Here is a 504,582-nt window from a genome sequence, read left to right on the forward strand (position 1 = left end):
ACCCACAGGGCTGTACCCAGGCCCTTTGGGGCACCAAAAATCCAGAGGCTGAGAGATTTGCCCTTGGCCATAGGTGCAGGTGACTCCGTCAGTCACGTCTTAGGGTATGTTCATTCAGACTGTGAACAATTTATTTTAAAGCACTGAGCAAGCCCAGTGTACTGACACTGGCAAATGAAGTCCACCCAAAATGGTAGGGGCTTCCCAGCAGAAAATTTATCTGGCCTTTGGTGTATATTTTTTCCATGAAGATGAGGCAGGCAGCAGGACAGCAGGCAGGCTGTTTACAGTTCAAAAATAAGAGATGTCTTTTTAAAAGTGTTTTTAAAATAAAAAACAGAAGATTCATCATTTCTTTGGTTTAACTTCCTCCACAGTTAGTCAGAAATCATCAGGAAATGGCACCGAAGGAAATCCGTCCTGTTCTGCCTGGTCAGCACAAGGAATGTGCTCACGCAGACGACAGTGGGAGGGGGGGGCTCTGTCTCTTCCCAGGCAGAGCTGAGCAATGCACCAGAGACAGCTCAAAAGTGAACTTCCATGACATGTTAAGACAAAATGACAGGGAGACAAAATAAAGATGGATTTCCACAATCAGCACACCCAGAATCTGATTTTTGCACTAAATGAAAATTTGGAATGATTCCAGAAATGTCAGAAATTCATTTTGCCATGTCTATATATAGCAAAAAAAAAAAAAAAAAAAAAAACAAAAAAACCCCCAGAAGCACACTTTACCATCCATACACCACTTCAGACTTTTTTCTAAACAGCTCTGAATCTTAAATGATACCCAAGGCTCAATGAATAGATTCATTTTTACTGCAGACCTGCCCATCTCTCTGTGCTCTTCTCACAGTGACCACACCATTACTCCTTCCAAAACCCACAGCTGGACTGGACTGGCTCAAAAAGTGCATGAATGTAGTTGTTTACCTTCAGCCTCTGTGGATCAAGTTGGGAGGAAAGGGTGTTTATTAAGAAATGCCCTAGGGTATATCACATCACCGTGTCCTGCAGCCGTAGGGAGGAGGAGAGAAGATCCAGCAGGCAGGAATTGTGCAGCAAGATTGATTTATTTAATTATTTTACAAACTCTTTTATAGACTTTTTTCTTCATAGTCTAATTGGACAAAGGACCAGCCATCACCTTGGGGGTGATTGGCTAAAATCCTAAAACATCCATTGTCAAAATATTTTTCTACTGTACCATAAACAAGACTTTTCAAGGTTGCAGGTGGTTGGTTGTTTACAGAACTCTGCTACCTCTTCTGTGAGAGAGAAAAGTCTCTCACGGACTTAGAAAATAGCAAGAAAATCCTCGCTAGCAGCATTTTTGTATCCACAGGTGTTTTAGTGTTATTCCACCAGGTATGGTTACCTGTACATTCGTGGCTGCAAAACCAGAGATGTGTAAGTGAAAGCCCCATCCTTTTCCATTGGCAACATAACGTTAATCCTCCTAAGGAGCTCTTGCTAAATCTGCTGACCACAGTTCACTGGAAAAAACAGAGGGAAGAGCACATGGAGTGGCTGGTGTCTACTGGGAGGAGGTGAGAAACAGCTATGCAGGAGCTGGGGGCGAAGAGAGGAGCAGCTGTATCCATGAGGATTATTTCAATCCTGCAGATGAGACACTGCGCAGAAAAGGTTGAGTTGGTGAAAAACCCCAAACCTCACTTATACAGGATAGTACAAACCTGTATCTTTTCTAGAAAGAGATCACAGAATCACAGAATAAGCTGAGTTGGAAGGCACCCACAAGGATCATTGAGTCCTGCACAGGACCATCCCCAAGAGTCACACCATGTGTCTGAGAGTATTGTCCCTGTTACTGTTCAGAACTGTACCTGCACTACATTGTTCTACACCAGTGAGTAACCTGTGCCAGGTAAGGCAGCAAAGCATCGTGCATTAGCTCTTCCACCACTCTTTAGCTCTCTCACTTGTGCTTTCCCTGAGGAGACAAGCACTGCCAGGCTGACCCTCATGGCCTCTTTGGTGTCACAGAGAGCACAGCCCCACACATGCTGGCAGGTCCTCAGGCTGCTCCAAGACAGATATGGAAAATACCCTCTACAGACAGAGAATCAGGTGTGTCCCAGACTGTATACAAAGCCTACACTCAGAAAGGGAAAACGGTTCTGAATTGCATCTTGTGTTTATCAGGATTATTTTTGCTATGGCTGCCTTTGATCTGCTTCCTGGGGAAGCGGCAGGTTCAAGGAGCTCTGTGGCATAAGGAAACCCCTGAGCTCCTTCTGCCAGGGAAAGGCTCAGCATGGAGCCCATGCCTGGCTGTGGGAACGGCTCTGTGTGCCCACCAGCTCCAGCATGGGGAATTGGCTTTGCCTGACATATCCATAAGCTGCTGCTTTTGTGTAGAAGCCCTGTGCAAGCTCCTTTTGCTCTGTGGATCCAGAGGAAAACACACCCCGCTGCTTGCACCCTGGGGAAAAGTCTCAGTCTTGTACCTGGGTAAGGGAAAGCTGCAGCCTCAGGAGGAGGCAGAAAAAATCATATTCCACCAGAAGCCTTGCCAACAAGTACTATATCTTAGCAGATGGTGGGATGTACTTTCTCAATAACCTTTTAACTCTGAATGGTCAAAAAATACTTAAAAATCAGATTTCTATGATAACTCTGACACTCGTACTGCAGCCAAGCAGAGTCCTCTGCTTGGAAAATGTTGACACAAAGGCTTCCTGGTGCTGCAGAGCAGCAGTCCGTGGAAGATGGGATCAGTAACTCCAACCCAGGGTTGAGCAACCTGTTTGTAAAATTGTGATCTGGCCACTTCCCCGGGGAGCTGCTCGCTTCCCCTCCCCATCAACCCTCCCAGTGCAAAGGGCCAAGGGCAGGGCAGGCGGGGGAAACCCAGCAAGGAAAGCTGCAAGGCACAGGGTGAGACAGCGCTGAGCAAAAGGCAAACCCTACCCTGCTGTGCCCAATGCCTACCTGCTGCTTCCATGGGGAAATTACAGCCCAGGAGCCTCCAGTGCATCCAATCCCACTTTGGTGGGAGGTTGGCAGCAGCTTTAGGGTGGGCACAAGGTGTCCAAAGATGTCTGTGGTTGAGTGTGTAGGAGCTCAGGGGAATACAACTTCCACATCCCAAAACATTACCTTTTATTTTGGCTTGGAAAGCATGCAAACAGCTGTCCTTTAAAAGGTCTAGAGATAATCCTTATCTGCTGTTCACATCATGTATGCCCTGGCGGCCGTCACCCCAAACAGCAGAGGGGAGAAAAAGAGGAAACTACTTTGGTGAAAGAGAGCGCTTGGTGCTGGCAAAGGCTTTCCATAGTGGTGGGATCTACTTTGTGCTGTGATTGCTTTTTTTTAATAACCAGCCATGGTGATGAGCTCCCCTGCTTTCTGCTTAAGCAATAGCCACCAGTGGTGGTTGTGATGGTTTTGGACTCTGGGAAGACAGATAACGTCAGTAGCTAAGGGCCATCAGTCTTGCTCAACAGCTGAGGGCTGCTTGAGCATGTGCCAACCAAAATATGGCTGCTATGTAAATATGACCATAAGTCAGTCATCTTGCTCCATAAATAGTAGGCAGCCCAGGGCTTGTTGAGCTCTCCTGCATCACAGCAGGCTGCAGGACAAGAGCTGCCCTTGAGTAGGGACACCTACTCCTCGAGGCTGAGAGAATCCTTGTCACATCAGATGAAGTGAATTGGGAATAAGTGTGCTGAAACTTTGAAATCTTAGCTAAGTGATACAAAGAATTGGCTGGGCATATATAGTCCTTCAGACATAAACCATTGACCAAGTCTGTGTCTATGTCTGGATAAAGCTGCACACAGACTTCCCTGAGAAAGGAGTTTAGAATGCAAGGGGGTCCTTCTTGAGCCTTGTGTCTCAACAGGAAGCTCTCCCTGACGCTTCTGGCTGACCTGTCCTCTCTGCAGTAAATAATCAAGCATACCTTGCCATATTGCTACTTCTCTCCTACAGGTGAAGTGTGTCACTCCATCCACAACACAAATCTCAGGAAGCATCACAAGGCAAAGGCAGAGGGGAGAGAGAGCCAGTGGATCTCTTTTGGCCAGTATCTCCCTCTTGTCCTTGCAGCCAAGACCTGGGGGTGCAGGTAAACCCAAACCCAACCTCTGCTGCTATCAAGGCAGAGAAGAGGAACAGCTTCCACTGCCACCTTAAATGCCGATCTTCCATCTTGTGAAACCTTTCAGGGGGGAAGTGGTCGATCTCGAGCTGTTATTCGGAGTCATTTTCATGGAAGTCTCCAAATAAATGTTATGCCTCAGTGCTAAAGATGGCATTTCTTAGGAAAATAAACAAAATGCTGTTGCCACAGACCACATTTTGTTGATGACAGTACTGAAGAGAATGAAGTTCAGCTGTATTCCTCTTGCTCCCTGCACACCCACATGTGCCCACAGTAGAGGGAAAAAAGTCCAGCAATAACTTGTGGAGCCTTGGGCAAAGCTGAGGGGAAATCCAGGACTCAAGCCCTCAAGTTAAAGCAATTCACCTGGATTTCTTCTCATAAAAGGGCATTTTTCATCAACTGCTTGGTAATGAAATAAGTTGATGTGCTATTTTGGCTGATGCTAAATTGACTGTAGAATCATTGCTGCAGTTGCCCATTCCCAGCCCTGCAGTGTCCACTGCCAAGGTCCATGATGTCCAGTCTGCTTCTACCAAGGCTGAGCAACCCAACTCTTGGATTTATTGAAGCCAGAATTTCTGGTATGGGTTGTTGTTTGTGACACCAAGTTAGACACACAGGGCAGAGCCCAAGGACAGCCATCAGGCAGGGCTTACCTCCTCCTTCCCATGTCTCCTGCTGTCAGACACCTTCCTCACATGCTTGTTCTTCACTTCACAACCCATCTGAAAGACTCCCAGCCCTGAGGGGCTGCCAGTGAAATAGTACATACTGGAACTGAAAAACAAACAGACCTCTATCTGTAGAAAAGATTTTTATCTCTATAATATGTGTGTATATATATATGTATATATATATAGCTTGAGGATACATATATCTATATATTCTCAAGAAGCAGAAGACATCTGTCTCTCACACTGGGACACAGAGGCATGTGGGGGCCAGCCTGGAGCTGCACCGTTCCTGTGGGAAGACCAGAGTTTCCATTTCTGTGGCTGCCTGGCTGTCCAGTGCCTGCTCTGCTGGGCCTGTGCACACCAAAACCTTGGAGCCTGTGCCCACCCCCGCAGCTCCCTGTGCTGACTGGGAAAGGGACAGGAAAATCCCTGTCACCTTCTCCTGTGCAGAGCTGCCCCAGGGGCAGTGTGACCACCACCAGCAGCTTGTGCTGGGACAGGGATGATGCAGAACACCAGCCATGCTGACTTCAATTTTCAGCTGTGTTTGTTGCTATTGGAAATGTGCTCTCTCATGCTCTCAGTATCTTGCAGTCTGAGCCCATGGTGTGGCTGCTGGTGTCAGGGTTTTAAGGGTCGGTTAAGATAAATAAGGTGCAGCCACCCGTAACAATTTTGCTCCTGTTCCCTGATCAGGTCAGTGATGGATGGCTACAGCCAGGTTGACTCATACCTGCTCACATGTTGCCTGTGGGATTCATTGCAATATTGGTCATCAGCTTTGGTTTGCCAGAAGTGGCCACTGCTGCTGCTTTGGGGTGGGATTGGTGACACCAACTCTGCAGCTCCTCATCACCAGCAGTGTCAGTGCTGCTGTCACAGCATTCTGGCACACAGCAAGACAGAGGTGTGAGCACTGCATGAGCTGGAAATGTGTTGGTACAAATATCTCCCCTCCAGTGTCTTGGGCTCCTTGTCCCAGGGAGATAACCAGCAGTATCTGGCTGTGCCCAGGCACAGGGCTGCTCTGAGCGTGGGTGTGCCAGTCACAGGGTGGGAACCTGCCAACACCCAGAGGCTTTAAGGTGGAAGGGGCCTGAGCTGCACCACGGCAGTCCACTCCATGACAGTTTTGCATGCAAGAAGCTTTGCAGTCCCTGTTTTTGTTATTTTTGCCATGTTTTACCTTCTGGAGCAGGCAGACAACTGTCCATGTCAATGCAGATGTTTTTACCCTGTGGCACAGGCACTTCTGCGGTTGTTGGACGGTTCCCCAGACACCCCACGGAGGGTGGTGTTCCTGGGCCCAGACATGGAGATATCCATCACCCCAGGAGCACAGCGCCCCTCACAGCTAATCCTGGTCTGAAATTGGCCCATTGCTCCCCACTCCAAACCCACAATCTCCAGGGGTGGGTGGCACTCCGGTGAAGGAAGGCCCAACTGATGGTGTCTGCAATAAACACCCTCTCTGGCTGCCTGGCAGCCTCTGCAGCCCTCACAGCCCTACGCCCCGGAGAAGAAAGTGATGCCATTTCCTTCATGAGCTCAATTCACAGGTAGCCCTGCTGTGGCCATGCTGGCACTATCAGTTCTCGAGTGCGGTTTTGCGGCTCCCCCCATGCAGGGACACTGTGTCTTTCCTGGGGATGAAAGAGGGGACACAGGAACCACAGGAATCACCTTCTCTGGTGCAACTTCTGCTGGGTGTAGGGACACCTGCAGAAAAAGACTCTCTTTTCACGACACTGCAGAGCCCAGTGCCTGTGACTGAGTTGCCCTGTAACACCAACCCCACCACTGTGTGAGGAATGGAAGGCTCATCCATCACTAAGGTGGTGTGTGTACTTGCATACTAAACCCCACACTTGCATTCATCAGAGAAAAAAGCTGTCAGAAGTGGGGATTCATTAAGGGTTGCCAGGACTCCCTTTCCATTTTTGCTGATTAATTTTATACACAGAAGGGGAACTCTTCCAAAAACAGGACTGCAGTTGTGCTGTGATGTTTAAGGGCATAGGGATGGTGAGACCCATGGGAAGAAGGGATAATTCTGAATAGGCATGATGGTGTAGTTGGAGAACACAGTAAATGGCTTTTCAGCACACAAATGTCTCTGTCACTGCCTGCACACTGTTTCAGCTGGCACAACCTTAACACTTCAAAATACAATAGCTGCCAAAGCAACTTATGGTAATGCAAAGGCCAATCTATAGCTGGGAAAGTAATAACAGAAGGCAGCTAATAAACACTTTAATTTCAGCTGATCACAACGAAAGGTGAAATAAACCCATGCTTGCTGAGAGCAAAGCGTGTGCACAGGCTTGAGCTGTTAACATGTCTGTGTTCCACACTTTGGAAATGTGCATGAAATTTGGCCACAGGGCTTTCAGCAGGAGCCAGAGCCTCCTTGTTCCAGCTGCCTATGGAGTACAGGGTGCTGTCCTGTGCTCAGCATTCCTGTGCCTGAAACGTGTCCAGCCCCTGACATTTTTTTCCTTCCCAGGCAATGGGGTGGATAACAAAACATCACCTCCCTAGCCATGCTACCTAGTGAAACCAGTTATTTTACAGCTGATACTTGGCACACCCATTCTCACCTCTGGGATGATGATGGCTTGTGTAAAAAGAAGGGAAGAGCACAGAAAGGAAAGTGGCACTGTCTGCTTGTCTGACTTCCTAAAAATACCACGCTCAGCTCTCTCATCTGCACAGTCAGCACAGCAGATTCTCCAGACCCTGGCAGGCTGATGGGATCTGATTTTCAACATGTTTTCCTGTAAGATCACACTCCATCTGTCCCCTCTGCAGTAATTCTTGAGCCCACTGCCCACCTTATTCTCAAAGTGAATGTCTTGAAAATATTAAGGTCTTGCAAATTTTGTGAGAGCAGGTAATCAGGCTGAGAAAAAAAGAGGCAAGAGAATGAATTAAACCCTGGGAAAAAAAACTTGAATGGGAGTCAGTGGCTATTAGACACAAAAAAAATCCACCCTTCGCTTAAGATTTCTCTCTCATGTGGATTCACTGGTGTTTAATAAAGCGTGAACTTCCATTTGAGTTTTTCCTGTGGTTAGAACATTCGCAATGTGTGGCTTCTCTGATGTCTTTTAAGCAATAGAGTTGTGCTGCAGCCTTGGAGAACTCAGTCTGCCAGTCCTTAGGCAAAAACCCATAGAAAATTATCTATTAGTTTATTTATTGGTTCTGTGGCACATGGGGCTGCTTGTTAGATGCAGCATTTCCCACAGAAACAGGCAAAAGGACAAGCAGCAAAGGCAGGTTGTGTACGATGGGAGCCACCCCATCCGACAGTACCTGCTGCAACACCAGCTCAGGCTCCTTCCTCCACTGTGACCAGCCCTCATCTGTCTCTAGAGGTTCTCAGCGACATCTGTGAACACCCCAGTTCTGGTTCAATTCTTAGTGCTTGTACTAAATGCTAAATTCAAGTATCTTTATTCAGTTTATTTTAGTTTGTATAAAAAAAATTAATCCTGCATTTAAAAAAAATCCATCTCTTGGACAATTTTGAAACCACTGTGTTTCAATGGCATTGACTTGGTGCTCATTCCAGCAGCAAGGTATTGCAAACAAGCATTTCAGTTTCAAAACACTTGTGACTCTATTGTTTGCATCTAATTCTGTTTTTCTCTTTCAGGATCAGTTTTTCAGAGGCCTGTGAGCCCTTAGTAACACAGTGAGACGCCTTGATGGCATCTCACAAGTGCCTAAGCTCATCTGTCCAAGCCTTCTTCTGGTTTGTTTGGGGTTTTTTCGCAAGTCTAGATAAAAAGTATGTGCTGGCTTTCCTTTATCTTCCATTTCACTGACACACTCAAGGAACTGAAATGGAAGCTTTTCTTTTATAAGCATCTGCAGCTTTGTCCCTGTTTATTCCTGCTTAGCCAAATGTCTCATTTTTATTGTTATTTCTTGTTCCTATTTATTTATTTGGTATGAAACTAATGCCCGATGGGTTGTAATTTCCAGGAGTGCTTTAAACTGATTTTAATACAAGATTGGTTTCCATTGGCAGTGTTATATTTTTTTGGAGGCTGTGCTGCTAGCTCCTTCCTCTGTTGCCATGGCACAGCCCTATCAGCCCCCCCCACTCTCCCCAGATCCTTTTTCCCCAAGCCAGGTATGCTCCTTTTCCTTGGCAGGGACGGAAACATTGCAAATATGCTTTGGTCCACAATTTGTATAATTTTATTACGCCGATGATTTCAGCTTTCTTGCTTCTCCAGGTTTTATTGCGTCCATGGTTAAAATGATGAGTGTTAGAGCAGGGAATGGCTCTCCTGGTCCTAACCAAGGGTCCTCCAAGCCGCAATCTCTGATGTTTCCAAAACAGCTCCAGCACCTGCATCACACCTTGTCTTATCATCCTGAGTTGCTTCTCACAGAGAGGCCCCTGTAATGAATGCCAAGGTGATGGAAACAATGGATGAATACACTGGTCATTTGTCAACCCAGACCCTCTGGAATGTCTGGAGCAGGGCTAGCCATGCCATTTCCTCAGGTGGCATTTACCCTTCCTTAGGTGTCTGCTAATGCCAGCAGTGACTGTCTGTATCAGAACTGCTCAGTGTACACACACACACACACACACACAGACACACAGGGTTCTGGAAAATAAACCAGGTTTGTCCTGGGACAGCCCCTAAATCAAAACTGAGCCCTCCCTCCTTAAACCAAGACTAATCTTCCAAGCCTAAACCTTGATCCTGAATTTGTATGAGATACCCCACTCAGCTCCTGCTTTTTAAAACCCTTCTCATAAACCTACTCAGGAAGCAACAGACCAAACCAGGACAGGCTGGAGTAATTATATTATACCAATTGCATCATATTGGAGTATTTATTTTGCTTTCCCTTTTAAAAAACTACTGAATTGTAATGTTAAACAGAGAAGTCAGGCAAAGGGGACTTCCACGAACCTTGGTCAATTGCTCAGTAGAAGGAACCAGAACAGTTTCTTCACCAAATAGAAACTCTTTCACAGGGAAGTACTTCAGAAATAAATGAGAAATCTTATCAAATATGTTGTTATTGACAGCCATACACCTGCAAGGAACATGAGGAGCCTAAGGGCAGGAAGAGCAGCCAGCTGCCGCAATGGGAGCCACGGGAGTTCTGCCTTTCTGCCTCCCAGCACTTTTTGCAACTGTGGCATAGCTCCAGATTAGTTTTTCCTTCCCCTTCTTTCTTTTCCTCTTTCTTTTCTCTCTTCTCTAAACAAAGTCAGCAATTTAAACGTTCAAACTTTACCAGCAGTCAAGTTTGAGAGGCAGAAGTTGGAGATGGCTAAGAAGAGGAGGGACAGGTCCCAGGGCCAAGTCCTGCCCCAGATCACTGCTCCTTGGATGGGAGGGACAGAGGAAACGTGACCTTCCCTCATATGACAGGAGAGGGGAAAACCAGCGTGTGGCTTTTAGCACTCCTACACTGTTGAGCACAAATTTCATGTCTGCAGGGTGCTCAGAAAAGGGGCCTAAAGGCCCAGGGATTGTGTGCAATTTTTGCATCCTGTAGGCTCCAAAAACAGCCCTGAGGCAAACCTAGTCACAGCCCAGGGTCTCTTGAGGTGAGGTCCTGGGGGAAGGGGCTCATGATCTGATCTTCTCATATTTTGCTCTGATTGAATGAATCCAGCTATAAAGAGTCCCAGTTCTGGAGCTCAATTTCTTATCAACATTTTACAACTCAGAGAGAGGGAAACAAAGATCTTTAAAAGAGACTGGCAGAATATAGCACCCATAAATCCAAGCTGGAGAACAGTGCATGGAGTTTTTTCCTGTCATGTCTGTTCAGGTAAGAACTTCTCAACTAACATTGAAACTCCTTCTGGTATTAGGCTTTTTAGATGACACTGATGCCTTGTTTCTCTCCCAGAAACCTTCTCACCCAATTTCAACCACACCTGACAGCAGTAAGGATTCCCAAGGCACTCTGCTTTGGCCAAACCCATAGAAAACTGGGAGCTAAGAAGAAAGAACTCTCGGTGCCCCTGCATGGAGAAAGGCTGGGGCAAGGGTTTGCTCATTGTTGGTGACTGGAGTGCTGGATCAGGAAATCAGCCTCAAGCCCCCATCTCAGCCCCCAGGAATCCCATGTCTGCTGCTGCCCTGGTTTGTTTCCTTCCCTTGCAAGCAGCGTGGAACTGAGGTGTTTCTCAGACACTTCAGTGGCCTGGACTGTGAGAGAAGCAGCCTTGTTTACAGCTCACTCTTCCATGCAGATGTCTTACTGGCCAGGAAAAATGCTAATGACAACAGTTTAACTCTCCTGGGTTTAAACTGGGATTGAACAAGCCTGAATAAATTTAGTTTTATAATTTTAGATCACAATCACAGTATTAAAAAAAATAATTCAGTAGTGATTTTTATCTCAACTCTATCAGCAAAACAACAGCCTCCACTAAGGTAGGTTCTGCTCTATTTTGGATTCAGTGCTACTGAGCAGATGGTATTTATTGACAAACCTGCTGCTAAACTGTTTGCATTCCCGGGGCTGTAGGTATAGTCAGCCTGCAGCACATTCACTACTCATTACTAAAATACTCATTTCCCTGGAAAACCATCTGTGTCATTCAGTCATGGCAGAAGCCCAGAAACATCCGTTCCCTCCACAGGCACTATCCCCCAGCACTATTTATATGCATCCAAGCCTGGACCACGTTTCCTGTCTGAAGCCTTCATTACCTGCCCCACAGTAAAATGAAGGGCAGAAAAATGAGTGAGAGGTAAATTGTACATATAATTTCCACTTTTCACCTTTACAAGAATGAACTAAAGCATAGATGCAGGAGAGTGGCCAAGAGCAAGGCTTTTTGCATTAGCCTGGGCAGACACCAGGGCCTGAAGGGCAGTTTCTTCCCCCAGGTAACAAGGGACAGGACAAGAGGAAATAGCCTCAAGTTGTGCCAGGGGAGGTTTAGATTTGATAGTAGGAAAAATTTCTTCACCAAAAGGGTTGTCAAGCACTGGAACAGGTTGCCCAGGGCAGTGGTAGAGGCACCATTCCTGGAGATATTTTTAAAGCTGTGTAGATGTAGCATTTGGTGACATGGTTTGGTGGTGGATTTGTCAATGCTAGGTTAATGGCTGGACTTAATGATCTTAAAGATCTTTTCCAACCTAAATGATTCTGTGATTCTACCTGCAGCCATCCACGGGGTACACAGGATGTCCTGAACCCAGAGCAAGTCAATGCACTGACTGAAGACAAACATTTGAACTCAGATTTGGGCCTGACCAGCACACTGAGTAAAGACAGAGCCATGGCAATGGGAAACACTCAACTCAGGCACTTTTATGTGGAATTTAGGCTTTCTGAAACAGAACAAAATAAGTGAGTCCCTGCTGGGGGAGGAGGTAGTACAGAATAGCTGCTGTGCTTCAGCTCACGCCCTCCTTTATTGCAAAAGAGCTCCCCTGTTTAGACAGGCCCTGAGAGATGTACACATTTTTAATGTGTATTTAATCTTTACATCTTTTCTTGCTGTTTTGATGTTCCCTCAGGCTTTGAAGATTCAAGATCATTTTTTCCCCAGAAACTACAACTCTTAAAACAAAAATCAGGCAGTTGGAAATTGCCTGCTGCCAGTCAGACTAAAGCGGTTGTAACTTTTTCCAGCAAAGGAAATGTTCAATAACAGTGACCATGTATTAATGCATTTATGCCCTTAGGTCTATAGAAATCCTTCATTCACAACATTACACACCCCAGTTCATAGGACCACTAATATTTGTTCAGTGTTATTGTGCTTTTCAATGGTATCAAAAGAGACATCTCTGCTGCTGACCCTGCTTGCCTTTGTTGTTCTCTTTACACTTTATCGGGTCAGGCTGGAATGGAGTTAATCTTCCCCACAGCAGCCCTTATAGGGCTGTGCTGTATACTAGTATTCCATTTTAATTTTTTCCCCATCCCTCCAGCTAAGGAGGGGGAGTGATACAGCAGCTTGGTGGGCATCTGGTGTCCAGCCAATGTAACACACCACAGCCCTTTTTGGTGCCCAACATGGGCCCAAGACACGGGCAGCTTTGTGTGATGCATGCTGCAGTTACAGCAGTTAATAAATTACAAGCTTCTGTGTGGGTCACGGAGTCTGTTGGCTGCTTCCTTATTTTGCTAAGCTTAGGAACGAGCTCTACCCAACCGCACAGGCATCCTGAAACAGATCATGGAGCCAGAAGGCAGAGAATTCGAAGCATTGCCTGAGGAGGCAGCTTGTGCCCAACAGGCACCACCATGTAATGAGTTATCAGAAGATGGAAGATGTTATGCTTTGTTTACTGATGGAACCTGTCATGTTGTAGCAAACCTTTGGAAGTGGAAAGCTGCTGTGTGGAGTCCCACATGATAATTCATTGAAGCCACTGAAGGAGGAGGTAAGTTAAGTCAATTTGCAGAATTGAAAGCCACCCAATTAGCCCTAGAGACTGCTGAATGAGGAAAGTGGCCATACCCTGTCTCTACACTGACTCTTGGATGGTGGCTAATGCCCTATGGGGGTGGCTACAGCAGTGGAAGAGGACAGGGTTAAACCCATCTGAGCTGCTGCACTGTGGCAGGACATGGCTGCACTGCCAGAAAACATCACTCTGGAGGTACATCATGTGCATGATCACATGCCCAAATGCCACATCATCGACAAACATGGAAACTATGAACTGGTAGACAAAACTGTCAAAATTGAAGTAGGTCAGGTGGACCTGGACTAGGAGCATAAGCATGAGCTATTTGTAGCTCAATGGGCCCATGAAACATTTAGGGAGAGACAGAAAATACAGATGGGCTCATAAGCGAGGGGGGGACCTGACCATGGCGGCCATCACACAGGTCACATGTGTGAAACGTGGATGTGAAATATGCTGCAATCAAGTGAGTCAAATCTCCCTGGAAGAGAGGATGCAAATCCTGGCAATGGACTACTCTGGACACAGCCACAAAGATGCCAAGGCGAGCGCTACATATTCACCACGGTGGGAGCAACCACCAGGAATGAACTGGGCTGAAAAAGAGTGAGTTTCACAAGGAATTGAGTGACTGCAATGATGACACAAACCCAGCTGGTGTTGGTGCCCGAGAATTGAACGTGCTGCTTCTCCTGAGCACCCATCTTGAAAGATGGGCTCAAACTACAGCCCGTTCTTATGAACATTTGGAGGAGCAGAGGAAAGCCACAGAATGGGAGAGTGTCTATTAAAGGACAGGAGATAGTTAATGAGAATGTATAAACCCATGTGCTGGGTATAAAGATGGTTTAAGTATGCAGTATAAGTTGGTAAGAAGACATTTCAGTAGTCCTTGTTCCCTGTGGTCATCTCACAGTCAAGAAGGAATATGCTGAAGCAGTTAAGAAACACCCTTTATATCATACGAATATTATGAAAAGACAAAATTTTTATGTATAGTGAAATGTGCAGTACAGTGAATGCAAGTGTTTCCTGCTTTATTGCTTTTATATGTGTACTGCAATAGCAGACGGTTGGCGTGTGGCAGTCTACCCACATATTTATGGAGTATTTCATTTTAGGGATAATGTAAGCAATAGAGCTTTAATCGGCACCCTAAAATATGAGTTGGCTGTCAGAAGCTGCTTGATTTTTGTTTATAACACTCGTATTCAACTGCCTCCTTTTTACTCTCCTTACTTTTTGTATTTTTACTTCAAAGTAAAAATAACTATTGCTGTGTTCTATTTGTATGAGTGTTCACACTTATATTAGTGTACTATAAATGCAGAAGTTAAAAAAATACTCCTCCATGGAATGGCCTGGGAAGAGTGTTTGTTCTGACTGAGTAGTAGTGATGCTGCATTTTTTTGTCACAGTACTGGGTTTTGCTGGGATGGAGTTAATTTCCCTCATGGCAGCCCTCACAGGGTTGTGCTGGGTATCAGTAGCTGCAAAGGTGTTGAGAACCCACCAGTGGTTTGGCTACAGATGAGCAGGGCTCCACGACATCCAGGCTGCGGCTCAGTCTCATCTCCCAAGCAACAAGTGGTACGACAAGAGGAATTAGCCCTCAGTTGTGCCAGGGGAGGTTCAGATTGGATATTATTCACCAAAAGGGTTGTCAAGCTTGGGAACAGGCTCCATAGGGCAGTGGTGGAGTCACCAACCCTGCAGGGATTTAAAAGACGATAGATGTGGCACCACTTGGGGACAGGGTTTAGTGGTGTGCTTGGCAGTGCCGGGTAAACGGTTGGATCGATGAGCTCCGAGGTCTTTTCCAACCTAAATGATTCTACAGCCCCTTGAAACAGGCTCAGCATGGGAGGTTGGGTTCTTTTTTTTTTCTTTTTTTTTTTTTTTAAGACGTTCCTTCTGAAAGTAAAGTCCGCAAGAGAAAAGAAAAGTCATCACCACAAAAACTAGTGTAACCGGGTCTAGCAGGTGTCCCTGCCCACGGCAGGTAGGTGGAACTAGACTATCCTTAAGGTCCCTTCCAACCCAAACCGTTGAGATCTGTGATGAAAATCTCATCTCAATCGTTCCCCTCGTCCACCCCTCGGCAGCACGGCCCCCGCTCCTCCGCCGGTGCTTCTCCCACCGCAAACTCGCCGTGACGACTCGTCAGATTTTTAATTCATACCCACCCACGAAACAAAGAGCCGGCGGGCAATTCCCTGAAAGGAGGCTGTAGCCAGGTGGGGAGTGGCCTCTTCTCCCAGGCAGATAGCGACAGAACGAGAGATCATAGTCTCGAGCTGCACCAGGGGAGGTTTTGGTTGGACATTAGGAGGAATTTCTTCACAGAAAGGGTGATTAGACATTGGAATGGGCTGCCCAGAGAGGCGGTGGAGTCACCGACCCTGGAGGTGTTTAAGAAAAGACTCAGTGCCGTGGTGTGGTTGACATGGTGGTGTCCCGTCACAGGTCGGGATCAATGATCGCAGAGGTCTTTTCCATCCGAGTTGATTCTATGATTTTGTGGTGCTGGGGGCGGCGAGTCACGGAGCGCCTCGGCGCTGCGGGGGGTGGGTCCCCACCGCCCGCGGACACCTGAGGCCCGGCGGGCGGGGCGGCCTTGGCTCCTACCCCGCTCCTGCTCCCGGCCCCGTTCCGATCCCGCTCCCGGCCCCGCTCCACTCGGGCCCCGGCCCCGCTCGGCAGCGGCGGGGCGGGCGCGGGGCGGGCGCGCGGTCACCTGACGCCGCGGCCGCCGCCATTTTGTCTGTGAGCGTAAATGTGAAAGGGAAAGCCGGGGCGCACCCGCGGGCGGAGGCGGTAGCGCCGAGTGGCGCCGGGAGCCGAGCGATCGCCGCTCCGAGGAGCAGCGGGAAGAGCCCCGCGGCGGCGGCCGAGAGGAGCTGCTGAGGCGGAGCCCGGCGAGCGCTCCCGCCGGAGGGAGCCGCCGGCGCCCTTCCCTCGGGAGGCTGCGCTCGCCCCCGGCCGCGGGGGAGCCGCCGCCCCGGCCTTGCGTGGGGACCGCGGCGGAGCCGCCGCCAGGGCCGCGGCGATGATGTCGGGGCAGTCGATCACCGACCGCATCACGGCGGCGCAGCACAGTGTGACCGGCTCGGCCGTCGCCAAGGCTGTGTGCAAGGCGACGACCCACGAGGTGATGGGCCCCAAGAAGAAGCACCTGGACTGTGAGTAGGACCCGGCGGCGGGGCCGGGTGGGCCCGGGGTTGGAGCTCCGAGCAGCCGGGCAGCGGGCCCTCCGGCCGCGGGCGGGGGACAGGGGAGAGCCGGCCGCTTGCACCTGGAGCGGGGGGTCCTGTAAATCTGGGTGGACTTGACTGGCGTGATCTCCAGAACTTATTTTCCACGTGGAGGGAGTGAGGTTTGTAACACCCTGTCGCGCCCGGGGAGCAAAAATATTCCAGCCTCATGAGCTGTTGCCGGTGAGAGCTGCTTAGCTCTTGTGCTCTGGATACAGTGGTGCTTTTTAATCCGGCACCTGGGGAAAAGGTGTGTTTGCTGTTGCAAGCCAGAATTTAATTTTTTAAGCGCTGTTTCGTCCTTGTGTGCATCCTGTGGATTACAGCCGTTTAAATATTCCGAACATTTCCTGAAATATCATAGTTTTCTGTCTTACGGCTCGCGAGACTAGGTAAAAGATTAGAAGCGAGGTAAAGGGAAGGGGATAGGTTGACCAGTGCATCTCTTCTGGATGAGAGAATGTTGCCGATAATACATTTAAACTTAATATCTTACAACCCCTTTCTCTATACCAAAAGATGCAGAGAGTTACCCCTGAAATCTACAGAAATACCGGTGGTGTTGCTTGCCTACAGGCTTTAGTAATAGGGTAGCAGTTGGAGTTCCTGTCTGACTGCTCGTAAGTGCACAAACCTTGTACGTTCTGTAGCACACCCGCTCCCCAGCGCGTAAAAGCGAGATTAAGTGTGTGTGTGTGTTTCCATTAAGGAGAGGAAAAAAGGCGTGAAGCCTTTTGCTGGTTTCTTCTAAGACAGGCTGGTAGTTTTGCACGATTCGTACAAGTTGATGGTACTAAAGGAGCTGCTGTTCAGACTCTCAGCAGAAGCGTTCTGGGTTATATTGTTTGAGGATAGTTGGGATGTGTGACCCTGTGACACTGGTCTGCTCATACTGGCCTGTGTGAGAGCTTTCAGTGTGGATCAAACAGTTAAAACCAGCCAAATATGTATTTCACTTGTTACTGATCTGAATGGTTGGGATCCAGCTACAGTAGCAAATATTGCAGCTATTGTGTTGAAATTAAAAGCCTTAAAACTGGGTAACTGACAATTTCTTTTTTAAAGATACCTTTCTAAAGTTACCTTATTTCTACTGGTCTTGTGTTCTGCCAGTGGTACAAGTTAATGAGGTAACTCCTGAGTCCAGAAAAGGCAACATAACAGGAAGCCAGAAAGTGGTTACAGTTTGCTCAATAGTTTGAAAGCTGCTGAATCCTAAAAGAGGTAGTGTGTTATTTGAAGATATTATTGAAATAATGTCATCTACTATAAGTCACCCTTAGAAAAGAAGAAAATGGAAACATGGAACAATTCTTGAGAATCTCATAAACTGAGATTGCCTTTTGACTAACAAGTTTCTTTTGATCCCAGTCTGTTTAGAGCTGTCAGTCAGTCTCCTGAAGGTCCCTTTCTGTGCCAGATAAGTTCTGTTTTCTGGTGTGATTCATTTGCTCAGACTTTGACCTAAGACAGACAAAAATCTTGTTGTTGTGACTTGGTATCTGAGGAATGATTTGGTGGGGTAGGGAAAAAAAGATGTGAAATACGGTACCTTAAATATGACGGTAAGGGGTTAAAAAAATCCCAATGAACATGCTGGTGTCTTCATCAAGCATACCTAGACACTGCTTTTCAAAGATCTGCAGCCCTTTGAGTGGCACTTCTTATTTTGTCACTTGTACACAAGACTTACTTGTATTAAATGCGAGCAGGTAGACATGAAATACTGTAATCTCTGGGGAAAAAAATCACAGAGTATGTTCTTCCAAGATACAGTGCAAGTAGTTCCCAATTTAAGTACATTATGAAGGAAAACATAGCTTGGATTTAATGTAAAACTCTGGTAGTTGTACTCTGGTCACTACGTGTGTGTGTCATTCAAAATGCTACACCATCTGGTATTATTTGTAATTGCTGCTCAGGAAAAAGCTTTACCAGGAACATTTTTTTGAGAGTTGCTGTAGTTGTATCAGAGATTGTGGAGGAGTATCAATTTGTGCTCTCTGTTCAGATTAATTCTTAAAATCCCCTTACTGCCAAGTTTCCTCAGTAAGAAAAACTGGGGTATTACAATATAGGTTTTTATAGAAATATGTTACATATGCAGTGTCTGGACTCGTATTTAAGAGTCTTGGGGTTTGTCTGACTACTAATTGCTGAGTAGTATAGTCATATTTTACTTTAAGAGTGAAAAAACACCCACAAAGAAACAACCCCAAAAATCTAAGCAATGTCAGTGGGAATACTTGGGGATTTACCTTTCAAAGTAGGTCACAGTGTCCTAAATAAGTCAGCAGATCTATTTCTGTAGTATTTTGTAATATTTTTGGATAATATAATAAGCTATATAGAGGCTGATCATTCCTCTTAGTGGAGCACCTGAACGTCTTGTCTCTTCTTTCCTAGTGTGGGTCCGCTCACTTCCCTCAGCCTTCCGAGTGTGGTTTGCAGCAGAGTGGGGCTGTTACGCTTTTGGAGGCAAACCTGCTCTTGTCTAATACTGAAGAGTCACAAGAAAAAAGAATAAGTTAAAGCTGTAGCCAAGCTGGTAACTGGAAGAGTAGACTTGTGTGTAGACCAAAACTTGGAAAAAACAAACCCCTAAATTAATTGCAGCTTAAACTTTTAAATTAACACAGTAATGAAAAAACAGCTCCTGTTTAACTTGTATACAGCCCACTTAAGAAATGCAGGGGAGGGGAAGGTAGTTAATGTTGCTAATCAAGACTTAGAACTCCCATATGTATACAAGCTTTGGAAACCTTCTAAGTAGTGGTAATTCTGGCACTGTAATTCTGGTACTGCCCATTCTTTCTTTTGGCAGCCAGAGCTTTTTGACTGTCAAGTGAGTGGTGATGAAGTGTGATTCTTGCAGAGATGTGTAAGTTGTGATACAGGACAAAGGCAGTTTCTTGAACTCTTTACACAGACTAGTGGCTGTCATTAACTTGAAGTTCTTTAGCAATTTGTGAAGTTTTTCAGTACAAAAATTGAGGAAATTTAACTTGAACAAAAAAAATAGGTAATATTGTTGGAATCTATATATGGGGGTTGTATATAGCTTTTAAAAAAAAACATTATGGGCTGTCTGTCCTGTATCCTTGTTTAGTGGGGGAGTGGAGCAGAATAGCTGAATTGCTTTGCTTCTGGTAAAGTAACTCAAAATTCAGATTTAGCTGTTATTATTTAACTGAAGCTTAAAGATTGCTCTCAAATGTGCACTACAAGAGCACATTGGCATAGCAATGTTTGTAACAGTTGAGTGCTATCTTTTAAGTCTTCCAGCAAAACTGGTTGCATTCCTTGGCTAACATTTAGAAAATTGGCTGAAGTGGCTCTGATGTTCTACATTTTTGTAATGTGCCATTTATGATGCAACTTTCTAGAAGAAAATGTATTTTTTTTTTTAAGATTGCTGGGGCTGAGGACAATCGTCTTAATTCTTACATCTGTCTTAGAGCAGCTTCAGTCCTTCAGTTCAGCTTCCAAAATGGAAGAAATACATTCATATTAAACCTCTATGGTTGCCTTTAACTTACGTATGTACAGCTCTCTGGAGAGAGATTCCTGACTCAAGGAAATTATTATTTTTCCTGTTACTTAAAAGTTGAAAAGTATGTCAGTTTTTGTTGGTGCCTGGCTGAGAATTTTCCAAAAACCTGATATATGTATATTTTATTTTGTTTTTAATATCTGGATTTATGCATGCTGTTCTCTGAAGAGCTATATAGCTTCATAGATGATGTGCCAGTATTTCAGATGAGTTGTGGAAAAGAAATACTCAGTACTCTTCTAGGCAGTAAGATTTCCACAGCTCTTCCAGGCTGCTTGGAAGCCCCTATGGTACTCTTCTGGTTTAAAGCTGTTCAATTTTTTTCAATTTTTTTTTTCTTTTCTTTTTCCTTTTTTTTTTCCTGTGTGATGTTAACATGTTTCTAAATTCCATTCTAGAAATAGCACCACAGTTTCACTTGCAGTTGAAATGATTCCTCTGGGTAATTGGCAAAATGCTTTGAGTGGTGAAGTGTTTATGTAAGTACTGCGATAAGAAAATGAGCATCACTCACCCTATGCATTTCATTCCAATTTTTGCTGCCAACATCCATGTTACTGTTGCCCAGCTGTCAGTCTCTCAGGTGCATGTGTTCCTTTTTACTTCCAGATGTATGGGGATAATAGCCTTTTCCTTCTGTGCTACCAGCTGTAATAGATCCCTACAGTTGTCTCTATATAGATACTCCTGTTGCAGGCTTAGAAGAATCATATTAGAGAAGGGGCACTTTTCTTTTTATGTGTCTCAATTGCAGAATTAAAATGTAATGCCAGCTTTATTTTTATTACTAGTTGTAAAACAGTAATTTAAAAAAATACCCCAAGTAGCCTTATTGAAGGCTTGAAGTAGCCTTATTTTTAAACTTGTGCTTTTGCAACACACTCTTAAGAAAGTCTAGTTTTGTCTTAAAAAATGCACTGAGATTTTTTGCTTTGTTTAGTATTTTAGAGACGTTTTGTTTGTCTAAGCATGTGTTCTTCAGTATTGGTAACTGTGGCTTATTTGTTAGGGTGTTGAAGGAGATTTTGGAATGAAAGACCATGCTGTTCTGACTACCCCCTGTAAAAATTGTCTTCAGGGCAGCCTGTGGGTGTTGTCTTCAGCGCGTGTCTCGAGTGCATGGGACTGGCAGCTCACTCAGGCCCTCGAACCTCAGTCACAGCTTGAATTAGACTCCCAGTGGCCCTGCCTATGTGAAGTATTTCATTTTGGTTGCCTTTTGAAATGGACAGACATGTATCTTACAGAAGCCAGTAGCACTTGCTAAAAACTTACTAGCACTTCCACAGAAGTGCCCACACTTGAGAATCAAACAATAACGAGAGCTTCTCAAATACAGCAGAGCTCTGTCAGCTCCACTCTGTTACTGTCACTTGACAGAAGACATCTGTATGGCTTCTTGTGGAAGTAAACCTTTTTCCTGGCATAAGCCAAAAAAATGTTTTGTCTGTTTTATGAATGTGGGGCTTAAGGAGGGTTCACGAGTTAGAGCATTGGATGCAGGTGCTCACAGTAGGATTCCTGTCACATTGTGCCCGAGCAGCACTGTAAGAACACTCAATAGCAGTCGCAGACATTAGAACGTGCAAAGGATCTCCCAGTGTTAGCATCATCTTGGCGTCTGCTGGAACATCTGCTGGGAGACCTTAGCTTGAGGGAAGGTGACAGGACTGAAATCTCTCTGGAGAGCACTGGCAAAATATGAATGAAAATAGCTTGGCTAGCTTGACTGGAGAGCAGCAAGATTTTAGGTTTTAGCCTGGATCTTCCTTCCTTTCATCCGTTATTTAATAAGCACGTTTAATATTGAAAAATCTTCAGTGAAAAATTTGACTTGCTTACTGCTTATGTGAAGGAAAAGGATTTTGTGCTGAATTAATATTTTTGACAGGCTGTGTAGTCATTGACCTCAGCAGATCAATGGAATTTCTTTAACTGTTACCTAGTGTTATAGGTATCACATTTTATAGAGTTTGTGGGATTTTTGTTGGTTGGGGTTTTTTTGTTGCTTGGTTGGTTTTTATAAACTAAGAGTAGGACTTGTAATAGTCCTGTAACATTTCTGTGCTGGGTACAGACACATCAGCTGCTGCTCTTAGACGCTGCTCAGTATTTTCCATGTATCTCTATAATACTTGATTATAAACTGATTGGATTTAGGAAGACTTAGTTGCCTTAGTGTATTTTGAGAGAACGACTTAGAAATGTCGTAACAAAATCCTCATTCAGTTGATGAGGCTGTTGAATTACAATTTAGTATTTTTTCTATGTATAAATTCTGGGATTGGGACTTGCTTCATTATATGGGGCAATAATTGCCTGTGAACTGTTTGGACTTCTAGGTTAAAGTACTTCTTAATTTGACAGAACATATGATGATATAGCCATGAGTAGGGAGAAGTAGCTAAAAAATTACATGGGTTTTGAGAAACTTCACATTTGTAAGTATTGAACTATTTGAATACTACTCAGCAATAACGTTTTGATGTACAGCTTGCTTAAAGCTTCTTTCCAGTGCTCTTCTTTTTGTGCAGTTATTTCAGCATTTTTGTGTGTTGATAATGAGCGAAAGTTTTCATCCCAGCTTCCACATTTTGTACATACTTGGAAACTTCTGACACCTGAATGAAATTAGTAACTTACTACAACTTGCATTTTATAGCTTTTTGCCTTGATGAGATACTGTCTAAAATTCTTTACTCTGTTAAAATTACTCTGGTTATTAAACTATTTTAAACAGTGATCCTTAATCAAAGGATTTTGTTCTTAATAAACTGATCTTTAATTAAGGTACATCTGTAATATACGCTGTGCACTAGAAAGATAAAAATCCTAAATGCAGTATTTCTGTGAAATACTTTGTCCTAAACTATTGATGTGTGAGTTCTAAGTTCACATTTAAATTGCTTACGATGACACGGTCTGTCCTCTCCGTGCTGCTTCCAAGGCAGAGGAGTTGGCTGTTTCAGTGGTGCCAACACCTTGGAATTCAGTTGCTGCCTGGCTTCCCAGGCACCTGCCCTTCTTCGGGTCCTTACCAGACAAGTCCCACAAACAGCAATGGGCTCTGCTGCCAACGGGCTGCTCACAAGCTCAGCTTAAATGAGAGGTCACAAAGGAAGCTTTTCAAACCAGATGTTTGTTTTACTGGCTTTGCCCAGTCCTTAGAGTGTACTTTGATCACACCTGAGCCAAATTTAGCACAGAGAGAGAAATAAACGTCTGATGTGCATGTCTTGAGGGGTTTAGAGTAGTCCTGGATTCAGTTCTCTGCTCTTTTCTCAGCCAGTACCTTCTTTAGCCTTCTCAGGCAAGTGCTCTTCCCATGTGTCTGCTGGAGCCTGTTCTGGTTTTGTACCAAATTTCAGGCAGAGTCTTGAACCTCTCTGTCTCTGACCTCCCAAGTTAATGTTCTACTGTTGAGTTTATTGTCAGTCTAGGACACAAAGGGCTTTTTTATATGAAAGCCTGAGACCCACCATGATCCACCGCAAACTATTCAGTAGGCTTGTGACCAGGCGTTTTTTAAGCTAAGTGGAAGGGTGGATAGATGCAAATTCTTGCTGTTAATTCTTACAGAAAAGAGGCTTATTTTACAGATTTGTAGCATCTCATTTGCCATCATGTGTAAGTACTCAGGCGTAGGTCAGAGTGGCAGGCTTGTGCTGCCTGTTGATCTCACGAGGTTGGGATGTCTCAGGTCTTCCTTGCTTCTCAGATTTTCACTCTTTTTGCTAGATTGAGTGGCCTCAGGCATTGAGCATCCAGAAGGTTGCTTACATTGGCTTTCAGAGACTAATTTGGGCTCCCTTGTGTATCTAATGGAACAGGTTATTTATTGATAATATAAGAGATATTGGGACTTGGTAAAATTATTGAAATATCTTTGAAGTTCATACATGGAGTCTTTCAGTAAAATGCAGTGAATCTGAGTGAGGAGGGTAAAGGAGCTCAATTATTTCTTAAACTAGGAACTGAAGTTAATGCTTCCAGTAAGAATTCTCAGTGTAAAAAACACAAAATAACATGTTGATCTTCTGAGCATGTAACTCATTGTAATGCTTTAATTCTTTTCCCCTTTAATTTAGATCTAATACAGTGCACAAATGAAATGAATGTGAATATTCCACAGTTGGCAGATACACTCTTTGAGAGAACTGCAAACAGTAGCTGGGTTGTAGTGTTCAAAGCTCTAATTACAACACACCACCTCATGATGTATGGAAATGAGGTAAGACATGATTCGTTCTTTTAAAGTCTCCTTGACAGCTTTTAAAAAATTGTGTCAGTCTGTAAAGCATTAGATATGTACTTCAGTTTTTCAAAGATTTTGTTTTTCCTCTGCTGATGGCTCTAAAGTATTTGTCCAGAGGGGGAAAAAAAAATATTTCTTCATGATTTCAATACCAAAATATATCAGTGTTTCCAATTTACCTGCAGCTATCTTGGTTGGTCTGTGAGGGAATGAGTGACCTTTCTAGAATAAAGACTTGAAAAACTTCTGATGAGCTTTACTTCATTAGGGTAGCGCTTATCAGTAAGAGCACAGCAGAAGTCTTGTTAGCACTCCATAAATGTGCAGCCAACCTAATAACAGATAAGAAAGAATACTTGCTAAAGGGGAGAGGAATATGGTGACTAGAATATTTGATCTTGCAAGACATCATCTAATGGGTTGAGTCTTCATATGTTGTTGCTGTTAACATTCCTCTGAAACATCTTTCTACTGCATTTAATTCACTTAATTTTTTTCATCACAATTTTTTAAAAGCTTCCTAGTCAATAATGTGGTGTTAGAAATGTAGCCTCTCTTGCACAAGCCTTTTCTTAAAAGCTAAACTTTGGTCAGGTGGCAGTCCTGAACCTGTGTGTGGTCACTGACCTAAGAAATGATTGTTGACTACTGGTAATATTGGAGTGATGATTCTTAAAAGTGCCTTCCAGCCATTAAACTGCTGGGAAAGCTTGGTGATCCTCCTCTCTGCAAAGCTCTATGAACTTGTTTGAAATGACCTGTAAAACATAGTGTGCTCTTCACACTACAGCACTTAGAGCTGTGTCAAACTTCAGGAGCTTGGATAATGCAAGTAGTATTTTTGTTTTGTGTTTTCTAGCTTGTCTGTTTTAAAGTACAAAGTTAACTAAGCAGCTTCCTCTAGGATTATTTGTATTTTATTCATGGGCAGTGATGTCTCTTTGTTTAGTTTAAATTTATATTTTTGCCAAATGGAGTTTTGGGCTTAAGAGGCTTTGCTAATAAGTATTTTCAGGTTTTCCTCCAAATATTTCCCTTTTAACTAATTTTTATTGTTGATAGAGATTACTAGAAACAGTTACAAGGTAAATGTAGTTTGCTTGTAATATGCTTCTATATTTTGACTCCCACAACAATTAAATCATCAACTTTTTCTTCACCAACAGCGCTTTATCCAGTATCTTGCATCCCGGAACACTTTGTTCAACTTAAATAACTACCTGGACAAAAGTGCCATGCAGGGTAAGGATCTTTCACTGAAGGAAATAACTACTCCTTTTTTCTCTGTGACGGTACATGTATTGATGCACACTAGGAGCCAAATGACATTTAAATGGAAGGCTATTTTGAGTTTTATTGCATGAGACACCAAAGAATGTCCAGAGAAGAATATAGACACAGGGAAAGTGAGATTCTGAGTTACCTAGGTGAGTGCTAGAAATCTGTTTGTAATGTATGTAGCATTGCTCACACAGCTGTAAATTTTGCTAAGTGAACTCTTGATGCTCATTAGAGTAAACCTGATGAATTGTCAGCACAATAATAACTTTTGTTGTTGCATTTTAAAGCCTCAGGAGTAAATATTTACTGTTAAGGTGCATGGAATGGTAACTAGGTTGTGCTTATAATTAGGGAGAGCTTCTTCAAATCTCTGATAAGTCCTTTAATTACTTCCTAATGGTAGAAAACATTTTTAGGTCTTTATGTGGGTTTTGAGGGATGGCAGATAAGTTACCAAACTCTTCAGCATTTTACTAGGAATATATTTTTGTTCTAATTTCAAGAACATCTTAACAAGAACTGCTTGATGCTTGCCTAATCTTTTATGCTTGGTTCTTGTCTAATATTTTAATGTGTTCAGGTGTTTATTCTCATAATTGCAACAATTGCTTTCCTAATCTTAGCAACTTGGGAAGAAACTAACATCGCATCTCAAAACTCTGGAAAGTGCCTAGGAAGTACTTTTAATGTAAAATAGGCTAGTAGGAGAACAGTTCTTGAAAAGAACTGAAAAACAGTACCCCTTCAAAATGTCTAACTTACAAATGCTTAACTTTTAGGCTATGATATGTCTACCTTCATTAGGCGATACAGCAGATACTTGAATGAAAAAGCACTTTCATATAGACTTGTAGCAGTTGACTTCACCAAAATGAAAAGAGGGTAAGGCTACTGCTGCTGCTTCTGTTTGATCTTTTTCCTATTGCAGGGGGCGGGAGAAGGGGGAACACAGTTGTTCTTGAGCTTGTCATAGAATGCTGTTCTTTTGGCACTTTGAAGCAATATTGTACTGTTGCAACAACACAATGTGTGCTGAGGTCTCTGTATCTTGTAAATGTGTGTCTTTTACTCTGTAGGATAGATGGAGTGATGAGAACTATGAATCCTGAAAAGCTTCTGAAAACCCTTCCAATCATACAGAACCAGCTTGATGCACTCCTTGATTTTGATGTAAGTACTTTAAGCTCAATGTTAAGTAACACTCTCTCATTTTGAAGTGAGAGTTTTATTATTTTGTTAAATACTAATTTACTTTCTCATTGCTTTCTACACAGGCAAATCCAAATGAACTAACAAATGGTGTTATAAATGCTGCCTTTATGCTCCTCTTTAAAGATTCCATTAGACTTTTTGCAGCATACAATGAGGGGATTATTAATCTTTTAGGTATGTGAGAATTTTTCTAGCTTTTGAATTTTTGTGAAAGATACTGAGAAAACTAAACAACATAGGCAATTTCTGACTGCAGTTTCCTAATAAATTGTCTCTGCTCTATTGCTGTTAAATGAAGCCTGTCTTAGTTTTAGTGACCAGGAGCATAGGCTTACACATCCACTTCTACCTGGAAGAATACATGTTGAAACAGAAAGTGAAATGAGAGGATGACTGGTGAGACTGGAACAAAGATACCATAAAAGTGCAATGGATAACCTTTGCAACTGGACTGTAAAGGTTTAGTGAGATACATGGTGTTTTGAGTATTTAATTTACTCACAGTATAGCTGAATTCTGTTTTCCTGTACTTTCTTTAAAGCTTGACTTGTCACCTTTGACTGGTACCTGAATCTGCCTGAGCTGATTAGATGAAATGTAGGAGTTTTTGTAGAAGGGTGATAAGCTCTTAACAAAGCTTTTTCATTCCTATTTAAGCAAATCTATGAATGAAATGATCAGTTTGTTCTGTTCATCCATTAGTTTTTACTCAGTTACGTATTTGTAAGTATATAGGGCAAAACCATAAGAAGTGATGGATGTGGTTGATGCTCCTTTTGGTAGGTCAGTTCAGTATATGTAGCCACTTCGGTATCAAAATATATTGATACAAGGTCTAAAAAGGTAAATAAATACCAGGAATATTTTCAAATGATAAGATCATTTGTCTCATTGCCAGCTAATGAGCTGACTTTCTGAAAATATTCACCATAATACCTAATTTAACAATTTGCACTGATTCACATCCATGTTTAATAAATTTTTGCATTATCATGTAATACACTGAAACAGAAAAATCTGTGGTTTTGTATTGACTGACTTACTACAAAAGGTTTCAGGTATTCATGTAAGCTTGAAAATCTGAATAGCTTTGAGTTACTCCTGTCTGTTCTCTTACTGTAGCTTGTCTCAAATTAACTTCTATAATACAGTGTCAGCTTTTTGCTGGGGAGGGTATTATCTTACAAGAGTTCTATTTGCATCCTCAGAAAGATATTTTGATATGAAGAAGAACCAGTGCAAAGAAGGCTTGGATATTTACAAAAAATTTCTAGCCAGAATGACCAATTTGTCAGAGTTCCTCAAAGTAGCAGAGGTAAATAAATCTACATGTATGGAAAGGATATAATTTAGCTGTCTGTATTGGTACAGTATCAATATTCATAAAAACACCTTTAAACAGATTGTTTGTTTAACTTCACTATAAAAGGAAGTATTCTAGAGATTAGGTATTTTAAAGATTGTATATGCTTATTAACATGGGGTGGGATTCTGGGGTATCCTTTTTATTAGCCAGACCACAGAAAGCTTTCTGAAGTATTATTATAAATGTTATGGATGCTCCAGAATGTATAAACTGTATGTTACAGGCTATTTAAAGATATTTATAGGGCTCTCCTGTACTGTAAGTGCTAAAAAATGAAGTAGTTTCAGTAAGCGGTGTAGCTGTTTCTAATGCTTTTAGTAGGCTTTTCTGCATGGAAATTAGGCTAGATGAAAAGCTGAGTTTGCCTTGAGATGCATTTTAATGTCTTTGTGACTTCTAAGGTGTGTTCCGAGTGAAACTTGTACCAGTTCAAAAAATTATGAATATCCCTTTTTAATATGCTAGCTTCTATGTCACATTCGGACACTGCTGGGTTTTAGTTCCATTGCCACTGCATGTAGTGACGTACTTTTTTTTTCTTCTTTTTTTGTAAACCCAGCAAGTTGGAATTGATCAGGGTGACATTCCAGATCTTACTCAGGTCAGTGTGCATTGCTTATTGATTAACCCAATTACGTTGTTCTTTGTAGTTTTTAAAGGTTGGTGTGTACCATAGTAATCATTCTTCTCAAGACTGTATTCTCTTCTATGTATTTATAGATGGGAAATAAGTGAAGTAGCTTCTCACATGCATTACATGTAATCAATCCTTATGCTTTGCAGCTCTTAATGAGATGTTTTGATTTTTAAAGCAATAAAATTCACAGAAAAGAATACTTTTCAAGAACTTCTGGTTTTTATCACAGGGGATTCCATGGCAGGTAAGCCAGAAGTATCTTGCCATACCTAGAGGAAAACCTATTTCACTGTAACTTAATGACAGTGAGCTGGTTCAGTTGAAATTTTTTTCTGTCCCTTAAAGTCTGAAGAATAAATTTGATGTTTCTATATCATGCTGGCTTTGATATTACTCAGTAGTATGAGGGTCATGCACAATGCAGGTTGTGTGCTGGAAAACTCAGTCTGAAAGGTGGAATGCAGGGAAACACCTTCCAATGAGGATAAACTGAGGGGCAGAAGGGAGGTGAGAAAATGGTTTGACCTGGTGAACAGGAAACACTGATAGTCCACGGAGGTCAGCAAGGTTATTCTTTGTGAGTCCCTTCAGTTTATAGGGATGTTTCATTTCTCACCTAGGGCCAACCCAACAGAGCAGAGTGTTTGGCTTTTTTCTTTAGCATGGAGTAACCTGCTGAGTGGAATAAACAGCCCCAGGAGACTCGGGCATAAACTGCAGTGCCTTAGAGCTCAATTACTGGAGCTGTTGAAGTGCAGCCAGTGAGAAACTAAAAATTTCATGGGTTAATCATGAAAAATATATCTAGTGGGAAGATTTGTGTAAACTTAATCAGTGTCTTTTTAATATGGAAATCAAACCTAAGTCACAAACTTCCATTGTTGGTGGTGTTCATTACTGACTCCAGTATGATTTCCATCTGAAGCCATGCATGCTTCAAAGTATAAATCTAATGCTTGCTCCTAGCATTTAATATTAATCACTTTAAGAACTTGCCTATGTGGTAGGAAAGATACGTGACTGAAACCATCAGGGTAAGAGCAGGTAATGGTTGAACACAGTAGTTTGATGTTTTCTGTTGGTGTTTGATCTTAGTGTCATACTTTGTCTTTTGATTAGTACTGCGGGCTGTATTATGCTAATCACATTATACTCAAGTCTGAAGTTATTTATACCTCCTGAGTTAGTGTGCACTTGTCCACTTAATTTGGTCATTATAAGGCTTTTGAAAGCAGGTGAGGGTTTTTTATTTACTGAGAATAGGGGTATTTAACTTCATTTTGCTGTGGTTTTTACCTGAAACTTTCAGTGACAAAATCCTTAATATCTACTGTGCCCACAACATTTTATTTCTAATATCTCAGTTGTTTTGTTGTAAGTGCACTTATATTAGAAAAGCAATTCTGAACTGGTGGTAGACCTCAGCATCCTGTGCATTTTGGCAATTTCAGTGCTGCTGTTAAACATTCCACTTAGACAGAAAATTTCATGGCATTTAATGCGAGTTGAATAATTGTACATCCATTTTGTGCCACTTCAAAAGGATTTGCTAGGATTTCTTAATACTGCCACTTTTGCCTGTTTCTATGAAGAAAGTATTTTCCTTTGTAGGTGCCCTGTTCACAGGGATGTTGCTTTCTGTTTATAGCTGTTCCTGTATTTCATGAATGTAACTGGGTCGTTTCCCTCTGTATGGATGTTACTCTGTCATGTGTTTTGGGGGTGAGGAATGGAGGTGAATCATGAAATACAGCCTTTCTCAAGTCAGTGGCTGGATTAGCCCAGGTATATTTCCTGACATAAAACTACCCTGTTCACTCAAAGTCTGACATTTTGTTGGATGTCTGCAGTAGTGAGAAAGTTCACAGGAGGTTACTGGATTGTTGGGTTTAGTTCTTGTCGTTGAGGGGGTTGTTCAGAGGGTTTTAGAAAAAGTAATTACAGAATATGCATTTCCATACAAATAAGTTTGAGTGGCTTTGGGAGAAAAAAAAGACAAGGAAAAGCTTTCTGGAATTACGGCAGGGTCTCCTGTTACTAAGATTATCTGAGTAGCTGTGCCATGCAATGCCTTTTGCAAGCTATTGTGCCTCCTGGAAGACAAAAGTATGGGGAAGTTTGGTTGGTTGGGTTTGTTTTGGTTTTTTGGTTGTTGTTTTTTTGTTGATTTGTTGGTTTTTGGGATTTTTTGTCCCTGATACCTTTCCAAAAGGATATTTCTAAATGTCCCCCTTCTGGTTTAGCTGTCTGGGTCAAACACTGAATTTATTCATGACCTGTTGTTGAGGGAACTACGCTGTCTTAGCTTACCTTGCTCTGCTTAAGAAATACAAGGTTACAAGGTCAGGTCTTCATTTTAAGACAAGCAGTTTTATAGGATTATTCTAATTGCCTTTTTTTTTTTTTTTTTTTTTTTTTTTTTTTTTTTTAAATCTCTTGACTCATCTAGCTTGAATTGGGAAGCTAGAATTGCGCTCAGTATTTCAAAGGGGAGCCTGCCAAAGCATTGTGTAAATAATATTTTTCCTCTTTCCAGGAAATGTCTTGTTCTAGCTTTTGGTACAGAAGGGCTAGCAAGGGCAAGTTTGTTTTTCCTCCAAACAATGCCTGTCATATCTGTTCTACCTGCTGAAAGTTGGCAAGTGGTAAGAGAGGCTTAATGTCTCTGAAACCCTGCCAGGTGAGGAGGACTGAGCTGGCAAATAGATTTAAATTTTAGAAATACATTCCCTTAATCTAAATCAGCAGTAGAATTTATTTCACTAGAGTAATAGAGTTGGTTTATCATACAGTTACATGTTGAATAGCTACTCAGTCTGCAGTAGTGTCCTTGGGAGCAGATTAAATTTGATTCCCTGTTTTATCAAACCTAACATCCTGCTGTTGTCAGGCATTTCCACTGCAAGCCTTTGACTGTAAATATTTGAATGGAGAGTGATTGGGTTTTTGTTGTTACGTAGGAAAGTAGATCAAAAATGCCAGGTCTTTGCTTTGGGACTTCTGTGAGTTTAAAGGAGTAGTGCTTAATCATTTCTGGTTACTCAGTTAATTCTAACGTAGCAAATGCTGTTGCCAAAACCAAGAATCTAACTTGCATGCACAGAAGCAGAGCCACTCTGGGGGAATCCTTCCTTTGTGCCTCTGTGTTCCCACTCTTTTTAAAGAACCATCACTGAGTAGATAGAATTTGGGTGTGTAGGATGGTAGCAAAACCCAAAGGCACAATTACTGATGTGTGAGGTTGTTTGTTTTTAGTTGGTGAGAAAACTAATCTGTGTACTAAACAGTGATGTGTTGATAGAAGCAGTGTTTTATAAATACTTCCAATTTTAGGCACCCAGCAGCTTGCTTGAGGCACTGGAACAGCATTTGGCTTCTGTGGAGGGAAAGAAAACAAAGGAAGTCTCTGCTGCCAGCAGGTGAGCACCCAGTGAATTACAGCAATGCTCGTAGTTAAGATTTGTCATTGTCATTCTAACAATTTTCAGAATTCAGTCATGTGGTGTTCTTGATTTTTATTCACTTCTGAATGTATCTTCCTAGAAATATAAGTGAAATATCTAGTGGGTAATAGTCTGATAGCTTAGCCACATTTGAAATGTAGGTATGTCTGCCTGTGTCTCAGACAGACTTCTGATTATGCTGTAATAAACAACTGAGCTGAGACCTTGTATATTATTCTTGTCAGCTTTTACCTGTTTAAAGTCCTTTGACTTGTAAGATTGATAAGGTGTTTCGATTTTGATACTCTTCTTACCCAAGATAGGATGGTATTTATCTAAACTGTTATTATTTATCTTTATATATTTATGGTCTACCTCTCAGACCATGAACTTATCTTGAACTTCTCATAAAAGTTCTTCAGTCCCTCCTCAGAACAGCCAAATTAGCTTAGATATGTTGTGCTAAAAGAAATTGTGTTATTCTTTCTGTCAAATACGGTATTGGGATGTATGAAAATACTTCTGACTGAATAATGAGAGTCTCTTTTGGCATAGACATTCTCCCACAGCAACTTGGTAAATATTGATAAATGTACCAGGCTGAGCTACTTTCCCAGTTTGCTGTCTTTCTCCTCAGATTTTTTTTAAAGAATATAAGGGTTCACTGCCACAGTATTCTGTTCATATATATAATAAATAGGCAATAACTGCTGTGGTTTCTTTGCTGTTACATAGTGTACAAACAACCTTCTGTGCCTCAGCCATTTGAATAACATTCCAGTCTAGTCTAGATAACTTTAAAGAGAAAAGACAACTGCTGTGTTCTGCATTTTCCAGTTCCTACCTGCTGAAACTCGAGGGAGTGACTCTGTACTCATGCCTCTTTGTCACCAAACTGTTTTTGGGATGTCTGCTCTTATGTACCAGACAGTAAGGGAAGATGTGACTGGGAATGAGGATAACACATGACTAGATAAGGCACTTGATGATTAAGCTGTAAATTATGTATACCTGACCGTGGGTTTTTTAATAACATTTTTTAAAATTATTGCTGTTTTTAGAGCCAGTGCCCTATCCAGTGCTGTTTCCACACTTGCCAATACAGGAATGTCATTCAGCCGGATGGATGAGAAAGAAAAGCAGCAGGCACTGGAGGAGGAACAAGTTAGACTGCAGGCACTGAAGGTACAAAGTTTTTAACAAGTTTTGTATTCCAAGATTTTTATAACGAGATAAAATAGTGAGGAAGCTTGCAAGGTCACTTAGTGCTCTATGTGAGGAATGTGAGCTGTGTGAAACATACACCCATGCTTTGACCAGTGCTGTAAAAATGCAGTGGGTGTATCTAGAAGTGTGGGGGATGTAAACCTGAAATGAATGAAAACAAGGTTATGATGTTGCTGCCTTATTATTGGGATGCACATTGGCACAGTGGTTTCTGAACATCTCAATTGAACCATGATGAGACTCATAAAGTAGAGAGATGAGTCTTCCTGTGCAAAGGTCCATTGAGCTGTTTCTCTGAGTGACTATGGAGGGAGCCTGGAATGTGTAGCTTGACTAGAAGTAATTTACATCTAGGCAGTTATGGATTAAAAAATAATTATTTAAAACATCAAATCTCACCTTGATTTTTACATGCTTTGTTAAAACAAATACTCTTATTTCTCATTTCAACTATTTCTCTGGTTTTAGGACTTTACAGAAGAATAACTGTTTTACTTATTAAGACCATAATTAAAAGTTTCTTCTTGGAAAAGGTCTCCAGGACTCAAATGTTAATAAACAAGTAAGCTAAAATGCCAACTGTCTCTCCCATCTTTCAGGAGCAGCGATTAAGAGAGATCTCTGTAGTGTCAAATTCCACTTCCACATCAGCATCCCCAAGCACTTTGTCAGGAAAAAGTGTGAATACCACTGTCGCTGTTGACCTCTTTGCTACACCAGCACCCACAACAAATAGGTGAGAGATACTTTGCTTTCTGAAAGAAGCAGAAATTACTGCACCGGCCTGTAGCTGCACAATTAACTTCAAAACTGTGATCCTAGTTACCTCTCAGGTACCTTTTGCTGATGCTTTCTTGGTGTACCCACAGGAATTTTGTCAGTAAGTGCTTAACGACCAGTTTGTTGTACCAATATTGTTGATGGGCTGCTAGTGAATAAGAGAAAATGAGATTGGTGTGAGTGTTCATAAAAGCAAGAATACAATGCCTGTTACATATCTTCATATTTCTCTCTCTCTCATTTCTTATTCAGCATGCCCAACCTTTCTAGTGATCTTTTTGATCTTCAGCCTGCCTTTGTTCCAACTGTGCAAAGTACTCCAGCTATATCAACATCAGCAAGCAGTGCTTGGGGAGGTGAGCTCATACCTTGATTTGACTGTCTAAATGATGAGGGAATTCTTAGAATACAAGGTTCATACTTAATTGAATCTGCATCTTAAACCTTAACTATTTTTGCATCCAAACATTCATAAAAAAATATGAAGGAAATAATCTGAAAACTGACAAACTTTCATGAGCACAGCATTAATGTTGATGGAACAAAAGAGTGGAACTGTTCAGTAAAGGGGACAGGGAGAAGAAATGTAACTAAAGATCAAAGTTGAAAAATACTGGGAAATAAAACCATAAAATAAGCAGGTGTAACTGAAAAGATCCTGGACTAGTATTTCCATTTAATTAAGCAATATTTAATATACTTCTCATTTAAAAGGTGTTGGTAACTTCAGAGTTCTTGTAAAAAAGCTGTGGATTCCAGTTTCTTCACCCATCCTTCCAAAGAACGGTCAGGTTAGATGTAAAGAAATGGCTTAAATGCCAAAAGAAGGCAATGTTAACACCATGGTAAATGTTAGTGTTTTAATAGGTGGAATTGCTACTCTTACATGCTATTTAAAAGGTAGATTATTGAAGCCAAAAATGTAGTGTCTGACTTCTTTGATATATGATCTGTCGTTCTCCCCCTCCCACCCAATGTCAATACTAGAAATATTTTCCCTAATAGAGAGCTGTTAGGATTTTTCTCTGAAACTAAAAATGTATATCTAAAAGGGCTGACCATTAGGTGGAGTATTTACAATTTGACTTTGTCTAGAGATTCTCATAGTCAATCATTTCAGTCTGTTTTTCTTTTCCATTATTTGTACTCTGTATTCTTTCCTTCACTTCTGCGTCCGAAAGGTCCTTTCTCGTCTTCAAATGGTTGTGTTGGTTCTCCACCTCATCTGGACATCTTTGACATGAAGCCAGTTGAAGAAGCTGTAAAATCTGCCACCCCTTTCATCAATTCTTCTTTTTCCTCCAAACAAACAGTGGAACTGTTTAGTGGTAAAAAAAACAAACCCCATGTAATTTATTTGCAACTGGAGATAATAATGCTAATAAAGTGGGCCATGGAATCTTCTTGTGGTTTGGGCCAACCTTCACTTTTTATTAACAAGTGAAAGTAGTGCATTAATTCCAGGTGTAGTAAATTATATGCTTCCTTAAACGTTTATTTCTATAGTCAAAATAAATTATTATTTTGTTCTGCTTGCCCAGTCTAGACATCCTAAGACTTGCAGTGTTGCTGAAATCTGCTGATTTCTTTCAAACTGCAACCTTTCTATTTTGTAATGGGGAATGCAGGAGTTACTTGACTTTTCAAATCTGTAAAATAAAAAAAACCTTTTTATAATAGTAAAAATTCTTAACTGCAGACTTAATTGTTGGGCTCCCTCTTCCTTTTTCTCTTTAAAACTGATCTTTTCTTCTCTCTTTTTGCAAAGATGACTTTAGTGGTCATAAACCAACATATGCTTCTGTGTACCATCCTGTGACTGTTGATGGTAATTTGATTTTTTTGGTTTTTTAAAACTTTCTGGTTTCACTGGAATGAATGATATTACTTCATGGGTGTATTTCATTATTCAAATTTTTTTTTCAGGTTTTCCTCTTCATTCAGCTCCTCCGAGTACCACCTCTTCAACAATTAATGTGGACTTCGATGCTGTTTTTGGAGGAAAATCTACAGCACCAGAGTACAGGACTGCAAGTGGTAAAAGCTGCCTTATGACTAATTTATACCCTACAGGCAACAGTTGCTTAACAATTTAGCATAATGGCTATTGCAGTTGAAAATTTAATAACTTAATATATTTGCAAGGTGATTATGGGCTGATAAGAGGCAATCAGTTCAGTTCTAGTTATTTACTTTAAAATTAGCTTTGACTGATTTAATTCTCTGTGTAATAATTGTTTCCTCTCTCTCTGGGGGAACAAACTTTGAACGTGGCCCATTGGATGTCTCCTAATGGGTAAGCTCGTGTTCATTTGTCTTCTGTGCTTTCTCTTGATGCATGATGATGACTTCCCTCTGACTCCATTGAGAGGCAGAGCACTTGCAGAAGTGCAGAACTAGTTGTGTGTGTTGCTTGAAGAATACCTGAGTTAGTCTTTCTCTTCTGTAAAGTATTGTTGAAGTACAATTAAAGATTCTTTTAGATTAGTAGGTACAATATAGTATTACATGAAAAATAAGTTAAACTATGCTTCTATCAAAGTCTTAAATACTTTCATTATGTTGAACCTTCACATATAAATGCTCAAATTAGTGTTCTATAAAGAAAATACCTCCCTGGCCTATGGATGTAGTTTATTAAATGCAGTGTAACCATTCTGTTAACAGTTGCTTTTATTTTCTTTGTTTAGGTTTTAACTTTCTAGATGATGTGTTGCAACCCACAGTACCACCACAAAGTCAAAGAGCCACTGTAGCCAGCCAGCAAAGTGGAAAAATTTTGGCAAATGACCTTGATTCTTCACTTGCTAATCTAGTAGGAAGTAAGTGTGAAACTTTTAAAATTAGCTTTCCCATTTGTTACTGAAAGTAAAACAAGCTTTTTTTCCCTCCCAAATTAAAACACTTAAGGATTTGTCTGTTTCTTTTCCCCCACAGATCTTGGCTTTGGAGGAACTCCATCCAAAAAGTAAGTGCATATATGTACTTAGAATATTCTCACATGACTATTTGATAGTCTCTGGCACTAACATGGCAAGAATCTCAACTCTTGAAATAATCTGAAATAATTGAGAAGTGCATTGGAACATAGTGTTTGTGGTCAGCCACTGTAACACAGTGAAGTAGCTCACTTTAGTTAGTTTTGCAATTCCTGTATTTTTATTGAAGTGTTTTTATGAAACACTCTTAAGAGTTACATCAGACTCCAGTTATTATATTGTACAGTGCAGTACTGATAGTTCACTTTTAACATAAACAGTACCCCCAGATTTCACACTTACTGGAGAACAGATACATAAGTAATTACTGAAAATCCTGAGTGTTTCTTCAGATTTCATCTGTGTGCATGCATTAAGGCATGTTTTGGTTTCCTGTTATGTTGTCTTACTCTAGCTGTTGCCCCTCCATGAAAACTAACACCGTGGTTTCATTTTAGATCAGATATGCAGTGGTCTCAGCCTACAGAGAAAAAACTTACTGGTGGAACAAACTGGCAAGCAAAAACAAGCACATCAACCACATGGAACCCGACTCCCTTACCCACTATTCCACACATGGTAATTTCTGTACTATGCAATCACACTTCATTCTAGCAAATTCTGCTTCTCTGCTTGAGTTAATTTATAAAGGACAAAAAGGCATTTGATACAAGACTGGGGGTAGCAGGGAATGCTCATAGGGTCACACTGAATGAGGTAGAGATTTTAGCATGCATTACTTCCCCTCACTGTAAACCTTGTCCATTAAGGACAAGTGAAAGTCTGATTACCTGTCTCAGTTCATAAATTCTTTTTGGATTGAAATAAATGATCCCAGTCCAGAAAATTCCTGATGTGCATGTTTGAAATACTCCCATTCCCCCTCCCACGCACATGTGCACACAAATATCCACCTTTAAGAATCCTGAGAATGCGTTTTAAGGGCAAAACTGCTGTTCCTTCCAGTCTTTGTTCCTTTTTCAGTTTTATCATTAAAAACTGCTGCAACCCCTGCAAGGCACCTTAATAATGAGGTCAAGCAGCACTCTGGACTTTTGATAATGCTCAACAGCAACTTCGTATTTTTAACACAGTACGAAATGTTAAGTGTATCTTTTATAGTTACTTAAATGAAGAATTTTCATTTCTAGGGGGGATATTTGTAGGCAACTGACTTTTCAATGCTTTTAAAAGAGATTTTTCAAGTGTGTTGTATTTATAATATATTCATATAAATATGAATCACTTCTAAAATATAGCTGTCTTAGAGGGAAGTAGAATGTTCATCTCAGTTATGCATACAACTAGGATAATTACCACATTTGCTGTGAATTTTGGACTGCTGTCTGACTTAATTTTGCAATAAGAACAGTTCTGCTCTAATGCTTGTTTTCCTTGTCTTACATGACTATGCTCATTCAGAATTAGAAAAGTTGAATACAGTATTAAATCCAGTATTGGATTCAAAAATGAGACTTAAAAATTTTGATGAGAGGGCACAGTTTTATTGCACTTCATGTAAGATTTTTTTGAGACCATATGATCTCTTTATCCTGTCTAGGTGCTCTAGAATGTGTTGTTAGAGTGCCGATGCATTTTTAGTTCTGGAACATAGGGGGGTACCTTACTACCTGTTGATCACTGTGGATTTAAAGTTATGTTTTTATATCATGTGTTCATCAGGTCTAAGCATTTGAGTGTTTTATGCCAGGTGTCTGCTCACGCATTTGCCTGGAACTCCCAACAATTAATGATGTGAAGATCTAGCTCAGCTACGAGCCTCATTAAAATCTGTGCCCCAGAACTGCAAATGTCTCAGTGTCCTGGCTGGGCCTCTGGCACTCAGAACTGACCCTCCAGTTCATGTACCACTGCATCCTATCCCATTGCCAAGTCTTTCATCCAGCACTTGGGTTTCAGTATAATTAGCACTGCTTAACAAAGCATGGCCTTAAGAAGCACATGCATTGCTGTGCTTGTGAACATACCCTGATATAAGGTATTTCTGGCTTAAAATGCTCTTCATTTTTCTTTTTTCATATTGTGATATGTTGCTGACATCAGTTGTTAGTATGTGGGCAACACTGACCTGACTGAACATCTGTTGCTATTCACTTCTTAAGCTGAATGGTCACTGGCTTTCTTGGTTTTTTTTTTATGTCCTTCTCACATAATGGGAGGAAGAAGGAGCATTGCATGCCATGCCCTCTAAAAGCTTCTCACACACGTGCTTGTGCAAGCAATATGCTCACATGTGGCTAGGTGTAGTAAAATTTCTCATTTTGCTGTAAGTTGTACTAGTGGTAGCTTTCTAAGCATAATTGCTGATGCTCCTGTCCTTGCACTTTTTTTCCTCACGCTTTAATTGTTTTAATAAATGAGTTGAGTGTAGTTACAGACTATTACAGTACTGGACTTGAATCCATCCCTGAGTTAGAATTTCCAGCATAAATACCTATTAAATAATTTTCTGTCTTATCCTTTTGCTATGCCAGAATGGAATACACTATCCTGGATATGTAAGTCAGTTTCTTGTAAATACATTGGTTAATTTAAGTACTGAAAAATGTGTTTTTCAAAGTTTTATATATATTACCAAGTATGCATGAGTTTCTCTAAAATATATTAAAATTTTCTTGATTAAAGGTACCTGCTCCTATCACATACCCATTGACCACACCTCAAGTGCCTGTATATGGAATGGTAAGTAACGTGCTTTGTTTTGCATTCCTGAACACTTTGTTGTCTCTGCCAGTAGGTTTCATGTCACGGATTGTGATGTTCAAACCACCCTTCAAATTAAATGTATTGGCAATAGTGTGTGAAATCTGGTATGTTTCTCATACTGCATTGAAAGAGATCACTCTGAGGTTTATATAGCAGGGGTTTTTAAAAAACTTTGACTTTATTGTGTGTGTGTGTGTGTATCTATATGTTTATTTTCTACTATACCTAAAATGCAAAAACATGTATTTTCTGGAAGTAGTTTTAATTTTATATATTTGTTTTGTGGGTTTTTGTTCTTTTTACAGGTACCTCCTCAGGTTGGAGCTGCTCCTTTGATGGCACCCCAGTCAATGATGTATACACAGCCTGGTCTAAGGCCAACAAATCCTTTTGCACCTGTTTCTGAAACTCAGGTGAATGGTGCTCTTTTATCTTGTGATGACATTGAAACTTCAGCTTTGGTAAACACAACCAAATGCTTCATAAAGGGCTGCTGGTGTATTTCTCCACATGAAAGTGAGGGGTTCCTCAGTCAAGGGCAGGAGCTTTTGCTGGTGAGGAGGCAAATTCAGATGATGAAATTGCAGGAAGCAAGGAAGAAAGTAAAAAGCAGATTTTTGCCCCTCACTGTTTCAGTATTAAGCAAACAGGGGTGGTGAAGGTATGTAGGTTTTAGTCTCCCTATGACATTAGCTGGGTACTTGGTTTAGTCATACTGACCAGACCAGTGTTGGAAGCTTCCTGAAGGATCAGGTGATGGGGGATTGAAAAAGACATGGACAAGAGATCATTCACACTGGAGAAACTGTATTCCCATCATCCAAATACCTTGGTCGTAATATTCTTTGGGTTTTTTTTAAAGTGCCAAAGCCAATAGACTTAACTTATAAGTAACAAGGCGGTCAAATAGATTCATTATTCTAAAACACTGGGAAACTATTTGTTATGTAAGTGGCATTAATATGTAATCTTTGTTTCACAGATACAGTTTATGTAGAGCCACCAAAGCAACAAGATGTGAGAACAACCAAATACTGGTAAAAAAAGAAAAGACTGAATTTCAATCTTTCCATGATGTATTCCTGAACAGGGCAACTGTTTATTCCCTGTATAATACAATATTATTTTGACCTGCAATGCTTTAGAGATTCTTGTTTATAACAGTCACTGCAGTGTGAAGTCATGGTTGTTCCCTGATTTTTTTTTTTTTTTTTTTTTTTTTTTTTAAACTGCTCAGCAGAAAACGTATTTTTATTGAGGTTGACTCAGAAGGTGCAAGCTGGATTATCATCTTCAAAATTGAGGAGAAGGTCACATGATTGCTCTACAACCTTAATCATCAGTGGATTACTTTAGGAATTGACTGAGGATGTCAAAACTATTTATTTTATCCATCAATTCTGTGGCTGTTGTAACCAAGACACAACATAAATCAAGTTGAGCAATAAAATTTTTATGTGCTCTAATAAATACTCTGGTAGAGCAATGCTTGCATTATCATAAAGCCAATATTGTGTGAAATCAGACAGCTTTTTCACATTAGAATAGCTTATAGTAATTTGCAAACTTTATAATGTGAGTTTGAAATGCTGTGAATCAACAAGAGACATATTACATAGATAGATAGCTATAGTAAAAATAATAAATTGCTCCGTTGGTATGTCAGTATTACAGGGCTAAGTAAAAAGAGCCAGCAGCTGCAAGGCTGCAAGTCTGTGGTGGAGCAGGGGAAACGAGAGTGGCACAGAACAGCTCACACAGCCTCCAGCAGGTGCCAGCAGCTGCCCTTCCATGGGTGCCTTCCCTGAGGTGGCATCTCCCACCACGGGCTCTGGGAAGAGCAGCCTTGGGAGCCAGTAGCTGTCGCTGCCCCAGCCACAGCACACAGGAGCAGTTTGAGAGTCTTGTTGATAACTGTAGTAGAGGCAAGAGAGCCAATTCTTCTTTCTAAAGTCCATTAGGTCAAAAGAATCAAACCTTGCAATCATGCTGACACTTGTGAACTGCCAACTATTTTGAAATTATCCAGCTGTAGAGAATAGCTTGTGTTTCTTTTTTGAAATAAGAACCTAGTTATAAATCATATAAAAATAATTATTTTTAAATGTGTAAATATGTGTAAACTTTTAGATAATTGTTTCTTTGATGCTGCAGAAATCTTTTTCTTCTGTAGTAATTTCAATGTAAAAATGCTACGTTAAGAAATCCAGACTCTTTTTGAGAGGAAAATCTTTAAAATCAACTAATTTATGAAGAATGCTGTTCACAATGGGTCAGATGTGTGCAGACTTCTGGCACATATTTTGTATTTAAGAATCTTCCTCCAGAACTGAAATTGGCTATGAAAATGCCTTATCTTGTATTTTTCACTGTCTGATAAAAAGTGGTAGCATTAAAAAACCCCAAGTTATAATTAAGTAGATAGAAGTGGGAGCAACCTTTCCTCCGGAAGTTTTGTGGCAAAATGCAATGAAAAGCTCTCCTGTAAAATTACTTCTAATAATGATTAATATTACAGCTGAGTTTTCTATTGCTACAATAAATAGACCTCCAGAGCAGTATGTCTTTTATCCTTTGGGGTGTCTGTAATTGCAGAAATACCTGACTCTCACCATAAATGCAGATAGGCCTGAGAATCTTGTCAAACTCCCCTGTAGATTCCTCACAGTGAGACAACCCTTCTCTTTTTCCAAATACTTCATTCTGTCCAAAGAGTGCAAAAGTAGTATTTCTTAACCCTATGGTAAATATTTTGCCAAATGAATCAATACAAAAGAAGCAAAATAAAACTCCACTCCTCAACCCTTGGAATCTGTAACTGCTAATTTCCTGGAAAATGAAACCTTGCAGAAATTTAAAACTTGGTGTTCCTTGATGTGTATTGATTTTGAAAGAATTTGGACCAGTATATGGCAGTTTAATGTTCAAGTTTGAATTACTAAGGGCTTCAAGCTTTAATCCACCTTTATTGGGTTGAACAATTGTACAATTTTAAGCCAATGAGTTCTTCAGTGCCTATAGTTGCCCTCCACATGATGAGGGAATAGATGTCCTTTAGAATGGGTCATTGTGTTGAGGGGACTGTTCATTTAAGAAATAGTGAATTCCATAGATTTATTCAGCAATCAAAAGTCTTGTGTTCAAATAGACCAGTCCATGTAATTATAAATGTCTGGGCATTAATGGCGGAGGTGAGAGTGCTACAAGCAGGCAGTTCTTGTAAGCTGTTAGGTTTTTTCTTATACCGAGTTGTATAAGTAATAATTTGTTATTTTAATAAAATGTGCAAATAAATGCCTGGCAAGCAGTATATATTGTTACAACTTTATTGCAGAGCATTCTGAATATCTGGAAGATACTTGGCTCAGAAATGGATTTAGTACTGGATAATAGTTTGCACTACTTCTGATTTGCTCTGGATCTTTTAATGGTTCTTCTGGTCTGCTTTCTTGTAGCAAAGCTGTCTGATACCAACTTAATTAGTATTAAAAAAGGAGAAACAGCCACAAAGTATGTTTTAAAAACTTAATAACCTACCTTCTTTTGATGCTTTGAAACACAGCTTTCAGCTTGATCCTTGTGAAGCAGAGATCACTTTGCACCTTCTCTCTGCACATGAGTGCACAGGACTGGGTTTTGCCTACCTCTTCCTTGTGCATATATTGGAACACATAAAATCGCAGAGTATGTGCTTAAATCATATACATGAGAAGTGAAAACCAAGGACTTAGGATGCTGTCAAGGCTTGTTATGGCTCAGAACTTATTCTCCACAAAAAGCCCCACTTTGTTGTTCTTGAGGGTGACTGTATCCAGCCCACAGGAGCTGCGAATAGCAGTTGGGATGAGTGAAGAGAGATGTATATAAATGTGACTTTCCTTCCAACTCGTTGGATCAGAATCATGTTCTGAATACTTCAGGAAGCTGGTAACTAAGGTGTCTTTCCATGTTTGTCTGAACAAGGAAGGAAGACTTTGACGTGTGCTGTACGCTTTGCATTATTGTGCTTTAGTGGGTCGCTTGAGCCTCACTGTTGGGACTTGATGCTGCACAGGCAGGCTCTCTGTCATGGAATAGGATAATTTCTGAGGGACTTTGGAAAGGTGGACTGTGTGAGGCCTCTTGGACTTGGGTGTGTACCTCTCTAAATAACTGGGGTTTTCTAATGTTCTCTAGATATAGTTTGACTTTGCCTCCAAGAAGTTATGGATTTTTTTAAAATAAATTTTGGACATGTGTACTGGAAAATCTCAGTTCTGTGCACATAGTGGTGGAATATTTATAGGTAAAAATTACAAATGGACTTCTGTTTAAGGAAAAAAAACCAAAACCAACAGCAAAAACCACACACACAAAAGTAACAACAACAGAACTTCTGACTACAAGATTGAATACAGGGTGTATCTATTCCCAGCTGGATTTTTTGATGTGTGGCAGGGAGGGGGGGTTACAAGTAGAATAGTATGCACTGTGGATCAGTGCTTAATTTGTACATAAAAAGGAAAACTTTGTTTGGGGTAGTTTGTATTGTAAGGATAACATCTAAAGGCACTGTATCAGTCATTTATTTCCATTTAAAGATTATATTTTTGAGCAATGGAAACTGTACATGTTATCATTTATACATTACTGATAGCTAGGAATATAGAAAACCTGTTGCTATGACTCTGAGGATGTATCTGACTTGTCATTGATCTGTACATGGCAGCATCACTGTTTTATGCAGACTTTCATGATCATTTATTTAAAGAGATTGTAGTAACTGGTACAGTTACAACAGGAATTGTAACGTCAAATCTTTCAGTATATCTCAGATGTGTATCCTTGTGATTAAGCTTAATCCTTTACCAAATGTTTGGCTGGAATTTCATCTTGGAGCAATGACAAAATAGGTGCTGGAACAGATTTCCCTCACCCCAACCCACACTTTATTTATTTAATAGGTCTTGTTTTGTACGTTTTGTTTTCCCCCATGACAGGTTTGTGCCTTTTACTGGATATTTATTTAAAAGGAGCTATGATAATTTAGGTTGCTTTTTTTCAGATGTATTCTTGTACAGCTGTTCCTTTATGTGAGTTCCTTCATTTTATAAGAATACAGAATGTGTGAAAAATACACTAGCCACAAACCGGAAAAAAAATCCAAGGGTTTATGTTCTATGAATAATTTTTTTAAAAAGAAGCCTAAGCACAAGACTGGCTGTGTTGATATTTTAATTGTGGAACTTCACAGTTTGTTAATACGCAAATTGTTCATTTTTTTAAAAATTGCTCATATCCAATTATTTGATGAAACAAGTTTTGGAAAAAAATAAACTTTGGCATATGCAAGGTGTGTGTATGTGATCATTTTTTGTGTTCTCAATTTCTATAGGGCTGATAGCTATGGCTGAATTAGGGTGCTTGATTAGCTTGTTACTCCTTTGTGTTCACATTGGCCAAGAGACGGCTCCGAGACTGAGTTCTGGTTGAGTTTGCCTAGAGCTGGATTCATTCCCAACCATCATCAGTCCAGCAGTGTGCAGGGCCTGGAATGGCCAGGCTAAGGACGTGTGGCTGCTGCAGGTGCTCCTTGTTCCTAAATTCGAAAATGCTATCTTTAATAGTTGTATTTTTGTTTCTTTAGGTTGCAGAGACCTGTTTTCAGTTCTGAGCTTGGACTACTTAATAGTTGGTTCGTGTTGTGCCACACTTCCGTCTCAGTGCAGAAGCACGGGGCAGCAGCAATGAGCTGTGGGGCCCAGGGCCCGGCCTGGCGCTGGCACAGCGGCTCGCTGTCCCTCCCAGGAGCGGCAGGAATTCACTGAACGCACGAGCAAGGGGAAATCTATGCGCGTAAACACAGGGCAAGCAGTATTGGTGATCCTTTAGAAATGTTTATTGTAAATTGTTAGAGGCATTGCTCCTGTTTGTTGTATCTGGCTTGTTCGACAACGTCTGCGCTCAGGGAAAGGCTGCAGCTGCGTTTAGAAACAACGGCGCTTCCTCCATAGGCAGAAGCAGAGGCTGGGATAAGGGACACCCCGTTCCCGTCTTTCCTGCCCACCGGTCTATTGGCACGGGACCCCCTCCCCGGGACGGGGCAAGCAGGGCACTCGTAGTTCCCGCCGCCCCAGGCGGCCCTGCTGCCGGCCCCGCTGCCGGCCCCTTCCCCTTCCTGCCGGAGCTTTCCCCTTCCCGCCCCGCCTTCCTCGCCCTCAGCGGCCCTGCCCCGCCCCGGCCCCGTCCCGCCACCCATGGGCGGTGCCCTGGGGCTGCCCCCGCCTCGCGGCCGCTCGGCGCCCACGTGATGACGAAGGGCCCCGGCGTCCTGGCGCACGCCGCGCACGCCTCTTCCGTTTCCAACATGGCGACTGCCGAGGGCAGCGAGGCGGCGGCGGCGGCGGGCGGGAGGCGTGGCCCTCTCGGCATCCCGGAGGCGGCGTTTGTGGTGAGCGGGGCCGGCGAGCGGGGCTGGGCAGCCCCGAGGCGGCGTTCCTGGGGAACGGGGCCGAGGAGTGGGGGCTGTGCTCCGCCAGCCGGGCCCGGCCCCCGTCAGGCGGCACCTCGGCGGAGTCACGGGCGGGCGGGCGGTGCCCGAGGGGCGCGGATGGCGGAGGCCTTTCGCAGCCTCAGTCCTGGGCCTTTTCGCGGGCCAGTTGCCCTGTTTTGATCCCAGCCTGGCGTTACTGAGCATTATGCACCTTACAAGAAGCTCAGCTCCCCACGTGTAGCAGTATCGCGTTGTTGCACTGCCGGACGCAGGGCAGTGAGCAGCGTGTTGTGAGAGCCCTCCTGGCACTCGCTGTGCGGGGCACGCCTTGCCGCTCCTGTTCCACGGATCACCTGCCGTGCTCCAGGCACCTTTCCATACATCTTCCTCTCTTAAAAAAAAGTTTTAGACTGCGGACAAGATTCACTTTTCAGAAGCACCCATGTGTTCTTGAAAACCAACAAATGTGTCCTCTGGAAAGCAGGCAGAACTTGTTTATCCAACTTTAAAAACTGATATACCAAGCATTTGATGATTCTGTTGAGTGGTTGAAAAGGAGTCAGTGGCTTATGCAGTGACATAATCTCACAATCATCTTTTGTTCACTTTCAGCTCTGAGCTTACTCTTGGTACACTATCTTGATTGCTGTTTTATTTCCATTGATCAATAACTATTGATCAGAGTGGCTGAACCTGCCTGCCTTGGTGGTCTCAGGAAGTGCTGGATGTCTGCCCCATCTGATACAACTGCTTTTATAGAAATAAATTGGTTTGATTTGCATTTTGGTAGTGCTTGTACCGCTGATGTGTCTTGTCTGGGCATAGGGCCTGACCAGGCAAGTATGGTGCGTTTGCTTTCAGTGGTCTAGTTCCTCCTTTTCCTTTAAGGTTTTTTTAAAAATAACTGGGATCTGGCAAATCCTAACTGGGCTGGAAAACCATTGCTGCTTCCAGTTGACTTCCTTCCATGCCTTGTGGGAGACCATCATAGATGAAAGTGAAAGGGAATGGCCGTGTCTTTAGCTGTCCTGTGAGATCTCACTGATCCTGACAGAGGAGAACTTGTGGTCTGGCTGACTGCAGTGCAGGTGGCCACCCTGCAGGAAACAGGTGATTAGCCTCAGCAAACACTTAAAGGCATCTGTCACATCCCTCATTCCATGCTGGGGGCTGCCTTTGTAGCTGTTGTGTTTAGTTCCATGTTTTTTCCTTTCAATACCCATGTCTGAAGTATCATGTGTGCTGTACCACGCGGCTGTGAGAGTTCTGGGGCTGTGCCTTAGTCCTGTGCTTCTCTTCAGTTCTTCATAACCTTATGTCTGGATCTAAATGTCTTGGAAGTTTCCTAATTCTCAGTTTTGAGAGGTGCTCTGATCAAATACAGGTGTGTCTGCAGAAGAGCTCCTCGATGATGATCGTAGAGTACTTGGATGCAGATGTTAAGATCGACCTTCTTTTATTCAAAATAAGCCTACACTAGGAAGTTGTAATGGTATTCTGCTCTGCAGAGTGAAAACACTTCTGTCTTGAGGGTAGGTTTTACGAGAGCTTTTTTCCTTCAGAAAGTAGGTTTCTATTTCAAAAACATTTAAAGACCTGCTGATCACTTGCTTGACATTTCCCCCCTCCCCCTCACATGCTGCATGGGCAGCCTTACTGTGAATCTTGTCTTCAGAGATGTTTTCTCTAAGTGTCTTGGTTCAGTAGAGGCTCTTCACACAATTTATGGCTGATGTCTTATCTGAGGCAATTGATCTGTGAATTCTTGTCCCTCTCCAGGTTTCAAATGATGTTAAGCACTCAGATTAAGTAATGTTAAGACACGAGGTTTTACTGGATAACATACTCTCCAAACAGAACTTTCGGCTCTAGTGGTTTTGAGCTGTTGCCCAGACATTTCCAAATAAAATGCCTTCTTTGTTCTGCCTTCTTCAGCAGGTGTGAGGATGCAGATCTGCAAACGCGTGTCTCTTGTCATGTTCTCTGCACATGCCCCCAGGTGATGAAGCTCTCTGCAGAGTGAGTGCCTGCAGCTCTTATTTGGGTCATCTCTCAGAACTGTAGGGACACATGGGAATGCGCTATCCTGCTGCATTTCAGGGGTTCTACAGAACATTCCTGTGGCTAGGCTTGAAGTTTGCAAAATGGTGTTTTGCCAGTGAATTTTCTTCCTAAAAAGATAGAGGTGAGTTTTGGCAGGTCCTTGCAGAATCTGTAAGGTGATTCTGCAGTAGAGGTGCTGTGGAATGCACCACAAGGTGGGGATCCTAATGGCTTTGACAGCCAGCTGTGCCTCAAAGCTGTTCTGGTCAAGCTTAAGGAAGCAACTGTGCCTCAGCCTTGCAGATGTGGAGGTGGGACAAGAGCCTGACCAGCAGGCTTGGAAGCTGGAAAACCTTGGGAGTAAATCTGAGCCCACCTTGAAGTGGGGCATTATGTAGTGGAAGGAGATCACCAGTATATAGGGGGCCTGGACTTGCTTCTGGATTCACTTCTGGGCATCTGTGTTTCAGGAGGATGAGGACTGTGTCCCGTCCCTGTGCACAGACAGACGGGAGCTGAGGCAGAGCTGGGTGCCGGGCAGGCTGTGGGGGGAGCTGCTGCCCACCCGCTTTTGCTATCTGCCCTGGATGATTTCAACGAGCAGAGCTGCTTCCACAAGAGGGAGTTTCATTTCACAGTGTCCTCAGGCCTCACTTCTACAACATTTTCCCAAACCTAATCCTTGTTTTCTTTGTTGAAAGCTTCTCTGTGAGCTTTATCCAGAGGCAGAAATGCTTCCTGGACTGTGAGGTAGCTCGAGGCATTCCTCAGGCAGTCTGAGGCGTGGTCTCTTGAGTTTGGATCTACCACCTGGACAGTGCTGTCTGCTGCAGGGTGTGGAGTTTGTGTTCTGCTACAGATTTCCTTAATGATAAAGAAGGCAGGGACTTCTTACCAGATTCAGTCATTTCATAGTAAGTTTCTTCAGCCAAGAGAGTTACGGTGTCATAATGAGGGGGAGCAGCTCCATGTCCGATATCACTTCAGTGACATATTGCAGTCTTTTTCTGGTGTGAAACTTCTGGAATGGAGACACCAAGTTCAAAAGGAGGAGCTGACGAGGCCTGTGGTAGGGCTTCTATCAGGTTTTACTGAGCTGTGTAGACAAGTAAGGGCAGAATTACCTCAGTGGGAGAGTGGGGTCATCTATAATTATGTGTGTAAATGGTGGCAAGGCCAGAAACGTGTGGTTGGTCCCTGGACTGATGTAACTTTCAGAGGCTGGGAACATTGTCCCCAGGCAGGTGAACTGCTTCCTAGGATTCTGAAGGAGGCACATGTTGAGGTTGACATCCTTGCTGGCTTGGGTCTGTCTTTGGCAGCATTTCCAGCTGATGGTAGGACTGGCTGGAGTTGTTCTCTAGAGGTTTCTGTGGCTTCCTGCTCACTGCAGAAGGAGCTTTTGAAAGCCAGCTGTTCAATTCCGTAGTGCCTGTCTGAGCAGATACCTGAGCTTTGCCCCCTTTGCATCTTTCTCTGTTACAACATGCTTGATCAGGCAGTGACTCTTTTCCTTCATCAGTTTTATCCTAAATAGTTCATAATCTGGTTAGCCATGGACAAGCATTATCCCTGCTTTACAGGTAGGTTTAGCCATGCTCTGTGGATACCCACCCCTGTAAGGTGTCACTTGACCTCAGGCAGGACTGAAAGCACCACTAGCCATGTACCCACAAATATGGTTATGAAATAATCCTTGCACCTATCTCTTGGTTCCCTACCAAAAAAAAAGTAGGGGGAAATAAAGAGGTGACTAAAAAAAGAAACAAAATGCTTTTGTACTCCAGAAAACGTTTGTTTGCATTTCAAACTCCCCCTGGATGTAGCTGCAGTAAGTTGATAGCATGTCTGTGTCTAGGATTTCCATAAAACTCTTCTAACACTGAGGGTTTCTTTCTCCCCTTAAAGGAAGATGTAGATTCCTTTATGAAGCAGCCTGGAAATGAGACAGCAGATGTAGTTCTTAAGAAGTTGGATGAGCAGTATCAGAAGTACAAATTTTTGGAACTTAATCTTGCTCAAAAGAAAAGGAGGTAAGTCATAATTTTTGCAGAACTGGGAAATGTTTAGCACAGTTCTATTTTTTTTTAAATAATAAGTCTAGTGGCCAGGAAGGCCATGGGGATGCCAGTGCCTCTGCCAGGGCTGTCGGGGAGAGCGATGCCTTCAGCTCTAGAGAGCTTTTGCTGCAGAGTCCTGTGGCTCTCACTGTCTGTCGGAATAGTCCATGAACCTCAGAAGGAACACTCTTGTTTTGTTTTACCTGAAGTGGTTTCTACCTATATTTCTGCTGAGGTTTCCCTCTCCTCTGGGAGGTGACAAATACGCAAAATGTACCATTTCAGTAAAAAGGGTCTGTTACTGTTCCTGTTCCTGTGTGTTGTGAAATCTGAATGGATTGCTGTGCTTCCAAAGCCAGCGAGCCTCGGTGTTGTGAGGGGCAGGTGAAGCTGGAGCTGAGCTGCCTTTACATGCCGTGTCTTCCTGTATTACACCTGCATTTGTAAGCCTGGAAAAAGCTGTTAACAAGTTTTTAAATGGAGGGTGGACTGTATAATAAAACTGATCACTTGTTTAGGAAACTTTGTGTCTCTGTAAAATAATAAATTATGACTGTTGTTAATTCACAGGCTAAAAAGTCAGATTCCTGAAATTAAACAGACATTAGAAATTTTAAAACACATGCAGAAGAAAAAGGTAAACTATTTTGAATATCTAATGAGTATGAGAAAAGCTAACTACCTTTCCACCCTAACAGAACACATTGCAAGAAATGTTTTGGAGAGCACACTTAATATGCCTTTATAAATAACAGAATTGTTTTTAAAGGTATGTAGTACTTTTTGAAAGCTAGTTCAAAAAAAGTTTAATGTTTGTAATGCAAAATTGACTTTTAATAGTGTATAGATTGCAGCTAAGCTTTGACTTCATCTCCATTCTTTATAGGGATTTCTGTATTGTTTTTAAATATATCTTTTAAAAATGCATTATTTTGGGAGCTCTAGCTTTAATGTTGAAGTAAAGTTACATAGAATTCCACCCAAGTTAATACTGTATCAATGGCAAAAAGAAGAAAAGTGTGCTCTTTATTCTAAGTTTTTTGTCTTTGACGTAAGTTTCCAGTGGAAATAGCATTTGTAAGTTTTATCATTTGTCTTAAGGATTCCACACATCCAATGGAAACCAGATTTTTATTGGCAGATAATCTCTACTGCAAAGCTTCAGTTCCTCCTACAGATAAAGTTTGTTTGTGGTTGGGGGTAAGTAAAATGGAACTTTTTCTGAAACTGTTTCAGTAACTTACAAAAGGCTTGTTAAAGAGAGTTTTGGTTGCTGTCTCCCCTGGTGGTAGTGGGCATGATTCTATTGATGGGTGGATGGTGGAGCTGCACCCTGGCAGCAGAGCACTTCTAACCAGGCAACTTCAGTGTGTTAGTGAAGATTTCTTGTTCTATTTTATTTGGTTCCTGAACAGTAAGACTTCAGAGAATTGTCTTTTTGCTGGATTGTTCTTTCCAAAAAGCTTGTTTGTATTCCCCTTACCCTTTCTGTCACTTTTTGGTTCAAATTACCATCCAGCATTGCCTGGCATGGGAATGTGCTCAGCAAAATAACTTAGTTTGGCAAGTAGCTTCCCATTGTCTCTATGTTATTTGTATTCAGCATCTTGCTTTCCCTTTTCATGCACCTTTTTTGGGAAAGATGGGATTTCTGTTACTCATAGGTATCTGTCAGCATTTATAATGGACTTTGCACTAAAGCCTGGTGGGATCAGGATTCACACCCCAGATTCCCAAGTACTTAAGCAATGTCACGTTGGGGTGTTTTGAATGTAGAGGCTTCATTATAAGTGGAGATTAACCTGCTGATGCTTCTTTTGAGACTTTTAAATCATGGATGTTCCTAAATCCCAGTGTTGGCTGCCAAACAAAACCTCTTGGTTAGGACAGAAACACTGTTGACACATGAAGCATCCAGACTAATTGGGCAGTTGCTCCCAACCTCTCCCATTTCTATCATAAAAAGAAAAAAAAAATCTGATACCTGTTGCTCTCAGGAGACCGTCTTCAGAATTCATAACACTGACTTTAATGGAGCATCCCAGGTTTATTTTCTAACAGAACATCAAAGAAAGTTCATGCTATTGACAGTTCGTACTGAAAAGCTGTAATGAAATACCACACACAAACAGTTCATTTTATTTAGGTGTTCTTGGCCTTCTGCCTTTCTCCTCCTTGTTGCTTACAGTCTGTGTTGGGCTGTACATGTCACTATTACTGGGTATCTCTGCCCTCCACTTGCTTTAAAGAACAGTTTATCCAGCTCTGGCAGCTCAGTGTAGCCTTCCCTGGGGTCCTGTCAGTCACAGAATGTGCCTCTGCTCAGGGCACACTTCTGAATGGGACAAAGCTTCACTGGTGCATTTTTACCTAATACTGCTCTGTTCTCTCGTCCTGTGGTAGCTTCTTACTGAAACAACCATGTGTGGATTAAAGACCACCACCACAGCACCAGAGAGGACTTATATCTGGTGTATCTTTAAACACGTGTAGTAGCTCTTGTTACTGACACTGCCACCTGTTTGTCAGCATTCCACACAGCCTGAGGTTTTTCTTGAATCCATCAAAAACTCTTTCTAGACTTGTGTGGCACCTGAAAGATGCTGCTAAGAAATGTAAGGTCTCTCACTTTTCAAATACAGTGAGGATGAGATGCTGATGCCTGAAAGGCTGAATGTGATCCACAGGGGAAGAAATCCCTCCTTGCTTAGCTATAGGAAGAGAACTTTAAGTCAGTAGGGAGATCTGTTTCTCAGTTACTGAAGGGGTGGAGGCCTCAAGTGGATTCTGACATTGCCTGTCCTACATCTTGTTGTCTGGCAGGACAGTCTGCTGCTAACATGATTAGTTATGAACAATAGCCTAAAATAAGCTCAGCATGGCTTAGTCCTTACAATGCAAGAGTAAGAGCTTTTATCAATCTTTCTTTTTTAGGCCAATGTGATGCTTGAATATGATATTGATGAAGCTCAGGCTCTGTTAGAGAAGAATTTGTCAACAGCTACAAAAAACCTCGATCTTCTAGAGGAAGACCTGGATTTTCTCAGAGATCAGTTCACCACTACAGAAGTCAGTATCCTTTTTGTTCATGGGGGAGGAGATGTATGTGAAAGCCAACATCCAGGTGATGACCAACTTTGTGATGTGTTTTTATCTTAGACTGGCTGCCCTCAAAACTCTGTAGCACCTGTGAACTTTAACTGTCCTAGCAATGAAATGGAATATTGTGTTTACAGGGCTGAGTTGGAGGTTGGTGTGTGAGATGTAGTAAAGCTTGTATTTGTGTCATCATGAAACCTACTGCAGTGGTTGCAACTCAGACTGACTCCAGAGAGAGTTGGAAGTGTGGATTGATGCCCAGGTGACCACTTCAAAGCACAGTGAGCCTTCCTCTAGAGCATATGAATATTGTTCTTCGGACTGTCGCCCATCACACCCTTTGCAGCTGCCTCCAAGCAGCACAAGCCTTACTGCAGCAAGCCTGTGACTGGCTTAGGCTGTGCTCAGTGGTTTTTTAATTTCTTCATACTGTCATGAAACACCTCCTAGGTGTGTGGGGTTGTTTTTTATACTTAAAAACTGTTTTAATGAGTGTGGCCATTAACTGAAGCATTAGATTTAGTTTAATGAAGGCACAACTGCTTGTTCTTTCAAGTTGACCCTTGAGCTGTCTTAGTGTTGCAGGAGTTTGGGATGCCTGAAAGAGGCAAATACAGCTGATATGGGCAGCTTGACTGAAATCAGCAAGAATTGGGCAAAACTAAAAGTGTGTTTCTCTGCAATATCTTTATGGATGTTTTTTAAGTAATGATATAAATACTGCAATTACCAACAGTTACTAGTATTCTTGAGTGTTGAAGCTTTGCACCAAGTCAGCCCTTTCATGAAATGGTTTCTATACTGACTGTTACAACTAAGTGGCCAACTCTGTAACCTGCTTTTACTCCTTTTTTAAAATTTTTTTTTTTTCCTCTTTTCTGATAGCATGAGCTGTTTCCTTAATTCCACGCCCTCAGATATGGCTAGAGTTTATAATTGGGATGTAAAGAGAAGAAACAAGCAAGACCCTTCCAAAAACAAAGCATAATTTTGCCAATTTTAAATGTGGTTTCAATTTCCAAGTATTTTTTATTTAAACACCCCCAAATTTCATTCAGGACTGAGTTACTTTCAGCATTTCAGTAAATGGTAAAATATATAAAGATTAATGGTGAGCACCATTTTATTTATTTGTAAACTCAAAATTTGGTTTCATGCATGCTTCATGAAATGAATTATTTGAAAAGGCACCACACAGTCCAGCAAAGGACGTAGTATTTTGATCGGACCAGTCTGTCATAAATAAATTCCTACCTGAAAGCCTGTCTGAAAAGCTGAGGGGCATGTATGAAATGGAGCCTTACATGTTTGCAGGCTAAGGCAATGCAGGGGTTTTCTTTTTCATCTCTGTACAGCTGATGAAGTTAACTTTGACTTGGGCTGGGAAGATGTGCAGCTGTAATGTTCTAGGAAACAACAAAACTAGAGTGGAATCATGGGGTTTGTTTCAGTCAGTTAATGGCAGCACCAGTCTGTAAGCATTCCTGGATATCCACTTTGGATAAACTTGTAGTAGTAACTGTGGGTTAGCCAACTGTTACTGAGCTCTCAGCACTTCACATGCAGCAGTTTGTGCTTTGTCCTCAGAGGGCAGTGGGAAAGGAGTGAGCAGCACAGGGGATGTCAAGTCTGCAGGTCTCACCCCTTCTATTTCATACATGTGCACACGTTGGTTGTTTCGGCAAATGCATTGAACAAGGACACCCAAGAGCCCACAGCTTATGAGAGCCCACAGCTTATGAGAGCCCCCCTTGGCCCAGATGTCCTGTTCAAATGTCTGAACGCAGCCTCCCAGGTGGTGAAACCTGTGTTACATCAGGATGGTTGACTGGAACATGGCCTCTGGTGGTACAGCTGGAGTATTTTTTTGGTCCTTACAAAGCCTTGCGAGATTGTTGCCTTTTGCCTTAGCAGTTTCTTTCTAAAATGAAATGCTCAGTGGTGATGTCAGTGGCTAATAATCACATTCTGTGACTGAGAGTACAGGTTTCACTGCAAAATAAATGCAAATGTTAACTGTTCAATCTTCATGTAAGAAACAATATACCTGTAAATTTTTTGTACTTTTATTTCATGATATTAAAATAGTAAAACTAAACAGTTGTGGCAACCAGCTGTTTTTGTGCATCTTTCTTTGCGTGAAAGTCATGAATGTGATGTGAGAGCTTTTATGTTTCCCTCCCTTAACTGGGCGTGGGGGGTGAAAAATTCCACTGAAGCAGCAGACGTGAAAAGTGTGGCTGCTGGATCCTGAATGAAAGGGGGAGTGTGAGTCAGCACATCTGAATTAGTGACTGAAAGCAAGTGTTTTACCAGCACTGTGTCTGCCAAAGAGTGAGCTGCAGGGAAGGGCAGAGAGAAGGTAAACCCTCAGCACTGGTCACCAAAAAGAGCCTGGCCTCATCCCTTCCTTCCCCAGGGCAATGCTGTTCATTTCAGTGGCTGTGGCTGCGGCAGAGCAATGTGGAGCTCTAATGTATTCTCCAGCAGGTTTCTGCTACAGCAGTGGGACTTGTGGCTGGTCAGGCTGCAGGCTGCTGCTTTCCATTTTCTTTTCCTAGCATCAGCAGTGATGGAAAGGCAGCTGCAAACACATCCTGATTTCTCTTACAGTTTTCAGTTTGGATTAATGAGATCCCAACAGGCTCTGCTCCCTCCCGCCGCCACCCCCAGCTGGTCCTAAGGCAGCAATTGCCTGCCTTTGTTGTGCACAACGAAACGACCAGTTAAGCATTTTTGCACAGCAAAAGCAGAACCGAGCAAAATCAGCGCCGTGTGCCACTGCCAGGAACCTGCTGCTGTGTGTCAGGGGGGACAGGGTGACAGCCTTGGAGCTGAAATGGCTCCTGTGTTCAAAGGTGTTTGGCTCCTGGGGGATGGGAGATGGCTGTGGCCATCACAACTCAGGGTGTGGTATTAGTGTGTTTGATCTAAGTAAAAAACCCCAAAACTCACAGATGAGCTCAATGACTAATCCTTGCCTAGGTCTGCTCTGCCCTTTGCTGTTGCAGCTGCCATGCCACCAGCCCTGCAGAGGCCTCCTGGAGGGGCCAAGGCTGCGGTGGCTGCAGCTGCTGGGAGCAGGGGGTGGTTCTGTCTCAGAGTAGTTGGTCTGGTTTTTCTCAGAAAGGCAGAGGGCAGGTTCTGCAGAGTGAGGCAGACTCTGCAGGGAAGGGTGTCCAGTGGTTGTGAGGCAGTGTCTGGGAATGGTGGATCCAGCCCTGGCCAGGAGTACAGAGCGGGGACAGGGAGCAGGGAACACGCTCAGAGAGAATGGGCAGGGGGAAAGGAAAAAAAAAAGCCACCAAAGTTTCTTTACAAGTTTTGAATTTCACATTATCACGTAGTAACCATTTTGCTAAATACAAGCATATTTTCAGTCACATACAGACAGCTAAATACAGCGTTATTTTCACATTTCGTTACAGTGCATAACAAAGCGAGGACAGTGTATAGTACGCTTTTATTCTGGAGGTTCTGAGCAAGTTCAGTCTAACATGCAGATTGTTTTTAACATGTGGTAAAGACCACAGAAAGTTAGCTTTTGCTTTTTTTTTTCTCTTTTTGTCCTAGAGTATAAGAGCTCCTGACCTTTAGCCTGTGAGAGGTATCACCTTCTGGTTTCTCAAAGTCCCTCTAAGTCAAAGCATTAAAACCAGTTGTTAGAAAAGAATTCTTAGCATATCCTATAAGTTCATCTTAGAAAAAACATTCCAAATTTTGTACAGGTGAATCTACATTTCCTATATTTTAATAAGCTGTCTAGAAAATGCAAGGAATTAGAAAAAGATGTAGATAATGATTGCTCTATCATTTAATATAACAATTTATTAACTCTAAGTAGTTAAGACTGTGTACATTTTCTTCTGTACTGTTCCTCTTTAGAATTACAACACTTCTGTATTTAAATTGAAGATTTACTCTGAAGGCCTGAATGCACTTACTGGCTTAGGCTTTCTGGAATTTCTCCTTGGGAGCAGTAAAGGGGAATGTCCAAAACCCATTAAATAAAATATTGTCTGTCTCATGAAAAGTGATCTTCCCCCTCTGGCCAGGTTCTCACACAGGGAATTAGAGTATTTGACTATTGCTAAAATGTTTGATCCAGCTCCTGATCCGACTCCTCACTGTCCCTCATGTCACACTGGCTCTGCCCTTGGGGCTGCTGCTATCCTCAGCCAGACACCCCAAGACACACCTTGTGTCCAGCTGGCCTCTGAAAAGCTGAAGCAGCTGCTTGGTGGACTTTCCATCCAGGGAACAAAGAAACTGACCCTTTGGTACTGTCTGTTGGGCCTTTGTGAAACGCAACTGACTGAGCTGCTCTGAGCAAACCCCGTGCTCTGCCCTGGCAGCTCCTGGGGTGCTCCCTGCACCCACCTGCACTCACCAGAAACAGATTTTGTAAAGGGGATACTTTTTTTTTTTTTTGATCTTTAGGGCACTCAACTCAACCACCGGCCTGTAGCAGGAGGTGTTGGATACATTCACGGCCTATTCAAGCAGAGAGAAGCGCAGTGAGGAGCGCCAGGCCGCTGCCACTGCCCTTCCTGGCGTTTGCTCCCTTTGCCCTCCCAGCAGGTGCAGTGCTGCTGCTCCCCTGCAGACCCCAGGAACTGGAATTGTTCCTAGAACACTGAAAACAAGTGTTCAGGGTTTGGGTTGTTCAGTTGGGTTTGCTGTGGGTTTGAGCTTTTTTTACAGCTTCAATATGGAAAATATGGAAATATGGAAATATGGAAACATGGAAACCACAGGTTTTCTTCTTAATACAGACCTGCCCATGTACTGCTGCAAACTGTGAGAAGTTTCCAGAAGGAGAAACAGTCTGAACTCAACAGCAATCAAGACCCGTATTTCTGTAGACAGGGCAGATTAAAAAGCTGAAACAAATATTTTCTTTTTCTATACTCAGAGGCCTAAAATAAACACTAGATGCTTCCTGTGGCTTTTACCTAATCCCCTCCTCCTGCCCATTGCAGTTTGGTGTATAAAGCTTTCAAACACAAGTAAAAAAAGTCACTATAGTTTTGTTTGTTTGCTTTTAATAGTCTGAACTTCCCTAATTGGCTACAGGAGCGCAGTCACCCCATTGCACTTCAAAAGCTTGGGTTAAAACTTGGCAGAAGCAAAGCTTCTAAGTGGTGAATGGCATTCCCAAAAACATCCACCTACATACAGCTTTTGTGACACGGCTGCCATCCCATGACGGCCAACCTGAGATGGATCCTCTTTTGTCAAACTAAAACACGGAGGAAAACAAATTTTACCCTTGAGTGTGTCTTGAGGCTTTCCTTTCCACCTGCTCAGACACTCCTGCTGTGTGTCCCACCTTCCCAGGGCCAGTTCTCTGCCACAGAGGCCAAGACAGAAATGACACTTTAACAGCAGAAAGTACCAATGGACACTGTTGCTTCCAATGCTATTTAACTTCTTTAAGAGCAAATCTCACCTTTTAGGATGTCTGATGCACCTGAGTTAAGCTTTTCAAGTTTTTTATTTTGTCGGGTTTCTTTTTTTCCTCCCTCCTTTCCATTCCTCCTTGTGACCTGGCTGGTAAGGTCAGCACAGCTCTGTTACTGAGACAGAAATGCTGGTGTGTCCCACCTGGCTGCAACACCCCAGCCTTAAGACATAACACCTGAGGACATGGTTCTCTCTTTATGATCTTGATCACTTAATTCTACTGGAAAGCCCTGAACTTTGGGTACTTTCAAGGTACTCACCCAGGCAGTAAATGAGTAAAAATTGCATTGAATAATCCCTACTGCAGCAAGAGTTGCCACTTAGAGTCCTGGTTCAGCACAGCAAGAGAAGCACTGTTAAGGGAGGGATAATTTAATCTTTAATTACCAATCAAATAACTACTGTTTTCCTCTTTAAATCGCACAAAATATTCTTTGCTATCAAACTAGGTTCAAGAACATAAGAAAGAAAACTCAGAAGTGTGCATACCATGTCAGTAAACTTCTCCTGTGGAACTGACCTTAGGAGGAAATGGTACCTGTGCTGCCTTTAGACCTTCCTGGAAAGAAATGGCTGACACAAACCAAGATGTCCTCCTGCCTTCTTTTTGTCTGCCCATTTGTCATACAACTGAGTGTCCATCCTGTGGCTCCAAAAGCCTGCAGGGAGCTATGGATTTACTTAAAAGAGGACATGTACAGTAGCCTGGCATGTACCAGCCCATTCAGCTCTGTATACTCTCTCCTGTGTTGTGCAGCCCCTCATTTCTGCTTCCTGTCTCCTTACAACATCCACATGCACCCTCACTCACTCTCCTTCAGGTTTGTAGCCCCCAGTTCTGAAAGGTTATTTGGAACAGAACATTTCTTTCCAGGGTCTGTTCTGGTGTCCAAAACAATGTGGGAGGCTGTTCACAACGGGAGTGTTGCTCTCCCTTCTGTCACACTGAGTTCACTTAGTAAAGTACATTTGGTTAGTAGAGTTCATCACCACTCGCCTCACTAGAGGAGCTCAGCACAAGCACCGCCTATCTGATTTCACCACTTCTTCTGAGGAGTGCACTACATTTGGGACAAACCCACTCTTTACCCCTTCCCATCCCTCCTGGATGGAAATGTCCCCCCTTTTCACCAGCTCGTATATATCACGAGTCAGATCAGTGAAGGCCTTCTCCACGTTAATGGCATCTCGAGCTGAGGTCTCAATGTACTTCATACCATAGGCAGCAGCCAGTTTCTCCGCCTCGTGCCTGGTCACTTGCCGCTGTGTGTCAAGGTCACACTTGTGACCTACCAGAACAAAGACGATCTGGTACGGCTGGACATGCACCTTGGTCTCCTCCAGCCACTCGTGGACGTTCTGGAAAGACCTGCGGTTTGTAATGTCAAAGAGGAGGAGTCCTCCAACCGAGTTCCTGTAGTAGGCTCTGGTGATGGACCTGCAAGCCAAGGAGCCACAACAGGGTTAAGTTACAGCTGTCTGAACATATGACCTTTAAGAAAGCAGCATTACCACCACCCTGTCTACCCTGCAGAACATAAGGCAAGAGAAGGCCATTCAGGCAATGTCTTAGGGCTTTTAGCTTGTGCTCTGTAGAGCTTTTCATTCAAAAGGAAAACTTACCTTGGCTTAACGATTTCATGCTTGGGTAACTGCCCCACTGATTCATTCTGGCTCTGTTCAAAATCCCCCCCCACCACTTTTTTCTCTCATGGATTTCTGTATGCCCCTGGCTGTTGAATCCCACCCCCCATCATGTCAGTTCTGTGGACACTTCATCTAACCCACTGGTTTAGAAGCACTGTGACAAATCAAAGGATTCAATTGAAACCAAACACCCGCTCTCTGACAGACACACAAAAGCAGGAGGTCAGAGATTTGGAAGGTTGACCATGGGGTTGTAGCTCCACTCTATATACCCAGGGCCTTGGCATAGGGACATCCACCCTACACCTACACCTTCTCCCACTACGCCACTGGATTAAAGTCACATTGCAGTGACAGGACACTGTTACTGTTAGTGGCACTGACAGGAGCAGCCCATCTGACCTCCTGAGAAACAGCAAAATGATACAAGAGCTTCCAAGGACAATCTGCAGTAGCACTGGTCGCATTCCTGCCAAATACTGACAACATTAAACAGTCACCAAAAAGACCCCAGAACTGCAGGCTGGGAAACAGAGCACATCTCCCACAGCTCGTCTGAGCCAGGCCAGCCCAAGGCAGCCAGAAGCAGCACAGGAAATCAGCAAATGAGGTGATGGAGCAAAGCTGAGGCCATGAGGCTGAGGAGAGCTACAGTTCAGTGACTACTACATAAGGGAAAACCAAGAAGCTGATTAACAGTGGTGTTTCTGCAAGTCACGGATTCGCTCTAAATCCAGAAGCAATGATCGATTTCAGTCCCTGGAGGAATTCACACTCAAGCCTGAACTTTTCTTGCTGGAGTAATATAAGCACTGCTGCATTTTTACCTTAGGACAAGTCTTTTTTTGGCAATGCAAGACTGTTGTTAGGTGCTGTTTGGTCCTGTAGTGTGTGTATCTGTCAAAATTGCCCCAAGAAAGGAGGAACCAGAGTTTTCAATAATTGTTTTACCAACAGACACACAGTGATGGGTGAAAATTCACAGACGAAACTGAAGAAAGCCAGAAGCAGGGAAAAAAACATAGTTGGCTGTGTTTGGATCATTTCTCCTCTCCAATTGTTTGGCGAAGGGACAATAGTCACTCTGGACATTTGGCACTGAAGGAATTAGATCTGCCTTTTGCCATCTGGCCAGCTGCAAACAGATATTGGCACTTTGAATTCACCCCCACACTGTCACAGATATTTCTGCTTCTCCCTTGTGTTCCATGCCATCAGCCCTGGCTCCTCCTGCCAGCAACAACAATGCCTCAGGTACTTCTGAAAGACATGAGGGGATCTAAGCTGAACGCTGCTTCAAGGTAAAACTAGGTGAAGGTCTCAGTGCCTTTTCTTAAAGCCTTTTCCACAACTATTTTCCTCACTGATCTGCAGGAAGCAAAGTATATTGCCTTCATGCTTCACATCCCTCTCCAATTCCCTTCTGAGATTTTTACCTTCCCTCCTCCTGCCATGCTCACACACTGATGCAGAGCAGTACAGGGACTTGAACCTATTTTGGCCAAGTTTTAACACAAAGGCAACGTCTCTGTCTGGGAACTGTCCCCTGCTCTGTACCCACGGTGGGGACTCCTGCACCCAGGCTCTGTGCCTGTTTGTTTGAGTATTTCCCTCTCAGCCAAGGGAGAGCTGCTGGCTGGAAGGAAACAGCTCTTCTGTAGGTGGTGGGACACAGTTCCAGGGAGCGAGGGCTGCACAGGCTTTTGCTTTTGCTAGCATTACACAACATCACGTTTCAGACAAGGAAATAGCAGTATCTGAGCAACCAGGGATGGGCAAAACCTGCTGGATCTGGGAAGAATTGGACCATACTCTTCTACAGCTCCAAAGCAGCCTCAACACTGCCCCAGGCAGCGTGTTTTGGAGCCTGGTCTGGCAAAATAGAGTGGCACATGCTTAATGGTAATTTAAGCCTTGACTGCACAGAAATTGCTACTAATTTACGGAGAGTGAAAGAGCTCACAACAGGGGGTGAGGAAGAGCAAAAATGTAACACAGCTGCTGCTCAGAGAATGCCAAGGTGTTTTCAAAATAACTACAGCGGTTTTGTCCTCGTGGGGCAGCTGTTAAACTACGCAAAGCAGATCAGAAATGCTCAAATCAGAGAATTCTGAAAAAGGGAAGCTCATTTTTATGGCTTTCCCTCTTAAGAAATTCCCTGTGCTTGACAAATTACAAAGCTTAAGGTTTCTGGAGGGCACCTACTCAATTGTGCTTCTTGCCTATGACAAGTACAAGGGGCTTTGGCTTATTCCAGTAACAGCTAATTCTTGTCTCTGGTCAAGAAACATACCTTGTAGGAGGAGCCCAAGAGTTGTCTTCATGGGGCACAATTCACCACAGGGCTAAGAGTGATTCGAAAGGGATAAACACAAACCAGACATTTTACCTTTTTTTTTCACATTTCAGAGTGCACCATAAAGGCCCCTGAGTCTGTTCATTTCCCTCTACCTTTTCACATTTGGAATTCAAGTCTGCACTTTGGCAAGGGCATTTCAAAGTTGCACAATGGGTTTTTTGTAATGTCACTGACCATTCCTGCCCCTTGCACTCTTCATGCCTTTGCAGGCTGCTGCCCACCGCAGCAGTGCAGCTGCCCTTGTGCTGAAGGTCGCCTGCTCATCATGCTGACAACCCGAGTGCCGGGCTAGGTCAGCCCTCAGCACCGAGGGCAAGCAGCCTCCAGGGCCCCGAACTTCCTAACGTGTAAAAGAAAGGAAACTGAATCCGTCCTACAGCTCTTGCTCTTCACAGCAAAGGCAAGAACAGAGAACAGCACTCAGGTGTGTTTTCTACAGACCTCAGTCAGAGAGCCAAAGCTGGAAGCTGATGCAACTGCAAGCTAAAGCACCTCCTCTCTCAGCAGAATAAAGCGCCAGCTCCTCGCCTGCAAGGCTTCAAGGTAGCAGAGGAAAAACCTGTCAGCGGATAAGGACCAACTACTGCACATCCTGGGCCAGATGCCAGTGCCACAGATGTGAGGGAAGGTGGTGAGAGGGGTGGGGGTAGGGGAGTTTTAATCTACTGAATGAAACCAAAACATTCCTCAGGTGACTCATTACAACACAGAAGTAGAAGCTCTGTGATGCTGCACACAGATGTGGAACACAGGAAGTGATCCCAGAGGGAGCAGGATGGAAGAGTGGATTGAGGGTTAAAGACATATGAAAAATACAAGCAAACAGGAGGCCAGGAGCTGCGGGTACACTCACCCCCCTTCTAAATGAGCATTGTCTGAGCAGCAGGTCTGAGCCCCTCTTTCACTGGGGCAGAGCCTGCTCTAACCAGGGCTGCTGTTTTCCCCATACAGTCCTGTGGGAAACTTGGCACGGTCCCACATGCTGCCTTTATTTTCCTTCATCGAGACTTGGTTACTGTTGCTTAAGGTCCCAAATTGTCTGTGCCCATGCAGCGCTCGGCGTGGCACTCTCCAGAAAGCACCTGTCATCCCTGCACAGCCACAGCCAAGGGTTTGTCCCGACCTTTCTCTGTCCTACGGAGAGCTGGGCTCTGCTGTCGCAGCAGAGCACCAAAACACATATTCCACTGCATTTCGCGAGCCTCAGCGTAAGTGTTCGGTTGTGAAACATCCTGGTCACTGCCTCCGCACCGGGGGGAGCAGGCTTTCCCTGCCAGCTGCATCCGCCGATGCACGGACACCTCCTGGCTGGTAAAACGCGGACCCAGCGCTGCCTCGGGCCTCGTCTCCCGCCCCAGCGGCAGCGGGGCCGCTCCTCGACACCCACACCTGCACATCCCGCACACCTGCACGCCGCCGTTTGGGGTGGACACGGATCCCAGGGACACACGAAACGGGGGGGGGGGGACCACAACAGGTTCCAATTTGACTCTTCTTTGTCTCATTTCCACACGCCTCACCCGGCCGCGCGCCCCCCGCCCAAGCTGGGGCCCGGCCCGCAGCCCCCGGCCCCGCGCCGCGGGTCTCACCGGAACCGCTCCTGCCCGGCCGTGTCCCAGATCTGCAGCTTGATCCTCTTGCCAGGCTCGATCTCCACCAGCCTGGAGAAGAAATCCACGCCCACGGTGGGGTCGGAGATCTGGGCGAAGCGACCCTCGGTGAAGCGGCGGATGAGGCAGGACTTGCCCACGGTGGAGTCGCCGATGACGATCAGGCGGAACTGGTACAGCCAGATCGCCTCCATCCTGCTGCCGCCGGCCCCTCAGCGCCCGCCCGCCGCCGCGCCGCCCATGCCCGGCCCGCGGGCCCGGGGGCGGCCGCGGCCGCGCCGCTCAGGCGGGGCCCATGGCGGGCGGCGCTGGCCCTGCGCGGCTGCCGCTGCCCCGTCACCACCGGCGCATCCCGCCGGGCCCCCGCCGCCTCAGCACTGCGTCGAACGCGGGGCCGGGCGGGCGGGCGACGCTGCCGGCGCGGCCCCGGAGCCGCCGAACCGGCGCTGGGGCCCGGCCGCGAGTCGCTCCCCCGCTGCCGCGGAGCCCGCGCTCGCCCCACCGCTCCCCGCCGGAGCCGGTGCCGGGATGCGGGATACGGGATGCGGGGTGCGGGATACGGGATGCGAGGTGCGGGATGCGGGGTGCGGGGTGCAGGCGCGGCCGGCGCGGTGCCGGTGATGCAATGGCGGCCGCGCGGTACCGCACTGCCGGGAGGAGCCGCCAGCCCCGGAACGCGGCGGTGCGGGAGCCGGGCGGGGCGGGGCGGGGCGGGACCGTGCGGGGCGGCGGGGGCAGCCGGGGAGCCCGGGCCGAGCGGACTGGGGGCTGGAGGGATCCCTGGGACTGAAGGGATCCCCAGCGGCCGAGGGGAGCCCCGGGGCCGGAGGGAGCTGTGCTGAGCCTGTGTTTCGCCAAGGTAAAGGGGGGTCGAGCAGGGTGCGCAACACCTTTCTGTGTTTTAAACCCGAGTCGCATTTCGGGAGAGATTCAGGCTCCTCACTACTGCGTCGGGGGCTTCGTTCCCATTGAAATCTACCGGAGCAGGCAAGCGCTCCTGACACTTCTGGAGAGGCTCCGCACCGCCCCAGGGTCACCTGCACCGCACCAGCCTGTCTGGAAAGAGACAATGGTAACAGGAAGGTGTCTTACTCACGGAACCCACCAAATACACACGCTCACACATACCTATGTGTGTATATATATATATATATACACACACATATATATGTATATACATATATATATGTGGTGTGTGTGTATATATGATGTGTGTACAGTCTCAAAAATTAATAATTACAGACATTCAATACCCAGCAACTTAAATACCACAAGTCTTAAATCCACTTTGCTCGAGTGGGTTCCAGGCTCCGCAGGGTGAAGTGCCATGTTCAGGGGTTCGAGTGGCCGTGAACATCCAGCAGTGCTAGTACAGACACCTCGGACTGTCAGTCCCAGTTCTGCCCAGCCTGTCCCAAACAGGGACTGTCACTGCCACGGCAGCACACAGCCACTCTCCCCTGGCTCCGTGCGATATGGCAAAGTTTGAGTACCTACTTTTAAAACTCTTGCCAGAGTAGACTTTTAATCTCTGGAAGGGAAAATTGACATGTATATTATTAAAAACAGTGAGTAAAATGTCTGTATTCAGTCAGACATAAAAAAAAAAGGAGGAATATTGACACTTTTAAAAAATGTATGAATGTGTTGGTGGGTTTTTTTAAAATAAAGATGGTTTCATTAAACGCTCTTCCCGCATGACCACTATTGAAATAAATGCATTGACAGTGGCTGTTACATTCATTAGGTCCTCAGAAAAAGGACATTTATATAGGCATGAGACAGTTAGCCACCTTGTAAATTGGACTAGGACATTAGAGGGACCATTTCCAGTCTTGAGGAATAAATGGCAAGGAACTTTTTCAATATTCTTTGAAATATAATCTATTTATTAAAAAATAACGACCCCAAAAGATCCTATTTTAACGTACCTCAGGACAGGAAAGAAAATGGATGAAGCAATCTACACAGCAACAGCAACAGAGCAACAGAAAAATATTAAACCTATAAATCCAAGTTAGTGGTACATTAACCAGTGACTCATTGCCAGTGAGGCTTTGTGAGGATCTGGTGCACTTTACTGAATGATTTCTGAGTACTCGATGCCCATTAGTTGAAGCCCACAACCAATTGTGGTTTCTCTTCACTGTTTTTCTCTCCTCCCCATGCACTCACACACATTCCCTGTCTTCCACAGGTGTGACTGTGCCCAAGCAGGCACAGGGCACTCAGTAACACCCTGCAAGTCACCCACCAGCAGCATCTCCAGGAGCAGCTCAAGGCAGTGACGGTGGACATTTCCTGCCATCAGAGTGAGCTTTGACAGGGAGCAGCCAGAGCACCTTGACTTGCAGGGCTGTGCAGAGCTGAGGAGACCACCAAGGTGCCCAGCAGATCCTGTCATAGCTAGAGGAATTCCTGGAGCATCAGGGACCTGTCTTCCCCAGCAAATCAACCTGCAGGACCCCGTGATGCAGATACTATGTTCATCCTCTCTGAGCACATGCATAAAGATGAACACTGGCTGCGTGACTAGGAAGCCACGGTATTAATTAGCAGCAAGTGAGAAAGTAGGAGCAAATGAGATCCTGGGAGAGCCTTTGTTCTGGTACCGTTTTAGAAAATGGAAAATCTGGTGTCTGAGAGATAGTAACCCAGATTCGATGCAAAAGGAGGTTTGTTGGCTGAGGACAGGATGGCAGGTGCTGGTGAGACACTGTGGGAGTGTGTGCACTGATGGCAGCACTGGGAGCAGCCCCTGTGGGCTGATGGTAGCCCCGGACTGGGGACAACCCTTCAGCACTCCTTCCCATGGGCCTGGGGATGATTCCAGAGAAGCTCCTTTCCCCTCAGAGCTGGTAGTGCTGGGGAGCTGCCTGAGAGCCACCTGAGCACAGGTGAGGGCATGGCTGGTCCCAGAGGTCTCCCACCTGCTGGCAGCACCTGTGGGACTCCATAAACAGGGTCCAATCCAGCAGCCAGCACTGTGTTGGGAAGCCAAGGAGAGCTCCTCTGTTGGCAGCACTGCCTTACACCCTGTGTAGGGTGACACATGGGTGACACATGGGTGACAGCCCTACCCAAGGGCTTTGTGCACACCTTGCACTAGGTGACAAACATCCACACATCAGCCACTGGAGCAAGTGTTTCTTATTTAGTAAATTTATTTTAAGGCATAAAAGCTGAGACAAAATGAGGCAAAGGCTGGAGAACGACTCCCATGCTTCCCTGTGCTCCCTGTAGTCTCTATCCCAGAGGGATTATATTCATTCCCTTTTAGTGTTAGAGGATGAAGCCCTTAGCAGATACTTGAGCTTTTTGCAAGCCCTGTTCCTCAGGCTGGTGGGTGGTGATTGCTATGCATGCTCCAAGTGGCAGGAGCTCCTCGTTGGGGCCTGGCCCCAGCCTCAACAGTCCCTATGGCTGGGGTGGAATGGTCTCAAGGCAGGCAACTCCTCTTGGGCAGGAGCTCTGCTGTGAGAAACAAAACAGAGAAGGTACTGAGCCATGGTCAGGGATGTCTCAGAGCCAGATACCCTCCTAGACCTCAGCACTGCAATTCACAGAGGTACTTCACAGAGTCATAGAATGGTTTGGGTTGGAAGGGACATTAAAGTTCATCCAGTTCCAAACCCCTGCCATGTGCAGGGCCACCTTCCACTAAACCAACTTGCTCAAAGGCCTATCCAACCTGGCCTTGGTTGGATTCCCTCTAAATAGTTTGGTGGTCAGTAGTAGCTTAACTTTTCTCCTGTACCAGTGCCCTTTACAGCCCTCGGCTGGAGGCTGAAGCCATCTCCAAGCCCAAAGCTGCACTACAAGGAGCAGAATGCATCAGCACTGCACACACCATGCAATTTTAATGCCCTTTCAGTTTCCAAGGATACAAAAAACAATCAATCAGCCACAATCCCTCGCTGCGGGTCTGGCTGCATGGGAGCTCTGTGAGGCAGCCCATGTCTGTGCCCCAGCCTGGGACGTGCAGTGATCACAACACTCTGTGAACTGGAGCACCCACATCCACATGCTGTCATCCCTGGCCCTTGCAGGTATTATATCCCAGCCACACTCACAGTGGAGCTGCTGGTTGTTGCAGAGATAAACTGCACCCAAGCAGAGCCCTGAGTCCCTCCATGACCAAACAGGCCAGAGACCAGTCACTGAAAACAGTCATGGGCCACACACCAGGGTGATGGGAGGGCTGGGTAACCACATGGAGCACTCAATTTATTAGCTAGTTCTAAAAAACATCCCTGTTAAATTAGGCCTGTCCAGATGTGACATGGAGACAGATTACACTGTTGACAGGGATGTGATTGCACCCATGACCTATGCCTGACTGTGTTGCTGTAAAACCCAGCACCGAGGGAAGGTATTAAGGCGAATTAGTGTTTATTATTTATACGATGCCCACAGTTAGTCAGGGTGGTGCAGACAAGCGTAAAGTCAAGGGCACCACACAGTGCTCTGGAACTGACAGCCCAGCTGACAGCAGGCACTGGGAGCATAATTTAGGGCTTTGTGACGAGGTGACAGCCTTAGAGCCTCCAGGAGCAGTAGCAAGAGGGGAGAGCAGACGGCTGAATGCCAGGAGGCACACGGTGTAGCTTCTGTTCCACCTTGGCTTTTGGCTGGGCTAAATTGCCTTTTGTAGAGGTGGAGTTCTCTGGCAGACTGGCAGCCCCTGTCCCCAGGAAACTTGTCTGTTCTCCCTCCCCAAACACGCCCCTGTCGGCAAAATGCTTCTAGTGCATAAGGGAGTGAGCCCTGCCCACCAAGGCAGCTCCAGGCATGCTGGCTGGGGCTCCAGGGGTGGCATCCTGCAGAGCTGCCACTGGTTCCCCACTGTCACCCTGGAATCAAAACAAAAAGAGTAAAGCAGACACGGGCTTGATAAAGAGAGTCCTGGCTGAGTGATGCTGGCTGTCCCATTAATGGACCCCCATCAATATAGGAACCCATTACCTAAATGGCTCTCTCACACTAGGTGCCCAGGATCCATCTGTACGCAGCTGAGAGAGGCAGGAACATCTTGAGAGCTATTTATCCCACTCAGCTTGATGGGAGGAACCGTCCTCCACCACCACTTGTCTCTCCCTTGGCCGCAGAGGAACAAAGGGCCCAGCACAGAGTAGCTGCCCGACTTCAGACAGCTTCAGTTGCCCCATCTCCTGAGCAGGAGGCTCTGCCTCCTCACAAGGAGCTTAACAACGGCACAGAGACAGGGCTGCAAAGCCAGCCAGGATCCATGACAATGGGAGAATGTGAGAGAGACACAAATGCAGAGAAACTTCAGAAATAACCAGAGAACCCTCTTGAATCAGTATCAGTGCTCCAGAGCAGCGTTAGCATTTGCTCTGCAGCCGGAACGACCAGGGAAAATGAAACTCTCATCCAGTGTGACCCACATGGGTAGATGTGTACAGAGGATGAGGTTGTCCCTGCATCCCTGCAAGTGGCAGAGCCACCCTCTGGTGCCACTTAGCACCCATGACACAGCCTCCAGCCCTAAAAGCAGGCATATACAAGCAAGTCAGCTGGGCATTTTGAAGAGACATAAAACATTTTCAAGACGTTTCCCTGTGACAATAAATTAAACATCAGCTCATTACCACGGGAGGGCTCACTCCAGATGCAGCTCCTGGTGTCTTATTTCAGATTACGATCACATTAAAATGGTCTTGGGCTGGCTGATTGAAAAGGGGGCCTCCCATCTAGAGATCATTGTATCTGGCCGACTCTGCCTGAATCCTAGCACAGATCCTCCACTGGGAATATTATGTCCTTGTAGCTGTTCTTCCCAGGAAGGGAACGGGATCTGCTTAGAGCAAATAGAAGCCATTACGATCAGGATAAATTAGTAATGGTGAGTGGGAGAGAGAGAGGAGGGAAGGGAAAGAGGTTATTGTGATTTTTCTTGCTATAAAGTGGGTGTCTGAGCTACTTACACTGCCAGAAAACAGCTCCCTGGCTTCCCCTCTGAGTCCAAAGCTCAGACTGCTTGCTTACAGCTCAAGAGCTACTTTGGATTTTTAACAACTACTATAATGGTATTATGGGTTGTTAGATACATGAAATCTGATTTCTGTTCCTGCTGGTAGCATCTCCAGTTTAGCAGCAGCACAGGCTGGTCTGTAGAGAAAAGGCCAAACACTGCAGTCGCTCTGCCAGCACTGCTGAACACGTGCCTTTTCATCAGAAACTGCCAGGCCTGTTGAGGATTAGTTGTGGGGTCTTTAAGGTGCTGCAGGGGGTAGGACTTGTGGCTCTGTGGTGTTGTATAGTTTCCATTTTTAATATACAGGATGCCAAGTAATTCACTAAACCCTGATGGCAGTCCTGGAAAAAAGGGAAAACTAATCCAGAGAAATGCCTTCATGCACAGGATTCCTTCCTTTCCTCCTACAGGAACCTAAAGCAGGGCTGGTTTAGCTAGTTTGGGTCCACAACAGAGGCTGAATTGCCACAGCCCAGAGACAAGTTCAACCATAATATGATTTTACAACATTTTAAAAAGCAAGTATCTGCCTGCTTAAGCGAGCACATATTTCAGGTCACTTGCAGGGCAAGTAACATCAGCCCCTTTCCAGCAGGAATATTTACTGGAGCTCTTGAGCATGAACCTGGTGAGACCAGCAAACCTAGCAAGCTCAGCTCCTGCTCCTGTTTGTGTTTTTCCACTCCTTCTAGGATGCTGCTGCCTGCTGACAGCTTCACCCTTCATTCAGACTTTACTATCTGAGATGAGGTATTTAAGCTGAGTGAATGGGAAATTAATGCAAAATGAAAAGGAGGTTGGTTTGGGGCTGCCAGTCTCCTGTAGGGCTCCTGAAGGAGATATATCCAGCTCGCCATCATTCCCATCCCTCTCTCAGAAGAAAATCTCATATAAACCATTTATAGTAATTTCTCCATGGGCCTTCTGGAGACTGATGCTCAATTTTTGCACCTTCCAACCAGCCAACATGTTCAGAAGCGTGGGTGAAGGTGGCAAACACCCCAAAAGTGGGAATGGCCACTCTGGAGTTGCCCACTGTTGCTCAAACCTCATTGCTCCAAATCAGCCATCTCCTGCTCCGGACAGGCCAGGAGCTGGTCCTGCTGTCCCTAAACACCTGAGCCCTCCTGCAGCCCCACAAACTTCCCCCTGGCAGAGCTGTTCCTTGTGGCAGAGCCACCACTACCAGGAACCTCCCAAAAAATGCAGCCCCCTGGGAAGCAGTGGCTGCTCCTGGCTGACCCCATGGGAGGGATTTCTGTTTCAAGGGCTCTCTAGTGGTCAGTGGATCTCGTGCAGCAGCAATGTTGCTGGGAGCTCCAGGAACACGTCCCATGCACATCTGTGCAAGCACTGATCTTGCATGGGGCTTCACAGTGAGCTTCCCAGTTTCTGCTGGCAACCTCTGTGACAGTGCTCAGTGACATCTGCTCCCAGGCATCCCCTCTAACACCTGAGGGGTACAAAGTAAGGAGGCAGAAAAGAAAAAGGATTGAGCCATGAAAAATCTTTAAGTACAAACCAGACAACTAAAACAAATAATCAAACCAGGTGCTGAATATGCTCATGCTTAGTTATCAGGCCCAGAAATGTATTTATTCAGTTTTTGAAGCACCAGCCTATTTGATACATTTTTCAACTTAACAAGCCTGCAAAAATACAGCATTTTAAAATTTCAACAGATCACATTATTACAAGGGTTTATTTAGCCAGCGTTTTTTTTAATCTCCAAATCTCTACAGTACTTCAATTTTTTTCCCCATCTTGATGAAGGATAAAGCTAGGCAAATACTTAGTAATGGATAATTAATTCAGCCACTTCTTTCCATCTCCACTGAGGCACTCATTCAAGGTTCAACAATTCTTTCTTTCTCTTCTTTAGTTAGCTTCTAAACTATTTTCATTAGCTTCTGATACCTGATACGAATACTTTCTGACATGAATAATTTTGATGGCCACACATTATATTTGCCTGAGGAGGCAGAAATACTTTCTAGAATTTTGCTTTTTCTCCTTTTTTTTTTTTTTAATCCTGGAAGAGTTCCAATAAAAAGTTTTATAAATCAGACAGTTACAACCCCACTCTTGTTGCCATCAGCACACACCTACAGGCCAGAGTCTCAGTTAGGTTCAGCTGACAACAAATGTCAGCATCATAAACCACATGCAAACAGGCCACTAACCTTATACCCACAAGATCCTCTGCTCCTCCACAGGACACTGGCAATAAATGTGCCTTAAATCATTTTATGATAAAGTGCTTTCTGTGCAGTAAGTGAAACACAGAGAGAATAGCAAATTTTACTGCCTCAGAATCAGCTGTGGGACACAAGTGTGTGTGGTTTGGCAGTGTAATCTTTTACTTTGATAAACTATTAAATGCCAAAGAAAGCTTCTTAAGTTAATCAGGGCTTAATTTAAACAAACAAGCCAGCAAAAGATTAACAAAAAATCCTCAGTGGAATCTGAATACAAGAATAGTCTCACAAAGTCCCGTGCCACGTTCATAAAAGTAACTCTGCTGGGATGAACTGGCCCACTGACCCCCTTTTTCTCCCCTTACTGGCACCACAAATGAAAAAGATGTTAATTTTCTGAACCACCAACAGAACCATTTCCAGCTCCATTGATGCAAACAGCACTTTTGGCAACATTGCCATGTACTAATGCTGCATGAGGAGGAGGAGGTGGGTTAACTCCACTTTCATGACGGAGAGGAATCAGCTGAACCCACCGGGAAGAGACCTGGACCTGTCTGAGGCAGAGCCCCTGGTGTTACCAACCACTTTCCCAGCCACAGCAGAAATTCTGCCCCCAGGAATATCCCAATCCCTGCGGACAGGGAAGCACCCAGGAAGAAAGAAGCACTCCCATGGGCAACTTCACTGCCACAAGCCACCACCCACCACCCTATGACCAGGGCTCCTCACCCAGTAGGAGGAGGAGTAGGTAAGTTATACAAATGTATAAATACTCACATGTTCAGCACCTAAGCTAAAGATAATATTTTTAATACTCTCAACTTAGGCCCAGTATTGTTATTTTATCCCACAAAGGTAATAAATGACCAAATCTTGGTGAACAAAACATGTCAGGCTGGAGCGCATTCAAAGTATTTTTGGGCTGACATGTTACAGATGTATCAGCTCCTTCATTAGACAGTCACTGCTTAAATCTGTTGCTCTATGGACTCTCTCTTAGTGCTTTTATTACCATGTCTGGTACATTTCCAAGCATTGTCTTTTTCCAACTGCAGAACCACTTTAATTCTTTATTTTTTCCCATGAAAGCTGCTGATTATCTCCCAAATGTTTCCATTTAAAGAAAAAGTCTTGTTACTCCAAGTGTACATTTTCCCATTAATTTATTTACAACCATCTTTGCTAAGCTGAAAATTCACTAGGCTTGAGTTAAATAAAATCAATTCATTAAAGAAGAATATCAGAATAATCAGAGAGCCAAAATCTAAATTGGGATAGTTATAAAAAATATTTCTTCATGACATTTCACTTGCCCTTTGGCAAAACCACTTCATTATGACACAACAAAATTTAACACCTCTTTTGCTTGCTTTTTTGTTATTTAGAGCATGATAAAAATAGGTACAAGAAGACAAATTGATGACTAAAGAAAAACATTCTATTTAATCACAATATGTACATCCAAAATAGAAATTACAAAGCTGCAATTCAAAATGTATTCACCACTCCACCACAGTCAATGTGCCAGATGCAAAGGTTTTTTGCAAGCTACTGGCAAAAGGGAAATTCCAGGCACAGACAACTCACTAACAGGCATCAGGTGAAAGGGACACTAGAGGGGCAGCAGGGGAGGCAGAGGTAGGAGGCCCCCAGGAAACTGCAGCTCTGCACTCCCTTCACATTCACTCACTCCCTACTCACCTCTCCCAGCAGCTCCCAGTATCTTCTGTGTTCCAGCGTGGTTTTCACCTTTCATCCCTGACCCATGGTGCCAGGCTAACGTGTGAACGTCCCCTACCTCATTAGTTCATACTGAAATGTGTTGCACACAAGGCATTGCAGAGGTGTGATTAGGCACATTAGCAATGTAACCATATTTCACATTTGGGCAAACACTTTAGTTTATATTGCACTCAAACTCTCACAAAGAAACTTGCCTGAGGTCACTGAGGAAGCCTGCGGGAAAGCCAGGAAAACAGCCCCTGCTTGCAAAATCCCACTAGCTGTAAGACCATCCTTGCACTCTTTCAGATTAAAGCAGAAAGAAATTAATATACTGAATTCCTCATTGCCATCCTCCTCAGGTTGCTTCATTTTGTGCTGCAAATAGTCCTCTCTTTCTTTATATGCACCTTGGAACTCAGTTTTCCTCATGTTAAAGAGGTGTTATCACCAGTGACAAATGCAAAGCTCCCGTTCTCAAACTGTGCTGGTGACTTGGAGCAATTGTACATCAAGTACAAAGTGTACCCCTTGCAGGGAGTATGAATAATACCACGCTGCTGCTTCAGTACAACTGCATCTCTGCGAGGAAAAAAATGGCACAAGAAACAGTAAAAAAATAAAAGTATCCGTATCTCCTTTTCCTTCTGCTAATGCTCCCAGAGCTTAATGGAATTCAAATATACTGAATACATAAATGATTAAACAAAAAGGCAAATTAAGTTTCTTCTTGGTCAGAATCACGTATAGCATCAGTTTGGCATCTTCCATGTCCTCCGTCAGTGGATTAGTATTTAACATGAACACCTCCAAGGTGATGCCCATTAATTGCCTTATCACCCTGACACTTGCAGCCCTGTGGATGGTCTCTTTCTCCCTGGTGCAGGAAGTTTCCCAATTCTAATGAACACTGGGCATTTCTATGGCACCAACGATGGGTTATTTCAGTTTTTTCCTCCCTGCCAGTGAGCGCAGTGGTAGCAATCCCTCGATCCATTCATTGGCAGCCAGCATCATCTCCTGCCAAAAGGCCACCTCCTCCTGTGTGGAATCCATCCAGTCCACAGAGATGCCATAGCTCAAACCTGAAAAGAATGAGAAAACTTGGAGAGCTACACAAAGAGTTCCCACCCTGTGCAAAAATACTCAATTGGATGTAACTGCTGCAGGCAGTGTCTTAACATAAAAGCTGCTGACTCCCCCTCAGCAAGTTGCACCCTGAGCACCTCCTGTTCTTCTGCCAATGCCCATTCAACACCAGAGTTCAGAATGAAGTCAATGCAAAAGCCATAAAATGCAAGAACCCTAAACACAACCTGCCAAGGAAAGCAATATTGGGCTCAAGCCCTTTCTGCATCATTTTGAATGGTAAAGAAGGTCTTAAAGGTTTGGTTTTCCCCTTAAAAGATTTTCTTGTGGACAAGGTAGAGTAAATTCTCTTGTTCTCAAAATTCTCGTTTCATTTCTATAGGAATCAAACATACCATAGCAGAAAAGTGTGTACATCAATTTCAATTCAACCAAATTTTCAGGTGCCAATCACTTGTCAATGAGATTAAAAAAGTCTAAATTTAGATCACAGCTAATCTTGGGTTTGGTATTTTTATATCTTATAGTTCTTGCCCCTTCCCTCTGGAGAGCTCCCAACCCTCCTGGTGACGTTAGGGGTTGAAAACAGAGAATGCACAGGCAAATCCAATAGCCACAGGTGCACCTGCAAGCTACCATGAGCCTTGTCCCCCAAAGAACACTTATCCTTGACTGCAACACTGAGATCTCTCAGAGAGCACTTCAAGGCTGGACAGTCACCAGGTGGTGCTGTCCCGTGTGACATTCCAGTCCATCCCTGAGCACTCTTCCCTGGGAGGAGCACCAACCTAAGGTTGGTTTGTCATGCAGCCTGTTTTCCTGTAACAGCAGGAAAACTCTCTGAGGGACCCAAGGAGATTCTTGAGTTTTGCCAGACCTCAGATGTGATGTTGGCAGAAAATGTGGGAACAGAGGGTTGTTAACATGGTACCAGGGCCATCCCTCCAGGACATAGTGCAGGTACCAGTTACTGAGAAACCCCATTCCTGCTATCTCCCCAACAGGAAAATACTCTGTAACTTCCCACTTTACCTTGTGGCTCAGCACCATGGTAACAGTATTGAGTTAATATAAAGGAAAATACTCACCCGTCCCAAGGCCCAGCCTGATTCCTCCAAGGAAATGGTTGGTAAGCTTTTCATGATCCCACACAGTGAGTTCAACACATGCATCCTTCAGATCCTCAGTATGAAAGCCATCATACACAATGGTGTGATTGAAAACAGGGTTTGTGTCTCTCTTTATGACTCGGGTCTTTTGGTAGCTCTTCTTACTGGTGTCTGGCAGCACATAGCTTTGAGAGGAGAAAAAACACAGTATGAAGCATTGAACATTGACCAAGAGCTTTATCACAGCAAGGATTTTCCTAGTTTGGCCACAGGTGAATAACAAGGGCAATTCTCCCCTACAGTTCTCCCAGTGCAACACAAAGGCTTTCCAGTATGGAGGCACAGCTTGGTGAGCCTGAGAACAGGGAAGGAAACACAGCCCTTTGTGTGGGCACAGAGCAGGAGCAGCACTGTGCTCATGCACTCACCACTTCACAAAGGAGTCAACTCCAGATGGACGCAACTGCAGCAGGTCCTTGACATCTTTGACCCAAATGTGAACTTCGCCAGAGGGAGGATTCTTGGGCCCTGCCATTTAGGAGATGAGAAAAGCTGTCGTGCCACTCAGAGCCATAGCTCCCAAAATGACAGGCCTGCTCTGCAGGGACCTGTGGGACCCTCATGGCTCCTCTGTGCTCACTGCCCCTCCCTGCAGGTCTCAGCACTGCAGCCAGCCCTGTCACTCCTGCAGCTGCAGAGGCTCCTGACACAACCTGCCAGTGCTGCATCAGACAGGAAAAGAGAAGGAACTGCTGAGCCAACCCAACCTCGTGTCTGCCCCACAGTAACATGGGTTCTGTGCTGCTCCTACCACATCACAGCACCCTACAGTGCCCACATGCTCATAATAGCTGATGAGTTGGAAGTTGTTGAGCCCCTCCTCTCTCCCCAACACTTTCCCAGTAAACCCAGATGTGAAAAACAGATGTAGGCTGCAAACAGTGCTGTCAAACACTGCTGGTTGTGCCTTTGTGCTGATGCCTAAGATCTTGCTCTAATGAGATTGCTCTTCAAGCAGCCCCTAAGCAGATGAGGCATTGCAAGGTGTGTGTTTGCACATGGGCAGTAGTCCTTAATGCATAAACCACATTTACCTAGGCTTCCAGGGGGCACATACTTAATGGACAAACTCATCACTCCTCGATGATCCACACCATTAACAGCAGAAAGGCTCTGAAACAGAAAGAGTTATGACTGACTAAACGAAGGATTGTGAAACACAGCAAGGCAAACAGCTTTTCACTTCCGTGGAGGAGCACAAATGGACAAACTCTGATTTTCCATGGCTGGAGCAGCCCGTTCTTAGGGCAGCTCCTTTCTCTGTGGGTTTGTTCTCAAACTCAGTCTCTCAGAACCAAAAGCCTGAGGATCCAGAGTATAAGGCTGCCCTTCCAGACATGTCCAGCTGGATATAATTAAGCATCTTGGTTCTGAAAGATTAATGTCCTCTATTGGTTCTGAAAGATTAATGTCCTCTATTTGCTTAAAAGAGATCTCAAATCAGACCTGTGAATCCAGAAGCATGCAGGAAGCTGTACAGACTTTACAAACAGTGGCACCTGGGTATTTACCTCTCAAGGCATGTCAGCTGCTTCACCTAGTACTCTGCTGTCTGTTTTTGACGGATGGTCCTCATGTGAGTGGAGAGAATGGCAAAGTCATGTCAGAGTTGCTGTGATTAGTGTCAGGTTGCATTTATGAAAGTGTCCCTACAGATCAGTCACCAAAACAGACCCGAGAAGGCCATTGTTCCAAGCACTAAACTGCACTAAGGTTCCAGGGGTTGCTCCCTAGTACAGTTCAGGTTGTTCTGCTCCACCACACTCAAAGACCTTAAAGGAGTCAGGAAGGACTTTTGCCACCCTCAAGGCTTCAGGGCTGGGCTAGAAAGCAGGACTGCAGCTGAGACACACTTACCCGGGGCTTCAGTGGGTACCAGTTGAGTTTCCTGTTGCTCCAGTCCCAGCTGGCCAAGTCAATTTCAATCTCTCCCAAAAAACTGTTACGTCCCAATGGATCATTGTGCCAAACAGAGAGATTTAATTTTTGGATCAGCAATACCATTTTCTCTATTTTATACTAGAGGAAGAAAGAGAAGTCAGGTTGTTCAAATTTTTCTTCTGTTTCTTTCACAAACAGAAATAAACTACTCAAAAGCTTGAATAAGCTCTGAGACACTCAAACTCACCCCACACATGCACTACCAATGGACTGGCTTCAGTCTGAACACCTCTTTTTTTGTCCTGTAGCAATGCTACTACCCTGACAAAGCTTTTCTGCTGAGCACAGGGAAACCTGGCATTCCATTCATCACAGGGCAAAACCAATATTCTTTTAAGAATTATTAACACAGGCCTGGGCATTGTTAAATAATCCTCTATGCTTTGATGAGTATGATCACATAATGCAGACCCTTCTTACTAGTCCTATGCCTTGTGACTGCATGCCAGGGAAGGGAAGGACAAACAGCCCTTGCTCTGGCTGCAGGTCCCTATTGCATCCAAAGATCTGTGTAGTTTTGCAGGGAAATCACGAATCTCGGGTGCCACACAGATGGGTGCAGAGGAACGTTAACATCCCAGGCCTCTCAAACCCCAGGGAAGAGCAGTGCAGTGTTGGCAGGAGCCAGGCAAAAAATCTGGGCAAGAAGGCGGGATCTGATAGAGGTGCCTACTACAACAGAGGTTTTTAGAGCGTGGTTTGTTCTTACCCGTAACACCTCATTGTAAATGGGATTCACTGTCCTCTTCTTCACTGATGTTTTCCTCTTACCCATCCTAGCTTTGTCTGGGAGCAGGTAAGTTTTAACATACCTAGAAAAGGAAACAAACTCCAGTTGGATATTGCCCCACATCGCCAAGCTCTCTAATTAGCAGGCACACAGGAAGGAAGGAAGAAACCATGACATTTAAAGAAAATAAAAATTCTCCAGAACACACAATGCAGCAATGGAGAAGTCACAAGGCACCAGAACATCACTCACGGGTCAGATCTGCCTTTCTTCTCATCCACTACAGCCAAGTCCTTGCACTGGGACACGTGGACCTGGAACTCCCGGTTCTTCTCGTCATAGTCTAGAGCAAATTCCACGGTTCCTTGGGCATCCACACTCCCAAAATCGCCGCTGTAGACACTGAGCACACTGCCACTCACCTGCCGGGGGAAGAGCAAGGTCAGTGCCACTGAAACAGGCACAGTCTGACTCGGTTCTGGACAAAGACAATAGTCTGAGAAACGCATTCCCAGAGAAAAAATCTGGCATTCCCATCTTTGTGCAGTGTGATGTTGACACAGAGATGGTTCACAGCTGTGGCTGCTCTCACACAAGCCAGGGCTGGGGAACCCAAATAAGGGTCTCACAAGGATGTGCTATCCTAGACCAGGACTTAGAAGCACTGAATGCTCAAGAAATTCAGAAGTTTTTTCACTCCTAAATCCCAAAACTTTGGGAAATGGACTTAAATATTACTGGGGGGACAACACAAGTCTCTTCTGTATGCTTACAGTACAAAAACTGATATCCTCACCCAATCTTATCACTAAGAAAGAAAGATATTGAGAGAACTTGAACTATCTTATATGAACTTGTTATTTCAGGTAGATACAGTCACACAATTGTCAATCCATTTAAAAACAGGCTAATAAGAACCCTATCAGACTAGAAATGTAGGAAGAACTATTCCTTTCTTGTTGCTTACTCACAATGTGCATGGAGCAGTACCAAACAGATACAACCCTGTCCTGAAGAGCCACTGCTCCACCAGAGACAGCCCATGCTTGCCCCAAAGGCACAGGAACATGAGGTTTCTCCAGATACAAATCTGGAGCTAGGCACCCAGAGTCACTTGCTCTCCCAGAACAAACTGCATTTTGCCCAGACAACTTTGGCTTCTTTTTTCAAGTCTTTGTCTTTCACTGGTGGAAAGTAATGAAGCACAAGCAAAGCTCAGCTACAGAAAGATGAGGTAATTTTCTATTGCACTCATGACTCCTGACGGGATATCATAAAAGCCAATGCTGTTTACAAAGCAAATCATTAACCCTCGTGGCACTTTTCTGTGGTACAGTCATGAACATTTATCAAAAAACTTTCCTAGTAATTAACCCAATTCTTCTCTGTCTTTCCCTACTTACTTTGGTTCTGAATTTTATTATAACCTCCAAAAACCTGCTAAACATCTCCTGTCAGACCTTGGAGCTGCATTTACCATCCCATCAGGATACTCACTCCAGCAGAGAATCTTGAACGAGATTTTCAAGAACACCTGCATGACCTGGACTCATTTTCAGCTCCCAGATGCTCCAAATTAGGAGAAGAACTCATATGCCCCAAAGTTTTTAACATATTTATCTACATTCATGACCTTTCCCTACCAGCTTTGCTTCACATATATTCTTTAAATCTCAAATATACTCCTTGGAGAAACCCATAACAGTAACACAGCAAATACAAGCATTTTTAAGTAGCTCCCTCCCCAAATACTGTCTCTAAGGAATCTTTTAAAAATGTTCAACTAAACACATTTGGCTTTTTTCAGTTTTCCTCAGAAGCTGAAGCTCCAAAACATGCCTTTGCTGTCCAGCTCTGAGTTCCCTCTTATCTGCTGATAAAGGATGAGCTTGCAGAGGGCACCCATCTGCAGTTCTGAACCACAAACATGTCCTTTAATAGCTGTGTGCCTCATTTTCCCACCTAGAAACCCCCTCCCCCACCTCCTGCACCGCCAGGATTCAGAGCATCCACACCTGGCAGAGGGGACTGTCGCTTACGGGGAGTTTGACCAGCGACGACTCGATGGGTCTCTATTTTGAGATGGTACCTGGATTCACTCCATTAGCCCGAGTGAGTAATTAACCACCCCTGTTCTGTTAGTAATGTACCCTGCAGAAAGCAGCAGGATACCCTGGAGGCCACACCATCAGCATCAGCTGAAATGCAGCGTCACTGCATCCAACGCAGGAGCCCTGTCCGGGAGCCGCTGGCGCTTGGTACCTACCGAGGAGACAGAAGCCATGTCAGACGAGTGGCTGCCAATGCTGGGTGTCTTCTTGTGCCTGTTAAACTGGAAGCTGATTTCTGAAGCTGTGTCTGATTCAGTCTGCTCAGAAAATAAGAAGCATCTTTAAGCTCTGCCGAATGAGCACTTTGCAACACTAGAGAGAAAAACCAATTGCTCAGCAGAGTCCCATTAAGCAGAGATCAGGTTAGGAGAGTGGAGGAGAGTGCAGAGAGCCTCCCCAGGGCATCCCCTCCAAGCAGCACTGAACGTCATCATTAACTGCTTCCAAACAGAGCTGCATGCCCCGCCTGGGCTCTGGGAAAGGGCACAGAACAGCATTGTTTGAGACACAGCAAAACACTTAAACTCCTCCAGGATGGAACAGCTGCTCTGGGTTACTGGGGGCTTTTCTCTTAAGGCTTTTCTCATTTATTCATGACAAAATGAGCTTTTCTCATTTATTCATGTTCTAAAGCAAGTACTGCTGGTGTCCAGGAGAGACATTCTCATGAAACCAACTGCCATTCAGGGGATGCTGTGAATACTATTTCAGCCACTTCTGGCATCAACCCACCTCAGACAACAGGACAGGAGAGGATCTGCTCAGCTCTTTGACTCTTTCAGGTTCAAGAAATTGATGTGGTATCAAATGAGGTTTATTGTATGCTGCAGGTACAAAAAAAAGGCATCAAGATAGCTTGTCAGAATCAAGCAATTATAAATCACACTTTAGTTTAAGGGCACAAGGAAGGATGAAAAGCTTGTGGGAGGCACTGGGGTACTACCTACTTGCCCTGTCTGTGTCACCTGTCATTGAAGCTGATCCTTCCCAAGACAAAAACTGCTAATTAACATCCTAGAGCTATTTTCGGTGTGTTTTAATTCACTGTGTGGGAGTGTGGAACTCCCTCTAGTGGCTCATCTAATGCCCTTATCAGCACAAGGACGTCGATGTTGCCTGCTTTATGTAGACTAACTTACACTAAAACCACGCAAATCTACCTCCTTGTCAAAGAAACCAATCATGTCCACATTTTTATCTCACAGCACACTGCCCTGTAAAAAACAGCACTAAAAATATTTAGCCCCACAATTTCACCATTGCATACACTTCTTAAATACTCTGATAGACACAGAGGTGTACAATAACCACACTATCTAAAAGAAGGTCAGAAACCTTCCTATCAATAGAAAGATGGTTACCAGACTGCTTAAATGTTTAACTAAAACCTATTTTTTGTATATTTACCTTCTCCCACTAACTCTCTTGAAGATTACTTTCTCCATCCCAGAAGAATTTGTTTTGAAAAGATCTATGTATATGAACATGCATGTTCATATACACACTTGTTTAGCATGTTAGGCATGATGGCACATTCTTTGGTGCTCAAAATGCCCAAGAGCTTCTTGATTTACCACTCATTTGATATTTACTATTCTGTGTCCAAGCTTGAATAAATAAGTGTAGCCAGCCCGCTCCACAGACTATTTGCTATATTTGCAAACAAGGAACTGTAACTCTGTAGAGGAGGGTTTCCAAGGATGGAGTTTGGGGCCCTAGATTAAGGGAAGCTGAAATCTTGGTTGTCTGTGTGGAGACCATGTCCTTGAACAGCAATGTGGGGCCTGGAGCCTCGAGCCACCGAGCCCTGTGACATGTTGGGCACCACAGGATGGGGCAGAGCTCGGCACGAGGTGCCAGCCAGGGTGGGCACAGCCACAGGGCTGTGCAGTGTGACCTGCCTGCAAGCTGCCCCTGACAGAGCCCCAAAGGGGACTGTCCTCCCTCCCATAACCAGGGGTTGGACTTCAATTATCTCAATCAAAGCCTCCAAGTGGCTTTACCTTTCCTTGGGGCATTGCCTTCCCATGCTTCTCATTTCAGTCCTGGCAGCCTTGGCCTCAACACTTTCTTTTTAAGCAAGCTCTTAGCTGTCTTTTTGGGCTTGCCAGCTTTCACCCTCTGGGGATTGTCGTTGGCTTTCTTGGGCACAGAGGTTGCTGCTGCCTTCCCTCAGGTGCTTTCCATGGCTGCAGCTTTCTTGGGCTTCTTCAGGTAGGCTGGTGCTTCCTTGGTTGCCTTCTCTTTATCTTCTCTAGGTTTCTCAGGGAGAGACTGTCACCATAAAACATGTCCCAGCTGGCAGCTGGGGACATCAGTCCAGCCACGGGCTCTGCTCTGGGTGAGGGGACAGGCCCCATGAGCAGGAGTCTGTGGCACAACTTGTACCAGGTCTGGCACCTTAGATCAATCCACAGGCTGCCAACACATCCCACAGCCCTCGTGCAGGAACAGGAAAGACGAGCACAAGCTTCTTGCCAACCCTTTGAAGCCCTTGTGTTTTTGCTGAAGTAACAAACCATCAATCTAGCTGCAATTTCCTGGCTCTGAATTCAATTTTAGGCACTATAAACTTTCTAATTTGATGATGAAACAATATGTCATTTTCCTAGCCTGGTACACACACACAAGCATGGTGATGAAAAACTGGCATAATATATTACCTTCAGCAAATGTAAACCAAAAAGAAGAAAGAAAGACGTTACTCACTCTCTGTGGTTGTGTAAATGTTCACCATGCTCTTTGCAAGATTAATGCTATTTGCTCGGGCCAGTGCCTGAGCAGCAGGAGAATGATCCCCATCTTCCTCTGGAATACACGAAAAGCCAAGTCAACATGGTAAATAAATAAACACGAATGGGCAGTGTGTCAACAAGCCCATGTGGGTGTGGGCCTCCCTTGGTCACTCTGCTAGAGCACACTGCAGTTACACTGCACAGGGCTGCTTTCCAACCATCCGGGTGTCTGATGTCTCCCCTGAGAAAAACTCTTCACACTGTGTCAGGAAATGTAAATACTGGATTAACCCAGTCCCCAAGACAGATCAGCTCTTGTGAAGAGCTTCCAGTGAAACACAGCCATCTGCTAATATCATCCTGAAAGGAATGAATTAATAAAGGAAAAAGCCCTGAGAAATATTAGAATGATCTGGTGTATAAATGGTTGCACTTAATGATCTTAGATGTCTTTCACAACCCAAAATATACCATAAAGAAAATATTTGCATTGACCTGAAGTGCAACTCAGGATTTTCATAGGAATGTTATCTGAGCTAGGAAATAAGCCAAGAAATTACATAATTAAAAAATAAAAACCAGATGAGTCTGTGGAAAATCCTCTCAAACAGGTCTTACCCAGGTACAAGAGAGCAGAAAATTTGGAAAAAGGAGGTAAGATGCTCTCTCTTTGTAGGTCTTTGCTTGGAAGAGAGCAGAGCTGTGGGTAATCAGAGCCCAAATGTAAAGTGAGTTGCAAACAACATTTTCTCATAGTAATAGTCACTACAAGAGCCCATCAAACCTGGAGCAAGAGGCTGCTGAAATGGTGATACTATTGACACCACCATGGTTGAGAACATGGTATCAGGCCCCAGGAAGATCAGACTCCTTTTTCAGTCCGCTTTGCTTAAAGTTTAATATCGAAGTTCACTTGTGCATTCCAAAAAGACTCAAAATGTCCTTAAGGCACTGACAGCCAGTGGCAGTATCAAGGTTCTCTAAGAGCCAGCGTATTTATTAAACACTTTACCTCACATTTTATTTCTTCTATTTGTGTTAGACTTATCTCTATTACCACAAAGAATTCCTCCAGTCCCACATTTGAAGAAATTCAATCTTGCCAGTGAGTGAAATAAAGTGAGTTCCTGTGATGTGTTGTAGGTAGTGCAGGGCTGTCTCAAGGTGAGGTGCTTGAAAGTAAGGCACAGGGGCTGGGAGTGGGGAAGAAAGCAAGAGAGCATGGCAGTGTCCCCTTCTGCACTCACACTAGGCTACGCTAGATTTGTTTGCAGAGCTCTTTGCAAAATACATTCCACACAAGCTAACTCTGCACAAATTGCAATATAGGATAAAGGGACAGATGAAGAAAATGTGCAAAATGCAGAAGGGTTAGGGAAGAAAATAAGCTTAGGGATGGCTCTCTGTTTGGATTTCACAGGGTGAGGTCACAGCCCTCAGTACCTGAGTAAACAGCTGAGTCTGTTCCCTGAACAGCCTCTCTCTCTCCAGATGGTTCACCGGCTGCCAGCTGGTCTGAAGACTCGCACATTTTTTCCTCAGGTAGCTCTCCATTTATTTCCATGTTGTCAAGAGTGCCCAAATCAGATCTTTCCTCTTTTGCATCATCGCCTTCATCATCTGTGAGCACAGGCTCGATCAGTATCTGCACCCTGCTCGCCTGGGACCTCGCAGTGGGCTTGTGCTCTTCTGCCATGACCAGCTCCTCCACAGGCGTCCCTGGCTCCAACGTGTTGCCAGAAACATCCTTGGTAGGTGACTCGAGTTTGATGGAAGGCGCCCGCACAGGCAATCTGGATTTCTTGGAGCAGTGCTGCCCCACCTTCTCTTCCTCTGGCATCAGCAGCTTCCCATTGCTTTCACTCAGTGAGTCATTTCTTGTAACCAGGCCGCCTTTGCTCTTGGCATACGTGGATCTGGGAGTGAGGGAAACCGAGCCCTTCCTTGCAGGGGTGGCACAGCTTGGCTCTTCCTCGCTAGAAGACAACGTTACTGTCCTTTTGTAGGGACTCTTTGTTTTGGTGAAGGTGCCAGGTTTTTCCACAGCGTCCTGGCCTTGCCCAGACTGCACGGAGAGCGAGCGGCACAGCTTGAACTGCCGACCGTCTGCCTCCGCCCTGCCCAGCTCCGCCACCGAGCTCCCCACTGCCACCGAGTCTGCTCCCTTCTCCCAGAAGTTCTTCAAGTTCCTGAAGTGCTCACGGTCAAGGCCGATACCCTCCTCTTTGCTGCTCATCGATGAGATCGTGTAGTTCACGCCCTGCTTCCCAGCCTGGCTGCTTTCCCCCTCTGTGGGCAGTGGTCTGGGGCTTGCCAGCGGCTCTTTCTTTGTAAGGCTGTTCTCTGCTGGCCCCACAAGATTCACAAACTGCTCGGATCTGGGGAAGGTTCTGCTTGGTTTCTTCTTAACTGGTATCTTGCTGGGAGCGTAAGTTTCTTCGGGTGGAATTTTTGGCCGCTCTGTAGCGCCGGTGGCCCCATCAAGAGCTTCTTCTCCAGCTGCAGTGCTGGGCTGAGGCACAGCATCCTCTGAAAGCTTGGTGGGCAATGGAGATACTCCATGACCTACAACAACAACAAATGCTCAGAGCCTGTCCCACTGCATCACATCCAATCTCCCCAGAAGGTCTGGGCTGCAATTTCTCAATGAGAAGCCAGGGGAATTTTCAGAAACCAACAATATATTCCTAATTCTTTTCCATATTCAGACTCTAGAAATCCCTTCCATCTGAGAAAGCCATGAAAATCCCAGTTCTTCTCCCTGCAACAGGGCACAGAAAAAATCCACTGAGCTGTAAACTGTTGCTGCAAGTTGTGGATTTGTTTGCAGGTTCCCTTTCAATTTGACAGCTTCCCTACTGGCTATTTGCTATGTTCCAAAACTACACTATACATTCAGTGCTGGAAAGAGAGGGCAAGTTCTCTTCTGGATTAAAGAGTTGAGAGTCAAGCATTCAGTTTAAAATGTACTGAGAGCCCAGAGAAGTTTCAGTCATCAGACTGCTTTTTGCCTTGTTCCCTGCTGCCCTGGCTGTAATTCATACAAATGTTGGCAGCCCATTGTTACATGCCAAGGTACTCCTTGTTATTTATTTGTACAGACACTGAAAAGCATCTTGTCTCTTGGTGTTTGATGTTGAATAACAAAAACACCAATAGCTCACTGAACAAAAAACTTACCTTTCTTAGACAAATGAAAGCTGTTTGTTGCAGTCACAAATGGACTTACTCCAGTGTCACTCTCTGAGGAAGAGACATCATGTATGCTGGATCCCTGAACAGAAAACAAATCTTATCAGTGTATATATACTGGCAAGACTTGAAAAAATGTATTTTATTTGAGCAGACACACCAGGGCAGGCAGCCTGTGCAGCCCCTGTCAGTAGGTATAGACTGTGTGAAGCTCCAAGAAATAACAAAACAAAGTGCAGAGGCTGTGCCTGTACTACCTTGTATGATGCAGACAACTGGACAGGAAGTCTTGGCTTTGGTTTTGGCAAAATTTTCTTTTCTGTGGTTTCAAGAGTAGGTCTACTGGATCTGTGAGAGAGGAGAAATGCCTGAACAAGGAGGTCTGTGGCAATGATGTGCCTATTTGGGTGCTCAGGCAGTCTTCAACATGACCTCGGTTCTGCTCAGACACAGAACTTGCTCAATAAAAACAATGTGTGTCAACTACTAGATATTTTCAGGTTTTCCCCTTCTGGGAAGTGCCAGAAGAGCCCAAGGGCCATGCAGAAGGGAGAGGCATTTCTATGCTAGGGCCCAGGAAGGAACAGGCCACACCTGGCTTTAGACTGAATGAGAAAAACAAAGCAAGCTTTTCAGGATTTAACCAACACCCTCCCCGCCCCCCCCCCCCCCCCCCCCAAAAAAAAAAAAAAACTCCTGAATGTTGTGCCAGCAAAGCAGGAGCACCTTAGGCTTGTTGCCTCTGGATCCTTCATTAAACAACACCCACTAATCAGCTGCAAGAGGTTTCCCAGTGTTGTCAAGGCCCATATTTAATATTTAACTGGAGCAACTGCCACCTGTGAGAATGATTCCTCATTCTACTGACAAAAAAGGCAAATGAGATGGGAACAATACATGAATATGTGAATTTTAATTGCTTCTCCATAGCCCACGGATATTGAGCGAGATCACTGACTTGCTCATTGGAGTGCTTTTAGTAGATGTTTCTGCTCAGTCAGCACAATGTGAAATCCTACCAAGCCTTGATGGAGAGTGCTGAGGACCGGACACAGAGGTTGGCACCAGCAGGAAATGAGCAGTTTCCTCAAACAGTTCATTTTGTTAGTGTTGCTCCATAGCAAAAATTAAACAAATAAAACCATAATTACTTCGAAAAACTAACCAGCATATCCTGACATTAGAGACAACTTCCATTTCACTGATCCCTTATCAAATCATGCAGGAAAAGACCTTTGTGGGATAAGCACATTAGCACTTGATTATTAGGGGTGGATTGATATTCTGACAATTCCTGGAAGAAGGACTTAAAAAATATCCTATAGAACTTATTACTTATACAGTCTTGGAAACTCAGTTAAAGAGCAGAGTTTAACGGGTTGCATTCAATCTTCATTAGAAATGAAGCAGGAGCCAGAGCACTGCACACGCAGCAGTGTTACCTTCCCTCTCCTGTATCAGCAACATCCTCAGGAAAGGCAGGACTCGGGACAGCTTTGCTTTCCAGACCCATCTGGATGTGCTTGTTGGCCTCATCTGTAATGCAACAGACAACTGAGAAATGACATTTCATTAAACTTGTAATGCTTGGTGTGTTTTGTTTGGGGAAAGAAGAAGTTTTGCCCAGTGAAAATGAGTGGCACAATCCCTGGGGGTTTAAGAGGAGAGGGCTGTCAGGGGTTCTGCCTGCTCTCCCCAAGGATGGGGAGGCCCCAAGGCACTTCCACACCCCACAGGTCCAAGAGGTCAAAGCTGCCCAACGCCCAACTCATGCCAGGAGCTGTCACATCACTGGAAACCTCCACAGGATGCTGCCACAACTGTCAATAAAGTTAATCCGTTCCAGGATTTAAATTTAGCCATTTCCTGTTTTGACTCAAGTCATCCGATCTTGGCAAACAAAGGAGGAGGCCAATACAATTAATGAGGAGATCCCTGTTATTTTTACTGGCACAAGGCTCAGCTATATCTTCTAAGCTCCCAAAGACCCCAAAGGAAAAACAATAGAGGACGGTACCCTTTACAGCAGACTGCCAGGGTACAAAATTGCATTAGATATTTTGTTAGCAAATGGGTTTTCTTGCTACAGCAAAACCAAAAAGATTAAACTCTCAAGCAGTGAATAAAAACTAAGCCTAGTCTGGTCAAAAAGATCTGCATGTATTTATTCACATGTAGCTAGGTCTATTTTAAAGAGAAAATCTACCTGTTACAAGAACTGTCACACCATTGTAGGATATATTTCATTAAACACTACAATAGAAAAAGTAGTTCAGAGGATTCAGAAGTAATATTAAATAGCATAGCCTCTCTTGTTATCTGGCTGGAAAACCACATGAGGCCCAAGAGCAGGCCAGTCCTATGGTCAGACAAGACTCCACACAGGCAGTGTGGTGCCATCCAGCACCAGCACAGTCAGCCTGCAAGTCACAGGAGTATCCAAAGGTTCATTCCCCCTTGCCTGTGCATTCCTATGGAGAAAAATGCTGCATTCCCAATCTTCCTGTCTGCCCAGCGCCTGGCCCTGAGGTGCAGGGACACAACAGCAGCTGCTGCTCAGAGCTGTCTGCATTAGGACTGCATGTCTGGCACACACAGGAGGTGGCAGCCGGGTGGCCCCGTGGTTTCCACAGCAGCAGGAAGTCAGGGAGCCGCTCCTGCTGAAAAACAAGAGTCTGGTTGTGTAGGAACGAGCCAGTTTTATTTAGAGAGCTTGTTTCTGAGAGAGGGACTGTTCTGCCCATGCGAACGCTGATGCACACAAAGCATCACTGAACGCTGTTTTAGGAGAGCGAAGCCGAGGCATGGTTGGTGGCACGTGCAGGCCATGGCACGTGCGGGCACAGGAAGGCACACTGAGGAGATTTATTGACACAGTGAGCCACATCCTGCTCTTCTGTCTCACACCTGGGGGAGGGAGGTGCCAGCAGGTAGCTGTGCTGGAAGTAAAGGAACCAAACACAGAGCTCCCACACTTTCCCTTTGCCTGTCATGGTTGAAAAGACCTTGACAACCAAAGACTGCATTCATTTCTCACCCCACTTGCAAAGGCACTGTGTCATACTTGCTCTTCACTGACACTTCCCCCTCAGACAGAGCTCTTCCCTCCTGGCTGGCAGAGGCAGCAGGAAGCCTTCCACCCATCCAAATCCCTGCCCTGCAAAATGGCTCAGCCACTGACACAGCTTCACCTGGCTCCTAACACCACAAACAAATAAGCTATGTTAGTACGTTATAATCCATCAAAACAAGCAATATGCCTTTGCTAACTTTAGGATGAGACAACATAAGAAGCAAATTCCAACAGAAATTAGGAGTGGCCTGACCAGTTTAACTTGTTCATACATATATTTTTATATGTGTGTACAAAACTGACAGGCACTCCTGCTTAACACTTTTACTCGTTTCCTACCACTCTAAAATAAAGGTTCTCCATGTCTGGGGAAAGCACAACTAACTGTGCATCAGGGCTCACTTGCCACAGCAGGTGGATAAAATGGTCTCTCTCACAGGTGGTTTTTATCCCTCAAGTTATTGCACATAAGCACAAGGAGAAGTTACCATCAAATTCATCCATCTGTGCTGCTCTGCAGGCTGTAGTTTAAACATAGGGTATCTATCTGTTTTATAGATTAGAATTACTGCCCATGACTAGTGTTTTCTACTATAATCAATACCAACTGTGAAAACCCTTAGGGATCCCCACCACCCTCCCTTCTGAAGGCTAAAACCCTCCTCCAGAAAAGATCACTGGGAATTTTCCTTTGCAAGCACAAATTTTCACCCCTCCTCAGCCTGCTCACCTTGCAAAGGGAATGCCAGCAATTATCTCTGTGGGGCTTTTCCATGCAGGAATTTTCTCATTTAACTCCCTAACACAGACTCAAGTCTATAAAGACTTAAATCAGGAGTTATGAACACAGATTTGACTAAATGAACTTTCATCACATTGAAAGCCAACAGAGGTGAGTGACTGATCTTTCCAGGGGAAGGAAGAAAGGTGTCAATATGGCAAGCAAAGGCCCTTATCTCATCTAAGGTGAATATATTAGCTGCAGAATCTTGATGCACAGTGATGTAAAATGGCAGAAAGAGGAAGGAACAAAGTCACATGTTATACCTGTGCTTTATCAAAGTAAGTCTGAGAATAGAAATAGAGGGGAAAAGGGAAGAAAAAAAGTTGGAAAAGGAAGAAAGGCTAAATCTAAACATAACTATTACAGTAATACAATAACATTTGCTCCTTCCTTCTTAAAACAGCATTAGTCAAGTAAGGCACATGCAAAGACTATCTTGCATAATGCTGCTAAGGAGATTATTTTATGTGATGACCTGAGACTTCATCTCATATGTGCACATTAGCCCAAAAAGTTAAATCTAAAACCAACAGTACTTCAAATTCTGCTTTCCTGAAGTGGGCAGAGAGCTAAGGGTGCAAGGCAAAGGGCAGACAATTCTATTCACTGCAGGCTGGTAGCTGGGTTGCAGGTGACAGAGTATTTGCCTGACCTGGGCCCTGGCAGAGAAGCTGCTGAAGCTCTGCCCCTTCATACCAAGAGGGTGCAAGCACAAATGCACATTCTCAAAAAGAAGAACACGCTCTGCAGAAAAGCCAGGCACCTCTGCCAAGATGGAAAAGGTTTTATATGTTTTAGCATTCTGGAGGTATGATAAAATAGTAAATTTAATGACATCATGAATTCATAATACCAAGGATAAAAGCAACTTCATATGAAATATGATGGGCCAGTTCTGCATGAGAGGCTCCAATGAATCTATGCTAAGTTATGAGAGCTGCCAGGGGTAGGTAAAGAGCAAAAAGAAAATGAGGCTCTCAGTGAAGTCTCTAGTCAGCATTTAGCTTTCAGAATGTATCTAAGTAACATGGAGCAAGGAGGGCTACCCTAAACCCAGGCAATTCCTGCTACAGACATCCGGGCCAAGGAGGCCCACCAAACAAAGGAGTGATCTGTACTGCTGCTCCCCCCCAGCAGGAATGGGAAACTGGGCCCAGGAAAGATGGCTGAACTGAACTGCTGGAGATGACATCTGAGTGCTGGACAGATGCCCCTTTGTCAGGGGCAGTAGCCTTCACTGCAGAAGAGCAGAGCCCGGGTATGGGGCCCTTGTGTTACAGACAGCAGCAGACTTTGCTCAGAGCTGCCTGGCAGGGCCAAGGCTTCCTAAGGGCAGCAGCAGCCAGCAGCTCCCCAGCCATGGCTGAGGGTCTGTGACTGCCCACCCTGACAAATCAGGAGGTTGTGTGACACTGAGTTGTGGGGGTGGCTGGCCTGTCCTCATGGTGAGGACTGGATGTGAATCATCCCCAGTTCTGCTTTGCACAGATGTTCAGCACAAAGTTCCAGCTCCAGGCTGGTTACATTTTGACTCTCAGCACAGTCCTGCTTGTTTCACACAGGGCTGATCTCTTGCCCTGAGCTGACAAATCTGCTTTGATCTGTTTTACACAGCACCATGACAGTTTATCTGCACGTCAAACAACATGCAACACATCTGCTTCTAATTAGCACGTGGTCCCAGATACAGCCTGGCTGTGGCACACAGCCTGGGTACCATTCAGTCTTGCCCACAAAGCCCTTTTTACTTTGAAAACCACATTTTGCCTTGGAATTATTTCCATGTAAAAAGCTAGGCATGGACCCTCTCAAGTGGGCAAATACTTGCCAGGAGGAGAGAGGCACCATCTCCCTTTGCAGAGATGTGACTGACCCCACCACCCCAGAGACCTGTGAGAGCAGCTCTTGTCAGACCACTTCAGGAATTGGGGCAGGGGGATGTGTTTAACCCACACATGTCAGTTTGATGCCAGAAACTGTCCTACATCATCCCCTTCTCCTTTTATTTCTGTGGTAAGAAATGATACCAGTGACCTCTAGCAAACAGAAATTTTGGGAAAAAGAAGCTGAAGTGGGGAAAAGGCATTGGCCGCAGATGGCTTTTGCTTTGGTCCTCTGCCACAGTGTAATTTTTTCTTTGTGCCCTGATTTTGATAACAAGGGCTGTTTTTCTAGTACTGAAAACATAGCTGAGAATCCCCTTATTACAACACAGGGACTGCTTCTCAACAGACTCCCAGTACAAGGAGGCTCCCATCCTGGACCAATTTTTTGTGGTCACTCAATTTGTTTTCTTAAGATGCACGCTAACATACTTACTTTCTAGTTTGCCCTTTTTCCTTCTAATTGATGCCCGAAGTAGATCCGGCCCCTCCAAGTCTTGCTGAAACCGTTTTGCCTTCACTTCCGAAAACCATTCACCTGTCACAAACTTCTTCTTCTTTTCATCCTTGATGGAGCCTTGTATCCTCCTGAAAGTCAGTAAGAGCATTACACACCAAAAAGATCTCCAAACTTTTGACTTCCCCTGAGCTACCTTTGCAACATGTCCATGGGTTCACCTCTCTGACTACGAAGGATCCAGAGATTACTCTCTGCAATCACAAGAGCCAAACCAGCATTAAAACAGCAGCTGATTTATTCTTTATCTGAAATGGCAACAGCACCTTGTAAACACAAGCTTTCACCTCTTCCAAATTTCACAAATCCAAATCAGTCACCTGGCAAGGAGATGTGTCCACTTGCTTGGCTGCCCTGAGGATTAAGGAAGGGGTGGGGCTGTCTTGCACTTCTCCATTTTATTTGTCTATTAATCTCTTTATGAGCAGCAAAACCTTTTGAATCAAATTTGCTGCAAACTACAGAAATAAATAATGATATTTAGAGAAGCAACCTGTCCCTGCAGCAATCTCCTTGGACACTGCTCCTCTCCCTGCTCCTCCTGCCATGCCCATTTTGGCACTCATGGTTAGCTCTCCTTCCTGAGCATGGCTTCTCCCACTGTAACTCACTCAGGCACACCCCGGGCTGGTTTTAGGCATCTAAGCCTGTCAGTGCTCTGTTTGCCAGCCCATACTCTAACCCTCCTCACCATGGCTTGCTGAATTAGCTGCCTTTCAGCTGGCACTGCCTCCCACAGCTCACCACAGTTCAGGATCCCTGTGGAACCTGGGAGGCCAGAGGAAGCTCCCACCTCAGCCCGGTTCTCAGCAGGAAGAGGGGGCAAACCCCCAGATGACCCTGGAGCCTTGAGGGGTCACACATGGCTGCCTAAAGGCCAGGAGGGAGCAGGTATGGGATAACTGGGCTCAAGCCTCTGCAGGCTGTGCTGGGGGCTCAACAGGAGCTCCCATCTAGGCCAGGGCTGCTCCTGCCTCCATGAGGGTCTCAAGGAGCTGGGCCAGAGGAAATAGATATTTTAATCTTGTTGACACCAGATCAAAGAAATGCCATTGACTTCATTTTTCCCAGCAGACAGGTTGTGTTGGAACCAAACATGTCTTACTGCAGGTAGCCAAACTGACAACAAGGGGCTCTGGGCAGGACCTAATTCACTCCCAAATCAAAGCCTCCTGTGCAACAGCTTCCAAAGAGAAGTGAAACAAAACCAAAATAATCCAAACACTCTTTTTACCAAACCTCCACTTCAGAGGAAAAATTTATTCCATTTCAGAAACAAACAAACAAAGCCCAAAATAATTAAAAAACAAACCTTTTTGAAATTGTTTCAATTCAGAGGAGAGGTGAGAGCATGCAGACACATACACCCCAAGTCCAAGCTTCTGGCTTCCAGTTGTTTCCCCAGCTCTCACCTCCAAGCAGAGGCCAGGACACACAGGTTCCCAGGAACCTGCAGCAAAGCTTCCTGCTCCCCTTTCAAGCTTTGAGCATCCTTCCTATACAGGGCTTACTCTTTTTTTGGCTCAACAGCAAGTCGAAGACTCACATCCTTAGTTGGGGTAAACTGGCACACTGCCACCCACACTCACTGAGCTACTAATTTCTTGCTGTAGAGAATTCGTTGCCAGATCCCTGAGCCTGGTGCATACTGTCAGCCCAGATGGTCTAATGGCTGGCATTTAAAAAGTGACAGCAGCAACAAGCAATCCTGATCAACCAGACCTGAGCTCCAGGATGGCCACTGGCAAAGGAGCTGAACTGAGCAAGAATCCCTGGCTCTGGAATGGCTCCCTGCAAACCTCTGGCAGATCATGGAGCCTCTAATCACCCCTCTCTGCATGATAGATGGTGCACACACATCCACCTCAAAGAGCAATGGGGGGACATAAAGCAGAGAAGGGGATGTAAAACCTCATTTTAAAACACACTGTGGCCTTTCTGTGCTACCAAGTGAGTAAAACAAGATAGCGGCTACTCCCCTGCTCAGACCTCTGCCACCAAGAAATCAGCATTTTCCTCCCCAGAACAGGAAAGGGGAGATTGCCCTTGGCATCTCTGAGGGCTGATGATTAACTCAAAAGGAGAGTCCACTCCTGCAAAGAGGGAACAACAGCAGCGACAGAAGGATGGCTGAGAAAGCAGTGGTACAATGAAAAGATCTATCGGGATCTGAGCAAAAGGGACAGCACTGCTGCAACCTGCACCTCTCCTTGTTCACGCACACACAGACACACACGTGCTCCACTCTCAGAGAAGTGAAAAAGTCTCCCCAAGGGAGGCTCACATCCTGCTGCTATCGCACGCTCTCTCACCTGATGCGATCCCCATCCTTCTTCTTCAGCTCTGCATCTCTCTGCAGAACCTTCATCAGCTTTATATACTCCTCTTCAGTCAGGAAGCTCAAGTCCAACATCTTCCCTACAATCTTCTTCAGTTCTTCGGATGGCTGGAGCAAAGACAGAGCAGGCACTAATCCAGCCCAGGCTGCCGCAGTGCCATGGGCAGCCCCTCGCAGCTGCCCTGGTGCTGAGCAGGATGTGGCTGAGGAGAAAGGATTCACCACAGCATGGCTTGGGTGGAACTCGCCTTAGCACCTGCACTTGCGCTTCCAGGCTCTTGGCTGGCACGTCTCTCTGCACTGCATGCCTCGCCCTGCCAGGAAAATTCTCTCAGCAAAATTAGGCTCCTTTGCTTTGCTTTTCTTCAGGCACAGTTGCAGCGATCTGGATGCCAACGTCAATCACCGAGGGAAGCACGGCAAGGAGCGAGCTCCCGCCGCCCGCCGGAGCTGCCTCAAGAGGCACGAAAGCTCATCTCACCACCGGCACCCGCAGCACCTCTGGCATGCGCTCTCCTCAACAGGGAGTTCTGCTCTGTGGAGTTCAAGCATCCCTGCAAAGAAATAGCACCGAGATGCCTTTTATGATACGTGTGACATATGGTAACCGAGTGTGTACACTGGGGGTTTTTATTTGTTCTCCAGCACAAGTTCCAAAACAAGCTGCCCTACTTTCCTCCCTGTCCTAGAGCTCCTCACATGGTATTAACCTAACCAAGACAATGTTTTATTTTAGCCCTTTCCTACTAACAGGTAAACAGTTGACTCAGCATGCTACAAGCAAAATATGCATATAAATTACCAAATTGCTTACTTGCTTTTTACCTCCATTCTTATCCTCACTTCTTTCTGCCCTAAATGAGACCAAGGATAGCCAGCCAACCTTTGTAAAGCAATCAGAAAATGACAGAACAGCAACCTGCAAGCATTTCTGCTGCATGTCATGCTATGAAATACCAGGGGCTGCTCATCTTCTAATATGTGTGCCCTTTGCTTTATGCTGCACTGGTATTTGCTATTCAAACACTACTGGTGCAGATCACTTTGTGTCTCAAAAGACTGCGAAAATGGCCAGAGGCTGCAGGGCGTGGAGGAAAGGTAAATCAAGCGTTGCCTTGCCACTTTATTCCTTTTCCTCTCTCCTGGCCAACTTGAGGGCAGTAAGGCACACCTTCAAGGGAGCAAAAGTTCTGCTCCTGCCCATGTAGGCGGTTTCTAGCTCACTCAATTTTTCCAGTGTTTCCAAACCTTTCAAGTGATTGTGGTTTTCATGACACTTTGCTATTTCTTCCAAAGCCACAGCCTTAGGAGTCAGATCATTACCATTTTCATGGCAGACATGATCTGAAGGTCATCAGGCCCATTCCCTAACCCCAAAGCCTGTATCACCCTTACTCTCTAATCTGCCCCTTTGAGGATACCAACCTCAGCCCTTTCAGGCCATCTATTTCAGTGCTTTGCTGTCAGCAAGAAACCTCTTCCTATTGCCTACCCCAGACCTCCCTGATAGGTGTCAGCCCGTCCTAGCTAGCACAGGAATGATCCCTTTGCAGCCATCCTCACTGGGCTTGACACCTCAGCCTCCATGTTAGCCAACCACAGCTCCTTCAGATTCCGCAAAGCTGGTATTTTCATCATTTTTGTCACTTCTTTGCCTCTACATGGTGCATCTCTTCCATCAACTGACCCATGCAAAGCTGAGAACGAGAGCTTCAGGTGAAGTTTGCTCATCTGACATAATTTCACAGATTTACCTTATTTTATGGATGATACGTATTCACAAATGTTTGCCTTTTTTGTAAGGGTGTAACAACACATTAAAAGAAAGAACAGGCATTTGGCTGTAATATTTACAAAGAAATACCACAGAACATTGCATGAAAAAGCTCATAAAAGGAATGGCATTATCATAAAAGCTCTTATTTTTTTGTAAAAAATTGTTGGAGGAAAGGAAACAACATTTCCTATTTCTTTTAGGCAAGAAGGGCTGTGCTTGTCACACTACAATTATAGCCTTTATCATCTGAGAAACTATCAATATCATTCTAAATAGTTTAAACAAAAACAATAATAAAAAGTCCTAGTGAATCTCTACTGTTTAAAACTACATTTCATCCAGCTTGGCGTGGCTCTTCCATGCTTAGTTTCCATCTATTCTCTCTGGTTCTCAGGCCAATCCTACTTCTACAAAGACATTCACAGAATTTTCTGGGACAGATTCTATTTTTGAAAAGGCATCTAGGGACATATCACAGTATTTGCTTCTCAAGAACTTTTATTTATTTTTAACAAACCCCATGACATGTGGGCTGAAACTACTTCAGAAAATATTTTCAGTGAAGACTCATATTTATTCATCAGTATGGCAGTCAATTCAAAATAAAGGCTACTTCTTGGGAAAAAGGCTACTTGTAAAGAGACTTTTTTTTTTCTTTCACATGAAAATGTTTTATCTTACTGGAATAGCCACATTAGAAGGAAAAGGTTAACAGAAACCAAGCAGCCAAGTCCTTATTTTGTTTTATATAGTTAAAAATCAAACCACTTGATGCACCTGCTGTGGGAAAGTGAGCTGGTCCAGAAGACCGCTCCACCGGAGGTGGAGGTTTTGCTGGAAGTGTCAGGTGCTGCAAAGCTGTTGACCCAGACCTGCAGGAATAAACAAGGCTGGGAAATGATCTCCATCTGCATCTCTATGGCCATGGGGCTGTCCCTGCTGCAGCTGAGCCTGGGCAGCCTCTGATGGGCACCCCATGTGTGTCTTGGGCAGTGCAGAGGCTCGAAAGGAGAACCCTACCATGAACCACTCAGGTGCAGAGCATTAAGGGAGAGTGCTAATCGTTTACATGGGTCTGCAAGCACAAGAGATTAAGGATAAGAATGACCTGACAGGTACAGAATGTTATGAGGCAGGGACAGTGCTCTGTGCCGAGCCATCACCCATTCCCCTGATTGCTTAATCCACACTCCTGCAGCAGTACCACACAGCTTGGATTTGCTCTGTTAGATTACACATAATCCTCTCCCCTCTCAAAGCTTTGCTAATGGACAGTTTGGACACCACAGGGGTGATGTGGTACAAACACCTAAATCAGCAGATCCATAGGAAAGCCAGGGCCCCATGGGTCTTACACAGATATGAAGTGCCCAGCCCTGGCCTTGCCACCTCTGCAAACAGCTGGGAAGGGAAACACAAAAGCCATGCAGCTTTGTAGGGCAATGGTGGGAGTCATTGCACAGTGCTGGGGCAGATTTTATCCCAGACTGGGACCTCTTCAGGCATGCACTTTATTTAGCTTACTGGTGTTGTAAACTGGTTTTGGACAAACTGTGACAAGCACAAAGAAAGTTGCACTCTCCTTCCCTCCGACCAGTGGGAGACCCCTCCTAGCTCAGGACTGCTCTCTGGTGACAGGAGCAAAATGGAGAGTCATAAAAAAGTGAATTGTGTCTGCAGAGTCAGCTTCTGCCCAAGGCATGTCCCACCATGCAGAACAAACCTGGGCTGCCCTCAGATTCTGCACCACCACAACACCCCAAAGCAGGGGGAGCCCTGCTGGGTCCTGCCACTGTCACAACACAGCAGATGGGTAAAATGGATTATCATGCCTACAGGAAAGACCATAAATCTGAACAGAGGAGTATGCTGGATGTCCAAAGGACCTTCTCTCCTCTAACTGCTCTCTGGGGAAGAGAACATCACAAAGATCAACTCACATGCCCAGCCACGTTGACAAAAGCTGGGTGTGGAACGGGTGTGGAGACTATCAGCAGCAGAACCCATCATGTGGCAAAACTGGCTGCATCTCCTGCTGTGATAGCTTTTGATTTCTTGTGGCCACCTCCCCAAGAAGAAGCCAATGCTTCAGTCTCCAGAAAAGATCTGTGATGGTGTATTACACTGCTGTGCAGCTTGTCAAACACAGAGCCCCGGCATGTGTGCATCTCATCCCCCAACAGACTGTCAGTGTCCAATGTAAAAATACAGGGAAGGCCATACACAGCTGGACTGAAGGTCCCTGTAAGGCACCGGTTTATTTTCAACAAGGGCTAACAGGACATGGCCAGAGCTGTCCTGCGCCCTGGCTTCCTGCAAGGTACCAGGCAGGGATGCCCTGAAAACAGGGGCACTGTCCCTGCATTTCAGCTTTTCCAATTACCTTCTGAACTCACATTAATTTTAAGCATTTGCAATATCCTCAAAAGCCTCACAGTCCCACAGCTTCACTACACTTTAAACACAAGAGTACCTGCCCTTGATCTGTTTTCACCTGCCACTTGCTTGTTTCATTTGATATCCTCAAGTATTTTATTAGAAAACCCAGTAAGGATCACTCTGCACTCACCTGCTCCATATTGTGCATTTTGCAGACCTGTGTCACAGCCATGGCTTCTCTTTCCAGACAAAGGGAGTTTGTTGTTTGCTCATTCCAGGTGTTACTCAGGGAGCTTTGCTCATTCCTCACACCCTTCTCAGCCCTGGATCTAGATTACTACAGAACTGCTTAGCAGTGTTCAGGTGCAAAAAGGCTCTTCCCAACAGCTGCAGCCTTCAGAATATTCACCTGGGGGACTGGTTTTGCAGTGCCAGGAGAGCTGGTGTAAGCTGTGCCCAGCTGCAGCTCTGCAGCCAGGAGGGAGACAGGCAATGCCAGCCTTCACACAGGGCACAGCAAATGACTCTGCCAAGCCCCCAGAGAGTGGAGAGCTCTGATCACCTGCAGAAAAGCCAAGAAGGTTACTAATAAAAGTAGTGGAGAAGGCTGTTGTTCCGGAAGCTGTTTGGGTTTTTTGAAGTAACTCTCTTTCAAATAGTTTCACCAGGTGAAAATTAAAAGCTTGCTTGGCCTAGCAGGTGTGAAACATCCCCTTTTGGAAAGGCAGATGCTGAAGGGGCTGACACCTTCTTTGTGCTGCATTTTAATTTTATTTCTGGGAGGTTTAACTGAGCTCCAGCTCAAAACAGAACTATGTTAATGCTCTGCATAACTAATTCAAGCACACACTGCTCAGATGCCCAGCACCAGCTTAGTGCTCTTGCTGACATCTGCCTACAGACACAAATTATCTGTAGGCCATCTGCAGGGCACTCCAGTCTTGGTTCTGATCTCTCAGCATGCACCTTTCCTTCAAAATGCTGCACATCTTCCTCAGCACTGGGATGTGCACAGATTAACAATATACACCATGGGCCAAGCAGATTTCATTGACTAGACACCGAGTGGCATGTAAAGAGGGAGGAGGAATTTAGGAACTGTAACCTGACAAACTGGTAGTCAGGACCCCATTCCATCACCTAGGTAAGCATAGGACCATCTAGACCCACCTCACCCTTTAGATCTGGAGCTGCACGTAGGTCCATGTAATAAAGATATGAAAACCTCCTAACACAAAATATAACAAAACCTGGAACAGATAATACTGATCTCACAAGACTATTCATAGCCCGATGAAAATAGCAGCTAGCTGAAAAGGCTGCTGTCCTTACCTCTTTGTCCACATCATGTCACAATGTAAGGAAATAACCTCCTTTTGCTTTACAATGTATGGACACTTCCCAGTACCCTCATTAGTCAAGACAGCCCTTGTAGGGCAGGTCAAAACCAAGAGTAGCATTGTATTAAGAATGATGGATGTGGTCCTGGCACCCACAGTCATACTGCAGTTCCCAGGATCTGCTGTAGTTAACAGCACCAGAAAGGTGTAGAGTCCATGATCAGCCCTGTGCCCCTCTCTGTCTCACGCTGGAAAGTCCAGCCCCATTCTTCCTCCCATCTGATCTCTTCTGCAGTCAGTGAAATATGCAGAGGCATTGCCATCATTACTTTACAGGCAAACCACTGACAGGCATTATAATGCTCATTGTCATAATACTATGATGTTTAATGGATGCCCTCTGCCAGGAGAGTAAAAATAAAAAGCGAACTGTAGGATGGTCTTTCTCTTTGGGAGGAATGGGCTGAAAACCAGCATAAACCCTCTTGTCCATGGGGCTGGGCTGTGTTTCCCTGCCTGGAGTCCGGTGCTGCAGCTGCAGAGGGAGCGGTGTGGTCCCAGTTTGTGCCCAGTGTTTGTGCCCAGTGTTGGCTGCAGCCGGCGCTGGCCACGGTCACCACGGTCACTGGGCGGCTGTGAGCGATGGGGCAGCTGCAGCAGGAGGGGGCCAGATGTGAGTCCCACTTAGACCTGTGGCAGCTCAGCTGATCCAAATGCACCCTTTTACACACAGACAAGCCCTCAAGGTGCAAAAATACAGATGGGAACACTACTGCACAAGCTTACAAACACTGCTCTTAAAGAATGAAATCGCTGGCAAGTAGAACAGTGCTCCTAAGGCAGCCAAGGGCTGTCCCACTGGGAAGGCACATGGCTGAACAGCAGACACCCCTACCCAGGTCTATTCTGCCTGTGGCCACACTCACACCACCAACCCTCTTTCCCCCTCTCTGTGCTCACATCTCTCCTCTCACTGGAATGAAATAAATATATAAAATACCTGCCTTTTGTTTAGTTGTTGAAGCTCCACAGCATCACGTGAGCTCTTCCAAGGTGCATTATTTTCTCATAATTTGCAATAAACACTTGCAGCTCTGAACTGTCTACTCCTCTGCTGACTAAGAACAGCTGTGAACTACAAGAGCAGAGAATATATTTAATTGCTTTCTGAAAAGCTATTCCACTAAAAATGCTGCCACTGCACTGACTGCAATGATATTTTGTCTGATGTGTCACAGAGAAATGAGAGAAGGAAGCCTACTGTTCCTACCTAAAAACCTCCTAAGCAGCTAAGTCACAGAAATGGCCTTCAGATGAGAGACAGCTGATAAGATAAAGAATAACTGCAAACAAAGTAGGTAATTGTGGTCTCCCAGAGCAGTCCACATCTAAACACATCTGTTACCATCACACAGGAAATGTCAAGGCCGAATTCTGGTGATGCCAGGCATAAATGCCAGAATTACTCAAACTCAACTGCTCACAGACTTTATACATATTTTTCTCTATTCAGTGAGGGCCATACATGACACAGTGTGCCATTCCCACCTCAGACAGAACGATGAACAGCTCGTGTTGCTGATAACCCCCACTGAAGGCAGCTTTGGCAGGCCCCGAGGGGCAGCTAGAAGAGAGCAGCTCTGACCTAGAGATGGCTCTCCACTCCAGTGTGCATCCCAGAACAAAAAACTACTGCTCAGTTCATTCTGAGCACAGCCCTGGGTGGTTTCTCTCAGATCAAGGCATTGTTTCACATCACACTTTCCAATAATGTCCAGCATGATGGAAAATCTCTGCTGTTTTATTAAAATCTCTTCCCTCCCCCTCCCCTTGGGCAGCTTTAGTGAAGGATGTCCATTGATCAAGAATGGCTCTGAGATGGCACAGAGGAATTGCAGGAATTTATCAGAGCAAGCAGGTCTCTAGCCCAGCCTCTTGGGAACAGCCAGGAAAAGGTATTTGAGAACAAAAATACAACACAAAGCCAAAAAAATGAGCAAACTCCCCTATTCAGTGCACGTGGGGAATGCAAAACTGAGGAAATGCTCCACTGACCACATCAGAAGTGGGTGAATTCTGCTTATTTGCACTCAGCCTCAGAAATACCTTGGCTTCCAAAGAACAGACCCAGGACATTACAAAAGGTTCAGTTAAGGATGCATAAGGATTTTTCCTCCCCTGTACATTTCCACCCAACGCAATGTAACCACCACATGAATAATTACCTCCACTGAACTCTACTCATCTCCTTCTAACAAGGAACTGCATGGGTGGAATTTGCATTACACACAATTTACTTCCTTTTAACCATTTTTAATTAAATGAACCATCCTACGGTTACCACCTAGGGTAAACAAAAGACTGAGCTTCTCAATCTTAATCATTATTTCCTAGAGCCAACATTGCCAAAATAAAAACATCCATCAGAGGAGAAGTGTGACTCAGACTCCTTAAGGTCAACAAGTTCTTTTAGTGGTAATAAACTGATAATCCAATGCTATAGTCTAAATATTTGAGAGTTTTGTTTATTTCATAGGTGGGAACTATTTGCAGAGTTTGCAGGATGTAGTTCATTGTAATTCTGTAGATTGCCAGAACACAAATAAACAAGCACAGCCACCTGGGACACCAAGAAATCCCCTAATATCCCAGCGAAGAGCGATGGCTGCATCTCCAGAGAGGATGCCAGTATTTCAGGGGCTTTGCTCTGCCATCCTGGCGGACCTGCTCTGCCTCCATTCATTCCCAGCACAGGCATTCCACTCCCAAGAGCTTTGGTGGAGGCAAGAGGGAAGAGCTCCCACACCTCCACTAAATGCACTTGGCTTTGGGGTAGGGGCTGGAGCTTGTGCTGAGGTTTGCTCTAAATTTGCACTTATGTCCTCAAAAGAATTAGTTCTAAAAGAATTTGCATTCCCTATGTATTAGTTTGGAACAAGCCTTCACCCCCACAGCGTAGCTGTGAGCCAGTTTAGGGCTTCTCATGGACATCGTGCTGCGCTTCTGCTGCACCGACATTTCCATCAGAGAAACATCCTGGTGTCCAGGCTTCCCTCTCAGCCAAGGGAGAACAGACACGTTATATCAGCTTTAAAGAACCCAGCTGTCCTGCTAGCAGGGTTTCTAGATGCCACATGGTATGATGGGTACTCTTAAAAGCATCTTCTCAGCTGTTATACTTGAAAAGGCAACAATAAATAAATATATGGTATCTAAAACTGAGCAATTAACAGCTTAAAGCTAGAACACTGCAAGTATTTAGATTAATTACACCCCTGCCCCCCTTTGTCACTCACTCATCCTCAGAACCCAGATATTTTCAATATGAAAAATGGGAGGTAGAAGATAAGTTTTGGCTGAGTTCAAACAAAGAAACTGCAGAAATGGAAGATGAAGAAAAAAGCAACCACCCATGAGAACTTCTGGCTTTTATTTTTGACCCAGAAAAATATTTGCTGACCTCAGCTGTGTTTCCTTCCAAACATAATTTCTCCATGTTTGCCTGCAGTGGTGACATGTCTTAAATTGCTTTCCTGACCCTGCTTGCTATGCCCCAATAATTGTGAGCTTGCAACACCTATCCTGGTCAGGAGCCCTCCGGATCAGAAGCCATTTTATTTAAAAAAACACAATGCTAAAACCACCTCGTTTTGTAACATGGTGGAGAAGTTAAAAATATGCGGAGCCCAACTCCTTTGTACTCCTTGCCTGCTGAGCTCAATGGCATGAGGCACAGCATGGTGATAAATCCCAAGGGAAAACAGTGCTGTTTGTTTAGGAAACTTTGCATACTGAGGGATCCTTCCTTCTGGTCACTGATTATTTTTAAGCCTCGGCCACGCCTGGATGATTCTGAAATACCTTCATTCTAGTTCGGAGTTAACTGTAAAACAGCAGAGTGCATCTCATCATTCTTTGAGATATCTGGAAGGTATAATTCCCTCCAACATCTGGGAACAGGGGTTGTGGAAACACTCTAAGAAGTAATCTCCTGGTCTGTAGTTTCTAGTTATTGATGCCAAAACAAAAAGGGGCTACATCCAGAGGCTGGGGTTAGCCCCCACATTATGGAAGGGCAGAAAAATGATGCTCAAGTCCATGTCTGATCTGGGATCCACACCTTTTTCTCTTCTAATTCCCAAGCACGTGCTGAGGCCTGGACTGGTCTGTGCTGGGCCTGGTTCTAGTACAGAAATGCACTACACTAAAATTTTAACTAAAGCTGTTTTACTTTGTCACCCTGACATACAGTGAAAGGAAGTTCCAGGGGGAATAAGCCCATTGCTGAAGCTGCCACATCCCCTGCTTTCCATCACTTGTTTTCCATGAGAAAACAAATTCATACATGGCAATATTTTTTTAAAAACTGGCCACTTTCCTTCCAGAAACAATGCAGTTTCCAATACAAACACAGACTCAGTCATTAATTCACCTACTGCAGCCATGTATATGCTCTAGGAGCTGGATGACCCAAATGGGACAGGAGGTCCTGGCAGCACTTGCTACTCACAAGAAGGAAAAAGGCACCTGCTTCCACTGTCTGTCCCCTGCAGTGCTCTGAGTAGGTGAAAGATTTCAGTCTGTCCAGTGAAGGATGACATCCAACACCTACAGCCGTGAGGAGGCTAATACTACCAGAGATGGATAGTCTCAATTCACAAGGAAATTAATAATTAAGTAAATCAGATGCTACAGTAATTTCAACACAAAGCCACAGTTCTCATACTATGCTCTCTCTGCTGGAGAAAGTTGCAGTAGATTAATTAGCTACAGGCACAGCTATAAACAGCTGTGCTTAAACTAGCACAAATCTGCATGTGGACATGGCCTGTCATTTAGTTTAGTTTAGCATAAAAGTTCAAGCAAACTCAAATGAGAAACCCACACACAGATTACACTGATTTAATTAAATAACTAAAAATAAAATCAGTATCAGATGATCATCTGGTACCACTTCCTTGCACAGACAAGGTGTTTCTTCCATCTGTGCAGCTACATGAACACTTAGCAAATCTTGAATGAAGGTAGGGAAAACAGACTTTTTGGATAAAAATAACAAGGTCACCTGAACTGTTGAGCATTGTAGTTTTACTTCCAGGTACTTAAGCTGAATAAGATTGGGAGCTTTTATATGAGCAGTGACAACTCTCATTCTGCCCAGACATAACTGCATGATGATGCTGTTGTGTAAAATGCACGTTATGCTGCAGAGGGTAGGATGCCTGCCCAGGGACACTCCACACTGGTGACTCTGCTCTGCGGTGTCAGCCCTGTGAGCTGCACATCTGCAAGAAGGCAACAGCTTGGGCTGAACCTCCTGAAGTGTGATGGAGGCTCAGCCAAGCAGCCACCCAGAGCAGTTCCCAGCATAATCCTCCCTGGGTGAATTTCTAATCCCATCTGGTTTGGCCCTCCAAGACCAACTGCACCATTAGGTTTAACTTGCAAAAAAAGTAACTCTGTTTTGAATCAAGTGTCACTAACAAACCCTTATTTTTCTCAGGCTCTGATGCCTGCTGACACCCAAGGACAGCCTTGTACTCCTTCCAACTTTGTTGCAAACATTGATTATTGCTCTGTTTTTCTCCCCCCACACACTCCCCTGCTACATCTCTGAATGCAGATAACAATATTGATTTAAATGGAATCAAAGTGAGCCTGATGTACAATGAACACTTTGTCCATGTTGTGCCATACTGTGGCAAGGGCTGCCCCTTTCCCAGGGACGGAGGCCCATTAAAGGGACATGATTTATGAGTTCAGGAGGAAAAAAACAAGTTTGCGCTTCAATTACAGAATTGTGCAGGAGAGCAGAAACTTGGGTCACCACGTGGAGTTTCTCAGATGTTCTGCCAAAGGTGGAACGGGAAGGGAGGTAAAGGAGATGGGTTCAGCCCTCAGAACCAACTAGCCCCTGCCTGCTGACACCCTCACAGAGGTTTCACAGGGGCAGGCCAGTAGATTTCCACCGTCTGGACCATGCCCTGTGCTATGCCCCAGGGGCAGAGATGCAGAGGTCCAGAATGGTCTATAGCATCACTGGAGAGAATAAGCTCCACTGCAAACTATTTTATGTGAAAATGACTCACTGCCAAAGCAATCCAAGAAAGGCAGAAGAACCAAATAGGTCATAGGCCATAGGTTACCATGGCTTATACAACAGCACTGATCACACTGGAGAGATGGCTGCAAAGGGAGCAGAAATTAATAAATGCTGGTTTTATCGCCATGCCAAGCATTTACAACAATGAAGCATGAACAAGGAAGTAAATAAAACCAGGATGGAGAGGGGAGACTAGGAAAATACAGACAAAACAGCAGAAGTCACAGGAAAATGACACATGTTCAAGGTTTTTTACAAATAATTTAGAATACAAAGTGGGGAAGCAATAACAAAAAGTACATTATAAATCATCAAAAGTACCCCTTATTTTCTAGGACTTTCCTTTTCTCAAAAGTTTTTTATGTCAGATTTTTGCTACAGAGAAAGTTGTGGATGCCCCATCCCTGGAAGTGTTCAAGGCCAGATTGGACGGGGCTTTGAGCAACCTGGTCTAGTGTAAGGTGTCCCTTCCCATAGCAGGGGGGCTGGAATTAGATGATCTTTAGGGTCCCTTCCAACCCAAATTATTCTGATTCTATGATCTCTCTCCTCTGAAAACTGGCAGCTGCCTCACAAACTTAATTTTAATAGATGGGACAAAAACACTCTGCCACTCTGCAAGAGGATTTAATAACGCAATTCATCAACGCAAGATAAGATACACTTTTATTTAAACAGCCCAAAGTCCCGGCCAGACCCACGGGAGTGATGCCCCATGTCAAAGCAGGGCCCCGCCAGCCCGGTCTGCCCCGAGCCGTCACCTGCAGAGCTGCGAAAGGCACGGCCACCTCTGTGCCCTCGGCCCCGCCGGACGGCACTGTGGCTGTGCCAGGCGCTGTCCCGACCCCGAGCGCTGCCGCCGAGCACACGGGCACCTACAGCCCGCGTCCCCACCGGCACTGCCGCCCCCGCCACGGGCGCCGAGGCTGCCCCCGTGTCCTGCCCGCTGTCCTGCCCGGCAGCTGCTCCGTGCACCTTTCCGACCCCACGCTCCGTGCCCAGCGCACGGAGCCCTCGCGGGCAGACCCTGCCCGGACAGGAGGTCCCGGACCCCTCCGGGGACCCGCGGGCGCGGCCCAGGGGCGGGGGGCAGGGGGGAGCGCTACCTCCGCCCGGCTGGCGAGCGAGGTCCGGCAGGCACCGGTGTGTCCGCTCCGGCGGCTGAACCCGGCACTCGGAATGGACACGGAGCGCTCGTACCGAGCCCGGCCCGGGGCTGCGCTCCCGCCCCCCCCCCGCTTACCGGGGCTGTGCCCGGCACGGCGGAACCCCACAGCCCTTACCTGCCCTCGGCGGCGCGGGGCGGGAGCGGGGCTATCCCGGGGCGGGGCGGGGCCATCCCGGGGCGGGGCCATCCCGGGGCGGGGCTATCCCGGGGCGGGGCTATCCCGGGGCGGGGCTATCCCGGGTGGGGCCATCCCGGGGCGAGGTCAGCCCTGGTGGGGCCGTGCCCACCCCGCGCGGCAGGCACGCGCAAAACCCGGGCCGGAGCAGGGGCGGGGGTCAGGCCGGTAGCAGGGACAGGGTGGGGTTGGAGGCGGCTTGGGCTGGGGATCCTTTCAGTCTTTCCGAATACTGTTAGTGTATATTAACACAAAGTAATCAGTGTCATGCTTGTCTCAGGCAGGGCAGGACCCGCCTTGGAAAGGCAAGGTGTTAGGAGAAGTGTAGGGTGTTAGAAGCGCAGATGTAAGTTACCAGGAGAGGTGTTCGGTGTTCGGAGAGGAGGTGTCGGCAGGAAGGCCACCTTAGCCCCAGCGCGCTGTGTGAGGCAGCCGCCGGGCTCGGAGAAGGCAGAGCAGCCGCCCCATTTCCTCTCAGCATGGCAAAGTTGTCTCCTTTTGAAACAAAAGCTGTCCTCCCCTCGGTGTCCCCGGGGACAGGAGGGAGTGGAGAGGGATGCTGGGGACCGAGCGTTATTCCAGCCTTTAACTCGGGCAGGTAACAAAGAGTGAACCCGCCCAGCCCCTGTTCTAACCCAAACCAGCAAAAATTAAGCTCCACGTTGGGATTTGAAGGTACAGTTCCAGCAATTCCAGTTTGTTGGGATTTCTACTCCCTGCTGTTTACCTCGGTAACTCAATCTAGACCTGTGACGCTGCCCTCTTCAGTGCCCCGCCGGTCTGCGTCCTCTCGCACCAGGGCACTGCTCCCAAGACGCAGTAATGCATACATGAGACAAATCCTAGGTGGGAAGGAAAAATCAGGAGGCTCCAGGAGACCTAGGGAACGTGCCTGCCTCACTAATTCCCCGGGGATCGTTTACAGTGCGCCAGTGCCACGTTAGGAAAAAAGCAGTGCATCCCTGAAAGGATGCAGCGCCCAGGCACGGAGAGCAACACGCAGCTGCTGGCTGTCCCTGCTGTCCCCACCCGCCGCAGACACGGCAGCTCCCCCTGTTTTCATCTTCTACAACAGAGAAGGCTGAAGCAAAGCCAATCACACTTTGACATCACTAAGAGTTTGAATTTCTGGGTGCTGGACAGTCAATGCTTCTGCATAAAGTGGAGGCAGGAACAAGAGCTTAGTGTAGGGTTTATTTCTGGCCACTCCTGTTCAATGCTAGAGAAAAGTGTGACTTGGGAGTGAGTAAATACAGTCACATGGGGACAACTTTACAGCAGCCTGTAAAATCAGTGAAGAAATATGTTTTATTACCACAGCCTGTGCCTCCAATGCTTTTCTCACGTTTCAGTCTTTTAATATCTTTGGGGAAACAACTGGCAGAAATCACATAAAACACTAAAATAGTAGGCAGAGGTGGGAAAAAAATTGGATTTACTTGCTACTTTCTCTGTAGGTTTTCATGGTCCATATCCTAAAATGAACTGCTGATTCAAGTCTAAGCTTTGGGCTATTAAGCTTAAAGCATCAGGAGGTGTTCTGAGTCTGAGAGATGCTGATTGCTGCCTGCCCCTATGTCATTCATTATTATGACTTCTGTCTTCCAGAACAACTGCTCTGTGTACTGAAGCCCTGCTTCCTGGAAAGTGGCTGGACATTGCCTGCTGATGGGAAGTAGAGAATAAATCTTTTGTTCTCTTTCACTGCCATATGCATCCTTTGCTTTTGCTTTATTAAACTGTCTTTATCTTGACCCGTGGGTTTTTCCCATCTTACTTCTCTCCACCCCATCCTGTCCTGCTGAGGAAGGCAGTGATAGAGCAGATTGGTGAGCACCTAGCATCCAGCCGACATCAACCCACCACAAAAAGGTTTGTTCATTCATATTCCCATCACAAAGAAAAGTCCCTCAAAACCGTCATGACTTTTCAGAGTACATTGTAGGACTCCCCTTTAGATGAGGTGCACCTCTAGTTCAGGTGAATGGTCCTCTTGTTATCTTGCCCATGTTGGGACCTTTGCAAGTACAGCCATAGCACAACCCGTTGTTCTAAGGATTTTCTTTCTGTGCTATCCTTTTTCTTAACTCAAATCCCATTAAGCCTAGATTGTTTTCAGTATTTTTAGCTGTGACATTCAAAAGGCTGCCAAAAGATAGCTGAAAAGTGTATACCAGTGTGATTAATGCTCTCGGTGTTTCTTCATGATTCAGCTCTCTTAGAGGAACTAAATGTGGAAGCGTGACAAAATCACCAACAACTGTTTCACTGGGGGTTTTCGTTCAAATTTTTGCAACCCCAAAATTTCCTCCCCAGCTACATGACTGCAGTTCTAAAATTACTGAAAGCACCAAGGGAAGAACACAGTGCTTTGGAGATGCCATTTACTTCCCACTGTCTTATCACAAAAATATTTTACTGAGAACAAACTGCTTCTCAGTTTTGTTTACTGAGTATTAGAATTTTGGTTTACAGCTTGCCAGAATAAAGAAACAGATAAAATCCTCACTCCACTAGGACAAATGCTCCACCAGCAAACCATAAACATAAATGCAGACTCCAAAGGAGAAAAAAAACCCTGAGAAATGTGTATATGAGCAGGATCCTACTTCTATCTGCAGGAACTGGACAGGAGCAGAGTAACAACATGTCTCTTTAGACACATCCTTTGCAATCCTGCTGCATGTCTTACTTGGTAAGAGAAGGTAAGTCATGTAACAGCCAAAATTCAGCAAGTAAAATTCAGTGCAGGTCAAGTGACACTACATGGAGCTCATCCAGTTTAAACCAGCTAAGAACCTGGCCTTATTTTATTTGGCACTGTGGACTTCAGCTTTTACTGACGAAAAGCTGAGCTGTTTTAATCAAAAACTGAGGCTCTGTGTCCTTTCTGCTGTAAGGTATAAATCTGTATTGGTTGGCAGCAAGAACCATGAAATATTTTTGATACCATCTTGCTCAGCAGTGCAAGATGATTCTTTCTTTTAATGTAATAAGAGTTTTAAAAGACAAGTTGGCTCATGTTTCAGGGAACTTTCTGAGAGACTTACAAATCATGTGGCCCAAGTCATGGGAAAGATGTTACTAATTGCTTACAGCAAAGCCAACAGTTTTTGTAGGGCCACATTCATCCTGGCTACCAGTGACGGATTGGGATGGCAAACTGCATACAGCCACCCATGGCTCAAGCAACACAAGGGGCTTGAGTCTGCACCAGGTACAGGGCAAGGTCCAGGCTCCTCTCTGGAGTGAGAAGAGATGGTTACTAGAGGTGAGGTTTCCCTGTAGAAAAGGAGAAACCCAGGCACCTGTAGAAAAGCAATATCCTTCTGGAAAACAGACCTACAAGCCTGAGACCTCCAGCCATATCTCAAGACTGGTATTGATCAGTGTTCATAAAGGAAACGGGAGAGTTTCCACATGCATGAGATAAACCAGCATGGGTTGGTTTTGTACTGCTCTGTTGCAATACATTTATTTCTGGCCAGAGTGAAACCAGCACAGAAAAGGAAACACCATGCAGCTCTTACCACCATTGTCACTCCAGGTTTGCTGTGCTGAACTGAGAATTTAGGTTAGATACATAGCAAAAAGCATCCTGAGAAATCTGTTCTCTGGCTCCCAATAAGCGCAGTGACCCAGCTTACAGCAGAAGACAACACGGAGCAGAAAGTGACTTCTCGAAGAGGGACGATTAGGAAAGCTTTACCATTTGCAGACACAAATGTGCTGTTCATGGTTAAGTGATACTGCCTGGTGTCCCTTCTGCACACTGTTCCATCCCTGCCCTCTGGATGCCCTGCACACTCCCTTCTTGTCAGCAGGAAGCCCTGAGAGATGTATGTTTGCTCTTAACTGGCTTTAAAATTGCAGTGTGTTGTAAGAGGAAATAATACGTTCTCTTCTGTTGGGAAGACATCCAGGCATTCCTTTAAAACAAGCAAACAATAAATCTTCTCTCATATAGAGGTTTCTTTGAAATATTAGTGAGTTTGCTGCGCCTCTTGCAGTCCAAATCACATTTAAGAAATGGGTTTCTCTTTGGTTCTGAGAGGATGTCCTAAGTAGTGGCTACACTGCTGCACAATACCCCACAAGGAAAGGTAACACAGAGGCAAATCTGTTTTCAAGATATAAAAACAGGAGTAGGTTTTTCTCTGCTTAATGAGGACATCTGCAGTTAAATTACTGAGCAAACTCCAGTGAATAAAAGTGAAGGATAAAATTACCTACAGTGGCACAATGTTCCCCACAGCTGCTGTTTCACCACCAGCACTGCTCAGCACTGTTGCATTTCATTATGAGAAACCTTTTACCAGCAGGGTACCAGCATGCTGAAGAGCCAGGCCTTCCAGCCCACCCTCCAACCTCCGGGGTCGGCAGAGGCTGGATTCATTCATGGATCTGTCAAGTCAAATAAGAAATCTAAGCAGAAATGTTGTTTAGCAGTACGAAACCATGCTCTGCTCCAACACAAGAGTCAGCACACAAACATTTCAGGTCCATAAGACTACTTGTTACAATCAGTACTGCACATTATCAACTCTGGGATTTCTTTTTTGAACTAAAAGTCCACATTTTCCCACTAATTCTTCAAGTGCTGTAAGTAAACACCTGTCTTGAGAGAAGTCCCACTGAACTGCCAGACATCAGTGTACAAACTCTACTCAAATGGGTTTTAAAACTGCTTATAGGCATAATTTTGAAGGACGAAATGCATTTGGTATCTTGTGCCTTAATAAGCAGTCAAAGCAGAGAGAATTCTTAAGAATAATTATTTTAAAAGGAGAAAGGAACCTTAGTTTGAAGATGATTTCTCATTATGAAATATCAGAATGTTTTTCCCTGACCCCTTACAACAGAACACATATGCCTTCCTTTCCCCCTGGTTCCATCAATCCACGCAAGGCTGAAGCACTCACCTGAGCACATTCCCATCTCAAAAGGGAGGTTTTATCCAGTAATGTACACAAAGATTTTGTATTGTAAAAAAGGCTATCAAAATAGGCTGTTTACTTAACATGCATGGAATAAACCAGGACTCTGCCAGACTTTTATATTATTAAAACATGAAAAAAGATGCCTAACTGCATTATGCTGATATTTGCTTAGAGGAAGTATTGCTTTTGCTGTATTTGACCTGAGGGACTACTGAAGAAAACGAGTTTGGCTTACAGGAATAAGATCACAAAAATAGCATTTTCTAAGGAAACAGGAAAGATTTGCTGATGTTCTTTGGAAGTGCAAATTAAGCTGCAACATGAGGGATAACACATAAAAGGTATTTAAAAACTGTCACATGGATTTGTGCTCAATCACAACTAAAATAGTCCTTTTTAATTGTCAAGAGCCAGCCCTTGTATTGAACTCCCACACCATTTGATGATCTCTTTGTTCAGTTCATGACCTAAAAAAGGAAACATTTGCAAAAAATGCAAGCACCCTATGAATGGCATTTGAACTGCAAGAGAGATTATATTATTCAAATAAACTTATTTCTAGAACTTAGCAACTAATTGTCAACAATATTATTATTATTATTATTATTGTTATTATTAATACAATGTTGAAGTATCAGGAAGAGGCATTGCCCTGGTTGGCTTAAAAGTCCAAACTGCAAGAAGCTGCTCATAGTTTTTAGTCCTTTCTGAACATGATGACATATTCAAGATCACTGTGTGCTTCTGTAGGGCCGTACTTTTTAAAAAATAAAAATTATGTAAGTCATTGATTTGCTTTCTGGTTTTTGCTCTTTTAGGGTATACTTGGAACTATTTTAAGATTTATTTCCATGCAATCCACAGGATGGAAGCAACCTTTCCTTAATGAAAGAGCAAGTGAAACTGACCTTTCGTGTCATTGTTCACCACCACTGTGCCCAGAGGTAGAAATTTAGGGGAAACCATTAATTATTGCATGGGTCATGATAACTTTGACAATCCTGGTGCACCTTAGGTCAGTGTCTCCCATCTATAACATATTCTAATGATGAAACATAGAGGCTAAACAGCAACTTTCTACACGCATATGCTCAGTGATGCAATTCTCGTTGCCTGCCCTCAGCCCTGCTCCCACAGCTGCCTGCACATGGATGGCTCCCGTGCTGCAGGAATCTCACCGACACCACGGGACTCAAATCAAGGCTGCAAATGATCGTTTGTAAGGTCAGGGGCTTCCTGTCCCAGGAAGACACACTAATTACATGTAATTACTGCTAGCAAGGTACAACCACTCTAATCTATCTGCTACAGGTCATTTGTCAGCTGGGGTGTGACTTGCCTCCCAAAATCACAGTGAACCAAAACCAGCTTTTTCCAGATATGCACAGTGACCGTGACGGATGCCAAACAGAGCAGTCCCAGCTGGATACATGATGTTAACCTGCAGAATGAAAAGGAGCAGAATGAAAAGCTGATGCTAATTAAGTACCAGTCACATCAGTGGGGCTGATAGATAAGTCCTTGAACTGGGTTTTAAGCCATTATTTCTTTCTGGGGGTTGTCTGCTTATAGAATTGGAAGCTTTTCAGCATTTCATACAGGCTCCAAGAATATATCACTTATTGAACATTATAGAAAAGGCCACCCGGTAGGAGTTTTACATCATCTCTGGCACAGAATCAGTACTCAGCGCTTGGGAAGAAAAGGAGAAAAAAAGAGCCCAACTGCACTTCTGATAATTTTACAAAGCCATTTCATTCTTTGAGAACGCCTGTACAAGCCTGTGGCTTTTCGCTTTTCCCTTGCGAGAGTGGGAATTACAGGGTAGTTTATAAACCAAGGCTGGTGCAGCAGGTGGAGTGTTGTGCAGGTGCAGAGGCAGGAGGAGCCCGGGAGCAGCACGGGGGGTTCCCCTGGCGCCCGGGGCTCTGCGGCACCTCCTGCCTGGCACGGGCACATCCAGCCCTGGCACGGGAGCAAGGACACGGCCCCAGGCGGCAGCCGTGCGGGACACAGAGCTGCACGGAGCGGGACTGCGGGCCACGGCTGTGTGCAGTGTGCCACCGCCACCGGCCGCGCTCCGGGCATCATCACCGGCACAGGGTTGCACGGCTGCCAGCCCCTGGTGCCGGGGGGAAGGCGCGACAGGGGTGTAACTGTGCCAGGCTGGGCTGCCCCACGGCTTTTATTAGCTCGTTTGAATCAAATTGCCGTGTACAACTGGATTAGACAGTTGTTCTTCAAAGGTTACACCCTACACACTATTAAGATTCATATGTTTTTCAGATGAAGTCATCTGAGCTATTGCTTTCCCAGCTGCTCCCACGATGTACAGGCTGCTGACAGGTCCATTTTTCCATTACTTCTCTCCACTTTGCAAACTCAGTGCCCACTTGATCACCGAAGGATAACAAATGCTTCCAAAGAATTTGAACAGTGGTGTGTAACAAAGCACACGGGGTACAGGATCTGAGTCCCAATCAGTTGACGAAAAACTTTGGTTGCCTGCCACAAGCAAGTCAGAGGCAGGACAAAACGAGTGCTTAGGTTTATCTCAGCTGGTCTCCTACACTGTTTTTTATTCAGGATTGCTGATCCTCTGCTCCACAACTTCATCATGTCATTGTGCTGCCATACTCAGTGTAATGAAAATAATTGAGTCTAATGAGATTATTAACGAAGCAGGAAAGGAAGCATCTTATCATTCTTCCTGAGAATTAAAACCAAGCAAACAAGTAACCTTCTCCTGGGAAGCTCCTGGGAATCAAAAGGAAAAGTGTCGTGAAGCCAGGCAAGCAGCTGCTCTTGGTTCTCATCACATTAGCTCGTTCACCTTAACATACTGCAGCATTTCCAAAGCATTGCCCAGCTTCCGGGAACCTGGAGTTTCCCAAGGAAAATGCCCCATCATATCCCACCTCAAGGAGCCAGTGCCAGAGCAGTCTGGGAAGCTGGCTGCCAGCAGGCAGAGCCAGGCTCCAGCTGCCACCAGGGATCCCGTGGCACGCCTGCTGGGAGAAGGGCAGCTGGGGCAAATCTGGCCATACAACCATTCATTAATAATTAATGGCATATGCAAATATTATTCTGCCTCCCCAAGGAAAAGGCCACACAGTCCCACCAAACTCAGGCTCCTTCAGAGGGCAGCTGAGTTGCAGAGCCTGGATGCAGAAACAGCTTCTCAGTTCCCTCCAGGGGCCAGTGACATGAATTAAAATGAAAGGGATTTACAGCCAGGTCAAACTCAGGCAGGCAAAGCAATGTTCAGACAGAGGCTGCTTTAGTCTCCTTAACTGGAGCATGCCAAAAGCAAAGAGATTTGTAGCAGTACATGGAGTAGGGAGCAGCTGAGGTCAGCACTGAGTCCAAAAATTTCCTTGGAACAGTGAGAATTAAAAAACTGGCTATTTTTTAAAATAAAAAATGAGATCACCTTGTAATCATTTGACAGCATGAACTAGTGTGTTTGAAAGCACAAAACACTTCCTTTTAACATCAATGCACCTGAACTCTCCACTTCAGAGACAGCAGGAGCAGGTGGAAAGCCTAGAGTTCAGCCCAATTGCATTAATTTTATGCCAGGTTTTAATATGGCAGAGTAATCCTAAAATTACATTATCATACCTGTTAAGGCAAGCAGCCACCATATAAATTATGCAGTTCCATGCACTCTTAAGCTGAAAGCATTTTTCATTTTAGACAAGGACAACAAATGCTGCCAAAATGAAAGAACAATAACACTTGATAGTTTTGAAAATTGTTAATCTACAAAAATGCAAACGATGACTGAAAAAAGACCTTTCCCTTGGATAAGGTTGATAGACAGCTTAATCCACAGATAGTGTGAATTTTCCTTTTCTTTTCCTTTTTTTTTTTTTTTTTGTTTGATTAGCTTCAATTCTGAAACTACATGAAAAAGAGAAAGGTCAAAAGAAAAAAGACATAAGGAGAGTTAATCATATGCAGGGAAAAGGTTATGCAGCCAATGCAAACCCAAGGGCACAGCAATGGTACAAAGGCAGGACCATTTCACTGTGATTTACCACGCAGGGGAGAGCCTGCTTTGGCTTTGACACTCGAGCCACAGAGCAGGAGTGGATTCTCTGATGGTGGCACTTTATGCTAGAAAGTCATTCTTTATCCTGCATCCATCAGGGCACTTGTGGTGCTCAGCTCTCCTGCACACAACGTGTTTAAATTTACCATGTATAGTAACACCACAGCTGCTGCAGAACCATCCCCTGCTTCTGCAACAAAGCTCCTTCCATCACTTCCATCATCCTGGTCCAGCACAGTCCAAGGCAGCCTAATCCCAGGCTATGTGGATGCTACACCAGCATCCCCAGGAGGTCTGGGGCAGCATCACAGGGAGCTGTTTCTCCTTTTTTCCCTCAGGTCAGAAGGCAGGGGAGACCAGAGGAGTGTTACTGTCAACCCAAAAGGCCTGAGCCAGATCCATAAATTTGTCCAGGTGCTTATATTCACATCAATTTCACATGGAACTTGGTGACTAAACACACACTGCTGTGGGTCCAGGTGTCACAGTTCTATTGCAAGGTGTTGCACACAAACAAATCCCTTTGACTGCAGCAGGCATCAGCGTCCTAAAACAATACAAGAAAACTTCCTACATCATCTGTGTCTGTCAAACAGGCTGGATCTCCTCCCTACCCTGTCCAGCTCTGTGGAGGCCAGTGCAGTGCACAGGCAGGCAGCTGCACCCTGGAAGAGTCCTCCATGGCAGAGCAAGAGCAGTGAGTGGGTGCTCCATCTCCTTTCAGTGCTTGCTTTTCTTTTTTTTCCCCCCAGAAAGAGGAAAGCTTGTTGGACAGGGATTTTTCTCTAGGAAACTCTGGCTTTTGAATGGCTAAAAGGAAAATAGACCTTCTTTCTGGAGTAAGAAAAGGGACAATATTAAAAAAAAAAAGACTATTCCAGACCCTTTACAAGGAAATGGAATTGTGCTTTTTGATAATAAGCTGTGCTCATTCTGGCAATTGAATACAGAGGATTAGGTGTATTTCTGACCAAGTTACTTTGAGGTGACAAGCTATGGTGCTCTCCTCAGAAGAGTTTATGTTATTGGTACCTTACAGACATTCACTCTCTGCAAGCTTAAAAATAACAGTGAGTTTGTGAATTAACTTTAAGACTGCAAACACTACGCAAAAACTTATAAATATTTTTTTAAACCACAAACAAGGCTGTGCAATAAGCAAGCAAACTGTACTGTGCATTTGAAAATCAACCTAATGATGGATTTAGAGGCTTAAAACAACTCTTTCACTGCACCTGTTGGAATCTTTAATTACACACTTCTCTTCATCCCTAGCCATCAGCTGTGATACTGAACTAGAGAGCTTCACAAATCACTGGGTTAGACTGGGTTTAGTGTCCTCACACAATTACAGATTTAGCTTATTTCAGGAAGACAGAGCAGTTGGAACGCTGCTGAGCTTTATCAAGTGAAATGTGGAATTGTCCAGGAAGATTTTAAATTAGGTTTCAGGCCAACAGAAGCAACTCCTAAATATCCTGGCAGTGCTTTGTCTGGATGATGCTGCCTTGCTTGGGGTTTGCCTCTGGGCTTCATTTTTTGATGACTGACACTTCTGTTTAGAGAGTGAATACATGGGAGCTGCTTGAAAGGGAACATTTCTGAATACATTTCAGTGTACACAGATTTGAGTCACGAAGTCTGTTAACACACAGTTCCTGGTACTGGCCCCTTCTATTTTATCTCAAGATAGGAGTCTTTGCTCCACCCCTAGCAAAGTGACTGCTATGCTGCTGCACTCTGAGCTGTTCTCTCCTCTTAGCTGAGCAGTGTAAGCAAGAGCTTCTTTGTTATCCCACTGTAACTTAAAACATCAAACCAAAGCAGATTTTGCTTTCTGTGTTCAGTTCTCCTGAACAGGCAGTGCTGCTCTCCAGGAGCAATGAGTCAGAAGCAAAGTCAGCAGCTGACAGGTGACATCGATTACCTTCACAGGAGAGTAACCCTGGAGGGCCTGGAAGTTTAATGCTAGGGAACCTCTGCTTTGAGTGAAATGAGCCCCAGGTGGTTTATAGTGAAACATAAACACTCCTGGTGTTCAGAATCCTCTGTAAAACAGGGTGATGGTTGTAATCTTTTGCTATGAGCTGTACCCATTCTGTAACTGGTAATCTCAGCCCTTCATCCCAAGCTTTAAGGGGCACATGTTGATACAGAATTTGTGTTCTTGGCTCCTGTTCTATGGTCAAACTGAGCATTTCACCCTCCAGGAATGTAGTTCTGTCATTTTTCAAAGGCTTAATTGGCAAAAAGTGAATGTAACGAGCAAAAATACGTATTAGCTGAGGGGGTTTTAAATGCCAGAGAAAGGACTTTGGGGTTGATAGATGAGAGGGAATTAGAGGATACACTGATGTCGTGGTAAAGATACAGGATTGTGCACGTGCCAGTTTACTCAGCAGGGTAGCAGTGGTTTTATGCATCTTCTTGAAAATTGCTGGTTTTGCAAAGGATCGGGGCTCTGTGAGCTACTTGTCAGACTCCTGGGTATTATGGAGCTGCCACAGGCAATCACTGAAATGTATCTGTAGGTTGTCTCATGTTCAGATCGTTTGCACTTATCCACAGCTAAATGGTTGGAAATCAGCAGCAGCTCCCATTTTAGGCTTTGGGAACAGCCAGTGAGAACTTCTCATGTGTGCTTGTGATCCCTCCATGCTTCCTCAATGAAGGTGAATCTAAGTGCTTTTCAACTTCTGGAAGAAATCTGAATTTGAATTTCAGTCTTTCAATGTACATATTCCTTTTTGGACTCTCCTGTGATTCTTGGACAAGACATTTAACAGTTCCAAGACTTGCCCTTCCCATCGTTTAAAGACAGGCACTGCCCACTTTGTGGGAATGCTGTGTGAAGTGCTGACAGTCAGAACTAAGGAGACATCTCCAAAACTGTTGGAGACGGCTCATATAAAAATATCATCAAACTCTGCCATCTGCCCAGAGATTATTCAGGCATCTGCCATGCGCAGAAATATGTGGCAGAATAAAATAGTCCATAAACCTGATCCCAATAGTAACAAATGCAACCAGTAACTTGACTTCTTTGCTGAAGAATCTACCACCACATCACATGAGAGATGAGGGAGAGCCTGGTCATACCTTTCCCCTCCAACCACACATGGCCAGATGCTGAACCCCACCTTCCAAAAGGGCTTCCCATGCTGCAGCATGACTCCTGCCACAGAGGAAATGGCTGCCCTTCCTGCCACTATAAAGATGGGATCATCAGGCATGAACTAGTCCCATGTTTTCAACAAGCATAGAAAAAAGTCCCTGGCCATGTTACTTGCCTTGGTCCCAGGTGCAGGCACACATGTACAAGGCAATGCTGCCCTCTGCTATGTGAGGCACTCACGCCCCGTGGCTGTGCCAGAGCCAGCTACTCCCATCACAGCTCAGGGCTCTGAATCAGCCTCAGCCAAATGACACAGCACAAAAAGCAAATCTGGCTCCTGCAGGAAGCTGAACACCCTCAGTTCCTAATGAGCTTCAGAGAGTGTGTTCTGAAACCAGTAAGGACAGAGAAATTTAAGTTATCCTAATTAGTTCTTCAAGTTCTAACCTTCATCCACTGCTTTTTCACTTTAAAAATCTAGTATTAACATTTAAATAAAAATCAACATATTCACCTTGTCCCTTTTTTGATTAGTAGCATCCAGCTTCGTGGATTAAAACTAGATGAAACAGATTTCATTAACAGTTCAGAAGATAACTTTTATTTGATCTTCATTTTGGTATGTTATCTTATTGATGAGTGCAGTATGGAAATTCCAAGGCAATCATGTGTCCAATGTAACCATTCTGTATAAAGCTGTATAAGATACATGTTTTGAATTGAAAATGTACTACAATGTATTATCTACATATGCCCATTTTTAAAAGGAAATTACAGAATTAATGGGAAATAAAGATTATTCATATTAGGCCTGACTCCAACTAGTAATCAGATTGGCTGTTAAATAGCCCCACAAACACTTTTCTTGTACTCAGTGGAAGTACTTAGGTAGGCAAATACTGCAGGGCCCTGGCAAAAGTGGGAGAATCTGGGCTCCTCTGATTCAAAGGTTTATTATTAACAAAACCCTCAGTTGCTCAAACCCCACAAAATGGTTTCAAGTGAACAGTCACACCACTAGTCAGAGAAAGGCAGGCGTGATAAAGGAGAATGAAACAGCTCACTGACGTGTTGAAACGCAGCTGATAAGGAAAACAAAAAACCTACCTCAAAAAATAAAACAGTTGAGTTTCAGCAGAAGCCAGAAACAGCACCTGATCTCTTTTCTCTCCCAGCATCGAGGAGGTGTGTGTGACAATGCTGAAGATATTTCCAATTCTAGCTGTCCTTGCAGGTAAGAATAACAAACTGATTGAAATAGCACTGGGACAAAGGAACTTGAAGTAAGAGAGCAGGTGAACCTGACTGGCAAACTAGGAGAACATTCGAGATTAATTATTTCAGGATGGAATGAAAATCGTGGCTATACTGCCAGACCATTTTATGGAAATCCACAAACTGACCCCTGCCTGGTAAGAGGTTTTTGCTCAAGAACAGAATTTTGGCTTTGGCAGATTAATGCTTTGCTCTGATGTCAAGAAGAGGCAAAGAGCTCTCGTATGGAGAATTCAGGTCTTTCAAGTGTTTCAAGGTCAGGTTTTTCCATATTTGGCTTTTTTCTCCCCTTGATAATAGGACTGGAAAATGATGCATCAGTCCCTCAACCACCAAAAAATTTGGGGGGGATTCTTAGCTTTAAGCATGCAAATAATCTTTAGATTTCCCTGAAATTAAACGAGGACATAATACTTTGTGGAATCTAGGGATTTCATGGTATAGTAAAAACTATATATTATTCATGTTTCGAGGGCATTTCATTGTGCTGAGCTTTATTTCTAATACACACAGAAGCAGTCACTTTAAGTCTAATGCTCCATGGAGATGAACAGCCCCTGTATCCACTACAGAAAATGAAAGCATCTCCTTTTCCAGATGGAATTATCTGGTTTGGGTGCCACAGAAATATTTTAAGTAGTTGCTCCTGGAGTTTCAGTGTTCTAACTCTCACACACATATACACCCAACAGATTCTTCCTTAGATATGAAAAGTAATTCAGGGTAGGTACCAATAATTTTCAAAGCAATGTCCTCTAATTTGAAAATTCTGGATTTAAGACTAGCAATGTGTTCATATTGATGGGCACCACTGACTGTGGGTTTCTGTCATGGCTCAGAAAAGATCAGCAAACTTGGATTAATTTAATGAATGCTGAAAACTGCAAAGGACTTCAGTGGAAGTGGGAGATTGCTAATTAACTGCAATGACTTTCTCTGTGGGAAGGAAACAGTCTCACTATAATATTGATGAGTAAAGACATGGATCAACCATTTTTAACAAGTTATGGTCCTGTTCACACTAGCTGTTTTCACTGAGTTATTTCTTATTTGTGCACTTTTTAAAAATTAAACCAAAAGGCCTGTATGTATGAATCTTGCAATTTTTATTGGCTTTAAACAGCCTCACTGGACAATGTCAGTTTGATAGGTTTTGACAGTATCTTTTTACTTGAGTGAAGATCTTTTCAATTAAATGTTTTTCTTCAAAATACAGTTTTATGGAACCTAGAATGCTTTGTGGAGTCGTTTCTGCTAAAATCAATTTCTTCGGGAAAAGCTTGTAACAGTCAGACTCTGTGGCACTCCTGACTCCAAAACCAGAGAATGATAAAGTAAATATGTGGAGCAGATGACTGGAAAATTGATGTTTTCAGTAGAATAACATTGTGTTGAAAGACGGTACTTTAACCCTGCAAAGAGCAGAAAATAAATACATGTAAACTGTGACAAGAAACTGTCATCCTCTGGCCAACACTAATTCTTAAAGCTGAGAACAGTGAACTGAGACACCTAAAGTAATACAGCACAGCATTCATATTAGATCTCAGTAAGGATTAAGCTGCTGTGAACTCACAAGACAAGTAGGACTCACAGCCAGCCTGGGATGCCCTCTTTCCCCAAGGCAGGTTTGACACATTTAGGTCGGTCTCCAGCCATTCCTGTGACACTGTCTTCACATACAATATAAATCTTGTTGTAGTTTAAACCCATTAATTTCCATCCTAGCCACCACCAATACAGAAAGTATATTATTCCTTTCTTCCTTGCAGTAAGCTTTTACTATTGAAGCCATCAAACACAGAAAACAGTACGCAAAGAGTTCAGATAGGTTTGCATACTGTACTAACTTATGAATTTGCAATATTTACATTAAAAAAAAGACAAAATAGATTGTTTCTTTTCATAAACAATGTTTTCTCACATAGGGCTGTTAATTTCAGCAAAATACTCTTTGGTATTGCTGCAGGTTCTGCTTAAACTCTCAAAAGCAGTACCCAAACATAAGATGCACAGATCCTGCATTGGGAAATATATTTCACATCTTTTGTCTCTATCATTAATATATGCAATAAACCCACATGAAAATTATTGTAACATGAAATTCTCACCTTGTCTCTTTTGCACTGAAAGCTCCAAAAGACTTATGTTTTCCATGCCATTCAAAAGAAATACATTCTCCATCTGAATCTTTAGACCTTGGCTTTGAAGCTGGACTCAGTGACCTACCAAAACCCTGAAATTCAGACTTATTTTTCTGACAGCTCTAGCTTTGCTGTCATGTGCCATCATGGCTAGCAATTTACACAGAGGATAGAAACAGATAAATACTGTAAGGTGGTGCTTGATTCCTTTAATTACTATGATCGTGTAGTCAAGTGTGACCAGAAGGCTACGGGAAGGGCTCACAAGTTGTGTTTGCTCCCTTTCTGCTTTGAGCACAACACAAAGGGTTGATTGAGTTATCAAAGAACTCTGTACAACCCACATAGTAAAAGCAGCTGCAAAAAGTTTAGTTTTATTTTTCCAATGTAATAGTGTTAGAAAAAAAACCCAGCTTCTGGAGGTAAGCCCTTAGAAACCGAAACAAAAGCAAAGTAATTCACAAAAGAAAAGCAGAGAAAAGCTGCTGGGCTCCAGCCTGAGGTGAAGGTGTATGTAAAGGAGATCAGACATCTAAAGAAATAACTGCAAAAAGGCCAAAAAGGGCAAGAAAGGTGTAAGAGATGGGTAGACACAGCTGTGAATGAGAGTGCAAGCACAGGAAAACACTGTGAGTGCAGAAGAAAGGTTCCGTTTAACCACTGACTCTTAGTGAGAATATGAGTATCAGCAAACAAGAACAAGTATGGGTTTAGGAACTCTGCTTTTTAAGAACATTTTTTGTTGTAAGGGCAGAGGTGTTCTGGGGGATTTATTTGCTTGCTAGCTTTTACCCAGCCACAGCTTGTTATCACTGAAATTTCCACACAAAGCCTGAGGGAAACTGTGCTGAAAAGGAGAACGGCCGGATATATCCTACAGCTTTCTTCAGTCACACAGCGAGTAAGGCACTCCTGCAGGGCTCCCAGGGCGAGCCCCAGCTGATCTCTCCTCACCACACTTACTGCCCACAGGCCACGCCAGCGGGGTTGTGGTGACCGTCCCTGAGAAGACAGTGAATGTCACGACAGGTGGAAACGCAACCCTCCTCTGCACATACACCAGTCCTGGACCGCTGGGAAATTTCTTTATTCAGTGGAGTTTTTACAGTGCCAAAGAGAGCCAGCTGCACACCGTAAGATATTTATTTCTTATTACTATGAAATTGTATTTAAGATATCCCTAAGTCCTCAAAGAGTCTTGTTACCTTTGAGAGGGTTATCCTTACTACAGACCAGGTAATGTTGGGGTTCCTACCCTAGATACTAAGGACTGGGGTGCAGCAAAATTTAGGGGCAGATGAACAAATTATCTAGGCTCCTGGTTCCCACTGACATGCCTGAACGCCGTCACAAACTGATGAGAAAGTACAAAAGTGATTCAGATGCTCAAACCACTTGCTCCAAGTCACACAGGAAGCGTGAAGCAAAGACCAGGTGTCCAAAAACCACACAAGCGCTGCAGCCCCTGGACCAGCTCCCTTTTCTCTTGTCTGGCAGATATTTCCTGCCATTGTGAAAGCTGCTTTCCTGGTGAGACGCCCTTGCCTATGACAATGTGTTGTTCCCCATTTAAGGGTCAAATGAGAACTCTTGACTCAGGCACTGCAGTTGCCTTTTGGCAGATCAGTAAGAGGTGCTGTGCATGACAGTGGACTGTGGGCACAAAATGAGCAGCAGGAGTGTTGGCAGCATTCTGCAGAAAGTCATCACAGCAGGAAATCTGCCACAGCAAACTTGCATTGGTATTTCACAGCATCCCATGGCTGTCACTGTGGAAACAGAACAATTACAGGTCAAGGGCAAATGGTCCCTGCCCTTCCTGAGACCCCAAGAGGCTGCAGAGCCAAACAATATCTTACTCTGGGGGTATAATGAGACGGTGTTGTAGGCTGGAGTGTCAGCACAGATGGGATTGGGAAGGACATCAATAGCAGGCAGTGACTTGCTCTAACCACTGCCTGAGCCTCTCACGTGGCTGTAAAGACCTTGCAGAGCAGCCTGGTCTGCCTGGAAGGAGTCAGGGATGGGATCTGTAACTGCCTATATGTACTCACACTACTGCCCAAACTTCAAGAGCTACCCATTAATCTGATGTTTTGGTGGGAAAATGAACCCATGAATTTCATTCCCAGCATAACACACAAGGTATGAGTTCCCATCAGCTCAGTCCTGACCCTGAGCAGTCAGCAACTCCTTCCTTTGTAAGAAGAAATCCTGATTACAAGTGTTGCTGAATCCTTGAAGACAACTGGGATTCCTTTTCCATGCCCTGGTGTCAGGCTTGTGCTTGTGGGACGATCATTTCCCATTGTTTTTATCCTGTTGCCAGCATTTTTCTTCTGAAAGTTCAATCCTCCTGCCTGGTGTGACAGCTGAGAGTTGATGTAAAGAGATTTGACTTAGAGGAGTGTCACAGTCCACACTCAGGATATTTTTGTCATGTTCACAAGTTTCCTAATATTACAGTAGGAGGTTTGCCATTGCTGATAGAGTTGTACCCTCTATCTGGTTTATCAATTACACAGAATTAGCTGTAATTTGCAGAATGTGCAGGTTGTAACGTATTTGGCATTGAACAGCAATAGCCAGTATGTAAGAAATTACAATTTAACCTAAGACAGAAGTGCTCACTCTCCTGCAGTATATCACAGCCACAGATTATGCCTGTATCAGTGCTAAGTACAAACTCTGGGCCCATCCCAAATTCTAACTCTAGCTGAATGCCAGACTGATGTATGCACACCTTGCCTGATTAATTGTGTGAGTAGTTGTTACTCATTGTTTGCTTTCCTCAAGTTATAACTATTTTATTAAATTAAGAACTATTCCTGAAAGGGTGGTAGCTGCAGGTTTCCTAAATTGCATTTTGTACAATATATTATTATTTTGATCCAGTATGTTACATCTTAAATTTTAATTGCTCATTCAGGTGGGAAGTACAGTACTGACATAAGATCAAGCTTGTCTTCTCCAGGTTTGGTTAGAGTCTTTCTGTTCTATTTGCATCCAATTTCCCATATTGCAACACCCTAAATGCCATACATTTTTCTGGTCACAATCAAGAGAAATAAGCAGATTGCAGCTATAAGTAGTTTAGAGGGAGAATCACACAGTTTCAAGAGATCCAGGAGGGGAAAACCATTTGTAAACTGTGAGTAATGATGAGAAAAATACCCCCTGAGAATTATAATCATAAAATTCTGTGGGTGGTTCAGAATACGCTCAACAAGAACTAACTGATGCAAGACTACCAAATGTCAGGGAAACCTTATGGATCAATCCCTCCAGTGCTCCCTCCCGGCTTCTGCAGCTCTCACTGCAGGCAATGGGAAAGCTGTGCCTAAAAGGTCTGTAAGAAACACTGCTGGGGAAAACTGCAGCTGGATTTCCCCATCTGAAACTAATTTCATGGCAAATTCACTTTCACACCGCAGCACATTTGTAATGGCTGCATTTGTGATGGATGATTTGCCTTCTCTTGACATAAAGTCAGTTCGATCTGGAAAGGCCATGGTTTAGTGCCAATCCTGTTCTCCCTGAGCACCAAGGCACCATCTCCTCTCACTGCAGCTCCAGTTATCGTGGGCTGGCACGCTCAGTGAGGCTCAGAGGGTTCCCTTTGCTCCCTGCAGTCTGCTGGTGCCCCTGGAGGGTGCAGGACTGGGGCACTGCTCTTTTTGAAATGCTTTCAGCAACTCATTCATTCTTATATTACTTAACCCTATATCCTTTTACCACCACCTGGCCATTCCTTATCATTTTGAACCTATTCACAATAAAATTAATGCTGTTAATGTGAACACTGGGAAGAAAGGACTGTGATTACTTGTGGAAAATATGGTTTAAGAAATCACACAACACAGCTGAATATAAAGTTGGATTTTCACCCTCCCTCTGAATGAGGTTGGTATTTCTATTTCAGGCTGGTGACTCTTCTGAGTTTTCAGAAAGGACTGGCAGCCTGAAAGCCCACATGTTTCTCTTCTACAAGTTTAAACAAAAATATAATCTCTCTATAAACCTGGCTTTGCCCTGGTGGCTTGGCACATAGCTGAATTAAGTTTCATATTTTGTTCCAAGTAGGAAACATATGCATGGCAATGGAGGAGGTTGCCAGCTTTGGCTTTCAATGTTCAGGTAAAACAATACTAATGTGCAATTCAAAAATATATTTAATATGCTGGTAAGATGACAAACCCAACCATATTGGAAAGACTGGCACCGTATCTTACCGAGCACCAGAACAATAGCTTGCATTTTAAGTGGAATGGAATTATTTAATTTTATGAGACATTTAGATTCTTCTAACAGATCTGTAAAAAACCAAACACTTCCTTAGAAATAACATATTTTTGTCCTGAAAAATTTGTTGAAAATTCTGGCTCTATTCAAAATTTGCCAATTTTTTCAGCAACTAATTGGATAACATTTTCAAATTCCATTCTTGAAAATTGGAAAGTTCTGCCAAGTATTTTGAAGACAGGAGACTTACAACTTTTGTGAAAAATTACAGAAAATACATCTTCTCCCACCTACTACATTTTAAAATATTCCTGACATCTTACTAAATGTTAGCTGTCTTGATTACCACATTATTCACATGGGCAGTACACTCAAAATAAAAAGATTAAGCAGAGGAGATATTCTCTATAACAAATACGTGGGGAAAAAATTATTGATTTTAATAAATACTGTTTATTTAAACAATTGAGAACATGGCCCTTTCTCTCTACAGTGGCAACAAATAAAAGAGCAAGCTGTGAATATTATATACATTTATGAATGTTACATGTAATTAAGGCAAATCTATACCATTAAGAAGTTTTGGCTTTTATTACTAGATTTTAGGACATAACATACAATAAGCAGAGGCCATGGGTACCCCTTTATTTTACACTGCCACTTACGTACAGATTTTGCAGTGTTTTGAGATCCATAAGCTCAGGTACAGTCCTGGCTGGAGTGGAATCAGTAAGGCCAGGATCAGGACCAGTGCCAGTGTTAATTTAATGTCCCTAAGCATTCAGCAACAGGTTTTACCTTGCCTCAAGGGGAGGCTGTGCTTTTCATTACTTTGCAGACCTGCTACTGATGCAGATCTGCCTCCCAGCACAGCCTCTGTGAGGTTGGTTTTGTCTTTTACTGCTTGTTCTGGTGTTTTCATGCCCTGTTCTGCCTTGCCCGCCCTCCCCAGTGCTGCCACAGGTGCTTGCCAGCTCTGACCACGGCAGTTACACCACAGCCAGGCTGCTCACAGGCAGCACGATGAAAAGGGAGGCAGCAAACAGAGCCAGGTGTTCACAGCACTGTTTTGAAGACAGCACAACTTTACAAGATGTGTGAATATAGACCTTTTTTACTAGTTGAGCCTAACTCTGCTCTTTTCCTGAGAAGTTTCTCTAGTAGAAGTAATTTCCCTCACTTGAACTTAATGATGCAAGTATAAAATCATGGAAAATAGGATGCCATGCATATTTTTAACTTTTTCTTCTTGCCATTTAGCCCTTAGCAGCATGTCCTTTAATATTAAATTTAAGTTTTAAATAATGACTCCCAGCCAAAGATCTTGAGAACTTTCCAATACTGAGCGATCTCTATTTTACATCTAGACAAACTGAGGCTAATACTATTCTGCTTACCCAGGGTACATCACAGCCTGGCCTGGTTCATAAGGTAAAGCCTCAGCTCCTGCTAAGACCTACATCTCTGCTTCATTTCATGCTCTGAGTCACTTGGCTGGCCCCAGTGTAAGGCACCTAAGTAAATGTTTGAAAGCTGAAGCCTCTGTTGACTCTTCACAGGCGCGGCTGCAGCCTTGCAAAGCTAAATACAACTCCTGAACCTAACCAGGGCCACATCTTGAGCCTCCAGCCCAGGCCACCCACAGCTAAAGTCAGTGAAATGATCAGGGACAAGACCTGGCTAACCAAGATCGAAATTTTAAATTCACTATGAGAGTAAAGATCATGGATGCCTGTTACTTATAGGCAAAACAGAATTATTGACAGACTTCTTATGAAAACGTTCTCTAAAAAAAAGCGAGCTTGTGGCACATTGGTCAGCAACAGGGGACAGGGAGAGAAAGCCCAAAGGAGGAAAGCGGCAAGAAGAGTGACCTGAGCACAGATGTGCTGGCTGCTTCCACCCTGACACCCCAAATTCAGATTATCAGTAGTCCCAATGCCAGCACAACTCTGCTGCCCAGCACAAAGCAAGGCACAGCTGTGGGCACTGGGCTACCACGCGGGAGAGCCAGAGGCCAGCCAGCCCTGTATGTGTGGGGTTTCCATAAAAGCATTTGAATGAACAAATTCCCCTCCATGTAGTCTGAGCAGTTCGGGGGACACCTTCACACACTTTCAGCCACAAGAAACCTGAGATCCTGTGTTGCAGAGGCTGTCAGTGCTGCAGGGGACACCAGCTTGGGAGCAGAGCAGTCCATTCCAGCCCATGAGAAAGATGAGCCTGTGTGAAGCACCTCTTGAGGCAGTACAGGAAAACTTCCTGGAAAGGGCCTCTCTCATACATAAGCATTTCTTTTTGCCTAGAGGTGATTTTTTAAAACTGAGTTTTATCTAGCACTTAGATGACTGAGCAGGCACTGTAAGGAACAGCTTCATGGAAAGCAGAGGCAACACCTCCAATGCAGAGGAATGGAGATGCTGTTGTCATGTCAGTGCAGTTGGAGTGACTCTGGATGTCAGTGGGACTATGGTGGCCTGCCTGTGGTTATCACAAAGGGAAGTACAGCCAAGCAGAAAATAGTCAGATTGTAACTGGGGTGCTTGGAGCAAACATTAGACTTCAATCTTAGTTTGCCTAATTTTAAGTAAATCTTAGGAATAAGCTCCTATTGCATCTTGCAGTTGACAAGGCCTGAGATACTTTCTGCACAATACACCGAGCATGAGGCACCCTGCCCTTGTGATCAGCACGGATGGTAGGTGGGGAGCTGTGTGGAGGAGTGGCTCTTTGATTTTGGGGGAACATTTAAAGTCTCATTTAACTCTCAGATCAGCACATTTTTACTCAAATACAGCATTCCCCGTGTCATGGTATTCTGAGTATGGATGAAAAGTCAGTCAGTCTTTGTCAAAAGACGGTGTATGTGACAGATGCACGGGGAAGATGTAGCTGGAGATACAAGGTAAGAAAACAATCCCCATAATATTAAGGGGGAAAAAAGAGCTAAATAGCTTCTACTAGATTTGTGCTACTCTGAAACCTGTGTTCATATTCTGTGTTGAAATCTCAAAACCAGCACATGACTGAAATAAGTTGAATCAGATGTATCATTCAGAATTTTTAACTCACCCTATTTTTTATTTCATTTTTCTCTGTCAAAATTATTTTGGAAGTAGCTGTTGTGTTGGGGTTTTTTCCCCACACCTATTCTAGGTGGCTGAACCGGCACCTTCAGGAATATTCTACCCAAAGGGTATCTGAAGGGTGTGTGCACCCACCAGGAGCCTCTGGGCTGAATGTGAGCAAGACTGGATAGCCCAATCTTGGGGCTACATATTTACATAGGAAAAAATAATCATGCTGAATCTCCTTTCTAGAATATAAAAACATTTTGAGATGTGATGGATCTTGACACTGAGCTGAACCAGCTCCCTCTCAGCTGTCAGCTCAGCGTTCCAGCTGTAATCCATTCCAAACTCACTTTGGCTGCAGCAGGATTCCTGTCTCACCATGAAGTACAGGGTACAGCCCAATGTAAACTGAGGTCTAATAATAACTGCTGAAGAGCAGTCACACCAAATGCACTAAGAAAACATGTTTGTGCTTGATGCACTGTAGGAATTATTCACTGATAGTTCAGCCACAAGAATGATACTGTGAGAACATGAAAGCTGCTCCTCCAATGTATTTGCATCAGTTAAAGCTGCTGAATGATTAATCCTCTAAAGGCTTCTGACTCCCTCCCTTTCTTCTTCTATCAATGCGCTATTGTGACAAGACGCTTCTAGTCATTGCTAATATCCTTAATTCTCATGCAAAAATCCCAGCAAGGCAGGACATAATATCCCTACTACCTTCTGGCAGATCAAAGTTTTGACAAAAATGTGTGAAAAGAAGCTGTGGATGAAATAAGGGATTTGGGCCCAGACCCAGGCATGTGACACATGCTGAAGAAACCAACACATGCGTGAGCATTTGCTTTCTTAGCTAGCTGAGTTCAGAATCTGAGCTTTGGGCCTTCGTTAACGCTCTGAGTATGCAGCATTTGTTCTCTAATTAGATGGTAAGATGCTTAAGGGAGTGATGAATATTTTTTTCCCTTGTTGTTATTTTATAAATTCTGTCTGTCCTCAGAATTCAAAAAGAGATCATGATCTCAAACCAGGAAAGTCATTAATATCCTCCATTTTCTAGTAGCTTGGGAAAATTTCAAACAGAAAATGACAAACCAACCCGATGACAGGGCCCTCTGGACACTGGAGCTTTCCATCTCTCCAGGAAAATACTGTGAGTCACACGCCGAATCCATCAGAAAAACATCATCCAACAGGATGCTAGAGCTTTACATGTGCTGGTGGGGGAAAGGGAGAAGAGGCAGGGGGAAGAAAGACAGGTACTGGAGAGGAGGTCATGTCCTGAAACTGCCCCCAGTCAGGGAGTCAGGATTCTGTGCAGATTAAGCAGGACACTTTGTAATGAACCTTCAAGTAACCTCATAACTTTGATATCCATAAGTACTAGGCATATACAGCACTGTGATTCAGTGACTCTGACTCTGGGAGATGGGGATGGAAGAGTATTGACCTAGAACTTATGAACGAGTCCATCCGAAGCCATCTGAAAGACACATATTTACGCAAATTCTGATATATATTTGTCCAGTCCTAAGAAGAAAAAGAACAGCAGAGGGAGACATGTTTCTTCCAGTTTCCTGCCAGCTTCTTCACACACCCCCTTCACACCCTAAGGAAGATCTTTCTATAGAAGTTGTACAAAGAAAACCTGTGGGTGGGTTCCTCACACTCTGCCAAACATCTGGCAGCCTTTGGAAGTCCTCAGCTCAGCATCAGCTCTGCTGCCTGCTTCCTCTGCAGGCAAATACTTTCCACACCATCACTCTAGAAGAAACTGCCTGTGGACATGAAGAGTAACCACAGCACTGCCTCAGAAAGCCTGGAAGGATGGCTGGCTGGAGGCAGCAGGGCACTGCCCGGCCCACAGGTTGAGGAACCAACTGAGCTGCGACCCTTTCTAAGGTCAGGGAGATGTCTTCTGGGCAGCTTTGCTGTTTAGCAGAAACAGGTGTCTCAGATTAGGAAGTTATGAGGGACAACAGATTTAGGAGAGATAATCTCTGCTCCTCTTTCTGTCAGTTGTTTCCTTAGTCACCCAGGCAGCTGCTTCCATGAAATGTGAAAAGGCACCATTATATAATAACTTGCCTGAACAAACTAGCTGGTAAGAAGGAGCAACAAGCATTAATGCACCCTCAGTATTGTTTCTACCCTGGTAAATCATCAACTTCATTAGAGCTGCCCATGATTCGCTTGAGGACATAAAAAGCTTTTTTTTTTTTTTTTTTTTGAAGGGAAGCGCAGCAGATTTCTTTTGGTTTGGGTTTTTGTCGGGTTTTTTGCATTCGAGATGGTGCACTTAAGATATCTTTATCACACCAGATTAAAAAGGTTTCCAGAAAAAGTCTACCATTGACTAAATATACAGTTTTCCCTTACACACGTTTTAGGTAAAATGGAAAGAAATGTCAAGGAGATGTGTGTCTGTAGGAGGAAACATTAGCTGTCAGTTGCCCAAAACCAGAAAGTTTTCCATATCTTAAACAGAAAACAAGTTTTTTACTTATGAATTGGAACAGAAACACTTTTGCAAAAATTTTCATTTCAGTTTTCTGAAAGCCACAAACCACCTTTTCAAGGACAGCATAAAACCACTTTGAACTAGGGTTTAAAATACTCATTTTGAGTGTATTGTTTAAAATGGACTATGAATTCACAGCCAATTAACTGAAACATATTCCTCTTAAATGAAATTTCCTGTGTACACAATCCAATCATACCTCTGGGACAAGATATACACTCAGTAATTAATCAGAACGTTATTCAGCCTTTTTGGTGATTACCACCTTCCTTCAGGCAATGAACTCCAGAGCCAGTGAGATAAGCATCAAACAGGAGAGAACAGAGAACAGGCAGGAGCCTGCAGAGGAACTGAATGCATTGCCTGAGAATGTTTCACTGCCTTTATGTTCATGGTTGAAAAAAAAATAACCCAGAAATACTCTGTTTGAATCCATGAAGAGAAGAAATAGTCTCTGATGTGTTGACACCTGCCTCAGATTTAACAGTGTACACAAAATATTTTCTCTGCATTCATTGAATCAGAAAGAGAGAACACAGGGGGTTAATTTTTCAGTGCACTGTATGAGGACTTAAGCACATAATTCACCTCACTCCAGGTCAAATATAAGGAGGTGCACTTGCTCCTCTACAGTGTTTACTGACATGCCCTGACTGCATTTAAGACTTGCAGTGCCAGTCTTATTCCAGGAAGATATGCTGTGGCTAAATAAGCATTCAGTGGACCCCTTCTTCTACTCTTTACTCTGACAAAAAATCCCAGATCACTCTGAGGTAGGTACATTGAGTAGAAATTAGCCCCTTTTTCCAGCAATCAAGCTTTTAATAGGGTGTGATGGGCCTACCACTCCTCTCATGCTGCAGCAAGACACACATTACTTCATTTAATTCACTGTAGAGCTTAATTTCACATCAGTGTAAAGAGCTGATGGAACCCCTTTCACTGCCCTACTCCAACAGGTGCAGTTGATGGAGAGGAGATGGAAATCCAGCCCACCACTGCGGAGAGCTATCCAGGGACATCAGCCAGAAGAGTGTGAAGTCAGAAGTCACAGTTCTTGTAACTTCAGACTTTTGAAAGAAACAGTGATAAATAATACTCTGCTATTGCTCAGATAAATGTAGACCGAGACTAATGTGCCCAATGTGGTTTTGTAATTCCAGGCAGACAACGTTTTTGATGAGCGATTTGTTTAAACCAAACTCCCTATTTTGAACACTCTCCTTCTGCAGGGAATACAGTGTCTCCATCCAGACTCCGGTTTTGTAAGAGAGTTCCATCTCTAGACATTTGCAAAGCATAAAATCAGGTTTAAAACTGGTGGTATTGCATGCACACAATGGAAACTGGGAGGAGTATCCAGCTTCAGCAGACTTTCTAACCAAGTCTGACACTAAGCTAACCCTGGACCTTCTTATGCTTCCCCACTGCAGTACCAAGGTTCCACACCTTGGGAATGCTTTGGTGTTCAGAGCCCTGCATCAATTGTACCTGGTGTTTGTAAACCTGGGGCAGGGAAAGATAAAGTCTGGCTGAGGAGTATGCAAAATTGCACTTGAGATGAGGCCAAGCTGCAGTCCTGGAGCTGCTGGTGTTGTGCAACCTGGGTTCTGACCTTCATTTCAAAGCCATATCTTTGCATAAACCAGTCCTGCTCTGACAGTTTTGGGGCGTACCTTGCCTTAAGCTAATAAAGGCTTTTAGATAACATTTCTTAAAGACTTCAGTCAACACCATATCAGGGAGGATAAATAGAATTAAGAATAAATATTCTTAGTTCAAAATGCAATCAGTTGATCTGCAAAGTAAAGCAAATTATACTTCTCTACTGGGGATCTGCAGTATCCCTAAAAGGCAGAGAACTTTTACCAAAAGGAAATTTTTATACTAGTCAAGTAAGAATGGCCTGTGAAGAGGAGTCTGTGAAGCTTTTTCCTACAAGCATTTTCCTACTGTTTCCATTAAAAAGCATACTGTTAGTTCAACTTCAGTAAATACATTTACACTGATGATTCTGGAATACTGCCTGTAAGAACAATGTTAGATCAATATGGGTCACAACCTGTAATTCTATATGGTCACCTCTCACCAGTTTAAACAAATGACTGAGTGTGCTGAACTGTTCACTTTGCCTAGTTTGTGCATGTAGACCGTGGGAGAACATATTGCCCATCCCAAATACTGTCACTTTTATACAACAATACCATTAACACCTCAGAAAAACAATTAATGAATCATAGTTTTCCACTTCTTTGTTCTTTGAGGTCTTGGTTTCAGAGCAGTTAGATTGGACAGAGGGCAGGTACTCCTTGAGAACAATTATATTTACCCCAGAGCATATGAGATACTGCAGTTTCTGAACAGACTCAGGGCCCAAGGCTTGGACTACCATCCAGGCTCCACAATTCTACCTCTCCTTTCCATCAGCAGACAAAAAGTTCGGGCTTATGAGGCCACTTCTACTCCACAGTGCTGCTAAGAGCAGTCGATGCTACTGAAATCAGTGAAATCAGTCAATGTTAAATCAGCAATTTTTACTCGGAAGGAAATGTTACATTCCTTAGAAACATTTATCCTTGCTATGTCTATCATTTGGCAAAACATTTTTTTATTACTTAGTAAAAGGGGAACTTCTTGATCCCAAATAGGAACCCCTCCAAACACTGAGGCCAACAGGTATTCTTTACTTCCTCCCTGGTATAAATTCAAAAAACCAAGACAGTCCATGACACAGCCTCCAACACTGATGACACAAATAAGAACAGCATGGCTGCTCTAATTGCATGTGTGATGACTCTGCTCTGTTCTTGTACTGCATCCTTATGGCTTTCAAATTTACTGCCAACAGATCAGGTGCCTTGTTTGCTTAGACCTTTGGCTTGTGAATTCATTTCAGTTCTCTGTTTGCCAGATTCTGTATTTGGAAAGCTCTGCAACCACCCACTTTTACCAATGACAGGTCCATCCTTGTCATAATCTTCTACTGAGCCGCTTATTAATGATACCACAAATTACCAATGCTTCACTTAATACCATTACTCACTGTGCATGACAGCATTTTTTCATAGAATTGTCATATGATGGTCAATGGTCTCACCTTTGTTTTCACAAATGCATCAGTCTGTGCTTGGAGTATCCACAAAGCTTTAGCTACTGTCAATTACACAGCAAAAAATGCCAGTTCAGAAAAGCTTGTCTTTTAAGAACCTTTAGAAATATGTATTCAAATGTACCATGTTTTCATTTCTGCTTTCTTGGGGGAGGAGGCAAGAAAGGGGGTGACATTGCTTGGCTTTAATTGGAAATCAAATATATTCTGAGTATGGAACAAAGCAGCAAGAAGATCTTTTGTTATTAAACTAACAATTGTTTCTTTATCGCAGATCTATTATTATTCGGGAGGCCAGTCTTACTCCTATGGAGCATTTAAGAACAGGATAACAGCTTCAACAAGTCCAGGGAATGCATCAATAACAATCTCCAACATGCAGCCCTCAGACACTGGTTCCTACACCTGTGAAGTTTTCAGCCCTCAGGGTGATGCTGGACAGAGTCAAAAATCTGTGATTGTCAGTGTGCTGGGTAAGCGCCTTCCCTCTCTATTGCTGTATTGTTGTTCCCTTCCCGTGTTATGAAACACTGAATTCACAGCTCAAAATACATAGGGCCAGAGGGAATGACAGGCTGTGGTAAACAAGGCCCGTGATGCAGGGAGAAGCTCCCTGAGTCACTGCTGCAGAGTGTTTCCAAGGGCTTCGGAGGCAGGCAGAGCCTGGGTGCCCTCTAGCTTCCAGCTACAGCTGACCTGGTTCCACTCCACAGCTGCCTTTGCCTGAACTGCAGCCAAATCTCCTTCTCCCACCACTGGCCTTCAGAGTCACTCTGTGTTCTCAAAAAGTTACCTTATGTAAGCAGGTAAGAGGGTGGCTGGAATTACCCAACTTCACTCTATTTTTCATACTGGAAAACAAAGTGATAATAGTTTTGATTAAAATAAAACACCCTTTTAGCTGGGAGTGACAACTTCTCACTGAAACCAATACATGCAGCCCCAGCACAGTCCAAAACTTCGCTAATTTTACCTCATGTTGATCATGGTGACTTGTGTAAATCTAGGGAGAGGCAGCAGCACAACCCAAGCGTTCTGGCTCACATCAGCTCCCAAAAGCTCTAGAAACTTAGTACGTGTTGGCTGAAAGTAGTACAAAGTCTGTTTTGCATGGAAGAAAGCAATAGTTCAACCATGAACTGGCAGAACAGAAAGGATGAAAAGCAGTGGAATGAGATGTTTTATTTCCTAGTAAGAGTACTAGACATTGTACTAACAATGTCTAATAATTCCTTTTATCTTGAGAATTCATACCTGGTCAGAGTGACAAATCACAAACATATGGGAACATGATTACAGCCTCACTTGCCTACTTCTCAGGGATAAGAAAAAGATACATGTAAACTCATTCCCTGAAAAATCAAAGTACCACTGATAATTCTCATCTAAAATTTCCAAAATACATAGTAAATCTTGGAGCAGTTGAGTAAAAGACTGCACTTTTCACATGAAAACCAAGAGAAGTTGTTGGTTGGGCTGTGTTCATTGCTGGTAGTTTCCCTGACAGTGCTCTAAAGAACCACAAAAGCATATCTGTAGGCAGGAAACGAAAACCAATGGGTGTGAGTAAAGACAGAATCTTCCCTTTTGTGCAAAGTGAGGACATTATATAAAAACAGATTTATTTTTTACCAAAACTATAGCTGATTAATTTCCTTCACAACTGTAATAACTGAAAGAATTGGGCCTTGATCCTTTCCTTCTCTGTGGAAAAGCTCCTGCCATGTCTCTAAAGAAAATGATTCTGGTCTGTGGCAGAATGGTGTGTGGTGAATAGTGAGTGGCCCATCATAATGAAAATAATTGATAGTCTTTGTTTCAACGCCCCCCTAATAACAGTTAGTATGCAAATGGAAGATAATAAAACTGTATCCTAGGCCATGTACATATATTTAATATTACTCAATTTTTTTATGGAAGAGGCTTTGGTCAGTTCCATAAGCAAGACTCTGCTCTTGGATGGAAATCTGTAGATGGGGTTCAATTCTTTGCTCAGAGCAACACGGTACCAGAACTTGAGGCGAATGTTTGCAGCCCCGGGTACCCACATACGATGTGTCTGTTCTTATTTTACAGTCAAACCATCAAAACCTTTCTGCAAAGTAGAAGGAACACCTGAAAAAGGCCATCTAATCCACCTCCTATGCAACTGCGAAGAGGGGTTGCCTCGCCCCACCTACCGCTGGTACAAAGTCGATGAGAACACCCTCAAGCCTGTGACAGAACAATTCAGTATGTAACTACAGGACTACCGTACCATGTTCAAGATCCAAAATTCCAGCATTTCAAATGCTGTGTATCACATAGGCTAATTAAAATTTTTCCTCCTCTTCTAATGGTCAATGTCACAGAATCATATTTTTACTTACTCAAATCAACTGACAGCTGTCAAAAGCACAGGACGCTTTTTCTATTTAATAAAAAAAAGTTGAAGTCCTGTCTATGCCTTTAAATTGTTAAAATAGGAGAAATATTTATGCCTTTGCATCTCTCTTCCCTTGAAATTTTGAATGAATTTAAGTTGAATCAATTTGTCATTCAAGTACTAGCACATCCTTCCCTCCCAAAAATTTTCTGTACCTGTTGCATGTTCATTTGTGGAGTTACACAGACAACCACAGTATCACGGTGGGTAAAACATCAGCCAGAATGATTGGCAGAGTAGGGGCTTCTAATACCCCCCCACAGAATCCACTGGAGCAATTTTAGAGGAAGGTAAATGTTTTATATTTAAAGAATATAAAAACCCACACAAATCCATAATTGGTGAACCCTTTGTCTAATATCTGAATAGCTCTGTGTTACCCACTACAGAGAACTGTTTGCCTCTACAGAATACAAACAGTAATGTGTACCTGCTCCCTGCTTGTCACAGATCCAAACTCTGGCATCCTTTACATTGGCAACCTCACCACCTTTGAAACTGGCTACTATCAGTGCGTAGCCAGCAACCTCCTGGGGAACAGCACCTGTGAGCTTGACCTAACAGCAAAACGTAAGTGGAATGCATCAAAGTAATCACATCTTTGATGGAGGATATCCACAGCTTGCAAGAAAATTCTCTAACAACTTTGAAGCTTAGATTTTTTTTTTTTTTCCAAGTAAGAATAGAACAGGATTTGGAGAGCTCCAGAGTTTTCATCCAGGCATGCCCAGAATTTACACTGACCTAGAAAACTGATTTAACATCCCCACCTTAATTTGCTGCAAGGAGCAGGAGCTGGACCTGGTTTTGACTGCAGAGCCTTTACTGACAACAGATAGACATGGAGTTTTGAGCAATTTCTTCCAGCCAACAGTCCCACTGAGGTCTCACCACCCCAGAAATTACAACCATCACTGAAATGTGGTAGTACAAGGACTGGGGCACTGTAGATGTGACCACTAGCTGAAAGACAGAAATAAAGGCAACCTGGATTTCAGTACATGTTTGCAGTGACTGAAAAGCAAAGTCACTGTTGTTTTACCTGTTGTCCGTGTTACAGCTCGATGTTTCCCTTAGCCAGGCATGAACAGAGAGTTTGTTGGGATAGGGAGCTACCCAATGAGAAAGGAGGCAGCAAAGACCACACAAGGACAGAGCTCTCACTTTCCTAGAGAATCTTTGGCCATCGTCCTGGAAAGAGTTCTTTGAATCCAATCCTTTCTTTCTGCTAAAGGCTCGTGCACGAAATTTCTATGGGATTTTGCTACTACTACTGTTAAAAAAGTCAAGTAATCTTTTTTTTTCTTTCCAGATTCAGATGGTGGTATTGTTGCTGGAGCATTGATTGGAGCAATTCTGGCAGCTGCTATAATTTGCATTATTGTCTGGGTCTTGACCAAGAAGGCAAAAAATAGGAAGTCACCAAATAATGCGATGCAGTAAGAATTTCTGTTTGCTTCATTTTAAGACAATTATTTCTGTAAAGCACTGCTGATAATCCAGAACTAAAGTAAAATGCGTAATACAAGTTTTGAGAAAACTTTCAGAGTGAACATCTGCTTTTGGGGGACTTTTTACCTGTTGCTCTTGTAACAGAAGTTGCCATTGCCCTCTTCCCTGTTTTAACGCTTAGCAGTATCTAAAACAGTGAAACAAATATTTTTGAACAACACAAGCTAAAGTGTCAAGTTCTAAAATCAGCTCTTTATATTTAAAGTTAATGGGGTCTGTTAAAAGCAGGTGGAGGAAGTAAAAAAAGAAACAGCAGCTAAGGGTCACCTCAGCAAATTTACTGGGATGTAAACACAGAGGGCTCAGTTCAGTGGTACCTGAAATTACAGGACACACACTTGGGATACTCAAGGAATCTCAAACTGCAGGAAACTGCAGGCTTTAGACAACAGAATGGAGCCCAGAATGACCATTTTGATCCTGCCCTGGAGATGTTTTTTTCTCTGTGATTTGGTTGCTCATTTTTCCCTTAAACTGCCAAATCTTCAGAATAGGGATAATCTCATGCACTATATAGACTGTATTTAGCCCCTTGATGTTAAATGCTAAATAACTACATGCAGTTGAGGCCAGAAAAAGATGTGACTTCCCTGTAGCACAGGTCTAAGGCTTCCTAACATGGAATTCTGCTAACCCAGACCAGTGATCAGTCATGCATGCATGATCTCTGCTTTCAATTGATGTAGCATTAACATCTAGTTTTGTACTTGGATCCTAATAAATCTTACTACATTGAACTAATCCACTAGCATCTGATATTTTTTACCATGTGAAAGTGCTTCAATACTGGGAGTTGGTTTGCTATGGTTTTGATAAGAAAAATGGAATTAATACCTGTTACTAAAAATATTTTTCTAGATTTCTGTCTTTTCTAAAAGACTAAATATATTTTATAATACTTTTCTAGATTTCAGTCTTTTCATAATTCTTTTCTGACTGAACTCTATTTTTTATGCACTTCAATGGGACACCAGATCTGCATGGAATTTCCCAGAAAGCTCACACCAAGCAGTGAGTTTTGCTATCTCTCCTCAGACACTGTTTGCCAGTGCTCAGTTTCCCATTCCACTTCCCTGGCAAAGCATTTAAACATACTAAAATCCATTTTATTCTAATGGGATCACTTAAACCAGCGATGCAGATGTCTTACTAGCTAATATGCTGTCACTCTTTCTGTCTCAGCACCAGTGGTGCTGTAACCTTTTCACACAATCTTGGAACAGTTGTAATAACAGGGGGGTTACTGTTCAGATAGCAAATACAAAGATTCATTCTTTTGAAAGACTCTAGTGTACATGGGATTTCAACATGCGAGATCACAATCCTAATCCTGTCTTCCTGCAGAGAAATGGTTCAGAAACAATCCAATGCAGACTATGCTCAGGTACCCAACGAAGAAAACATTCCTGCAACCACAGTTCCATCAAGCAATGCAACAAATGAATATCCAAGTGTTGATGAAACAGCAGCTCCTGCAACACCTGAAAACGATGAGAAGCAAGAAGCAGAAAAAGAAGAAATAGCCTAGAGTTTATTTAATGGAGTTTTCTTCGTCACCTTTGGACCCCTTTATACAAAAATTGTTGTCATTGAATTAACATAGAAGCATGACTAAAACTTAAACAGGCATTTGTATTGTGAGCCACTGGGGTGGATTGAAAAAGGTCTATTACACAGGCACTCTGTGAATAGCAGAAGATTTGGCCTTTAAAGTTAACCAAATTTCTTTTATTATCTAGTTATACTGTACAAAAATTTAAGTATAAAAAGAATATCATCTAGATTTATCCAACACATTTTGCAAAACTAATTAGGAAATGGGCTAAAGCATTTGTCAAAGTAAGAGCTTTCCAGTCAACCACCAGTAATGCTATGTGTCCACACAGTTCAGAACCATAGCAGCCTTCTCCAGAAATAGTGATGGCCAGCCTGCTTCCTGAGCACCAAGAACAATAATCATGGCCAGTACATTGCAGTGTTTAAAGGAACTGATTTTGCACATCAGAAGTAAAAAGAAGTTACATTAATGTCATCAGAATGCTGAAACAGATGTTAAGACCTGAGCCAGTGAAATCTTGGGTGTCTGAATTCCACTTAAGCTAAAAAAAAAAAAAATCCCAGAAACTTACCCTGTTGCTGCCTGACATGGAATACATTGTGTTAACAGTGAGCTTCTTGGCTCAAAGTTCCCAAGGGCATCAGCATTCCAGAGTTGTGTGTTTCAGCAGCTCTGGTTTTCAGTTTAATGGAACTGGCATTTGGGTGCCCAGTTCAGATACAAATGACTGTTCCACACAACAGGAGCTGGAGATATAAATCCTTTGCAAGGCTTGTTCCAATAGGCTCACACAGCATCACATTCCTCATGACACACAGATACAGCTGCTTTCAAAACTTAGGAGTAATAGTGCCTTCTATACAGTTCGGATTGCTTCCTCTGCCTGAGATGATTTAAATCTATTTCCAGGCTAGTCCTACCCACTGACCAACAAACTCATGCTACTTTTCTTCTGGTCTCTCATCCCAGTGTAACAATCTATCTTCTATAGGCGAAAGCATCAAGAGGGACGGTAAGTGGTGCAAAGCACACTGACAGCCAGCAATCAAGTGATGAGCACCCTCTTGGAAGGAGAAAGGGAATTGAACCGCACACACACACCTGGGTCACTAGACACCCCTTCTCTCTGGGCCTCATTTCTAAAGTTACACAAACTCAGTTTTTCAAAAAGGCAAAGATACTACATTCAGAAGAGCTCAAGGACCACAGGGCTCAGGCAAGTACAGACCCACAGGCTCTGCAGCTCCACGCTGAACTGCCTGAGGCAGGTCCTCGCTGACACAGGCAGACACTGCTTTCAGTCTCATGCACTGCAGGAAAACATATCTGGCTCAGGGATCTGGAGGTTTTTGGCACTTCAGTCTTTCACAGGATCTAATATTCATAAATCCTTTGGTGACTGCTCCTAGACTATAAACATTAGTTATATGCAACATTTAAGATTTCTGGGCTAAAATTTTCAGGTTCAGTTCCTACAGCTGTAAGTATGTTTACCAAGATAGTGAGCTCAAAAGAAAAGAAAAAAAAAAAGATAAAAGGAAAAAGAAAAAAAGAAAAATATATGGCAACATTTAAGGATGCAAGGCATGAGATCCTAGTTAAGATTTATTTTGGATCTTCAAGAATAACTGTATTAATTGCCCTTTCCTGGCAGTTTTCTGGCTTCCAAATATTTTTCTTTGATAGGTGTGTCCTAGTGTTTAGCTTCATTCCAGAGTAACAGAGCATTTATAGTGTTCTTCTAACACTATTTTAGCTAAAAACTATTTGTGCCAGACTGTGAGGGTAAAACCCTTGCTAATACCAACACTGCCATGTTGCACCAGTGGATCCCCAGACTCCTCTCTCCCCAAAATATCCAGGGTAAATCTCAAATCAGGATCTACACAGAAGTCTCCTTGATCAGGCAGCTCTTATTAACTCTTGTGGCAATTATGCCAGGCCAAATTCTTAAGTCACATCCTTCAATCCAGGTTGAGCAACTTACTGAAAATGTCTTATATTGACAGCCAAGCTGTGTAAACCTGCAGGATGATGACATTAAACACACTCAGAAACAGCAAGGGAACAGTCAGTACTACCTGCTGCTCTTTGGGTGCTATTTCTTACTGAAGGTGTTTCCTGATGATAAAATTCAAATCAATTACTGGTCCAAAGGAGCCCCCGGCTTGGCTGACAGCAGCAATAATTTAAAATAATTTATCTGACATTCCTAAGCATTCTTCTACTCTTGCCCTTCATGGGAAAACATAGATGTCTTCATGTCACTGCTATAGCTGTATTAGTTCTTCTAAAGCCATCTCCTGCATGTACATGTTCTGGTCACATTTTTCTTATTGCTATACCTTTCCACATCTCTGCAACAGCACTATCGTGATTGAAGAGGGGACTCTATTACATGGTCATATTTCTTTTAATCTTTCCTTCATCTCACCTCCACACATTTTTCTGCTGGCATTTCCTTACATAACTTGCTACAGCAAGATAGGAACAAGTTCTGGGGAAGTTGTCAGTATCTTCTATTAGATTGTAGGGTCTTCCTAGAACACCACAGGTTTTATATTTGTTCAAAAAGTAGAAATTGCTCGTTACGTTAATGTTTTTATATAGAGAAAGGAACAACTGACCATGTTCTTGACTAATGATTCCTCTCATACTTCTAACCACCAGTGAGTAATAGATGCTAGTAAAAAGGCAAAATTAGAAGCAAAACAGGCTGCTGGGAGTGAGGAGGTAAGGCAAATAACATGTATTTGGGGTTTCTTACCATAGTGAGGTGTTTTCTGTAAGCCTTCTGGCAGATGTTTGTTCTCATTACAGAGTCTCTAAAGTTTATTAAAAATTATGGGGCACCATTCCTAGCTTCCCACTGATACTCTTGGCAAAGCACAAGTCAAATTAAGTATTGATCCACAGTGTGTAGCTCTAAAACCCTGCAGAGTTATGCAGGATTCAGAAACATTTTTCAGAATTTGCTTTAGATGTTCCAACAGTCTTTGCTGCATGGCCAATTTATCTTCCCCTAAGAAGCAGGGATCATTAATACAGACACCCGTTACTAAGCCAACATTCAAGCCACCATCTCCTAAGGAAGCAGATGTACAAAGCTACAGAGCTGTGGCAGGGTTTTTTTGCTACACAAAGATCAAGAATGAACACAGAACTCAGCTTCAGCTGCTTTCAAATCAAACTTTTAGCAGTGCCTGTGCAATATATAAGAAACATTTACTCAATCAGGTTCCTCCTTCAATCAAGGTCTGCATGGCCGGAGTTTACTGTACAGGCAAGTTATCCCTTCTGCTCTTAATGAGTCCCCTCAGTGAAATTTAACCTGCATTTTGTGATTTAAGATGCATTTAAAGTCCTGGGTGAAGGTATTTGGTTGTAAGTTTCTGTCTTGCTTATCAAAATTAATTGCATTACCTTAATCCCAGCAAGTCAAACTGTGGAAACTGCCAGCTTGCATTTCACCCTTTCCTGGAGGCTGAAGATCAAACATGTTGCATTTCCATACTGTGTAACAGATGGCAGGTTTTCATCTCGCTTGCTGTTCACACCCCAAACATACAAGCTATTTAGAAAATACTGGTTTTCTTACATGTAAGTTTAATAAAGTTTTATAATACCAAAGACTGTTGTTTAGGAAAGTTCTTTATTTCACAGAATTCCATCCTTTGTTCAAGGGGAAATCTACCCACTGGTGTCAAAAATTATCCTACCAACATCAGGACAGGAGGTCACTTTTCAGACTCTGCCTCGTTAGCTCTGCCTTATAATAACTTAATATCAGGATTTGCTCCGAGTAAATAAAGATTAAACCAGGCTTCTGTTATAAAATGAGATGGTAAACTGCAAGTGTCAGTGATGCTTATGGGAGTCTAAGAGAGCAAAAAAGGAACCTACAAAAGGAGTCAAAGAGAGCAAAAAAAGGAGCCTACAAAAGGAGCAAGAGGAAAAAATATTAAAGTGGAAGTACATCCCAGAGGAGTATCCAGAGCCATCCATTATAAAACAGTGTATTTGCAGAGGTAACCCTGAAACTGTGCCTGCATTCTGCAAGCAGTCCAGTGCACTTGATCAAATACATGTATTAAAAGACTCAGAGAAAAACAGGATAACAATCAGTAACAACAGAAAAGCTTTAAACACTCAGATCTCACTTAATACACCAAGAATAGCAGAAATGGATACAATTATCTAAGTCACTGAGCAAACTGCATTCTACAAAGAGAAATACAGTGTAGTTTAGAATCACCTGAAGAAAGGCAATCAGTACCCACAAAACACAAACAAAACCCCACACACAAATCACAAAGGCTATGGGAAAAAACAAAGACTCTAGAAGAAAATAAAAACTGTCTTTAAATGGTTAAAACATTTTTGGTCCTGTTTCTTGAAAGAAATAATTCTAAACTGGGAACTGATATAGAAGGAATATCACATTATACACATCACACTGTAAACTGAAAGAAAACTGCAAGATATTGAAAAATACTTTAAAATCAGTGAACTATTTAATTAACAGGAAGTACAAAGAGTTGTTTTGGCACTGCACTTAAAGAACAGCTTCAATAAAAACATTTCATTACCATGCTGATACCATACATGACATCCTAGTTGAGCTACCAAAATACGAAGTTTTCAGTCTTAAATAGAAGTGCAACAGGAGAGAGGCTCAAGTGGGAAGCCCCCTCTAGCCTTCCACCATTCTTTTAAGGATGGCTCCCAGGCCACCCTTGGCCACTTTCAGTGGGGTCAGCTCTTCTTTATTCTCAATGTGAATACTTGCACCGTGAGACACCAGCAGCTTTGCCTCCTCCACTCTCTCTTCGTCGCAGGCTAAATGACTGCAGTGAGAACAAGAAACCCAGAGCCACTGTTAAACTGCCCAAGCTTATAAAGAGCAATAATTATGCCATGTCAAAATGACAGCGTGAATGTTGGGGGGAGATACATCTGAGAACAACAAATCCACAAGCAGCCAACTACCTAGACAGATTCCAAAGCTTGCTGTCCAGTCCCTCTGCTGTCATTAAGCAACTCAAGAACATTCCTCCTGCTGCTCTCCTTGCAATGTTAAGACAGTTCTTTGGGTTAGCATTTGGCTCTGCAGTCAGCAAAGCTAAAGAGAACAATAATCCATGGTGAGAATGGAAAATGGCAATCTCTATTAAATTGAAAGTGATAAATAAATTGTCTGATGCTAAAAAATAATCTGAAGTAATGTGTTACTGCAAATGCAGCAAATGCTTGTTTCCATTTGGCACTGTGTCCTAGGAAAAACTGTGCATTCCAGGGCCACACTGGGGTTTATGCACAGCTAAAACATACTGCTTGATCTTATTCACAGCAAAATCTGGATTCCACTGTGGTTTTGCCACCAAGTTCAAAGCAGCTGTAACCCTTACAGATTCATATTGATCTCTAAGGTAACAACAAACACTGGGCTGCAACTTCTTTTCCTTAGAGAGGTGAAGAAAAGCTTCTAAAATGAGTTCTTGCTTGGCAGGACAGAGTAGACCAGCCTGCAAGACCAGTTTCCTCTGACTCTGATGTCATGTGCTCACTTTCTACCTTCTAGCAGCAATCAATGTATTCCAGATTATTACAAAAGGTGTTCTACACTCTTTTAAGTAGATGCAGTAACACAAATTAAAGTATGCATGTACAGACACACTGAGGCAAAATTCTAAGTGTGACTTTCTGAAATACTTTTTAATTGCACAGGGATGCGAATTAAGAAAGTATTTTGAGGCAATGAAAAATTAAAAAAAAAAAGACATTGAAGTAATGGGAGTTTCATTTCACAGAGATTATGGTATATTGAGCAAAATAAAAAATTACTTACAGAGGAGTATTCCCTTCAGAGTCCCGTATATCCACAGTTGCATTGTGCTGCACAAGGATCTGTACCATTTTTAGGTTTCCTTTGGCTGCTGCTCTGTGTAACGGGGTGGATTCAAAATGATCTGTTGCATCTGGATCTGCTCCGTTCTCCAAAAGCATGATTGCAATCTGAGTACGTAGAAAGAGAAAGGAGCAGGGGAGGAAGATGTGGAGTTAATATATCTAAATCCTTCTTCCAAGAGCACCACCAGCTCCTGTAGCTTAGGTAAACATACCTCCTGCTTATTTTTGGAGGCTGCATAATGCAGAGGTGTGCAGCCATTCTGATTGACAGCATTTACATGAGCACCCTTAGCAATGAGGGCTTTCACAATTTCATCACGGCCTGCTGAAGCAGCAATGTGCAAGGGAGTCCAACCAGCCTACAGAGGTAAGAAGAAATCCACATTATTCAAGCCATGAGTTTCAGGGAGAAAAACATGACAATGCATAACCCAGACAGACTTGACTACTCACACTGCATATATTCTTACCAGTGTAAAGCTAAACATTATGGATTTTCACTAGAGACAAGGCTCATGTCTTCTTACACGCCAGCATTCAGTACCTGACAAAAGCTGACAGTTAAATGACAGAAATCACTTCTGCTATGCAGTTATGCATGGTATCTTTGCAGAACACTTTGTCCCTGCAGAATTTACACTAGGGCCTTTTTAAGAACAAACAGGAGTAGTAGAAAGAGGTATTAAAAAGTTTCTGCAACCTTTTCTATATCCTACTCTCTAAACCAATGAGACATTTCCTTCTTTATGGATGACATTTAGGATGCTTTGTAATCGACACAAATATTTCAACTCTTCTTCTAGAGCAGGAGCAGGCCATCTCCTTTCCAACTGTGAATTCACTCAACCTGCCCCTCCTTTATTAATGCCTTTCCCAATACGAGGAATCTTCAGGGTGCCTCATGATTCGGCACAACATATTTGAGAGATCACACCGAGATAAAGGCAATATGAAAACCCCAACAACCACTGAAACACCCCTGGTTTTGCAACTTCCTTCATAAGAACAGTTATCCTAAAATTCCTGGATAATAAGCAGGAATCAAGTCTCCTCCTCACGCCTATTTCCACACGAACTGTGAAATACTTCACCCAGCCTTCCCAGCGCACATAGAGCAGCCTGGGCTTCTCCAAGTGTCAGATACCGCGCCGGGCGCACCAGCCGCCGGGAGGAGGGGGAAGAGCACGGAAGGGAGGAAGGGAGGAAGGGAGGAAGGGAGGAAGGGAGGAAGGGAGGAAGGGAGGAAGGGAGGAAGGGAGGAAGGGAGGCGGCTCCGGGAGCTGCCCCCGGCCGCTGTCAGGGCCCCTCTGCAGCTGCAGCCATGACAGCAAGGGGCCGCAGCACCGTCTGCGCAGCCGGACCGCCCCGCACAGCGGCCCGCGGCTCCCTCAGCCGCACCCTACGGCCGCGGCACTCACATCGTCCTTATCGTTCACGGGCACGCCGAGCCCGAGCAGGAGGTCTGCGACGTCCGTGTGTCCCGCCGAGCAGGCCCAGTGCAGCGCGGTGCGGTGATCCTGCGGGAAGGAAGCGGTGAGCGGGGCGAGGACGGGGAGCGGCTGGCTCCCGCGGGGAGCCGCCCCCAGGCCGCCCGGGGCCGCAGCCGGCTGACCTGGTCGGCCCGCGTCGCCTGGGCCCTGTCGCGGAGCAGCAGCGCCCGCAGCTCCTCGAGGCGCCCCGCGAACGCCAGGTTACACACGGCCACGTCCGACACCGAGCCCTCCATGCTGCCCCCGCGCACCCCCGCCCGCGGGACGGCCAAGCCCGCGCCGCGCCAATCAGGAGGGCGCCGGGACCCAGTCCAACCAATCGCGCCTGCCCGCCTGCTCCCTTCGCCTCTCGGGCCGCGGGGGCTGCTGGGGCTTGTAGTCCCGCAGCCGAACGGGCGGCGCGCTGCCGGCGGGCGGCGGGACTGCAGCTCCCAGGGCGCCCCGCGGCGCGGCCGTGTTGTGCCTCCGTGTCGGGGCGAAGAGGAGGAGGAGGATGGTGACAGCGGGAGGATGGAGGCCGGTGAGGGGCGCGGGGCGCGGGCACGGCCGGCGGGGCGGCGCTGAGGGGCCAGGCTGGTGCTCCGGGGCTCCAGCCGAGCCGCCGGCGGCGGGAGGCGCCCGCGGGCTGAGGGGAGGCGGGTCGGCGCGGTGCGATCCGCCCTGAGGGGTCGCCCGGCGCGGGGGGTCCCGCGGCCTCTCCTGGGGCCGGGGCTGGGGGCTCGGGCGGGGGCCCGGGCGCGGGGAGGCTCGGGCGGGGCGCGGCCTGAGCCGGGGGCCGGAGCCGGGTCTGCCAGCCCGGCCCCGGGAGGCGCCGCAGCTCGGGGGGGAGCGCTCTGCAGGAGCGCCGGGAAGGGGAAGGAGACCCCGGGAAGGGAAAAGAGACCCTGGCGGTGCCTCCTCGGGTGGTCCCAGGTGGCGTACAGCAGCGGGGGCGAGAGAGGCGGCCGCGAAGGAGGCGCAGGTGTCTCCGGCTGATTTCGGGGGTCGCGAGTGTCTTAAGTCTTTGGACCCAAAAATAGGTAATTTGCCTTCCAAGTGCAGTAAGTGACGGCTTTTCTGATGGAGAAGGCAGAGCACAGTGCGAGAAGCTGTTTTGCCGAGCTGCCAGCCCTAGAGCAGTCTGTCGTGGTGTTTAACCACTGCCTGCGGGGAAGGTGAATGTCGGGGCTCGGCACTGCCGGCCCCGGTGCTCCAGGAGGGTGGTGTAGCTTCCTTTTGATTGCTGGAATGTATATATTTTTAAAATGGAATTTTTAAAATATATATGTTTACCTGCTGATTATTCACTCTTTGTACTGGATATATGTGCACTCACTTGAAAAGTAGGATAAATTGTTTGCTTTCACTTTTAACTTCTGATTTCATAGCATATAGTCCTTAAGATTGTTGTCTAAAATTATTTTACATTAATTTTTACACTTGAAGGGTTGTTTCACTCTTCCAAAAAGCACCATTTTAATGATCTGGAAAATGGTTGGACTGTCTTCTTTTAGTAGTATTATCTTTTGTTATTTTTCACTAAATAGATGTGGTATTGAATAATAACATTAATCTATTTAACACATCTATTTTTTTTGCTGAAGTGTTTCAAATCTCCAGTTGGGAAAGTAAAGCCAAGCCTTGCTAACACTTTTCACATGCTTCCCATTAAGCACGAGGCTGTAATCACTCTGATTTGTAGTTTTTGTACATTTCAGAACAAGCCGTGGTGCCTAAATTTTTTTTTCCTTTCCTCATTATCTTGAATCAAATCTCATCCTTGCTGCAGTCATCCTGAACTTCTGTCACTGGCTTCAGTGAGACTGCTTATAATCAAGGTGTTATTCCTGGTGTTCTCTCAACACTCACTGAGGATCTAAATAAAAACCAAGGCATTGGATATTTCAGTGTCAGAACAGCTTTTAAGGGAGAAAATTAAAAGCAGCTGGCAGCACTCCTTAGAAGCCCCAAAGGCTGCAAAGACTTGCTACAACTAGTTCAGTCTGAGAGCTCCAAGTTGTACATAAAAGAACAAGGGGATAAAATGGAGTTTGAATTTTGTGTATTCCTGTTCAGTTTTATCTAGGTATGAAAACCAGATCACTATTTTGTCAGACTACTTAGAAGAATTTCCAGAAACTGATGAGCCAGTGTGGATTTTAGGAAGGCAACACCACCTGAACACAGGTATCTTTAGAATTAAATTATCTGTAATATCTGTAGAATATTCATAGATTCACATCAGCTGCCTCAGAAATAAATAAATAACTTCTGGGAAATGTTCAGCATTACTAATGTCATTTTTCAAATAACAATAATAAGTTAGTCTATGGCACATACTGTGTTTTGGTGAAAATAAATACATGACCTAAAAGCTAGAGCAGAGCAATGTGTTTATATAAAAATAAGATTTCAGAAATGAGTTTTTCTCCCTGGGGAGAAGACAGGGGCATCCTCCTGTGTTACATGTCAAAGGCAGTGGCCACCAATGCAGGCACGGTGTTCAGGACAGCCGAGGGTGCTGCATGCAGCCTTGATCAGCTGGAGAATCCTTTGGAAAAGCCAGCCAGTCTGAGCCACAGCTAAGGGAAAATGCAGCAAATAGGATTCTTAACCATTCTTCAGAGCCTTTGGAGAATTCTTTAAGTGCATGTGTTTAAACAAACAAAAAAAAACCCAGAGAGATTTAATTAAATTTAACCTTATTATTAACCTTTTCCTAAAATTACTTTCTGTTGGGTTTGGAGGTAATGTATAATTCCATGTTGGTTTGCACGTAGAAATTCTTAACCTGCTTTACCAGTTCTTTCCTTAGGATATAGTTCTCCAGAGTTGTTTCATTCAGGCTGGACATAGTCATTCCAAACACCTTGTAAAACTTCACTGGCTAATAATTATTTTATCCTTAATAAGTTAACTTTAATTAGCAGACTGCAAAAGCTCTCTGTGTTTCAACTGCTAAAAATGTTTTAAATTTTAAGGGTCTTGTATGTAAAAGCTAACAGGAGCCTTCCATGCACTATATATTCACTATACAGGGATAATTTGAATTTTTCAGTTTTAAAAGTCTGTTTTAATAATTTCTTTCCTCTTAAAATTATTCCAGACAAATCTAAGTTATTGTTGGATATAAGTGCTCGTCTCTGGTTTACATATAGAAGAAAGTTTTCACCTATTGGTGAGTATGCAGCATTCCAGCTGCCTGGTTATGAATTAGCAGGATTAGTGATGGTGTTGGGGACTAAAAAGTTACTTTTACAGTATTAGAACATTTTGAGCATAATTTTAACTGTTTATGCAAACAAAAGATTAAAGCTGTTAAAATCAGTGCTTGCTGGTACCTGTATATAATCAGGTCCTCATGTTTGTGGGGCAAGCAGTGAAGTGACACCAGCGCTGTGGAGAGGAAGGAGCTTGCTCAGTGCCTTTGATCAGTAACAGTTGTTCGAGGTGTAACTGAGGCTCTCCCGAGGGCTGGGCTCTGTGTAGAGCCCGTGCTGACTGTGGGCAACTCTGTTCCCAGGAGGCACCGGCCCCTCGTCTGACGCAGGCTGGGGATGCATGCTGAGATGTGGGCAGATGATGCTGGCCCAGGCACTGATCTGCAGACATTTAGGAAGAGGTGAGTACTGTTGCTGAGGCAACTTTTGTGTTATTTGGAGACTGTTTATTTAGCTCCATAAAAGCATAAAACCTGAAGTTATTAATGAAACTTTCTGTGATGCCCTGATAAAGTTACTAGTGAACTGTTCTTGTCTGATGGGGTAAAATCATGTCAGCCTTTAAGCAGAGAAACAAAAACAGAGGAAGGACAAACAGGGAATCCCACTGTTGTTATTTTATAAATCTTTTTGAGGAATACCCAAGTTGAAGCCAAGGGAAAACTTGCCACCATGGGTCTGACTTCTTCCCCTCTTCTCATTCCATAGCCACCAAAATGCTGGCTCAAGGTGATGGTGCAAGTAGTGACAGCGTGATATTCACCACACAAAAGTACTTCACAAACCACTCACCCATCATCAGCCTGAGTCCAAACCCTGCAGCAGACCCCACTAGTGCCTGCTCTTAATCCTATACTAACACCCCATATCCCAGGGTCAGGGGTGAGTGTCATAGGTCTGCTCTGTGTGTCACTCTTCTGTCAGTTATCTTACTGTGGTTGGGTCTGTGATCCTTATGCTCTTTTGTCATGGTTTCTATGGCAGCATGATTTGTGGATTTACCACTTTAATAACAGAATCCACAGAAGGATTTATCCATTTGAATAACTGAATCTGCAGAACAGTAGTGCAAAGATTTAACTGAAAGAGTAGGCAAACAAACATATTACCTGAGAAAAACTACAACTTGAACTTGCAGTATGGGTCTGAATAGCATCAGCCCTGTGTATGTGCTTCTCTGTTAGTAAATGTGAGGTAACTACCTCATGTTAGAAGCAGGAACTCACATGGAAAAGCCATGGTTTGGATTTTTCTGTGGGAGAGGGCCAGCATTGTGTTTGGACTTTGCTTTATGAATCTTATTGTCCTACAAATGCTTGCAAATCTAACAAAGTCTAAACAGAACAGATAGTTTTAACCAGTCTTAGAAGCTCACATAGAGCAATAGCTACCAATTGTCAGCAGTGATCACTCAGGATATATTTGCAGTTGGCATTGTTATTTTAGTTTCCCAGTTTTCACAAGATAGCATGTGATGATAAAGGACAGCTTGATAATAAATGACAAGGTGTGACTTCTAGGATCTCTAAATAAAATGTAAATATTAGAGATGGATTGCCTCTTAACATCTCATTGATGGCTTCTGCATTCTAGAAATTTGATCAGTGTGATGAAAACATTATTTTTTAATCTGTATAATTTTTTTTCCTGGAAGATTGGCAATGGGAAAAACACAAAAAACAACCAGAAGAATATCATAGAATCTTACGGTGCTTTCTAGATAGAAAAGACTGCTGTTATTCTATCCACCAAATGGGTAAGAACACACAACTTCTTTTTGTCCACTGAAATTCCAATGGTGTTGCAACTTTCTCATTTGAAATAAGTTAATTAAAAATTTTGAAAAGGTGATTATGAAGACAATGTATACATTTATATATAAATTAAAATGCATGCAGATGGGTACAAAGTATAATAATTCAGAAATGTTATTCACTAAGACCAAAATAAATCTGTATGCTAGAATCTAGCTCTTGATAAAGTGTGCAAGTTTTGGGTAGCAGAGTTGATAGTATTAAAATAGACAGTCATAAAGCTTACTGCTGTAATTTGTAAGTAAGGACATATTTGTAATTCTCATTACAGTTTAGGAACTTTTTGTAAGGGAACTAGCAGTCAGTAAGTTTTGAAAAGAGCATAGATTGAAAACATAATTGTTGTTAAATACAGCTTGCACTTGCTCTAGAATGTTTGTCAAAATATTCGTGGGCCATGCTATTTGACATAGACTGTGACCAGCCTCTCTGTGATCTTTTCCTGTGTGTGTTTTCCCTTACAAAAACAGCGCAGATGGGTGTTGGAGAGGGGAAATCCATTGGAGAATGGTTTGGACCAAATACAGTTGCTCAAGTACTGAAGTAAGTCGTGGCAGTGGCTCCCTCAGAACGTGCTCCCGGGGCCGCTGAGCTCGGAGACCGCACAGCACTGCCCGAGGGTGCTGGAGAAAACATGGAAGCTCCTCCTAGTCTGGAAGCCACACTAGAGATGACTTTGCTGAGGGAGGTGCCAGATGTCAGGAGGCCGGACTGCAGGTCCTGGGCGCCATTTGCTGCAGCCCTGGGACAGACACATTCTGGAGTGGGAAAGGAGCTAAAGGATGTCCTGGCCTCCAGCTCCTTTCCCTTATGAATTCTTAATGGCTCACATACCAGTTTTTTGGGCTTATTTTAGACAACCAACAGCACCTGCGCAGCCTAAGAGCTCCCTTCCCCAGAGTTTTGGATCTCACACAAGTGGACAGAAACCTGTGTGCTATAATGCCCCCCTCCTAACTTCTGGGTGCCAAAATCTTGAGCTGCTCTGGCTTTTAACAACCTGAAATAGTTTCACTGAGTTTAGTGGAACTTCTTGAGCACAAAGTAATGTGAAAAACTGGCTTAGGAATTTTTTCCTTCTCTACATGATGTCAGGCACCATGGGCAGAATCCCACAGCAGAGGTTGTTAATTGTAATAAAAAGTAATAAACATAATTATGTGGTTGAGCTGTTACTATCCCTGCATTTGGCAAAAGGACAAGACAGTTTTCACATATTATAGTGTGTGTGTTTTTCCTGGAACCACTCATTATTATTTTTTTCTAAATACTTTAAATACTAAAAGTTATCTTTTTATTACACGGAGACTTAAAAAAAGCCCAGCAAATTTTTTTCCAAATAAATGATTCTTTTTACTCAAGAACCATTTAACTGTCATGTGTTAAAAACTACCCTTGTGGTCCTAATAAGCTTTTATTAATTATTGCCTTGATGTTTTCCAGGAAGCTTGCTTTATTTGATGAATGGAATTCATTAGCAGTTTATGTATCTATGGACAATACAGTGGTCATCGAAGACATCAGTAAGTGAAACAGGAGTTTTTGCAGGACTGCTTTAGTGTCTCAGCAGATATTAAAGAGTAGCTCAAGCTCGTAGCAAATTTGTTTGGAGAAACTACTTCTGGGAGCATTAGGGTAGTGGTTGGATTTGATGACCTTAAAGGTCTTTTCCAGCCTAAATGATTTGATGGTTCTGTGATTATTTCTTTGGTGACAGTTTTTGATTTGACTCCACTCTCCTGAATATAGCTAAATATAAGCAAAATCTTGGGACCGTCCACAGTTGTTCCCAGGGTAAGAAAAGGAATAAAGGAAATGGATACTCAGGTTTGGGGTTCCCAAAACTAAAGTTAGCACAGAACAGTGAGGCATTTTTGGTGACCAACTTACATACCATGTGGATGAGAAGGTGGAGTTTGGTCTGTGCTACCTTAACTCCCACTTCAGCAATGGAATGAAGTTGCAGTATGTAAAAATACAGAGAATTGCTTGTAATACAGAGTTTGCCAGAGATTTGTTTTTGTCAGGCAAAAAGGAAACGAGGGTCAAATCCTTCAGAAATACGTAGCCCATTTTTAGTTGTAAGGGTGGGTTTACAAGTGGTATTTAGCCACAGCCTGGTTCTACTTTAGTCCCTACTTCTGCTTATTTTGTGTCTACATCACTGGAAGTGAAGAGTTCCCTGAAGAATTTCTAACGCTTCATCTCTGCTGTATTATCTCCCAGGGAAAGCTTGACAGCATTAATACTGCAAAACAGTAAATACAACTTCAGTCTTAAACATGCATACCCTCATTTTTTTCATGTCTCACTAATATGCCAGCACGTACTCTGACTGCCAGAATTACTTCTACTAAATAGTCAGTATTTCCAAGCCCTGCTCCTTTTATCTTAAAACTGGAGCTCTGTAAAACTGTCTGGAAAAGTAATTTAATTCATGATTGAGAGGAAGATCTGCTCTGTATTCCTCTGTGCATTCACTGATGTCTGTTTTCGTTCCCCTAGAGAAGATGTGCTGGTCCCCTGCCCAGAGCAGCGGCGTTGCCCACAGCAGTGCACATTTGCACAGAAGTGCTCTTGGCCAAAACAAGAACACAGCAGGATTGTGCCCAGGCTGGAAGCCCCTCTTGCTCATTATCCCTCTCCGGCTAGGGATTAATCACATCAATCCAGTGTATATTGATGCGTTTAAAGTAAGGGATTCTTCAGTGACTTGTTTATGTATGTGAAATAAGTTCAGGTATCTGTTATATCAATAAACAAATCAATTTAATTTTTCTCTCTTTGGACTCCTAGGAATGCTTTAAGATGCCACAGTCTTTGGGAGCATTAGGAGGGAAACCCAATAATGCCTATTATTTTATAGGATTTTTAGGTAAGGAAGAAAGAAACTTACTCCAAATATTCATATGACTGAAAGAGGAAGGATTTTCTTTGGGAAGGGGAAATAGTAAGCATTTCAAGCATGAGAATGGAGAAGAAGAAACATACCTCAGACACTTCAGAACAGTATGAGACCATCCTTACTGGAACAGAAAAGCAGCAGCAAAGCTTGACGTAAAAATATGGAATGATAGAAGCAAGAACAAGACACTAAGAAAAGTTGATAGCATTCAACAAGTGTCAGATGTCACTGCTGCTTAAATAATGAATTTTTTCTCATCATTAACACTTTCTAGTGAAGAGTGTCTTGTTTTATTCTTCTGCTTCCTCGCTGTCTTAAATTATTGTCTCATATTTTTCAATTTCTTATCAAAGCTTCTATGTCTTCCTTTATTAATTAATGGAATAGTTGATCCTAGATTCAGACTTTCATATTTCACCCGGGTTTGATCTGTAACTTCTTAGATATTTTGTTCTTTCTTCTGTAAAACTTGAGCCGTTTTAGTCAGACTTGTTCCAATTTCTGGGTGAATGCCTAATGGGATTACAGATTGCGTTTGTGGTCATCCTGTATCTTTCATCTGAGGAATGTTAGGGATTACAACAGCTGAGATTTTTCAAAAATGTACTGGACTTCACATAGATGAAGAAGAGTATGTGACAAAGGTAAAACAAACCATCCAAAAAACCCACTCTAAAAGGTAACAGTGGAAAATTATACTAAATGCTGTGTGGGATACTGTTGTGCCTGGAACTGGAACTGCTTTCCCGTTCTCTTAAAGACTCCCTAGCTAGAGAGTTGAGATATGGACTGTGCTAATAATCCAATTTGTGTTATACAAGTCTGGATGGAGTAAGTTTATTAATGCCTCTTGCTTATTACCACCATATGGATTTTACCCCTCCAGGCAATGAGCTGATCTACTTGGACCCTCACACCACTCAGAGTTTTGTAGATTCAGAAGAAAACGGCACAGTCGATGATGAGAGCTTCCACTGCCAGCAAGCCCCACACAGAATGAAGATCATGAATTTGGACCCTTCAGTAGCTTTAGTAGGTTTTAGACAGTAACAAATGCGTGTACTTTATTCAAAGCAATACCTCTGTGTATTGTTAAGGGCAGCAACATGTTTTCTTGATCACAGTCAAGATCACAGGGCACTCTTCTGCAATCTAAAATTCAACACATAGTAGCTTATCTATTAACTGCACAGGATACATGAATTTTAGCTCAAGCAGGGAACCAGCCGCTTGTATCCTGGGGAGCCAATTAAGTTTCTTTCCTGGGCAACATGGACCGTTTCCAAGAAGTAGTTTGAAAGTTGAAGCAAGGATCTGCGTCAGGTTTCCTTATTTTATTCCATCACTATCACCTATGCATGGTTGGTCTGGAGAAGATACCTGAGCTTGTTTTATTTAATTTACAAATCTTCAAGTGGAATTACTTGTAGAAGTCATCCAGTATAGGTCACAAGTATACTGTGGTAGTTGAAGGAATTCAATCGGATCTCATGCCAGTGTCCTTTGGTTGGGTTATGGGTGATTGTCACTTGGGATATAACTCATACATACATAGCACAGCAACCTTTGCTCACTGACATATTGTATTTAGTTATTACTATGTGTGTTCTTTCCTTAGGGCTTCTTTTGCAAAGAAGAATGTGATTTTGATAACTGGTGTAGTCTTGTACAAAAGGTAATACTACTGTCTTTTTTTGCTCTGTATGAAATGATGGCTACTGTTCTTTGTTAATGGAAATTCCCAGCCTGCAAATCAAATGATCCCCAGTGAAGGTGGCACTAATGATCAGGGAGAGCTGACACTGCTGATGGAGCTTGTTCAGCATTTTGCAGCCCTGAGCCCTGGAGAACAAGTACATAACACCTGCTTCCTGAGTTTGTCTTTTTTTAGCAGTACTGCGGTAGTGGCTCATACCTAAGTCATTTACTGAGAAACACAGCAAGCAGTTGGAATATTAAGCAACAGGAATGCGAATATGAAATACCACTAACTAAAAGGCATTTATTTTTAAAAACGGCTACAGAAAGCAGTCCGTAAATAACCGAAGTAGAAGATACGATGTTGCTCACCTGACAGGAGTGAAATTTGGCTTCAATAATAACTTGTTTCTCCTGAGCAAAACCTGTCTTCAAAAATCTGTTGGATTTCTTTGAGTAGATAAGTCTGTCTTTTATTTCCATTGAACACAGAGAGGTCCATGTAAGTAATTTACTTTTAAAAGGCAGAAATATGTTCTTGGTATCTTTTTGCTCCATGTAAACAAAATTATAGATGTATGGCTATCAAAGCTCATTATAATCCACTGATAACTTGTAGGAGAGTTTAAGAGATCCATCTTCCAGGTGTGTTTTCAAGTAGGAAAATACTAGAGATGTGTGAAGCAGTGATTCATGGTGGCAGGTACCTGAAATAACAGGAACTTACAGCCTTTGATAGATATACAGTATTAGAAATGTTTTTAATTAAGCAGGCAGTTTTTTGTTTTGTATTCTGTCCTCAGGAGATTCTAAAGCAACAGAGCCTGCGGATGTTTGAGCTGGTCCAGAAGCACCCACCACACTGGCCTCCTTTCATACCTCCGACCAAGCCAGAAGTGACAACCACAGGAGCAGGTGTGGTACCACTGACAGCGCTGCTGGGCAGCAGCGTGGGGCTCCTCAGCCAGCAGGAGCACCACCACAGCTGGAATAACTAGGCTTTCCTGAGGATCAAGCGATCACTGCCTGATTAAGTGCCGTATTCCTATGGAATGTCAGTTATCCAAACATTCTTAAATCTTAGAAAATATTTCAAAGGCAGCATTTCCGAAGAGGTTGAGAGTTTTTTTTAGTAAAGAAAATCAGGTATGTCTTTACATTCTAAATTATTTATTTTTCAGAACTCATTGAATCTACTGACAAGCTATTTGAATTGGAAGAAGAATTTGAAATCTTGAGTGTATGAAGGAAACTGTGGTGACCCTTCTGAGTATTGAACATATTGCTAATACTATTGCATTGACTTAAATTACACAGCCATGTTAGCCCCGAAGTGCCTGAAATCATGGATAACAGAGCACAAACACCTGGTAGCATCCAAAACTCCAACGGGGACAGTTCCTTCTGTCAAAGAGCTTCCCCAGAGGGAAAGGCGGTGAAAGATTTTATTATGAGACCCTGAAAAAGAACCTCTTTTTAATGTATGTCTTTCTTGAAGACAAATGGACCTCTGAGGCAAAAGCAAGTCTGTCACTGGGCTGTATGTTTGGAGAAAGGGATAACACAAAATGGGTATTTCTTGCTCTCATATAATGCAATAGTTTAGTTCTTAAAACAAAACAGTCTTCAGTTAAGGAGGATGTTTACTTCTGTTCCCTCCCATGGGCTGCATCATAGAAAAAATGCATTGTCTTGTTTAAAAGATCGACTGGATCAGGAGAAAATTGTTTCCTTGTTAAATATTTTAACATGTATTGGAGCAACCACACTTTATTACAAAAATGTTTCTGTGAAAGGAACTATGTCTAACGTATACGTTTTGCAATAGCCTTCCTGTTTCTGGGAGACCTCAAGAGGAACAGGAGCCTCAAATAGTTGATATAGATCACAACCACTGTTACATATTTCACCTTGACCTTAAAGTTCAATCATTAAAACTTAGGCTGACTTTTCTTTTGGAGCTAAAGTGAGTCAAAGGTGATTTAACTGTACCTTATTTATTTTAAAAAAGATTTACACAAGTATCTCTGTTACTGCACTTTATCCGTGCATCTAATAAATTTCTTAAGCTTTTCATAGGTTGTATGCTGCTATATTTTGTTAATTTGTGTGAACTAAATATAAGCCAGGTTATCTTAAAACTTAATATATAGGGATATGCAAATTACTTAATTGTTGGGTTTTGACTTGTTGCCTTTTGAAATCTGTTTTGGTAAAAGTGCCTTAATTCTCCAGGTTTATCAGAAGAGCCAGTGCAGTTTTGTTTCTTAGACAGAGTATCTCTCTAGCAGCTATAAGAAAACCAGCTCAGAATAAAGGAAAAGATCTTTTACTTCATTCTGCAGTTCCTTTTTACTATCAGACAGTCCCCATTCTGATCATTTTGTCACGATAGTGTAATGGACGTGAATCGCACACTTTCATCTTCAGCAATAAATGACAACATCGAGAAATCCTGAATGCTGTCTGCTCTCACTTGCACTTCTTGATCAGGGCCAGCATGATTTCCAAGAAAATAGTCATGACCTGGTCACAGTTCATCTTGTTTGCCTTCAGTGTTTATTAGCCATGGTTTGGAAACTCTACATGTAGGAAAAATACAATTTTCTTCCCCCTCCATGGATTAGCTGCACAGATTTAGGGTTTTTTAAACAAAGCATTTCTTCTTCATTAATATGCAGAGTTTCTGTTCTTGTGACATCAGCTGCTGCCCTCTCCTCCCCACAGACAAAAATTAAAATGAGCCCTTGCTCTGAAAGCTCAGTCTTGAGCCATGCCTGCTAAAAAAAATAATTAAAAGACCCCTAGTGGTGTACCACGTGCTTATTCCCCACGCCACCCTTAGCCATGAGAAACACTCTTCAGAGAGGAGCCTGAGCCTTGCAGAGCTCTTGAAGGATTCGAGGTGGGGGGTAAAGAGATGGAAATGGGGCTGATAGGAGAACAGCTGGTGACTGGAATTCCCACTCTGTGCACCTGACAGAGAGGGGCTGGTGGAACTGGATGGAAGCTTGGACAGGGACAGCAGTGGAACTGGGTACTGCAATAGAAGCAGCTCTCTAAAGACAGTGGTGCTTAAAATGCATAGCTCTGATCCTGGGGAGTAAGTTGTGTTTGCATGTGGCATGTTCAAAAATAAAGCCAAGTCCCTGCAGATACAAGCCCTGACCAACACCTCTATTTGTACCACCCCAGGAGCCCAGTGGCTGAAATTTTCATTGTACTTTGCCAGTTATCTGCATGATTTTTCAAAAGTCATGAGCTTTGCTCTGTGCACTTAAGTGTTTTAAAGTTGCACGTGCATAACCCAGGATGTAAATCCAACATGGTCTGCCTGTGCCAGGACAGCTGGGAAGGAGACTGGATATCCTACAGGAAAGGACTGCTGCTCAGGAGTGTTAAAATGCCTTAAAAATACTTGCAAAATACCTCCAAAGCAGTTGCTGATCTTTCACAATTGGGAATAAGTGACTACATTGTCCCTCACAACTTGCCTGCTCATCTCCAGAGTGGTTCAACTCCAGAACTTGCAGAGCTCTGACCTCCATCTACGAAGATAATAATGTGTTATGCAAGTAATACTTTCATCTTTACTGATTATTATCTGCTTAAAATAATGTCTCAGTCATGCATTAATAATAATTTTCTGAATAAACTTGACAGTGTATTTGCAAGGCACTGCTTTGAAATGTCCTGGAATGCCAACAGAAAAGGATTTGATACACTTCACTCCAGAGAGGTTAATGGTAATAACATTAGTCCTAATGAATGAATTCATTATAGGTATAAGCATACCTTTGTCATGGGTTTCCCTTAAAATATACAAGGAAAATCCAGTTAGTGGCACTTCTCTTTAATTACGCCCTGAAGGAAAGTTAACAGTGCATACAGCAGAGATACAATTTTTTAAACTAACAGCAATAAAGCCCAGAGGAAGCAGTATACAACACATGGTGACTGCAGGAGTAAAAAATGTACATCCCGTAACTTCTTACTCCTGTGTCTGCATAAGCTCGTGTGCCATCTAGTAAAGCCTCTACTTTTCAAACACACACAGCTTGAATGATTACAAAATAAGTGTGCCAAAGCTGCCTCAGGAAATTTATGTTCATAGTAATAAAATGTTGGCTAATAAAGTATGGCTGCGTATCATTGACTGCAGGGAGATAAGCACAGACCTTGAAGCCAACAGACCTGGAATATATTTCAATAGAAAGCAATGAAAAATGGTGGAGGTATTTTGGATTCATCTTTACATCAAAAATTGCATTTTTCATTGGTGTAGTTCTTTAAGGTCAACTGTGGATGTCAGTCTGAATTAGAACTGGTTACCTGTTATTGGAGGAAAGAACGTTCCATCTGTGTAATAAGCAAAGCAAAACATTCATTTTTCCATTTTTCTAAGAAAATCCATTAGCAGCCATTAGTGCATAGTGTTTCCAAGTCACCATATACTGATACATTTTAGCTAGTTCTGTGTTTCACAGGAGAATGAGTCTTCACTCCCTTACACTGGAGCAAAGACACTAATTAAGCATAGCTTTGGAAAAGTCTCTCTGGGTGATGACTGGATGTGCCTCAGACAGAGGAGCTGCCCTTCAGTCTGAGTAAGGAACTCACTGAGACTTTCTGAGGTAGCCATAAAGGAGGGGAAAAAACACTGAAGTAAAAACATAGCACCATGTTTCATTAAAAAACTGGCTTCAGAACACTGGTCTTTCCCTCCTCTGTGCACAGTCAAACTCCTGGACTTGAAACTTGATACTTGATTTTTGTAGAGTTCTGGCTGTCTTGATTCACCCATCAAACGCACACAAAACAGGTTTGTGAATTTACCCTTCTCCAGTCAGTGATGTCTAATCTGGGGTAACAAAGACTGTTCCTGTACCTGCATTTCTGTTACTACAAGTTCTTCATGCACACCTGGCAGCGGCTGACCCGTGTCCGAAGCTGTCCCGCTTTCAGAGTCTCTGAGGGAGGAGCACTGACAAACTGCTGCTCCTGCTCCACCGTGGTCAGCCAGAAGCTGTACTTGTTGGCAAAGTAATGGCACGTGCCCCGAGCACCGTTGCACTCGATGAACGGAGTAGCTCGGAAATCCTCCAGGCAGGAACCGGGTGAGACAAGGGACTGGCCTCCACCTTCTGCCCCTGCTGCAGTGTGCTGAAATAAAGACGGCACGTTGAGTGAGCTCAAAGGAAGAGATGGAGGCAAACGGGAGTCTCCTGGTTCCATTGCTAAAAGGAGTGAAACAGGCAACCAGAACTATACAGCTGGCTGTGTGTATCTGTCTCTTGAGTCATGGCTCGAAGGGAAAAAGCAAAGGAACATGCTTAGGCTGAATATATAGGCCGGGAATAATGGAAAACCAGCTTTTCACTTGAAAGTTGGGAAAATTTCAAAACAATAATGCTGCCATCATGTTTTTCTAACAATCTTACAGCTTCTAGAAGAGTGCAATAGAAAACTTTTTCCACTGAGAAAGAGGATTAAGTCAATAGTGTAGCTTAATTACTGTTCCCACATTTAAGGGTTTGAAGAACAAACATCTGTGGCAATCCAGAACTAAGGCCACAGTGTTACCACCAAAACTGATCAGGACAGGTGCTAAACAGAGCAAACTCAGAGCTACAGCAACTCAGCTGATGAAGAAGTGCACTGGGGCAAGGAGAGACAGGGCTCCAGGCTCCTGTAAGTAACCCACAGAACACAGTCTCAGTGACCTCATCAGAGAGGAGAGATCAAAATGTTTAAAGCTGCCTTTGCTCTAGCAGTAGAGTCCTTACCATAAGGAAGGAGTATCCTATCCACAGGCTGCGCCAGCCCAGGGGACACTGTGGGATGGTGATGTCCTGGCTGTGCACAGCCACAGCCTGGGAAGGTGCTTCACACACAGAGCACCGGCTGATGTACTGTGGGATCTGGACGCTGTCCACGGGCATCATGGGGATGGGAGCAGTGGTGGACAGCCAGTAGGACTTGTCGTTTCGGCTGGCGTAGTAGCACACTTCATTGATGTTGCAGTAAATAAAGGGCATGGTGCTGAAGCGAGGCAAACATGAGCCAGCAAAACCTGGAAAAATTGGAGCAGTGGTCATCCCAAGCATCTGCCAAACACTCCCAAGTCACACACACCAACGTTAGGGATGAGGATGGTATGAGTGACACTGCTCCCAGTGCAGATTTGGCCAAGCCAGCTGCCACCACCTCCACCACAACCCTCTGCACTATCAGGGAGGATGGCTTCTTTGAAATGTAATTTTGGCCTGTGTTGTTCATTCCTGAGAGAATTGCGTCAACTCACCGAGATCCTGGTTGTGTGACTTCTCCTGCCCCTCCACGTACAGCAAGCTGTAGCCGTCCCAGAGCTTGTTCATCCCTATGGGGCACGGGGGGATCTGATCTGACTGACTGTGCTTCACCAGAGTGTATCCAACGCCCACGCTCCGACCAGGCATTCCCGGCAAACCAAGGGAACCCGGCTTCCCAGCAGCACCTGGGAGACAGAAGGAGAACTGCTATTTCTAGTGCACAGTGTGGACATCAGCTGGTTCTACACTCCATATGGCATTGCTTATGGCAGCCTTGCACAACGAGGAGCCCAAGCTGTATGAATTACTAGACTTAACAGCTCCAAAAGCAGTCATTTCACAGCACCACCCACCCATTCCCTTCCTCTTTTAGTTTTCTTTCTTTGCCCAACAACTCTGGTGCCAGTGTGTTAGGTGTCTCACAGTGCAGTAATTCTGAGGATTTCAAAGCACCAACCAAAACCTAATTCATTCATTTTTGCTATAGTACTCTTCTTGATGATATTCCTCTTCTTTCTCACTGTGCCCTTCCTCACTGTCCAAGCCTCACAGGCAGGGTTACTGTGAATACTATGTCACTCCTTTAGATCTTCAAGATGATTCCCACATACACAAAACATTAAAACTAAAAGGTGTTGAGAATTGCACCTACAGAAACACCAGCAGTGACATCAACAAGGACATGTGACAGAACTTTCCTCAGTGAAGATAAAATTTCCTTCATTGCAGATACAAAACACAAGACCACAGTCATCCCCTGGTCTTCCTAAGGGATTTGTGTGTTGGGGAGGGTCTCTGCAGAAACTGTAAGCAAACACAATTCTACTGTTTGCCTCTTTTTGATCTGTGCTCCCCAAATCATAAAATTACCTTCAAATCCCTGTGGTCCTGGGGCACCTGGAAGTCCTGGTTCCCCAACTATGCCAGGTGTTCCAGGTAAGCCATCACGTCCTTTTAAACCCAATCTTCCTGGCAAACCTTTTGGGCCTGAAATAAAATACAATTATTAGTATCATCATTTCCTCATAGTATTGCCCTCACTCCTGCAATCATATTCCAGAAGGAAAATAGGATGTCAGCAGCCATGCCAAGAGCTCACTCTTCACCAGCTGTGGTTATAAACAGCCACCTCCAAAAGAGACTCCACCTGATCTGGTTGTCTGTAGAAGGATTGCAAGGTACAGCTGAGTATGGTTACACATGGTTAAAAATGAAGCATTATATTTGTATATATTATATTTGTATGCATTTTGATGGAATTCTTTCCTAAATTAAAAATCCATGTAAACATTCCTAATGCATTTCATAAAGTAGTGTTTTTCTTCCAGAAGAATGGCATTGTGGTGATCTGAGTGTACTTTTTACCTGGTTTTCCAGCTGGGCCATGGAATCCAGGATCTCCATCAAAGCCAGGGACACCATCAATTCCTGGCAGACCAGGTAATCCTGCAGGGGCTGTGACTTCTTCTGGCTGTGGGGTTATTCCTGGAGCCCCTGGTCTGCCAGGGAGACCTACACGTGGGGCAAAGGATGTGTAAGTACCCCACAAAAACCACACAGATTTCATGCTAATCCTGACACAAAGGAGAAGAATGTGAAATTAAGACCACCATTGCACATCAGCACTGGGTATCTTGAAAAAAGTATGTCAAGCTCTTTCTAACTTATTTCAGTCTCTAAGAGATCAAGAGTCTCCCAAATAAGCCCATTAAAGGAGCTCTGAAGTAATCCCCAGCCCAAACCAGGTGCAATAAATGACAGCTTTTTAAATCCTCCAGCACTCACCTCGACGGCCCATTTCACCTTTCAGCCCAGCATAACCAGGATCCCCTGGAGGCCCATCTTTACCTGGCATCCCCATTAGGCCAGGCTCGCCTCTTGCCCCTGCAAAGACACACAGCCAAAACTGGGCCTAAGCACAGGCTCCTGATTCTGACCCGCAGCTGGAGCTCTCACGACAGCAACAGCATTTGGGCTCCAAGATGGAGGGGACCTCAAGGAAGTCTGTGCCTAATTTCACATCCACAATGGCTGTAGAGCCTCAAGACAAGAATTTCCACTGCTACCTAATTGTACTTTATTGAAAGTACTCTTCCCCTTCCTTGGGTAACCCAGGGACAGGGTTGGGGACTACACATCTTTACTATTTGGAATCCATCTCAATGCACAGCACAGGGGGATGGGATCTGCCAGCCCACAAAGACAGCAGACAGTTACTCATCTGGCAGTGGCTGTCCATCCTGCCCTGGCTTTTGAGCTGTGTGGTGTCTCTCAAACCTTGCTCCTGGAGTCCCTGTGTGCAGCTGCCCTTTGGCCTTCTTTGGTACAGACCAAAGAGAGAGCAACATGCTCCCTGCCTTTGCCCAGAACAACATCTCTGAACTCCTACAATCCTCTTAGCTTCCTGTGGAGACCTAAATCCACCACGCTAAAGCCTCTGAGCATACAGGACAGGTGGGATGAAGCAGCAACTCCAGTCCTTGCCTAGAGTGCACAAGTGGGTAGCTGTGGTCAACAAGCACAGCAACATTGCAGGTGGACACCATCTACTCAGAAAAAAAAAAACCAACAAAGATAAGAGATAAAAAATCATTAGGGACACACTGACAAACACCTGGAGCTGGCCCCACCTGGAAGCTTTTGGAGTCAGTAGGTAAAATCTGCAGGAGCCAAAAAGAAAGACGGAGACATCAAATTCAGCTGTTACACCTGAATGAGGGAGGCCACACTAACCACCCAACAGCCATTCCTACTGTCCAGATAACAAGTGCCAAACCACTCCCAGATCCTTTCAAGGCAAGATTACCTTTGAATCCAGATGCTCCAGGGAGTCCAACTGGACCAGTGGGTCCCACGTCACCCTTAATGCCTCGCAAGCCAAGAACACCGGGGAAACCGGGAGTGCCTGTGTCACCTTGGTCAGAAGCTGGGCCAGGGGGTCCTCGTGGTCCTGGAGGACCTGGAAAACCTAGAGACAACAGAGTTAATTGGCAGAATCTGTTCCTGGGGCAAAGTAAATGCTGGGTCTATCCCCAGCATTTCTTTCTGGCTGGAGAATAGACTGGAGTAGCAGCCTCTCCGACAAGGCTGTGAGGTACCAGATGGGTACCGGTGCCATCATGACAAAGCTTCCAAACTGCACTCACCTGAACTCCCATCGGTGCCTGGAACGCCAGCATCTCCAGGTCTCCCACGTATGTCGGATGGAAGAGAAACTCCAGGTGTTCCTGGCAAGCCAGGCAGTCCCATAGGACCAGGGGGACCTAGAATAATAAACACAAAGTGAAGGAGGATTGGGGAGCATTTATATTGAGGAGAACAAAGAGACATCTCACTACAGGAGGGGAAACAATACATACTGTGCTGCTCAGGAGAGATATAGATAGTTACTTTCAGAACTGTGTAACCAACCGTTTCTTAAAATACAGAGCAACATCACAGCTTTCACATTTACCTGTCAAACTTCTAACTACCTTTGAGGCTTCAGGAAATTGTCTTTGGTAGTTCTGCTGACCATGCAACCCATTAACCTCAGCAGCAATACATCCCAGAACATCAATATTTACCCATGTCTCCTGATGAGCCTTTTGGTCCAGGGAATCCTGCAGCTCCTCTTCCGAAGCCTGGAGAGCCTTCTTCACCCTTTGGACCTGGGAGACCTGCAGGTCCTTTCAGTCCAGCTTCACTCAGACCTAATTAAACATGGTTAACAAAGATAAGAGAGCCTATTCAAATTGCCTAATAGCAGTCAAATTATTACACAAAATGAGTGGTGATTAAAAAACTACCCATTTACTACTGTCTCTGCTGTTTTCAGTAGAGCAGCTGGAATTGGTGATTTGGTGCCTCACATGCTACTCTGGTTGTGCAGAGTGAATTTAAACAATCTGCGAGATGCTGAGAGAAAAGCATATGACTGTTGTGGTTTCCCCACAAGCTCTTGCACAAGAATGGGAACATAGCAGTCCTGCGACAGATCTGCTGCCAGCCTGTATGCTGTGTCTCTCACGAGGACACACCAGACTCAAGCTTCTCGTCTTTAAATAACCTTGTGGGCTTCATGCTGCAACACAGGGATTCAGTTTGCACAGACTGCTGCAGAATGCACACAGGCACAAGTGGTGCAGGGCAGAGGCTCCCAGGAAAAGCTGCAGGGAGATGTTCAGCATGTCACTCTGGGAAAAGTATACATTAAGAGCAGCTCTCTCAGGAAAATTGTGGAGGATCTATATGCTGTAAATCATTACCTTCTGATAGACAAAGTTTTAAACAAAGAAAACACAGGTATTGTTTGAGTTGTACACAGGATGTCTGTCCATTTTCATGCATAAAACAGCTGCCACAAATTTTAGGTGCTACTTTACAAAATGACTGTAACTAAACAAGTCTTTTTGGTAAGCTCTTTCTTCACTTCTTTACTTTAGTAAAACACTGTTTGCAACACAGAACTACATTCTATTTCATATGATTGAAAATATGAAAAAATCCAGCAAAATCTTCCTAAAAGCAGAATCTGGAAACAAATCAAAGAAATCTGTTCCTTAAGTTCCATATAATGGAGGGCTCTAAAAAGTAGTACAGAAACATTTCTTTGCTAAGTCCAATTCAAAGCAAGCATTTGGTGCTGTCCTGCTCAAATCAAACATCCATTAGAAAGAGTTTTATGATTTCATTTCATTAGTTTTCCAGAAGTGACATGGTCCTTCAGGAATTCAAGGAGAACCATCACCAGAAAAGCCTCTTCAACTCTACAGGCTGCATCCTGTTCTTACTGGCATTGAAGAAGAATTTGTTCATGCACATTCAATATCCTGAGGTTTTTCTTCAGGTCATAATTAAAGCCAGAACTGGGTGAAATAAGGGAATTTTGTGGGAAACAGTGCTCTCAATGGAGCAGTGTATGCATTTCCCCAGCTATGACATTTCTACTACACATTTCCTTTACCTGGTGTTCCAGGAGACCCTTTTGTGCCTGGCAAGCCATTCAGACCATTTAAACCTGGAAATCCATGAAAGCCTGAGGAGACATTGGGAACACATAAGTGAGCAAATAGGCAAACAATCCAGTTAGGTGGAAATGCGTAAGATGCTTCAGGGACCATACAGCACATAAGAGAAACCTGACACAGGGGAACACAGCACATAAAGGTGTAAAGCCTCCCTTCACACAAGTGCCCTCCACGGAAACTCTTCCCACTGCTCTCTCCAGCTTTACCCTCCTCGAACACCCATTAGTGACTCAAACCAAATGAGAGCCCCTCCCTTTCCAATCACTCCTCTGCTCATTTCCAGCAGCTGGTGCCTGCACGTTGCCAAGAGGGAGCTCTTTCCCGCGCACAGCTGGCCCGTCCCACGCTGCCTGCCAGAGACACTTGGCCGAAACACTGCTTTTCTGACCCAACTTCTCTCTCCATGTGCAGGCTGCACATATACCTTTAGGTCCCACTGTTCCACGAGCTCCAGGGAATCCAACAGATCCTGGCTGTCCTGGCGGTCCTGGTGGGCCAGGGGATCCTCTCAGCCCAGCATTTCCAGGAATTCCTAAAAGCAAGCGGAAAAATATTCCTGTACCACACATCACATCCAGGCTGAAACAGCTCACAGCTCCATTTTACAGCTTCTGTTCCTGCACTTAACTCATAAGATGGGGGAATAAACTATTTAAATAAAGCAAAATCAGATCCAAATCTCTCCTCATGCCACCACTAGCATCACATTTATCAAACTATTTATTTGATAGGGTTTTTTTAAATCATAGCTGTGACATTCTTCATCATTCACTAAGTAACACATGGCCAAATAACTAATTAAATTGTTTTCCAAATAAAAGATTTCAATAACAGCTTCCACTGTTCTCCAACCTTTAATCTTGATAACTATTTGGGAATCTACCTGCCAATTACCCCACAACCCAAAGACACTTATAGCCATTCTTCTGGGTAGGTTTGGCTCTAGAGAGAGAACAGACAAAAATATTGCTATGCAAGAGCTGTGAAGAAGTTGCTATTGCTTGTATCTGAGATCTTCCCTATTTGTTAATGGGATTCCTTTAGGTTTCAATATTGCAGGATTCACCATATTTGACCAGCAGGACAAGGTGACACCTTACACTACTGTCAAAGAAAATTATCATTTTCTTGCCAAACTTCTTGTTTAAGCCTCAGCTGAGGCAAGCCAAACAGGGCTAAGGAAGCATCAAGGTGCAGCTGTCACAGTCACGACATGAGCTGCAGAATATCGGTGCTCAATCCAGTACCTGCTGGTCCTTCTTGGCCAAGATCTCCTGGGCTGCCTTTGGGTCCATTCACCCCTGTGTTTCCTGGATAGCCTGGTTCACCCTTGAGACCTTCTCTACCTCTCTCTCCTGAAAGGATACAAACATACAAGTCAAGCTGGAGGAAGGCATGAAGAGGGTGAGAAACATGGTATGCTGAGGTTGCAGCACTTTGCTCAGCCATTGCCTGGGCCCTGGGCTGGAGTTCCAGGGTGCCAAATGCCAGTGCAAGTTCACAGGTGCCTCCTCAAGAAGTGAAGTGAACCCAGCATTAGAACTGGGCTGGTCTCAGATGTGTTCATTATCATCCAGATTTCTGCCCCACCTGGATTGCAGGCTCCTCAAATCTCACTTCCAGGATAACAGAAATACCCAAATTTGGCAAAGCCAACCTGTTTAGTCTCTAGAATTTTGTATTCTTGAAGTGAGAAACCAAGGGCTACTTTTACCTGGAAACCCTGGGTCTCCTCTCTCTCCTTTTGGTCCAGCAATGCCAGGAACACCAATAGACTCTCCCTGGTCACCTGAAAAAGAAAGGCAAGGCCATTCTGTGGACATCAGTTTCCAGTGCTTGTCTGAGAAAATAAACCTTGCTATATCTCAAATTTGTGGAGCAAAGACAATAGCAAGTGATGCACCTGAGTCTGAAAATGCTTATAACCATCAATGGATGCAACCACTCATACAAATGCACAAGACATTTACAGGTACTTCCACAACATCCCTGCACTTTTGACACAAGGACATGAGAGAAAAGGGTGCTTCCTGCACTGCCCAACAGGATTCACACAGTGCTGTGGCCAAACTTTCAGAGGACCATAAAGTATTTAGGCTTGGGACGGGTCTTGTCTGAATGAAGCCTCTTACAAAGGGATATGACTTGGAGCCAGTCACTGGAGAGCAATGGACACTTCCAGATCACTACTTATTCCTTTGTCTCATTAATATTAGGACTGTGTACAATGAAAGACCACGTACACTGTGAAAGATTTCTTACCCTTCGGACCAGGAAGGCCAATAGGTCCTGGGAATCCAAGTATTCCTATGGTGCCATCTGAACCCTGAAAAAAACCAACCCAAGCAAAATTAGTCTTTGCTTTTTATTCTTGCTGTTCCAGGCTTGGGTCATGGGGGATAACAGAACACAAAGGTGTAGGAAGAAATACTATATAAAATGGCATTTAATGGTATGAGCCAAACAAAACCAATCTGGAAGTTTTGTAAGGAAAACTCCTGCCAGCTTCTGTTGCTGTGTGATGGAAGTACCAATTAGAACACAGGATTTTCCTAAGAGCACTCAGAGAAGAAGAAGATACTTAAGAAGGTATTTTACCCTCTCTCCTGGCATTCCTGGAAATCCCATGATACCATGTGCACCCTTCTGTCCTGGCAGCCCAGGTTGTCCAGGTGGACCAGGGAAGCCTGGGTCACCATGAAGACCTCTCTCTTTGCTTGCTGACCCAACTGGACCAGGGAGACCAGGCTGCCCACGGCTTCCTGGGATTCCTTTATCGCCTGGGTAATATACAAGAGTGGAATTTCATTTAATAATATAGACATCCAGCTCATCTGGGTCAGTTAACCTGTTACCCTAAGCTCCCCTTAAAGAGGAAGAAGAGATGGCATTAGGTCTGCAGAACAGAACTTCAAAGGAAAACTGTTTTCTCAAAATTCAGAACTGCCATATACAAGTCTTGCTAGAATGGGAATGGCAGAGCAGATAACAGTAACACTGCAGGCACTGCCAAAAGGACAGACCATGCTCCACTGACAACAAGCCCAGATACTGAACAACTGATACTGGCAGCTAACTGCAATGTTGTGAAATACCTCTAGGTCCAGGGAATCCTGCAAGTCCAGCTAATCCAGGATCTCCTTTGTCTCCTTTGATTTGCAGTGCCTGTTCTGAAGTCCCAAGAACAGGAGGACCTGGGGGACCTATATCACCTCTGTCACCTGAAGAAATAAAAAGTCAGGAAATATTCTTGCAAAATAATCTAGCAGAGAAAAACAGAACTTCCATGTCTCCTGATGTGAATTCATTAGTGATCTTTGGTAAACAGGCCAAAGTATTGAAAAATAGAAGATTGCACTATTTAGAAGAAAGATAGCAGACACAGACATTTTAGAACTGCCTCCTAAGTCCCTCTGCAGCACAGCCAGCAAAAGCCATTCAGCTGTTTCTCACCTTTTTGACCTTGAAGTCCCACAACTCCTGGACTTCCTTTTCCTCCAGCTGTGCCAGGAGCTCCTTTAAACCCATTCACTCCAGGGACACCAGGCAGTCCTGGCATGCCAGGGAAACCAAGCAGGCCAGAAGAGCCTTTCTCGCCTGCATGGAAATGTTGAGAAATAAAAAGGGAATATTAGTGTCTCCTGGTACACTGCACGCCCACCCTGGGGCAGGTAAAGGCTGCCTGGGTCTGGCCAATCACCCAAATCTGGGTAGTTAAACAAGCACATGGCACAGGCACAGAACTGTCACTTCTGTCACAGGTCTCCACTCACGATACTTCCAACCAGCACTTCTCAGTTCACCTTTAAGAACCTAATCCTGCTTCCAGTGGATATCAAACCCAATCAGTTTCCAAGAGAACAACATGTAGTTCCACAGCTCTATTGCTTTGTGTTATTCTTCAGGTATACTGTAGTGGTGCCTAAAGACCACACAGTTTGTAAATTTTTACTTCCCATTTGATTTGTGGTTGATTCTCTTCCTCCTTTCTATAAATTTCATTCACTGTTCATTTCTTCAATTTTCTTGTCTTTCTATTTTGATTTACACAACCCTTTGTCCACAAGGGCCTAAGACCTTTAAGACAGATTTCCTTATGAACATTATTTGATAATTAAATCCATAATTTGTAACTCAGCAGCAAAACAAAGGCATCCCAACACTAGTTGGGGATTCATTCTCTTCCAGCAACTTGAGCCTAAAATCAGCATCAGCAAGGTTATTTTTTTTGTGGGCACAGCAATCTCAAGACTGAAACTCCTACCTTTTGGCCCAGAGAAACCTGGATGTCCGTCTTGACCATAAGGCCCAGGTGGCCCTAAGAATCCTCTTTCCCCAGGAGATCCTGGAGCACCATCAAGACCTGGGAAGCCTTTCATACCAGCAGGGCCTTGTGGTCCTACATCCCCAGCCACACCTTTGACTCCAGGAAGTCCTGAATCAATACAAGAAAGAACTCAACAGAGGGTATTGCACAAAACTAGGACAATTTGTGGCAGCTTCCTAAGCTCTTTACACACAGCGCTGTTTTTAATGACAAATGGACCTTATGGCACATGCAGCCTACTAGAAGGCATAAAGCTTAGAACTGCAAAAGCATTAGTCATCTAATAATAAAATACCTACAAGGAGGGTTACTGCCTACATCACTACACAACCGGCAAGAGTGAAACCCCTTAAGATGTATCCATTTTTGACCACCAGACACTGACCTATAATGCACAGCCTTACCTTTTGTCATCAAGGCAGCCAAGACAGAATGGGGAGCATCATTAATGCCAGCTTCTGCTCCCTACCCCATCCTCTGGGTGAACCAGAGATCAATCAGCTGGACAGGCTTGTTTTCACAAGTTCCTTATTTCACCTCGGTAGTTGAACTGTACTCCTCAAGTGCCAATCGCTCACTACAGGAACAAGCTGATTGTGCCGTCCCAAAACCAATACCATATGCACCATTTTGCCTCTAAATGTTTCTAGCTGAAGCTTTGTAATGGTTTACAATTTTAAACAAAGGCTCAAACCATTGAAAACAGAATGCTCAGATCCAAAGGAATGAAGAGAAGGAAAAATCAGGTGGCTTCTGAAAAATTACATTTGCAGCAGTAGCAGTCAATATTTGAGCTCTGTTATACTCAGGGCTTTATGCTACAACCCAGTATTCTTTTAAGCAGCTGAAAGAGCTGCCTTATTTAAGAAGACAAAGAAAACACACACACTTAAAATCTCTGCATATTAATTTTCTTTATAGGCTTGAGACTTTGTTACTGTCTGAGCATTCTCATTACAATGGTTCTTTGCCTTCCAGTTTGATTAGCAATGATAAGGGGTATCACCCATGGTCAATGCAATTCTTGTAGCATTAAAAGCTGGGTTGTTAGTCCATGAGCTTTTATGCTACACTGCATTTTCTCACCTTGACAGCCTATGTGAAGAACCCACAACCAAACAGTGTGACATCAGAAATGGAGAGTTGATGATAAATGGGATAGAAACATGGTGAAGGAAAAAACAGACAAAATATGTAAACAGAAAGAACAAGGGTTCAAAAGAAATTAATGATTCAGGGAGACAACAGCTGCAAAAAAACTTAGTATTTGGAGCTTATCATCCTAGCAATGGAAGGTTTTTAAAAACAGTTGAAGAAAAGTCAAATATGCCATACAGACCACAAATGTAAAACAATAGAGAGGCAGACAGAATGCTAATATTAAAATTCTAAAAAATGAAAAACTCTATGATTTTCATCTCAAATGATGTTACTGCTTTCATTCATTTGTTGCCATTGTGCTCCAGCACTGTCATTCCATGCATCAGAAGAGCACTTTTATGTCCCAGACCATTATCTACCAATTCCCAGGTCTCTCTTTGCTTGGTTCTCAAGTCTTTCATAAACTGTTATGAAACACTTTAGTCAGTGCAGCTTGACAGATACTGCTATACTCAAGTGGTGGGGGTTTTTTTCTTCTTAAGTGCAGGGAAATAAAGTTCTCTTCTGCCCCAGCAAAGAGAAAGAAAGAGAAGACAAGTCCTTGTCCTGAGAAAGCCAACAATTTTTTGATCTAAATCACATTTCAAGCAACCTCACACATCAGAAATTAACTGTGATGAAAATGGGAAATGAAGATTAGTCAGTGATACAGCCAGCATGTAAAAGCAAAGATGTTAAAAACATCACGACATCTAAGATGCTTTCTTCTATCTTTCTCCTGTACTTTCTACACTATTGGGGTAACATTTCCAGGCAGGAATTGCCCAGCAGTCAGAGTCAACAGGCTCAAATTCTGCACTCTATTACCCCTAACCAGAGGCTGGAGCTCAGTCTGAGCAAATGCCAAACCTCTCCCACACTTCAACACTGAAGAGCTCAGCTCAGCTACGTGTCTTCACTGGAAAACATTACATACCTGGTGCTCCTGCAAGGCCAGCTGGCCCCAAGGGTCCTGGTTTTCCCTTAATGCCAAAAGGACCTCCAGGGCCAGGAGGTCCCCGCAGTCCAGGGACACCTGAATATCCTGGATGACCCTGTTCACCTTTAATACCCAGGAGGCCTAGTCTTCCATCCAGCCCTGGAAACAGAGAGATGGGAGGTTACAGAACAAATAAAGCAAAATTCACACTTTTAACTAAAAACTGAGTTTTAATAAAAGCCTTTGAGTTGTATTAGATTCTACCAGAAAACCAGCAAATCACCACCTGCGAGCAGCTCAGAGGAGTTGCATCATCTTAAAGTGATTGGAAAGAGGAAGGGTCTTTGAAAGAAAAACAGTTTGATATTCCCAGACACAAGCAGTATCAGTGCTTACCTTTTGGCCCTGGAAATCCAATATCACCTGTAAGCCCTTTATCACCTGGAAGTCCAGGTCGGCCATGCTCCCCCACGGTTCCACTCTCGGCACCAAATACATCTCCAGGAGCTCCTTTTATTCCAGCTAAGCCTGAAGCACCCATTTTCCCAGGCAAACCATCTGTTCCATCCAGTCCTGGAAGTCCTTGTGAGCCTTGCTCTCCTCGAGGTCCAGGGAAGCCTTAAAGAGAAGAGCAGCAAAAGTCACTCAGCAGAAGTACAGAATAGCTGCTTCCAATGGCACCTCAAATAAAATACACATTTTAAAAATTTCCATGAAAGAAAAAGTTGCTTGAAAAGTTGCAGAATATTTCAGTACTGAATTAGAAACAATAATTGGTGGTAGAAAGTGATGAAACTGTTGAAAGGTTTAGGATTTTGGGGGGTTTTTTTGCTTTTATTTTCAAGAAAAGAATACTGTAGAAGTGTGTAGGAGCTGCAGCTACATAAAACCTTCCAAACTTGGCTTCACTAGTTGGCAGGTTAAGCAAAAGGACAAAACCCCTAACCCTCATCACCTTTGCTTCTTGCTCTTTCTTTACACAACCATCAGAAATTCCCATGGCTACAAGGAGTCCAAACACTGGGTACAGCTGCCTTCACCAGAGTACCACAGGGCTTAAAATAAGTGTTGCACTGAATTTGTGGTTAACCTAAACTGGAACAAAGCACATGACAATGGTCTCTGGAGAAACAAATTGTTGATTGTCCTCTTTTCTCCCAGTAGTAGTACAGTGTTATAGGCAGGTGATAAAAATCCTGAATGTTTCCTTTGTTTTCTCTCAAGCTGAAACCATTTGCTTGCATTTGCAAGGAGCACAATGGAACTCTCAATGAAGCATCATGAATGTATGAGGCAGAAGTGGGCAAGGTCAGATAACTCTTTTGATAAAATATTGTACGAATTAATCAGACAATAAAAAGAACTCCAGCAACTTCCCTCTTACCAGGTTCCCCTTGCAAGCCTATTATTCCTGGAGACCCTGGCTGTCCTTTAGACCCATGTAACCCAGGTTGGCCTGGAATGCCAGAAAAGCCTTTGCTGCCTTTGGGACCTAAGGTAAAAATATATTAATTAATGATATCAACAAATGAATAGCAGAAGACAAAAACACAGCACAAGAAAACAGGATCAGATCTTTTCTGCAAAGCTGCTGCTGGACACACAATTTAAGCTAAATAAAGTCTCAAAGCTATGGCTGTTCATGAGCTACATAAACACAGAAGCAGAGGGTTTGTGTTCAAGGCTACATGAAAGCTAAAAAATGGTGCAGTCCATATGATCCTCCATGGGATTTAGGCCTGGTCACTTTGGGAAACAAAACGACATTGTTCTGCCAGTTAACCCTCTGGAATAACTACCACTTGGAGAAAAATTAATTAGGAGGTGTTATCTTCCTTGAGGAATAAGTGCTGCTTGGCAGTCAGCCAGTCATTACATCATCTTGTCTCCCTACCTGGCAGTCCTGGAAAGCCGGGAGTCCCCGGGGGCCCATATGCTCCAGGAACTATGCAGGGCAAGGTGATACCTACAACAAAGAAACACTGAGCTTGCACACAGCCCCTTTCAGGCGCAGAACAGGAACACTGAGTAACCAGAAGTTTTTTACAAGACCTATCATAAGTGGCTGTGAGTGAACTTATGCGCATCAAGCACTGCTGACATCTCAAATGTGTGATGCTAAACAAAAGGTATTCAGAACCTGGTAATTGTCTCATCTCATCCCTACTGCTGACTTGCTGCATGACCAGTAAAAGTCAGCATCTACTGCTGTGGACTTTTTGTAGCACGAGCCCAGGATTCCACCCAGCAACTTCTCTTTCCTATGGCAGGGGCTCTGTGACTCCAACAGCTTCGGGTCCAGGCTCAGAGCTTTCAAAGTCAGTGTGAGCTGACAGGTATTCTTAACTGTTAAAACTTGAGCAAGTTCCTAAACTGTGTAAAACCAGTATGCTGTAGTGTGAAATTCTAAAATAAATGTGCATGCGCACATTAAGGTGACACATATATGTAGAGAGAGAATACTAACAGATGTTTAAAACAAACTTCTCCCCTAGAGGTTAGGGCAGAGATGTGCATGCATGGAGGGTGGAATAGCAAGGATTTTTTTCTTTCAGCCTTACTCTCAAACTGTTTCTTCTACAGTCTCTCAAACTAAGAAATAACCACAGGGCTTAAAAGTTTATCAGCAGCAAAAAAGACTCATCAGTTGCAGAGCTCTTTGACTGACTCCCACCTCTTAAAAAAAGGCTCTGTTTGCACTAGCAATCCCTCTTCAGTGGAATGAAATTTATGAGTCATTATCAGAGTTGCCAGCCCATCACATTTACCTGAACGATCTCCAACACAAAAGAAACATTTTATTTCTGCTCTTCTGCAGTCCTATGTGAGCCTGATGCTGAATGCTTTGTAAAACAAAGCACTGAGGTCCTTCTCTGAGACATACAGTACAATAAAGAATGACATTTTTCAAAAACCAGGCATTTGGGATACAACCGGTACTGAAAGGGAAGTCTTAATTAACAGAGTGCCATTCACATCACATGACCTTAAGAACTGTCTCATGCGAGTTTTCCAAAAACCCCTCTGTACAAGAGCATATTCTGTATTTTACATTATTAGTCAGCAGTAGAATACCTGAACAATGGATATTTCATGTGAGAATAACTGAAATGTAAATACAACTGTTTCCTTGTAATTATGTAAGTAGGGCTTACTGTAAAAATTATATAATCAAAGCTTTACCTTTCCCAGCTACTTAATACTTTGCCTTCTCACAGTTTACACAACAATATCTGAGTATTGAGGAAATTAAACAATTATGAAACCATCATGTCAGGCACTAAAGTAAAATATGGGCAATTCCAACATTTTTGAGTAATCACATAATGCCAGGTAGAAACAGTCTAGCTTTTTATAAAATACAGAGTTAGACTTCCAAAGCCAGACTGTTTCACTCTGTTTTACGGCACAAACTCGAAAATTCTTCAGTGCTGTCTTTGACATGGTAACTTCAGTAAGTCACAGACAGACTCTTTAAATGTCTTTACTAATTTTCATTATAAGGCCTTTCAATCTGGACACTATAAGAAATTATTATTTCTTCCACCCACACACATTTCTTTAATATTACATGAAATTTACTACATCAAAGGGTCTTTTAATGTATGCAAATTATTTCCTAGTATGGGAGGAAAGATGCATTCACAAGTTTTCTTACACATCTTTATGGAGGTGCAAACTGAGCTGGCTAATGACTTACTCCCTTTCCCACGTATTCTGACTATAGATACTCTCCTACAAAGGACTGTTCATTGTTCCCAAAGCTTTGATGCAGCATTCATAATAAGCTGGCTTCTGATGTGCTCCACAGAATATCTGGAGTTCACATCGTGCACAGAGCATTTTACTTTTCCTCATCTCACAATGCAATTTTAATTTAGCGGATTCCGTAAGAGACAATGTACTGAACAAAGATGTAAGCATTCACAACTAGGAATTAGATAAGCTTTTAGCATTTAGCATGTGACTTGAATTGGAAAAAAAGCTTATGCAGACTGTCCCTGGGGGACATTAATGCTAGCTGTCTCCTCACCCCATAACAACAAGCCAGCATGACACCGGTGTGAGGCAATATCGCCAGCCGGCACATCCGGCGGCCTCCCGGTGCTGCCCTGGCCTTGCTCTCACCCCCCTCTGGGTCTGAGATTCCTCCGCCAACTCCTCTCACTGTGGTGGTCTTACCACCAAGGGTTTTGAACTCAGAGCATCACTTTATCAGTCCAGAAATCTGTGCCACAGTATTATGTCTGCAAATACATTACTGGCTCTGCATTATTGACACAGACAGAATTACAAACCTAGAAGCCCAAGTACATGCAGCATGGAAAATACACTGAAAATCAGCAGAGACAAAAAATACTGTTTACCTTAAGTTATGTTTAAATGGCTGACATGGAATCAAGACATTGGGAGCAGCTTTCTGCAGTCATTTTGTAATGAAAACATTTTCCACAAATGTTTAGACATGAATTTCCATGTAACTCAATTTGAGAATGAGCATAAAACATCATATATGAAGTATGATCAAACCTATATTTACCTTCATCACTTGTCATTATGGTATGCTTTAGGTGCATATAATGACACACCAACTGAGCCAAACTACAGTACCTCAGGAAGCAAACACAGCCCAAAGCTGGGTGCACAAGTCTTAACTGAACTCCTTACCTGACTGTCATGACAACCTCTTCTCAATCAACACCTGTTCATTCATACAATGTACTACCATTTAGTCTTTTAAAAACCTGGAGCTCTTATTTCAATAATAGTAATAGATCTGAAAACTGATTGAGACATCTCAGATACTAGTGAATTACTATTTTTATCTGGACAATGAATTACGTGTTTTTAAAAACCTAATTTTATCACTCTTCCTAACTACCTTTGGTGTAAAATGGCTCTCCAGCAATAGTCAGGGAGTAGGTCCAGCTAATACTGTTAGTATTAGCATTGCTTGAGTATTTATTGCTTATTATCTATGTCCTCCTGAACATGATAACTTGAGGAAGCTGTGACTGCTATGTGAGGTCTGGTGAGCCCACAAACGAGTTTCAACTAATTTCAAGAGCAGTCTTTACCCTAATGTAATCTTCTGGCCTGGCCACGGGCACAGCAGTAAATTGAGTACCATTTGACTTGCAGATTTACACCATTTTAAAGTAAGAGCAGACCCAGTAACACCTACCTGGAGGGCCTGGAAGACCTGCTTGTCCTGGAAACCCATCCATTCCAGGGTCACCTGGTGGTCCACGAATTCCACTAGGACCTGGGTATCCAACACCAGGAGAACCAGTTTCTCCACGATGGCCCTTGGTGCCAGGTAATCCTGGCAGCCCTTTTTCACCTGGGAAACCCAGTCCACCATCACCCTGTGCACAGCAAAGACAACTACAGCTGAAAATCAAATGGATGCAGAAAGAATATCCATCACTGCCATTTTTAAGAGTGTGTAAGAGTTTGGTTTGTTCTGTGCAAGGCTCATGTGAGCCTGAAAAGATATATAGAAACCACTGTAAATTATCCATCTTTATTTTAAAATGCAGCAAAACTAGGTGACTATTACAAAGAATACTTTGTTGTATTTGCCAAAATGCAAATATTATATATTCTGAAAGACATTTACTTTTTTTTTAATTAGTAAGATTCTGGTGTGATTTTTAACTTTCAATTAGGCCTACAACATCTTTTGTCTTTCAGGACACAACATAGAACAGCATTAGGGTGTACTGAAGTTTATCTTTTGATAGAGGCATTAGGATTGCCAATTATTAATCCTGACCAAGACAAATTTGTGCTCAGGGACTGTGAGCTTTTTATGTATTTGGAGATTTACCACAGGGCTAATCAGGACTAGTTTGCCAGGCGTGGCTGTTTTCTCTGCTCCTTATTCCAGTTCTGAAACACTGCTGGCTAAATTAATCTGAACTTACTGGAGGGCCTGGTGGGCCTGGCAACCCTGGAAGTCCATCCCTGCCCGGAGTTCCCGGGATGCCTGAAGGTCCTCTGGGCGCTGTTGCACCGCGGTCCCCACGAGCACCTTTGACTGTTGCATAGGATGGATCCCCTTTTTCTCCCTTAAGGCCTGGAAGTCCTTGCTGACCAGCTGAAGCCTACAGACCAACAGATAAAGAAAAGGAACATGAACATACAAAGAAAAGGCTTTGCTTCTTTAAAATGTCATATGAGGACAGGACACAATGACCGGATCAGAAAGAATCTCCAGAGGGTTTCCTATTGCATACATTACCTTGGGACAAAAAAAAAAAAAAGAGAGGGGTTCGATTATTTTCAGCTGTTTCTACTGTCATTACAGCTCCACAGTGGCAAGGCAAACCCTGATAATAGTGACAGCAATCTTGCATGGCATCTGGGAACATTACATCACTCATGATATAATGAGACCCAAGTAATGAATCTTCTTCCCTATTGCTTGGCGTGCTGCACTTACTGACACTGATAAAGATACTCTGAAGACAAAAGACTGGTATCTTTATGGACTACGACTTTCAAAAGTAAATACTTGCAATGAGCAATGCTCAGCACTTTGGAAAATCCTATTTGTTATGGTTGCTGTTTGATAAAAAGCAGAGCTCAACTCCCATTAATGTATTTAGCATACAGCATTTAGGAAGCAGACTGCGGTGCACAGTTTTTATAGCTATGAGCAATGATGTGGAAGGATCTCCCTGTTTGATTTTTCAGATCTTCTCTCCATGCACATGTACAACTGCTTCTCCAGCCAGCCCTCACTTAGGAAGAGCCCTGGATCTAATTCATGTATGTCTACTTCCAAGAAATCCTGGGATGAGTAACTGTTACCACTTTTCTCTTGACTGATGAATGTGCAGTTCTCAGAACTTAAGAACCATTTGTTCTCCCATTTTTATAGCTGATAATATCTCTACTTTCAGTTTCTTTACACAGATCAGTTTCTATGTTGCTTTTTTTTTTAATCCAAACAAATAGAAGCAATTATGAAAAAAAAAAAAGTGTTCTGCTTTCATTAAATTCAAGACCAGCAATTGCACATGGGCACTCCTGTAATTCACAGCAACCAACATAAACTCCTCCTGCCTTACCGGAGGGCCTCGCAGTCCTGGTGCTCCCACAGTGCCTGGGTCTCCACCAATGCCCTTGGCACCAGGCACACCAGGGCTTCCCGACAGACCTGGTGGACCTGAGATGCCTTTTAGACCAGCTCTTGTAACTCCTCCATCACAAGCACAATCACCTGCCTCTCCTGGAAAACAGTCAAGACTCCAAACTGAGTTTCATTTGGATAAACACCCTCTTCAGTTGCAAGATTTCCAAAAGCAGTATTTGATTCAATTAAGACAAAGCTATGATTTGATTTTATATGATTTGATTTTATGCCTCCTCTGCTCAGGTGATGTGAGTGCCAAGCAAGTGGAGCTCAGGTTTTCTCCAGTTTAATTTCCATGCAATGCCCATCACCAAATAACCATGTGCAGCATGAACCTCAGCACTTCTAGACCTCTTCCCAAAGGTTAAAAATTCCTAAACAGATGGGTTTAGGGGAGTTTTAGGGAGGTCTTGTGCATTTTTGAAGACATAGTTATCAAAAAACCCAAATCCATACTCACTCTCACAGTAGGTTACAATGACCCCCTGAATTGTGAGTGGCTATGGACCCAAACAATCACCAAGCACAGTGATATCTGTGTCATCATGGCTTTTGCTGCTGGTTCTGTCACACACTAAGACCCAAATTCTTACAATTTTTAGCACAGAAAAGAATAAAATTACGTTTTCCTGCCATTTACAGCCTCTATTGCAAAAAGCAGTGAACAAGATTTTATTTCTAAGTCTCATGGCTTTAGAGTATAACATACTTAGCTAATTTTCTGGGTATGAGATGTTTATCAGCTTATTTGCCTGAGTAGAATAAGAAGAAATATGATTTTACTGGCAGTACTGGGCACAAATTTCTGCAAATTGCAAAGGCTGTTGGCTCCTTCAAACCCTCCTGTGATTTGTCATAAAGACACTTACAACTCATCCCTCAGGATATTAACCACATGTAAATATCTGTCAGCCCAATGACTGCTGAAAAGCTCTCTAAAAACAAGAGTCAATTACCTTTGTAGCCCTTTGGACCCAAAGCTCCTGGCAGCCCTCTTTGCCCAGGCTCCCCCGGGGCCCCAGTCCTTCCATTCAGGATTGTCCCTGGGGAGAATGAAGGGCCTATATGCAGAAAGAAGGCAAGGAAAAGACATGAGAAGGCTGATTACGGCTCATTACTGACTTACAACATCAGTGATGCAACTAGTACCAGACAAAACTGCAACTGTGGACGTTACACAAGGAGATGGATCTTGGTTGGTACCACGGGCTGCAGTTCTCTGCCGTATTTGCTTCTAGCTTCTCACATAGAAAACCAAAAGCTCTCACAGTGTGGATGCAACACAGTTTCATTCCTCTACTCTGCCACTGCACTTTTTCACAGATTTACCAGTTGACCCAAGAACTCACCAAACTATGGACAGTTAGTGTAAAGAAAGGCAAATGACTTTCATTCAGTGGCTGCAGCTCAGGAAAGACACTAAAGGGCAAAAGGGTTAAGGGGACTTTCCCTGTCCCTCACTTCATGACTGCAGGATTGTTGTCTACATCTCTTTATATGCTGAATAGAATGAAACATAAGCTGGTAGAAACAGCAGTGGAAAGTGATCAAACATAATCTAAAAGTACACTGTCTGAAAACCCTTCCCCTCCGTGACAACAGTAAGATGGAATGCTGACCAGCACCATCTGATGCTCCATGGAAACAAACTGCAACCATCAGCTAAACACAGCTACAGGAGCTTTACAGACTGCAGAAAAGTGATCCAGATTTGACTAGCAAACAGTTATTGATAAGAGAACACTTATTTCTTCTCCACAGAAAATCATTTTATCAGACCATGCTCACCGGCTCCATCACTGGAGAGTCCCCTGCTCTGAAGGGTTGACTCTCAAAAAACCCCAGCTTATGGCAGAATGGTAAAACAGTTTTGTAAAATCAACCCTGATCATGTAATACTCAATTTCTGAGGAAAACAAAACAATGCACAATTAATCTAATCAGGACATCCATACAAATAAACATGTAAAAACAAAATCCTGTTTCCTTAGGTCTGGAAACTGTCTCTTTAGGCATCCTATCTGACTCCTGGTACCCAAACTCACTGCTCACAAGACAGACATTTACCTCAGGTTTTCATAAGGTCACGGTCTGTTCTTGACCTAAGTGAATAGGAGACTAGCCTAGACCGTCAAAGTCCTTTGTGTCATAAATTGTGTCTACACAGCTTTGTGCTTCAGTCTCTCAGGCTACCACACTTAACAATAATTAGGTCTATTGTTTTACTTTATAGGAGTATCTGATGATATATTTAAGTCTATGAACTACAATCACAATGAGGTGTCAGTCAAACATTTACGATTTACAGACAAATAATCCTTACTGGCAAAGAACTAAATATATAAATGATTATTTATCCTATTTCAGTCTGAATCCAGTACAAAAATAGATGTAAAAATTCTACGTACGTGGTGAACCAGGCAATCCTGGTGCTCCTGGCAGACCTGGTAAACCACCTCTGCCGGGAGGGCCTGGTAATCCAATTGTTGCTCTTCCTGGTTCTCCCACATCACCCTTCACTCCTGGAATACCTGGAGACCCTCCAGGGCCCATTCCATCTAGACAACAATGACACAATGAACAGCTCTCCAGTAGCAAACACACCGAAGTATTTTTAATGTTAAGGTAATTACCATTGTACCTTGAACTGCAACCATGTTAGCACAGAACAATTTATAATTGTACACCAATGAAAAAGCACTAATTGGAGGGATCAACTGGCTCCCATTTACACACTCCTTTGGTCATCCAAAAAACTTCACAGTACTGCATTTAAGTCTCACTGTTCAATCAGACAATTAATTATGTAAGACTGAGGGGGGTTTATTTTCTGATTTTCTTGGTAGTTCCTAGTCTCTGGATCATTGCAGATTCAGGCCAGAATTTCCCAGATGACATTCAAGTGAAACAGAAATTTTTGAGTGAGATCTTTGATGGGACAAATAGGTTGCACTCCCAGTGGGTTTATCAAGCCAGTCTGTTAGCTCTTTATTGTAAATATAAAAAGTCGTCAAAAAATTTCAAAAACTTTCATTATAATTTAAAATGTAGGAAAACTTCTGCCAATCAGCACATTAAAAATGGAAATCAAACCACAGCCTCCTGTGTACACTGCCACACCCAAATATTCACATGTGAAGACTTACCTGGGCTGTAATAATTGTGGCACTAATTCTGTTCCCATCCAAGTCAACACGACTGGCTTCCCTATGTGTCATCCCTGCCTCCTATTTCTCATACAGCAGCCTGCAAATCAGCCAGCTGAAGGAGCAGGGAGAGGCTTGCTCCAATACCTTCACCATCTCCAGGCCACTACCCAGAGACTTCTCCACAAAACCCACACCCAGAGCACAGACAGCAGCTGCTTTACCTCTCTCCAGGCCTGGAAACCCTGGAGCTCCTGGAAGGCCTGGTAAACCAATGATCCCTTCATCTCCTGGAGGACCAGGTATTCCCGGGTTTCCAGGGTCACCCGGGGCACCTATTAAGGGAAAGAGGAAAACAAGGAAGAAAATCTCATCAGAATTTCTGCTGAAAGACTGTTCAGTCAATTACTGTAGTGGCCACTGATCTCACAGATAGCAGAGGCTGCCAAGCTCTGAGCAGAAAGCCTGTTAGTCAAAGGTAATAATATTGGGAAAAATTGCTCCTGAGTTGTTAAAGAGATTGTTTCAAACTTGACTACATGTGAAGGAGAGAAAGAATAGGAGAGACCATACAATTTGTCCCCTTACCTTTATGGCTTTAGAGACTGTTCCCATGCAGGCCTCAGTCAGCTGTGGCATTAATTAAGCTTATTTTCTCAACAACATTCTTACCACATTGGACAACAAGTAACAGCAGAATGACATTCAGAGCACCCTTTACCAAGCAGCACCAGGAAGCCATTTTTCCTTGGTACACTGAAGACAGATTGAAGTGTGTCTACAGAGCAAACACAGCACTTGCCCGTGCTCACACACAGCCTGTCTCCCAGGCAAGACATTTCATTCTGCCTTGAAACACATCATTCTGCAATGTGGGAACGAATGGCTTTCTGTAAATTCTGAAGTGATAAAAAAAGGACTAAACACATGTGTATCAAAACAATACAGAAATAAAGGAAAAATAACAAGGGATGAGTTAGACCCCATATACAATGTGGGGAAGTGGTAAAATACAGTAAGAAAGAAAGTTGGATCAGAAGAAGTGCTTTAGATGAGTTCCAAAACAAAATGGAAATGTGTACCTGAAATGACTACCCCTTCCCTGTCAATAACAACAGGAGGGCCTGGGGGACCGATGTCACCTAATTCACCCTGTAAAGAAAACAGATTCACACCACATTCAGATGGGTGATGGAGAGGAGGCTGCTTGTCAGGAGACACTGTATTACCGTGCAAATGTCTGCAGTCATTCACTGAGTAACCATCATTCTTTGTCTTGCTGAAGAATTCACTTTGTTCTGCTATTCATAATCATCTGCTGTCCTGACTTACATATCTGATGAAACTGATGGCTGCTTCAGATAAGATGGCTGCTGCTATCCAACTATCCTCTGAAGGTCTCCAATTACCTCAATAGGAAGCACAGACATGTATATACAATGTGTACTGGAGACCAGTTATGTCAGCACACTGACCAATATCAGGTAGATAATATCTGTTCACTGGTAAGAGCTATCTCATTTTTAAAAGCTTTCATCACTGCAGCTATTTGTTGCCTTGGGATACTGAATTTCAATAACAGAAGCTTACAGAAAAATGGATTCCTTCACAAAATCATCCAGGTAGAACAAGCAAGTTGTGACAAACTGCAGTGACATTCCTTCCTCTCAGTGACACTCTCAAAGAGTATCAGATCCTCTTTAAAAACGCAAGTGCAAAATTTGGCTTTTGTCCAAATTGCCATCATATTTATTATATAAACACCATGCAGTGAGCCAAGGCAGTGCACACTTTGTTGCTTCATCCAGTAATACTCCTCTGTACATAAATTTCTACTTCTTCCATGTGGTCTGCACAAAAATCCCTTCAGTACTTGCATTTTACAAGTCTGCAATCTTGGTGGCAGATCAGTGTTTTCACAGCAAACTACTATCCAATCATTTTCCATTCCGTTTCCAGCTGTCTGACTGCCCAAGTTGTAAGGCACCCAGAAAATGTCTCCTATGCATCATCTACCTCCAGTCCAAGAAATTGAACACATTCTCAGGCTTGTCCATACTTGTAGATCTGTGATCCAAGACTTCAGATAGCCTTGGCAACTATCTCAACAGCCACTTACTTCCACCTAATCTTTCCTCAAGAGTCCAATAAATATGGCATTGGTGTAAGGATAAAGGAGACCAGAAAGGCTACATCTACAATTCTAAGTCATGAAGTTCCATGATTAACATTGAAGAATTATTAAAATAGCTGAGCATTCACAGCTCAGCAACCACTCATTTCTATGCTTAACAATAAAGTGAATGAGGAACTGAAACACACTGAAATTTACAGTGATATAGGGGCAAACAGGAGGTTTGATTGAAGCAATGATACTTATTTATTCATGCAAATACCTTAAAAAAACCAGTGCTTTAGTGAGAAGTTACCTTCATGCCTTCAACTCCATCCAGTCCTGGATAGCCTGGAACACCTGGATGGCCCTGCAAAATCACATAAGGGAACAATGATACACAGTGAGACAATAAGTGGCATTATTTGTTAGCTGAGACATCTGCAGAGCCTGGACTTAAGTCACAAACCCAATTCTTTGTCCTACCAAACATTTGAAGAAGAATTAAAGAGAAAACTGATGGCATCAATTTCTCAGCACTCACAAAATACCAGAGCTCCTTCAGGCCTCCTTGTGCTGTGAAGGTGGTGAGCAGGCTGAAGGTATGCAAATCAGGAGAATACCTAGGGGTTCCCACAGAAATGTAGAAATGCTTGCAGAATGAAGAGTCTAAAACATTCTTTTCCTTGACCCACACATTTTCCCTCTGCTCTTTTCCCCTTGTAAAAAATGATTGGCACCAAAACATTTAAAGTAACACTGGGAAATGCAGCCCTCCGGCTCCCCATTTCCTGGTAGCATTCTCAGGGACACCAAAATTCCCCTTCTGGGTGTCTGACTGGAGATCTACTGCTTTTGTTGTGTAACATATCCAAACTGGCCCACTACAGATTTCAAATCCCATTGCCATAGATGATAAAATAGGATATTCCAAGAGCTCTGGAACAAGGAACTTAAACTTCGAATCTTGCCTGTGATTCTGAAGCCTTGGGCTGCTGCAGCCCCCAGTATAGCTCACAACCAGTATTGTTGAGAAACTTGTCATAAAGGGCTTGTTTTTAATGATATAATTTTAACATACAGATATTAATTAGATCATACTGGACAGACCATCACCTGCACTATATTTTGAAAAGGACATACATAAAACAAAATACAGAAGAAAGTGACTGAACACATAGGGTTAATTAGAGAGACAGTTCAAGGGATCTACAGTGTTTGATGGATTTTCTACTTAGCTTAACTATTTCAATAAGGCAGGTATATTTATCCATCAGAGAACTGGAGATACAAGATAAGTAGATCTTAAGCAGTTCAGAGGGCTTCTGTAATTCTTAAGTACAGTAAAAAATAAAAGAAATTTCACCTTTCTCCCTGGAATTCCATCAGATCCATCCAGTCCCAAAAGACCCTAGAACAGCACAGAAATCAGCTTTTGGAGGCTCCATCTCAGCTTGACCAGACTTCAAATATCTCAGCATCAAAGAATGAAAAAAAATTTTCAAAAGGAGAAGCTACCACTGCTTTTCTTATATCTCAATTATTGACAATGTGAAGAATTTAACATAATAACTGAAAAAAGCAGGCTTATCTTATTTAACCATTGTTTTTCTAATAGGCAGTTCAAGTTAAGGAAGTCATGGTGTCCCAACTTACTAGGAACTTAGGTGTTACGTTGTAATCACAAAATCAATAAATCTCAGTGTGGTCAAGACATTCTATCTGACAATTTATTCTGCACACGCCAAACAGAATGTCTTGGTCTTTCTGTTGAGTAGGAGCACATCTCTGGAGGGAATGCTTCTGTTGATGAAAGGCTCACTTCATGTGTTTGAGAAAAGGCATTTAAGGACTTTGTGATGTTACCTACCCTGCCACCTGGTAAGCCAGGCACACCTTTTTCTCCTTTTTCTCCAACACCTCCAAAGCCCTGAGGAAAAATGTCAACATTAAATCTCTGTGATCTGTTTGGAATTTAACAGCACATCCCTAAGTAAAGGGAACACAAACCCATTTATTAATACAAAGAGTACAAAAAGGAGACAAAGGGAACTGACTCTTTCTGCTGGGACTGTTTTGTCCCAGAAAGAAAAATTTCTTTCAACCAGACTTGGCAGTATGTGCAGTACAGTACCTGCTTTATTCCCCACGACTTCTGTCCATTTAAACCATGGCACATATTTCAGTAGCAACCACAAGCGACCCCATGTTATAGACAGCAAAGACCTGCCAATGCTACTCGGTATTCTATTCTACATTGAGACATTATTTCAAGCCTCATTGCTTAACAGCAGCAGCTCAAGGAATGCTCAGAGCACGCTTTTCCCTTCCAAAGCCCAAGAATGACACAAAACTAGCATTTTCAAGCTCAGTATTTGGAAATGTTTGGTGGTTTTCCCAGTCAGCAAGAAGTATCACATCCAGAGACAGAACACCAGGATTTAATTTCAGCAAGAGTTACAGTAGTTAAGCAATTTCCAGGCTTCAATCTTAAAATATCTTACGGTTGTGGTTAAGTTTGCACATATGTTCAATTTCACCAGCTTCAATGGGTCTCTTGTGATGCATAAAGCTAAACATGCTCATAATGGAACACGTCCAGAAAGGCTAACAACAAACTGTGCTTCATGTGCAGGTTTTTCTTGCACGTATTTCTCCTAAGAACATCTGTACACTGAAGAAACTGGCAAACAATTTATCTTATTAGTCAGAAGTTTCCAAAAATATTTATTCCCTAAACTTATTGAAACAACCTTTGTTTACAAAATGTTTTAAGCTGGAAAATAGCTCGCTGGAATTCAGAGGTAAATTGTTCTTCTCAATTCATATCGAGAAGATGCTACACCATGCTGAGTTGATGAGCACTAATATTAAACAGCCCATTTTAACTGGGTGTATACAGACAGAAGGAAAGATACCTGCATGTGCTTTACAGCTTTAAAGTAAAAAACCAAAATATATGTTTAGATATAATTAAAGGGAAAAAACTAGGATTTTTTTTAAATGTCTGTGATACAAGGAACACTGCCATCAAGTGGCTGTGACATGGGTAGAGCTCTGTGCAGGTCTCTGCAAACAGCAGGTTGCAGGTACTGAAATCTTGGCTGCTTTGTAAGTCTGTAGTAGGACAGCATTATCTTCTTTGTATCTACAGGACAAAAAACTATCAGATTACAGTTACACTCTTCAAAAAGTCTTGTGAACATTTTTATCAGATTTTCAAAGTTCTCTCGTGCCTAGAAACTCCTGTAGAGGCCCTGTGACCTATTCAGAGATTGTTGAACCATCTAACCCCTATCAGGCATATGTTAAAAGCACTCCTCTGTCCTTACCGGGATGCCAGGCAATCCTTGATCTCCAGGGAATCCTTGAGGACCTGGCTCACCCTGGCAAGGGGGAAGAGACAAACACAGTAAATCACTGCCTGTGAAAGCAAGAGCTTCCCCTACCCACCCGCCATGCCCCTGACACCTAAAGTAAGGCCTTGTAATTTGTTTGTCAGCAAGTACATGGGGTTTGTGTCACCATGTCCTGGATCAAGGGGCTCTCAGCACAGTGCTGGTGCATCCTCTGGCCACTTCCCATGGCTTCAAATGCCACTGCCTGGGAGCTGCTGCTCTACTGTCCCCAACTGCTACAAGTCAAACTAGAGGCATTTCACATTGTCATCTAGGAAACTGCAACATGCACAGTGCCTCATGAAAGCAGTAAAATAACACATGATGAGACAGCAATGTGTTCACAACTCTGCTTACAAACTCCAGAGTGAGCCCAAAGGAATGGGGTTTGTTTGAGCCTCACCTCACTCTACTGTAAACTGACCAAGTACAACAATCTCTCTCATGACTTTATGCAGGGACTTAGGCAAGCTCAGACTGGGCTCCCAAACCAGCCTGTATAAGTCCCAGATTAATTCAGTGCACCTAAATTTCATGTGTCTAGAGGATCTTTAGCTCAAGGACCACACAGCTTTTATAAAAACACTGATGGCCTAAATACACATCTCAGTAATAACAAAGTAAAGGTGAAAAAATCTGATTATTTCAGAGTAGTGTGCACTAAGGCAAAAGAGCTGGAGCTTCCATTTATTTTTCTAAATTGATTTTTTTGCTTCAGCTGACACAGCTTCACAGGTCCAACAAAAACAAACTACAGTTCACTTATTTTTAGGATTAATGACAAAAACCTTTAAATAGCTTACAGATTTCTCCTTCTGAGAGGTGTGTATTCTCTAGTGATCCACAATGCTCTGAGCTATGAATATTTTTATTCAATAACCATTTGACAGAATAAACTGGTACAGAAAATTTTTTTGATGTGGAAATATAACAGCTCTCACTGTACAGTAATTTCGTTCATTCTTGAATGAAGGAGCATAGAGAGGGAGAGGGTTTGTAAACAGAATTTACAGACCTTTTCTCCTTGCTTCCCCTTTGGAAATCCCATGAATTCCAGTATTCCAGTGGATGGTGGGGGACCTGGAGGCCCAGGCAGCCCTACATCTCCCTGTAGACAAAAGAGGAAGATACTGACGTAGCAGACCAAGTTTAATTTTCTATGAAGTGGCCTACAAATCAGAAGAAAAACCACTTTAATTATATCTCATGTATATAGATCTGTGTGCCTGAATGATAGCATGGGAGTTTGGTCATGGGAACCAAAGGATCAGATGGAAAATCAGGATGAACAAAATGCATCTGTTTCCAAAGCCTTGTGGGTATAAAACATGGCAAGAAAAAAAAAGGCTCAGCTTTTGAACCAACAGGAAAACATTCCAGAAAAGCTTTGGGGAGAAATATGAAAGAAAAGAAGAGAAGGAACAACTAGAATTGTAGAATGCTGAGAGCCAATTTTAACATCAGCAGAATCAAGTCCCAGATTGAGAACTTTAAGAAGCCCCATTTTGCCTGTGTAAATTCTGACACAGACTGCAGGACCCCCCTTTAGGATAGGGAGACTATAAATGACACACCAGTTGACCCAAAGAATGCAATGAAAGCCAGTAAGAATGAAGTCAGTGGAATAACTCAATAAAAAAGGTGATGGTCCAAAGAAACTGCAATGTGAAGATTCAAAAGATGTCAAAGGACCTCAGGCCTTGATAACCATGAAAGTAATGCACTGGTTGAGATTTTCCCCTTCTTCCTCTCACCCAGAAAAGATTCCCATCCTTTTTAGTGCACCAACAAATGAGGAGCCAGCAAGATTCTTTAGCAAGATTTGAACTGTCAGCCAGTTCAGGAGAAGAAAACAAAAAGGAAAAGAAGAAAATGCTAGAATCTAGCCACTTTCTAGAGGATCAAGCTATGATGGAGCTCTAGAGTATAATTTCATGCTCTTTCCATAATAAAACAAGTTTCACTTGCCTTTTCTCCTTTCTCTCCTTGAAAGCCTAATCCCATGTTACCCTAGGAGAGAAAAAAAACCATGGGTGAAAGAATAATAAAACAACAGCAACACCACCACCACTATCATCTAAGCCCACAGCACTGTTAAACCCCCAAAAATTAGGCGTAAAAAGAAAAAGGAAAGGTAGCTACTTACTTTTGGACCCGGTGGCCCAAGGGGACCCACTGGACCCTAAATGTAAACAAGATCAAGATGTTACTCCTTTTGACTTAATTAGGATGCAAAAAATTGGAGCAATGCTGGGATCTGCAGTGATACCTAAACCTTTCTTGCCTCCAAAGCAAAAGCAAGACACGTGCTCTGAAATCTTCAGATCTCTCATAGCACAGCTCTTTGGCACCGTCGTCAATTAAGAGAAAACTTCAACTTAAACCCAACAAAAATGTAGTTTGGTTTTACCTTTACTGAATAGAAATTTTCTTGTAGGATCTTGACAAAGCAACTCTAACATAGCTTGTGACAACAAAGGCTCCAAACATCAGAGACCAGCCTGTTCCCCCAGGCCCTGTGATGAGGAGGTGCTCAGGACAGGGTAAGAGGTGTTTGCAGAGAGCACCGCAGAGCTCTGCTGGAGCCCTCGGCCGTGTTTGCTGCTCTGGATGCTCCAGAGAGGAGCCTTTGCTCTTTTGATCAGATTAAACTACCTGAGACCAAGCATCCTATAGCAGAAGTCAGCTGTGCTCAGTCCTTTCAGGTGCACAGGCACTTTTGCTCATTGTCATGACACAGAGACAAGAAGGGGAAACTGTCAACAGTTTGAACTGTTCTATCAACAAGTGCAACAGCTGAGGTCTCTTACCTGAAAACCTGGTAATCCTATAGGGCCTGCAGGACCTACTGGACCTGGAAAACCTTTGGGGCCCTATAAAAAGAACAGAGGACAAATAGAGAATATGTACCATTTACCTCATCAAACCCCCTCCAAAGTGAGTCTCAGGAAACATTAAGTAATATGCCCTAGTTAAGTATGCCAATTCAAATATTAAAACAATTTATTTCATATGATTAGATGTACTTTGAAAATCAACGGTACAGAGTTCAATGGTAGAAGGGAGTCTGATTTGAAAAAGGAATAATGAAATAGATAATAGGAAAAATTGGACTTCTACCATAATGTGGATCCACTCATACCCTTACAAATCTAGAACTGCTTACTGGTATCACACATGTAAATACACTTCCCACTAATTTGAAAAGGGTCCTTGAGAACCAATACCTGAAAATGTACCTACTTAATATTCTTTAAAATCAGTATGTCCCATATTAAATAACTTACAGGAACTCCATCCAATCCAGGAAGACCATTTTCACCCTAAAAATCATAAAAGCATACATAAAAATTACACAACATTATTACAACAAACTATAAGGAACATCAAGCTTTGCATAGATAGAAATATTTGCTGTTAGTTAATATTAGATCAAGTATAAATGGGAAAATATCTTGAAATCTGTGCTTCCATATTTGAATTGGATAATGGAGACCTCTAGAGAAATTAGAGCCATTTTATTTATGTGTAACAAGAGAAAATAAAGTGGCATAAAAAATATTAATTACAAAACCACTGAAAATACACTATAAAAACTTTTATAATAAGAGTGCTATAAAATATGCAAAAGCATACAATCATAATATGAAATTACCTTTATTTCCCATAAACACAGAGTAAATTAATAAAGATCTATTTGACTTGTATGAACTTATGAGTGTATATAATGTGGATAGAGTTTTAGAGGAGTTCCTAATTTTGACCAGCAAAGTCAGTGTGAGAGGCCTTATATCACAGAGTGAATTTTTAAATATTTTCAGTATTTAATGAAGCATGTATGCAAACCAAGAAAGGGACTGATAAATTCCTAGTACCTTTGAGTACAAGAAACACTGGGAGGCAGCTGGAATCTCACAGTAGAAGTCATAAAATGCACTGAAAAGTAACAGGATGAGCAATGTCCCAGCATCCCAGTATGGGATGAGCAAGATCTCTTCAAAAACCGAGCAATTCCAGGTTCTGAGAGTATTCTGTATTGTCATTAATGAAGTTATTACAAGGCCTTTTCCACAGCTCCGCACTGGACTGATACCATGAGCAATCAAACCTGCAGTATCAGCCCTGCAACCTGTGGCACATCAAAGAGTTGCTTGGTACTGCATTTTCTCCTGTGTGGTGACAAGGCTTACCTTTAATCCTTTAAGACTGCCTTGAGCAAAAACAGGTTCTCCTTTAAGGCCTTTTAGGCCAGGACGACCCTGATTTAAAAAAAAAAAAGAAAAGTAAAAAATAAATTTCTTGAAAAAATACTGCTTTCATTTTGAAAGAATCTCTAATTAGCATAATGAACAAGGCGAACTCCTGGCTCCAGTTAACTGTAAAAGTACCACTGCTGCTTTGTCAGAAGCTGTGCTATTATGAGAACTAAAGACTTCCTGCAGCTTTAGAAAAATAAGGTTCTGCAAACATTTGCTCTGGTATTTTCCTGTTTATACTAGATTTCCCTTTCATTTTAGGCCTTTGACAACCTTAGATCCTATTTGAACCTGTCTGACATGGTGTAACTCCCCTCTTCATATACACATCAGTGCCATTTAGAGGGACCTTGGCAGGCTTGAGGGATGGGCCCATGTAAACCACATCAAGTGCAAGACCCTGCAACTGAGTTGGGGCAACCCCAACCACAGATTCAGGCTGGGCAATGACTGGATTGAAAGCAGCCCTGGAGAAGGACTTGGGGGTATTTGTGGATGAAAAACTGAGCTGTCAGTGTGGGTTTGCAGCCCAGAAAACCACCCATATCCCAGGCTGCATCCAAAGCAGCGATGGCAACAGGTGAGGGAGGGGATTTTATCCACAGGACCTTCATTTTATCCTCAGAGTGGATAAGAAAATTGAGCTCTAACAATGCTAATAAACTTAGGGTTATTTGGGTTCTTCCTTGGCAGTTACTTCTCCAACAATGTCACAAAAAGCAAATCCTGGTTTAGTGACTACAGAACACCACATTTGAGTTGGGACATACAGGCAGTCCAGGTAGGCCAGGAAACCCATCTGGTCCAGAAATGCCAGGACTCCCAGAGGTACCATTGCAGCCATCGAGGCCAGGCCGGCCTCTAGGTCCAGACTGCCCAGGATGACCCTGTGTAAAGGAAATAAGAGAGAATGACTGACAGGATCCATTATTTTATTAGTAATACTGTTGTCCCCAGAAAACTGATATCTTCCTTCCAAATGGCAACACAAACCAAAAGAATTGCACAACTCCCAGCCAAGTTCAGCGTATGGCAGACTGCAACAGAATGAGCTTCTTCAGCCAGCTTTGTTTATCCTCCCTAAAGGTTAAATCCTAGAACATTGGCTGCATTCATCCCATTACCTTTTTCTCCAAGGGATAGTCTTCTGGAGTACATTACTTGTGCATGAGTAGGTCCCAAAAGGGCAATACTCATCCCACAGCAGTGTGAACCATATGGAATGTAACAGTGTAAAACAGCACGCAAGGGTGCACCTGACACCAGGAATGGAACTTGCTCATGTGAAGGCAAGGGCAGAGGCAGACTCAACAATACTGAGCATTTATAATTCCAATCTGCTTAGAGTTTCAGTGACTTCTCTTCCTCTCCAGTGTAGATTCTTTCTTTTAATAGATCAACAGATGTTAAAGCTCCAGCATCAGGCCATTGAAGCAGAACAGCTTTATTTCTTATATTAAACACAAGTCCTTAGGCAAAGCAACTGGGAGAAAGATCTAATTAAACTAAAAACATATTTTAAAAAGTACTTGCAATGGCCAACTATTAATCAAGCAGAGCAAAATACAATTGTACCTAATTCTGATTTCACATGTCTTTGGCCCTGGTATAGCTCTACTAATTTGACTGGAGTTTACTCAACACAGTACTGGTGCAAAGGAGATCAACGTTTGAGACTTCAGGTACTTTTTCTTCAGTGCCATATCAGTATGTGAGGGTAGGAGGCAGAAAGGCAGAACTGTCAGTCACATTACCCAAGTTTCAAGCAGCTCCTTATTCTATACTGCTTTTCCTATAAATGAGTCCTGTGGCACTCAACAACATTGTTTTAAGGCAAGAAGGAAAATTTAACTTTGGAAGATAGTATCTGTAACTTGACAGTTCTCTCCCCCCTCTGTACACGGTGATCTTGACTCATCCCAAAAGTACTTTTGTTTGATCCCAAAGATTTGTCCTTAAGATATGGCACTAACCAAGCTATGATTCACATTAGGAAAGTGAAAAAAAACCAAACATGGATAAAATGGAGATAAAGCAGAACATTAACAATCCTTCATGCCTGACACTTAAAATAAAACACATTTGCAACACTAAAGGTCTTCCCAGTCCAAGCCAATAGCATATGCTCTGATGAAACTCAATGAGAACTTTGCAGTAATATAAAGCCTTTTATCTAAGGATCTTTAAACCCCTTGGGAAAATGTGGGAATGCTATAATCTTAATTTTATAGATGGGAAGCTGGGGACACACAGTAGCACAGTGACCTTCTCAAGGATGCAGGGCAACTTAGGCCATAATTATGTGAATACTCAAGCTGATCACTGGTCTCAGCTGCTGCCAGGAGGGTTATTGCACATTGCTGCTTACTCACACGTACCTCCTCCCTGTGCTGGCAGAGTAGGAAACAAACACAGCAGAGAAGTAACTGTTCTGCTTCTTAACAGAGTTAATTTTCAGTCAGATGAGGTCCTTGGTCCAGCTCATTGGGCAACTGCACTGAGACTTGTGCCAACAAAATCGAGAATAACCTGATCTGCTTTCTGTCAGTCAACAAGGTACGAACTGAATGAATGTCAAATGTGTCTCAACTACCAGATTAAGGCAACTCACCCAGACAAATATAAATTTGAGATTTAACAAGGAATGGAATGAAGTCATCCAAAAGCATTACCATCAGAGACCACTGCATTAACAGTACCAGCTGCTCTGACGATTAGTCTGTTTGTCAAAATACCCACATGTGGTGTGCAAGCAGGGACTTGCCAGGCCCTGGTAAAGGCCTGGATTAGGCTGAAGCAGCAATTTATTGCCACTTACATTTGTCTTTTAGAAATTACTTAATTAATTTGATCCATGCAGGATGTCATAGCCAAGAGCATCAAGTCTCTGAAAGGACAGGAAGTGACTGCAGAGGGAGGCCAGAGTTGTCAGTGTCTACCAGGTCTTTCACTTTGTTTACAGCATCAACAAAACCAGGAGCTATGTGGGACAAGTGCACATGGATCTGGTTACAGCACAAGGTGACCAGCTGCAAGGTTTAGTGAAGCTGTAAGGGCCAACATCTGCCCCTCAGAGTGAGACAACAGGGAGCCAAGCTGCTCCAGCTTTCGTGCTGGCCGAGAGCCAGCCCATGGCAGGCAGCTGTCGGGTGACCCTTGTCCTGAGAAACGCTTTGGGTGAGATCTCCTAACTCTCAGCCTGTAAGTGACCCAAAGGACTTTGGTATCCTCTTAAAATGTGAGGGGCTCACAGAGAGAGGACATAAAGTATGCTGATCACAGTGATTTCTTACATGTGCTAAATAAATCTGTGCCCCTGTCACTTAATCCCATGGCATCCATGTCCATGGTTCTGAGCCAAAGCATAACACAGACTGACACACAAGCACATATACACACATTTTCTGTCTTTTGCTTTAGGAAAACAATCCACAGGATTTCCTACTTTAAAGCTAGTCTGAAATCAGAGTTCATAATGTTTTAAGACCCTTATCTGAGGAGATACTGAACACCCAAAACTGACTTCCTTAAGAGTTGCTAAGTCCTACCTAAAAAGAACCTTTTTCCCAGGGGTTTAAAATACTGATTCAAGGAGCTGTTTTGACCTGAAAAAGTGCTGGTTAATAGTTTCATTGCTCTCACCTCCTCAAATTCCTGTTTTGGCAGATGTGCCAATTGAACACAAGCACCTCAACTGACTAAGGCAGAAGACTTTCACACACTTTACTTATACATGGCAAGGTGATTAACTTACAGATCTGAGTTAAAGCACAGGCTGGAGAGATGCTTGTGCTCTCTGTTCTCACAAAAGGAGGCATTCGGTGTGAGACAGATAAGGAAACTCGAACTGATTAGCTGGGCCCTCCTTTATCTGACTCTTGCTTGTACCCTGACACTGTGATCCCAAGGGGCCTCTTTTCTCAATCAAACAACAGAAAGGCGATCCCAACATGAGAGCTCAACACATATTTAAACACAGAGAAACAAATGCAATTAAGGACAAATACAAAACTAATTGAATAAACAGTTTCATGGGTTGCTAAGGAAAGTGGCCTTTCTCCAGCCATCACCAAGTGCTTGCATTTACTCTGGGAAGATCACAAAACTGCCTCTTCACATAGCTCTGGCTTTCATGGCACAGAGAAAGGCTCACTTATCATAAAAATGTTTCCTTCTAGAACTCCTTGGACAGTTCATGAAAAGCTAGATACATCTCCCAGCTTCAGTTCCAGCCTTTGCCAGAGGTGTCCTTGAATCTTGTCCTACAGGAAAAAATAAACTTCCCAAGTAGGGCTAAGGATTTGAGGGCTTCTCCTACAGCATGACACGAAAGTCTAGCAATAAACACATGAAGCTGCTGTATTTACTAGGTTAAAGGGATTAGTCAAGCCAGCTGCAAAAACATGATTTACTTGCCACCAGCATTCCCCAAGGGAACTCTGTGGAATACCACTTCCCTTAAGGTCAACAGTGGGATTCCCCTCTGAATAACGGCCTTGTCCATGGCCATGACTAAACTACACCTGCCCACACTAACATACCTGCATACTACAAAGAATCTCTCTTCATATTTAGATGTGCAGAGATAGCAATATATTTTCACTTCTCCCATCTTTCTCACACACACGTGCTCTCTCCTTTGCTCTGCATTTCACACATCCATATAAAGTGCCTATATTTGTATACACTTCACAAAAAACCTAAGTTACTCTCTACCCTGAAATGTAATGGCAAAAGTAAAAATATTTACTCAAGTGGTGGTGGTTGCTATTTTCACCCTACAATGGAAGCATTTTCAGTGACTACAGTGTGAACAGTACGAACAAGTTTCCCTTTCCCCTTTTCTGCCCTGCAGTTGTGGCACAGAAGACCAGGTGTTGAGAACTTTGCTGTTCATGACCAGCAAAATCTGCCTCTTTCCCATTCACCCACCTGCAGAATGCTGCAAAGCAGAGTAGATCTGCATATGCTGGAGGCTTTGAATCCTCTCATCTCCCTCCCCTGCACTGTCTCCTTGGAATGCCTGCTGCTGACAACTACCTGGCAAAAGCTGTTGCTGTATCTCTGCCTCCCCTCATTGTTGGGAATCCCCTTTCTCCAGAGCCTCATCTGAAAAAATACCCTGAGAACAGCATGTTCCCACAGTGTGTTCAATTAAATTAAGTATTATGGGAACAGCTTGTTGTCTTCAGACCTAGACAGTTGGCTGGTGGTAAAACAAAAAAAAAAAAAATAGCAGCAAGGGAGTAGAGCAGGAGAGAAAACAGGCAAAGGATGAGCAGAGGGGGAGTGAAGGACAAGGGCCAGGAAGGAACTGGAAATCAAACAAGCTCATTTACAAGGCCAACTGTGCATTTTCAGCCAATCTATCACAACAATTCAGTTTTTGATAGGAAGTAAGAAAACAGAGCTCAACTGTTGGAGTTCCTGGCCAGCTGAGAAAGCACGGAAGATGAGAAAGAGTATGAGTGATACACAGGATGGAAAAATGCCATCAAAAAAATAAAAATAATTCTAGTATCAGAAGGAGAAAGCAGGATGAGCCAAATAGCGTAGAAAGAGGAAGAAAGTTTGGGGCAACTTCTAAAGGTGATCCAGTCAAAGTTCCCCTGAGATACAGCTAGATGTCTTCACAAAAATCACTGGAGAAACCAAAGCAAAAGAAAGCTGGCCAAAACACTCTAGGCACATAATTTTTAGTAAACTGTCACTAGAATGTAAAGTTCTAAAGAATGAAAGAAACCAAAAGTTCCTGATGGTCAGGGAAAGTGGTTACCTGCCTGTCACCTGATCTAAACCAGGACTAGAACCTAGAAGAGAAGTAAGGATTATCTCATCACTATTTTCATTCATGTCACAGCAAAAGATGATTGAGGGAGACCTGGTAACAGCTATCACATACAAGAAGGCTACTACAAAGTAAAAGTGAACAATCTTCTCACTGTGTCCCTGATCAGTAACATAAGAACTAAGAGCTTTAAACTGGAGAAAGAAAGACTGAAGTTAGGTTTTAGCAAAGCTTTTCTAATAGAGAAGTTAGTCTCCACCATCACAAGGTTTTAAGAATTGGTTAAGAAACACATGCTGAAAATGGCCTGTAGCACAGCTGATCATGCCTGTTTGACTCCCTGAAGTCCCTTCCAATTCTGCAGGTCTATGGGTTTATGATACAGTGTTTTCTAGACAGTGCTGAGGGACCATGGTGCTGAAAGAAAAGCTAATCAATTATGCAAATGATCCCCATGTAGCTCAGGCTCACTTTCTGATATGTACCAACTTCCTATTATCTTACAAAACAGCATGGAATCACCAGGTAGATTAACAAACACGGCTATTTTCCTCCAGAGAGAAGCAAGCAATTGCAAGGTACACTATGCATGTGCTAAGACAGTCTTATCATGTTCAGGTGCTTTTGGTTGTGTTTAACATTCTGGTGATTTATATTTACATATGCAAACTTACTGGGATCCCGTTGATGCCCTGAAATCCGGGAACTCCCATTGGACCCTGAAGAAAGAGAGTACACATTATATTTCACTTCATCGGTCTGTATATTTCAGTTACCTGTGAGATGTTTTTCAGTCTTGGACTTCTGCTTTCAAAATCAAAAGGAGCAAACTATCTCATGCAGATTGTCTCTGATCACAGGGGTCAGTGAAGATAGGAACTGAGCATCTGAGTTTGACTGGACGCCAAATGAGTGCTTCAGGAATGTTTTAATCAGGCAATTTAAAGTAAAAATATAATCTCCTACTGCACATCTGGAGAAAACAAGATGTCAAGAAAATAAACAATCTGCTATAAACTTAACCCTTGACTTTCCAAGAGTTTCAACAAGACTTACATATTTTTCTGTCTATACTTGGATAGGACCTCCAGAGATATGCAGACCACTGCATTAAGTTCAGACTGCCCAAGCTGCAAGTAATTACCACACTTTGTTGCTCTGCTCTGGATAGTAGCATAACAGACTGATAAGCAGAATACCCAGTCTAAATTGTTCTTGCTTTGGAAAGGTAAAGTATATTGCTCCCAAAAGGGATGAAGAGAGAGAGAATCTTATGGCATGTTGGTATTGCATATGTATCATTTCAGGGGATAGAAACAGTTCTGGAGTAAATGGATTTTTTTCAGTACAAAGAAATTGCTTCCAATCTTGCACATTGCATTCATTGACACCTACACCTTATGGGCTATTCCATTTATTATGGCATGATTTATCATATTCTTTTTGTTAGAAATAACTTTGCACCTGCAAAACTGGACTGCAGATTTTGTTTAGTACCCATTCTTTTTGCTTTTCTAGACACCAACCCAGGATCCTCTACACAGGAACCAGCTCTGTGTCTCCCTGAATAAAGTGTGAATAACACTCACCTTCCCCTGGGCATGAGAAAAGACAGACTACTTGCAACAGCAATACTCATTTGGCTGTGGTTCACCTACCAGGATGGCTACACAGTTAGCAGCTTTAGCATCTGTATTCTCATTCCAAAATAAATACAGACAATTCTCTAAAGATTCTGTTGAAATACCATTGTGTTTTTACCCCTGGACAGATAGCCCAAGATTATCTTTATTCACTCAAAAATATATAGAAGGCCATAGAACTATTGCAGAGCCAGAAAAATCACCATTGAGCCTACCTTGTCACCTTTCTGTCCAGCTGGTCCAGGAGGGCCCACTGCTCCTCTCTCACCTTTTGCTCCAGGCAAACCTTCTGGCCCAGTAAATCCAGGTGCTCCTATTGGTCCTGGAAGCCCAATCGGTCCTGGTCGACCCTAATATGCAATAAAAACAAGTCAATGCACCATGTCTACGAACTCCTTTGTAATTACTCTTTCCAACTCAATTTTTATTGCAATTTGATACCTCTCTGGGTAGTTAGCACATACTGAAGTTTTCCCTGTCCATTCTCAAAGACTGCCCAAAATCACAGAATCACCCGGTTGGAAGAGACCTCTAAGATCATCGAGTCCAACCCGTGCCCTAACACCTCAACTAAACCATGGCACCAAGTGCCACATCCAGGACTTGAGATGGGGCCACACCAGCACGGAGCAGAGAAGGACAACCACCTCCCTCGACTGGCTGGTGATGTGCTGAATCATTACTGTTGGAAAATTCCTCCGAGATTATATCCAGCCTCTGACTGAATACCACCATGCACACTAAACCATACTGCCAAGTGCCACACGCGCTCATTTTTTGAACACTTCCAGGCATGGTGACTCCACTATGTTGGTTCTTAAGCACTCTTGCAGTGAGGAAATTTTTCCTAATATCCAGCCTGAGTCTCCCTTAGCACAACTCGAGGCTATTTCCCCTTGTACTATCGCTGGTTGCCCAGAAGAGGCTGATCCCCACCTCACTACAACCTCCTTTCAGAAAGAGATAAGGTCCCCACTGAGCCTCCTTTTCTCCAGGCTAAACAAGCCCAGCTCCACCAGCTGCTTCCCATCAGACTTGTGCTCCAGACCCTTCAGCTGCTCTGCTGCCCTTCTCTGGACACGCTCCAGCGCTCAGTGTCCGGGGTCACACTAAGAGATGCCCCTTTCCCTGGAAGATGCCGAGCGCAGGAGGAGCAGCGCGCTCCGCGGGCCCCCGCGGGTGCAGTGCCCGGCGCTGCCGGCAGGTGGCGCGGGCCCCGCGGGGACCCGCTGCGGGCGCCGCCGCCGTCCCCGGCTCGGGAGATGCCCTCGAGTGCCGGGCACCGCTCCGTGTCAGCGTGTTCGCACTTCCCTTCTGGGTCGTGTTGAGAGAACGTGAAAGAGATCAGTCTAAGGCCCCAAAGTATCAGCAGAAAATGCAGTTTATAGCTGTGCTTTCCACAGGCAAGGCAATCAGTGGATAACACAAAGTTAACCGTGTAAAGAATCAAGCCTCACACTAAAAGATACAGAACGGAGGAGAAAGTTAAAAAAACCCCACACCACACAATTCCCCCTCCTTTTAATTCCCATGTCCATCGAAGTGTGTTTCCCTTCTATTTCCCTAACTCCGTAAAACAGCAGAAGGAATGCAGCTCCCCGCTGCAAGTGTTTTAATAATCTCAGCTGGAAACGCACAAAGTCCTGACTCCATGGCTTGGCAGGTAAAAGACTTTTACTGTTAATTTAAAAATGCATTGTTACATGTTGAAAATCAAGCAAAGTGAAACAAACTGTAATTGATTTTAAAAATTCTTATTCCAGGATCATTTTTTGTACCTGTTTAGGCTAAAATATTTTTTCCCATATTCCATGTGTCTTCACTGCTGGAGCAGTTTTCTTTTAACTGCAACAATTCTCCCATATCACTCTTTCATTTGTGATTGTTTCATCCTGGCCTTTTAACTGAGGGCAAGTGCATGTTTGATATTTCATACCTTTTCTGTCTAGACACTGTCCATAGTGTGCACTTCCAGAGGCACAGACTCACACCGGAAAAGACTTTCGATTATTTTTAGCCTTCTTCACTCTGGGCTAATTTTCAGTGGAATCTTTTATATTGCAAACTATATAATCAGAACATTAATCCCCAAATCTTCAGTGGTCCCTGGCAACCATCCACAACAAGAAACATGTTAAAAATCACATGCTTAGCTCTCACTTTAAAATGTTAAAGCTGAGACTGAATTTCCCATAATCACAAGCAATTCAGAGGCTTTCAGGCAACAATTCACTTAAAACACATGGGCTGTGGACTGTTTACCTCGAGGCAACACAGCAGTGCTGAGGCGTAACCTAAAAATGGGCACATTACACTTACAAGCAGCCACCTCCCACAAAAGAAATGGCATCCAAGAGTCCACCAAGGTTTGTAGAGAAAACACAATGTGAATTCCTCATTTGTTTGAATTGCTAATACTTCTGTACGCCATTAGTTTGATTGCCTGGTTAATGACAGTGTTTCACAATGACTGGAACTGATGGGAATTAACATTTTAGGAGGCTTTTGTTCTGCTCTGCTGCAGGTGGCTCTGAGAAATATATCTAGACTGGGGAGTATAAGACCAGCAACTACACCTTCTGCTTGTGTTTGGATGAGCAGCGCTCTGACAGAATTATTAAACACATTCTCTGTGATTTCAGGGCCCACAGCTAAAAAGCTCTCTCCTGCCTTAGTGCCCTACAAGAAAGATTTTAACAGCACTTGAAGATTTTGTCCAGTGCCTTAGAGTGTCACTAAAGCATAAGGACACAGTAAAGTGCTTCTAATCTCTCTGATAATGTGATTGTGCCATGATAATCAGGCTCTCAAGAATTCCCACTGTTTCTTTTGAAGCCTGTGTGGATGGAAATCATGTTTTCTATGCTGAAACAAAGGACTTGCCTCCACTGCTAAAAAAGCAGCATTTTTCATCACTCAGCAGCCCTCCCATGAACTGTTCCAAGATGAGCGCGTTATAAAGAGCAGGCACGGTGGCATGCAGGAGAAATTCGAGGATAACAGCACAATGAAGACTCAGGTTTTACCATAAGGTAAACTTACAGAGTTCAGTGCCAGGTGGAATTTCTGTCCGACCTCAACGAGCTTACCTAGTCTTTACTGTGCTTTGGCACCAGGATTGCTCTTACTTATCCAAAGGATAAAAAGAATAAAACATCTCTTAGCAGTGAGGACAAGCTGAAATATAAAATGTGGATGACATCAAACAAAAACTACAATGAATCAACAGAGCTCCCTATTTTAAATCTTTAATGTTTAACATACATAGTACAGTAGCCTGCAGAAAAGCCATTAGTAATTAATGCAAGTGGTATCGTTTTGGTTTCCCAGCTGCATGACAATTGTTTTTAAAAAGAGGAAAATTATAGAATGCTAAAAACACCAAGCAATAACAAAGCCAATGTAATTACTGTGACTTGTGAATGTTCTCTCAAATGCCCACTAGAATTTCATTTATTTGAAAGCTATGACCTGCATTCTCAAACATATTTGTGCACCAGGCTTTTATAATGCAGCAGCAATAAATGAGATGCCTGTCTGTCTGTAATGAAGATGATGCTGGTAAAAATAGCATTATTTTTTAATATACTTGGGCATTTTCATGGATAATTTTGGATTCTGACCAAGTTTGCATCACAAGTTCAGCACAAATCATATGCATCTGTTCAGCTCATATCCATTGCAAACCATTACAAATACACAGCTGGCTCAGACATTCAGCTTTCCATTCTCAATGTGTGGTAAGCAAGAGCAAAAAATGCCTGGAAAAGGAACCTCCCATTGCTTCTGAGTCACCACGCTGCAGAAGAAGGTAAAACCAAACAGCCTGAAAGTGTAATTTGATGGCAGTGTCTTTCAAGATGGAAAAGGTTCTGCAACATGTACCTTCTTCCTCATACCCTTTTAATTCATCTGCATCCCAGGATGTCATGAGGAAAGGCTTGTACGATGGGTAATGATGGGGCCCCTCTGCTGCTGCACAATCAAACACATCACAATTTCTCTATTGTCCCTACCCCTTTTGCCAACTCTAATACCCCACATAAATTTTCACCCACTGAAGCAGAGCTGATACACGTAGCACTGCAAATTCCAAACGGTCTTTTATTTCCCATTGCCTCTGTGAGCTTGGAGAAAAAAGTGCAAATCTATTTGATTTGCCACTGTGCAAAAGAACACATGTGGAAGTGGTATGGAACCATTGGACAATGCCCCTTTATTTCAGGGATGAAAAAACAAGCACATACTTACTTGGGGAGCAATTCTACTGGCCTAAGTCACTGTCAAATACCAACACAGTGATTCATCACCATAAAGGACACTGGAACCCACTAAGATAAATCTAGCAGCTCTGGTAACTAAGCAGAAAATACTACTGATCAGGAAGGGCAGAACTGATCCCTGCTTTTGTTAGTAAATTTGTAGACTGCCATATTTCAAGCAGCAAAGCACTATTTATTTTCAAAGCAAAATAAGGAGCCTGTATATGAAAAGAGCAACTGAATTTAAATACACTCATGTTTTCTGAAACTAACACAATTACTTCTCTATGAGAATTCAGTGACCACATTTTTTAAAAGGGTCTTATTCACATTCTCTATTCCTTCACCCATTATTTCCCCCATAAAACATGTTTTATTGACACAAAAGATTGCTAGTGAAATATTTACTTCATGAGCAAATGCTTTGTAGCTTGAAGAATCTTTTGCTTGTTTGATTTCATAAAGGTGAACCAAACAGCCAACCATTAACTCATTATGGCCCTAAAAATTCATGTTCTCATATACTGCACACTCTAAGCCTGAAACTTATAAGGAAGATCTATGTACCCGATTCCCATGTTCATACAGGACAGCCTGTACAAGGGACTAGTCCCTCAAATGTTCTGTCACACACACAGATTGCATGTTCCATTTAAACCAGGGACATTCTCTCTGATGAGAGACACCAGGTCACAAAAGCAGACACAGGAATCTTGCCGAGCTCGGGTGAGGGGTCTGTCGGTGACTTACCAGTGCAAGGCAGCCGTCTCCACTGTGAGCAGCACAGCCTTGGGCCAGCCTTCAAACTTCTACCTCCATTTCCTCCCTTCTCCTCTTCGGTCTGCCCTGCCTTCACAGCAAGATTCCTGCAGCAGTGGTTCTCTCTTACTAGATAGTGAGTGGAACAACAGAGCCCTGCTCTCAACTGGGGCCCCACAGTTCTACTGTAATAATAATAATTACTGATGAAAACCCCTTCACTATTTTCCTAAATTACAGGTCAGGTATCCAGTGCCCTGCTCACATTCCAGAGTAAGTGATTATTCTCCCTACTGAAAAACGCTTTGTACTTTTAAAGAAAATTATTCTTCAGTTTTTCTTCTGAAAACTTAGGGGAAGTCCTGTTCAAAATGGCTTCTTTATTTCTGTCATATAATTTACTGTTCTTCTACACAGCTTTTTACCTACACAGCATGAGAATACACAAAACTGTATGTGCATGCAGAAATAATGGACCAGAAAAAAATCCTATGCAACAACAATCCTGCTTCATTCAGCACCTTCCCAAAAATGTCATTGTTTGGGTTTTTTTCTGCTTTGTTGTCTGTTTAAGGAAAGATAGTAATTTTTTTTTTCACTTAATTTTAACAAAAGAGACAACTTTTTTCATGTACCATGTGAAATTCTTTAGTATCACAATGCCTTTCAGAAGTTTTCTGTTTATGCAAAGCAGCCCTTGGCATGCTCACACTGCCAACTGTCACGGCTGCTCTGGTCATCTCAGGACCAATTTTTAATGTAGTAATGAGCAACTGCAGGCTGGGTCTCACAACAATTTTCAATTTTAGTTAATGTGATAAACTCCAGTTTCAAAAAATACTTCTGTTATTTCCACTAAGCCTGATTAGACATGACTGCAAGTAGAAAATCTAGGTGATAAAAAAAATGTGTATGTATGTGTGTGTATATATATGGTTTTAGACCCTATTTTTTAACTGCCTAAAAAAATTAATGAAATCTGATTCCATAAATTATTTGATGAATGCCATATTTCAGTAACAAAGTTGCAATGGATGGTTTACCACATTATAAATACAGAACTGTATATGAACCCAAGAAAATTTTTAAGAATATCGTTATTTTAAAATCGGATATTTTTATCTAGGAGAAGTTTGTTCCTTAGAATGCTCAATTTCAAGTTAAAAGTTTTCATGAAACATCCTGATCCAATCAATTCCACATATTTGCTATTCTATTTAAAACACACAAAGAGACCACATACTGTCATCTTTTTCCCCACCATGGACAATGCCAGGAGTGACTCAATATTAACTGAGAGCAATTACTCCATTTTATACTTCATAACTTTTTGAAGCAACTACAAAAAATGTACAAAAGTCAAAAGGGATGACTTTAACTTTGATTGCTTTTTTGCTTTGATGTTGTGAAATGTCCAAGTTAGATAAGAAAGTAAGCTCATGTGGAAAGGTTCCAGGCCACAGAGAGCACAGATAACATGAAAGCCCCTTGTGGGCTGTAACATCTGCATGAGAGATGCACCAGCGAGGCGACAGCCTTCCTGTGCTGAGCTCCAGAGAGGAGGTGAGCCACGTGTAACACCACAGCAATGATGGGCACTACAGGAACAGAAAGATTTTAGTCATGGGGATTTTTTAAAATAAAGAACGAGCAGCAGGATTTACAAAGCAGAGTGATGACTTACATTGTATTTCAATTAAACAAATAACTGATGTATGAAAATTATGAGCTAAAGCTTATTTTTAAGGAGCTACATTATATAGTTGAGTTACATTTACTTGCCTTTTTCATGATCATCAGTCAGAATTATGCCTTTTTTTGAGCAGAAAAAAATATTTGCAGAGACTAGATCCTGACGAATTGCATCCCAGAGTATCACCATAGCAGAGGTGATCACCCCTGAATCCCCAGCTTACCCACTGTTTGTTTAAGCCAATTGGCCGTGAGCCTCAGGTGATACGTGGTCGTCTGAGATGAAATTTGCTATTTGCCACAGCAAAAGCTTTTTTTGCTACCCTGACTGATATCTTTACGGCCTTTTTGTGTTTTAAACTGGCAGAGCAATACAAGGTTCATACACAAATGGAGACAATTTATGTAGACAGCACACGAGACTGACAATGGGCACTCCTCTGAAATCATGCACATGTTTAAGCCTGAATTAGAGGCAGCTGAGAAAATGGGGCATGAAGGAGGAGGTGACATTGGCAGGAACTGCTCCTATACCTCATGGAGCTCTGGCACTACGTTACACTCATCAACATTCAAAAAAATAGGGCTTATATTGAAATACTCTATTATGAAATCTTAACAAAAATGTTGAAGAAAGTGAGGTCTAACTGACTTCAATTTACTTATGAACTAAGTTTTGTTTTTTATTATTTAACAAAAGAGCATAGTGCAGCCAAAGATTTGAATGGTTTATGAGATTTTATGGTCTTTTGCAACCCCAGTTCATATTCTCTCCCTCAAGCCTTCAGTGCCTAATCTCTAAAAAATGTTTTAGAAAGCCTTTACAGTTCCCCGACCTGTTCACATAGGACAGCAGCTGTCATAACATCTTCCTGCCCTTAATTGAAGAAAGAGAATTTCTGAGTATTGTGTACATCTCTTGACAGCAGAGTAAGTCCTGAGCTGAATTTTAATACAGAAGAATTAGTTATTTCAGAAGAAAACACAGGGTTCCCCTAGGCCTTCTTTCCATTTTCCTGATAGCTGTACAGGAAAGTAGACAAGGTAGCATATGCAAAGTATTTTCCTCCCCAGGATGACAAGTCATCTCTGGTGAGAACATGGCAGTGGAAATGACCAAATGGCAGCTCCTTGGCAGTCAGTCCCCAAAAGGGGAGATGGGTAGAATGAAAAGTGAGGGTCACAGCCCCTCTCTCCCCTGGCTCTGGTTGCCATGAGTACATATATCTGTATATGTTTATGTACTGTCTTTCCAACCCATTTGGTAAGATCAAGCAAGTTACTGCTCACAAGACATTTAAAGGGGTTTTACTTGACTTATTACTGAGGAAGATACAACACTAATCATAGATATTAGACAAGTCTCCTGGGGAAAACAGATGTTGAATCATAGTAACTTCATGGGCAGCCACATCAGGACTGCCGCCCACAAAACCACAGCTTCTGACTGTCCTTAAGATACACCCTACAACACACAACTTTCAGGGATCTGCTATGGGCTCATGAGGAAAGAAGAACAGGTAGTGTTGTGTTATTTTCCCTTCTACTTATCCCTAGCACCCCAGAGAACAAACCAAAAAAGCCCAATGTGTTTCTAAAGAACTCTTTAAGTGAACAGTGACAACGAACTTGCTCCCTCCCCCTCTGGCTGGCATTTCCAAGCAGCCTTCCTCATGGACTCAAGTGACAGAAGATTCATTGTTACAAAAAAATGTTGTCAGTAGAAAATTAGCTGTATTAAGTAGTGTACTGAACAAGTGAAATCCTGCCAGTGTCAGGCCTGTTAAGACTATTAAAAGGACATTGTATCTAGAAAGGCAGGGAGGGTTCAGCCACATGCTGAAGCCGAACAGACTCCAAACCTCCACAGGATCTGCTGTGTCCAGATTTGTTAATTTGCTTTGGGCTCCTCTCCAGTTCTTTCCTTTACAACAAACCCATTTTTAAAAATTTCTAATTCCCCTTTGCAAGCAAAGGCTATGAAAAGTTAGTGCTTCCTCAGAGACTAAACAGGGATATGGGCAAAGAGTAGATCTAGCAGGAAGTGACTGCCCGTAGCCAATACGCTATTCCTTAGCAGATAGGATGGTTTGGGCTTCCCTGTTGCACTGAGGGGCAGAGCTGCTGTCGCACATCCCACACAGGCACTGCCCATGGGAATCCTGGCTGTGCATGGAGAAAGGGACAGCTTCACTCTGTAAGAGCAGCAGGACTGGCACAGCTCAGCGGGCAACTCACGCTTCCACACACAGGGAGGGAGGGGAGGCGAGGGGAAGGGAACTGGTATAAAAAGACCAAAAGTACCTCTCCATTGGCTCGCAATTTCTGATACACCATTATACCTACACGTGACTACCCTCCTCTTTCTGCCTGGGAACTGGAAATCAAGCACAGTCAAGACATGTCCTGCTCCCCCAGTTATGCAGAGATAAGGAGACAACTCAGAGATAAGGAACAGACCCAGAAGTGTGAGAGGAAGATAGGGAAAAGGAGCTACGGAAGCCCCTTCTGCTCTGTGGATGAAACAGAGAGTTTTCCATTTCCCTCATGCTGTGGGAACAGAGATGTCCTCTTGTACCAGAACTTCCCCAAACATGAGATTTGACCAGTAAAGAAAGGAACAAAGATGAAGAAAACAGTAATGAAAAAAACAAGAACTCTTTGAGGTTTCCATGGACAGGAATAGTCACAGAGCTCTAGTCGTCACCCTTACCTTACATGATGCTTTCTTGGCCTTTCTAAAGGGCCTCATGCTGGAGACAAAAAGCAGGTCATGAATCTTTTAGAGCAACTTCACGCACTGGAGCTCTTTCTTGCAGTTTCACCTACAGATAAGCTATTCCCAGCTTTAGTTTCTATCAGCAACTAAACTAAGTTTCCAGCCTGATAATTTCCTGGCAATTATTCTGGGGAACTCATTTCCACAAGATGCATCTAAGACAAGCAATTTAAGAGTATTTTTACAGGAACAGCCCTACTGAGGGAAACACAGAGATGTACAAGAACAGTTGCAAAAATGTCAGTTAAAGACTTCAAGCAAAGATTTGATGTCTCATGCACTTCTAGAAAGAAATCACCCATGAATCAACAGGAGCCAGGAAGAAGTTAAAGGGTACCAGTCTTTAGGACAATTATTTTGTGCTCACCAGCTGTGTTCCCTGCTAGGCACTGGAGTGGATAGGCAAGATCCTGCCCTAGTTTTTTCTGGGCTAGCAATAGGAATGTTCCCTCTCTTTGGAAAATTTTAGACCCAGATCTGGGGTATGCACTCTGGGCTAGGCTTATCCATACCCAGATTGCTGCGATGCCAAATCAGACCCATTTTTGAATTGTATTAAGGGGCTGTAGAGGTTCAGTGAAATTTCACTCAGTAAAGTATCTATTTATTGATAGTGTAATAAGAGCAAAAAGTGATAATATACAGCACATCTCAAAGGAGAGTGATCATTTTTTTCCATGGTAATTACTCTAGAGCAAAACCTTCTCTCAAAGGATCATAACTGAGGATCATTTTAATGGAGATGTCAAAATATCATATTAATTCATTAATTAGCAGCAGTACCTCTACTGAAGCTATTACTTCCCAATTTTTCACACTTCTTACAGAAGTTTCCTATGTTGCTGTCAATCATCTCACAGTATTCCAGCTAAAACAGAACAATTTATCTTGGTTTCAATGCTGCAAAATTAACAACTAAGAGAACAATCTTTATATTTAACAGCTTGTCTTTGAATCTCCATAAAAGGTGCTCAGTCTTTTCTTACTACTCTTTGTGTATCAGCAGATATTCTAGTCAGTAATGTAGCTGCTCATATCAATGACATTTGTCTTACTGCATTTTGCAATAAATTAAATATCGAGGTGAATTTGTTGCAGACACTACTTAATAATAACTAAAGTAATACAGATCTCTTCATATTTGGAATAAAACATAGCTGTGGTTTTTCAGTTGGTAGTAACATCATAATTAAATAAAACTTTTCAATTATTGTTATTGTGTTCTCCGTTTCTGCAGAATGTTAAGTGAATCATTAGAATATGAACAATAGAGATTTGGATCCCAAGCGTAACATTGGTATTCTAAAAGCAGATTTAAATGTCTGTATCCATTTATGCTTCTAGGAGTTTCTCTCAATTTGTCTCAAATTCCTGACAGAAAAAGCGTGTAAAATGCTGAGATAACTGAATCTAAAACCTGAACCTTTCCTCTAGCTTAGCTAGCAATCCAACTCACAGCCTAACCTATTCTGGACAACAATCTTATGACTGCTTTTTTGGCTCACTTTTATCATACTGGATTGTTCTATTATTTTTCTAATCTAATTATTCTATTACATTTCACTGTTACACAGAAAATGTGTATCTATAAATTGCCATAAGTTAAGCAGTGTTCCAGAAAAACAATCTTGTCTTTTTCCCTTTGTTCTTACTGCTGCATTACTATGTACCTTCCCCTGTCCGATATCCAGTGTTTGTGCTATTACAACCAAATTAGTGCTTAGTACAATGTAAATCTGAAAGCAAGTCTGAGCCTGGAATCTGATATATGCAGCATGACTACCTCTAAGACCTACTACCATATCATGTATAACATGAATCATGCAGTGAATAAAGTAGCCTGGTTTTTTTTAAAAGAAAAGAAAGCCACAAAACAAACAACAACAAAATTGCCCCTCTACACATTAAAAAAAAAAAAAAATCCATTTTAGTTACCAGACCGTGTTCCACATGCTAAACATTCTGTTTACAAGGGAGAAACACAGCAAAACTTCTCATTATGCACTAAGGTCATTCAGCCCCAAAGGATGCTTCTAGTTAGAAAGGCAGGCGGGGAAAGTAGGCCATGCACAGATCTGGCCAGTACAGGGTCAGCAGCAAACAATAGATTCCCTGCAAGCAGCTTCCCCTACATTTTGCCTCCCATAGCCTTCCCAGCATGTTCCTGGCACTTCAGAAAGGTCTGAGCGGCTTTCCTTGCACAGAGTTCTGCTAAAAGCAAAAGTATCTGTTGGAACAGATAATACTAGTCAAGATTTAAAACTCAGATGGGAACCATCTCATGCTTATTCAAGATAGCAGATTTAGAACAAAACCTCTTCCCAGAGACCTATTACACAGCAGAGCTGAGGGGAGCTTTGCAAACATGTAAACAATTCACTTTAAAGGAAAAAATGAAGTCTGTGAATTCTCATCTATACATTGCTTGGAAACATACAGACCAAAGCAGGAGTGGAGAGTAGTAGACATCTGCAAATCTACAAACATAACATTTGGAGAGATTCCAGTTATCTCTAGAGGCTTAAGCAGAGCGGGTCCAGGCAAAATTTTACTGCAGTGCTTGATAACATGAAGCGCCAGTCAGTCAGTGGCTGGTTTACTGGGCAGTGTCAGAGAATAAACTGCAATTAGTAAAAATAACTTCAAACCAAAGTCTAGGAGATAAGAAAATAGAGGATTTTTCACTTGTCCTATATAAATGTTACATATTAATCAAGATAAGGATAGAAATGAACTTTTCACCCACTTGAATTCCCACTGGCTAAGGTATATAGAATAAATGATCAATGCCAATGTTGCTTGTCATCACATAAATTGTATGTTTAAGTCTTTGGACATTTACTACGTGGCTGTATTAACACTCCAAAAAGCTTCATTCATTTGTTGGTATAAACCACACTTCCAGTCTGCTTAATCTTTGACAGACAGGTCTCATTGTCCCCAAAATCCCTCACTACACAATACAACAAAGACTCAAATGACTCTGTAGGCCTGCTCTGCTACCCACACTGCTCTGCGCTTCCTGCCCATCTATCCCTGGAATTCATGACAATGCAGATTACTAAATTACACACTAGGCCAGGGATTAAGCGTGGCTCTTTGTATGGGAGCATCTGAGGTCTGGAAGAAGATTTTACCTGTCACGGTCTGTGCTCACTGGGCCTTGATGAGACAGAAGGAAGCAGCGCTGCAGAAGATCACAAACACTGGTGTGTGATAATCAGCGATCTGTATATGATGACAGGATAACCTGACTGAGGCTGTCCAGCCCACAGGTCTCAGCAGCTTTACACAGACAATAACCAGCCTACTATATCCAAATCAGCTCAGCAGCTTCTTCCTCCTTAAAATAAAAAGTGAAAGCATTCCCTGTTCTGATGGATGGCAAGCCAGAAAATGGCCTTCACTGCACCCAGCAGACCTGAGAAGTCTGTGGGTTAGGAATGTATCCTACAGTTAAGCAAACATGCCAACAAGACCAAGGGAGGGGTATAGTAGCTCATCAGTTGTTTTAATTTAGCTGCTAATCAAAGCTGCAATTGCTTCTGATTGTTTTCAGAATGCTTTAAAGTTACATATCTAAAAGAATTAAAAATAAAACCAAGGAAAAAAGGCCTGAAGTAACAGCATAAATTTAAACATTCTAAGGATATTGCATGCCTTTCATCCATTGCTTTTCACTTGAAAAAACAGAAGCCTTTAGTAGGCCTTAATCTTGATGTTGAGATGAGACTGAGGAGAGTAAAGTAGTCTTTACCCCACTGTAACTCACAGAGGGCTGGCAAAGCCAAGCTTTGGCTAAGTCTGTTTAGTAGCTCAGAAGTTACTGTGACTGGTATAGTATAATGATGGAAATCAGGGAAAGTCTGTAGAGAGACACCACATTTTACAAAAACAAGGTATTTGCCTTTTTATTTTTTTAAGTGATAGTAGGCATTAAATTTTTTTTGCTTTTCTCCTCTTTGCACACGTAGTCTTCATTTCTAGCAAATACTGACATCCCCCAGGTTTTATTAATTATGTTGATGTAGCCATAGTGTTCTGAAACATGATACTGTATTCCTCATGGTATTTTGCACTCACTTGGAGTACAGTGAATGACAGGCATTATCTAAGGTCTGAAAGATCCAGAGTTCACAGCATAGCCACTTCTACAGATTTGTTTCAGACAGCAAACTCTGCTAAAAAATAACAAATGGGGACCAGGGACCAGTACACCACAATACAGTGATGCTTTAGTTCAACATCATCCTGTTACATCAAAGAGTAGTGTTACTACATGCCAACATGATGACATGTCATTTTAGAGAAACCAAAACTGTCTCAGATCTGCAAATAGCCTCCTTGCAGCTCATAAAAAAATGCAACCCCTCAGAAACCCTGGGATGACAAGCCCTGGAAGCGGATCTGGTCTGCACAGACTCAGCAGGACTCTTTGGAAGTTGCTGCCAGTGCTCCTTTTGCAGCCAGAACAGCCACTGTTGAGCTACACAAACTACTCTAAGCCCTTTCCCTAGAGCCATCAGCCAGGGAACAACCATTTGACTGCCATTTGAGAAAAAAAAGCAAAGCATACTTTAAAAGAATAGAGAAAAAAAGAATCCTCTATTGATCACTGCTGCAAACTGGCTTTGTATTTCCCTTCTTCCTGCACTGACTCCAATTTCAGTTAAACCACAGCTAGCTACAGCAGTGTTTTTCCATAGGATATTTTTTAAAGCCTCACACTATGCTGCATAGCGTGCAACAAACTGTGCCCTCAGCCCACACATACATCCCACCCTTCACACACTAGGCTAAGTTCTTGATAATCCCCATAGGTATTTATACCAGCCTCTCTTTTAGTCAGCAAGAACAGCAAAACAGTGAACTGGATCAATGAACACACATTCACTTCTACAGAGTTTTAGATCACATAAAGGCTCTGGTATCTTCTCAGTGACATCCCTACAGACAGAGGATGGCTGCAGTGAAGTACAGCCTGGATGTCAGGGACAGGCATCATTCCTTCACTGCCACTGCTCTTGCCAATCCAGCCAATCTTTGCTTGGCTGAATCAGCATCAGCAGAAATGTTGTCTTATATCTGCCACTGATTGGAAATGCCAGCTCTCCAAGTGTCTGCCAACCAAAGCCTAAGAGGAATCATGCCACTGAGGAAGGCTGAAGAGCCAAGGTTTAAAAGCAGAATAAAAGAAAAATAATCTGAGAAATGAAAGGAGATAATGTTAGGAAGTACAGAGGAGGCACAACTGTAGTGTCCACCTTCAGTTTACAGCACAGGTTGAAGAGTACACACGAGAGAAGCCCACAAAAGTCAACAAACAGTCCTACATGTAGAGTCCTTGTTTCCAATGTGAAACTAAGCACCAAGGATGTGCATCAGAGACTGTTGCTGGTTGCTTATTATGTCATTCTGGTGGCCACCTCCTTGATCTTACTGCTGCTCCAAATGGTAAATCCAAGAAACAGACCCACGAATGCTGAGCTGCAGTTCCACAGGTGGTCATGGGAAATGCAGGCTGCAGAGCCTGGCTTTCATTTTCCCTGTTCTCACAGAGGACATGCCCAAGCACACGACTTGCATCCTGAACACCAGGATTTTACCTGAGTCTCAAAAGCTGCATCATCATCTCTTTACTTCCCAGAAACATTTTTCCACTGACACAAGTAACACTGCAGTGTCAGAGCTCCTATCGGTCAACTGAAATAACAGCTATTTTATCCTGGGGAAGTGAAATTTAACTATCCAGAAACTTTTGCCTTTGCTGAACAAATAAAAGAAAAATATTTTTTCCTTGTCTTTGCACTATTAGATGCAGCAGCAAGTGGGGAAGAAATCTGGGACTCCTATTCTTAAGATTGTGATTACCAGTATCAAATCAACATTATTTAGATAGAAAGATTTTTTTCTACTACATCTTTTAGTAGATTTTTATCTGCTACATCATTCTAGAGCTAAGAGCTCATACGGTATTTGTTAAAGAAACAATTGACTATTAGCACCAACTATTTTATTTTCTCCTCCACTACAGCAATATGTGAAGCGCACATCCTTTTCCAAATACCAGCAGCTTCAAAGACTTTTTTTTGTAAGTATCTCCAAATCTAGCAACCTTCCATGAAAGCAAGACAGATCATATCCCCCCTGTATTTAGCAGGCCAGCACTCAGAAAGACAACACTATCTTAAAGATATTTTGTACCACTGACTGTAAGTCAATCTAAATTATGTGGTCTACATATATTCAGTCATCCAATAAAGGTCAAATTAGCAACCTATCTTTCTCTAAATTAAATAAAAGAATGCTAGATCTTGATCCACGCTGTGATGATTAGAAACAGGACATTCCACAGAGTCATGTGGTGCTTTTATGGCTCCTTAACTCTGTTGAGAGCCTGCATGATCTGAGAGCACATTCACCCAGTCAGGTATGGCCAGCTGGCTGCTGCCCCACTCCACCCCAAGCCCAGAGACAGCTCCAGGGCAGAGGCCTCTTGAACTCAGTTGCTTGAATCAGACCATACCAAGATACTCTCCGGCTCTTGTTCATTGAGTGTCTTATCCTTCAACTTTGCTTGTGTGTATATTGGGAATGTTTTATTTTAATTAAATTGAGGATCCATTAAATGAATCTTTAAATGTCCCTGTTATGTCTGCAGTGAACACGAAATCCAAATGCTCCACAGTTGAACACAGATGGACAAAAATCCAGATCTGCCCTTATGTCCAGCTAGTTTGGGATCATTCCATGGTTTTGTCCCAGCTGTGTGCTTTCCTTAAAAAATCAGGACATTTAGTGCTTAGAAGAAAAGTTCTTTGGTGCAAGGCTTTTTTTATTGTTTATACAAAGTACAACTGATCCTGATGTGTAACTGAGGCCCCAGGCCCTGCTGTACTATAAATATTGAAAACAATCATCAGACCAAAGAAACTAGAGTCTCTGCACAAATGCTTCTTTTAAAATACGATCCAGTTGGATGGTGTCTTCCAATTCTGCGGGAAATAGTGTTTTACTCCCACATTAACATAGCTCTTACAGGACAGATATATTTCTAATTTACTGGAATAAATTGATTCTTCTATAGAGATGGTGTAAGAAATCTCTGTAGTACTTCTAGTAGCATGCAAGTTCAGTGCAACGAAAAAGTAATCAAGTGATAAATAAAGAAAAACTAATTATTCGAAACAAAATTTCTTCCACAATTAAATTTTCTGTTTAGGTTTCAACACAAAAGTAATGGGAAAATCCAATATTTTTTCACTGATTTATCAGCAAAATAGCATCTCAAACAGTACCTTGTGTGGCAAGAACCTTAAAAAAACTAAGCAGACAATTTGTAAATATATTTTTTGTTTAGTCTGGAATACAAATTTTACACAGCACATACAACTCTTAAATCCTATCCAAATAATCCTTTGCCCCTCAGGGACAAAGTAGATTTTAAGAGTACATATCTAGAAATTTAGATTTTATTTACTTCCAAAACTTGTGCAAAATATTTGGAAATTAATTTAAACATAGGAAGCATTAGCTCAGAATCAGCAGGAAAAAAGCAAAGCATGTTATTAGTCAGAGCCACATTTCATTACTTCTTCATCTTGCAAGAATAAGGCTCTTTCGCTCTTGTAAGACAGTGGTTAAAACATTAACTCCTGTAAAGCTGAAATGAGCTCAAATGCTGTATGTTTAGCAAAAATCAGCAAAATCTACTAGTTCTGACAAGCAGTGCTTGCTATGGTTTTTAAAAACCCTCCAAAGTGTGTAACTTCAATAGCTAGTTGTGTTTAGGAGGGAGTTTCTGATATGCAGTGACACTGAGGAGCAAGCAAACTAGATCCTACAAACATGTAAATTTGTTCAGAGGCCATTTATATTCAAAGCTGCCCAAGACCCCAGGCCACTACACTCAAGAGAAACAGCTAAAGGTCTTCCATGTTCACATCTCATGGTGAAGTGAGCAGATACTTGTTGGAGGTGAGTGCTGATCAGACAAGTTCTTGCTGATTTGTGAAATGATTGGACAGCATCAACGTTTCCAGTGTTAAGCAAGATGAGAGAGCACACTAAAAGCCACTGGTGATGGCTTAAAAGTAGTGCTCCCCAGCTTCTCCAATAAAATGCACAGCCTAGGATGACTACACATAAATAACCAGCTTCCGACTTTGTTTAGCTGTAGCTTTCATTCTACAAGTGAAGCTTTTCACTCACACTTCTGTAGTTTAAAGAACATTAAGGTTTTTACATGTTTCTTCCAGGGGGTACAACTGTTAAATAGACAGGGAATCAGTGTTTCCACACCAAGAGCCTGGATTATCCTCTGCAAAATAAGTTTGGGCTATTCTTTTCTGCTTTCTGCCTGGACAGTCAAACTGTTCTCACTTCATCTCTACTTCTGGATATCAATTACATACATGTAGTTACACCTAAATATGGAAAGTAAGGGTAGATCTACAGCCTCTCTTAAAAAAAAAAAGGATACTTTACACAGCCAGCATACCTGAAATACTGTGATCCAGGATCCCATTCATTTACCATTTTTTGCACAAAGCTGAAGTAGCATCACCAAAGTCAGCCAAGTGACTTCTTAATCCTAGCAACTGGTTTTCGCTATTGTAAAGAACAGATCTCCAGCAAAGCTAAACCAGGAGAAACTGGTGTTCCTTTGACATTTCTGACACGGCTCTGAGAAGTATAGAAATGCAGCAGAACAGAGTGAAATCAAGATCTGGTATTCAGGAATATTTTGTTACTCACAATTTTAGAAACATACTTCTAGAACTGGTATTTCTTGAGTTAAAACTCTCCTGCATATACCTAATCTTTAACTGGAAAGCTGAAGCAAACTTTCCTTAAGACCTCACTAAAACCCAGGTGTTCTGGATCTTCCCAATACAACTATAGTATGAGATGGAAAGTAAACAGTCTAATCCATGTATAAATATTTAATAAGACACTTGAGTCTGCAGCAAAATGCAGCTAACTTAGTGTTCCCTCTTTAGAACACAAACAGATTAGTTACATGACACAGTGTTAGTACAAACTTTCCTCGACTATAAACATTTGCTGATGTATTTCACCAATAATGTAATGTATAGGAACAGAGGAAGGATTTACTCTGAAGAGTGCATGTGGAAAAGGTCCAGTTTCACAACCTGCTCTCACCTTTTGCCTTTTCCTGAAGCATCTCGAGAAGGTCCCTGTGCATTATTCTCCTTTCTACTGGCAAAGAGGAATATGAACCCCGTTAAAAATCAATGGCAGACACCAAGAGAAGATGCTGTTGTGCTTCATGTATCCCCACACAAAAATCTCAGCCTGAAGTCACAACAATTATTTCCTAAAGACAATTCAGATGTTTCCAAGAGCAGCCAAAAATTTTGACATATTAAAAATGTACTTTTTCATCTTAGAAGGAACTTAAAATTTCTGTGTTACTCTTCTTCAGGAAAGGACCACTGAAAGGTGAGTGGCAATACATTTCCTCTCCCATTTCTTGTATTAATTCTATTCATCTTCAGTAAAATCAGACCATTTCTGTGTGGCCTTGTGATGAGATAGGATAAAAATACAGTTGTTCTCTCAGAGCTTTTATGCATACAAGTTTTTGTATGCCAAAACCAATAATATATTAAAACCACATTGGCCCCAGTGCTCCCTAATTAATCAAAGACTAAAGAGAGGCAGCTTCTTCACAGGGGGTATTTCTATGGCTGATCTGTTGAGGGAATGGAAAAGTAGCTACAAATCCCATGAAAGCATAAAAGTCTCATAACTCCTCTGTTCACAGTTTACTTCACATCTATTTTCAGACTAACATTTCCACACAAAAAACTAGTATATGAGAAATTATTTAAACTCTTTGTTGAAGTGAATCAACTTACATTTAATAATATGATCACTTGCCATTCAAAATTTTTCATTGTGTGTGCCCATGATTGAACTTAGATTCTAATGTCGCCAGAAATTGAAATTATAAAGTTATCAGGAACTGCAGTTGCCCTTTTACTAAGAGAATATCCATCCTCAAACAGGGTGCCAGGCACTCTTCTGAGCTAAACTCCACCCATGTGCTCTGCCATTTTGAGTAGCAAACTTTTAAGACAGATCAACACTGTATTTTGAGCGTGGACCTGACTCCGAGTTGCAGCCTGTGCTTTGCTGGCACCCAGGCAGGCAGATGCAGGTGTCTGTGTAGCTGGAAGCGTTGGATAAGTTTGGGTGTACATTAAAGGAAAACTCCACACTCGCTCCCACGCAACTTGGAAAGGACAGCTCCTTGTTCCCAGTGTGAACCACAGCACTCAACATCCCTTGCAATTCCACAGCACAGCCAGTGCAGGAAGCAGAAGCAGTTGCCCCTCTCTAAAAGACAGGAAAGGCGAAGTGAAGGGAGTTGTGAGCTCCCTGCATCCCTGGTGACCTGAGCACTGACGTGCAAGTCACACTCCTGCCTTGGGAAGCCTCTGACCCATGCTCCTGCAGACATCCACACTGCCCTGGGACAAACAGCTCAGACCAGCAATACATGGAAATGGAAACAGTCACAGGAACATGAAACTGCTTTTCCAAGGTCCTTTTGCCAGGTCATCTAAGGTTTTTATGGCCATAGTCTGAAGCACTGAAAGCAATTCCTATTAACATAGCTGGCTACCAAAATAATAACCACAGCTGTACTATTAACAATGTGAAAACCAGTCATTGCTTTCTTTTCAGTCTCTTAACAATTATCAAATAGGGAAATTATCAAATTACTTTTAATTAGAAAATTAAAAATTACAAATTATCAAATACTTGTTTGTGCTCATGTAGTTATTAGGCAAAAGCCAGTTGTACCATATGCTTTTCAGTATATAAGAAAAAAGTGATTCAAAAAATCCTACAAATAGGACTTTAGACTTCAAGTCACGTATTTTTAATCTATTAGGTAAGCCCAAAGAAGAAAGAGGAAATGTGAGCCAAATGCTGAGTTTGTTAGTAAAGCATAAGCTAAAAAAATATATTTATATATGCCAGACGGTTCTTATCAGAGGTAAGTCAGTATTCCTCAAGATTCTTTATTTTTGTTTGTCACAGTTATCTGTTTCTACGTGCAGTTAAAACAGGAAATTTAATTAAGTGCAGATTTATTTAACAAGGATGTTATTTTTTTTAATGAAACACATTCCCACTTCAATTTCCCTCGTGCCAAGAGATGTATTCATTGAAAAAGTGTAAGATGGAAGAAAATAATTATTTTTTAAACATTGAAACATCATTAAAATGGGTACAACAAGCACCACGGTTGCTCACAAGTTGATAAGACATTTTATGAAATAACAATAAAAATCTCAAACCCACTTTGCAAGGGCAAGAAAACCACTGTTAAACACTTCTCATGAGGCACTGCAAGTGACAGTCTGGGAACAGGGCAGAATTGTGCTGCTTAGAGCAGAGGTCTGAAAAAGATCACATATCTGGAGGTTCCAAAGAAGACTATTGCACAAGATGGAAAGATCGTTCAATTTCCATACCCTTGAGGGACACACAGGTTGGGTTTTTTTACCCAGGACAAACTATACTGTGATGCTGTAAAACCGGAAAAATCCCAGTGTTCCTCCCTTCCTCCTGCCCATTCCTGTTTGTCCATGTGCTGAAGAGAAAATCTTCACCTCTTCAGAGTAATTGATCTGATCAAAAACTCAACATTAGGAGTTTGTGTGCGTTTCTAGCAGGCAGCTCACAGAACTGAAACCTCCTCCCAGGGTAACACCCTGCACTGGAGCTCAGTGGAGCAGGATGAAGTTCTGAAATGAGACATTGACTCAGCATGGTCCCAGTTGAGTATCATTTGCAAAATAAAGTCTTGGTTTTGCAGAGGAGATCCAGTTTACAGAAAAGCGCTTCCTCCAGCTACAGCATCCTGCCAACACTATACGGAGCATTCACATAATTTTTCTAAACAAATGTGAAGAAAAATATGTCAGGAGGTACTTCCCTTGAAATTGCTTCTCTTACACAAATTTCACATAAAATTCATATAAATGGTTGTTTGAGCAGTCGTTCTTAGAAGCCTGAAAGCAATTTGCTTTAAAGGCTTGAAAATTTAAATCCTGGCTTTCTTACAGATATTGGGAAGCCCCTCAATAACCAGTGGAACCCAGCTTTCCTCTTCAGTCCAGACTGGAGAGCTGATACTACTGATACACAATACAACAAAAGTGTGACAGAGCCAAGGCCCTGCTTACAGCAAATACTGTCTTAGCAAATGAAATAAACCTAAAGACATCTAAATGTGGAATATCTGACATGTGATTCTGCAAGAAAAAATAATGCAGAATACAGCATCTACATTAACTCTGTGAAGAAAACCCTGACTACCTTTTGTTACCCGGTGTACAAAATACAGCCACTGCAAGCAGAACTTCTATTCACCCAAATGTTCTCAGGCATTAATGCAGATTCCAGCTGACAAAAGACAAGGGAATGGTTAAACTAGATTAGTTCAGGTTTTACTCTTGATGTTAGAAAAACAAGTTTAATTACTTCACTGCTCTGGAAAAAATCTGGAGATAACACTTATGTCATTTATTGTTTCAAGAGAAAACATTAAATCTCAGGAAAATTTCCTTTAAGATCCCAGAAACACTGATCCAAGCCTGCAAGGAATCACTGGGTGTCCTGTCCCATTGCTAGTTTTGTAATGCTTTTGGATTTACAACTCAAGTACAGCTGGAGTTATACAGGGAATGACCACCTGCTGCCTTGATTTTGCATGCAGACTTTAATTCTTTATTTTGAATTTGCTGTGAGACAAGCTGGGCTATATTTCCACTGCTAAGGATATTCCAAAGGTTGACACCTTCCAAAAACATTTTGTCCCCTTAGGAAGATATGCCCTAATTAAAATGAGACAAGACAACCTCTTCTGCTATCTTCTCTATCAAATGTCTCTAAGTTTGGAGAGAAAAAGTATTCCAGAAGAAGTGATTAACTATTTTCAGAGGTCTCCTATTAAGTAGTACAGAAAGCTAACTTTTTAGAGTTTTGTATCAAAATATTTTCTGTGAAGTCACCTATTTTCCTGAAAATACAGTTAAGTAAGCAACAGATTTCTTAACTAAAACTTGAAGAAACATATAACTAATGTAATTCTCACAGAGTGAAAGCACTTTGGAGCATCTACTTTCTCCTACTTTATGTTTGTAACTGCCCTGCACTGCAGGACTTCCCCCATCTCAGCTGGATCCTCAGTCATTAGTCATCACAATAAAGGAAACGAGACAACAACATCATGTAGGTATTCAGAACATATAACACAGTATCAAGGGAAATGAAACTATACAAAGAAGAAACAAAACTTGTTCAAAAATTTTCTAGAAAATACCTATTACCTATTTCTCATATAAAAACATCCTGATTCACATTCCAGCTGTTCCTAGATAATTAATGATGCCAGGGTAAGCAGTCCTCAGTATATTTGGGGAGCGACATTAACCAGTGTTTCTAGTGAGATTGCTGGTACGCCTGCACTGTGACCCCCAGGAAGGGCTGAGGGGAAGCATTCCTTCACCACTCCAAACCAATGGGAGCCAGTGTGCTATGCAGGTCCCACGGAGTATCTGTCAAAGTGTTCAGGCTACAACTTCTGCACTTTCGAGAGTGATATCATTGTTCATCAACCCAAACTGCCACCACTGCAGTTAAGAGTTCAAGTTACAAACAATAAAATCACTATAAACGAAAAAAAACCATCCCACTTTACTGAACAGGATTATTTATGTATCTTGCAACTATCAGGGGATAGGATGCCCAGACTCAAAACAATTCTTTAGTTCTATGACCTACATTCACTAGCACAGAAGTAAAGTCTGAAAATTGCTGTATGTAGTGATTTTGTCTTCCAGAGCATGGGCTCTGCATGTGTACACTCCAGGAGCTTACAGTTCTTATTAACACCAAAATCTATTCCCTAAGTGTAGCAGTTGCAGCAAACAGCTATGGCAAGAATACCCTGGCTGATGCATTTCTTTTTTTTTTTTTTTTCCCTCATTTAGAACTTTTTATTCTGTTTTTAGAAGCTGACAGGAAATAGAACTATCCAGACACACAGGTAGGCAGATGGTGCCGGTCTGGCAACAGAGATGGAAACAGAACAAATTTGGTCTTCACAGGGATTTGCCACTCTGCTAAAACATATCCCAGCTTCAGGAGAAGGTGAACAGAACACAGCTCAGCTATAAAGCAGAACGAATTCTCCTGTACTGTTCCAGCAGATTATCATGGATGTGAACACAAATCTAAGAGATCTGTCTTAAGAGATAGCGACTTTATAGAACTTTGAAAAACAAAATATAGTGCAGAATTGCACCACCCCTAGTGCTAAACACTAGGTACTAAAAAATTCTTCCTTTACCATACACTGAGAATTCAGCACACGCTGAGTCATTTTATTAGACAGCTTTCTTTGATCATTTAAAAGAAGTATCATCAGTCTTTAAAACAAGAAAACCAGATGTTTCTTTTTAATAGTCCTTCAAAACTTGTGTGCTATTTGCACTGTATTTATTATGGATCAAACCCAGAAATTTTTAAATCATTTTAACTTTTTGTTTATTAGCTTTGGCAACACTCAGTTGTAATGTAATTATTTAAAAAAGACCCCAAAAAAACCCTTCCAAAAATCACCCATTATGAATAAGGACATTTGCATCTATGCTACTTTTCAGACTGCTAAAATGTTTCTATTTCCAAAACAAGTAGCTGGATGAGATACCTCATAAAACTCACAGTATCCCAGTCTTACTACAGTCACATCTTCCCTCCAAATTTGTTTTCTATGTTGGCAACTCCACAGAAGGTCAAAGAGTATGTAATATGTCACCCATCAAATCAGGACAGTTGCAAAAAAATACTTGTTCTATCAATGGATTAATTAATGGACTGATTAAAGAGCAACAGCTAAAATGTCTCTAATCAACTGCTCAAAAGGAGGAGACTGGCAAACACCTGAGTATTCCTCCTATTTCTGCAGAATGAGGTCAAGGGAAAGGTTATTCAATTTACATTTATACCCAGATTCTCAGCCAGACCACTCTGTATCCTACATGTTATTAATTCTTCTCTTGTTCCCACTATGCTCTGTTATTTGGATGCTGCTTTATTTGTTTAAAAAAAAAAAAAAAAGGCCATCATCGTCTTTTATTTCTTTCTTTCATTTTCTTCACCATCAAGTGTTCAGAAAGTCAGCCCTAACACTTTGCTGGACACCAGCAAACATACATTCCTCATTCACAAGGAGACAGCTTCTCCCCATTTTCCTTGCCTATCACCAATGAACAGTGTATAACCTGTTCTCCTGTCTCCCAAAATCTCCCATCTCCTATCAGGAAGAGCTACGATTCACACCAAAAATACTGCACATATTTCCTGGAAAACAGGTATTTACAGCTAGCCTGAGAGACCTATGCATTCAGTTCTACTTCCTACTAATTGGCACTCCAGCCTTTTCTACCACTACAAACACGGTTTTGCCTGGTTAGCCATCTTCATTGTGGGCTCTCTGGCTGCAGGCTCCATGACTGGCGTACTTCCTGCCTATCTGTTGCCTAATTAAGTTTTCTTTGTAGTAATCCCTGCTGTCGGCTGTTTTCCTGGCTCGTGACCTGGCTAACCTGACTGTCAGCCAAATCTCTTCCAACTGGGCCTTGCTCACAGATTGGTTCTGTGATCCTTCTGTTTCCGAGGCTGACTTACCCAAGAGATCACACTGGAAATCTCTGTCACACCTTTCACTTGCTGCCAGCGGAAACTCTTTTAAAAAGACTCTTGTTTCTGCAAAGGGCACCTCTTCTCATTTTAAGAAGCTTAAAAATATAATTAGTACCTGGAATATTCTGAAACAATCACACTCAGTTAGAAGATGGGCAAGTTTTAGAATGGGGTGAGATGAAAGAGGCATGAGAAATGAGGTATTTAAGAGAACTTAAACTGGACGAAAAGACGCTAAGACATACTCTAGGTGGGGAGCACTATACACGAGTTTTATAGAATGTACTGGAAGAAAATGCCAGTTGGGTAATTTCAAGGCAGGATGTAAGTTATCCCTTCTTGTCTATCAAATGCTTGGAGAGGAAAGTCTTGTGCTGCTTCTCAGATGTAAAAGGGCATCAAAAATCTCTCTTCAACACCAGTGCAGGAATAATTGCAGAAAATTCTACAGCTTTTGTTAGGCTAAAGCCCAACCAGCCAATTACATGTTTCAAAGACTCACGATAACATTTGTTTTTCTTGTCCTGGGCAGGACACTAAAGAGTTTATCTTCCTGTAGGAATTATTAGTATTCTTTCTGACTTCAAGGTGGAGTGGCTGACAGAAAATAATTTTAAGAATATTTACAATTCTTCTCCTATGAGAATAAATGAATAAGAAATATAAGTGAATAAACGAATAAACAAGAGAAATTGGAAGGCTGATGCTAGTCCTATTCTAAGGAGTTATGTGGCAAGTAAAACATCACTCATCAAAGCCTCCATTCTATGGCCAAGAAAGACAACAATTTTTATAAAGAAAGAATGTGGATATATGTTTTTATTATCCAGTACTTAGGAAGCTGAGGGGGTCTGTACTAGGAAACTCTTGCTGAACTCTCTATTTTGTCCATATGGATCAAATCTGCAGCACAACTTACCACTTTTGGTCTTGGAGAAAGTGCTGCAGATATAAAGTTAGAACAGCAGGTCGGTTGTGGCAAGGCTCCAAAGAGAGAGAGACAAGGCTGGTCTGGTTCTGTCTTCCCATCTGCCTACACACCTAAAAGGAAATCAGTGGGAGTGATGGTGCTGTCTTCAAGGGAAACAGCACGTTCCTCGTGCAGGTTACCAGTGGTAGCCATGGCAGCTTGTACAAACAAGAAATGATACAGCTCCTATTCCCAGGGCAACATGCCTGCACCCTCAGCTCACAGTGCCAGCAACAGAGCAGAGAATCACGAAGTATCTTTAGAAGAAGAGGACTTATCAAAGTACAAGGCAGAGTGATCCAACTCTGTGCCATCTGAGCACATGACTTTCAGGAGTCACCTCAGCTTAAATCCATACCAGTAGTACCTCACTTCTGAGAAGCTCAATTTGAGAAAACTAGAAACTTCAGGCCAGAAAGGAGTAACAAAAAGGACATTCACTTGGTATAGTGAGACTACAGAACTTCTTCTTAAACTAAGACCACTCACAGCAATGTAGGATGCAACAAGGAGCTTTTTAAATGCTCCATTTGCTTTCAAAATAGTGTAAAGACTTTAAAATCCTGGGTTAAAGCTCACATGAAGCACAATTTCTTGAACAGTGACAAATAGTTCTTCGCTGGGCTTTTCCAAGCCATCTGGAAGTACTCTATGGAGCACAGTTTGAGGGCCTGTGTTCTAGTTGATTTCAAAGGTCCCCACTGCAATTACAAAATCTGCTGCCCTTGCAGGCAGACTGAGAAACAGTTTCAGGTCACAGAGCCACCTCACCCACCGTGGTGACACAGAAATGCTATGGATCCTGGTTAGTTTTGAAAGCTGTGGAAATCTTCTTGACAGGATACGTTTCCTAGAATATATTTAGCCTCACTTGAGTACATACGTCCTCTCAGACAAAACTGCAAAACAAATCACAGAGACAGGATTTGCTACCAGAGCCTCCTTGCTTACCCTGCTTAAACACAGTTGTTCACCATTACTGAATTCTATGATAAGATGGGGGCCTGTCCCCTCAAGAAGTCTTTGCAAAGAGATGATGTAAGACTGTACATATGAACAGGTTTGGTCTTGATACCCATTGCATAAGAAACCCTTTCAAATGCAATGAGATCGGTTTTATTTATGCTGTTTTATTATATGGTGTGGTTCTCATTAGAGAGCTAAGCTCAGTGCATTTAGGTTGGGTCAGGAGGACATGTACAATAATTGTTTAATGCTACATTTGGCAAAGTTTGTTTTATTACTTGAAAAAAAAAAACCTTGGCAGTTGTTAAAAAAAGCAGCTGGCACGTAAGTTGTTTGACTTAACTATTACCTCATTTTCTTCCAAAATATTGCCAAAACTTCTTAATGACACTGAACAGATGGTCAACATTTTTCAATGTTATAGATAATCTTCTTCCCAAACCAAATGATGGCATTTTATACATTTAACCAGGGTAAGCAGTTTACCATTTAACCAGAAGGGAATTTGAACAAGAATTAGACATTATTTACATATATTCCATCTTTACAAAAATAACAAGATAACGACCCCAGTACTACTTGTACCTTGTACCACGGTTGGTGCATTTAGCACTGCTCACACCTTGGCATTGTCAGTTTGAAAGAAATGGCAGTATCTCACAGTCTGCTTTGATTTTAGCTGGTCAACCTGCAGGCCATGGGTATCGAAATGGCAGCACTATGTCTCACAGTGATTATCAAGCCAGGGAGTAGGAAGCCGCATAGAAAGAGAGAGAAGTTTGAACCAACAGCATTAAAGAATTTTGTCACCAGGAAATATGTTTGTGTTAAACATTTCTGAAAAAAAAAATTCATTTCGTTGAGTCAACACTTCCAAAGAAATTGTGTTTCATCAGGAAATCCCTAACTGTTCCAAAAAGAGTGATTAACCAGCCAAAGCAGAATTCAGAAAACCTTATTAAAAATATAATTTATAATTATTACAATTTCATAGCAAAGAAACGTCAACCAATCTTCAACTAATTATCACAAGAGAGACCCTTTGTACACCCAGTATTAAATTGAGGGGATTAGTTCCAGACAAAAGTTAATCTAAGATCTCTTGCCAATGCGACATTAGTTTATGCTAGGTAACAATTAGATCAATCATCCAAAGTTCTGACCTCAGGTTATGCTGTTCACTGCATGGATGTTGGGGATCTGTCTATCTTTTCTTGCTTCTTTGATCTGCAGTAATTGTATCAAAAACTCTTTGATTGCCCAGAAATAATTTACACAACATTTACTGTCATCATTTTAACTTCAGAAAAACTGTGGGGAATCGCATGTATCTCTGGGTACACTAACCTTTCATTCAGATAGCAACCACATTTGTGAACCAATCTCTCAGTCAATTTCTCCTACTCACGATGCTTTGCTTCACCCTGCAGTGTAGTCTTGGAGTAGACAAACAGGATCTCGTTTGAGTGGGACCAGGTCAGGGGATGGGTTTCCTGCCATACCTGATGCACTCCAGTGGTCCTTTACTTTATTGGACCAGACTCAATTCAGTGTAAAGTGTCAACCATGTCCCCAAAACCAACTGCCTCATTCTACAGATACACCCCCTTCCAACCACATCAGTTGCCAGAAACAGTCTCTATGGAGATTTTTCAGAGACAGGAAAGTGGTTCTATAATGCCATTAATAGTTTTCTAATTGATCATATCACGATGTTTCAATGGGCTTTAAAGAACACATAAAAATATATATATTAGTTGACATGATTACATATGACAGGAAAAAAATATATAATTAGCAACATAAAGTCTTCCCAATTTACAGCACTTCTAAGCTGTGAAAGCTGCCTGGGACAGAGCCTCTCCTGAGTAACTTGTGAAGCCCTGGAAACAATTTTTAAATTTTTTTTTCCTTAATTTTTTTTTTGGTGGGGGAGAGTGAAAAAAACCGAAAGATTAGCTCCATCACATGATGAGCAAAGTTTAAAACAAACTCTAATATGGTTATAAATTCCAAGATAAGTGAACAGGCATCAGGAGAAGGTATACATGCAACAAAGACTGTGCCTGCTAGTTTATCTTTGTGAGTGTTTGAAAGTTGATGACATATAAAAACAAAAAAGCCAATATTATTATAAACAAATGCAAAATGAGCTGCCAAATGAAATGGTGCAGGCTGCTGACTATTTAGTGCTTCTTGATACTCTGCAAGTATGGAAAATGCCTCCTGTTCCCTGCTGACATATCTGCAGTGCATTTCTTAGCAAGACAGCCATCAATACAGCCTGAACCTTTCAAAGGACATTATCCCTGCCCACAAACTGTGGACAAACAGTGAGCAAGTGGAATGAAAAGCACTCTTTAAAACAATAATTTCTTCTGACAGTCCCAAAAATGTTCTAGCTGTAGATCACTCACCTGCACTGAAACTGAACACATCAGAAATCCAGGCTTGCACTAGATAGGGACTTGTATGAAAATTTACATTCCCCATCTCATATAACTTATGATTTAATATGGTTGCTTTTCTTTCACCTTTCCTCTTGTGCTTCATAATTTAATATAAAGCACTTTTTCTACCCATAAGCTGTTGTTCCTAAAGATGACTGTATGTAAGTCTGTCCTGGGTTGCAGTGTATTCTATTACCATCCTCATGAGCTGTTGAAATCAGGTGGGGCAGTGTTTCCTTGCCTCCTCCCCCCAGACTATCTTTCTGTTAATGGCCCATCATTGTCCTGCCACATGAGTCCCAGGTAACTCCCTCCAAAATATCTTCTGATCTAATGATGATGATGAGCCTAATCAACATTTGGCCTCATGACTCATTACCCTATTGTGAGATGCTCCACCCAGAGGGAGGAACCAAGCATTCCATCCTGGATATAATCTGAGATTCTGAACACCAGACACAACCTTTCCACTGGATTTCCAGAGGACAGGAGCTACACAGCCACCACTGGACCTTCTGAGGAAGAGCAGACCCTTTTTTCTACAGGATCACCGCTTGAGGAGGACTGGAGCCACCATTCTATCGGACTGCTACCACCACCCTGAATAACAGGGTGTCTGGTTGTATCCTGACTCTGTCAGTGTATTCTGCCTTTATTTTTGGGGTTTTTTTCCTTATTTTATTTCCCTATTAAATTGTTATTCTGACTCGGTGTCTCCCATTAGTTTGTTTTCAAACTAGTACAAAGTCTTACAGGCAAAAGTGAGTTCAGTGTAAATTTGTATTCAGACTGTCTCCCAAAAAGTTTGCATGTACCAGGGTTCATTTGGGTACTATCACAGCAGAATTCCCTTTAAAATTGCCTTAGCTGGATAACTGGTATCTCAGCTGGCCAGAAAAATGGGAGTAGGGACACAGAGATTTAGAAGTCCCTCACATTCACCTAGAGACTCCAGCTAGGCAGGGGCTTGTGTAATCTCTGGGATGCCCCTTGGCATTTTCTTCGCACAGCATTACATTAGCTTTCATATCAAATTCAGTACAAGTTCTAACAATGCAGTTTAGGGGAATGGAACAACCAGATCCAAAACTCCTAGTTTTAAAATCAGTTTCCTGGCTTCACTTGCTATTACATTTACTGTTACACTGTTACATGATGTGTAGATACCTTTTTGTGCACTTAAGTAGTAAGAGCCACACACTCCATTTAACCTTTTAATTTGACCTCTGAGCAAACCTCCAGACAAGGTCCTAGCTGAGACCCTTCAGTGAAGGTAACACTTCTCCACTAAGAAGTGGACTTCTGCACAAATCACTGGATTGGTACTCACAAATCCTTACAAGATAAAAACTGATAAAGAGGGGAGAATGGCTACAATGGCCCAGGAGTTTGACCACTGAATTACACAGAGACAGGCTTTTCATTAACTTGTCATTAGATAAAAGAACCAATGCTGAATCATTGGCTAAGATGAAGAATGCTTCCATAACAGATTTCTTCTTGTGCAGGCTTCACAGTAAATTGGATCATATTCAGCTTCAATGCACAGCCTAAAATGGGTACAAGGCAGCAATCTGGCTTTTCAAATGTAATGCAAGCATTTGGAGAACAGAACAGGAATTTTGCTCTTTTAGGAGATGTGCCTTACCACTCTGCTAGGAGAGCTCCCTAAGGGGCTGCTAGACAAGCACTGTACCACCCTTCCTTCAGAAAAGAATCTCAATTATTCCACGAATTGCTGACTCACTTCATAGAGATTAGTATTCTAACAAGCTCAGTCTTACAGATAGGGAGATTATACTGGTTTGTTGAGTTTTGGGGTGGTTTTTTTTGGTTGGTTGGTTGGTTGGTGGTTTTTTGTGGGTTTTGGTGTTTTTTTAATATATCCTGCACATGCAGCAACAATCTAGAGGAAAAAACAAGAACGTGGGCACATGTGGATTGCACATATCTACATCCCATTTCCAGAAATATCTCTCACTAATCAAGTAGTCTTAGGCAGTTTTGATGTTTTTATTGCCTAAATAGAATTTTTAAAGCTTGATCTGATCAGAAGTGCATTTAAGGACATTGTCTATATTATTTTCATTAAGCTGTCAGCTTATTGTCATTTTTCTTCTGCTTTTTAGCTATTTCCTTCTTTTAAAAAGAAAGCTTAGCTTTATTCTGATCTGGTTAATTGTGCAAAATTGACAGCTGAAACTTTTTTTTAAACAAAATCCGGATTCAGGGCATTGGCTAAGTCCTGTCTCCCTTTCTGAACCTAAAGGCTTTGCAGCAGTGGAGAAGCAGCTAGGCAGGAAGCCAAGGAATTAGCCTCAGGCTGTACAGTGTCCTGCAAGAAACAAGCTGTGCTGTAGGATACATAATCACACCATCCGCTTTCCCAGTTTAGCCAATCACCTCCTTATCCTCTGGCATGCCAGGCCTCCAGTAGCTGCCTGCAGATGTCCAAGAAGGTGTCAGGAGGGCTCAATATACATGATGGAAGTAGTGTTGTAAAAAGGAAAGATTACCACTTGTAGCAGACAGTTTACTCCATGGACAGGTCTCAGTAGGATGGAACACGTGTTTGAAGGACTGAAAATGCCCTACCGATACAGGTCACATAAGAAACAAGCTAAAAGCCAAACGAGTTCTCAGGTCAGCAATGAAAACAGCCTAAAATCTTTGTGACATCTTAACAAAAGAGATGCCAAGAGCTCAAACTGCAAGGTCAACAGTGTTGTGGCCAGTTCAAACAATCAAGTTGGACCCCGGGAATGTAAAGAGACAGAAGAATGATGCTCATTGCTGTCTAAAGGTCAAAGCATTTACAGGATATTGTGTTCCAGAACCAAACTAGGTCTGTCCCTTACTGTATCTAATCACAAAAGGTATTGAGCAATTCACTTTAGCTCATATTCTAGGGTATATTGAGAACTTCCTTGCAAAGTTCTTCTGCTTATCTGTTTAGACATGTTTTCCCTCTGCCACATGATGAATCAAAAGAATTTTTATATTTCCAGAGCAAACACATCATCGGTCATCAATTAAGCATTCACATTCAACTCTGTATGCAATTAGAAAGGCATCATTTTTAAAACAATCATTTTTAAAAAGCAACATTTTCCTAAATTCAGTCCTAGGAAGTAATGCCTTGCATATACACATACTGTGTCACTGAAATAGACAGGAAAAAAAACCAGGATTGCTAGTATTTAAGTAAGACTTTATTTATTTTGTTTTCGCTCAGAGGATGAGTTTTCAATATGATTTCGGGGAGTACAGCTGATTAATTAAACAAGACAACTAGTATTATTTCCCTTCTCTTTAAGCCTTTCCAATTCCTCAAGTACCTACTATGTGCTCTTTCCTTCTTTCATTTCCAAAAAGCAAAATCTGTAAGATTCATTTTCATACATGCTAAAATACTCTAGAGCTTAAGATAAAACATTAAGTAGGTGGTGTCTGGACAAAAATTAACATTGCAATTGAAGGCAGAGTGAAGTCAGTTACTGCATTCCCCTAAGACAGGAGATAAGCAGCTGTATTAAGATAAGTTATAGTCTTTTCAAACAATCAAAAGAAATTAAAGATTTTTATGGAAATCTTGCTCAAACATTTAGTTTCTTCAAACAAAGACTTCAGAGAGAGAGACTTTAGCTACACAAGCAACTTTCTCAAAGGGAATTGCTTAGATCCATTCCGAGTTATTATTCCTTCACAACCAAATACTCAAGTCAAAAACACTTCCACAAATAAACAGAAGTGATTACAGTAAGGCCAGGGCAAAATCTGTACTGGAAGCCCACACTACTTTGATTTTCCTAATTTTAATTGTTGTAATCTACTTAAAAACCATCTGACTTCTTTTGAACTAAGGCTCAGATCCCATAAAGAAATAGGATTCTATTGAAGACTCATTACAAAGCAAGCCATTTGTAAATCTTTAGAATAGCTTTTGAAATCTTGGCCAGGGACATTTGAAATGCAGCTGGTTTTCATCATTTGTCATTTCATGAGATCATTAGATTGAGAATTACACAAATTAACATGGGGTTTATTTATTTATTTATTTCTAAAAAGATTGATAAGAGGCAAGGACAAGTTATATTACTGTAAACAAACTTACCCGTGCACCCTTCTCCGGAAAACATTTGCATCCTGCACTGCAATCGCGGCCCCCACATGGCCCACTGTAGGACTTCTTTCCACCCTTAAAAAAAAAAAAAAAATTGAATTTCTTAACTATTTCTTAGCTGAAGATCTTCTTTAATTAAAATACTTGGTTTCAACACTTTTCACCTACATTACCTTTGTTGTGTGAATTTGCTGGGAAGTAATCGGGCAAAATACAATTACATTTTAACTTCTCCACAGCTGGGTTATTTTCAGAATCACCAAATAAGCAGAAAAGGCTGGATTAGAAATTCTTTGGGGACAAGTGAATTTACACAAGTTGGTGCTATTCTGCAAGGTGCAGAGTGCTTCCTAGGGCTCTCAAACCCATAAAACTAGATGATGTTTTGAGATACTGAGTACACTATTAAACTAGGATCATAATTGGTAACCGCAACTTGTGCCTCAGCCATCCTGCATCAACAAGTATCTCTACATCAGCAGGAACTATGAACACTAATTTTGGGACCCTTGCATGTTTCTAAGAACAAGAAGCTGCATCTCTGAACCACAAGAACAAAAGCTACTGGATGAGAGAAAATGGCATTTTTAACAAAGAGCACACGTGCAAGGAAATGTGTAGGAAACCACCATGGATTTGGATTTAAACTGAAAATATATGCCGAATTTGCTACACTAGCATTAGTTATTTCAAGAATAATTGCAGTATTTATGTTAATCTGAAGTCCCTATATCACAAACTTAATTCCTAGTTAATAGAGCACATGAAAGTTAACTACGTGAGTTGAGTTTAGTTTAGAGAGTTTGATCTGCTTGCACATTCAACAACTTTGAAGGACTGGGCTGCCCAAAGCCCTGCAATGCTACTGCCAACACTATAAATCCTGGAAAAAGGTCCCCTTTAGCACCGTAGTTTTGTCACACACTATGAACACCCCTCTCTAAGGAAACTTTCACTGTCCACCATGCTCAGGTACAGTCTCTAGGGTTTGAACTTCTGGAAGGAAAAAACATTTAAGGTTCTCATATCAAGATGACCAAACTAAATGTCAAAACAAGTTCAGACTGGAGCTGAACATTTCCTAACTAAAAGCATTCACAGGAAATATCTTTAAAGCCTTTAAAATTTCCTGACAGTGAGGAACGTGAAAAATTAAAGACAATTCATGCAAGCTTCTCAACTTTTGAACTTCTTTGAATCAGCTTTCTCAGAGAAAGTAACTAGTCTTACATCACTTGATCGTTTTTCTGCTGAAGGTAAATAAAAACCTCTATACATGCTGATGTTTACACCATTTTGCTAAATTAAAAACCTTTGGGTTTAGAATGAACAGCTATTAACAAAAAGCCTTAAATCCAACCTCCCATACTTCCCTATCCAGAAAGGAGCATTATCTCTTGCTGTAAAATAGTTGTAACGACCTTCAAACAATTCTAAGAGGCATCAAGCATTAAAAAAATGCTGTGAAACCACTTTGCAGACTTTTCGGCAGTTTTGTTCAGATAAAGCCCCATTAGATACGGGGCTTTTGGACTACTCATTAAAATCCTATGGTAGGATCTACCACAAAACTTGAGCTGAAAAGAGAAAGACAGCACAAGAGAGGCACCATAACAGGAAACACACCATAGACAATTCTGACTGTCAGCAGCAGGAAATAAAACATAGAATGAAGCAGAGGTAAAAAAACAAACAGCAAACAAAACAAAACCAATCAACCAGCCTATGAACTATCCAATAGCAAAGAGAAGGAGACAAACTCTATCTAGAGGTTATGTAATAGACTAAGAGCATCTCCAAACTTTCTGCTCAGACAAGGAATAATCGCCATGAACTTGAGTCTGCAATGCGAAACACCAAGGGCTCTGTACATGAAAGATGGTCCCCGTCTTAATGGACACCCTGCTGAGAGGTCGTTTCTTTGTGAACTTGTTTGCAGAGCGAAGTGCTCCGAGACACAAATTTTGCCATCCTTATATGCACATTTCACAGGGGAAATTTGGACCCATTGCTAGGCAATGTGTATATCTATTCCTGACATTTAACCATACATTTAAACTCTTCACACACAGCTTTATGCCTCCAGGTAGTCAGATTATGCTTTCCCAGACACTCATTCAACCTTAAATTCTTCAAAGATTTCAACTTCCAATCAACTTTTTCTCCAGATTATTCTTTGTTCCAGCAGTCATTTGCACAAGCCTTTGGGGCCCATGGTTTTGTCCATTCAGCTGTCTCCTATGAGTGAGCACTTGCAAAGAGGCTTCCTTTCACCACAGCTCTGAATCCCTCCAAGGTCACTGCCTTGCAATAGTCAGTGTCTTGGAGCACTAATCTCCTGCCTCTGGTGGCAGATAGATCTTTCCCAGTGCCAAAGGCTGGACAAAAATCTGTTATTCCTTCAATCCCCCTGGCTCCTGCTGCTCCCATCAGTGATGGGGCTCATAAATAAGGCAGCACTCAAAAATCCCACTGAAGTCAAAAGAAATATTTCTCTTTAATTTATTGGAAGCTGGATGAAACTCTCACTGAGCTTTGTTAAAAACTGAAAATATGTCCGTACTTTGTGTAAAATTGTGTTCACCAAGTACTTCTAGGTTTCGTTTTCACAGCATGAGGAGTCATTTTGCTCACTTGTGAATGAAGGCATTTGGAAAGGAAGCAAAGCAAAGCCAGTTGGCTCCAAACCAGGTGTCCATGTCCTGAGTATTTTATTTAGGGGAAGTAGCTGACATCAGACACTCCATGACTACTTAAATAGCAAACAGACGTGTGCATAATGTTTGTGAACATAACTCTAAAGGCTGCATATAAGATTCTAGACAACACTGCTCTCTTCTGAAAATGTTTAATACATTTTTCCATTCACATATATGAATGCAAGGTCACTCAAACATCTAGGGATTGTAACCTGACCATGTAAACATGAGCCTGTCATATTTGTTCTGTGTATGTATTCAGGGAAGAGATTTTTTCCTACTGCTCTATGTTTCACATTGATGAATATGCTCTAGAGAAACAATAAAAATTTTAAAAATAAGGTTGTTAGTTATAGTGGTAAGCACCACCATTATAACAGAAATTAATGAAACCATTTTCATTTCAGTGTATGGAAGCAGACCAAGATCTTGAAAAAACAAAATAGCACTGTTACAAAAATACATACTCTGAGATTTAAATAGCCATAATATAAACTGAGTAACATACATACTGATTTTAACTGAGTTATTTCAGGCTTACATAAGAATCACTACCATTTCAATATAGAAAAAAACCACTTTATTTAAGAAGTATTGGTACAAATGAGAAACTATTATTAAAAAACATTCAAAACCAAGAGCCATTCTAAGGACAGTTTTCCTCTCCTGTTTCTGGTGTACCTCTATCAAGCATTAATGCACAGTTGATTCATGAAGAAGTAGTGGCATTTGAATCTTTCCATTGACTTCAGCTTATTCTGGACTGGAGCCAAAGAGAGTAAAGAGACCTGACAGCTGTGATGCCATACGAGGTGTCCCAGAATGTTCATTCCAGCTTCTCTACAGCAATATAGAAGGCAACAGAATAAATGCACATGACCTGGAACGACTTGCCTGCAAATCCAAAAATTGTACCTGCGACACTGGTAGGAAGCACAGCTCAGATGCAAGAGCTGGGGCTCAATTTTGCATCAAAACTTCTGCTCTGTTTCAAAGGATCAACTGCAAAAGACATAAAAATCCTGTCTGAAGACAATGACTTCAATCAGATAGGAAAATGAAGCCAGAGGAACAGGCTGAGGGCATGTTTGGGGGAAGGACCACAGAAAGGTTAAAAACATCATCCTTATCAGGGGGAAGTTAAAGTAGCAGTGGTGGAAATGGGCAAAGAAATTGGAAAATTTTAGAAAGAATGGATTCCAAGGAATGGCAGCACACAAAATTCGAGTATGTAAAGTACTCCCAAAAAAACAGCATACTCGTGATAAAAGAGGAAAAAGAGATGATGAGGAAAAAAAAGCTGACAATGATAAAACAGAAAGTGAAAGAATCTCTAACTGGCATAAAGAGATATGACAGGGATGAAGTTTTTTTCCCCAACACTTATCTCCAGTAACTTCCCAACTCAGGTTAAGGACTGCTCCACTACAGCAGTACAAAACCATAACAAGAAACTTCATAATTAAAAGCTGGAAAGGAAGTATAATGAAAACTTCTGGAATCTTCAAATAAACAATTTTTATATAATTCAGAGTCATATTACCTGCTGATGACTAATATGGAAATTACATTCACAGTACCAGACATTCAGATACCCTTGCAAAATTTCACTGCATAAAAATTAGTGAAACCTAATATCTCTGTTCACTTCATGAGCTACTGTGATAACCTCATTCATTTGAGCCTTCATGGCTTTTAGGAGTTAAATTCATGAATGAAGACTTGGGTGGCTATCCATACATTCATCAGAAAGGCAAATGCCAGAAAAGTGAAAAAATTTTATTTAAACAGTGTTCTCAGTACCCCACTGCTGCTCAGCAGCACTTTACGTGGCCATCAGTAACTGAGAAGGTACAGAAAAAGACCTCTGGCAAGAATATATAAACCAGCAACAGGGGTGACTGTCAGGGATAGAACACTGGTTTGCCCTATACTAACCAGTCAGAGGAAAGGACAATCTGACACAACAGCAAGTGTGTATAAGCTTCCATAAATATTTGCAGAATTGAAGTTTTTAAGCAGAGGGCAACATCCTTCCAGTTACATTATCAAGTCAGTCATTAAACACTCTGATGTCTCATGCTTAATGTTGGGGTTTTAGGAGCTCTGCTTTTGTTTTGGGTTTTGTTTTTTTTCCTCTTAAGGAACTTTTCCCATACGTGTTGCTAGGAGACAGTAAGGACTGGATACTTAAGAGAGACAAAAGACCTGGCCACAGCTCGGGGGAGGGGTCCAGCTGGCTACTCTCTCTTACCTGGGGTTTTCTCGTGTAGGGCAGAGGTGCCATGAGATTCTGGGGAAAAGGGATTGGGTGGAGCCCCTAGCCCTCTGGTGCTCTCGGCATTCAGAGGGGAGAGAAGCTGCGGTGGCTTTGGGGAGAATTCATCACCACTGCGAGGTTCTGCCTTCTGCTGCCTTCCTTCTACCGTGAGTGGAGCTCTGCTTGCTGGAGTGGCCGTTTCATGCCCTACCTCACTAAAAGAGGGACTTTTCACCATCTGCTCTGGTGCCTCAGGGGAAAAACCCCGGGATCCTGAGCCCACCTTTCCCTACCATGCTGGGAGCCCGGCCGCCACTGCCCTACCCCTGTCGTTCCTTTGCCACTGCTCTGAGCCTTCGCTACACTGCAGCTCCGCACCCCCTGCCTGCCCAGAGGTCCTGGAGTTCCCACCTACAGCTCCGGAGTTTGATACACCTCGTCTACCACCCGGGATTTTGTGCTCATTCCTGCCACTCCAGTTTGCTGCTCCCGAGTGTCCTGCTGGGGCACGGGGATCAGCTGCCCAGGGGGTTTGTGAAGCTTCTCTTCCATCCCTTCCCAGCTCGGCCAAGCCGCCATTACAGCATGCTCCCTGAGCTCGCACCACAGCGCCCCCTGCAGGCGCGGGGGAACCATCGCAGCCGCCCTGCCCGGCCGGGAGCCGCCAGCGCCCCTGCCGGCTGCGAGCAGAACTGCACCCGAGGGGAAGGTGCCGGCAGCCGAGAGAGGCTGGCGCTGGGTTCTGGCTCTGGTTGTTGTTGCTGCCGGTGTTGTTGTTTGTTTGCCTTGTTGTACACGTATAGATATATAATAGTAAAGAACTGTTATTCCTATTCCTCATATCTTTGCCTGAAAGCCCCCTAATTTCAAAATTATAATAATTCGGAGGGAAGGGGGTTACATCTTTGATTCCAAGGGAGGCTACTGCCTTCCTTAGCGGACACCTGTCTTTCAAACCAGGACACTTAATTACCAGAGGACTACAGTTTTGGAAATGAAAATGAGTGATTAAGAACTGGGTTCTCTTTTAAAAATGTTCCTGTAGCAAGAATTTATTGCTGCTGGAGCCTTTCACTGATAATGGAAATTAGACCCAGATGGGCTGGGCATCTTGGTATTACACAAAAACAATTCACTATGCCTGTATCCCAAACTAATGGCTGCAGCCACAGTATTTGTCTGTTCAGATTAGTAATATACTTATCCCAGATTAAATTTCCAAAATAGATGGCACACATCAGCTGCCGACAGGGTGGAATCTGCCAAGAACCACTCTCATGAGCAGCAGAAGTTAGCAAAGTATTATGGCCCACACGTATAAAGTTTACCCATCTTTTCCAGTTCACTTACAATATCTGCATCAAGGTCACTCCTTCCTTTTGGGGTGGGACAGATAAACAACTCAGCAACTCATTTGCTCTCACCTAAGCTTTCATCCTATTTTTTAAATAGACAATCTATGTCACAAGTTACAGAAGGGCCAAAAGGCCCAAACAGCTGAAAGTCTATATAATTATAGAGTATCTAAATAAAAACTTATGCAGTCATCTCCTGGAACTGTCAGAAGACTACCTGTTATAGTACCAACATGATTAACTTTTTAACCTCTGTCTCTGTAGAGGTTCAGTTCCCTTGCACTTTGTGATACTGAAAATAAGAGGCAGCTTGTCGGTGGATACATCCTCACTCATTTCCCTGGAGGTTTTGTCATTGACTGAAGCAAGAACAGAGTAAAGCCACTGCAAATAGCACAGTGAGACATCCCACTGTGTTTTAAGTCCTCTAGTAAAGATTTACCACATCAGTTCTGGAAAGTACCACGAACTGTTCTTGGTTAATTAAATCACAAAAGAAACCAGGCACTTTGTGCTCCACCCACAAAATACTTCAAAGAGTAGAATCACGGAGAAATTGCTCTCCTTTAGGGGAAGATGTCTGGTAGTATGTTTGATTTGGACCCTGCACAATGGGTCCTTGTTAACTAACGTTTGAGGACCACAGTAGTAAGCATAATTAATAAAAAAATGTAGGGTTTTTTTTAAAGTAAACATCTTTGGAGCTGTTCCTCTATCCTCTATGCTATTTCTAGTGTACTATTTCTATCTTCAGGGAGTGGGACTTAGCAAGTCACATGTCCCAAGAGCATACAAGTGTCTACTCCTGCTTGTCAGCTACTTTGCACTCTTGATTGGTTATTTATCCTTTATGAGAAATGTAGAATACCACCAGGACATCAGTACCATTTACAAACATCTTGTGCTAGCGTAAATGTCAGTGATAAATCAGTTCCTCTATGTTAAAAATGAAAAATAATGAATAATGCATATAGTACATCCTTAAAATTGTATATACATCTGTGTGCACCTTCAACAAAGCAAACAAATTAAAAGTAATGAGTAAAATTCAGACATCTTGTTCGTCTGTAGCCCTACAACTCTGCAAAAGAAAAGTTGCATAAAAGGCCCATCCAAGCAGCAAATGCAGTCTAAATGCCCTTTGAAGTCTAAAGGCTTCCCATTTAGTCCCTAACAGATGATAAATCAGTTGGCAATTAAGAATTTTCCAACATTATAAAAATATCAGCATTACAAAGAGTAAGCAACAGGTGGAAAATCATAAAAGTAAATTATGTTAAAAAACCAAGGGTATGCATTTGAGGTATTATATCATCATGCAAGCAGGCTTACATAACTAACCGGATTTACTAAAGTAATTCCCTTTTCTAGCCATAGTTGTAGAGAGTGAAGTGACTTTGATGATCCCTCCTATCATACTGATGAAAATAACCATATGTTTCTAAACACAGCTTATCTACAAACACATTTATTTCAACGTTCTCTACAAGTACAGTGGTGGTCCTGCAAAGTATTTTTCAAACAAACCATCTCTGGGAGGAGACAGGGAGGGCAAAAACTTTATCTACTGGAAATACTGCATTTCATACATTTTTTTCATTCCATATGGAACAAAGGTTAGGAAAAAAGAAAACCTGAAAAATTAGTCTTTTCAGGATAAAATGAAATGGATGTTTCTGACATTGGAAAAAGAGATCTGGGCACACCTTTCACACTCTGCCGCAAGGCCCAGGAGCTTGGGTTTCAGCAGCATGTGAACCCAAAAGCCTGCATGCTCTGGCTGTTGAGGGGAAAAAAAAAGCAGTCAGAGGCCAGGCAGGTTTTCTACAGAAAACCTTATTTCCCAGCATTTATCTACACCAACAGCTTCTTTGTGGCCTTTCAAGTTTTACCCCAGCAGTATTCCCAATGAAAGTCGCTTTTTCATACCCATGGGTTCCAACATCCGTCCATCAGTTGGAAGTGAGCAAAAGCAAGTAACGTCCCAAAATGCAGATACAAATTGCAGGGGTGAGGGGGTGCAAGGAACAGACAGAACAGCTTCAGATCAAGCAGAGAAGAATAACAAGGGTTTGGAGGACACAAGGCTGGGAATTCAAGACTTGTAAATGACAGAAATAAAACCCTTTCCAAATTCTGCCCAACCTGTATAAACAGCTACAGCCAAGTCTGCTTGCTCCCTGTTCTCCAGCTGAGTATGTCTGGGTTGCTTTGAGAGATGCAGGTCCTGCACATTCTCAGGAATCCCACTCTCACTTCACATTCACACAACAGCTCTGAGGGGATCTCATCCCAGGACCTGGAAATTCAAAGAGGGGACCAAGAATAATTCACAAAGGAACAATGAAAGTGTGCTTTTCTGCACTTCCTTCTGCTCTGCAGAGCAGCAATGGCATAGCCCCTGGAAGAGGTTCCTGGATCTGTCTCTGAACCTGGTTGGACATGTGCAGAACATAGCACCACAGTCTGTAATTTTAGATGATCACTCAGGACTCTGAGGGTTCTGATTTACCTGATGAATCCAAGATGTAAAATCAACTTGCAACTCTGTTGCCACAGAATAATCACACTTCCATCATACTTAGATATAGCACATAACATGCACAACAGGGTGTTGTATTTACTATTACAGCTGTTGGTTCAGATTGATTTTCTGGGCTGCCCTTCTCATTTCACTGAGGCCTTCAAGCAACCTGTCCTTTCATCCCAAAACAACCCTTTGTAGTAATTCAGCCAGTCAAGCCCTTCCCTGCAGGGCACAACTGCTTTGCTTAAGGATTCCCTGCAGTCTGCCCAGTGAGCACATTGAGTACACCACCACACAGTTAAGCCAGATGTAAATTAGACAGCAACTGGAGAAACCAAAAAAGGCTGTGTTCCACACGTTGGAGAAGACCCTGGCTATCATGATAATTTTTCTTCCTAGTGACACTGATAAAAGAGAAGTGAGAAAATATAAACTGAGGTAAACTATAAAATGTCAAAGGAAATTTAAGTAGTTCCATTGTGTATCCATGTATTTAATTTACTGTTAGGCCTATTTAATTTCAACTAACACTTCTGAGCAGAGAGGTCGTCTATTCATCAACTGTGGATCTTGCAAACTTCTGCCAAGACAAAATGTACAATCTCCATTACAGATAATCTTACCTGTCTGGAGTGGGAAAAGACAAAAAGCCTTTATAACATTTATCTAGATTAAACAGATCAGAGGAGGTATAGCTTGATGCAGTATTTTGACAGAAGAAGAGTATGTTTGCTAAGGAATAGGTACTGATTAAATCTGAGACAAAGTGTGCCACAAACATTTCTCCCAGGAAATCAAAAAAGGACTAAACATAGAACTGCCAGAATAAATGTATAATTTTATTTACAAATATCCTATTTTTTGTAGTGTGTTCCTAGGCTACTAAGCAGAGTATGAACTTTAGAATGATATATTAGAAAACACAGAACCAAATGTCTCGGTTAGCTAGTACTGGATAAGGGAAGGAAAAAGTGAGACAAAAGGAAACTATTCTTAGCAACAGCTAAAAAAACCTTAAAATATGTCTTTGGAGACATCATTATCACCACTCCTCAAGCTGAAAATAATGAAAAGATTTAGTAATCTTTTAATTTTCCTTTTTTTCTTCCATGTAAGTAACACTTTTAAAAGATTTTTTGTTTCACATATTATTTTATATGTTGGGGGGACAGAAAACAAGGCTTTTGTTTTCAGACTGTTTTACAGATAACAAAAGGCATACAGTGAGCATATGCAACATCAACCTTCAGATGTCTGGTTTGTCACAGAACCTGACATGAAATTTGAAGAAATTTTTTTTTTCAGTCTTTATTAAACCATGCAAAGGAAAATATATCATCAGAAAGACTAAAGCTATCTACAAAATTAGATTGTGGAGTCTGATGCAATTTAGAACAGAAATGCATACTTTATATAATCTTCAGAACTCTTTTATGCCAAAGGCATAGATCTTTATCAATAGGTGTGTGTGCCCTTGCAAGCAACTGTTTGAAATGGTGACTTGTTAAAATTTTAACCCTCTAATCCCCATTTACCTACTGGATGCAGCACTGTCCAACCTAAAGCCATACTGCCTGGACCTCTCATTTGAGAGATGACAAAAAGCAACTCAGGAGATAAAAGCAGCTAAAATGAAGTCTAAAGCAATTAACATAAAGAAATGGACAAGGCTAAACAATTATTTAATTCTGGAAGTCCAAGCATGTATGTTTACAGAAGTGAATTTGTAAAACAATAAAGTCTGTCCTGTAAGAGTACATTAGTTCTGCTTGTGGCATTACCTTGCTCTGTCTTCCCTGAAACCCACTAGAAATAATAATGGACAGATGTCACCTAAATAGAGAAATCAATGCAGTGGAGATAAAAATCACCAAATCTCGCTGAAATCAACATTTTATAACCTGTTTGTATAAATCCTATCAAGCAGTCCCTCAGGATTGACTGCACTGTTGTGCAGTTAGAATTGCTCAGACATGGAGGACTCAGAGGGTAAGGCTTTTCATTTAAGAAAACTGCTACCATATTCAAAGAAAGTTTCACTAAAAAAAACCCGAAACAAAAAAGAAAAAAAAAAAGTAATTACTGCTCAGAATGGACACTGTCACAGTGGAAAACATACCACCAAAAAACTCATCTGAAGCTTTCAAAATGTCCTAAATTGTGCTTTCTTTGAGTTAATTTCTTAGCTGCAGCCATAGTGTGGTAAGGGATGACCTACACTACACATACAGCACCTACCCAGGAGATTAAAAATTGCTGTACATGCAGTGTAGAAAACACACTACTAGGAAATTCTTAGTAACGTAATATCCAACCTTGAACATTATCACTCAGAACAGCAAACCCAACAATTCATGAAATGAAGATTAGTGCTAAAATTTACGGTCTCATTGAGCAACATGCTAGCTAAGCACAGCTGTCCCTCCTGAGAAAAAAACACCCACGCTATTTCAAACAACTTTTTTCAAGGACTTTGCCAACTTAAGCAGCTTCTTTTTTTTTTTTTTTTTGGCCACATGCATAGTAATAACATGACAAATATAAGCAAAAACTCTAATGGAGGAACAAACAGTTCTTCTCTATACTGGATATTAATTTCTCCTATGTGTTTTTGTACAGCCTGTCTTATTTTATTTTCACTTGCACCTATTTAGTTCAAGTTGTGCTGTATTAAGAAAAGACTACTCCATTTTTTCCCTAATTGGTAAACTGGATTCTAACTTTTACACTGGCTCCTGTTGAAAAATACCATGGATTGTGACATGAAACAACAGATGTTCTTAAAATAACAGACTCAGATATTTCCAACTGCTATCACTCTAAGGGAAATGCCAGGCAGAGAAAAGAACTGTTCTTATTGGCACTGGGCTCACCAGGGACCTGCCCTACAAAGTGCTGAGCATTCTGAGATTCAACAAGATGACAGCACACTCAGCAAATCAAGGACTCTCTCAGAACCAACAAAAAATACGTCTAACACAGTACTAATGAAAAATCACTATTTTACCCAAGTGCCAAATGTACCTGCATCACCAATCCTGACAGCCTGTCCATTCCCAGCACTGAACTGGAACTGGGCAGCACTGCCAGACTTGAGCAGACTCATTTGCAATGATGCTACACCTCTTTGCCCAGCAGGATGGTTTAATGGGTTTGTGCTGGTACCCTGTCTTCAAGCCCTGCCACCCCGTCTCTAAACTCTATCTCTTCCCAGCTGATGAAGAATGTGAAACAATGACTCATGAGGGGAATCTCAGGGGTCAGTCTGAACCCAAGCAAAGTACCTGTGAGCCCGGGCTCAAAGCTGGCCATACCAGCCCAGCCTGTTCTCAGCCAGAACGAACCTCCCAGCTCAAGTCAGGTACATATTTGCAAGTACTACTTCTGAAATCTCTGTACTGCTGAGGTACTGCTTGAGTGCTACATCCAGTTCTGGGCTCCACAGATCAAGAAAGACAAGGAACTACTGGAGAAGGTCCAATGGAGGGCTATGAAGATTATGAGGAACTGGAGCAGCTCTCATAGAAGGAAAGGCTGAGGGAGTGGGGCCTGTTCAGGCTGGAGACGAGATGACAAGAGAGCACACAAATGTGTTAAGGGAGGTGTCAAGAGGATGGGACCAAACTCGTTTCAGTGGTGTCCACAGCAGGACAAGGGACAATGAGCACAAACTGAAACACAGAGTTCAACCCCCTGAATAGGAGGGAAACCTTCTTTAGTGTGAGGGTGACCAAGCACTGGAACAGGCTGCCCAGAGAGGTCATGGAGTTTCCTTCTGTGGAGATGTCCAAAACCCACCTGGACTGCGTGATTCTGTGCAGCCAGCTCTGGCTGAACCTGCTGCAACAGGGGCTGGGTTAGGGGAACTCCTGAGGTCCCTTCCAAGCCCAACCATTCTGTGATTCTGTGTAATCATCTTGTACCATCTCACAATTTAACTCTTTTTTGAACTACAATGTACCTTCTAGGAAATCATCCAATCTTCCTTTGAATATCTAAGCGTGAAATTTCCACAACAGGACTAGATGCAAAACGGCTTAATTTTATGAAAATGTTTATAATTTCCTGTACAGAAGGTCAACAAAAATTGGTCCATTGCATCAAATTCCTCAAATTCAAGAAATGAGAATTTTTGAGAGAAAAGCTATTCCATCTAAATTGTTAAATGCAGTTGTATTATTAGACAGCACGCTGATAAGTATCAAGAAAAACTAGTAAATGTATGCACAGTTTTCTTGAAAAAATTAGAATAATCTTGCTTTTAACTGCATGGGCCATGAATTACTATGAAAAGTACTTCTTCCTTTTTCATCTAAGTAACTCCATACTAAGTACTGCTGTCAATTTTAAATTCTAAGTCTTAACAGAGCTTTACTTGATTTACTTGTATTTAAGCCTTCCAGCATGTAAATCCAACATCAGCCTTCCTGTGTTACATATAATAGAAACTAGGAGTTAACAGCATTTCTGGTTAGCTGCCCTCCCTCTTTCAACCAAGGCTTACCCCAGAACTTTAATTTTACACCTTTTATTTCTTCATCTGGTTAATCAAACTGGTTCTTCGCTGGCCTTTAGTCCAGCCAAGTCCACTCACAAATCACCTGCGTTAATTTGCTGAGAAAGCTGCTGAGATTACCAGCAAATATCATTCAGGAAGAAAGACAAGCTGGTTCCATGGTAACATGAAAGTCAATGAGCCCACCTTGAAACCTGGGAACAATGGGCCCTTTCAGGACAGGGAGCGGAGGGGAGGGACCGTGTCTTATTGAGATGTTGGGTTCTTTCAGATTGTCTGCCAGTGAGATTTTTCTTAAGGAGAAAAGGAACGCTGTAAATTTGCCTTGCACAAGTTCATTTGATTTTGGAGCCTATTACCAAGACTCTGTTGAATTCCCCTTGACCAACCCTGCCCCAAAAAGCCGCAGCACAGAGCAAGCACAATGAAAGCCAACCTCCTTGCAGCTGTCACTTTGTTCAGGGATTCACAGTTGCAACATGGCACACTGAAGAATTCTGATCCTACAACCATCAGAGAAAAAAAGGGATGGCCTCCAGGATAATATTATATCCTAAAGAAGAAAATTTGGAGAGAATTTTGGGAAAAATCTGCAAATTTAGCAGAAAAAGAGAAAACCTATCCATCTGAACTGAAAGAAAGAATACTTACAGACCTGCACTGAATTTCCCAAAGCCACCTCTGCCCTAACATCAGAACAGGCTTTACATGTGTTGAAATTTATTTCAAGACTCCCACTGCATGACCCTTTGAAGGGTTAAACTAGGGAGCAACACAGAATTTAGATCTGGACAAGGGATAACTTAAATTTTAGTGTTTCATATTCTCTAGAACTTCTGAAAATGCAGGAGTGGAAAGAGGTTATACTTTGAACTGTCCAGTATTTAGGTAACTTCAGACTAAATAATTTGCTTTTTACAAGATGATTTTACTCATCGGCTCTCAACACATGTGACTCCCAGAGCTGCAAGACTACAGCAGCCATGTACCTACAGATGGACCTGGCCATTACCTTGTGGGTTATAATTACAGACCACAGCTACCTCCCCCACACGTTGAGCAGACCAGGTGTGTTCTGCCAATGAACACACTTTAGTTAAATTCCCCAGCCTCCTTTCTTCCTCAGCTGCTTTTTTACTTCAACTGTAGATGGCTCGGGAGACAGTAAACGCACACAAGGCAGAGATATCACCTTCCTGGGCTTGCAGTGCACAAACATCCAAGAAACCTACAAAAGCTCTAGAAAATATTCTTTACTATAGTGGTAATAATTTAAATCCCCAAAACACCACAAATTCCACAAATTCTGGTTCAAATTCTTGAAGATGTCAAAGCCATTTCAAACCAACTTTAGAAAACAAGATATGTCCTGAAAGCCTTGTTTTTCAGTCTTACTATGATTGTTCTTTGCACAGAAAAACAACAGCAGGAAAAAATGAAAATCTATAATCTAGTGAGGAAAATTTAAATAATGTTGTAATTACAAGTCTACAAACCATGCAAAAGCCATTTTGGTGAAGAAAAAACAATGTTTTCTGAGAGAATGCTTTGTACTGCAGGCATCATTACAGCCCTTTGTATAGAGCATTATTAACACATGCAGAAACAGAGTACAGAGCAGAGCCATTCAGTACAGCATCAGACTATTTCAGCAGGACAGACTACAAATACATGCACAGGACAACTCCAGGTAAGTATCAGGACTATTGGCCTCTACTCAAGTTAACGTTAGGGACCTGGAATATGTAAAAAAAAGTAGATAATTTTCTTCGAAAAGGACTGATCATCTGAGCTCACAACCCAATGAAACAGAGAAAATTTGGTAACAAATAATTGACTAAGAAAGTTATTACAATAGACTTCCACAATTTCCTTTTGTTTAAAAGCCTCACACAAGAAAAAATTCAATTCTCCAGGCCTGAGCTCTGAGAACATCTACAACACAACATAGTCACTGCATTATGCTCCAGAGGTGGACATGAAGCAATAGTGAGAAAGAGCTGCATAGTCCTTCAGTCCCTGAAAGCATCCTGCTAGCAACAATCTCCACCAGACACCTCCTGGGAATTTTTGCCACATTATCACCTATGAGTGATACACACAGCATTATCTGGTTTCAGTAGCACTAAGCAGAAAAAGCATGTTTGTTTGAGAGGTTCTCTTTATTTGTACAGCACTTTGAAGTTAAAGTTTCTGCAAAGTTTCTGCATCTTACTCAATTGCTTTAAGAAAATTATTAACACAGTCTCTGTCGAAATCATCATGTATTTGTCATGACATGAAGTGACTGGAAAATTGGTATAATCTAAAAAAAAAAAGCCTAAATGTACTTGAACTATTCTTTCCACCTTTTTTACCCAAACCACATCAATATGAATTGCTATAATTCTTCCTTCCTCTATCTGAAATTTAAGTAACAAAGGTCAGTGAAAAGATTTTGAAAGGATGCAACAGTTTTTAGAAGATTAGTCAGAACAGTGTTTAAACAGCTATGAAACTTTCCTTGAAGGAAACAGCATGTACACTTAAGGCTTGTCAGCCTGATGTAACTAGAAACTGGTGCTATGTTAGTCTTTAAACACACAGGAACAAGGGACAAAACACATCTGCTGTGACAACATTCAGAGTATTCTCACTGACACAATTCTAGCTGACTTTGTCTCTTCACTCTGCTCAGTCAATAAAAGTTTGAGTAAGTTTTTGGTACCTGAATAGGCCACTTAGAGTTTGATTTGGCAAGTTTTATTCATACAATCATCCTTAGTTTTACATTAATTCCTCTGGACTGCAGGCTGCTGCCCCAAGTCTCATTTCCACTCTCACAGATTCCTCTCCCTTGTCTTGTGGCTCCCCATTCCCACCTCTTCAGAGCCAGCAAACATGTGAGTCTGTGGTAACAGGGGCCAGAAGAACAGCAGAGAGTACTTTTCTGTCAGAACAATAAACTGATCCACCTTACCCTCTAATCAATTGATCCAACACAAGGGAGGCAGGAAACCACAATCAGGACATAGGGTAGCCCACACTTAGATCGGATTAAGTGCAATGTAAGACTGCACTTCATGGAAGACAGGGGATACAAGGTTTGAATTTAAGTATTCAATTGTATTTACTTCTCTCACTTTGATGGGCTCAGCTCCTCATGGGATTAGTCTTTTTCTTTGCTGGGTGCGCTGGCATGAGGGGCAAAGAATCTGACCTCACTAAAGATTTGCAAGTATTTGTGAATCCCCCATTCAGAGAGGTCAATGGAAATTTCTGACAGACTCCAACAGAGGCAAGATTGAGCTTGTTACCAAAATGTCCTTCTCAAGCAAATTCAAATGCCATTTTATCTGGTGACTGATAAAGGCTGTGTCTCAAGGGAGTGTTTTGTACTGTGTGCCTAACCCTAGGTTGATATTTAGACAAAGTACCTCATGCATGCACCAGAAATTGTAGTTTTTATATATATACAAAACTATATATATAAAGCTAATGAAACATTTTCCATACAGCTCACATTTTAAAGCTATGTATAGGGACCAGCCATGAACAAGATTTAAATGTCGTTTTGAGGGTACCTTCAGGTTTACCAGCACCAAGAGAGGATCCATGGATTTTAAAGACAGAACTCCACAAATACAGTCTATTATAGGAAAGAAGTAGTTTACATACTCAGCCCCATGCTTTCTTTTTATTTCTTATTAGTGACCATGGAACAAAAATAATTTGCCATTTCTTGCACTTCTTACACTGCTGCTCCCCGACATTTGGAATTTCCTCACAATCATCTCCTGCCAAAGCACAGGAAAGATCCACAGCTACTCAGCTCTCAATACTGGAAGGTTTAGACCCTATTCAGGGTTACTTTCTTCCCATACTGTGAGAGACTTCAAATCTCATTTTAATCCATACCAAAAGCCACCGAGGGGAGGGAACATTGGGTGTATCTGACACACAAGACAACTGGGCAAATATGCCAAGGAAGGAGCTGCAGTGCAGCAATCACTGCATACACACACTCCAGTCCAGTGGTCTCACAAAATTGAACTGTGGTGTGGAGGGACTGCTGATGCTGTTACAAGACTGGAACAACAGGACTGCTTACGCTGCTCTTCCCTGCACAGAATTTTAATATAAAGACTACATATGGTAGAGGAGCATATTTCCCAGCAATGCATTAGCTACTAGGCCATCAGAGTCACCATTATAAGACAGTAAATAATTACATTGAGATTGATAAACTTCCTTGCCTCAGCTGTTGGAAGCTAAGCCAAGACTAAACACATTTGTACAGCACTAGTAAACTTTCACCATTTGAACAGCTTTCCTGTTATTGTCAAACCTATAAGCAAATAATCCTTCTGACTGACCATATGGCAGAAGGACAGCAGCCCAGAGAGGCAGCAGTACGAGAGGAGTTTCACATGTCAGTACAGTTTTGTAGAGGCCTGTCACAGAGCAAGGAACAGCCAGTCCTTGTAATGAAAATTCCAAAAATGTCATTTTAAGAGCAAAGTGCTCTGGCCTATAGTCCTGCTTAACACCCTCTCTTTATAAGCAGATGTTTAAAGGTCACATTATATCCTTTTATAAACTAAATCACAATAGTAATGTTCATTCATTTCACAACACTTGCAAAGCCAATGTTTTAGCACTCTACTGAATCTTAACCTGCTCGTGGATCCAGGATCTTTTAGATTCTGGTTGCAGTCTGTTAAGCTTGCTGGGTATAGGACCTTTAAAGAAACTGGACATCTACAAATCCATAAAACCTGAAAATGTGCCCCTAAGTACTGAGGGAGCCAGCTGATGCTGCACAGCTACTCTGGATTATCTCTGAAAAATCACAGTGACCAGACATTCCCAAGGTCTGTAAGAAAGCAAATCTCACTCCTATCTTCAAGAAAAGCATGAAGGAGGATCTGGGGAACTACAAGGCACTCAGCTTCATCTCAGTCCCTGGGAAGTCAGTAGAGCAAATTCTTCTGAAAACCAATTCCAAACACATGAAGGACAAGAACATAATCAGGAACAGTCAGTAAAGATTTGTAAAGGGAAAATGATGCCTAATTATCCTGATGGCCTTTTAGGATGAGATGTCAGGCTTGATGGATGAGGGGAGAGTTGTTGTTTATCTTGACTTTAGTGAGCTGCTCAATAGTGCCTCAAGATCCTCATAGAGAAACTGATAAAGCACAGGTTAGACAAGTGGACAGCGAGATGCATTGAAAATGGGTTCAATTGCCAGGTCCAACTGACACTTTAAAAATAAATTGAGTGAAGTTTTACTCCTTGTTTATATGAGAACATGTGAATGAAGTCACCATGACGGAAGAAGCTCAGTATCATAAAGGATGAAGCTCTTTGTTTCAACGGTTACAATTTTAAGAGGACCTACCTGATCCAGTCCAGCTCCAGCTGGGATAAAGGTACACAGAACATGTGACAGGCAGCTCAGGTGTCTTTCTTTATGACCTAGCCTAGAGACTTCAGTTCCTGTCATCTGAAGGCTAGCAAATAATTTGCTGGAGCATCACCAGAAATACATGTCTCCATGGTGTTGCAATTATGCTGTATTATTTTACCTTGTAGAAGATAAGTTTTAGCACTGTCCAATCCTCAGACTGCATTAAAAGCTCTACCTACTGCACAAATATTTAGGTAAGTAATTTACCTAGCTGGATTCTTTTCCTCTCCTCTGCAAATGCTGTTTCTAATGGTTGGTTTTAGAATGGCCATGGAAACGGTATTGCAGAAATCAGAGGCTGTCAGTGTGAAATCAACATGCAAAAGCAGCATAAGACTTAAGGACAACATCAGTGTCAAGCACAGTTAAATGTTCTAAACTTGGTTTCCTGGCAGAATATTTTTTCATACACAGTATCTGCTAATATTTAGAGCTTAAAGTATGCTGGAAATACTATATACTTCATCAGTGTTAGCCAACAGCTTTTCACCACCTTTATCACTATTCCCATTGACAGCTGCAGAGTGAAATACAGAGGGACATTAGCAAAATTACTAAGAGCCACACAGTGCTCCCACAACCAAAACTCTGATTTTTTTTAATTCCAGCTTGGCACTTCCACTATAACATAAGGTTGTTTCTCTTACAGTAGATCATCTTCAAAGACTTCTTTTATGTCAGCACTGTGAAGCAAAAAAAGTGCTTTCAGAAAACAGGAACTGATGAGATGTAAACAATGACGAGAACACATCTGAGAACATATGTAGAGAGACCACACTACAGAAATTTACATTCATTCACAGAATAAGGTTATTCACTTTCCTCCCACCCACATTTTGAATACGCCAATTCTGCCTTCATTTTACATATATCTTTTCTGTCTTTAAACAAATATTTGGTGTCATTGTTAGAGCAAAGTAAACCTGTCAGGGATATCTGTTAGAATTGCTTTTTGTTTCTTAAGTTTGGAATTTGAATAGCATGTTTAAAGAAGACAGCTCCAGGAGAGTTTTACAAACACTGACATTTTAAACAGTGAAGACTGTTTGCCTGAAGACTCCAGGGCCTCCTCTTAAATCATAAAATTTCCCAATTCAGCTCAGTGGACTATGGGAACAGCTGGATATTCTGTGACTTCTACCCACCTTGAATGCAGCAAAAGAAACCAAGCAGTTGAAGGTAGAAGCACAAGAATATAGGGAAATGCTCAGGTATCCTTGACCATGATTGAAAGATTGCATACCAGCAGTTGAAAGGTGCTGATTTTAGATCTTTTTAACACACACACACAAAAAAAAAAACCACAAAAACCCCTTGAAATTTTTTAAATACAGTTCCTTTGAACTGAAAATAGTATCTCTTCTAAGAATAATCACATTCACAAACATTTCTGCTAGCCTGCTAGGTAATATAGACAGGATCCCACTTCCCTGATACTCTCAAAGAATTCATGGTCCTTTGAAGATTCTTCTGTGCTCAACACATGAAGTAAAATATAGGGAGCAAAATTTGTCAAGAACAACACCAAGTATCAATGCCTGACATAAATCAATGTATTTAGAGCTACTCACCACATACACATTCAATTTTGATTTCACTAGGAGAGCTCTAGAGTCTTACTGGGCAATAACTTGCACACAATCTTGTCTTAATATTTTATGTTCTTCCCAATATTCAGGTCATTCTTAGAAACTACTTTTTTAAAAAATCAAGAGTCAGGGAAGGCAAGGGCGGCACACTTCAGCTGGCCTCCTTATTTCTGTCTGTAACAAAAATATACATTTGCATGAAGTTTTGGATCCAAGTTCACTACTGATGCCAAGCAGGGACTTGGAAGTCAACACAACCAAGAACACAAGTGGCTTGTTTTCCTAATTCAGCCTCATGTTTGTTTTGAGTTGTTTGACACTGACGTGTTCAAAACAGAATATAGAAATTTATTTAGTGTATCCTTGTATATCCTGGCTTTGTACATTACAGTACTGACATGGGCCAGCAGAGAGCAAATAAGAATGGTCATTTTTTTTTGTACAGGACCACCGTTCTACTCATTACAAAACATGTCACCATGATGTAATGGGTCATTTAAAGCTATTCAAGGCCAAACAATCTCTCAGTATTATTTATCTGAGCAACTCCCCAGAGCTGCTATACATAAGCCCCTTTAAATTTAGTAACTACAAGCAGAGACAAATTTATCTCTGAACAGATCTAAATAACATAGCAAATGTATGAGCTTGGCATTAAGTACAGGTCAGCAAAACCCCAAAATAGACTAAGAGGGAGCCTCCTCACAGCTTGGACACTGTAAACCACCCCTCCCTGCTTCTGTGCTCAGTAAAAACTGTTAGGATGGTACATACACAAAAAGCAAGAGCCAGACTACAAAGAATGTTCAACTTTTCCCATACCTAATATCTAAAATGTTAAAACATTTACTGATTTCTCATGTGGTTTAAACCAGAATTTTGACTAGAGGAGGTAGATTTCTTTAATCATTCTGCACAACCTTGACCGTCAACCTATGGCTCATATATGTTGAACTGCATTCATAAGATCTAATTGAATATAAAACTATCACCTTCAATCATTTTGTATTCAGAAGTACTTTTTTAAAGCTGCAGTTCCCATTCTTCAGTCCTTCTTTAAAGGTCAGAATGAAAAGGAAAGAGATCATTCACACTAAAAAGGAAAAATAAATTGCATATCATTTGGAAAAAGAAACATGTAGGTCTTGATTTTGTCAGATTCCTTGAAGAGCAAAGGTAGCATACATTGTCTAAGGCATTTTCATATCAGATTAGACATACAAGAGCTGTGTGAATAATTGTATTTTGACAGCAACAGTACTGTCTTCTTAATGGACCTATTAAAAATGGAAGTGTTCAAATCACCCTCTGCTTTTAGTACTTTGATTCAAAAAATAAGAGCAGAAATACCCACCTGGATTTTAAGAAGAAAAGAAAAATTGTACATGACTAAAAAGAGCTCAATATTGGCAATAATATTTTGATAACATCCAAGTGTCAAGGTTTTAACATATACTGGACTGGCCTGAATGTGAATCCTGATTTTCTCATTGGATTTTTCCCTTGTTCAGGAAGAACTCTTGCTGCTGGGAGGAGATGGACAAGACTTTTGACCCCTGCTCCTGCACTTGCTTAAAAGGGAGGGCAAAGGTCACACAGAAGGAAAAAGGTTTTAAGATTTCAGTGGAAGGGCAGATGTAGGCTGGAATTTAGCTGGAGGGAGGGAAAAGAGATGGGAGAGAAAAAAAAAAAGAATAATTCAATCTGCTCACAGCTTTTCTACAAATGCTAAGTTATATGAAACTCATTGCAAGGCTTTAAGGATTAAAGTTCTTGCTGAAATACTGTATTGGCACTTGTAGTAAAAATAAATAAAACAGCTTTTCCATTCCCATAAACAGCTATTGTACCTCCCCAGTCAGCCTAACTCTCAAGTTCATCCACTGTAAATTCTGTAAATTCAACCTTACTCTCAGCTGCCAAAAGTGCTGTACAGTTTTCACTGCATTCCCCAGGACACAGACTTTCTTTTGACCTTCAGACCTGCACAGACAAGTTCATCTTTTATCATTCTTCCTCTAGGATAAGTAGATACATCTCCCTAAGAGATATGACTCTCTGCTGCTCCCCATTTCCCCCTATAAACAGGACTGCTAAAAACCTTGCTGCTCTAGTTTGCAACTATGGCTGAACTTTGATAGTTTTTAAAAAAAGGAACAGAAGATGCCCAGTAGTTATAGATGCAGGATCAGAAAACGTTTCCAAGGGTTTGTCAAAAGAGGAGGACAGGACTGAAAGGCTCCTCTTTCTACTTCTGGTGTGAGCTTACATGAACCATTCACTGTGCTCACGTTGTGCAGGTGCTGGAGTTCAATATCCTGTCGTGCAGCAGGTGGTGGGATGACTCTTCACACACTCAGTACTGTCCCACAATACCAGTGGCTTTTTTCTAGTCCCACTCACGACTAAAGAGCAGAGAGACAACGGACTTTGCTTTTGCCAACCCTCCAAGCCCCATTAACAAAGATGCACAGCACAGCATGCGGAATTCAAGCTGGCACTTCAAAATAGTGGTCAAAAAGAAAGCTGCTTCTTATTCACCTGGAAGATATGTGCTAAGTTTCTGTATTTACAGGTAATTGTGATGGCTTAAAACATGAACCTGCTGTTTGGAGGCTCAATGAGGGAACTATAGTTGCTGTTCACTCTCATTTTGAATACTAGCTTGTGTCCAAAATTTCAGGGGCTGTAAGGCTTAAATTTCTGGCCACACAACATACAAGAAAAAAAGTTCAGAAGAAAAGATCTGTTTTCTTTATAAACAATGGTAGTTATCATAGCCAGCACAACATTATTAGCAAATGTAGCACAATAAAATTATTCCATGTGTCTGAAACATGCCTGTTTATGTATTTTACATGTATCTAGATAGCTAAAGAAATACAGAAAGCAAAAACAATACTGTATGGTTCTCCTGTCAAATTACTGTATTAAAGAAATATTACATGTTTTCCCATTCCCAAACAGCATTGGTTTTATCCTCTTGCTAGCATGTAATGTAATATTATCACTATTGAACCTAAGAAGAGAGGGAAATTAGGGCATTTAGTAATAATTAAAGCATTGATATCCTTCGCTGACTACAAGTCGGGAGAAGAATTTCACAGACTATTGTTCAATATTGTGACACAACAGCATGACACCTTCACTTGGATTGAAGAAGGAACATTGTTGTTTATATATTTTCCTTACAAGGCCAACAAATACAGAGATTTGCAAAATGTCCCTGAAGGAATCCTTCTGAAGAAAACTTCATTAAATACTTAATTTCTTCCTCATGGTCTAATATTTGACTGCGTTCTTAATGCTTAGGAAAGAGGGAAAAAAAGGGCAAAAGAGAAGGCTCACTAGCAGTGAAATCCCTCCTTGAAATTAGAAGCAGCAAGCTGTTTTTTAATTAATTCTGGCCCAAAAACTACTGAATTCATGACTGATCACAAATCCTCATTTTAAAGACTGACCATTAGGTTATTCTTGAGGGAGAGATCCAATACTGTTAAAATATCTTAGAGAAATGTGTTTAGACGTATTTTGACTTTGTTATGACAATAGTGACCATTGCCTTGACATGAAGGAATGTGTGTGTCTCACAGGAAAGCTGCAACCTTTTGCACCTAACCCCATCAAAAAACCCCAATCTCAGCACAACTGTGTTGTCATAAGAAGCTCCACCACAAACATAAGTGATGGAACAGACAGGGCTGGGAATTAGCAGGAAGCATTTATATCTCAGTGCATCCTGAGCTATCAGGGGCTCTGATGACTTAGCCTTTCTTTCAGATGAGATAAAAACCAGAGGTCCTAGCATCTGGTGGCCATTACAAAGCTGGAGATACCGGAGTTATTAGACATTGAATCCTGGTCATATTCCAAGACAAACAACTATATTCAGCCTTCCTAAAAAATTCCTTAGTGTTTCAGAGAAAATCATATATTCTTCTACCCACCAAAAGGTGCTGTGCAATGTTTATTGGCATGCTGCAAAACAAAACACTAATACTGCAGGAATACACTGCACTCCACAGTGACAAAACACTTGTTTCATCTGTTTCATCTGCTGTCTAATAATGGCTATATTAGGTTTTGTTACCAGCATAACTACCCTGAACCCCCCTTCTCCAGAGGGATGGAATGTGGACAGGCTGCACACCCTGCAGTGGGACCTACAGAAATAGTTTACGTGGATGAAATCCTTTAGAGTTTCATTGCAAGGAAAGAATAGGTGCCCAGCTGTACTGTGTAGATCTCTCATGTACACCCACATGCCAGTTTACAACAATGTGCACACTATGAAAAACAATCTTTGTGTCAGAGGTGAGCACTGACATTCCTTATGTCAGTCAGTCATCTGACCTTGGTGCTCACAAAATTACCCCTCTTACCATCCTCCTTTGGTCATAAAAGGACTCAGGTTATTAATAGTTATTCTCCAAGTCATGCCTCAGTTAAATGGATAAATTAGCTCCAAAACTAGATTGGCTAAATATCCTCTCCTCCTTTAACCTTCTTCCAGAGATCAAAAGTATCACTGAGAGGTACTGAATAACTAATCTGGATATGATGTCAAATTTACCCTGAAAACTCTTTCCACCTGGTGTTACTGTTCTTTGAGATTCCCAGGAGGTCAAAACTAAGCAATAGCTGTATATAAACATACACCCACATGGATTTTTACTTGAATCAAATATAATAGCTTTGGATACTCAGATGTTAGTCTGACCCAAAGATTACAACCCTGATTAATTTCTCTATTTGGTGAGAAATGTTCTTAGAGTGAAAAACGAGATGTCTTTTCTGGCTGGGGCAGATCTTCCCTCAGTATATGAAATAATTTGATGTTTTCTGGAAGAGTAATGTTTCTGTTGTTGCAAGAAAGAGAAGAGAATGATCCTTTTGGATTGCTGATCATTGACTCAAAAGATTTATGATCTGAGCTATCACATCAACAATCAACTTAACAATAAAATCTTGTTGCAGAAAGGTTCCTTTTTTATGGTCCCTATTTACACGGCAGCAGTATAAAGCACAGCTGTGCTCTGAGCTCACCATCCTGCCACAAGACTGAGAAAGAACAGCTTTGGGAGCAATGACAATTGTTTCTAAGACTTTCCTCAGCCAGATGATTACCAACACCTTCCTACTGCAGTAAGTGATTTTAAATTAAAATCAGTCCTGAAACTCTACTTCTATACCCACGAACAACATTTAGCTCAGGTATTCTCTAGGTTTTTTAGAGGCAGGGGAGCTGCCATCCTTAACCAGAATGAGTATCAGAGAAAGCTATGTGTACACAGTTTCTTAAACAGCAGCAGCGCAATTCTACAGTTGATGTGATGAGACTGCCCCTTGCTGAGCAGTATTTTCCCAGGATTTCTTTAGGTTTCACACGTATCTGGCAGGTTGCAAATCTTTTGAAGTAGGGATTGTATTTCAACTCTGATTTTTCATTTACGAGAGCACAGTAGGGTCAGCTGTGGTGACCTGAGTTCACAGGTGGGAACACCACAGACCTAGATAAATGTGCGATAAAGTTCACAGCCTCACAAAGTTGTGAGTTTCCGACAAAAAAGTATTCCATGTGCACACGGAGATACTTAAATCTCACAGATTTTTAACAAAGCTGATATAAGTACTATCTGAAGAGTATTTTTGAAAAATAAAACCTGAATAAGATTACATACTCTGGACTTCTGGTAAGTGCTAGATTTCCTTCCTCTAACCACAAGAAAAACAATTCACAGCTATCTATACTCCCCCATTCATCACAAAGACAAACTTCTGCTGTGACAGGCATAAGACCTACACTTGCAGTGGGAGAAATGCTATCAGAGCTAAAAATTCAGCTGTGAACTGATCCAAACATTAAGTTCCTAACCTCCCCCCATGAGACAAACAGCAACTTCACGCTGCAGAGCAAGGGTTGTACATCGTACACCCTGACACCCTGCAGACTCCTTTGAGGTACGGAATACATTAATAAGGGCAAAAGGTTATTTTCCAGCGAAGTTTGTAAATTAAATTCTATAGAAAACCAAACAAAAGGTAACACAAGTGTTCATTTATCTACGAGCAGTGAGATTAAAAAAAAAAAATTTCATTTCAGATTTTGCCAAGGTGTCCTAACAATGCCAGCTTATACACCACAGGTACTGTACAAACAAGGCTAAATTAATTAATATCAAGTTTCAGCCAAATGTATAACCTGAGAAAGGTTTCAAATTAGTTTTTTCACTAAATTAATTTCAGCTAAGAGCTTTGATAAAAACCAGTATGGAAAGACTAACTGAATGAAAGAATATACTTTATTTGATTACTTTTAAAGCACATAGGCTTGCAGGGTGGTGCAAATGGGACATAAAGAATGAATTAAGATGTTACCTAATTTATTTAGTTAGATAATTCATCTTGTCTTAAGATATAAGTTGTTCAACTTATTGGGATTTAAACCAGCTACAGAAATATTCCCTGCCTCACACTGAAGAAAACACCTTGTGCTTGTAAAAGTTTGCACCAAATCACACATTGAACTGCCAAAAGGACTCAGCACAGGCTTGCTGAGGACCCGTCAGTACCAGCTGCCCTCCATCCTCCCTACAGACACACGCACTCACATGCAGGCCAGGCACAGCCTTTTGCTAGGAAATGGCAACAACAAACAAGATCCCTGGCACCTGGCAGGCTTCTCTGCTGGAGTTTCTCACTCCATTTAACAGCCTTTCTCCTCCCACTCCAGCTCATCCAAAGACACAGCAATTAAAACATTATTTAGAAAAGGTGCAATCAATTACTGTCTTTTAAAAGCTGAACTTTGTTCTGAACACTTGACTGTGTCCAGTGTGCATCAAACATGACAAAACCAACACAGCAGATCCTGTAGGCCAGAAAGTATGATTTATATATTTTTTTCCTGCTCTCCAACCCAGAACTTTCTAAACAGATCTCCATCCACCTTGTCAGATATCCTGACTCAAACAGGTCCAGGCGCCAATTGCTTCATATAAAGATGCAGGAAACCACACAGCTGACAGGTCTGAGATAATCCAGTCTCAGGAAAACCATCTCCTGATTTCCTCTTCTGATTTCCTCATCAGTGCTTAAGTCAAACATCCAGATGTTACATGACAGGTCCCTACAGGCAAGCACCTGACCCGAAAGCTTTGGATGAAACCCTGACACTTTTAAGAAAATTTTGTTTTCTCCTGGTTTCCTCAACTAAGCTTTAGGGATAGAAGATTTTTTTTATATATATATACATTAAAAAAAATAGCATGTGCTACTGTTAAAACAATAGCTTTCTAAAGCTAAGAGAGTTAAGACACTAAATCCTTGGTGCTTTTAAGCCCAACCCTCTTGTAATACTTCAAGGAAAAAATGTGGCATCACCTGTATCCCTGCGCAAAATACTGTATTACTTTACTTTTTTATTTACATTATGCCTTTATAATTTGAGCAAAATAAAGTAACATTAACTTTGTTCTGTTTCTTTACACAAATGCTATTTATTTGGTGCAGTCTAATTTTTTATGTAATACTAATTTCTAGCCAGACTCGCAGCACCTGAGTGGAATATACGTAAAGAAAAGAACAAGATTTAGGTAAAGTCTTCGATTTTGTGAAATTAAAACTGAAATTCAAACTTGCATTCAGATCAATTTTTACAAAATATATATTTTGTATATTATTATCATAATTCTCTATTCATACATATTAGAAGTGCTGGTAGATTAGTTAGAAAATCAAAAAAGAAAAATACTTGCAACACCTTAGGAACCTGAGGAAAACACAAATAAGCACACATTCACCTCCCCACTAAATTTGTTTCAGTATTGCCAACAGTTATCTGCCTTGAGGCATACCTTCCCCTCTGAGAGCAGCTCTCTACCACAATGACTTGAGAGAAAGGAAAAATACATGCAATTTTTGATAAACAGGCATACAAATCTGTTTTGTTTATAGCAGCATGATTATTTCACAGATAGCTACCAACATGGTATGGAGCATTTAAGAAAATTACACAAAGCCATTCTTCAAGCTATATTGATGATACAATCCAGGATTCCTTATGCCACAAGTCTTCAGGCTTTATCTACAAAATATTAGCTTCCTGCCCTAACCATAAAATATCGGATAGAAGTCAATATCCTGCTACAGTTTCTTGATATCATCACACAGGAATTAGTGATTTCGGGCTTATCAAGAGCAGAGGCTGCAGTGGCTATAAACTGAGCAAGCACAGTAAATTTCACAACTCTGTCAAGTAATTGAATGAATTGTGGTGGTTTCATCTTACAGAGATAATCTGGTTCCAAACAGAATTTGAATTCCTTTCCCATAGTATTTTTATGATGAACTTACTTAATGGAAGCAGTTCAGCATTTCTGTGCAACTTTTTCAAGATACAAGTTGATACTGGTGCTACTTTGATACAGTGTGAGGTAACATCTACATAACCCGGCTTCAGATGCCACTGACATTCGATATGAAAGGAAAATACAGATTACTCATGCCAGATACTAAATAAAATTCCAAAAGAAAGTGAGGCCTCCACCGACACACTATGTAAGGTGCAAACTAAATTCTCAGTGACCTCAGTTGAACACAGTAGCCAGAGTACACCTGACAGCAGTGTGAGTGCTTTTCAGTCATCTATCTTTCTCACAGTTGCATCCACAGCTTTTAAGGCTCTTACAAAACACTCGTACTGCCTATCTAGAAAAGTGAAATGAAAAAGGAAACAATATCCACCCTTTGAAAATTAAAGGAAACTCACGACAATCTTCACAAAGACTAATCCTGCTTTTCATTTTTTATATCAAAACCACGCAGATAAGGAAATGGTGTAAATCTGAAATCTGTGAGCTGCTGGGTTGCAGAAGGGCCCCTCCAAACAAGTATGTCGTGGAGCTAGCCTGTACCTGTGTCTCGCTGTACATTCTTCTGGCAAAGGAATTTAGGCCTGAAACCTGGTACCCCTCTGCCCTCCTCTGAGTGAGCTCATAATACCGGAATGAAGAGGAGGGAAGTAACTTTCTCACTGGAATTTCTTTAATGGAAATCATAAGAATACATCTTGATGAAACAGATGCTGGAAGTATTTTGCCTGGTTATTCACAAAGAATACTTATTATTATATATAGAAAACACAGAACTACTTCAGCAAAATTTTGCTAAGTTCTGTGTTATCATATAATCCAAATAAAATCTGTTGCCAGTATCACTGCACAAAGACGCCTGGGCTGACAGTCTTCTTTGCAGAGAAAATTTCCAGATGTGGACAGTAACTTAGTAAAAAATAAAATCTTCAACTGAACAACCAAAAAAAACCCCTTAAAGTTGCCTTTTCATAGCCTTTATTTACTTCTATCCAAAATAGTAGGTAAACACTTTGGTTTGTGATTCATAAAGTATCCTTGAATAGAGTTGAAAAGTTATAGTAGCACTGGAGATCCAATATAAACATTAATTAATTCTACTCTACCACTGCCAGACTGTAGTTAAGACTCACTAGCTGGATTTTAATCCTTGCCCCTCCTCTCTGAAAGATGTGCAGAACTTGGCTGGATAGCACAAATCTGAAAGATAAAAATCAAGCAGATTCTTTGGAAACTTCACAGTCTCACGCTTGCCCATAGAAGAAAGTGCAATTGAATGGAGAGTCTTTCAGTAGCCATAATTAACTTTTTACAGTTTTGTGCCTTATTGGTTAAAGGTTCAAGCCTTCAAGATCTCCAAAGGCAGATTGTACAAGTCCCCTCCTAGAGAGGAGCCTTAGGGCATACAAAGCACACGGTGCAACAGTTCAAAGAAGCAAAACGCGATGCATGACTTGAGGCAAAGCTTTCTTCACACATCCAGGACAGTAATACCAGTACTCAGTGCAAGCACATCTGCAAATCGCTCAGGCATGAAGGACAACGCAGTAATGAAACTAGTGATTATGTATTTTAAAGAAATACCTGCAACTTGTTTCTTTGTATAGATAAGGAAAGAGAGTGAAATGAATGAAATAAATGAACCCTAGAGGAGGGATGAAACAGATCAAATGTTGTTACTGTAACTTCAACAGGCATGTTAGTTTCAGGACTCAATTTATCCTGCAACTCTCTGCACAATGGAGGGTCTGCAAACACATTTTCAATGGAAAACGTGTCCTGCCACATTAAAAGTGTTCTGCCCCAGCCCCCGGTTCGTACAGTCTCAGAAGGGCAGCCTGTGCAAAACCTCCGGGGTGATTTTCCACACACCACTTGAGGTATGGGAGCCCCTCAGCTCCCTTGACACTCAGCTGAAGGCTCCCAACACACTCGCTCCAGGGCCAATACATTCACATGGAAATTGCTCCACTAAGAGATACAGGTCAAACCACAGTTTGGAGCTCACTCTAATTATCTAGGCAGATTTTGGTTTAATCCTAACAAGATTATACATTCACAGAGATTGGGGTTGTTAAAAGTACCACAGAGCAAACCATATAATCACTACATTGAAGAGACCATTAACTATTCTGTTTATGGTCACCAACTCATTTAACTTAAAACCTCTGTGATATTCAAAGAGATTTTCTTTATCTATTTGTGGTAAAAGTAGGCTAAGGAGCTGACATTTACTTTGGTGACAAGAACACTTCACATTTGTTAGAGTAGTTTGAAAGCTTCTTCTTTTCATCACCATATTAACATACTTTCTCTATATTTTTCTTACATCTTACACCTTTTGAAGTCACAACAAAAAGCCAAGCACCATCTGTAGAAAGATTTCACAGGCTATTTCCAGTTTAAGCCAAAACTACTTTATTAGGTTAAAAATGCACTACTCTTCCTTTGTAAAAATGATCACAAAGTTTACAAGAAGAGACAGCTGTTAAAAAACCTGTGTTTCTGATGAAAACAGATAGAAAACTTTTGCTAAATAGCAAGCAGTGTGTTTGTGTTACACCTATTCTCCTAGTAAAGCAAAAAGCATATGCATTTCAAAAGTACACCAGAAACAAAAGCACCTTACTCTTGGCACACACGCCTTACTAGAAATCACCTCAGTCATCCCACGAGACCAAGACTCAACACATTTCTATAATTTCTGGTAGTAAAGGCTCTAAATCTCAATTGTCTATGCAAAATGCTATATACACTGTGCAGTGCAATACAGGACCTGCCAACCTCACCTTCCAGCCAAATCCACACTTCAAAATACTGCTGCACGTCATGAAGAAGGCATTTACAAAGATACATTCATTCTACAGATAATGCTCCAACTCTTCAACCCCTCACACACACTTTGATAATAGTCTAAAACTTCACAAGGAAGGCTGAAGCTGAAAGCCTACAGGATCTTCTTAGGGAGAAGTCTGAAGACTACTATAAATTCTTAATTTTCCAAGCTCACTTTTTGCTCCTGCAGGCTATGTTCTTCCAGTTGAGCTACACTCTCCTTTGTGGATAGCTTTAATCATCAAAGTACAATACAATGATTCACCTTCCTATTGTTCTGATGTGTTTCCACTACAGTAGTAGCAATAATTCCAAGTTGCTTTAAAAAAATTTAAAATATATATATATTATACAGAGCAAGTGGTATCTGCACAATCCTTCACAGCAAAAGTTCAGTATAAGGAGAACTATTACAACTTTAAAATGGTCCTGCTCCTCTTTGGGAAAGCCAAGCCATTATTCAGTGCATCAATTAATCTATTTAACTTTGTTACTAATGTTAGTAATGATATGCATTTACATACACATTTCTAAAAAACCAACTTGCCAGCTTATGAATTCTAAACAGACTTTAAGTTAAAGTATTCAGAGTAATAATTTCATCACTTCTTTTACAATTGTATAATTTTCTGTGGAAACTTTTTTGGTTTAAATATTCTTTTAAGAACTAAGCATTATTTCATGTCCACAGAGAGATACCTTACTACTTGCAAGGGCATGACCTTAATAAAAAACAATAACTTCAATGATTGAAACAAATGGATAAAGAACGCAAGAAGCCTATTTGAAAACACTCTAATGCAAAGTGAACAGGTAAAGTACATGCAGTAGTTTTAAAAAGTTGGAAAAAGACAAAGCTAATTACTAATTACAGCTTTAAAGTGATGCTGCTACCAAAAAATAGAGTTGGTGACATTTAATTTGTGGAGATTTGAAGAAGCACAGGAGCATTCATAAGTCCATTTCTTGCTTAACTGCACTTTCATTTTCCTCTCCTCTGATTTTTAGGTCAACACCAATCCCTCCAAACAGTGCTAGAAATTCATTTATGCAGTTGGCTTTCGGCTTACTCTGTACAAACACTTTACCCTAATCACTAGAAAGCTGCAGGTTTGGTCTATCTACCAGCCAAAAAAAATATGCTAAGGAAACAGTTAATGTTGCTGTTGCTACCTTGTTTCCAACCCCTCTCCTTCAATGGAAATAGAAAAATGACAAATATGCAAAACTGAAGGAAAATGAAATAGTTTCGTAGTTTCGTATCTTACAAAAACTTTGATGTATTGCCTTTTCTAACTAGTTCCCAATTAGTCCAGCTACAAGCCCTAGATGACGATTAGATTTGACCTGTGTTATGCATCACACTGGGGTCTTGCAAATGCTTGTGTCAAGCATGGAATCGTTTGTTTCTACTACTAATGGGGAAAGCAGCGAACATTAGGTGCAACTCTCTTAAAGAGATTTGTGCAACAGAGATTCCTGGATAACAGGCACTGACATGTCCTCACTGCTGCTGGGAGTGAGGCACCAGAGAAAGCACTGCAGGATTAACAGCAGTGATACTGGCAGCCTCCCTAGCTATTAAAGCACAAAGGAGAGACAGAAAGGCAGAGGAGCTTAAGAGCACGTTGAGGCAAGGGCTGGAGGCTGTCTAAAGTACAGTAGATTCCAGCCAAACAGGAGAAAATAGAGCAGTGAATGAATAAGGCAAGCTCAGAATACAGTAGCTATTGACATCTCAGTGGACTGAAGCAAATCAGACCAATTTGGTTCACAGGGTTGATTCTCTCAGTGCTAAGGTAACCAAGTGAGCGGAGACTATGCAAACTGGATGGTGCTGGTTTAGTGGCCCCAAGAGGTTGACACAACCAAAGCTGATCAAAACTCTGAAGAAACTAGAAGGAAAGCACAGACCAGAGGGGTATCTACAGCTTTGTATGCATTTGGGTATGGGCAGAATCAGAGGGCCAGCAAAGTTCCTCTGACCAGCAAGAATTGTTAAAAAACATGGCAAAGAAGTCAGAGAAGAAGCAGAGCCATGGAGCAATTCTTTTGCCCTGGTATTTACTTTTCCTCTTTGTGTTTCCTCAAACCTGAGAGAAGAGGAAACCATTCTGAAAAGATAAATTTCATTACAAGTAGTAGGATTATTGTCAACAACTTTTGAAAGTAGAGATTTAAACACAGCTCCTGGAAACTGCAGCAGCACAACTTCCATATAAATCGCACCATCAGAGAAGGGGAAGTCATATGGAAGGACTCAAGGCAGGATGAACTGCAGGAAGTCTATGCAAAAAGCACAGCAATAAATTATTTGCTTTCCCCATGTATTTTCAGATTATGGGGAATTATAAAATAGAATTGGGTTGTGAGCTGTAAAACCTGCCTGCAGAGGCACGTGGCAGCACAAAGGAGCACATGGGGGCACACAGAGGCTCGTCTCCACCGGACCCTGGGGGGAGGAGGTGTCACACGGCAGACCCCTAGAGAGAGGAGCCTGCCGGGACCTGACAGACGAGTGAACAGCGAGTGATCATCCCATAAAAGGACATTGAGAAAGTGTGTTGCTGATGTGGCAACATGGGGTAGGTCACGTCAAATAAGGAAATACTGTGCCTTAGAAAAGTGTATAAAACCAACTCACTCCTTTGAATAAACGACTCAGATTGCCTGCCGGTCTGGGTCCGAGATTCAATCGCCGACAAATGGTGTCCCCGTGTGAGGAATTTATTGTACGCCTACCTGTGCGTCCGTCCGTGAGCCCCATGGGACTTGAAGTGCTGCTGCAAGAAGCAGGAACGCTGGCCAGCGGTAATCCCTACAAGTTGTAGGTGAGCATGGGGGACGTAGGAGATGGGGTATCCCAAGAACAGAACATCCCAGAGACATTAAAACAGATTTTAAAGAAACATGGCAGGAAAGTTGAGTTTACAGATTTAAACAGACTCTCGTTCTGGGCAAAGAACTGTGATTCAACTTTAGATAGGACCAAGATGTTTGATCCTCAGACATGGGACACTTCAGATGCGTTGTGGAACCGAGTTTCACGCAGTGACGCGGCGCTGACATAGCTTTTGTGTCCGCAGAGAACAGTGTGCAAGGCGCTCACAGCACAGGCGGCACCCAGAGACCGGACAAACAAAGCCTCTTGTGCCACCGCAGCAGCCGTGCCGAGCCCTTCTGTGCCACCAGCGAGCGACCGTAAGTCTGTCGGAGCTGTGGGAGGAGAACCAGAAGATGATCCCTCGTCCCCCAACCTATTTGACCCTGGAGGGAAGCTGGACGGCACCACAGAAAAGCCGCCCCGTGCCATGCGGCATCAGCTGGAGCCAGGTCACAGTGAGCGGCTGGAGCCAGGAGGTCCCATCCTGGTAGCGTGTTCCGTCTCTGCCCTCTGCGAAAGTGCAGCAGCAGATGTGGCAGGGGGAAAGCGAGCGCGCGACACCGGGGAGCACACGCCGGCGAGCACATGGCGGGGCCGCACAGCGCCAGCAAGCACATGGTGGCGTGGCACCAGCGAGCACATGGCAGAGCTGCGCCGCGGTGGCGAGTGCATGGCGGCGAGCCATAGGGGCGAGCACATGGCAGAGCTGCGCCGCGGTGGCGAGTGCATGGCGGCGAGCCATAGGGGCGAGCACATGGCAGAGCTGCGCCGCGGTGGCGAGTGCATGGCGGCGAGCAATAGCAGCGAGCGCATGGCAGAGCCGCACTGCGGCTGCACCCGGCGGCCGCCCCGACACCACGGATGGGCGGGATCAGCGGCACAGAGAGCTGGCAGGGACGCAGATCCGCTCAGCTCATGGCAAAGGCTGCGAGTGGCTCATGAGAGGTGAAGAGGCGAGCCGGCGGGGCCTGCGCGAGCCAGAGGGACTGCGCTGTTACAGCCAAGGCTCCCGTTCCTTGTGGACTCTTGGGAGCTGATCATGTGCTGGAAAAAAGGACTAAGTGGACCCATACCCCTTCCTCAGGGGTGGGGGAGGGCTGCAGCATTCAGCATTTGCACCAGCTTGTGCGAGAATAGCTGCAAGCTAAGCATGTCATTCCTGCAGCTGGTCCATAGAACTCTTCTGTTTTCATTATTTAAAATATTGCCATAATCCTAGACCCTATCTCAAAGACTGCTTTTTCACCACACCACCCTGCATTTTTCTGCTTGCTTTTTGTGATAGATAATAATTATAATTTGAAAGCTATTTTTTTAAAGCAGAAATTAGACTTGTTACCTTTTCAAACCTTTTGAAACCACTTAGAGAGTTAATGTTATTATAATTGTAATTTTCCAAGACCTAGCTTTATATACATTCTGTGAAACTAAGAAGTATTTAAGTAGTTAATGATATTACCTTGCTTATTTTTACTTAGTGTGCACTTGTTGTTGTATAAATGTATTATTTTACTGTTCATAGTAAGAAAACTGCATGTTATGTTCCACATTTTCCTAAACTTGGTAAATTGAAAGATGTTCGTGTTACATATTATTAGAACAGAAAAGGGGAAGTGCAGAGATGGGGTGTGCCCCCTGCAAAAGGACTGTAAAGAAGTTCATATGTTCTTAATTTTTCAATCACATTCAGAATGATATTAATAAAGTTTTTAAGCAATTATGTAAGTATTTTAAAGAAACCCTCTCAGTCAAAGCTTGGAGCTCTGGCCAAGCCCTAGCCCTGGCTGATACGATTATACCATCAAACCCAGGTGCTTCTGCCTGGTGTAATCAAGTCATTTTGACTTGCTAATTTTACCTTAAAAAAGCTGGATCCTCTTTCAAAGTAAACTTAAAAGTCTTGCCTAAAAAAGACTTTCTAAGTCCTCACTATGAAACAAGACCTTCCAGCAGTTGCAGACTCTAAGTAACAGTAAAAGTTTTAGACAACTTTACATTGTTTCTCAAACTTCTATCTGTTTAATCACTGTCATAATTCTTATTTGTATAAAACAGAAAAGGGGGAATTATGGGGAATTATAAGAGAGAACTGAGTTGTGAGCTGTAAAACCTGCCTGCAGAGGCACATGGCAGCACAAAGGAGCACATGGGGGCACACAGAGGCTCGTCTCCACCGGACCCTGGGGGGAGGAGGTGTCACACGGCAGACCCCTAGAGAGAGGAGCCTGCCGGGACCTGACAGACGAGTGAACAGCGAGTGATCATCCCAAAAAGGACATTGAGAAAGTGTGTTGCTGATGTGGCAACATGGGGTAGGTCACGTCAAATAAGGAAATACTGTGCTTTAGAAAAGTGTATAAAACCAACTCACTCCTTTGAATAAACGATTCAGATTCCCTGCCGGTCTGGGTTCGTCATTCAATCGCCTACACCTCCAGATTCTCTTTTTTGCAGGGTACAGGTAACAAGAACTGCACAATTCCGCTCTAAATGCTCTTTCTGTTCAGACATGTAAATGCAAATAAGTATGTAAAGCTCAGTTAGGGTTTATAGCTTTTCCAGGAGACTGAGAGCTTTTTCGGTTATATGGATATCTAGAAAAAAAAAATAACAAAAAACCAAAACAAAACCCCAACCACCTAAGGAGATTAAGTTCATAATGTCAGTGCCTGATCTCCCTTCCCACTGATCTTCCTCCAATAATAGTCAACATTGCAGTCACTATCAAGACTGCATTTTGCAGGTACCCTCTAACAAGCAATTCAGCCTCCTTCCAATCCCTTTTGAAACACAGACTGACCTTGCGAGAACAATTCCTTCCACATATAACAACAGAAAAGCTTTCATTTTATTTTTTTCCACAATAATAGTCCTTATTTTGAGATTTGATTTTCAGAGAGCTTGAAAATAATCTATCAATGAGAGCTTAAAAAAAATTCTTATTTTTAGTTCTTTGTCATCATCATAAAATTTAAGCTGAGATACAGGCATTACCAAACACTACTCATGTAGAGATTCTCTACAGCAAGGATAGACAAAGTGGGGAGAAGCCCCACCATGAAATGCTCTGCCTTCTTTAGGGACACCAGCAAAACAATAGCAGTTCTTAAACCAAGGGAACACAGTGGCTGGTGTCAAAGCTTGTCCACAAGAGGAAATAAAATGCTTCTTCAGGTCACCCAGTGCTTTTCATACCTATACAAAAAGCAGCCACAGCCTTAAATGGATAATGATATCAAAAAAGCTCTTCTGAACACAATCACATGCCTTACTTCATTTCATAGCTGCTGTAACCTGACACAGTATCTGAGTGCCAAATAAAATGCCACTTGCTTAATTGTCTTCAAAACACAGAAAATATTCAGCAAATAAGCAATTATTTGTTCAAATGGAAAAGTATATTCAGCTTTAAGTGAAAATTTCCCCTAAAACTCAACACCTTAGCAAAAGCTAGAAAATAAACTGATTGTTGATAACAGTGCTAATTTTTTTAGTAATTCTCCTTATTTTGCTACAGAACCAGAGTATAATTCTTATTATTTCCATTCAGGCTTGACCTTTGTAGAAGGACCATTCTCAGTGCTGTATGTGAATCTTCACCAACAAGTGTCTCCACAGGCATGCATTCTTACAGATTAGAAGCTGCCTTAGCTAGCAGACAAATTCTGAGATTTATAGGATTAGGTTGGTGTGTTGGTTTAACACAGCATGCTTTTAGCGGGGGTGGGAGAAAAGCTGCTTGAAACTTCTATGTCCGGCACAGAGCCAATCGCTGAAGGCTCTGGCGACGGGCAGGTTACTAGCCCAATTAGATAAGTTGGTAACGCCTCTGTGAGGACATATTTAAGAAAGAAAAAACCGCAGGCAGCTCTCTTTTTCTTCTCCAGAGGGTGGTGAGGCGGCTGCCAGGGCCCATCCTTGTGGAGCTGCCATCCTGGCAGGGATGCCATCCTGGCAGGGGGCCGCGTGGCCAAGGCCATCCCGAGGCCAGGACTGCACGGCCGGGGCCCTCAGGTGCTGGTGAGGACCACATGGCCAGGGCCGGCTGCACGGTGCCAGCAGGGACCACGTGGCCAGCAGCGAGAGACATGGCGAGCAGTTCCCCAATGCGGAACCCAGACAAGATCAACCTCTCAACTGCAGCCTCCAGACACCAACTTTCTTCCAAGTCAGAAGGAAAACTGAGGACACGTGAGGAAAACCAACATGGCGGCACCAAGGTCAGTGAAAAAAAGGAGAGGGAAGAGGTGCTCCAAGCACTGGAGCTGAGATTCTCCTGCAAGCCGTGGTGAGGACTATAATACAACAAATTGTTTCCGTATAACTCATAAGTGCATAGGAGGGCACAGAGATCCATGCATAGCCCGTGAAGAAGAGTACTCATGCTGGAGCACGTGGATACTGAAAAGCTGTAATCTAGTGAGGAACTCAAACAGAGAGAGACAAGCCTTGCTTTTAGAGATAGAGGAAGAAAGCCTTCGCTTCCAAACTGGAGCAGCTCAACCTTAAAATACTAAATTCTATGAACTAAAACGACCCACGCTAGGCAGTTGAGGGAAGACTGCTTGGCCAGTGGGAGGGACTCACGTTACAGCAGGTTTGGGAGGGACTGCAGCTTGTGGAAGTTAAAACCATGCTAGAAAAGTTCACAGAGAACTATCTCCCGTGGGAAGGATCCCACAGCACATCAGAAGAAACTCTTTTCCCTAAGCATACTGAAGAGATTTTTAAGTGAAATACTGACTAAAATCCCATGTTTTGTTTCCTTGCGCAGTCAGTGGAAAGAGGGAGCGGCTGGGAAGGAAAGGTGTTCTGAAGATTTGCTTTGGTTCTCATTATCCTTTTTACTTTTAATTCTGTTAGTAATAAATCTTCTTTATACTGTTTAAGTTTTGAACCTGCTTTATCTTAAAGGTTTTTTTTCAATAATCCTTATCTCAACTCATGAAAAAGAAGTTTTTAGTTCCCCCTCCTCTGCTTGGCTATAGCAGAGGAAAATAAATGAATCGTCTTTCGTAAGTGCCTGGCGCTTAACCAGCGTCAAACCGCGACAGTTGGTATTTTATATTATTTCTTGAATTCTGTAGACTCCTTCCTTATAAAAGTAACTTTACTGTAGATATTAGTTTTCTCCCAATAAAGTTTACTGCTACATAAAGATACAGCTGTAATGCAACAGAAGAGTTGCATACTTATAAATACTGATAAAAATGGCAAAGAAAAGGAAATCAAAACTTTCTAAATACCTCTTAATGGAGAACATCATATTTGCAGAAACTGAATTGGAAAGTGTTACGGTAAGAGCTGCAATTTTGGTTTTAAATATCCATAATTAAACAGCTAATTTTTCCCCTCTGTCAAAGGCTCTGGGACAAAATTTATTTTTGGCCATGGAAAACATGGAGCTCAGTTCAATTAAGCTGGTCCAATACATACTAAAGGAAAAGACACTATGAAGCATTTGTATCATAGATATAAAAACAATAGAAAACAAATAGAAAACCTAGGATATATTGAGACATAGATAAATAAGATCACTTGGGCTAGCTTGGCATAAACCAGCAGAGCTTCAGTTACTCAAAATAGAGCAGACTGCCCAGAACTGGTTTTCACACTGTTTTTGTTTGCCTTACTTGGATACTGAAGATGTTCTGCTGAACAAGATACCAAGTGCTAGAAAAAGAAAGTGGCTGTAGTTAATCTGCATGTTTATTAGCTAAAAAACCAAAAAGAAAGAAACAAAACCAAACAAAAAGACCACAAAACAACAAAAAAACCCACCCAGATTTGAAAGAGTTGCAATAATACGTGAAGTTCACTCATAAAAGAAACCTTAATGAACTCCACCTGAAAGCTCAGTTGTTCCAACAGAACATGCCTGATATGAAGTCTGCACACTAAGTCCTAAAAGCAGTTCTTTAGGCTATCACATCAAAACTAGGATGTATTCCAGGTGCTCAACTAGCTCAACAACAACAGAAAGGGAATAAATGAGAAGTTATCATCTCACCTGTATGCCAGGTATGCTCTCAAGGGGGCACAGAATGACTGCACAGGACTATGATTCAGCTCAGCTGAGAGCTTTGTGAAGGGACACGAATATCAAATTTCAATGCAAGAGGCTGTCTCTCAGTTCAGTGACCATTCTCAGTGCATGCTCCACCTTACATTTATGACAGGACATAACAGAATCATCAGCAAAACTCTGATTATGCTTTTAAAAGTCCCTCTCCTAAAAACTCTGCTTTGCACTGTAGCCTGCAAAAGCCTCAGGGGAGGCCAGTGATTAGCCAAGGCAAATCCCTGCCTCTCTTGCACTGTTCCAACATTTTGTCTTATCTCCCCTACCTTTGGACCAACTTTTGTCACTTGTCTTAGTGCAATGAAGGTCTCAAAGATAGCACTATGTTGCTGTTTTGTGTTTGCACAGCATCTTGTACTGATGCTCCTGGTTCATTATTAATGAAAATTATTGACAATAAAAGACTGAAACCATGAATGAAGCATAGCTTCTGGAGGGACTCCAGGTGAAACTGTTAGGGGGAAACTCTTAGGTCACTCCCGGCAGCTGGTCTACAGGGTGACAATCTCTCTGCCAAGTAACCCCATGTGTAATACCAAGTCATCCATGTTTTCAGCATTAGCTTCAAGAAAAAACAGATCACATTACAAGACTAATTTTGCACTGCCATTCAAAATAGATCATAATTTATACCCAAGAATTATAAACTGAGATATTAATTCAGATACACATTAAAATCCTATTCTTACCAAAAGGGAGACTACACCTCATAACTGAGACCTCTGAAAGAAAGCCAGCTTTGATATAACTTTATTGAAGATGCTGGCCTGATGTGCCAGCCACTACCTACACTACTCATGTCCACAGTACCATTCCTGAAGAGTGCTCAAGAACTTGGAACAATATTTCAGTGATGTTTCTTTTACAACACGTAAGTTATTGAGATTATTTAAAAGAAAAAAGATACGAACAAAGTTATAAATTACACCATCTTCAGCAACAAGTTGACTGTCTCTGTGAATAGTCTTCTAGAAGTTGTTACTCCTTAACCTAAAACGAGCTTTAACCTCAGTTTATTGACACTGTACTTCCCTATGCTCCAGCACTTCAAATCATACACTACTAAGAAGTGTTTCAGAGATCCTGGTTTTCCTAAAAAAGCTCTGTTTAGTGCAAGTTCAATTTAGTACTTTTTCTTAGCAGCTTACCTCATGCTGGAAGGTGTTAGGATGTGTTTTTAAATCAGTGATACCAGAAAGTCAGTCATTAACCTAGTTGACAAAAATATAGTTTTACTCTTTCCTGCTGGGCATGTTTGACAGCATTTTAATTAAAATCATTAAATCCATTATCTGCTTAGACATATAAAGCACTAAGTATTTTATGCCTATTTCTGATTCTTCTTCATATTTTTAGACTGATTACACAGCAACTAAGATTTTCATTATTTTCTAACCCTGAAGAAAGCTCTCAGGAAGACTTAGAAATATCATGTAGATACTCATTTTAATCATTGCAATAGACTTAAATTGACAGGAATCCCTTTATGGGCAATGAAAGATGTTAAAGAACTAACAGAAATCTGACTGCTTAAGAGATGTGTTTTCTAACAGGTATGGAGCGAAATTGCAGCAAACAATTAAAAATCTGCTGTCAGCTACAGCTGCATCAATCAGCAATAATTTCATTCCCATATCACATAAATTTATATAAATGATTTCAAAATGTGGCACATTTGTCTCAAAATAATTTCAATATTTGCCTTTAAAGCACTTGCTTTATAGAAGTCATTTCTACATAAGATTCCACTGCAGCAAGAACTCTTAGTAGAACAGTTCTTGGGTTTGTTGAATAAAACTCTCTAATCTTTTAATCTTTGAGAAGATTAGAGCTGGTAACTACCACCTGATCAGGATGATGAAATTCTACTAGTGCAATTGATTATGAAAAATGCAAAACATAATCAAGCCTTTCCTATTTATAAAAAGTATAAACCCCTCTGCTGTTAAAGCCTTTTCAAAAGATTTCTTCTCAGTTGCACAGGAAGGTTCTAAATCCTTAAAATTTTAATCAAAAGTGTAGCAAAAGCAGTAGAAAAACATTGGCTAACAAGAACCCATAATTCAACTGGTTTTGTCAGAAATATGTCAGAAACTCAGTCAAAATAAACATGCTTAAAACATATTATACTAACAGCTTCCATTAATTCATTACTGTATATGCACTATAAAATCCACACCACAAACATTATTGTCCAATCTTAATTTACATTACACTATAACAGAGGTGTTTTTTGAACTGCTGACTGTACATCAGTTGGACACTTAATTTAAGCTATAGATCTATTCACTAGTTAAGTGGGCTAACAATTGCAGATTCCAGTTGCAGAAAATCTATTGCAACACCAAAAAAGAGAAAATTATGAACATTTAAAAAGCCTGCAGTCCCCTACTACTCTGTTTAAACATTAATTAGGAACAGCAAGAGAAAATCCATGTTTATGTCATAAAGTTGTCAGATTGAGATCATAAAATCATTGTTTCTGTATACCAACTTGGAATTTAAAACACATTTACTAATCCATAGTCATGAACCTTGATACAACACTTAACAGCTTAATCCTTTAATTTCTCACATCGCTTTTACTTAGTTATGACGTGTTCTGGGCTGGATCCCTTGTGAACAAGGACCTAGAGGGTCCACTTTTAAAGCAAGGCTTGAGAAGATGCTAAAGAAGAACTAAAGGCAGTCAGTTGGAAAGAGAGACACTGATCACGCTATCAGACACTAAAAGCTGTTACACCGCGCACGGATGGTCTTCCACCACAGTGTACTTTTCAGAAGCTAGTCAAAGTAGAGCAGACGAAAGGCACAAAGGAACTTCGGAGCAGAAGTGTACAGCAATTAAAAAAAAAAATCCGCCCGTCTTTCAGAGGGGGGCGGGGATGCGTCTGTTTTCTGGCCGAAGGATGCCCAAACCCCGACAGGTTTGACCAGGCACCTTCACCTCCAGCGAGCACTGTTGCAGCCGGGACCTGCCCACACTTACCGCACTCGCCAGCTCCGCGCCCAGCCAGAGGAGCAGCAGCACCAGCGCCCTGCGGGAGGCAAAGGAACAGAGTCACGACGGGGCGGGGGGCAGCGCGGGGAGGGGGCGGCCGCGCTCGGCACTCACCCTGCGCGCCCCATGGCCCGGGCAGCCCGCGGGGACCGGCACGGCGCAGCCGGGTACGCGCCGCTGCGCCCGCCGGAGGAAGAGGAGGGCCCGCCGTCACTCGGGGCGGGCAGGGCACGGTGCGGCCGCTTCGCGGGCTCCTTCCCCCGGCACGACGAAGCACCGAGGGCGCCAAGCCCCGGGGGAGCGGCTGGGTTGGAACCGCCGGCGCCGTCCGCTCGGGGTCGGTCACTGCTCGCTTGTCGCGGTGCCGCAGCCCCTCCAGGCACTTGTAGCGTGCCCAGGCAGGAAGTTTGCGCGGTCCCTGCCGGGGCGTCGCACCTGAGCGGGGCCGTATGGGCCGGAACTGAGCCGGGCGAGCCCCGCGCCCGCCGCCCGCCCCTCCGGAGGGGCGACCCGGCACTGGCGACAACTGCCCCCACCCAGCCACACACCCCGGCGGCTTCCGCTGCAGAAAGTAGTCCGGGGTCCAGCAGCCCGCCCGGTGGAGGTGCGGGGCGGGGAGAGGCGGTGCCCGCGCATCGAGCCGACAAAACCGCGGCGCCCGGGGGAAGGGCGGGGGGGAATTGTGGTTCCCTCGGAGGGGGGCGGCAGCAGCGTGTCCCGTACTGTTCGCCTCGCCCGCCCCCGGAGCGGAGGAATACTGTAGTCCCGGGAGGACTTGAGCCAGGAGAAGCGGGCGAGCGCGGCAGAGGGGCGGGCGCTGGCGTCGGGGCAGCTGGCGGGAGCCGCCTGTTGGGAGCTGCGCTGCCCCGCCGGGCTATGCCCGCGCCGCAGGGCCGGCCCCGGAGCTCCTGAGCGGGCGGGATGGAGCTGCGGCGGCGGAGCTGCAGCCTGGTCGCTGGCTGCCTGGTGCTGCTGCTGGGGTGCTGGGGGCCGCAGGAGGCGGCGGCGGCGGTGAGTGCGGGGCTCCCTCCTTGTTCTCGGGCGCCGCGGTCCTTGCCGGGCGCGGCCGCGGTGTGGAGCCTTGGGGGGGGCTTCGGAGCCCCTTCGGGGCTGGTGTGGCTGAGGGTGCGCTTTCCCTGACAGGAACCCGGCTGCTCCTTGGGCGGGCGGGGGTCGGCGGTGAGGCCGGGCCGCGGGAGGGTCCCTCTAGCTGCCTGCAGGTGTCTGGGTTCCCGGGCCACCCTTCCCTGCGCAGAGCCCCGCGGTGCTGCCCGGTCGGACCGGACCGCGAGCCGCGGGACCCGCGAACCGCCCGCCCGTCTGGGTTCGCCGGTGGCTCCGGGGAGGGAGGGAGTGCGGCGTGGGGAAAGCCCGGGTGAGCTTTGTGTGGGCTCTGAACCCACTGTTCCTCCAGGACAAAGGAGGAAAGATTTTCCCCCCAAAGGACTTCGTGAAGAGGTGTCTGAGCTCTTGCCGCTCAGCCATCACCTGCAGCCGTGAGTCACACCTGGACGTGGCAGGGAGATGGAGGCATGTGGGCATGGTTTGTTGGAGGACTGTGCCTCACACTGGGACTTGGTTTTCTCGAGGGTTGTATTTCTGCTTTCTTAAAACCCAAGTGGAGGTGCTAGCAGAGATGGTAAATGTGTTCAGGGTAGTAAAGAGCGCACGGCAGGCGGCCTGGAGGAGACTTTGGGTCTCTGCCTTTGGAAAAGAGATGTTATCCCAGCTTCCCTGGGGTGGCAGGGCCTTGGAACTCTGAGGGGTGGGAGAGGTGATCGCTAGCTTCAGGTTTCAAGCTATTTGACTAAGACCTCCAGCTGTTAATAAGTGGTGAAATGAACTAAAAAGGCTTCCACTTTAACCTGCATTAATTTCAGATTTTACGACCCCTATATCTTTTTAAACTTTTTTTTAAAGTTTACTTGGAAAGGAAAACAAATCCAGATTTCTGGTTTTAGGACTACTTTCTAGTTGAAATGTCATAATATGTTACAGTAATAGGTGCAGAGTATAATTCTGCTACTCCCCCTCTTCAATTTTGTAGTTAGTGCTGACAAAATCTTATTTGTCTTGAGCTCTCCTTTGAAGTGCATTCCTTTACAGTGAAACTTTGTAGACCTTTGATCTGCCCTCTGAAAAAGCAAAGACCAGCCATAATATACTTCCTTCCTTTTCCTCCCCTCCTTACCGTGCCCAGGTGGGAACCCAAGTGTAAGTCATACTAGTGTGCCAGCAGTGCTCACTGATACGGAGAACTGCTCGGCTCCGCATTGTAACACTGGTTCTGGTGCTCTGTTCAGTAATGCCCCACCCCAGCCTGCCTGCCATAACCCTCACCCCAAAGAAGGACCGAGGTAGTCCCACCTACAGGACTTCACTGTTTTAGGAGGTAGGGGTGGAAGATGGGGAGTTTTGTGTGCATAAATGCGGACCTTTTCTTTCTTCAGGAAAGCATCCAAGCAGAGATCTGTGTGTGCAATTACTGAGAATCTGTGGGGTGTGGGAAGGGGTTTGTGGTGACCCTGTAGGCAGTCCCCTGCCTTGGGAGAAACAAAGAAAGGAGCAAAACCAATGGTAGAATTTCTGGTTCTTAATACCACCTTGTGCTGCAGCCTCTCTTTTAGGATTTGCAGTGAGATAAGATTAACTGAAGACCCAAGGGCTAAGTGGGGGTGGGGGAAAGAGAGAGATGCCTCTGTTCCAAAGTACATAAATCCTACTGGTCTTTTGTAATCTGGTTTTCTCTAATGATTTCTCAATACTTTGGTGTTCTGATGTTTTTGAATTTCCTGTGATAACACTAAATGTTGCTGATCCTTATTAAGGAGGATGAGCAGTTTATTCTACCCATTGTCAGAAAGGGTTGCCTAAACGCTGTAGCAGCATGTTTAACACACACAGTCTCTTCTATGAATTTTGTTTTGGGCCCCTGTGTCAGGAAAAAAAGGGTTAATTTGGTCGAATGACTTCAAGTCGTTCTGGTGCCCTTACTCAAGTAATACCTGAAATTGTTATTCAACATCTTAATGCACATTTCTATAGAAAAGTTGTATATTCTTTGCTCCAGATTGTTGCAATGGTGTATATTGCTATGTGATCAGTTACAAAGTGATAGAATATAGTTGAGAATCATCTGCCAGTGTGCCCATCACAGAGAAATCCTCATGACTTATAAAAAAAACCCCAAACCAACATTTCATACTCAAGTGGGGATGGATTTCATTGTTCACATTTTATTGCTGGGTTTTCACAGCCCATAGTCCAAACTTGGTGTGTAGTATATGGATCATGCTATGCACTCTTGTGCAGACTCATTGTTGATGTAAAGTGAAGTGTGTAACTACTGATGAACAGTGTAAAAGTAACTGGGAGTTTGAAAAAGGTTTTACTTTAAAATTGGAGAATGAATGAGATGGAAGATGGTGTCATCAATTCATTAAGTTAGAATATGTACTAGTTTGAAAACAAACCAGTACAACAAACCCTTAACCTTACTTCGCTTTATGGCAAAGCCAGCTTTCAAAAGAATCCAGATAATCTTCTCTCCTTTCTCGAAGACTTCCCCTGCTGTGTTCCCCCATATGATGATGTCATCTATATAGATGTATTGCAGATGTTCTGGAGCCTCACCCTTTGCCAGTGCAGTCTGGATCAGCCCATGGCAAATGGTGGGACTGTGCTTCCACCCCTGGGGCAGTCGGTTCCAGGTGTACTGCACGCCCCTCCAGGTGAAAGCAAACTGGGGCCTGCACTCTGCTGCCAGAGGAATGGAGAAGAAGGCATTGGCAATATCGATGGTTGCGTACCACTTTGCTGCCTTGGATTCCAGCTCATACTGTAGTTCCAACATGTCCGGCACAGCAGCACTCAGTGGTGGCGTGACCTCATTCAGGCCACAGTAATCCACCATCAGCCTCCATTCTCCACTGGACTTAAGCACTGGCCATATAGGGCTGTTGAAAGGTGAACGGGCCTTGCTGACCACCCCTTGGCTCTCCAGTTTACGAATCATCTCATGGACAGGAACCACAGAGTCTCTGTCGGTGCGGTATTGCCGACGGTGCACTGTTGCTCTGGCGATTGGCATTTGTTGTTCTTCAACTCTCAGCAGTCCCACAGCAGAGGGGTCATCTGAGAGACCAGGTGGGGTGTTCAGTTGTCTGATGTCTTCTGTCTCTAGAGCAGCTATCCCAAAAGCCCAATGATGTCTTTTTGGGTCTTTGAAATACCCACTTCGGAGATAGTTTATGCCGAGGATGCACGGGGCCTCTGGGCCAGTCACGATGGGTGTTTCTGCCACTTGTTCCCAGTTAAACTCACTTCAGCTTCCAGTACAGTCAGCTGCTGGGATCCTCCTGTCACCCCAGAAACAGAAATGGGTTTTGCTCCCACATACCTTGATGGCATCAGAGTACATTGAGCGCTGGTGTCAACCAAAGCCGTGTATTTTTGTGGGTCAGATGTGCCAGGCCGTTGGATCCACACACTCCAAAAGACCCGATTGTCCCTTTCCTCTACCTGGCTAGAGGCAGGGCCCCTCTATTCCTGGTCATGGTACACATTTTTCTCCTCCTGTAAATATGTTCCTGAGGTCCCTTCAAGAGAATCAGTCATATTGTTCCTACACCATCTGGAGTTCTGTCCATGAGAGACTGGAGCAACGCTGACTCTAGATGAGCTTCTTGTGGTAGATGTTTCTCTTTTCAATTCATGTACCTGGGCTGCAAACAAGGAGGTGGGTTTTCTATCCCACATCCTCCTGTCTTCTCCATGCTCCTGAAGGAAAAATCAGAGGTTGTCTCGTGGAGTGTCTTCTCTTCCTGGCTGGGGGACATCTACTCCTGCTGGCAGAGACTCTTGTTAGTTCTGGTGAGATTTGGTAAATTCCTTCATTAGCTCCTTTCTCAGTTTCTGGTGGCCCTCTTCAGTTTTCTCCTCCAAGCTCTGGATGTGTTCTGCCAGCTTTGTTTCCACAGATGAGACATGGTGCGTAGCAAGGCAGTGACAGTGTCTATGTAAATTCTCAGTTTGTTGACCAAGATGCCCGGCTTGTCCTCTCCTTCCCTCCATTGCAGGGTTGCTAGGTAATGGGAGTACATCTCTGGTCCAAGCTGTGCAAATCTCAACCACATTTGCGATGTGCGCTGGACACCATCTGGGCTCTTGGGGAATCTCTCGTCTTCTGAGAAAATTACTTCCAGCACAGCCAATTCCCTCAGGCATCGGGTACCTTGTTCCATTGTGCTCCATTTTCCTTGGTGCACCTGGAGGTCTTCTTTACAAAGGTACCTGTCCCATACACTTGCCAGCAGTTGCCACCAGAAGCTGAGAGTTTCTTGGGTTCTCCTGATCCCCTGGTCAATGACCACATCCTGGGAGAGGGATCCCAGTTGCCTGGCCTCGCTTCCGTCCAGAATGGTGTCATTGGCTGCAGCGTCCCAGATGTGGAGCAGCCAGGTCAGGATGGACTCAATTGTCTGGCAGGTAAACTCCCTCCTCAGGTCATGTAGCTCGCCCAGGGATAGCGACCAAGTGATGATCTCCGGCTCTGTCTCTTCTGTGGGGTGTGAAGGTCTGGCCACCTCCTCGTCAGTCTCTGTGTGGACTGATTTGCTCTTTGATTTCTTCTTCTGAACGGGGGCAGCTGCTACCAGTTTAGGCTGTTTTGACTTGGCAATGGTTTGTGTGGTGTTGGGGAAGATGAAACAGGAAAGCCTTGGAAATATGATTGCCTGACAAAAGATTTTGGGAATATGAAAACTACAGGCAACATCGAAATGAAAGCCACTTTTGAAATACCAGGTCTTAGTTACTGAACAACTAGAAAACAATGGTATGGCCGACTGAAGTAATCCCCTCTTGATGGAACAATACCCTCTGCTTGCAAACAGGTCCAAGGGTCAGAGCAGACCCTACTAGCTCAGCAGAAGGGGTCCAAAGAGTAGTTTTTAGAAGTTAAGATGTAACACTCTATGGTAATATAAGAACTCTTATAGGCTGTATGTAAATGCTATAGGATTTGTATCTTGTATTAGATTGGTTAGTGACAATTAGAATATTCAGTACAGAAGATGATTTATTGTATTGTAACCAGGACTTCAGACATTCTCATTCTCACTCTCTCTCTTCTACTCATTCACATTCTCATTCTCTCTCTTCCACTTCCACTCATGCTCCTACTCTCTCTCTCTCTCTGTCTCACCCGTTCACTCTCTTGCTCTCTTGGGCCTGCTCAGAGCTGAGTCTACCAGCTCTGAGCAGTGCCCCAATACCCACGCCCTTTACAATAAACCGGCTGTGTCTCAAGACCTGCCTATAGAGATCTCTCGTCTCCATCCGTCACCGTCTACGTCCAGCCGTCCCGACAGGACCCGAGAACCCCAGTAACCTACAGTGTGGAAGTGTTGACTGCTCTTTTGGTTCCTTTTCTCTCTGTGACAGTTTGTGTAGACATGGTGCCTGTTGCTTTGCTGTATTTCTTCTCATCTGGAGGATGCAGTGCCATGCTGAGTACTGCTCTGATTCTAAGCATGGTGTACATGGTGCAGGCTGTACAGAGAAGACAAAGCAGAACTGACAGCAAGTTTATGCCATCTTTGACATCCAGAGGGAACTCAATATTTTTGGAAACTGCTATGCCTGGCCTGAAAGGCTGGAAGAAACCACTCTCTACTCTCCCCACCAGGGGCTGGGTGCAATTGTTGATGAGGTCCCAGACGTAGCAGCCCAGACTAGGACAGGCAAACAAAATTGAGTATATATTCCAAATAGCATTCATTACCTGAGGTTATCATGCAATAGTCATAATAAACCAATAAAACAATTCTCATACCATTCCTTGGTTTCAACAGGAGCAGTACAACAGGCAGGTAGTTCCCCATGTGAGGAAAAATACAGAGAGCGAGGTACAGTACTCGTATAGACAAGCCGAGCACCATGGTGAATAGGTTTCTATTAATACAAAATTGTAATTCTGACTTTCTCTCAGGTTGAGCCCCACACTGGGCACCAAAATATGTACTAGTTTGAAAACAAACCAGTGGGAGATTACAAGTCAGAATTACAATTTAACAGGAAAATTAAAATAAATGCAATAGTACAAGAACATTGACAGAGTTGGGATATAACCTGACACCCTGTTAGTCAGGGTGGTGGTAGGAGTCCAGATGAAGTGGTCCTGTTGAAGCAGTGATCCTGTAGAAGTGTCTGATCTTCACCTGAAGGTCCAGTTATCCTCTGGGAATCCAGTAGGTAGGGCTGAGTGTGGTGTTCCAAACCTCAGATTATACCCAGGTGGGAATGCTTGGTTCCTCCCCCTGGGCGGAGCATCTCACAATGGGATGATGTAATTCTACCAGTCATGCAGTGAGGCTTGATAGCCCGTTAACAGAAGATATTTCCCGGAGGGAGTTATCAGGGATGTATCATGGAAGAGATCAAGAACACTGCCCCATCACATTTTAACAGATGGTGATAGAATACATACTTTTGGTTACATCTTACATTGTAACCTAAGACAGAATATTAAAAAAAAGTGCTTACTTACATGCTTTCAGCAGAAAGTATGAGGGCTTATTTCAATGGACAGTATTATTGCTTAAGTGCCTTGCTAGTTTCAATATAAATCTACATACATATATATAAACCCATCTTTTATAATCAGAATTATTTTCCTCTTCCAGCAGGTTTACACTTGCACTGTATTGTAGAAAAGTGATTGCAAGTTGTGACTGGGAAATCTGTTTAATTAAAGAACATAGATGGACTAGATTCTTCAGATTCAGTTGTGCTGTCTGTGAAACTCACTAGGAGTCAGTGACTGACTATTGGCTTATATTGGAAAAATTTCCCTCATAGTTAAGGCCAAGGTTTTTAAAGTGTAAATAGACTTCGTCAGCCCAAAAGTTAGTAAAAACTGAATAGTGTTTGCAATGTCTTTTTTCTTTGCCTTCCATTATAATTCCAGTTTGACTAAAAGTATAGGGTTGAAAACAGTTGTTCAAGTATAGTAAGACAGGCTGGCAATATGGATATAATTGTGTTTAAGAAAATAATGTATTATTTGTGGAAGTTCTCTAAGTTTAGTTGAAATTTCTTTTTTTCCTTTCAGAAGTTACCATGTATATAAATACATGGTACCATGTCAGTAATTACAATGTACATGATTAATATAGTTAATTTGATGATCATCTGTGTTTCTCTCATCTGTCCTATTTCATCATGTTAGTGGTGGTGGTTGTTATTATTTTCCATTTCATAACTGGCAGTGGCTCTTTCTAGTTACAAAAGCTAGGTCTGTAAAAGCAGAAAGAAGTGGATGCTGGCTTTTAGGATTGAGAAGGTATTTCATCCTGAAATTCCGTAGATGTGTCTTGATTAGTCATGCACAAGACTTGGTTTCGTAACACCAAGGCTCAAGCCCTCCTGCTTGCCATTTGTCATTTGTCATGTGTTTTGATTTTGACCCTTCATTAGTTTTAGTTGAAGATACATAGTAAAAGTTACATCTCGAGTTGTGTTCTAGCATGTACTGAAATACTAACAAATCCGTGGAATCCTGAATGAAACAGAATGTAAGACCAATTTAGACCATAACAGAATCTTTTACAAAATCATTATGTATTTTTTTCAGTTTTTCCACATGATGGAAATAGAGTGATATTTCAGTGGAACTTACTAGGCTTTCATTTTCCTGGTCATGAATGAATATTCTACTCAGTGGAAGCAATTATTATTTACCTTTCTTAAAGTAGAAAGGGAAATTTTCCTAGGACAAAGTTAGTTAATTTATTTAACAGCAAATGTAAATTTGTGTAGTGATTTTTTTTCTACTATGAATAAGCAATGATGCTTACTGTAATGCAGTTAGCTGTTGTTTGGTTTACCAGAACATGTGGAAACTTTCCTATATTACAGAGCGACTGAAGTCATTAAGGGCATCCCAGCAGATCTAATGTGCATATTTTCAGTCTGGGGCAAAGTACAGGGAGGAATGTGCTCTGCACATGCAGCAAAGATGCATTGTGCATTTTTACCTTTCATTCACTGAGATTAAAATGCTTCCCTTTCCACTGATCACCCCAGAACAAGATACCCAGGCAATACTCACTTACATGTTCTAGGAATGGTATTGCACAAGTGCACTGAATGGAAAGCAGCCTCTACCAATGGTGATGATACTAGACAAAATTGCTTTGAATTAAGACACTTTTTGCTTGTCTGCTTTATAAGGCTGTGTGGACTCAGTAACATTAAAAACCATTGGGGTGCTTTGAAGTTCCTGCTCGATGCAGTGTTTGGCAATCTGGTGTTGACTGCAGTGGTGTAAACCATCTGTCTCAAGAGTACCTGAAATAAAACTTGTTGGAATGATAGAATGCTGATGAAGTTTTAAGGATCATTAAGCAGCATTCTTTACCCTCCTGTGAGAGATTTGCAGTGCAGTTAAACCTTATTAAATATCATTGGTACAGTGCAGTGTCTGAAAAAAGGCAATGTGCTGAGCATCCTGGGTATGTAATTGCTAAGTGTGGGGAGGAAAAGCTTCAATGTAATGTGAAATTGGCATCAGAATAAACGTAGCTGAGCTGAAGAGGAAAGGGTCCTATTTGTAAAAAGAAATCTATTGCTTATTTTAAGAAAATTGCTTTGTAGTTGACTGAGTCTTTCTTGCAGAGCTTAAGTCTTTCTTGGAGAACTTCTTGTGAGGAGCTGCAAGAAGCAAAGACTGGGGGATGTGATCTTAATTTTAAGAGAGCTGAACAAAGGGCAATTAGATAATTGCAAAGCTGAACAAAGGGCAATTAGATAATTGCAAAGCTATATTACAAGTTTTACATTTTAGTTTAAGCCTGTTAATCCTTTAGTCTCTCTTCTTCCAGAAGGCATGATGCTGAAACTAATGTATTAGTAGACATATCTTTAGTCTGTTTCAAAAAGACTGATATTGTGTGAATCATAGTTATGAAACCTCGCCTCTCTTCTTCCATGTTTTGAGTAGGAGACTGGACTAAATAACCTGAAGGCTCCTTCCAGCCTGAATTATCCTAGAAGTCTAAAATTACATGGACATATAGTTGTGCTCCTAGGTGTACTTTCTGTTAAGACGATTTACATATCCTGTAATCAAAAGTTAATCATGATTCATTAAATTAAATTGCAGGTTAGAAGGTATCAGATTAAATGCCTTTTTTTTTTTTTTTTTTTTTTAATTTAGTTTCACCTAGTCAAGAAATCATCTCTTAAACTGTCAGCCCATAGCATTCGGAATTTTAATTTTGTATTCCCCTTTTGTGGATGTGTCTTATGAAGTGTGTGTTTGTATGTGTATTATTCTGCTATAATGGAACAAAAGAGAAAGAAATTGTAATGGCAATATAGACAATGTTTGGTGGTTTTGGTTTTGTTTTTTTTTTTTTTAGGAGTTGGAAAGAAAGGAGCTTTAAAACTATGGATTTCAGCTCACTTGAAGGCTCTTGGTTATTGCAGCTCTGTTGTTGGATTTTTTTGTCCCCTCCATTTGGAGGGGAAGGAAAATAGTTTAGTCTCTCATCTGTATTTTGTTTCTTTTACCTAATCTCTACGGAGAATTAAAATGTCAGGGTTGAATTTCAATCTCTTCTCTCTCCTAGCACTGTAAAAGGTATCTGCATGCAACACACTTGGCTGTTTTACTTTTGGTTCTAGTTTATTATCTAAGGGAGGATTCCTTTTATTGAGGTATAGCTAGATGTGCAGAGCTGTCCTACTCTAGTCTAACATGACTCCAGTGTATACTAGATAAGCTTTGCTGCTGCAGCTCTGCTGAAATCCTGCTTTTCCCACCTCTTTCCTCAAGATAAGCCGAGGCTTATTCACTTCACTGCCTGAACACAGGTTAGTAAGTCTTTTTGCCAGTGACTGTGTCTGTCAGGACTTTCTGCTTTGCAGAAATGCATTAAACATGTTGGAAAGTGTGTTTATTCTAGGACTGGGTTTAGTTGTTAGCAAGGTGAATCTTAATTTTAAACCACACCATTAATTTAGAGAAAGATATTTATACTGTACTGCTTCCTAGAGAATTTAGATGCTTTTAGAAACCAGACTTACACAGCCTTGGTTTGCTGCTGAGGTGTATGGATGTGGTAGACACCCTTTCTCCAGGAGGAACAGTTAGGATGGAGGAAATCCTTGGTTTCTGTTGATGTGCTTCACTGATACGAAACCAAGACTTTCATCTCTTGACATCTCTTTCTCTACTGCAGTAGTTGTATCTCTCACCTCCTGCTGTTGTGTTTGGAGATGTAGTTCAGATAGACAAGATCACCTTATTGGCTCTGGTAGAAGAAACAGAGGTTTGGCTGGTCCATTTGGTGCTGTTTGCTGCACAGACGCACCTGAGAGCCATGGCAAATAACCAAAGCTGCGGTGGAATGGCTTCATTTCAGAGATTCAGAGCCATTCACAAGAAAGATAAAGCTTCATAGAGACCCTTCAACTCGGCTTGTTTTAGGAACTACTGCTGTTAAGTGACAGAATTTACAGTGTCTTGGTCCTTTTATATAGAAAATGAAGCAGAAATATGCAGATGTTCCTTTCTAGCTTAATTTTCAGTTTGTCTGTCTTTTTGTATGGTTACTGGGCTGGACAAAAATACAGAACTTCATTATGCAAAATATAAAGTTTTGGCTTTGTCTCGCAACTGTAGTGCTAAAGTGAAGTAACCTACAACATTTGTACTGAGAGAAATTGTACTGAGCCCTTGTAATAGTGATGAGTTTTGAATGATGTTTCAAGTCATTTGCAAGATGTTTGGAGTAATCAGTTACCAATGGGTGCTGTATTTTTTTGCTTGCCTGTGGTGCTGTAGGCTGGCAGGCTTTTTCTCCCCTGTCAACTCCTTTGTGCTGTTCTTATAGTAGGAGTTTTCTACTTTTCTATCTTAATCTAGAAAGATATGACTTATGAGTCTTAATTTATATAAGGTAGTAACTTAATTTTTATTATAGTATAAGCAGTGTGATGCAAAACTTCTGACTTGGAATTGAGGACTACTTAAAAGTAGTTAGGGAAATAAAGAGTGATTATGTATACTGGACTTACCTGTATTTCTCCAGTATTCTGCAAATGTCAAAAGTTTACAGTGTATTCAGAGTAGTTAGTTTTATTTCTGTCTATTCTGGTTCCTATCCACTCCAACTCCTGCATTCTGTGTGAAAATATAACAGGCATTAGTTATTAGCTACATAAAGCTGTCAAGCTTAAGCAACCATTAATTCCACAATAATATTTGATTTTTTTTTGTACTTCACCGTGTTAGCAATGAAGGCTCGTCTTCCTTCCTTAGGAAAGTCTTTTTTTTCATGAGTCATAAATATATTTCTATCTAGCATCAGTCCATGTCTGTTAAATACAGCATCAATTCTTCAAAAACAAACCTTTCTCTTTATGCACTTAAATCCCCTTGGAATCTGATAGAAGGAAAGCAAATGACCACCCTGAACCATGAACTGCATTCTTTCTACACCTTGAATTAAAGTAGCAATTACTAAAACCCACAATTAAATCACTTTACTTAAAGCAATAAAAACTAACGTGACTTTCAGGCAAGGCTAGACAAGCCTCCAGCTCCCAGAATTGTGATTTCTTGACAAGAAGTGCCACTGAAAACAATGTTTGGGTGAAGGAGCTTATGAACTCGGTTTAGAAATCTTTTAAAAATAATCCTTTTTATGAGGCAGTGGTTTTTCTTGAATCACCTTACTTTGAACTAACCTGTCACACAGAAAGACAGCAGAAGCCATTGTTTCTGAAAGGTAATTTCTAGCTGTCATTCAGACAATATGGACTGGCTTAATAGTAGAAAATACTTATTCTGAATTAGAACACTTCTCTTGTATGTTCAACCTTAAAGGCCAAAGCTATTCAGAAGGAAAAGGACGCTTCTGCACTGCACTGAGAAATGAGAATTTATATTTGACTTTGCTATCTCTTTCATCCATTCACTATATAGTTAGACATGAGGAAAAAACCTTGAGATTTCTGCAAAACCATTACTTATTTAATGACTTAAGAATTTAAAAATATTTAAAATAACAAGGAGAAAATCTGGAGAGGATGAGAAGTTGCAAGGCTTGAATGTGTTTTGTTTTGGTAGTTTAACTTCCCATATTCATTTGGTGCCTTCTTAATAGGGAAGGTAGTGCCATGAAAATTGCTAGAAGGCTGTGCCCAGAGTCTGCCCAGACACACAGTGAAAACATCCATGCAAAAGTTGGTATTTGCCTGGGTGGAGGAGTTTTTTGTAATTTTGATTGAAGGGAGGGTACATACATAATATGATTTAGTTTCTGAGCCAGAATGCTAATGGAAACTGCTTGGCAATAGAATGGATGACATTCCTGTATCTGCAGAAAGTGGCTTTTCTGTTCTAAAAGCTTTCAAACTCTTAAAGTAGTGTTAGTAACAAAGTGTTAAAACATCTCTCTCTAATGTATGAATTTTTGTATCCTAAGCGAACCTAGAAAACTTCTTAACTTTATGCTTGAATGAGAAAATGCTTGTTGACAGGTCTAGTCATGCTCAGGAAATGTGTATTTTCAGGACACTGGCATACTGTACCCAAAAATGAGAATAATTAACCAGGCCTTTTTAAAGAACCTTGAATTTTTGATATGCTGCAGAGGTAATTGTGGAGGAAGAGCACAGCCTGTCATGGAAATAGTAATGGAAATAGTATTGCTTTTTTTTCTGCCTTCTTTTTAAACAGTTGAACTAAGCAGATGTGCTCAACATCATAAGCAGATGAATCTGAGATGTAATCTAAATTTTAGTGTAAGATTTTCAGTAACTACTTTTGTCTTGATAGCAGAAAGGAGTGAGAAAGAGAGGGCACATGGTATGACTCTTGGGGATAGTGCTAAGCAGGGCCAGGAGTTGGACTCTATGATCCTTGAGGGTCCCTCCCAACTCAGCTTATTCTGTGACTCTGAGTATGCTGATCATTTTGGTAGAAAATTACTTAAAACCGTAAGAACACCCTTAAGCTTTTTGCTGGTGTTCAGGAGCGTAATCATCAGTTGCTAAAAGAATCAATACAGAAGGTGGGTGTTTAGAGATGAATTTTCTGAATGAAATCATTAGAAACTGATAATGAAGAGAGAGTGTGTAAACAAACTGACCAGAGCCCTCATTCCTAATCCTCCTGTGCTTCTGGGGGGTAGGAGTGGAGAAACTGGGAGTGAAGTTAAGCCTGGGAAATAAGGCAGAAGCAATGTGTTGGACGGTCTTTTTTTTTTTATTTCTCATTACCCTACATTGACTTTTGATTGGCAATAAAATTTATTTACCTGAGTCTGTTTTGCTTGTGATGCTAATTGCTGAATGATCTCTCCATGTCCTTGTCTTGGCCCAGGAACCTTTTGTTATATTTTCTCTTTCCTGTCCAGTTGAGGAGTAATAGTGGAGCTTGGTGGGCACCTGGCACCCACCACAAAACTATTGTTGGATTTAACATTCTGAATAATTTTACTTAGATATAGATAACAAAATTAAAAAGTAGTGATGTTCCAAGCTAGTAATTTATTGTAGGATCATAGTAAAACTTAGGCTGGAAGGATAATCATCCTGTCCTGGAGTCTAGACTTGGTGACCTCTTGCTCAAAGTAGAGCTGACTTGGAATTTCTGTTTGTTGTTCAGATAGTTGCAGTCTAAAAGGACATTGAGACAGTATCTTCTATTCCAAACCTTGCTTGCTGTAGGAATAATGTTAAAACTTGGTGGAAAAGCTCCTTATTCAATGCTTGCAGTTAACGTACTGGTTACTGCAGGATGCAGAGCACATGTCACAAACTTGAAGCAGGTTATTTTCTTGGCAGATGTTGGGCTCCAAATAGCACTTGTGGGAGTTGGTATACTCCCTAAAATAGGGTGCCTCAGGGAATACTTTCCCTTAGAGAAGGTGACTTTGTTTTGGAATGAGTACAAATGCCAGGGGCTGTTTCTTAATCCTGCCAAGCTTCAGACTGAACTGCATCTCAAGTTTTAATAATACTTGAGGGCTATTTCTTATTAATGGGTCTCCTCATTTTACTTATTGTGCTGGAGTGTTGGAACTACGTATGCTCTCTCCTTGCCTACCCCCCTTTTTAAACTGATGGTATTTGAGTGTGATGTTGAAAGGAAGACAACTCACTGCCATCCTTGGACCTGGTCAGGGAATCACTGCAAGGAGATACTTTAGGTTGCGTGTTGTCAACTTGCTACTGGGGAGCCTCCAGAAGGTGACTGAGAATAAAATAAATTGCTGATGAAAGCAATAACATAAATTTACAAGTGTCAAAGTAAGGAGAAGCTTGGTGCTGCTACTGAAGATTTCATCCCTCCCTCCCCTTTTGTTTCCCTTAGAAACAAAAATATGAAGTGTCTTTCCTGTCCCTCTGCACCCCCTTTCTCTAGCACTGATCAGATTTATTTTGCCTGTCCTGTCACTGATACAATGTTAATACTTGAAAATTTTTTTTGCTTTTTAATGTTCTGTGTAAAGATCTAATCTATGGCCTGTTCAACTACTTCCTTGCATGGGTTCAAATTTTTTAATGTAGGAAGTCTCTGAGAAGTGTGACTTAATTCCTGAGACTTGCTTTCTATTTAGTGATGATCAGTGCAATCCAAGTGTAATGATTCTCAGGATAATGTAATTTATAGCCTCTAGATGTAATTTCTCTGGTGTAAGGGAGTGGATTCTTTTTCCTCTAATCAAGGTTGAGTATCAAATTCCAAGATCGCATGTGCTAGATACAATGTTCTATTAGCACTAGCCTGGAGCTGTCTTAGAGCATTTTAAAGGCAATAAAATACATTCAGGCCCCCTTTGCTTTTTTTCCTGTGAGATAGTCTGGGAAATTACTGTTGTGATTGTCCATAGCAGTATAAGGTCACTTTTTCATAGGAAAGTGCATTTTGCATGGAAGCACCTTGCTTGAAAAGTGGCAGGTGCTCTAAGGAGCCCTGAGCTATTGCTATAGCACATAACCAGTGCTTAAGCAAATGAACTTAAGAGGCTGACATTGAGGGTAGTCCATATCTGCTGAAGTTCAACATGTGAGTTCCTGAACAGGCATCTGAGAGCTCTCACTAAATATTCAACTTTTATCGGCTTTAGGGATTTCTGAACCCATGTGGATAAAAGGGCCTCCCATCTCATCAGATCCTGATGTTCCGTTCTTTTACAAGTGCCTCTGACTTACAGGGTTAGGACAATTGCTTGGTCTCCATTGCTTCCTTGTTTAACTTGGCCCTCTTCAGTGCACTTACTTTTTCAACTTTGATTACCTGAGGCTGGAGAGTAGCTCTTTGTTAGCATTGAGCAATACAGAGAAAGTGCTGCCTGTAGTGCTCTCTTTAGGTGTTAAAGTGCACACACAGACTGTGCTGCTGCCACGGGCATAAACAAATGATAAAACAGCTCTGACTAGAGGAACCTTGAAGCTATGATACTTGGTCCAAGAACTGAAGGAGAATAGAGCTGATAATCACTTCTACCACAAAAAAAAAAAAAAAAAAAAAAAAAAAAAAAAAAAAAAAAAATCCCCCAGACACCCACCAAGCCTTAAAGTGAGTTAGGTCTTGTTCTGGCAGTTAAGAGGGTGTGGACTTCTTCAGATAACATCTCAATACAGCATCACTCTGCACAGCCTCTATTCTTTTTACTATGTATACTTGCTTCATCTTCGGTATTAATTTAGTGCTCTCAGTAGTTTCAAAATAGACCAGAGTGGGGTTGGATTAGTCTGAAATGCTATTCTATTTTGCCTCTCCTTTCTCCAAGGAAGAAGTGGGTTTCTGTTCTTGTGTGGTCTGCTTCATGCTCTTGACACTTGAAAGTGCAGTTGTCAGTGACAAATGTCTGACGTCCATTAACAAGACTCTGGAATTGAAGCTTCTTCTATGGCATGTTACATGGATAAGGGTGAGGAGCAGGACATTTTCTGGGGAATTAGTCTGTCTTTATTCCATTTCCTTAACCAGGAAAGGAGTTAAAAAAGAGTACCAGAATGACTGGTGTTATGAGTGTATAATACTTGGCTTGCAAGCATATCTGAGACTTAGAAGCCTGACTGACCATTTGGTCTAGGTTTGTGTTACATTTGGACATGGTTATAGAAAGTGGCAACATCTAACACCTGTCACATGGGAAAGGTCCTAAATGACTAGTAAATCTTAACGTGTAATGAGTTCCATATGGCACTTCTTATTTGCAGCTGGAAAAAATCAGGAAGTCCCAAGAGGCTGGTGATTAGAGACTTGTGTGTAAAATAAAAGTAAAACTGAGACTTCCTGAAAAGTCAAGTGGCTTACTGTATCCTGCCACTGACTAGCTGCCAGGTGCTCTGTTCTGGTGTGAGTTGCAGAGATGTGTAGCTGGACAGGCAAAGATGGAGGCATGCTTAAAACTTACCATTCCTCTAATTTGCTGTGTACTTGTTTAAGGAGTTCAGTTATGGTCTGTATAAAAGTTAGAAGATGGCTTGCATTCAGAGTTCAGCATTAGAACTGAAATGAGCAGTAGTGAGGTGTAGACTGCCTACAGAGGTGGTATGAAATTTATCCAGTCCCAAACTGCAAAGCCAACTAGAGTTACTTAGTTTAGGATGTTTCTCTAGATATGCTGTATATTTAGAGGTTCATGCAGGTGCAGTGCTTGCTGCAGAAGGAAATGAATGTGGTGTTTGGCATCTGCCAGTTCATTAATGTGGAGATGGAGTGGGTTTAGAAGGCCACCTGGTAGTTTACATTCTGGGTTAGTGCTCATTGCTTGCACTGTTTACCAGGAGGTGTACTTGCCAAATCTAAACATAGATGCTTTGTAAGATGCTGCCTCTGGATGGCAGCATAAAGGTAATACTTCTGAGTTGCTGTTAAGGGAAATTTTTGCCAATTCATACAGCCTAATATGGAATTGTTTGGAAATTCATGTTCATTAGGCCAGAAGTACTTGGCTTCTCAGGTCTCTTCAACTGTAGCTTTGAAATGCTTGCGAGAAGGTCAGCGAAGCGTGAGCTGATTATTTTACTTTGTGTGTCTCACCCAGTAAAATATACTGCACTGAAGCCCATTCTCTGTGTGTAAGACTAATAGACCACAGAAATCTAAGAGTTTTCGGAATTGGTGAGAACTGTCCTTTTCCTCACCTACACTTGAGTGCGAGGCTGGCAGTGGCCCTTGAAGCAGAGGGGCAACAGTCATTTTTGAAGAGGTAAGCTTTTGTAGAAAGAGTGAACTACTGTGAGTTGCAAGGACTAGCTGTTCCTTAAACTCTGCACCTAAAGTTTCTGCTTAATGTTTCTTCATGTCCTGGAGAGTTGTCAGCCCTACCCCTCTTACAACCAAGTATTCAGAAAGGGAGTAAAGTCTGGGATTTGGGAGAGTTAGATGCCCAGCTGGGCTCTTTTACTTTCTGTCTTCTTTTCTGGCTCAGGAATCAGATACAGAGAAATTGTCAGGTTGTGATACCTCCCGTTCGTAATGGGTGAATAGTTGCAGTTTGGGGATGAATCAAAGTTGTTCAAGTTTTGGGGTGTTCATTCAGTAAAGAGTCTTTGACTCCAAAAGTCGCCTGTAGTTAGACTGTCAACTGCTCTATGGGAAGATCTGTTGCTGCAAGTATTGCCTTTATTTTAACTAGAAGCTTCTGTGAAAGATACCCTTCATAAAAAACTGTATGTTAAAGATCCATAATTAGTTCCGTTTAAAGCAATAAATTCCATGTTGTTCTAGTACAAGGTACAGGCAGAAAAATTCAATCCTCTTTAGATATGAGCTCCTGTCCATTTCTTGTGGCACAAAATACTTTTAACATAGACAAACTTATTTCAATTTTTGCATATTCTGAAGATAGTTATGTCAAGGTTTTATTGCTTTTAATTTTAGACATTTTTAAAGTACACCTTTAATTCCAACCAATTTGTAGTAAATGTATTCCAAGAGAATTTATTAATTCTTAAACTTTCCATTTAATCAGAACATTCATTTGGGATGTGATAACTAGACTTAGCAGATCTCTTACAGTTGTTCCATGTTGTTATTATTACTAGCTATTCATGTATCTAAATAACAAACACATAGTGCTGCCCCTTAAGAGGAAAAAGACGGGGTTTTTTATCCATCAGATGCTTGAGAATGGTTTTTAACCCACCTCTTGTGTTCTCATTCACTGTGGCCAGAACTGTAGCTATTACAGCTAAGACCTTCCTCTGCAAGTCTGAACAGGTCTCGTATTGTACAGATTTCAAAGAAAGATAGTGCCTCGAGGTGCAACAGATCAAATTAAATGTCAGAAGTTCCCTTACTTAAAAAAAAAATGGTCAAGAGCTTCTGCAAACATATTTTGACTCTAACCTTTTACACTGTGAAATTTGTTCTTTTCACATCTTTAGGCAGATTGAGGGAAATAATTCCTTAGAAGGGCATGCAATAGTCTTTTAATTCAGATTCTGCTTTAGCAATGTTACTGGTCATAAATACAGTACTTTAGTGAGAAAAGAATGGCCATTTGGATTATAGACCTGTGATGACTTTGCTGCCATAGTTGACTTCACACAAGTATATGAGAAATAAATTGTTATCTGCAAATTTGTACTCCTGCTTAAGCCTAAAGTGCGTGGATGTGAAATCATAATTAGAACTCACAACAGCAGCTTTAACTCTGCTTGTCAAATCCCCACAAAACCTTTTGTTTGTTGGTTATATTTCTGTCCAGGCAAGTGAAGGGAAACTCAGCTTGCTGAAGATAAATGATGAAATCTTTGACCTGGATGAGTAGTAAATCCTTAGCTAGAAAACTGCACAGGTGTTTTGTTACACAGATCTTGGCAAGCTAATGAATATGAGGATACTCTTCAGGACTACCACCAAAATAAAGCTTAGTCTTTGTCTGCTTGGAACTGAAAGGCTGAATTTATTTGCATTATAAATAGAGGTATGAATAATTGAGTTTGACTTTTGCATGGTTGCAGCAGAAAGATTACTTAAGCCATCCTCCTAGAGCAAAGGCATTTGTAACTGGTGCTTTGCTCTGTGTTGAATTTGTTGATTTTAATCAGAGTGAATTTCTAACAACAGAGTCAGTCTTTATAATTGATAGAATTGTCCAATATTTATGCTCCTTTTTTTTCTGCTGTTGAATTTATGCTGATAACTGGTAAGCTGTCATATATGAATGCAGAGGGTGATGTTAGTAGCCTTTAGGGAACTCCTCTAACATCAGGATAACTATGAGAGGTGCAGGATTTGTTCACTGTGTATAAACTATTCTAGGAATATCTTTCACAGTTGTCTAACAGGTAATTGCAGTCCCTACTGTGAAAATTCTCTTCTGCCAACCTTAAATCATGAACAAGAGCAGCTTGAAAATCTGCAATTTCCACAGTGAGCTTTCATGAGCTACAAAACACTGTTAAACTGTTTCTCAGCAGTAAAGTTGTGTGTATTTGAGTTAATTTAGATACTGTAAGAATTCCAAGATATAAGTTTATTTTATGAAATATGTGGTCTAGAGTCAGACTTGGTGAATTGGGAAGTCCTGTTTCATTGTTTTCTGGACTAGAAGACTTCAAAACTATGGATTTTAGCCTAATTAACACTTCCATTGTTTCTAACCCCTCTCACCCTTCTCCTTTGGCAGTACAAACCTGCCGGGGCTGATGCATGCTGTGCTAGAAGAAGGGTTCGATGTACCTGCAGTTCTTTTGACATTGCTTTGTGGCTTGATGTGATTCTATCTGAATGTACAACTCTGTGTTTCATTCAGCTTTCTTTTTAGTACTCAGGTAACTTCATTACCTGATTAACTAGCTAAGAAGAATATCTGGTCATATGTTGCTCATAAATACACAAGGGAGAGACCCGAGGTGCTTGATGATCTATAACTAATAGGAGCAAGTGCTCTTTCTATTAGCTTTTTAAAACACTGGGAAGGGAAGGAAAGGATAATATAAAACTTCTATGTGTCCATTTTCAAGTTGAGACTGTATCCTTGAATCACAGCAGTTCATTTCCTGAGTGGCAGTGCAGTCAGACCTGCTGCAGGTAGTGGAAGGACTCATAACCACATCAGCGTTGCAGAAGTCCTTCTGTTACTTTTATCTGTGAAAAACCTGAGTTGCAAGTCTCAGGTTTAAGAGCTGTTAGGGGAGACAGACTGTGCTGTATGGAAGCCCTCAGAGATTAATTGCTTTTGAATGGGTTTTATGGATGGTTCTTCCTTTGACTGTTCTAGTGAATGGAAAGCTTAGTAAAACCAAATGATCAAGGGGCTTCATTATATGTATGCAAATAAATCCTAAGGAAATCATTAGGAAAAAGTTATGGGAAAATACACAAACAGCAATTGCTACACAGTGTGACTTGAGTGTATATTAATTTTTTTTTTCTGGCCTTTACTGCTTGCTCTCTGCTTATCACTCGCATTGTTCCACAGTTCAGTTAAGCTCCTGTCATCAGTGTCTGTTGCAGTTTTCAATTTGTTTTAAAAGTCTGGCAAACTTTGCTTGGGCAGACTTTTTCAGTGATTTCTGTGCATCTTTTTCCTGCCGGAGGGAACCATCCTCACCTGGTGAGGCAGCTGACAATGTTGTGGTGTCACGTAACTGTCTGGTTCCCTTCAGGACAATATCTGTTTATGAAGCTAGTGTGTGCAAGTTAAACCTCACTGAAGATTCATCATTTAAATCTCTGAGGAGGTCTTAATGCATTACAGGCGACACCAGCATTTAAAATCAGTGGCTGTCCACAATCAGGTTTTTGATTCTTTCTTGACCTCCTGCTGCCATCAGAATGGAGCTGTCAAGAAAAGCTTGTGGTCTGTTAGTACAAACTGCATCACTGGGTTCGGTAATGTCACTTTGCTCCTCTAGAAATGAGAGGAGTTATCAAACAGGAAATTCTGGATTTGTGATAAAATGATACATAAGGAGGATGTCAGAATAAAGAAATTGTGCTGTGTTCAAACTATTTCTTTTTTCTTTTTCTTATCCAGTTGTCTGATACCTGAATTGAGAATTCATTTGTAAGCAACTCGGATCATGTCAGAACTCTCATTGAGTCACCTACTGTGCTTCTGTAAGAAGCCTCACCTCCTCCTCTTGATTGGTAATTTGTACATGTCAAGCTTGTAAATGATCAGCTTCCCTCTGAAATCTTGCCCTTGGAAAGAGTATTAAAATACTGTTAAACTCCTATATGTTTTAACACTAATACATTATTGAAGTACTCTAGTGTACGGGTTTAGGTGCTCCCTTATACCCCTCCCTATATGCACACTGTCAGCTGTTAAGTTTCCCTGCAGCTGTGTGTATGTAGTGGTAAATCACTTCTTTTTCATTTCACAGTTTTGCAAAGTCCCAAGCTGCTGTTTTCTCTCCAGTAACAGCATTCATCTGCTGGTAGTTTTTACAAATATTTTGTCCAATACTGTTGTTTGTGGCAGCTGGGAGGTGGGGTAGGAATGGAATATGCTGAAACTGCCTTGTAACAAACGTCTTTGGGCCTGATGAGAAAGGAGTGGAATGTGCCCTGCATAAGGCAGGCTTCTAACACAACACGTTTTGAGGATGACTTAGGCTATTCATTTCACTGAGCTGACTGTAACAAACCTATGTCCAAGAGTAGGAATGTGTACTTTTTTTCTTCAAACTGAAAAACAACAAACAAACAAAACTGCATTCTGTTGGTGGCATAAAGCAGTTTTCCTCAGTCCATGTAAGACACAAAAGACCAAGCTTGTTCTGGAAGAATTATCCTTTGACCAGTAAACCAATACCATCCCTCCTTTTATATACTAATGAAAAGAACTTGCTCTCCACACACAGATTCAATGGGGTAGAAGCTGTCAGGAAAATCCAGTGAAAGGATTAGCTAAACTTGAATAGATTAATTAGAGCCTTTTGATTGTGTCTTGCTATGGAAAAGTCACAGCATAGGAAATAGCAGTGATAGTGCGTTCATCTTTACAGGTACGTGAGGGGGGAGGCAACAGGAATACAGTGAGAAGCAAATCTAAGCAGTTTGTCTTGAGTTCTTAAAAGCTGCTTTGATTGCTTATTCATCTTTGTGTATTTGAAAACAGAAAGGTTTTGATAGATATGGAGATTGTGACCAGCTCTTATGATCAAGCTACAGCTTGCTCTTATATCAAATATTTTTTACCATCTTCTGTCACCTAAGACAATGTGTCCTACTGGCCAGGGCCAGGAACTGAACTGCTACTGAAGGCATCTAGCTGCAAAATAATAATACAAGGCAGGAGTCTTGCTTGGTTTTCCAACTGCATTGTGTACTGAGTGTAACTTGGAATTCCCCTGAGGTTTGGAGTCATTCAGTTTTCCATATCTGGAAACCCAGAAGGTCACATAATTTTCAGAACCTAGTGATGGTTAACCTGTTACTAAGGGTAAACTACTGATGGTAGCCATCTAAATCTTGCTCTTAATGTAGATTTTTCTACATTTGGAATGTCATCGCATCCATTTTCGTTCTTTGATTGAAGTGTAGATTACTTACTGTTCATATGCAGGAGAAATTCCAAATATTCTATGCATAGTATGGAGCCTAGATTTTCATGGCAATCACGTGAGATGCACAACTGATTCAGTGACATCAAAAAACTCTAGCCTCTGGCTGCGGAGTGGCTTTCAAACTTGTGCTAACTTGTTATGCAGTATGCAGTCTCCTGTAGTGCAATTTTTGTGCCTGCTTTGCCAAGTTAAAAAAAAAAAAAAAAAAAAAAAAGGCCTTGAGATTACTGAAAAGCCTAAACAAGAAGAAAGCTTTCACTCAGAGTAGGTCATTACGCTTTTTTTGGTTTTTTCTCTGTGCCATCATATTTTACTTTAGGGGGTTTTTTTAAGCTATACAGCAATAAGATCTCTAAGTAGCATGAATTGATCTTGATATAATACAGATTCTCAGGGCTTTTTTTTCTTCAAACTATTTAATTAAGAATACTTATAATTTGGTGCGGATACAAGTTAATGCAAATAACAAACACAATCTGCCAAATACAGCTTTTGTACAGGAAGATAAGTGACTCTGCCGGGGGAATACTTCTTGATAAGCTTGTGGGTGAATAGGTCTTCCCAGGATTTATGCCAAAAACTTATTACCATTTGATTACAGTGGGTATTTGAAGAGTTTTCTGATTACAGACCTTTAGCTTCCCTGCACTGCTGTCTGGGAAAAACCATGTTTCCTTCCTGCAAGTAATGCATCTGAACTGGATATCCAAAACCATTTGTCAAAAAGCGTTCAGCAAGTACTCCTGACTCTCCAAGACAGGCTAATTATGCAGGTTAAGAGGCTACTCAAAGCATAAGAAATCCAGTCTGAATATATAAATCGCTTTGGAAGATAGTCACAGGTTTAAAAAGAACCCCTACATTGATTAAATGAAAGTACTTTGGCTCAAACAGAATAAGGAAGAGAAGCACATTTTTCAGAAACTTTACACATGAAACTTTTAGTGGATACAAGTTGCAACATAAGGAATTCTGGTGAGAGATTTTGTGGAGGAACAGCTTCGATGTGAAGGCAAGCAGACGCCAAATCCAGGGCCTAAAGCGGCTGTGGGATCTCCACCACTGTAGTTATTCAACGTGCAACTGGACAAGGACCTGTGCAAACTGCCTAAGTTGCCCTGCTATGAGTGGTTCCTTCCATACCAAATTATTTCATGATTTCATTTGTTTTATGAATCAGATCTATTTCATGTGGTCTTGATGCTGACCCACTGTTAAAGATGTGTAAGTGCTAACAAAGTAGTCTTCTGCATTTTTCCTGTGTAGATACAGTAGCAAAGGGCAGAGACTCCTGAGCTTAACTGTCTGAAAACTCACCTTCACAATATTGTGCGCCTCTAACTTGTCTTGTGAAGGAGCAGTGTAATCTCGTACCATCTTTTTCCCTCCCAACTTCACTTGCTCCCTGTTCACCCCAACAGTTCCCTTGTACCTGAAAAATGAGAAAATTTCTATTAGAAACATTCTTTGGAAGCTGTAAGGAAGACTAAATGAGTCTCTTCTGTTCCATGGGCTGAATAAATCCTCCTCTGTGTAGGATCTTGATCATGCTTTTCATGTGTGTGTGTTATTTTAGCCCGTGTATGTTCTACCACAGTTTTTGGTGGGTTTTGATGAGTACTGATGTAGTTTATTTTTTCCCCCACCTCTTGGAGGCAGCAGAGGTTTTCCACGTTGCTCTCACTGTTCTATCCTTGTAACACAGAATCAGCACTGTGGCACAGTGAGCCAGGTTTGTACTGTGAGGGAAGGGAATATTGCATGTAACTATGGTTAATCCCTTTTAAACGAAGCTTTGTTAAAGAGATTAATCTTGAAACTGGTTCACAAGGAATTTGCTTTTTTAAAACTTGTTTTTAAAAGTGAAAGAGATCAGATACCAAATTCCTAGGATAACTGGGATTGAAGGGGGACATCAGAAGGACATCTAGCCAAACACCCTGTTCCAAACAAGGACAGCCATGAGGTCAGGGCAGGTTATTCAGGCCTTTGTCTAGCCTGATCTTTGAAAGCCTGGCTAGGAAAGTTCCATTTCATTTTAGGAAATGGTTCAGTAAATCCCTCTTAACTAAGAATTTTGAGTTTTCATATACATAAAATCAAGAAACTGGTTACAAAAGCCACATGGAAGATCGGGAGAGACACCCTAGTCATGTCATGTAACACTACTGCTGGACTTAAATCTCAAAGCTCTGCCTTTTGCTGCAAGATGCTTTAATTGATCCTGGGATTTTGTAGCTCCAGGTGAATTAAGCCACTTCTGTGTTTTCAGTCTGATGCTTGGTAGTATGTTTAGGCTAAGAGCCAGGACATTCCTAAAGCCAGGTAGGGGATGGGTCATGTCTCTAAATGCTTCTGTGGTAATGAAGACTAGAATTCAAGTGTGGGTGTATTTCAGATCTGACATACCGACTGGTTTCTTGCTTGATTGAAACTTTGTACATAATGTTCTCTGACAATTACTGAAGGGGAGTACCTCAGATGCTCAGCTTTTCAAACTTTTAAAGCGTATGCTTTGTGTTTTTAATACAATGCCGCACCTGTTCTCAGAGCAAGTTGAACCCTGAAGTATTTCAGGTATTGCATCTTCTAATATGGCTCATAGTTTTTAACTATAAAGAGGTCTGAAAGATGTATTATGTAGAAACCTTCTACCAAAAAATATTTCTTCTAGAAATCTCACTTCTGTAACCCTGAGATCAACACAGGGCTGTAATGAATATCCTGTGTTAGAATGGGGGTGGAAGAATACAAACTAAGCAAATGTGGTATGGAAGGGTTACTTAACTTGGATCTTCTCTGTAAACCAACCTTCTATATCCCTCTCCTCTGAACCCCTTGAAATCCAACTGTCACTCAGTTACCTGACTGTTACCTTATGCTAGAGGCTGTTATAGCTGGTTTGTCGTGCTTTGCACTGGTGTGTGGATGCAGCTACATGAAATCTAGAGTTTTTAAAATGGTTTTCTCAGTAACTGAGCTGTGGGGGAAGAATTAATCATGTAGTATTTGTCTAATAACTATCACAAATATGCTCAGAAGCTTCAGGCTTGTTTAAACTCTTGTGCAAAACCTGACATCTACTGGTGGGAAGCATAACTGGGCTGTTCTCAGCGGGAGATGTGCTGAAGAGCCTGTTTGATAAAGTGCTGGTGCTTTTGGCTATAGATGTTGCATTGTACTCCTTAAGCATAAATTTGGAAGTCTAAAACTAACTGTAAAATACTTACAAACAAACATAAGTACTATCAAAGCTGATTGAACTTCCAGTTAATTGTATCTGCTTTGAACACTTGTAAAATGGCTCGAGGACGAACTTTGTAGGTTTATATTGTAGACTAATTTTTTAACTTTTTGTGACAATGTTAAAGCTTTCATATAGTCTTCTGCCAATTAAAAACATTTATTTTTCCCTTATGTCTTTAAAGGCTTGCCATGGATGTACATCTTTATCCAAATGTGATTGCAGTGGAGTAAAAGGTGAAAAGGTAAATAATCCTTTTTTTTTTTTTTTTTTACTTGTCAGACCAGTGCACAAACCACTGAGTCATATGTCAGCTAAAGATAACTGAAGCTTATGGATTCTTTGCTTCTTGCTCATATCTTTTTTCTTTGATGGTAGTGTGGGCATCAGAGCTGTATTAACAGTTTCAGATATTGAGTCAGACTGACTGGTCCATCTGACAGTGTAAGATTTTCATATCATTATTTTCTCAAGAATGTGGGGAATTAATGCACAGATTTTTTCCATCTATCTGACAATTTTAAAAAATGCAAAAAAACAGAGAAGAGACAAATCCTAGTAAAATAAAAAGAATTCCTAATTACAGCCAAGGCCTGCCTACACTAACTACTTAGTGTTAACAAGCTAAGGTGTGGAATGTATAATAATAGTTATGCTAGTAATGCTTCAGTGGGATTTTCAAATTGAGTGTGGGTTGTTTTCCCTCTTTTCTTGCACTGCCAGTTCATAAGTAGTTGATGCTCACTAAGGTGTTCTGAACTTGTACTGCTTTTCACCTTGTAATTTGCACAGTTGGATGCAAAGATGATGGTTGCTATTACTAGATGTGAGCTGGACCATGGAAGTGACAAAATTCAGATACAGCTTTCCCAACACAGTTAGCTGCCACCCAAGTAAGCAGCTAGTTAATGGCCAAACATGTATTCTTGGATCAAGCAGAATAAAAACCATCCCCACTCCAAAAAGCATCTCTGTGTCCCTCATTCAGGTGCAACAAGTTGTTTTGGTCTGCCCAGATGGTGTCCTAAGGCCAAGAGATGCATGTTGACATCTTGGAGCTTTCCTGCTTCCTTGCAGCTTTGACTTCCAGTCTCACTGCCTGTTCTCAGTGTATCTGTACAGTACTTCACGTTTGTCACCATTATTTCTTATTGTTTTACAATATTTTTCTTCGAGGATACAGCAGGTGCTCAGCATTTCTTTTAGTTACAGTGCACTGTAGATACACAGCTCAGTACTTGCCTGAATCAAGCCTTTCCTCAAGTGTGAGGAGCCTGGTTATAAGTGAATTGTGGTTAAATAGTTCCCATGTCACTGCTGTTGTCACAGGGAATGAATGGGATGTGATCACTGCAAGGGGCAGAGGCTGCCAGAAATGCTTCCACTCTCAGTCTTGTAAACAGTTTGCTTGAGATACAGTGGAGTCATCTTAAAGATGTGAACTGATAACAGTTTGATAAGCATGTCTTATCAAACCACTTACCCTATCTTAGCAAGGTTCTAGGAGGGCTTCAGTGCTCTAGATTAATTTCTGACACATTTCAAGGGTGGTTTTTGAGTTGCATAAACAAATGTAACCTTAAATGAACAAAAGTAATGCAAAACAATCAGTCACTGCACTGACACTATAATGTGCTGGTGCAGAGTTTTACTATTGGCTCGGGTTAAACAAGGCAGCTGTCCAAAACTCCAGGTAATGCTTGATGCCACACCTGCCATCCAGATAGCTCCAGACAGATGAGGTCATTCCTTGGCATTTGCTTGCTTTTAGTTCATTGAGTATATTCCCAATTTACGTACCTAGTGAAGAACGGTATTCCCTTGATGGCAAGATTTCCAAGTTAGATTTGGTTAGCCAAACATGAACCTGGTTAATGTTCCTAGGGGATCTTCAGATGGAGGTGCCCAAACCAGATGCATCGTAACACTGGTCACAAGTTATTTCTGGTTCCGTTTGAAGGCACTTAACCATCAGACTTCTGTGCCCAATGCATAGAAGGTATTGTTGCAGGTACAGCTTTGGAGAACCTTTCTATAATTCTAAGCTGGCTTTTTTCTGGGCTTGTCACAGCTATTTTGTGAATTTACTGAGCAAGCAGCTGTTGTCTGGTTAGTGTGGATATAATGCAATCTGTCCTTAGAATGGACATGAAATTCGGAAACTGTGATTCATTTCCACTGCAGCCAAGGTAAACACAGCATAATCCTGAAGCATGCCAGAGGGTTTTTAAACAGCCCTTCTGAAGCTTGCAGACCCATCATGTACCTTATGTAAAGGAAGGATGAAAAGAAAGCCCATATTCCTAGGTATGATGTGCTGCAAGTGGAACTTGTTTGAGCATACATGCACGCACCTCATGTTAGTTGCCCTGTAATTACAAAGCCCTCAGTATTTGTTACATTGCTGGAGTCAGCAGTTCAGCGCTGGGGAACCCCAAGATCTGTCCCTGAAATCCTAATGCTTTATCTTATAAATTCTTTGTTTTGGTTTGTTTAGGTTTTGAATTGTTTGTGTGAATCTTCCTAGATTCTTACATTACTACAAGACATCAATGGCTGTCTTAAGATAATTAGCTTGAACCCTCACAGTGTATCACTGTGATCTCTACATTTGATCTAAGTTTCCAAATCCAATACTGCTTCCTTCTGCAGTGACCTCTGAACCAGGAGTCACACCCTACAGCTCCTTGCCTAATGGGTGTGGGAAGAGCACTAGACAAAGAGCTGTTTATATAATCTCCCCTCTTTGATTCTCCCACTAGGAGTGTGACAATGTATTTGAAGATGTTCTGGAAGTCAGGCATATGGAACCTGGTTCTTTACTGGGAAGAGAGGAGGAGCCTTGTTTAATGCACTCTGCTGAGCCCTGCCTTTTTTTCCACTGGGCTTCGCTTCTGGCCCTAAACCGGCATCTGCATCCAAGTCGCTGCTCACTTGCATTGTCAGCTAAGAAGTGCTGCTTTGTTCAGCTTAGCAGAGCCTAGTGCATTCCTTCTGAGACTCACAAGTAGTCCTCTTCCAAAGCATCATAGCATTCCCTTTAGGGTATCCCAATTTTAACAGGTCAGGTACAGGAATACAAATTGAACTGTAACAAATAGGAAGACTATTTTCTTGTCTTGCTTAGGGGAGCCACAGCTCTAATTTAATTGCTCCCATGCTGCCAATGATTCTTCTTTAACTCAGCCTCTGCCATGTGCCCGTGTAGCATAAGTAGCACATTATCTCTAGAAGAATCAGAGCACAGTGAGCTTTTTTTGAAACCCACAGTACAACAGCTGACAAAAATCAGTGCACTTATGTTTTCTTTGTCTTCTCAAACCCACCTTACTAAACCTGAATGTAAAATGAGTAAAGTCCAAGCATGCCTAAAATGAAATAATGAAGAAAAGAGAACTCAATAAAAATCGATTGCAGCTGGGAGCCAGTTTGCTTTTACTCAAAGTAAGCAGCTCAAAAATGAACTGGATTTGGCAAAGGTATTAAAGTTGAAATGAATGATTAAAATGTTACATACAGGTGATTATAGGAATTGCTCTTACTCTTCAACTATAGGAAGTGTATACTTTTCACTGGGGCAACTGGGTTTTAAATATTGCTCTGCACTTTTGAGATGAACCTGCTTTAATGCTTAAAAGCTTGTTCCTGAGTAGCTAGCTAAAGAAATAAACAGGGCAGATGCTGCACACAGAGCAATTTCTAAAACAAACCAGTAAGACTTGTAGATTATTGGGCTGCTTTTACCTCTTGTGAAAAGAAGATCCAAAGCTGCTGATAAGATCAGCTTGCTAAAGACTGGGGTAGAAGAGGAGGGGGTGGTACTGAGTCTCAGCTGCTCCAGCTGATAAAGCCCGAAAGCCCAGGGCTGGGGGCACTTAGCCCAGGACTACTTTGGGTTTTGCGTAAGTGCTGCTGCTGAAATGGTTTTCATACCTTCCCCTAGCCAGGTATTCCTAATTTCCTCTGGGGCTTGGGAGGCCCTGCTCAGAGCAGTTGGTGAGCTGATCTCACTGAAAAGAAGTTTCCCTGTAAATTTTACCAGTTTCCAGCCTAATCAATTCCTTCACACAGTTTATGTTGCAGCACAATGCTGTGGCTGTGATAGAAACGCCTAGCTTAAGATGGGACTCTTGTTTTTCACAGAACCTAAGATGCAGTTTCCCCTCAAAATAGCTGCTAATTATGCTATTTTTGACAAATATGGGGGACAGTTATCTGATTTGATCACCTCAAGCTGAAGCCACATATTCTGTGGTATCATACTATTGGTCTCATTGGATGTGTATTCCTGGAAATTCTGAGTCTCAGAAGAAAATTATCCATATTTGTCCTCAAGATGCCTATTTCCTTCTGCCTTTATCATGATAAAATTTAGTCCAGTTGTGATCCAAGCTCAGCTTTTCTTTTCACTGTTGTATACAAGTTCCTAAGAAGGAGTTAATCACTTTGTCAAGAATAATTCCATGGTAGGTGTCTGTGCTTCGTAACTGTTGACCTGAACTGTACGAATGTGGCCCTGCAAACTGAAATGTTTACAATCCTGATAAGTGACCACTGAGCATTAATCCTCAACTGTTTCATCTTACAAAAGAAGCCACAGATGACATCCTGAAGAAATTTGATATGTTTTGAAGCATGCAAGTCCTGTCAGAGGGGATTTCTTTGCTGCATTAAGCTGTCACTTCTAACACTGTGTTTGTTTTGCATATGTCTTCATTAGATACTGTAGTTTTAAATGTGTTAAATTAGTGCTCTTCAAATTGAGAAGAATTTGTTGGCTAGCATTATAATCTGAGACAGCTGTTATTTTCACCCTATTGTTTAGAAAGGTGGAGAACAATATGGGTGGCTATGGCATGACTTCTTCCATGCTGTGTATCTTAATATTACTGTGGACATTTGTACATTAATTTAGTTTTGAGCAGCCACCCATAGTTAAGTGTTATAGACTCTAAAGTTCACTATTTTCATAGCAAGGACAGGAAGCCAGTATGTGCCTCTCTTGTGAAATGGTACAGCCCTGTTCTTGCATGTGTTTAGGCATTAAGATGGGCTGTTCAACTACTGCTTTTCTGATTTCTTTTTCTTTTTCTTTTTTTTTTTTTTTGCTCCAATTTTTAATTTTTTTTTTTTTTTTTTTTGCCATAAGTATACCACATCAATGTAAGTAATTTTTCTGGTTTCTCTCCCCATACTGTCTATGTATAAATACGTAATTTTGGAGAATAAATTCTAGAAATGTGAATGACTTGTGCATGCTTTAAAACTGCATCTATCCCTGCTTGTGTCCTATTATTAGAGTAAATGGAACTCTGCCAAATTTTTCTGTATCCCTGTTTAATTGGCTATATCTTGCTGCGGCAAAGCATAATTTTAGGGTGTTTCCCAACTATATTTTTTTCTTTCTATCCCCCAAGCAACAGTCATGTTCAAGCTTGTGAGCTGGCAGTTTTACTGTATTGGTGTAGCTGATTGAGGGCAATTAAGATCAGAATCTGACTCCTCACCCATTCCCCAAGTGAATGGTGGTTCTATAGCTGGTGCATCTTTATTTTGCTATGGAAACAATCTTGTATTTTCAGGATTGGAAGAGGAGATCTGAGTTGACCTAAACCTTTGCTATTTATATTTTAGTTTAGTAGCTTCCAGTCTGAAACAAGAAGTATCCAAACTTCCTCAGTTCTTTCTGTGTAAGCAGAACTGGCTAGTGAGGTTTTGCATTTATAAGAAAATTCATTGCACACTAACCAGGAACTTCAATCTCATTGTATCTCCAACGATATAATGTCTTTTTTGGCATTGACTTTTTTTGGAAGACTTGGTATGTTTCTTTTCAGTTTCAGTATGTTTCTGCAGTGAGCAGGCAGTTTTTTCTGCCAAATTTGTAGCATACAAATCTTCATGAAAATCAGTATGGTGTGGGCAATAAGAAAAATCTGGGGGCAGAAGCAACATCTGAAAACTGTTGTCACTTATGGAATCATCTATGGGCTGTTTAAATAGAAAACAATAAAAAAAAAAAACCACTCAGAACTGGATCAGCATGGTTTCTCTTCCCACCCAATTTGCCACATTTCTTTAACCAATTTTTATCAAAAATAGGTATTGTAGTGCAGCTATTTCCACTGTAATTATTTTGAACTTTGATGTTAAGTTCCCATAGGACATGTCTGATGTACTCCCTTAGCTGTCCCCAAGCACCGTCCTTCAAACAATCTGTTTGCTTTTGGGGGTAATTTGCTGGTAAACTCCACAGGAGTTGGCCCAGCAACAGTTTCCTCATGCAAGGCTCTCATTGTTGCTGCTCACTTTCAAAGTGGGCTTGGAAAATACTCATTTCAGTTTCAATACTACATACAGTTCACTAGCATCTGTTGGTGCCTCTTCTGTTTCTCTTAGCTGTTTGGCTTCATGTTCCTCTTTCTTTCAAGGCCTTGGCTTCCCCATTCCATGATTGTTTAGAGTGGAGACCTTGGCATAGCTGCATTTTAGAGAACAGTTCTTCAGCCTTAGATGACACACAAGGCCAACCCTCTGCTAAAAATCTGTTATAGCAACCATTTGTAGATGCTACTTTCTCTAACAAAAATGTGAAGAAGAGTGACCAGGTTGAGATTACTAGGCACTGTGTAGCCTGGCTTGCCCCTCACACATCTGATATGCCTCTTGTACAGAGGTGTGTTTTTTAGTGTGCAAACACAATTCATGCCAGAGCTTGCTCCAAAATCTGGTTTTGCCTAATGTTTTCCTTATCTGGCACTCCCGAATTCCTCATTCTCTCTCCTTCAGGGACACACTAACCCTTTCATATCCTGGCCTGAGATAGTAACACTCCTCCACAGTCTTGCTTTTCAGATGATGTAGCAGACCAACTGTATAGCTCCATGCAGAAGTACTTGTATTGGGCTTGCATGGGATAAACACCCTATGAAATCGGTTTAAGTGCTGTAATTAAAGGTAATGCATGTCTGTGTTCAGGAATTTCTGTAGTTAAGCAGGTGAGATGTTTAGTCACAGTGTTAGTTTGTCGGTGTGATGACTTCCTACAGAAAAGCAGAAAGATAAAATGTGTGTTTTATCACATATTTTGCTTCTGTCATATTTCACCTCCACTACCACCTATTCTTTTTGTAGGGGGAAAGGGGATTCCCAGGCTTGGAAGGACAGCCAGGTTTGCCTGGATTCCCAGGACCAGAAGGACCACCTGGTCCAAGAGGCTCAAAGGTATGTCCAATTCACTTGAATGGCATGAAAGTTCTGGGCAGCATTTGCTTAATTGTGGTGCTGATCCTAAGCAATTCCAGAACTCCTGATTATCATTCGTTTCATAGTAAAAATCTTCAGTTGTTGGGGTATAACATAGGTTTTTTTGGTTGATTAGTTTGACTAGTCAGCCAGTGGAAAAATATTGCTCTGAGTTTCCTATCCGGTTCTTCTATCTACACAAACACTTGCCAGCACTATCTGTGCACTTGTATCCTTTCACTAGGTGCTGCACATTAGGATCAAAGAACAGGTTTGGCAAGGTGCTGTGATGTAGCTTTGTTAGTCCTTGCACTAAGGAGATCCTAGCTTAGCCTAGTTCACTGATAAGAGCAGAGTTCTGCTCTCAGCTGCCCTGAGGACTCCCACCAGGTAGGTAAACTGTTGTTTGCACCTGGTGGCATTCCTGGGATGGGATTCCTGGGCTGGGTTTGGGTGGGGTGATGCAAATGAGGGCCTCATTGAATCTATGTGCAGAGAGCTGAGGAATGCTTCTGGCTTTCCCTGGAGTGGTTCCATTTATTTCTATTCACTACTGAATTGCATCATTACACTCAGATGGTGTAATTCAGCAGTAAAATTCCTCTGAATGTATTTGCCTTTAACATACATAAGGATATTCAGGATCAGCCATTTCTTTTATAAATGCTCACAGTATAAACCTAACAGAAGCACATCAAAAAGAGGCAAAGAAAAAAATAGGCACGTGATAAGAAAAATATAAAGGAAGTCTGCACTAAAAGAGAAGATTAATTGTATATAACAAGAGTGAAATAGCACAGGAGTTTTAGACTAGAAACTCTTGTTACACTTTTATTCTATGAATGCATTTTCTGAAGATTTTGATAGAAAGTTCTGCATTGTGATTCTATGCTGATCATAATGCAAAGTAACCCTGGTACAGTCTGATCCGTGTTGAATCGTGGCTCCCCTGCTCTGCCCACAAGAGGCCGCTGGAGGATGTTGCATGGGAGGCCTGACCCTGTGATTGTCAGCAACCTGAGAGCACCGTGGCCTTTAGGAAAATTTTCCTCTAAATCATGGTTAATCAGCTGGAAAAAATGCTTTTCAGCTCAGAGTCCAACGCCAAAAGTTAAAGTAATTTTGAACCCTATAATGCAGGAAGTAACAACTACTATAACTTTTAGTCCACTTACTGTGAACATGTAGAACAGTTTATGCTTACTGTTTAATTTGATAGAAAGACAGACTGCAGCTTGAGTGTGAGTTCTTGTTTGTTTTGTTGTTTTTTAGGGTGATGATGGTCTTCCAGGGCCTATTGGACCCAAAGGAATCAGAGTAAGTATTGATGCAGTTTTAGGGTGATATGTTGGAATAATGAATAAAGACTGACAGGCATTGAGTGGGTCCTAACAGAAGTGGTGACTGACAAGAAAAAAACCTGACTCAAATCTGAAGAGCAGTCTACCTACCAGCTAGAAGAGATTGTACTACTTTTTATAATTAATACAATCTTACATATTGTTTGTATTTCATAAACTCATTAGGGAGAGCAGCCCCAATACTTACTTGATTTGTTTTGCAATACAGGACCTAAACAAGTGCTAGTACCTTTGTTTCAATGTATTCTGAAGTAGAGGCAGTATGTCTAAGGTCCATACAGGAGAGGTGGGCTTGTCTGGAAGTCCTTTAGGTTGTGCCTGTGCTTTTTCTGTCGAACACCTCAGCTGGTGATAATTGATACATCTTTGACTTCACTGGCCACATGCATTTTCCATGTGTGTTTATTTATTTTCTCTATATATCTATAATCTATTACTTCAGTAGCCCTGCATTGTCTTTTCTATGTTTTTGGGACTATTTCCCTGAAAGATTGGTAAGAACCTTGAATGCCATGTCAGCATGGCATTCTTTTTTTTTACAGGTGATTCAGATGTCTCTTTCTGTCTTCACTTAAATTTGCACAATTACATTTAGTGAAATCTAGGTAAATCCTTTTGCACACCCATTCCTACCATACTGTTTCAAACACGTGGTTAATGTGGTTAATTTCCTTCCAGGGACCTCCAGGGCTTCCCGGGTTTCCAGGAACACCAGGACTTCCTGTGAGTAGGAATGGGCTGTATAGATAGAAATCTGTTCCCTTTTGTCTTTCAAGCCCAGAAGAGCATCCTGCAATCTAACTCTTCTTTCCCCTTTTCCACTTTAAAGGGATTGCCAGGACAAGATGGGCCACCAGGACCTCAGGGTATCCCAGGATGCAATGGAACAAAGGTGGAATTCCTTTAAGAATCTTAATGCAGCAATAGTATGGTAAAGAGTTCTTGTTCTCCTGACTGTAAGCCAATAGGTTTAGTCTGTTGAGTGCCACAGTACTTGCTGTTACTGAGTTGTGCAGGTAATTCCAAGATAATTCAGACTTACACACCTGTTTGAGAGAAGGGGTCATTGTCTGGTACTTAAAGCACAAGTTCTGCCAGAAATTGCCAGCACCAAGACACAACATTGTGTACTCTGTAGCCGATATAGTTAAACTGTGTTCGAATCCTTAAGTGTGTAGCTTACAACTGAGAGGTGTGTCTGATAATGAGCTCAGATGCTGTGTCTCGTCATTGTAGTACTCTTGCTACCAAGAAAATCTCATTACTTAGCAGTGAGACTTTTTAATTCTTAATTTTTTAATATTATATTGAAAATACTGATTCAGTGTCTTTGTTGGAGGGAGTCACTTTATTCTGACATGCTACTTAGCTTCACATTATGATTTTCCCAGAAGAAAAGTTGATCTTCTATAACATTCCATGGGTTTTCCATCTCTGTAGTGTAGTACTTTGCCTGGAAGTATGCAGAAACATGTGACTGTGGAAATTTCTGTTTTAATCAGTTGTATAAATTAACTAAGATTTTTCTATAGCTTGTTCCAATACAATTTGCTATTCTGGAGTCATAAGCTAACAATGACACTAGACTTTGAGTGAAAATTTGTTTTTCTGGTTTTGTTATGTTTTGATTTGGTTTTGGCTAATAATTTTCTTCATCCCTAAGGGAGAACGTGGATTCCCAGGCAGTCCAGGTTTTCCTGGTTTACAAGGGCCTCCTGTAAGTAAAAGATTTCCCAATCAACTACCTGTAATCCACAGAAAGACTTCTAGTGTGAAAAATGAGATAAATATCAGCCTCTTTTTGCATTTTTTCATTTAATAAATAGGAAATTTTTTTAATGTTTAATCAGAACATTTTAGATGTCCAACGAACATGAGGTTTCTGCTGTATGCTGTGGTAAATCTCAAAAACCCCTTTGAATTTTCACATGCTGAGATGCTTTACCACCTGCAGAAAAATACAAATACATGCATATGTGTCAGAGAAGTAAGATCTTGGTACTGACATTTAGTACCTCTAAAGAGTCTTACTGGTGATTAATGGGTCAGAAAAAAGAGACAGTGTAGGGTGTTTTCAGTACAAAACACAAGGATGGACTGTCAGTACTGCAAAGTGACTGTCAGAACCAAAGTACAAACAGAGGCGTAGTAGACAGGATGGATAATAGGAGGCAATATAGAAACAAATTGCTAAGAAAAGGAAATATAAACCTTCTAATGCTCAACATTCACTGTGAAAGTTCTTCTCTAATTTTTCCATTTGATTCTGAAGTTCATAAAAAATTTATTTTCCCCTGTTCCATATATTTTATAAGTTTAATGTTTTCCTCATGGTGTAGATCTGATTAGTGGTTTGCAAATAACATACCAGTGATTTCTTTCTATTGATCTTTCTTTTTTTGTTTCTTTTAAACAAAGGGACCTCCTGGTCTGCCAGGTATGAAGGTAAGTGTGCTGTACTCTCACATCCAGGTACTTACCAGACATGGGTGTGCAGTGTGATCTGCCATGAGTAACCTGCTTGTTTTATGCAAGACCATGTGCATCCACTGGAATCTGGAGTGACATTCTTGGTGTTTCTAGTGCAGCTAGCTGGAAATTCTGCTGTAGCTTAGTTTGGGTTAGTAGCTTGAGAGGTAGCAGAGTGTTTTCTGAAGCTGTTTCCTTGGGACTGTGAGGGTCAGTGTTGAGGCATCCAGTTTAACAAAATGTCTACAAACACCCAAATGCACCATTAGTCTGCCTATGCATACTCAAAGCACTCCTAAAGACTAAACAACAGTGACCTAAAATATCCAGTGACAAGAATAGTACATCTTTTGTTCCTTTTGAAAATGTTTTTTGTACGCTATATTACATAGATGGCCTTTTCTCCTAATGTTGTAAAGAGTCTCATGGTCTAATGTTGAACCTTAAGAAGCCCTTTTATTTTTTAAGGGTTTTGTTGTACCTTTGACCAATTTGAGCATGGCGCAAAACATCAGTTTTCATTCAAATCTATTTAAGAGGAAACCTGACCCACAGAGTTACTCCTGAGAGGACAGCATAACACTGGTACTGGAAAATTGTGACTGTTAAGCTGAATTGTTCTTCTTATCTCCTTTTCTTCCCAGTTGTTTTGAAGATATTAAAGAACAATCTCATCAGAGCATATACTTTTAAAACAAAGATATTCCCTGAAACCAATAAGAAACTGCTTCAATATAGAGCACGAAGCATAACTGTTGTAACAGCACACTCAGCACTAATCTCATGAGCTGGGACATTGGAAAAAGCTGAATGAGCCTTTTTTCTGTTGTGTCCTATCCACTGCTTTCACATGAAGCTGGAATGTTTATTTTGTGAAGAGTTTGTGTTTCAATCCCCTAATCTTTTGGAATTTAAATCAATGCTGATTTTATCTTTGTATAAAACAAATGTTTTAAGGATTGTTAGTTTAGCCATTTAGAATCTTCATCTCTCCTGAAAAGAGCTATTCTTGGAGAAGCTCGTGCTTATGTTAAAGTGTACTGCTAGGGTGTAGCATAGTTCAGGGTCTCTTAGAGTCTTAGAAGCCACTATGTGCCCTTTGGAGTCAAAATGGTGATAAGGTATTGTAAGACGTGTTGTTAATTAAAGTCAACTGTATTTCTTCTAGGGTGAAGCAGGTGAAATAATTACATCCTTGCAGCCAGGACAGAAGGGTGACCCAGGATTTCCAGGTCTTCCAGGGATACCTGTAAGTTGCATAAAGTACTATTAGGCTGTGTTCTGCCAAAAAGATAACATGAAAAGTATTTTCGTTACAGCACAATTGGCAGCTTTGGTGCTAGGGGATCCATATGTTTTCTTGGAGATGCAGGGCTCACATTTAATGTACTTCTGATTTATGGCTTGAGGGAAAGTGCGTGATTCCATATTGCTCTTAATAGGGTGACCCACAGAACGCAGAAAGGTCCCCTGGTCAGGAAGGTGCTATCCAGCAGACAGCAGTACTCACAGTTACTGACTTGCTTCTCTGCTTTCCCTGCCTTTTTCCCTTCCTAGACATTCTTTGTATCAGTTCTGGAGTTCCCTTCCCTTCTTCTCTCTGAGTCAAAGTCACATCTGGCTTTCTGGCTGTAGCTGCTGTTTTGGATGGTGGGAAGGAGAGGGCAATGCCTCAGCTGTTCTCCTCATGTTGCACCTCCTGAACAGTGTTTCTGCTCTCCCAGCAGTGCTCTGTGAAAACAGCTAGTGACTCCAGGCCCTGTGCTCCCCCACTGAGCCATTCATTGCTTTAGTGGAAGAACAAGGGGAGCCGAAAATGAATCTATCAGTCTGAACTGGCCAGAAGCCAGACTCCCATTTCCTGGTACAGAGAGGCAAGCCCCATGCTATTCTGTGACCAGACTGAGCCTGTTAGCATTTCTGCTCCTCTGATCTGTGCTTTCCTATTGTCTGTTACTGGCTGGGAAGAATCACAAATACAAAGTGTTTTGTTGTTCTCTCTCAGTGCATGAAGAGAAAGAAAGCACAAAAGTAGTTCAAAACAAACAAAAAAGCATTCCCTTATCTGAGCCAAAGAGATGCACTGATGTTAAGAGCAGAACTCTCCTAACATGATGTACACCCCTTTAGGCCTTTCCACAAGCACAGATTGTAGGTTATTGGTCAGCTACATTGATTTGACATGTGTGGGATGCCAGCTGTTCGGGTTATTTGAGCTTACAGCTCTCACTGGGTTTTTTTTTTCATAAAAAGGTGCCTCTCATGGCCTCCTTCCCTTCCTCAACAGGGCCCACCCGGCTCCGTGGGAATACCAGGTCCAGTTGGCCCCCCAGGGCCCCCAGGTTTGACGGTAAGTTTCTTTAACCTGTTGCTCATAAAGCCTTAAATGGGACAGTTACTACTTGGTTTCGTGTTCTCAGAGGCAGGTCAGTGAATTGCAGAGATCATGGTAGTCAGCACTTGGTATGAAGACAGCAGCAACCATGCATTCAGTTCAGCCTTGGAGCTGTTACTGTGCACGTGTAAATAAGATACTTTTGAAACAACCTGTTCCCCAACACCTTTTTGCTTTAAGTGGTGCTGAATCGTTGTGCAGGCTTCTCACTTGTGTGAAACATGGGGTAAGATTTAGCTTATTTAGACTAGGACGTTTAATGCCTGACTGTTTAATTTCATTTTACTCTCTCACTTAAGGGAAGAACTAGTTTCTTACATATTTGTGAAGTAAAATAGCATGAGTTTTCAAAGGAAGGTGCCTTGTCAGCATGGAGATAATTCACAGGAATTAAAGCTGCAACACTGTTGTGTGGGTTTTTCTCTACAGGGGTTTGTAAAGTGCTTTTATGTGACTTGTTTTTGGTTTCCTTTTTCAATAGGGACCTCCTGGTCCACCAGGGCTGCCAGGACCCAAGGTATTGTCTTTCTCATATTGATGGTGGTGGTGGACTCTTTTCTTTCTCTTTCTGTTTATTTATGACTTCCAAGGGCTGATGAGTTATACTTTTTGCAGGGTAATATGGGTTTGAATTTCCAAGGACCCAAAGGTGAAAAAGTGAGTAGGTGATCATAATGATATTTTTGCTTATTACTTTCAAAATACTTATGCTTGCCATTTTTGCTTGTATTTCCTGTAACAAACTGCATCTTCCTACACATTAGGGTGAACAAGGTCTTCAGGGACCTCCAGGGCCACCAGGACAAATTGGAGAACAGAAAAGACCAAATGACATTGAGTTTCAGAAAGGAGATCAGGTGAGTGGGACACTACACTCCTCTGCAGTGAGCATGTGATCAAGCTGCAGCCTCGGTTGGTTTGGCTCATATATACTCACATCCTTCTTACTGCAGAGGTTCTATTTTTTTTTTTCTCAGAGTACTGAATATTCCAGGCCTGAGTACTTTTCATTTAATAGAAAGCATGCCAGTCACATTAGTTGTTGCTTCCCTTAGTAAAATAACTATTCCAAAGAAACTCTCTTAAAGGCAGTTCACAGTAACATCAAAAGTGGTTAAAATACTCCCATTCCTTGGAACACCCAGAATTGCAATTTTCAAAGCAGTCTGGGGTTTCAGATTCCCACTAATTAACCATCTGTGTCATCTATTGTGAAGAAGTCTTTCAAAAATTTTAATTCAATTTCTTCTTTTTTTGTTATTAGTGATGCCCCAAGATCTTTATTCCTTGTGGTCTGAATAAAATGCTTTCCCTGTTTCTGGCATCTCAAAAGTAAATATCAGTCATACTGTTACAAGTAAGCTCAAAATACTGGTTTGATTTGTATGGATCCCTCCCCACACATGAATGCCAGAAGGTCATTGGGAGAGTTAGCATTTTTAAAGTTATTACATTTTTTTCTCTTTCTTTTTCACTGGGGAACATTCTGCAGTACTGTGTAATTCTGGGTGCCATCGACAGTCTGAGCAAAACCAGCAAGATCATAGGTGCCTGGATGTCACATTTTCCTTGAAGGTTTTGTGATATTCTCAAATACCACCCTGAGTAATACAAGAGTTGAAGTAGATATTTTGAGGAAAAAGTGTTGAGTGATCGTTTTTGTGCTCTGATTATTTTGCGAACATCACTGTAGTAACTGAACTTTAAACTATTTGTTTCCTCCATCGATATTTGGATCAGTTTCTTCCTTTCCATTGTCTTATCTTGGGAAACGTGTCAGAGAAGAAAGCTTTAGGACACACCAGTATTTTATTTTAGTGGGGTGTAGGGCAATTCTGCCCTTCATCTTGATCAAAACCATTTGTTACCCTTGCACCACTAAGGCATTAACTAGAACTATGTGCTGGTGTACACTTGCAGTGCACAGTCATCCTAGAAAGGTCTCTGGTTTTGTCTGTAACTGGGTAATAGGACAGAAAGTAAAGAGCAGCATTGTGTGTCTTTATAATTCTGAGAAAATACAAGGTGACATTTTGACCACACTGTCGCCGAAGCAAAAATTCATCTGATTTTATTGGGGTCAGAGTAATTTGCTTCTGTCATCAGGGATTCCTGAAGGACTAATTATACTTGCACTAATTTATGTAAGTGTACAAAGTGAAAGCATTCTATCTACAATCCTTTTAAAGCACTAAGAATTATAAACATTCTGAGTGCATTGCCTTTGACCAACATTTATAATGATTTCTAAGTTTGCAAATTTGTTTTTATTTTCAGTTAAGTTTATACTTGGTAGTATGCAATTGGTAAAAAATGTCAATGTTACAGTTACTTTTTGGTGAAATGCACATAGAGTTCTGGTGTGTGCCTCCACCTATGATCTCTGACTAAAATCAAGCATATAGATGGGCTTGTAAAAGTCTGGGGTGACTTCAAGAAAATAATGGCAACTGCACAGAAACTTTTGGCAGATTCAGTAGCCTGTAACTTTTCTTTATGTTAATGGTGAAAAGATGTAATAACTTGTACAAAGGTGTAACAAGACCAAATAAAACAAGAACTTTTTAACACAATAATCCTGTGACGGTTTTCTGACAAATACTTTGATCCTGATGGCCTCTCAATTTCAGCAATTACCAGTAACCTAATGACTGTTGCTCCTGTAATTTCAGCAGGATCTGGCGTTTGTTTGTTCTTTCTTCGTTTTTTTCTTTCTTCTCTTTATTATTGGATAGCAGCTGCAGGCCACCAAACCAGCTGCTGCAGTGCACTCAGGAGGCAGTTGTGTTTTTAGTGGAGTGAATCATCTAAATAAACAGGATGAGCAGTAAATAAAATTTATAGATGCACTTGAAATTCCACACAAAGAAAGAATAAATATGGTCGTTTATAACTTGGAATGTAAATGACAGCAAAAAAAAAAAAATTCTATTTAAGAAAAAAAATCAACTGAGCTTCTGGGGAGTGATGGAGGCTTTAATCCTCTTTTTCTTTGCTCATGCATGACAGGGTATTCCAGGTGATCCAGGCCCACCAGGACTTCCTGGGCCACCAGGCCCTCCTGTGAGTAGAACTCTTAGTTCTATTTTGTTGCATCTGTATCAGAACTGTAACTTCATTCTACTTTGGCTTGTGGGCCCAGTTTAAGATGACGTTTGTGTGTCCAGGGTCTTCCCGGTGGCATAAAAGGTGAAAAAGGTGAGCAAGGAGAACCAGGCAAAAGAGTAAGTAGTCTGTTTAACCAAACACTTATCTTTCCATTCAGTGTTACTGTTGACAATTAAGCAAATGTTGAATTCAGTTGGGGCCATCAGCCTCTGGGTAAGAGACTGCTTTTTTTTCTCCTTGTAACCTGGCAAACTCGTAGATGATGCACAGGGGTCATGACTGTGCTTCTAGCTATGGCTCTCTGTGATTTCTCATAGAATTATCTACATGTAAATCTTTGTTTGGGGGGCAGGAGAAAATAGTTTGGATTATGTTATCAGGTTAACATGTGAAAACCTTCAAAGTTTATGGACTGCTTGTCTGAAGCAGCAGCTTTCTGTTTCCTTTTAGAGAGGGTCTTCATTCAGTTTGCTATGTACTGGGTTGCCAAGCAGCATGAGATCGGTGTATATAATAATTGGTGTATATAACCTGGTATATGTAAATTCATTCTCAGTGGGTTTGCTGAGGTGAGTCACAGAACCAAGTCTCTGAACACTGTTAAAACTGAAAGTCCATTTGTCACCTCCCAAGAGACTGCCTTTATGTGCTATCTGGGGAGGGCACAAGTTGGGATAGCTTTATCGAGGGATAGCAGGAGTCTCTGTTCCTGACTAGACTCAAATCAATCCTGGAATTTAAACATACTTGGATATCACAGCTCAGAAAAGCTGAGAAAGATCATAGAAGTGCTAAGAAATAGGATAAAAATAACATGGGCTGGACCAGCAAAGAAAAGAGAAGCTGTAACCAGCTCAAAACATTCTGTATCTTCACTTCCACAGCTTCTGAATGCATAGTTTCATCAACAAAATGGACCCCTTTGAAAATCAAGACACAAGTCCTGCTCAGGTTAATTGGACAATATATAAACACTGTTTAGAAACATGCTGGTGATAGGTTTTCCAATTTCCATAGGAAATAAATACAGTGGAAACAAATGTTTGGTACTCAAGATAAAATCCTTCTTAGTTGCTGAGATTTATAGAAGGGCTTTGATTTGTCTCTTTTAAAGAACATAACAAGCAGATTTACCAAGCCAAAAGTCTCATTATATTTTGAGTGGGTTTTGAATTGTTGCTTCTCTCTACAAAAGTAAATGGGAACCACATAAATTTGCAAAGATCTAAAAGGAGAAAAGTCCTGAAGGGATATGTCAGATGCCTTTTGCCAAAAGTTTGTTTACTAATATTTTTGTTTGGTTTTATTACTCTGAATCTGGGCATGTTGCATACTTGGAAGTGCAGTTTAGCTATTAAGTTACTTTAAAGTTGCATTTTAGTGCTCCATAGGATTCTGTGCAGCTCAAAGCCATTTCAGATATACTCTTTTAAAATGTCATTGTATGTATTCAAACAGATAGCTCTGCATGTTCACAGGAAATCTTAAAACCTCAGTTTTGAGAGTTAGAACTCATCACTAGTAAATACAAACTTCACAAATCACATTATACTCTGATTCACTAAATCTGTGAGGTCTTATTATCAACTTCTCAGTGACTGAGAGCTGATCTTGGCACTGAGGAAGATTCACTAGGTGAAGCTCAATCACCTGCTCTAGTTCTGTTCCAGCAGGCACCCCCAGACACAGCTTCTGTAACTCTGACAATAAAATGCCATTTGTCTGCCCAGTGAATGGTCAAAGTGGAACAAAGTGGAGCTTGCCCTGCTTTCATTGCAGCAACGACAAATCTGTTCAGCAATAATACGTTTTTTAGAAGTGACTTCTTTGAGCAGAACTTCATCTTGTATTTTCATTGATACTAAGGAGAAAATTTTGTTGATTTAAAGGAAAGTTAAAATTCAAACATGAAGTTTTATTGAGTTTCACTAGTCATACTGATTTCCTAATTAAATAGAGTGTTCTAGTATTTAGGGAGTTAGGATCTGTTTTCCAAATAAAGGATTTCTCTAATGTAAAAATAGGAGTAGTAAACATAATGAATCAGCAGTAGTTAACTGGAGATCATCTTGTGCTGTATTCACCCAGCATTTCTCTGAGACTTGTCATGGTTTTGTGCTCAGGTTTTCAAAATGATAACTTCAGTTTAGGTAATTCTATTGGTTATGGTTGATGTCTTTGATGTGTTTGTCCCAAGGACTGCATTCTAGATACAGTTGGGCCTATTGAAAAATGGGAAACAAGTAACATAATTTCCATAAGAATTCTTTACCACTGAAGCATTTTATTTCAATGCATATTTGTCTTTGAAGGGAAAGCCTGGCAAAGATGGAGAACCTGGTCAACCTGGTAGGGATGTGAGTAATTCATACATTTTTAGTCTAAGCAAGCTCTTTATAAGCTTTTCTTCTGATATGGAAAAGATGAGAGTGTGATTATATCTCCCTTTTCTTGAAGGGTTTACCTGGTGGGCCTGGAATAAATGGTGCTCCAGGAAGAGATGGTGAAAAGGTATGCCAGGATTTTTGTCATTATTGCTGTAATAGATTGAAAATTTGCCATTACTGAGTTCAGTTCTGCCTGAGTAGTAATTGCTTTGCCTCTGCTATTACAGTGTTGAGGAATATTTGCAATAACTTGTTTATGTACTGCTGCATAGTATCAAAAATGCTCTTAATTTCATTGTTAGGGTGAAAAAGGTGACATGGGTCCCCCTGGTCCTCCTGGAATTGTAAGTTGCCGATCCTTTATTTTTTTCTGCATTTGGTTTATGGTGTTGTTTCATTGTAGATCTTGGCTGACTGAGTGTCCTATCTCCAGGTACAACACCAACAGCACCAGTAAAATTTTTATATATACACTGACAGAAACAATGGTTTCCTTCTTTCAAGATCAGTTCTGTGCTCTGGGATTTGCTAGGTCACAAACACAGGCTAGACTATAACCTCAGACTAGCAGGACTGAGTCAGCCTCACTGAAGCCTGTTGTAACTGTGTTGGCTTGGCAGGAAAACAGCTTCCTATTGGGGAGTGCTCTTTACTGGAATTTTCCCTGGTAATTCAGTGGAGTGGGGAAAGCATCCTGTCATTGGCATAAGGTTCAAAGTATGTTGAACTTCTCCTCCCTCACATGTCTTTATGGTTCCAATGACTCTTTTCTTGGCAAGTAGTTTCACATGAGCATGAAACATTTACAGGTTGTTCCAAGACCAGGCATTGATGCAACAGTGGGACCAAAAGGTAGCAAAGGATTGCCAGGACTTCCAGGAGCCAAAGGGGAGCGTGGATTCTCTGGTAGGCCAGGCCCACCTGGCTTGCCAGGATCTCCAGGTAGGAGTGCAAGTTTTAAATTAAGTCGTATGCTCAAATGTCTGACTGGCTTCACAGTCTTTACACACTCCTTCTAACAGAAGGCAGAATATTTAGAGCCACCTTTGAGCTTGAAGGGAGGTCTTGAACTTCTGGGGATAATGAGAGGAATTATGAACATTCATTGCCCTTGCTGTGGTGAACTGAGGATTCTAATCAGATACTCTCTTAATGCCCCTGGGGGCAATTTATCTCATATCACATACCTATAAGATACATTATCCTTTGCATTGCACAGAGAAAGTTTTGTGTACGACAAGTCTGGTGGGAGCTGATCTGAGTCTACAGTGGGAGTGAACTGTGACACCTGTATGTGCCTTATATATGCACATAGAGGAACATTATCATTCTAATGTTACAGCTTGTATATGTTCTTTTGTCTCATCAATACTTCCTTTCATTAGTGCTGTGGGGTTTTTTTTTTTTCCATCATAAACTTAGTTGTTGAGTATCGAGTCAATTTTTCAAACAAATATCTCTAAAAATGTAAAATGTGACGTAAACCTTTAAGCTAGCAAGGAACTAAGTCCTTCCCATCTTAGGGATCACTACTGTTGGACCTCCTGGCCCACCTGGCTTACCTGGTGAGAGAGGACAGAAGGGAGATCCAGGTTTACCTGGGGTTTCTATACCTGGGCAACCGGGAGTTGAGGGACCACGAGGACCTCCAGGACCACCAGGTCCCCCAGGACCACCTGCACCATCTGTTGCTCCTGGTAAGTGATGATCACATAGGCAGCAAGTAGAAGAGACTAAACAGCTTTGACATTTGTTTCGGTTTGGGTTTCTGTGGTTTGTTTGTTTGGGTTTTTTTAATTCCACCTCCAAAGATGTAGTTTATCAGCAGGTGAAGTCCATGCGATTCTGTTTGTATACATTCTCCAAGTTGCTCCCATTGCAAATCAAGACATCTGTAGGAGAACTTAAGGCTTAAGGACAGTTACAGAATTTGGGAATTCAGTGGTGTGAGTTGCAGTCTGGCTTTATCATGCCTCTTTCCTACTTCATGTGAGCCCTGCTGTGAACTTGTGTGAGATTCAGCTAGACCAGAAGACAAGAATCTTTTCAGACCTGAGGGACCTTTGTGCTAACTCACACAATAATGACATTTCTCCAGGGTCTAGCACATTTGGCGGGGATGTACAAAATTAAGTGTATTTCCATTTTATGTTACATCCTATTTAATTCAACTAATGACAGTTATATTAAAATTTGGGCATAAAGCAGGAGGTAACCACTTGGACACTGGCTTGAGTAAATTCAGCTTTCATGATATGATCTAATAAATGCTTGGAAAGACTGTTTCCGTCTAAGAGTTGTGATAGCAGGAGAGTCAAAGGTGTAATTTTTCACAGAATTCCAGTTTCATAAGTATTCTGGTGTGTAGACCACATGAAGTTATCTTGGGAGTGGACACTTTGGATGAAAGCTCTTAGCTCCTTTTTTGGTGTAAGGGGAGTGTAGGGAATGGCAGATGGAATGTAAGAATGGAGAGTTCTAGTGGACAGGGGCTAACATGGTTCAGGGAGGAATTTAGTGTCTAGATGGCATTGGCATCTGAAGTGCCCTTGCCCTGATGATGATTCATAGGCATGTTTTTATGATATGAGGCTGAATATCAGAATGTAATGTGGAGATGGAAGTGTGTAGGCTGTGGGAAGCAGTGGGAGATGGTTGGGGTTGTGAAGAGTTGATGATTGTTGTGTAATATCACTGTTTCCTTTTGAGATTGAATTACATGTGTGGGTTTTCACCAGCAGTCCTGTCTGAATTGCCAAAACGTTTGGTCTGTGATTATGCGAGTGTATTAGAATATCCACACAAATATATTTTTGCACTGAATACATGTATTTGGTGCTGCTGTCAGTCTAACACAAATAGCTCATTAAACCTCTCCTGATTTTGCTTAGGGGAAGGGTTATGTGAGCAGGGGCCACCAGGTCCTCCAGGAATTCCAGGACAACAAGGTTTTACGGGGGAGCGAGGCCAAAAAGGTACAGTGTCATGGCTATATTTTCTATTTTTCTCCTTTTTTTTTGAAGCTTGTTAAAAAATGTAAAGCCTGCATTAAATAAGGATTAACAGTGCCCCTTCCCAGTAGGGTTGAGTGCAGATATTTTATGTCTTTGAGTAAAAAAGCTGTTTTCTTTGGGTGTAGGATACTCCTTCATGTAATATTAAAGCACAGGAGCCTGAGTGATTGAGGATACAACCAATGCCTAGCATGGATCTTGAATAAAGTAAAATGGAACTTGAGGTTTATGAGTATTTCCCAGACAGATAGAAACTGGGTGCTTTGTAACAGCACTGGCCAAGTCTGTGTGAAAATGTTTTACAGTTCATTAATAAATTTGACATTTTTTATCGAAAGCAGCATTGAAATTATAAATACAAGACTCTTAATTTGAGTTGGTCAATCTGCAGTGAGTTTGTTTGTTTGCTAAGCAAAAGAAAGTTATATTTAATATATATCCTTGTTTCCAAAAAGACAACCTCGCAATGAGGATGCTGATATGGGTAAGTGAGAATCTTTTCCTAGCTCAACCATGGACATCATAAATGACTTTAGGCATCTCACTTAATTTTGCATTCACTTCAAAGAGAAATGTTTTTCCTCATGGAGATTGTAAGGATTAATTCATTAACCTAAATAAAGTGCTCAAATATCACACTGATGAATGTCAGATAAGTCTGTATGTGAAGGAAATTCCTAAGCTTCTTGAAACCAACCTTTTTTTTTAAAGAAATACATTTAGGCTATTGTCAAATCAATGAAACATTCCCAGGTTTTTTTCTGCACTCTGGGAGTTTAATTAAGTTTGGGATTTTGATATCTGTGGTTTAGAGTTGTAGTTAGAAGTGTCAAGTACCTACTTTAAAAGAGGACACTTTGCTGAGGAAAAAAAGGTCCATGGTTTTATTTTCTATTATTGAAAGCATTTTTTTTTGTTTTAATTATTTTGCACTGTCATAAATGCATTCTAATCATATCTGATATTGGTTGTCTGACTCCTAGCTACCAAAAAGCTTCAGTTTAACTTGCAGGGGGGACGCTTCTAATATTTAAGCAATAGTTACTTGAAGTAGTCACTTTGGACCTGGTATTATAGATCAATAGCAAGAAAACAGTTGCTGTTGTGCTGAATTCTATTAATATTTTCTAAAACCTGATGCTCAAGTGTGCATGCAAATCTTTTTAGGTGATCGAGGAGACACATGCTTCAACTGCATAGGAACTGGGGTAACTGGGCCTCCTGGGGAGAGAGGACCACCGGGACCTCCGGGTAGTCCAGGTAGGGCTGGAGTCTTCACTGGTTTGCTTAAAATATTCCATAAAGTCACTTTTCTGTCAGGGTACTGTGTACAATGGTAACAATATATCTGTGTATTGTGTACAAGTTCAAATGTGCAGTTGTCAGCTCCAGTGCAGAGTTGGTACATGTTGTATTTTGCACAGTGGGTAAGAAAAAAGCTGGGCATGTGTAAAACAAACACTCATTCTTTGAAAATCTAGTCTTTGAAAAATAATTCTCTGTTCAAAGACAGCCTTGCAAGCATTCTGCATATTGAAGCTTTAGGGTCTGCTGTAGATTTAACTAAGAGAGAAAAATTAACTTCTACTACTGCTATTCCTGGAATAATGGAGGAGCTTTTTAAAAGCATGATGTTTTTTGACACTACTGGTTCAACTTAGAGTTGCAAATTTTTTTCTGCTCAAATAAAATGAAGCTCTCAAAAAACAAAACCCAGAGTAAACTTTGTATGGCTTCAAAACAACTGAGTTATCAATGAAACGGCATGCTCGATATTGTAGCCTCTCCAGATTTATGTTTTTCTTTTATTTTTTTTTTTTTTTTCTTTTATGTTTCTTTTACATTTTCTTTTATGTTTTTCTGCACTACTCAGGTTCTCCTGGTTTTCCTGGACCAAAAGGTGAAAAGGGGCTTCCTGGATTAACTGGCCTTGTAGGGCCACCAGTAAGTGGTGGTGTTATGTTCTGGTGGGAAAAGAGTATCTCATTTGTCTTGCATGATTGGTAGATCTGTAAACAATAGCTTTAGTTTTTTCATCTAATATGTATTTTTTGTCCATAACTACCTTGAATGCATGATTCTTATATTGTTCCAAACTCAGAGAGGGAGTGAAAGAAAAACTAAAATACCTTTTTTCTTTCCTTTTTTTTTTTTTTTTTTTTTTTTTTTTTTTTTTTTTTTACCCCTCAGGGCTTCCCAGGCACCCCAGGTGCTCCTGGCAGACCTGGTCCTAAAGGAGACCCAGGGGATGTCCTGACTTCTCCAAGAATGAAAGGTGACAAAGGAGACCCTGGCTTCCCAGGACCTCCAGGTCTCCCTGGCATAGATGGCACTCCTGGACGAGATGGACTGCCAGGTTTGCCTGGCCCTAAGGGGGAACCTGTGAGTTCCATTTTAGGCTGTCTTTGACTGGATGGATGTTTTGGGAAGTCCTGCATGCATTTGACATAGTGCAGATAAGAGAACTGGCAAATACACTTTCTCTATATGTGATAAGGCAGGATTTCTCTTCAGTAGATGCCAATCTAGTGATGATACACTGAGGTACCTCCTGAGTCTGTCAGTGTTCTAGAAATAAGCTGAGGCTTCTCTTGGGCAGTGTCAGAGGGTCCTTTCTGCTATTGTCTACATTTCACCTATGTACTGGGAGGAACTAAAGTAGCCAGGTTTGGGTCTGCTCTCTACCATGTTAGCAAGATGTAGGCAGCTAATGAGAGCTGGCAGGATGGAAACTGCCAGACTTTCAAAGCAGAAGCAATGAAACAGTTTATTTTTTTGATAGTAAATACATGATCTTTCCCATCCTGCTCTTTCTATTTTCAGGGCAGTGTTGCATTCAAAGGAGAAATGGGTATTCCAGGTGATCCAGGAATACCAGGTCTTCCTGGAGAAAAAGGGCTTCCTGGACCTCCTGGTTTTGGTCCACAAGGCTCACCTGGTGAAAAGGGCATCCAAGGTGTATCCGGCCGTCCAGGGCCTCCTGGTGTTCCAGGTGAGTTGGTCTTTGTGTGCTATTGAGCAAATGCTGCAAAATCAAGCTTTTCCCCTTTTGCTCCCAGGTAGTTCTCAGAACACAATGCTGCTTTTAAGCTTTTCCTAGAGGAATCTGGTATTTGTGAGCTCCCTTACTGAGCATCCTCGCAGAACGACAGGGAGAGCAGCATTTGTACCATGTCACTTTAGGCATGTGCCTCACCTTCTGCTCTGACCTCCAGGGAAGCTTTTCCTTCCTCACTGACTCCAGTGGAAATGCACTGTAACTACCATTGTGTGCTTGCCCATACTGCAGCTACAACAGGTTTGGGAAAAAAGGGGTTGCTTTGAACAAGTTAGCTTTTGTTACTTTCTTGTCAACTACACAGATCCTAATCAAGTTGTGCTGGTGTCAGCTATGGAAAATCCTATTCACATGAGGGTACCTAGGATGAAGCTATTAAAAAATAACAGTTCAGAAAAACTTTCTGAACATTGAACAGGGCTTCTGAGCCTCTCAGTGCTGTGTGGGGCTTGGGACTGGAGAACCTATTGAATAAAGTGTTGCTGGTGTCTGAGTTCTTTGTAAGCTGGGGATGGAACTGGCAACTTTTTCTGCTGAAAGAAAAACAGAAAAGCAACTCCTACTGAGTGATTCATATTTCTACTTTTTGGTTTTAGGTCCAAAAGGTGACCCTGGCCAGACTATTACAGAACCAGGAGTTCCTGGTCCCCCTGGTCCTCCAGGAAGAAATGGTGATCCAGGTCTTCCAGGTAAAGCAGCAGCTAGATACCCAGGGAATTCCAAGAGCTTTTTATTCTGATTCTGGTAACTATTTGATGTTCTCCTTTTTATAGGAGATCCTGGTCAGCCAGGTCAGCGTGGTTTACCCGGCATCCCAGGTGCAAAGGGAGAGCCAGGTATTCCTGGCATTGGACTTCCAGGTCCACCAGGCCCAAAGGGTATGTTTACTGCCATGTTACTGTGTTGTACTGGCTGGAAGAGGAGACATAAGGGGTGGTGTCTCTTCACTTTTTACTAGTGAGTTGATTTCTGTCTCTAGAATCCTTTAAAAAATGTTTGTCTTAAATCTATACATCTTTAAAACAGTTTCAGAAATATCAGAAGAAAAAACTGAGGAGCTCTTATTACTCTATTCACTGTCCTGCTCCTTCTCAGTAGTTTACATTCTTCAGTAAACCAGCGACACAAAAGTGGGTAAAACTTCGGGAAATGAGCTTGAATCAATAAAAGATCTCCAAGCCTCAAGATGTTAATGTTTCTGATGTGAACTGCTTGTGATTTTTGTAAAAGCTCATGGCATGGGGAGTGCTCCCTCTCAGAGTCCCAGAGACCCTTTATGGCAAAGATTGACTGCTCAGAAGTTCTCTCAGCTGAATGGGTACCCCTCAAGTATGCTTAAGCTAGCACAGAACTACTTTTCATGGGCCTTAGGCATGTCTGGAGGAGTTGTTCTAATGCTTTCTGGTGTCTTTTCTGCTGCCCTAATCTTTATGTTGTGTGTAGGTTTCCCAGGGACTCCAGGCCCACCTGGAGCTCCAGGAACTCCAGGTCGCCCTGGTCTGGATGGACCTCCTGGACCACCTGGTTTCCCAGGACAGAAGGTCTGTGCTTGTGTTTACTATAAAACTTCCCTTTCTTAGAGGTTTTTCTGTGTCACTGGGAAGATGGTGAGCAGGATTTCACCTCTTGTTCTTAGCTTTTGATGGTGGGGAAGTAAAATATTCTCCTTGACATTTTGAGTGAGTGTAGTAAAATAGAAATTGAACTTTAAGATGGTGGGCATTTTTAATTTGTTACTTTTAACATTTTTAGGCGAGGCTAAACTTAGTAAAATCCCCTTTTAATTTTTTTTTTTTTTGTTATAGGGAGATCGTGGATTTGGCGTTCCAGGACCACCCGGGCCCCCAGGACCCCCAGGCATAAAAGGAGTTCAAGGACCTAAAGGTGATCCTGGCTTCCCAGGAAGCCCTGGTCTCCCAGGCCGGGCAGGCTTTGATGGAACTCCAGGGCCCAAAGGTATTGAGAACTCTCCCCTGTTTTGTTCCCTTCTGAACTTTTAAAAATGTAGCTGTGCTGGGAGGCCTATGGCAGTTAAATACAAGCAGTGCTGAATTTAGAGCAATTACTTCAGGATCAATTTTTCCAAAGCAGACACACCTGTGTAAATGGAATATTGTGTTCTCAAAAGGCAGGCAAGGGAATAAATCCCAGTCTGTGGGTCAGTATCTGAAGGTCTGTGTTCTAAAGGCAAATAATGTTTATATGGGGGTAAAACTTTATCAATAGAATAATTGTCATTTAGATGCACTGTGCTTCCACATGCTCAGAGTTAGCAATTCATTTACCCTTGCTCTTGACCATGCTCTGTACTGACCTGCCCAGCATGCCTGCTTTGCAGGAGAGCATCTTTTGAATTTGATGTGGGTGTAGCTACATATGTGCGTGTAGCCTAGAAACATAAACTTCATGCAGTCCACAATGAGTGAGGACAAATCCCTGGCTTTCAGAAATAGCCTCTGGAGTGTGGGTTTTTTCTTCTGTCAGATCAATGTTTGTTTGCATGCAAGAATGAGATTTCAAGTACAATGTGCAGGCACTCTGCTCTGAAAGCAAGTGTCTCTGAACTGAGTTCAGTATTTAACTAAACAAGAGTGTTCTTTTAGGTGACCCTGGACCAAGTGGACCACCAGGACTTCCAGGCCCACCAGGCATCCCTGGCATTGGTGGTCAAGGACCTCCTGGATCTCCAGGACCTCCAGGTCCTGTTGGGCCCCCAGGTAAAACCTGCATGAATGGTACCCATAGGTTATTTCTGGCATATACAAGCAGGTACACAAGATGCTGAAGGTCCAACTAGACAGATAGACTGTGATAATTAGGTATATGTCTCTGAAGGGAGTTTGGTTGCCTTTGTTTAAAACGACTGATTGATGAAGATATGAACTTGTTCCATCTCTGCACAGAAGGGTACATGTGCATGCATGCACATCATTCTATTCATGAAGTTTGTTCAGGGAAATTCCTTTTCCCTTTCATTCAGTGAATGGGCTTGCTGTGCACCAACTCTTGATGTTGCAAATATGTGGCAGTCACCACAGTAAGAACACTTTCTGTGGTCTTGAGCATGCTTTGTACCAAAGCCCTTCCAAACCCATCCAGTTCTTGCCATGCCTGTAGAATGTTTGCGTTGCATGTTTGTGAGCTACACTATTTGAATGTGTGTGCCAGCACTGGGCTTGGCATTGTTTGCAATGCATGCTGACAAATCATGGCCAGCTCTAAGACCATGGGTCATGGATTGGTTGGTCATACTCAGATCTTTATGAACTGTGAGCTGAGATTCAGCAAAGTGCTGAACTTGAAGGTAGGCAAGCACTTGAGTAAGTAGACCCATGGAGCTCGAGTTGTGCTCACATGCATAGTGTGGGTCATGTTTAAATCTGTTCTTCCTGAGTGGGGCAAGGAACATGTGGTCAGGGCACCAGCAAGGCTGGAATGTGCCCAGTGTTGGGAGCTAGGGACAGAAGGGGTTGGGACAGGGCACACAGGGGTTCCCTGGGGTAGCAGTGGGTCCTGTGCCTGGCTCGGTGTGCTGACTGTGGAGTCCTGAGCTGCACTGGAGGATAAACTGAAACAGAAGGGCAATACAGGCCTGGTTTTGGGGTGAGGGAGGTTTGTAGTAGTGTGGGTTTGAATGTTTCATCCAATGCATGTTCTTTTGTCTTCCTGTAACATCTCCTCTGGTGCTGGCCAGAGTTTGATTTCACGTGATCACCGATTTATTCTGCAAAATACCAATGTTGACAAATGCACAATGATTACTGGAGTGGATGGATTTGAAATGCCTCTATTTTCACTCTTCATCTCTGTACTGATTAATCAGTGTGGCTACTAACAGCATGGGGCTCTGAAATCTGGTGCATGCTGGAAGGTGCTGCTTGAGAAATCCTTATTTCCCTTGGCACTGCTCTGTCTCTGTTTTGTGCAGAATGCCTTACATTCCCTTCTCCCATCCCTTGTGTGTTTTATTAGGCTGTTTTGATTCTGTTCCTTATGCAGCATTAGGATACAGTTTCTGGGACTCTGTTTTTCAGGTAATTTGGAAAATTCTTGGAAGGAAGTCCCTGTCAAAATTTGCTTTCTCTTCCACCACCATTTATTCAAATAGTTTGCAGAAGCTCAACATTTTTCCTTTTTTGAATATGTAACAAATTACTTTAGAATTTACTGTGTTGTCTGTATTGTTCTAACTATGATGTGATTGCATTTTCAAGACCAGAAATTAGATTAGAATTAATTTCTATTTGAAAAAATATCTTTACCATTCTAGGTATGGAGTTTGTCCTATATATTATGTTCTCATTTTTTTTCTACTTGCTGATAGAAAGCTCTTGAACACAGAACATGTGTATCCCCTATCCATCATCTAGTACTGTTTTTTTTTCTCTGCAAAAAAAGCCATTTCAGGCACATGACACCGCAGTTTAAAGCAGTGATAAGCTGCTGCCAGAGAGGAACATGCTTAGTATTAAATAAGTGGAAGTCTACAGCTTACTCCATCAAGAAAATTCAATCTGCCTTTTCAGTGTGCAAAGAACATGTGATGACATCACATGCAGCTGTGAGTGGGGTGACCATTACAGAGTTGGAATACTGCTGCCTTGGAGTTATTTATGAGGTTTTGGCATGGTGGTGTCAATTATCTCAGACTATGCCAGGGCATGCAACACGCAATATACCATCTGTGGGTGTAACAATGTACATTTACATAATAGCACTAAAAGAATGGGGGGAAATATGGAAAGGTTTTTTGTGTAATAAGGAAGGAACGTCTTTTGAAAATCGCTATTTGAAGGGATTTAACAGAATGTGGGGCCAATCAATGAGAAGCTGATTGGTAGGGTGTACTCTGGTGTTCAGAAGGGGTCCAAGCCAGTATCTAGAAATGAGTTTTATAAGAAACATATCAGAAAAAGTTTGTTCCCCACTTTTGTGGAAAATACTAGACAAGGAGAGAAGGAAAAATAATTTTATTTTTAAAATGTACCATCAATATTTGAAAATATCTCAATGTTTGTTTTTTCTGCATACAGTGGTGGCTGCACTTTGAAAAAAATCTCCAAGTTTCCTTGCAGTCTGGTTTCTCTCAGCTGCATTAGCATTGAATTCTTTGTATTTAGATCTGTTTTCAGTAACTTTAGATAGATTTTTGTCTTTGTTCTAACCTATATGTGCTTTATTTTGTTTCCTAACTTAACGACTATTACAACTCCTTATTGCTACCTGTCTCAACTTCCTGATGAGCTCTAACTCGTTGGCTTTTGAACCTCAGGTCCCCCAGGTACTGTGGTTTCTTTACCAAAGCCTTTTCTTAAGTTGAGATTTATGAATACTGCTTTTTGGTCAGCTACTTCTCCAGAGTGAGCATCTTCACTGACACCATGCACTGGAGGGAAACGAGCTGCCTGCTTGCTTCAGCAGCGCCTCTCGAGCTCAGTGTCATTAGCATGGAACAATCTTAAGCATCTTTTGACAATTATTGTTTTTCATTCAGGGAAAATACAATGCAGTGCAGAATTTTGCTATCCTTCAAAAATATTCAGCTAATGTTATCTTAGAATGTAGGAAAATGGAATAATTAATGGAAATATGTGACTCTGAATACCTAATTATAAAATACAAACTAGTCTAATAAATTTGGCTTTTAATAATCAGACTTGAAGGGTTGTTGAAGAGATTTGTTTTCCTTTTGAGATTCATTTGAATTGCATTTGTTACATCTTAGTAAAATTTTAGTCATGTTTCTCTTCAAGAGAATATAGCCTTGTGACACTTGGAAGTCATTCAAAAAAAAAAAAGGATTTAGAAGAATTGCAGGGTTTTCATCCGTGGTAGGAATGGATTGCAACTAAAACTATTTCTACAGTACTATAGCCAGACAAACAGATCTCAGCCTTGCCTGACTTTTTGCTAAAAGGTTGTGTCTTAAAACATTGTCTAGGGTTGCAAGGCATTCCAGGGGAGAAAGGGGATCCAGGTCCTCCAGGCTTCGACGTTCCTGGTCCTCCAGGTGACCAAGGAGCTCCAGGATATCCAGGACCCCCTGGACTCCCAGGGCCTCAGGGTTCACCTGGGCCACCTGGCAGGGATGGAATACCTGGATTTCCAGGTAAGTTCATTTATTTTACCTGTGGACAAAGACCAAACTGCAGTTATGGGTGGTAGCTCGTTATGCTTGCCCATGCCAGCTTAAAGCACTTGGGTGTTTATCCTACCTATTTAAAGTTGGATATATGTAACCATTACATCTCATACTTTTAAAAAACATTGTCATAAAATATGTTGCTTTAAAATTCTTGTTACCTTTTCACTCTTCCCTATAACTTGATTTAAATTTTTTATACATTATTCTTTTTCATAACTTTCATACATGGCTTTGATCATCATTGTTATGATACTTCTCTAATTTATTCTGCGATTTTTTTTTTCTAGTCACTGCTATAATTTAGAATAAAATTTGTTTAAAAAGAATAATGATAAATGCTACTTAGTTTTAAGTATTAATTTCCTTATTCTAAGTGTTAGACTATTCAGTTAAGCTAGTCTGTTTTGCCCTTTGAAATAGCAATATTAAAAATGAACTTTGAGAATGTCTCTTGGATAGAGGGAGCAATACAAAAGATTCTAGAAATAGTGTATACTTAATTGTCTTCTTGCCTTTCCCTAAATTCAAGTTTGTTCAAGCTAGGATTTGTGTTTCAAACTGGGGAACTAAACCTCTTGGAGATATAAACATGCCTTCTACTGTAACAGAGCACTGCAAATTTTCTCAGGACCTAACTGGAAAAATTGCCACAATTTTCAAGTGTCATTTTATCTGATTTAAATCTATACAACAACTGAGTGCTTTTAATTCCCTTAAAACAGGCTTATATGCATATGCTGGTTACTAAATACCATGGAGATCCAGGGAAACAAATTTAAGGTACCTGATAGGTTTTGAGTTTCTGTTCAAAATGACAATGTAGCTCAATGCTTTTAGGTGTGAAAGGTGAGATGGGTGTCATGGGAGCTCCTGGTCCTCCAGGGCCTCCGGGAACTCCTGGAAGAAATGGCCTGCCTGGCTTGAAAGGTAATGTTTGCTTTATTCACCCCTGAAAGGGATGCAGAATGCTGTTTTCCCTGTCCTGTGTTGAAAGGTTTTGTAATACTAACATCTAGGTTTTCATTTCTGGGACCTGCTCAAGTTATCGTCTTTTGACAGTACTGATGTTCAGAATTGCTTTGCATTTTTAAGCCATAGCATTCAATCACTCTATTTAGATGATGTCATGAACTGTTAGCTATTTTAGAAACATTTCCTTTGGATTGATGGCATTGAAGTAGGGCAACACTTCTGAAGTGTGTTTTGAAATCTGCTTAAAACAGCAGAAAGAAGAAAATCAGTACCTTAGGGTTATGTAGTCATCCAGAATTAGCTATATAGGTATCACAGAGAATCTCTTCTCTCTACATTTTCCCAACCCCCTTGCTGGAGGTGAATTTTGAAAGAGTTTGGTAGCAAAAAACCTGATTCAACTCCCCAGAACAAGGAGGCTCTGAATCCAAAGCTGCTGTAGCTGTAGCTGTTGTGACCCCTCTGTGCTGGTGGCACAGCGCAGTGGGGCTCTGGGAGCTCTGGAAGGCTCAGACAGGCACAGCTGTTTCCTCTGCTGCCCAGAGCTGACAAAACCCCTGTGCACTCCACTCACTCAGCTTTATTCCAGGGCTAAAGATGCTGTGGAGCACTTTCCATAAACTGCCTGATCATTGAGTGAATTCCAACTTCATGGATAAGTCATGGAATCCCTATGTAAGAAAAAGCATTACAAATACATTAGCCTACCTTAAGGATTATATTTTTTTCCTTTTGTTGTCTGTACCTCCTGTAGGTAATAGTGGGTTACCTGGTCCGCCAGGGCCTCCTGGACCAGTGGGGCAGAAAGGCATCAAAGGTGAAGCAGGTCTGCCAGGTCCACCCGGAACAGTTGATCCCAAACAGCTGGGAGCAAAAGGAGAAAAAGGCGAGCCAGGTGTTCCAGGTAAAGAACTTTGCATGTGGATATGGGGAGGTGGTTTGTCCTCTACACATAGTAGAGAGCTGTGACTGAATCCATTACTGTTCATTCTTTTTTACAGAAAAAAGTTAATTTGAAATATAGATGTGGTTTAAGGTTCTTGTATTTAGGCTTTTTTTAAAGGGATTTTGTGACTAAGTTCCTCTTTATGGTTAGTTTGCAATGTCCTTGCTCATTAACTGTTAACTATTATTTGGCACATGGCAGTTTTGTAATAGCACTAAGGTGCTTTCAGCAGGATTACAATTCAGTCTTCTAGGAGTTATTCCTAAGCATGATGAGAGAGTTGTCATAGCTTCTGTGCTGGCTGCATTCCTGCTGTCTCAAAGGCCCTTGGGTCTTTTTCTTGTAGGATGAAATTGCACAGGTCATCTGCTTGTGCACCACCTCTGAGCTAAATGTTATCTGTGTGTGTGTTTTTACTTGGGAAGTTAGCAGCCTGGAAGTTTTTCTCAAGTCTGTGTTCTCTCTCACTTTTGCTGGCCTCCTTTTCCTCCCCCACCAAGGGTTCTGATGTCTCCTTTGAACTCTAATTTAGTCTTGAGAAGAGTAAAAAATATTGTACCCTAGAGAGAGCCAGAATGCTTTTACCTAGTGTTGTCCCAGCCATTATTGTGCTAATTTACCTATTGTGCTAATTTCTTGGAAGCCCAGGTAGGGTCCTAAGACACTATTTTTCCTTTTTCTGTGGAAGGCAGATTTAACTGTCAGCAGGGCAACACAAAGTTATTCCATGGAATATCAGCCACATAGAATTTGTAAAAATCTGCTAAAACACCTGTATTAATTTTTATAATGTGTTAGTCCCAAAGTGATTTTGGTGTAGCAATGTAATTAAACTTGTATATCAATAATCTGGGTGAATGCAGAGGTTAGCATGGAGTCTGCTCATCCAGAAGATAGCCCTTTGAATGAAGTATATTGGCATTAGTTATGAAGTTACTTTTTTCTCTACTTACTTCTATTGTTCCTGCTCTGTACTAATTTTAAAATTTCCAGAACAAATATTTTGTGTTCTGTGATACTTCTCTTTGCTAAACTAGGAGGAATTATATTTACTGAAGAAAAATCCCTATTTGGTTTTTTATTCATCCATAGCTACATCTGATCTCTTCAAGGTAAAAGAAAACATACAGTAGTAGTAATAATAATAAAATGTGACTTTTTCCCTCGAGGTATTCCTGGTTTATCAGGCCAGAAAGGTTATCAAGGTCTCCCAGGTGACCCAGGCCCACCAGGACTTAGTGGCCCACCAGGTGTGCCAGGATTGCCAGGTCAGTAAACAAGGCCTCATCTGGACAGCGTTGATGAATAAAGATTTGCATGTGTTTTTATCACATGGAGTTGGGATGTTAATCCACTTATATCTAAACTAACCTTAGGGATTTGCACTTAAAACTGCAGCACAGTTTTGGGACATTTAACGTCATTATCCAAACAATATGCTTGAAGCTTTTTCCTTCGAACAGACCCAAGAGCAGATTTAAACGGATCCCATTAAAGATTAAGGTGTCTTTTAGGATGACTGGAAAAGTACTTGTTGCTCGAGCAAGCGACGTGACTGCAGGATCTGCCAACAGGACTTGTCATTTTATATATTTATTTTGTATATTGCTAAGCATTATACTTTGCAAATGGCCAAATGGATGTATTACAAAGGCTGTCTGGGTGTCACATATTTGCTTTAAAGAATTGCAAGGACCAAGAAAACAAATTCTGTTTTGCATTGCTACTCCCTACAGCTGTAACAATTTATCTGAGATCTTGAGTCCTTGTGTCTAATGTAGGCCTCACTCTAAATATCTTGTTGGGCTTGGGGAATATTGTTAACCGTCCAGGACTCAAACTAGTTTGGCCATTGTAGGTTGCATTAAATTCTGTAATTGAGGCTGCTGAATACGTGTTGCACATAAGAAAGAAGTAATGTGTTCATTCTGCAGAGGAACTCATGAGAGACCAAGTCACACCAGTCCTGAATCCTTTCAGATGGTGACTAAATCATGGACTGGGATTTGACCTATTTCATTAGACTAATCTTCAAAACAAATAAGCAGTGGCCCTGATCAAATCTTGGCTTAGAACAAACTGCAGGTGTTGAATATTTTACTGCAAATGTGTGAAAAAGCATGTAGGAACAGTATGAGGCCTAAAGCAACTCCAAATCCATTGCCTTTGTAATCAGATGACAACAAGCATGTTCATATGAGAATGCATGGATATCAGAAACCTTTTGTTATTGCCATTAATTAACTCAATCACACCTTTCCTAGGCATCAAGGGAGACATGGGGCTTCCTGGGCAGCCAGGACCAACAGGACCTCCAGGATTAAAAGGAGCTGTAGGAGAGATGGGCCTTCCAGGTTAGTGTCTGTGCTTGAATTTTACTTCATTTGGGCCAGTGTTCTCCTTCTACATACTCCGAAGATGACCCTGTTTGTGTGTAGTATGTAATAATAAATAGCAATAAAGATGAGGATTGCATAAAACCCTACATACATAATTGATATTTTTAGATAATTGTTTTAGTTTGGTTTTAGAAGTGCAAAAAAACATTAGGTGTTCAAGGCCAGCCAGTGAAATTTTCAGGTCTTTCTAGTTTGGTTGCTGTACTTTAAATGATTTCTGTAAATTACTGCAGAAGTTTTATTTGTATTTTTTAAAATTTCATTTTATCTTTTGGACAGGTCCCCCTGGGATTAAAGGCAGCCAAGGAATAGCAGGACATCCAGGGCAGCCTGGGCCTGCAGGATTTCCTGGACTGAAAGGGGAGAAAGGTGACCCTGGTCTTTCAAGCATTGGTATTCCTGGTCCCCCTGGACCAAAGGTACAAAATTCTTCAATTGAAAATTCCATGAAAAAACTAGATTTTGTGTTGATTTTTTTCCCCCCAACTATTACTTAATAGATAGTACGTATAACTGTAAATATGTATATAAATATATTAGTAACAAGCAAAGTCGACTTTTCAGGTGGGATAAAAATTTCTAATTTTAAAGATGAATTTGTTTATATGTAACTTAATCAAGTTAAAGGAGAAGATTGTTTACCAGACTTTTCAAGTTGGGTTTACTTTGTGGCCTAATCTTCACTGTGACACTTTGGTAGTTGGTAGGGATTTATACAATTATCATTGTCCTGCTGTCTAATTATGTAGTTAATTCCTAAAAAATTAAGATGTGCATTTAAGAACAAATTATTAATAATACAGCATGGTTACTGCGGCTTAAAATTTTAAGGTCTGTATATAGTATTTGAATTAATATTTCCCTATATCATCCTTTCTGCCACCCACAAAAAAGTGACAAAAAGATCTTCAGGATGTCTGGCAGTCTTCACTGATGCCTTGCAATTGATGTTGAGCACAATTAACTTAGCAAAAACATTATATGGTTGAAGCTCCACAGGTTTCTTTTTTTAATTCTGCATTATCATGGGGTAAAAATCTCTGTTCCTCCTGGAAGAAAGGAAGATACTTTTTTTCTTTAATGTAGGCCAGTTCTGAGGAAAAAATACTGTGCACAAAATTGTAGGGGAAAACTGTTGAAGTCTTTACTATTGCTATTTCTGCTTAATTTTGTGTTGAGATGATTCACATTACTGGATATGAGGAGAGGTGTACACAATATAATTGTGACCTTGATGTGATGGCAAGATGGGGAACATACAGTAGGGGCTTCCCCATCTTAAGAAGTCTGGGTTCTTATTTCTGCTTAATGTTTTCTAGGGAGATCTTGGCTTGCCTGGATACCCAGGTGGTCCAGGCTCTAAAGGTATAGCTGGAAATCCTGGTTTGCCTGGATTTCCGGGCAGTCCAGGTGCAAAAGGAGAGCCAGGCCTTCCTGGATTCCCAGGTAATTCTCAACGTTTTTTTTTCACTTCCCCTCTTGCTAATATTGGTATGAACAGCTAACACAGTGGTTAATTGGGGGAGACTCCAGCTTTTCAGAGTTTTGGGCAATCTGCTGCTTCTAAGCTTTGTGCTGTTGGAATTGTCACAGGAAAAGTGTTGGAATGCATTTCTTATGAGTGCCTTCTGAAATCCTTCATCTGCTCTGAGCGGATGTAGCAGCTATGTTTGTTAATACTCTCCAGTCCCACAGCACGCACTCTTACCTCCTCTGACCCACAAATACTAGGGTAAAAAAAAAAAAAAACAAAACAAGGTGTCCATATTTTTTCTTCATGAATCAATAAAAAAGTGCCACCCTGGAAAACTTAGCACTTTTTTTCGTAGCATTCATTGTCTAAAAATGTGTTCTTAAGAGAAATCTCTGAAATATAATTAAAATAGATTTTGCACTGTTCTCTAAAAAATATTAATAGAAGTTGTTCACAGGTATATGTCAGTTTTTTGATGCAAAATTTAAAGAAACAAAGTTTCTACCTCTGCTGTGTTTACAGCACTGAAGGCTGTTTTACAAGTGTGCTTGGGCTGCTTTGATGTAGAAAATTAGGGAATTTACAACTGTGGTCATGACAGCAGGAAGCTTAGAAGAAAACAAAACCTGACCGTGAACCTGACAGTTTTTACCCTCTGTTTCATGTCATGCCTAAAAGACTGAACAGCCACAACATGCATTGAGACCCTGCCTCAATACCTGATCAGGCTCAGGTGCTGTTCAGAGCAGACACTGCAACAGATCAGGAGTTTTTCCTACCTCCCACTCAGCTCATGCTGTAGGGGTGAGAATCTAGTATAAACTCTAACTAAGACCATTTTTATTAAGTTCCTTTTTCAGGAAGTAAAAAGAGGATTGGGGAAGGACTATTCAATCCCAGTTCATAATGCTTTCAATTTGTCATCAAGCAGAAACACCTGTCTCTAAAATAGTAATTTTCTAGCAGACTGCCAAAGTTGCTGTGTGCTTGGCCATGGGCACTCAACAATTAAGAGGAGGCTCGAGAGTAGCAGTAAGGGCAGTTGTACCAGTATGTTTCGTTTCTGTACATTCTTTGCTTTATAATTCATCTCATTGATCAGCTGTAAATCTGCAAAATGAGCATAAATACAGTATCTTGGTAGAATTAGCTCATTTGTTACTCAGGGCATCTCAGACTGTAGCATTTAAAGATCTGCTGAAAAGTCCGTTTTGTTCATTATTTGATTGAAATGCCTGTGCTTTACAGGAACGCCAGGAATTCCAGGACCAAAAGGTATTGAGGGCCCTCCAGGTAATCCTGGCCTGCCTGGACCACCTGGGCCAGTAGGTGAGCATGGACAGTGCAGGAGAGATCAGCTGCTTCTGTGAAAAACATAACACATTGAAGGCACTTCCTTTCTTCTTATCTTTTTAGCATCATGGAAATGCATCTATATGTACATGGGTGCTCAAACACCATTGCACACACCTAATTCACTGAAATTAAACAGTAAAGAAAGAAATTTAAACTTTCTTTTGAGGACTTGTATTTGCTGTCAATTCATTAGCTATTGAAACAAGAAGTTAACTGTTTCAGTACTTACCAGCCTTATTTATGCTAAGTACTCCCATGGTCTAACCTGTTTTTATAGGAGCAAAATCCTGATTTTTACTAAAGGGAAGCATTATCTTTTTAGCAAACAGTGACTGCTTGAAAATTCACAGGTCTAAAAGCCTTTTCTAAATTGTCAGGGGAGAGAGAGAAAGGTTTAAGATTACACCCCTGTAAATCTTTTATTGCATTACCACGCCTTTAGATTGAGATGGTGGGGAAGGGGATGCTGGGTTATTTTACTGCAGGTTAGGCAAGTGTGCTAATGTGTTCTGTCCCTGTTTTAGGTGATATTGGTCGTCCTGGCCCTCCTGGTCCTTCAGGGGAAAAGGGACAACCTGGTCGAGATGGTATCCCTGGACCAGCGGGTCAGAAGGGTGAACCAGGTTAGGTGTCCTTCCTGTTTGTTTTCTCCTCTTCACTCTACACTGGCATATCCTGCTTGCTCTATTCTTTCTTTCCTGTAACTGCCCTTACACCTTCAAAGCTGCTCCTGTGGTTCCTGGCTGCTGGGTGGCTCACAAAGACTGCTGTCAAGCTGCAAGGGAAGCACAGGACAAGAATTCAGTCAGCTCTCCCGGATTTTATTACCTGGCTTTAACACCAGCCCCTGTTCCTGTATTCCATGGTAGCTGCATTGCTTCAGCCCAGTTACACAGTAGATAAACAGTGTAATCCCTGCTCTAAAGATAGATCTTTGAACAAAAATGCAAACATAGTAACTCCCAAAATCTGAAAGAACGTGGATTGCGAGGGGATGGAAACACTTAGGAAAGCTGCAGATGCATTCAATAGCAAAACCTCCAACTTTAGGGAAGACTGGTGAGTGAATGAGAATACAAGTAATCTCAAGGAATCACATATTTCATTCTTCTAAGCCTCATATTCCCATTCCTGGAGACCTGAAAGCTAAATATTCATTTTTGTCTAAATCTCTTTTTTCAGGTCTACCAGGTTTTGGGCGTCCAGGACCCCCAGGACTCCCAGGATTGTCAGGTAAAGCTTTTCTGTTGCCCTTTGTTAAAAAGGTTCAATGTAAAATATATTTACACACCAAAAACAAGAAGGGTGGGTTGTATTTTCTGCAGCAAATGAATACTATAGCTACAAGTAAAATTTTTTTTTGTCAGCAGGCTTTTTTCAATTAACCACAGCAATAAAGACATTTTATTACTGACCACTGTATTTTGTAAACTAGCAATTATGCAGCCAGAATAAATGCACACAGAGCAATAGCCTACTGCATTGTATGGAACTTTGCTGATTTGTGTCAGTAAATAAAGCATTCATACAACAGATGACACATGAAGCTGCTTTGAAAGTATAGCTTCTTGATACATTGCTCCTCTCTGGTAGCATTAAAGCTCCTAAATTCCTCAGGCTTATTTGAAAATTTTGGAGTTGTGGCCAGACTTGTGCCTTCTGCAAGAGAGAGAAATGGCTTTGCAAGTTGGCTTTTGGACTTTATGGCAATTTGTAACAGTATTCACAAACATGGCTGTTTGGTTTCACAGGGCAAAAAGGAGAACTGGGGTTACCTGGCCCACCGGGACCCCCTGGACTTCCAGGTCTGAAGGGAGAACCAGGTTTCCAGGGATTCCCTGGTCTGCAGGGTCCCCCAGGCCCACCAGGAATACCAGGGCCACCTCTGGAAGGTCCTAAAGGTAGCCCTGGCCCACCAGGTGTTCCAGGAAGGCCAGGTAAGAGCATGATCCATACCTGTGAACATCTGCCAGTACTTTGATATTTTGCTGGTAGGTCATCAGCCTTTAAATTCTCTCAATTTATTTGGATGGATAAGGTCAAGCCTCATGGCATAGGTGTGTGGGCAACCAGAGCATTTTGTTGCCAAAAAGCCCTGGTATCTATAAATAAACTAGCCTCAGTTTCTCTAAATTTCTGATGCCTGGCAGCAAAAATCGAAGGCGTTCCTGCGCGGGAGGTTCTCCGCATGCTGCCCCAGTAATCACTCGCAAGCACCATCCGACCTCTGAACTTTGAGACCTTTGCAGTGCTGGCACACGATCAGCAAACGTCATCGTGCACAAAAAACCAAAAGTAACAAACCCCATCATTCTAAGAGTCATGAAAATCAAATTCCCACTAGCATCCCAGCATGATCAGATTGGATACTGCTCCTCATCTCCGGGCCATGTAACACAAGTCATTGCTCCATTGTGTCACGTGGCTCCCATGGACTCCATCATGCCGTATTCATCTTTCCATTCCATGTTTGCATTTTGTTCCTGCACCAGCTAATTCTGGGAATGAGAAAACACTACACTGAGTTAACATTGCTGAGCAACTACCTGGCCTGTGTTAGAAATTGATTTCTATTTTGTGTTATAGAATGTTTATTTGCATTTAGATACTGCTCTTGAAAAAATATAACTTTAATGAACCTGTCACAGCTCCAGGTCAAGCTTATTGCTGGATCTTGAATCCAGAAGTACTTTGCTGCCTCTGAGATTCATCTCACTTAACAGGCTTGACATTCTCCCTTAAAGAAGACTGCTTTCAAACCAAGCCATTGGTTGATGACACAGATTTTTTCCTTTGCATAGTAATGGTGAAGTAATATTTTTTATTGCCCTCAAATTATTCTTTTATTTAAAGACTTTTCTGAGGAAAGTTAGTTTTGAATTAGTACAATTGTAAAATAGCTGCAACACAGATGTTGTTGAATTTTGGGTATCAAGGGAGAGTTTAGCTTTGCAGTATACACGTGGAAAGATTTTAAGATTTGCTCTTTCCTTATGCTTGCTTCTGACACAAAAGGAGACAGTCACAATGGAAAATGGATTTTTTGAATGGAATTTTATCAAAATATTTTCTCTAGAGCTGAAAATGAATCATATGTTGTTATTATCAATGGCAATATGAGTTTTTTGTGTTGCAGAGTAGGCTATGAACTCATCTACCCTAACTGTGCATTTAAAACATGAGTCATTGTAAACATTTGTTTTTAATTTATGACACCTTAAAACTGGGGTGCTGTTTGCCAGTGTAATGAGGTTTTCTTTTAGTCCTAGTAAAAATACTTGAATTGTGCTGTATCCTAAACCTGCTTTGTGTGTGACTGGCATGGAACAACAACCCTATGGGTTAATAATCCCCAGCCAGTCACAAGGTCTTCCTGGTTTCCTATTTGGTTAGTGGAATGAGGAGTACATGCCTTCTCCCTTTTTGCTGGAGGAACTGACTCCGTGCTGTGCCCCAGGCGCTCTACTCAGCCAGTGGAGCATCACTGCAGCATGTTTGTAGCCCCAGTTTGCTTTTGACTGTCTGTAATTTTTCTGTATGTAGAGTAGTGCAGCAGTTAAAATTTTGGCCCAGGACAGTGGTTGATCCATAACAGTATAGGCTTTCATTTTTAAAACATTCTTATACAGAGGATATCTCCAAACTCTAAAGAAATCTTTAAAAGTAAACCAGGCTAAGCAACCTCTGAGGTATAGTGAAAGCACCAGCTGAGATTCTCTGGTCTGCTGTAGCATTGGGTTTTATGGAGCTGCTCATCCTGTTCACACTTCCCTGTGTAAATCCAGTGTTTACTGATTCTGATCAGCTGGGGAGGTGGAGCAATGGTGTGATCATTTTGTGCAGGTTTATGAGCAGGGGAAACAACCAGTGAGGTTCTGCTCAGCCATGTTCTCTCTCTCCTTCTCTTTCTTTCTCTTATTTCCATTTTTGTTGCATGCAATGTATAAAGTGAAGCATTTGTTTTGCTCAGTTATGTGTGAACTAATGTGGATAAACCAAACTATTATTGCAGTTCTGGTACAATCAGCACTCCAGCCTTTTGTTTCTGATGATAACAGAGTCTATTGTTAGAATGCTGATTTTGTAACATTTCAACATAAGGCAGTTACTCAAAAAAGCAGCTGTGTGGCTGTCGAATTACCCCTTCTAGGGACCAAAATAAAACCAGAAGCTGTCTACTGTTTGTTGTTGACTTCTGGGTAAAATTCTAAGATTAGTAAAAGAGATGAAGTTAAACATGATGTAGCTCTCTGATTCCAGTGGAGTTACCCCTAAAATAAACATTGATAGGTGGTGTTGGGATGGATTTATTAATTCATTATAAAATTAAGCCAATTTCCAGGGCAACAGAACATTGCTGTTACTCCACATGTCTATTTTCATTGCTATGAATAATAATAGTTTGGTGTTTTGCATACTGTATGTAAAGGAATATTGAGCTAAATCTAAAAAGAAAGGTTTAGTTGAATATGTTAGTTTGTTTATATTTCTAACAATTTTGATGTTTTTCCCCTTGTTCTAATGATGACCTTGGTGAATTCTGACCCCCTACTCCCAGGTCCCTCAGGTTAGCCCCGTAACTCCAAAATAATAACTTTGCATGAAAATGAATGTATTACTTCTGTAGTGTCTAAATGTAGATATGCAGAGTCATTTTTCAGACACACCTTTTAATTTGTGGTGGGAAAGAAATGCTCAGAGTTGGCTTTCAGCCACCTCCTCCATGTTCTTTTGGGACTGACACTGGAAGGACACTGGCTCTGCCCATGGTGGAAGACCTTGTGGGTCTAGATTTGCAAGGCTTTTATAAAGTGTCCCCAGCTGTGAAACTTGTTTTAGCTTTTCTTTTTTTTTTCCCCTCAGCGCAGCTGGAAACAATATATTCTGGTTTTCAGCTTTTTTTAAAAAAGCACATTGCACTGTCCTCCCATGCCTTGCTGTATAATTGTGTGTTGCAGCTTGGGCAAGTGACAGTACTCATTTTTGTAGCACCTGCTACTCTCAAGTGACTTAAATAAATTAGATGCTTCTTTTATACCAACAGTATCTGTAGGAAAATTTATACAGACTAACAGTGATGCTTTAGATTCCCAACTTAGAGCCTTGTAAGTTTTCAGTGCAGAGAAATCCTTATTTCCATTGTTTTGCTTCACCAGCCCATTTAGAGGAAATGAGGAATGTTCTTCCTTTCACAAGTATTTAATGAAAATAAAGCTCACAGCCCTGCCCTCCCTGGCACTAGGGCAGTGGGACAGAATTGGTGAGAACACAGTCGTTTCCAGAAGTTTATTGTAAGTTTTGTGTATCAGCATGGAGCACAAACTGGCACTTGGGAAGATTTTAACATCTGTGTCTAGACTGAAAATGACTTGGTATATCTATTTAATAATAATGATGTCTTTAGGTTTTGCTATGATGACTTTCAGGAAGCAAAGAACTGTCATGAAAATTCAATAAAGGAATACATTTTTGTTTTCAGCCTGCTGTTCTAAGCACCATGAGGTAGCAAATGTGGTAGCCCCTGATGTTTGAATCCTATTTTTATGCAGCCATGTAAAAAAAGGGAATGTGGCTTTACCTTTTAATTTAACTGTGGTCACCCAAGCAGTAACCACACTTCCAAAGAGAGCTGCCATCATGGGGTGCTGAGAGGAACTGAGTGATTGCATTGCATTTTGTTCCACCCTGACTGTGATCAGCCAGCATTCAGTGATGAACACACGTAGGACTGATTTATAAATCATAGCAAAACTTATCTATCAGTGAAATGTAGTTTATAAGTACTTAACAGTAACAATGATATGTCCACATCATTATTTTTAACAAGTGTATTACAGTTAGTATTTAAAATAATTTACCAAATATGTAAGAAATAGTGCTATGAGGTAAATGTGATGTGTATTTATTGTCGTTTTTAGCTGCAAATTGCATGGTGATATATTTAAATCATTTCACTGACATGAAATATGCAAGTGGCACAGGAGCTAAAATAATATATTAACTTAGGAGCATGGTAGGGACAACCAGCTTATCTTTTGAAAGAGGACATTTAAATCATTTTTCTAAGATGTTATCACATGCCGTTCTCCATATAACCTTAAGCAGGTAAATTAGCATCTTGGAATATTTTTTCTCAAGACAAAATAATGCCAACAGTAAAGGCAACAAATTCTAAATTTGCAAGTTCTGCTGTATTTTTGCTTACAGCATTTGCAGCCCTGTTGATTCATGTCAATTCTGCTTAGTTTTAAAGAGGGTGTAAGCCTACTTTTCAGTCCTGGAATTGTATTCACAGATAGCTGAGGCTCATACGTGATTAGTGGTGATAAGTCCTTCCGCTAGTCACATTTCCCCCCTATCCAAAGCAGAATTTTCCACAAGAGTAAGTTGTAATTCACAATTTACCTATTTGTCAAGCTCCAGGCCCTGTGAGGCTAAATGTTGTCAGTGAAATGGTTACATAGTCCAAACCCTGTTGTGAGCAGGACTAACCAGTTATAGGCCTTAGCTGTAATGTTAAAGCAATAACACATTCTCTAGTGAAGCTTTAAGTTTGCTATTAAATGAAGTGTCAAATTAGTTTCAGTAGAGCCTAGTCACCAGAATAACCTGTATCTGAAAATACCTGTGTTTGTGTATTCATGTGTGGTTTTATGCATGCGTGTGGATTATACTGTAAATACAAAATATGCTGGTGAAATGGGTTGTTGTGCAGTGTATTTGCTGTCATCTGTACTATTTCTAACTAGTAATCTTGTTTTGTACTGTGTGATGTCTGACCCTTCTAACATCGATCATTGGGCTTTGGTGAACTCTGATCCTTCCAGGTCCTCCAGGTTAGACTCTTAACTCGGGCAATTTGTTTTACTGCATTGCACTTGATGTAAGAGAAACAGATGTTTTCCTGTAATTCTGTGATTGTCTTTTTAAGGGCTGTGGTTACCCTGCGGACCGTATGTGTTTGATTAGCATGCCCCAGATGGTAACCTGGTATTATTATGCATGTATAAAAGAGCAAAATGAATACAGAAAATCCTTGCATGATGGGATGTTTTCTGTAGCTGAAACTGCTACAGGGTATGTGTGAAATCTGGTACAAAATTGCTGTTGATTTTAAAAGGGAAGGAATTCTATACTCAAATTTGCATGCAGAAATACAAATCCTCAAATTTATCCATTGAGGATGTCAAAGGAGATGTTAAGTTATTCAAGGTTGCAGGAAAATGAAAATTCAGCACACTGATAAATGTTAGATTTGTACTACAGGAGAGAGTGTCATAGCACTGTCCTGAAAAGAAATCCTTTTGTTAATCCAATTACGAGATCTAACTTGTAAAATGTTATAAGCTGTTGCTGCACTTGCTTATGGTTTATTTTGTCACAAATTAATACTGGTTACCTTCCATTTAGATGGTGGGACAAAGGTGGAGGTCTCATCTTTCAGTTCTCCAGATATCAAAGTTTCTTTTATAGCTACTGCTTTGCTTTGGATTAAGGTGGCTATAGCAAAGGCAAAATATTTAAAGACCAGTCCAGTTTTTCTATTAGATTTGCACAGTGTAATTCTACTAAAGATAAAAAAGTCAGTTGGAGGGAGAGTTATTCAACATAAGGAAGGTTCTGCAAATCAGGTTGTTAACGTAGGCAAGGCAGAATGATGAGCTTCCTGCTGCCCAGCAGTCAGGAGACAGTACATGTGTGCTCTTTAATAGGTATGTCAAATTGTGACAAAAAAGCAGCAGTGTTTTACAGTCTTGAGGCTAGCTTACAAAAGGAATTCAGGCTGTTAAGAAGCACTTAAGATGTGGGGAATGTAATGCAGGTCAGCAGAGGGGATATTTGTACCATCTAATTTTGGGTTTCTTGGCTCCCAGTAAAGACACTGGGTCTGGTCACCAGTAAGCTGCTGATGCAGGTGAGCTGCACTGCCTTCTGGAAAGACCTGCTTCATCAGCTAGATAAGGAGCCTTGGTTCCTGATTTGGGTAGTGCAAATAATTCCTCTATTTGTTTTCTTTTTCATTTACTCTGAATTTAGCATTGAAATAGAGCTGGGAAATGAAACCAAAATATCTTTCTTTTTAGTTTCTTTTGGTTTTGTTTTTTTTCTTTAAAACACTGAAGGCACAAACTTGGTGGAGAATGATTGATACATACTGATATGTGCATATTTGTTCTGCAATGTTAAGGTCCACCAGGCCCAGAAGGTCCACGAGGGCCACCAGGCAGTGGAGGACTTAAAGGGGAAAAAGGGAACCCAGGTCCACCTGGCCCACCTGGCCTGACAGGTCCAAAGGGAGACCGAGGACCACCCGGACGCCAGGTAGGAAAAGAAATGGAGTTTTCCTCTAGTTAATTTTTAAATCCAATAAAAATGGAATATATTTGGGTGGAACCTGCAGTTTAACATAATAAAATAAAAGCCAAAATGTGGTAGCTAACACCCTGCCTCTTCAGTTATCCCCCAGTATCTGGGCAGGGTGTCCCTGCTATATTCCCATGGGAGTTGGAGCTGTCAGTTCAGCCTCGTGTTCCCATTCTCACTGACAGCCCCCCTGTGGCCTCAGTCCTCCACAGCCCCCAGTGTGCTTGATTGTCCCCAGCCACCTGTTCCATTCTGGTTCTCTGGAATTGCTGAGATGGGGAAATAACATGAGGTTCTTCTCTCCAGGGGGATCCTGGTCGTCCAGGTCTGAATGGAATGAAGGGCGACCCCGGGGTTCCAGGCGTTCCAGGATTCCCAGGTATTTTACAGGGTATTCCCAGGCATTAACCAGCATTTCAAGTGAAAACCTCCAGACACAGTAACAGCCTGTTTAGGCCATTCCTGCAGCAGATTTTGTAAAACAGCATGTTCTTTCACTGAGTGACTGTGTGAATTTGATGTTTCAGGTATGAAGGGTCCCACTGGACCTGCAGGACCCGCTGGCCTCACGGGCAGCCAGGGACTGCCCGGCCCACCAGGTAGGAGTCCTGGGTAGTGACACTGTCACTTTTGCTCCCCATCAGTGGAATTTGTTACAGGGATGTAGGACTGAGTTGGTCTCAGCCAGAAGTCAAAGTAAAGCGAGCAAGCTCTTCAACACAATTCCAAGCTGTACTTTTTAGCCCCTACAAGTAATTTTAATATATTCTATACTATGTAGCCAGTCTACATAGATTAATTCCTGTGAGAGGGGTCCTTAGAGGGGGTCACCAAGAGCACTTTTTTGTCCTGTATATACATTTATTTTTTTGCAGTGATGGAGCTCTTGGCTTCTAATTTTGAAATAAAGAAACTGTTTCTAATGCTGTGTTCCACCTTGGTTTATCTAATACTAATCCTCTTTCTCTCAGGTCCACCAGGTTTACCAGGTACCATTGGACGAAGCATTGTTGTCAAAGGTGATCCTGGTCCCCCGGGTCCTCCAGGACAGCCTGGGTCCAAAGGGCCACCTGGATTGCCAGGGCCACAGGGATTGCCAGGTATGCTCCAAGGTGGCTGCAGAAGAAATGACCAGAAGTGTATCTGAGTGCAGGTGGCAGTGCCAGTGACATGGCACTGGCTGCAAAGATGAGTTACTGAGCTCAGCAAGAGGCAAGAGAGAAATTCAGGTTAATAGATAAATGCAGGCTTAATAGATAATAGAAAAGCACTGGATTCTACCATGTACATCTGGTTTAGTGGGCTGTTCTTGTCTCATGTATCAGAAAGAAGCAACAGCTGAGTCACTGACTACTTAAAGATTTCTGTAGTGAGATTTCAAGAGCTTTTATTTCAGTTACGCTATTGTGTGTTCTAGGTCCAATTGGTCTCCCTGGTGACCCAGGGAGAGATGGACTTCCTGGTTTTGATGGTCCAGCAGGACGTAAAGGAGAGAGAGGCCTTCCAGGCCAACCAGGTATGGTGTTTATCCTATGAGGATTCACTGGAAAAAGAGACTCTCATTTCTGTATGGAGGCTAATACTGGGAAGTAAGATCTTTGTTTCATGGGAATAATGATAAAATCATAATTTTAGGATTTTCTTAATGCAAAAATATTACAAACGGCTGAACATACTTTGATTTGGAACATTCTCAGCATCAACACATTGCTGGTCATTGCTGAATAACATCGTTAAGTGCTTTCTCTCAAGCTCAATGGCATCCTCTTTGCAGCACAGATGATGCAGAGGAGATAACGAAGATTGTAGGAAACCGAAGAGAGATTAGTAAAATAATTCCTATTTTGCATGGAAGTTACGAATGGGGAAAAACAGACTTCATAAAAGAGTTTCACCAAAGTCAGAGATTGGGCTACCACGTAGCTATTGCTTAGAACCGCTGAACTAGGATTTGAGAAATCAGACTGGGCACTGGGACAGTTTTCTAAAGGTGATAGATATTAAGTAGCTCTCTAGTGCAACTTGTGAGAAAAAGTATTAGAATTTAAACAGTTCAAAAGAAACAAAAATCCACAACACCTCTTTTTCTTTTTTTCTCTGAGCAGCTCTATGAAATGTTAGCATTATCTTAGTGAAAAAATGTAAATAATGACTGCAGAGTAATACAGTCTAAATATCTGTAGTTATATTTCCTGATATTGCTGTTCAAGAACAGCCTTTTCTGATACATTTCTCAGTCATTTGACTCATTTTTGCTCACATTCAAGGCTGTTCTAGCTTATTTCCCCTTTTAGTAACATATTCCAAAACTGGCAGCAACTTTTCTATTCATTTTGATGGGCTTTGGCTCAGGAGTTACCACAGCATGCCCTGGAGTGAGAATTGTCCCTGCTTCTGGCTCTGCCATTTATTTTGTGATCTTGAGCAAGATGTTTCAACATTATCTTAAGCTGCACATGCAGATATGTTTTGGAAGTGGAAAGCTGACTGAAGTCATTCCAGTGGCTGTCATGTCCTCTGCAGTTATCATAGTGCCTGACAGCTCTGAGAGTATTTAACTTCACAATACCCCTACAACACAGAGAAGTGCCACTGTTACAACCACCTATGACAATGTCCCTGATTCAACCAAGCTTACATGAAAAAAAAAAAATTCAGGAAGACAGTGTTAGCAAATATCAGGTGCCCTAACTCACAAGCACTCCATCACAAGACCAACATGTTGGTCCTAAAAGAGGAAGCAATGGTGTTAATCAATACTGTTTGTTGTGTTTCTCTCGTGTGAACAGGTTCACGAGGAATACAAGGACCTCCTGGTCCTGATGGCTTACAAGGCCCACCTGGTCCTCCTGGAACAGCTTCTGTTGCTCACGGATTCCTTATAACTCGGCACAGCCAGACCACGGATACACCCCTATGTCCACAGGGAACATCAAGAATATATGATGGATTCTCTCTTCTGTATGTGCAAGGAAATGAGAGAGCACATGGCCAGGATTTGGGTGAGATAGTCTGTGTGCTCTGTCTTTGAGAGGAAACATGTTGTAGCTGCTTCTTCAATGCTTGGGTTCTATGAAGACACAACAGTCTTGGAGATTTCTTAGATGAGGATGGGGATTGCATACTAAGATCTGCTGTCTCCAGAGGATGCACATTGTAATTCAGGATGAAAGAATGTAAACCAAAATAAAGAAGTGACATTTTTCCCCCCATGTGACAATCTGATATCACTTGCTGTGCACTCACAGGAGGAGAGGAAGGATCCAAAAGTACTGTTCTCAAAGAACTGCTATAAAAAGCAATGAAGTGAAAACTTTGATGTCTTGTATGTCTTACTCTGTAGGTACTGCTGGGAGCTGTCTTAGACGTTTCAGCACCATGCCCTTCATGTTCTGCAACATCAACAATGTTTGTAACTTTGCATCAAGGAATGACTATTCCTACTGGCTGTCGACACCGGAGCCAATGCCGATGAGCATGGAGCCACTGACTGGGCAAAGCATCCAGCCATTCATCAGCCGGTGAGGCACAGCAGGCTGTCAGGTCTCTTAATATCTGGATAAATAGCACAGCTTATCCATGTGTTTCCAACATGCAGGTTGGGTATTAAATGATGAATCTGTCATGTTTTATTCTGGGAGAGACTAGAAAAATAGCTTGTTTTAAAGTATTCAAAATAGCTTGTTTTAAAGTATTCATTGTCTTCAGAGGTTTGTCTCCCTGCAGCAGTGATAACAAGAGGCTGAAACGCTGTGCGAGCTGTCCTCAACCAAGCAAGCTCTGTAGTCACCATGGACAGGAAAAAGAACATGGGAGCCATGGCTTTAGGATTAAGGCGCTCACTTGGGGACTTTAAGCTTCCAGTTTTTGTTTCAGGAACTGCTTCAGTATTTTACCCAATGTAATAAAAATACAGAGAGATTTTGAGTTCCAAAATACTCTTACTGCAGTTACAAAATATGTGAGAAGTAGAAGTCTAGATTAATAGGAGAGCCTCTCACAGGCGAGTTTTGTTCCCTTTCTCAGTGTAAGAATTATTAAGAAAACATACTGCTATTGTATTTTAACATCACATGTTTCTCTGGTACTTCCCCTGTGTCCAGATGTGTTGTGTGTGAAGCTCCTGCTATGGTGATAGCTGTGCACAGTCAGACCATTCAGATCCCTTCATGTCCTGCAGGCTGGGACTCCCTCTGGATTGGTTACTCTTTCATGATGGTAAGAACTGCCTCCTAATCCAGAAGCAGGTACTGCCCACCTGTGTCCTCAGCTGCTTTAGGACACTGATAAGAACTGCAAGGGTTGTCATTTAAAAGCTTTTTACCTTCAGTCACTAGCCAAGGTAGCCAAGATTGACAGGGTTTTCCAGTACACAGATCCCAGTGTCACTGACATTTCTGGAGGTGTCTGACACCACACTATCTCTGCCAAGAATGAACTCTTCAGTAGTTGACTACTGTGCTATTCAATTTTTAACACCTAAGATCCGTGTTTGTGTCTTTCTTTCCTCCACTAGCACACCAGTGCTGGAGCAGAGGGCTCTGGACAGGCCTTGGCATCACCTGGATCCTGTCTGGAAGAATTCCGCTCAGCACCATTCATCGAATGCCATGGTCGGGGCACCTGTAATTATTATGCCAATTCATACAGTTTCTGGCTGGCAACTGTAGAGGTGTCAGAAATGTTCAGGTAAGAAAACCTGTTTCTTGTCTATTGCTTTATTCCAGAAGGAATAAATTCAGTTGCCAAAGAGTTCAAAAGATCAAAAGAGATTTGTTTACAGGGGTATAGGGAAATTGTTTAGCTTGTTTTCCCCCTTGCAACCAGTTTTTCAAGTGTTTCTTTGGTAAGCCTTTAATATTATGTAAAAACTTGCTAGGGCACATTCTGTTTTGCAAGGAGTCAGATTCTTTCTGTGTCAATTTTATTCACATTTTGTTGTAGTACCTCCTCTGAAAGTAGTCCTACTGTGTTTACTATATTCGGAGCACAAAAGAACAATTTTGGGTTTTTTCTTGCCAAACCTTTCAATAAACTCAAATATGTGGAAAGGTAGTTCACAGATATACAAGGGATAGGAGTGAAGGGCATGTGAAGGGCAAGATCAACTCTACTTAAACCTTTTAAGGCAGAGGTTCATATAACTTGTTTTTTAAAATCTTGTATGAAGAAGGTTTCCCACCCTCCATGGCAAGCATTTTTTTCCACACTTTGCAGAAGGAAACAGGATGACATTTTGGCTGCAAGGAAGCCAGTGGCCATTCTATCCTCAGCTTCTCTGCAGTCAGCATTTCAGCTGGAGTCTCTTAACTCCTCCAACTTTTTCCCTTTCAAGTTGAGTACCAAAATAATTTCTTTTTTGAAAAATCATCTCCTTTCATAGAATAAATAGCTACTGCCCTGTTTGTGTGCTGATAAAAAACTTAGTATTCCCACTGCCACCTAATTGAAAAGTGTAGCTTTGTGGCACAGGGCTGGCACTATGCTCTGAGCAGTGTGGCCCCTAAGCTGTTTTTGTGCAACACCTACAATCAGGGTACTTGATGTGATAATTCGTCACTCTTCAGTTTTCTGGGCAGTTGATTATTGGTAATTCACCTGTGAAAACTTCCTATTAGTAACTGCCATGCACCCTTGAGATTTGTCTCTACCATTTTCTCCCTCCCATAAAAATAACTTCCTTCTTCATTCTATTTTTTTAAAGAAACTTTTAAGCATTTGACTTATTTGAGTACACACATATTACACTAATTATATTAATCTCCCATCTTGTTACCCTTTCAAAATAAAAAAGCTACCACTTAAATACAGCTCTGACTGTAGCAGTACTTTTTATGTGTTCTTAAAGTACCCTTCAACCAAGCAACCCAAAAGCCAGAAACAGACCCCAGAAATAGTCTCAAATGTACAAAATTCACCTTCCTCTGTTTGTGTTTGTGCTCCATCACCTGCCAGCCTGAAGCAGGTGCTTAGCATACCTTGGGGACACTGAGACACTGACACAACTGAACATCTGTCACCTGGGGACAGACAGAACCATCACTCTTAAGAAAAACCTCTCCAATTCAGGATTCATTCCCTGCTCACATACTTAAGTGTTACATGAAACTGTGAATTAAGTAGAAGTTGAAATGAACTGTAAACAAAGAAAAAGCTAATCCAACCTTTCCTTTGTGTCCTCCTTTCCAACCAGCAAACCTCAGTCAGAGACACTGAAAGCTGGAGACTTGAGGACGCGTATTAGTCGTTGTCAAGTTTGCATGAAGAAGACGTAACGTCTTGGAGAATGTTTTATAAAACAGTTGAAAATTCCTAAGATGCACTGTCTTCCAGCTGCAACAATGGTGCTACTGTGCAGAAAGAAAAGAAAAAACAAATCCAAACTGTTTTAACCATGCAAATTCAAGTGTACCTCACTCATGTGCCAAACTAAGAGTTGTTCAGTACATATTTGACAACAGGACTAAGATGAAAGAATTGACCTCTTGGAAACGGAAAAGAACACTCGAGGTTCACAGAGGATCGGAAGATGAAAAACTTTCATTTCTCTCCCTGTACCAAAATGGCACCTTTTTGATCAACCAAGAGAATAGAGAAGAACACAACACACTGAGTATGTTTAAAATAACAAGACTGCAGTTTCGAAAAACATTTTTCATGGTGCTACTAACCCTACTGTATCCCAGGTTTTTAATATTAAATTTTAAGCTTATTTCTCTTTGTAAGTAATGAAATGTGTATATTATGTAAACACCTTTTTAATCTAAACTTTCAGTCATTTAGAAACAAACCAGACTGATATAAAAATCCTTATGTCTAAAATTAAAAGATAAGACAGTATTTTATTATGAAATTTGGGGTACAGAGAGAATTTACCCCTTTTATGCCAACTTATTCATTTAATTTTCATTTCATTCCTCAGTTGCCAACCTGATCTATTTGGGGAATGCACAGTTATTCTGAAGTAATTTTGATCAGGGTTTTAAATGTTGTACACCATGCTATCAGTGGTTTTATTTGTGCTTAGAAATCCCAATCCACTTGAAAAGGGGTTTTTTATCTTGTGAAAATATGTGAAATTATTAGCCATATTCTATATCCTTCTTTTAAGAATACAAGTCACATTCACATTTTAGTAATCAGTTTGGTTTAACCAAACCTGTCCTTTGGGAATATCCAGTTACCAAAGCATTTAGGATGATGCTTACGTGAAACTTCAACTCTGAAGTGGTGTCATATGTTTTATCCAAAATAGTATAAATGCTAAGAAACCGGAATAAAATAAAGCATAAGCTGGTGGAAACCTTCCTATTTACAAATTAATCTTTTAATCTTATGTGAATTTATACACATCCACAATGTATTCACAGTATACAGCAACTCTTGTGTATGTATAGTTCACATAAGGCCTTGAAAGATGGTGCATGCAGTCTTTCTGATGTCAGTTTGTAAGAATCCTCCTGTGTATGTCTAAAGAGTGTCACTACTTGTGCAATAGCTGAAAAGTGATCACTTTTGTATGCATGACTGTTCAGCTTCTATGGTCAGAGCGTTTCATTTACCCTCGTGTATAAACAGCTCCCTGACAATGCAGGACTCTGTCAAGTGACAGTACTTTAACATTTTTGTTGTATATTGCCACCTCGACTATCAATACAACCTAACTTGTGAATTACCGTACTGCTCTATATAGGTGATGTGTATTTGTTTATTGAATACTGTTAAGTAATTTATCTGCTAATGGCTGTTCATTCTTACCTTCCAGTTATCCCTGTAAACACAGAGCGTCCGACATCTCCTTGTTTTATGCACATTTGACAAAAGACATAGGACTGGTGACTAAGCAGGTGGCAGAGATATACAATGAGATTGGTGCTGATTTCAAAAGCTTTCAACTAAGTATGAAACTGAAGTTCTTTAGTTTAAAGTGCAAAATATTAATAGCTTTGTCTTTTTTCCATTAGCTGCAGTTATATACGTTGGTAGAGAGTGGGCAATTCAGCAACGTGCATCTTTCAGCTCAGTTTAGTTTGGTTTGCTGATGCATATAGTAATAAACTGAACCTGCTGCTACCTCCAAGTCAGGAACTTGTTACCAAAGCAGAAATAAAATAGTAAGTCTCTTCATGTAAACACAAGCCCTTATCTTATTGCTGGCTCTGCAGAAGTCTAAAATGAACATAGCAGCCAATCCGTAGCCCCAAACAAGCAGAAGAATGGATGCTAAGGCCAAGGAGCTCTCAAAGGAAAGGGCTCTCCCAGCCTTCCCTACCATGACCCCTTCTTGTGTTTACCAGCACAAAGTGTTCAGACGTGGGGACATGGGATAGATTGGACCATGTTTATTCTAGCATTCTTGTAAGATCTGGGCTTCTCTTGCAGCATGTAAAACCAAGACAAGGGATCCCATTCCAGGCTACAGTAGAGAGCACCCAGACCTGCTGGTCTTGTGGCAGCTTCAGGGCCCAAAGCTGTGAGATGACCACAGAAAAGTAAAGTGGAAAGCAGCTGCGCTTTTGAGAGTTCCATTCTGTTCTGGCCCTGACCTGGACAAGAGTCCTGAACCTTAATCAGCTTCAGGCTCAGAATTCCAAAGGAATTTTACTTAGAGAAAAGTTGTCTGGAGGGGAAGGAACATCTTTTAACTTGAGATCTGCAGCAGAGATTCAGGAGATGTTGGGTTAATTCCCACCACACCTTCTGTGCCTTAGAGCAGGTAAATCACTTGACCTGTGTTGGATCGGAGTTACTGATCTATAAAAGAAAATATGGTTATTATTCTCTCCTGCTTCCTGATGCTTAGACTGTAAGCTCCTTGGGGCAGAGACATTGAGGGGGGCTCAAATGTTGGTTGGGGCCTCTAGGTGCTATCCATCACTATATAAACATTAAACTACAGGTAAAAGTTTGTGTTTGCAGCTTTATTATTAAAAAAGGAAAACACTGTGTCCTGGGGTGATGCTATGAAGCCGCTTTATTCCTTAACCCTCCCCTCAATGCCCGAGGGGCAGTTGAACGGTTCAGCCCAAGGGCTCAGGGGGTCTTGGCAGGGCCCAGGAGGGAGTGTGCCGGGAGCACTGTGCTGCTTTTTGGTTTCCTTTGTGTTCCAGCTAGCTGGGAAAAGGTTCTGTTGGGGTTTTTTTCTTGTTCTTTTTTCCCTTTCCTTCCCCTTGCCTCACTGCCTCCCTTCCTTTTGGTCCGGGGAGCCTGTGGGGGCAGCCCCAGTGGGCCCACGGGGTGGCCCCCGCTGGTCCGAGCCCGCGTGTCTGTTCCCTCTCTGGGAATTTGCTGTACTTTGAGGGGTTTTTTTAATCCTGTTCTACCCTATTTTGTTCCTGTGTTAATAAACAGTTTGGTTTCTTTTTCCCGCTTTCACTCCCTGTGACCCATTTGTCTCACTGACGGAGGAAAAGGGGAGGAACACTCATTCTGGAGTGTTTCCTCCTTGAAGTTTTGTCTCGAAGACCAAGACAAATTCGGCGCCCAATGTGTGGCATGTGAAAGTGGAAAAAAACCAAAACATTTTGGTTTGAATTACTTTTGTATTGAGGTACAGCAGTAAGATCATGCTGTTTGATTTAATAATTCTTCTGTGGAACTTAGCTATGAGTACATGTCCACAGCTATGGGCAGTTAGGTCCCTGGCTTACACTTTTTATAAGTCAGGAATAAGAATCAGGACTGCCATTTTGATATGCCTGGTGTTGGTGATTTCTCAAAGTTTGATGAAGTAATGGAAACCATTGAGAATGTGTATGTCATACTGTTTTTCCATTCTGGCCTTGGTAGTTTCCTTTTGGAATGTATTAGTAATTACACTCAGTTTGTTAGGGGAAAAGCAGGGGATGATAATTCCCAGCCCTTCATCTCCCTCTTCCCCTTCAGATCTGGCATGTCACCTTTTGAAGGTGTCCAGTTTCCCCTGGCTGTCAAAGATGCCACCTTATTATTTTATCTAGCAGGGTTCCTCTATGTAGTCTCTAGCTTGTCTAAAATAAGGGCTGAGATTTCCAGAGGGGTTGCCCAGACACCTGCCCCAGTTGTGGAAAATCCTAAGTGGTGTGGGGTATGGGAGGACATAGGCTAGACCCTGAAGCACTTTTCTGACCCAGTAGCCTGGAACTTTCCCCCTGAACAAATTCAGAATCCAGCTGAGGTGGGGAAGTATCTGAAGGAAAACTGCAATAACAACAGTGATGAAAAGGAAAAGGCTCATTGCCATGTGCTGGGTCCTGGCTAAACGCTTACCGCATGCTGCGAGATACTGTAGGGCAGCAGATACAGCCAGAGGAGCAGGAGAATAAGCCAGCAGACACCCCAATCACTCCAGCTGCAGCTAAAGCAGATGGGGAGCCTAAACCACCACCACTTGCCCCTGTCCAGAGAAAGAAACACAAAGCCAAATCCATTCGCCCACTGGATGATGATGGGCAGCCAGGACCTTCACAGCCAGCAGAGGAATTGGAACCTGAAATCATCACTGAGTCCCTGTCCATAGAGAGCCTTCTTGTAATCGCTGAGGAAGGATTACACCTAACAGCCTGATGAAACTATATTGAGTTGGATGGTCTGAATCTGGGATCCTGCTGGTGATGGTACAATTCTGGATGGCACTGAAGCGAGGCATTTGGGGTCTCTGTCATGTGATTTAAGTATCAACCAAGGGATGACAAGGGGGGCCTGAAGCTCTCAGTCTCTGGACACGGCTCTTAAGAAGTGTGAAGGAAAGATATCTGTGCCGGGAAGATCTCCAGCTGCAGCTAAACCCCTGGAAAACCATGGAACAAGGGATTCAATGCCTGAGAGAACTGGCAGTGATAGAGATCACATTCTCAGATAAAAGGTACACCAGTGATGTGGCTGAAACTTGCACGACATGCACCACCAGAACACACCCCTGCTTTGGCAATGATGACGTCGAATGACGGGGATGAGACAGTGAGTTCTATGGTGAGGAGGCTCCGGGCGTATGCAGACACAGTGCATGGCCCAACACAAGCAAGAATTGCAGCTGTGGAAAAGAGTCTGTCAGAGACCATACAGAAGATGGAAGGTAGGATGGACAAGAGTCATCAGAAGCTCAGGAAGGAGCGGAAAGAGGGCCTTCTCCAAATCACATCAGTGCAGACCAGAGGCCCTGTTACCAGAAGCAGATGTCCCACGGCTAGGGAGAGAGGGTGCACCCCAAGAGCTGAACTATGGTTCTTCCTGTGTGACAGTGGGGAAGACATGAGGAGGTGGGATGGAAAACCAACTTCTGTCCCAGCAGCACCGGTGCGTGAATTGAAGGATGGTAAGGCTGAGAGAGGGAGTTCCACCAGAAGGGAAGTAGCAAGAGTTTCGAATGATAACCAGGACTAGAGGGGCCCTGCCTCTAGCCAGGGAGAGACCAGGGAAAATCACGTCTTTTGGACAGTGTGGGCCCGATGGCCTGGCACATCAGAACCACAAAAATACGAAGCCTTGGTTGACCCGGGCATGCAGTGCACCTTGATTCCATCAAGACACATGGGGACAGAACCAGTTTCTATTTCTGGAGCGACAGGGGCATCAGAGCAGTTAACACTGCTTGAAGCCAATGGGAGCCTAACTGGAAAACAGTGGAAAAAACATCCTATTGTGACTGGCCATGGGGCCCCGTGTATTCTGGGCATAGATTTTCCTCAGAGTGGGTATTTCAAAGACCCGAAGGGACTCAGGTGGGCATTTGGGATTGCTGCTGTGGAGACAGAGGGCATTAGGCAATTGAACACCCTACCTGGGCTGACTGAGAATCCTTCTGCAGTTGGGCTTCTGAAGGGAGAAGAGCAACGAGTGCCAATTGCCACCTCGACAGTGCACCGCCGGCAGTATTGGACAAATCGAGATGCTGTGATCCCCATCCACAAGATGATCCGCGAGCTGGAGAGTCAAGGGGTGGTCAGCAAGACCCACTCACCCTTCAACAGCCCCATCTGGCCTGTGCGCAAGTCTGACGGGGAATGGAGATTGACTGTGGACTATCGTGCCCTGAATGAAGTGACTCCACCACTGAGCGCTGCTGTGCCGGACATGTTGGAGCTCCAGTAGGAGCTGGAGTCCAAAGCAGCGAAGTGGTCGCCACTATTGACATTGCCAATGCATTCTTCTCCATTCCTCTGGCAGCAGAGTGCAGGCCTCAGTTTGCCTTCACCTGGAGGGGCGTGCAGTACACCTGGAACAAACTGCACTGGCAAAGGGTGAGGCTCCAGAACATCTGCAGTACATTGATGACATCATTGTGTGGGGGAACACAGCATCGGAGGTATTTGGGAAAGGAGTGAAGATCATCTAGACTCTCCAGGAAGCCTGCTTTGCCATCAAAAAGAACAAAAGTCAAGGGATCTGCCCGAGAGATCCAATTCCTGGGGGTGAAGTGGCAAGACGGACGACGTCAGATCCCCACCGAGGTCGTCAATAAAATCACCGCAATGTCTCCACAAACCAACAAAAAAGAAACACAAGCTTTCCCAGGTGCCATAGGCTTTTGGAGGATGCACATTCCTGAATATAGCCAAATTGTGAGCCCTCTCTATCTGGTTACCTGTAAGGAGAACAATTTCCACTGGGGCCCTGAACAGCAGCAAGCCTTTGCCCAGATCAAGCAGGAAATCGCTCACGCCGTAGCCCTTGGCCCAGTCAGGACAGGACCAGAGGTGAAGAACGTGCTCTGCTCTGCAGCCGGGAACAATGGTCTGTCCTGGAGCCTCTGGCAGAAGGTGCCTGGTGAGACTCGGGGCCGACCACTGGGATTCTGGAGCCGAAGCTACAGAGGATCTGAAGCCAACTACACTCCCACAGAGAAAGAAATCTTGGCCGCCTGTGAAGGAATCGAAGCTGCCTCAGAGGTAATCAGCACAGAGGCACAACTCCTCCTGGCACCCCGACTACTGGTGCTGGGGTGGATGTTCAAAGGAAAGGTTCCCTCTACCCACCATGCCACTGATGCCATATGGAGCAAGTGGATTGGCCTCATAACACAATGTGCCCATATTGGAAACCTGAATCACCCTGGGATCTTAGAAATAATCACAAATTGGCCTGAAGGTGAAAGCTTTGGTCTCACTGATGAAGAGGAACAGGAACAAGTGACACGTGCTGAGGAAGCTCCACCGTACAACCAACTGCCAGCAGATGAAACACGCTACGCTCTTTTCCCCGATGGTTCTTGTCGCATCGTAGGGATGAACCAGAAGTGGAAAGAAGCTGTATGGAGTCCCACATGATGGGTTGCAGAAGCCACTGAGGGAGAGGTGGATCAAGCCAACTTGCTGAACTCAAAGCCATCCAGTTGGCTCTTGACATTGCTGAGAGAGAAAAGTGGCCAAAGCTCTACCTTGACACTGATTCATGGATGGTAGCCAATGCTCTCTGGGGGTGGCTGGAAAGGTGGAAAAAGGCCAGCTGGCAGCGTAAGGGACAACCAATCTGGGCTGCTGAGGAGTGGAAAGATATTCCCACTCAGGTAGAGAAGCTACCTGTGAAAGTCTGCCATGTAGATGCCCATGTCGCCAAGAGTCGGGCTGATGAGGAACACCAAAACAATGAACAGGTAGATCAGGCTGCAAAGATAGAGGTGTCAAAGATAGATTTGGATTGGCAGCACAAGAGAGTTGTTCCTAGCTCAATGGGCCCATGATGCCTCAGGCCATCAAGACAGAGATGCCACCTGTAAGTGCCACCGAGGGGTGGATCTAACCATGGACAGTATCTCCCAGGTTATCCATAATTGTGAGACATGCGCTGCGATCAAGCAGGCCAAGCAGGTGAAGCCTCTGTGGTATGGCGGGCGATGGTCCAAATACAAGTATGGGGAGGCCTGGCAGATTGATTACATCACACTGCCTCAAACCCGCCAAGGCAAGCGCTATGTGCTCACAATGGTAGAAGCCACCACTGGGTGGCTGGAGACCTACCCTGTGCCTCACGCTACTGCCCGGAACACCATCCTGGGCCTGGAAAAGCAAGTCCTTTGGAGGCATGGCACCCCTGAGAGAATCGAGTCTGACAATGGGACTCATTTCAAGAACAGCCTTATAAACACCTGGGCTAGAGAACATGGCATTGAGTGGGTGTACCACATCCCTTACCATGCACCAGCAGCTGGGAAAGTGGAATGGTGCAATGGCCTGCTCAAAACCACCTTGAAGGCACTGGGTGAACTTTTAAAAACTGGGAGATGTATTTAGCTAAGGCCACATGGCTGGTGAACACTTGAGGCTCCACCAACCGAGCAGGCCCTGCCCAATCCAAACCCCTGCATACAGCAGATGGAGACAAAGTCCCAGCAGTGCATATCTTGCGACTCTTGGGAAAAACCGTCTGGATTAGTTCTGCATCAAGCAAAGACAACCCCATCCATGGGGTTGTCTTTGCTCAGTGGCCAGGTTGCACATGGTGGATAATGCAGAAGGATGGAGAAACACATTGTGTACCACAGGGAGATTTGATGTTGGGCGAGAACTGCTTGTAACATTGGAATGCCTGTATCTGTTTGTTGAATGTCACTGCCACTGTTTGTGTATAGTTATGTATATACGTATAAACGTGTTTAAAGTTGAAATGTATTAATTTGGGCATTGAGCAGACGGTATGGAATAAGGAGTGGAATGTCCTGGGGTGATGCTATGAAGCCGCTTTATTCCTTAACCCTCCCCTCAATGCCCGAGGGGCAGTTGAACGGTTCAGCCCAAGGGCTCAGGGGGTCTTGGCAGGGCCCAGGAGGGAGTGTGCCGGGAGCACTGTGCTGCTTTTTGGTTTCCTTTGTGTTCCAGCTAGCTGGGAAAAGGTTCTGTTGGGGTTTTTTTCTTGTTCTTTTTTCCCTTTCCTTCCCCTTGCCTCACTGCCTCCCTTCCTTTTGGTCCGGGGAGCCTGTGGGGGCAGCCCCGGTGGGCCCACGGGGTGGCCTCCACTGGTCTGAGTCCACGTGTCTGTTCCCTCTCTGGGAATTTGCTGTACTTTGAGGGGGTTTTTTTTATCCTGTTCTACCCTATTTTGTTCCTGTGTTAATAAACAGTTTGGTTTCTTTTTCCCACTTTCACTCCCTGTGACCCATTTGTCTCACTGACGGAGGAAAAGGGGAGGAACACTCATTCTGGAGTGTTTCCTCCTCGAAGTTTTGTCTCAAAAACCCAGACACACTGCTTTGAACATTGGAGCCTTAAAATAGTTTTCAACAACCCCTAAACATGATCCAGCTCTGGTCACCACTTGAGCTCCGGTTAAGGCTCTTCTCCTGATGTCTGGTATGTTTTTGCAAAAGCTTTTATTCTCATAACTAATCACGTAGAGTTGGGCTATTTTAGTTAATCTCAGCAGGCACCTGGCAGGTCTGAGCTGTTGGGGACATGCTGTAGCCACTCGAGGGCACCGCGTGGCTTTGGCAGGAGCTGTGACAGCAGCATCATCAGGTCTGGCCCTGCCGGGAGCAGGGAGGGCTGCAGGGAAGCTCACCAGGAGGGGGATCCTCACCCTTGCTTGCCCACTAACCAGGCCTAGTTCTTGTAAGTGCAGGTGGGGCACTGTCAATTGCAACCAGAATGATGAGTGAAAAAGTGCAATTTTTCTAAAGGAATACTAGTTTGAATCCTAAAACCAGGATTTAGCAATCTTGTGCCTAGGCTGGATTTACACTGTTCAAGTGTTAAAAAAAAAAAGGTTCTGCTTAAGGCAGACTTTTCAGTATCTTTCTTCCTTCTAGAAATCCTATCACAAAGAGGAAAAAGCTTCCTTCAACATCATATTCACTTCTAAGGTGGGATTTAAACTTCTTAAGCACTTCTGCAGTCCAAGGACAACCTCTAACTGGAATGGGCACACAGGGCAGTGCAGCAGCACTTCTGTACCCTGAACTAGACGTCACACAAAAATGTTGTGCTGCAGAAGCTCCGAAGCCTGCAGCACTTTGTCCTCTGCTGTAAAAGTCAATTCCTCTCTAGTGACCATTTCCAACAGAGGGTGCGGGAAGGATCTATTTTTAAAAGTAGTTCTGGAACTTGAAAAAAACAGTATACTGATTTTGCAAGGAACAAATGCTCAAGTTCTAAAATCTGATGTTCTGCAATTATTTTCTATACCCAGCTGCTGTATTTTTGTAGTCAGTTTGCTGCCTGAACTGTGCTGCTGTGCCATCCTTGGGACATACCTGAGGGAGGGCTGTTGTGCCAGACTCAAGACTGTGCTGCTGGGAGCAGCATTACATATTTTTAACAGGTCCTTCCCAGAAAACTTACGCTTCAGACAACCCAGCACTGTTGGGCACACAATACTTCTGCTGCCACAGCTACTCCTACTAGAAGCACAAGCTGAAAACTGCACAAGAGACTGGAATAATTTAGCCTTTCCAGGTTAGTCTAATGACAAAAAGCAGGACACCTGCTAATGGGAAGACTGGGGCAGTGATGAGCTCAGGGGAGCAGTGAGTGTTCTACATTTTTTAGGGGAAGTATCTAGAACTCCAAGCTTTGGAAAGAAAGATTATTAACTCTACCCCTTTGCAGCAGACAGGTGAGCACTGCCTGAGGACAGCCTCGGCTGAGGTGGCAGTAACTGGTCAGTACCAGACACCTGCTGTCCCTACAAAGGGCTCTCTGCCCCTGGGTATAGCATGGGATGAGGGCTGACTGCTCTGCTAACAGCAGCTTCGGTGCCTGCTGAGCTGTTGCCTCACACTCAGTCAGGCTGTAACCATAATACTGCTTTAAGAAGTTGTAAATTAACTCAGAAGGAAAGCAAAGAAACAGACTTGCTGTGTTTCTTTACCAAAAGGGCATGGGGGGGAGAAGTTTCTACCTTCCAGACATGCACAGCAAGCTCAGAGCTCCTACTCTACCCAAGACGTGCTACTCCACAGCTCTGCATGGACAAAGGAGGGGAGAAACTTCTTTATCTGTTTGAGGGAACACTAGTACTATACCCAGAAGAGGATACAGGGATAAAAAAAATGCAATACAGATTGCATTGATACCTGGTACCTCTAACAAGGTCTTTCCCTCCCTCCCCAGTATTTGGTTATTTCCAGTACCACAGAGCTCAGGGAGATGCACAGGCCATGAGAATTAGTCAGTGCATTTCCAAAGACTTTTAAGATGTATTCTAGTGACTGTCTTCAGATTCAGTCAGGAAGTCTAACTTGCCTTCTGGCTTTAACTGCAGGGTTTCACCATCCTTCAGATACAAGAGAGCTCTGTCACCCCAAGGGCCTTGAAAAATCCGTGTAAAATTGTGCCCCCCCGCATAAAAAACCCACAACCCTCCAGCAGTTGGCCCATTTCAGATCCAGTCAGTCAAAGGTATTTTGAAGCACTTACCATGACACTGTCACAACAGTCTGGACAGAGTTTGGATAATTGTCACTGTTTGTACTGCTGGTAGGGCTCTTTCTGCTGTGGCTGATCAGTCCTGTTCTCTTTTCCCTCCCAACACAGGCTACACACTATGCAAAGGGGCCCTCAGAAAGGGGCTGGTTTATTTGAGGAAAACCCTATTCTTACAGCAAATTTGACCTTTCCAGGGAGTAACTTCAATGTACTGTTCTGAGTAACAGGGTAAGAATTAATTCAGGTAATTTTAAAGAAAGGTCTCATCCAACATACTTCACAGTAATCACCCACATTTATGGAGATCGTGTATGTTCCCATCTGTGGGTAAAAGCCTCTTTCTATAGAAAATTATTGCTATATCCTTCATGTCAGTAAAGAATCTGAAAAGATACTACCTTTTGTTGGTAGTTTCTGACTTCAGTTGTTTTTGCAGGTGGATGCATTACTTGAAATGATGAGATTATCTATTAGTGTTTGGGTTTCACATACTGAGACCTATTTAACATCTCTTTTACAGTGACACTTTAAAACCAAAGTGTCACTGCAAAAGACAAAACAGCAAAACACACTTGTTCCCTCCTACCCTGAAGTCAGGCCCCTATTTGATAATACACTGCTAAAAATTTCTTCCAGGACTAGTACTTTTTGATCATGAGACTTCCTTATCCAGTCATGGACAAAGTTATGAAAAAAAAATTGCCAGAGTCTTCTACATTTAAAGCAGAAAATGTATTGGGCACTGATCCTTTTTTTCATTCCAAAGCTTAGTTGTTTACCGGCACTATGAATCCATGGCAAAGAAAACTTCGGGGCTTTTTTCTGTATGTTACCTTCTAAACTAAGTGGAAAGGAAAACAAAACTGGAGAGATGGGGAATCACTGCCCTGAAACACTGCTAAAATTTCTCCAAATCTTCAGGGACACAGGGTGACAAAACCACTTTCAGGAGAAGCAGCTGCAGCAGGAGGAAATGCACTCTGACAGAAAAGCTCAAAAGTTTGTTTAAAAATAAAACCCAGACGCGGAGCTACATGAACACGTATTTACTGCAAGTAGCTCTATGGAAAGCCAAGTCAGATAAATATAAACACTATACAGAGCTTCAAGCCAGTCTCCCAAAACCGCAAACGCGATGTGTTTTACAAAGAAAACAACAGAACAATATTTACAATGGAAGACAAAGCCAGATCAATCAGCTCAACTTTAAAACAGATCTGTGAAGCAGAAATAGCAAATATAATGAACAGTTTCAACCATATATGTTTTAGTTTTTACAGACAATAACTGTCCAATATCAAATTAAATTTACAGGACAAACATTGTTCTATCATTGGTATTTTTGTACTATACAGCAGCATAAACGGGTAGCTGGAAGGTAGTATATATAGTGATATGTTTTACATCATCTGAAAATGTTCTTCCAGCACAATACTGAATAAATTAGTTGCTGTAAACTAAGAGATTCAAAAAGATTGCATATTTATTATGCCGTACCTATTAGTACTTGTACCACTATACTTGAGGTTACCCATTTACTTATTTATTCAGCATATATTAAATCAGTGCTGTATATTGTACAATGGCAGCCTCAGGGATCTAATATGAAATAAGTATGTAACAAATTTCTTCAAAACAACCTTTTCCTTTCACATTAAATGTTTAGAACTATCTTCATCCAAATTTTGATTTCTTAGAAAAGATGTAAAGCTTTATAAAAAGCTGTCTACATATTGCATTATTCATTTATGAGACCAACCAACAGCTATATGGCAAGACAGTATCATGGTCTGTAAGAGTGGTCATGTTTTTAATTCCTGTGTGTTTAGCAGCAAGTAATTGTACCAACTGAAACTTCTCTTCCAGAATCAAAAACAGGTCTGTGCTTTTAAACCCTGTAGCAATAGTTTTTCCTGTCACTAAACACTGCATAAACTGATTGGTACCGTGTTTCCTAAAAAAACCCCAAAACAATCACCTCATATTTTAGTGACATGTACATTTCAATACTACTGAGAAGTAGATCCAGGTACACATCACTGAACAATCCAAGCTGACAGTGTCTGATTTGTTACACAAACTGTACCAGCAATCTAAAGGTTGTCTGTTGGAGGTGAGGCAGCCTGGCACATCCGTTGTACAATACACATGTGGAGGATTCCCAGCTGTGTGGTGCAGTACAGCATGAGGATTTGTGTACCACTTTGAAACCTTTTAGCAATTGTCAGTGCCTTTTATAATCCATTGCATGTACCAATGACTAGTGTCATGCTCTTTTAAGTTCATAGCAGTGTTAAAAAGCTAAACTTATTTCAACCAAAAAAAAATTCAGTACAAGAGTGAAGCATTTAAATTGTAGAAAAATCAGGGCTTATCTTAAAAATGTCAAATAGTCATTGTTCACATTTCTGTCAGTGGGATAAAGACAATTGATAAGCCAACATTTTACTTTTTTCCCCCCATTATGCCAGAAAGAACGAACAAAAATAGTCCCAAATTTAAAGCGGGACTTTGGTTGAAAGTAAGATCAATTAGGGTGGTTTCCCTTTAAAAAGCTACAGCTGACAAGTCTAATGCAGAAGTCACAAACATTGGATACGACTCCGCAGTTCTCCATTCGAATCCATGAACAAAAACCTCATTTCACACAATTCATATTTATAAACAAGAACAAAAACAATCTACAAGACAACCAGCCCATTAATCCTACTTTGTACATACCAAAATTCTGAGCAAAAAAAATTTCTGTTTAAGCTCTGACAGACACTTGATTTAAAAGCCTCTAGCCTATGCTCAAGAAATACCTCTTGTACCATAAAAGCAAAACTTAAAAAAAAAAAAAAAAAAGGAAAAAAAGGCAGAAGAGGTCTCTTTTTCTCAGACCCATCCAGTCCCACAGGTTCACCCCTCAAGCTAATGTGCACCTCTCCCTCCCTCCTTCTGCCCAGTCACCTGGAAAAATCCTGAACTGCCAAAGTATTTCTAAACAATACATGTTTTAAGCTAACCACTTGTTAATGTACCAGAGAAGTAAATCCCATGTTAAACAGACAATCAGAAACCAGCTTTAACTTCTCAGAATATAATTTTTTTTTTTTTAAATTAACGAGAGAGGCAGCAAGAAGAAAGGGACATACAGGGATCTCCTATTAGCATTCACACTGCCTCCCAAACAGATATGACATGAAAGACCAAATTCCATCACCAAAGCACAGCTATGAAAAAATCTCAATTCAAATTAATTCAACTGTAGAGAGCTGATGTCTATGAAAAAAAAAAATTAAAAGGATGTGTGTCTATGTCCGTGCTGGTGGAAATGAAAGTAGCCGGCTGGAGCTGAGCTTTGCTTCCAAAAGCACCACACAGTTTCTGGAGTTACCAGCAGAAAAGTCTTCTCTTCCAACAATGGTTTCCATGGCAATGCAGTCAGTCTAGAAAGGAGGGGGGGGAAAAAAAAGTCAGTGACATTTCAAGTGCAAGTTATATCGGAAAAAATTCTTTTCTAGGGAGGAGAATACACGGAGCTTATCCACTGCAGGAAAGAGAGCTGCTGAATGCAGAACGTGGGTCCTGGCAGAGGGAGGGGGCACTCCCAGATGCCAACCCTTCAGAGATCATGAGGGAAGGAAGAACGATGGAGTCTGAAGCAAGCACTGAAGAGACGCTGCAGCCAGAGTGACACGTGGACACGGGACAGGAACTGGGGCAGCAGCCAGCCCATCCTGCCAGCCCATGCTGGGGACAGACCAAGGCTCACAGCTGCCCGCTCCACTGTCCCCCACTCCCCTGCCGAGGCTGCGCAGCGCAGGGGACCCGAGCAGCGCCGCTCACCCGGGTGTGAGGGAGGCTACGGCCAACACTCCCACTCACAGCAGGGCAGAGCTGCAACACCAACACTCCCCGCACCTCCAGCTCCAAACAAGGAGCAGCAAGTCATGACAGCTGCGTGCCCTGTCCTCAGCTTTTCAGGAAAAAGCTTTATTTAGTTGTAATTAGAAACACCTCGTAGTACACTCGTCCCCTTTTGAAGGAAGTGTCACTGAAAGGCAACACCCAAGTACAAAAGCACATAGCTACAGCCAGCTCCCTTCTTCAGGGGCTTCAAACTGACACGAAAAGGCAGAAGTCAAAGTGCTTGGTAAAATGAGGGGCGAAAAATATAATCTTGTATTGCAGAAGATACAGATGGGTGACAATGCAGAAATGAAAAAACGAGGGAGTCTGCCCTCAAAGCACAACAGCAGCTCTGCAATTAACCACTCACATGCCGAGGTGAGAGCAACTCAGGAGCTTCCTGATGTGGAAAAAAAATTGATGAAGGGCATGCAAATGCTTTCTGCAGTTGTGTGAACACAATTGAGGACCATATAAAAAGTCACTTTTCAGCTCTCTGCAAAATCCCTTCCGCTCCCAGCTGAGCCAACGTGAACACTGCTTTTCAGTCTGGAGGGCTTCTGCCAACCGAACCAGTGAATCGCACTGTCTCCCAGTTGAGATAGACCTTCTTCTACCAGTTTTGTCCTCTCAGTCAAGACTGTCCTCTGCCAGTCAGGTGGCTTTGCTCACCTTCTGTCCAAGATTTGAGGTACATACCTGCAGGATGTTTCCTTGTAGTACAGTGAAGAAGGAAACAGCCAGTTGCTCTCATTGAGAAACAACAAGTGCAAGAGATTTAGTCTTCAGAAAACAACAAATACAGAAATGGCAGCTACTTTTTCCCTCAAAGCCACACAGTGGCTCTCCCCCTGCTTTGGGAGCTGCCTGAGCTGCAGTATGGGAACACTTCATTACACAGCACAGCAATGGCAGACAGGCCCCTGGAACAGAGGAAGAGGTTTCAGAGCTTAATCCTGCCCATGCTCTTATGGTGGGTCACAAGGAAATCGGTTACACCTCACTGCTAAAGAACTCAGATCTTCCTTGCCTCTACCCCAGGGACATGATAAAGAAAAGATGGCCACATAAAGAACAAGCATTATCTGTAATAATGCAAACCTGTGTATTTACTTACAAACCAATCATGAGGTATGCACACACAAACTCCACCCTGAGCTAAAGAACTTCTGATTTCTGTCCAGCTAGAAGTAGTGTCCCTTCAAAAGAAATAAGAAAAAAAAAAAAAAACAGAAAAAAGACTAAAGCTCAGCTGAGCAGCCCTGCCCCATCCTAGCACTCAGCAAAGGCTGCCCATGGCTCCAGAGACAGAGAAGCAAAGGCAATGGCAGGGCTGGCAGCAGTGTGGAAGCATAGAGGGGGTCCCATCCACTTCAGGAGAAACTCCCTTTTAACCCTACACAGCCCTCACCAAGGTCCAGGCTGCTGTGTTTCATTTTCCAAATATTTCAGTGATTTCAAAAATACAGTAACTTACTTTTCCTCAATTAAAGAAAGAAATGGCCAAAATACACCCACAACTTGAGAATCTCTATTTGTGTTATTTCACAGACATCGTAAGATCACTACAAAAAGCTATTGCTTTGTAGACACAGACCATGATGTGGTCAGCAACGGCTTTGTTTTCACAAAAGCCAACTGAAGCTTTTATTTCTGAAATTATTTTCCTCTTTAGAAAAATATTGTTTTGTTTTAAGACCAAAGGATGAAAATATGCACCACTGCTTGCAATGAATCACACCTCAACAATGCATGCAAGTCAAACATTAAAACAGTTAAAGCTTCTATATTAAACTTATACTCAATAAAAATTAACTTTACCAGCACCCCGCCACCCTTTCCTTGCTGTGGACCTGTAAGCTCACATGAAAGGAACTTCAAAAACTGTCTCTGCTTTTGTCAGGACATTTTTCCTCCACGCCTTACACACAAGGCACACCTGAAAGCTGTTTGACAAGTTATTCTAATCTCTCCAAGCACATCCCCAAAACATTTTGAAGAGCAAAGGCCCAGGTGCTTGAATCAGACAATCCCATATGGCAGAACTCAGTATTTATACCTAAAATGTTTGGAAATTTTCATAAACTAACGCAAGTTACATTTAAGGTATTTGGAGGGGAAGGGGAAGGGCTTAAGAGCAAAAAAACCCCAAGCCTCTTTAAGTCCTAAATTTAATTCTCTGAAGCAGCCTGGTGTACTCAGGCAGCAGCATGGCAACCAATTCTAAAGCAAGAGCACCAGGTAACTGAGCAGAACCCAGAACAGCACAGATATATTTATAAGAAACCAGAAGAAAGCCTGGGACCCCCCTGCATCCCCCCTTCCCAAAACGCTGCCCTTTTTGAACAAGAGCTCATTAATTTGCTGCCCCCATGATTATAAATTACACTTCAACATGTTTCTTTTTCATTTTTCAGGTAAAACAAAATTGTGTGTACTGTAAATAAACATAAGGGAGTTTCACATAAACATTACCTACAAGTTGATGTCAGTCTCATAAAGCCTTGAGTCTTTCATACATGGAGCTATTGGTTGTCACCACTTCTCTAATCCCCTTATTAAAGCTGCAAACTGCAATACTGAAGTTGGAGTAGTACAGCTGGCTGGTGCCCTGAGTCATCAGCTTTTTTTTTTGTATAAAAATATCAAGTATTTTATATATATATGTGGACACATATCTCAGTCTCAGAAAGAAAAGGCAAAGATCACTCTCAGATAGAAAAGGCAAAGAGCAACTTGTGAAATGTGACCACATAAAAGAAAAAAATTTCATCTGAAATCTAAGAGGAGACCGAAGTCTTGCCAGATCCCTCCTGCAAAGTGCTGCAGTCACCAGCATTCCCGAGGGCTGTCCCTGGGAGCCCATTCATGCTGCAGGGCGACCGCAGCCAAAGGCCCGCAGGTCACCCAGCACCAACCTCCAGGCATCACAGAAATCCCAGGTCATGACCAGTGGGGTCTGCACCCACGGGCAAGTGGGGTCTGTAGCCCAGCCCGAGGCAGCTGTGCAGTCACAGTCACAAGCCCTGACACAATTCCTGAATCACGGAGCTGCCAGAGCTTCCCCCCACACCCCTGGAGCTGCACTGGATCACACCAACCCCTCACTGAGTCTCACGGGTCAGTGCTGCCACTGCCCACAGGCAGCCAGCAGCACCTCGGGGTCACCTGGGCACCAGGGAGGTTTATCAAGAGGCTCCTACACAAGAGAAGTTGTTCATCAAAAGAGGTGTAAAATGAGTTTAATGTAAGTGAGAACAAGGCCAGTGCGTGTTGTGCTGCTGATACCTGGATTCCCACCTCTGCAGCCCCTACCAGAAGGATCCTTTTGAAGGGATGTGGCCTTATTTTGAGAGGTTGCAAGAGCACCTGCACATTAAGCTCCTTAGTGGCTCTTCTCTCCCTCACCTGATCTGCTTCCATTTTTTCATTAACCAATTGGTGAAGGAAACCTAATGAGGCCATGCAATCCTTGAAGAAAAAAGCAGTGCTTCTGTGAAGCTGAATAATCTTATTTCAGTCTCACAATGTAAGATTCCTCACACATCGATTTTTATGTTAATAGTACAGATATGAGAATTGCTGATCAACAATAAAAACCGGATTAGCACTTCATACCAGATCCCATATGAATGGATTTAACTCAGCACTGACTGAACAGTAAAGGAAGCTGTCAGAAAAAAAGGATGAAGAAACTCTTCTATAAGGTAAACAAATTATGAGATGTGAACTAGCAGAGTCAAGAGGTACAATGCTCACAACAATGCTCACAGAGTAACCCAGCATTCCCCTGAAGTTCTCAAACATAAATGCTACCAAATAAAACTTAGTGGCCAGGCCAGACAGAACTTTCACTTGCAGTGTAAACACACAGCTGTTCCTGGACTGTCACAAGCTCTTCCAAGAAAATCTACTCAGTCTACCAAAAAAAAAAAAAAAAAAAAAAAAAAAAAAAAAAAAAAAAAAAAAAAATTCTGGTAACTGATCATAACAAACAAGCAGCAGAAAAACGTCTGCAAAAAACTTTTCCACGCAGCCCAGAAATATACTACTCCAAGTAGTTTTCATTGCATTGCACCATACACTGGGCTTTTCTATCCAAATTTCAGCTCTATTAACAGATTTTGCACAAAAGCCTCAGCCTTTATTCAAAATTGAGTTCTACTGCTTCAGGCTAGTGACAACAATACAAATTCATCTTCCTATCAATGTTTAATATGTAAAATGAGTCTACAAAGCATCCAAACATTTTCAAAGTTCATCTTACAAAATATATAAGCAAAGTTTGGAAAATTGAAGCAACACTCTCTTCATTACACAATTCCATTTCAATTCATCAGTTTAAGATGGGATCAGATTATAAAACTACATGCAGTTGTCTGAATTTTGCTGAGGAACAATCAGAGTAAAAAGGTCACAAGGCAGAAGAGAAACTAAGGGACAAATATTTAAAACAGGATGGCAGCATGCCATTGCTCAAAAATGTTTTATTTAAAATTAAGGAACACACTGAGAAAGCACCCTTCAAGTTTTCTATGCAAAAATCACATAGTTTTATAAAAATTAGGGGCAGAGATGTAAATGAGTTGTAATTCATTAGATGCAAACCCAGTGCGTTCCACTTGAAAATGTATCAGATGAGAATATACCTAATTTACACTTTATTTCCTGCATCTGAATTATCAAGGCCATACAAGTCAGGACACTTTGAAACATACTGAGAGGCTTTAAGAATACAGCAGACATACCCTAATACTCTCAAAGAAATCCATCCTATATAATACCTGTTTTCACAGGAAAGGCCTTTACTGACATAATTCTGCAACTGATTCCTAAAAAGCTAAAAGCTTTGCTTACAGAAGATATTAATTTAAGATAATTAAATTATTAAAATCTCCATGTCAAAGACTAAGACAGCTTAATGCTTTCTGGAGAACACTGCCGAAGTTCTCCATTTCCTGAACTTCAGGTTAGGGGGAAATCAGAATTAATCTGATTTACGCAGATCATAAGCAGCAGAGCAGCCTTAGACTTTTTTGTGCACATGGCCACACAATATTCCTGTTGTTCAGGAAAGCACTAAACCCAGCACAACCTCAGGACACAATATGGCATCTAAAGGCATTTTGTTCAGCAGCCGGGCCAGGGCAGGAGCAGGCAGCGAGTTCCACGTGGAGCCCTCCCCACGGCAGACAGGCCAGGGAGGGGTCATTTGCCCAAATACATTCTTCACAAATTAGTGAGAAATCTTTTTTTTGCCCCAAATCTTACCAAATACACAGTTACTATCCCATGTCATTGCCCTATTTCTTGGAGTTCTTATTTTAATGGCATCGCTTTAGACCTTGCTAGAGGCAAGCAGTGTTACTTGAGAAAAGCCAAATTTCTTCTTAATTTGCACCTGGCAGACACCTAGTCTAGAAATACAAATCAAAACCTGACACACTTGCTGCATCCCTCACATGTGCAGTTACAGTGCCTGGGTGACCCAAACAAGGCCCTCATACAGAGACATCCTGATTTGGCAAGGTGTTCAACTACCTGCTGACCACCAAGCACATACTCCATGTACTTTCTTCAGCCATCAACAGACTAATGATCCTCAAAATCAGCTAATTAATGTATGTTGTACCTATAATTTTACTGACTTTCCACAAGCAGAATTTGGTTAAAAAAACACCCTGTTGCACGACCCACTTTTCACTGGATAAACTACTTAAGCACAGCAACTGGTAACAATATTCCAGTGAATTAGACTTCTAAAATTTAGAAGGCAAAGTTACTCTTACAAATAAACTTTATGCACAATTGTTCATTCAAAACATGGTTTTGCTATTACTAGTGCTCAGCAATTTCATGAGCCAAAATCCTCTCCCATGCTTTAAGATAACTTCTATTCACTTTGCAAAAATGCCTTATCTTTTGCAACAATGGCTTTTTTTCCCTGTTTGAATAAACAGCAAGGTTGTTTCTAGGAAGGCCTTATGCGCACTCCTTAATGTCATCTCTTTTACTGATACTATTCCTAGAATTAGTAAACTTGCATGCAGTTTTGGCAGAGGTCTAATACGAAGTCAAACTGCATTGGACAGCTTGACAAGAAGTTGCTGGGGCTTTTTTTGAGTTTGTTTGGAGGTTTAAAACTAAATTTCTATTACAATATAACACAACAATACTAAAAATTAACTCTTCTCCACCTCAAAACATACAGTTCAAAGTTTCAGATTTTCATGTTGCATAAGAATTAAAAAAAAGTTCCGCTTTTGAGAAAGCATTCTCACAGCAAGTGTGTGAGTTACTGCACCTGACCTCCTGAACCACAGAAAATATGGGTAAATTTTAGCAAAAAAATTCCAAAATTGTTTGTGTGGGTTCTGGGAATACCACCTGCTGCAGTTCACTCTGCTCCCCTGACGAAGATCAGGAGGGAGCCCTCAGTGCCAGTCGGGAGGAATATTTCCTGTCTGTGCTCTTGCTGCAAAGTGGGCATTATGAACTGTTTGGAAACAAATAGGAAAGAAAACAGCCACAGCAAAACACCTCTGCATACACAACCCTGCTTCCTGTATCCAGAAAGGACTTGGAATACTTGGAAAGTTTGAGTAGTGCAGAAAAACTCCTGCAAGGTGTGACACAGCTTTCCAGAGAGGAACAGACTGGTAACAAGAATCCTTCAGCTTGCAGAGAAGTATTGGGACATAACAGGAAATTTTAAGAGTCCAGATTATACCACAGGTCCACACTATGTGTGGTACAACACACTGAACAAGTGTATGGCAGAGGAGGGCACAGCATCTACACAATCCTAAGTGGCCTGGAGAAAAAAGATAAGATTGGTTATCTCTTCCACTACACAAACCAGGGGCTGCCAAACAAAGCTGGTACAGAGCAGGGTCCGAAACAGACAGAGGTCTGCATGCAGCACATCCTGACGGATTGCAGGCTGCTGTGGATACAAGTTTATACAGGATCAAAGAGAGGATGGAAAAGTACTTGGATTAAATATCCATAAAGGATTATAAAACAGACAAACTACATTAGGTTCAAGAAATCCCCCAAGCTGAAAAAAAAAAAAAAGAAAATCAGAGGCTAGGTGTATGTTTGTGGGAAGTATTATACACACCTGCCCTGCTCTTCCTCTGCTGGGTGGTGTCTGCTTGCAGCCACAGGTCTGGGGCTTGAGTGAGCCAAACTATTGTTATAAACACAACCAAGAGAAAGGGCAGTATCACCCATGACTAATGAAATAGCTCCCCACCTTTCAAACCACCCTTCCCGAGACTTCCTTTCTACACGAAGTTTCACATGTCATAATTCATCCCTTCCCTCTTCTCAACCACTTTAGACATCAACGCCTGCAAGCATTCAGCACTACTTTTTTCTTTCACCTCTAGTGCCATAAATGACTGTCAAAGGCAGAATGTTACTACACAGCCACATACCCCACATAGTTACACACCTTTTGCTCATGTGTGCCCACACAGAAAAAATAAATACATCTTCACTATCAGCCACTCTGCTATCACACACAGCAGTGGCATGCATCAATTTTTCACATTTCCTAATTATTACATTATTGACTCTCCATTAACATAAGGACACTCCATACCCTGGCTCATACAGGGGAGGAAGAAGAAGGGTTCAGATTGGACTGCATGTGTGAAGCAACAGCTTCTCAAACCACAGGACATGCCCAAGAGCCAAGGATTGCACCTTCAGCTTCTAGGAGCAGTTTGGGAGCTCACAAGGACAGAGTTAAACTGACTCTAAACACAGACAACGTTTAATCAACAGTGTGGAACTCTTGTTTAGTGTCTACCTTGAGGAATATGTCAACATTAATATTTCAGTCACTCATACCCTCAACAGTGAATCAAGCCTCAATACTGCCACCACTTCCAGCCTTACCCACAACCACTGCAGTGTCTGTTCAACCTGATCTACAGACACAGAAATAAAGTAACTTTCTCCTGTGAAAGTGATTGTGCTGCACTCCAGCTTCCACAGACCTCATTCCTGCAGCTGACAGCACTGCAGCAGCAACGAGCAGGTCTCACAAAGACCTCCCCATCTAGAGATGGGCTCCAAATGCTCTGGTGCATTGATTACAAATTCTAAAGGTGACTATCTCCCAAGCCCCACTGTGCCTCCTCTCCAATGCTAGAAGGCTGCCTGAAACTCAAGAGATGCCACCTAAAAACAACCGAGAATGAACCATAGTAACTCCAAGGCAGTTCCACCAGCTTGGCTGCTTCTGGAGCAAAGTCACCAAGAACAGAGGCCCCCGTCCCTGCAACATTAACTGCCATGGGATGCTGCACAGGGTGATCCTGTGCTTTGGTATGCATTCCTGCACACCCGCTCACACCAAATCTACCAGCCACATGTCTGCAGGAAAATTAACTTACAGAAAGGAAAAATAAATAAAACCAGAAAAAAATTATCACATTCCACATCTAAAAGGGAGAAGTAAACACTGGGACATGCTCCTAACTCAGAGAGACATGCTGGCCCACATTCCTCTTACCAAGATTAATATCCTGGCCAGTGTTCTGACATTTACCTCAACCTTTTCAAGTCATTTAAACCATTACAGCTGCTGTATTTATAGCTCACTACCTTCCCTTGCTCCCTGCCATGTGCATACTCTTCCAAGTGCCTCCACCAGCTTCCTCTCCTACAACCACTCTCAGCAGCCTTTTATCTCTTCCAGGCTCTTATCTCGACTCTGCCAATGGCAGCAGCCTTGATCTCTATCTTACTCTCCACCCCAGCGCATTAGGTTTCATCCATCCCTTTAGTTTCATCTTTAAATTGTAAGCTTCTTAGGAGATGGACCAACACATTTACATTTGCGGCACCACACAGGGACCTCCATCCTGTCTACCTGTTCAGGTTCCACAACAAGTAGAGATCATGCCTGGAGAGATCCTGTCTGGAGCTACAAGCTTCATTAACAGACTCTGTCGTAATAACATCTGAATGACCTCAAGATCAAATCTGTTCATTTTTTCATCTCATTTCTAACTGATTTCCTGTTCACCACAATCTGCAAGTTAAAAACATCTTGTTCTAAAAACACTTAAACACCCACCCCCAAAAAAATCACATGGTGAAATATAGACAAAAAAGGCCTCCCAAAGCATCTCACATAAAAAAAAGCAAATGTTGTTAAGGAGCAAATGTATTACTAAAAAAGCAAAGAGCTTACAAATTGTTCTAACAGATTAACTTAAGATTCAAAATAATTCCATACAGGAAACAGAAACCCCAGTGCCTGTCAATAGCTTAAACAGGGGTTTCATACAAATGAGGTACCCCATGGCTCACAAGAAAAGCTCTGCTTGGGCTTGTATGCAATCAGCGTATATTTACCAATGATGCATCGGCTTCACTGTCACTAAGACCTTCCCAAACTCCTGCTAGCCTAAGAGATCTGGGTAAGAAGAAGTACTAGTTCCCAAAAAATAATTAAGGCTCAGGCTATCCAGAAGGAAAAAAAGTTACATGGCAAATTCATCTGGTCAGCAAGAACCATAAAGAATAAAGCAAACTGGGTCAGCGTGAGTACAGGAACAGAATCACACTATTCCCTGTGGAAGGAAAGTATCCCTCATCAGTGCCTCAATAAATTCAGAAATCAATTTTAATAGGGTTTTTTTTCAGCCCTTTTGATATTATTTCCTATGATTTTCAGATGAAAAAAAAAGCATTTTGATATCCTCAGTCATTCCGCAAAAGTCTGTTCTACTAAAAAGGAAACCTTTCTCCAAGTAGGCAGCATATTTATCAGCCTTTTATACCCTAGCAAAAAGGAAGTACTATTCTTATCTATTTTATGTCCTAAATAATAATTCAGTTTGGTATTTATAGAAGTTCATAACATACATATGCTATGCAATGAATACAACCCCTATTTACCTTTAGTAGTAATTTAAAAGTTTTCAATTTTCCTAAGTCACATTAAGTTGTACCATCACCTTGGAATTACAGCCAAATCCTTACTATAGCAATTTCAGTATAAGCCACCTCTTTCAAAAACCCCCTCTTCTTGGAAGAATAAAAAAAGGTTAGACCTCACACTTAACTCACGAATCACTGGCACACAAAACACACGTATACACACACACAGGTGCAGTCTCAACGGTTTGCATCCAACCATAGATCTAAATCAACAGAAAAATAATGTTTGGAAATAAGCAACCTCTGGCCCTGAAGATACAGCTCATGACTTGAAGAGGGCAGAAAATTCTTGCTAGCAGTCTACTAACACTGCTTCTCCTGGGGTAATGCTACTACACATGAAGCAAAATCCCCACAAATCCAAACACTTATATGTTCAAGATCATATAGATAAGATACTCGGTAACACCTCTAAAATGCCTTTGATGAGTTAGGCTTATTTACCTTTGTCTTCCCACTGCCCTCAAGTATGTCAGAAATCCCGTCCTGATCACGGTTCTGCCTCTCAAGTAAATCATAACCCGTCCCTAAGCTGAGTGACCTTCACAGAGTTGCAGGGCTTGATTAAAACTGGAACATACTTCTCTCTCACTTTTTCCCTTATAACTGCCTAAACCTGTAAGACAACAGTGCAACTTGATCACAGGATTGTTGTGAATATGTAGAACCTAAAGTGAAAAAAGTTAAACAGCCAATTTTCAGGGTGGACCATCGGACAGTTCTCCAGTCAAGTCATTACACACCATTTAGGATGTGTCGTAAGATAACAGGCCATTTTTAGGAGAAAACAGCAGTAGTAGTACATCCCCAGGCTCCAGAAAGCTTGGCTCTCTCACACCTGCCTTTCAGTTTTATCACTCCATTTTTCTTTGAGCTGAAGAATGCTACATTTGATCACAACAGTACCTAAAATAAAACTCTAGAGTTTGTTTCCTGCTTCAGCTCAGAAAAACAAACTTGTTAGCGCTATCAACAGAATTCAGCATGGTTTTGGGAGCACCACAGATCCACAAACAGAGCACACACACACCAAGGTACAACACAGTACTATAAGCTCTTTTTAGTACCACCCAAAACCTCAAGGTATAAATCCTCCCCCAAGCAATCAATATGAAGAAAATGTATTAAAGATCCTTTCATAAAAAAAGGACCATATGCAGAGAAAAGCAAACCCAAACTCTACCTACTGCTAACATACCACTGGACATACAAAAACCCCAAAGAAATACCTAGTGACAAACCACCCCAGTAATCACATGCTGGAATACAGCCTCTGGAAAGACCAACCAAGTGCTGCCCACCCTCTGCAACTCCAACCTGCTGCCCCAGCAACAAGGGAACAAGGGGCCCTAAGACATCAAGGGAGGAGGGGAAAATGTGAAGTTGTAGAGGGAAAAGTAAAAGCATAATAATGTATTTAAGATTTCAACAAAAGACTTTAAAATAAAAAACAAAGCAAATCCAAAAACAACCACAAAAAGCACTCTGAACCCATGCTGGATTAATCCCAGACCACCCTGCATCCTGCAGCCAATGCTTTAACCTACTAGATAGCTACACGCAAAAGGTTTTAGACCTCCAAAAAGACAAATGTCACCATCAGCTGCAACTATGGATTTGAAGTCTGGAAAGCTGATTTCCAGAAGTATTTCAACACTGACTCCAAGTAAGCATTCTCTTTCAATGGCCAGGGAATATGCTTGTCTCAGACTTTCTCACCAAAGTATAAGTAAAACCAAACTGATTCTTGGTCAAATATGTCATAATTAACTCACTCCCACGCCACAAGGCAAAAATCTGTTCTGCCTTCAGCAGCTCATATACTACTTGAGAAAAAATTACCCTGGGTATTTTTAAGCATAGCTGTAAGTTACTCAAGGCTGTTAAAGTGGCATCTGTTACAGCAAGATTAAAATGGTTTGAGTTGTTTGGGTTTTTTTAAGAATTATTATCCCAGCACTACTTCAAAGATGTAGGATACACAGCAGCATTTGGATGTGCTGCAGTAGAGTTCTTCAAATTATTTTTAAATGGGCCCCTGCCTTAAGTATTCTGCCAACATAGAAAAGCCTCAGTTTGAAACAAACTTTAAAACCACTACTTTGAAACCCAAAAGGAGCAGTTATTTGCCTCATATCCCATAAACTGCCATTTACTATATTAGTAATAGCTAAAACTTCCAGCTTCTGAATTTCTCAAAGTGTATATTGTTCCTTATATTCTTCAAGATTTTGCATTTGAAATATGCAAGTTACCAGAAAGAATCTGGACAATTTCGAACATAAATTCTGCTTTACAGCTGTAGTTGTTTTCCTTCCTCTCAGCTTCCCAAAGTGTACACAGCACTCTCACCCAGCCTAGCACAGGAGGAGATTAAAAAGGTGAGGAACACCTAAATTATAATCCTGCACTTTAGAGAACACCTTAAATAATGTCTTAGCATAGTGTTAGAGTATCTGGTAAGTATCAGAGTAGCAGATAAGATTAAAGAGTGGGTGTAAAATAGCTGAGTTGCTATTAAGCTGAACATTACATTTACTCCAAACAGTTTTTTTGAGTCCAGGGTATCTTTGCAGGTATAACATTTCTAATTAAGACTGAAGAAACTTGTATTATACAGGACTCATTATGCATTTTATTACCACCCATTCTCATTATCCTGCTCAGTTTCTACAAGGTCCAATAACAAGGTATACATTAGCTAAGCCCTGTTTGAAGTAGCTTTAGTGTTCTGTACTCCTAGCACAAAATGTCATGACTCAGATTCACGTAATCAAAACTGCAAACCGCTTGCTTCAATATTGTGTAACAATTTCATGACGAAATTGTTTTGCTAATGATCTCCTTAAACTGCAAGCACTGAAAATCAGGACCTTATATTCTTTTTATCATTATCAACAAAAAACCTGAGCTCAGCTTTGCCTAAACCCCCAAAAAAGTTTAGTAACAAGTCAGGCCTAGTTACCATTCCAAGTTTGTCCTTTCCCGTTCCTCCATACACATCATGAATGGAGAAGGAGGAAAAAAAAGTTTGACTCACATCAGTGAACCTGAACCAGAAGTAGTTTGGGAATTACCATGAGGGAGCAGTGATGCATTGGAAATCACTCCACCACCCTCAGCAGTTTGGAGAACACAGCTGAGTCACAGAACACAATATTCCATTTAAGCAAACAAAACAAAAAAGGAAACAATCCGAGGCTAGGAAATGTTTTCCTGCCAACAAAACTGTGGTTCAGGGAAAAGAGATAAAAGTTCTCTACCTGACAGAATTTAATACAGACGGGATAGCTCCTTTCTAGGAAGTAAAGGGTAAATACATCTGCTAAGTATTTTCCTTACGAATGGATATAGCCACAGAGCACTTTTTCAGGCAGAGAGACTGAAAAAGTGAGATGTAGTAGGAAAGACAGCACTCTGTTCTGCTAAGTCTCCAAAAGTATTAAAAATATCAATTACCCAAAGGCACACTACACCTCTTCAGGAGACAAGAGGTTTAAGAGTGAAGCTTCATTTTCACTACTTAAAATGGAATGTGAAAATATTTCTCTGGATTACAGAAAACTTTTTAAATATTAAAAAAAAAGAGCTTTATTGCAAGAGAAACCAATAAGCTGTTTAAAGAATACAGACTTCTAAAACTGTGCTTGCTATATAGCTTAGAGACATGATTTTGTATGTGAAAGTAAACAGCTATCTTCATAATCAAGAATTTTAAGTCATTCCTGAGAAACAGATATACACCACCAATTTGAATACAGTACTGTATTCAAGTCTGGGAAGTTGCTTTTAGCCTGGACTATTCCAAAACCTGTTCACCCCTTCATGAGCCCCTGCAAGTGACTGGTGTCCACACCTCACCTACCTTCCTACTATACACCAGAAATACTTTACACTGCCTTTATAAAAAACTGTCAGGCCTTGCATAATTCTGTGTTTCTTTTTAGGACTAGAAAGATGCTTAATTTCCTGGCAAAGCCCATGTTTTTTGCACAGAGTTGTTTTTGCCTCCTTTTAATGCATTTCATTTCCAGAAAACTTCCAATTCCCAACAAAAGCGAGCAGCTGTTATGCCTCTCACTTCTCTGCAGCTTGTAGTAGACAAGAGAAAAACCCCTAGCACAGGACTGTAGACACTTTGCTGTAGCAATAATAAGCATAAGCAAAATGCTTATGATAAATACAATTTCTAAACACAGTATCTCTTGTAAAGTATTTTTCAATGTAATATTTACAGTACAGCTGAAAGGAAAACATCTTTGTTCTTCTTTCTTTTTCATCTTTATTTTGTAAAAATATTTTTTGTTACTTTATAGCACAGAATTTAGTCATATGAGGGGAATAAGATCAAGTTAAAAATTCTGCTGGTTTTGGAGGTGCTGTAAAAAAAAAAAACACGAAAAAACAAACACAAATCAGCCGCAGCAATCACTGTGCTTCGGACTGCAGATTTAGCAGACAAATCTTTGAAGTGCTGAAAGACTAACTTTGGAAGAAAGCACTTCTTGGACTGGCAACTTTCAATGTCTTCTAAATTTGATTCCAACCAACAAAACAAAGCAGAGGAGAAAAAACCACTGAAGCAAACCACACATTTCTGAGCAGCCCCAAGCAGTGCTGCCAGACTCCGAATGGCATGCAAACTTAGTCAGGCTTGGACCTTCCACTAGTAAAGGCTATACAATTTTAAGCTCCTGCAATACCTTCTACCTTTAGAAACTTAGTTCTAAAGCAAAACTAGGAAAAAAAAAAATCATTTCGGTGTTTAGGATTGTAATTAAAAATATTAAAAATATAAAAGTCAGCAGCAACCTGCCCCTTTACTGTTTTATCTGTGGACAGGGTAGACAAGTATCAATGTCCAACCATGATTAAATATTTCCTCTTAGTATCCAACAATTACTGACTACACATACATTTGCAAAGAGAGGAAAACATCATTTCCAATAGAATTGGTTTTCTACCAGGAGGGCGAATTACTATAAGGAGTTCAGTGGGTCACTGGCACCAAAGCAATGATTACTCTTTGAGAGTTCCAGCACAGCACTCACACACTGCTGCTCAGCCGGGGGATATGCACACCACCACTAATTACTGGCTTTGCTCCCACCATGAGAGCTTATCATATGAACAGGAGTGTCCCTCCTCTTTCCCATACTCTTCCTCCCCACCTGCAACACCTTTATTTTTACACATACTTCAAAAACTGTATTACCTGACACCTGGGTCAGACCACTGACAACTTGAAAGGCAGCAGCCTCCCCTCCCAAGTTTCAGACCTGGAAGACACTGCTTAGAGCCTGCTCTTCCTCAAGCACAGGCATTCCTCACCTGCTACACAAAAGGCAGATCCCAGGGAAAGGTTACAGCTCAGCTGAGCCCTAAGTGGTGAATGTGAAGGCCTTGGGCTGCCTCAGCCCCCCTCCCACTGGTCAGCCAGGTCCTCAGGCTTCTCCAGAGCACACAAGGATACTCTGGCGGCCAGAGCTCAAAAGGAGCCACCAAACCTCCAAAGGAAAAAAAACTGAGTTCTGTTTACATAAGATTCAGCTAAATAAATCTGGGCAGATTTGCACATTAAAAAACCCTGTAATAAGAATTTCAACTACATTACTTACAAGAAACATTTAAGCCTCAAATTTTGAGGTCTAAACCAAATTTAGCCATTTTGAGCTTTCAAATTACAAAAATTTCAGTTCAGGAAAAAAAAATGAAGAGTCATCTAGTTCTAAGGGAAGAAGAGGAAAACAGAACTGAAGGCAAGAGCTACCATAACCTCAGGAGAAGAATTCACAACATGAAATACCATTAATGCTTATGCTAGCAAAATTAATAAAAGAAAAAAAAAAAGGCAGATGACAGTTTGATAACCGCTCTGAGTGCCTAGAAGAGGCACATAAATCCTTTAGGCCAAGGACCACATCCCCTCTCGCTGCTGTTCAGTGGTTCAGATGCTGCACTACAACAAAACTGGTTGCACTAGAATAACACAGGAGATTATAAAAAGCATTTACCCCACTCTGAAGACAGCATTAAGCAGACAATCTAATTCCTATGGTTAAGCAAGCATGACAGGGAAGTGCTTTTAAAGTTACAAACCTTTTCTCGCAGCGTTACACTTCAGCCCATCTGATCTGCTGAAATCTATGCTTACGTAAGCTCCACTGTCCAAACCTGAAGTACCATTTTGGAGATGGCAAGCTGGCGCGGTAGTACTCGCCTCACAGCTTAGAGGGTCATTGCGTAAATTCAGAGCAATGTAGTTCAAGCCATTCTGAAATCCAGTTGAGGTGTCCCTGGACATTTTGCTTTCCTGACAATCAGAAATGTTTTCATCCGGTTTCAACCAAACGTTGTCAAATGAGGCAGAGCTGTGTCTTTTGCTACTGTCAGTAAAGAAGGAGGATGAAGTCGTCACAGTCCCAGCAGAAGAGAATGTTTCAGAACTGTGTCTCCTCCTGCCTTGAGGGTCAGCTCGAATCACTTTCGGCCCCATAGGAGGATCAGAGCTAGGGACAGAAAAGCTACTGCTACCAGCATATCGATCAACAATGCAGAGTCTATTAACGATGGAAGAAGGACTATCCATCTTTACACCATTATCAGATTCAGTGGCAAATGGCCTTGGTGGTGTTGCTGCCATGTTGAATGTCATCTCAGTGTAGTCATCAGTCCTGTTACTTGCTGTGCTAACACAAGCAGTACCAAATGAAAGCCTGGCATAGTCAGGGTTTGGTTGATTTCTAGGAATACTGGAACTTGCATAAATTGAAATATCTGTTAGAGAGTTCGACAGTTCCTTCACTGCTTTCGGTGACTGCACATCCAAGTCAACACTCATGTAATCAGAGAGCGGTGACTGTCTGTGGTCACTACTTGAGCCTAGAGATGATGGCGATCCTTCTGCAGATAAGGAATACGGTGTGTTACTCACCTTTTCATTAAAATCAATATTTATGTATTCACCAGGACTCGCTGGCTCAGGTGGAACTGTTCGATCATACATTCTGGGGATGGTATTACTCCCTCTCGTACCTAGGGGCAGTCGTGTGGGCCTGGTAGCCCTGTTCTGCACAAGTCCTTCATCTGAACCTTTCAGTGTCGGCAATTTAGAGATGCCATTAGCCAGAGTCTCACTGCTGACCCCCTTTACATTTTCTGGTCCACCATACAAGAGTTTTCCAGGTGAAGACATTGGAACATATTCACTGTGGTCACCATTTTGTCCTGATAATGCCTTAAAGCTTCGAGGCAAAGAGAAATATGAACTAAAACCTTTGGAAACAGAAGTGGTGTGAATATAATTTGAATCACTGGGGTGCTTTGGAGCTGAATTACCAGGTGACATATCCATATACTCGTTGTTTACGATCTTCTCGTTACTTCCTTTAGAAGCAAATCCAGTTAAAGGACTCCGTACAGGTGAAGAGCTGCCCTTTGGAAACATCATCATATAGCCTCGGGAGTCAACCTGAGATGGTGACCATGAATTGTTAATCTGTTTTGGAACGGACATGCTTTTAGGAGTCATTGGCAAATAATCACTGGTGCTGGATAAAGAAGATGCAACTCCTGGCATCATCGGCATGTACCCATCATCCCTGGCTTTACTCCTACTTTGGTTACACATGGAATCAAGGTTAGTGTCACTGTACTCCAATTCATGGTTATCTTTCAATTTTGGTGTTTCAGAGTAAAGTAATCGTCCGTGATTTCCTGCAGAATCTTCATCCAACAAAGCTGTAGTTTGTGTCGTCTTCTGCTGCACTGCTACAGAAGTTGGTTTTGTTAGAGAGTAAGTTCTTTTCCTGAAACACTTTTCAGCCTCCATATAATCATCTCTTGAGCCATCATCTCCCTGTTGCTTACTCATGGACATGTATTCATTCAGACAGTTCTCCTCTCTGATAGGTGGTGTGTTTCCCAGGGAATCTGGTGTATTACTCCTCACCCGAAAGTACCTGAAATCTCCAGGGCTGGAGCCGTATTCATCAGAAGAGATAAATCCCCCATCACTCGGGGAACCACAAACAGACGAGCTAGAAGGCCGGGTCAGCATGTCCGAAGCAGAGCCATGGCCACTGCTGGAAGAAACACTGATGGGACTTGTGGTGGAGGGAAAATGAGAAACAGGCAGCGAAGCAGACCTGGTGTGGTAAGACGAGCTGAAAGCAGCTCTCACATACCTTCCACTTCCTTCTTGCCGGCCCAAATTCATCCTTGCAGTATTCAGGTGGATCAGACTCCCAGTCACTGACCTAAAAGGTCTCGTCATGGTTCCTTCTCCTTCACTGGATGTTCTGAAGCGATAGGAGCTGTTGCTTTTGGTGGTAGGAGGAGTCCCTCCAGCAACACTCTCAGTTCTAGATCTTCTCTGCAAGCCTGTCTGGCTGGGGGGTAGGTTGCCCAAGTTCCTCCTGGTGGTGATGAAGGAGATGGGATTGGTACCGCTGCCACCACCAGAAGACTGGCTCTTGCTTCGGGGCCTGAACTCTGCAAAGGTCTTTAGAGCTTTCATGGTATCCAGAAAAGTCTCGTGCATATTTTGGGCAACAACCGAATCATCCACTTGCATCCAGAGTTCTCCAGGCCCAATAGAGGCAGATCTGCCCACTTCGATAAAGAAGAAGTTCTCTGAGTGTCCACAGCGGCGAATGTTCATAAGCTGCAAGTGAACAGAGGGCACCTCCGAGTTCAGCTTGACGAGGTGGATGGCCTTGCTTGAGAGGCACAACCTATACACTCCAGTGAGGTTTTTTGTTTGTCCCAAGCCTTTGGGCTTCACGTTGACCTGCCACACCTCCTTGAACACAGTGCCGGGCCTCAGGGCAGCCCCGTAGTGCTCATCATCTTCGTACACCTGCTGATCGGCATGGTCCTCCTGCTCCAGGAAGCCCCTCTTGCTCTGATTCATGAGCTCGCTGATGGCCTGGTACCAGGCCTCCTGCTCGGCTTCGTTCTCGGCCAGCATGGCGAAGTACTCGTCCTTGGTGTACAGGGCGATGATGTGCTTGTGCTTAGCGTCGGCCCGGCGGCTCACGGTGAAGCACTGGTACAGGGGAATGACCCGCTTGGGCGGGGGGCAGCACAGCGCGGCCGCCCCGCCGGCCCCCGCCGCCCGCAGGCTGCTCTTGAACTTCTTCTCACTGTCATAGTACTCCAGACGGGCGGGGGCCAGGTGGCTCTCGGCCCGCAGGACGAAGTAGCGCTTGTGTCCGTGCTTCTGCTTCCGCAGGTACCCACACTTCCTCACGTCCTCGCCGGCGCCGCGGCCCGCCGGGGGGGGCTGCCCGCCGCGGCCCGCCGAGGGAACGGCCCGGCCCGGCGCGGGGGCGGCCTCGGGCGCCGGGCACAGCGAGGCGCTGGGCGAGCGCCGCAGCAGCAGCAGCAGGTGGTGCGGCTGAGGGGACGGGCAGCGCCCGCCCTCGCCCGCCGCCGGCTCCCCCTCGCCCGCCGCCGCGCCGAGCACGCCGGGCTCCTGCTGGGGCGCGGCTCCGCCTCCCGTGTGCCGGGCGCCCGGCTCCTCCTCGCCGTCGCCGCCACCACCGCCGCCGCCCGGGCCATTCATCCCGCTCGCCATCTTAGGGGTCACGCAGGGTCCGGTGCGGCCGGGAACGGGGCACAGGGCGGGCAGCGGAAATCCGCGCTCACCGGGGAAGCGCCCCGCGCATGGGAAGCGGGCGGTGCCTCCGGCGCCCCTCGCCCGGTCCGCGCTCCCGCCGGTCGCTCCGGCCACTCGCACTCACGGGCGGCGGCGGCGGCGGCACCGCGGCGAAAACATCACGTGACTCCGCGGAGGGCGGGGCGCGGCCGGCGGCGGGCGGGGCGCCCGGCGCGCGGGGCGAGGGGGCAGCGACGAGCCCGCCGGGCCGCGCGCCAGAATGGCAGCGGCAGAGCCAATAGGAAACGGCGGTCCTTCGCCAGCGAGCCAATCAGCGGGCGGAACACGGAGGAGGGGGCGGGCTTCGCAGCGCCCTGTCGGGGAGGCGGGGCTACGTTGGATGGGCAGCGCGGCGGACCAATGGGAGGCGGCAGCCGCCCCGGGCTGGCCGCGATCTGGAGGGGTGTTTCCTGTGCTGGGGAAAGAGGCGGGGCCGACCATGATTGGCAGGAGTGTTGAGCGGCCGGTGCGACAGCCAATCCGCGCCTCACACACATAGACGGGGGAGGCAGGGCCGAGGAGCGCTGTGTATTCGGCGGCGAGAGTAAAGGGGAAGGCGGGGCCTTGAGGAGATGGACACGCTCTTTGGCCAATCAGCGCAAAGCCGCGCCTGACGAGCACTACCGGTTGACGTTGCGTTCGCCAGGTTCCTTGTGGGCGGGGCCCACCCCTTGCGCGCGGGGCTGGCGGCGGCTCCCATTGGCCGGCGGGGAGGGCGCGCAGCGGGGGCGGAGCGCCAGCGCGGGGGGGCGGAGCGCGCGCCGCGGAGGAAGTAAACAACCCGGCAGCGCGCGAGCGGCCGCTGGGGTCGGGTGCGGAGGCGTGCGCGCGCGGGGGGTGGCGGCAGCGGGGCTGCGCGTGACCCCCCCACAGGGCGCCATGTCTAACCCCGGGGCTCCGCCTCTCTCGCCGTCACAGACCCCAAACATCTTCTCAGCCTTTAGAGCTCTTAACAGTACCCACAGACTCTTTCATAGCTTCCAGAGCCCCTCAAAGTCCGCACAGCCCCCACAGATTCTCTCATAGCGTCTTCAGAACCCTCACAGCCCCCAGAGACACCTTCACTGCCCCCTCATCCCCCACTTCCTGTGCTGGCAGAGGCAGCGCGATGATGTTGACATGCAGTGGGTTGTTTATTTTCGATACACTGCTGTGTCACTGCACCCTTGTCACGGGTTCGGGATGGCCCGGTGCCAGTCGCAGTGGGGTTTGGTGGGGTGACCGTCCACGTTACTCCTGTGACTGCTGTGCAATCCTTTGCCTGTGGGATCCGAGCAGGCCACTGACACAATTCGTAGGTTTTAGATCAAAATACGATGAGTGAAGAGCAAATTCGTTCTGTTTCACAGTTGATGAGCACTTGTGTGCCATAAAAATCTCCGCTCCATCTAGATTAATTGTATTGATAGACTACAGCGCTGGATGTTATCACATGTACGGCTGCCCCACCATTTCAGAGGCAATGTTGGAGGGTGTGGAGCCACTTTCAGGCCTCTACCCACCTCCCCAACACTTTCTTCCTCTCGTAATTAATTCCTCCTTCTGCCAGCTCACCCATGTCCTCACAGAGGACACTGTCCAAGTTGGTGGTGGCAGCCGAGAACCCAAGGCATGTTCCTGTGCTCCTGTGGGGGTGCTTGAACTGCAGGGCAGGGCAGGGTGTTGGCCACTGATGCTGTTCCTGGTGCCTTCTCATTCTTAATAAAAGTGTCCCTGGCAAAGGTATGTTTTATTTGAGTTAGGAGTTTGTGTGTACCAGTCATGTCAAGTGTAAAAATAATCCTTTTCCCGTAATACAACTGCAAAGATCATTTCCCTAGCCAGTAATTTTGACCACACGTCTCTTTACTTTCTGTCTTGATTTGCTTTCAAGGTCATTCTTGGACTACCTCACCTATGATTCATTATGAGATGACAACTCTCAACAATCCCTGACACCAACTTCCACCACCCACTTGTTTTGGTTTTGGATAAATAGCTCTATGTTTTCTTTCATTCTGCCTCTCAGGTGTGGGAAAAGATATTTTTTGAAGTCTCCAGTAACTCGGCTTGGAAGCTGGTGTGCCAAACCTTGTACTTGCCATGTTGATTGTTAATGTCACTTTTTTTTTCATACTTCTCTATTCTCTGTTTGTTCACTGCTTGCTCACAACATGTTTAAGCTGCACTCTTTTTGGTTTATGTTTTTAGAGCATCTAACACAGTATATTCTTGTACATGATTAGAGCTCCTAAGTGTTATGGCAATACAGTAAATAAGTTGTAACTGCAGAAATGTAATTATTCCCAAAACAAGAATCATAAACACTAGAAAACTGAGATTAAATTTAGTTTTTAAAGCCATTCAGACATGTTGGCACAAAAATACGCAACTGAAATCCCCATTAGTTAATGATGTCATGAATTAGCTATACAATTATATTGTTGCATTATATTGTTGATAGCCCTTAGTAGAATTAAACTGGTTTCTGAAGATTAATTCCTTTTATTTTTCATTATTTTCTACCTGGTCCATCAGTTGGGTGAGGCTGAGATTTCCATAATTGTTTGGATTTCATTCTATACTCTTACATGAAAATTTAGAGTGGTTTTAAATGTATAGAGCAAGGTGAACTTTGTTCATTGCATGCTTATTCTGGCTGATTGCTGAAGGATATATGTGGGAGGAAGAAAGGAAAACTTTTGAAAGAAAGGGCTTGGATTCTCTTTTTTGTTAATGTTTTTTTTTAGTCATCAACCCCTGGGCTTGCTTGACAGTAACTATGAATAAGCTGTCCCTGTAAGAAGAAATGTATCACAGTTTTCTGGTCTCTTTTAAAGTCCTTTGCTCTTACATTGCACTTACAGTGTTTTTGCTAGGGAGCTGAGAAAGCAATGTATGCATAATTCAGTCATGCAGAATTTTGGGGTGGTGGACACCTGTGATCAGACCAGCAGGGACCTGCAAAAACAAAACTAATAGAATTAGATTTTTCCACTGGGCTCTCTCTGGCTTAAAAGGAGTGCTTATCATTCCTGAAAACTTAATTTGTTCATGTTTTTCTATGTGACTATTAAAAAAATACTTCCCGAAAGTACAAGCTAATCTATAATTTGCATACTCTTTCTCAACTTTCATTAGTAGGAAGAACAACTATTTGTTTTCTCTCTCTTTGAATAAGTATTGTTTAGAGTCTTTTGTGCAGTTGTGGAATCAAAATTACTGATTTCCTGTAGTAATGATTTTTAATTTTTGTAGCTTATATAAAACATTTAAGTATACCTGTTAGTGTATGATACCCTTCATTACTGAAATAATTGTCGGGATGTGGGGATGGATCTGATTTTACTGCCTTTTTTGTCACAAATGATTATAACTTTCACACACTTTTGTAGGTTTTTGTCTTACCATTTCTCTGGCTACTTGTCTGGCGCATAGCCATAATTTGCTCTGTAAAGTCAGTGCCCCAGTTTTTATATAGAATCAGCTTTATATTCTTCATTTTTACTTACAGAAACCAACATAACCTGTGTATGAAATGTTTCCTTGACTGTGGGTGCATTGTCTTTCAGAAACTAAAGAGAAGTCAAGATCCCCTCCACATGTCTCTTGATCTTCACCAGACTTGAAGAACCTGTAGTTCTTAGAGCTGGAGGTATGTTTGCTTTGTGTTTCATGTATTTGCTCTTTCTGCTCTACCAAGTGTCTGCATGAGGCAGGCACTGTAAAAGGCCAGAAATGTGAACCATTTCTTTCATTATCGTTTCCACAAGTGGCTATAATGTCGGTAATATAAAGCAATTAAGCTATTGGTAATCATATTGTTGAGCCAAATGGAGGGCCAAATATGTCATCTATGGCTGAAGTACTGAGGAACAAGGAATGAGTTCCTGTAAGTATCTCTGAAATTCCACAAGGAGTGATATTGTTAATTTAGTTAAGATATAAGAGGTAAATGGTTTTGGATGTGATGTTGCATGACTTAGTGCTCATTTCTTCTAGTTAGAATAGCCTATATTATGCCCATCCTCAGTTACATCTACAGGAGTAATTACCCAATAAAAACCAGAAAGGAAGTCAGTTTTGTTGAGTAGTAAAACACAATCCTGGCTCAGTCTTACTTGTGACATGTTCATAAAAGAAAAGGAACTGGAGAAATTATGTCTGTAGAAGTTTAGAATAAAAATTTCCCATAAGTATTTAGCAACCAAAGGATGCTAAGTGAAAGGTAAGAATCACAGGTTTTAATTGTATGTGTTACATTTTCACTAATCATATATTTTTATACATTTATTCAAAATAAATTAATGTAATTGTTCAGAATGTGTATTTATGGCCGAAACTCTTCCCTCATTTTAACTTTACATCTCCAAAGTAGCCTGCTCTCATTAACTTTTTAGCAGTTCTGTTTTCATAGTAGGTCTTACTGTGATTTTTACAAGAGGCAAAGTTAGCTCACAAAATCAAATAGAACAGTGGTTTTAAATTAACCAGTTAGCCTGGGTTATTCTGCAGATGGGGAAACTTCCCTGTCCATTGTATGTCAGTGGAATAAGAAAATGAAATTTTTGTGACATTTCTTAACCAAGACCCAGAGGACAGTAATACCCTCTGTTTAAGGTACAGATAGGGAATTCTAAGTTGTCACTTCAGTTTGTAGCAGGCTTGCCCTACTTCCTTAGGCAAATCTCTCCCTCTACCTTTTTTTCAATCCCTTGGTCATTTAATAGAAATAAGAATTCTTCCCTTTCTCAAAAGAGTGTTTTTAGAGATAAAATCTGTTAATGACAAGGAACCTCACACATTTTGGTATCAAGGGTTATATAAAATTATTTTAAAGCCAACCTGAGGGCTTCCTTCATCCCTACAGTTGTGTAGAACCCACTGTGTGCCAAGAGTCCTCTACATGTGCATTTCCAGGCAGGAGCTTCATGGGGCCTTATTTCTCTCATCCATGCCTTCCTTGCTGTGTTGAAATAAGATGCCAGAACCTTCACAGCAATTGTGATGATGCTCACTTATGAAAATGTTTAGATTTGAAATTAAGATTTTCAGGCACAAAGATTAAAGGCAGACATATTAAAAGAGTTCCCAGTTTAATTAAAAGGGAGCTTCGGGTGCTCAGCACCTCTCTGATAATGAGGATTTGGTTGTTTACTTGTTCCATTATACTCCTTTCACCATCTATCTAATTCTATCACATAATTGTCTACAGAAATACCCAGACGCTTGGTTTCTTTACTGTTTTGTGTAATTGGGGATGGTGTCACCATGCAGTGAAAAGAGCCACAGAATGCTGTTTTTCAAAGGCATACGCTCACATTTGCACAACGTTTTCTCACTGGATCGTGAATGAATAGTAAGATTATTCTGCCTGTTTGTTTTCCTATTGATGCATAGTTGCTGTTTGGGTTATATAGATTTAGGATTATGTGAGATATTATGCAGCTCTGCTAGTGAAAGAAACATAAATGTGCCCTTTTGTGATACACAGTTTTAGCTGTATGTCCAGGTCATTAAGATAGGGAAACTACTAAAGCAACCAGACTCTTATTCACTATTTTCACAGATTGTCTTGGGAGAATGGCAGAGTGGAACAGAAATTGAAGATACCCATTTATGTAACTGGAAATAAAAATGGTATAATTAATATCAGTTTTTAACTATTCATGGTAATGAGCAGACAGGACTGTTTTCATAAATTAAGAGCTTTTTTTTTCCAAACTGATTGCAAATGAACGTTTCCTGTTACCTTCTTTGCAGTACATAATATCTACCAAAAGGTGTTTTATATCAATTAGCCTGTGTGTTTAATTCTTTGATTTTGAAAAATTATTAGTGGAAGTAAATGCCCTCTAGACAGTTTATAAATGAGAACATTCAGCCTTATGCACAGGTTTGATGAATCCTAGAATCCATCCTCACTGCTTGAGTAAGAAAAATCTGAGACTGTGTTCAGAGAAAGATTGGATATGGCTTGGAGAAGTGAGTCTGTGCTAGGTGCTGATTGCCCGGTGGTTGGTTGGTGATGGAGTCAGATTTCCAGGCAATGCCGCTGCAGGTGCCACAGGCAGAGATGAGGGTCACTGCTCTGACTGGAACTGAGCCGGTTGTGGCGGTGCGACTGCCAGGGACGGCACTGTGCCGGTCACTGCTACAAAAGACTGGGCCGACACACTGTGTCAACAGGCTTTATAGTACTTGTAGCAATCTGTAGCAACACCAGGCAGTGGGTTAATTTCGTCTTCCCCCACCAAAAAAAAAGGCCTTTTTGATGCCCAAACGGGGGACATGAGGAATTTGAGATAAGGACAGAGGAAAAGTTAATGGGCAAAATATGGATGAACAATGCTAGAGAGGGAAAAGCGCAATGATTGTGGAGCATTTTGGTGGTCGTAATTGTGGTGAAGGAATGAGGGAAGTACTGTGGGTAACTTTTGTTGATGTTATTTTGATTTTGGTGCGGGGAATTCTTTTGGTTGGTGTAAGTGAAGTTTGTGATGAATGTGTATTTTAATGATAATTCTTAAATATATGGTACCCAGAGGTGAGGGATGGAATATGTTGGCTTTGGGTGGCAAGGTTTGGGTAGCTGGTTGTCGGGGCTACATGGGTGGCTTCTGTGAGGAGCTGCCAGAAGTTTCCCCCATGTCCAGTATAGCCAATGCCAGCCTACGCGGTGCTAGCCCCTCAGGGATAATGTATTTAAGAAGGAAGGAAAAGCGTGATTATGGGTTTTCTCTGGTGGTCGTCCCTGTTTCCATCTCAGGGAGGGCAAAGCTTGGTTCCATCAGTCTCTTTCTGGAACTCCCTGACGCTCCTTAACCTTTCTCCCTCCGCTCACGGCGCTGCCACCAGTGTGAGCGGATCGTTCTCCTCGGCCGCCGCTCGCTCCGCTGTCCCCGCTCTTCCCCCCGCTCCCTGGGACAGGCTCTGGCACCTGGGCGGCGGCGTGTTCCCATGGCAGCTCTCTCCGAGGGGCCACGCCCGTTCTGGCGAGTGCCGAGGACGTAGCTTTGTGCCCATGCCGTTGGGAGGGCGATGGCGGGAGCGCCTCCGGACCCACGGGGGAACGGACGGACGGACGGACGGACGGACGGCGCGCCCCGCTTGGCTCTCCCGGAGTGAGCTCCAGGGAGTGCCCCTGGCTGTGAGAATGCAGTGAGCTCCAGAGAATCTGCAGTTTCCGCTTCCAAAGGTGCGGTGAAAAAACCTCTATCGGTCTTAAATGTGTAGCATGACAGTACAGACATGTCGGACAACACACATACGAAATGCTCTGCTTTACTGTTTGACATCATTAGCAGAGTGGTTGCCTTTTTGTTAGTATGTATGAGTCTAGTTTAATTATTGCAAAGGGAATTGGTGCCCAGTGTTTTGGTGCCCCTCACAAAGTCAGTGCTTGCTGACACACCTGAGAACACAGGGTGAGCCAGATCTGTTCCAGGACAGGACAAAACGTGGCCATGCCCGTTCAGAGCAGCTCAGTGAGAAGCTGTGACTCAGAGGTAGCCTCTGAATCATATTTCCCCTGAGCTGTAGCATTGCACAAACGGGGAGTGTGCCATCAGACCCTGCCAGATGGAGCACGTTCCTTTCTTCATGTCCAGCCAGCTCCCTGTGCTGACACAAAAGGGAGTAGAATGACGATTATGTTTGCTTCTGACCCAAATTCCCCCCACTTCTCCACTTGTTCATGGAAGGAAATAATGTCTCTTCGAGGCTGGCTCATTAATGTAGTGCCCTTAGCACAGCTTTCAGGAAGGGTGGCGTAGAATGCAGGAATGCTTTACTATTTCCATGCTTCCTCTGTACCCATCAGATATCTGGAGTATTGTTTCTCTGCTCATGTGTAGGTAGATGAGACATTCTACCCACCTGTCAGCTCTGAAACTAATGCTTGATCCATGGGCACTCACTTTTCATCCTATGGGAAGCAAATCTGTCACAATGAGAGAAGATATCAGCAACGCATATGTGACTTGCAAAGGACTGTTCAAGTTTGATTGCAGGCAGACTTGGCGATAATCACCAAATAGAATATGATTAGACAAATCTGAGTTCTTATGCATTTTTTAAAGCAAATGAGTTGCACTCACATGCAAACCAACAAAAATACACTTTCTGTCAGATAAATTTAAGAATTTAGGAGTAGCATAATCAAATAATCAGCCAACCAGCTGCAATGACTTCTAGCAGATTCAGGCAGCAGATTTTGCAGATGAACAGTGATTTACCTGTAAATACAATTGAGATTGAAGTACTCATTTGTTAATATTAGATCAGCTAGCAATGCAAAGGTCCATTGTTCTTGATGTCTAAAGAGGTTAATGATTTTGGTAGCCAACTGGCAATCAAGCACTGAGAATTCCTAATTTGGTAGCAAGAGTAATTCTTCGTGGAGCCTGGCAGTGAATAGCATTTTTTTTCTTTCTTGATTTATGAAGAAGGAGAATCTATAGTAGATAGGATAGTGTGTGTTGAAATAGGTTCAGTGTTAAACATCTATACTTGTATTGTGAAAATTTCAGAGGATTTTACCTGAACCATTTACTTAAAGGCCAAATTATGGCCCTGTCAATACAGGAGGAAATGCACGAGGAAATACCAATTTGCTCAGTTTAGCCTGTAGGACAGCTTGGGTGAGTAGGTGCTCACCAGCACAGATATAGATTGTGCAATCTGATTTTAAGTATGTAACTTGAAATTCCATTCTTGATGATCCTTGCACCTACATTTGTTCTTCAGAAAGAGCTTTCGCAGATTCACAAGTAGTTTTCACAGCAACTAAAGCTTTTTATGAAAGAAACTAATTTATAGTAAAGCCAGGAGAAAAATCATATTACAATAAATTTAAAGGACAGGAGATTATTGCTGACTGTTTGCTGTCTCCTGATACTCAGTTGTCATTCTTGCTAATCTTTTATGCTTGGCAAACTTTACTTTCCATCACTTTTTCACAAAATTAAGAATAGATTGATTAATGAGTTATCATAATTGTAAAAATTATAATGTGCCAGTATTTTTTAGGAAGCCAACATTAACTCTATAAGATACACCCTTATGGTGTAGAAGTAAGACTGATGAATCTGATCTCATCTATCCTTATGACTAGCATAGAATGAGACCAGTGAACAAAGGTTTGTCTGCTTCCATGGGATTAATCACAGTTTTGTGGAGCCCTGGGAAAAGACATTATCTATACTGCCTTTCTAAGTAGCTGTGACATCATTTATATTATTTATTTTAGATTATACTTTTTTTTAATATGTCAGTATAGACTAAATCAATGCTTCTTGGTACTGATGCGTCTTGGACAATGGGGTAATTTTCCCCTATAACTGTGGCTCGATGGGAGTGAGTAGGGGAAAGAGTGTGTGTGAATATGTTGTATCAGGGCAGAATCAATCACTTAATGCTTTTCAGGACTTCCCTTACTACTGTGTTTTCAGTAATAGAACATTCTGTTACTTAGAACTGTTGTCAGTTCAGTGTTATTCCTGTGTATTTGTACAATATGCAACATAATGACCTTAATATTTAGCATATTTAGCATAATACTTAGCATAATTACCAGACATAAAAAATAAATAATAATAATACAGGAACAGTGAGTCTCTAAATTATATTTCATAGTAGATTAGAACAGGCTTACATCTCTATTTTTCATTTGATAGGACATTTGATACATTTTGAAATAAAGTACCTTTTCATTAATTTTAATAAAAATCTTTCCAAAACTATCTTAAGACTCCTGAAGATAAAATGTGCAGGGTATGCATTTGTATCACTTCATTTCATAGCAATGCGTTCTCATCTGCAGGCAGTGTATAAAGGAACAGTGTGCAGAACATTTCAAAATCCTTACTAACATCCTACTAGTGCTCTCTTAATTATATTCTAAAGTGTTCATGTTCCAAACCTCAATTATTTTTGAATCTTGCAAAGAGGACATGACATTGGATGCTAATCCCTTCAATAGAAAAGCATAGTATGATATAATCAAGCTGTCTTTCATACTGTTTAACAAATTACATTCCAAAAAAGTTTATAGAATTCATTACTATTTGTATGAGTAGTTACAGAACAAAATCAAGGGTATATATGTAAATGACATAAATAACATTAAAGAATGAATGAGTGCAACAGATAATACTCGTATGTTTATTCTTATTTGCATATTTAAATACCTATTGTTAGTTTAATAATAAGTAGATGGCAGGTTTTAAATAAGTCAGACTCAAAGCAGGTGGTGAGTAAGTGTGCAGGAAAAGTTGTATTTGATGGGATTCCTCCATACAGTGATTGCTCATTTGAGGAGCACTGGCCATAGTACTTTCTCTAGAAAATAAATGAAATAAAAGTAAATAACACAACATTTCTCCTGAAAATCTTTTAGTGACATTATTATTTTAGTTTGAATCAAGATGGGAGCATTTGCTTGTTCTTTACTGCACAATGAATAGAAGGTGTGCTAGGGCCTTCTGAATGCCAAGTAAAAGAGCAGCATGACTCAAATGGTTTGAAGAAAAGAAAAACTAGTAAGGACAGCCTTTATGGGAAGGTAACTATGCTGTCAGGAGAGGGGAACAAATGCAGGCCTCATACAGGTGGAGATAACTCAAAATGTCCTTAATGCAACACTAATTTGTCATAACTGACAAGTAGATTGGGTCATCCTCCTTCTCAAAAAGTTCACCACTCCTAGCCTTCACATTATTTTTACATCCTTCTCTTCGGACCCATGTGAAAACATTAATAGAGCTGAGTGGTTCAGAGAAATATTACAGTTTCTTCTATGATGTCTCTTGTGGGTTTTTTCTCCAAAAAGCATCAGGATTGTATTCCTGTCTAGGGAGACACTTTGGGTTAGTGTATTTATTAAGTTTATAGTTTACATTTATAGATTAAGACCAAAAAAAGTAAACCTTTTGATGTCTAGATTTTTAATCTCTGACATATTTAATGAATTAAGAGCACAGCTCAACTGATTGTTTCGTATACTCGGAGTTTAGTAAACTCAGCCTGCTAACCCTGAAATTTCTCCTTGGCTAAGGGAAAAAATGTAAATCAATATTCTCACAGTTCTAATTTCTTTCATTGTCAAACCCAGTTCTATATTGGAGAAGGTAGACCTAGTCAATCATTTGCTCAGGTACAGAGAGACTGCTTTTCTTTCAGGAATTTGCACTGAAGTTAACTGTACCATTTGAAGTTGTACCCAGGTACTCGATGTGCAACAATTTACAGCTGACTCAGAGCAGCTCAGTGCAAAAAAACAAAGTGACTAATCTCTTTGTAGAACTGAGACTTTGCAGCTTTGCTCTGAGTCATCATGACAGCTCAAAGTGCCTTGACTTAGTGCACAAATAAACAGATTTAAACAGAGCACTCAGTTTCAAAACAAACATTACTTCTGGTCCTGTCAAAATGACCTTGTTAACCCTATTTAGCAGCAAAGTGTCACTGATACACAGGGTAGTTTAAAATCTCTGGAAGACTATCAAAGTGGAACCTGAGAATTTAAGGGAAAATAAGGATGAAAGAAGGAAGGCAAAAATATTTTCTTACCAATTAAGCGTGCCACACAAAGAGAGTGGGAGCAGTCAGTCATTTGCCTAGTAGAAAGAATGGAACTGAAAGAATTAAATGGGAATTGGTGGCATTAGAATGCGTAGGGAAGAGGTAAGGGAGATCTTTAGTAGTTTGCCTGTTCCAAACATATTTTAGCCACCATCAATTATTCCTTCGCATTCTAAGATCAAATAAATAAATAACTAAACAGTAACATTAATCCTATGTTATTTGACAATTCTCTTTGTGTTACAAATTGATGGTCCTCTTATCTTTATGCTGCTATCTTAAGGGTAAATATTAGTACAAGTGGAGCCAGAATCTCTTCTGAAATGGATGAGTGGTTTGTGACTTTGTTTTCCAGAGCTGCTTTACCTCAGTCTAACAGGAGTTCAGCTCTGCCGGTGGGTCTGTGTAGTAATGCCCAATATCCATGCACAAGGCACCTTCACTAGGGAGCGAGTATTTCAGAATGCAAAAGAGCATTCATATACAACTTATAAACATAAATTATGGATATCTAAATTAATAGATTTAGTCATTAGATAATCAGTGGTAGCATTGAGTATATTATAGGGCTTGAGGTAATAATTTGGTTTCTTACACATATACTACTACATCTCTGTAATTAATATACATATAGGTATTGAAAAAGATTCTTATAGTAGTAGTCTCATTTAGTGTCTCATTTCATACCAGCTGCAATTGCTGCAACGGTGGAAAAAGTACACAAATCTAACAAAACTTCAGAAATGAGCAATGTCTTGTTCTTTGAGTCACAAAATTAGCAAGAGGTAACATGTTCAACACTTTAATATTAAGAAAGGATGTTAGTTTAAATGCTTTTTTTGCTTGAGGAAGGATCATGTAATATCTCAGAGACCGAGCAGAGTTGGGCCTAGTCTGTACTTGAATGGAAGATGTGTAACAAAAATTCATCTTATTATGAGAAAGGATGTCCGTGGTTGGGTAGGTTTGATGATTATCGCTGAGTCAGTCCTGCAGTCGTGCCTGCTCTGGTGTTAAGGAAACATTTTGCTGTTGGAATTGGATCCTAGATTCACTTGGTGGTTAGGTTAAATTTGGATCCATGGTCTGTGGCTTTTCATTTAGGAAAGCTTTTTGTCTTGAATTTTTGTCTGTCTTCCCATAACAACAATAGGAAATGTGCAAAGTTTGACAGTGGGATACAGTATTAAAGTAATGTAAATATACTTTAGGTTTTATTAATGGCTTGATACCTTTCCTTTCATCTTCAGCATAAGTCAGTAGGAGAATATGGTCATCATCACAGTTTCCCTGTCTGCTGATCTCTTTGTTGCTCATAGACTTTTTTACTTGTAAAAAAAACATTTAGAGGAAAATTTATAAAATTTTTTTTAAATAAGTAAACGTTCACTGTATCACATCTACAATGCAAATATAAACCCCCAAAATTATGCTTCAAATGAGCTGCAAATAAGGAATTATAGAAAACTGAGATGGGAAGATAAGGATAAAAGGACAGTAATGGCAGTGTTGACAAAAATTTGATAGCACTTGTACAAAATCAATCAAAAAATTATTTAAAGTCTGTTAGTCCATTAGTCAATACTAATACAAGAAAGACAGACCTTTACAAGGAGAGTATAATCACTGCACTTATGAAATTGCATATTTCTGAATTAAAATTTCTTCCAAATCTGACAACTAGGGTGTGATGTAAAATTCACCTTTGTTGATACACACTTTAAGAACCACATTGTAGTCCCAAAATTATAATTGCTTTTATTAGATTGAATTTGATTTTTCTTGTTTTTCCAAAGCTTCTTTGGAATCCACAAGATTTCATTTCTGTTGATGGTTCACTCTGTCATTGATGTAGCTATCAACGTAATCTTTCACACCCAAAAAAACAGAGAGATTAATTTAACATTGACATTGCTGAAGATAAAAGGGAAAGTTAATTTCTGAAACTTGGGAAAATAAAAATTGCATGGAAATTTTCGATATAAAATCTTTTCCTCCATTCCTGTTTGTTTTGCTGTTATTAAATCAAAACCCTTTTATCTTCATCCAGAAATCCTACTCAGCTGAGAAACACATCCTCTGCCGTTTCATTGCATTTCTCTGTCTTAAAAACACCTTTTCAGTCGTTGTCGAGTAAATGCCGTTTTATTGGGTCCACAAGACTTTCGGCCATGCCGGTGTGTCTAGGTCAGAAAAGCACTCACTTGGGAGGAATTTGTCTTTTAGTTACACGAGACTCCAAATGCTGTGAAAGCATCCAGAAAGCTGCTGTCTCTGGAAATTACCCCATTTATGAACCAGTGATGCACTTCTTTTTAGATTAGGAGCCAAAAGAGACTGTAATGGATAGTTACAAGGTCTGCAAAGTAGTTTGCCTGTTTGTGGCAATAAGATTTTAAATGTCATTAATGAGGTTCACATGATTATCATAAATCTGAAGATTTAAAAAACAGATCAGTGTTTCATAATATCTTTGGGGAATAGTATGACAAATATATTTGCAATTACAGATCACTTCCTGATGGCTTTGGTGTTTTCTGGAATGGTCGTGTAATATAATGTTGATAATGAGTGGCTGGATTCTATTCATGCTTAAATCACTTAAACTATCTTTGCCTCTTGTGTGGAAAAAGAAATAAGGTATTTTTAGAGAGGTTTTAAAGTGGTCCCAAATTTTTGGAGTGAAGGAACTTGCTATATAGTAGAAGAAATGTTACTTTGGGTGGGGTTTATTCATAGAAAGTCTTATTTCTTCTATTTCATGGGAGAGCTGACAGAGATTCATTTTCAATGAATACCAGATAATATTCTGCAACAACATCATGTCATTGTGATATTTTTAAAATAATTACATGTTGGAGTAATGAATAAGTACAGAAAACAAAGACAACTGCTGAAGGCTGCTCATATTTGCATGGGCAAGCTAAAATATGTGTTTAATTGTATTCATTCTCAAAGTTCTTGTAAACAACTATTACATTTCTTAGGTAAACATGCTTGATTTTTTAAAATCTAATTATAAATATAAATATTTTTGCTACTCACAGAGTTATTAAAGTTCTCTGCTTGTGTCTACAGTCCTCCACTAGAGCTGCTGGGAGTGAACTGCTGCATGGCAAACAAGCACTGCTGTTTTGGGAGTGGGTACAGCCTGAACTGGAGGCTAGGGTGGAGTCATGTCCTTCTGCATGCTCATTTTCTGTCTGCAAGGATTGGAAAGAGAATTCTGTCTTACACTTTCAGAGCAAAAAGGGAGGGAAAGTTGTGCTTTCATTGCAAAGAATTTACTTCTAGTATGAATAACTTCCTTCTGACACTCATTCTTAGCTGCATAATAAATCTAGAGCAGCTTTGTGGAAAGTAAGATCACTTAATAGAAACAGGAAATACTTTGCAATTTATATTGCATTAAAAGTTTTGTATCTTGAAACTGGGTGTTTCTGTCAGTTTGTCACCTGCCTTATCTCTGAACTTTGGTGCCTTCACTCAAATATGATAGTGTGTGCTTTTTGTAGGATCGTATTTGTGAAATGATTTCTTGATTAATGTTACAGGAAATATTTCTAAAAGTTTGACAAGCTCCAACTGGTTAGGATATCAAAGCACTGAAAGCTGGTGATGTCTAAAGCTGCTTTGCTGAAAGTCAGATATCAATTTATTCCAAAACTGAAGAATAGGTGACAAAGACTAACTTTTTGATTCCAATATAGTAGGAAAACCTACCCTGTTAAATCTCTGATAAGAACTGTATGTTTCACAAGCATCTTCTAAAACTTCTTACACCCATGGATGTTTGCTTATATGAAGTCTGAACTTGCTTGTCTAAAGTCTTATGCAAAAGTTGGTGCACTTTATTTCCATAGCAGTTGGTACATTTTGGGGTTTGCTGTTGAATCTATAGAATGCTAAAACAATTAGTTATGATCTGTCTGTACAAATTGGAATGTTTCTGCATATGTAACGATCATGAAAAGATTAAGATGAAATGACGCTTAGATATTAGACTTAGATATTTAGAATTGTAAAAAGGAAAGATACATGTTTTGGTAAGTGGCTTTCATTTATGTGTGATCCCATGCATTTAGGATTTCATTTGAAGGGGATAAAGGGTGTTAGAGCCTGCCTGTGCAAGCAGAAGCAAGTAAGAGTGCCAAAGATTTATGTGTTTCTCTAAATTTTTAAGCATCTAACAGAGCTGTCCTTCTGGCTTGCCAGAAAGGGCAAGAATTTGACCCTTTGGCAGTGTCTTTTTCACGAGAGACTACCCTTATGAGCATTACCTGACCGAAAGGTGCTGACACTGTTGAGTCAATGCAACTGTCCTGGCTTGTTTTTTAAATATTGTAGGGAGTTCACAGTTGATAAGCTGACAACCAAGAACAAGACTCTAGAAATGTATTGTTTGAGAAAACCCTAAGCTTTGTCTCACACGCAAGAACAAGGTTTTATAAGAATTACAGAGGGCACTGAGTTCATGATTTGATAGATTGGGTGGGAGTGCAGCCAGATGTAGGCACAGGACAGCAGCAGTGCACTCCAGAAGTCAACTGCTTTCTGTGGCTTTGTAAAATATTTCAGAATTTTACTGAATTAAGTAAACTGAGTAACTGAATCCAGAAGCACAATTTCTTTAAAAACTAGAAAAAAGTCTCTTTTTCATTGACTAAAAACTGGACATTTATACCAAGGGAGCTTTGGTGCAACAATAAATGTATCTACTGTGGCCCGTTTCCATTGGCTGTATAACAACAATAAAGTCATGAGAAACATGCTAGGTGAAGGTCCATAGAACCCAGTCTGGTGTTAGTGATGCATATACTCCCAAACATAAATAATTATATAAAACATGGGCAAAAGTCTTAATTGTGAAAATATGTTAACAGCACGTAAGAATGTCATTGTAAATTTTCTGGGACAGTTTTTAGTCTTTTAGGCAAAACTGCAGCTGAATGATTTTCTAATCTTCTATAGACAATAAATAGAAGCTGCTAATAGAGCTACTAAAATTAATATAAACTAAACTAAGGTCAATATAAATAATTAAAATCAACAGATAGAGATCCTTCATTTTAAATTTCCTTTTAGGTTCTATGTAAAGATAGACAAATCTGATTTTGAGAGGATCCTGTTAGGGAGATCCCATCTCACATTCTGTGGATGTCTAGAGAACCTAGCACTTACACCTTATAAAGTGAACTTAAACACATCTTATCTGGTCCAAAAAAAAAATTGTATTTGTGAAGCAAGGCTTGCCTTTGGTTTCACAGACTTGGTGGCCAGAAGGTTCTCTGTTGGTATAGCAGCAGAGATAGAGCAAGGCTTTCTACTTTGTAAGTATTGGAGTTGTAAGACATAAGCAAACAGTTCAATTTCTATGGCAGGAATTCAGACAGAGGATGTCAAAATCTTTAGGCTAGTCCATGACACAAAGAGATTGGGAATGTGGGGGTAGGAGCTGACAGGCAAGAACACTGACATTTTTTGGCCCAAGCTAACAATAAGTTTAACCATCATTAGGCTGCCATTCAGCTGATACACATCACAGCTTGGCTTTTCTTAAAAATGTAGTTGGTAGTCTAAGTGGAGAAGCCTAATACTGTGGGATTTAAAGCCTTGGTCTGCCTTCTTGCCTACAGAAATACATCGTCTGAAGGACCTTAGAGTAAATGAGACAGGTGATGTGAGCAGCCCACACAGTGCTTAAACCATGCCTGAGCTGAGAATAAACAGAGGGTCTCAAGGACACTGACATGGTGCTGTGCAGAGAGAGCTCAGGTCCTGAAAGCAGCAGAGCTACATTAACACAGCCCTCTGCTCAGACTTACCAGGTCAACAGCCTTAGCGACACAGATGTACAGCTGCTTTGCCCAACATTTGCTGGATAAACATTCCCTATAACATCCAGTTCAGGTATAGTACAGGTATTTCTTCAGTGCCCTACATTGTACTGTGGGCAAATATCAGGTTTCAGAAAATCTTAATTAGGTATTAATATGTCATTATTAGATAAAATCCCACAATAGTTCCATTGTAAACTGCCCTGCATTCCTGAGTTATCGTTATAGTGGAAGACCTGAGTCATCTTAAGAAAGGGGAAGGGTTCTATTTGGTAGAATAAATTGCCCAACTGAATTCCCTGACACCTAGGTAGTGCTTTTGACACCTGAACTAACCCTGTAAGATAGGTTTGAATGTTTCTATGGTGCGTTTTGGCCTGCAGGTCAGAGACACCCTGTCCTTTTAATACCCCTCTGATTTTATTAAACTACATGCCATGCAAGTGAGCAAAATAGGATAATAAAAAAAATAGAAAATATTCTAATTTACTTATGCATGTTATGTTAAGCTTTCTCTAATTCTCTTACCTTGAGTGATTTCCTGCATTCTGTCTTCAGTAGCTAGAATTGTTTTTTGTTAACTAGTGCAGCATTTTGGAAGCTCTTTAATCAGCCACCTAACATTCAAGTGCAGTGTAATGGGTTATGCAAGATCCCAGCTGGTAATTGATGTGCAATAGTCGTCCCTTTTTGTGATAATCAAGAGAAAGTTTGCATAATGTTTCCTTCTCTTAGGGTAATAATTCTACTATGTTGAAAACCGTACCAGGCAAACTAATAGAAACTACCTAGAGTGGAGTAAGTTCATGCAATTATAAATATTATATATTCAGGAAATGTCAACTCATCTTTTGTCACAAATCTATTGGAATCTTTAAAGAAGTCAGTGAGCAGGTGGATGAGAGGAGAACAGTTTATACAGTCTACTTTTATTTGTAAAAGCCAGTTAAAAAAATCACATGTCAAATGCTCCCATTGAAGTTGAACTGGCAAAAGTTAAGAGGGAAGATCCTCACTTGGGTGAGTACGTGGTTAAAGGATAGAGAAGAATCAACGATCAGTTTTCACACTGGGTTTTGTAGCTGTCAGAATATGTAGCTCAGTGCAGTGTAGCCTTCTGACTGTTTATTCAGTTTTTTGTGCAAGTTTCACATATTTGTGAAAGACAAAGCCTTTCTGAAATTTCATTTTCTTGGACTGGGGGGGTTAGTCTAGAATTTGGAAAAGAAGTACTGCTCAACTTTCCATCCTTTAAATCCACAGAGAAAAACTGGCTCAAACTGTTGCAGTAATAGTAATTAAAGTACTGTCCTGGGTTGCAGTGTATTCTATTACCATCCTCATGAGCTGTTGAAACCAGGTGGGACAGTGTTTCCTTGCCTCCTCGATCCGGACTATCTTCTGTTAATGAGCTCATCAATGCCTGGCCTCATGACTCATCATCCCATTGTGAGATGCTCCACCCAGAAGGAGGAACCAAGCATTCCATCCTGGATATAATCTGAGATTCCGAACACCAGAGACACCCTTTCCACTGGAATCCCAGAGGACAGGAGCTACACAGCCACCACTGGACCTTCTGAGGAAGAGCAGACCCTTTTTACAGGATCACTGCTTCAACAGAACCACAGCCACCACTTCAGGAGGACTGCAGCCACCATCTTATCGGACTGCTACCACCACCCTGACTACCGGGGTGTCAGGTTGTATCCTGACTCTGACAGTTTGAACCAGTGTTTTCTGCCTTTTTTTTTTTCTATTTCCCTATTAAATTGTTATCTGACTTGGTGCCTCCCACTGGTTTGTTTTCAAACTAGTACGAGTACAATAAATTAGAGAACTTCTGTTGTTTTCTTCATTTTCAATGTCTCATGTCTATGAAACACATTAGGTCAGACCAGTGTAGCAGGAGATGCAAACATTCAGCAATAAACCAGCATCTGAGATTCAAATCTTAGCCTTACTGTAACTGTGATTTAAGAATATACATAAATGCGAATATAATTTTTAATTGTTAAGTGAATCAGTGTACTAGACCAGTTTTTCACACAAACGGGATGAAGAACTGCAAACACAGGAAGAGATTGTATCTTCTTTATTTGTACTGCTATGATAATAGTCTTAATGAATAGTATATAGTATCAAAAGAATACACATTAACAATATCTTAACAATTAATATCTTAGCATTAGTAATTGTCTTCATTTGAAAAAAATAGGAAAGCCAGAAGATTTTTAAGACCAACATTCCACTAAAAATAGCTGATACAGGGCTCTATTACTGTTTCTAAAATAAAAATTATATGTTGTGATTACGTATTGATTGATTTGATTGATTTGGAATCCCACAATAGGCAAAATTTTTACTAACTAAATTACTAAATTTACTACAAGGATTTAAAAACAGACTCTAGATTGATTTTAATATTCAATTGCCCTAGAGCTTCAGAAAATGAATGAAAATAGAAGAGATAATCCATGGAGTTATGGAGCTTGGTAAGCAGCCAGCTCCAGTACTAACACAGGTGAGTACAGCTAAAGCCATACAAGCAGTAAGTGGTGAGCCAGTTATGCTATGCCATACAACTGAATGACAGAAGCATGACATAAATGAAATTTTAAAAAATCTGAAAACCTGGCTGGTGGACAGATGCACCAGCAGTGTTTTTTATGTCTCCTGTGTTTTCTAACATCTTTTCACAGTTCATTTACTCATTAAGGTAAAAGTAACGAGATATGGGGAGAATGGTACATGACTAAAATATTAGCATTCATATAGTGGTGGTTTTTACGAAATGGCCTACCAAGGCTTTTGCTGTTTCCAGAGTCTGTTTAGGAAGCAAAACCATCCTGATTTAAATTGTTATTCTTTCCTGAATACTGTGGGTTTTACCTGCCATTGTGTGAATTGATCTAGTTCTCGTGATTTCTTTCAAGAATTTACTCTCCTTGGTATGAACACAGCACAGCTTTGGGAAATTAATCCAGATAGCTGTAAGCCAGCTAGAGTTGAATCAATAGTCCCCCTGTGTATTTTGACATATCGTCTTCTGAAGGGTGATATGAGACATATAAAAAGTACCTCTGGTGGATGGTGTCCCACAGCATATTAGCAATTTTCCTCTCCACTTCATAGTTTTGTGATCACATTTTCTAACATTAAAACCTAGGTAATTTTTGCAGGCCATCAATTTATTTGTATGCCATTCTCCTCATTCATATGTAATATTCAGACATCAAGTATTGGTTTTGCTTATGCAGCAGGACAATGCAGCATTTGATATTCAGCCATTCTCATCCTAAACTAGATGTGCACTCATTAAAAATGGTTCAAATTCATTAATTTGTGGCTGTTCTGGTCAGGCTCCAGCCAGCTGTTCAGTGTGGTGGTGAGTCTGTGTGTGGGAGAGGGGAAGTTCTCGGGCGGAGGGAGTTACACGAGTTCCCTTTAGCTCTGGTCTTGTAAACAGAGCTTGGTTCTGCATACTGATTTCATCAGGCAGCCAATGTCAACACTGACATTTTCAATCTCTTTCTTTTATGTCACATTAGTGGAAAGTGACCTGTTGTGTTTGTGGAAGCTCTGGAATCCCGGAGGAGAAGGATCACTCAGCACCATGGCAGTCTGCCAAGTACAACTTGTTCTGAAACACAGTGCTGAGAAGTTGCATTATCAACTGAAGCGCAGTGTCATCTTAGCAGGAGGCGGGTTTGAGAAACACTCAAATTCTTTAGGCTGGTGATTAGCAAGTTGTTATGACCAGCGAGCCCCCCAGGGCACACTGCACCTCTGCTGCAGGCTCTTCCTTTTCTTTCTACTCCTGTCTTCTCTTCGCCTGTCCTCGCAGGTGGCCGCTGCAGAGGTCAAAATGCCGGTCTGTTCTATCACTGCACCATGTTCAGCATCTCTTGTGTGCGCTGGCCTTGCTCTGTAAGGAATAGTTTCTTAAACTGCTAAGTTGTTCAGAAGTCATATGTTTTGTTCCAGTGAGAACAAATGCTAAAAGTGTAAAAGACACTAATTTAAATTTCAATTTTATTCCTGCTATCCTACGTCTTTGGCCCGTTTTATGAAGTCAGAAGTCCTAATATCATCTCAAACTCTACTATGATAATAAATCCATATAATCAATACAGAATAGTAAAATAGTTTAGCCAGTAGAAAAGAGAAGTAGCTTAAATAAGAGTCTTGCAGATGGAAAAGGCATAATGTGTGCTAAAAATACAAATGTGTTTGTATTGTTCCAAGAATTCCTGATTAGCAAGAACAAACTGAGGGCAGACTAGGATTTACATGAAGAGGTTTGAACTTGAGTAATAGTAGGAAAGGAGGTACTTCAGCCCTCTTTAAAGAAGTGCTTACTACAGACAGATGACATAAAACAAGTTGTCAGGCAAAGCAGAGTCATCTGATCTTTGTCCAAGCTCCTAGCATCTAAAACTACTCATGGGCTTGCTTTTAGCTGCAGTCCTCAAATCTGTGGCTATACTTTGTGGAATAAAACAGGACTGCATATGGAGAATGTAGACTTTTCTCCCAGGGTGAGCAGTGAGACTCGCTCCCCTGCTGCAGGGGAACCACAGACAGTGGGTCCTCTCTGTACAATTGCACTATTGTAGCAGCAGCCTGAGCTATCCAGAGCTCTGCAGGCTTCACTACCAGCAGGGTGAAGGTTTTCCTGCTTCCCCTGTCCTGCTGGGAAAAGTCTGTGACTTACAAATCCTGAAGGAGTGACTGAGGGGCCCACATGATCCCCTGCAGCCTTTGGTGCTCCAAGACCAGGGCTCCAGTGAGCTGCAGACACAGGAGGGGAAGGTGGCAGCTGTGGCAGAGGGCAGTGGTGAAGAGTTGAGTGTGTGCTCATATGGTGTCTATGGCTAAAATAAATGAGTAAATGCACTAGAATAAATTGTGTAAGGCAAGCAGATTGCTTAAAAATCTGGAGTTGAACAAATTTATATTAAAACTCAATGTAAAATAAAAGTACTGTACATGTGGGGTAGACTTTCAGAGGAAATAAAATGAGTACTTGTGTAATATGGAAATAAATGTGGTTTATACGCATTTATGCATAATATAACCTTCAAGGCCCAGACAGAAGAGAAGAAAATCCTAATCTGAAAAGAGTGATGGAGGTTGGTGTGTCAGTTTAAGGAAGGATTGATGGCCTCAGAATTGTTGGAAACAATTTTTACAGATTTCACTTGAATGTCTGACTAAAGGTTGTGGTAATTCACATGAGTTTTTCACTGACAAAGCTAAGCATCATATAGTACTGCTTGTTCCCATTAGTGGCAGATACTATAAGCTATACATTTCAGTTTAAAAATATTTTTGCATTATTCAATTCTTTAATGCTTTCCTAAATGAGGCACTAAAAATGATTAAAAGAAGCTGGTAAGCTTTAAGAAATGTTAATGCATGTTTCATGCTGCAATTGCAAACACATTCTGTATGTCATTGCATTATTATATGGATATAGAACATTGTCTACTAGAGATGTTTTTGGGGGATCGCCATGTCTTGTAAGTATGAGAAATATTGTCAAAAATAGAAAGAAAATCAAAATAATAATTTTAAATATTATCATAATTCTTGCATCCTGATCTGAGTCCTAAATATTTGGTCATATTTGTACATTACTTTGTAAAGGCAGATTATTTGCAGAATTGAAAATTTCAAAAGATACTAAAGGAAGATGATGATAGACATTTTTAAAGAGCAAAGCAGAGCAACTGTAGCTGTCAAAGGCTGCAGGATTACAAAATTTGTCGTTTAAATTCAAGAACATCAAGTCAAATAAGGAAACAATCATACTCAACACTGACATAGTAAAAATGTTGCACTTTGTATTTTTGACCTATTGTGAAGTTTTTAACAGTCCTCATGGTCTGCAGTACCTGCAGCATTAAAGACTCTTTTGTAAGGTACATGGTAAGCAGGTTGAACTTTGATTTTTCAGAGAACCCATGGCTACATATTGCTGATTAAAATCTCAGGAAAAGGCTCTGTATTCATCTGAGATTGTAAGTGTCTATTCATTCTGTAGCTTAAAAGTGCTGGACTAGTGTGCCCTGCTGAAAACTGAGCACTGAACACATCTTTTGCAAGTGCTTTGTTCCACACTAATCAGAAATCCTATAGCAATGATGTTGGGATTTATACATGGAACACAATGGGAAATGCAATATTAATATAGAATAATTTCAATTTTAAAATTTAAAGAATACATTGAGAAATGTAGTGTGGACTAAATGAGAATATAAATTACAATATATATAGTCATTCCTATTTTTTGCAAAATAGTGGTTAAAATTAAGGAATAAAATACAAAATTAAATTTAATGATTGTGAATCCATTGTGTTTGCAGAAAGTGTGAGCTGACTGACAAACTTTCAGTCAAGAATGGAATGTACAGAAACACTCAAATTCTTTAGTTTAATATAGTTTCATTTGGCAGTGTCATGGATTCAGGTCATTAACTCCAATCTTTTTAAATCATTGGAATGAGAATTTCTTTCAGTCTTCCATGAATACACCCCACTTTGGGGTGATGAGGGAATGTCTGTATAGCTCATACACACGTACCTGGGATCATGTGCATGGAACCAAAGCTACCAGGGGGCTTCTGGAAAATGAAGTTGGAGCAAAAGGAGCACTTCATCAGGTCTGATTCTGCAGCCACACCTGGCAGGGAACTCTCCTTGAAATCACACACATTTTTATGAGATTTCTTGCCCTAGTTTTGCAGACTCTGGAGACTCAGAGGAGCATCCAAACTTGCATGTGTTTGGATGAACTGAATTGTTTGATTTCTGAAGGACTCAAACTAGAGGAATGGGTTATTTCTGAATTATGGGAAACTTGGGTCTAAATTCAAATGCTCATATAACATTGAGTTATATCATATGTGGATAAAAAAATGCCTGTTATAGTGTCCTTAAAGCCAATTTCCCTCATGATTTCAGTCTTAAATTTTGAATGCCCCTGGGCAGTCATGAAGACACACTGTCAGTAAAGTAAGGGATGTCTCCAGAAACACCCACTCCTCCCGTGAGTCCTTGCAGACCTCCATGGTGCTGGTCAGCGATGTTTCTGCTGCCTTATCACATATTCTGCAGAGCCACCTCATTAATGCCCCAGCTTGCCAAAGCCCTTGCACTATCCTGCCTGCAGCTGGGCAGGTGCTACACCGTGGGTATAATCCAAGAGTCTAACCACTGCCCATAGAAATCTTTGGGGTTTGAGTTAAGCTTGAAACCATTTTGTGTTTTAGTTTCCAACCTATATAATGGAAAAAATTACCACCTGTCTTCAATATTTCCTTCTATCCTTTTTAAGCTGCACAGTACCTATGAAGATTTGAATTCCAATCTCAATTCGGTCTAGACTTTATGGTAATAAAAACTGATTTTACTAGAAATAAGCTGTGATGTATTTACAAGCTTTGTGTCTCTGTTCAGTCAAATACCAAGTTTCAGCTCAAACTTTGAGAGTGGTCACAACTGTACTGAGTGATTTCTGCACACACTGGGATGTGCTTATCAGCAATATTCATTGCAGTTATGTGTACTTTATTTTTTTAACTGTCTCTTTGATCTTTCTCCAAGCTCTCAGTTCTGTGACCATTTCTGGTTTTATACCCAAGAGCCAAAGCAAAACAGGAGGAATTTGATTAAAGATTTAGCACAAACTATTAGATACTGTGTCATTATTAGCAAAAAACACTTCCCATGAATCAGAACATTTGCCCTGTAAAGTGGAAAAAAGTACAATAGAATTCACAGATTTACTTAATATTTTTGAAAGAAAAAAAAATCCAGTTCTCTATAGAGATAATACCATGGGAACTAAAAAAGAAGTAATTTGTCATATTACTCACAGATGTTACTATACAAATTCTTGTATCTAATCTACTGGGTACAAAACTGTATTATAATGATTAAATGCTAAAAGATTCATTTAAATAACAATAGGGTCATCTTGCAAGCTGATACTCTCCCATCTCATAGATGAAAAGGAAACTGAAGTGTAGAATTACAGCTCTTATTGGCAAAAAAAGATAAATTTTCAAAATGGATTAAATAAATGAGATGCCATCAGCACTGTCTTTCTCCAGCTTCTTGCCACTGGTACTGTGATCTGTTGTGGCATGACTCCAGCTTCATTGGGAGTCGTCTCTGGTGAGATCTTGACCTATGAGCCAGCCTATGCTGGCTTCACGCTGATATTAACTGAATCCAAATCTTTCCACCTTTCCCATGTAACACTGTTTATTTCATTCATTATGGACACACTGATACAGTGGATGTAGCAGCCTTATACATGTACAGTTTCATAGCTAGGCTTGTGTTATTAATTAGTTACTAAACTTAGTTGAGTTTCTGAATGATCAGCCTTTCAAAATTCAGCCTCTAACTAGTTATAGTTGCTCTTAATTTGAAATGTTGGCATGTAAGTTTAAACATCTTCCTCACCACTTTTTTTCCAAAAATACATTGCCATAAGTCATTTTTCCAGTCTGTCAAAGGAAGGACCATAATAATTAACTTTTTTTACCCGAGCATTATTTAGGAAGCTTAACTAACATGCCACAGTGTCCTTTGTAAGAGAGATTTTTAGTAGAGGTAAAAGCTCAAAGAAGGAGTTAAGGATGAAACTCTGAGTGATTAAAAAATCACCTTCATGTGGAAAAGGACTGTAAATAAAGTGAGGGCATAAATGAACTTACTCCCATTGCAGTCTCATAGCTGCAAGGGGCCTCGAGCACACCACATGTTTTTTCACTTTTAGAGGCCCTCTACGTAACACAAATTAAAACCAGGGCATGCCTTTTCTTAGAACCTGTGCCAGGCATTTTATTTTCATAGGTGTCAACTCTAAAATCATGCTTTCCTCTTACTTATACTTTGATGGAGGTGGAAGGAATGAGAGAAGAAGTGAACTCTGATTACTTGAATAAAAAGTGTTAGTCATTTTGGATCATTTTCTTTCCATCCTGCAGGTTCCTGGCTGACCCTTATACATGGAGTTGGGGGTGGGGAACAACACCAGTCTAGACAGAAGAGGCCAACAACTAGTTGTCCACTCAGGTTTCAGATTATAAATGAAAAATGTTCAATTTCTCACAGATGTTTGGCAGCCACTCTGCTTTCACTCTAATCGCAAGCAGGATTTCTTCTGCCTGAAGAATGCAGTGACCAGTAGACATACAGAGACACACAGAATAATGACTCCATCTGCTGTGGTTTAGGTTTATCAAATAGTTTTTAGAAGTGAGATCACTAGGACTATAGTTTAGAGTTAAAACTCAACTTCTACTGAATCTGAAAACTAAAATGTTTTGAAGAATAATACTTTTAATATATTCAGATTACTACCAAATCAGTCAGCATTTCAGCATGGGATGACAGTGTTTTCTTCTAGCATAAATTGCCCACATTATGACTTCACCTCCTAAATTTCCTCAAGAAGTTGATTTTCACCAGAAGTGCAGTTTTTTCTAAGCTATATTCAACTTAACCATATCATAATTTAGGAATCTAATTTGTTCTATGTTCTTTCAACTGCAGTTGAATGGATGGCACTTTTTTTTTTTTTTTTTTTTAAGCTTGGGAGCATAGAATTTGTTTGCTAAGGCTTTTATAGAATTTAAGAAATTAAAAAAACCCAAATCATTAATTCACCTCTATATAAGTGGTTATGTAGATGTTCATAAGTACATATTTATATATATATTTGTAAGTACTTACGTATGTGTGTGTTTTTTTCTTTTAAATATAAGCTGGTTGATAGTTTTATATTGTATTTGTATTATTATGCAGATGCTGCCTCTAAGAAAAAGCCTTGCATGAAAATAATTTTTTGTGTAATATTGCATAAGCATAGGCAGCCTATTCCACCCTTCCCAAATTAGTTTTATAGGCAGGAAACATGTCCCAGGTTTTCTGAGACAATATCAGAAATGCGCAGAGTTCTGCAATATCTCAGTGTTTGTTGGAGCAGGGCTGCTGAGTAACCACAAAGGACATCCTGGTAGTTCCAGTGCAGCCTGGTAAGGAGAGCAGCTCAGTGCTCTACACACTGTGCTTTGATCCAAGTGTAGCCAAGAAAGAAGTCAGAGGATGGGTGAAGGTGGGCATGAAGGAAAGGAAAGTATCTGGGGAGAGGAAAATAGGAGCAGAGGAGTGGAACTGTAACTAGAAAAATTAAAGAGAACTTAGAGGTGAAGTGGGGATGTACTAACAGGCATGTAGGAGGGGCTGGGCAGGGACCTTGGGGTCCTTTCACCCTGAGGAAGGCACACAGTAAAGCTGCATGAAGTAGCTGCCAAGTTGAGCATGTGTCTCAGGGTGGGCAGCCAGCACCACTGATGGCTTCGCTGATGCTGCTGCAACAAAAGCTGAGATCCAAAGGAGAAAGGCAGTGAAAAAGCCCTGTGGTATCACCCTTGCATTCCAGGCTGATGAGCTATGAGGCAGTCATGAACTGTGTCTTGCCCATGTGAGGAGAGATCACTCCTCAATGAAATACTTCCCTTTCTGAAGTGAGAATATGAAATTCAGATTGCATTGAGTGCTGCAAAAGGTGTTCTGGCAAAGAAATGAGAACGCTATACCAGACTGAGGCTAATTCTATTAGAAAACTATCTGACAAATAAAATATGTCTCAAAATGACACCAAAAAAAAAAAAAAAAAAAAAAAAAGCTATGGAAACTTTATATTAATCAATGGGGGTATTTTTTATTTAATGCAACATTTCCGGACTGATTCTTTCTTTTAAGTGCAGTAGGATGTGATATTGTTTATCTTGTGAAAACAGCTGTTGCCTTTGTGCTTGTGTTCAGGAACCAGATAACTTTAATGATTCACGCCTCATAGCATTTATATACAGGAGCTGTGTCAAGCTCCCCATAGCTGTTGCACTTCCTCATGTGTTGGGCTGAGGTCCAATAGGGGATGCAAGAACATTTATAATAAATACTGAAGATTCTGTTAAGTCCAAAATTATTCTTGCTGCTGAGGGGATGAAGTAGGAAGGGAAAGAGTTTTTCTATAATGCTTCAAAAGTGTAGAATCACTTTTGGCTGCAGCCCTAGAAATCCTGCTTCATAGGAGAGGTACAGTGGAGGATTAAATGAGGTCATGCTTTCATCTCACTTGCACCTACTTCATTCTGGTGTGCAAAGGACTGATAAGAACAGAGCTCTGTACCAAAAGTGTGTAATGGGGAAGAGAAGGGAAGAGTGGAATCATAAGGGAGAGGCGGGAGGAAAGTTTCAGACCCTTAGCACCTCCCGCCTGGAGAGAGGTCACAGTAGTTCACAGCAGTCAGTCTTCTGAGGAGACATTTGCTTCATGCTGCTCTTGCAGTGTCCTTAGAGCAGTAAGTTATTGGGGGGCTATGGCTGGGAATTCAAGTAGCTCAGATGCAAACCTGTCTCTTAACTTGATTTTCCATTGCTTACATTAATCTTCCATTTTATGAATGAAGGCAGTTGCTCTACCCAGGACAGGAAATCAAATGTATTGCTTTTCAAGACAGGATGGCAGAAGTCCAAACACATCTAACAGGGGAAGGAAGCAATCTTATCAGCCTTTCTGGCCCATTGATAAAACCATAGAAGGAAATCATTCAGCTTTAAATGAGGAAAAGGAAGTCTTAGATAAAATTCAGAAGTTGCCTTGGGAGTTTTCATATCACATCAATGAAAAAGTCACATACAATTAACCAAGCATTCCAGTCTGTATGAAGGGCTTTATTTGTGACATCAAAGCAGAACTATTTACAGTTTGTGACAAGCTTCTCCACAGTGGACCAGTTGACATTTTTCTGGCGTGTCCTCTTGGTCAGATACCTTTTTTCTAAGCTCTTCTTTATGAAGAAAACCCTGCAGCAGCTACCCGGGGTTTTTTTGGGCCATTCATGTAATAAAATCTGATTCTTAGTCACCATTGCACATAGAGTATTTTGACATCTTGGTCTTATTTTTAATTTAAAAATCTAATTATTAATATTCAGAGCAAATAGTAAATAAGGTTACTTTGGGGGGTTGTACCTAAGGTGGTATCTCTATTGACAGTGTATCATGCCATATAAAAATAGTACTTTGAGGTAGCAGTATCTCATGAATCTCTGCAGTGTACCTTATTTTACATAACAGACATATCCAGTGTCTCATGTTCTCTCTAGCAAACTAATCTGTCACACTGTGATTGCTGTGATAATGGTAAACAAACATAATCCCAATTTAATTAGTTGGATTTAGCACTGTTGAGATTGTTGGAGTAGCTCAAGAAGGTCTGGGGGAAAGGAGAGTCTGACATTGTTTCCTTAGGTCTATATTCTGTGATAATTTGAGATATAGTCAGTTAATTTCAGACTAAATATTGAGATATAGAACAAAATATACATTCATCCAAAACCAAAATATTTTAGTATTTCAATCATATGGATAGCTAGGATTTTGATAAACAGACATTTTTCTTGAGATGCAGAGATCCTGGTTAATGCTAAATACCTGTATCTTCCTGCTATATTAATTTTAACTAATGTTGTTAATGCTCCACAAGTGCAATATACACCTTGTATTTTATTAAATTAAATTCTTACATTTGAACTTAGCTAAGAAACTTGAAAGTCTGAGCAAGGCCTTGTGAATGCAGTGCCTTCCTGACTGCTGAGACAAACATGCACATTGAGTATTGCAGATAGCTGGATTATATAAATGGTGAGTCTGTGCATGCTTGAAACACACAGAAAGCTATAGTCAAAAACACTGCGCTCAATTTAATGTGTCTTGAGAGTAAAATGTTTGTTTACTGTCTCTCTGTGAAATCCAGAAGCGTATTCTTGCCAAGCTATCTCAGACTTGGTCATCTATCTAATATTGCTTTGTTACTACAGAAATCTGGTACTTAAAATTTCATTTGAATTCATTCGATCTCATGCTTCTATTTTCAGTCTTACAGGTGACAACTGAAGTTACCATTATGGGCAGGAAGTTTGAAACATCATTTCTTTTAAGGAATTTAAATGTTTTTCTCTGAAGAAATGAGCAGATTGTCTACATATGTCTAGTACTAAGTATATGGGATAAAGAACTGTGTGGGATTACCACCCTCCTGGAATTAATGCTGTGATGGGTGCCTGAAAAATGCCCCAGACAGCTGAAAATGTGCTGCTTTCCTACTTATGATTTTTCTGTTCTAATCAGGCTAAAACAGAATTCTGGCTGTTCTACCTACTTTTTTGTTTACTTATTTTAAAGCTTGTTTTGTTATCATGGACCCACTATGTGGCTGTCAAGCCTGATTTATCAGAGCCCTGTTCACTGTGACCTTTAAAGCACGATATGTTACTGTAGCAAAGTTGGCTTTCCAATAACAGAGAAATGAATCAGTTGACTTAGCCATGGCCTTTTGCAACTTGCAGGATTTATGGGATCATGGGTTCCCTTTGTGCAGGTCTTTGTGCAGTTGGGCTGTAGGTCAGCAATACAAGAGCTAAGTCAAATTTCAGAATGTTGCTCCTCTATTGTGCTCCTGTTACAACATGAAGGGGCAGAGGTAGAACTGCATCACTGAACACCCACCAAGACAAAAAGAAAACCTTAGTTCTTATAGAATACAGAACAGTTGTTTTCCATCTGTCAAAATGTGATAATCCTGGTTGCTGGTCATTTTTCAGGCAAAAGAGATAGAAACCAAAGTATTCAATCATCCCATGCAATCTCCAGTGGAGTCAAAATAAGATCTATGGGAACGACAAATCCCACAGACCTTGGTCCAGTCAAGTGATTTCCTCTGCTCTAACAAGCTGCTACAAAGTATTTTTAACTTTTTGGTACATATTCAGACTGCCTCCCACTTGTGGTTGTCTGTAATTCAGAGCAGGACTCAAAAATGGAAAGGGAACACATCTGGGCAGTCTCCAAACAAACTCAAACAATCATAGATATGGTAGAGAGGAGATCTTTGCATTGTTTACAGGTGTAACATTGTGTCATATACATATATATATGTGTGTGTGTGTGAGCCCTGATTATGTAGCTTAAACACTGAACAAACTGTGTCATTAAAAGACTTCTCAAAATACTTTTTTTAAAAAAACAAAACACAATACAAATTACACACTGAATTTCTGATTATATGATTTACCCTTGACTAAAAAAAATACTTAGCCTTCAAAACACTGATCCTAAAGCAGCCCCTCATTTGAGTTTGTTTCATTCATAAGTGCACAGCTTGTTCCAGCTGTGATGTTTTTTCAGGCTCAATACAAAAATGTAATTTGGTATAGCACATGTTTTAGTCTTCATTTAGGTCAAATTACAATTGAATCTGACAGTAAGAAATAGGTTAATTGCTTTAGACTCAATTTAACAAGATGTAGCCTTTGTATAAAAAAACTTTTCTTATGGAAAAAAATACTCTTCTAGGTGAAAGAGGAGGGATACTTAGTTTTCAGTATCACAATAAAAAACCCTTTTATTTTTAATCTTTATAAAGAGACATTCAAATAAAAAGGTATTAAATAGTCAATATAAACTTTAGGTAAAACCTACCATGGTATAACCTTTACAGCTAACAGAAGATTTCTTTCTGAGCCATTCTTAGGAGCAGTCCAGGTCACCTATGGAAGAGACAAGAGTCTTTTGTTCTCTTTCAAATATTGCAATTTTGAAAAAAATACATTTATTTAACATTTCACTTGGGCTCACACAGTCTCACTAGTGCTCTCGTTGTGAGTAGAACCAAGGATAGGCCCACTGTCTGCTTCTCTGCACTTCTTGTCCAATTGGGAGATGGGAAGAAGGGGTATAGCAGAGAGTTCCTCCTCCCCTGGGAGTGTTATTCAGCCACTCCAGGTCTCATTGAACCAGAGGTTACTCCACAATAATTTGTGCTTTCTGCAATATGATTTTCACCAGGATGTTGACTCTTGATGATCAAGTATTCCAAATAATAGCTCCAAAACTTGTTATATAGGTTATTTAATCTTTCACCTAAATCCTGATGGTAATTAAACTATAAAAGAATCCCAAAACTTATTAATAATCCTGATAATTTCCTATTGGACTTCAATTTATCATTAACTTTTGCTTTTTATAAAGTGTGGTTGACTTGTTGGTTTTATTAGAGAGGAATCTATGCAGATTGTGTATGCTGCTAACTGAAAAAGAAGAAATGGGGAAAATGCAAGCATTTAATATATCTTCTGGACTTGTACATAAGTTTTATAATAGGTGTTTCCCAATTTATTGCTTCTCTGCAATCATTACTGAAAAAGTTCTGCCAAAGCATTGATGGAATGTGTTATAAAGTATTTGCAGCTTTGAGAGCTAAAGGGAGGGTCATGTTATGGCTGATTATGTATCTGTTCTACAGGAGAATGTAGCTCTCTCCTCTGAAAAAGCTAAAGCTTTGTTTCCCATCCAAGAAGACATCTAGATACCAGAAAACCTTTGGAATACCATTTGAGATTAAGAGCATATAAAAATGGAAGAAGAATGAGAAAAGGTTGATGGGGGAGAGAAAAGAGTAGTTTAGCTCCTCTGGCATGGAATGACATGCCTGGACTTTATCTAGGAAGCAGGTTTGACATTTATATTGTTTATCTTAGTGTGGCATCAGAGAACTGGATTTCTGTCTGTGTGACTACAGGAAAGTCACTTACTCCTCTTGTCCTTCCATTCCTGCCATAACCTCTTATTTGTCTTCATTTAGGATTTCAGTTCTGTGGGACTAGAAACTGTTCATTTGTGCAGCCCTTAAAGGGTAAATCTCAGATGCAGCCTCTGCATGTTGCTGGAGTACCAACATTGCCATTTCTGTTATGACTCAAAAGAAGTCATTTGATCCTTTGGTGTTACTTCCTCAACTTTAAAATGGGACAGTAACTCACAAGTGGGTTATGATGAACTGATTATTGCTAATGAAATATGTTTAGTTTCTCAGAGAGCTTTTAAGAAAGCAAAATACTGAGGAAATTACAAATGTATTCCATTTGGTTTTCTTTCATTCACATATGCTATATGATTGACTTAAAAAATGCACTTTTAGTCAATCACAGAATAGTCCATGATTTCCTGTGTCAAATCTGAAGATCCTTGTCTACCTCTCAGGAGTGACACTGTGTAAACAACAGCAGAGTAACCTCAGAAGACTAGTGAGCCCTCTAAGAATGAAACCCAAAGTAGTATGTGACTTTTCTCAAAGTATACTGGACAAGCACACCAGAAGCCTGTTCAAATTTCAGTTAAGAAAATGAAACACTTCAAAAGCTGACTGATTTTAGCAATACAAAGCATTGAGAGCAGGGCTGGCGGTCCAGTGATAATACTATCACAAATTCACAAGGAACGATTCAGTCTTTCAACTCTCAGGAAACCAAGAATTAGGGAACCTTGCTGTATACAGTGTAAGGAACACAGAGAATTTTAGTGCAGGAAAGTATATGGAGAGGCCAGTGTGGAAGGATCAGAAAAGCTCATTTTTCCCAGGAATCCAATAAATAAAAAGTGAGATAATAAATAAAAAGAGAACCTGCAAGCTTTTAACATGGATGAAGGATAAAAATCTTTTTTTCCAAAACATTTTTCCTAGGGAATGGCAATAGGTTCTAACTATGGATAGAAAGCTTCCTCAGAGATGTTGGTGAATGGCCAAGGGGCTTAGTGGACAGTGGGAGTGTATAAGTAAGAAAACAGCTAGACTTTAAAAAATTTTAGTAATTTTGATTTCCATATTTTTTTACAAGATTTAAGATCTGACTGGAAATGTATTATTTTTGTTACCTAAAATACTTAGCAATACATAGGACTCTGTTGGTTTCAGATATGTTTAATTAAAAGCTTTTCAGTGACAGAATGCTTCATAAAGACTTTTTAGTCAGAAGAATTCCATATTTGTTTCCCATTTGCGTTGCTACAGGAAACTGTCATAATATCTTTATATTTGCATGTGTATGCATCTATGTGCATACAGCAAGTTTAGAAATACAATAACCCTGGAGGGATGCTGAACATGTTGGGACTGAAGAAGAGAGAAAGACAAACTGCCTGATAACTGAAGAAACAGTTCATTTTACTTTGTGCAGGCAGGCAGGAAAGGGAGTGCAACGTAAGCAAGACATTTCATTTGTGGTTGAATCCACAGATGAGCTATTGTAGAAAGTATTCTCCAAAACATGCTTACATGGGAGATGGGGCACGTGGTACTGATTAGATTCAGTACCAGCAGGGCAGTTTTATTACACAGAAACACTACAGTTTGAAAGCTGTAAACGTTGTTTCAGTGTTGGAAGGCTGTTCCTTTAGCATTTCCTGCCTTACTGGGAATTCATGGGACTCTGCACCTTCTCAGAAAGTACTCAGCACCTTTTAGCTTTGACCGATGCTGTAGCTGGAAAGATTCAAAGCTAGAGAGTGTTTTCTTTTAATAGTCAAACATGCTGGAAAACAAAGGAGAAAGCATGCCTCACATTCCACTGAAGTCAGTGGTTTCTGTCTCTTTTTGCACTTCAGATCACTTCCAGTCCCCTTTGGCAGGAGAGGAAGAGTCTATGTTTGAGTCTGTGTTGTCTGCCTTCATCTGTGGGTTCATCCATGGGGACTGAGCTCAGCCCTCTCAGACAAGGAATGCTGCTCCCTTCTGCTGTGCCCACTCACTGACTGCCTTCTTCACTATAAACTGATAGATTAGCAATAAGGAAAAAATATACAGTCTCTTTTTTTCATATTTGGTCTTCTTGTGGTGTGCCACTGATTTGATTTGCACTCCTTTTATCTAGATGATACCTAGAAATTTAGTCAGTGGAATGTTTAGTTGGATTTACTCAGATGCATTAGATCTATAAAAACAGGAGACAGAAAATTTTTGAGCACATTTATCCGAAAATGTCAGTAATTAAGATTATACACTGTTGTTATTCTTAAGAGTTATCTCCTGAGCCTTGATATAACAACCAGTCTGAAGAATGTTGAGCACCATTCTTTGGAATTGTTGTGCTGCTAGAAACAAATTTACACAGCAAATCAAAATTATTTTAGAATAAGTTTAATCAAATTAAGAAGGTTAAGAAAATATATTAGTATATTTTGGATTTAACAGTTACAACATTTCAGCCTTTATTTGTCTGTTTTCTGCTTTTTACTTCCTCTCTCTTTCCTAGACTATAAATCACTGGAAGTCTGTATTTCCAGGTCCAGACTTTGTTTCAATGATTATTCTTCCAAACCAGGGAGAATAGGAACAATAAAAAACACAGAACTCAGTATGAGTTCATTAATCTCACACTAAAACTAAAAGCCATCCCCGTACCAGCTACTAGCAACTCCCCACTGTAAATACTTTCATATAGAGCAGTGCAGAAAATAAAAATTACCTTTTATAGCTGTACCAGCTACCACTACTTTCCACTAAGCATATAATTATTTCTCCAGTGTCAGTAATTCCTGATTGAATTCATGGTGAGGAAAGGAAGAATCCCTAACTCATTTCATTTTTTGATATAATTCCTCTTTCAGAGTTCCCTTTATCTTTCAACTATTGCTCACGAGAGCATTCTGCAAGATAGATAGTACCAAATCAGCTTTTCAGAGATAACAGAATCACAGAATCTTCTGAGTTGGAAGGGAGCCACAAGGATCATCAAGTCCAACTCCTAAGTGAGTGGCCATGCAGGGATCAAACCCACAACCATAACATTATAGTTGTTTTCCAGTTGTTTCATTTTACATGTGGATTTAATTTGTTCATCTAACAACAGCTGGGGTAACATGAACACATGATTTAGCAAATCTGAAAGATTGTATTATAAATAAACCCACAACTACACTGCTTGCTAGAAGGAAGTGCCCAGAGCCCTGCCAACATGAATTGTTAATTACCATCCTCTTCAGCTGCCATAAAGAACTCATTAAATGCCAAATTACTTCCCTAAACAATGAGTAGCAATGGTTCCTCTTGTGCCTATGTGCTTATTTATTAAGAATTACAACTTCCTTAATTGATACATAGATTCAAAGCAAGAGGAAATCCAACAGTGAAGCTATTTTTGAGTCAGTTATTGTCAAAGAAAACATCAAAAATATTCTTTAATGATGAAAACATTATTTAGTTTTCAAGCTCCAAAATTTAAAAAGCAGCAATATGAAACTTTTCCAATATGTCCTCACATTTTATTTTACCCTTAGGCTGAGGACATAGGAAATATCAGCCTGATGTGATTGTTGCTTCTTAAACTTTTAAACGCTTTATAAAAGGAGAGTCGAGTTATAGCTCTTCCTCCACTTGAATGGAAGCACTACTTGAACAGCATTAGAGTATGCAAAAGCACTTGTGTTTGTGGCTGAGGAGAAATGTGAAAAGACATTATTTGAGAAAAGTGGACCAAAAATGGCATTACAGGAAGCATTTACAAAGATAAAATATAGTAGATATATTTTGGGAAAGTGTAGAAACTCAGAAGCCTAAGAAGTTAAACATAAACAAAAATGAAATAGAAACTAAAAAAGGGGAAGGGAGGGGAGAGAGAGGAGAGGAGAGGAGAGGAGAGGAGAGGAGAGGAGAGGGAAAAGGGAAAAGGGAAAAGGGAAAAGGGAAAAGGGAAAAGGGGAGAACTTTTGAAACAGTTACATTAAAATATTTGCTGTTAAGTGTACACCTGTGATGTCTAACAAAGGGCACATCCTAACAGTGGAGGATGAGTTTAAGACAATTTAAGCTTGAGTTTAAATATGTAAACATAATGGGTCTGTCCCTTATAGTGCAGACTTCTTTATGTTCCACAGAAGCCAATGGGAATGGAAAGTTCTCAGCATTTTCCAAAATCAAACCCTTGGAAAGTCCAAGAGAAATAATGCATACTGGTAAAAAACAAAACAAAACAAAACAAACCCAAACAAAAACGAACCAAACAAAAAACCCAAACAAAAGCCAAACAAACAAAAAACCAAAACAGACAAACAAACAAAAACCCAAAACCAAATAAAACCAAACCAAACCAAACAAAATAAACCAGTCTTGATAGTAAAAAATAGGAAGACCCAGTAGTGTGATAAAAGGGATGTACTATTGCCTCCTGAGCACAGCTGGGCACAGCTGGAAAGTGGTGGGAAGGCTTGGTCAAGACTGACTGCAGAGAGAGAGGAGCAAATAATGTGAAAGTCCTGTAAGACAGGATATCTGCAATGAGAAAAGCTGAGCAAATCTCAATGCATCAGAAAAAGGTGAATAAATGACATAAGGAATATTAAGTTTTGGAACACTTGGGCCAGTGCTGGAGCCATAAAACAGACAGAGACTGTAGGATACCTTTTGACCCACCAGGTTCCTGTGGGAATCAGCAACAACATCGTTAACAGTGTGACGTCACATAATGAACTCCATACCAGCCTTGGTAAAGCTGCTGGGGTCTGCCAGGTGTGACCTTTGCTGGGATCTTTTACAACCCCAAGCAGCACTGGCTGTCAGGAACTGCTAAATGGTAGTTGGTGTTTTTAGCAGAACTTCTCTAGATTATGCTGACGAGTGTGCCTTCACTTACCATACAGAGAAGTGTATTAAAGGGCAAAATAACAAACCATGTGATTGTCAACATCATCATTTCATACTAGACATGGTTCTGACCACACCTCTGTTTTCCCTGGTCACACTAATTTTCTGGGTGTTGCTCTCAGGAAGTACAAAGACTGATGCTTTGCCCGCACAATAACAGTGCTCAGGACACTGTTGCTATTTTGATTTGTATTGCATTACATTGTTATGTGCGTTCAGGAACTTCCAGTGTATTTTCTCAGAGAATGTGCAGAATAATTTGGGCCCATTTTTCATGAGCCTTCATTGCTAGTAGACAATAGCATATGGTAGATTCATCTGAGATTTTGTTATATTTTCTTATACTAACCTTTTTCTGGAGGCAAAAATTAAATAACTTTGACACACACACAAGGAATGTTGGTCTGCAACCTGGGTCAATATAAGCCTACAAAATTCCTCTTGGTTTTACTGCTGGCATTGTCATTAACAGTGTTCTGTGCCTGTTATCTGGTCAGATGAATTCTTTTTCTGTTATTTCAAGACATTCCAGTATGCTAAGCTTTAAGTTGTAATTGATGTGCATGCAGTTTGTAAAATAATGTTACTGTTACCTCACCATTTCACTTTGCAATGGGATATCCTCCGTCTGAGTGTTCTGCCCCACAGTATGACAATATTCTGTACTCCTCTCAGTGATTTTCCCTCAGTAAAATCTGTGTCTAGGTTTCAGAGCAATTGAACTACTGTGCTGAAACCATTGTTGCTGATTTCTTCACGTGTCTGCTGAGGATTATTGTGAAAGGTTATTTGGATTAATAAACAGAATTTATTGCCCTTATAGTGCCTGTTCGGACCTTGACTGTTATGTCTGTACCCTAAAACATTATGCAGGAAGACAAAAACGTTGTTCATGCTACTAAATTACCATTTGCCTAAATTTCCATTCTCAAATGAGTAGACATTACATGGCCCTACTCTAAGCCTAAAATCCTTAATAAATTAATTTGTTTTAAATTGTGCTACTGATCCATCCACACTGGTACACTAAGTGTACAACTGACTGTTGCTTTAAAATTCACAGAAATTTATCTGGAAGCTAATCTAGTCCATGTCACACTTTTTTAAAGTTTGTTACCATTTCATACAAGCATCTCATTGCTGTAAAGAATCTTAACAAGCTGCTTAAGAAAACATTTAAAGTAACTTGAGAAAATCAACAAAACATTTCTCTTTCTAGAATCTTATCCTCTAAACCTTTCTTCATGTAAACCAACATGTTTTCATTATAGTTCAAATCTTCACTGGGATGTAAGTGAAGATACAATTTCTCATACATGTTTTAATATTTCTGACCTGAATATGTACAGTCTTGAAAGCCAGACAGACTTGTAAAGCAAGTGACACTAAAATTTTTCACAGAAGGAGGCAGATGGTACCTACAGGCAGGTGGATATATAGAGGGGACACACTCTGACAGCATTTTTCTGACCAGAAATGGAACTGAGGAAGCCCCGTGCATTTTACTACACAGACCCTTTGCAGTCTCCTGACCTTACTGTCTGAATTTTAATTGTGTTAGAATTTCTAGTTCAGAGTTTGTTTACAGCACTGCCTTCTTTTTCTTGATAGTTGTTCAAGGTTGTGAAGATCTGCCTAAAAATAAAAATTAGAGCAAGTCCCTTGTGCACGTTTCTGTCTCCTTTCTCAGATGAGGTCAGCCAGAGATCAACTGACACCGATACTTGGAGTCTTGGTTGGATATAGAACATTGCTGAATACACCAGGGCACCAGTGAGTGCTGCTCTGGGTGCACAATGGCTCTGTGATTCCTCCTGGCAAAGGACTGGCCTTGTAACCTGAGTGAAGCTGCCTGGAAGAGATGTGCTCTTTGCAGAACTCTCTGTGAGAGCAGAAATCGAAGTTTGTACTCAGTGTGCACAGACACTTTCACAGATCAATGACAACATTTCCTTGGTTCTCAGCAGTCTTCATTGTTTGGGGCATCTAGTGCAAATAATGCCAAAATTCCCTGTCTTTATTAATTATCAGGCTATTGCATACTCCAGAGCCCACTTTAAACTATCATTATTTGTTCCTTTTTGGCAGTTGGATGTACTAAGGTGTGTTCCATCACTGTCATTTTACCTTCTTGTCTTTCTGCTTGAAACTGAAAAAGAACTTGGAAGCTTTATTCTGGTTCTGTACTTAAGTGCCACATAATCTTATTCCAAATGTCTGGGATTATAAAAATAACTCCCTTTTCCAATATTTTCCTATACTTTTGCTTTAGTGATATTTGTGAGACACTCAAATGTACTGTCTGTATTTGAAGAGATTTTCAAACTTCAGTAATACTAATTTTCTTTTGTTTTCATGGCTGAGACGTTATACTCAGACCTAATATACTAAAAAGCCATAGGTCTGTGTGGCCTTTTAGGTACCTTAAGAAAAAATTTAATTTCCCAGAATATTCCCTCATAATGTCCTTGAAAATATCTAACATTTTCTGCAATCTGCTCAATTACAAAAAGAAAAAATATTCTACAGTGTTGTCAGATCTTAAATACATAAATATTCTTCTTCCTTCTCCTTTTGCTCTTTCTGTCTCAATAATGGTTTGAATAACAAGAAGGAACCTTCACTAAAGACACAAGCATCACCTCTTTCTCCTTTCAGAGGAATCTGTTTGATTGTTCACAGGTTCTCAACATCATTTCATCAAACATCTACCAGATTGCAGCAGGCACCCCACTTGGACTCCATGAGGCTGCTGGTTCTTTTGCTCTCCCATTTATAGCGTGCTGTGCTTGGAATGAAATTATTTATATTACTGTTAATTATGGTTACTAATTTTGCAGAGGGATGTAGTTGGTATTGGGAAGCCTGAGGACTTGGCTCAGCTGGTGGTTGCCAGTGGTAAAAGGAGTCTGCAAGAACTTTAGATGAAGTTTTGTCACAGTAAAGATTTTAAACTCTTACCAGGGTCCCAAGCCCAGTCTGAAAGGTTTTACAAGCTTTGAAAATATGAAAGCTTTCAGGTTCCCATCTAAGGTATATAAAGGTGAGCTAAGTTTTGGTAGTTCTGGGACAAGAAATTTGGATGCCTTCTATGCAGGGTCTTGTTCCATCAAGATTCTGGCATGACCACTACACTGAACACGAACGCTTGGAGAGCTGAGAGCCACTCTTGTACCCGTGGCTGCGTCCACAGGGGGACAAACGCATCTTGCTGTTTTTCATTCCTTACTCCTGGAAAGCAAAGTCCCTGCACTGGTGCAAAGTAAACAGATTGCGCCAAACGCTGTCCTTTGGACTTCGCTCTGACACGAGGTGGCCAGACGCGCCCCGCTGCTCGCCGCGGTCACAGCACAGCGACAGCTCGCGGCCCGGAGCGCGCTCCGCCCGTGACGTCATCACTCGCGCCCGAGCGCGCCCGGCCCGCGGCGGGTGCTGCGCGCGCGCCACCTGTGGGTGAGGAGGGGAACGCGCCGGGAGCGCGGAGAGCGGGGAGCGCGGAGAGCGGAGAGCGGAGAGCGGGGAGCGCGGAGAGCGGAGAGCGCGGGGAGCGGGGAGCGCGGAGAGCGGGGAGCGGGAGCGCGGAGAGCGCGGGGAGCGGGGAGCGGGAGCGCGGAGAGCGCGGGGAGCGCGGAGAGCGGGAGCGCGGGGAGCGGGAGCGCGGAGAGCGGGAGCGCGGAGAGCGGGAGCGCGGGGAGCGGGGAGCGGGGAGAGCGGGGAGCGGGAGCGCGGGGAGCGGAGAGAGCGGGGAGCGGGGAGCGGGAGCGCGGGGAGAGCGGAGAGCGGGAGCGCGGAGAGAGCGGGGAGCGGGAGCGCGGAGAGCGGGGGCGCGGAGAGCGGGGAGCGGGAGCGCGGGGAGCGGGAGCGCGGGGAGCGGGAGCGCGGGGAGCGGGAGCGCGGGGAGCGGAGAGCGGGAGCGCGGGGAGCGGGAGCGCGGAGAGCGGGGAGCGGGAGCGCGGGGAGCGGAGAGCGGGAGCGCGGAGAGAGCGGGGAGCGGGAGCGCGGAGAGCGGGAGCGCGGGATGCCGGGCGGGGCCTCGGGGCCTGGGCAGGGACAGCTCCCGCTGCCCCAAGTTATCCACGCCCCGTCCAGCCTGGCCTTGGACACGTCAGGGATGGGGCACCCACAGCTTCTGTGGGCACTCTGTGCCAGGGCCTCAGCACCCTCACTGTTCCAAACTTCCAACCTAAACCTACCCTCTTTTAGTTTAAAACCATTAGCCCTTGTCCTGTCGCAACAGGCCCTGCTAAAAAGCCTGTCCTCATCTTTCTTATAAGGCCTCTTTACTGGAAGGCAGCAGAGCCTTGTTTTTCTCCAGACTGAACAATCCCAACAGCAATCTCTCAGCCTCTCCTCGCAGGAAATGTGTCTGTCTTTCAGTCGCTCTGTCTTTTCTATATTCTGTGAATTTAAAGATCATCATCAGTAAGTTCAGCAAAAAACTTACCCTTCTTTACTTGAATGATGCAGACATAAGCTATCTGCTGTTTATCTTTGACTGTGTTCCTTTCCACCACAGATTCCCCTTTAAAAATCCTTGAGCTTAGTGATGTTTAATCAAATCCCATTTTCGGAGGAGTAACATTTTGGGTGACTTATTATGATAAGTCTACATCGTTCATTCAAAAAGGATCCTTTAAAAAGTTGTCTATATGGTATTCATGGTATTCTTTACTCTTCAGTTTAGTCCAAAAAAAGGAAGCAAATCTGTTATGAGGCATCAGCAAGCCCAGGATGCACACAGCTGAGAGGATAGCAGGTCATTCTCAAGGACCTGCTTGTGGAGAGTTTCATAAAACACACATTTCTAGTAGTGCATGTGGTCAGTCAAAAGGTTGTTTGAAGAGAGTTTTCCTGTCTCTTGATTAGTTAGTTGTATGTTGCGAGCAGTTTAAGTTAACATGCTGAGTGTTATCATTCATGCCAGTTTCTCCTGTGCCACAAACAGTACTTGTAAAGAAGAAATTAGGTGGATAATTGTCTGGCAAGTTCTCTCTGCTAACTAGACTTCCCATCCATTATGTGCTTTACTGACTCTGTTATTAGCCACTGGAATATACTTTCAAACCAGTTTTTTTCAGGATGCAACTTGATCTACTGTTTTCATTACCTTCACTCCTGGTGCGTATCTCCTACAGTTCATAGAACATCTATTTGGATGGGTACAGTTCTGTTCTTTCCACTCTTCAGAGGTATTGTGTGACTGTCTTAAATTCCCACATTTTCTTCTCACACATACTTGTGTGGTGATTTCATCAACCCTCAGATTCAAAGCTTGCCTGTGCTGAGATGTTTTTCAGGTCTACCTCTCAATTTCTAAGCACTTTCCTATCACATAATGTTGCTTCATTTCCTTTTGAATATCTTCTTCGCCACAGTCCTCCCAGTTGCTCAATGCTGTAATAATGCTGCTTCATTCATCAAGTATTCATATTTCACTGCTTCATGCAAAACATTCCCTAATAACATTTCTAATAAACATGTTTGTTCTTTCCCCACAGCTATGACTCTCTAAGGTCACTCCCCAGCCCTGACTGTTGTAACATTTTCCACAATTTACCTGATCTGGATTTCCCTCTCCCTTTCCCCCCCAGTTTATATAAAATGTATTTGTTGTCTAATGTTCTTAGCCTGGCGATTTGACTGGATCCTTCCATTGCCTCTGTCACATAATTTGATCTACTAAACATTACTTTCCACCTCCCCTTACTTGGGTGTCCTTAGCTCACAGTGAACGACCTTAAACTTGATCCTTTTGGAGATGCTACAGGCCCTGCAATTCTGACTGGAGTTACCCAGAGCTGTAAGGGGAACCCTGCACACTATGTAGGAAAAAATGCTCCAAACCTAAGGACAGAACCAAAATGTGACATTTTTCAGAATTTCAAATCCCAAAGAGAACCCCTCATGACAAATTTACCAAGCAATTGTTTGTGTCAGGCAATATGACAACTATTGAGCAAACAGCTGTTGCTCCAGATGGAAGATGTGTGACAGCTGGTGGGTCCAGGTGCATCGCTCTGGAATAAATCAACAGAACACTGGCATGGTGGTTTATTCCTGCCTGTCTTCATGGCATTTAAGCCAATTTCTTGGGTGTTCTGCTCTCAATCCTTAAGAAACAATTTTTTGCACAGTGGCATATTAATGTGTTGAAATGTAAATAATAGGGAGAAGACTTATAGTGAATCATGACCAGAATTTAGGGACACAGCCTATTATAATTCTATGAGCATGTTCACCCTGAATTTAAACCACCATTACAGAGATTCTCACATTTCCTGTACTTTGTTCTTTAGACATACTGAAGTGGTACAGAAGCAAATAGAGCATTTTATCTGAAGGTAGCTTATCTGTATCTAAATTTTCCTGATTGGGACACTGTGACCAATGTCTGAAACAATGTCTGAACCTTTTAGAGGACACTTTCCACTTTCTGACAACTGAACAAGGATTGATAGCAAACCCCACCTATGTCCCTAAATAAGTCAGATGTATTTGGCTGAAGTTGTAAATGTGTGAGGTTCTGCAGCCTATTACCAGTACCCTGAGTCCTCCTGTTACCTGCTCTGTTTTAGTGCCTAAAAGGAAATAATCTCTCATTATCCCTACGAAATAATCTTGAAATATAAATCCAAAGGTTGTCTAGGAAATCTCTCATGTTTCTGTCTCCATTGGTTTGGTCTTTCTGAAAGGAATCTTCATGTCCTTAAACCTCTTCACTAGAGAAAAGCAACATGGAGAAATAGTATTTTTAAAGATAATTATCCCTTTTCTCTCTTTGATGTAAGCTCTAAAGGAATGCAGAAAAACAATTTTTAAAAAAATGTCGTAGGGCTTGGTTTTTTCTGAGTATTTACCTTTCTTGTCTGTTAGGTGAAAAAATCATAAAGGTCCTTGTAAATCACTCAAAGCTTGTGTTCCTCCACTACTTACTACTGTGTTTTTTAAATATATTCCTTATTGGCAGACTAGTGCAATCATGGGAGTTAATAATCAGATTTAGGGTTCTTTGGTGAATCAGTATTTACACTGCAGCAATGCAGAGTTTGTTATTAATAACTGCAGTGGGAATGGGAGTTCATCCTACTGAGTGTTTGGTAAATGCAGTACAAATGTTTCAGGAAGATTCCTGTGCTTTCCATTATAAACAATCTATTCCAAAGGATGTAACTTGTCAAAGAAAAATAGATTAGGCTGTTACAGATGAGATTATATGCTGACCTAGGTCTCATCTATTTGGGTCTCTATCTCTATTTGGGTAAATAAATAGAATCTGTGAAAGAGTAAAGGTAGAAAGGAAACTTGTGTGTGGGCTTGCTCTTCAGCATTTCTTTTCATCTCTGGGAACAAACATCACTGTTTTAATGGATATTCCTTAAAATGATTGGAGAGATGGGAGCTTTCACAATCAGATCTTATATTTTACTTTTGGTTAGCTGACGGCTGAGAATATTCAGGAAAAAGAAGAGTAGGTGGTGCCCTCCATGCAAGTCTTCACTAGAAAAGGTGGCAGACTCACTGTTTTGTCACTGCAGGCAACTCTGGGGACAGCTGGGAGTTCTGGAATCCGCATAGCTGTCCCCATCTACACTGATAACTTCAAAGGAAGCACAGTGTGGGGGTTCCAATGTAAAGAACGCACATGCAAGGAAACATGTATGTAATATATTGGGATTATCTGTTTGGAAAATGTTTATCTTCTGCCCACAAATTGTCAAAGGTGAGTTATTAATGTTGTCAGAGAGCAACGTGTTATTGCAGCCACAGGCCAGAAATGTGCCAATGATTCTGTGGAAACAAGACAATTCACTGGAAGTGCTATGACTTTCTTCAGTAAATTTGATTGGAGGTATGTTTATAACATAAAGAAAACAGAGATGAGAAATAGCTCATTTTGTACAGCTTCTCTTCATTCCCTGACAGTCCTTCCTGTTAAAAGGCTTGTGAATAAGAAACTTTTCTTATTGTAGGTAGAAAATAGCAAGCCCTCTGATGCTAAAATTTGTCCTTTGGGCTCTGAGCTGGGTCTCCTATTGTTCCATCTCATCATGCATGTACAAGGTTAGAAGGAATAGGGGGAGAAAAGTGGTTGTGAAAAGCAAACAGAAAAAATTCCCAATATTTAGGTCTATTCCAACTGCTGTGCTCAGGGGAAACCTAAGGCACAGTTTCAATTATCAGCTGGCCAAGGACCAACAGGGGAATTTGCACCTTTTTTGTAAGTTCTCCCAAAGTGACAGTAATTATTTTTATTTTAGAAAAGAGACAAAATAGTTCAATAAAAGCAATGATATGTTGAAATTGTACCTGGGGAATATCCTGCCTGAAAAAGCTCTTTTAAGTTGCAATACATTTGGTATCTAAACTGCTTGAATTTTAATTTTGTCTGTATATGTCTGTAATTTGAAATTACTCTGATGCCTATTGATTAGTTTCATCTGAAACACACGTCTCACTTAGAAAATATTGATTTGTGCATCACCTTTTAGCCAAGTAGGTTAATTGAATGGTGCTTGGGTAATTATTTCAGATGCAATCTCTGTCTAATATTTGCCTTCAAAGATCTGGTGGAATTGTTTGACATTTAGCCAAGATATTTCCTAAAACTGGAGCTTGAGCACAGGGGCAGTGGAACTGTGGTAGTGACTAAGGGTGCATTTTGAAGAAACTTTGTTTATTCCCTATTTAGCCAGAGCAAACAAACCAAAGGCCAGGTCTGGCTTCCACTGGGGTTAATGGGATTTTGCCAATTTTTTTAACAGTTGACTATTGGATTACTGATATTTCAGGGAACATTGGGTACCATTGTAATAACACAGAGAGCAGGGACAGTCCAAAGGAAAGGTATGCTGCTTTCTGTGCTGCAGAGCTGCTGTGCCAGATAAGCTGAGCACAGAACCATAGGTCAGATGCTCAGACAATGCTAAATAGTTTGGAATATTCAGGAATAAAAGTAAAACATCTGCAAGCATGTACTCAATAATCATAAAGGATTCCCCTAACTCTTCCATTTGTAAAGAAAAGCAAGTGACAAAACTCTTTTCTTCCAGCTGGAAGTAAATTGGTTTTCACTGGAAAGTGATTCCTTAAAAGGTCACAGGTACATTTGGCCTGGAGAAATATTACTTAGCATTTGATTGATATTAAGCCCTCCCACTAACCAGTTAATTGTTGTGGGCTACCTCCCAGTGCCCAGCATTCAGGCCAGAGCCAAATGTAAATTGAGCTCAGGCTATGCTACAAGCTGACCTGAGCTAACAATTTCAGAGAGCACATAATCTACAGTTCCAGCCCTGCAGGCCTTTCTCATCTGAGTGAACTCTGCACAGAAGTTCTATTAAATCTATAATGTGCAGTAGTTTGTGCTCCATCTGTAGCTGATCCATAATTATTCATTTAAAAAAGAAGAAAATTTAATCAAAATTTACTTTAAATTTGCCTATTCTCAAAGGATGTCTCTTTTTTGAAGGGAAAAAAACCCACAAATATGTTTACCTGGCCACATGTCTTACACACATATGGCCAGATTTTCACAAGAGGTCAAATAATGCTTCACTACCTAATGAAAGTAAGAGGATTTAAAAATTTCTTTAACAAGAAAATGTGGTGACACTAAACTGACCTGTTCTGAAAATTTATCCCCACTTGAGACTGCTTTGAATGGAGTAAAATGGAACAGTTATTTGTACTTGATCTCAGCATATCCCACTGGATACAATTACCACTTCAATATATAGCAAGTTCTGTTTTTCTTTAAAAAACAAGGGAGGTATTTATCAGGATAACAGTCATTGCATTCCTCCAGTTCTGGTATGGCAGAAATTTGAGGTGGAGTGGTCACAGTTGAGAGTCCCCATGGGTCTGTAACAAGCACAGTTTCTGCCAGGGTCCACCTTTTATGCTGGGAACTGGCCAAAATAGGCTTTCTTAAGTCCACTGCAGTTTAGTAAATCTCAAGTCCAGCTTTAGTATTAATTTGTTATCCAGCCTATAAGTCAAACATCTGAGACCTACTCCCAGTTGTCATTAAAATCAACAGATCGAATCTTTGAGTTCTCATTCAGCTCTTGCTCAGGCAAAACCCTCAAACACTGAGTCATGATCCAGTTTCACAAGCATCCCATTAATCAGAATCTGTCTGGATTTGGCCAGTGTCAGTTGCTTCCCTTGTTTTAGGAGACAGTTCATCAAACGTCTGTACATCTGGGACACATTATTGCACTCTCTGGTAATTTTATCAACAGTTGAGAGTCCTGCCTTTCACAAGAGCCACTCACTATTCACAAAGATGATCAGTCTTAGAGAACAGCCTGGCCAGCTTGAGAGATGAAGTGTTGTGTGAATTGCTGTCCTCGAGAGAATTCTTCTGCTAAACATCGCCAGATGTGCTAAAGCTTGGGCAGCCAGTGGGACTTTGGGAGCAGGGATGCTGCATGTGCAGGAGCACCGTGCAGCCCCTGAAAGCTGAGGAGCCCCACAAGAATGGTCAACCTACCAGCCTAATTCAATCACTCACACAGGCCACAGATCGGTGCTTTGGTCTCTATTCAGTAGAATGGCTACAGAAATTTGGAACATTTGCCTTCTGCTGCCCCCTGGAGTTGCCCTTCAGTGTTGGGTACAGTGCTGCAGTGAGATTTGGAGGCCACAGTGTTCAAGAGTGTTATGATTCCAGTGATGTAATGTATGTTCTGAATCAATAAATTAAAAAGTATTGTAGCTTGTTGGGTTCTTTTAATAGAAAATGTTCTACTGGAAATCTGTCAGTGTTAATTGCGTGATTTTAGAGGAAAATAAACTATAAGCTATTGAAAGTTACAAAGCCATTACTCCAAGTCCAGCAAGACTATTTGCAAAACTAAGGACTATCAGGCATCATTCATTTTATCAAGGATAATCAGGACCTGTGGGCCTAATTTGAGTCTATAACCGAGGTCATTACAGAAATATCAGTTTGCTGTGACACAGAGCAAGGCTCATTTGAAAAGCAGCCTGGGCAAGATGCAGCCTGTCTTCATTTTTGCATAAGTCCTAATGCAAATGTGCATGATTGTCACATGAGGGATCTGTAGGAAAATGCGAACTCTTCATCTTACTGGAGATTGAATTCCGTTTTCATTTGGTGGTCACTACTTGCCCAGTATCAAATATTTTACAATAAAAATCTATGCAGTTTGATTCTGAAATTATTCAGTGGTTTAAATTTTAATTGATTTTGATCAATGGCTGAAAATAAAAGAAGACATGGCCTAACCCAAGTGGCTGAACGCATTTCTGAAATCTTTATACATCTTTACTTCAGTAAAGATATTTTTAGTTATTTTGAGTAAATTTGACTGAAGTTTTAAAGCAGTTACTTCTAATTCCTCCATACAAATAGGGAAATAGATAATCATACACGCTATTTAATTGTGATTACAATTGTAACTCCTTTCCCCGAGTGTCGGCTCTCTGGGGAAGTTTCCAGCAGCAATGATGTGAAAGGTTGGTGATATCGATTATGGAATCAAAGCCCCGCCGCAGCCGGACCGGCTTTGCGGGCGGAACGCTCCCCGGGGCACCGCGGCGCGGCGGAACGCTTTCGGCGAGGGACGCGCGGCCGGAAGCGGTTGACCTTGCACTTCCGGCGCCCTCCCGCCTCGCCGCCCGATGGCCGCGTCCGTGGTGAGTCCGGGCCGGGCCGGGAACCGCGGCCTGGGGCCGGGGGAGCGCGGGGTGTCCGGCTCGGGAGGGTGCTGCGCTTGAGAGGGCGGGTGTGGGAGCGCGGGGAGGCCGTCGGGAATGTCCAGGCTCCGTGAGGGACGGGGCGGGCAGGGCGGTAGCGGCTCAGCGCGGGGTGTGGGCAGGGGGTCACTGCCACCCTCCCGAGGGTCCCCGGCGCAGGGCGGGGGTTCCAGTGTTGCGGCCTCAGCGTCCTCGAACAGGGGCCTTAGGACAGAGAGGGGCTCAGTGAGGGCGTCGGCAGCGGCCGTGTACGTTGGAAAACTGCTTGGAGTTGCCGCCAGAGTCTTCGAGAAGTTGATTCGGGGATTGTTTGGTTGGTTTTTTTCAATTATGGCTTTCCTGTTAAATGCTGGGAAGGAGGGTTTCTGAATGAGGTGGTTGGACGTTGGAACCCGAAGGAACTGTGATCATCTCCATTCTCGGAGATGTCCAAACGTGGCAGGAGACAGGACAGAGGACACAGAGCTGTCAGATGCAACCAGGAAAGTGGATCAACCTTTGCAGTCAGCTCTGCTTTGAAATGGGATTAGGACCAAATGACTTCCACAAGTTTATTCCAGCTAAAATTGTTCACAGAGTTTAAAACTGTGTTCTGGTTGTGGCTGTAAAAAGTTGCCAAAACCGACAGAGCTTATTTCCACCAGACTTCTGTTGCAGGTACCCTAGCAACTCATTCCAGTCTCCTGGTGTTTCTCCAGTGCCCTCGCTCATGCCCATTCCATCTCTTGGGAGCTGGAGGGGAGTGTTTGGTGCTGGTTGGGAAGGGCTGGTGTGCAGCCTGAGCTGGCTGAGGGCTCACGGCCCCCTGCTCTCGCTGGCACAACAGGCAGAGCTGCAGTCACTGTTCCCAGGGCAGGTCTGACACTCCTGTCTCCAGAGTTTCTCTGGGCACTTTCTGGGACTGTGAGTTCAGAATTTGCTGGGGGAGGTAGGAAGATGAAGAGCAGGTTTGTGTCCTTGCAGGGGGAGAGAAAAAATAGTGCATAGTGATGTTTGTCTTTGCTGAATAAACAGGGGTTATTTGATAGGCCATAGCTACTTTTCAAATTGGAACTTTCTCTGATTGTGAATATTTCTTGTGGTAATACCAGAGGAATTCCTGGGGGTTCTGGAGTATATTCAGTAAAAGCAGCCAAGAAAATGCAAGCAGTGACGTTGTTCCACACTGATTGAGTTATAGATACAGAGTATATAATACTGGAATAAAACGATGAATAATAGCATTGTAAACAATTGATCAGAAGAGAACCAAATGCAGGTTTATGGGTGTATGGACAGGAAATTCAGAAGCTGCTTTCCAGGATGTCCCAGTTCAGGGTCTGTAAGACATCAAGGGCCGAACAGCTGAACAAACTGAGCAAATAACCCAGTGAGATCACAGTGCAGTGCTGGGACTACAAAGGTTGTTACCTGGGGATGAATAAAAACAGAGAGATGTAAGGAAAATGATGAAGTGTGAGGAGAAGTGTTTGTTTTTACCTGTGGATATAGGTCTGATTGATACTAGAAGGAATACATCCAGATGTTGGTGTTCTCTCTCTCATTATGTTTTATATTTCTATATATAAAGGTGTGTTAAAAAATGAGACTTGGATGGAGGTGTGATGGGGTTCTTGCTAATTCTCAGAAGTACATGAATAAATCTTGTTCCTTAACTTTATTTCAGAACAGCCATCACAGCAACAGCTGTTTTCCCTGAATACTTGTGTGGCCACACTACCTGCAGCCAGCTGTAGCCCATTTTCCAATGTAAATATTTGCAATTTAAATACAATAAATATATCAGCATTCAAAATTGATGCTAAAACTGTCCCCTGCCTAACAGCCGGTACTTCTGCAAGTAGAAAAGGAGGTCAGAATAAATTTCGACATTATTTGATGTCATCTTTTGGTGAGGATGGAAAAGACCAGTCAAAGTGACTTGCAGAAGAAATTGAGTTAATGATTGGGTTGCATAATTAAAGTAACTTGATATGATTTCTTCCCTCCAGGATTTCAAAACCTATGTGGATCAAGCTTGTAGAGCTGCAGATGAGTTTGTCAACATTTACTATGAGACAATGGACAAAAGAAGAAGGGTATGTAGCTGTTTTGACAATAGTTAGGGCTGTCTTGGCACTTTTGTTTGCTTTTCTAACTGTCATTACACAGAAAGCACCTGAACATTGGTTACCATGTGCTGTATTGGCCATGGCAGGGCAGGGCAGCTGCTCCTCAGGCTGCCCTGCAGAGGACTTGAAGCTCCTGTGCAGTGTAAAAGGGGCTGTTCAGAAAGTGCCTCAGACTTTTCATGACCCTAGTTCAGTTGGTGTAGGACTATGTCTTACAGGTACAGGATTAGGTCAATACAGGGAAGTAGAACTTGCTTTATTTTCCCTTGAGGTCAGGATTTAGCTTCATTTTTCCCAAACTTCTTTCATTAACAGTTACCACTTTTGGTTCTGGGGTTCTTCTGAGTGGCTGAGGTTGAAGTGGTACAGCTGTGTCTGCCTCTGCAAATCTTCATGGACCACTTTGATGTGGTACCATGTGACAAATATTGTCACCAAAAGAGAGCCTTGGAGACTGGTCTTTGGAATTTTAAATGTACTGTAGCTGCAATTTAATAACTTGAAGTTTATGTGAAAGTACAAGCAGTCCCATGTTACTTCACAGTCACTTTGCACATGAGTAGGTTGGACAGGGATGTGTCAACACCTTAAAGGAGAGTTGGGCAGTTACTCAGCTGTTGACAGCTTATGAAACATTTGGGAGGTTGGTCTGCTGCTGTCCTTTTCAAGTTTCACCTGTTCCTGGTCTTGCTCACTTTTTTTTTTAATACTAAAATTATAATTTCCTGACCTAATCTGTGTTGTGTGCATACTCTCCCCCTCAGAAAGAAAACAGAAAATCAGTGATAAATTTATTGTGGAAGGGTAGCAGTGTCCTTTTGTTAGCAACCAGTTCAGTTCTGTCATTACCTTTGTTAAAGGGATGTAATCAGTATTTGAGACATGAGTCACTGTGCCACTGATAAAGGAGAATGTGTTTGTTAGTTTTAATTCTTGGTCAGGAGCACTGATTGTTAAAAGGAGCTACTGTTTCAAGAAGGCATTCTACTGTCAAAGTAACAGAAGAAGTCAATAATTCACAGTGTAAGTTTTGTATGTTGTCCATTGTATGTTTACATATCTTTACTAAATGTGCATTTTCATAATCACTCAGGCTTTAACCAGACTGTATTTGGACAAAGCAACATTAGTTTGGAATGGAAATGCAGTGTCTGGGCAAGAAGAACTAAATAAGTTTTTTGAAATGTTGCCATCAAGTGAATTCCAGGTTAATGTGTTGGATTGCCAGCCTGTTCACGGTAAGGTTGTATTATAATTTACTTAGTTATTTTTCTTTTTTTTGTAACTATTGAAAGAGAGCAATTATAACAGTGCTTAGAAATTCCTTTGGAGTAAGCTTAGAGAAAATACCAAGGGTTGAAATGTCAAGTTGTGCATAAATAAAGCACAAACCAAGAGATGCAGCAACTATACACTTTTTTTCATGCCTGGGAAAATATTTTAAGGACTTTTTTTGTTTAGATCATATTCAGAAGTGATCTATTTTCATGTATGGAAAAAGTTTGGCTTATCAGGTTATGTTGTGCTTGGGAGACCCCTATGGTGGCCTCTTGTACTGACCTGCAGTATAATGTGGAACAAATCATTATTAACCTGTATGTACTTTGATTTCTTTACATCTAGAATAGGTGTTAAGTTCTTTAGATTTCTGATTAACAACTGGTAAAAAAAGGCTTACATAATTGAGAAATTAATACATTGCTTCTAATGGACATTTTGGGAAAAGCCTGTGGTCAAACACACTTGCTTTGCTCTGCTGTGAAAAAGATACAATTTCTCATAACGGGGGGTAAAAGTATATGCAAGTTGCTAAATATCTCTATGTGTGTATATCTCAAGTAATGAGAGCTGATTCTAAGCACAAACGGAGGTGTTTGTCAGTGCTCTAAAATGACGAGCAGGAGATGAAAGTGGCAAAGCCATTGCCAAGCCGTGTTGGTGAAGCCACCGCTGTCTGTGTAGAAACGCTGCACCAGAGCTGCACTTCCCTGCCTGTACCCAGCTGTTAGCCTGGCGCAGTGTAACCAGAGTTGAACACAAGCTTCTGTGTACATTTCCTGCCTCTTTACCTGCTAGTCTTTGTTTGAGTTGTTTTCTTCATCATTTCATACCTCCTTGTGAAGAACAAGCTACTCAAGGCCAGACAACAGTCCTCGTGGTGACAAGTGGGACTGTCAAATTTGACGGGGATAAGCAGCGCTACTTCAATCAGAACTTCCTGCTGACGGCACAGGCCACCCCCACCAACACCGTGTGGAAGATCGCCGGGGACTGCTTCCGCTTCCAGGACTGGGCCAGTTAGCAGGGCCTGGCACGGGGAGTGACCTCTCTCATTTGGCACCAACAGGTCCACTGTGCAGGCAGCTGTTCCCACACAGGGAACGCACGCGCTCTTTGTGTTGCATCTGTTATTACGGACGGTCTGCAGATGTTTCGGGGTTGATTCCAGTGACCACGGCTTTAGTTATAAACTTAAAATGTGAGAGGTTGCTCGTGTTAGTTGAATTTAGTAAAGTGCTGAAGGCAGTGAGCTGTATTCGAATCATTCCTAAAATGCCTTACATGCAGCTATGCTGCCACTGCTGAGTGCTCAAACTGTGCTGTTTGAACACAAAATCCTATTCATACACAATTCTGACCAAACGTAATTTTTTTCAACTTGAAAAGATCTGTTTTTACAGTAGCATCTTCTCTCTTTTGAAAAAGATGCTTGTGGCATGAAGATGGAATTCTGAAAGCTACCTACTCCCAGTTGTAAGAGGCTGGGAAGGATTGCTATGGTTTCTACTGTTAGTGAAAGGAGCAAATACAGCTCCTAAGTTGTGTAATCTCTCAATCCATTGGAAAGGTAATGTTTACCTTCTCTGATGCCAAAGGACTATATATCTTTGGGTTTCCTTTTGGTCTGAGCTTCCCAGACTTTGGTTGTTTATTCCATGGATTCATTCATATGTAGGGCATGCTGAATGATTCGGAGCTCCTGTGCCAATAACTCTTCACGTGCGTGTGAAGGACTTCAAACTGATTATTTTTCTTTTGAAGTCTTACTGTGACCTAGAAATAGGTCGGATACATGATTTCTGTTGGCTTTAATTCTGCATTCTGTTGCTATGAGGTTTGGATTATTTTTCCCATATTAAGTCTGCAAGTTTTGAATCCTTTCTGTCTTTTCAGGAAACATTGTAGTTAAAAAGTGGCACTGAAAGTGTGTATTACTGTGAAGCCTTCAATTTTTCTCACCAGTACCGTTATTCAGAACAGGTGCTTGCATTATTTTCAATTGAGAACAGCAGCTCTGCACCACTAACACTATCTTCCTCTCATGCAGGTGTTTACTGTATTTTTCATGTTCTTTTTAAACATTGCCTGTAATTATTGATACTGGGGGGTTTGTGTGTCTTGCTTTAAATTTGTAGTTTAAAGCTTCCAACTGCTTTGAAACACTTTTCAGGACTGTAAGTTGAGAGTGTCCACCTTAACTTCGGAACTTAAGAGCAAATCTGAGTATCAGCAGCTTTTGTTTCAAACTGGTGCAATTTTGTTTTAAGCTGAGTAACACAAACAAAAAAACAAACCCAAAATGTAGCTGTATCCCTGAGCATACACTTGCTTGTAACTGAAAATACAGGAGGGGAGCTTGTAACTCTCATCATAGCCCATGTTTCAATGACAACAGCAGTCTGAAAGCAGTTACAACTGGAGCTCACTTGTTCAGTGACTTAAGTGGAGAAAACTGTGAAAATGAGCAATATCTCACTTGTGTGAAACATCTTAAAGCATCTGTAGTTTGTGAAGTAATCCCACAAACAATGGGATGTTTAACTGAAACGAGTTGGCTTTATTTCCTTTTCAGGCCCTCTAGTCTTTACACCAGTAAGTTAGAATTAGTAACCTGTCTCTGTTCAGAGGCTGTTTATGGTCAGAACTATTGTGTACCTATTTTTCAGGCTGAAGAATTTGAATTCCTGCAGAACAGTGCAAGAACAGAATTTTTGAAAAACTGTAAATATTGTAAATACATTGTTATTTCTGTATGTAGTGAAGAAAGGATCATTCTATTTAATTACTGTTTGTTCTTAAGAAAATATGTGATGTTCATATATTTGTATTTCCTCTACAAATTGAAAACATAACCTAAGCATGCCTGTAACTGGTACAGCATTGTTGAGCTGTGACACTGGCGTGGTGTATTCTACTGGCTGTTTAACTTGCTGTTGATTGTGTAAGTGGTGTTACAGATCTGCTTTGCATACACAAAACAGGTTTTGCCTTTTAAAATGCAGCAGTGGTTGCAGCTGTGGCATTGGCTTGTTGGACTTTGAAGGCGGTCACCAGAACACACACTTATATCAGTACCTGATGAGCTTGTGCTGTGAATAAATACTTATTGGATATTTTTATCCAAGTTTGAATTTGTATTATAATAATTTTTAAGCTTTTTCTAGGCAGACTGGGAGATTCAAAGTATATGAGGCAATGTTTCAATCAGATGTTATTGTCAATTATTTTCGTGCTATTCAAATGCAAGCTTGCTTTTAAATCTGACTTTTGCAATTAATATTAAAAAAACTGACCAAACAAAAAAACCCCACCACTACCTGGAACATGACTGAGGAAGATAACTAACTGGCCTAGCTGGACAAACCCAGTTAAAACTCTTACTTAGTAAGGTTTGTAGCTGGAATAGGACTTGGTATGCATACCCAGGAGTTTTGTAGGGAAATTCATTGGAACACAATTGCTTCAGGCTGGGAAGAAGTGCCAGTTACTCCTGCCTATTTCCATTGTCTTCGATGAGGATCACTTGGGGTGATTCAGTACTACCATAATTAGCTCTTGCTCTTTATAACTGAAAATGCTGGTTTGCAAAATATTTTTATTTATTATTCTAAGTGAGAATGTAGCTGTTAGAGTCAATTAGTGGTTTTACAATGGAGTAACTAATGGCACAAACAAAAAATCTTTCTTACTAGCTCCATGCTGCTTGTTAATATTCTGTGCTGAAATTAGCAGAAGAGAACACAGAAATGCTTTCGTTTCATTCGCTAAAAACCCATCCAGCTGGTTTAGTGTGACCATTGCTGACTCTACTGTAATACCCAAAATTTACAGTGGGCATCTATAAAATGAATATGTTTGTGCTTCAAACACTGAACTGGAGTTAATGCTTCCATTTTTTTGTTTGAGACCAAGTTACTCATGTACAACCAGTCAGGGAATTAAAGCCAGCTGAAGAGCTAAGCACTTCCACATATGAAATTGTAGCAACTGAAGACTTGAGAGATCTTCTCTTTTGTGTATGTTCCTTGTATTGTCTATAGAAGTCACTGCTTTTATGTTGCTCTGTTCTTTTGGCATACCACAGTTAAATTGATTTAAAATGCCTATGCTGGAGAAAAGGGATTTGTTCTGATGGTATGAATTGTTTGTTCTGATATGCCTGTGCTTCCTTACCCTGTCTGGAGAAAAGCACATTATAAAGAAATGCTGTTTTACCAGTAAAATAACTTTCCACACTTGAATATATTTTGTAAGTTTCTGAAATTGTTTAAGACCTCTTGTAAGATTAATTTTAAAAAACTGAAAAAAAAAAAACCAACTAAACAAAAAAATCCAAAAAACACCTACCTGTTACTCTACCTTTTTTTTTTTTTAATTATTAGAAGTTTTCATAGCTCGTTCTTATGATATTAAAAGTGCAAGAAATAATTTGCGGCTTCCTTATCTTCACTACTTGTGTTGTAGGTCTGAGTTCTGATTGTTGCCGAGTGGTGCTGGGGCACTGTGGAACAGGCGGGCAGCTCTCTCTCTGGGAAAAAATGTGTCTGGAACAACTCTATGGCAAATGCCTTGCCAAGAGCACTCTGAAGCAGTAAATGTTGAGCTGCCCAAAGTAACTATTTCAAATTAACATATCCCTCTAAAATTTACTGAAGTTTAGACTGTTCTCCAACACATACCTGGATGAAATCAAACAAAATTTGAGCCAGATCCTTGGGTTGTAAGTATTTTCACTGGGAGCATGTTGTGCTTCTGCTCTCTAAGAAGAAATGAAACACTTAAATGGTAAATGCTTTTTGTGATAACTCCAGTGATTTATTCACTGTTTTGCTGTTTAGAACATTAAATTACTGATGCACACTTGCTCAGTGTAGACAGCAGCTTTGAAATGCTAACACTGCAAAGATGAAGATGTTCATGCATGGTCAGTAGTTGCATGGAAACAGATATTGTTCTAGAAGTGTATTCTGGAAACAATGCCAAATGTGTTGGAAAGTTCTTGCTGTGTTTGAGGGTGTAGATTTCAGTGAGGCTTTGCAAGCAGTTGCTCTTGGTAATGATCCTAAGCAAGGCTCTGACAGCTGATGTAAAGGTTTATGAGTGCTGGGAAAAATAAACCAGCCCAAGCCAGAAGATATTTTTGCAGGTATGTTGAAAGTGAATCCAGAAATTTTTCTTTCAAAATTGCCAACTCGGCTGAAGAAAAGAATATTAAAGTCTTCCTGGAAAAGCAAGCTTTTCTTCTTTGTTCTAACTGCAGAAAGGTAGGACATTGATAGCTGGGCTTACTCCTTCAGAAGGCTGGGTTTAATAATATAAATAAATCTATATTGTTATCCTTCGTGATTGAGTGGACTACAGACACTAAGTGGCGATTTTGCCCTGCATCAGTAATATATGTGCCTTAGAATATACTCTTGATGGCAAAATTGTGTTGGATTGCAGTGGCTGATTTTTGTCTTCTTGCAGCCTATTTCAGTTCAGTCCCACTGGGTTTGCATCTTTGTGGTTTTTCAAGATTTCCAACCACTACACGATGTATTGAACTTACTAAAACAAAGAGAAATTTGCTGGGTTTAATACTTATATATCAAGGTCTGTATGCCACAGTATGAATTCTTGAGTGTTTCAAGTACTTTGGTGTGTCTTAATGCACAATGGTGTTATCTTATTTAAACAGCAGGGTGAACTGTAACTATAGCAGATGGACTGATGTAAATCACAAATTACTACAGTTGACCAAGACCTTGTGATCAGGTGTTGAAAGGCTCAGATAGAACAGCAGATAATTAGATGTTTAGTTACTTGGCAGGAGGTCTTGTGCTTCTTATTTGTGAACTGTGTCATGCGGGGCAAACTTTTTCACATGGGCAGCCCTTGGTTTTAGGTAGGCTCTAAATACAGCGTGTTGCATGTACTTTGGAATTTGAGGGAGTAAGAGAAATGGATTATGAAGATAGTGGAAAATCTGTTGAAGGAATCAGTGGTGCTTGGAGGGACTGCCACAATCTTCCTTTAGATTTGTCTATGGGATGAAGCAGTGGAAAGCAGGTAGTAACCAGCTGATATTAAATAAAATGTGTTAAGCACACACACTTTAGCGTCCAGTGCGTTGAAGCTTCAATGTGTGCAGATCTCTCCTACTCAGAAAACTCTAATGGTCCTTCCCCTATTTGTGTCTAATGTAGCTGAGTTCAGTGGTCCTGAGTACTTCCTAAGCTATTAGCCTCTAAGACCCCTCTCAGAGTCCTGCTCATGGACAGTGGTCAGGTAGAAAAAGAAGTTAATCACTGAGATAGAATAAATAAAAGGTTTGGGATATGCATAATGATCCCCTCATACTTACAGGGGGAAACTTTGGTCATAGCATAATTCTGATTGTACTGAAAGGAATCCTCACAAAATCTGCTAATGGGACTGATACATTGTTTTAGTTACTCCAGTGTGAAAGTTCATTAGACAGTCGACTTCTGCAGCTGTAAATATTTAAAAAAAAAAAAAAATATATATACATATATATATAAAACTTATGACTCTTCAAGAAGTCCAGGTTGAAGTTAGCACTTCCATTTTCCAGAGATACTGTTGGAGTCCTGGCAGATGGAAATAGCTGACTAGAACTTTTACTGTTGTCTAACTGCTTGACAGGAGATTTTAAGAATAGTGTTTGTTGGTTTCTCTGACATCCTTTTCCCACATGATACTACTACATTTTCTTTGCTGAACTAAAGATTTCGCATATGTGTACAGATACAATGCTGGCAGTAGTACTATGGCATATACTCCCATTGAAATTGTTTCTGGAGCTTGAATTTTTTCTCTGCCCCATACTTTTCGATTATTAGAAAGTCTGGGTATTTAAACTGGGTATTTAGACGCAGTTTGGTATTTAAGGATATTTTGTAATTCGGTCTGTGAATATTGCAGTGTTTTTCTGCAGTGACAGCATTGACTTGGTAACTGTCACTCCTTCCCAGGATTTTTTTTTAAAACTCATCACTTCAGGTATTCAGCTTACAATGATGCCACACAAAGTCAGAGATAGCAAGATGCAATTGTTGTCAAATACAAGACAATTGTTTTTCTGTTGGAAAAAAACATTCACGAGTGTTTGGAAATTTAAGTGGATAAAAAAAATCTCCCCTCCTTTGAAGTTAATGTCAAAGCTGCTTTTCCTAGCAGTGTGGTTTGGATAAAATCCAAATGGTAATTTGGATTGTGTAGTGCAGAATTCCTAGTGACAGCATTTGTTCCTTGGAATTGTTCATTAATCTTTATCTGAAAAAACCTCACTCCAAACCCAAACCAAGAAGGCACAGAGTACTGACATGGCTAAACATTAACATCTAAAACAACCTCTGCCAGCCCCACTTTCTCTGTAGAAAGCATATGCTGTACATTGGTTTAATTGCAAGGTTTAACTTGTAGAAAGGTACTCTTGGAATCACACATTTCTCTGTGTGTAAGGATGTTTTTGATGGCTTTAGAAGTTTCCATGTATCATCAAAGCCACAGTACTGGTGCTTTTTTCTAAGCTCTTTTTGTTTCAAGAAGTGGTCCATGTAAGCCAAACCCATCTTACTTTAACAGAACGAGACCTCACCCTTTCCAACCCATGACACAGCTGTCAATGCTCCAGAGTGACAGAAAGGAGCATCCTACAACAATGGACCTGCTTGTGATTCCATGAAATGCTGCCCCAACCAACAGCATTGAGGTCAGATAACAAGGTGTAATAAAAACAGATTTTAAAGGAAAAGGTGTTAAACTAAGACCTAAAGATGATTGATGAGAGAGGTCTCTGTGCATAAGTAATCACAGAATGGTTTTTGTTGGAAGGCACCTCAAAGTTCATCTAGTTCCAGCGCCCTGCCATGGGCAGGGATGCCACCCATTAGATCAGGTTGTCCCGGACCATATCCTTGAACACTTCCAGGGATGGGGCATTCAAAACGTCTCAGGGCAACCTGTTCTAGTGCTTCACCATGCTCACATTAAAGAATTTCTTCCTAACAGTTAAACTAAATTTCTCCTCTTTCAGTTTAAAACCGTTCCTCTTTGACCTATCACCTGCCCGTGAAAAAACTCACTGTCCCTCCTTTTTATAATCCCCACCGTAAGTACTGAAAGGCCGCAGTACGTAATGCAGGTATTTATTGTAGAAGAGCAATACAAATGGATCCAAAGAGTTGAAGAATAGCTCTCACCGCCTGACAAGTCTTGAGCGCCGTACAAGCCACTGTACAAGAACAGAACAATTTCTCATCCACCGCAGTCGCTCGCTGTCCGCAGTCCCCAGGTGGGAGGGCAGCAGAAGCGCTGCCGCAGCCGGACGGACCCTTCCTGTTGCCGAGCGCCGGCCGCCGCTCCCGCCGCGCTCCCCGGCGCTGCCCCTCGGCGGGGCCGCCCTGCTCGGCCGCCTGTGCCGGGCCGCCGGGGCCGCAGTCCCGCTCCGTGTACAGGTGGGACGGGTCGTGCTTGGACTCCAGCTTCCGCGAGCGGGTCTCCGCCGGGATGAGCGCCCCGGCCCGGCAGCCGCAGAAGATGATGATGAGCAGGATGTAGAGCGAGCCGCCCGCCCCCGCGCTGGTGTTGCCGGCGCGCCGCAGCTCCCGCAGCACCGCCCCGAGCAGCGCCGGCAGCCGCCGCGCCCCGCTGCGCTTCACGGTGGCACCGGCACCGCGCGGCGGAGCCCCCCGGGCACAGCCCCGACAGCGCCGAGGCTCCCGCTGCCAGGGAGCGGACAAGAGCTGAGGAGAACCTCCACGGCGCTCAGAGCGGTGCGACCTGACATCGCTTGTCAGGCTTCTTGAATGAGAGATGCGACATATTTAATGCTTAGGAAAATGCAGCTCTGCCAAAATAAAGGCAGGAAGGAGCTGATTCTAGTCACAGAATCACAGAATGGTTTGGGTTGGAAGGGACCTTAAAGCTCATCTCCTTCCAACCCCTTGCCATGGGCAGGGACACCTTCCACTAGACAAGATTGCTCCAAGCCCCACCCAAACTGGCCTTGAACACTTCACGGATGGGGCATCCACAGCTTCTCTGGCCAAGCTGTGCCAGGGCCTCACCACCCTCCCAGTAATTAATTTCTTCCTAATATCTAATCCAAATCTCTCCTGCAGGAGAACAGCACCCAGCTGAGAAAACGAGAGCAGTGAATAGCAAAGGCCCTGGGCAGGCTCCCAGAGCAGGTTTGCTGTTGAGGGGCACGTAGAGAAAAGCAAGGAGGTTTGGAAGGAACCGTGGTGGGGTATTAGAGCTGGAGCAGCAGCAGCTGTGGCAGTCAGATACCCAGAGGCAGAATTAATTGGGGTCACTAAAACAATTGGTAATCAATCAGCTGCAGAGGGTCTTTTCCTTAATCAGAAAGGCCTGGAAAGACCGGAATGTTACCAGGTGAGTTCTGGGTGGTTCCCAGTCTGGCTGTGCTGGAGAGGGTCCTGAGGCTGCAACAGACAGGTGAGTTTTCTTCATATTTTTTTTCCCCTGACAAAGCTCTGTCCCCATAGTTAAGCGTTTTTTGAAATCCTGTGAATGCTCTGAGGGTCTCAGATTTTTCCCTGCTCCCAGGTTGTTTATCTGGTAACTAATTTCAGCTGTCATTATTCATATGGGTGAGTGTGGCAGTTGCATGTGTTAGAGATTCACAATCTTGCCAGCATTTAGAGTAGTTTTTATCTTGTGCAGCTTCCTTGCTCCTTCCCAGGAGGTGGTTCGGGCTGATCATTGTGGTCTATTCTATTTTCCTCTCATTTTTTTCAGGGGAAAAGACATATTTTAACAGCAGACCAGAATGAGTACCCATTTGGAAAGGCAAAATGCTGCCCCACAACCACGGCACAGTGGAATTTACACTCTCTAGGACATGAGTGAGAGGTTGCTGTCTAGTCAGGAAGACGGGGGTTTTAGGCATATAGGTGGTGTTTTTCACTTGAGTCCTACAATTCACGTCTCTTAAGTGAAGTTTTTGACTCTGATACATTGCAGACATCTTGCATTTTCCTTGTCTACAGGTGACCTTAAGAAAGTGTACTGGTGGCTGGACATGGAAATAAAATAGAAAGTACAACAGATCATAGTTTTTACCACAGTTAGAAGGGCTGAATATTGATTTAAAATCTCAAGAGAGCCAAACCCCAGAGTCTGATGAATATCTCTTCACTCCGGACTAAGTTTTAGTTTGCTTTTCTGTGGTATGTTTTTTGTTGGCATGAGCAATTTTCTTGGTATCTTTCCTCTGAAAGTAAGGAATCTGCTTGCCAGCAAATGCTCAGAATGAGCTGCATGTAGGTTAAAACTGATCCAGACTGACTCATTAGAAATTCAGCTTGCATTGAGGGGTAGTGTTTGTTTGCAGAGCTCCTGGAGAAGTCACTGTCATCACCTGTGCATTTCCCCTCCTCACAACAATACAGTTCTTGTGCTACTGCAAGTGTTCAGAGCTGAGGTCCAGGTTTTAAAAATAACAAGAGGAAAAAAAGTCCCAAGGTGAGAGTTGTCCCATTACATAAGAGGCAGGGATGTTCTGGGCTGGAGGTAAGGGCTTTGGGAAGTTATTGCCATAAGCTGTGTAGGGAGGTGGGACAGGTGTTCTGTTTTGAACACGGGGGCAGAGGGGCCCTGGTTTAATGAGCCTGATTAAATGCCATAGAAATGGGCTCTTTGGGAGAGGTTGTGTTTGCTTTGACGTGAAAGACACAAAGTAAAGCAGGGCAAGCAAGTATAGAGAACAGTGATCCATTCTTCATGTTCACTCCCTGGGGGAGCACCATAAGTAATAAGCTGATTTATATCTAGCAGGAAAAGTTTAGGTTCGTTGTTTAAAACAATTAAAAACCCCAGAAACAACTTCCAGGGCTGGAACAACATGTGGCCTGAAGTCATAATTTCAATTGATCTGTTAGAAGTAGTCCAGTACTGTTTCAAATTGAAGTATCTTTTCTGTGTTTTAAAAAAGTAAAACTTATATGACACCTTCTTGCTTTAGCATTTTAATGATAGGAGGTCATGTCTTGGGGTGATGGGCATTCCTGCTCAGGGTCTGGATGCTCAGAAATAACACAGATAACACAGAGGTGGTGGGCAAACTTCTATATTTGGAGAAATATAAGGGTAAATCCAGAAATAAGCAGGTGTAGCAAACACGTAGTGACCTGTAGCATCTCTGGTAGTGTTCATCACTAACCAGGTTACTGGGGTTTCAAAATGGGAGAAAAAGGGGAAAACTCAACAGTTTGTGGCATGTTTTTGGTTGTGGTTACATTTTTTGTTTGGTTTTTGTGCTTTAAAAGAGTACATGAAGTCTCTGAGGATCAGACACTGTGCCCAGAGCTCTGTTTGTTCAAATTAATTAGCACTGGTCTAATGTCAAGGCTACATGCTTCCAACCAAAGACAATTTTGGGTAAATTACCTGTGATAATCAGCTTCATTAGAACACTTTATCAATATAGAATGGGTTTCATTTTCTTCAAAATGTGTCTCTCCCCAATAAAGGTGTAGCAAGATTCAGCCTATTACAGCACCCAGTAGCAAAGCAATAGTGCAAACATCACCCCATTTCTGTTAGAACTCATTCAAATTAAATTATGTGAAAATGATGGGCTAAGTACAAATGTATATTTAGTGTAGTCAGCCCAGGTCCTCTGTGGCTGATGTACTCCTATCATACTATAAAGCAATCACTAATCTACTTTGCAGCAGCACTGAGTTTGCTGGAAATGTGTTTTATTAATCCAGGTAAGTTCACACAGTTTTACTCTGTGTATTGTTTGCAATTCCATGTAACCAGTGACTGCAAGTTTTGCTGATTGCATGTTGTAGCTCACCTTTGTACTGTCTTAGGCAAAAAAAGCACCAGATTTAAGTTTCAAGTGCATAAATTTTAGCCTTCAAAAAGGAAATTGATTTACTATTGTGTAAACAGAGCTTAGCCATTGGGTAGGCTCAGTAAGAACCAAAAAAAAAAAAAAACCCACCACAAACAAAAATAACCAAAGGGAAAAAAAGCCAAGGTACAAATAAAAACTCCAAAACACCAAACCCAAATACATAATGAGAATTTATTGCAGACCAACACTAATTTATTGTTAGAATACAACATAGTTATTTGAAGCTACTGTTCTGAGATGGGGGAGATTGGTCTTTTTTTTTTTTTTTTTTTGCTACTGAAAATGAGTGACCCACATTCTGAACTGGTGCTCTGTTCCTTTTATAGCTTGCCAGTGTGCTGGGAATTGCAGCTTGTGCTGGGGGAGCTGGCAGGCAGCGCCCTGAGTGTTGGGCTCTGAGTGTTGTCGAGGGCACTGCGACTGCATGGGGTAGTCAAACATCACCGCAGCTGCTCCTAAGGGAGTAACTCCTTCCTCTCCCTATTTAGACTCTTTTTTTCCCCTTTCAAGCCATTTAATGACATCTGCCTGTTACTGGCAGCATTCCTGTTGTATTATGTGCAGGACCGGTCCCTGCCTGCCCCACCCACAGCTCTGGGCCAAGGCTGTTCCTCAAAGGCTTTGTTGAACTGTCATTGACTCTCAGGCTCTGAAGACTTTCAGTGGCAGAGATCTTGGGCAACTACTTCAGTATTTAGTAAGGAATTGCTTTAAAATCCTGTGTTTCTTTTAAAATACCGTATCATCCATGTCACTTTGTGCAAACTTACACCCTGTTCTTCCTCCTTCCCTGTGGCCTTTCTTTGTGCCATTTTAAGGGTAACTGTGCATGGAGTTGAAGGTTAATGATCTCAAGGCATGTGCCATTCCTCCTCAGGCCAGCTCAACAACTCTGATCTTCCTTCACAGCTGAAGCTTTCTCCTCCCACTGGTGTGGTAGTTACACTCTGGCTTTCTTCAGACACACCATGTCTTTTGAGGTAGGGGGCCTAAATACAATCTTGCACCAGGTTATGCCCAAACTGGATTTTGTTTCTCTTTGAACTTGTTTCTCAGTCTTAACAAGGATGATTTAAAATTCTCAACCTGCTTTTTGAAGAACTTGTATCTACTTTGAGCATTCTAGAACCCTCAGCAGTACATGAACCTTCTCCCTCACACTTTAATCCCATACTGTATGGCCTTTCAGCCCAGCACAAGATAAAAGTGTCTGTAACATCTGTACCTATCACATAATGATTTTGAAGTGATTTACTATCCCTTCATCTGCATCGTCATTCCTTCTTTGTAATGGCAAGAATTAAACATTCTTGCTCATTCTGTTTCTCCTCCACAAGCTCTGTCACAAAAAGGGTTTAGAATTCTTTAAAGCAAAGGATAAAGTTCTTACCCAACTGCAAGGTATTTGCAAACAATGCCCACAGCTGAAGGCAGCCTGATGTAATCCTTCCCCTTCTCCAAAAATGCTTGAAAAGCTGATGATGTAGCAAATTCTTTTGCAGTACATCCAGCTTTAGTTCATTCCTTACAAGAAGGACCAGGCCCACTGGAGGGTTGGTTTTTATTACCTGTAGCACAGACTCATTGCTGCTGCTTTGGAGCAGTCCTTGTAAGGTAGGCTCAGTTTCAGACAGAATGTGAGGCACAGAACAGGAATGAGAGACAGCTTGTGCAATATAAAGACCTTCCAAAACACAAACTTGTTGAACCATTTAAGTTGTATTCTACTTTTGAAATGTTAACATTGTGGATGTGTGTATATATATTTTGAAAATAGCGATCCTCAGTCAACCAAGACACAAAAGATAAAATACATTTCATATAAATACATTCATGGCTTAAAAAAAATAGTCTTATAAACTGCTGACAGACTTAAGTGTATCTTTCCTACACCTATTTCACTTTTGTGATGCTAACAGGCTGACTAAAAGCTATTTAATAGCGACCAGTTTTAAAACATGGAAGAATTGGTAACATGGCTCCAGGACCAAGGAATTTTAAAAGTTGCTACTGATATGGGAAGTAGTCCCTGTTGTCAAAAAACAACTGTATGTATCTTTAAAAAAACCCAAACCAATTTGTTTAGAAAAGCTATTTCCTTGTTTCTTTTTAGTGACTCTTGTAGTTCCATGCACAACTAGATACCATCACCTTTATACCATATTTTCTTTCTCTCTTTCCCCTCAGGGTTCTTGGAAGGTGAGCTAGCAGTGTTCTGGACTAGCCAGAGAAAATTATGCATGGTGAAGTTTGAAGTTGGTCCCCAGGAGAAGGGATGGTTTACTTGAAGAGTGTAGAGCCATGATTTATTTTTGCCAAAGTCTACTTTAACTGGAAAATAAAAATACATATACATGCAGAAAAGGAAAAACTTGTCCTGAAATTGCAAGCTCGTGTGTTCAAGAGAGGCAATGTACAAAATCTTTTACTTTCTGTACAGTGACAATACCAAATATTTTTTTAACCATCATATACACAACACAAATATTATGAATAGAAATCTATAAATACTTTCAGATGAATTTGCAATATAGAGCAGTTGAGGGCCACAGCTGTACAAAATGTAAGCAACATATATAAAATGATTAAGAAAGTGCAAAGTAGAACAGTATCAAGAGCCTCCACTTTTTACAGCACTTATGGTTCAAGTGTGAAGAGCTGGCAGGGATGCAGGAGCTCAGTTACAATTCAAAAGAAGACAGTACAGGATTCAGCACACAAAATGATGAACTATTATTAAATTATATCTTCTTCCTTCTTCACATCTATGACTTCCAGTTAATAAGAGAACATTTTTATAATGAATTTCTGTAAAGAGTGATTTGTCCCTTTTTATAAGTTTTCAGGAAACAAAGATTCCCTGGCCACAGACTACTTTTCTGTAAGTAAACCAAGACTAGACAGGGAAACTCCTGTTGGTTTCTGGTTGCCTTGTCATGCTCACCACAGTTATAAGGTGAACGGAAATACCTTCCACAAAGGAATGCAGACATTTAAAACCTGATCCTCTACATTACATCCAGGTACTGTGCCAGTACTCACGTGTATGTGAAGGTCTAGAGAATCAGTGCCTTAAAAACACCACCACCTCTCAAAAAAACCCACCAAAACTGCTCTGAGTTTCAAATCTGTTTAGAGACCACCGCACAATAGTTTCACAGTTGTTTGCCAGTCCAGATGCAAGTTCTGCATTCGGGCACTGATTTCTCATCAGCGTCCCCGGAGCAGTGCAAGTCTTTATTTTCTTTTACACTGTGTCCAGTGGAAAGCTTTGCTTGGATTAAAATACAGTGGCAATTAAAAACCTATTTGGTGAGTTGGAAGTTGAAATAGTTAATTCAATGCTCTTGAGTGAAATTTCTTATAACTTGTTTTTAGAAAGCTTTTCAGTTCACCTTTATTTCAGTAAGTGTACTTTCTATTCTTCTGTAGGCACTGTAAATATTCAAGATATTGATGTGCAGAAGAATCCATCCATTCTCAAGCAGTGCATTATTAATGATCTCTAGCAAGTTCTTGACTACTGCTGTCTTGTTTTTAAATGGAGAAGGGTAGACATTAGATACTCCTTTTCCCTCCTTGCTAAATGTCTCATTATGTAGAAGAATCATCACAATTACATTATTTTTTCCTCTTTGAAATATAGGCCAGACTTCAGCATAAGTTAAAGAGAAGTTGTGAGCAGTCTGAATATGCTAGAGAAACAATAATAAAATTACCTGGTCATACTGCTTCACATAATGATGACTGTCTCAAAACTGGAGATGATCACACAAAACTCTATGAAGACCATCAGTGTCTAATCTGCTAAAATTTAAAAATTTGGACTCTAAGATATTCTGTTCCACTTGATAGAGATTACAGAAACAGTCATCCATTTGGTGTGTTTTTTGAATGTGTGATATCTACAGCATACACAGACATCCAAAGCTGAGGCATGAGAAGGAACCACCTGCACAGCTGCCTGCTCAGCAGAGCTGTTTATTTGCCTCCATACATTCTTTCAATGTCGTTGAGGTAATGGTTTTTCAGTTCTTTCCTTTTCAGCTTAAAAGCGTCTGTTACCAGCCCAGTCTCGGGGGTCCACGGTTCAGGGCTTAACCGGACCTTGATGGGTATTTCAAACCTTTCTAATTTCACTGCAGGGACAAGAACAAAGAACAGCATGACTGTCATTACAAAGCCAAATGAAACACTCATTCATGCTCCCTAAAAATCTGGTCAGCACCCTGTAGCTTGTATAATATGGTGTCCTACTTAATGAAATAACCTTACAGAAGGGCCACAGGCAAATTTCATCCTGTCCCAACACTGAGTGCTGGTTAGTGTGCAAATACTCTAATAACACTCTGTGCTTACAGCTTGTATTGGATGTGACAATGCAAAATCTAAAGCTTGAAACAAATGACTGAGTAGCCTGAAGCTCTGAAACTACTGCCACAATCTACACTGAAAATCTACAGTTGCACTGAAATCTACAGTTTTATCTTTGTTACAGGAATGGAGTAATAATTAGGTTAACTCAGACTAACTGGACATGCTTCATATTGAAATTATAACGAAGTACTTGTACACTTTCCCAGGTTGAATGTTTCTTTCCTGTATTTTTCCTTCCTAAAATTCTGTTTAGAGTTCAAAACAAAGGGATTTCTCTGTATTTTTGTTACATTAGCCACTTATTTTCCCTTCAGCTGGAAGCAGTGGCTTGGCACATACACAGCCTCATTGCAACCAAGGCTGCTTCTCTCTCTTGCCCAGGAGGGGTGAGCAAGGGAGGAGACATGGAAATGCTTCAGGGGGAAGGGCAGGAGCAGCAGGAACAGCACAGGGAGCTGCTGCATGTGCCCAGTACTGGATGGAGTTTGCTACCAGCTCCTGCACGATGGCTGGGAATGGGATCCACAGACATGGACTTGTAGCTGAATTCCAGCACAGCCTCTGGGGGGGCAGCAGAAGTGGGACCCAGCAGCTCCTCTCTGCCTCTCTGACTTCAGCTCTATCAGGATGTGCTGCTGCCTCTCAGATGCGTGCCTGCTCATGATGAAGGTGCATCATGCTCTGCTAACAATGAGAACTACCTCTTTAAAATAGTTTTGAAAAAATGTCACAATTAGTTGTATCTCAATAGTAGATTACTATCTAAAAGACAGAAAGAATGTATAAGCAAAGGTTTTAAGTACACAAAGCTATATGGATAGTAATTTGCCCAATTCATGACAAAAACCCCCAGGGATTAAAGTGTTTAAATGCAAGCCTGAAACCTATGGATTGATTTACTTTTTTCAAGACAAGACTTAATAGTGCCTTTCATTCTTGTTTTCTCATTTTCCAAAGGCAGATTCTCCTCTCTGTAGTTCAAGAGAAAGTGCTTAGTGTGTGCTTAAGTCCAGCTTTTACAGCTTCCTTGTATGAGGTGCAACTGCTTTAGAGACTTTTCTTCCCCTGTGAGTTTGTTCATTTTTTTGTCCCATAAAGGATTGATGATACTTTTGATCATTCAGCATCACAGCACAGAGTAGCAGGCTTTTAAGCCTCTATAACCACAAGGACCGTGGTTATTCAAAGCTGTAGGGAAAAAAGCTGTATGGGGAAAAAATGCTTTGAAATCTCTTGCTTAACCAGTTTCCTTACCAGCAAATGTCTTGCAACTTTTCTTCCAAACTGACAGCTCTTTTGGACCTTATTTTAACCATATTAGACAAGCAACTTGTCTCTAGAATTTAGTTGAAAAAAACCTTCAGATATTTTTAAAAAAATACAAGCAGTATAGTAATTAATACAACCAATATTATGTAAATTCCTGGGATAATACGCAACAATTTCATGTGGTCTTTGCCTTGATCCAAGTATTAAGTCTGGCAGATACAGAGAAACTGGAAGAAGGAGGAGCAGTTAGTGAGGAGAACTGAGTTTTTGCTGGATATACCCCCATGGCCAGCAGGATGTGCTGTGGTACTTACTCTTGTTTGCCACTTCTTTAATCTCTCGCAGTATTTCTGCTTCTATTGTAGGATTGTTACAAATGTCCACCCAGCTTCCACTGATGCCTTTCTGCTCAGCCAATGCTGTCAGCTTCTTCTGGTTAGGGACCACAAAACTGATCACGTAGGACTGGTCACTACACAGGGTGGCAAGAGAAGGAAGGAAAAAGGGTCCAGTCTAGACTTTCATTTCAGGGTGTAAATTACCTGCTGTTGGACCCACAAATGCCCAGGCCTTTCTGAACTGGAGTTATTCCACCATACAGAATCCTTCTATGCATTAAGTCTTCACACATCTGATGGCTTATCGAGAAGCTATTCGAAGCTGGTTTACAACATCAGGTCTGACAAGAATCTGGCTTTGCTGTCATTTCACTCATGCACATCTCAATTTAGCTCCCCAGCTAGACCTGGGGTTTAGCCAGTTCTCTGCAGTTCCCCCTCACAGAGGGAGAGAGAGGAAAGATTGGAACTATTTCCAAAACTCACTGGAAAGCTTTGGATCAAGTGCAAAGTGTCCAGATTAACTTTTCACTGGTATTCTGACAGAAAGCCAAAACACATCTAATGTAATGATACCCATTTAGAGAAAGGATGGGATGGAACAGAAGTGTATCTGGATAGGAGGAATGCCAACAGAAAAACAGCCCATTTCTTCAGCTTTTAGGGAATCTGGGAACCTGTGCTACTTCAGACATGCTGTTTGTAACTTGTGCCCTGGTGGAGGGGGTTATTAGAAGGAAACCCTGGAAAACTATATAGCTGGATCAGAGCCTGTACTTCATGTTTACTCTAAACAGAGTTTCTAAATTAATACCACTCTTACCTTTTGGCGTAAGCACAGATATTGTCAATTAATGGGCAGTTCTTCAGTGCTGCCTCTACTTTCCCCAGAGATACATATTCTCCTGCTTGTAGCTTTACCAAGTCCTTCTTACGATCTACAAGTCAGGAGAAGGGAAAAAAGGAAAACCTTGTTTCATTTAAACCTTAGCATTTCCACAGACTGATTTGCATACATACCATGTATGTATTTTGTGCTACACCAGATTCTTAATAGACAAGTTCTAAGGCAGCTAATAGCTCCCCAATTTATAAAGACTTCTGTAAAAGAGTGTTACAGCACTGTACTTTTTGTCAACCAGCTTGTAGGAAAGGACTCTGATTTTAAAGCTTTGTAATTAATACAAAAGTTAATCTTGTATTTATTCTTTAAAGTCCATGTGCTAAATTTAGATGATGATAATGTCACAGGAAATGGCATCACTTCCAAAATTTTACTACAGCTATGAGGACTTTTGGAAGTGTGTTTTACACTGATTCTGTAAGCAGGTAACCTTAAGCAGATTAGCCCAGGCAAAGCCAACAGTTTTAGTAACACGTTTATAATTATGGTTAGTCAGTGTCTTCTAATATATTAAGGTATCAAAAACTGAGGCCTACCTATGATCTGCAGACACCCATCTGGATGAAATTCCCCAATATCTCCTGTACAGAACCATCTCTGACCATTCTCATCAGTGGAAAATTCTTCTGTTGTCTTCTCTTCATTTTTAAAATATCCCATGGAGACGTTGGGTCCGCCAATTATAATTTCTCCTCTAGGATTAGGCTTGTCTTTATTAGTATATCCCCCTGAAAACAACATAGTCCCAAGCAATTATTTTTAAGTCTAAGTATCCTTCTGACAAGAAAATACTTTGAAACTTCAGCTTGAAGTTAAAGCACACTAACTGATGACTACTCATAAAGAACAATTACTTCATATGCTACACCTAGCTAAGCAGATAGGCAAAGATACCAGCTAGGCAGGAGCTAAATTAATTACTCTGAAGTCAAAACAATTACTACTCTCACCTTCTTGCCAGTCTCTCAGTTTTATTTCACAACAAATAAGAGGAGCTCCAACTCTGCCAGTGCTGTAATCAGCAACTTAGGGAGAGAACAAGAAAGAAAAGGAAGATATTTTGTTATTTGAAGTATAAATAGGGTGTATCTTATCTCAAGTTACTTTACTGTGGAACTACAGTTATTTGGACTTGTTTTTAAAAAAAAATTAAATATCACCAAGCCTCCATACATATCTATATCCCAGCTTATTTCCACCAGTGTTTTAACTACCTTCTGTAATGGTTCCAGCTCCACACGTTTCTGTCAGTCCATAGCCTTGACCAACAGGACAGCAAAAACAGATGTTCATGAATCTTTGTGTTTGAGGTGAGAGTGGTGCTCCTCCAGAAAGCATCATACGGACATTCCCTCCCAGCAGGGCCTTTACTTTTTTAAACAGCAGTCTTGAAAGAAGGCAAAAAGCATTAAAAATTATTCACTTAGCTCATTCTTATATAAAGACACAAACCTTCCTTCCTTCCTATCTGGAACACCTTAAAAATTAACTTATTCACAGATTTTAGTACACAGCAGGGCTAATACAAACCTGTTGCCTCTTGTGTAACATTTGAAGAGGCAAACTTCCTGTAGCTTAACAAACATTCCAATTTTATCACTTAAAAAAAGCAATGCAATGAAAATGGACCAGTCAGCTGTTTGGAAGATTAGTCATTACCATGAAATATCTTACCCGTTTCCAGTAAGAGCTTGGACTACTTCAGTTACTCATTAGGTGTTATTTGCATGTCAGATGAGAACTGATAGCTCAGAGGATCGTTCTTTTCCACTGTCCTAACAGATCCCAAGGCACACTTGGCCCATGAACTCTACTTACATGTTACACAGAGGTGCATCATATCCTCTCTTGATCTGTTCCAATTTGTAGTCATAGCCTATCTTGAACAGAGTTCTCTGAATATAGTTCATCTCTTGAACTTTACTCATGACATTTTTATAAATTCTGTCCATTATTTCCTACAAAGTGTTAAAAAAAGGAAAATTACCACATGGGATAGATCAGCATGTGTAAATTAAATTCCATGTTCTAAGTACCACCCCCCTGCCCTTTATTCTCCCTTTAAAATGGATAATAAGAGTGTGAATCTTTGCATTGTGGGGTTAGGCAGTGCTTCAGTGCTGTGCTTTTACTGTGTGATCAATGAGCCAATTTATAGACCATCATAGCTTGGAGCTATTTGCACCTGAACCTGTACTTAAACAGGTGACAAACTGATTTAGAAAATTTTAAATTCAAGTTTAACTCAATCTCTTTGCTAAAGGTTGGTATATGCCCCTCAAGATGTGTCATGCTTGGGAGTGCTGATGCTGCACTTATCCACAGCGACTGGTACGTGGAAGGGAATGAACCGAGAGAATTCATTTCACCATTTCCTTTTCCAAGAGTTCTTCAACTTTCAAAGCAACATGGCTGCAGTAGCCCTAATTATCTGACAAAAAGCCACAATTCTGTCACAGACCAGAGATTAATTTCCATTAAAATAATAAGCTTATGGTCACCCAAATACACAGAACCTAAAATACTGTTCAGACTGGTGAAGTATTTAACAGAAGTTTAAAGACTAGCTCCTTCAAGTTTGTTTTGGAGCACAATGCTTTGAAGTATTTATGTGCTTTCTCTCCGTGAAATAAATTTAAATGGGTATTTTCCAAAAGGTTGGAGCTCTCAGACATATTAATTATCAGACTGTTAATTATTAAGAAGATGACCAAGCCTCTATATGTGCTTATGATTTTATAAAAAAAAGAATGCAAGTGACTAAACTGATTTTAGAATTCTTAGCTATTCTAAGATTGTGCAGAACAACCAAATCCAACCAAAACTTACTGTTCCTAAATTAGATTAAATCTTCCTACTCACTCCCTACCACCATGTGGCACCACCTGGTGCTACCAGTTCTATGAGCCACAGTGTGACAGGATCCTAAAGCAGCACCTGTGAAGGCAGCACATGTGGGGAGGGCCTTGGCATCAGAAAGACACAAACATTTGTGGAGTGTGTGGATAGCACCACAGCCTTGTGGAGTGCAGGAGCCTGGTCACTCACAGAGCACTGTAAGCTGCAGAAGCAAGAGGAGTTACAGTCTCCTGAACACTCTTTCCTCTGAGAGGAGGCTAAGCCTGGCCTGCTAACCCTGAGAACAGCAAGAGAGACTCAGCCTCAGTGTTACCTGGACTTGCTAAGTCTGTGACTGAGCCAAATGCCCATATCCTTAACGTGTCCCTCTTGGCCAAAGCCACCCTGCTTTGTCCCTGTGCACAAAGGAGTTTCCAGACTGTGACTGTGTCCTATTGCTGTGTCAGTAGCCCAGTAAAACACCACTTGTAACTACTGAAGCATTTATAGGTTTGGATCAAAAAGGATCTTGGCTTTGGTACAGGCAGACTCTTGTGCTCATCTGCAGCATCAGTACTCAGTTTAATCAATAGCTGGACTGTCTGTATTTGCTCTTTTCCTATTAGTGACAGTTACTTACATGTGAAGAGAAAAATCTGTTAATAAATACATTTTTCTAACATGAAAAAGACAAAACATTTTTTTGCTGGACATATCTGCTTCTGCATACTTACAGGCACAGCTGCCATCAGTGTAGGCTTAAGTACAGTACAGTCTCCTTTGCTTCCCTTCTTAATTTTACTTGACTGTAATACAGAAAAAACATCAAGTTATGAAGCTGAAAACCAAACAGCTCTTGAAAACTAAAGGACTAACAAAAGAAGGAGATATATTAGCATGTAACTTGTTCAAGTATCTTCCCCTGTTCCTGTGTCATTTTCCCCCCATTGTTATGGAAAGGGTAATGATTAGCAACTATTTCAACCAAAATACTCAATCTTTTACAAGTTCACTTTGTTTATCTTTCTCTTACTTCCTCCCTCTAGTACTTGTTTTCTCCTTCATCTTCCTCTGGGAACTTGTTTTGCTTGATGCAAATCTCTCTACCAGCAAAACATGCAGACATATCTATTATGGCTTAATTTACTCTTATTTATCTGAATTGTTACATGGAAAAAGGCAAAGGACTAAATAGAAGATCTGCAATAACTGGATAAAGAACTGATGAAGTGAGATCAAAACTTAAAACCACTTTAAACAGTTCAGCTGATCTATTAAGAACTGTTCTTACCCTATTATCCAGGGGATAACACTATAGGCATTTATTAGGATTGCTTTTAGATTTCCTAAGTATCATAAAAGCAAAGGTTTTAATACAATTTATATGGCACAACCCACTGCTGCTATTCACCAGTAATGTTAATTTGCATCATTTTCTGAAAAAAATTTACATTTCTGAAGTGTGCCATATACATCAGCATTTCTTTACTGAAGGAGGAAGCTGAGCAATGAGAGCATAGGCTGCAAAAGCTGAAGTTTGCTCCCCACCTTGCTCTGCCAGCCCTCACCTGATCTGAGAGAGTGAGAGGAGAGGAGTAACCGATCCTGCAGCCGTAAGTGATGCAGGAAACTTCTGCTGTCAGTTCTAACACATGGGCCAGAGGTAAATAACCAATGTAAGTGTCCTTGGGTCTGGGAAAAAATAATTAATTAACCATGAGTCACAGGTGGACTGAAAATACCGTACTTAGTTATTACTTTTTGATTGACCCGGATCACAAGTGAGCTTACTCTCCTACACACAAGACAGGGGTGATTTCAACCACAGTATATAAACAAAATGGGGAAAATCTGACCTTACTGATACCAGTATGAATTACAGGATTTGCCTTGTTTTCTCGGAAATTCAGATTCCTTAGTCCTTTACTGCTATTTCTATAGCAATATATACTATATTATATACTGCTATATCTCTTTGTGGGAGGTTTCATTCCAGTTATGAAATCAAGGATGAAATCACTACACTTTGAAATAATGATCAGTGATTTACAAAGCCCTGTCAGTCATCTTCTTCTAGGATACATTACTAGAAAGAGAGCTGATCACTGAAGTACTGACGCTTGTTTCAGGAAGTAATTGCTCAGAGATTTCTCAGCAAGAACCTCAGAGCTGTCACTGAACAGCAGTTTTCAGCACCCAGCCAAAACTGGGTTTATATCCTCTCACAAGAGGAGTCTGGCAACAGGGCTTATTTCAGCTACTGAACCCTTTGTGAATGCAGGGACAAATACACTTACATGAAAAATTTCCTCAAAACATTAACATGAGGGAATTTGCAGTTGGTTTTACTGTTGTCAACACAATATATTACTTTTCTGCTCCTTCAGTGAATTGTACTTGAGCAGATTCTGCAGCATGTGCACCCAAGAGTGATGTCTCCAGGTCATTTAAGTGCTAGGCTCAGACATCTGTGCTTCCTAAACTGATTCTAGCTGCCTGAAAATGTCTAAAAACATTTCCCAAGAGGAATCTCTTATCTAGTAGTATCCTCTGATACCACTCAAAAGTGCAAAAATCCATCACAGACCTGGAGCTAATAATAATAAAAAAAAGCAACAGCATGTGAGAAAAGAGCTAGAAGGGCCTATTTTTCAAACAGAGTAAGTTCACACACACAAGACATTATTTCTTATAAATTAAAGAGTAGTGGCCTCACAATAACATGAAGAAACTTATAACACAATGCCAGCAGCAGACTCTATAAATGTGCACACTTTTGGAGGTTGTTTTAGCTCTCTGTACATGAGACAACAAAGTGTTTCTTACCCCAGTCCAGGTATTCTCTCACACTGTCCTGTCATTCCAGCTATTAAGTTTTTATGCATCATCATCACTCCTTTGGGTCTCCCAGTAGAGCCACTGGTGTACATTACTAAAGCCAAGTCTGTAGGAACAGGTCTGCTTGGCAGAATGCTTGCTAAAAAATTCAGGAGAAAAACTGTTATTTATTCTTATCTTCTGTAATTCATCAGGGTGAAAATGTCTGCAATCAGTGTGAAACAGGTGCTTCATGGAAGGCCAGCACAGTGAGCTGCTGCATGGTCAGTGCTGGAGACAGTTTTAAGAGGAAGAGAGGGAAGGCCAATTTTGAAAGGAATTATGAGTATCTGAGCATCTACACAATCTGGGTGACACTTTTGTCATTGTGGTTTATAGCTGACTGAAGGAGCCTTCTGAAGACCAAATAAAACTGTCAAAGGCAGCAAAGGGGAGAAATACAGTACTGATGTGTCTTGGGGTGACGTACCGGTACATGATGATAAACAGCAAATCGAGTAAAAAACACCAAAAAACCAACACCCCAAAAAGCTGCAAGTCAGCTTTTCTGTCCATCAGTCTTTCAAAGCCAGGGTTGTAGAGGTAAGATTCCTTTTTTTAACTCCTCCCCCCTCTTTTTTTTTTTATTTTTAAATAAACCTTCCTAAGGCAAGCCGCAGGTTTAGTAGAAAAGCCATAAGCTCAGAACACTTGACTTCTGATTTTTGTTTTAATCCTCTTTATTCTTAGGATGAAAATCATCCGTTTTCGTGGCTTCCACAGTGTCTGCAAAGTAAGCAGGTTTTTTAGGGACAAAGCCCAAGAAAAAACACCTATCAGGGTCACTGCTGGTCTGTGTCAGCACCTCAGGCTGATCAGATAAGCAGCTGTGATAGATGTGTGTTTCCCAAAGCTCCTTTACCAGTTTATCTCCTTCTTTATTCCAGAGAGAGGAGATGTGACTAATTACAGACTGCTGATGTAAGGAGAACCGATCATCAGGGTTGGGTTTTCCTTCCTTAAAGCAGATGTTTACAGTCACTTCTGGTTGCCCAGTGGAGCAAGGAATGTAACTGTTATTCCTGTAGCCTTAAGTGCTTTTTATCTACAGCTAGGTTAAGATAATGAACATTTCCAAGCAGGAAAAAAAAAAAAGCTTTAAGTCCTTTCTCCTCTTCTTAGAAAAAATAGTGACAATAAGATAAATTAAAGGTAAGAGTAGCAGAAAATGAAACATTACACCAGCTTCTATTTCATTTCCTAAAAAAGATGGAGTATTAAATTATTCTGGTTATGGTTTAGGTTATGGTTTGGAAGTTAAAAACAAGGTTTTATCCTGACATACATGACACATGAACAAAAGATATAAAACAATTTCTTTGTTTATTTAAAGGGAGCTAGAAGATGAACTGTCAACCTGCCACTCCCTTTGTTGGCAACCTGCATGGGTGGGGGGTTTTCTGCTACACATCCCTCTTAACCCAGGTCTGATTTCACTGCTAACACTGCTTTCTTAGTCCTCTGTGAAGTGATTCACTTACAGTTTTCTGGTTTGGCTCCCAGCTCTTCTACTGTCTGCATACTATGAATCTCCATGTTTTCAGGGTATTCTGATTTATTAACCGTCTTCTTGTCCACATAAATTATATGTTTCAGACAGGAGACTTGTGGCAGTGCAGTCTACAGAACAGAAATGAAATTTTTAGCAGAGTACCGACTGAACTGTAGGGTTGCTTATAGCAGGTGAAGCTGATACTGAATTACCTTAAGTTTGCTCTCAAGGAGTTCCACACTCGTGACCAGATATGCTGCTCCACACTCGTTGAGACCATAGGTCACTGCCTCTTCACCCAGGGTGGCGTACAGAGTGACAACTGTCACAGGGAGGGGAGAGGACACAAAAGAAGGGTTAAAGTAATATTAAATGCAAAAGCTCTTTTTTTAGCTTACTGGAAAGCACTCAATTGGAAAATTTCCAATTTGGAAATAAAACAGCTTTTAATTTTTCCAAATCCGAAATTTTATGGCACAAGAGACCTCTGGAACAAGGAGGACAGCTGGACAGGAAGCATGTCTTTACTAAGAGCATGGTCAAACACTGGAATAGGGTTCCTAGAGAGGTGGTTGATGCCACGAGACTGTCACTGTTTAGGAGGCCTTTGAACAATGCTCTAAATAACAGGCTGTAACCTTTAGTCAGCCCTGAAGTGGACAGGCAGTTGGAAGGAACCTAGGTGGTCATCTAAGTCCTCCTGAAATAATCTATTCTGTTCTATAGCAGGAAAGAAACTATCAGAACAAAGAGATGCACCAAAACCCAACAATAATGCACAAAGCAATCCCAGAGTAAGCAACTGAGAGCAGGTGTTCTGCCTCTGAGCTCTCTGCAACCACAACCTGGGTGGAGAGGTGACACTCAGACATTGCAGGGCACCAGCTTACAGCTGGGCATGGCTACAGGCAGCTCTTTCCACACTGTCAGCTACTTTCCTTGCTCCCAGGAAATTAGTGATGGGGGGGGCAAGGCAGAGAATCAGGCTAAGGAATCAGACTGTTTTTCATGCTGCTAGATTATTTTTAACCCAGAATGGCTACAGGAATGCCATTAAGTGCCTCCCAGGCACAATGGAGTTCACCTCTCCCCATCATCTCTCTACTGAAAAAAACCCTTCCTTTAGTATCATTCGCTATCTCAAACTGGAACCTCCAAAGACCATTGAAGGAATTTAATAGTGCTGTGAAAGAGGGTTCATGCAGAAGAGACAAAAAGAGTAATGTTATACAACTATTTCTTATTGCCTTTCAAAGTATAGGGATTCAGACCAAATTAACTATCCTCTCCTACTTCAGTAGCAAGATCATCTCTTCCACTACTGCCCCTGAACACTCTGCACACTCTGCTGGATGAGCTGGTCCTCGTACAGGCAGCTCCTGCTGGTGCTGGGAGAAAAAGAGACAGCCCAGTGCAAGCAGAAACACAAGACAGCAAAAAAATGGGCTGCGGGTCACAATGTGTTGTGTGCAAAATGGGCACTGGAGTGCTCAGTAACCTCTGCAGCTCACCAAGGAGTCTGCATGAAATCCCATTAGAGATTTCTGACAGCTTGAATTAAAAGAAAGAAAAACCATACATAATTGTAATGAACTTGAGCAGCTTACAAATGTCACCAAAACAGACTATCTCATGATTTTGTTTACCATTCTTCTCATAACCATTTCATCTTTTGGATGTATAAGTCAGGATACAGTCAGAAAATACTATAAAAACATCCCACATTTTGGGGGGAGAAATGCAACTACTGACATCTTCAGAGTATTTAAAATGACCTGAATAGTAAGTGTACTATTCTGTCATTTTGACATCTAGAACATTACTACTATAAAATCTTAAAAAACAGTTTCATAAATATGAGCAAGTTAATTTTAGGGATCTCCACAATGCCTAGAACAGATTGAAAACTTCTAAGAATCAGACAATCAGCAGAGAAAGTTTATGAAATTCTTACACCTCCAATGACAAGACTGGCAGAGTCAAAATACTTAACAGCCAAATCTGTGCTGAGAAATGGTTCCAAAATACACTAGAAGTAACAAAGTTGAGCACTCACGAGGGAAGTTGTACTTAAAGCAGGTTAGAGCTACAATCATCCATTCAGCTCGGGTCTCACAGAATATGACAACAGTACTTTTCGGGGTTAGTCCCAGGGCAGTCAGTCCATTCCCCAAGCGAGTAATTTTCTCATTTACTTCTTCATAGGATACCCATCTGTAAGTTCCTAAAATTAACTGGAGAGGAAAAACAATGAATTTTCATGACAAGAAGCTTCTGGTACAGCTCTACCAGCTGATGTGAGTTGGTGCATAACAGCATAAGCATGCACACTGCCATTCATTAAAAAATTGCTTTCATTTTTTGAAGTAGAATAAATAGAGCATCCTGTATATTCTGTTGCTCCTGAACTACCATAAAATGAATGGTTTATTAGATGATTACTGAGGAAGAGCTCTAAAGGGATGTGCATTGTTGAGGCAAAATACAAAGCAGCTCAAAACCAAGTATTAAGAGTTAAATAAAAAATTGTAAGTTTTACCTTTTTGAATACTTTTCCATTTGGTTGCATTTCATTTTCTTCACTCAGTATTTCCCTAGTTCCAAGACAATCCTTCTTCCCAAACTTTGCTAAAGCATGGTCAAAGAGCTTGTCCAGTGTGTCAGCTCCAGGGATGTTTATGTTTGCTAGAGAGTCCAGGTGAGTGACAGAGCGGTAGGGGCTCCCAGGCTTGTCCGAGATGGGTTTAGCTTTTAACCGCTTTGCCATAGCCTTTTTCTTCTTGGCGTTGGTAAGAAAATACCAGGGAATAAATACCAGCACACTGTACAACCAGATCAACAAGTACACAGGCAGCAAGAGAATGGCACACACTTCTAGCCTAAGTTTCATTGTGGGTATTTAAAAAAGAACCTCTCTCATGGAGTTCTGAAGCAGCAAGAGCAAAGCAGCAGCACAGAGTGGTATAGGGAGAAGCAACAGTAGGTGAAGCTTAGGTAGTGCTGATTCAGAGCAGCTGCAAAATTTTAATAACCTTTGAGAGCCAACAGTGGACACCTGCGGGCGAAGACCAGTGCCAAGCAGAGAGCAGGAAAAAAAAAAAAGAAAAAATAATTAGATTAATAATATTACAGTCAGTGCATTAGTTTTAGTCTTTCTAAGAGCTCACTTCAAAAGCATCACTGCACAATAGAGCAGTGAACTGCTCTGGGGATGAAAGAGGATGAATCTTTTCCATACTTGTTTCTTGCATCCACAAATATTTACTTTTCACAGACTTTTCCCCGCTATCTCTGTTTGGATAGTTCAGGGCTGTTGAGATGAAGTCTGTCCTTCACAACATAATATTGTGTTTAAGCTACTTGAGTAATGACACAATTGTGTAATTATGGGAAAGGTCAACGCTTGTTTTCCCACTAAATATTTGTCCTACAGAGAAAAGGTACAGTAGATTGCTTTACTGCTTTTCAGAATATTCTATCAACTTCTATTCAGATTAAAAATGTATCTTGATATACTGAAAAATAGTATATAGACTCAAAGTCTACATGCTGTAATCTAAAACTATATGATATTCCAAAACTGCTTTATTAACTTTGCCCCAGTAACTGCACTTTTAATCTTCTACTTTTCAACTACAAATGTCAGACTCTGGGAAAGGGATTATGCAGATCTGCTTTTCCCATTTCAAAAACTACTTCAATACATGCATTTCAAACTCCAAGTATGGAAAACTGAATAAAATTGGACCAATTTAAGTCAATTTAAAATAAAGCACAATTTGGCAAGATTTTGTCAGAATGTCAGAGATCTTTTCTCATTAAGGAGAACTGGGCCTGAATAAGGACTCATGGTGAGTGGGAGAAAAACAAAACCATCATAGCGAACCCCACTTATGGCCAGCCCACTGGCCTGGGACCAGTCTGCACTCACATGTGAGAGACGTGGGTGGTTATCTTTACCTGGCTGCTGTGCAATCACAGCTTAACACATCACCCATGCTGTCACAGTGGGAAAAATAAAAGGCAGAGGTGCATTAACCAAGAGCAGAACCTCAGACAGGCAGGGGAGCCAGTGACGCTGACACTCATCAGAGCCCAGGTTGTCATGGACACAGTCTGATAAACAGAATGGATGAGAATAGGGAAATCCTAAGGGCTTCATCAAGAATTAAAAGAACGTGGGCACACCTCAAAATACACCTTTATTAATATATTTACCACCCTCAGGTGATGAAGGAGGCTACAATTAACATTTCAGGTTAAACAAGACAACTGCTACTAACAGCATAACAGGTTGGTGGGTTTTTTAATGAGAATTCCAACATATGCAGTTGTGTTGTAGCCAGTATCAACAGCTTTAATGTATGTAAGACTGAGAGATCTGTAGATATTTAAAACAACATGACCACCACATTAATTTCTGTAATTACAACTACACAATAAAATTACTATTGAATGATAGTATAATAAACTAAACTAAACTAAACTCAGACTTGTATGGATGAAAGAATTCTGCATATTTCTTTATATAAAAAAAATGAATGCTACATTCTTTTCAAAATGTACATGTTTAGTCTGCTCTGGTGAACCTCACCATCATCAACCTCAGCAGAAAAGAGATCAGTTTACTTCCCAAAGCTCCAGTTCTCTAAAATCAAAGATTATTGGTTTATAATACAAATCTTGTATGATACTTTCATTCCAGTTAATTCAGTGCTCCAAACACAGCAGTTGAGCTTGTATTTCAAACATAAGCCAGCCATGGCTCTAAGACACTGTAAAGAAACATCAGGGCACACCCATGGTTACATAAAATGCTACAGGTTAAAATAAACCCCAGGGTTTATAAAATAAACCCTCTGGCTGCTCCTCATCTTCCAACAATGAGCATATAACCAGGCACAGTGACTTGAATAAAAAGCAGAGTTGTTGGACTGCAGCAAACTATTTAACATAATGAGACAGTACTACAGCTTTTCTGTGGGCTGAGTAGGAGCTTGTTCAGAAGTGGTCCTACTGTGAAACACTACAAGTCTAATAATCAAGAACTGGCTAATTTACAAAGGGAGGAGAGGAAGGTTGCCTTTCTTTCATTTTGGAATTTCAGGTTAATTTGAAATACTTTAAAAAGTGTTTATAAAAACAGAACACTTAGCTAATTTGTACATATTTGTAGTAATTTAAAAGAGAATCACATTTCTATCCTAAAAAAAATCAGTTGCAATTCTTAAAAGACATCAGTTGGAAAAACTTAGTGAGTCCCAAAAAGACAGCCTTGGCTTTTTCCTTTGAACATGCTCATGCAAAACCTGACACACACACACACACACACACACAGAGGTACTTACAAGGGATCTGACAGTGACGACTGAGGTTTTTTCAGTGTTGATGAGATCTATAGTGAAACAGAAAAAAGAACATACTGGAGTTTGGGATGTTTTTTGCCTGGCAGAAAGGAGCAATCTTTAGAACTTCCGCCCTACTGCTCCTAAAAAGCACAGGCTATGAATTCAGACAGAGGTGCAACACAACCCATACAAGGGAGAGCAATTACATTACTGGAAAAGATTAAGCTTCCAAACTACACTGGACAGACAAGACATGAAGCCACCAAAAAGGAGCTTAATTTTTATGTGACACTACTCCCTCCCTTCTCTATTTAAACATGTTCTGAATAAAATTATGAACAGAAGCTTTATGTATTTTAATTACCAAAAAACGCCAAAAAGACAAGGAAGACTTTCACATTGCATGTAGTCCATTCTTCTAACTCAAGGCAGAAACAAGAAGCCCTCTGTCACTCTTGATAGATGAGTATCAGTAGAAACACAAACTCAGGACTACCCATGGCACACACTACCCCAGAGGACATGAAGTGGATATGGGGTATTGAGGTAAGAGACGAGTTTCCAGAAGAAAAGCATGTTTATAGAGGCAGTGAGGTCTCACTGATCCCATGACCAGTGCAACAGAAGATGGCTCTGTGTAACTGCAGAGATAAGGCTCCAAGAAGTCTACTGCAGAAAACTTTAACTGACATTTAACCTAGTTATATTTTAATACCCTTCCCCATAAGTCTAAGATTTTAATCAGTTTTTACAGACTGAAACCAAGTTAGATGTCCCTTGCAAAATTCTCCTACAAGGATTTTCTCTTGAAATATAAAGAAGAGGTGCTAGAATGTTTTTAGTGTTACTGGCACTTGCATGTGGCTGTATAAGATTTTGATCCATTGCAGGATCAACCCAACCTTGTGCTAAATAAATATTTATCATATCTTAAATATACTGCATATAACAGACTGACATACTCAACATGCAAAAGTACCTCCACACCAGTTGTATTCAGTCAGAAGCCAAACTTAGCTATTCAAATTAAACCTTATGCCTTCAACCTCCTACTTAATTAGACTTTAAGAGAAAGCATAAGATGCAATGTTCACATCAATGCACCATCAAGGACACTTCAAGGTAAGACAACTACATATTACTAAGTGTTAACAGTTATGTTTTCCATAAATTTCCTCATTCCCTACAAATAAAATTTAGCACTCATGAAAAATTTCACAGTAACAAGATAAAACTGTTATTTAACACCGGAATATTTAGAATATATATTATTTTCTATTGGTTTACAAAGCTCATTATTTCTCTTGAGTGTTGAATAGAACTAGACTGTTTAGATGCTTATCTAGCTATTTTAGAAACAGCAGAGCTTCCAGTTCTTGATGCAGGAAATGCATGTTCCCAGAAAGAGCAGTGTGCATCAGGGATGACTACAAGAAAAAACCAAAACAAACAAAAATAATGTTGTTTCTCTCCTAGATAGCTGGTTTTCAGCATCTCCAAAGGATTTTCCTCAAGTGAAGCTGTTTCTATCAATTTTGAAATGGTCTGGAGTTCATTTAACATTTGCAGTGACATGTTCCAGTGTTCATACTGGAAACCTCACTCATGAGGTAATGTTTTCCTTACAGCTGTTATATGCTGGGGGTTTACAAAAATTCTATAGTCCAAGCTTACTCCTGACTGACACTGTACTTTATGGGCTGCCACAGATGGAAGAGATGTTATCTGAGTATAATCTTTTATATCCTTAACTGAAAGTTTCAGACAGATATACAACACTCTACTCCTGGCCTGTAGCCAGGGCCACAGAACAGAGTCTGAAATCAAAGCACACATTCTAGAACAGAAGAGACATTAGTCTCTTCCTAATTTAACCCAAATCTAAGAAACAACTGGCAATTATATTTTTTTAATATTGAAAAATAGCTTTTAAATAGTCACTAACGCTTATGGGAGTAAGTAAGAGCAAAAGTGTGTATGGGGAACAGAGAGAGGGTTTATGCCTCTGGAAGTGACTATTCTTAGAGGAGGAAATGCCCTAATCTTCTCTGCATTTGACTCTCCAAACTGAACAGAATCAACTTACTCAGCATTTACACACACCACTAGAATTTTTAAGTGTAACTCAAAATCTAAAGAAGTACCTATAGCTAGAAATTTCATTCTATGCAGTTTAATGTTAATAAGGCACCAAATTATTATCTTCACTAGGAAAGGCTTTAATTAGCCCAAGCCCAAAACATTCCAAAGGCTTAATAGTGAAAGTATATGAACAACACTGTTTATTATCCTTCTTCTGGTGTTAAAAAGCTTGTCAGGGATCCAATTTACTACAGAATAACATGATTAGAAGAAAACACAACTTCTTTTTCTGTCTGCTCCAAACACTGTGCTAGGAAAGTCATTTAGTAAGAAAGATGACGTTAGAGAGGAAAAGGGTTGTGTTCTAGTTTGTGAAGAAAACTGGAATCTGCAAAGCAGGTTGTTTTTAGTTTAAAAGCAACACCAAAGGAAGTCTGGTTCCTCTGCACCAGAGCCCTTGCGAACTTCAAATGGAGACACAATTCTGGCTTTAGTGTAAGTGCTCAGGCCTGACTCTTGTCAGGAAGTTCTGAAATCTTCCAAAATAACCCAGTATGAGTAAGTAGCAACTGTCTCTAGAATTTCTCAAGCATGCAGGCAGATCCAAACATTTTGGAAACCCCAGTGAGCATTCAGGATTTGTAACTGGAAAAGTGGTTTTACACAGTAAAAAAAGAAAAAATGAGTTGACCTGAGTAAGTATGTGGGTGTTCAGTTAGTCAGTTTTCAGAAGGCTACTTAGTCAGTATTTAACTGTCCTTAATTTGTTCCAGTACAGGACAGAACAAGGCTGGGATTTCAAAAAGAGATTACACAAAGTCTAAGAAATACCACATTGCCAGGAAGATGCAGCACAATAAACAGATGAGTGGATACTGTCAGACTCTCTACAAGTTTTGATCGTCCAGATTTATACCTAACACACACAATAATGAGAGAACATTTCTACAGCTGAGAAGACTGTGATGAAATGCAGTAAAAGCTAGAAGAATCTGGTGGCTAATTACAACTTAATTTGGGTTAGAAAGATTGAAGGAAAAGAAACTGAAGGAAATTATTCAGTTTTTACATCATGTTGGTGTTTTTATTAAAAAAAACCAAAACTCCAGCAGTATTAATGCAAGTTACTCATGGCAGAAAAAAAGTCCATGAGGTCTCATTTTTCTTTCCTTCTCACAGGCATATTTCCACATACTTTCCTCTTGCACATTTTGGTACATCACAAACCGCAGTGAAAATTCAGAGAAAGACTAACCAAACCTAACCACTTTTCAGAAGTACTTCTGTGCTCTGGCAATGCAATAGAAGCTCAAAGCCTAAGAGTTTGAGAGCTCCCTGTACTATGCCCATACAGGGTAAATACTGGTACCTATGTCCTAACAAACAGGAAGAGGGGAAATCAGTTGTTCCTGATACAAGTTTAAATATATACATTCTATTTGAAATAGCAAAATCTCAAGTGGTGCTAGGAAACGGTTTCTCTTACTGCTGCTTAAAAAATAGTTAACACAATAGTTTACTTAGCTAATAGCAAAGGTAACATTTATTTTTGGTTTCAAGAAAAATATTATTGTTGTCCTTTATATTCATTGCTTCTGCTTACTATCTCAGAACATATATGCACTTGAAGTCAATCAGAAAAAAAACCCTATCAATTTCTAAGTGTCAAACATCTATTGCTGCAGTAAGTACTGCAGTGGAAGCCAATTATCTAAGAGCCAGGGGAGAAACTGTCTCCTAATTTGTAACATGAGGGCAAGCAAATATTTGGTGAAAGGGCAAGAGCTGTTTGCATGCCCCAAAGGTAGAAAATGTTAAAGGCCTAGGCAAGATTCCACAACTGAAAACTGTCCATTGAGACTACACTGAATTGGGGAAGTACCTCCTCTGACTCCCCTGTTCCTTTGTCTCATTAAATTCTATCCAGAACCTGCCCGTGAGTACCTGAGGCTCTCTCGCTGCAGCACTGCCTCTCCCACAGGCCGCACCCAGCCTGGCCTGGCTGTGCTGTGCTCTGGCCACAGCCTAGGCTGCAAAGGCTGTCAAGTCACAGAACCACAGAATCATAGAATGTTAAGTGGTTGGACTGGACCTCAAAGCTCATTTCGTTCCATCCCCCTGCCCTGGGACACCTTCCACCAGAACAGGTTGCTCAGGGCCCCAGCCAGCCTGGCCTTGAACACTTCCAGGTGTGGAGCATCCACAGCCTCTCTGGGCAAACTGTGCCAGGGCCGCACCACCCTCACAGTAAAGAATTTCTTCCTATTATCTAACCTAAATTTTCCCTCTTTCAGTTTGCATCCATTCCCCCTTATCCTGTCACTATGATTCCTCACGATGAGGTCCTCTCTGGCTCCCTTGAAGGCCCCTTCAGGTAGCAGAAGGGGCAGTGGGGTCTCCACACAATCTTGTCTTCTCCCAGCTGAACAGCCCAGACTTTCTCAGCCACAGAGGAGGTGCTCCAGTCCTCTTGGCAACTCCATGGCCTCCTCTGGACTTGCTCCAACAGCTCCATATCCTTCTTACGTCGGACACACCAAAACTGTGTGATACTCCAGGCTGGGTCTCACAAGAGCAGGGCAGAGGGGAGAATCACCAGGTCAATCTGAGTTACACACAGCTCTGTGAATGCACTCAGTGTGACTGATGGCAAACACAGCTGTTTCAGTATCTTTTTTTGTGGTAAGGGGAGTGAGAGGCATCTTTTTGTTTCACTGGCATTTTAGTTAATGACTGGGCTAAAAACCAGTGGCTTGGACAGAGAGTATTCCAGAAGAGGATGGAAAAGGAGAAAATGTGCAACTGAAAAATACTGTTATTACCAACAGCTACAAAATATACTTGGACTACAGGGAAAAAAATCAAAAAGAAAATGCATATTCTATACTAATAAAGAAGTATTTCAGTCTGATCCCCCAACATACACCCCTATCTCATCAGGCATTAAGGCAAATGTTACTCTGATGTTCCAACAGCAGAGGTAAATGTACTGTTTCAACCCAACTTTTTAAAACATGGACACAAAAAGACAGTACGAACAAGGACAAATTTCAGAGGACATGTGGCCATGGAAGACTCCAGCAAAAGCTCCGTAAACAGCCAAATAAGAACTGATAATCTTCCCTCCCACACACAATAAATACACAAGGGACAGACTAGCTAGTTCTTGTGTTTAGCTGCACAACCATTTTGCAGTGGAAAGGTTGTGACTTTTGTGGCTCTGATGATCCAGCTAGTGAGATTTAAGTCATCATCATCTTTTACTTTCTGATTCTTTCTCAATAGCAAACTGCTTCACAAAGAGTGGCCTCTCCTAAGACTGGTGCATTGCACAGTGTAGAAGATCAAACCAATTTGAGACTCACAAATGTAAAGCCCTATTTCCAACATCTTCCCCTGTGTTTCAGGGCACACTAAAAGTAAGTAACTGATGTACAGTGTTTACAGTCTTCAAAGCCAGATGTAATATTCCTGTTTCTAGAATAGTACTGGATACTGCAGCTTCAAGTTACATTCATACTTTCCAACTAATTTTTTGCTTCTAATTGCTAGGTGCTTCCCTGGGCCTGGTGATATCCATTTTTATCTGTTTTCAGATATTGTCAGCATTAGAAACATAAGCATTGATGAAGATTGTTTAAGAATTAGGGTGCTCATCTCCCCTCTTATGCTTCCGATGATCATTTCAACAATAGCCTTTGACAATGTAAGGAAATTAGGGTGCCAGGTGCTTTCTGTTTTGCAAATAAAGATGGAGAAAATAATCTTCCTGGGTGTTTTTCAGAATGTGATTCACAGAAAACGTATTTATGCTCATCCCAGTTGGATACAGCTGTTTCACTGACTCATGGGGTGCATGCATTCAAGTTCAGACCTGATGAAGTTACAGTATTAGAGTTGGGTAGATGTTAATGATATTTTCCTCAACAAGCCAAAAAACTCATTAATGAAGTTACCCTAGCTGCACAAATATTAACACATTTCCGGGCCCTGAATCTGGTGTGTCACCAAACATCTGTCAGCACAGCCTAAGAAGAATTCTATGTACCCTTGTTATGACGCAATAGAAAGACTTAAAATGGCATTTTCCAACATACAACAAAATAGTAACATGAGTCTCTCCTAACTCTTGCTCTTACATAGTAAGAAAGTAAACACTGAACCATTCTCTTTTAAATAACATTTAGGTAATAGATTTGTCTGACCAAAGCTTATATACATGAACTCAAGAGAGGCAGTCATCAAAAGCCACTTCCTTTATTTATAAGTTTCCTGCAATCTAGCAGCATGGCTCTGTATTAACCTCTCTGTGAAAGGAGCAATTCAAGCAGTCAAATATTGACATGTACGAGCCCAAGTGCAGTCTGGCAGGGAAGCAGGCAGTGTAGTGACAGTGTAATGACAGGGATCATCCCACAGAGTCCGGCAGCATTAACCTGTGCTCTGCTGCAACCCGGGCACAGCAATGGACTGCAGCAGCTTCTCCTTTCGCTGCACTTACCCTGATTGTGAACTTCTCTTTAAATGTCTTATCAACAGCAACTGTTGTGCAATTTAACAGACTGAAGTTCTAAATACAATTCTTTATTCCTTCTGTAAGCCTGACTGGCTTTTCAGCTTTCACTTTTGCAAGAAATGCTACCATTGATTTTACATTTACCTTCCCTGCTTTTCAGAAACTCCATCATCTCTCGTCATTCACATTAGGGTGCCTTCTTCTCAGACATGGATCATAATTTAGGTAGTGAAATTAATTACATACCTAAAAAGGAAGGGGACAGAGTAAATGTTCCTCCTTGTGTACTGCACTAGTAGTCTTTCGTCTACCAAAAAGTGTACTGCAGGCTGGGAGAGACTTTCCTAAGGCTTGTATGGGTTTTTCAAAATTCTGAGGGGACAGTCAACAAGAAGAGCACTAGAGCTGGAAAACACACCTTCCTTTTTCTCTTGGGAGCTCACATTCAAATGTAAATTATTCCCTTTTTTGACTAAGCAAAAAAAAAAAAAAATTAGGCTTTCTTATTTGCATTTTGAAGGAATTCTCTCCTTGCAGACATTCTGATATACAGATGACTGGATGTGCACTTAAAAAAAAATACAAGTTAAAGAAAGCTGCCCCCACCCATGGTCATTTGAGATGGTAGCCCCTGAGATTTCAAGCATGAGTCATCTCTATTTTTCATTTTCATTGTGTAATAAAAATGCTTTGAGGGTCAATAAACAGTAGGAGCTTTGGGAGCAAGCATAGTTTAATCTTTTGCACAGATTTACAGTATCTTCCAGTGAAAAAGAGATTATGTTTTTTGTATGTTTAAGGAACTGAATTTTACTGTAGTCTTAATGCAAAACTTTAGCAGTCTATTGCTTGGTTCATGTTGAACCTACCCCATTACTTTCTAGCTAAACATACCTAGATTAATTTCTAAGTATTCATCATCTGTAGATCCACACGTGGAATTCCCAAGTTGTAACAAGACAGGACTACATACTGCAACTTTTTGCTTGAACTGACTTTAAACTTTTTGTGACTGAACTTGCTTTCTGCTACTTTCATGTGCTTTATGGTAGACTGAGATATCCTTAGGGTACATTTCTGTTAATAACATTATTTGGCATTTTCTATCAAGGAAGGCAATTTTACTGCCTTACTGTATCATAACAGTTCTTTGATTTTTATCTGCACTTCAAAGAGGAAGTGATGTGACCAAACAAATCCCACTACATTTTCTCCTACAAGGCAAAGTGCACATACAAGTTTTTAGACTTAACAGCTCGAAACACTATTTTGTTCAGAAGTACTCTGAACATAAACATTCATACTAAGACAGGAGAACACAGCAGAAACAAGCACAATTCAAGACTTCTAAAAAAAAATACACAGGAAAAAAATACCTCTGAAACAGTTCTGAACACCAAAGTTTTGAACTTAACCACCCCCCAATAAACGTACAGGCACATTTATTACACTTATTTACAGACATGAAAGTATTTAAGGTGTACAGTTTCAGAGGCAGAAGTATTTGATGTTCTTAGTCCAGAATATCCAAGTAGCTTTTGCAAAGCAGCAGAGGGGTAGAGGATCACATGCTCCAGGCCTGAGCTGGAACCGGCTCTGGCCAAGGAGCTGTGTAACCACATTATAGTGGTCCTACCACGCCCTACCCCTCAGCAAAACATCCTACACAGGACAGCCGGGCGCTAGCACAGCCACAGAGCTTCCTGAAAGGAATTTGTTCAGATCCTGACAGTCTGGAAGAAAAAAAAGTGTGTGACTATTTGCAGCAAAGCACACAGCTTTGATGGCATGACTTTTTATTTAGCTAACTGGATAATTCTGAGTATGAATAAAGCAGCAATCACAGTAGCAACTGCAGAAGAAAAACTGTGCAGCCCTAGACTAAACAGACAGTAAAGTGGTCTCAGACAAATTCTGAAGGAAGTTTCAAGAGGAAACTGATGCTGTTGACCATTCTTTCAACTTATTTTTAGTAACTTTTTGTTCTGAAAAAGGGACAGAAAAATCCTTAGCATGACACAGTGTATCGCAACAATTCATGCTCGTAATTAAAAAACCCTAGTAATTTAGTTTAATAACAAATGCAACAATACTCAAAAAGCTAACATTGTCAGAAAATGTTTCTAATTCAACTTAAAAATACACGGTCCCCACTTCAAGTCTATCAGATTGATCCTTACAGTGATGGGAGGACAAAGTTCCCTGTTGGAAGTTTTGAGTAAGGGTTATTTAAGTGCCCACTCTCCAGTTATTGTCAATCTTGCTGCTCACTAGCAGACACAAAAAACAAGTCACTTTACTTTGAACACAACTGCAATTCAAATGTTTCTAGGTAAGCAGGTTGATAAACTCACAAAAAATCTAAAAAAACCCCACATTAAATAGTGAAAGTGCTAGGCCCTCTAAGTTACAAACAGACCACTCAATCCAAAATTCTCCTGGCTTGGTAATAGGAGCTTTGTCAGCTGTTGGTTGTCAATGCCATTCGTACAATTGCAAAACACTACCTGCTCCTTGAAAACATGGAACAGGGCATTCACATGCTGTACTTTAGGTCAGGGGATACCACTAGAAATTACATTATCATTTTCAATTCTCACCTCAGTTTTATGTTCTGAGTACCTTCAGGAGTTTGAATGATGTAACATGCCACCAAAAGCATGCCAGACAAAAAGTTTTCATGTGTACTCTTGGTTAAATCTGGGATCAGACTGCTTTTAACAGCCTCAACTGTAAAACTTCAGCAACCAAATATTCAAAGCTTACCTTTCTGAAAGATAAATCTAGTTACTGCTATGCAAGTTACCAATGTATTTCTCATTTTCAGCTACCTAGGAAAACTATAAACTAAAAGGGGTAATACATTACAAATTTATCCAACTGTTTGTTCTGTCTGAGGAACACCAATGAATCAACTTACAGAAACAGGCAACAGAAACCTTATCCACCATGGCCTTTCAAGGAATAATACATCTTCCCTTTACCTTTTCATCCTATGTCTGAACACAGACCATGACCCAGAAAGGTGGGAAAACAGCTGGTGTGGTAGCATGATCAGGACAGAGTCTTACACAGAACGGTCAAAAATAATTGTATGTGATTATCATTCATCAAACCACCTTTGAGCATTCAAATAACCCAAACTCATTCAAGGCTGGAATGAGGTTTTTTCTTCAGTTATGCCTGACAGAAACTGCCAGGTGTTTATCCTCTCTGCTCCTAGTCAAGTTTATGGAACACTCCACAATCACCATAAAGCATTCTGCATAGGTACTGTTATTGAAAGACATGCAAGAAAAACAGGCCTGAAAGACCAGCCAGATGGAGAACTGGCAATCCCAGAATGGCAAAAAGTAGTATATAAGGAGGAAAAAACTATGCTCTGCATAGTTTTCTAAGGCATAACCTTGCTCTGAGGCCTGTTCCAGCTCCCACAATCTCACCCTGCTTTTTACTTAAGCACAGCAAACGTAGTTTCAGTTTCCAGTTTTATTCCTCTTGCCTGTAGCAATACATTTCATAAGGAAAGCACTTTTGACCATAAGGAAAGCGCTTTTTACTGAAGCACAGCAAACGTAGTTTCACCTTCCAGTTGTTCCTCTTGCCTGTGGCAATACATTTCATAAGGAAAGCACTTTTGACCATGTTGTTCAAACAGAGGAGCTCATAAAAATGCAGAAGTATTTGCATGCTTATGAAATAAGCAGATAATCCATTTTCATAATGAAAATTAAACACACCTATCAAACAAAGGCACAAAATCAAGGCTATCAAGTTCAGTATTGATTTACTCTAAGTAAATACACAATATGAATAAGCAGCACATAAAACTGCCTTCATGGAAAGTAATGTGCAAAATGACAAACTAATAGGATATTGTGAGCAGATAGAAACTACTCCATCCTTCCTACTTCTACATCTGGTGCAAAAAGACCACAGACACCACAAACCAAGATCTCTTCCTTCTTTTTAATTTTTCTTTATATTTTTGTATCACTTTGCTGTTAGTTGACGTTACCACTAACTGCTTACTCTTCTACATAACATTCAAAGCTATAGAAAATACTGTTGTAAAACTACATTTTACCGATACAGTATTGCAATTCTTTTAGTATCTGCATTTTCATTGTGTAAGAAAACCACAACAAAAAGTGCCATATTAGGAATAGAAAAGAGGTTAGAAAGGTTAGTATTCAAAGCAATTTTTAGGACACAACAGAACTTCAACAAATTACTTCACTGATTTGACATAAACATGACCTCAGTGTAAGTGAGACTCCAAATGAGAAGTGAACAGTGCAACAAGGGGGTTGGTTCCCTGAGTCTTCAAGTTTAGGCTCATGGCAGGTGACTGAATGCAGATCTGGACTGTGGTGATCTCACCTGGGCTGCACTGGCTGTTCCCCTGGGCTGCAGAGTCTGCAGGCAGCCGGTCACACACAACCTGTAGCTGCACAGGCTGTCTGACACCGCTCCCCATTCAGTGCCACAAAGTACCACTGCCAGGAGGAAGTGGTCACCTTGGTTTAGTTCTGCTGACACACAGTTCTGTTCTTTGCAAGAACTTCAAGTAAGCCTGAAAACAGAACTACAGCACAAAAAGGAGCTACTGCTGAACAAAGTAGCCTCTACCTATTTGTTGCTGCCCCAAGCTGTCCCCTCCTTTTGCCAGGAGCCAGAGTGAGAGTGTTGGCTGCAGCCTTTGCAAGCTTAGTGTGTCCATGGAAGTGTATTAGTGGGGGAAAAAAAGGCAACCAGCAGCTGTACCATGATATATAACCTCCTTTTATCTTTACCAAAAGCCAAAAAAACCCCAACTCAAGCCCAACCCCCACACCTAGACACTTTTAAAATTTATTGCAGATTAATTTTATACACTCCAAAATACTTTAATAGTCATAATTTTTTACTCGTGGAAGGTTAGGAGTTTGTAATCTTCCTAATCCAAAGTGGCTGTATGGTAGCTGGCTGCCAAGTTGTCAGCTTAAGCTATGAAACAAATGCCCTCATTCATAAATTTTTGGGATTTTGCTGTGAGCCAACCAACATTCAGCTGTGATACGCTGTGTCCAGCTCCTCAGACTGAACGGGCATATTTGAAATAGTGACATTTCATAGGCTGCTCAACTCCTCTGGCTACCAAGACAAATAAGAGAATGACTCACTGTGTACTCTACTTATCATGTGCTTTAGGTAAACTGAACTTAATATTATGTTTTCCAAAACTATTGCACATATGATTGCTGGGGAGGAAACAACAAAGTACTCACTGGATCACTTAGACAAGGTGAAGTGTTTCAGTAAATCTGATCAGTTACATCAATCTGCCTTTTTTTTTTTTCAGACAGATACTTGCACCCTCTTACCAGCAAGGACCACACAGGTTCCATGTATTCCTACCAGCTTCCTTCAGCCCTGCCCACTCAACAGGACACTGACGTCAGCACACATTTAAATATGCAAAGACTCCTTCTGCTGTATGTGCTACCTGCCATAAATATGTGCAATAAAATGGTGAACTACAACACAGGGTGAAGTTAGAGCAAACACTCTGTAGTACCTGCCTAACTTGACAGCAGTGAGTGCTCTTTGTATTTCACTGTGAGGAACTGACAGTACTCGTTATTTACAGTCTAATGTTTCTCTAAATACATCCTTCTTAGTGTTCTTTTTGGTTCCAGTTGTACAGTGGCTCCTAGTGCACACAAACAGACCTAATAAATAAATTACTGTTTTGTAAATTATAACATCTCCAATCAAGACTTGTAGCCAGATAAGCAATCACTATATGAACACGAAAATGTATTTACTTTGAGAAAGTTCTTATATTAGCAAACACTGTGGAATAGGAGGCTTGCTATTGAGCTGAGTAAGCTGGATGGGCAACTCAGCTGCTCAGTCTCCAAAAACACAGCACACCTTTAGCTTTTCACTTTTTTTCAGGCTATTCAGTGCATTTTATCCTGAACCACAAAAGATATCTCTTATGTTACACCTCCTATAAAAAATTCAAGCACAGGAATTAACAGGTGTGTGTGGAGAACAGAGAGATGATGGAATGAAGGACACCAGGCTCCTCTGGTGGCTACAGCAGGCTCATGGTGAGAGCTGCCTGCACTGGGCATAGAGTCCAAGGGTCTGTAGCCAGGGGCCTTTGGGTGCCACAGTAGAACATGGACATGTTGGAAAACAATCACAGGAAAAGCTATCAGATATATCAGCACAGCAGTGTTTCTGTCTGTAAAAGCATCTGTGCAACTGAGGATAGTAAAAATTCACTTGCACTAGCACACTGTTGAAGCAAACCTAACACAAGTGTTAAGGCTGTTCTTCCTGTGATACATGACAACGATTTTCTGGCAGCTGTGAAGGAAGTGCCTTAGGGCACACAGGTGCTCCGCAGAAATCAGTTATTTGCTTTGTATTTCTTTTCCAAGAACCTGAACTGGGAAATACAAAATAAACATGCTTAAAAACTACCAACAAAGAGGAGAATTTCTCTTTGTGGTATTACATACTTAGTATTATAATCTATTCAGTTCCTCTCTATGCCAATATTTTTCTTCTCTGAGCAGGATTTCTGCAATTAAGGCCCTTAAAAAGCCTTTAGGGTCACTTACCAAGAAGGACAGTTACACAGCTGTTTTAGGGGCTACTCTGACAATGAGCTGAGTAGGTGGATACAAGGGATGTATCAGTTACAGCAGTGCCAAGGTGAGCAGAGGCATGGCTAAAAATAACTATTTGGGGATGGGAGGAAATACTTCATGAAATCATCATCAGCATGTGGGTTATTGACTTTTTTTTTTTTTTTGAATCGTGATGTTTAAAGGTCAAAAATTTCAGCACAGAAATTAAAGTGTTCAAGCTCTCACTCCCCAGTAACCCCAACCCCAGTGATGCCAAACCACACGTGGGTGTGTAATGGGCACTGCTGACAGCACCAGAGCCCAGCCATGCACCCACAGCACACTCACAGACTGCCATAGAAAAGCAGCAGTCAGTGAGAACCTTAGCTAAAGGCACTACTGCCACTCCAGTTACTTCTCTAAAGTTACATAGCAAACAGCCAAACAAGCAGCTGTATAAACTGGATATTGAATTGCTGAAACTGAGCCACTGCATGTACAAAGGAAAATGTCAGTGAAGGTGTGGTGCAGGATGCACCTCTTATAGCTTATAATGTGGCAAAAACAGTTAAAAAAAAAAAAAAAGCGCTATCCTTTCACATTACTTCAATCCACTTCTGTGTCCCCTAGCATATAAGTGAATTGTGCTTAATGAATATGAAGTTTAAAATGCTATGCAATTGGGTGAAGTGCATTGCCAAGTGGAAAAAAGATCAGAATACACTATACTACTACTACTTTCCCTTTAAAATGTGTTGCACTGTCTTGTAAAATAGCTTAAAAACACCCAAACAAAAACCAGGTCAGCTGTACAGATCTAACAAGTACTTTTGCCAAACACAACCATTAACTAAATGTCAAAACTTTTACATGTTGAACAGGCTTATACTACAGCAAAGGAAGGGGGTAGGGTAAATGTGTCATCAACAAGTATTTTAAAAATAAAGCATTCATTTAAGTTTAAATCATTTTTTAAAAAGAAATCATCTGAACACAAGCATTTCTGTAACTGTCTTGGTATTGCTCACTTACAATATTACTTTCTGTAGTAAGGGGAGTTAGAACAGAACACCACTTCAGTGTCATTAAAATGATAATTCAAACATCTCTTAATTAGTACAAGCTGTAAGAGAACAAGTACTGGGATGTAATGTGCTATTTTAAGTCTGTCCTTGCAATGTTAACTTGTTTCTAATTTCAGAGTCTTTCAAGCATAGGTTATTTTTTAAATTGATATCTATATCAATATTCTACCTGCCATCATACACCTATGCTATAAAACATTCCTGATTATCAGTGTTTAGAAATAAGGGCATTTTCCCTGTACACTAACAAAAGTGATGAGCAAAAATCATGAGATGAGCTGCAGCATCATTACAGTTTCAAGTAAAACAGATGTGCATACAGGTCTTCTGCTCTGGGTTTTGACACTTAACAGCTGCCATTGCCAGACCAATGAATTTATAGTAAGAACTTAAAAAGAAATATAAACCTGTAAGGAAAGTTACAAGTATGCTTTTAAAAAAAGATGCTCTACTGATGAAGCAGTAATGTACTATAAGGAATCAATAGTCACATCAATATACTTTGAAGGAAATCCCAGTTCATTAGTTTTGTCCTCACTGAACAACAGTGGTATTCAAGTATAACAGATTTAAGTCTCAGATTTAAAGTGCTAACTAAGGATCCACCTTGGATCACTTTAAATCCGAGACTCTTAATTCTGTGATAATTGGTGGATCACTTTATCTCTACCGTGGAGATAAAGATATCTCACCTTGAAGCCTGGTGAACTCCCAGACGTACAATATCCCTTGATTAACTGTACTATAAAACCCACGCAAAAATTTGTTTTTTAAAAAATAATTTCTCAATATCTAGGATTCCTTAAAATCACTTTACTGAGATGAAAAATACCCTTCGATTTCAGGGGCAAGTCCAAGAGCTTAGTTCTATCTGAAGCAAAAAAAAAAAAAAAGGAAAACAATTCCTCACATCCTTCACATTACACGGCTGTTACTCCAAATGGAAAGCAAATAAAATGCACACTGACTTTTTGAAGTGGCAGCATTTGCTCCAACCTCACATCCATCCTAAGCAATTCATGCACTCAAACTTTAAAAATCATCCATTATACAAACTGACTACCTGACAACATAATGGCTAAAGGAAAACACTTCCCATCCCTCCCAGTCCCATGCCCACAATCACCTTTCCTTGCTTGTTCTGTCCCTCCATTTCCCAACACTGCCCGTGCTATTTATTTCCTTACTTAAAAATGGTTCAATGTGCCTTTGAGGTTTCTGCTATATTTGGGATCATCTTAAGTAACTCTCCAGACAATTGTACCATCAGGCCTTGCACTCAGACACTCCATGTATCGCAGCTCTGCAGGCTCATGGCCTTAACCAACCTGGTTCTGGACATTGCCAGGGTTGGGGCATCCACAGCCCTCCTGGGCAGCCTGGGCCAGTGTCTCACCACCCTCACAGTAAATAAGAAGTTGATGTCAGCCCCAGCTCAGTCCTGACTCAGAAGCTACTCTGGGCTATGGTGGCACAGGTCAGCAGCAGCACAGTAACCTGGAGACAGGCTCCCTATCTAGGGCAACAACAACAGCATGAGGAATTTCCACCCCCACCACTCATTCCTAACCTCTGTCTCACGCACTTGGTCAGGTAAATAATGTTATGCACACCTGGCACACAATCGAAGCTGTATCTTGATTATGAGTGCACTTCATATGCAGTACTAGGTAGGAACTGATAGCCCTGATAAAAGTGGGGCAGGGAAAGCAGAGCTGCTGTAGTTTATTTAAGTTCTGCCCAACCATTTTTGTTGATCCCAATGCAGATCACACTAGGTACTTTCTGCAGAGAAGGAAACAGACCGCAGCTCCTAGGCAATACTGGCCACTGGCCAAATCATCTTCCATGCAGTATCTTTTTAGCTCATGTCCATATAAAACAAGCAAAACCAACTCTCAGCTCCAGCGTGTCCAGGATTAAGGCAAGGTCCTCCCCATGCACCACTCAGACCGCAAAGAGTGGTGTGAGAAAGGGCCTTGGTGTTGTCAGGCTCCACAGGCACCAGAGATCATTGGAGAAACCCGTCACACCACTTCAGTGTGTGCTCTACTTTCAGTGCAATGCAGGTTACCCCTAGTGAGTGGCCACAGAAGGAGTAACCAGTGCTGCACTCAGCATTCACGTGCATGTGCCTACCTACAGAGCTCAACATTTTGAAGAAACATACAGCTTCTAGGAGTGCCAGCAGATTATGGGCAATCCGAATTTCCCTCCCCCACCAGCAGCAAAAACAGTAATGAAACAAAAGCAACAGCAAAGTACTAATAATCCCTATCCACTGTAAACATAGCTCTACCAGCAGAGGAGGAATACTTTCTTAAGCTTCCCTTCTGTACAGCTAGCCTATTCCAAATAGAAATGTGAAGGGCAGCAATCCCAGTTACAGGGAGAAGAGGAGGAGACTTTAGAACAAAGATGAACACCAAAGCAGTCACTCTGCAGTTGCTCCAGAAGGTAGGAAAATTAAACAGCGTGGACAGCTTTTGAGATAGGCCTTCCACAAAAAAGGTTGAAGACATTGCACCATCTAAACAACAATCCAATCTATGAACAAATGGAACAAAACCATAAATTTTGTTTCTCAGGAAATTGCTTTGCTCCTTCCATGCAACTTCCCTCTCTCCTGAGAAAACAAATGCCCTGAAGCACAGTGACCACATGCTTATTTGCGTATACAATGAGATTTCCCTTAATGATTAACTCCAACTCTTTTTTAGTTTAAGTAATGCCTTACTCAGAAGAGTTTTCTTATAAATGAGCACTCATTCATTTGTCATGTTAACTACCTAACTCTATTTATCATTAACTTCAATATATTTTGCATGTTTACTTCACTCAGGCTGCTGTTTGGTATTTAATTTGAGTATTAACTTCATTTACAACAGTGTAAAAGACTGCACCTATTTTATATATATAGATATATACCGTTACATCACCTGGCATATGTCTGTAACCAAAACCTTGCCATAGTAGGTTGTTCCAAAGTGGTTCCTCTGGTTTTATAGAAGGGCTGAGGCATCGCCCTTGTGTTAGGAGATGTTGTCACCTGCTGAACTCTGCTAATTTATTATGCTGAAAATTTATAGCTGCTGCTGTTGGATTATTCAATGAGCAGCCAATGGGCAGTGCCATTGCTGGTGGTGCATGTTCCAGAGGGCATTAAAGGTAACACACGAGCGACGTATGCATGAGATGCAAACACGTAAATAATGAACACCTCCCGAAACCCCCACCATAGCAGGCTCCGGGGGGACATCGTCTGTTTCAAGTTTATACAGTTCTTTAGTTTAAGACGACAATGAAGGGGAACTGGTAAATACAAAGAAATGAGAACTATGTTATAAATGCATTAAGTATTTTCCAAAATAACTTTTATGTGGAAATATTTAAGGCTTCTGTAGAATTGTATTAAAACACAAAATTTGTATGCATGCACAAAGAGCAGAAGAAATAAAACATGAAATCAAACGTCCTTTCAGAGACTGTGGAACTTCACAGTTAGTCTGAGATGATAAATTCCAAAGATTCAAAAAGTATCACTTAAAGAAAAAAACCCATATGTTTCTACGGTCTATCTGCAGCTTTATTTGCTCATCTTTGCACTTGAAATTAGCAAGGCTACAATTGCAAGGTTGTCTATAATAGTAAATGACAACACCAATCATATTCTTATTTCTATGCTGCAACACTCCAAGATGCAAAACATAACCAAGCAAGGACCAACATTATCCTTACCCTGACAATCATCTTTTACCACCATCAGGGACTTCAACCATCCATTTACTTTCTATAAAACATTCCTTGACACCAAATTTCTCTGCAACCTCCATCTATATTTACTAAGCATCCTCACTGAACTATTTTGTACTATCACTCCTTTTTTCCCTAACGTAAATGTTTCACATTTATTTTTTTTTCCCAAATGCTATACACTATAAAGTTAAATGCTACAATTATTTCATTAAGGGACTGGGCAAAGGGCAGCACTGAATCAGGAGAGGTCTGTGCAGCCAGGGTGGGGGAGCCAGGCAGTGCACATACACTTGCTTTTCAAATAAGCTTCAAAAATCCACAAAAGGGATGTTCTAGAACACCAAAAAGCAAAATATATCACAGGGGAACACGACAACAAAAATATTCAGCCAGTTTCTTGCCTTCCTTTAACAGGTGCTTTTGTGACGTCGAGCAGAGAAGCATGCGCTGAGCAGTGAATCACCTCTCCTGATCAGCATCAGCCCATCTCCCGAGCCCAGCCTCCTCCCCTGCATCCGGGCGGGGGGTGGGGGGGCTCTGGGGGCCGGAGGGCTCCGAGGGAGGCCAGAGCCCCGCCGAGGCACCGGGCAGGGCCCCGGGCAGGGCACCGGGCAGGCCCAGGGAGCGGCCGGGGATGAGTTCCCGCCCGGCGCGGAGCGGGAAAGTGGCGGGCGGCAGGTCCGGCCGCCAGCGGCAGCGACCGCGCTCGGCCCCTCGGACTGCGGGCGGAACGGGGAACGGCGAGAGGCGCCGGCGCTGCCCCGGAGCTGCGGGGAAGCCCTGGAGAGGAGCCCCGGCTCGGGGCGGCGCTGGGGCGGGCAGGGGCGCTCCCGCCCGGCTTCACCCCGGGCCGCCAGCACGACCCCCGCGCGGCACTTCCAGGCGGCCTTTCCCCGCCGCCACCTGCTCCGGGCAGCGGCCGGGCCAGCTCCTGCCCAGCCGTACCGGGGCGCCGAACCCCGGCGCATCCTCTCGGCCCGTCCCCCACGGAGCCACGGCCCCGGGGACGGACCTGACCCCGTGTAACCCCCGCTCTTTCCCCGGCTGACCCGGCCGCCTCGGCCCCTCCGGAAGCCTCGCGGGCCCCCCTCGTGCGCGGGGCGACCCTCCCGCCCCTCGCCGCTCCCCAGATGCTGCGAAGGGGAAGCAAGGGGAGCGGACCGGCTCTGCCCCATCCCATCGCACCCCACTCCATCCCATCCCGTCCCCTCCCCGGCCTTCCCGCCGCGCAGAGCCCGCACTCACCGCGCCCAGTCCCGGCGCTGCCGGCAGAGATCACAACGGTACCGGCGACGGTACCGGCTGCTAAAATGGCTGAGGGCGCGGGGGAGGAGCGAGCCCCGCGCCGCCGCCGCCAGGGCCGCCCAATCCTCCCTCCCTCACTCCGCCACCGTGACGCCACCGGGGAAGGGGCGGGGGCGGCCGCGGACCCGGGTCCTGGTCCTGGTCAGTGCTGCCGGCGCGTCCCGAGGTGACCCCGGCGTTCGCAGGCTCATGAGGGAGTGACACGGGACCCTGGCCTGCGGGCAGAGCTCGGTTAGCGCGGCCCCGCTGGGGGCTTGTTACGGTTTCGAGGCTCACGGAACAGGCCGCGGGGCAGGCGGACCTACGGGCGCACGGCAAAAGCTACTCCAGGAACCTCAGCCCCGACCCCTGGGCACAGCCTCCCGGGCAGGCTCCAGCTGGAAGCAGCAAGGCCGCCAGCCCGGATCTTTCAGGCTGGAACAGAGGTTTGTAACCCAGTTTTGCCTCCTGACAGTCTGGAGACCACCAGGCCCAGTCGGAGGCCCCTTTGGTCTTTACTCAGAACACAAGAAACGGGTTTCAGCAGCAGTGCTGACGAGAGCAACTGGGATTACTCACAGTGCGGTTCAAAAAGCCAGAGGCTACAAATATCCCCATGATTCATGCAAGAGTTTGCCAGATGGTTTTAGCTGTTTTCGAGTCTAAGGCTTCTTCAGCAAAGAAGAAAATAACGTGCTTCTGACAACACCACTTCTTAATAAGAAGTGTAAGGGAAGAGGAAACATGCTATGCTCCATCTATGCCGAGCAGAAGTCCAGCAGGATCCTCCCCCGCCCCATATGGAGTGGGACCGAGTGTAAAAAACGAAATTGGCATACATTACTTAGTCATTGCTATATTTGGTAACAAGTTTGCTTCCATAAAAGACAACACCTTGCAGGAGGTGAAAATGTTCTGGCAACAACTGCATATGCAATGTGGATGTAATATTTAATAATTCTCAGAGAAGCAAAAAGCACATCACTTCCTTGGATAGAGGCTGAGCTGAATCACTGTGTGGGTTTTGCTGTTTGGACTTTATGACACTTGGGGCAGTCTGTTATACTCTCACTTTGTTTTAATTTGTTTCAAACCCCATTGTTTTTCTTAATGTTACGTCATCACTAATGAGAGAACCTGGATTGCACAAGATGCCCCAAGCCATATCTGTTTCATGCAGATTACCTTTTTGATCTAAACTCCCTAAATACTTAGAAAAGGTTGGGCAAACCAACTTGCCACAATTTTTTTTTTTTTTCCAACTAGAACACTGACACAGCCTATTTTCTAAATCTTTGTCATAAACAACAAATGGGCAAGAAAACCTACTTGTAATTTATTCCAGCTATTTTGTACTTCTTATAGTCTTAGATTTTGAATTAAGTGAGTATGTGGGTAAGGAAGCATGTCTTGTGCCTAAGCCAGCTGAAGCACTGGAATGGCCACAGTGGATAATGCTGTTCCCAATGAGGACTTCTGCAGCTTAGAGACCTTTAGCTAGAAGTAGCCTATTTCTGCTCTTGATAAACAATGGAAAAGAAATCCATTCTCTTTCTTAGTCCTATAAGCTTCCAGCATCTACAGCTTGATGTCATTACACAGTCTTAACTTCTTGCTGCGTGGAAATCACTTCTGTATGTTCCGTGCATTCTGCCTGGTATTTCCGTATGATGTTCCCTGACTTTTGCATTCGTTAACCATTCTCTCTTCTCTCTCTATGCCACTCCTTGTTTTGCAACACAGATTTCCAACACAGATTCCTTGCATTACTACTGTATTCATCTCTCTTCTAGGCTGACAAGTCTCACATTTTCCAGGTGCAGTTTCACAGTACCTCTAACAAGTCGGAGCTTCCATCTCTCTGCTGCAGACTGAATGTCCTTGCTCCCACATGGATTTCAGGTGCTTCAGGTTGTGCACTTCTGCTGAGTGTAACTCTCCCTTGCCTCCTCCTTTATGCCCTACCTGCTGGAGATCTCACCAAGCCATGGGACTGCCTCATCAACCTCTTCTTAGCCCTGGACAAGCTGGCCCTGTGTGCCACAGGAAGAAGCTCTGTGGGGAACCCCAATGCCTGCACTTTTTCTTGTCTGCTCCTGTCCCCAGGCCAGGCACCACTGACTGACATCCAGGCCTCAGTGGTGTTGTTGGGGATGCTCCACAAAATACTTTATCTGTTTCAGAAGGATGAACATCTAGGTCAAACTAATAATTTCAGCAAAGTTGGAAACAAATTTTGATTAATTATGATTAAGGAAAAAATATAACCTGCCAGGTTATCATTAGAATAATGAGTCCAAAAATTATACTTACTACAGACAGGGTGTCCAGGTAAAGAGTCAAATACGACTTGTTTTGTTTGTGGAGGATTTAGAAAGAGGACCATGGGAAACCTTTCCTGCAGCTACAGGTATGCAAATGCCTGCCTGATTTTCATAGGATTTACTGATGTAGAATATGCTCTTTTGTTTGTCATAAGATACATTTTCATTTAAACCAGTTCTTTGAAAGACTCCAAACATTCTGTTTTGAAAGCAAAGCAGAAACAGATTTACTTGCTCTTTATAAATAAAGCTATGGTTAACTAGTAATTCCCTGAGGATGTATGATACTTCCAAAGGCTTTAAAACAGGAAGTTAAGACAAGGAAGTCTATGGTCAGGAAGCCGACATTCACTACAAGATGTGTAAAATGTCTTTGCAAACTTTGAGAGGAGTCTTCAAACAAAAATTAAAATGATCCTTGTATAACAAAATGTCACAGTATCCTCAAAACCAAATCTGACTGAAAGGATTCTCGTTGTCTCTCGTGTTGCAACTCCTTTGTATCATTCCAGTAAGAAACACCCACCGAAGATCTCTGTGGGATGTGATGAGTGTAACAGCACTTCCCAGACAGTGAAGTCATTCTGTACTGACGCTGATTTTCAGCCTTATCACAGAGGTCAAAAGAAGAGAAAGGAATCTTGAGGAGAGGCTGAAGCCAAGGCCTAGAAGGTTTCTGTTTTTCACCCACAATTCAGTGCAAGCTTGAAAAGAGTAAAGAGCTTCTCACCTTGTTCCTGATATCAGGAAAGGGATTGCATAATCTTAGCACTTCTAATCTAAGTAATAAATCAATATCTGGAGCCTTGTGGGTTGTTTATTTATATTAGAAGCAGTGACGGATGAAATCAACTATTTCCTAAATACAATCCTGTTTTTCTTCACAGACTGTACAGTTAGAATCAAAACAACAGAAAACAAAATTTGTACACAAAGTGGGCTATTTTGGAGCAAGCAGTCTCCCAGAAAAGTTACCTGAATTTCGTCTCAGGCTGGTAAAGTTTTAGTGTTCCCCTTTTTGCACATTGGACCTCCACATGAACTCTGCCCGTCGGGAGTAACACACTTTTGTGCACTCCAGACCTTTTTAAACTGACTCTTGTGTTTTAAAAGGAAACAAAACCAACATAGCAGTCAGTCATACACATTTGGTGACACAAAGGCTTACTGATATCTCCAAGTAAGTGCATTCCAAGGAGGAATTTCCAGTGGGGGGAACTGAGGGATGGTTGTGAGTAAAGGGCAGCATTTTAAGAAAAGGGGCTGCTACCAAACGTATGAATTGATTTTTGGTGCTTTTTGTTCAAACTAGTTCTGTTCTTCCCTTAGTCTTATACAGGAAACCAGATTCAAAAATTATCTGCAAATCTGTTTATAACAGTTGTCAAAGAATAAAAAAAATTCTATATTTTTACATGAAAAATAAAAAACCCTTTGTTGTATCTCCATAGTACTGGGCCTTTGGGGAATGTAG

General features: G+C 41.9%; 14 protein-coding genes and 1 long non-coding RNA gene across 46 annotated transcripts; 8 read left to right on the forward strand and 7 right to left on the reverse strand.

Annotated features, from left to right (window-relative positions):
* Window positions 1–16,003: 16,003 nt before the first annotated feature.
* On the forward strand, window positions 16,004–45,288 carry LOC125333093 (phosphatidylinositol-binding clathrin assembly protein-like). 8 transcript variants are annotated; one of them, XM_048318692.1, is made up of 23 exons: window positions 16,004–16,426; window positions 24,140–24,282; window positions 25,473–25,548; window positions 26,367–26,469; window positions 26,664–26,757; window positions 26,862–26,973; window positions 28,008–28,114; window positions 28,725–28,766; window positions 32,136–32,221; window positions 33,307–33,430; window positions 34,072–34,208; window positions 34,505–34,608; window positions 35,434–35,580; window positions 36,021–36,080; window positions 36,179–36,289; window positions 36,943–37,074; window positions 37,190–37,220; window positions 37,689–37,809; window positions 39,726–39,749; window positions 39,877–39,933; window positions 40,263–40,370; window positions 40,940–40,994; window positions 41,195–45,288. In XM_048318692.1, exons 1-22 carry the CDS (start codon window positions 16,294–16,296, stop codon window positions 40,952–40,954), a joined length of 2,067 nt encoding a protein of 688 aa, XP_048174649.1. In that variant the 5' UTR covers window positions 16,004–16,293; the 3' UTR covers window positions 40,955–40,994; window positions 41,195–45,288. The 8 variants fall into 8 exon arrangements, with proteins under 8 accessions (XP_048174649.1, XP_048174648.1, XP_048174650.1 ...); XM_048318691.1 differs by having other exon boundaries at window positions 40,940–45,288; XM_048318693.1 differs by having other exon boundaries at window positions 16,005–16,426; window positions 36,958–37,074; window positions 40,940–45,288.
* A 971-nt stretch (window positions 45,289–46,259) lies between these two features.
* Window positions 46,260–55,744, forward strand: VBP1 (VHL binding protein 1). 3 transcript variants are annotated; one of them, XM_048318583.1, is made up of 7 exons: window positions 46,370–46,387; window positions 48,365–48,448; window positions 50,381–50,505; window positions 51,103–51,169; window positions 51,634–51,732; window positions 53,467–53,656; window positions 53,769–54,579. In XM_048318583.1, the coding sequence occupies exons 2-7, from the start codon at window positions 48,419–48,421 to the stop codon at window positions 53,798–53,800; spliced, it is 543 nt and encodes a 180-aa protein (XP_048174540.1). In that variant the 5' UTR covers window positions 46,370–46,387; window positions 48,365–48,418; the 3' UTR covers window positions 53,801–54,579. The 3 variants fall into 3 exon arrangements, with proteins under 3 accessions (XP_048174538.1, XP_048174539.1, XP_048174540.1); XM_048318581.1 differs by lacking the exon at window positions 48,365–48,448 and having other exon boundaries at window positions 46,260–46,387; XM_048318582.1 differs by lacking the exon at window positions 48,365–48,448 and having other exon boundaries at window positions 46,261–46,387; window positions 53,467–53,605; window positions 54,549–55,744.
* Window positions 55,745–56,941: 1,197 nt separating this feature from the next.
* On the reverse strand, window positions 56,942–64,967 carry RAB39B (RAB39B, member RAS oncogene family). Its single transcript, XM_048318580.1, has 2 exons — window positions 64,693–64,967; window positions 56,942–60,535 (listed from the first exon to the last, which is right to left on the reverse strand). Exons 1-2 carry the CDS (start codon window positions 64,905–64,907, stop codon window positions 60,109–60,111), a joined length of 642 nt encoding a protein of 213 aa, XP_048174537.1. The 5' UTR covers window positions 64,908–64,967; the 3' UTR covers window positions 56,942–60,108.
* Window positions 64,968–72,281: 7,314 nt separating this feature from the next.
* On the reverse strand, window positions 72,282–109,122 carry LOC125333203 (synaptotagmin-like protein 1). Of its 4 annotated transcripts, none has more exons than XM_048318962.1 (17): window positions 109,079–109,122; window positions 96,171–96,750; window positions 93,778–93,929; window positions 89,044–89,137; window positions 87,859–87,949; window positions 87,590–87,683; window positions 85,853–86,974; window positions 84,384–84,482; window positions 82,407–82,498; window positions 81,830–81,931; window positions 79,816–79,985; window positions 79,543–79,645; window positions 78,750–78,911; window positions 77,927–78,005; window positions 77,261–77,360; window positions 76,812–77,017; window positions 72,282–75,719 (listed from the first exon to the last, which is right to left on the reverse strand). In XM_048318962.1, the coding sequence occupies exons 2-17, from the start codon at window positions 96,269–96,271 to the stop codon at window positions 75,574–75,576; spliced, it is 2,913 nt and encodes a 970-aa protein (XP_048174919.1). In that variant the 5' UTR covers window positions 96,272–96,750; window positions 109,079–109,122; the 3' UTR covers window positions 72,282–75,573. The 4 variants fall into 4 exon arrangements, with proteins under 4 accessions (XP_048174919.1, XP_048174917.1, XP_048174918.1 ...); XM_048318960.1 differs by having other exon boundaries at window positions 89,044–89,155; XM_048318961.1 differs by lacking the exon at window positions 109,079–109,122 and adding an exon at window positions 100,543–100,882 and having other exon boundaries at window positions 89,044–89,155.
* Window positions 109,123–122,283: 13,161 nt separating this feature from the next.
* On the forward strand, window positions 122,284–146,256 carry VSIG1 (V-set and immunoglobulin domain containing 1). 2 transcript variants are annotated; one of them, XM_048319124.1, is made up of 8 exons: window positions 122,284–122,484; window positions 125,642–125,802; window positions 131,709–131,816; window positions 137,893–138,091; window positions 139,695–139,850; window positions 140,494–140,613; window positions 141,356–141,482; window positions 142,900–146,256. In XM_048319124.1, exons 1-8 carry the CDS (start codon window positions 122,448–122,450, stop codon window positions 143,081–143,083), a joined length of 1,092 nt encoding a protein of 363 aa, XP_048175081.1. In that variant the 5' UTR covers window positions 122,284–122,447; the 3' UTR covers window positions 143,084–146,256. The 2 variants fall into 2 exon arrangements, with proteins under 2 accessions (XP_048175081.1, XP_048175082.1); XM_048319125.1 differs by lacking the exon at window positions 131,709–131,816 and having other exon boundaries at window positions 122,290–122,484.
* A 490-nt stretch (window positions 146,257–146,746) lies between these two features.
* Window positions 146,747–150,785, reverse strand: PSMD10 (proteasome 26S subunit, non-ATPase 10). 2 transcript variants are annotated; one of them, XM_048319126.1, is made up of 5 exons: window positions 150,636–150,780; window positions 150,442–150,540; window positions 149,236–149,382; window positions 148,962–149,128; window positions 146,747–147,960 (listed from the first exon to the last, which is right to left on the reverse strand). In XM_048319126.1, the coding sequence occupies exons 1-5, from the start codon at window positions 150,747–150,749 to the stop codon at window positions 147,807–147,809; spliced, it is 681 nt and encodes a 226-aa protein (XP_048175083.1). In that variant the 5' UTR covers window positions 150,750–150,780; the 3' UTR covers window positions 146,747–147,806. The 2 variants fall into 2 exon arrangements, with proteins under 2 accessions (XP_048175083.1, XP_048175084.1); XM_048319127.1 differs by lacking the exon at window positions 146,747–147,960 and adding an exon at window positions 147,971–148,235 and having other exon boundaries at window positions 150,636–150,785.
* Window positions 150,786–150,933: 148 nt separating this feature from the next.
* On the forward strand, window positions 150,934–162,206 carry ATG4A (autophagy related 4A cysteine peptidase). 2 transcript variants are annotated; one of them, XM_048319116.1, is made up of 13 exons: window positions 150,934–151,033; window positions 152,569–152,679; window positions 153,599–153,670; window positions 154,016–154,114; window positions 155,368–155,469; window positions 155,998–156,070; window positions 156,971–157,050; window positions 158,033–158,220; window positions 158,324–158,402; window positions 159,319–159,464; window positions 160,051–160,107; window positions 160,934–161,045; window positions 161,312–162,206. In XM_048319116.1, exons 1-13 carry the CDS (start codon window positions 151,024–151,026, stop codon window positions 161,374–161,376), a joined length of 1,194 nt encoding a protein of 397 aa, XP_048175073.1. In that variant the 5' UTR covers window positions 150,934–151,023; the 3' UTR covers window positions 161,377–162,206. The 2 variants fall into 2 exon arrangements, with proteins under 2 accessions (XP_048175073.1, XP_048175074.1); XM_048319117.1 differs by lacking the exon at window positions 150,934–151,033 and adding an exon at window positions 151,341–151,532.
* A 1,761-nt stretch (window positions 162,207–163,967) lies between these two features.
* COL4A6 (collagen type IV alpha 6 chain) lies at window positions 163,968–283,402 on the reverse strand. 2 transcript variants are annotated; one of them, XM_048319109.1, is made up of 46 exons: window positions 282,783–283,402; window positions 282,657–282,705; window positions 239,088–239,171; window positions 205,561–205,695; window positions 204,377–204,421; window positions 198,685–198,801; window positions 197,849–197,917; window positions 196,946–196,981; window positions 196,469–196,531; window positions 195,805–195,840; window positions 195,627–195,668; window positions 194,674–194,766; window positions 193,593–193,646; window positions 192,131–192,190; window positions 191,627–191,671; window positions 190,577–190,630; window positions 189,230–189,299; window positions 188,372–188,482; window positions 187,410–187,559; window positions 185,958–186,062; window positions 184,937–185,097; window positions 183,788–183,967; window positions 183,043–183,226; window positions 179,752–179,823; window positions 179,242–179,349; window positions 178,254–178,475; window positions 177,855–178,016; window positions 176,864–176,872; window positions 175,715–175,885; window positions 174,904–175,047; window positions 174,546–174,671; window positions 174,049–174,230; window positions 173,713–173,776; window positions 173,165–173,239; window positions 172,698–172,805; window positions 171,875–171,982; window positions 171,387–171,458; window positions 170,008–170,133; window positions 169,588–169,704; window positions 169,248–169,409; window positions 168,227–168,325; window positions 167,807–167,953; window positions 167,312–167,428; window positions 166,435–166,626; window positions 165,917–166,203; window positions 163,968–165,293 (listed from the first exon to the last, which is right to left on the reverse strand). In XM_048319109.1, the coding sequence occupies exons 1-46, from the start codon at window positions 282,794–282,796 to the stop codon at window positions 165,033–165,035; spliced, it is 5,088 nt and encodes a 1,695-aa protein (XP_048175066.1). In that variant the 5' UTR covers window positions 282,797–283,402; the 3' UTR covers window positions 163,968–165,032. The 2 variants fall into 2 exon arrangements, with proteins under 2 accessions (XP_048175066.1, XP_048175067.1); XM_048319110.1 differs by lacking the exon at window positions 176,864–176,872.
* On the forward strand, window positions 283,402–365,109 carry COL4A5 (collagen type IV alpha 5 chain). Of its 5 annotated transcripts, XM_048319111.1 has the most exons (54): window positions 283,402–283,679; window positions 309,653–309,712; window positions 316,603–316,692; window positions 317,986–318,030; window positions 318,753–318,797; window positions 318,904–318,966; window positions 319,738–319,791; window positions 320,493–320,519; window positions 321,712–321,792; window positions 322,831–322,893; window positions 323,420–323,455; window positions 323,554–323,595; window positions 323,703–323,795; window positions 325,948–326,001; window positions 326,106–326,162; window positions 328,359–328,403; window positions 328,504–328,557; window positions 328,736–328,777; window positions 329,243–329,375; window positions 329,957–330,130; window positions 331,325–331,408; window positions 332,615–332,707; window positions 333,321–333,391; window positions 333,638–333,829; window positions 334,271–334,439; window positions 335,102–335,194; window positions 335,279–335,383; window positions 335,949–336,046; window positions 336,311–336,461; window positions 337,109–337,222; window positions 339,778–339,786; window positions 340,447–340,614; window positions 341,488–341,577; window positions 342,377–342,526; window positions 343,738–343,836; window positions 344,833–344,922; window positions 345,247–345,386; window positions 346,287–346,413; window positions 347,690–347,770; window positions 348,322–348,420; window positions 348,980–349,030; window positions 349,549–349,734; window positions 352,356–352,364; window positions 354,625–354,633; window positions 355,986–356,119; window positions 356,468–356,540; window positions 356,689–356,760; window positions 357,133–357,261; window positions 357,579–357,677; window positions 358,951–359,163; window positions 359,505–359,682; window positions 360,265–360,379; window positions 360,678–360,850; window positions 362,355–365,109. In XM_048319111.1, the coding sequence occupies exons 1-54, from the start codon at window positions 283,590–283,592 to the stop codon at window positions 362,434–362,436; spliced, it is 5,094 nt and encodes a 1,697-aa protein (XP_048175068.1). In that variant the 5' UTR covers window positions 283,402–283,589; the 3' UTR covers window positions 362,437–365,109. The 5 variants fall into 5 exon arrangements, with proteins under 5 accessions (XP_048175068.1, XP_048175070.1, XP_048175069.1 ...); XM_048319113.1 differs by lacking the exon at window positions 352,356–352,364; XM_048319112.1 differs by lacking the exon at window positions 339,778–339,786.
* Window positions 365,110–374,528: 9,419 nt separating this feature from the next.
* On the reverse strand, window positions 374,529–397,471 carry IRS4 (insulin receptor substrate 4). The gene is given in 5 exon segments (XM_048318823.1): window positions 374,529–376,928; window positions 393,454–397,060; window positions 397,062–397,181; window positions 397,183–397,332; window positions 397,334–397,471. Coding segments are annotated over 5 exon segments (4,005 nt in total). The 5' UTR covers window positions 397,457–397,471; the 3' UTR covers window positions 374,529–376,923.
* A 391-nt stretch (window positions 397,472–397,862) lies between these two features.
* LOC125333144 lies at window positions 397,863–415,792 on the forward strand. Of its 2 annotated transcripts, none has more exons than XR_007206780.1 (3): window positions 397,863–399,023; window positions 400,567–400,649; window positions 415,678–415,792. It is a non-coding gene; the product is annotated as an uncharacterized LOC125333144 (long non-coding RNA). The 2 variants fall into 2 exon arrangements; XR_007206781.1 differs by having other exon boundaries at window positions 415,737–415,780.
* A 30,755-nt stretch (window positions 415,793–446,547) lies between these two features.
* Window positions 446,548–456,186, forward strand: NXT2 (nuclear transport factor 2 like export factor 2). Of its 4 annotated transcripts, none has more exons than XM_048318938.1 (4): window positions 446,548–446,641; window positions 448,693–448,779; window positions 449,906–450,050; window positions 454,558–456,186. In XM_048318938.1, exons 1-4 carry the CDS (start codon window positions 446,627–446,629, stop codon window positions 454,686–454,688), a joined length of 378 nt encoding a protein of 125 aa, XP_048174895.1. In that variant the 5' UTR covers window positions 446,548–446,626; the 3' UTR covers window positions 454,689–456,186. The 4 variants fall into 4 exon arrangements, with proteins under 4 accessions (XP_048174895.1, XP_048174894.1, XP_048174896.1 ...); XM_048318937.1 differs by lacking the exon at window positions 454,558–456,186 and adding an exon at window positions 450,936–454,334; XM_048318939.1 differs by lacking the exons at window positions 446,548–446,641; window positions 454,558–456,186 and adding exons at window positions 448,273–448,450; window positions 450,936–454,334.
* A 2,044-nt stretch (window positions 456,187–458,230) lies between these two features.
* KCNE5 (potassium voltage-gated channel subfamily E regulatory subunit 5) lies at window positions 458,231–458,921 on the reverse strand (the record flags this gene model as incomplete). Its single annotated transcript, XM_048319191.1, has 1 exon — window positions 458,231–458,921. A coding segment is annotated over one exon (675 nt), but the record flags the coding sequence as incomplete, so codon positions are not given.
* A 3,225-nt stretch (window positions 458,922–462,146) lies between these two features.
* Window positions 462,147–500,849, reverse strand: ACSL4 (acyl-CoA synthetase long chain family member 4). Of its 8 annotated transcripts, none has more exons than XM_048319326.1 (17): window positions 500,746–500,849; window positions 481,433–481,479; window positions 479,117–479,139; window positions 478,624–478,860; window positions 478,141–478,318; window positions 476,297–476,406; window positions 476,074–476,212; window positions 474,542–474,692; window positions 473,284–473,407; window positions 472,450–472,521; window positions 470,696–470,835; window positions 470,092–470,264; window positions 469,828–469,902; window positions 469,414–469,605; window positions 468,797–468,911; window positions 467,950–468,107; window positions 462,147–466,128 (listed from the first exon to the last, which is right to left on the reverse strand). In XM_048319326.1, the coding sequence occupies exons 4-17, from the start codon at window positions 478,849–478,851 to the stop codon at window positions 465,971–465,973; spliced, it is 2,013 nt and encodes a 670-aa protein (XP_048175283.1). In that variant the 5' UTR covers window positions 478,852–478,860; window positions 479,117–479,139; window positions 481,433–481,479; window positions 500,746–500,849; the 3' UTR covers window positions 462,147–465,970. The 8 variants fall into 8 exon arrangements, with proteins under 8 accessions (XP_048175283.1, XP_048175285.1, XP_048175281.1 ...); XM_048319328.1 differs by having other exon boundaries at window positions 478,624–478,863; XM_048319324.1 differs by lacking the exon at window positions 479,117–479,139 and adding an exon at window positions 488,175–488,276 and having other exon boundaries at window positions 500,746–500,838.
* Window positions 500,631–503,911, forward strand: LOC125333329. The gene is made up of 3 exons (XM_048319192.1): window positions 500,631–500,795; window positions 501,042–501,230; window positions 502,578–503,911. Exons 1-3 carry the CDS (start codon window positions 500,631–500,633, stop codon window positions 503,022–503,024), a joined length of 801 nt encoding a protein of 266 aa, XP_048175149.1. The 3' UTR covers window positions 503,025–503,911.
* The last annotated feature ends 671 nt before the right edge of the window (window positions 503,912–504,582 follow it).

The sequence above is a fragment of the Corvus hawaiiensis genome, chromosome 14 (genome assembly GCF_020740725.1).
Source record: "Corvus hawaiiensis isolate bCorHaw1 chromosome 14, bCorHaw1.pri.cur, whole genome shotgun sequence".
NCBI classification, from domain to species: domain Eukaryota; kingdom Metazoa; phylum Chordata; class Aves; order Passeriformes; family Corvidae; genus Corvus; species Corvus hawaiiensis.

Bases quoted from the DNA above. Each gene is read 5' to 3' on its own strand.
- LOC125333093 (XM_048318691.1), top strand. From the start codon at position 16,294: ATGATGTCGGGGCAGTCGATCACCGACCGCATCACGGCGGCGCAGCAC. The intron at 24,283-25,472 runs GTAAGACATGAT...CTTCACCAACAG, and splicing joins TCATGATGTATGGAAATGAG to CGCTTTATCCAGTATCTTGC. The intron at 34,609-35,433 runs GTGAGCTCATAC...TGCGTCCGAAAG, and splicing joins AGCAAGCAGTGCTTGGGGAG to GTCCTTTCTCGTCTTCAAAT.
- VBP1 (XM_048318581.1), top strand. From the start codon at position 46,304: ATGGCGACTGCCGAGGGCAGCGAGGCGGCGGCGGCGGCGGGCGGGAGG. The intron at 46,388-50,380 runs GTGAGCGGGGCC...CTCCCCTTAAAG, and splicing joins TCCCGGAGGCGGCGTTTGTG to GAAGATGTAGATTCCTTTAT. The intron at 51,733-53,466 runs GTAAGTAAAATG...TTTCTTTTTTAG, and splicing joins AAGTTTGTTTGTGGTTGGGG to GCCAATGTGATGCTTGAATA.
- RAB39B (XM_048318580.1), bottom strand. From the start codon at position 64,907: ATGGAGGCGATCTGGCTGTACCAGTTCCGCCTGATCGTCATCGGCGAC. The intron at 60,536-64,692 runs GTGAGACCCGCG...CTTGGCTTGCAG, and splicing joins GCCGGGCAGGAGCGGTTCCG to GTCCATCACCAGAGCCTACT.
- LOC125333203 (XM_048318960.1), bottom strand. From the start codon at position 96,271: ATGTTGGACTTGAGCTTCCTGACTGAAGAGGAGTATATAAAGCTGATG. The intron at 78,006-78,749 runs GTAAGTGTGTCT...TTTCTGTTTCAG, and splicing joins GGTACCCACTGAAGCCCCGG to AGCCTTTCTGCTGTTAATGG. The intron at 77,361-77,926 runs GTAAATGTGGTT...CCTAAATGGCAG, and splicing joins TGTGCCCCCTGGAAGCCTAG to GGCCCAAGAATCCTCCCTCT.
- VSIG1 (XM_048319124.1), top strand. From the start codon at position 122,448: ATGCTGAAGATATTTCCAATTCTAGCTGTCCTTGCAG. The intron at 139,851-140,493 runs GTATGTAACTAC...TGCTTGTCACAG, and splicing joins GCCTGTGACAGAACAATTCA to ATCCAAACTCTGGCATCCTT. The intron at 141,483-142,899 runs GTAAGAATTTCT...GTCTTCCTGCAG, and splicing joins TCACCAAATAATGCGATGCA to AGAAATGGTTCAGAAACAAT.
- PSMD10 (XM_048319126.1), bottom strand. From the start codon at position 150,749: ATGGAGGGCTCGGTGTCGGACGTGGCCGTGTGTAACCTGGCGTTCGCG. The intron at 150,541-150,635 runs GTCAGCCGGCTG...TCCTTCCCGCAG, and splicing joins AGGCGACGCGGGCCGACCAG to GATCACCGCACCGCGCTGCA. The intron at 149,129-149,235 runs GTATGTTTACCT...CTACGTACTCAG, and splicing joins CCTCCAAAAATAAGCAGGAG to ATTGCAATCATGCTTTTGGA.
- ATG4A (XM_048319116.1), top strand. The intron at 160,108-160,933 runs GTAATACTACTG...TTCTGTCCTCAG, and splicing joins GGTGTAGTCTTGTACAAAAG to GAGATTCTAAAGCAACAGAG. The intron at 161,046-161,311 runs GTGTGGTACCAC...TTTATTTTTCAG, and splicing joins AGTGACAACCACAGGAGCAG to AACTCATTGAATCTACTGAC.
- COL4A6 (XM_048319109.1), bottom strand. The intron at 239,172-282,656 runs GTAAGTGTGGGC...TTTTTTTTTAAG, and splicing joins GCGCGGAGCTGGCGAGTGCG to GGTGGAAAGAAGTCCTACAG. The intron at 193,647-194,673 runs GTCTGTAAATTC...CCCCCTTGCCAG, and splicing joins AGGGGAAGCAAGGAGAAAAG to GGTGAGCCAGGTCCTCAAGG.
- COL4A5 (XM_048319111.1), top strand. From the start codon at position 283,590: ATGGAGCTGCGGCGGCGGAGCTGCAGCCTGGTCGCTGGCTGCCTGGTG. The intron at 333,830-334,270 runs GTGAGTTCCATT...TTCTATTTTCAG, and splicing joins CTGGCCCTAAGGGGGAACCT to GGCAGTGTTGCATTCAAAGG. The intron at 360,380-360,677 runs GTAAGAACTGCC...TTCCTCCACTAG, and splicing joins TTGGTTACTCTTTCATGATG to CACACCAGTGCTGGAGCAGA.
- NXT2 (XM_048318936.1), top strand. From the start codon at position 448,675: ATGATTTCTTCCCTCCAGGATTTCAAAACCTATGTGGATCAAGCTTGT. The intron at 448,780-449,905 runs GTATGTAGCTGT...ATAATCACTCAG, and splicing joins CAATGGACAAAAGAAGAAGG to GCTTTAACCAGACTGTATTT. The intron at 450,051-450,935 runs GTAAGGTTGTAT...CTCCTTGTGAAG, and splicing joins GGATTGCCAGCCTGTTCACG to AACAAGCTACTCAAGGCCAG.
- ACSL4 (XM_048319321.1), bottom strand. From the start codon at position 478,974: ATGAAACTTAGGCTAGAAGTGTGTGCCATTCTCTTGCTGCCTGTGTAC. The intron at 478,319-478,623 runs GTAAAACTTACA...TTTCCTCTCCAG, and splicing joins ATGGAAAAGTATTCAAAAAG to TTAATTTTAGGAACTTACAG. The intron at 470,265-470,695 runs GTAAGTAGAGTT...CCTTCTTTCAAG, and splicing joins GATGCACCTCTGTGTAACAT to ACTGCTGTTTAAAAAAGTAA.
- LOC125333329 (XM_048319192.1), top strand. From the start codon at position 500,631: ATGCTGCGAAGGGGAAGCAAGGGGAGCGGACCGGCTCTGCCCCATCCC. The intron at 500,796-501,041 runs GTACCGGCTGCT...GAGCTCGGTTAG, and splicing joins TCACAACGGTACCGGCGACG to CGCGGCCCCGCTGGGGGCTT. The intron at 501,231-502,577 runs GTTTGTAACCCA...TCTCTCTTCTAG, and splicing joins TCTTTCAGGCTGGAACAGAG to GCTGACAAGTCTCACATTTT.